Raw genomic sequence first — 546,753 nt, forward strand, 5'->3', positions numbered from 1 at the left:
TTCCCAATATTCATGTTTGAATGAACTGTGTGATCAAGAAGGCACTACACTGGAAAGATCTGATGTACGCTGTGCACAGGCTAGAAAGGCAACAGCAACTAAAGACAATCTCCAACATTCATGCCTAATGCAGACCTCAGACCTCTGCCAGCAAAACCAAAGTAAATCCATTACAGAGCTTTACAGGCACAAAAAGGCTTTCACTCAAGTGCTCAGCTTGGATGTCCTGCCTGCAGCCAGGCCTCTCTGCAGTACTGCTGCCCTTACATCCCCACCTGCCTCCAGCAATCAGGACACAACTGCACTAACCCTGCCCTTTCCTGCTGGCCCTTTTGCTTGGATGGTGGCTGCTGAAGTAGCAAGGTGCCTCCTCATGCCAGCTGCCATCAGACAACACCTATGCTGCTCAGAATATATCCTTGAATTTCCTTCCATCCCTTCTTTTAACTCTGCGGCCTTGGGTGGTGTTACAAAGGTATAAATCTCTTCTCACTCAGTGAGATCAAAATTAGGCTATTTGGGGCCAAATTATTTTACCAGCCTAACTTGGCAGGGCTTCATTGCCTTCTGCAAATGAAGATGGCCATTTGCATTTATCCCATCAGATGGGTGGCTAATTGCTTGGCATTCCTTGAAGATATGAACAGACGGCAGCACAACCGATAATTCATCTCAGCTGCTCTCAGGAAAGAAGCAGCAGATTTTTGCCTCCACTCCTGTTATGCAATTGGGCAGTGCATTTTTCCTGTCCTGAGCTCCTGACAGTGGCTGAGGTGGAAGACAGCTTTTGTTTCACAAGGAGAGGAGATGACTCCATTGCTGAGTGTCCTGGCCATGGTGCAACATCAGGGTACTCTTAGGATACCATCACCTCAAAACCCCTCATTTCCCTCTTATCTGGTGATCTCATTTTTGACCACTTCAATTTCAGACCAAACCTACACCTGGCCAGCTCATATCACGTTTGTTCTCATGTGACACTGCTCTCTAGTTCCAATCAACCTGATTCCCTTGTGCTCTTCACACGGGGAGCAAGAAAAATTTATTTAATTTCTTCCCATTAAATAAACTTTCAGTCCTATCCCTGGCATGTGTGCCTTGCTGAGTCCCTTCTTATTTGGCATACTCTTTGACATGGATGCAAGTCTGATGAAGGTTTGTGTCATTAAGCATCCCTTGGCATTCATAGGAGATATTCCCAGCTAATTATGCTCAGATCCTGCTGCTCTTGTTCCCAACTTAGGAGCTTCCAATTTCCAGCAGTGGTTTTGCCCACAACCCTGCACCTACTGGGGGTATGCCCCTCTGTCACCAACATCAGTCTCCCCAGTTTCTGGAAACTGCCAGAAACAGCAGTTTCCCAAAATATGGAACACCTGCCTGTCCTTCACAAGTGTCAGTGCATGCCCCCACTCCTGCTCCATGTGAAGAACTCCCAAAAACACTCAGGGAGAGCACATGCAAGGCCAGCTCCTGCATTCCTCTAGCATTACCTCCTGGCTGCTGGTTTGGTCCTGAAGTACTGATACTGCTTTTTCTTTTCCTTGCTGAGCAGTGCATCACAGAAAGCACAGGCCAGCCCAGCACAGCTGCTTGTCACCCTACTGAGGGTTGGGGTTTTAAATTTATTTCATTCCTGTTTACACCTTAAAACTTCTTTTCAACTTTGAGTCAAGACACAAAGGTGCTGAATACACTGCTGTAAGTACACTTATACAAGAATACTTATAACACTGCTTAGAAACCGATAACCTAGATCAAAATATTTACTCCAAGTGTTGTTTAAACTCCTGAAATAAGGGAACTTCAAGTTGAAGCCTTGTGTTCACCAATTTTAAATGCTTATGAAGAAAGAAAATGCTGGAAAGGAAATAAAACTGTTTTGCCTAACAAATCTGTTTGAAGTCACAGAAGCCAGCAGTGATTTACATTGTTATTGAGATTATTTCTTGCAGTATGCACTGCCAAATCTACATTCCACAAGGACTGATATTTTGGTTAATGCCAAACTGCTTTTGTTTCCCAAACCCAGACATTTCTTCCAACTGCTGATCTTTCTGTGTTCTACACAGGCCTTTAGTGATAAAAAGAGGAAAAACAAAAGTATTCTCATGCCCAGGACACAACAGAAAGCAGCCCCACTGTACTCCAGTTCAAAATCCCTCCACTGCACTTCATAGAGACAAATTTTAATAAATTTACATTTATTGAAAATATCATATTAGCTTTTATTTTGCTCATTTTCCCCAGTGCACAATTAAGCTATTTAACATGTAAATGGTAATAACAGAACTGCAAGCAGCTTCATAAAATGAAAGACCAAATACACTTGTAACATGATCAGACTGTTTTTAATCTGGTGGATAAGGAACAGTGGGGTGGAAGGGAAGAATCTGTTTTAGGGTCCAATACACAACCTATCTTGTTGTTTCAACACATACATCTGTTATTAAAAGCCACTGTCTAGCAGCGTAACATGCACCTAAAAATTGACAACGTGGGACATCACCAATTAAATATACTATTTGTAGATGAGAATGGTTAGGGATGGGAAAAGGATTAAAATAAGAAGAAAAGCACCAGGGCTCCACAGCCCTTCTAGAACCAGGTACTTTGCAGGGAGGGTGTAATGCCATTTGTCAGCTCTACTGCGCCATGCTGCGAGGACGAGCGCTCGGTCCATTTCCCGCATGTCTGCCGCAGAAACGCACTTCTTTGGGAAAGCAACCTCCAGGGCTTGGCATGTGGGGCACACCTCACACCCCCAGCTTGTTGGCCTGCGTGAGGACAACCTTGAGGACTGGCATGAAAGCAGAGGTCTCGCTGAAGTTGCTGGTGCTGACGATGTGTGTGTGGATGTTCAGCCCCTCCTGGTAGTTGCGCGTCTCAATGCTCTTCACAATGTTGTGCAAGCCACTAATGATGGTCGGAGAGAGCTGCAAGGAAGGCACGAAAGGCAGGTCAGCACAAAGGAAAGGAACGAGGAGAGGAAAGGAAAAGGAAAAGGGGAAAAAAGGAAACAGGAAACAAACTAGGAAAGGAAACAAACTAGGAAAGGAACTGAAACAAACTAGGAAAAGAACTGAAACAAACTAGGAAAAGAACTGAAACAAACTAGGAAAAGAACTGAAACAAACTAGGAAAAGAACTGAAACAAACTAGGAAAAGAACTGAAACAAACTAGGAAAAGAACTGAAACAAACTAGGAAAAGAACTGAAACAAACTAGGAAAAGAACTAACTAGAAAAAGGAGTAACAAGAAACAGAACTAACTAGAAAAAGAAATTCTGAGTGTGGTGCTTGGCTCTCAGGAAGGTGCAGCACTTAGCTCCTTTATCTGGATAGCCATCTTCAGAACTGCACCACACTGGGAGCAGTCATTGAAAAGTCGAACAACAGACTTCAACCAGAATGGACCTTCTCTGCAGTACTGCTATGCCCTGCAAGCCTTCCTTGCCTGGATGCAATTCCCTGGGGTGGGAGACCTGCCGTGACACACTCCTGGCACCAGAAAAACCTACTGAGCTTTTATGCCTTTGGGTAAAGTTAATTGCTCAGCAAATGTGGCCTGACAACAATAGGATTACATCACTCTAATCTTAAGGTACTAAGACATTTAAGCACAGTCCTTTATTCTGCCAAAGCCTCCTGGAAGGCTTTGAAAAAATTACCAGACCTTCAAAAGTACATCTGCCTTATAGTGAAGTCACTGAGCCTCCAGAATCAAAGTCCCCTGGGTTCTGTTGTGACCCCAGGCTGTGTGTCTCAGTTCCTGCCTGGAGCAGAGAAATGGTGCCTGCTGCAAGGAGCTCTGCTCTCTGGCTCAGCACAGCACCATAAAACTCATTACACAACCCCAAAACAACACTGTAAAGTCTGCACAGGCACATGGGGCCAGGCACAGTAACTGGCTGATTCCTAAGAAATCCATGCAAACTTCCAATAAATGGATGTGGAGCACACTTCCAAAGAAAAAATGAGCACCTGCTACGTACTGCAGAAGTAGTATTGCACCAATGAATTCACTGGCCATATGTGATTGAGGGCTGGGGGAAGTAAAACAGAACTTACTGTCTGTTCCCTAAGTTTGTCATACAGAAACTCCAGGCGTTTATTTGCATCATCCAGTTTCCTCTTGGTTTGCTGCAAGACAAATAAACACATCAAAGGACAGCAATTTTTAGAATTCTAGACCAATCTGATATCATGGCAAACAGGTCCATGGAGCACATCAAATTTCTTTCTCAACATTTTCCTAACACATCATTTGGATTCTTTGTTCTGTACTCCCATGATTTTGCTAGGAAAGACCACATGACTGTAGTACCTGTAAACTCTTCAGCTGTCTACAGAAGATAGAAAACTGTAGAGGTGCACCCCAAAAGCCACTGGTCATTTGCAAACCCCACTGGCATAACTGATAAGAAAAGTGACAGAGTTCTGAGTTGAAGCACAACTTTTTTCCTATGGTTCACTGAATAAACAAAGTGATAACTGGACGAAATTCTCACTTGAATGAAGTATCCAGCAACATCAGTGAGACTGGCACATGCAGATTCTCCAGTTCTAAGTGTGTACAACTCAGTCATCATTTATGGTAAATCCTAATTATATTTTTCCTCATGTGATTAGTAAAGCCAGCAGTTTGTCTGTAAGTTTTTAGTGTCAACAGAAAAACTAATAGCCTAACCCAGTCTGTCCTTACAGACACTTTGGGCTTCATGACTTTTATAAAGTAAACCACCTACTGATGTTCCTGGAATTATTTTGCCACCAAAGGCTTTTAAAATAACTCCAGTACATTTCACCTGGAGCTGCAGCTGCTGGAGAAATTAATTTTTATCCACTTTTTTTTTTTTTTTTTAAACCAACATCTAAAACTGTAAATTTTACTCCAGAGTAATAAAACAGTAATAAAGCATCAAGGTTACAGTTGCAGGAGCACAAAAAAGCTGCTGGTCAAGAGCAGCAGAAATGGCATCAGTGCACAAGAGTAATGGAATTTCCTCCTAAATCAGTCTGTGCATCAATCCATCTGTACTCAGGATAACTGCCGTTTTCCCTGGCAAGAGGAAATGTTTCTCTGGATTAAATAACTGCCTGGAGCAAATAAAGTCTGTGGGAATGCTCTAGCTCAAGGGGGAAGACCAACTGCTGGCTGCTTGCTGTGCTAGAAATTAGGGAAAGCTGTTCAGATGGCATAAAGGAGAACACAGCACATGGAGCTTGGGCCACATGCAGAAACTCCTCAGCAGCAGTTATGTCATCAAGGAACTGATATATCTAAGGAAAAAGTCTCCCAGGAGGAGCAGGTAAGAAACCCCCAGTTCTTCTGGACTGCCTAACTCTCAGATGCATGACCACATACCATTAGTTTCAAAGCCCATGAAAAGGTGCAGATGCTATTTTAATTTTACAGATGGTCAGCTAGGACAGAGAGGAATAAATTGTGTCTAGGAAACAGCAAGACATCTCTCCAGCCAAATTTGGTGGAAGTGCAAACTGCTGTTCTCCTTTAGTTCCTCCTCCTACTAAAGAATAGTTCCTCACTCTTTAGTTCCTGTTCCCATTTTCTCCTTCAGAATGCAATAGCTGAGCAGTGCCTGTATTTGCTCTGACAACAACTGGTGTGTACAGTCAGGGTGGTGTCTCCTGTCTCTGTGGGCTGAAACACTTTCACTGCCTAAAAATATCAGAGAGACTTAACAAGAAGCAAGCAAAATGTGTTGGCAGAGCAGAAAAGCAATCCCCAGGTGCAGATATGAGTGGAATGCTTTTGCCTTCTCTGTCTGTCTGGGGGAAGGGGCACTTGGAGGAAGAAAAGGTCAAAGGGAATGCAGAATACACTATATATACCTAGAAACACACATATATATGCACTCTACAGCCTTTAAATAAAAGATTTTGAGCAATTGAGTGATACTGAACTGACAAGAGCACGAGTTTGTGCTGCTGACCAAGCAAATTCAGTGCACAAAGCCCTCTGCATCACCAGCATCATCTTTTAGCACGTGGCAGGCATGAGCTGACCATTCAGCAGCTGGGCTTTGTGGTGCCATGTTATTTACTGGCCATCAGCAATAAATGAGCAGCTTTGGGAGGGATAGCTCATTTACAGGGTACTGGCTGCCATGGGAAATGTCTTCCTATCCAGCTCCAGTGGCTGTGTTAAAGCTGTTAGCCTTCCCTTTCCCAGGTAGCTGTTGTTTCCCTTTGAAATGAGCTTGTTGAAATGAGAAATCCCAAGTCACAGAAATCCCCTACCGGATCGGAAGCAGACAGCAGGCACCTCTGGATGAGAGCTTCAAAAGTGGTCTTCAGGATAAGGTGCTCCTCAGGGATGGGCTTCTTAGTGATCTTCTCTGTGGGCAGTGCCTGCACATGCTGAGCAACAGAGAACAGGTGAGGCTTTTCCAGGTCACTGTGCCCACACGTTGTTCTCAGCTAAACCAAGTGGCATTATTGCCCAGCTTGGCACAACTCCTATTTCTTCCCTGGGGGTGTGTGGAGGTGACTTTAGCAGCACCTGCTGTTGCTCCCTCTGGTAAGCTGTGAAAGTTGCAGAAGGAAGCAGCTTGTTGGCCCACACTGACTATAGGATTAGTGCCATCTAGGTGGAGATTACAGCAGCAAAACGCCAGCACCTAGGTGTAAAGCCAGTGCCTAGAAACTCCACAGCACACTTTGCAGCTACAAGAAAAGCCTGGACAAGAGGATCCTGCCTGGCAGGCTCTACTGCTGGACAACCAAACCCAGGCAGTGCTGGGGCTGCCTTACCTGGATGGCATTGCCAATGGGAGCCCCTGGGGCCCCCTCCGTGCTGGGTTTGGAAGCAGTGGGTGCCATGGTGGAAGGCCCCAGGGGCTGGGCAGCAGGCTGGAAGCCCCCCTGCAGCACCATGTGCCCTGCAGGGAGGTGAGCAGGCTGGAAGCTGGGCGGTGCTGGAGCCTGGGGCTGCTGCATCTGGGACTGTGGGTCTGCCAGCGGGTTCATGATGGGGGCGGTGATGGGCACCGGGGGCAGGAAGTTCTCAGGGACCTGGGAAAACAGGGCATTCGTGTTGGGGGGCTGCTGCAGGCACTGCACAACACCCAGCTCCCACAGACTCCCCAAAGCACGGCAACTGGGAGTGCTGGGTACAGAAATAACACAGAATGTCACTGTGGCTGACCAAAGCTATCCCTCTGCTGCACACTGAGTGCCGCGGTGCAGCCCAGCCTGCCCCGGCCACAAGAGCTGAGTGCTGCCACCTCCAATCAGAGCCACCCTCCCTCCAAACCACAGCACTATTAGAAGAGAAAGCTAACCCACACCTTCATCTATTCTTACTATTGGGTCATTATATTTAGACTTTTGTGTCTCACTTTCAAGGGTGTATTTTTGTCCATGCAGCACAGAACATAGATCACAGCCAGCAACATGCCCCAGTAAAGCTTCTGAAAGCCTTTCAAGCTCCTGGCACACAGGTCTGCACTAAGGCAGATTACCAGGGCATTTCAGATTCATCCTTGAGCATCTGCCAGTCTTTACACAGAGGGTTTTCACAAACATTTGGTACAGGGAAGAAACAACAAAATGAGCTACTGGCCTCTGCTACACACCATGCAGGAATCAAAACAACAGAAAGGGCTTCCATGGGAATGTGCACATTTCTTTGGGTGTGCATAGAAAAAAAAAGGAAAGATTACAGAACCCTAAATGAATGATGGAATGATGCTAAATTCAGCTAGTGATTTGGTACAGAAAAAAAAAAATTCCAATCCAGCAACAAAGTCAATTATAAAAGAAATGAATCACAGCACTAAACTTTTGAGTGGTGAATAAGTTCTTAGTTAGGAGGAAAACAGCTGAAAATTATGGCTTGAAATGCCAGATATTTCTTCTATTTTATAACAGTCCATGTGGTGAGTCATTTTATAATATCCTAAACCACCCTTTAGACAGTGGATAGAAGGGAAACAAACATAGAAACATGACTGACAGATTTGTTAAAAACCCAAGAGGGAATGCAACAAACACATGCCTCATTTAGAAGGAGCCAACTTGCAAGCCTTGGCTATGGCAGAAATTCTGGCTGTGACACACACATAACAGAAGTAGCAAAAATCTTGTGTGCACAAGGCTGCTTATTGAGCACTCTGCTCCAGCAGTTACTCTGACACTAAGAGTTCTCTATCCAGCCTCCAAAAGCTTCACTTTGAACTGCAGAGACCAAAACCCAAAGGGTAAGGAAGGCTCCTGCCTTTGCCTTCACCCAGACCTTATCTTGGCTGCTCCAATGTTTTGTTCTCCCCACACTTTACATGCTCCAGACTAACTCCTGCCTCCCAGGGTCACAGAGCAGTGGATAACACTGACTGCTGTGGAGATGCTCCAGCCTGCAGGAGCACCAGGGGATGAAAAGGCTCGCTCTGCTCCGTGCCAAGCGTTCCCAGTTATCCTGCCCTGCTGCAATTTAAATCCATTTTGCAAAACTACATTATCTCCATCATGGAAATTGTCTTACTCTCAACAGATCTCTCAGGGTCAGATCCTTAATCAGGATAAATTGCTTTCAGCTCCAGCAATGTCAATAACCTATAACAATTTGCACAGCCTCCTCATTTTGCCTAAGTATCATCTCCTGCAAAACTCTGCTGCTTTACTGCAGATGAAAACAGTTGGAAGTATTTGTTCCAAACCACGAACAATGTTGTCATTAACAACCACAACTTCAGCAAAAACCCACCATGTCTTTAGAGGCTTAGACATTTGGAGAGGGATAATGCACATTAGAAGAGACATAAAGGCCATTTCTGCTCACGAGATGCAGCTTTTGTTTGCTGCTAAGCCTTCTCTTCCCTTCTCCTGCCAACAGGTTTCCCAGCAGCAGCTTAAACTATTGTTTTTCACGGGATCAGCACTCAGTTGTGTTGAGGTAGGAGTTGCTAGAGTACCTTCTTCTTCTTGGCAGCTCTGTTGAGGGTGGGAGGGTCATTCCAGCCGTTCTGGGGCCCTGGGACAGAAAGAGAACAGAGACTGTAAGTACCTGGGAAGAGAGCAGTGATGCCTTCTTAAGCTCTGCTGGGCCAGATCCATGCCATGGCCCTGTCCTGCCTGTTCCTCTGCCCTTCCCTGAGGGCCAGAGCATCTCCTGTGCCAGCCAGAGCCTCCCAACATCCCTGCCATCAGACCCTTTGGGCTCCGTGCCCACTGGGCAAGGTTTGGGATCTTCACCAACTGTTCCCAAGCTAATAACCTAATAGTTAACTTTTACTTCTCTTGCAGTATAAAAGAGCTTTGAGCAGACATGCCTTTGAAGAGGGCCTGCCATGCCCCAAAAAGCTCTGCTACACAGACTGTGTATGTGAAGAGCTTATCCAGGACATTTGTACATGACGTTCCCCAGCCACACCACACAAAACACCACACAAAAAAAAGAGGCACCAGAGGCCTTGAGCAGGTTCACCCAGTCACCTTGGAAACATAAAGAGCCACAAACCCAGCATTCCCCTGCCAGCTACAGCATGGTTTTGGGTGCTTTGCATCCCCAAATCAGAGCAGAGCTGCTTGAGCAAGGTGGGAAAACCTGGCTTTCTGTACCAGGGGTGATTGGTTTGCAACTGGAAGCACAGAGGATGTGTGAGCAGATTCACTCCAGGCTGGGCTGCTGCTCTGCACCAGCCCTTGTGCTCTCCCCAGAAAGCAAGCCCGCTGCAGCTGGGAGATTTGCAGCCCAAAGCTCCCATCAGTGCATGGAGAGAGCTGCCCAGCTCCTCATGGAGCACAGGGAATTGGGCCCATGGCATTACACCCAGGCATTATTAACTGCAGTGCCCCAGTAATCAGGATTTATTGCACAAAGCCACAAAAAGCCAACAAAACCAAAGCCCTGCTCAATGGACTTTTTCACCACAGTGTTTTTCACTCAGCAGATGATGAATTTACCAGAGACAGCACAGGTCAACATTCCTGCAGAATTTGCTCAATTTATCTGAAATGTCATTTGCTCCCAGGCTTTTGTCAAGCAAGTTCCACATCCAGAGCATGTTAAAGGGGTAAATGAACAACTATTCAAAACCCCCTTCACAGCTGCTTTCTCTGTAACCAAAGGCAGTGCCATCTTCTGGCAGCCTCCTCTATTCCTCCCTATCCAGAAAATCCCAGAGTATTTCAGATACAGGGAGTCTAACTGATAGGAATAGCACATTAGGAAAATCTCCCAGACTGTCACTGCTGTTAATTTCCTGAAATAATTTGCATTAAAAAAGGAAAATATTTTAAAATAATTTGTTTCTGTGGTTAAAAACTCCAGATACATTGTTATTGGTTTTAATTAAGGAATTAAAAATCAATTTGATTAAAGTCTAATTGGCAAACAGCATCACACTTAATGTTCTGTAAAGAACATTTGCATAATTGATGTCCATTCAATTAATTTCATGTAGTAGCTGCAATTATTTTCAGGTTAGGTGGTACCTAGTTCACCTGTGAAGGGAGAGGCCTGGTCTTGAGCTGGTAGACTTTCTGCAGACAAAATGCAAAGATAACTAAAAAAATACTTTTTTTCAAAAATAATAAAGCAGTTGGCCTTTAATTTTTGACCAGCAATTTAGTTTCACAACATGCATCAGCAGAAAAAAACACCTAACCAAATTACAATGCCAGCTTGGAGACATTTGTTCAAACCCCCCATGAAATTATTTTGTGTACCTTCCCCCAAATCAAGCTTGTTGCTCTTTCCATGCAGTAAATCAGTGTTTCTAGTTTGTAACAAAGGTTGCAGCATTCTGGCCCTTTTTCTTCCCTCTTCTCATGTTCTCATTTTCTATTCCAGTGCAGCTGACAGCCCATTACTCTTAGCTACAATCTTCTGAACAGCATTTTACCATTCCAGAAAGCTTTCCAAGAGATGTTTGAAGTACCTGACTTTAGGGTGGTTCTCCCAAGTATTTTCTCAAACCCAGGCACGCTCTCAGCTGCATGCAGCCCAGCAACAGGAGGATGCTCACACTTTACACTCACACAAACACACACACTGCCTGCTCAGACTGAGCAACAAACTCAAATGGCAAATAAAGCAAATAAACCCCTCACCATTCCAAAGAGGAATGAGATAACTCCTGTCCCTGGGGCTGGCCTGCTCATACTTCTGGTAAAAACTCTTCCCTTAGCTCAGGATTTGTCTACTGCATTTTCAAACAAGATTCAAGATGCTGAAAATTAGGACTCCCTTGAAAGTATGTTCTAAGATCTAACACAAAACTAAGTGAAAGGGGTTGAATATAAAATTAAATGTGGGCTTTTCTCACTTACAGAAGCTTCAACTACAGCTTAGCATACTGATGTTTTGTGCCTTTGAATAAAAAACAGAATATATTTACAGAACTCTTCCTTTTTACATGTATCTTTAAGTCCAAGCCAGTTCAAAGGTCAGGTGCTTTTCAAGAGTTCAGCTTTGAGGTATTTTTTTCCTTCCTCCCTTGCTCCTGCCTTTAAATGAGTCACAACTGCACAGTGAAGCATGATGTTCCCAGATAAGATCATCACCACACACAAAAGCAGGACCAGCATCATTGCACCAGAACACTCAGAGCTACAGGTGAGATCTGCTCCTGGCTGCAGATCTCAGTGCTCCTACAGGATCTCATGCCAAGGCATCCCCCACCAGGCAGTGCAGCTGCTCACAAAGTGTGTTGGTGGTTAAGCATATTAAGCATGTACACTGTCATTGCTGCGCCTGGAAAACAAGGGTTTTTCCATTCTTGTTGGTGTGCTTTCTGAAAGGTGCAATCTGAACTCTGGACGAGAACAGAGTGTGCTCTTCAGACATCATCTTTTTTCCACAGTTCTCCAGCTGCAGTCATCACTTGTGTGTATGCATGAGCCATCCTGGGCTCAGCACCTCACCATGCCCTGCTGTCCACCCCTGCATTTCAGCCCAGGGCTGCAGAAATCAGAGAGGATGCCAAAGTTCTGACACTTTGTACTGGCTACCCTGCTCACCACACCTGCTGAGAACAACAGAAGCAGCATTGATAGTTCTCAAAGTTTGATAAAAAGCCTATTATGAACAACTTTTAACTCTGAAAAGAGCTTCACCCACTCTGAGCATGCCACATGGACTATGTCACATCTCTGCAATGCAAGCTGAGCAGTAAAATGGATAAGAAGGAACAATTTTCTCGTTCCTTGCATTTATTTGGAGGTGCAGCAGCTATGCTGTCTGTGTTATAATGTGCTGCTTGACATCCCAAGCCTAGAACCCTATCCAACACCTCTCCCTCCTTCCAATTTAATAACTCCTCTGGTTTAGAGAGTCAAGTTTGACATGCCCTGCAATGTGGGGTCAGGAGAGATCACACTACAGCACCTCCAAAAGCAGAAAGGACACCAAATCTGGCTGTAGGGTGGATGGAAAAGGTATTTTCTCCCTTTGCAACTCTGACAGTCCTACACCAGTCCTATCTTTTGGCATAGCAAAAGACCACTTTTCCCCCAAACATAAGGGGGTATTGTGAGCTGCCAGCCTCAAGGACACCACCAGGAGCACCTACTCATAGGATTCATGCTGCCAAAGGCAAAATGCTTTTTTTGCACTGCATCACCCCTAACAGACTTTTAAAATAAGAGAGGGAATGACAGTGGGCACATTAGTGTCTGTCAACAAAATATCCCCCAAGTCTTGCCCAGGATTCCCTGTACCCTCTGCTTCCCAGATCTGCTCCTTGACTCTTCAGCTGGACCAGCTGGATGTGAAGGGTGCTCATGAGCAGGTTTAGAAAAGGACTGCTGATTCTTCCTGCACTGTCTGGCATGCAAAGCTGCTGTCTCACAGGCTGCCAAGGGAAGGTTTGTCATGGCAGGCGAGGTCACTGTCCCACAGCAGCGACACCCAGGCAGTCACAAGCAGACAGGGAGCCCCACCTCAGCCAGTGCTCTCTCACCAAGCATGCTCCAACATGCTCCAAGTGTCAGCCACACACACATGCTTTTAATTGACATTCAGGGAAGAGACAGGCAAAAGCATTTCTAAATCACTTCTGATTCTCTTTTAAGGCATTCATAACCTCAGTAAATCCCATTGCAGTAACAGGTTAGGGATACAACAATAAAGGAGAGCTGATGCTATGGGAAATGCTGTTTGAATTAAATATGCTGCCAATCCAGGCTTTAAAGGCTGCTGAAAAAACAGGAACATGGGCAAATCACATCTGCAAATCATTCAGCAAGGAGAACTGGGATCATCCTGTCAGCAGCAATTAGGAAAACTTGCTCATTTTTGTACTTTGCTCTCCAGTCACAGTGCAGGCTCTGACACCAACATTAAAACTGAGCCATGATCCATCCACGGCATACAACATAAGAAGCCTGTGGTTGCATCCTGTCTTGGGCAAGACAGAAGCTCTGTGACATGGCAAGGTCTGGCTCCCCAGAGAAAGGTGACTGCTCATGCTGCTTAGTGCACCAACACAGCCCTACCACAGATGCACAGGGGTGATGATGTGGTTTAGTAATGCTTTCAACTGATCTCTAAGCAAAAGCAAACTTTTTACAGAGCATTGACAAGGCAAGAAGTGCATATTGAACTGAGTGGGTGAAGAGCAAACCCCTCCCTCCTCCCTGCCTGCCCCCCTGTCCAAGCGCAGACCTGTTCTCTGGGATGCAGGAAGGTCACTGGTTGCAGGCAGAGTACCTGTTGGTCCAGTAGGTAATGCATAAGCCACAGAAGTTGCTGGAAGTCCTGGCCTGCCATGCTGAAAGGATGTGCCAGAAGGAGGAACAGGGAAAGAAGAGATGGGGTTCAGGCTGGTTGGGGAGGGCTGAGGTTGCCCGGGGTACAGCGGGGAGGGTATGGAGTGGGCAGGGGCAGAGGGCAGGTAGGAGGGGGTGGTGTTAGGGGCAGGGCTGGGGTAAGAGGCTGAAGCAGGGGCAGCAACAGGCTGCTGAGGCTGATAGAGAGCTGGTCCCCCAGTTCCAGAGTACTGCTGTGTGGCCTGATATGCTACAAACAGGGAGAGAAAACAGTCAGTGAGTTCACAACAGAGCAGTGGGTTTCACCAGCCTGTGCTTCCTTCTTCACTTGGCTCTCCTCTCTTCATGCCCCTACCCCCAAAACCACTTACCTGACCAGCCAAACCCAGGCTCCCAAACTCTGGCTGCTCAAATCCCCATCCTGGCACTGGGAGGCACAGAGAGGATGGCCTTGGCTCAAAGGACTGCTGCTCTCCCACACACACCCTCCAGCCCAGAGGCACCATGATGCCTGGGGTGGGGCTGGACACATGGACACTGCTGTCTTCTGGACCACTGCAATCCTCATAGGGGCTCTCAGAGAAAGGAAAGCCCTGTCCCAGGTTTTCACAGAGGGAAAACTTAGCCCAAGGAAATGAATACAGACTCTGGAAGGGAATGTAAGCTCACAGCCTTTCACTGTGAGTGCTGCAGCCTGATTTCACTGCCTCTGCCCATCTATGGCCATTTTTCCTCCCTCCTGCCAGTACTTTCAGTCCCTGCTTTGGGTGAGGAGTCAGGGCTCTGCCCCCTTCTTCACTTACCTCTACTACTGCCCTCATTTCCTCATCCCCTGTCCCATGGCCATGGCGCCCCAATGAGGAATGTGCACCCAGCTGCACACAGATGAGCTGTGGCTCTCTTTGCCAGGCCTGTGCTGCTTTCCCAGGACTCAGACTTTGGAGTCTCTGACCCCAGCAGAAGCTTGGGCCAGGCCAGCTGGGCAGTGAGCCTGAGAGCTGTGGGTAGGCACCTCAGCAAGGAGGAATGTTTGACAGAGGGTGTCTGATGCCTGCACGCCACCAAGAAATGACAACCCTCAGATGTCACCTCACCTTTCGCCCCACCCTGCAAGAACTGTGGGACTGCTTGGTCTGACCACTGCCACCCACAAGGAGGGGACTCAGGGTTATCCCTGAGTTAGGGCTGGCCCACCTGGGTGGGAGGGACAGGGACAGGAGCAGGGGAGGCTGCTGTTACTCACTTTGTGGGTATGCTGGCCGCGTTCCTGCTTGCGAGTACATGCTGTAGTTGGAAGATGTGGCTTGCTGGGGTGGCATGCTGGGGCCAGCAGCACCTGGCATAATAAACCCTGGAGGAGGTGGGTTGTCCCCCTGTCAAAAAAAAAATTACAGGAAAAATGGGAGAGACAGGATTTCATTAGTAATGGTAATGCGGTGCTGAAGCAGAACTGCAGCAAAAGGATGAGTTCACATTTCAAGGCCTGAAACCATATTCCCTGGAAGAAGGGAATCAACCGCACAGGGGCAAATGCCTCCAACCACCCCAGTGCCTCAGGGTGCCCAGCACAGCACTGAAAGCACAGCTGGATGTGCAGTGACTTCAGCAGCAAGCAGAGCAGCACACCCCTGCCTGCACAAGGAAGAGCTCCCTGCCATCCTTCAACCAAACTTAAATGGTAACTCTGCAGCTTCTGATCTCTATGGAAAAGGGGGAAAGGAAAAATCATACTTCAGATATTCCACTGTGGGGCAAGGGCTGGGGAGACTCAGGTCACACTGAGCTCCCACTCAAGACTTTCCAGTGCCACTCCTCTGGGCATTGGTGAAAGAAAAGTAAGGGGATGCAGAGGAGTAAAACCAGAGCACACAAGGGAGCTGCTCCGTCCATCTATCTGCACAGATTACACCAGGGGACACACTGGGGTGGAGCAGAGGCTCAGGGAGGAATAATGAAGGTTATACCTGTGTGTCAGAGGGACAGCCTGCAGGAGGATGGCTGGGAAGGGCAGTAGGAGTTTTGTTACTCCAGGTAGTGACAGTAGGGGCAATTCTAACCTGAATCGAACAAAGAAATACCAATCATGGAAAACAAAACAATAAAAAAAGTTTAAAGGGTTTCACAAATCAAGATGCAAAGAAGTGAGTGCAAGGTTTGCATGCTGGCACTTGTAACAGCCATAAAATCTCAGAGGAAGAAGGGAATTGCATTCAAGGCAGACAAAAATCACTGGAGCCAAAGTGAATTGCAGAGTGAGGATGAAGCACAGTGTTGCAGCTGCAGTAGGCTGTGGAGCAAGTGCAGTGTTATGTGTGCCAGTCAGCCAGGTCTCCATCTCTCATCACATTTTCCTACTGCAGAAGCTCCCCCCACACTGGTCCATGACAGTGAGCATCACTAACCACAGCTGCAAGCCCCAGGTTCCATGTTAAATTCAAACATATGCCTCACACAGAAGGAATCTGTTCAAACTGAGCTTCAGATGAATTTAAAAAGGTTAAAATATAGTTTTGAAAGATTAAAAACTGATATTCAGCTCTTGCACATGCACAAATACACATCTTTATGGTAATTGCTTCCCAGCCAGTCTCCCATAGCTCCTTTCCTCCATCTTCCTTCTCTGCCACTCCAAACGGCTTCAAGTCCATACAACCACTCCTACCTTTCTGATGGGACAGAAATCAACAACTTCCTGGGCCTGGCACATTCCTGAGCAAGGAGTGGGCAACACAAGCCCATGGCTGGGCTTCAAGGATATAAGCAGAGGGAAAGCTGTGCCCTGGCTGGCTCAGCTGGCTCCAGGCTGTGTGTCTCTAACTCCACGCAGTGCTAAGCTGATGGTGCAGCCACTGCTAATGCCTGTATCACTCATCACAAGAGAATCTCAAAGACTTTTCACCCCCTTTCACGCCTGGTTTATTCAGATGAAAAAGAGGGTTCAACAAAACTGTGCTGAAAGGAATCCAAGTGTTAAGAGCATGTTCCTATTTGGGACAGCAGTTAAACAAAGGCTGCCTCAAGCCTGAACAAGTCCTGCATACACACCTTCTTTAAAGGAAGGCAAACAAAGCAAGTATCCCAACATTCAAACATGTCATTTCTCTCCATTCTGGTTCATCAACTGGGAACCTTTCTGACTGACACCTGTCCCCTCAAGCCCTTCCTGCTGAGGATGAGCTCCCTGAAAAGCCAGCAACACAGGGGGTTGTAACTCCCAGTGAACTCATGGGGTTCTGATACACCCAGCCTTTAATTAACAAGCAGGGCTTGCTGAATAATTGCTTGAGGCATTTCAGAAACAGTGGCAGAAAGAGGGAACTCTGGTTTAAAAATGCATTGCTCGTATCTCAGCATCTAGAGGAGAGCTGCTATTCTCCAGAGCCAAACAGGACACACAGAGCTTCAACTCTCAAGGCAACTCATTGGTTACAAGGAAGGCCAAAGACAGACAGCAGAGTAGGCTTGATTATTAATGATGAGGCATTTAATACCATATGCAGTGGGGTTAGCAAGGTAAATCCTGGATGAAGGCTTTGTCCCTTCTGAAATGTACCTTCCTAACACCCTGGAGAGAAGGCAGAGGCACACACTACTGCTGACACTGAGAATGCCCAACTCCCCCCCAGCTTTTCATCCCTTCTTTCTTCCTGCCCTGGTTTTTCTGGCAGGCAGTGCTTGGGGGCAGCAGAGAGAAGAGAGATACCTCTGCTTGTGCCAATCTCTGCCCAAGACACTACCCTAACACAGCTCTGCTCCCAGAAAAGCCCAGCCCAGAGCACCTTTAGAAGGGGCCAGATGAGCTGCAGAGCTGTGCTGGGGGATTAGAGACCTGGCAGTGCTCTCTAAGCACACACAGCCAGGGCTGCCCAACACACCACACTGCCCTGGTGGCCAGAATGTTCTGCTGCAGTGCCATCCTCAGGTTAGAGGTAAAACCAGAGAATTTCCCTCCCCCATTTCTCCTCTTCCTCCCTGCACAGCTCCCTTATTAGTCTCATACTCACCTGGTCTTTCTTGTAGCACAGCTCACTCTCAGCCTCCCCACCAGCCCCTGCCCTCTTACACCTGGCTGGGAAGGTGTTTTCACAGCAGGCTGCGTGCAGAGCTGCACTAAAGTGCCCTCAGTTTGCTATAACTACTGCTCAGCAACTTCTGCAGCCAAAATCAGAGCCAGGGGTGGAATAGTCTGCCCCAGAGAGCAGCATGAGCAAGCCCCAAGGCCTGCAGGGATGGGACAACATCAGGGACTGTGAGAGGAAGCACACAAAACTCCTGCAGTGCTGTTCTCCCACACAGCTGCTCTTGGCACATTTTCAAACAAAGGGGGAAACACCTAATCTTCAGAAGCAGGTGCTTAAAGGATGTTTCCAGATGAGGAGCAAAGGAGGCATCTGTACTGACTGAAAGGAAGCACCAGTGACCTCCAGCACAAGGCTCTCAATGGAGGTTTGTCACACAGCCTCAGATCAAGAGAAAGGAAAAAATGATTACATCCATCACTGCGCAGAGCTCAAGCACCACGTCCCTCCCTCGTGGCAAAGGCCCTTTACCTGCTGGTAGTACTGCTGGGCCGGAGCCTGGGGTGCCTGCATGCGTCCAGGCGCGGGGCCAGCTCTCCCTCTGGCCACAGGCTCTCTCTCATGGGGCGCCTTGAGCTCCTGTCCCGCCGGGAGCTGCCCCTGTGCGCGGCACAGCCGCTCCCGCAGCTGCACGATGTTGGGCTGCAACAGAGAAGGGCAGGGCAGGGAGCTGAGGGGCACTGCCTGCCACACGGGGCAGCACTCCCAAGAGCCTGAGCTCCCTCTTTATTGCACTGAGCCTGCTTTATTGCACTGGAACAAGCCTTTTCTGCATGAGACACGAGGCCATTGGAACTGCCTTACACCTGCCTGCCTCATTCCTAAACTGTCCACAAATAGCAGCTGATGGAAGATGGGAAGTCAGAAGAGAACAACCCAATGTTTGTTTATGGATTTCATGTGCCATGTCTGGCTTGCAGGAGGGACACCCTTTGGCAGTCACTGGCTCCCCAAGAGGGAGCAGAGGTCTGTGCAGGCCTGCCAGCTCAGCAAGGCCAGTGCAGGGTGAGGGAACAGCCTGACTGTCACATCCCAAGGTGCATGTCAAGCAGCTGAACCATGTCACCGTCATATTTTCTGGAAAAATCTCTTGGCCAGAAATTTCTCTCCTGGGAAGCCTCAGAGAAAAGGAAAATAATTCTTATCTCATTTGCTTCTCCTGTGTTTTGCTGCTTTGGAATGTGGTTTGGAGATTGTTTATCAGCAGGTGGGTTGTTTGATTGGTTTCAAAATTAGAACTCCCTTGAGTTAGATCTAAGATCTAGCACAAAACAAAGTGAAAGGGGTTGAATATAAAATTAAATGTGGGCTTTTCTCACTTACAGAAGCTTCAAGAAATTCAAGTGAATTGTTTTAACTTAGTGACCAATCATGGTCAGGCTGTGTCAGGACTCTGGAAGGAGTTAGGAGATTTCATTATTATCTTTAAGCCTTCTGGTTCTATCCTTTCTCTATTCTTTAGTATAATTTAATACAGCATAACATAATATTTAAAATTAAAAAAAAAGAAGATAAATTTAAAAAATAAAATAAAAACAAAATAATTTTAAAAATAAAATAAAAATAAAAGAAATAAAATTGTAAAATATTTTAAAATAAAATAAATTACATCTGAAAATAAATAAAATAAAATAATTTAAATTTTTAAAGTTAAAAAATAAAATAAGAATAAAATAAAAAATTAAATAAGTAAATAAAGTAAAAAAGTTCAAAAAATGTAAAAAAAATTACAAAAACCCCACAACACACACAACACCACATACACCACACCATAATATAATATCATAAAACAATAAATTAGCCTTCTAAGAACATGGAGTTAGATCCACTCATTCCTCCTCTGTCTGGAGAACTCAGGAAATACCCCAGAGCCGCACCACGCAGAGATTTCTGATGAAGCACCCCTGCTCACAGACAGAGGGAGCAGAGAGGCCCATACCTGGCTGGTGTTGGCAGGGAGGAAGGAGAGTGCTGCAGCCAGGCTGCCCTGAGCAGCCAGCAGGTTGGCATACTGGCTCATCTTCTCGGCCAAAAGGGCGCCCATGGCGTTGGGGTCCACGGCCTGCGTCAGCTGCACGGCTTTGCGCAGGATCACCACCTTCTCTATCAAATCCTGAAACATCAGGCGGGGAAAACACAGCCACAAGTGAGAACAACAAAGTGAAGCAGGCCCTGGCTTAAGTCTGTCCCAGGCAGGACCCCTGTCACCCAGTGAGGAGCCCAAGCCAGGCACAGGTTTCCCTGCTGCACCAAAGGCATGGCTGTTCCCAGAGGATGGAACAGCAACCACCCACCAAGCAGCTCCTAACAGCACAGCCACAACAGTTCCAGAGAACTGCTTTTATCAAACAGGATTTCAGGGCTCTATCAGCACTGAGCATCTCTACCAAGTGGATGCTTTCATAATATTATCTGAGCAAACAGACATCATCACACTTGTCACCACTACTGCACTGCGTGTTAATTTACAGGGCTTCAGTAAGTCAATTCTTATCCATCTTCAAAGGATCTAAAAACTCCCTTGGAAGAGTTGTCCATACTTTTCTGGCTGTTACAGCAAAATGGTTTTCCTGATATTCACCAGAAATACTCTATAACCTGCCTTCCTTGCACATCCCCCAACACCAGAGCTGGTCTTGGTTGGGTTTCCTTGTAGTCTTTAATTACAGGAACATTTTCTGTTCTGTTTCCTTATGTTTTTCTTACTGTATTTATACTAAAGGATACTACAAATATTCATTTTCCAAAATTAAAGCCCTTTTTAAAATCTTACACTCTCATTAAATCTCTTGTACCACACAAAAGATTTCAACCATACAATAATAATAAAAATTGTTTTCTAACCATTTGTTTTTCCCTACAGATCAGCACTTGAAAAAAGGCAAGTGAAAAAAACCCCAGAACAACAGCTTCTATTGCCACTATCATAGTAAACAAGACACCTAATTAGGACTTCAACAACATTTTCCAATTTTACAGCCTGAGAGACCAAAGCCATGCAATCAAAATGCAAATTCAAACTGAAGGTAACTCTGTAAAAAGCCCTCAAAATCAAATTATTTTGATAATTCAGAGAGTTAATGACATGAAGCAAAACTCAGATACACATCAGTTCCTTCAATTAACTAAAGAGTCTCACAGTATCATCAAGTAAATACTTTCTAAAACTGGTTCTTCAAAGGCCTTAACCAGATGGAAGAAACTAACATTGTATTACAAAATAAATTATTCCATTACTGCTTCATTCCATCCATCAACCCTATTCCCTCAAGATATCTGCTATAAGCAATGTATTTCACTGCTGGAAACCAAGCTTTGTACATGCAAACCACTAGGGAAAACTCTCATGAGACCCTTCCTACAACTCCAGATTTAAACCTAATTCTATTAATTTCTTCTCCTGAACTTCCAAAAGAACAAATATTTCCTAACCACAAAAGATGCAAGCACTGGAAGGCCCTTCTTTATCAAAACACTAAGTACTACAATTATTTTACACAAGAAGTGTATTAGTACCACTGCCCAAAGAACAAGGCAAGCACAAGGGCCACTGTATTTCCCAGCATATTTTCCAGTATCATATTTGTGTCTTATTTTTCCAGAAAGGAAAGGCTTGCATCCTGATGTACCTCAGATAGCAAAGCTCTACACTAGATAATTTAAGAGCCAAATCATTGCAGTTTGTTGTTTCCAACACCGTTCTTAAACGAATTACCAACCTGAAGAGACAAGGGGCTGTTTCCATCCTGAACTTTGGTCCAACAAGCAACAAGTTTATCCACGTTGCCAGCACAGATGTAACAGAGGCAAGCTTGTGTCTGCAGAATGCTGTCCCCCTCATTCTCCAGCCTGCTACCCAGGAGATCTAGATAAAATAAGAACAAAGATGCTGGTAAATCACTCTGGGTATCCCTCCCCACCCCTGCTGAAGCTGGGGAGCTGTGAGCAAAGCCATGATGCTGCTCTGGAATTATCCAGCCTGTGAAGGGTCCTTACCACAGAGGGCTGTAAACTCGTCTGGCCTGGCATAAGTGAGCACAGCAGCCAAGGCCTCTCTCCAATTCTGCAGGTCACAAGACTGCACAATCTCTTTCCAATTCTTTGTTACAACTGCAGTGATGAGCTAGAGCAGGAGAGAGACCACAGTCAGGATCTTGTTAAGACTTCCTCTGTTTAATGCACAGGATAATTTGGATCTGCTCCAGTGTACTCATCCCCACTATATCCAGGGTCATGACAGGTACTGCATTGCAGTTCAACAGCTGCACAAGAGCACTTCTTACTTAAAAAGGAAAATATCACAACACAACTCAGGACATGCAGAGGTCGATTATTCTTGCTACAAAATGAACAAGAAAAGAATATACAAATCTCCACAAGCTGTTGCAAATGCTTTTCAGCACTATTTTTGCAGACAAAGATAACCTACAAAGTATTTAGCTATAAAGTCTTCTACACAATGTCTAGGGAGATGTATGAATTTTGTTTGTTAAAATGTTTCATTCAGCTTTAAGCTCTTGGTCTCAAGCTGACCAGTGAGGGGCAGTTGAAAAGGCTGCAGCAATAAAGAGCTGGCAGCAATAAACCTGAGCTGGCTGTAGTAACCCTACACAGGCCACCTCTGCACAGCCCTCAGAATGGAATTCCAGTTTCATCCTTCTAAAACTCTGCCTCCAGTTATTTTGCTTTGGACAAAAGACAGACTTGGCAGCTGTGCTGCTCTAGAGTGAACAAAGTCCTTCTCAAGCCAAGACTTCAAGCTCAGAAACAGCTGAGCAAGCAGTATGTGTGCAGTTTGGGACCAGAAGAGAAAAAACCACACCTGAACAACAAATGCAACATCCTGACTACAAGGTCAATGTTTGCCTGTCAGCATAGGCACAGATAACTGGTCAGCTCTTCATAAAAACACCTTTTCCCAAAGGATGAACTACAGTGGAGAAATTCCTCTAAAAGCTGCCACCCTTGCTAAAGCAACCATTCTTTTAAAGCCACTTCTCCTGTTTCAACCTCCTGTTATTTCTTTCTCATATTGGAAACAGAAAAGAAAGATTTGCACAAGCAGCATCAGCAACCCCTAGCACTGCAAAAAAAGTTGAAAATAACAATAACCAGCTGGCCATAACACGCTGTCTCCTAGACAAAGGGTGATTAATCTATCCTGGGCATACTTTGCTCTCTCTTCTGCGCATGCAGTAAAACAAAGAATCAGCAAAATCCATGAAGGCTGATCACGGGCAGAAATCAACAATGCTGCTAGCCCTGAGCATGGGCCACGTGTGAAAAAAGTGACAGAACAGCAGACTGAAATGTGCCCTTCTTAAAGCATTTGTCTTTACTGTTGACAATCTATTAGTGTATATGCAACTCAGACAGTGGAGATGGGATAAAGAATATTCTTGTGTACTGATAAAGAATACTCTTGTGTACTGTTGTCCCCTTATCAATTAAAAAAGAGTAACAAAAATCCTTCTGCTCCGAGATCTTACCGACTTGAACACTTACTAACATCAGCCAGAAATAAACTTATAAAATAGCAAGAAAACTTTAAGGTGAAAAAGGGAGTTGCCAAAGGCATATGAGGATGTTATTTCTGACCTGAAACACATACCCTGGTAATTTTGCTGCGCATCTTGGCGAAGTACTTCTCCTGAGTGCGGGAGAGCAGCTCCTGCCCGCCGGCGATGGCCAGGATGATGGCGTCGGCCATGCGGTTGTCATGCAGGCACAGATCCACTGCACTTTCAAAGTTCCCTGTCAGCAGAGCCTGTGTGATCAGCCCATCCACATCTGCAATGACACAGGGGGGCACTTCCAAATGCTGCCACAAAAGTCACAGAGGGATGCAGCAGCAGGTAACACTGTCTGACTGTACAACGCTGGCACAGCCCACTCCCAGCCATGTACTCACAGGGGCACAGCCATGCCACAGGGGCACTACCAACCATTACTTACCTTGTGACACAGCCAGTTCCTAGAGGTCTAAATGGCCCCTAAAACAACTACCTGAATAGTGCCATAAAAAGCCAAACCTAGACAAGGGTCAGTGGTTTCTGTGTTACTCAGGATCCCCTGGGAGGCTCTGTAGAAATAGCACTTCATGCCTGACCAAGCGTATCTTCTTTTGTCACTCAGAGCAGCTGCATGTCAGCAAAGGGGTACACAAGTGCTGTATAACTTCCTTCCTTCAAAAAACTGTATTTTCAAGTGCCTTGAGACTGTGTGAGAATGCAGTTAGAGGCAAGCAATTACAATCCTTCACAATCTGTACAGAATCTGCCTTCTCACTGGAACTCTAGTATCAACAGCAGTACTTACAAATAACAGTACATACAATAAAATCAATATCAAGGTTTTTTAGTACCTCCACTAACAGAAATGTTAAATGTTGTCTTTGCAGGTCCCAAATCTTCAGTTTCTTTTTTATGGTCCTTCAGCGTCTAAGAGAAAGGAAAAGAATAATTTCTGAGATTATGTAAACACTTAGAAAATTCAAACATTTTAAAACCACGTGGCTCTTGCACTGCAAGTTAAATAGAGAATTTCAGACTACCAGTCTGAAATTCTACATATATATATAGATTATATATAGATTATATATAGATTATATATAGATTATATATAGATTATATATAGATTATATATAGATTATATATAGATTATATATAGATTATATATAGATTATATAGAATACCAGAGACCATTAACTTAAAAGGGAAGGTTATCCCAGTTTGGGCAGAGGTAAAGCTACTTTTCTTCAGAGTAGCCAGTGTGGGGCTGTGTGATTTGTCCTGAAAACAGTGTTGATAATACAGAGATGTTGCTGCTTTTGCTGAGCAGCACTTGCACAGCACCAAGGCCTCTTCTGCTTCTCCTACTGCACCTCTGGTGAGAAGGTGCAAGAGTGCATGGGAAGTTGGGATGAGACACAACCAGGACAGCTGACCCCAAACTGACCCAAGGGATATTCCAGGCCATTTATCATCATGCTCAGCACAACATAAAGCTGGAGGAAGAAGAAAGAGGGGGATGTTTGCAGGGATGGCATTTCTCTTCCCAAGCCACTGTTAGATGTGGTGGAGCTCAGTTTTCTTAGGGATGAAAACCTGCCTGCTCATGGGAAGCAGTTAATTAATTCCTTGTTTTTCTTTGCTTTACCAATTAAAGTTCCTTTATCTCACAAGTACCAGCAGCCAGACACCTGGATCCTGGGTACCAACTTCCATCTGTAGCCATATACACACAGCCCCCTCCAAGCAAAGCTACAGCTACAATGAGAAACTCAGAATCCTTTTCTTTCCTTCTCTTTCAGCCTTAACCCCTACCAAGAACAGTCTACCATTAATGCTACCTTGGTTCCACCCTGCTCCACTTTGAATTTCAGCTCATCCTTTAAACCCTCTGCACTTGACATACGCCCCAGTTTAATTAAGCAAATTACACATGAACACAAGCTCAATTTTCAATACAGAAGTCCAGTGTAGCACCCAGGACAGGAATGCTCAGTACACAGAGGCTGCTGCTTCTATAAAACTCCCCCAGAAAGAAGACAAAGACCACTTTGTGTGAGTACCTGGATTTTGGGATTTCAAACATTTCAATAATAAAAAAATAGCATCAAAAGAGAAGTCTCTCTTCACCATCCATTTTCACAGCACAGGCTAACAGAGTGCAGAACCTGACCCACACACCATCTCCTGTCACAAGCCATTGCTCCAGTACATGATGGAAGTTCAAGAACACCCTGCTTGTTCAGCTAAACTGAAGGACACAGCAGACCAAAGACATTCATTTGGAGGGGGAAGCAAGTCTGAAACAAGCTTTATGTTTGGCTTGTGAAAAGGACACAGCATCTGGGAAATGATTTTGTTGTCAGATAAGACTGGATGAGTGTTTGGTATTGGTTGAGAGCATGTTGTGACTACCACAGGAATAATGTGCCCATCCAGTTACTTTATGTATGTGACAGCATGTCCTGATGCATCACCAGTGGCTTCAGGCCAGGCTCACAGATATTTAGGTAGGCTAAGGTCATGTTTGGCTGTGAGTTCTCTCCAGAAGAGACATTTGTAATGAGATATTGGATATCTTCATGACTGCATACAGCAAAGCCCTTACACTGTCAGACACACACACATCTGCCAGTACAGAGCCTAAAGAACTAACAAGCAATCAGACACCTAACCCAAGGACAGCATCCTGATTTTAGTGTCTTTAACAGGCTGTTTGTTATGTGTGCACCAGCCCAACATGCATGAGCCTTAAAGCACTGCCCCCATCTCCACAGGCAGCTGCAGACAGGCACCAAGCACAGGAAGCACAGCTACCAGCCCAAATTCTAACCCAAAAGGGAGACTGAAGGAATGGGGAAGAATGAAGTTGGCCTGTTCACACAGCAATACACTATTTTCAGTGCTAGTGACACCTCACAAGGCAGAGACTGCGTCCTTAGTGCTAATTAGAGACCTGTCCTCACATGTGAAACACAGGGTTGAAAACAATCCTGTTTAAATGGTATGGGATCCCAAATGCTGGTATGGTTTAGCACAAACTGCCTGCAATAAACCTGGGAGAACATGCTGCCTGAAGCAGATGAAACAGAATCCCAGCAAGAGTCCAGTTTTACCATTATAAATAATTTTCTGTATTTCTGTATATCCTCAGCAGCAGGAAAAGCCAAGAAAATGAAATGCTGTTAAAAGGAACAAAGTAAATACAAGGGAGGTCAGCAGGGTTAGTCTAGAGGACAACAGATACCTCTCCCAAGAACTGCTCCTCTGTAGTCTGGCCTTCATCCCCCTCGTTTGGCACAGATCCATCAGATTCTGCAGGAGCCTTCAGCAGAGAGAAGATGCCATAAACATCCACCAGCAAAAGAGGCAGGAATACTTTGCATTGCAGAGTACAGTCACCTTTCCACCAACCAACAGTAAGAACCAGACTGAAAATCACAGAAATGCACTGGCAATATGTTCTTCTTGAGCCTCTAAACAGGGTAGAGGCCCTGTTTCCCTGCTCTCTGTCATTACAAAGTACCTTGTGCTGTTTTCATCTCAGCTGCCTCAAAACATGCAAAAAAAAAGCTTTCTTCCCCATGAGGCAGCTACAGATGACTCTGAACTGTCTGTGGCACAAAAGCACAGCAGAGCCCTGCTGTGGACTCAGGCCACTGCAATTACAGCGTGGGCAGTGCCTGAGCTGTAGGTACCACTGTTGCAGGAAAAGTTATGGGACCACACACTCAGCCCTGCTTTCTTTAAAGCCTGATGAAGGTGCTGCTCTTGAAATCAGGTGCCAATGAGACCCCATGGTAAAACCCGTGACTGAGAGCCCTTCATTGGAAAAGGAGGGGAACATCTGAGTGGAAAAGAAGTGGTTGGGTTTTTTAAATAACACCTCCATCCTGCTGAATGCAGGAACTTGCCATACACTGGATTATTTGTGACTTACTTTGGAACAGCTATCAAGTGGAAAGAAAAATAATTTTTACTTTATAAATTACTATGGCATTATAAAAGTAACCAGAGTTACATGCGTTTGCTTACCTCTCCCAAGGCACCATCTGCAAGACCTTCTTTATCCAGAGCAGATGTGATCTAGAAAACAAAGATTTAAGTGAGTACTCTTTTAAAGAGGCACCAAATTCTCAGGTTCCAAAACTGCCACATATAGCTACTATGTTGCTTGCCCAACAGTTAACATGAAATTAAACACTTTAACATAAAACTAAAGCCCTTCCCTCTTCCAGCCTGGTGATGGATTTACTGCTAAGATACCTGCACCCCAAGCTCTGATGGAAACAACAGCTGTCCTACACCTTTAATTGTCAGCTCAAGGGCCTCAAACCCCACTAGAGTGTTGGAAATCACAGGAATAAAATCAGTATCAGAACAAGAAGGACAAAATCCTCAGTCTTTCTCTGGTCAGGGAAAATAAAGCAGTGACAATCCTTGTGGAACAGAGAGCCTGTCAGGAAGCTGTGGGTTCCTGACATCAGGCACTTGGCTGTGGGCTAGGATTTTCCAAGGTAAAAAAGAGTTAAAATGCCCAGCCTCTACTGCTTTGCAAAGCAAACCATAACTCCAGATTCAATTAGGGCTCTCAAAACCAGCAATTTTATGTACAGAGTTTCTATATTATTTCAGCATCAGGGAGCCTGGGTTTCACATTGCTCCTAAAATTATCTACTATTTTTTGTATTGTAGGCTTTATTTTACCCTTGTGGGCTGGTTTGTGTAGAGAGCTGAGCTCAAATTGCTGGAGACAGTTCTCTTTTTTAATCACTAGTTTACAATAAAAATGAGAAAGCCAGGACTTGGCTTGCATGAGAATCACAGGTTTTAAGAATATAACCCACCCTTCCCACGTTCTTCACAGCTTATTACAAGAAGCTGAAATCTGTGATCTCTGTTTTTACTTTCCTAATGGCACCAATAATAGGAAAACCAAGTTGTGATTTAGTGAGCTTTCCATCTGGGTGATATGAGCTGTATTATGCTGCTTCTTCACACTGAAAAAAACATGGAGTCAACTTCTGTGTGGAATGTTTTCAGAAAGCAGCTACATAAAACCAGGACCTTGTAGCTCCTTCAATCTGTTCCCTAAATACTGAATAATGGGATAGGTCCAGCATTCCATGCCACCCAGTTCAGCTGTGCCCATTTTCCCAGCTTCTCCCCATGCACAGGGCATATAAACCCAAAGCAAAAGCAAGCAGTGGGTTTTAATCTCATGAGGCCACTCTGCAGAACCACTACTGAATTTCAACTGGATTTTCTAATTGAGATCTGCTTTTCAAAAACAGGATTACCCTTGCTGTGCTTGCCTTTGCACAAATATTTAGAAGCTGAGGACAAACTGTTGTCAAAACCATGGTTTTTTTTCCATAATCATATCAATTTTGCCCTGAAAGGCATTTAATTTGTGAGCACAATACACTTTATTGGAATCAATCTTTGAAAATAAAACATTAGTTTGATATAATGAAAATGAGTCAGATGTTAAAATCCACTGAAACAGAGCTGAAGAAATACTAGATAGTTCCTGGGTAGACAGCTGAAAACAACAGAGCCAAAAGGCACAGCAGGTAACTCCCTGTAACACTGAATAAAAATCTTCCAGCTGGGAAGAAAGGTCTATAATGATGTGCAAATTGCTTCCTGGTAATCCAAACTTTGCTTTTCGAAATGTAACCACCTTTGGGCTTGTTTTTTCTCCTTTCCTTTCAAAAATGAAGGATGTCTCCCACAAACAAAAAAGACTATCCCAGATATTTCTAGTTAATGAAAATTGCTTACATGTTCTTCAACCAGAAAGCCTAAAAGCAGATCCCATCCCACCATGCTCGAGTAGAAGGATGTCACATAGCAAAGTTACATTTATTGATCCATAGCCTGGATCAATAAATATCAAGGCCTTTTGATGAGGGAGAACTTCACATCAACAATGGACAGCCAGATGCAGACACACCTCTGAAGTCTGCTGCCTGCTCTGGCGTTTCCACTGAACGTCCATATTACAAGAAGACAAAAGTATTGAGAAAACCCAACAGAGCAAACTGTTTTCTGTAAGAATTCTGAAATTAAAGTCTGAAATTCAAAAGTTATTCATCTCACATATTTCACATTTACCTTCTTCTTCAGATCATCCTTCCTGTATCCTAAGAGCTCGAGGTATCTAACACGTGAATCCTCTTCGAAGTTCACCTTTAAAGAGTTAAAGACTATACTGCAATTCACAATTTTCCATTTTCTCCCTCACTGCCACAAATGACCCAGGGAGATTTAATGACTTGAATAGACTGAATGTAATAAAGAGAAATGCAAAAACCTTCAGTGACTTGGGCAAGGCTTCCATCTCGTTACTGCACGTGAACCAAGTGTTTGTCTGCTTCACTTGGAAACCTCTAAATGCTTAGAGTGAGCAGTGAAAGCCCATCTAAAGCTATCCCAAAGCTTTAATCCTTCTCACAAACCCTATACAAATATGTGCTGATGGGGAATATCCAAAACCATGGGATACCCTCACCCACACCTTTGCTTTGCCATGACTCCCCACAAACCCCCTTGGTTCTGAGGACCCTCCCTCCTCTGGTGGGCTCCTGCAGTGCCATGGCGCATGGGCACTATTCCCACAGCCTGCAGCTTTTGGTTCCCAGCACCTTTTCAGCCAAATGTGCAGAAGGAACCATGTCCTGGCTGTCCCAGCACCTTTTCAGCCAAATGTGCAGAAGGAACCATGTCCTGGCTGTCCCAGTCCCTGGGGGGCTCCTGCAGGGCCACCAGCCTGTTACCTTTAAGAAGGCCCACACGTTCCTCTCAAAGTCAGCCAGGGCCATGTCCATTTTCTTCTGGCAGTAGCTGACAAAGCCCTGGGACTGCACAGCCTCCTGCAGCTGGTTTGAGCGGGCCAGGAACTCCTTCTCTGTGACGACCTGGCTCACGTAGACGTGGGGATGCTGCTGCTGCTGCTCCATGCCTGGCTGCTGAGGAGGCTTGGAGTTCTCAAACGTCACCAGCTTTCCTCCAAACTGCAATTGAAGCACACATACAGCATGTGAGAATACAAGAATGCAGCAGGAGAGCCTGTATCAAAATGTATTTTGGAATTGTCAAATGTCACTAGCTTGCCTCCAAACTGGAATTGAAGCACACACACAGTATATGAGAATACAAGTATACATTTTGATATATGTATCAAAATGTATTTTATATAACAAATATGTGATTATTGTCTGATAACACTCCTGACATCTGCTCATTTATTTGTTTTCCCCCATCCCATACTTCTATGCCTGTAATATTGTTGGATAAGTTGGTTCACATGTATAAGATTTATAAGCACAGCCATTCCTGTGCCTGTTTTTTTCTCAGACAAAAGACAGACCAGAAACTGAGAGCTGGAGCTGTGGGTCTGTGCAGTACCCAGCAACAATGGAGTATCTAATGATATTGCAATGCAGTTGCCAAAGAAACCTTTACTTCACATTATTAAGTAAATGCTCAAGCATGATGTCTGCCCTGCGCTTACCAGGCTGCTCAGCAGCTGAAACTCTCCTGAGAGATAGGCAGTAAGTTGTGACAACATTTGAAGATGTCAAATCAACACAAAAAAATAATTAGGATATTTATATTATTTCATTCTATAGCTCAAAGTTAATTTACACAGGCAAATCCAGTAAAACCTGCATTATAAAAAAGCAAAAGCCTAGCCAGGGAAAAGACTGACACCTGGCTCCTAGGAAACCAGGACAAATAAGGGAATAAACATCATAAAATGACACATCAGTCAGTGGCTAGGCAACATCACTTCTCTTTGACAGGAAAAAATTGCATTTAATTTGCACATCAGATCATGAATAAACAATATATGATGCTGAAAATTGAGTAGTATTGCAGCAGAGAAATCAAATTCAAATGAACAGGCTAAAATCTCCAGAAATTCCCAAATAAATGGCCTGTGGGTTTAGAAAATAAGCCAGAAGTGGAGCCAAGGAGCAAAAAAAGCTGAGCTTGCCATCCCCTCAGGTGGCTCCTCTGCAAATGAACCATCCATGGAGGAACGTACCCTTGTGCTGCTACAGCAACTCCTGTTACTTGGATCAAAGCTAACCTGAGTGCTCTCCACCATACTGACTCACATGAGTGCAGTTTGAAGCTGTAAAGTCCCAGATACTTGCCCAGTTTGGTCTCATTCTCCCCCAATGTATATTTACTTACTCTAAAGCAAGCAGTGCACAGAAACAAAAGCAAAGCCCTAATGCCAAGATACAAACAAATGTCTCTCAGCAAGGTTTCCTTTCCCAAGCATTTTGGTCAGGCTTTTGCTGTTGCCAGTGCCCTGTCTGGAAGGCACCCTGAGCATCTCCCATTATGATAACAAAGAGCAAGATCTCCCAGGGTGGAGCACCACACTGAACTCCCCCCTTCTAAGGAGTTTGGCAGGTGGCAGCACTATCTCCCTACCTGCCAGGCCAGCCCTGCCCATCCCGGTCTCTTACAGCATCCATCATGACTCCTGTGGCAGGGAGAAATGATGAGGAGGACTCCACTGATATCAGAAGGATATTATCAGAAATATCAGATAATTAACTACTTTATTATACTACATTACACTAAATCTAAACTGAATCTGCCAAGCACCCAACTGCACAGCATCTCATGACTGTCAGACAGTCCTGACACACACGCTTGGCCCTGATAGGCCAAGGAAACAAAACACCATCACCTTGGGTAAACATCTCCATATTGCATTCTACCTTGGCACAACACAGGAGCAGTGAATGAGACAACAACTGTTTTGATCATTCTTTTCTCTGCTTCTCTCAGGTTCAGAGAATGTGAATCCCACAGTCTCTCCTTACCGAAAAGGATGCTCCCATGGGCCGCCGGATCCACTTGGGTGGTTTCTTCAGAGGCATCACCACACTCTGTGGGGCAGTCTGCTGGGGGAGCTGCAGGGGAGGCAGGGGCTGCCCTGTGCCAAAGGGATCGAGGTTCCCAAAAGACGAGGAGAGCTTTGATAACACAAGGGGGAAAAGCCAAAGTGACATTACTCTAATTAACGAAACATCTATTTGTGCTATAAATGAAACATCTATTTGTGCTGACGGGGTACTCCTGCAAGCAGGGCTGCAGGCAACCACTGAAAACTTCCCATATTTTGTTCACCCCCTCCCCCTTTCTGTCCCTATTCTGAACAATTTTCACCACCTGGTCAACTTGTTTCTGCCTGAGGCCATCGGCACTGCCGCCCATGATGGAGTAGACGCTGATGCGGCCGTCGAAGGAGGCTGCAGAGAGCACTGCAGGGTTCCTGGGGCACCACTGGATGTCAAAGCACCACTGTGTGTTCGTGGGCAGCTCGTACAGCACCTGGGGAGCAAACCAAGCCCAACAAATCAGAGCTTTCATGGAGCACCCTGCCCGACAGCAACAACCTTCCCGTGTGCCCCAAGGCCGCTCTGCTCTCCCCGCTCCCCAGCAGCCTCCCCATCACCACACACACTGACAGTGGGCAAACCCTGATGATCCCCAAACAGCAGAACACCACACACCACTGCTTTATCTCCTCCTCCTCCCATTAAACCTTCTGTTGAATCCTCACAGGACAAATGATGCAGGTGGGGTGTGTCTGTGCTGTCCCACTGTGAGCTGCTCACATTCACATTAGCTTATTCAGAGCTGATTTAGGTATCCTCACACACTGTGTGGAGGAAGTCTGTTTTCACAGGAAAACTAAAAAGGTTAAAACCTGCACCCTGGGCAGTCCAGCCTTTTGTGCCATGGAACAGACAAGCTCCCCTTACAGCAGATATTTAACCACAAACCAGTAGAAACTCAAAGAACAAAATGCTGTCTCCTATGGAACTCATTTTTAGTTTTAAAAAAATTGTAACAGCACAGGATCCAGCTCAGATAACTCATCTAACATTGTACAGCTTTTGCACTTTTGGCCCAATGTCTGAATTTGAGAAACACTTCCCATTCCACAATTATTGCCCACTGGAGGCAAGGAGCCCTCCAGCATGTCTGAAGCCTTTTTTCCTGGTCTAGGGACAAACACTGTCTGAAAAACAGATCTGCATTCTCTTTGCAAGATATTCCCACGCAAAAAGAGTGGGGTGGGATTTGAGCGGCTCTCACTGATCTGCTACAACTATGGCAACCTAAAAACACCCTCCTGGCTGGATAAAGTTCTTAGAAAAGGAAAAAGGCAATTGCAACCATGATCCAGCCACATTGAAGTCAAAAGAGTAGGAAGCATATCCTTAGTTTAAGTGGAGCCATTTCCATCTCTTCTAAGGAACAGGGACATCACAACTCAGTAAGAGAGAAGCTGCAAGGACAAATGTGTAATATTGACAATACCAGGAAGGAATCCTGCACTACCACAACAAGCTCAGAAAACATGTATAGCAAATAGGATAGGGGGCAACATCCCACAGAAGCATAATTCATAGGAATGCAAGCACAGAAACACGTGCTTTACATGTGCCACCTCTAAAAATCCCAAATATATCTGTTCAAAGGGGTATGGATACAGTACCTCTCCTGTGTTAGGGTTGGAGCAGAGAATTTTAGCATCCTTCCCACAGCTAAGTAGCAGCTCTGGATCTGCCATACTCCAAGCAATGGCCAATATACCCCTGCATGAAAAGCCACAACAAAGAAAAAGCTTAATGTAAATGCAAAATGGTGATAAACAAAGCATATTTAGAAGTTCAGCAGCCCACATCAAAATGCCTTCTTTACCCCTTCCTCTTACAAGAGGTGCAATTTTTCAATGTTGAAAAATTGTTTTGTTGAAATAGATGTTTTCTATTTTCTGCATGAAAAGGTATAAAGATGCAGCCATTGCATTAGATAATTACATGCAACAGTCACATGGGAGAAGCTGGGCGTCAGTAACAATATGGTTTGTTTGCCTGCAGTGTCACTAACACCCAGTGTGCCAACCCACAGGTAAGGTCAGTGACTAGGAAGCTTTGCAGCTTTTTATTAGCAAGACATTCAAGCCAGCAGAACCTACTGGCAGCAGTTTTGGTAAAAGCCATAACACTGTTCTCCCTTCTTAAATCAAGCACTGGATCTGAGCAACAAGGAAAGTTTCACCAACAATGGAGGAGGGACAAGAATTTAACAAAATCATCCACTATAACCAAAGTGAAGGCATTTAGGAGACTGAGGGGCACAGAAACTGTGAAAACCCACACAAGGATGTGCCTGGGTGCACCTTTAGTATGTTATTCAGCCAAAATCAACTACTACTAATTCTTTCTTCCTTAGCTTCCTCTTCTTAAAATATTTACAAACAAACAAGTAGCTTCACTGTTTCAGCAGCCTGGTGGGTTTGTCTATTTATTTAATTTTGGGGCTGGTTTCCTTCAGAGTACCAAGCTCCAAAAACACAAGTCTTTCATGGCACAGGGCTGGCTGGTCAGCAAGCCAGCATACAGCAGTGGCTGCTGCTGAAACTGCCAGCACCAAGGGAGCCTTCCTCCCCAGGGAACAGCAGGAGGTGGGATGTACAAACCAGGGCAGGCACCAACAGTGCAAACAGCATGGAGCTCACCACGGTATGTAAGACTCATACCTTGTGTGACTTTCCAGAACACGAAGTGGGGAGGAGGCAAATCTCAGGTCCCACATCTGAATAACAGGCAGCCTGTCATCCTCTGAGGCCAAAACCATCTGGGTGGCAACTTCAGGGTGCCATGCCAAGCCTGAGCAGTGCATCTGAGGGGAAACATTGGGCCAAAGCATCACACAGGTGAGGAGCACTAAAGGAAAAAGAAAACTAGCCCAAATATGTCTGTGTGTATAGTAAAACACCACTGCAAGGGAATTTGCAGCTGTCTTTCCAGGCATTATTTCTGACTGCATTCAGACTGGGAAATTCTCCTTATTCCTGTGAATGAGGAGACTTGCACTTCAGTTTCCCAGGGTCCTTTCAGACAGATTACACTGTGCTGACTTTTCCACAGTCCTAGGTTTTAATGTGAGAAAAGACTAAAGCTCACCATATAAACCTTATCCTCTATTATTTTTATTGCTATTTTAATAAAAGCCATCATTAGGCAGAGGTTATTGGCATGAGAACATTGTATCACAGGACTACCATCACATGATGAAGACAGCCTACTGTGCTGCTGTTATGTCAGGCAACAAACACAGAAAACACTGAAAGTTACACAGTTTATCAAAATAATAATACTGTGAGGAACGAGCTACTTCCCAACTACCCACTTCTAAGTTTCATTTTTAACTCTTGCTGTATCTTTGGAGTTTGTTATAGTGATATTCTATTTAAAACAATACAAAATTATACAAACATGTCACTCTCCATGAAGCTTTTTGCACTTATACTGCCTAAAGGTGCGGCATGGTGGTTGTAACTACAGGAGCACCCCTGTAATCTGGTCAATGCCACACTTCTCTGTGGCAAAAATCAATAAAATCTTTCTGTGATAGCCCCAAACAGATCAGTAAGTGCTTTTTCAAAATTCAATCAATCATCACTCTGATAGTGACTTGTCTTGCTTCAGCCTGCACCTGGCTATTTTAATTGATAATGCCGACAACCCCTCTTGCACAAATATACTCCCAAGAGCAAACTGGGCCAGGCACCAGTATCTCTGGCTATTGTATCTGCCAAGTACCCCCAATGAAGGCAGGAATGATGCATCTGACTCCATGTTCTCAGAAGGCTAATTTACTACTTTATTATATAAAATTATATATATATTATATTTAAATATTATTTTATATTTAAAATTTATTACTTTATTATCTTACTATATTATATTAAAGAATACTACACTAACTAAAGATTACAGAAAGGATACTTACTGAATGCTAAAAGGATAATAATGAAAACTAGTGACTCTTTCCAGAGTCCTGACCCAGCTTGGCCCCAGTTGGCCAAAGACTCAAAACAACTCACACCAGAATCCAATGGAACAATCACATGTGGGTAAACAATCTCCAAACACATTTCAGAGAGAACAACACAGGAGAAGCAAATGAGATAAGAATTGTTTTCCTTTTCTCTGAGGCCTCTCAGCTTCCCAGGAGAGAAGTCCTGGGTGAAGGGATTTTTTCAGGGAACATGAATGCCACATGTGTCACACAAAAAGGGGTGCCCTGACCCATCCCTGGAGCTCTGTGCAAGCACCAGCAGCTGCAGGAGAGAACTGGGGAGACAGAGCACTAGAGAGAGCACTCACCCTGTTGTTGTGGTCGCTGACTTTGATGATGGGCTCGTTCTTCCGGAGGTCCCAGACGGTGGCCCTGCCGCTGGGGCTGGCGGACGCCAGGATGTGCTGCACTTGCCTGTTCCATGCAATGCAGCTGATGTCCTCCAGAGGCTGCGGCACACACACAACAGCCTGTCACAACCCCGCAGGCCCAAACCCCGCTCTTTTCAGCACTTGCTAAGTGGGAAATCTGCAAGGAGAGTGCCCCGTGTGTTCTGGCTTCCTTTCTACACGTGCTGTAGTGTACAACACCTGAGAACACTGATGTTTAGAATTTCTCTGTTATTTTCTGCTTCACAGTACTACACATCAGTTATTAAAACAAGACTAAGCAAAACTGTCTTCAAGAACAGAAAACTACTCTATGAAAGTATATCCAGACATATGAACTGCTCTTTTGTCTTGGACTATTAAGTTTCTATTTAGCAAAAAAAAAAAAAAGGTTTGCTTGGAGAAATTACATGCCTTTTTTTTTTAATTCCCCTCCAGTTCTTACTTTTAGACCAACAATTAAAAGCAGTATTAACCCAGCTCTTGTTGCCCTATTATTTCTGGTAGTCATTATGCATATGGATTAAAAGATATCCTGGCCTAAAAAAATCACTATTAGACATAAAAAGTCTTTTACAGGGATCTCTACGGTGAACATCCCCTCAAATGCCTACATGTTAATAAATTACTTGAACTAAACCAAGTAACCAAACCTCACAGAGCTTAAACTAAAAATCTTTAAATTGAAGATTACTTCTCATCCCATTTGCACACTTTTTTGTCTCCAAATTATCATGCAGCAATAAACCCATTTTCCAGCAACCACGAACTTCTGTGGAATTTTGTAACAGCAACAGAAGTGTACTTGCTTTGAAACAACTTCCTCCCATTCTTCCATTTCCTTCACAAGGCAAAAGGCACAAAAGACTATTGTTTTTCCCCACAGATGATCTTTAAGAGACACAGGCTAAACACTGGACCTTGAGCACAGCAATCCAACTACTCCCTGAAACCCACCAAGGTAACTGCAAAACCTACTGCCTCAACATTTGACTTCTCAGTAGCTGCTTTTTGTCTTTCTCCTACTTTTCTCTGTGTACCTTCACCATCTTCAGATTTGTGCATGCAGTAAAACAGGTAGAGGAGGACTAAAAGCCAAGTAATGCTTATGGTATTTGAAAAGGAGTGTAGCCTAAAAGACTCTGCTTGCTGCTTGATAAAATGCAACATTTCCCAAAGATTAAGGGGACACCACAGTTTTCCCTGGCCAAATACAATTTCTTAACAAAAACATGAAGACATGGCTGGCTTGTGCAGCAAGCCAAAACTGCAGGTCTGTTGTGGATAAAGGAGACAGCACATCCAGGGTTGCTGCAGGGGAAGCTGAGCACACCACTCACTGCATGGATTTGTGCACGCTTGCACTTACAGGCCCAGCCAGGACACTGCTCCCCAGGGGCTACAAAAGCAGCAGCATCCAGTCACCCCTGTATGCAGCTACTATCCAAGATTGACTTCAAGAGGCTTCCCCTCCTCCATGCTCCTGAGACTGCTTTAAAACTGCAAATCTCAATCAGCTGCCACCCAACTGCCATGCATCTTTCTCTCCATGAGTCTGCTCTGGAGAATTTAATAAACACAAATCTGGTACCTGTGTCTTCACTCCTGGTGTCATTGGTGTAGCAAAGTTGTTCAAGTCCCAGATATAGATTTCAGACTCATTAGCACCAGAGGCCACCAGATTAGTCTGTAGGAAATATTAATAGACATTAAGAGTATTTCAGCATCAGCATTCCCAGTCTTAGCTGCTGGGAGGCATCAGACCTGCAGGACACTGCAGATTTCTCCTATCTGCTCAGGATATAGGAACAGATGCAGGGAAAAGAGTGACAGGGCAGAGGAGAAAGCAGTGCTGCAGTTATGGCCACCACAGAACTTTGCTCTGCACAGTGTGGCATTCCTGCCCTGCCCAGTGAGTGCAGCCATCCAAAGCACTCCTGCACCTGCAAAAGTCCAGGCAGGGCAACATGAGCCAAGGTCACCAAGTGCCCTTTGGTCACATTTTGTGGCTGATAACAGGCAAGCCCTGAGCTCACAACAGGCAGAAAGGGACAGGAAGCAATTCGGAGAGGGCACAATGAACACAGTGCAGCCTTGCTGGAGGCAAGTGTGCAGGGACAGAAGTGTTATTTAGGAAACAAATCCAAATGAATTCTCAGACAGCTGGTGGCAGCAGGGAAAAACCAACACACTGCATATAGAAGGAAGTAAATGCTCATTGGTGGTGTGGGAAGGATTGTTGGTTTTGAGAGCCCTTCTGCTCAAGAGGCCACATGGCTGTGTTTCCTTGCTGTCTCCTCTTAGGAAGGGGGCCTTGAAGGTGGATCCTACCCAAACCCCAAAGGAGAGACCTGAAAACTGATCTCACCAGAAACATGCATGAGAGCACATAATTCCTTCCTCTGTGACTGGCACAATGCACAGAAGAGACTGACTAAAAACACCCTAAAGAACACCTCTGCTTCACAAATAAGCAGAGCTAAACAGATCAGCTAAGTTGACAAGGTAAACTGCTGAGGGGAAAGAACAAATGAAAGAACTTTCATTCCCCATATGAAATGCCAGTAATGGGACAGGTTTTTCCTACTAAATACAAAGAGGCGTTCAAACACCAAATATAGTTCATGCTTTTCAGGGGAGGGGAAGCAGCAGAAACATCTGAGGTTATGAGTTAAGATAGGCCACTCCTCTATTGCTGGTATGTTAAGAGAAACAGCCCAAAAACCAACCTGGAACATGTTGACATCGAGTGCTCTCACCGGTCCCGTGTGCTTGTCCTTCTGGGCTATTATCACCTCAGCCTCCCCATCTAGGATTTTGGCCGAGTCATACAAGATGACATTGCCATTTTCACCCCCAGCAATCAGCACTCCAGACACTCTGTCCCCTGAGGTCATGCTGTGAGGGCCCCAGATCAGCTTGTGGTACCTGCAAGACAAAGAGGGCCCACAGTCTGAGCACCATCCACCACCAGCTCCCCAGAGGTTGATACATCCCATTTTTGCTCCCTAAGGATGAGTCTCAGCACAACCCTTTCCATCAGGAGGGCATGCCCCAATTCTGCTCATTAACAAGAGGCACAACCAATGACCCACAAACTGGTAACATCTCCAATGTCCTGGCTGCAAAATCAGGTAAGTGCTCCTGACAACAGCAGGCATCAAAGTAAGGGCTGCCAGCCAATCCAGCCACAGCCTGAGAAAAATCTCTGCTATCTGTGAGCAGCTTCATACAGGAGAAGAAACAGGTGAAACTAGAAAAATCCCATATGCTTTTCCATATCGGCACTTTTGGATGTGCAAGTATTTTGTCTGCCATGCCAGGGACTCAGCAAGTTTAGCCAACATCACAGACACATCTCTTGGACCACAGCCTATTCTCAGGCTAACTCAAGAGGAATCAAACATACTTCCAGCAATTACAGATTGTGTCCATCTGTAAATACCCAAACTCCCTTCAACTCAATTAACTTCCTGCCTAAGCAAAACAACATTCCTGCTGTTTAGCCATGCAAAGAATGAGTATGTTCTACATAAAATGACACAGCCACTTATCAGCTCAAATGCAAGCAGAAAGCAAACCCACATTGACTGGAAGGTGGCAAGGAGATACCTCAGCATTCACTGTAATATTGCTCATCTATTTGTTACCTCCAGGCAATCTTCAAGTAACTTCTTCAAATCACAGCAACTCTTGCATGGTAAGATAGAGATTGCAGAAAGGTACCCAAGGAGCATATGCTGGGTGAGAAATACCATAACAGCCAAGTGTTCAGGCTCCCAGTGCTAAGATTACAGCAGGGCTTCACCAAAGAATGATGCTACAAATGGAAACTGGTCTGTGATATCACACAGACCCATTCCTGGCTATGATTTTTATGCTTCTGCACCTAACTATGCAAGAAACGAAGTAACTGAGAGGATTGTCCAGGCATCATTAGCAAGACTGAATAGGACTTAAAACAGCCCAAAATGAAGGCAGGAAACAATGAGAAACAAAACCCCAAAATTAACAGCGCAATTACTTCCCTTTTGCCCTTTATTCTTTCCAAGATAAAGCATGGTTATGCAAAAGCAGTGCAAAACTTTGCTTGGAGGGCAATTAAGGATTTATCTTTTGTGGGTCTAATCACCTGGACATGATTTGCTGAAAACTAAAATATGGCCTGACGTATAGACTGCTATCTAATCTTTAATTAGAAACAAACAAGCAACCCTTAACCTCATTTTTAATGCATTCTCTGAGGCAAAGTCAAATTCTTGTGTTGCTGGTCAAGGGAGGTACTTTGCAAGGAGTACTGCATCCTGGCTATAATTTTTTCTAGAAATTCAGAAAGTAAATGGCAAGGAATTCCTTGAGGAATCTCAGTCATAGTTAAAGCAAGGTAGAACAATGAAACAAAGATCCAGTGCCTCCTGCTCTGAGCAGGTCAGTAGGACATTTTGACATCAGCTCTGCTCACAGAGCAGGGCATTTAAAAAGGGATGGAGGCAGTTTCAGCTCTGCCAGAGAGCTGCTGAGATGGGAACTGGATGCTCTGATGCTAACAATACTTGTCTGGATAAACACATGGTAAGGCACTAACAGCTAAGTGGAGCTGTGCAGCCAGGAATTTGGCTTCCCAGCTGTAGGAACACACACAACATAACCCAAGTTAATCATGTTACAGGAGTCCCCCTGAAATGCATAAATACAAACAGGATGGTGCAACATGAAAAGCTGCCACCATATTTTTACAATTTCACATTTTATTCTGTTTTCTTGTGAATCCCAGAGGCTTCCTGAAATAAAGGGTCCACACATACACTCAAAAATTTTCTGTTTATGTCAAACCATAAGCTGCTTTCTTAGAGTCCAAGCTTGCTGCCCCACAGCATCAATTGCACACACTTGCCTTCATCTGTCAGTGCTGAACTTCTGCTTCTCTCCTCAACAAGTGCAGCCAAACCATGTGAAGCGACATTTCTATGCATATCACACATAACACTTCCACACACTGTACTTTTCTCTTACAACACTGCCTACCTGTGTGAGGAGGAGAATGTGGCACAGCTCTTCATATCCAGGGAAGGGTCTGCTAAATCCAACTCAAATATTTCTAGAGAAGCACTTGTACTGAAGGTTGCATCCAGCTGCTGAGCTGAGGTACCTGTGAGGAAGCAGGCCTGGCAGTGAGAAGGGCATGATACACAGAGCAGCAACTGCAAATGCAGCACAAGAAGGGGAACAAAAACATCATCCTTTCAAAAAGGATCCTGAGATGGGATCATTCTGTTTCTCAGATGTTCCACACAACTCTCCTCCCCATGGCCCTTTGTTTGGGTGTTTCTTAATGACTATGAGCAGGAAAAGCTTTGGGCAAGTACCTCTCCCTAATGATGCATAAAACACGGATAAAGTTACAAAGGAGCCACAAGTGCTTAGGATTGGTGTCACCTTTCCCTGGCAGAAAGGGGAGGATGCTGGCTGTCACTTGCAGAATGCAAAGCGTGCTTTTATCAGCGCAATGCAAGAACTCCTCTCAAAACCCCAAAACATACACCCCACTCCAGCCCCCAGGGCACAGAGTAACTCCTCCAGCTTTCAATAATGGTGTACCACTTCATTCATGGTGTGCAGCCACCACACACAGTCTGCCAGCACGTGCTTCCCAAAAACTCACCTGTGGCCAGGTAAATGGGGTGCTGCTGGGCAGGGCTCCATGCCTGCATGGCAGTACGGTCTACTTCCTTCAGCTTCATTGTGCTGGAAAGCAAGACCAAAAGAGGTGATGCTTACATGGTGCATGGCGAGGCTGCACTGCCACGGGATCAGGACCTGCACTGGGGCTCGGCAGAGGGACCATGTTCCTAAAGATATCCCTCAGACAGACACCCAGGCCACCCTCTCCAGAGGACACCCGGGGGAGGGGAGGAACAACTCTCCATTAGCAGAATAACACTGACACGTAGAGGAAACTGACGGCTGCGGAACATAACACAGGAAAACGTGCGCAAAGCTTCAGCAGCTGTGCGAACGCTCTTCCCACAGCACCGAGGCATCGGGCACCCTACAGCAGCTCTCTGCCCTACCCCACGGAACAGACCCAGCCCCGGGAGGACCCTGCCCGGACCGTGCAGCCCAGCACCCTCAGCGGCTCTTTCTGGGTCCCGTTCAGCGCCCGAGGGCTCCCCTGCCCCGGGAGCGCCCGGCCCGGCCGGCGGGACCGCCACCCTCGCCCCGTTTCCCACGGGAGCCGGAGGAGAACAGCTGCAAATCAGAGCATTGCGCCGTGCCTGCCCTCACCTCGGCGTCCCCGGCGCTCGCCGTCCCCGGACTGCTCCAACGTGGCAGCCCCGGCACCGCCTCCCGGCCGCCACCGCCTTCCGGGCGCGCCCCGCGGCTTCCGGGCGGCGGCAGCGGCGGGGCCGCGCCTTCCCGGCGCGGGGCGGGAGCGGCGGTCAGCCGCGGGCACCGGGGGTGGTGGCGGTGGTGGGAGGGTGTGTGTGGGGATGTGCAGCCGCCTCCTTCCACGCGTGTCCTCCGTGTCCCTCGGGACGGGAACAGCCATCGGCCCTGGGGAAGAGGGAGACGGGTTAGGGGCGGTGGGAGCGGGGGGAGCCGGGGCGCAGCGCCGGCAGCGCGGGGGCCGCCTGTCCTCAGCTCAAGGGCAGTAATCATGGCGTGCTCATGATGTGAACAGCAGTGAGGCTCATCACGGGACAGGGGCCGCCCCAGGGCGGGGGAACGGCCCAAGGGTGCTCGGCCGGCTTCCACAGTCGGGGGCAGCAGCCCCGGACCCACCTCCTCACGGCAGCCGGGGCACAGTTGCGCTGCCGCCTCCCGCCGGGCTCCGCGGCCGCTCGGCGGGCAGACGCCGCACGCGGGGCGGGCGCTGCCTGGGCCGCATGGCGCGGCTCAGCGGGTACACAGCGGGAGAGGCGGCGGGCGCTGCCGGCCCCGGTATAAATAGGGGCGGAAGGCGCGGCTCCCATTGGCGCTCAGGATCGCCCCTCGCCACTGGCTACGCCCATTGGCGGCCGCCACCGCCGCTCCCGGTTGGCTCGGGCCGCCCCAGCTCCCGCCGCCGCCGCCGCGGTGACGCGGCCGCGCAGCCGCGTCCAATGGGGCCGCGATCCGACGGGCCCGCCGGCCAATGGCGAGGTGGCGGCCGGGCGCGCGGGCGGCGGCGGCGGCCAATGGGCGGGCGGGCCGTGGCGCGCGCGCGGCGGCGGGCGCGGCGGCGGTGGCGGCGGCCATGACGCGGAGCTGCTCCGCGCTGGGCTGCACCGCCCGCGACACCGGGCGGAGCCGCGAGCACGGCATCTCCTTCCACCAGTGAGTGTGCCCGCCCCGCAGCCCGCCCGCCGCCCCTCCGTGCCCTCATCCCGCCGTATCTCTCTGCCGCAGGTTCCCGGTGGACGCCGCGCAGCGCCGCGAGTGGATCCGCGCCGTGAACCGCGTGGACCCGCGGAGCCGCCGGGCGTGGCGGCCCGGCCCCGGCGCCATCCTCTGCTCCCGACACTTCGCCGAAGGGGACTTCGAGTGCTACGGGCTGCGGCGGAAGCTGCGGCGCGGGGCCGTGCCCTCCCGCTTCCTCCCCTCGGTGCGGGCGGGTACCGGGCGCGCTCCCCGCTCCCCCCGGGCGTTCCGCCGTGTGCCGTGACCTCCCCTCTCCTTCCCCCGCCAGGAGCCGCCGGGCGTCGGCCGCACGAAGAGCAGCACCCCCGGGCGGGCGCTGAAGCAGCCGCTGCCCAGCCCGCCCGCCGGGGACCACAACTACAGCCTGCAGGGCCAGCGCGCCGCCCCGCCGAGGCCGCCGCCGCACGCCGCGCAGCACCAGGCGCAGCCGCCGGCGGCCGCCGGGAGATGCGGCCCCGCGCCCCGGCGCAGGAGCGTGCCGAGCATCCTCAGGGAGCTGGCGGCAAAGCGGCAGCTGTCTGAGGAAATCGTGAGTTTGCTGCAGGCGCAGTTTTCAGGTACTGCCGGGACGCTCGCTGAGGCAGAGTGCGCTCCCTCGCCCCCGGTTCGCGTCTTTTCCTTGGTTTCCTTGCTTAACCAAGGAAAAGGCGAGGCACAGTGCTACCGTGCCTGAGCCCTGCATTTCACACCGGACTTCAGGACCGAGTTGTTCCAGAGGCCCTGCTGTGTTGCCTTGTATTCTGCAGTGCATTTGTGTCAAGCATCCCTCTGTTTTCAGCCATTTACTTCTTTCACTAAAGTTGCCCTTTTGTGATTTCTTAAACAGATTTGCCTCGAGAGTTGCACAGCTGGAGGCGGATGGCAGACTACTCACCAGAAATGAGGCAATTTGCTTGTTTTCTCCATCTCTACCACATTAAGGCCTATGATTACCTACGGAAGATTCTTCCCCTCCCTCATCCTTACAGCCTGACAAAGCAAGTTTCTAGTTATTCATTCATTCATTCATAATGTATTTTCAGTACTGGTGTAGAAATAGGTGTAACAGATCTGTCCTGAAGCTTCTTTGTTACTTCCCTGCATGGTCAGTGCTTTCCTTGGTTGGGGTTAGAGGAAAGAAACTTGGACTATGCATGAAGGAAAGCAGGGCTGCCTTCTTAGCCCTGCTTGTGTCAGCCTGCTCTGCAGCTCGGGGCATGGCTGACCATGCCCTCAGTGGTCAAATATGCTGCCTGTTGTTCAGCTTCTCCAGAACCACGTCTCCTGATCACATCCTGCCTTTTTTTTTTTTTTTTCCAGCTGGCTGTCTAATAACGAGGCTGCTGCAGGCTTCAGCAGTGACATTTTTCTCCAGCTTCAGGAAAAGGTGGAGAGAGGGGAGCAGGCCTGCCGCTGCTGCGCCGTGCTGGTACAGGACGTGTCTCTGCAGAAGCAGCAGGAGTGGGACCCACGGAGCAAGCAGCTCTCGGGCTTTGTTGACTTGGGAGCAGGCATCCTTGATGCTGATGAAGCTCCACTGGCATCACAAGCGATAGTCCTCATGGCAGTCGGCATCTCCAGCCCTTGGACAGCTCCCCTGGGCTATTTCTTGGTGAACAGCACATCTGGCCCCTTCCTTGCTCAGCTCCTCCGTCAGGCCATCCATAAGCTGAACAGCGTTGGGATCGTGGTGCTGGCTGTGACATCGGGGGCCTCTGCTCGTGGTGCTGAGACTGCCAGAGCTTTGGGCATCAGGATAGATCCCAAAAGGACTCGGTGCACTTTCCAGCATCCACCTGGTTCTGCTCACAGCATCGCATACTTCTTTGATGTTCCTCATGCCCTCCTGCTGATAAGGAATGCTCTGCAGTGCTTCCACAGGGTCCAGTGGCTCGGTGACACCATGTGTTGGCAGCATGTGGTGGAGCTGGCAGCTTTGGGCGGGCAGAAGGTGTTGGAGCCGTGCAGTCCTGGGTCAGGCAGGGCTGGGAGTAAAGGGAGTTCCCACCTGAAGGTCAACCCTGCCTCCCTGCTGTTCAGCGAGGGTGTTGCTGAGGCCCTGGAGCACCTCCAGAAGCTGGGCCTTGCCTCGTTTCAGAGCTGCAGCGGGACTGCCAAGTTTGTGCAGCTGATGAGCTCCCTGTGTGATGTGTTTTATGGCAGAGGTCCCTATGGAAGGGAGCCTTTGCTAGCTGGGAATTACACCAAAATAAGCAACCTCTTCGATGAGGCCAGGAGCTGCTTTGTCAACTTAACAGACTCTGTGGGGAGATACATTATTAAGAGCAAACGCAAACTGGGATTTCTGAGCTTGTTGCTCAATGCTGAAAGCCTCAAGTGGCTTTCCTCCAACCACACATGTCTAAAAGGCACTCCTTCCCAGCACCTCCACACACATGCCTTCAGCCTGGACCCTCTGGAGCACTTTCTTAGGGCTCTCCAGCAAGCCTGTGGCAGCAATGGCAGCCCCACCTGTGCTGTGTTCCAGGTTGCTTACTACAAACTGCTGGCCAGCTGCAGCCTGGTCCCCAGCTCACCACCCAGCAGTGGCACTGCCAGCCCCTGGGACGTATCCCTGTCTCAGAGGAGAGCTCTAACTCTGGGCAGCATTCGTGCCCAGTATCACCCAGCTCCTGGGAGGCCTGTGGCCCCAGAGTTCCCCTACAGTGCAGGCCTGCTTTTGCCCAGCTGTGCCCTGAGCAATGCGCTGACAGATCTGTCACTGCACGCACAGAGTCTCACCTGCACGGCTGGCTGGGTGGCCGAGCAGCTGGCCTTGGACTTGCAGTGTGAGCCTTGTCTTGCCTCTCTGTTTGAGGCAGATGAGAGCAGGCTAAGATGCAGGTCAGTGCTCTACATACAAAAGTTGGGTGGTGTGAGTCTGCCCTCTGCCAGTGTGCACCACATAACAAGCATTTCAGAGCAAGTCCTAAACCGGTATGGCAAAGTAGGAGGTGCCAACAACAATACCAAGCTGTGGCATTTGTGTCTAGAACAGAAAGTCTTCCAGGAGCTTCTGGGAGAAAGCCCCCTCTTTCCCACCCTCACAAAGCATTTATTTGAGGGGGAGCTGAGCATCAACAACCACTACACAGTCTTGGTAAAGGAAATAACACGGTGTTACTTAAACGTAAGAACACAGCCCACCCAACACCTGAATTTGAAATACCCTTGTGGAAGGCACAAATTGAAGAGACTGAAGGGAAAGCATTTGTTTCCATCACCATTGGCTAGCTGTCAGTCAAGCTTAACCCACACATGGTCTTACTGAGTACTCTGGTTCCAAGGATGGCTGTTCCTTGCTGAGCTCAGTGCTGGACAGATCTAGGCAACACATGAGGAAACAATACTGGCAAAACTAGTGCTGATAAGCACTGGTGTATTGGGCCACTGCAAACCTCCTAAGCAGAGTTTAACTGAACAAAGCAAGGAGGTTTATCTGATCCCCTGTCCTTTCTAGCAGTCCTGCAGTATTTCATGAAACTTCATGGCAGGTCAGGATGAGCCAGGGTTGCTCCAGGTGCCTGGGGCACTCCAGTGTCCCTGGAAGTGCTGGGTGGTTTTAGTGCTGCAAGTACTCTTGCCAGAAGAAAACTGGTATTTTATGGGGTTTCAGGGAATCACGTGCACTGGCACTTTGATCTCACCAAAAAGATGTGCTTTATAAAAGCTGGGGGCAGGAAAGCTTAAATAGGAAAATAAAGATGTGAGAAGCAAGTGGCACTCAAGCTGTACACAAGCTCTAATCTCCTTTCACTGTCCCATCAAACAGCTAAACATGCTGGTCCAGTCTAGATCCTCTGGATCAGTCCTAAGCCTGTACCAGATTGTTGTGTCCAGTGGCATCCAGGAGCACCAATAGCCTCCTCCAGGGGCAGGAATACATGGGTGTGCTGCAGCAGGGCAAGCATTTAAGTTCTCATTTCATAGACCCATCCTCCCAGGGCTGGCCTGTGTCCTGCAGCCCAGGGCACATGGCACCCTCCTTTCAATGTTTCCACTGATCACTTGAAGCATAGCTTTGATGCCACCAAATAGGAGAGGCTTCTTGAGGTACTTCATTTCCTTGGCAGGAAGCTGCCTCCAGTGCTTTGCCTGGAATAGCAGAGTTTGGCAGAACTGCTGCCAAGGGGTTTCCCTTTGCCATGCAGAACTGGAGTTGCATCCATAGAGATGGAAGGCAACTAATTCCCACAAAGCCTGCTGTTCAGTCACTTTCAAGATCCATGATGGAACTGGGATGAAAACTGGGGATCTGCCACATCCTAGGCAGTAATAATATTAAAGGTATCATTCTGCCTACCAGTGACTTGACAAAACTGTCCCTGGCTGGTTTGAGTTTCTCCTCCTTCCCTTAGTTCTGCTGCACCCAACCCCTCAAGCTCTGCTTTGAGAGCAGCAGCACCACAGGAATTCATACAATCACTGCTGGGAGGAACAAACCAGAACCTCTGGGCTTTTCTTTCCCCAATCCAAATACCTATGCAAAAAACCACGTTGAAGCCATCAGAGTCACAGAGCCATTCCAGCTGCAAGAGACTTTGCAGGAAATTATTCCCTCCCCTCTGTATGTGATTTTTGGGACAACATTTGGCAAAATGCTGCTGAAATCTCAGTGACAGATTGGTTGCAATCATGTAATGTTGGAGCACTTGCACTGTCTCCACCTCCAGCCCTAAGATGAGGTAGTTATGAACTGTGCAATGGATTGCTGTGCATGACAGCACACCAGTAACCAAGGGATATTTATTTATCTCTGGTAGCATTTGGTCTCACACTGAAAATCCAAGTCAGAACTTGCATCAGAAGTGGACCTAGTATTAACAATTTATTTTGATATTTCAGTGACAAACCTGTGTATATTTGTCAGTGCTGAAGCAAAGGAGTGCAAAAAAAATCATATTTACAGAATAGTATAAATGTTTATTTTTTGTGATTTATCTGACTGTTTTATTTGTACAATATAGAAAAGTGTATTCTTTGAATAGGTCTTGTAAATATAAATTTAATTTTTCTACTTTTGGATGTAAACAGAACTATAAAATGAATCCTTGCCCCATTCCCAATTATTTTTTATGTAACTGGATGAACTTGACTGTTAATCTTGTCCAGCAGTTTGATGCAAATGGCTAAGGAAGTACAAAAACCAATTCATACACTCTACACCAGGGAGAAGGGAGAGAGGAATCCAAGCTTAATATTTGACAAAGCTTGTTCAAAACAAAATAGAAGAACTAAGAGCATTTGATTGCACCTTCGAAGTCTTTACAAGCAAAATATTCTCCATCAATGCCATCATACATAATTACAACTGTAATCTAAATTTCACAAGTGCTTTTGCACACTGTATATAAATACACATCACAAAAGGTGCAATTTAGAGTAAGACACTGAATATATACAAAATTAACACAGATTGAAGTCTAAACAAAAGGCATATTGCAATCTGTTTGAAAAATAACGTAAGTAGGTATTACTTTATTCACTTACACTAATTTACATTTATACAAATCTTACTGGACAGACTATATTAGGTCACTAGAAGGGAACAGAATATCTGCACTATCTACAGGTAAAGTTACTGCACTGATTTTTTAGTAAATCCAAGTCCTAATAATGAAAAAATGTGGCATTTACTTACAGGAGAGGTGGATTCCCTTTTCAGAGATTTGCACAAACACTGCTATTTGTGCTCAGGGAGATGTCCTTAGCAGACAGAGCCCTTCAGGCAGGTCAGACCTGGTCTGTGAGCCCACCACTGCTGCTGACTGCCTCCCAAGCCCTTCATGCCTCCCAGGCATTTCAAGGAGGCACCAGGGAAGGGTCAAGGGCCTTCTGTGCAGTGCACAGGGCTGGGAGGTGAAGCATCCTCCCACCCTACTGCCTTCACACACAGAGGCACAAATCTCTGCTGCTGGTGTGCCTAGCCCCTACCTCTCCCCAGCCTGGCCCTGCATTTCTCTGTATTTACAGTTTTATAGAAGGAATGCAAAATCCCTTTTGGAAAAACATAGCAGTTCAGGCTGCAGAGAGACAGGTAATAAAAATGCCTCTGATTAAACATGGTTAATGGATGTTCATGATAGGTAAGTAACCCACCAGGTTAATTCTGCAAATGTATTCCACTATCAAAAATGTGATATGATATTGCCTGTAACAAATACTGAAAAAAATCCCCTGCCTTAGTCTGTGCCCAGCTATAGCTGATTGCCCCCCATTTAGTGTAAAAGGATTTGTGTCTGGTTTTGTAGCAATCCTGATTCTGTGCTAGTACTTTCTCTGATCACAGCTCTCACCATTATTCTAAACAACACTAAAAGAGCCCTTATGCCAAGTAAATTGCCAGCATGGAGAGGAGCAGCATCCTGAATATCCACAGCAGGCTGAACATGATCCCTACCCACATTTGCAAGTCGATTCAGATGCAGATTGTCATCTCCAGTGACTTCAGCTTCTCAGGCCTAAACACTTTCCCAAGGTTACAGCTTGATCCTAGAAAACAAGGGACTGCACAGCCCTACTTCCAGTGAGGGATCAGGCTGCTGCAGACCTCTGAAAAACCAAGCTTCACCCAAACAACATCAATCTGCTACACACTTAGGTAACACTACACTGGGCAGACAGTCTGGCATTGTGGCATGCCTGCTCTTCCTCACTGCTGAGGACAGGCCACTCTCTTAGCCTTGAAGTTCCAGCTTAAGAAACACCTGAGCACTCTGCCCCATTCCTATCAAAAATTCCCTGTAATGCCATTCACCTCTATGCTCCTTGGGCCCTGCTCCAGAAACATTTTCCACCACTTGCTCAGTGCTATATCTGCAAGCAACCCCTCTGCATTATTGCCTATGCATCTCACAGTGCTCCATGCACTACAGGGACATGCTGTGTCAAGTCCTAAATACAAGTACTACCTTTCATTTAGATGCTTATTTCTACCTATTTCCTTTCAGAATTCTCTTGGATACACTGGTACCTCCATATACAGGCCTGTCAGCAAAAGCATGACCTGGCTGTTGACATCACCTGTGTTTTCCTGTATGCACAGTGATGCAAATCCATACACTGTAAATAATATATATTATAATAATTTATATATGCCCTTCAGACAATTATTCTGGGGGAAAGGGGAGAACACATCTAATGTTTAAGAAACCCAGGGTAAAAGCTGTACATTGGGAAGAAGAACTGACTTTTAGGTATTGTCTGACATAGAAGAGGATTTAGCTAAGATTTAAAAGGCTCTACATCTTGTTATAAAAGAATTTCTCGTTTCAATCTTACATGGGTCAATTTACAACAAGCACCAAATTAACAAATATTATTAAATCCATCCTTTACACTAAACCAAAGTGTCCCTGTGCCTTAAGTGTTCTGTTGAGTCCGCTTCATTGTGGCTCATGTGCACGAGTCAGCAGTTCATGGCACAAGGGTCACCTTTGGACTTCCCTGCAGAGCTGATAACCCTCATCAGACAGCGCCCAAACTCCTCCAGGATCATGCGCTCTGCCGCAGCTTTGGACTTGCCCGTCTTCTCCGCCTGCTCTGCCTGGGCCAGGAGGCATTCACAGGTTGCATCAGCCACCTCCTTGGTGACAAATGTGAAGGGCAGCCTGAAACAAAGCAACATCCACTTAGTGTCTGCAAACACACAAAGGGACTAACTCCAGGGCTGGCAACTTTTTGGTGTGAGGACTGATGAGATTTCACCTGTCCTATTGCTTCCAAGGGCCTTTAGACAGTGAATAAGCCTCAGTTACCAGCCAAAGGAACTGGTGGGGCAGAATCCCTACTGTTACAGGAACAAAGTGTTCCATTCACCTGACTGCTCCCACCTCTACAGCATACACGGACAAGGCTCAGAGATGACAGGGACATACCTGTCACACACATCAAACACAAAACTCAAAGAGGATGCAGTATTAACTTACTTCCCACCACCACTGCTGAGTGCTGGTGCTGGCCTTGTCAGCAAGTCTGAGATCTGGGAAGATAACTTGGTCTTTGCAGCAGTCTGCTGCTGCACTCTGACCTCTGCAGCATCTGCTAAATGCATCAATGTCTTTCGCTCCGGGCTTTCTTCAAAATTTTTACAGCCAATGCATTTGCATATGGAAGAACACATGATTTTTGCCTGAAAGAAACAAACAAAACATAAGAAACTTGTTGCAAGTTTGACTCCCCTTATGAGAAACCACAACAAAAAGATCTTATTTTAATCTCTTACCAACTAACCACTAGAGCCAACTCTCAAGCAGTGGTCTTCTCTCTTAATTCTTACCTCAAATTGAGATGTCCCAGATGTATACTTCAATCGAATCATAGAGCATAGAATGTAAATAAGTGGTTTCCCACTCATCCCTTTCTTCATCAACCTCCAGTTTCAGGTGTAATTTAGATAGCTGAGTTTTGAGAAAGGGCAGTCTGTCTCTACACTGTCTCTGCATTCACAGACTGATCAGTTAGCAGATGAAGTAACAACTTCTGCTTTTGAATTCCACAGACACATTCTATCCCACAGCATCTGTGGGATGCTGCTTCAACTGCTCCTAGGGACTTGGTACAGTAGATTTCTTTAGGAAATGGTGATATTCAGTAAAGAACAAATCCAAGCCTAAGTTCAAAGTTGTTAAATTGTTTAAAATTAAAATTACAGAACAGTAGCAACCAATTTTTCCATGTACATGGCTTTCTATTTGCAAACTTCTGGGAGAAGAGGCAGCATTTCAGGAATGAAAACAAACAGAAGAGAAAACATTATAGCAATACAAGGAAGAGACAAAGCAAATGAGAGAAGTCACTACACTAAAAGAGAAAAGCTGCTATTGTTCAAATGAGATAATGCTTCATACCTCATAACATTCGCAGTAGTTTTTGAGACATCCCGAGCGCTTACAGTTACACCCTTTGCTGTGCCTCCGATCTGATTCTCCCTCCTTTCCTTTCCCTATTTTGGGCTTGAAGGCTTCAGGGTTTCTGTCCAGGCAGGCCTGTCAATGCAGACCCAAAGGGTCAGTCATTGCATGCAGGGAGCAGAATTTAGAGGTGCAATAAAAGAACTTAAGCCTTACACATGTGGGAGGAGATCAGGGCATTATACACCCACTCTGCCCCACTCTGGAGCTTCAGAAAAAAGAAACTTAATGACTTTGATCCCAGGGGGAGGGGAAGAGGCCCCTCACCTTTATTGCTTTTTGCCTATCATTTTCATGGTCCAGGTTGTTATAACAATTTGTACAGTTGCAGTTATTGCAGAATTCACCGTTTGCAAAACAGTCACAATACCTGAAACAGAAGATGCAGAAGGCATTTGTAAATATTGACCATTACATTGGTGTGTGAGTATTGACTCCCACACTGCAGTACCAGAAGTCCCTACTCTGGCATCAATATGGGTGAGAGTCATCCTATGCTCAACTCCACACACACAAGCAGTACCAACCTCACTGCAGAGCCAAAATCCTCTCTAGTGCAAGTCTAGCAGCTGTCTAAAGACACAGGAGGAGCTCAAGGGTGTCCCCTGAGCTCATCACATAGCACAAGTCCCCCAAGCAGCCAGAGAAGTTAATGAGACTTGTTCAGAGAGTGACTCTTGAGTCACCCACATATTGAGGCCCAGTCTGCTGCAGCCACCTTACAGCCAGCTCCTGAGCCAGTCAGCCCAAGCCAGGAGCCCTCATACAGCCAAAACAAAAGGCAAGCAATTGGAGTGACAGTTCACAGGCAAACTAACCCAGCAAGGAGCTTTTTTTGTTGTTAGTTTTGCCCTTGAGCTGGGATGGAAGAAGAGAAAAGGGATAACAATTGGTACATCTCAACAACCAGGGGAAGGATCTGAATGAGGATAAAGCAGACTTTAAAAAGGGACACATATATGAACAAAAAGCAGCAAAACATGGACAGGGAAAGCCAATCATGTTGCCATGCCTCTTATGCACCTCTGGTGCCTCCCATCAAAAACGATATCTCACCAATCCACAGACTCACAGATCTAATACATGTAAATTCCACATTCGTTCCCAGCTCAAACATGGCCTTAGGCCACAACAAACTCCAACGTGTTTCAAAGCTTCCAGGACTACCACCAGCTAATAGCTAAAAACTGCTGATCCTCTTCACTTGCTTTGCAAATCCTGCTGGGGGTGTGTGGTCATTTTTTGAAGCATAAACCCATTGCTAAACTGGCCTTCTGTGGCTTGCCCAGCCTAGCACGACATAAATGAGATTAGGGCTGCCCTGGAGCTCACTGCAACCCTTCATTAAGTTGAACTGGATTTTGGAGATTTTTATCATCTTGAATGGTCCCAGAGACAAAACAAAATCAAAAGCTTTTACAACCTGTAATAGCTCTCCTTTCTTTTTTAAAATTCAGTGGTAGAATAGTCCTGGTTTCCAAAAGAACCAGGGCCAGTATCAATCCAGAGAAAATAACTGAGTTGACTTCTTAGTAGAAAAGGCTATGTGCCTACATTACATGAGCATTTGGGAAAAAATAAGTTCCCCTCCAGACAAAAAAAAAAAAAACCCAACGTTTTACTAGTAAGAAAGCACCTGTGCCAGAGTGAATTAACCATCTGCTCTGCACCAATGCCCAGAACATATAACATCAGTGAACAGTTTGCTTCCTAAGAGCATTCTGAAGGTGCAAATTATTCCCAGTGATGCCAATTCCTCTCCCAGCATTTCTAGGGCACATTCAGGCACCAAAACCCAAAACCTCACCCGTACACCTCTAAAATACATTGGGGCAGTGTGAGGTCAGTCATGTATGCAAAATATCTGAAAAAACAGCTACACATCTTCCTGCTATGCAACAGAGAAGTCTGAGACCAGGAAACACAGGGCACACCTCCCCATACAGAGGTGGGTGCACTACACAAGCTTAAAAGTTCAAACAAACTTCTTAACTTGGGTTCAGATGCCATTGCATCACTTCCCCTTCAAGTACCACACCCCTGATTTCCTCTTCATTGTCTAGGATTCAGGGAACTACAGATTAATTTCAGTATCTCCTCCCATTCCTGTCCCAGAAATATCAGTAAACTGACTCTGATCAAGGTGAAGAAACTCTCCTCAGCTCCAAATGTTTTTGTGTCAAATTCTTACAAATACATGGAAAGGAACAGCACAATATCTCCTGGATAAGAGATAGACCTATCAGTGAAGAATCACTTGTCTATTCTATCTTTTAATAAAATATACAAAGCCCAATTTTTCTGAAGTATTTGATCTAGCATGGTATTACTGATGCACTTCACCAAAGTACAGTAAATTCCTACAAATGATACCAAGAGATACCATTTCACTCATGGTACCAACAAGGCAACCAGAGCTGCTGAGTGGAATTGGCTCCACCATGGTACACGATGCAAAATCAGACAATTTTATATGTTATGGTCCATATAGCTCACAGGAGCTGCAAAATGACACAGGCTCTGCAACAACTCCACCAATATCCACTTTAAATCAGCATCTAGGCATAAAATTTCTGATGTACTTCAAACCATTATATTCTGATACTTGGTGCACATTTGTGATGTTAAAAATAAGGCTTAAAAGAACAAAAAAACTGTACCAAGCTGTACTTACAATTTCAAACACAGAGACTTAGTACAATTGCAAGGCTTCCTGGGGCGGTTTGCAGACTCAGAAGAAATTATTCTGGGGGGAGAAAAGGGCATTTATATTTACACTTTTATCAGTTTCTTCCTATTTTAAATTCATGTAAACAGCTCAAAATAAAAACTTTGAAAAAAAATCTTTCTATTCCCCTTGCATTAGTTTTTTGGCTGACTGTGTTTAAGTAACTGTTATAAATAGTGCCTTTGCAACCCAGAAAGAGATGGATTATTTGCTGCAAATTTGGATGCATGCCTGAAGCAGAAATTAGGCTTTAAAGCTAGAGGAAGCATAACTAAAAACTGGAGTCAGGGAAACCTTCCCCAGAATCCCTTCAGTGGGACCAGATGCAACCAAAATTCATGCAACGTGATTGTGCCTTTTCTTTTGTTCTCCTTGGAATTAAAAAAATCCAAGAAAACAAAAAAATAACCCCTCTGGAATAATGGGAAAGCAAGGCAAACCACAGTATTCAGTTTTCAGATAAATTCTATAGCAGACACGGTCTTTAACTGCTCCTAAGACTTGGATTTTGTGACACTAATCACATCTGATGAGATTTATTCCATCCCTATCCAGCAATTTCTGCACGTAATACCAGGGAGATTAAATCAAACCCGTTCATTTGAATAGCTGCATCTGGATTTGCGATTAGTTTGCATCAGTTGAGGCTGCAGCAACAAAAAGCAACTTCATGTTCACAATTTCCAGCAAACAGTAACACAAAAGGACTGTGCAGAACAGCTAAGCCTGCTGGATTGGCAAAGGGAAAATAATATATGTTAGCTGTTATTTTCATCCTTAAAGGAAAAATGCAAGACTGAAAAAACCCAAAGCCTCCTATCAGGATTCATTTTGCTGTTTGGCTCAATTTCTGCATGTGTTAAGCATCTAGCTTATATGTTGTCCAGAACCTCTCTGCAGCAATATTGAGAAATAGTTGAGGCCTGTAGCTCACAGGTGCTGCTGCAAATAAAAAAAAAAAAGAGCAACAGGGAGCTTTCAGGTCAACTTCCTGCTACATGAATTCAAAAAACAGAAAGGAAAACACAGCTTTGATCAAGAGACTGGCTCAAATGTCAGAGAGATCCATGTCTGACCCTTCAGTCAGAGGTAAAAATCACACCACAGCAGACTTGAGAATTCCCCAAACCGAACTCCAAGACCTCATGCTTATTCAAGCAGCCCATTCTACAGGTTTTGGGATTTTTTTCAGAACTCTTACCCATTAAATGGCAGCCGTGCCTGGGACTGGACACTGGATGTCCCTGTGAAGCCAGTGTTGCTTGCTATGGATACATAGGATGACTGTTGGAGCTAACAAAACAAAAAGGTTAATGCTTGACATGAAAGAAATTATAAACAAGAGGATGTGTCTAGTCTTTAAATTAGCTTTCCAGATATTGCTACAAAAATAACTTGCTTCTAAGAACACTTTTATACACTTACAGAACTTGGACCAGGTGGCAACTTCCTGCCTCCATACTTAGCATAAAAATATTATTTTAGATTGTACTTTTTGTTGTCCATCACAGTGTCTAGATCCATACAGATGACAGGGTTAACACACAGAAATGTTCAGATCACAAACAGCTCCTGTTCCTAAAAACATGCTCATTTTCCCCCTAAAAGAGCAGAATCACTTCCTGCACAAATTAGTAGCTTCCTTTATATACAAGCCACTTACTATGAAAGTAAGCAAAATGGTTTGCATTCCAACTCCTCTGTATACCTCAACCCACCATTTATTTTTCACATTAAAAACCCAAAATCTCATAAGAACCTGCCAAACAACACTGCTCTGGGCTACCTTCTTTAGCATTACCTACAAGCAGCTGTTTGCTCCTGCTGGGACAGGTTCTGGGGACATATTGGCACATGGCAAGATACAGATCTGCTGGGGCCAGGCAAACAGGGACAGGCTGTGACTGGAACACAAACCTCAGAGGAGAGGTCCAACAGATGCTGGTGTTAAGTAAAATTTGGAGATCTAGACTGGAAGGACACAGTAACAATCTTCAGGGTCAAACTGCAACTGTGACAAAATCAAAAGGCAACCAGAAACCAGTCTGGTACCAGTAATGCCAGGAAATATCAGAGTCTTTGTTTCTACAATCTTCAGACTTCAGCAGAACATTTCATTTATTCCCTTTTCATCCTGGTCAGATCCTGCAAAGAGCAAAAATCTAATCCCTAGGCCTCAGCTGGAGTGACTGGTACCAGCTGCTTCTGACCCCTGGCAATGTGCTTAGCATTAACTAACACCATTTTATAATGAAGACAGCCATTCTCTGTGACCAAGTAGGTCACATATATGCTGCCTTTCTCCTCATCATCAGGCCCTGAAGGTCCGGTGAACCAAGCAGACAAAACAATAGGATTTCTTCTTCCTCTCACTACAGGTCTCAGGATTCCTGGTGGTGACTGTCAGGGACCAGGGAAGTGTAACAGCACACAGAGCAGTTATAAAATCAAGCTGTTCCAAGTCCTAAGTGACCTGTACTCTTTCATATGATTTTCAAGTCTAGGTTATGATTGCTAAAGTGATGAAGCAAACTGTTCATCAAGATCTGACCCAATATGCAGGGTCTAGGTGATTAGAAATTCCAAGTTGAGATCTAGGTGATGAGAGTAAGTTGGCATTATAAATTCTGTACTACACCACTCAAAATTGCACTACACTGATTCTGCCTACAGAAATGCTGTGCTATTATGCTAATAAAAACTCCTTTGAGAAAACAAAGCTTTAATTGCAACCATGATTGAAATTAAAGTGCCATCGTCATTCTGCCAAGGGTCCCCCTAACAGAAACTGTTGCCCAGTGTCAGGTGGCAGTCACAGAGCAGAAATCTTTAAGAGAAAGGCAGAATATTCCACAAGAGCAGCATTTACATAACCATCTCTGGGAAATGCCATACCTGTGTGACATACTGAGCTGGAAGGACTGCATAGCCAACATTTCCTGTGCCAGGGGCTGGTGCCAGCACAGTGCCTGGGGGGAGGTTGGTGAGGTTGGGCTGGATCTGTGGCAGTGGAGTGGCTGGCATGATAAGTCTTTGTTGGGGCTGACTGGTAGTGACTATTTGAGAAGTTGAGTTGATTGGTTTGGGCACCACCTGAGAGAGAGAAAAGAGCTCTTTATGAAATCAGTGTTTCAGTCATTCAGAACACGCTTTGATTAGCAGAACAGTTCTTTACAGAGCTGGAAGCAGACTTTTCTCTGTGCAGCCAAACCAGGTCAGGACTATTACATGACTTAGAGCCAACTCACCTGTTTCACAGTCTGTGCTGGCACTATGGGAACTGACATCCGCACGGGGGTCGCGTTCACCACCACGGGCTTCGCTGGGGTCAAGAAACAACATCACATCAATGTGTGTTAGTCACTCCAAATCCACAGTTCAGCCCTTCAGACTGTCACATGTGCACAACACAGAGGTACTTAGCACTGTCACTCATGTCTACACCCAAGTGTTGCATGCCAACACCTTTGTAAACAGGTCTATGGCACACATTTCACAGCAATGGATTAAAAAACCAGCCAGGGGCAGACCTCCTCTGGACACTGGATTTCCCTTACATCCCTTTTCCCTTTGAAATCTTTTATTCCATCACCCCTCTGGAAAGCATGGACAGAAACCAGCAAAAACACCTGACACTTCTAAAGCAATTTACATGGAAGGATCTTCATGTTACAGAAGTTTTGGCAATATGCTTGTGGGCTGTCCTGCCTTCACACTCTTCATATAAAGGAGATGGGAGAGGCCATGAAATTTGGTCAACTAGGGAAAAGCATGCTCCCAGGATTCAGGCCCAACTACAGAGCAGTTTGACACAAAGGAGCATTTTCACATACAGACCAGAGGTAGCAACAGAATATGGAATTTATGGAAGTCTTACCACAAAACCAAGTACATCTGGCAGTCTTCACAGATCTCTGTTATGTATTCATTTTAATTGTTACAGAACAAACATGAAAGAAAAACCCAACAGAGGCTTCAGACAGTGTCCCCAGCAGCACTTACCCTGTTGCAGAGGCTGAGTATTCGTACTGGGATTTTGACTGGCAGATTGGGTTGAACTACTGGCTGTTGTGGCAGTAACGAGTCTGACATAATGGAACTTGCTCCCAGGTACCTGAATCTGCTGAACATTGGGTGCAGTTGCCAAGGGAATAATTGTCTTAAATTGAGATGTACCCACTCCTCCTACAGTAATGGTCTGCACTGCTGATTTCACAGCCTGTTAAGCCAACACAGACAGCACAAAGTTACTTGTACAAAGGCAGAAAGAACATCAATATGTTTATTTCTCAATTTGTCAGTGAGCAACTCTAGCATAACATTTGTACCCTTGAGAAGGAAGACAGTTACCCTCTTTTTGGTTTCAAAAGTAAAACAGATGCAGAGATTAAATGCCTCTCAACATCTCAGAGTAAACTCAGTTCCATTTTCAATGCTCTACACCAAACACCAGAGTAAACTAGTATTTATATGAGTAGGGTGACTCAGGCCACTTCACAAGATACAACATCTGCCAAAACTATTTCCAGTGCCTACAGAGAACATGGCTAGGTTTGTCTTCCACAACCAACAACCAAACATAGAAATATTCCTGTCATTAAAAGCACACGGTAAGAACTTGCAGAACAGTTTGTCTGGACTGCATCATAATTTATCTGCATATGTACAGATATGTCCTGTTAAGAAAGTTGGTAATTAATCCACAGAAATCACTGTGCAACCCTTGTGAGGAAAAGGGAACAGAATCCATAACTGATGGACATCAGAAAGAGTACAAGCTGAGAAATGAAAGAAGCAAGAACAATGAGAAGTAGCAAAAAAAATTCATTAAGAAAAAAGGCAAAATGCTGAAAGAAAGTGAGCTCAGCAGACCTGTGCTACCTTACAGCTTGAATCTGCAAAAGTTCATCTTTCCAACTTTTCTCAAACTACAAACTAAAAACAAGAAAGTTTAATTTCATTTAAACACATTCATAAGTCTACTGGTTTGATAGCAGCCTCTTTTACCAGACCTGCTCAACCTCAAACCTTGATTTCTTCCTTTTCCTGCTTCCATTTAACTTTTTTTTAGAGCTCAGGTTTTTATTCTCAGTATCTTTTACTATTGGTATAAAGCATTACTACTGGTCCTTGACATCAAGTTTAAGTATTATGCTTGGTTGTCAGTATGATGTGAATTCTTATGAGAACATTTTCCCAGCTGCCCAGTTTTCAGCAACTACAGAAATGAAATCTCAATTTGCACATATTTCACTAGAAAAACAACCCTGCTTTTCTAAAAGATATTTTCTTGGGAAGTTTTATTTTTCTTAAGACATTTTATACCTTAACAAGCCAGAGCATCAAAATAAGCACTGTGTGCAAGCATGGTCACAGACATTGTCAAAAGGAGACCTGTTCTCTCTAGCACACAAATGAGCAGCTGCTATCCAAGGACAACTGGGAAAATTGTAAAATTCAAGGGACAGTTCTCTTCTAAAGGCATGTTCTTGAGCCCAGTGAAGACAGGTGAAGCCCTTGTGTTGTGTCAGATAGCTTTGCAACAGAACTCCCACAGACATCTCCATTTTTTCATTTAGGGTGCTTGCATTAGAGAGACGTAACCTTTTAACAACTATTTCAGAAGACAATTTTCTCTGAGAAAAAAAAACAGTTCAAATCTATGTGTTGTCCATACTCCCATATCAGTATTCCAATTATTTCCTGCATCAGTAAGATAAAACTGGGAAAATCTGTCTGAGTGTCTGGTCTCATGTTGTAGATGTGTGTCCACTCCCTGCTATATCCATACTCTGGATATATTTACACCCATTCACACCCCTTCATGTTTACCACAACAAGAGTACAGATATTGCAATAGAAAAAGATTTACCTAAGATCACAAAAGAGGAAAACAGCAAAAACTGTCATTTGTAAGAAAGGTCAGTTTTGTCTTGTGATTAATTAATGCAAAACTATTTATAAAAGCTATTATGGAAAAGCCCATTTTTCTAGAAATGAGACATGGGAAATAAATAATTTCTGGTTCTGTAGGTTTCAGCCCAGACCTCTACAGCAGGAATGTGAACTCCACTGCTGCAAACCTCAGAAATACCTGGAAGGCAGCCCTAGGCAGTGGCATAGAAACATTGGCAGAAGAGAAAGAATCCCCCAAAGAACTCCTCCTCGTGTCACAGAGTTCTTCATGTGACTTGGGAGATTGAGCAGACAGAAACAAGAATTTGCACCAAGTGGGGCTTTCCAGGCTGGAAAGCTACTGTCTAATAGCACACCCCTGTATGGGCTTGCACTGGTTTGCAGCCCTCAACTGAAGAGCATATTATATATCCACTCCTTGGGGCATTGCTTCTGCCAGTTCCTAAGCAGACACCATCCCAAGAACAGCAGTGGACAGAGCGCTGCCGAGCCGTGCTCCAACACTGCAGTTCCCAGCAAGCAATGACACAGACACAGCAGAAGACAAAGCAAAGTCAGTCTGTACCTGGGTGGTTGTGTGGTTGACTATGGCCTTCCCAGGGGAGGAGGGTGCTGACTGCTGCACTGTGAGGATCTGCTGTCCTAACGCTACATTCAGTGGGACGCCCACCGTCTTCTGGGGGGAGCTGGGAGGCTGGGAGGCCACTGACACCACTGTTAGCTGCTTGGCAAAACAAAAAGCAGTTTAAACCTCTGTGCAGGATACAGGGCCCTGTACATACACAATCCCCTCCTCAGGACAGCACAGCTCTCCACCAGAACAGAGCTCTTTCTGTGAACAAGGGCCCTGCATTTAACCACAACTCACACGGGTCCAGCTGTAACAACAGAGCCCTTAGAACCTTGAAGGCAGCACCAACAGGCTCCTGCAGAAACCTAGCACAGCATCTGGGAGTAAGGGGTTGTCTTTCCATTTGTTTTATTGGGGGTTTTTTAAAGGAAATTATCCCATTAAAGCCTCAGCATTGTCAAGAGGGATCTTCTAAATAAAGATGTCATAATTGGTACAATGACTATTTCATCATAAATAGGAATTTTAAAGAAAAGCTGTTTGAAAGAAAATTCTCACCTCAAACTACTGATTCAGTCAAAGTATAAGAACATCAACACGAGTACTTTCAAATCTACACTGCAGTTTCCCAGAGATCCAGTCTTCTGACATTTCTGCAGAGTGCAGTGTTTATAAACACTCTATATAACCACACCCTTTCCAAGGCTTTCTACTTTTTTTCTCAACTTCCTAATGTTTTAAGAAAAATCAGATACTTAGAATTGCTTATTAAAAGTAAATTCAAGATGAAACCCTAAAGAGTCTTTTCACACCCACTCCTAGTTAAAAAAGTAACTTTAGAATAAAAATTAACTTCTTTATGTTGCTTCTCTTACTAATAATTGTCAAACACAAGTCTTTTACTCCATCTGTATAACATTACAACACTGAAGCATAGCCAAACTAAAATAATTATTTATTCTTAATTTGCTTTTTATTCATGATATTTCAGTTTGCCTGCACTGTGCATCTTGTCCCTCTATCTCCATTTCTTCAGCAACATTTCTCTTCTCAAGACAATTATCAAATCTGAAACACAAGTGTCACCTTGACCTGTGCCAATCTCCAGCTCTGTGCAAGGACCACTGCAAACTTCATTTACTTCACAAGTGATCTGGAAAGACTAAATTGCCTGTACAGTAGCAGGAATGGTTAATAAGTGCTGACCTATAAATATTATTGAGGTCTCCTCTTGAACAGCCTGTTGATGTTTTATGAAGGCATTAAAAATAGTCTGAGTGCTTGGCTAAGAGGGAACAGCTGCTCTCAGAATCAATGCTTAGGGAAGGCAAGAACTGGCAGGAATGGGAAACTATGCAGTAATGCATATCTGCTTAAAACCATAGTAAGGGAGCCAGTTGAAAAAATCTAAATTAGGGCATTACCACAGAGCATTGTGATGCAAAATGGAGACTCTGGAGATATTTTATGGACTCTGGAGACATGTTTATTATGTCTGGAGAGAAAATAAACAGCTTGTAGCATAGACACAGAGAGCTCCATTCAGACCACTGTGCAGGAGGGATAGAAGGCTGCAGCCAGAACAGGTCCTTACCTTGTTGGGGGATTTGAGTGGTGAGATAGCTATTTTATTCGGTGTCTGTTGTGTTGTTGTACTCAAAGATGATCCAATGACTCCACTCTCAGAGATGGTTATTGTCTTTGGTGGTGTCCCTGGAGCAGACTGTGAAAAAACCCTACCTATAAACAATGAAGATACCATCAGCTCCAGTTATCCCTGGTCACAGTCACTTTTAAAGCAAAGTTTTCCCTGCCATTTCTGCAATTTATCCCTACTTCTGAGTGTATGACCTGACAGGAAGGACACTGGCACTCTTTAATTTAGATTTAGCAACAAAGAAGAAAATAACTGCTGGTATTACAAACAAAAAGACAGTTTGCTCAGGCTTAAAAAAAGAGCCAAAATGGACATTGAGCTTTCTGTGCCATTCAGCTGACAATTGTTGACAGCCAGGACAGCATCCTGAGGAGCAGAGCTCTCCAGTACACCTGCACCACACAGACCCCCAGCCAGCTGGCAGCTTCCTGGGAAACCCTGGGCTGCTGCCAATGCCCAGAGAAACTGAGCATTGGTGGGGGACTACTTCCTTTGCAACCTCAGCCATCAAACACCAGCTGGGTTACAGCGACCAAGAAAAAGATGTTTGGTCTGTCTACAATCAGCTCTGAGGTTTTTGGGTTTTTTCTTTTCTCTGCTGATGGTTGCCTCTTTCACTGCCTAACAGTTTTTAGTCACACCATCACCCATGTTTTCACGTGTGTGTCATATACTCTCTCTCTCTTTTTACAATGCCAAAGAAGAGTAAACATCAAAAACAGAAGCTCCACATCATGACATCAGTTTCAGGAATATTGCAAACTCCCAGAATGGAAAACAGATTTTTTTTTCCATACTTTCTAAGTTTCTTTCCAAAGAATGCTTGACCACTGAGCTTTCCTCTGCTCCACTTTGATTCAGACTCATTTCTGTCATAGCTTCTGTCACCTATTCTCTTGTACTACATTTATAAAAATAAGAAACAAACAAATACCAGCATAACTTTTCCATCCAAAATCAACTGGTGGCATAACAATTAAAGTCAACTGGAACTAACAAGAAAAAGCACTATCCTCATGGCAAGCTGATTTCCTCTGCAGTCTGTGTGCTCTAAAATAACCACTTTTGTGCAGTCTAATTAACAGCACAGATAGTCGCCAGCAGCTGCTAAAGCCACATGCAACCTGAAGAATGTCATTCTGTGGGGAAAAAAAACATCTAGAGGTTTCAATCCTTTGAGTTATTTCCTTGATGACAGCTTTCCCCTTCTCACTGCATCTCCTTCTTAGCATCAGCTTCCAAAGAGAATCTGGTTGCTTATACTGACAAGTCTTTCCAGACTACAACTTCCATCTCAGCTTGCAGGAATTTCCAGGCAATTTATCACATTCATGAAAACATGTATAAAAAAAATAAAAACACAAACACAAATGTTACACCTTCTCTAAACTGATGCCAGCCTCTCAAAGCTGGCAAGCTGTGCTGGCTGTTTGGAATGGTGAGGGAAAAAATAATATTAAAGATTTCACTCTCAATTAAAGAAGCAACTTTACCTCCCAGTGATAGTTTTAGTGATGGCTCAGGCACAGGTGATTTTTCAAAATACTGATTTAAAAACTGCAAGTAATTTTTCATGTTTTTGGGTTGGGCTGTTTGTTTGGATTGTTTTTTTAAACACACAAACAACTTAATTCAAGTATTTATAAGCATAGCAATTTTCTTATAGGTCTATATATTTGGTAGGGAATTTGAGAAATTTGGGGAGTGGGATGGGGAATTCCTCTTTCACCTGAAACACATGTCAGGCTGCAGGCAGCCTGCCAACTCAAGAAAAAGATTATGTCCCAGCTCTGTGCCATTCGCTGGCATCTATCAGTGTTCTGAATAAAGGAGACAGTTGCATCCTTCTTAAAATCAGCTCAAGTCCCAGTGCTGTAAAGACTTAACAAATTTGTTTACCTGGGAGAGATTTTAGGCCTACTTAGACTGATAAATCTATAAGCAGTGAGACATCCTTCAAAGCTCTAATGATGAACCCAGCTTCCTACTTTAATCTTTTTCAGAAAAATTAGATGCCTAAGATGTTTAGCAACAGATTCACTGCCATTATAAACAAGGTATTACACTGTGGTTTTTTCTTTACTTTTGTTGGTGCTTTTGCTGTTGTTCTGTGGTCAGTTGGGCTTTTTTTTTATATAAGGATATATAGAGTTGTTTTCCAAAGGGAAAGACCATTTGTTATTTGCCTTAATTACTTTCCTAGACACTTCTGCCATGGTTATTTTTGAAGTAGGTGAGCAAGTTAACAAAAACAACACAGCTTTATTCACTTTCTTCATTCAAACATCTTTTTCTATTACTTGCATGTATTACATTTAAGTCCAACTATAAGCAGATTAAAGTAATACAAAAGCATGTGTCTGCCTTTCCCTCTGTGTATTTATAAAATGTTTCTGAAAATACTTTCTGTTCATCAAGTCATCTTTTCTGTGGCTCTGAGGTATTTTTTTTCTCCTCCCCAAAATCCATGAAGTAAAAGTACCTTGCAGTAAAAGCAACTCTGCAATTACCAAGATTATTCTAAATGAGTATAAAGGTACCAACAGGTGCATTTATCTGCTTCTACCAAAAAAGTTTTCTGATTTTTTTTTTTCAATTGCTTGAGGCACTTTGACAGAAACTACAGTAAAAGTGTTGAGACAGAAGAATTTCTACAATTACCATTTCTTTGAAAAGCCTTTAAAAAATGGCAAAGCAAAACAAGTCAAAGTAGTACAACCTGCAATGACTGGTGACACTTGAGTGGTCTGCCCTGTAACAGCTTTGCTATTGATTGGTTTTGCAAATATCAGCTTGGTGATCACCGGGCCAGAAGTTGGGGTTCGAGTCTTCTTCGCAATCTAAAAGATGGAGGAAAAAAGATCTAAAGTAACTTGAGCATTTTGGATCTAAATTATTGTATTGTTAAGTACATTAAAAAATAAAAAGGGCTATACTTGCACACATAATTAGAAGAATAACTGTGTATCTTGCATTTCATCTCCACTTTTCCTTATGGAAAGAACTAGGAGATTATCCTTGACACTTCAGATTGCCAGCTACCAAAGTAGGATAGCCAAATCCCTCTCAGCTTTTTCAGAAGATAGCTCTCTGTGCAAATATCTCATCTTCAAGATGCTGAAATTATTTCTTACGTATGGTTGGTCTACATAAAAATGTCAAAATTAAATGCACAACTCTCAGTATTTGAAGCTTTAAATGAAGTCACTTCCTTTTCAGCCCACCAGGACAAAACTTGTCCCCAGTGATTTAAATATGACCACTACTGCTCTGAAACATCTCTTGACCATTTTGACATCGCAGCACACTTGTTTTGCAAATGGGGAAAATGCTTTCTGCAACAGTTTCCCAAAAGTGCATGGATCATCAGTGCCTAAAAGTTTTGAGTACTCACTAGCCAAGAACAAATCGGTTGGCTACCTCCAGGTAAATGGGGATCTATTTTCATGCTGCAATCCAGTCTCCTGAAATGCAGCTGAACCAAGAACATGTACAGCAATTCAATGACAGATCACTTCAGCTTGAAATCTTCATAAGCAGGAGTATATAGTCTTAAAAGTTTTAAAGAAGATTTTTCTCCCCTTCTACACTGAGAGAAGTTAATTACCAGTTGCATTTATTCCAACAGTTTTTATACATTGGCACCCAGCTAGTGAATAGCTCAATTTAGAGGCTGACTTTTTCCAAAGACTTTTAACCTGCTGGCTGCAGGGGCTGCCTGTGGATGTGGCCTGAGCCAATGTAAGGAAAGCTGTGTGCTCATATTTACTGAAGCCCTTACAGCTGCCCACGCCACAGGTGAGGCACATCCTGCCTCTCCTGCACCACATCCCATAGGCACCAGCCTTCAACTCCAGCAATACCAGAGAGGCACCACATTAACATCCATGTGGGGAGCCAACTTCTTACTCAAGCAGCTAAATCAGAAATCCGCCTGATGTGATCAGAAAACTCTGATGATACAGAGCTGACAGCTGCTTTCGACAGCCTGAGACAGTTACAAATGCTCAAATGAAGCAATTGAGTAGGCTGGAAGTTATGGTTTCCTCCACAAAAGCCTATCTATAGAATTTGTTGCCTGAAAACATCTTTTTTCCAACCCCACAAGGCAAAAACATTCAGGAGCACATAACAAATTCCTCAGCTGCTCCACAAAAAGCACACGTGAGGCTGCCCCAGCTCCCAGCAGCACAGTCATGGCACAGCCAGGGAAGCTGGAGCTCCCTCTGCTATGGCACTGGAGCCCCCCAGGCTGCTGTGGAAAGCCAAGGGCACCTCTGTGTGCCCGAGCTACACCTGGCCAGGGAAGCCAGCAAGGAGCAGCTCTGACACCAGGCACCACCAGAGACTGGATCTCAGATAAAGGAAACCATGTGCTGCTCCACAGTTACACCACAAGTGCTCCTCAGAGGAAAGCTCCATCTCAGAACAAATATGCTGCTCCTCAGACACAGGAGGTGCTTTATGGGGGATAAACAATTGTCAAGGCTTTAAAATGAAACAGAGGAGAAATAAACCTGATCTTTTTGGAAATACATTAATTAAAACTTTGAAACATCAGTTGTTTGAAGAAGGAAATTTCATTTGTAGCCCTGCTCACAAATTTAACTCAAAGCCATTTTTAAATCTCAAGGATTCAATTACCTTAGCACATACACAGCTGATAGATGAGCAGGCATTTTATCCGTAATTTTTTTTCTCAGCTTGGACACGCTTTAATTTCTGTTCAATTCTACACCTTTCATCTGCTTGATTTGAGATTTCTGTTTTAAATTAATCTTACCTTGCCATAAGATATTATTGCAACTCAACTGTTACTGCTTTTTCTCTGAAGTGAGAGCTAAGTCTGGCTCAGAACATGAGGATTCAGCAGGAACAGCCAGCTCTAGATAACAGCAATTGTTTCCCAGTGCTTAAATGACTTACATGAATGTGTGTAAAATACTACTGACCATTAACTTGAAGTATTTCAGAAAAAAACTTAAAAATTCTAAAATAACATGTCAACACAAGTAGCCCTGCTTCCCTCAAACTCAACTTGCAGTATCCTCCTCAAACTAATTTTCCCCTGCTTTTTAGGTGAACTGTTTGCCTATAGAGAGGGAGGTCTAATAAAGAAGTAAATCCCCTCAAGGCTTAGGAAACAGCAAGACAAATGTGGTTGGTTATAAATGAGGAACAGCACTCCTGGCCTACCTGCTGCCAAGCAAGCGTTTCTGAGGTTTATGGCACTGGATAACCCCAGCCACCAGGGAGAAGCTTCTTGGCACTACCGGGAAACTCACTGCCCATTTCAGTAAAGACTGGAGAAGCCAGAGGAAATAATCAAGATGCCCTTTGATACTTCAGAATGGACAAGTTCTCTGGAGCACTGTGCCATTGCCTGTACTGATCACAATGAGCTTGGCATTATCCCCCTGCCTATGTAAGCTAAGCATGCCCTCTGCAAGTTACTTTGAGTTAGATTGCAAACTGGAGCAACAAGCTCCAGTTAGACTCCCTGGAGCAACAAGCTCTTCTGTAGCAATGTTATTATATTTAGGAGCACACACCAGCCTTCCTTCCCCAACAGAAGCCAAGAGATTTCCCTGCAGGCAACTTGACTTCAGGGGTCAAGTTCTGTCTTCCTCAAACTCTTCACTAAAGATGAACTAGCAAGTTCATATATATGGCTGGACTTTGTTTTCAGACTCTGTTCTATTCATACAGGCACACTCCTACCTCACATTTACTGCTGGATATCCACAGTCAGCTACCACAAAGGAGCTAATACACTATAAATCCACTCCCTGGATGACCTGTTGGGACCCTGTCCATGTATCCACTCTGTGTCATTTATATTGACATAGCATGAAAAATCAGGGACTCTAGAAATAGAAAAGAACATCTTAACTTCAGAAATGAAGAAACTGAGCTAGGAATGGGAGTTTGGGGTTAGGGACTGCACAAGGTCCCTTTTCAATGATGCAATAAAGCCACCAGGATGGCTTAGCAGCTGCCTTGCCATGGTAGCAACAATGCTATGGACACAGTTAAAACCAGAGCCAGTTACCACACAAAACAAGCACAAGGCAGACTTAACAGCAGCCAGGGTGATATGCCTGGACATCTGGCTCAGAGTCATGGCAAGGCCAAACTCTTGCTTCATAAACCTGGACTAAAGCAGCAGCGCAGCAGGCACACCACCACTCTTAAGGCTGTAGGCAGGCAGGAGCCACAGGCTGAAAGGAGATGTACTTGCCCAGCAGTTTTTTTCCACACATTTGTGGCACCAATTTCAGCTAAATCAGGACAAGCTGCTATAAGGACAGTAATTAACCTCTGGGTATAGATGAGGCCAAAGGCCCTGCCACAATTAACACCTCACAGTCTCATGCATCCAGAACTGTAAGCAGAGGAGTCAAATTCCAAGAAACATTTTGCTGAACTCTACCAATTATGCCTCAGGTGCTGAGACTTCAACTATCACAATTAGATTACAAGATCAGATTAGATGTCAAGGCAATTGAGTTTCTCTAATGATATACAAAGCCTTTATGGTAGTGACCACAAGAACTGATAAGAGCTCTTTGTCATCTAACCTGTACCAGTTCATTCTCAGCACCAAGTCAAAGCCTTGTGCCAGTCCTCCATCCGAAACAGCTGATTCACAAGAGATAAATTACAGGAGACCCACGGGGAGTCAGGGAGGCATTCACAGCCTCCTTTTCCACTCACTGAAGGTGTAAGGAGCTCGTTCAGGGTGATGGGCAAAAGAATCACTTCATTTTCTAAGATAGGGACTCAGCGTGTGGGTTACCTCCCCTGTTATTCAGGGTAGAGCAGAGCCAGAATCTCTCACCCAGCCTAATATGTCACTCTGATACTTCAGAAATTCTCTGCAGGGAAAATAGCACTTCTGTCTATGAAGTGCTAATGCAATCATTTCTCCTGCAATAACGGGTGCTAACCTTGTCTTCTTGCTTTTCATTTCTACTTCCTCCTCTCCTTGTGGGAAAAAAGGAATGTCAAGTGCTAACAATTCAATCTGTTTTGCAAAGGGAACCAATGGCTTAACAAAAAGAAACCACAACAAAACAAATTTACCCAAACTGCAATTAACTAGATTTAAAAACGGATGCAAGTCCATTAGTAAGAGCAAGTCCATTAGTAAGAGCGTCTGCTAAGGAATGTGTGGAATTCCCAATGGCAAATTGAAGGGGTCGATAGCCAAGCCACTGATTTCAGTCACTGACAGCACAAATCATCTCATGCAAGGAAAAACCACATCACAGCTAAGTTGTTCTCCCCAGTTTCCTGTACCTGTCACTTGGCAGTGAATAATGAAGCCAAATAACAGGAACTGATCTGCTCTTAAATGTTCCTATGATGACGGAAGTGCAGAGATTTTCTTGAAAACCATAGTGACAATCATTTATGTTTCAAATGGCCATTATTAAATATGTTTCCAGGTATGATGTAGCAACAAAAAAGAAGAAAGTAGAAATTGGTAAAGGAATCATCTGCAACTTTAAAGAAAATATTCAGAATTTATCTTATTCACCTGCCATGAAATACTAATCAAGGAACATTTGGCTAATAAAATTCTTTAAACTTGGTCATTTTTATGTGCAGCTGATTATTTTTAATAGCATACTTACGAGTTTAATTTCTCATTTTATTTAGACAGTAAAACAAATATTTTTCCATCATTCCCTGCATTGAGTTCTACTTGTCCTTCACTTTAAGAAGTCTTATTTTTTATTATTTCTGCCTCACTACAGAAAGGAAGAAGGAAGTCACTCACATTTCGTTCTGCCACATAACAGATGAGAATCAGACCCTTTGGGTCATAACCCAAGTCTTTTCAACACATTTTCAGATCCAAGCAGATTCTCTGTGGTTTCAAATATCTCAAGATCCATGCCAGAGATTGGGAACAAAACCTTGAATGTTCAGCTTTAGATAACTAGATTTGAGGCAGACAAGATACACCCTTCTCTTCTTTTTCAGATGCTAGAAGTTTTTTTCAGAGAATTTATTTAAACAAACTGAATGTAATAGGCATAAGCTACTCTTCCATAAAGGAGTGTATACTTTGAATAAACAACAACAGGCATATAAAGTTGAATTCAGTCTTCCTGAAAGTATGTAGAATTTATTTTATAAAATGAAAATAATGAGGAAATTATCTTCAATCTACTGAATAGTTCACTTTGTCTGAGGCAAACCCTAAGTTTCTAGACAGTAGCTACAGGCAAACAGCATAAAATGGCAAACGCATCCACAGATGAAAGCATGGGCTAAGAGCAGCATTGTATTTTTTAAATACAAAGAATAAATGCAAAGGTTGAAAGCAACAGTGTGTCAATCAGTGCACGAAACAGACAACAATTGCAGCAACAGAACTGGTTTGAAGATGTTTCATCAGCATAACTCATTTTACCTGTACTGTTTTTACTTGCTGGGACTGCAAGACAGAGGGCTGGGCCGCAGTGTTTATCAGCTGACTCCCCTGCGTCAAAGCTGAGACACCCACAACAGGTTTCACTTCCGACCGACCTCCAATGACAACTTTGATCTGCTGGCCTTGTAGCTTGGAGTCTCCAGCCTGGGCTTGGGACACGGCCTTCTGCGACTGCGGGAGCTGGCTGTGGGGTAATGCTAAGACAATAGGCTGGCCAGACTTGCCCAAAGTTGTTACAATCAGCTTTTGCCCGTCCGGTTTAATACTCTGACTGCCTATTTTAATATCAGTGGCCTTGTTCAGAATAATCTGATTAGCTGAGATAGTGACAGGGGTTTGAGCACCAAGTTTATGGAGGCCACCTGGAAAGGCAGGCTTTACAGCTGCATTCACATCAGGGCTTGGGGTTGTGGTGGTAGTCAGTGCTGCATCTCCCGAGTGGCTGCTGGGCGCAGGAACCGATTCCGTGGTGACTGTGGCTGTGGTGGTGGCTGAGGAGTCGCTGGTGGTGCTTATGTTCACTATTTCTTCCAGTTCTGTTTCCATGGGAATGGACTCTCCCCCCATGGGCGACGACACGATAACAGCCTCAATGCTGTCGTCCTCCACCAGAGTTATGCCGGTGTCCATGATTTCCTCAGGGAGCAAGCTGTTCACTTCTGCTGAAACCACCTCCATTTTAGTAGCTGTGGCAGTGATGGCCGGAGCAGGTACTGCAATATTTTAAAAAGTTATTGGCTTCCAGAAAACACATCTTTTCAAAGTTTTATGAATAATATTATCAAAGAAGAAAATGTAGTCAATTTTTTTCATACTGAAAGTATTGTGCATGCACAGGAGGGTTATCATGGGGAAAAAAACCCTGTCATCAAAATGTGACACACCAAGCTGAATTTAGTCTCTGTAATAACTTATATCAAACCTTTACAATATCATTCACTGAAGTAAAATAAAGGCATTACCAGTCCACTCTTCACACTCCAGTACACAAAGGAGCAGTATTTCCCCTCAGAAAATATGGGCACAGACATTTAAACTCACCGAAGTATAAAGCAAGAGTTAAACAGCTTTAAAAAAATCTAATAGATGATGATGTATTTTCATACATGCCAACATTGATTACCAGGTTATGTTGCTCAAGAGACCAGTTATCCATACCAGATGTAACATTCTTGTCAAATTTTCATTTTGGAAATCTCAGAAAAACAAATGACTGTTTAGTGATGGACTTAAACAACCCCAAAAGGTCAATCAACAGCTACCTATCACAGGATCAAGCTAAAGCCCTGCCACTCACAAGATGAAGAGATAATCCCTTGATGCTGGCTATGAAAAGAAGAGCTCAGTAATTTTTTTACTTCAATACTCACCAAAAAATATAACACACAAATTCATTATTAATTTGAAAGGTGTTCTAAACACAAACACTGTATGAAAATAAAAGGAATTTTATAAGAGCACCCAAATTATATATTAAACAAACCCCTGCAGTGAGATTCAAAGCCAGAGTCACTTCCACTTGAGAAACCTTATGGACATTGCTGGAAATGGCCAAACTGGACCATTCCCCTAAAGCTCTATCAGTGTCAAGAGTCTGAGAACAGACCAGCTCCATAAGGCATTTTCTGCACTTGCTGACCCCAGGGGCACACTTGGGCCCTGGGTGAGCACACCACGTGGGTCTGCCTACATGCTCCTGAGTACTAATTATAAGCTCAAGGGGACAAAACCCTTCAAATTCTGTTCCCTACTTGCTAAGAAAAGCAGAGCTGAGTTTTAATAGTAATTCATGAGGAAGTGTGCCAGTGAAAACACTGACCAAATGCGGGGGTGACATTATTTCCTCTGGAGTTGTTGTGGGCTGGCTTTGTAGAGCAGCTAACTACAGAACAGCTGCATTTCACCCACAAGGTGGAAGGATTGGGGGAAAAAGCCCTGCTAGAATGACAGAGTTTCCATGCTGAGCTCCAGAGATTATGCTGGAGCAGTTCTGGCCTCACTGATTGCCAAGGGTGCCACTCTGACCCCCCTCACCTCAGAGTGCCAGCCAGACCAAGCTGCCCTGACACCCAAGAAGCCTGAGCTCTGAAAGAACTGCACTGACCCTCAAACTCACGGCTCACTTATTGGCAGGCATTTAAAGATACAAAGCTATCTGATGTCACTGCCAGAAATACCTCCTGTGGAAAGCATTTGTCCCCCAGTAACGCCTGCACAGGGATGCCAGCCCTGGTAAGCAGCCCTAGACAAAACAGCCAGCTCTGAGGGACACATTAGTAATAGCATCACATTGCTGCCTAAAGTCAAATAGGTTAACTGCACAAATGATTACTCAAAAGTAGACTGTTTTTGAAGACAGCATATGTTAAGGTCACTAGGTCTTCTGAGCTGTGTCACTTGACTGTCACCTCAGCAACTTGCAAAGGCTTGCAGCTCAGATATTAAAACTTCAAACTATTTCAGGTTTTTTTTGAACAAAAAAAAGAAATAAACGTCAAACCAAAGCATCATCCTGTTCTATACTGATATGCACACAGGGCTTGAATCCAGAAGTTAAGACTCCTAGTGTCAAGCACAATCCATGTAATGATTGCTTCCGAGTTTGAAAAGGAGAGAATTATCTAAATTAGACAGTGGGGAAACCATCTCACTCTGTAATTATAAATAGTTTTAAATAATTTGCTTTTGGTTTCCATTTGTACATGTTTTTCCCAAGAAGAATGGCCTTTCTTAGCATCTTTTAACAGTATAATCATAAAATACTTAAATATATCCAAGTAGTTTTATAGTTCATCAGTTATTTGCATTCTTTATCCTTACCATTTGGTTATGTTACAAAGTGGTTAAATGCTTATTAAACACCTATATCTAGCAGAAAGCATATTTATATTAAAATACACAGTCAGGCTTTTAAAAAGCATTTTGAGTCCAAACTAACCACTGCAAGTCAGAATGCAGAAGAAATATATCACATCTAGTCTGGAATCAAAAACTGAGAAGTGAAAAGGAAAGAAACATTACTCATAGTTACTGTATGAACAACTCATGGCAATCACATAGGAAGATTGTGCAGTTATCAGGTAATTTTAAACTTAGCTTCCATTATTGTATTCAGGCTAGTGCACTCAACAACGGCAAAGAACCATAACACAACCCACTGACTCCATTTCTTCTCTGCAGGTTGGACATGACTGGAATAGATACTTGATAGGCAGCAATGAAAATTTCATCCTGGCTATACCAGAGGCTGCTGTCAAAGGCAACTTCAACATCCCTGCAGATTTTTACTTCTTCGTATCTAGCCAGGATTTCTCAACAGTTCAGCTGTTTATTTTTTACTAATGCTTTTATACAGTTTCCCTTTTACAGCTCCTCTACTAAAGCGATTATCAACAGTAAAAACGTGCCAACCTCTTTTAAGATCCTAACAGCCTTGAGATTGTCAAGAAAGGGTAGCAAATAGTTTTAACTATTTAAACCCTTGAAAGTTTCCTTCAGCAGCTATGTTTTGAGTACTGAATAATGTACAAGCTCTGACTACAACCCCTTGAAAAGATGCATCACTACATGTTTACTCAAAGCCTGAAGGAAAAAGTCAATCTAGACCAAGCAAGGGTTTAGCTTTAGACTGGGAAACTCAGCAAATATTCTAGGTTCAGATTACTAAACAGATAACTTTAGCCAAAAAATAATGGCCATACAATTGAATAAAAGTTCACTGAAAAATTCATATAATGAAGATTTGTAAATCTAGCTCAGAACACCCAATTAGCTGAACACATTACAAAAATGCTGACAGTATGCTTTAGTCTCTTAACTAAGTCCTGGATCAACAACTCTGAAAAGTAAGGAGAAGGTAGAGGAACAGTAAGGAGAAAGAGAGGAACAAACTGTCAGCTTGAGCAAACTATCTGTGATCATCTCACTCATAAAACAAACAATACCTGTTCTTGATATTCAGGAAGAAAAAAGTATATATGATGGTGTAAAGGATAAAGAGGATTTGTAAGGAAGAGGATAAAGAAGATTAGGATTGTAGGCAAAAATACAGAATGGTATCTGACCGGTATCTGTGAGTTTTGATCTTTTTTCTCCATCACTAGCATGTCACTGCAAAATCTCCAAGAAACTCTGTTAAAAGTATTATCAACATCTTTGGTGATAAATATCAGAACACCCACACTAAACAAGGAAAATTAAAAAATCAATATAATTAAGCATAGTGATCTACAATGAAGTAAACAAAATGCAAGACATAAAAATGTCTTGTACTTGACAATAACTGCATTTTATTACATGCAGAAACATCTCCATTTCACTAAGAATAGCCAACCTTCCTGCCTGCAACCCTGAGCAGTTTGAGTAGAGTGACAGGTTACAAAACCACCAGCAAGGCTATGTACTGCAAGCAAAACACGCACTGATAAATTCAGATTATACAGAAACAAGGCTGCTGAGACCAGCTTTACACCAACTCCTGGGAAGGTGATGCACGTTAGCAAGGCCATGACAACAGAGCAGAGGGCCAAGGCACTCATCACCGCTTGTGGCTGCTGGCCTGGTGGTGCTCAGCCATGGGAACACTCTGGTATAGCCTGACAGATCTAGGAACACTGGCCAGACCTGCCTTGAGTCACTGGCAATGCTCATTTTTTAACCAAATTCCCAAGTGTCACTTTCAACAGAAAATAAGGAAACAAAATCAGTAACAGCTTTTATATGAACACCTCTTGAAGCAGAAAACAAACTCACAGCAGCCAAAATCAAAAGCCTCGTAAATGCAACACATTTAACGTACCCCTGCAGCAGCAGGATTCTCCTGGGACCAGCAGGAAAATGCTAAGTGAAACTAAGTATCATTGCCAGATACAGCAGTATCTGCTAGCAGTTCTTCAAAGCTGGGACAGATTCACTCGAGAGTAGCACCCTTAAGGGCCAGCAAGAGCAAATACTTTCACAAAAACCCTTAAAAAAGAAGGATGAAGAAGAACAATGAAGCCTGCCCTCAAGAAAGGGGAGAATGAGGCTGAAAACCTGAGTCAGATGAATGGCAGAAAAGACTGGACAACCTAACAAGTAATTGTTCACTGCAAGTACAGTGGACTCTAATGAAAATGAATATAAAAGAATGCAGGATCAACAGTTAGTCAGTACAAAAGGGATAATATTTGGATTTTCCATAGCTGAGACAAAAATGTGCCAACACCATCTCTTCTTTTTCCAATCAAGGTGCAGCAGAGGACTGCCAGCAGGCTATGGCTCAGATGTGAGGATTTTAAAACTCAAAAATCCCACATTTCATGGTTACATTCATAAAATTGGCATATTTGAACCTTAACTAGCAAGGTTTAAAAACACAATATATTTCATTCCTAAGTCCATTCATTAGAACAAAGGCAAGAACATGAGGAAAATGGGGAAATACAGAATAGATCCTTGATGATTTAAGTGAGAAGCATGAGATGCTGCCAACCACATTTTAGTTGCTTAAATGCTTTTCAAATTTTTTAGCTTCTGCTTATCTGCTCTCTCCAATCCTGGCAGATATTTAAACTCCTGAAGGCTGCTGAGCTGAAGAAATCCGATTTTTTGGGACCTTAATACTTGGAGATTAAGCAATTTGAATTGCCCAGCCCTCAAGTGCCAGTACCTTTGTGCCAGGGCAGGGACAGGTAGCAGACCAGTCTGCAAAAGGTGTGTCCACGTGTTGATCTCCTGCAGCAGCTGGTAGGAAAGAGCTGGATGGCGGCTTCCAAGCTGCAGGAGACTCAAAGTCCACAGCCAAAGAGCCCAAAACTCTCCCATCAGCACACCCAGAAGGGACAGGGGAAATAATGCTGAAGAATGGAGGCTTCCAACACCAAGGACTGGCAGGAGGAAGAGACTTCTCTCAAAAGCTGAGGTGCCCCTGCCAAACTGCTTCACTGCTCTGCAGACTGAAGAGGAAACACCCAGGACAGCAGGGAAGATGCTGGAGCTCAGGCAGCCCCAGGGACCCCCTTTGCCACCAGCAGGGGTTTGGGAGCTCACAGCATGGGGCTTATTCAGAAATCTGGTCTGTCAGGGACTGGGGGATCCATCTGACAGAGAAAGGAAAGGGATCTTTGTCCATAGGCTTGTCTGGATGGTGAGGAGGGTTTTAAACTAAAGGTGTCAGAAGAGGGAAGCCAAGGACTGTGGTCTGGAGCAGAGTCTGGCTGGAGGCTGTAGCCAGCAGTGCTCTCCAAGGGGTCAGTACTGCGTCTGCTCCTGCGGAACTTGTTAAATGATCTGGATGAAGGGACAGAGTGCATTCTCAGCAAGTTTGAGGATGATTCAAAACTGGAAGGCATGGCTAATACATCAAGAGGTTGTGCTACAAAACAGTGAGACCTGGACAGAGGGGAACCTAATGAAATCCATCAAGAGTAAGTGCAGGGTCCTACACCTGGTGAGGAATAATCCCACACACCAGTACAGGCTGGGGGCTGACCTGCTGGAAAGCAGCTCTGGAGAAGGACGTGGGAGTTCCAGGGGAGAAGTTCCACGCAAGGCAGCAGAGTGTGCCCCTCTGGCCAAGAAGGCCAATGGTGTCCTGGGTGAGTCCGGAACAGTGGGGTCACTGTCTAGAACTGCTGCCCAGAGAGGCTGCAGAGTGTCCTTTTCTGCAGAAACCCACCTAGACACAAACATGCAGCCTGCCCTAGGTTCTGTTAGACTAGATGATCTCCAGAGGTCCCTCCCAACCCCAACAATTCCCTGAATCTGTGAGCAGCTGGAAGCTGCAACAATTCAAGTACAATCCAGTGGAAACACTGTATTGCAGTAGCAATTCATTCACCTACTTTTCTTCTTCTTCCTAATCTCCCAGCTCTTGGGATGGAGTAGAATTAAAAGCATGTTGCAGTTATTCAATCGTGGAACAGTCACTAAGCTCTCCATGCTGCTATAATTAACAGATAATAGTACAAAATATTGACAAGGACACTTAAAACAATGAGCACCCACTCCTGACAATACATAGAGGAAGAAAGAGATTATGTTCTTTGCAGACATGCTGTAAAGAAAAAAAAGGTTTTCAAAAATATTAATGTCTTACTGTCTTCAAAATAGAAAAGTTTTACACAAATGCATCTTCTTCCTTCACCACAACAGCTGCTACAAATTCACTTTAAGACTCAGCTATCTTGTGACCTATAGCTGTTTTCTTCACATCAAAACTATTTCTCACATAGAAGGAATCTCAGCATGCTACCAAAGAAATCAATTATACACCAAGTACAAGAGCAATTTTTACAATTAAACTAAAAAGGACATTAGAAAGAGTACATTACCAAAAATCCCCATGAGTCAGAGTCTTTCAGGCAAAATGGAAGATGGAAAGAAAAAGGACAAAGCTTTAACGAAGTTTTCAACAAAAGCAGCATGTTATACAAATTGCAAATGGTTGAATTACGTTACATGTACAAGTGAGTGTATTGTTTCTTAGAAAACCAGCATTTCAAAACACTGGGACATCTAGCTCTGGATTGGACAACCCCCTTTCCACCACAAGAAAATACTACATTGCCCAAAGGTACTACTTATTACAAAAGAAGATTATGAAGGAAGAACATTCCAGCTGTTGAGAGGTACTGAGCAGTATTACTGAACAAACACAACAAAACCCCAAGCACTCACTCAGAGTCATTAGATAAAGTCTTAAACACTTGCTGCTTGTTTATCACACACCTCACTCACAGCAACTTTCCAGGAAAGTACTGGAAACAACATTCCATGCAGCAGAATACTTCAAAGCAGTTCAGATTGCCTTCTGTAATGGGAAACAATGTTCTACTTCCAAGCAGAGCTTTAGGAAAACTAAAAAAAAAAAAAAAACTAGAAACTAAAAATAAGAACACTCCTCTTTGCCTTTCCCTTGGTTTGCATGCCAGTTTTAGTCATTTTCAAAACATGCCATAGCACAAAAGCTGAAACAGAACTGCACAGGTGCTACAACCACTAGATACATTCTGAAGGTGTTCAGTCCAGTGAGCAATCCAAATTCGGTGTTTGTGGATTCTAGGGCCCTTACATTTAATCAAGCGCTTCTAACCTTATGTCCCATACAAACTTTGTATGGAAGTTTGGGGTGAGACCAAAAGTAGAAAACCTTAAAATAACTTCAAGTATTTTAATTTTTTGCCATGTTTAGTAGGCCAATAGTAAGGCATTACGAATCTAAAGCTACATTGAATAAACATGTAGTGAACTTAGCCTGACTGATAAAAAACCAAAAACCAAACAAACCTGAAATGTGAGGAGTACTTATCACTAGGCCCAAAAAAATGCAGATTTTTGTTTTCTATGTACAACTTGAAATAAAGGTCTTGCTCTCCAAACTCCAGACACCCCTTGAATGTGAGGCTACAGAAAAATTCAGAAGACACAGCAATATCACACCAAGAACACTCTAAACTACAAGTGTGAAAACTACCACCATAGGCTCGATATCGAGTTCCCCACAAACTTTTAGCAGGTGTTATCATATTGCACACCCTTAAGATCAGGCTTGCTGCCAGCAATTTCAGCAAGAGTATATTTTAGAGCTGTATTTATGAACAAGAGTTCATCACCACAGAATCATAACCTACCAGTTTTGCTGAGACTTCTAGCTGGGAAGCACAATGATGATCCAAGTGCATCTCACCTATACTACACTAGCACCGCCCAGTTAGGTACAATACACGAAGTCCATTCTAACTGAAACAAACCCCCCACATGACACTAATTTCAGTGAAGTATTTAATTTCAAAAAAAATATGCTAAAATGACAGAAAATTTTGCCCTAAAAAGCTTAATTCCTTATGTGTCTCATGCAATCATGATCTTTTTCAAAGTTAGAACATCACAGAGACGAAAACCCGAGAAAAACCTTAAGACAAAAAAGTGCCATGCTTTAATTTAAAGGTAGTGCTGTCAAGATTTGAACATAGCAGTGAAAGCTGCTACGGCCACCACTGCTTTTTAAACTCATCTAGGGTGGCATTCTTCATTTTTGACTCAAGTGGAGCATTAAAACAAAATTACAGATAGCCCAAACAGTTAGTTTGCAGTGATTTGCAGGAAAACATGCTTCTAGCTGCAATCTCAGCAGTTCTACCAGCTTTAAACATGACAACACTCTAAAAGTACAGAATATATTGACTTGCAGATGGGCTGAACTAAAGATAAATGTTCACCTGCAGGAAACCAGGACTACATTCAGATTCCCTCGTTCAGAAAAACCACTATTAACACCTCCTTCCCACTTCAGTCTCTAGATAAAGCACCTTTGTATTCCTTTTGGGAAAACTTACTTAAACAACTATGACGGTGCAATAGCTGACTGACCTTTGTGGAATGAAATTTCACATTAAGATTTTGAGTTGAGATCAATTCAACAGGAGAAATGGGAATTTCTGTGGAATCTTCATCCCTGCTCCAGTACCGTGTGGGTCCCTTCAAATGCAGGCTGCTCAGACCTCCGAACTCTCATGTGTTGTAACATGACAAGTTGAAGAGCTTCTGAAACACAAACTTGTAAGTTTCATTAGCTGTAGGTAAGAAAACCAACAGCTTTGAATAAGCACTTCAAAAATCCCCAAAAACTTACGGACAGGACTAGCCAGAAAGAAACATTTCAGTGACTAGGACTACACTGTATCTCTTATAGCCTTGGTTTCAATATGCTGAAAGTGACACGGCAAGATATCAACACTGTATCTTACACTATCCCTGGAGAAGTTTTATTCCACACAACATGCGAAGGCCACTGAGGAAGAAGAGTTCTTTGGATGCACTCTCCATGCTGCTCACTGGAAGTCTATTCCAGTGCCCCATCACTCTCTGGGGGAGGAACCCTTTCCTAATACCTAAACAAGCAGCAGGACTTGAGAAAAGCCCCAAATCTTTCTTTACAGGATACCCTTCCAAATCTGATTTTCATGCCAAACACAATCAACCACCCGTTGGACAAGTCACCACTACACTGCCTGAGTTAATACAGATCCAGAATGTTCATCTCCTTCTCAGAATTCCTAAGTGAAGAAACAACAGTATGAAAAGCCTTAACTGTATTTTTTCATGCAAAAAGTTGTTTGGCTTTTTCAATGTAGCAAGATCTAGCTCTTTATTACATCTAAAACCAATTTGTGTACACAAAAGAAGCTTTGCCAATTTTTTTTTTTTTGACATCTTTGTCAGTTCATAATTTTGAGGACTGGAGATGAACAGTGATTAACATATGACAGGACAGTGGAGCTGACCTGCAGCCTGGCAGGTTCTCTGTGTGACTCAGCTGCCCTGGTTCATTGCTGCACAGTGAGCAGCACCACACACCCACAAAGAGCTGGACACACCTGAACCAGAGGCTGTCACTGTAAATTCACCCACAATCCAGCTCAGGACACACACCCTAAGAGCTCTGTGTCAAACTATAAAGTCCACTGAAACCAACCCAGCAGCAGAAATAGAACTTGAAAATAACTATGGGATGTCTTTCTGCAAAATTCTATAACATCGGCATTTATCAATGTCATTAAGAATTTTTGTTAAGAATCCAGGACATTCAACTTGTCAAAATCTTTCATTCAACCTATTTCTTTTTGCTGACATAACACCAAAATTCACCTTCCTGTTCAAGAAAGAATGAGTTCTTATTTTTCCCAGTCATTCCAGTAGCGACAGTAAAATCTCACAAGTAGCCTCCCTTTTGCCTATTTTCTGCTTCTCTGCTGTGGAAATCCAATTTTTTTTTGTCCACAAGAAATGAGAGTGACAAACTTTGCCAATATCACTGACTGCAAAACTGACTACAGCCTTGCTGGTCATTGCAGGGTAGCCAGTTCACAGCACTGGCACCAAAACTAATCTCTGCAAATGGAAAAACACCCACCGGCCATTTAATGGTCCAGGCATTCTCCCAGCAAGGAGAAAACTTATTTTAAGAAAAGTTAAGCACAAGGCAAGGTTCATAGTTCTCAGAGATTCTTGACTGCCTGCTAGTGCAAAGGATTTAGAACACCTATTTATGCAAAGTAGTACCAAATCACACTTTAGGAAGTGAAGATAACTTGTTTGCCTAAGTTGATTTCAAGGGGAAAACAAATCTTAGAGAAACAAATCCTTTTATTGGGTCTTTTTATAAGCAAAACAAACTAAAGCACAGGCTAGGTAATCTCCTTATTTGCTGTGTTCTCTCATCCCTTTTTGACAAATACAAACAAGCACATCAACTATTCCAGGCAACTGAAATTCACAAAGAACAACACAAAAAAAAATAGGAAATGCAGTTCTTAAGAAACTATTGACACCAGATATGCTTTCATTCATTTGTAAGAAAAGCCTCCACAGAAGTATATGTATAATCAAGACTCACTCTGCTCTGCTGGCATATTGTCAAATGAAAGAGCACAATTGCACGTAGGTGATCTTGCTGTACTACATTTCTCCTAATTAACTGCCATTCTTCAATTTTGCTATTTTTCCAATAATGGGGAAAACAGTGTCATTCATTTTAGGCATTCCCCATTTTCTTACTCTCTCTGACACTCCATGTTTTATCTCTAAAACTGAAAAGTTTGTTTTGTCATAAAGCAAAGAATTACAAAATCACTCAGCACTGTGTTTTTTCAACAGAGAGGCTTTTGTTTAAGCTTACGGAGCTAGAGATGCTTTAACAAAATGCGTGTCATGAAACCAGAAAAAGATGAATCCATGAGGAAGCTATGATTAACAAGGGTAACTGGAAAAACTAATCATCTAAGACTGCAAACTCACCATGTTTGCATATGTAATAGCAGAGTGAAAGCAAACAGCTTTAACACAGTAACAAAATAGGTATGTGGAAAACAGACAAAATAATTTCCATTCTCTTTCCAGTCTCCACATAAGACAAGTCATGGAGGCAGTTTGTCTGCATGCTTCCCAGAGGATCATGGCTCTAGGTTTATCAAATACAATACCAATAGCAAACCATAGCAAGGAAAAAACCTCAACCTCACTCCTTATCAAATGCTGAATACATAACCAGTGTAAGTATCCACTTCTTTCTCCAACAGTTACAAGGAATACTTAAGAAAATACCAGGTGTTCTTCTACCACAAATTAACCATCTATAGTCACAAAATAGTTCCCAAGGCAACCACAAATCCCTCAACCAATGCACACCATTCCCTTCCCATTACTCTACATTCTGCTAAGTGACTGCTTGCTGCCTCAGACACCACACAAACAACTGTGTGCAGCAGATCAGAACAATGGGCAAGGTACACAAATTAGCAACTCCTACATGTTTGTCAAGTGATATGTACATGAGAATTTTATATTACACAGTTGAGGGTTTTGGGTTTGTTCCATTTCTTTTCCATGGGAAGACTGCTTAAGTTCATGTTTCCACTGCCATGTTTACTATAGAGGTGCTAGGTGATTTGTTTTTAAGACTGGGGAGAGAAAAAACCAACAAACCAACTTGTCCACATACCAGCTATGAAGATCCTTCTTCCCTCGGCAATTTCTGAGTAATTTATGCTTCCATTACAATTTTAAAAGGAAAAGCAAATCTAAAAAACCTTACATGTCAACGAACTGACAATTATACACTAATAAAACAAGCACCTCCTACAACTTCCTAAGATTCAGTGTGAGCAATATCCTAGCAATACCTTTATTGCATGGTTATTTCAAACAGCAGCATTTGCAGCTCTGTGTGTACATCAGCTGCAGCATGACTTTCCCTATATTTCAATTCCCCGTGTGTATTAAACCAGCACACTACTGCTAAAGGTCTCCTGTCCACCTTTGGCGTCTGCCTTTTTGTTTCCATCCATTTTCCCTCCTTGTGCTAGCAAACATCTGTATAACTGCAAGGGCAGCCCAGATGAAGGAGCCAGGCAGGAGCAAAGCCATCCAAACCCAACTGCAGGTTGTCACAAACCCATTTTCTCCATGCCACTGACACTGGTGTCCAACCCAGGAAGAAAACTAACCCACAAAGTAGTAAACAAATTCTGGTGAGTCAGTGTGCTGAGACAGCTCTGTTCAAAGTCTGTGAGCACCAGAGCAGCACCAAGGGATCACACCTGAAAGACTTTTCACAGGAACAAGTTTCACCCAAGGAAAACAGACTGCTTGAGTCTCCAACAGAAACTGCTGTTACTCCAAAGGAATAGAAACCCCAAAACAGACAGTCCCTAAAGATGGGGATTCAGTACGTACCTAGAACGCACACAACAGATCAAAGCAGAGCCCAACACTAAGGGCACACCCCCTCATGTGGGCAGCAACACCTCCAATAGCAGAAGGATGCTTCTGAAGGGGAGTGATGCCCCAATCAAGGAACTACCAATCTACATCCAGATCTGGAACACAGGAATCTCTCACTTCATGTAGCTTTGTGCCCCATGACTAATCAAGGGATTATTCTGTTAGTCTCCCTCTTTCTTGTGCAAGAACATTCTTTTCCAGACTTCTAATATTGTCAGGTGAGCAAGCCTAGTCACAGGCTGTACTGAAAGCCACATGCTGCTTATCAGCTTTCTGAGCAACTGAGGAAACCAAACTATTCACATATAAGGCCTAGCAAAATACAAACCTTCGAAACAAGAATTCAAGAAACATTTTCCATTTCTCTTTGGAAGCTCTGGAAACTAAGAATAATAATTAAAAACCTGAAGAATCCTGAGTGTACCTCCTAAGTCCTTGCTATGAAGGTGCCCACCACACCCTGGCACTGCTGTAGTGCACAACCTCTGCAGGACATTAGGATGTGCTTCTCACAGCAGGCATGTGTTACCTCTATAGCACCTATAGAGAACAAAAGCACAATCACACCAAGGGACAGATAAGGAACCACAGTTTGTTGATGAAGCGGAAATCAAAACACAACACCCCTATCTACCTTAGTTCCCCCTGAAAACATTTTTCAAACAAAAGTAAGAGAAAATAACCCAAGGGGTTCTGACAGTTTTTCCAAATCTAAAATAAATTATATTGCAGTGTATGAGATAACAACATCTCTAAGATTGAATTCTGACATCACCCTTCTTATGCACCCGTGGTTAGCAGCTACTCCACCTGAAAGCATTTAAAACTCCTCAAGAATTCTGACAGAACTGTTCAGAACATTCAGTTCAAAACACGGACATCAAAGTATAAGCAAACCAAACATCAGCAAATAATTCTTGATATGTAAGCGGAACAAGCAGCCTTGCCTAACAAACTGCTGAAGCTTACTCCATCACAAGGAGCATGAAGTACTTTTTTATCCCATTAGGGAGGCTGGGCTGTGTTTCCAAACACTCTCCAAGCCAGCCTATAAGACTGTTTGGCCTACAGAGCAATACAACCACACATTTCTCTCTAGGTTGGTGCAACTCAGTACAAGGCATGTAACTAACATGTAACTCAATGACAGATATGTAAACTGGATTCTTGATAAATAATAATTTAAAAAGAAAAAAAAAGACAAGTCTAATGCATTTTATTTTACAAAAAGATTCCACTGACAGAAAAAATATATTCAGTTGATAATCTACTATTCTTCTTGCCTCCAATAAACCAAAAGCTATTGTGAAGAACTAACCACATACTCAATGATTCAGTAACTTGCTATTGCCAGTTTCATGTAAACATTACTAAGAACGCTTCAAATTATTTCTCTATATTCAGTATTTCCAACAGTAACTGCAATATATTTCAAGGAACAGTTCAGAAGGATGAAACCAATGAAAGGTGATTTAAATATCTATCCTTTCCTCACCTGACATCTTAACTCTGAGAGCTTTCCTCTTGATTACAGTATATTCCAGTGGGCAGTTTCATGTGCTCTCCATGCCACAGGGCTTTCCAGAACCCAAATCCTCAATATCAAATGTTACATAATTAGTACATTACATGCTTCAAAGTTAATATAATTAACAAATAATTTAAAACATTCCAAATACTGATATACCTCATAACAAGCAAGATGGTGACAAGAAAAGATGGGACTATTCCAAAAGATGGTCTGGCTGCATTCACAGGATCATTAAGTTGGAAAGGCACCCCTGGAAATGATCCAGTCCTACCTCCCTGACAAGACAAGGCCATTGGGAGCAGGTGACACAGGACCGTGGTCAGGTGGGTCTCAAATGTCTCCAGCGAGGGAGACTCCACAACCTCCCAGGGCAGCCTGTTCCAGTGCTCTGCCACCCTCAACATAAAGCTCTTTCTCATGCTGAGGTGAAGCTTCTTGTATTTTTCCTTATAGCCACTTATCCATATCCTGCTGCTCAGCACCACCAAAAAACTCTGCCACCATCCTCTTGGCACCCATTTCTAAGATATTTATATGCATTAATGACATCAGTCTTCTATTCTCTAGACTAAACAAGCCCAGCTCCCACAATCTCTGTTCATACAAGAGATGCTCCAAATCCCTCATCATTTTCGTGGCCTCCACTGGACCCTCTCCAGTAGCTCCTTGTTTATCTCGTACTGCGGAGGCCAGAGGCGGCCACATTCCCTGGGTGCTGGGGGCTGTCCCCAGCCGGGCAGCGCGCTCGGGCCACAGGTGCGCCCAGGCACGGGCTGAGCTGAGCAAGCACCGCACCCGCTCCGCGGGCACGGCCGGAGCGAGCATCCCGCTGACACCGCCGCGGCCGTGTCCGGCACGGCTCCCCGGGAGCGACCCGCTCTTCCCGGCCGGCGCACACCGCCCGGGCCCCGGAGCCGCCCGCCTGGCTGTCCCCGGGCCGGGCAGCCGGGCCCCGCCAGCTCCTGGCCCGGCGCGCCTGCCCCGGCGGCCGCGGGCCCCGCGCGGTGCGGCCAGCGAGGCCGCTGCCCCCGCGCCCCCCGGGCCGGCTCTCACCTGGCGGGGGCGGCCCGGGCCCGTCAGCGCCGCCGGCCGCCGCCGTATTTCGAAAGATCCGCCATTTTCAGCCCGTCACCGCCGCTCCCGCCCCCGCCGCACCTGCCCCCGCCGCCCCGCCCCGGCGCCGCCCCCGAGCCGCGAACCCCAACCCCTTCCGCACCGGCGGCTCCCGCGCAGATCCCGCTCCGAGGGGAGCTTGACCGCGCCGCGGGGCCGCCGTGACCCCGCCGCTCCGCCGCGGCTCCGGGCGCAGCTGACCCCGGGGAGCGGCGGGGCGGGGAAGGGACGCGCCGGGCGGGCACCCCCGCGGCGGAGTGGCGGCCGGGACCGACTGTCCGCGCTATCCCGGGGAGGCCGGCGGGGCCAGCCGGGAGCCCGGCCCGCCGCGGGGAGAGCGCCCGGCGAGGCCGGGCCTGTTCTTTCCCGGCGGGAGGCGGCTGTCAGCCGTGCCCGCGCCCCCTTCCCTGTCCTCCCGCCGCCGCTTTCCCGCCCCTCGCACTCACCGGGCGGGCGGGCGCTCTTCTCCTTTCTCCGCTAGCGATGCCTCCGGCCGGTGCCGGCGCCCCCCGGTGCCGCTCCCGGCGGCCGCGGCGGCGGCGGCCGCGCCCGCGCCGATCCCGCCGCCGCGTTTGTTCAAAATCACGCGCCCCGCGCCATTCCCCCGCCGCATCCCATAATACCGCGCCGCCCTGGCAACCGCCGGCGCAGCGCCCCACGCTTCCGGGACCGCCCCGCCCCGCCGTCCGCTTCCGGGGCCGCGCGCGGGCACCACCCGCGGAGGAGGAGGAGGAGGAGGCGGTGGCGGCGGCCCGGCCCGGTCCGGTCCGGCCGTATCCCACTCGCGGTGTAATTCCCGTGGGATAACCCCGTGGGATATCCCTCCCCCGGCCTCCTCCCCGAACCGCGCGCGGGACCGGCTCGCCCGCCCCCCCCTCCCCCCCGCGGCCTGCGCGCGCTCCCCGACACGTGACACGCACCCTCCCTCCTCCCGCCGGCGCGCGCGGCTCCATGGTGGGAGCAGGAGGCGGCTCCCAAGATGGCGGCGGGCGCGGTGAGGCAGGACCTGGCGCAGCTGATGAACTCCAGCGGCTCCCACAAGGACCTGGCCGGAAAGTGAGTTGCCGGGCGCCGCCGCCACCACCTCCCCGCGTTTGGGCGAGGGGTGCGAGCCGCCCGCGGGGTGAGGGGGCGCCGTGCGCTGCGAGGGTGGGTCGTGCCCTGTGGCCGCGTTTCTTCGAATAAAAACGAGATAGGAAGGTTTCACCTCATGGCTGTGTAGCTTTTTCGTTCACGGGCAGGTCTGCTCAGCCCCCTCAAGGCTCAGCTGCTGCCCCTGGGTGTGCTACAGCGAGAGGCCGGGGAGTTTGTTTTCCTCTGCTGCCATGGATGTACCAGCGACTGTCTGGTTATTATTAAGAATTATTGCCGTTTTATTATTGCCATTTCATTATTGCCATTTTATTACTGCTATTGTCATTAGGTGCGTGTTTTAAGCGGCAGCCCTGAGGGGTTGAGCTCGTGGCGCGATGTGTCACGGAGGTTTTCGCTCCGGGAGACCCGCCAGGTGCGGATCTGTCACCGGGAATTCTTTGGCTCCCTGGCCACCTGCTTGTGTTCTAGCGGGGCTGTGTCACTTTTAGGGTTTTCGTGTAAAACCTTGGAAATTTCCCCTCAAAACGTGGCTTCCACGCGGATGTGATACTTCACACACACTGAGGCAAAGTTTCGTTAGCTTGCTGAAACAAGAAAAGAGAACTTGCTGTGTTTTGCAGGAATAAACACTTGAAAACACGTGGAGTACACCTGTGTTGGTGTCAAGTGGCTGTAACATAATATTTATTACAACACTATTTCTCAGTCACATTGAATGTGGCATTTTGTATGTTTGACTACATTGATTAATCTGACTCTATGAGCAGCACAGTTTTCATTACTTTTTCTATGCACTATCCTGGGCATTTGATAGTTTTTTAAAATTATTATTTAATTATTATTTGTTTGTTTTAAACTTCCAAAATTGCACATATGTTCTTGGATAACAAAATGATTGGGCTCTGTTACCTGAGAATCCAGTCCTGGGATTTAAGAAGAGCCAGGTACCAATTGTAGGTGAGCGTTTGTGACACTTGGGAACAAACTGGAGAATTGCCACCTCACGGTGTAGAAAGTATGAGCAAGAATAGGGGTCTGACATAGAAAGTACGCAGAGAGGCAGAAGTTCTTAGTGAAAAAATGTGTGATTTTTAACCTTTTTAAAATTTATTTATGGACAGATACCGTCAGATATTGGAAAAAGCTATTCAGCTGTCGGGTGTGGAGCAGCTTGAAGCTCTCAAGGCTTTTGTAGAAGCAAGTAAGTGCATAAGTGGTGTAAGTGGTTGTACACTGAGTGGAGGTCAGAGGTCTGTGGGGCTGTGTATTTGTTAGCTGTGTAAATGCAATATGTTTTTGTCCTGTTGGAGCTCAGACACAACAGGAAGAGGAGCCCTCACCAGCACATTCAGAAGTGAAGAGGGAATGGATTTGTAAGCTTTGTGATTATTACAGCTTTCCAACCTGTCAGCAGTGGAAGGTGAAAACAGAGCTGTCTCTGTTGAGTGCTGGAGTTGGTACTGGATGCCAAGTGGTATTTAAACTGACAGCCTCCTTCTTCACCGATTTGTGAAATTGCCAAGAAATTGTTAGGGATTGGGTTTTTTGTGTGTTGTACTGAGTGTTTGGAACATCTCTGTAAATTATATCTCCTGTAATGTTTTTAAAGTTGAGAATAAGCTTAGTGAGATTTAGCTCAAAAAAGTACTTTGTCCAAGATATTTCAGCAACTGAGAACTGTAAATCAAGGTGAACAATTCATTTATCTGTCAGGGGTTAGAACTCTGGTGACCTCTAGTGTAAACAGTTTCTGAAAGAATAGAAAAACCCACCTTTATAAAAAAAGGAAATAAAATCCCCTTCACTTGCATAGTTTTTAAAATTTAAATATTGAAATTTAATGTAAAAGCAAATTATGACCTGTAGTGAAGGCACTGAAAAATACTGCATCCATTCTGTGTTTTACTTTTGTGCACCTCTGAACCAGTGGTGAATGAGAATGTCAGTCTGGTGATCTCACGGCAGCTGCTGACAGATTTCTGTACACATCTTCCAAGTCTGCCTGACAGCACAGCCAAAGAAATTTACCACTTCACCTTGGAAAAGATACAGCCCAGAGTTATTTCATTTGAAGAACAGGTGAGACATCAATGGTGAAATTGATTTTGGCTTGTGGATTTGGCTTTAGTCTTTCCCCTCCTTGTCTGCTGACTATTTCAAACCTTGCAAAAAGCTGCTCAAAACAGATATTTCTACTTAGAGTCCAGTTTTTCAGTCCTGTGCATGGAAAACCTGAGCTAAATGCAGAGAGCACTTAGGACTGTGCAAAGATTACAGACTGTCACTTCATCATGGTGATGGACATGTAATTCCTCTGCTTCCAGTAATTGGCTTGTTCCAGTGAAACAGTCCTTGAGCTGCTGGAGGTGTCTGGAGGGACAGGCTGCTACTCACTGTATTGCCTTTTACCCAAGTAGTGAAACAGGTGGTGTGAAGAGCATGCACCTTGAAAAATAGCTTTGTTTCAAAATAAATCAATTTTCTCTGTGTGTTTATTTTAGCCATAATCATTTTACCATGAAAAAGTATTTTCTTGAAATCTTACTCTGCTTAACTACTAAATATGCTGCTCTGCTTTTTCAGTTCAGTTCTATGTTTTGTTGTACAAATGCACAACAAAAGTATCGTCTATTTATATAAAAATCCCTTAGGATCTAGTATAGAAGTGGAAAGTCAAGGTAGTTTCTGCCATTATTTTTATTTTGCTTCTCTTCATCTTTTTTAAGGAGCTTTTACTCTTGAGCTAAACAGGCTTGCATGTATGTCATCATGATTGTGCATAAATTAAATCAGATACATCAGATGATTTATTTGCTTTTACCCACACTTCCAGTTAAAAACCCATGTTGTAAGCACTGATACTTTACCTGCTGACAGCTGCTCTCCAAAGCAGAAGTTTCTCATGAGGATCTAATCACAGATCATGTCATTCCTACCTCACAGGCATGATATGAGATGTAACTGCAAGAAATGGCTTGTGACTCTTGGTGCTCCAATTCTTGCAAGATTTGTTTCACCTTTGTAAAAGCTCTGTAAATGATGGTTACTTTTGCTGTTGATTTTATTGTCCTTCAGGTGGCTTCAATAAGGCAACATCTTGCATCAATCTATGAGAAAGAAGAAGACTGGAGAAACGCAGCACAAGTGTTGGTGGGGATCCCTTTGGAAACAGGGCAAAAGTACGTGACACTCAGTTCTGTGGTGTTAACTGCTCTCTCTGAACTAGAGCAGCAAGCGAGAATTTTGGCGTTTGCTGCTCCAGAAACTACCCACTATTAATTAGTGTTATTGATAAGCAAGTATTTTTAATAGTATTTTGCAGAATTGTTTCTAAGGTTATTGGAAGGTGTCAGTGTTTTAATGTGTCCACCTTCTCAGTTTAAAATGAAGACATAGTTTATAACTGGATTTGGATGTTAACAAATGCAGTTGGAGATTCTTTTGTGTGCTTGTGAGGTGGGGTTTGTTTCAGTTTGGTTTGTTTAGGTTTTTTACCTGTAGAACCCTTGCAGTTAGTTTTCTCTGGCAGTCCTTCCCCCTTTCTCATTGTGCACATAGAAGGAATTGATGTAGGTTTTGCCTACTTTGCACCTATATGTTGCACTGTTGATTCTTAAGTGGCTCACCATTGGTAGCAAACTTCCAGTCCACAATAAACAGATTATGAGAGTGTGCATTTGTGTCTTGGTGGGCAGCATTATTTCAGCTGCTGTTTGCAGGAGCCAGTTCTGTATTGGCATTTATCTCAAATTCCCTTACTTTGTACAGAAAGCACTAATTTGGCAGTGGGGCAGAAGAAAGCAGGGTAAAGCAAATGATGCCAAGTGCTTCAGAAGCATAAGAAATGTTAAAGCTGCTAAGAGCACAGGTAGTTCTGGAGCAACTCTGAGCACTTGCTTTTTTCTTTCCTCTGCAGGCAGTACAATGTAGATTATAAACTTGAGACTTACCTGAAAATTGCCAGGCTGTATCTGGAAGATGATGACCCAGTTCAAGCAGAAGCTTACATCAACCGAGCTTCCCTGCTTCAGAATGAATCAACTAATGAACAGCTGCAAATCCATTATAAGGTTGTCTAACCTGCTTTATTACTTTCTCTTTCTAAAGAGAGACATTTCTAAAGGGAGACATTTCCACATTAAGATGTCTTAATGCAGTGCCATTAAAAATTTCATCATGAAAAAAAAGACAAAGAGGGAAAAGCTACATGGTTTTGGGAGCTTGAGAGACACAACTCAGCAGTTATTAAACAAGTCATTCCTTACCATTTGGAGAGAAGTATGTAATGATTCCTTAAATGCCAGCTTTACTGATAGAAAATAAAAGTAGGCTAAAAAGCATCTGAAATACTTTTGTAAATATTGCCTCCACCTTTGTCTATAAATCTGAGGGGAAAAATTGCATACAATATTAGAGACAGTAGTAGTCCTCCCACCCCCAAGTAATTAAATAAGTTCTGTACATAAAAGTAGCTTAAAGTCTTAAATAGTAAATTAACTGCTGACATTCCTGCTTTTTTTGTGGGTTTACAGTGTACATAGTTCATACACAAATTTCTCAAACCATTTTAGTAAGTGAGGAGCAGTGATGACTAAGTGTAACAGAATTGGTCAGGTGTGGTGGTGTTTAAAATTCAGATGTGCCAGGAGCAGTAACTCAGCATCTGGTGGTTTTTGTTTGTTGGATTTCCCTTTCCTTTTTTCCTCATCCCTTATTACATTTTGAAGTGTGCCCTCAGTTGAAAGTGTAAATATTTTCTGTGAATCTTAAAAAAGCATAAAGAAAGGAAGAAATTTTAGGTGGTGTTCCCGTGCTGAAAGGGAAAAGCAAATACTTCAAACATAAATTGCTGTAGTGCCAGTAGCGAAGGGGAAACTCACACAAGTACAGTATCAGCTGTAGAATATTTAAATTACTTAGGCTCAATGCTTGGCTTTTCAATATTTGTAATGTTTAACATGTGAGCAGTGGTGGGAAATGCCCTTGCAATTGATTTCCCTGATACTTCAGCAAGGACTTGTCAAGTCAAGCTAATTCTTTGAAGGCACACCTTTCCCCAGGAAGCAGAAGAGCAGTATTTATGGAAGCTATCACTTGACAGTGTGCAGTTTTTACACACCTGTCTTCTGCAGCCTCCTCTGCTGCTTTGCTTTTCCTGAGCTATGCTTCCTTTCTAGGTTTGCTATGCTCGGGTGCTCGACTACAGAAGGAAGTTCATTGAGGCTGCCCAGAGGTACAACGAGCTGTCCTACAAGAGCATTGTCCATGAGACTGAGCGCCTGGAGGCACTGAAACATGCCCTGCATTGTACTATTTTGGCATCAGCAGGTAAAATACACCTTACCATTCTGTGTAAAAGGATTTTCCCTGGAGCAAGTCAGCTTGTGTATTACTTCTATTACTGAGATTTGGTGAGGAATCCAAAGTTGTGACCACGATGTCAGAATTACATGGTGGCAGACTGTTAGCTCAGAGTTGGATTAGTTCAATATCTTTGCCTTTGTGAACTGAGCACAACCAAATTCCTCCTTCAGTAGAGCTTTGTTGGCTGTTATTTGCACGCATTGGGGAAAAAAGATAACTTCCTGCTGTTTACCTCTAAGTACTCAGTGTTTTGGTGGTCAGGTATGAGAATTCCTCTTGTCTTCCCTAGGACAACAGCGTTCCCGCATGCTTGCAACTCTCTTCAAGGATGAGAGATGCCAGCAGCTTGCAGCCTATGGGATCTTGGAGAAAATGTATCTGGACAGAATTATCCGTGGAAATCAACTGCAAGAGTTTGCAGCCATGCTAATGCCTCACCAGAAAGCGACTACAGCTGATGGTACACACATCTCTAAAACCTTGTTGTTGTCATTATAGCGCAAGAATTCTATTGTCATGACATTGCAAGGGTTCCAATTTGCTATAGTTTTGTACCTCCTTGGTGTTTCTTGTGGGCAGCTCCTCTAAGCACTGACTCTTCCTCTCAGCAGCCAACCGACTGCAGTTCCCCTCAACCAACCAATCCACTCTTTTATAACACTCTTCTTATTGGCTGCAGCTGTGGCCTGTTAAAATCAGGCCTGTTCCCAATCTCTAATAATTAACCCAGCTGCAACTCTTTAGGGGGTAAGATTACTTTCTATACTACCTTTATTTTCTTATATTGTATCCCCCTACACCTTGTAATGCTAGGTGTTCATCTATGGGAGTTAGACCTTCCAAATCAGTCAAGAAGGGTCATGGAAAAGAATTTATTACTGTTATATCATCATTTGAGAAATATTTTTCAGCATGTATAGTTAGATAGTAAAGCTACTTAGATGTAGTTAATCTTTCTGATTTGCCATTAAGGTTTTAAAATACTTGTCTGTGAGATAACTTGTCACATTTTCTTTCCATGTCCTTGTACAGTCCTCATCACTGACAACTTTCCAGTGTTGCTAATGGAGTCTTTGTCCTCCTGAGCTTCTCAGGCACTGTTGAGAGTAGGGTGCCCAGAAACCCATGGACAGGCATGCAGCCATAAATGGTCTGTACTGATGATACATTTATTGGAACTGCTTCCTGACATAGTGAGGGGATGGTTTGGACCTCACACACATCTCCACTGACATGATACTAGGTCAGAAAAAATGTCAAGTAATGATTTAACTAGTATGCTAAACACACTGGTCTCAGTTTTCTTGACTGGAAGAATATAAAAGTGGAAAAATACATAAACATGAAATACCTCTGAATCAGGAAAATCTTCCTAGTGAAAAATAACTGTTGATTAAGGAATAATAAGTAACCATGTACTTGTAGAAGTGAAAACTGGGTTAAAGATACTTGCTAGCAATATATGCTGCATTCCTTCCCTTGGTGACTTTGTTGTTTATTTATAACCTGTACTGTTTGTCCTTAAAGAATGCAGGTTAGCTGCTGTTTAATAATGTGTTTATCTTCAGCTAGAGGTTAAGGGGCAAATGAGTTTTATTGTTGAAAACTGTTCAGTCAAGGGAAGAGACATCAGATAAGGATTTACCACAAGCAGAGTAAGAGAGAGGTTAATTTTACCCCTAAGAGCCATAATGAACAATAAGAAAACCCCCAATGGTCTTTCCATTTGTCAGGCTAGGGTCACAGGAGGTCAAACCCCCTCAATTCAGACAGTAAGTCTTGTAGCAAGGGGTCCCCTTGCTTACTCTAGAAATTAAATAGAGTTTATCTGCTTTAAAATCAGCCATGTGCCTTCCATTTGTTTCTGTCTGCTGTCTCTGCACAGCTTAACAGGGATGCAAGGCAGATGCATCTGGACTTTCTGCACATGTAACACTTCAGAAAAAAAAAAGCATTTTTTCATTTGTTCTACTGTATAAACCAATCTGTCAATCTTACAGTAATGTTTTGGGTTTTTTTTTCCTCATCTAACCCTAAAGGTTCCAGTATTCTGGACAGAGCTGTTATTGAACACAACTTACTATCTGCAAGCAAACTTTACAACAACATTACCTTTGAAGAGCTCGGAGCATTACTGGAGATCCCTGCAGCCAAGGTATCCATTTTCCTACCTTTTTAAACAAGGAGCATGAATGGCATGAGAAAACATCTGTGATAAATATTAGGAAAACTAGTTAAAATTAGGGAATGATTAAACATTCTGTGTTACAAGGAAGGTGAAGTATTCAGCACATCTTAAGAGAGCAGCACAATGTGGAATGAGCAACAGTGGAGTTAGATGCCACTGATAGTTTATCTAATCATTTAATGAGTGCTGTCTGTAGGTTCTTTCCCCCCCTGTGTTGTTAAAAACCCATAAGACTGTTAAGTGTGAATAATTTCTAACTCCTCTGAGAATGGACTAAATTTCTGACATCTTTCCTTGTTACTCTAGGCAGAGAAGATTGCATCTCAGATGATAACTGAGGGTCGCATGAACGGATTTATTGATCAGATTGACGGAATTGTTCACTTCGAGAGTAAGTGCAACCACAATATAATTTATTTTTTAGCATCTTTCAGAGTGAGCTTTTGAGGTGGTTCCTGCCAGGATCAGGAAATTAGGTTTATTAATAATCCCTTCTGCCTGAAGTGAGCTTGCTCGTCCTGCTGTAGCTAGGAGGTGGCAGAGTTGGCCACAAAGGACAACCTTGACACTTCCCCCACTCCCTGCAGAGGGCTTTGCATCCTCTTACCCACAGGAAAGAGTGAATTTATTCCATCAGTCTCCTTCTGGGAACAGGTTTACCAGGACGTTCGCTGTTCCACTCTGCTTCAGTGCAGGAGTTAGGCTTGTAACATGCAGCCAAAATAATTGCAGCCTTTGAGTACAGAAGTGATCCTGGTGTCACCGCAGGGAAGGCTTCCTCTGTGAGCTCGGTGAGGGCAGTGGCAAAAGGAAAGGTTGCAGTTGACAAGGCAAGGGAATTGCTAAGACTTACTTTGTTCAGTATTGGTTGTTTTTTCTTTTCAGCCCGTGAAGCTTTGCCAACTTGGGACAAGCAGATTCAGTCCCTGTGTTTCCAGGTGAACAACCTGCTGGAGAAGATCAGTCAGACAGCCCCTGAGTGGACAGCACAGGCCATGGAGGCACAGATGGCTCAGTGACCGTGCCCGCTGTCACCTGCCTGCTGTGCCGGCAGGGGGAGCTGAGCAGGACTGGGAAACAAACACAACACCGTCTTCACTTGCCCACCTGCTGCTTTCACTGTGGCTTAGGACACAGCTGGCTGATCCCGTGTTTGGTGTGACAGGCTCCCAGTTCTCTGAGCTTAGCTCGATGCTCTTGCTGCCTCTGCCTTGCACTCTGCCCTGTGGTTTTCATTTTAAAGAAGCTGTAATGTCTGCAGCAAGCTTTGGGTTTGGTTTATTTAATTTTATTTTTTTCCACTGTATTGCTATAGCTTTGTAGCTCATTACTTCCTATGGTGCGTGTTCTGCTGTGAAAATAGAAGCACCATGTTTCTTTTAGTTGTAATTATTCTAATAAAGGCTGAGATAAGCCACTTGGTTTAAGTGTTGTAAGGACCTGTGGTTTTGGGTTTTTTGGTTTTGTTTTCATATTTTTCTTAAACAGTAACTTGAAATAAAACAGATTTTTGTAATTGCATTTTCAGCTCCTGAAAATGTTAAAACCTTTTTTTTTCTTTTTTTGCTTATGAAATGCAAGTCAAGGTGTCATGTGATAGGCAGGACTAACTTGAAATGCTTATGCACAGCAATGAAGTATGGAAGTGTCCCTTCTGATGTTTATCAGTCTGGAGTTGGGCACTCTTTACCCATCCTTGTGCTTTGCCAGATACAAACATTTAAAAAACAAGACAAATATTTGGGTGTTCAGAGGCTTCTGTGCTTGCTTATCTCCAGTCTGTTGGAAACTCCATCTACTCAATAATCCACTCAGTTGCATGTCTAGCTCCATACCCTGGATCCATCATATTTTTCAGTTCTTTAAGGGCTTAGAGAAACAAAACCAAGTTGGCTGATGAGGCAAACATCCCTGAAGAAAGGAATTAGTAAGTTTCAGGATGTCAAGCACAGCAGAAACTGATTGCTATTAAATCAAAATCTTTAAACAGGAATGAGCAGCATGCACACTGCTATACTTACACTTGTCACTGTTTGTAAAGAAGTGCCTCATTTTGAGGTGTGTTGGCACTGCTACTCAGTAATAAACTGTCTGGTGAGTGTAGACTCAATTATGATCTTCTTTGCTGTGCAAGTGCTGCACATCTTAGTACAACAGCATCATAAAAGTAAGAGCAAAGTGATAAGTTGTGGGGGTAGGCTGAAGGGTATTTTGACCACCAATTTCCAAGGGAAATTACTTTTAACTTGTTCAAAGTGGTACTGGCTGAAAATTTTCTCTCCCTTCAAGAGCAATGCTGACACAGTCACTATTAGTTTGGAGCCTGTTGTTTTTTTTTTAGCTTGTGCTCTGACTTCTACACAGAGCTCTTCTGGAGCATGCCCTTTGCAGATGGGGGTGTGCCATGCATGCCATTCATGTACATTCCCATTTAGGTTATTTGCTGCTTCAGTCCAGTACTTAAAGGAGAATCCAGTCCTAAAAAGCCATACCTGTGTGTGTTCACAGCTGTCTTGTGGACCTTTTCTCCCTGTGGGCCAGGACTGACTGCTGGAAAGCAGTAAACAGTTCTACTGAACCATTTCTGAAAGGGCAGACCTGAAGTGGCCAACTCAAGCCTCAAAACCAAGATGACTTTGGGTGATGCATATTTCAGGCCACAGACTGATTTTTCTGATGGCCCCAACATAGGCCAGCTCTAGCCTGGGAATGCTGTGGTGAGCCAGGGACAGGTGAGGGAAGCAGAGCCACCTCCAGCAAGGATGAACACACAAGGGACAGAACCTGTAGCCTTGACACATGCAGCATTTGGGGTATGTCATGCAACAGGAATGCTGTGGAAAGGGGAGCGTAATTTTCACATCAGCAGGGAAGATCTAATTTATTAAAGTGCATTTACCTGCAGACAGTGCTGTAGTGCATTGCCCAGCCCATGCTAGAGGCACTGGTGCAATATATTATATATATGCACAGAGCTTGAAGAGTGGGGAAAGTATGCTCGGTGCTATCAGTCCACCCTCTGGAGATACAGGCATGTGATATGCAACCTGACATGGAAGTGTTAACATTTTCTCACAAAAATCCAAATAGGAACATAAATGGGAGGGGCTATACACTCTCTTACTTTCTTCTTATTCTGCAGCTAACAGTTTTAGGTAAGGAAAACTGGATTCACCATCCTCACATTAGATGAGTAGTTAAATGATCTAACAGTTGATCAATAAGTGACTTTAGAGAATCCTTCATAATTTTGTATTGATAATCATTACCACTCCACGGCAATCTTGTTTGCCTTAATTCTGTTACGTTTATTACTTGTAAGGGCAGTGGTTCAATACCTTGAAAGTTTTCTTTTTATTTCTTTTTCCTTGAAGTAAAATGCTGATTAAAACAGAAGTAAATGCTCAATTAAAACAGAGTTGATGAGGAATACACATAGTGATGGTGGCTACAGGCTGTGCCCTGGGTGGGGGGAATGCCAGGGGCCCCCAGCAAGGGGCTGTGACCATGCCAAGGAGTGACTGGTCACCCTGAGACTCAGCAGGAGCTAATAAACAGCAAAAAGATCCCAGACTAAATATCACCACTGGAACGGGCACACAGACTGTGAAAATGTAAATGACTGTGAAACTGTAAATGTCTGTGAAAGTATTATATATATATATACTGTGAAAGTATAATGCTTTGTTCAAGTGTGCTTGTTGGAAGCACAACTCCAGCTGTTATGGTGTTGCTGCACCAACATTAAATTAATAAATAAAGTATAATACTGTATATTATAATACTATATATTATATTAGTATAATATATAAATTATGATTAATATTATAAAAATATACATTATTATAATATAACATTATGATATTGTAGATTATAATATTATACTATATATACTATATAATACTGTATATACTATATATAATATATAATACAATATATATATACTGTATATATATATATACACTGTATATATATATAATACAGTATATATAATATACTGTACATGCTATATAAAACTGTATAATATATAGTATAATTAATAAAGTATAATACTGTGATTATACTTTCACAGTAGATATAATATATATATATATATATATAAAAAAAAAATATATATATATATATATATAGATCAGAGGTTCTTTGAGGATCCAGAGGAGTGGGACATGGCTGTGGGGAAGCCGGGTTCCAGCCAGCGCGGGAACCTGTGTGAGTGTGCCCAAGCGGGCACCCCCGGCTCCCTGGAACCGTGACAGCCCGGGGCGGGGCAGTGCGGCTCCCGGCCCGTCCGACAGGGATGTTTGCGGGTTTTTCCTTACCAAACGTGAGTACAGAGCAGTGCCACCCCCCCGAGCCCATTCCCCACGGCTGATGCTCCCTGCTCCAGCCGGGATCCGGAGGCGGCAGCTCCCCACTAGATGGAGAGCCGAGCGCACAGAACCCACGGGCAGGCTCCAGAGCCCGGAACAGCAGCACGGATATTCCCGGGTTTGTTCTGTGATTAAACTCCGCTCATCCGTAGCGAGCAGAGGACAGCAAATGAATTGGCCTCTAGATCTGTGAGCCTTCAGCTGCATTCAGAGCAGGTTACGAAGCTTGTTCCCACATGCAGGGCTGAGGTTGTGCTTCTTGACTTCAACTTACTGTCCCCTTGTACCAGACAGTTTTCCCTTCACCCAAGCTAAAAATGACAAAAAGAGAACTTTGCTCAGAGTAAGGGAGTAAAAATTACCCCAGGGCTCGCAGGATGATCAAAACAATATATAGTATGTTTTAACAATACATAGTATGTTTTAATGTGGGACTGAATTTGGGATTAATAAGGTCTTAGTATTATAACTAATACTAAGACCTTATTAATTATTTTTTTAAAATCTTAGTACAATGAGCTACATTTATTTAGATATATTTCAGGTTTTTTTCCATGAAGAAACCTGAAAACAATGTAAGTAATCTGTTAGGGGGACAACACCCATGCAAATCCATTTCCTTTTTTTTTTTTTAAGGCTTAGGGACTTCACTTTACAGATGATAAATGACTTCTCTATAAAATGATGTTTTTATTCTTTGGGGTAGTCACTATTCTAACTTTGTTATTTATTGCAAAAGATAATCCAAAAACAAAGTAAAGGAGTTTGCCAGACTAAGAACATCAGGCTGAAAAGCAGGGGGTCAGCCTAGGTTCATAGTGAGTGCACAGCATTCATTTTGTTGCAACAACGTAAACTGGAAATTATGACTTTTGAGGGAAGGGCAGCCATCTACAGGCACCTTAACAGGCTTCAGAGGTAGGGCTGTGAGAGCTGTGAACCTCAAGAACAACAAGGCCTGGTGGGCAGGATCCTGCAGGTGGGCTGAGCACAAACACAGGCTGGGCAGAGAATGCACTGAGAGCAGCCCTGAGGACAAGAATTTAGGGGCGTTCATGGATAAACAGCTCATTATGACCTGGCAATGTGTGCCCACAGCCCAGAAAGCCAATTGTATCCTGGGCTGCATCCAGAGCAGCGTGGCCAGCAGGGACAGGAGGGGATTCTGCTCCTCTCTGGTGGGAGCCCACTCAGAATGCTGTGTCCAGTTCTGGGGTACCCCAGGAGTAATGGCTTTAAATTGAAAGAGAGCAAGCTTAGATTGGATATTAGGAAGAAATTCCTCAGTGTGAGGGTGGTGAGACACTGAGCACAGGTTGCCCAGAGAGGCTGTGGATATCCCATCCCTGGAAGTGTTCAAGGCCAGCTTAGAAGGGGCTTTGAGCAGCCTGTTCTAGGTGTTCCTGCCCAAGGCAGGGGGGCTGGAACTAGATCAGTTACCAGTTCAATTGGTGTATTCTCACAGCATAGCATGTGTGGATTTTTTGGGGCAAGGACTGAGGAAAACATGTGTTACCAGTTACCTCACAGCTTTGGGTGAATCCCAGCATATTTATATTTTTGTTGGCTTTCAAATGCTGCAATCATGGTTCTAACTTCCATATTTCAGGGTATATGATGCCCCCACTATTGCCTGTATGATGCTTTGTTTCTGGGTACAAAACACTTCCCAGCTGCTGTGACTTTGCTTTCAAAATAGGCACTGTTGCTGCACACCTGATCACCATTAAAGCCTCATGTAACAATTGGCACTGATTGTTTCAGAGGGTTTTTAAGGACCAGGAAGGACAGAAACTAGTTTCTCCAGCATGGTCTGTCTAGTTGGTTTCTACTAGATATGAAGAGTCCCGACGTACTGCACTGACTATAAAATTAGAGGAAAATAATAAGGTATGTGAAGTATTTTGTAACTATTTTGCGTGGTCAAAGTCCATGAGCAGCTATAATACTCTGTTCTAAGGAATGAGGAATAGTCACTTTCTCCAGTTTCTACTGCCTTGCCTTGTACATTTGTGTTGGATGTGGCATTTTCTTGTGGTTCTGCATAGCTTGTGGCATTATAGACAGCATTATGACTAGGTTTGTGCCCTTTGAATTAGCATGCTTATTATCTGAAAATAGATAATTGTTGTGATGTGTTTTTACTTTTCAGTGATGGATAAAACCAGGGAGGAGTAGTCAGAGAATCTTTCAAATTCTCATAGTCTTGGTAAGATGTCTTGTTACTTGAAAGTGCTCCCAGCCTGTGCTATTTCCATTGTTGTCATCTTTGTGAAGGGCTGGGAATCCAGCTCTGCCTTTGTAAGCCTCCTTTCCCAGCAGCTTGTCAATAGCTTTGATCTGTGGGGTTTCGCTAATGGAGCTCAATACCTGCTCCCCTCACCTGAGGGCAGCTGCTCTGATCTGATGCTTTTTCCTTCCATGCAGAATAAAGATTGCCAGCCAGGGGAGGGTTAGCAGAGGGGGCAAGATTATGAATTCCCTGGAGGCTGCTGGGGAATTCAGGATGCACACCCAGCCAGTGGGGCTAGTACAGAATGCATGACCTCAGAAGGTGTATTTGTACTGTAGGGGGAACTCAAAACCCAAGACACGATCATAAGGATTTTTTGTTGTTGCTCGCAAAAGTTGCTGCAGTTTTCACAGTGAAAAAATATCTGCTCCAGATTTACATTGAATTTTTATGAGTGGTTTTTAGCTGGAATTTGCTTTTGTATTGTAAGTGCTGCTTCTCCTCTTTGTGGCAGATGTGAAGAGATAAACAGATGGGAGTTGATCACTGGACTAGGAGTTCACATTAGTTTAGGGATCATCCACAGGCTGGCTATCCTATCAGCATTCCCAGGGAAAATATGACAAAACAGAAATGTGATTCACTCAATAAAGAACTACAGGATGGGAATGTATTAGTGTAGGTCAATGTGGCTTAAAGGGGAACAGATGCTGCCAAACAAGATAAGTAGGGTTGAAAAAAGTAATTGTGCAAGGGACAAGAGGTACCCAACCTCACAGGTGCTTGTGATTTGCAAGAATTAACTGTTCAGAGCTGATAGGATAAGAGTTAACAAACTGGTGTCATTCTGGCTGTTGATTAAGGAATCCTTATCAGCTGGGAGTTTTTGTTAGAGGCAGCCTCAATTAAGCATTTTTGTTTGCAGTCTGCAAGCAAACAGCTGATAGAATGATGTTTGTGGGTGCTGTGCTACAGTGAAGGCAGTCAGGGTGGAGGGGAGTCATTAATGCAAAATAGAAATGGCTGCATGCAAATTAGACTCAGGTGTGTCAGTATTTCATTGCTTTTTGTGCTGCATATTTGTACTGGATGAAGCCATTAAGAGAAACAGGCCTGAAATATTTGTGCGTGTTTTTAAAGCTGTGTTAAAACATATGGACAATACAGTAAAGTGTGGTGAGACTGATTTTAAAAAAAGTGAATTGTTTTTAGGGAGAACCTGAGGAATTCAGGCTGTTGAATTCTCTCTGAAGTCCCTGGAGTGGCTGGGTGACTATCCATTTTCTTCCTTGCAAAGCATATTCGCAGAACTAGGGTAAGAGATGCAGTAACAAATGGGTAAAAAATGGAAATATGCAGCTGTAATGAGAAAACAAAGCAGCAGCTCCTCAGAGCAGGAATTAAGCTCTGGAAATAGCTGTCAAAAGGCAAGGGTAGGTTTCCACTGTTTTGCTGTCCTGAAATCCAGAATGGCTGCCTGGCTGGAAAGTGGCTTAGGCAGTTTAATACTGGCTGAGTTTAGTCCAAAGGCAACAGTGCAATATAAGGGTCTGTCTGACCTACAGGGGGTCTGTTCAAGCCTTAAGCTTTCTCAGTCTGAGAAGTGATTTGAAGGTGAAAAGACTTGTACCTTATCCAATTGTGCACAGCAACCATGCTGTAGCCTTTAATTGTTTTTGTTCTGTGATGCTTGCATCTGAGGCAGAACTGCATCAGAAATTTATGGCCAGACAGCAAAGCAATCAAATGCCTCAAATAATAACTGCACCAACCTCTGGGTCTGAGTGGAAGGTTACATTCTGGTTTCCAATAAGGTAATCACATTTCATCTGACAGCTTGACTTTAACTCATGAAATACATATTTAAATTCCTTGATCAGAAAGTGAGATGCTAGAAGTTATATTGCCATGTGTGAGGCACTCTATTGTTGCTGTGGCTTGCCTCAGTCAAGTCAGGAAAACATTTTCCAGGGAGTTATGAGTTATCAAACATGGGTGAAAAGCTGATAAGAGTTGTGCCTTGCCCCTCTAGTGAGAGACATTAGGGCTGGTGAGTGATCCAGCTGGATCCCTGGGAAGCATCAAAGGGCAGGTGGGTGATTTTCAAATCTGTCTGCCCTACCTTGCAGTGGGGTACCTTGTTCTCTCTGTGAGCAGAGTGGTGGGATTGTTCAGAAATGCTTTCTGCTGTCAGCTAGAGCCTGTGCATTTGGCTCTTTCTGAGTATGATTTATGGACTGAGGCTGGTCATGAAATCCCAGCAGCACACTGCCTCCTGGCATCAGTGTGGACAGCCTCTGGGAGACAGATGGGTAAGAGACCTCTAAAGGACACAGATTGGATTATCAGTTGTAGTGCTTCATCACACGCTGGACTCTTGTATGATTTTTAATTGAAAAAAGATGACTGACAATTCAATTACGTGTCCTGCTGTGCAGGCATTCAATTTCATAGCCAGTTGTTCCTCTTCTCTCTGCCCAAGGACAGATCTGGTTTTGCCCTGATCTCAGTTTTGTTGCCTTGTGCCCATTAATCTCATTGCCAAGCTGTTGCATGCCCCAGCCTGTGCAGAGGAATCCAGCTGGAATCCTACTGGAAGCTGCAGCTGGAAGAAGAGGTATGGCAGAAAACCCCCTTGCATCAAAGGGTTTCTTACAAGCCCACCTGTGCTGACAGCAGGCACTGGGGATGTTTAGGTGTGTTTGTGCATCTTGTGGGAGCTGGGAGCAAAGCAATGGGCTCATTACCAATGACTTATTTTTGCTCCAGTGTCTGAGAGAGTGATACCAGCTGCTGCAACCTGCTCCTGAGGGTCTCAAACAGTTCTGGTAGTTAAGAGAAGATGGTTTAAGCTGTTCCATTTGCTCCTCCAAGCTTGTTTTTCCCACACTTGTAGAGCTGTCAGGCATTTTCTTCCATTGTTGACATTCTGCAATTGCTCCTGGCTGCTGATTGTGATATTAACTTGTACTAAAACAGGAGAGAATCTGTGCAAATGGTTGGCTTTTCTTTCTCACCCATAGCTGGCAATCAATTCTTAGGCTAGAGCAAATCCCTGCATTCTCACAGAATGAAATATGTTCCATCTTGGTGGGAAGCCCTTTGCACTCAGCTGGATTGATTTTTCCCAAGAGCACCACAGAGCCAGTTTAGGATTTCTACAAGTTAGATAGTTCAGGGAAGGGAATCTGTTTGCTCACATTTTAAGGGCTTCAGGAATGAAACACTGATTGTACCTCACAGCAAGTGTGACTAGGTTGTCAGTTTGGGGTGTTCGGCTGTTTTGTGTGCTAGGTGCAGTTATAAACCCGTCCTGTGGCTTTCATGTGACTGGGACATGGCTCTGGAGGGGTTAGAGTTACAACCCTGGCAGCCCAGTGTGCCCCATTCTCCAGTGAAACAGCTGTAAAGATGTCCCAAAGTGCTACAGATGTGCAAGATTAACAATGATTGTTAATCAAACATTAATAGTGACTGTTTCTAGTGGGGAGTCCCTGAGAAGGAGACCCCAGCTTGAGTCAGCAGGACTGTACTTCTCAAAGCTGGTGTTGCAAGGGAAGGGGGCACATTTTGAGAGGAATTGCACAGAAATAAGCTGACATGGGCCTGGTTCTGAGCAGGTGAGAAATCTCTGACTGAAATTGGCTCACAAGGCTAATGGATGTGCAGCAGAAGGGAGTTAGGAAACCAAAATGAAAATATCCTGATAGCACAAATGGGCACTGTGAAAATGGCACCAGTTTTAGTACCTAAAATGTTTTCTGAGCTATATCCCATTAAAAGGTTACCCTTTAAACAGTTTATTTGTTTTTGGGGCATGTCTTGAGGAATCAGTGGTGTGTTATTGTTCCAGCTTGTGATAAGGGCTTTTCTTTATTGCCTTGCATGGGCTATGTTTTATTCATGTTTTCCACACAGTTGGTTTTTTGTTCCCTGGAAATGGCTGCTGTGCACGGTGACCTGGAGGGCTGCTGCACCTCCACACCTGTGAGGGTGAAATGGCTGGGTGCTTTCCCTCAATCAGCAGTGAGCCCCACAGTGGAAATTTCCACTGTAAGGACCCAGCAAGCTGCCCTGGTCCTTAGTCCATCACACAGTGACTCCTGTGGCACCTGGGAGTGGAGCACAAGAGAGGAAGCTGTGCCAGTCCCTGCCACTGTGGGTTTTGCCTTGTGACAGTCAGGTGGCAAGAAGCAGATTTCAGTTTCAGATTGATGTTTTCCCACAGTGTCTGTGTCATAGACAAATCCCAGCTATGCCCTGAGGACGAGCTGGGTAAATGAGGCTGTGCTGGATTCTGGGGTTTGTGCCTAACCTGTCATGGGCTTCTGGCTCACCTCAATTCAGCTTTGATCTCATCTTTCTTAACTATCCTATGTCATAATTGGTTTTTGTGCATGGCTAATTAGGAGCTTTAGTTTCTCTGAAATGTACAAGCTGCTGTCTCCATGTGTGCTGGTTTTGGCTGGGGTAGAGTTAATTTTCTCCCCAGTAGCAGGCGTGGGGCTGTGTGTTGGATTTGTGCTGAACACACTGTTGATAACACAGGCATGTTTTGGTTACTGCTGAGCAGGGCTTGTACAACATCAAGGCCTTTTCTGCTTCTGGTACTGCCCTGCCAGCGAGGATGCTGGGGGTGTGCAAGGATTTGGGAGGGGACACACAGCCCACAGGGACACACACAGGGGAAAACTGGCCCCAGCTGACCCAGGGGATATTCCAGACCATATGGCATCATGCTTAGCACAACAATCTGGGGGAAGATGAAGGAATATTCTCCTGGACATCCCTCCTCTTGAACTCTTCCTTTGTGTTCTACAATACTGAACAACCAATTTGCTGCCATGAAACCTGAGTACTAGCAGCAGGACGCTTCATAGAACATTCTCAGACACTTGCTGCTTTGTCACATGGATCATTCTTGATGTGCTCTGCAGCTGGTCTCCTTTGCTGCTCCCTATCTGTGCTGAACCATTTTAAGCTCCTAATGACACCCAGTGATTCCAAGTGGTGTCATAGTTTATTTCCAGTACTAATACAGAGAGAGCATCATTTCACTGCACACAGGAGCCTCCTGTCTAGTGCATTAGGGACTGCCAGTAAAAGCCATGGGGCTGTTGAGCTGAGACTACAGGATCCTTTCTTAAACACAGTAATGAAGAATTTTTCTTGAAAAACCTGATTTCTCCTCTATCAGAGTTCTTGATGGTGGTTTGTTTCAAAAATAAAAGCTACCTCCCCTGAATTAGGGTTCCCAAGCGCCAGAGAGGAAAGGCACACATGAGGTGTCCCAAATAAGCTTAGTGTGGTCAGGGAGCAAGGATGCTTCTCACAGAGCATTGCCTGTTGCTCTGTGCCCATAACCAATCCTCTAGTCTCCTCAGGTGAGAAACACATAACATGTGAGCCAGGGATGAATTTTGTTAGATCAGAAATGCCCTGCAGGGATTTCCCCACCACTGGAGGGCAAACTGTTGGATTTTGTCCTTGGTGGTACCCTCTGCTTCCACCTTAGAGCAAGGCTTGGGAGAAGGCCACAGATTGTTCACATGAATGGAAAATGTGGTGTTGATGGTAACAGATCCAATGTAACTAACATGTGCCAGTAGAAAAGGGCAAAAAAGATAGTTTATACATGTCAGAACAGGGCTAATGGGACAAAAAAAAAGTTATTTCTTCTTGTATATGTTTCTGGGTATGATTTTCTGGGGTTGACTTGGCTGCTGTCTGCAGTAAACACTTTACTGAGAAAGCAGAGCCACTGGTACTCAGCAGTTCCCAAGATTGTGATTTATTGCAAAAAAGTTTTGCTAAGGACTATTGGTCTTTCCTTATCATTTAAATATTCTTCCCCCCCTTCCATTTTAAGTGATATAATTTGTCAGCAGCACTGACAGTGTCAGAATTCCTGGGCAGTCCTGGTTTGCAAGGAGATCTTTGAGGTAGCAATACAGAAAATGGACAAAACAGCCTGAAGCAAGGGCTTGTTTCCAGCTGAAGCCTTCCCAGCAGCTCCTTGTCACAGGCAAGGTGGAAGACACAGAGCAGACTCTGGTGCCTGGCTGTGAGCTGAGCTCCCCTGGGATTGTGGCACAGCAGTAACACAAAGATTGTCACACAGGAACAATAGGAAATCATCTTCTCTCTCTGGTGTAATACAGACTTTGCTGCAGTCATGGAGTAGCAAGTGACAAACAGGGATGAGGGCTGTTGTAAAGAAGATGGTGATTGCTAATTTTGGGATTAAGTTTTGTTTTCCTTGCAGAAGCTATCTCAAAGCTTATAGCTGGAGAAACTGTTGTGTTACCTGTACAAAATGTGCCACAGTTAGCATTGCTTATGGCTGAGGAAAGTAGGATGCAGTTGTTCTGTCTGTGATGGAGTGGGACACACAAAAAAGGGGACAAGAATGTGCAGAGACTATTCCCTTTTCTCTTGCATCTTCCATCAAGTGTCCAGGCTTAATCATGGAGCTATTGGAAATGCATGGAATTGGGATTCCAGCTAAGGATGTACAGAATGATCCTGTGAGCTTTCAACATCAATGGAGCAGGGAAGTGAACTGAACTGAGGAGAGTAGGAAATGAGCCAGATATTAGGGATTTATCTGAAATTCTGTGTTTGAGGGTAGAATTTGTGTTGGCAGGGTGCATTCTTGAGACACACATGAGCAGCTCTGCCTGGATATCCCACCCAGTACAAACCACTGTGTTTACAGAGCTCATTGGTGTTGGGGCTATCATTGGGATTTTAACTGTGAAATTTGTGCTGCTCTGAGCACTCAGCTCACTGGTTCTGAGCACAGGGATCCTGCAGACACAGGTTGGAATGAAGGAATCCAAACAAGGTAAAGGCTATTTCTCAATGAAATGGTACCAATGAAGAATCCTGCTGGTCTCTACTGTTCTTCTGTTTACCCAAATGCCATTTATTACCATGTTTTCCCAACTTGCCTGTGTGAAAGCTGAGTAGGGACTGTCTCTGTTCCTTAAAACTGCTACAAATCTGTTAGACTGTGCACATCATGGATCTAAATATACATTTAGGTAAAATATATAACACAGCTGCTAGGCAGTTTATTTTCACCAGTGGAAAGACTATATTTCAAGAGAGTGGTGAAATGTCAAGTGAATTATGGGGTTTGTCTTCTTACTTGTAAAAATAAATTGTATATTCTATAATCTGAACCAGACTAGGTTTTAATTATGCACTGTTTTGCTTTGATTTACTAGGCAGGTTATCTAGAGGCCAAAACACTAGCAGATATATTGTAGTAAGTCTGGAATGACTTAAAGGGCAAACATTAGACTGAGTAATTCATTTTGAACAAGCTACCATGGGTTTTTTTGCTAGGCTTTCTTTCATCTTTTGCCTCCAAGCTTAACTCTTTCGTGGATTACGGTAACTTAACTTCTGCTTTATAATTTGGTTGTTAATTATCAACCCTGTTGGTCCTGCGTATAGTTTATCCCCATAGGGGTCTGAAGAAATAGATGTAATTGAACTTGTCTGTGCAGGACTTTTAGCTAATTGACTGCTTTTTCTTGTGGAGAGCTGAGTCTGGAGAGATAAGCCACAGGCACTGGTGTTCCAGTGAAATGCGTGCAGCACACCATGGGAAATGCTCACTGGAGTCTCACGTTACTGGTAGCAACACTGATGTCTAATCTTCCTAGATATATGATACTCCAGCCAGGCTTCAGAGATTTTGCCCTCTGGTTTTTGTATCATGCTTGAATTTTGTGTTCAAATCAAATGCCACAAGTTTCTGCAGAGCAGGATGGGTTTTGAGATTGGCAAGCATTTCTTATCAGTGAATTGAGTGCTTGTGATGAACAATTGGGTTTGACATTCTCCTGTATGCTGTTCATGGATTCTGACAGCACATGGAGAGATGCTGTCAGTAGGATTGCAATGTTACAGTAACAACTCAGCCCTTAAAATGCCAATGGAAATGGTTAGTTTGGAATAGTAAAGATAAGAGCTGAGAAATGCTGAATGTAAAAAACCACCTGTTAACATCCCCAATCTGGACATCAAATCTACCAGATTTGATGAAATCCATTAAATACAAGAGCTTAAAAACTGATGTTAGATGAGAATCTCTGTGTAAAGAATCCTGTAAACTTACCTGGTGTAAAACAGCAGCAGCATGGGGATGATCTGGGCTGATGTCTTGGAAGGTTTTTGACAGCAGATGTTTCAAACAAAAGCAAGGAGCTGCTGACCTTCACTAGAAAGTATTTTAGAGAGAATGTTACATCAATAACTGGGCAGCAGTGGACCAAACTGCAGACAGACCAACTGTCCCAAGTTAGTGAGCACTGATACTGTGCTGGAAGGATGACTGCTGTTTTCATATCAAATGATGCTCTAGCCTGGCTCTGCTTCCTTCTGGAACCTTAAGTATTTTTAGCCTGTTTGATGCCTCAGATAACTCAGTTGTAAAATGGACATATGGGCATTTAATTGGTGTACTGGAAGTGCAAGTGGTTTCTTGATGTGTGAACAGGTGCTGCAAAGAAAACTGGTGTTTGTCAGTGAGCAGTGGGACTGGGTTTGTTCACTTGGATTTGTAAGATTAGTTACCTAAGTTAGATTTTTGAGTTGGTTTTTTGACTTCTCTTAGATCAGCACAAAGTTTATAAGAAGGCATCAGAAGAATTACTCTGTACCCTAAGTGCTCCCATAGTATTTAGTGCCCATTGTCTGCAGTACTGGAACAGAACAGATCTGCCTCACACCAGATCCATGACTGTGGTTTCTAAATGAATTCAGGGAAGAAAATTTGGCCCTACTCCTTAAACAGCCTTTTTCTATTTCACAGTCAAATTTCCCCATTTTAAAGAAACTCCATAACCAGCAAAACTGGGTGGAACTCCTCATTCACCCCCTTTGCCCAACAGTAAGTGCTGAATGTATGTGCTGACCCTGCTATAAGCCCTACCAGAGCCTACCCTGACCAGCCCAAAGCCAAGGCCCTGCTTTTTTCCCTTATTCCTGTAGTCAGCATGCACTGGCTAGGTTGTGGAGAGCTAGACAAACTGCTAAAATTCTTTGCAGAGCTAGAGCTGAACTTGATTGTTTTTTAGCAGTAAGTTGTTAATTACCTTGTCACTTACACCTAATTTGCCGACAGGCTTCAGTGAGCCTGTGCATTGCAGTACAGCTGCTGAATGTAGCACAATTCCTAAAGGTTTGTTTTATCTTGCAGGTCTGTCAGAGGGGTTTTTATTCTTTCTATTAATATCAAATTGTTGTATGTGGAACCTTAGAAGCATGCATTTAGACATTTTTTCTCTTGCTAAAAAGCAATCTGTTAGACTGGTTGAGAAACACCTTTTACCATCAAGAAGTAATGCTGTGTTCACTGTCTCAGGAGCTTCCTAGATTTTTTTTTTTGTGATGGATGCTTGCTGTTAGAACCATGTGATCACTTGCTGTTTAGGCAAATTATAGACAGGTATAGGAGGAATGGTTGCACTTCTCATAAAAGGAGGAAATAGCAACAGGGTAGCTAGTTAAAGTGATGATGTCAAATAAAAGGGAGGGCTGATGAAAGCTACTGAAAGCTGAATTATAGAGAGATATTTATGGAAATAGGAGAGAAATAGAGCCTTGTGCTGCATTTGCCCTCTGCCTGATGACTAAAAAATTATCTGTGGTATTTTCTGGGTCCCCCATCGGAGGAGGAAGGAATAAATCTGACTCTGTGTTCTTAGAAGGCTAATTTATTATTTTATGTTATATATTATGTTAAAGAATGCTATACTAAAACTATACTAAAGAATAGAGAAAGGATACTGACAGAAGGCTAAAAGATAATAATGAAAACCTTACGACTCTCTCCAGAGCACAAACACAGCTGGACCATGATTGGTCATTAAGTAAAACCAATGAAACATGCACCTGTTGATAAACAGTGTCCAAACCACATTCCAAAGCAGCAAAACACAAGAGAAGCAAATCAGATAATATTGTTTTCCTTTTTTTTTTCGGAGGCTTCTCAGATTCCCAGGAGAAGAATCCTGGGCAAGGGGATTTTTCCAGAAAATATGACGGTGACAACTATTTGCTGTTGTCTGTGTAGTACTACCCTGGCTGTGGCCTGACAATCACCATTTGTTACTTGGCAATCTATTTCTCACAGAAGTTATTCTCCTGAAGTAAAACTGAGTGAATATTTATATCTGTCTGCATCATACATTTATTTTCCTGCTGTGAACAAGTATCTAAGGCAAACCTGTAACCTGTAAACCTGCTCCTGTAACAGGAAGAAGTAGAAAGTCACTCTGTAGAGAGAGCCATCTTGAGAAGAAGCAGTGGATTTCTAACTTGTAAATACTTCAGCAGTGCATAGGAGGCTGCAATTTGCACTTCCTTTTTTTGCTTCACATGACTGTACCTATTCTGTTTCCTGGGCATAATTGGATCCAGTAAAAAAATGGCATAAGGTTTTCACAGTAAAGGGCATTACTTGACTGAGGTTTTGCACTTGCTTAACTTTAAAGGTCAGTGAGTTTCTCTGGGTCGCAGCAAAATCAGATGCTCCACAGTACCCAGCCTGGGTTTGCTCTGTCATTGACAGTAAATATGAGAGAGTAAAGCAGGCAGTGAGCACAAGGGCTGACTCTGTGCTTCTGGAGAAACTGTGTGTTGCAGGAATTTTGGAGGGCAGGTGCCATGATGGCATCTCTTTCTTTTAGATCTGAAATCAAGGAATCCATAAGTTGGAGGAAACAAAAATATTCTGCCTGCTCATCAAGAGTGACATTTCATATTTGCATTTTCAAATGTAGCCATTGAAATTCTCCATTTTGTGGTCATGGTTTCAGAGACCGAAATATTTAACATCTGTTAACATGAATGCAGCTTAAGCATTTGCACAGCTGGGGATCATGCCATATATGAAACTTGGGTGTAACCTTGAAGAAAAGAAAGCTGATAATTTCCACTTAGCTGCATTAAAAAGAAGTCCTGTTTTTAAGACTTGTAGCACTCTTCTAAATAAATGTTGCTGGTTGTTAGAGTGTGGCTGCTCTTTGTACCCTTTTATAAATGACTTATATGCCACCAAATACACCTATTAACCTGCATTTGATGGAATAACCAAATAAAGTTTAAAAAGCTGTATTACAGAGATTGATATCTATGTAGGCTGGTTGATTCATGTTCTGGTTTACTTGAACACTGTTGGAGACGAGAAATGTGGTGTTACTTGTGGCTTATCTGAATAGGATTATCAGGGCTTTCCAGCAATTACTTCCAGCTGTTTCAAAGATAAGTGTGAGAAATGGAAAGCTGTGGAGAAGGGCTGGAAGCAGATATGCAAACTCTTCAGCCCCTGTGTAATAAATACTAAGTGTGAATGTAAACTGTGCTGCTTTGAGGGTATGTAACAAGCATTTTGGGGATGGTGCTGTGTGGCAAATGTACTGAGTGCAGGCAGGGAGAAGATTAATTATATCTGTAAGAGCAGTAATTGCAGTATCAGGAAAAAAATAGTTCTAGCACTTCCTATTAGTGAGATTTCCTGAGTCTGTTAATGTATGGTAGAATGACACAAAGAATCCAATTTCTCATTTGCTGCTACAATTCCTGAGGGTAGAAAAACTTGTTTGGTTTTTTTGCAAGTAATACTTTCCTATCTAAAGGAATACATTGAGCTGGGTCCTTCAGTGCCCTGTTTTGATCCCTGTTTTGATAGATGGGAGACAAACCACAGAAACTACCAGAAATTAAATTAACTGAAAATGAGCATCACTTAAAACAACCAGGCACTGCATCTTAAATGTAGAGGGGTGTAAGGATAGTGCAGCCTCCTGTGCCCATGGTTTTATGCTATGCAGGAGTTAGAGGTGTGGAGTCCCAGCTTGACTTCTGCTGGGGCCCCTGGAGGCAGAGAGCAGAGTTATTCCAGCTGAGCATCTGCTACATAGCTGAAAAAGCAAAGAAAAAGTGCTGTTCATGCATTTGCTGGTATTGATTATTATTGATTGAGCAGCATCCAGTGCCTCAATAACTCAGTGGCATGAAACAGGTAAATTAATGACACCTTATTTACAGGCACATCTTGCTGTGATGCCTTTGCCAGCGGCCAAATGCAAATCACCCCTGGTCTTCTAGCCCCTTCAAAAGCTGGGCAAGTAATTATCAATCTCCTGATTATCTCAGGAAATTTTCCAGAGTTGTCCAAGTTGCAGCAGCAGCTGCTTCCAATCTTTCCTTACCTGGAAAGACGACAAGGGCAAGGACCCATAGTCCAAGGTCAGCTGATGTGCAACAGGCAGGAGTCAGGCTCATCTCACCTTCCATAGGCTTTTCCTTGTGTCTAACTGTATGTGAATATTCCTGTCAATATTCTTCATCTTAAGGATATTTTTTTTTAAATTGGTAAACAGGACAACCTTCATCAAGGTTTTTACAAGAGGATAATAGTTTGGTCTGAAACTTAGCCCCATTAGTTGGTGTTTTCAGCTCTGGAAAGAGTTCTAGGACAGAACCAAAATGGTTGTAGTACAAGTTGCAAATTTCCTTTGAAAGGTTATAAATGTTCTATAAAAATGTTTTTTTTTTTTTTTTTTTTCACAATAGATTAAAACCCAAAACAACAAAACCCAGAAAGTTCAGAATAAATACATATTATTGATACACTAATAGCTAAGTTTTGCCTCCTGTATGCTCATGTGCTAAATTACAAATGCTTTCACAAATAACTTAGCAGTAGAGACTTAAAATACCTCCTCTGCAGTCAGTCAAGTTCATAAAATGTTGTAAGCAGAGAAAGTTCTTAGTTCTTGGTTAAATTAAATGAAAAACATGTGATGTCTAACAGGGTCATGGCTAGAGTCTGTGCTTCAAATTATTTTTTTTAGCTTGTTTGTTCTGCTTGACTGAGATGCCTGAAGCACAATTATGGTTTCCCACATTAAAGTGAAAGCCCTGAGTAGCCTTTCTAGTGGTGATTTTCTGTGGGATGCTATAGTATAACAAAAAGATGCCCCAGTCTGCAATATCATCTGCAGTTCTGATGCAACTTCAGCTGTAAGCTATGGATCATAACATGCCATGGCTTTAATGTCCACTCTACTGATCCTAGGAAATACTGATCAGTATTTTCCCCTTCCCTTCCCCAACAAGGCACCCAAACAAATATTTCTCCTTCCTTTTCCTCTCCTAGAACACAAGGTAATTTCTGAGGTTTAAATGTCTGTAAGGGCAGGTATGAATACATGGATTTTCCACCAGAATTATATATCTGCTTCCACTGGAGTGGTCAGGTGCTCTAGTAAATTTTCATCTCTACAAGGAGAGAGTTAGAAAGCCACTACATTATTGCCTCATTTGGAAAAGCAGCTGAGGAACAAGAAATAACATGGAGTGTTTTCATACTCTTTCACAGAATTATTTGGGTTGAAAGGGACCATAAAGATGTCATTCCTGAACATTTAGTGGTGGATGAAATAAATGCTAAAGCATTCATATAATGGGCAGTCCTCAAGGATGTGCATGATTTCTCCTGCAGGATCCATGGATCCTGTGCTAGTAGTAGCTCAGCTGAACTACAGTCAGAAGGGAAAGGAGAAAATGTTATTCATGAGAAGGACTTAGGGCTGCTCACTGCTGGGGGCAGGTGAGTCAGATGATTTTGGCAATTCAAGGTGTTTGCAAAGACAACAGACAAGAAAGAGTATATTTTAGAAGGGAACAGTCACAGAGTTCAAGTTCCTGCTAGGACAAGTTTGTATTGTTCTGTTAATATAAATCTTTCTTTAAGAGGTCTTGGGAATGCAGGCAGGCAAAAATGTTGACACCTTAGGATATTTGCCCAGGGTTTTATTCCTCAGAGGCTCTACCTTATGATACTGATCCTGATAAGGGAAAATCTTTCCAAGTAGAAAATGACCGTCAGTTAAACCAACTCTGACTTTTGTTATTCACTCAGTTCAGTGTTGCAGGGTTTAGTATTTTAGAAAGTTCTTTTGGAAAGATCAACTGTACTACTTATGTAAGCTTTCTTTTGTCCTGTTAGCTATTCCTTCTGCTTGGAAGAACATGTCATTTTCTCACTAAGTGCTGTCAGGGACACACTTCAAGGGCTGCATTGTTCATAGAGGAGTTTAATCAGTTTGGAACAAGACCACTATGAGGCAGGATTATATCCAACAGGAAGAGTAGCAAAAGAAGTGTCTTGTGTGTGTTCACAGCAATGCTCTGTGTGTCAGTTTTGCTGTTGGCATAATTGTGTGTGGGACAGGGCTCCAGAAATGTAAGTTAGTTTGACACTCTCATAGCTTAGGAGAGATTATTTTCCATGGAAATAATGCTTCAAACCTAAGGTTTTTCCTTTCAGCATGGTCAGGAAAGGAACCTTCTCAGGTGGTTGGTACATATGAAGCATTTCTCTGAGATTGTGTGGTCTGGTGACAATGCCAGCTCTGCTACTGCCCAGCCATGTCACAGACACATTTTAAGGAAAATCCTTTCCTTAGGATTTTTCTTCTTGAGAAGCTGAGAGGCCTCAGGAACAACATGAAAACAATGATTATCTGCTGCTGTGGAATGCAACAGGTGCATCTGTGATTGGTCTTATGTGGTTGTTTCTAATTAATGGTCAGTCACAGTCCAGCTGTCCGGACTGTCTCTGTCAGTCACAAGCCTTTGTTACCATTGCTTTTCTATTCTTAGCCAGCCTTCTGATGAAATCCTTTCTTCTTTTAGTATAGTTTTAATGTAGTATATGTCATAAAATAATAAATCAAGCCTTCTGAAACATGGAGTCAACATTCTCGTCTCTTCCCTCATCCCAAGACCCCTGTGAACACGGTCACACAGCCACACCACCCAAAGGAAGTTGTGGGCCAGGCCTCTCTCAGCTCTGCTGCCTGGAAAACAGGGAGAGCCACTGCCCCACTCCCTGCCTTCTCTAATCCTCTCTGCCCTGGTCCCCCCCCCATGCAGGGAGGAGGAAGAGGAGAGGGCCTTCAGCCCCTCTGGGAATGCTAGGGGAGTGAGTGAGCAGCTGTGTCCCACTCAGCTGCCAGCTTGGGTAAAACCACAGCACTTCCACATCTGTGGGGAAGAACATGGCATAAATAGGAGCAAGAAAAAGAATTTTTTCTTCAGTCCCTCAAATGTTGTTGTCACAATCCTCACCTGAAAGTGCCATCTGTGAAAATATGCACATCTGTGCTCAGGTTAAGGTTCTGGCCCATGTAATGTAAAGGTTATCACTAATTCTGTTTTGTCCTGAGAAGAAGCCTTCTCCTGGAAACAGGAGAGTACACATTTTTCTGTGCAGCAGGCTACATCCACTTGTGGAGACAATAAAGGCTTTGCTGTGGTGCTAAAGCAAATCTGAAGTTTCAAATGATTTCCTTTCAGAGTTGGTATCTATTATTCATCTGAGTGTAGCAGTTCTGAAATCAGAGAACTGCTCAGGGAGCTCCTGGCTTTGACTCAAGAAATAATCAAAGAGTGGAAGAATAAAAAGAATGGTTTCTGCAATATATGGAGCAATGGCACTTTGAGATGCTTCAGTAGACTTCTGTACCTTGAGTGCAGCCTTTTATGTTGCCTCTGGCTGCACCCATTTATCTGCAGCCTCTCCCTCTTTGTCCTGGTTTGCTATTCTTCCCTTTGAAAGAACTTATATATATATATATAATATTTTTTTTTCCCTGTATGAATTGTCTGGAATCCACTTCAAGGGCTTATTGATCTTGATGGAGTTTACTTGCTTTGGAACAAGCCTCTGATGAGGCATGATCTTAAGGTGCTTCCTACACTTTATGGTCTATAGATGACATTCTTTAATCTGCTTCCTCTGTAAACTTGCTGTGGCCAGGTTTTCCCCAGTCTCAGCTTGCTCCTACACCTCCAGTGAAGTGCAGTGAACCCCATCTCTGTCAAAGGAGAGCAAGGCTTGCTTTAAGAGGAGTTGTGCCAAGCTCCCCAAGATGTGTGAGTTTTAGAAACTATGCAAAAATGCCTCTTGCCTCTCAGTGCTGTGCCAGTAACAAGCTCAAGTTTAAGGTTTTTTTTTTTTCAGTTAAAAACATAGAAAGACAAGTTCCTTCTCATCTGTTGCTTCTTACTGAATTTTCTAGAGATTCCTCTAGCTTCACAATTAAGAGAAAGCTACAGAGATATAAAGAAATGTGACATGCAGCGGCAGATCCCAAACTTGGAGTCATGCAATTTCTTGTTAGAAGGAAAACAGGTTTTGCAGTGAATATTGAGAGGCCAGAACATCCCAAATAGAAACCTCAGAGCTGCAGTTCCAAGTCGTGCTCTGGCTGGGCTGTGGCAGGACCTTTGTGCCAAGGGATGGGCATAGAGGGGGTGATGGCAATGGAGCAGCTGAAGACAATTTCACAGCACAGAGCTGAGTGAGGACAGCTCCATGGGAGGAGCTCTGTGGCTGCTTTGCTCACAGTGAGCACGCATTTTGTGTGTTCAATGTTGGTATTAAGCTTCTCTTGGAAGATAGAATCAAACAATAGATGTGTATTGTCCCTGACATCTTTTCATAAAAATCCTTTCTTTAGGATTTTTCTCCCTTATGAGAAGCTGTGGCCTCAGCAACAAAATGTAAACAATGGTTATCTGCTGCTGTGGAATGCGATTGGTCTCGGGTGGATGTTTGGATTTACTGACCACTCATGGCAGAGCTGGGTCTCACTCTCTGCTGAGACACAGATCTTTGTTATTCATTCCTCTTGTATTCTTAGCTTAGCGAGCTTTTGAGAATTTTTCCTTCTATTCCTTTTAGCATAGTAATAATGTAATATATATCATAAAATAATAAATCAATCCTTCTGAAATGAGGTCAACATTCTCGTCTCTCTCTCACCCTGAAGACCCTTGTGACCACTGTGACAGTGTATGATAAACAGGTAGTTTACAGGTAGCTAAGCAGGAGGTAATAACAATATTATTCTGTGTCAGTATTTCCATGGCCTTGCTGTTTCTGGTGTTGATGAGCTGTCTGCTAAGCTGTGTCCTCATTTCAATTTTACAATTGATAAGCAGTTACTTGGGATATTTTATTAATCAGAATTTCCTTACACCAATACAAAAGATGCATGTATAGCAGTGAAGCACAGATAACTGTGGGCATGCTGACTAACCTTGCAACAATTCCATCAGAACTGAAGAACCTACTTATACTTTTGTTCTTTGGGATAACAAAGTTTGCCTCTTAGAGGTGAAAACAATCAGTTCTCTCTGGTTTGCAGTGGATGACTCACTGGTGACAAGTGAAGAAGGCATGTGCAAGTGTGCACGCTGCTGTGTGGCACTGCTGTGATCTTATCTGACATGTGATGTGCCCAAGTGGCACATGCTGCATGGAAAAAGCTGGTGCTGTCAGAGATGGGCTCATCTTTTTCTTTCACATCTTGGTGATGAGAGAGAATATTCTGTGTTTTTTCTCATCTGCAGCTTTTCTTTCCTTCCATCACTTTACAAATTGAAGAAGACTATCAGATACCTGAAAAGTGTCTTTTCAATATCTGTGCTTCCTAAATACTTGAGTTTTTATTGTTTTCTTTTTCACTGTTCAGTTGGAATTGAATAATTTCTATACCATTCTTAAAATTCAATTTCTCTGGTTAACCAGAACTGAGCTTTGAGGAGAAACTTTGATGTTAGCCTACAACTCCCTGAAAGGAGGCTGCAGCAAGGAGGGACTCAGTCATTTCTCCCAGGTAACAAGTGACAGGATGAGAGGAAGTGTCCTCAAGCTGCACCAGAGGGGGTTTAGATCAGATATTGGGAAAAATGTCTTTGCTGAAAGGGTGGTGAGGCATTGGAACAGGCTGCCCAGGGAGCTTTAGACATTTATGTTGATGTTGTAGCTAGAATGATGCAAGTTATTAACTGCATTTTTTACAGTAAATCACAACTGACTTCACAGTTATATTCGAGATTATTTCATTGATGAAAAATGCAGCTATTGTCTAGTTCACATAGCAAGGGGCAAGTGTTTAGTGCCTTCTTGTTTTTCACACAGCAGGATGTCAAGTTACATGAAAGATGCCCAGTGAGAGTCTGCAAGTCCCATTGAGCTCTGAGAGGTTTCATGTGTGCCTTTCATGAATGGCAGTGAGAGATCCAGCACAATGCTGCAATTCCACATGGGGTGGTGCTCACAGGGGTCCCAGGATGAGGGAAGAGATGACAATCTTGACTCTATGTTTCAGAAGGCCGATTTTTCATTTTATGATATATATTACATTAAAAGAAAATTATATATTAAAACTATACTAGAATAATAGAAGACAGGATTTTGTCAGAAAGCTTCAAAGGAATTAAGGAATGATAATAAAGTCTTGTGACTGCTCGCAGCCTCAACACAGGTGGCTGCCATTGGTCATCAAGTAAAAACAACTCACATGGACCAATCAAAGATGCACCTGTTGCATTCCACAGCAGCAGATAATTATTGTTTTTCTTTTCTTCTGAAGATAATTATTGCTTTTCTTTTCTGTTGAGAAGCTCCTCAGGAGGAAAAAATCCTAGCAAAGGATTTTTCAGAAAATATGTCTGTGATGTTTCACCCTTTTTATTTTAGATTAAATTAAAAAGAAATGTGTTTGCAAATTCTTCTGCTGGGCCCATGCAGAAGAGAGAACGAACACTTCTCAAGACGTTTATCTGTTGCCAATCAAAAACCTCAATCAAGTGCTGATGTGGAATGATCAATGAAATTCTTCACCTGTAGAACATCAAATTCTATCATATCACTAAAACAAGCTTACAGTATAAGAAAATGCAAAAACAATGTAAAGAAAGTTCATTGCTTCAAGTCCAAACATCTGAGTATCAGGAGAAAGTCCATGGACTGGAGATGTTCTTCTTTGACATCTCTGGAAGTCCCTTTGGGTCAGGCTTACAGAATCCTGAAACAAAGAATTGCTAAAGAAAATCCATCAACAATTATCAAAAATCCATTGACAGTTATCAAACAATTCTGAGAAAATTTGTGGAATCTCCTGGCCACAGCCCTTAATTGAACCACTTGGGCTGAGGCTAATTTTTGGCTTTTCAATGCTTTTGAGCTGCTAACTCTATCAACTCTTTTGGTTTTTGGGTTTTATTCCAGAAAAATATGTCCATGACATACACTTTTCTTGCAGTGGGCAAGTCAGTGGGGGGAGGACTGCTCTGTTTTGCTCATAATCAATTCTTAGTTTTTTACAAGTGCATAAAGTATGAAAAAGTGTGGATTTAGTGTGGTGGGTACTCAGCTACAACCTAATCTCCTTAGTGCCTGTGCAATGGTCATATCAGCAGGAGGAAATCCCATGAAGCAAAACTCCATGGCATCTAGAATGTCCTTAAAGTCCCAGCTTGGCCAGAGGGTCTCTGTTAAGTCTTTCACCTACATGGAAAATGAGTTATCATATCAGTCAGGTGTTGGAAGTGCAGGATCACAACTGAGCTGTCTTCGGGGGAAGTGCAACTGTTGTGTGTCTGACATTTATTGATATTTCCCCAGTATGAGTCTTTATTCATGCTCTAATTAATCATGTGTTCAGGTAGACATGTGGAATTTGAGGGACCTTTGTGCTAAGACATCAGAACTGGACATTTGCTTTGCACAAAGCAGTACATTCATTTTGCACAGCTTTAAATTCTCACTGGGAGGATTTTTGCCCCATGTTAATATTTATTCAATACTCCTGTCAGAAGATGATCAGTAGCTTTGAGGGGCTGAGGCCTTTGTACTTAAACAGGGTCACACAGAGGAGCAAAGGATGTAGATTGTGAAAGATTTAGTTCTAGCAAACAGTATGTGAAATAACATCTTTAAATATATTTTTGAGTGCATGCAGCTATTGTCTAGTTCAGAGAAGCAAGAGCAAATCTTCTGTATGTGCTGGAAGTAAATGGAGCTGGTTATGACCTTCTGCTCTAATATTTGGACTGGTAAGAAGGCATTATAATCAAGTGAATATTTTTAGATTAAGGGTTTGAAGTATTAGAAGTTGTAGAATTGCAAGAAATCTTTTCAATTGAAATCTTTGCATATTAACTGCAATATTTGACTAGTTTGGAGTATGAGGACTGCTGAAATGCAAGAGTGTCATAAAGTTCAAGTGTGGAATTTTTGTGAGGACAGAAGCTTTTCTATTCATAATTAGAAAACAGGTTAAAAAAAACCTGCTCCAAACAGTTTAAAGACAAAAATGAATTTGGAGCATACCTACAGCTAAAAATGCAGTTGTACTCAGTACAGCAATTTATGACTTTATTAGGTGACAATTTTATTCTCCTTGATGCTTTGAAAATTTTCTTAACATTGTAATATTACCAGGCTTGTTTGCTATTGTTTGAAATTAATTTTAATTGGCAAAGACCCAGCTGTATCCTGTGGGCCTTGTCCCTGGTGGAGACTTTGTGGATTGTTGTGTGTAGCTGCAGAGTGACACATCAGTTATTAACCTCTGAGAAATGGGGTTAGGATAAGGGAAAGGCTGGCATGCTGTCTTTAGGGACACAAGGAGTGCTACTGGAATAACAGGATCTTGTTTTGCTCTGTGAATATTGTGAAAAGAGACCTTCAGCTGCTCTGCTCCTTTTGAAAAACAAATTAAATTTATGATGGGAGGAACTTAGGGACAGACAGCCCTTGAAGTGAAATACTGGGTTTATTCATAGAAGAGCTGTAATGTGGACAATAGAGGTGTGGGTTTCTTAACACCAATAAGTAAAAGCTGTGATTTTTTTTTTTTAAGGCTAGTTCCAGAGTATCATAGAATCACTTAGGCTGGGGAAGACCTTGTAGATCGTAGCTCACATCATGCCATTGTTATAAAAGAAATATCTTGGTTTGAAACAAAAAGTTTTCTATTTTCAATTAAAATGCAATGCAGCTTCTCACCAGAAATTATGCTTATGATCTGGTGCTGCAAGATGTAAAGTGAAAAACAAACAAGATAAATTGATGACAAAATAAAATAAAGTCATATAGCATAAAGGAGGACTGCAAAACCAGAAGGGAGTGTGGTACACTAAAATGCAATATAAACAAGTTTAGTTTCAATTTTTGCTGATAATTGAACTTTCTTTTTTTGGGAATAATCAATCTCCTTAAGTTATACTTACCATGGAAATTCCATTATTGCTTTTAATAGCACAAATTCATATGGATGTATAAAAGAATCTATTGCTATACCAAGAAAAACTTGCAATTTAGCCTGACTCTAAGTTTTTGTCATCATAGGAGAGCAATAAATGCCTTCTGAACCTGAACAAAAGACTTTTGTCTCCTGCCCTGAACAAGGTTGGAGTGAGCATGTGCTGGCAATCCCTTTGAATTTCTCCTCTAAAAAGAAGAGAGGGTGAAGTAGCTGTATTTATAAAAGTTCACTAGAAACAGTGTGTGTGTTAGTACCACAAAACTGTCTTGTGATAGTTCTAGCTGAGATGTCTCTCCATGTTTTAAATGACTAGACCTTCATGAAATGTTTCTGTGATAAATGCAGCTTTTCAGCGCATCTTCTTTTCCCACCAGTTTTTTTTTCTGCTGGATCAAAAGTAGATCAAAGGGAAAATTTCTGGGGAGAAATAACATGGAAATTTAAGACAGTAGGGCAAGGAACAGAAAAAAAGAGAAGGACTGGGAACTGCCTTGGGGATGTCTGGACAGCAAGCTGTAGAAAATAGTTTGGGGTTGGAAGTGAATGTGAAGAATGGGGACCATGGTATTTTTGTCTTCCAGCTACTCCAGCCTGCAGAAGAGCAGGGATTTTGGTGTACAGTACAGCAACTCCAAGGAGCAATCAAAGTGGCTCCAGGCAGATGCAGGACTGGAGATGCAAAAACTGCCTCTCCATGGGCTCCCCTTGCTTGGATAGATCAGGCCTGGGAGATTGCAGAAGGGCTTTTGGAGGGAAAGCAGAATCTCCTGCAAACAGGAAGGGAGCCCTTCCACTTCACAGCCCAAGATGCACAGAGTCCAGGAGAACTTGTTGGAGGAAGCTGAGACAGCCAGCCCCAGCAGCAGCCTGCTAAACTGATACTGCTGTAGGTGAGAGCTTGGCACAGGGCAGCAAGGGGAGCCACATCCCTGAGGTTCTGTGTATGTGACAGTCAGTATTCCTCACAGCAGAGAACAGAGCTTGGGTTGTCCTTGGGGCAAAATGAGACACAGCTTCAGATGCCTTGCAGCTCATTCTGTGCAATGAGTGAGAGCCAGAAAACAAAGCTCTCTGCTACACCAGAGTCCTGGATATTAAGCTGATGAAGTCAATTGTACAGCTAAAGCTTTAGCAAATTAGCACTTGGAAACATTTTTATGCACCTAAAGGTGGAATATAATTTTCCTGCTGGCAGTGGGCAACAGGAGGAAAAAAAAGACCTTCAAGATTATTAGTAATATAGTACTTGCTTCAGTTGTCTGCTTTGGGGTGCAGGACATTGATAAGTAAATTGCAGATTCAATGTGCAGGTTCTGACTTAGTCTGAAAGAGTTTGTCACTTGAATGGTTTGTGCTTGTAATGGTTATCAGCATAAATAGCATGGATCAGTAAAAAAAAAATTAAAGATACACTGTTTAAATGAGAGTCTGGCCTAAGGAAGGTGGTCTTCTATGAATTTTTAAATAATATCTGAACATTTTTAGCAAAAATGTTAAGAGTAAATTCCATTTCAGTCAAGTGCATGTGATATTTTTCACCTTGCTCTCTGGTACATTGTTTTGGTGTTGGGCGGAGGGTCCAGACTATGAGACTCAAAATCTGCATTTCATATCCTGCCTTTCAGGGGCACTGAAGTCTGAGACTTGCATGTTCAGCAAACAGCAGACACCAACTTCTCCTTTAATCATTCTTGGAATGGAACTCATGTTTCTATCCAGTTTAATTTTTTTGGCCCTGACTTTTCCTTCACACTGATACTTTTGATGGCTCTGTTAACTCCAGAAAGTAAAATGTGAACCATCTAAGAGTGAGGGCCAAGGGCACTGTGTTACAAGGCTGTCTGGACTGAAGGGAAGTCACTTAAAATCCCAGTGGGCATGTGGTCTCAGTTCAGTGGTTCCACCCAGCTGTTCCCAAATGAAAGCTGGTCTTACTTGCTTTAAAGTGGAGGGACAGAGTAGGGAAGAAGGAAATTAATGTGTTATCTAAAAAATAGCTTGGCTTTTAAACTTGTAATCTTCAAGCTGTACTGCAGCAAAGGCAGAATCTCCAGTAATGAATTTCACAAGTACTTGAGTTCAGTTCATCCTTCTGTCTTAGTTACATAATTGGCTTTCACTGACTTGTTTCCTGAGTCCTTGCTGGCTGCTGCTCTGAGATCCATAGAAATGTCCATTCTTTCCAAGTCAGATTCAGGGTTGAAGTTTAGATAAAGGCAGAACTGTTAATGCAGGTAGGTCTTGTAGGCTGTATTTGCTCTGTATCCAAGCAAGTGCACTATTAAAATCCTAGATTTGCTGAAATAAATAACCAATTTTGGCATTACAGGTACCAAATTAAGGAAATATGAAAAGTATTTTTTATATTTGCTGGGAATGTCCTGACAAAGGCATGAAGGATGAATCTGACTCCATGTTCTCAGAAGGCTGATTTATTACTTTATAATACTCTATTATATTAAAGATTACTATGCTAACTAAAGAATACAGAAAGGATACTTCCTGAATGCTAAAAAGCCAATAATGAAAACTCGTGACTCTTTCCAGAGTCCCAACACAGCTTGGCCCCAGTTGGCCAAAGAGTCAAAACAACTCACACCAGAATCCAATGGAACAATCACCTGTGGGTAAACAATCTCCAAACACATTCCACAGGAGCACAACACAGGAGAAGCAAATGGGATAGAATTGTTTTCCTTTTCTGTGAGGCTTCTCAGATTCCCAGGAGAGACATCCTGGGTGAAAGGATTTTTCAGAGAATGTGAATGCTGCAAGTATTGAAGGGATATGATCAAGGGAGTAATGTTTTCTGTGAAAATGTGAAAATAGACAAAGAAATGTTCTCTCAAGTAGGAATTACTAATTTTTTTAGAGAGAAGCAGAAACTCAGCTCAGCAGGGCAGAGAGAAGGAAGTTTGTTAGGAGTTGCGAAGAACCTCAAGCTTAAGCTTATTTAGATAGCTACCTGTCCTACGCTGTCATAACACCTGCAGGAAAACACTAACATAGTTTGGTGCTTTAATGCAGCTGATGTCTAATCCTTTGATCCTATCATGTCCTTCCCTTTGCAAGAGCAGAAATGAGTATTAGTCAATGTTTTCTTGAGCTTATTGAGTCTAGCTTTAAACACATGGTGCAGGATTCTGTGTGAACTTGACTGCAGGTAGCATCTGCTAAGTGAGTGAGAAGATGTTGTGAGTATTTTAGTCTTGCCATTTCATTAGAAAAACAATGCTTTTCTTGTACTTCTCTATATTAAGTCCTTTATATTTTCTTTTAATTTTTTTTAGTGGTATGATAAAATAATTGTACTTGCTGAATATAGGCACAGCTTAAACTGTTGGACTATGCCCATTTAGTGTTTTCTTAAAAAAAAAAACAACACAACTTTTACTGTCTTTTTTGAGGGAGGGTTTTGGATTTAGCAGTAGAGTAGGGAAGCTGCTAACTGAGCACAGCCATCTCAAGTTTATCCTGTCTCCAGATCATAGTAGTGGTTAGTTTTGGTAGTGTGTCTAACTAAAGTCTATTCAAGTTTATAATACAAGAAAGTTTGGGGAAAAAACCAAACAAAACAACAAACCCAACCAATTCTGTGTTGCCTGGATAACCTGTGAGGCAGACTGCTCTTCCCTGGGAACTCACTAAGCTCACATTTGTTTCAAGGCTAAATCAGAATTTTGGAGCTTCAGGCTGTTTTTGTACCTGCTGCTCAGTCTGTGTCTGTTTATAGCAATTGTACATCCCTTTATCTTTGTACCCACTGAGTAAATTGTGCAGGTCTTGGAAAGAGGCTGGAAGTGCTGCTCACTCTCCTGTGCAAAGACTGTGGGAGCTGAGAATTTCAGAGGTTGAATCATCTCTTTTATTCAGATGGGTTTTTAATCTACAAGCTTTCCTTGAAATTTTAACTGGTTTTTATTTAGGTAATTCAACTTTGGTTTTATGGGAGGTCCTCCGAGTAAAAGAAAATGTCATCATTTACAGGCATTAAAGGTGACAGAGCTAAATTGCTCTGCCTTACACCAGTGAAAGGGCAAAAGGCAACAGATAAGAAATCTTTCTCCTGTGAAAATGGTCAAGAAGGATCAGAGGTTTCTCAAAGACTGTGAAATCTCCATTCTTGGGCTATTCAAACCCCATATTAACCTGGTCCCAGACAGTCTGTTGTAGATAACCTATGTGAAATAGGTGCATTGGATTATCTCCAGAGGTCTCTTCCACCTCAGTCCTCTGCTGTTTGGAGCAGGCTCTAACCATTCCCTCTGTAAGCATCTACTATGTGAGATTGAAACCTTGTAGTTTTGCTACAGTTAAAAGAAAAGGTTTTTGTTCAGGTGTGGGAAAAAAAAAAATGGACTCTCAGAATGCTGTCTTTTTTTGTAGAAACTCATAATTAATTTCATGTTCTGGGCTATAAAATGTGAGGAATTCTAGGCTTTATAGTATTATTTGTAAAAATAGGCTGATTTGTGAAGATTGTGTCTGCATGAAAAAGCCCATTAAGCACTTGGGATTTGCCACGGCCTGATTCAAGACACATTTAACTGGTCTTCAGTTTTAGACTTGCATGTTTTCAGTATCTTCTTCACTGATAGTCCCGTTAAAATATGTGCATAAAAGCAGGCGCAGCACTCGATTTGATAAAAGCAGCTTTTTATACGTATGACTTTAAAATGGCAACCTCTGCTAAAATGATACCAGCAAAGCTTTCTGTGGTGTTGATGCCTTTTTAACCTGAAAATTCCCCTTACGGACTTAAAATTCCCTTAATACTGGCTTGCAGCTTGCTTAACTTGATCTATCACTAGGCTTTAACTCCAGAGTTTAAAATTAGAGGTGGGTCTTTTGCTTCACTTGTAGCATGTGTAGGTATTAGAGATAGTTTAAATTATTTGAGTGCTGGCAGGAGATGGTGTGTTCTAACAATGACTTTTGTCCTGAAGAGGATGAGTTGAGGAGCCTTAGTTTAGTTTACAGAAGCATCAAGTGTACATGAGTTTGCTGTGGTGTTGAATTTAAAATACACTGGAATTCCAATAACCTCAAAATAGAAGCCACTCTGTCATCTGCTGTGTGCCACTATTACTGGATGAGCACAACAGGGATGTTCCCATATCCTATAGATAGTTTTCCTTCTGTTCTGCCAGGGTTTGAGAACAGTGCAGGCAGAGAAATGAATGCCTTTTAGAGTTGGCAATTGTGCGCCCACTGCACGCAATGGTGAGTGCAAGTCAGGGGTCTTTGTGTTGTTTTTAAATAACTGAGAAGGACAAGGTGATACTTGTACATCTCTAATACTTCTCTGAGTGAGGTAGGGTGGAGGTTAAGATTTGTATTTTTAACAAACTTGGTAAAATAATGCAATAAAGAAGTGTAAATAATTAATTGAATATTCTTTCTATTAAGGGACCAAGTTATTGGTAAGAATGTTAGTGTTGAGGGTTGACTTTGATTCTTGGCTTGGCAAAAGAAAGCACTTATCTTTACAGAACACAGAGCAGGGCTGTCCATTTCTACATCAATGCCTCTTGCTATGAGCTCTGCTTTGACAGAGAGCTTTTAATTAGCATAATGTTAATTGTAATTAATATAAACAATGTCTGACCATGGCAGGGTTCAGTTAAAGCTGCTCTGGCAGCACTGACACACAATTATGTTTCTCTTAGCTCATGTTGTGACTTCATTGAATCCTTAAGGCTGGAAAAGGCCTCCAGGATCAAGCACAACCTTTGACCAAAGACCACAGCACTGACTGCCACATTCAGTTGTTTCTCAAAACACTCCACCACTCCCTGGGCAGCCCATTCCAATGCTCAATTACCCTTTCAGTGAAAAAATTCATCCTGATTTCCAGCCTGAACCTCCCCTGGCCTGGCTTCAGACCATTTCCTCTCACCCTGCTGCTGGTTGTCTTGGGGAAGATACCAACCCCCATTTTTCTACCACCTCCTTTCATGCAGTTGTAGAGACTGATGAGGTGTCCCCTGAGTCTTCTCTTGTCCAGGCTAAACAACCCCAGCCCCTTGAGCTTCTCTTCTTGTTCTCTAGACCCTTCCCCAGGTCCATTGCCCTTCTCTGAATTCACTCTGTTGTGGTTCTTTCAAAAATCTGTCTTCAAAACGTTACTTTTAAGCTTGTTGCATTTGGTATTAAATTGCTATGTTCAAGCTGAGTATTTGGGAACATTTTTTAGTAGCCAGCTGCCAGATAATGCAGGATGTCAAAAGTACTCTTCAGCTGCTTCGCTTTTACAAGTCAATAGACTGCTTTTTTTGGGAAATAGATGAACTTTACTTTTCTTAGGAAAGCAGCAAAAAGCTGTCACAAACCTTGCTATAAACAGTGGGAGAGGTATGTGTACACAGCCAAGTTATCATGATTTCCAAAAAAACCCCTTGTGGAATGATTTATAAACATTTTTAAGAGGAACTCAGGACATGTAGAATTTTGTTTTGAAATAAGCAGAAGTTAATGTCATCAGAAAAATGTAATTCCTAATTGTGAGCAACTTCTGCATTGACTCCAAATTATAAACAGAAAGTGTGTATGCAAGGAAGCTGACTTTATGGCATGAGAAAGGTGGAACAAAATGCAAGTTAGGGGTAAGAGGAGAACTGGAACCAGCTGGGCATATTTACTGCTCTTTTGTTTGTTATAGCTACCTCATTCTGTTATTAATAGTTTTCAAGGTATCTGGTCTGATGTTTCCAGTGCCACAGATGTTGGGAGGAAACATGCAGCTGATGGAGGCCTGGACTTGTGCAGAAGTTCCCCACAAAAGCAAATTGCAGAAAGCATCGTGCTGTGCTTCAAAGGGTGTGATCTGGATTGATTTTCTGAAGGTTGACATTAAGTGGTTGTAGATCCATAAGATAAGGCAGAAAGTGAAACAGGATCCCAGCTGTCTGTGTATTGCAGCTGGTCTGTGTATTCCTAGGGCCTGCATAACAAAAGCCACAAGGACTGGCAGTTGAAGGAACTGGAAGAATGGTTCAAAAGAAATTTAGAATTACAAAATTTCCTTGTAAGCAGAGCCATTACACTTTTTTCACTAAATGCAACAATGACAGCTGTACGTAATGGCGTATAAAGGCATGTGTCTCTGTAGGATAACTTCTATTTTACTGGTCTTTGGCTTCAGTGATATTTGAATTTTGTGATGGATACAGAAGTGTCTGGCATTGGCTGAAATGAATTATTTTTTTAGCTTTCTCAATTAGCTATTGGTTTTGATACAGAAGATAAAGTGTCTTTTGAGCTGATTATTTTAAAAAAAGGCACTGAGAAAATTGATAAATGCCTCTTTGGTTTTCTTAATCCATGATTGCAGAGTTGGTATTTACCATTATATTGCACCATGAGGTAGAACATGGAATAATGCTATGGTGGAAAGAAAACTCTGCAGGTGTTTTTAAATCTGATATTACCCACAATCTTTAAGTCAATGATTGAGAAGCCTTTTCATGTTATGAAGGCTTGTTTAGCACCTTGTGCCAGGCACAGGAGACGATGTCAGAGGCGGTGTCTTTCAATGTTTTGTGGTGATACAGCAAAGCAGACAGGAATTTGCTCCTTCTCTCAAATAACTCTTCCCAAGCTGCTGTTATGGAACATGTTTGTATTTCCACATCTTGCTTTAGAAGATAAGGTCAGTATCTTGCACATCAGCCCTCTTCTGGGATTAAAGTGGGAGAGTTAAGGACACAGGGAGCCAGGGCTCACTGGTGCAGAGTGTGTGAGCAGCTGCCTGCTCCAAGTGACAGAAAATAAACAGGGCTTGTGTTAACAAACCAAACACATGCAGGTGCTCCAGAATTCATGGTGCCATGGGTAATGGATTTCAAGGGGATGGAGAGGACTCTTAGGATTACAGGGAGACTATATATATATTTTTTTGAGATATTAAAAAAAAACAACTTGAGAAATGAGACCTGTGTACAGCTTAATGTGATGCGCTCTCCCAGGAACATATTTCTCATTTTAGGAAGCTGTACTAATATAGGAGCTTGTCATCTGTAGTTCTAGATGGATTTTGAGGCTGTAAAATTTACAAGCCCAACATAATCCAGGCCCAGCTCTTAATCAGTTTCTGTTGGTTTAAGTTTCTTGCATAAGATTCAGTCAATTGAATGCCCAGGAAAACCTACAGTTATTTGCTCATTAAATGTACTGCTTAGTGGCCAGGGTTTTGTTGTCTCCTTTTTGGGCTGATATTTTAGCCCTGATGTACTGTAAGGAATAAAAAGTCAGGCTCCAGTAGTTCTAGCAGAGGACTTGTAGCAAGGCCTGCTTCATTCTGGGCTGCAGTGCAGATGTTACCATGGTGACTTCTTAAACACCAAAGTACTGTGTGGGTGTGATGCCTATTGATTTTTTGCCTTTTTTTGTTTTATGTATCCTCTGCATTCTTTACACTATATTTGTAACTCTGTAACCTATATATTTTAATTTTTTTTTTCCTTGGGACTCCCAAATTCTATTTAGGACCCCCCAAAATCCGTCCAAAATCCCTTCAGGACTTCCTGACCCCCTCATGTGGTCACCAATTGTTGCAGTATTGTGATGAGGGTCCCCAGGACGACACAAGAGATGAGAATTGACTCCGAGTTCTCAGATTTATTATATTATGATATTAAAAAGAAAAGATAGACTAAAACTATACTAAAGAAAGAGAAAGGAGATATCAGAAGGCTGGACAAGAATGATAATAAAAACTTGTGACTGATCAGAGAGTCTGACACAGCTGGACTGGGATTGGTCATTAAGTAAAAACAATTCATATGGAACCAATCAAAGATGCACCTGTTGGTAAACAACCTCCAAACCACATTCCAAGCAATCAGATAATTATTGTTTACATTTTGTTTCTGAGGCTTGTCAGCTTCTCAGGAGAAAAATCCTGGTGAAGGGGTTTTTCATAAAATATCAGGGTGACACCCTCAATCCCCCCAAGATGCTCCAACCACAAATTCTAATATTTCTAAAAATTTGGCAAAGTGACACTGGGGGGGAATCCTTGGGGATTTGGGGATCCCATTTTTGTTCCCCTTCACCTTGACAAACGTGGCCATGCAGGAGAAATATTTCTGGTTGGCCTCAGCCACTTTCTTCCTGGCTGCCTGTAGGTTCACAATCTCCAACTCCTGAAGGGGGGTAAAGGCCATGCTCGAGGCCATCCCTGAGCTGTGGTCCTGGATTGTGGATTTTCCCCTGTGGATGACACTCTGCTTCTGCAGTGTCCTCTGCAGGGCTTTCCTGATCCGGGCCTTGGTGGCCTTGTTGACCAGAGTCTGGCGCGGGTGGCCACCACTGGCCTTGCCCGGGTGGCCCAGGCTAAACCCGAGCTCTTCCTGGTAGATGTCCTCCTCCACCTCCCCAAAGCTCATTCTGTTGGCCTCTTCCCTCAGCCCCAAGCGTTCCTTCAGCTTCCGCTACCATTGGCCCTTCCCCTCTCCCTAAGCCCATCCAGCAGCGCTGGCAGTGGCTTCAGCGGGGCGGGCTCCTGCCACTTGTCCAACTTGCACTCAGTCCCCTCCCTCAGCTTGTACCCTGCCTTCCTGCCCTGCTCTCATGGCAGCTGTCCCCGCTGGCTGCCAGCGTGCACTTGGCCGCCATGAGCTGTGCCTCCTTCCTCCTCAAATCCAGTGGCCGGGCCTGGGCAATGTTGCTGTGGTGGATGAAGCTGGTGTGGGGCAGGACAGAGGTGGAGGAGAAGCTCCCAGCAGGAGGATGTTGCAGCTTGGAAAGCAGGGTCAGGCCCCCTGCCACCCCCTGATCTTGGCAGCCATGGAGGCCCTGAGGATGAGGGAGAGGTTGGGAGTGATGAAGGGCACCCGGGACTCCACGTACTCACAGATGCACAGCTTGGCCCAGCACAGGGCCAGCACGAAGTCACATGTGTCCTCAATCCTGCCCAGCTCCTCCGACAGTTGCTGCCCCCTTGCCACCATGCTGACTACCATGATGGTGGTGTTGGTCAAGATCTGCTGCGCGTTCTCGTTCTTACATTTATCCAGGGAACTCTTCAATTCCTTGATGGTTCGAATGTAATCTGGGGCATTGGGCACCAGCAACTCCAGCTTCAGGGAATGTTTGGAATATTTTTCTGGGCTATGTGTGGATGAAATGATTTCTGATGCCAGAAAAAGCAATGCCTTGATTCTCTAAGACTAAACATATTGCTGGAGGGCTTTTGGTTTTCCTGCAGTTTCAGTGACACTAGGGAGGTAGAGCCTTCCTGAACAGCCTACCACATGTTTCCTCCTCGAACTTGTTACTTTACCCCAAAGTTCACGCCTGTGTAGACTGTTTATCTTGTCTGAACCTGGAGCCAAGGTCTCTGGGCTCTGCAACAAACCTGTTGCCCAAACTTAGTAGAGACTTTAGGACTCTTCTCAAAGATGTCAATGGCTGTACCTTCACCCATCAAATTGTTTGTAAAGACATTAGCTTTCCTCTCACTTCTGACTGCATCACCCCTTGTGCTCCTAATTGGTGGGTTTTGACAATTATGCTAATTTACTAAACTTGTAAAACTGTGTGCACTCCTGTGAGGGGTGGACATCTATGGACATTTCTCCATAACTGCTTCTGGAGGCCTTCAATGAAGACCAGCTTCCATATTACCTTTGACACTAACATAACTTGAAGTGTGTGTTGTTTCATTTCTAGGTTGTAGAAGGCATCAGCTCCAGAAAATTTCCCAAGAGACATCTGGGAGACACTTTGTTCTGTCCATTTGAGATATAGGCTCTGAGACGTATGACAGCTGGGCATCTTACGTGAAAGCTGGTGGAATTAGGAGCTAAATGAGCTTTTGGGAAGTTAATTAATTAGTAACACATTTTCTGAGTAGTTAATGCAAGTGAATTGAATAGTATGTGTAAGGGTGGCATGACTGGCCCTTAACTAAAATAGCAGTGGGGAAAGGCAGTATTTATAGCCATGATCTGAGGGTTTCATTGTCCAATTGCCTCTGTATCCCAAATTATTCCTTGAAGATCTTCTGAAGACAGCTGTTGAGGGAAGGATGAATGTTTCCAGAGCTGTGCTATGCAAGAGATTCATAAGCTGCCTCAGCTGACTTCCAGTGGGTTCTCACTGTGGTCTCAAGCAGACTTGGCACAGGATATGGGTGGCTGATGGGAAAAGGCAGCACATCTGTCTGCTGCTGACTTTAACCCTTGAAGCTGTTTGTTTTTGATGGAATATGAGACCCTTGGCACATCAAATCCGTGTTTGCTTTCCCAGAACACAGGGAAGCTGGCTCCCTGGCAATTGTTATGGTTTCATTAACATCTGAGATTTTTATGGGGCAGAACATTTTGTGCCGTTTTTGCTGCCACTTGATATTCTGTTGATGGGACTGAAAAAAAAACCTGATCTGTTTGTGTGTACACGTCCTGTCTTAAATGGGGGATTGCAAGGATTATTTCCTTCATTATGGAAACTGGCCACTAAGAAACACCTATCAAAAGGAGCACTGCTGTAAATGCTCTCTCAAATGTTCCACCTGTGCAGCTCTCTGGGGGCTCTCTCTAAAACAGGCAGAGCTGGTGTTGGAATAACACCCAGGCTCCTCCCTGGTCCTGCCAGACGATTTACTGTAGTCTCCCCCCTAAACAGAGGTCAGACCAAGTGAAATCCACAAAAGGATTATTAGTGCCACCTGCCAGGACAGAGCAGAAGAAAAGAACAGAGGAGACAAAAGGCCACAAAATCCCCTCACATGAACTTGTCAGGCCCATGAATGAAACAGCTCAGCCTCCTGACACTTCTCTGCCCAAGTGTAATGTTTTCAGTTGTTCCAGCTTCCTGGAATAGCTGCACGACAGAGTGACCATAGAGATGACCTCTGTCTGGATTCCCAGAGGGCCCATAAAAAATGCAGACCTAGTGGGACATGCTTTATAGGACTTTTGGCTGGTGAGCTCATTAGGTGAGGAGCTGGAGGACTGGAGGTGGCTGCCACCCATTGTTTGCTGGTCATTCTCCCACCCTTCATCTTCTGCCTGAAGATTTCCACATCAGATGCCATGGGAGCACTCTAAAGCTCAGAGGTTTTTTTTGGCTGTGCTAATGCAAAGTTGCTTGAGCACTGTATGCTATATATTGAAAACTGCTGTATACCGGTTCAGGGACTTGTTTTTTGGCTTGAGTTTCAGATCTGTTTGCTTACAAGGGATAGAAATTCTGAAACAAAGAGTATGAACTGATGCACACTGTCTTTCAGGTACAGATACCTTTTTACTGTAGGTAAGAGCAGGTTATAGAAGGGAAGGAGATTTAAGGCTAGGGTATTTCAGGTTACATAACCAACTCTAGGTTAAGTGTCTTAAGCATGTTTTGGCAAAAAAAATCAAGCATTGCTGCTCCTTCTGTTAATTAGTATCTGAATTCTCTATACCAGTTATGTGTACATTATTTCAGGTGTAAGTTCACAGATAGGGTTTGTTTGCATTCATTCTCATGCTTGCTCTGTGTCATAATTTTCCTACAGTTATAGGAATGAACTTGTTTGAACATTCCTAGTTGAGTGTAAAAAAATATTTTCCCATGAGTATCATCTTTTTGGCAAACACTTATGTGAAAAGGAACTAATGTGGGGACTGTTCCATGTGCTTGGGAAGATTTTACTTTGAGATCCCTTCATAATGCAGGAAAAAAAAATTCAGTATCAGTCGTGACACAGAAGGTCTGTGGAAATAGAAACTTCACCCCAGCTGTCTGGGGTACTGATAAACAGCATTATATTTTCCAAGATTCTTAGGAGTGAAGCTGAAGTTAAGGGCCATCCCTTCCAGCAATATCTGTGGAAATCTCGTGACATATTTGAACAACCAGGATGTCCTTCTTGGTTTTGTATGGGCCAATCACATATTTTTTTGTGATGATGAAGTAACAGGGAAAATTTGGTGCTCTTTTCTTGGGATGGAAAGAGTTCTGCCAGGTTCAATTGTTATATGCTAATTTTACTAATGTAAGCACTGTCTTAATGACAGTGTCATTGTGTGATACTTATGTGACTGTAGCTGAACTCTGGAGTGCTTCTGGTTTTGGTGTGTCAGGTACATCATTCTGAGGGAAAGCTGCATTTTCTCTGGGATGCTGACTGCAGTTTCCCCCGCTTTGTTTTTGATCTGAGGTCTGGAGGAGGTCAGTGGGGGGGTGATGGCTGGCAACAAATGAAAGTGTGCCAGCACAGAAATCTGCAGTGCTGTAATGGAGCATCTGTTGCTGTGATGTGTGAATGCCTGGCATTCTGGGAGCTGGGACACAGATTGTTGCTAGCTCCTTCCCAAGGTTATTTCGGAAGTGCACAGAGCAGCTGCTGAGGTCTGGGGCAGGTTTAACTCTCTCATGGCTTCCAAGTGCATGCTGCATTAAAAATTAAGTACACATCAAGAAGCAGTTTTTCTCAGCATGAAATTTTTTTTTCTTCTGTAACTTATGTTTGACCTCAACACTAAATCCCTTGGTCACCATCTGAATGAATTGCATAGTGTGAGATATACAAAATCAGAAAATAGAAAACTGAATAAGTTTTGATGGGGTTCGGTGTGTTTTTGAAAAGGGATTGTTGAGCAGAACTGAGCAAAATAATGAGATGTTTATTTGGAGCTAATATTATAGCCAGACCCTAACAGTTCTGGAAACAACCTGTAGGGTGCAAGGAGAAGCTTTTATCAGCCATCACTGTGCTATCCAACTAGATAACTGAGCGTACAGCTTGCCATTCTTCCTACAAAATGCGTACTCCACACTGTCTGCTAATAAAATGTAGACTATAACATCTTGTTCCCTAACATTTGATCTGAACGTTTGGTAAACAGACTTGGTATAATGAAATATTAATAGGCAGGAGAAAGTATCATTCATATGGGAAACAAAGTGCCATTGCTATTTAATGGGCTGTTAGACCTATCTTGTTCCTCTACAGTTCAAATGTGGTTGTAGGATTAGTTGTTGAAGCTACACTGTAAAGTCATGGAGACAGATTGTGTGAGTCAAACGAAATACAAAAATGAATAGTGACAGAATTTTTCATGGCCTCTTAAGACTTTATACTTAGCACCTTTGAAACTTGTAATTTCCTGTTTTAGTGGCATGTTTTTATTCAGGTAGAGAAAAATGGATGAGTGTGGTGAGTCACTATGGACACTTGCTGTGCTTAACAAAGAAGTTGCTCATGGATATCCCCCCTTTGTTGCACTTTCAAATGGCTTGAGATGATCATTATGTCATAAAAAATCTAAAGAGATGAGCAAATCAAGGTGTCTAGGTGTATACACCAAGAGTCACTGCATAAAAGAGGTGAGGTAATCTTTCAGCACTTGTGTGCTGGGTGCTTTTATTAGTTGCTTACTACACAGCATTTTCTGCCGCCCAGTTTGCTTGGAGGCACAATTGCAATATGCCATCTAATCCACAAAAGGCTGTTCATGCTGCTCATTCTTTAATGTTGAATATGATCTTATTAGCAATGTGATTTTTTTTTTTTAAATCCTTAGCTAAGTTTCCTGTCTTCTGATAGTATCTGTCTAAACTGTTGCTTGAAGGAAGGGAAGGCATCTTGGCTGCTAATTACAGTAAGCAAAACTGATTTTCCCTGTAGGTGTTACATAAACACAACGCTGACCACAGCAGAGCTCAGTTTCCCCATGACCTGTTCCTGTGGGTGTTCCTGTATCTGATGGAAGTCCTTACATCCCACTGCTCTCCATATCCCTGGTGTCTCCACTTAGGTCTGTGCTGACTGATAAGCATGAGAATTGTGTGGTGCTGCAAATACTTTTGCAGTAGAACTGTTTATTTTTCACTTTTTCTGTGTCTAGGAGAGAAAGTTCCTTTCAGTACAGTATACAGGAACATTATATGTTCATTTTATGCCAAGGGTTTATTCTCACCTAGGTACTCTTGTTTGACTTGAGACACGAGAACTGGATCCCCACATGAGGAGTAAGTTGAAAGTATAAACCAAATTGTTCAGTCAGTGCAGGCTATGGTTTCTAAACCAAACTGAAACATGGTGGTGGTTCTCTGATGGTTGATGGAGCTTTGTTCACTGCATTTAATTTTTCTTTTTAATTTTTGTTTTTTGCTGCTTTAGGCTCTATTTCTCCCTACCCTCCCTGTTCTGAAACCTTACAGATTGCCTGCAAGTGTTTTTCTATGAATAAATTGTAGGTTTTGGAAAAAGCAAAAAGATGAAGCATAGTTTGTTATTTTTCATCCTGCCTCTGCTGTAAGGGAAACCTAAGCAAAATCCACATTTGCAGATCACACAGTAATTGTCAGCGTGTGTTGTCCAGCACCACCTTCAATGAACAATTCTTTGTCCTTTCATTTTTTCTCAGGGAGTCTCAGGTCTACCTTGCCAGACTGAACACATTAAGTACATATGTGATGTGTGAACATTTTGTATTGATATTCTTCCACAAACTTGGAACTAAAAGAAATGCTGAGGCATTGACAAGTCTCAGAAGAAATTCCTGTGTTGACTTAATGCCATGCTCAGTGATACAAGAAATGTTCCCAGTGTACTTTCCATGAAATTGTGTACTGGATTTCTTTCTGTATGAACATGACAGAAAAGAGGTTTTGTTTGCTAAAGGTCAGAGTATAAAAAAAAGATGCACTGTTTTTGGGGGATTCTTCTTGCACATGTGCACTTTTACTGGGTCAGATGTGGGTGGCCTATGCTGATAAAATCAAATATCTGAGTAGGCTGCTTGTGGACTGCTCAGTAAACAGCTCAAGTACTGTGTCTAAAAGTGCCTTAAAACACAGTAATGTAATATTTTTGGCTCAGTATATTGCAAAATCTTTGGTAGTTTCTTTACTGTTTGCCCTAACCATACTGTTAGATAGCTGTAGCATTAGTGGAAAAAAGTCTCTCTGGTAACACTGAAAGTAATTTATTCTCTCTTGATCAACTTTTCCTTTCATCTTGTGTATCAAAACCCCTTAAAGGGCTATTATGAGCCAGATTATCAGCATATTAATGCAGTGCTCTCCTTCCTAACAGCCTTCATTTTATTTGCTGTACTTACATCTTTTTCCTCTCCCCATTCCCTGCGTGTACACAGGATGTTGCAAACAACAGGCAGCTATATTTTCAGACACTGGAAATTTTCACAGTTTACTCATTTTTTTCATGGCTAATTTGATGATAACTTGATGGTTTCAGGATAGGTGAAAATACAGGTAACTTGGTAAGCATCTTTCTTTGTGAGGGAGGAAAGCACAAAAATGATTCAGGAAACTCTGAGAACATCTGGAATTACTTTTATATGTATTGGGTATGGCTCTTCTAGTTTTTGTTTTGGCTTTGTGGGTTGTTCTTTGTTTGGAGGGCTTTTGTGGTTTTATTTGTTGTTGGTTGTCTGATTTCAGGCACCTGGATTTTATAAAACAGGCTGAAATTTGACTTTGAGCTCTGTATTTGACCAGCTGCTCCTCCACAGTGATATTAACACATTAGTGATGAAAGGAAGCATAAATTTTCCTTCTTTGTATATCAAGCCAGTACATGGGCTACCAAGTTAAATATTTAAAAAATTAACTTGACAGCTCACTTACTTTTACTCCTACCTACAGTTGAGGTGTTCTACATCTCAAGTGTTTCCACAAAGCTGAACTAAAATATTCATATATCATCAGTGAAGAATAATCTTGCTGGGTCTTTCACTGCATGCTTCCCTGCCATGACATTTCTGGGGGGATATTCTGTCTGACACAGGAGTAGAAGCAGAAAGTCAAGACTGAAAACTAAGTTTGGTAGTAGCGAGAACCATGTGACAGAAGAAAACAGGAACACTTTGTGTCTGAGTGGCACCAGCTGGAATTTGTTTGAAACTGATGCAGTTTAAACCAATCCTAAGTGGATTTAGGCACATTGATATTAAGTGAAGATCAAAACTCCCTGTGTCACACAATGGTAAAGCTGGAACAGTTTATCTAGGTTCTTGTTTGTTTTGTCAGTATGGTGTTTGCAGCTGTTCTTGCTTTATTTTATAATAGAGCTCATATTCGGCTGTAACAAACTTGATTCAGTGTGGTTGCTGTCTCAATTTTTCTTCCCCTCACACCCATTCTCAGGCTGCCTCAGCAGCCTGGGTTAACTGGAGCTGTCTGGAGGGAAGGTGCTGTGAGCTTGAACAGGCAGGGAGAGCCTCCAAGAGGCAGGTGAAAAACATCAGCTGAGTTTAAAAGGCTCACACAAGGCAAAAGTTTGGGCTGAGCCAGTATAAAGCACTGTCTGGACCAGGATCACATCACAAGAGTTCTGGACACATTTTAGCTTGTAATTTAATGAAAACTCAGGGGAAAAGGAAGTTTTTTTGACTCTTTGTATTAATAAAATTGTTTTGGAAGAATGTACCCTGGAGGTAGCAGCCACCAAGAATTAAAGAATTAAAAACAAACAAAAACTGCAATCAATTTACCAGTATTTTTAGAATAAAAGCAATGAAACTAACCCAAACCCTATTATTTTTGATACAAAGTTGTCTGAGCCTTAGGTATGACATGGCTTGGTGTCATCCATGGAAAGAAATAGGCAGTATACCTGTTTTCATCATTTGGGAAATGGATGTTATCAGCTCTGATTTTTCAAATTTTTTGTTCATCAAACACTGAGGCAGGATGAAAATACAGCTTACTGATTAAAGCAGCAATAGCCCTCCCCATTGCTGTAATAATAAAGTTCTTTTCTGATTTAAAACAACAGCATGTTGAAGCATTAAATTTTCCAGATGAAGACATTAAAATAAACGAAATTAACTTGGAAGCTTCTGATTTATAATACCAATGGATACAAAGCTTTAGAAGAATGTCTTGTTCAGAAGCTTAGAATTAGAGCATCAATTTTATTGTGGGAAACTGTTTCTTTGCAAAACTGAAAAGACAAATTCCTTATTAGTTTTATCATCTATTTAGTTTTCCTGTTATGATTTGGATAAATCAAAGGTTAAAAAGCCAGCATTTTATATTTGACAATCTGTGACTCGGCTCAATTTTAAAAAATCATACATACAATGAGAAACAGGACTCTAGACTGCCTTTGCTATACAGAATTCTTAAGAATTGCTGGTTCTTTTTACACACACAGATGAAAATGTATCAGCTGGTATTTACTGTGCTTTCCTTCCAGGCTTACTGCCCTTCTTGTGGGTGCCAAGCGAGATTAACTTTTCCCACAAAAAAACAGTTGTGGGGGCAGTAAGGTCAGCTGAACTGCTTGGATGGAGGGATGTCATCAGTCTTCTACTAAGTAAATGTGTCTTTAAACTTTACCACCTTCACAAAGAGCTCCATATGACATGTACAACACCAATTATTTAGCATTTATTGGTATTTAGCAACTATTGCTCTCTGAAGAAATTTCCTGATTTGTTTTCCTGTGCAATCAGTTTCTCCATTTTACTTTTTAGTAGCATGTCTGATTGGTTGGAATGAAACAGTAATCATGTTTTCTTCCATTTACTATGCAGACTTGAGAGTATTTTATAAACATGTAACTTATTATTTCCCTGTGCCTTTAGTAATGTGTGTGCTACAATAAGAAAACCCAACAAAAATGATACATATTAAAATATATTTAATATGCTGGATTCACTGGCATTCAAACTTCTGTGTAATGGAAATAGGGTTAAATATTTTCTTTAGTGAAGGACATCTGTGTAGTTGCATGTGTTTTACAAGCAAACCTATTCAGTTCCACTGATGTAGAGATTATACTGCTGCAGCAGAATTTTAGTGTTAAACATTGCTGGCATTTAGCCTGTAGGGGTTTTAATGGGATTTCAGATCTCATTTAAATGTATTTCTTTTTGAATGTCAAAATAATGTGCAATTTTAAAATCTAAAAACTGTAGTTAGAACACAAAACACCAGTTTTCATTTCTAAAAGGATTTACATCTCCGAGGTGTTTTGGTCATTTCTTGTAGTCAATTTGTACAGGTAAAATGACTGCATTAGAAGCCTAATGAAAAAAACTTGATACATTTCTGCTGTGTAAAGTAACTCCAGTATTTGAAAAACAGAAAAGAAATATTCTACCTAGTTTCTGATGAGCCCAAGTGTACACCTTAACTGTTTAAAACTCAGTGTTACTTGATGACAGTGATGTATATTTGCAAAGTCTGCCTCCCTATTAGAAATAATTAGAAATAACACTCTTCATATCCTTTCTGAGTTGTTTCAGAAACTGAGAAGACTCTGGGATCACAGTATAACTCAGGCTGCAGATTAGTATCTAGTCTAACTATAGTTCAAAGTTTATAGTTTATATAGTTTCCCTGGATTAAGTAGAGCATGAATATTTTCTCATATTGGCATGCCCAGAGAACATTCCTGAGTTGTGTGCTCTAGTACCCGAGGGCTGCTTGGTTAGTAGATGCAGGAGAAGTTTTTCAAGAGCAGAAATGCAAATTTTCAGCCTGTTGCCAGCTTTATTTGTGACCCGTTGTCTTCTGCACTCTGCTCTTTCTGCTCTTATACCTGGAGAGTATTTGGATGCCTGATTTGGTGCAGGTGCTTCACGCCTGAAAGTCAATTTTGTATAAAAGTTTAACTGGGAAAAAGGTTGAGGAGAGGCTGCTTGAGTTTATGCCTGATCTAAGTGAGCTGTCCCACAACTGGGAGTGCAAGCAGCAGCCAAGGGGAGCTGTTGTGTGCAGTTAAAATCCCTTTTTTTGCTACCTTCTTGTTCTGATAAACTGAAGTAGCTTTGGGTGCTTGCTCATATGCCTCTGCAGTTTGGCTCAGTCAAGTCTGCCCTTTCTATAACAGTTCATGATTTAAGCTCCAGATACTGCAGTAAAAAGAAAAACAACAGAACAAGCGAGTGATGGATCCTGAGATGAGATCATTGGGCAAGATAATGAACAACTCCTTTCAGAGATGAAATACTACTGTAATTCCAGCAATGTTCTGGCTATCAGAATTGAGTTACTATTGCCTTGGAGGTTTTGCAATCAGCCTGCTGGAGTGCAGCCTCCTGCCTGCTAAAACACTCCAGTTAAGTGACTGTCTTGGAGCAGTTATGCTCCTTTGTCAGACACCTGCATTCACTGTAGGCAGAGACACGAGGGCCATGTTCTGTGAGGGGATAATCACAACTGGACAGGCAAGCCAGCACTCACAGAGAAGACCAGCAAGTGTGGAAGGGTGAAAAAGACTCTCATGAGTCTGGCTGAGTGGCTGCTTTGTTGCCTATCTCTGGACCTGCTCCAGAACCTCAGTTTTCCTTCCAGAACTGAGGGGCCCAGAACAGGACACAGCACTCTGTGGGGGGGGGGGACAATCCCTGCCCTGCTCCTGCTGGCCACACTGTTTCTGAAACAGGCCAGCGTGCTGCGTCCCATCTTGGCCACCTGGGCACAGCAGGCTAATGTTCAGCTGCTGTCACCCAGCACCCCCAGGTCTGCTCCACTCATGTCTCAGACTGTGGCGCTGCCTGGAGTTGTTGTGACCCAGCTGCAACCTGGCACTTGGTCTTGTGTAACCTCATGCTGTTGGCTTCAGCCCATGGATCCAGCCTGTCCAGATCCCTCTGCAAAGCCTTCCTATCCTCCAGCAGAGAGATGCTCCCACCCAGCTTGGTGCCATCTGCAAATTTCCCAATACTTGACTCAACCCCCTCACCCAGATCACCATTGAAGATATTAAACAGGACAAGAAACACTGGACACAAGAACAGTGAAAACTGCTCAAGACGAGACACAAGAAACTCTCTGGTCTTGTGCAATCTGTTGAACCTGCAGGTTCATCAGTGAAAAATCTGTGTTTGAAATGCTCATTTTTCCTCACCTAAAGTGCCAGTCCTTTACATACCTTATATTTTGTGCTTGTACTTTGGTGCTGGGGGATGCTGTAACTGGAGCCCTCATCAACTCTCAAGGAGCAAGATTTTCTGTGTAAGTGGTGAATTAAGGCTGGAAGAGGCAGACTACTAATCTGGACAAGCTTGAGGAAAAAAAGGTTATTCTCAAATCATTCTAACTAGTGAAGCTGCTGTTTTTTGTCTGCATACTTTGGATGAAGGACAAACAGTAGTTGGTGGGGCCAGGCCAGGCCTGTAGGAGTTGTGGAATATCTCAACTTGGAAGGGTCCCATAAGGATCATCAAGTCCAATTCCCTGCTCCTCACAGGACTATTTAAAACTAAACTCTGACTAAGAGTATCATCCAAACACTCCTTGGACTCTGTCAGGCTTGGTGCCATGACCACTTATCTGGGGAGCCTGTTCCAATGACCGCTCACTTTCTCACTGGATCACTCTCTCAGAATCTTTTCCTCATGTCCAGTCTGAACCCCCAGGATGTAGGCTCAGCAAATGTTTGAGCATTTAACAACTGTTAAGACACACATTTGACCTAATTTAAAACAGTCATGTGGGTAGCAGACACACCTGCTGGGTCTCAGAAATGTGTCTAGCTATACTTGTTCGTGTCTGTCTTGTCTTCACCAAGTATTGCCAGCTGCAGTATTTTCTTTTAGAACAAGTTTATTGGTAAATATTTCCTCTCTGATGAAATAGTTTAGTGATGAATGGATGTTGCTTAGTTTTTCTGCTCAGTATGCCTTACCAAATGTTCAGCTCTATGTTGTTTCCACTGTATTCTACTGTTGATATAGTTCTTGTGCAATATGGTATTTTTTTCACCAGTAATTTGCTGACCCTTTCTCCAGTATCTCCTAGTTTTTCCCATGGACTATACTTCAGAGACTGCAGGAAATTCGTAATTATGGTTAGACATAGCATTGAGTAGTTCCTTAGAAGTTTCCAGGGTCAGCTCAGATGATTTTTCAACTATGCTCTGAAACATTTCTTTTACGCTTTCAGGCTTCAATTTTTCAGCCAGTTACTTATGCTTGCTTTATTATGTAGACTAAAGATTAGCACGAATGCAAGAGCACTGATGATTTGTGTAATAGGGATGGGACAAGTAATTTTGAAAACAAAATGAAGTGAGCAGTTCAGGTATCCATGATGTAGGTCTACCTAAAGCCATTTGCTTGTGGGAATGCCAGTCTTAGTGTGGCACTTTGTAAAGGATAAATCAGAAGAAAGCAATTCAACATACTTCAGTGAATTCTAGATCTGTGTTTTACTGCATCTTTTCAGCACTGTGGATGATCTGGCCTCCAGATTGCTGAGGCACAAAGGTACTACTAATTACTGAGGAAAAGCAATGTCAGTGTGGTGTTGTGAGCTAGCAAGGCTTTCTAGAAGTAATGTTTGAGCTGTAGGTTCTTTTAAAAAGATTTGGTTTATCCTTCTCTTTCTTTAAAGCTGAGGGAAACCTTTACCTCTTTGGAGATGTTGATATGAAGCAGATTCAGGCTCTAATGTTGGTGTTTTGTCAGTTTTCTTACAGTGAAAATTGCAGTAGAGTTCATACTCACTACACACTAAAAAAAATCCAAAATTTTACAGATGATCATTAAATGCTGCTTTTGCAGAGCACAGCTTAAGCTGTGTTCTGTAGTCCTGCTCTCTTTGTGTGTTTCCTGGTCTGTCTGATCCTTCTGAATGGCCAGCGGATGGATTCTGTTGGTGAAGTCAAGCAGATGACTGGCATCATTGCATGCATAAATGTGCCAGCAGCTCAGCTGAACTACCAGGCATCAGTGTCAGCCCTTGAAAGCAGAGCTCTGGAGGTGCTCTGTGTGATGGAGGTGCTGATGGGAGGGAGGCTTTTGTGCTGGAGAAGAAGTGGATCATAAAAATTACATGTGACAGGCAGTAGGGAAACTCAGCTATTGCGGAGGCCCCATGCAAGGCTGAGCAATGCTGAAAAACACTGCTGAAATATTGCTCTGATACAAACAGGAGGCCTGGAGGCTGATCTTGCAGATACTTGTGTGTGTATTCTTTTTAATACAAAGACGTACTTTATCAGCAGAAGTAGCTTCAAATGTAGCTAGGAGAGCTCTACAACAAATGGCCTGGAATCACAATGTGTTGATGTGAGTGTGTGCATGGAGTTTAGTCTAATTGGCAAACACAAAGTGTAGCATGTTAGTGCAATTATTGCCTGAAAAAGAAACCATGGCCATTGAAAATTTTTTGGGTTTTTTTTACCATCTGGAAGGTGGGGACATAACTTGAGCTATTGTTTTACTAATACCTGTGAAAGCTAAGACAGGGCACATAATAAATGAAAATGATTTTGTGGGAATCTTGCCAATGTTGTCTGTTTCTTGGAAAATGGTAAAGGAGTATGTTTACTTTTTTTGGTAAGGGACTTCGGGCTGGGAGGAAAATTAGCTGTAATTTTCCAGTAAACATTGCTTGAAATTAGAAGAGAAAAGAAAATGGAGAGTCTTAACATCAAGGAATGCCCAGATTGTATCATGCAGACTGCAAAGTTCTTAGGTTATTTTAGGTCATAATTTTATGTAGCTTTAAAAACCCTTTATGTTCTAAGTAAGCCCCCTAAAATCAGCTATTGGAACAGGCTTACTGCTGTGTTCCCACTGATAAGGCAATTTCCATTGTAGGAATCTGTACTAATTAAAGGTGAAAGGTACTGTGCTTTTAGGGTAGCTTAAATGCAGTAGAGATCCCTTACAGAAGAGCTCCAAATAAGATGGTAATGATGGATCTAGAAATACAGAGATGAAGAATAGGTGGAAACACTTTTGATGGGTGTCTGAAGTATTAGATCATTGTTGTAAGGAAAAAGAAAAGTGGGGAGGAGTATCTGTGGAAGAAAGATTTTCTGCATTTAACAAGTAACAGTTTGCATGGCACTCTGAGTGTGGGATTTTCATCCTAGCTAAGGCCAACTTTTAAACTGCTGTCAATGCTAAGAGAAATATGAATTTTTGGCTCCTCAGTGAAAAGCTGTGTCAAATGTTCTTGCTGACCACGACAGCCATACTTTGGTGTTTGGCAGAGCAGAGCTTGCCTACTGTTCCAATTGCACAGTGGCCCTGGACTCCAAGATCCTGTTTTCATTTTCTTCAAGCTCTGAACTGGATGTTCAGAGTGAACAGGATGATGAACTCAGTGCCATTGAATAAATGGACAACCAAATTATGTCCAGAACATAATTACATTGCTCTTAGATATGCTTTTATTTTATTTTAGGAATGGCTTTTTACATGTACTGGTCTTGTCATGGCACAGACAGAAAAGGACCTTATCTGAAAGTCTGCATGAGGCACTGAATTGTTTATTCCATTTTAGGGTGAGGGCACAACTGCTGTGCAGAGCATGATTTAGCATGTGGCACAGAGTATGTATTGTTGCTACAGTTCCTGTTGTAAGCATTTTGCTTGTTTGTACATTGTCCCAGGGTGGCACATGGCTAAGAGAGCAATATACCTGTCTAGGAAATAACTGTTTCCTATTTCCCAAAACCCAAAAATGAAGTTTTTACCAAAAAATCATGGCTGCACTTGTACTGGCTTTTACAGCTGACTTTTCTGTGTGTCTATAGCAACAGAATCCACTGCCTGTGTTGACAGGGTGGCTATAGCATTCAGGAGGAATGCTGAGCTGTTAGGTTGTATAAATGAGTAATGCCTTGCAACAGTTGGCCTTGACAGCCTTACACTTTAAGTGGATTTACAATCATCTAATATTTGCACACCTCCTTTCAACACTTAAAGCATTAGCTTCTCTATAGTCACTGTAAATCTAGGGCTATTCTTTCAGGAGGAAGTTCCCTCCAAGTGATTTCAGTGACCTGAAATGCTAAGTGAGATGGCTGCACCTTTAATGATAGGGACATTTCTTAGTTCATCACCAGCTCTGTCATAAGAGAACATTTGCATTCTTATTTGGCCAACAAGAGTCTCATAACAGCAATTTCCAGATAGAAAAGAGCTGAATGCTGAAGCTCAGCTTTAATTAAGTGTGCTACATCTAGCTTAGCTTCTCTAACAGGCTTAGATGAAGAAACACCAAATAATTAAAGGGATAAAGTAGAGTAATGACTAGGAGTTATAACAAAGAACCAAGTCTGGTTTCTTTTAATCATGACATGTATTTTCTTTTTTTATGTGTGGACTTGAACATTTCAGCCCTTGTGGCTCAGTTCACTTGGCTGAAGAGGAAAAAAAATTCTTATAGTGCTTTTGAAGAAGTGAAAAATAGTTGACAGAAACCTTACAAGACCTTTTATTTTTTGGTTTTTTAGATGTTGCCACAGAGGAAAACATGATATGGTGATGGGTATGGGTGAATTTTTGAAAGGTTAGCACTTAACATGGCTGCTGTAAGGACAAATACAGCTGCTGTGGGTTTGATCACAAAGAAATCTGGAAATTTGTTATGGTCCTGTGACAATGCAAATTGTGGTAATCTGTTACCAGAACTCTCTCATGCTGTATAGTTTTTACATTTACTCCTTCATAGTGCAGTTGAAAAATCACAAAAAAAAGTCAAACAAAAAACCTCCAAATTAATGTCAGTTGTAGCTAAAAGCATCATTGAAATGCTACAATTCCCAAGAATTTAGAGACCATGGAGCAACACCATGATTTGATTCAGACATTTCCAGACTCTGGACAGTGGATTGATTCCAATCTTTCCTTTTTGTTATCCAAATTTTCATTTCATGATTTCTAAAGTTGCTGTGAGATGCTAATTATTACCTTGTGCTCAGGTTTGGACCAGCTCTGATGGTGCTGTGGTCCCAACAGTTTGCAGGAGCATAAAACATACTCCAGTGCTTTTTTTCAACAAACTGAATTCTTGCAAGAAACATGTCTGCATGCTAGTGCTCCCACCGTATTACTGTATTCTAAGCAAAAAATTCCCAAAGGAAAGCTACACTTCAAAGAAGCTGAGCAAGGGGAGATGAAACACAGATGCTATTGTAGGGCAAGATTCCTTTTAAAAAGAACACCACCATCAAGAGAAGTTCAGCAGCATGGATTCAGCCTTTCTCTTATTTTTCCATCCTCCTGGTAGTTAAATAATTGCAGTAGCTATTTTAATATGTACTATGTCTTTCTAACATGTCCTGAGGAGATTCTAGAGGGGTAAGAAACAGAGAGGGGTAGTCCAGAGGAAAATGAACAATGGAACAGCACAGAGGGAAGTCACTGTCTACTCAATTTCACTCTGCTGCAAACTGTTGAGGGCTTTATAGTTTGACAACAATGACAGAGCTGTCATTAGTCCCCATTGTCAAACCTTAGACTTGTGCTTTAACTAGTTCACTACTGGCAACATAAACAGGAGATTGTGATCAAGTAATGGGTTATGTCTTGTGACAAAGCTGAGGTACACAGAACACACTGCAGTTGCACAAAGAATCATGAAAATAGAAAGAAAAAGGATCCTAGATGAAAACGAGGACATGCTTTTTATTTGCTTAGGAATTAATTGTAGTTTTTTTGCTTTGACTTGTGTGTGGCTGAATTTAAAGGCCCTTACACACCAGTAATTTGCTCAATTGATGGATCTGAAAAACTCAGTCATGTGTGGAGCTGGGAGCGGCCTCTTTCTAGTGATAGAAAGCGAAACTTTGGTGAGAGGTTTTTCAGCACCTCAGGCTGTATTTGTCACCGGTGTGTGTTCTCATTTAATGAGGCATTCTGTACTCTATGACAGAAATGGGAGACTTGTGCACAGTTTGTACCACTGAAATCAACATCAAACGTGTTCATGCTTGGCAGCTGAGTGCTAACTAGTGCTGACCTGTGCTGATGAAGCAAACAGCTGGCTTTGCTTGACATGCTGGAAAAGAAAATATTTTTGTTGCAGGTTCAGAGATATCAATTAAGTGTTGGAAATGTGCTTGAGGCTATGAAATGGCCATTTTGATCTAGGATTCCTTGTTGTTTGGACTTGTTCAAGTGGTGAAGTTTGGTATGGCTCCTTGTGGGGATAGCCTGAATTGAAATAACTGTTTTAGACAACAAGTATTATTTTCATCAATACACCTGATCATTGAGGCATAGGTTTTCATTTAGGTCCATTTCAGTGTTCTTGTCCTTTTTGTTTGATCACTGGATTTATTTCACACGGCAGAAATGGTAAAATACTTGGATAAGTGATCTTACACACTAGAAGCATGAGTTGTGTGGAAAAAGGCAGGAACCAACTGCCCGAAACATCTCAGATTGGCCTGGCAATCTTGGGTTTGATGAAAGGAGGGTGAGAAGAACTGGGAAATCTTGAGTCTTAGAAAAAATGGTGTGTGATTAACATTTTGAGGGGCTTTAGGTATGTAAGTTGTATCAGTGACTTACGTGGTTTCCTGGGATTGCTGCTTTAATCCTGCAAATCTGTAATTTTAGGAAAGTAAAATGGGAACTACAGAGAAAGGATTTGAAGAGAGGTGTGAAGGAAAAAACAAATATTGAAAGGGTCCAGGTGATGTTGTAAGCCACCAGACCATGTCTGAATGCTTTATCATGTCACTAAAAACTCCCCGTTTCTAGTTTAGTTTATACGCTTCATGGAAATTGAAAATCTGGCCTTGAAATATATTTAGAAATCTCACAAGATTTATTGTCTGATATTACAGTAATGTTTTTTCCCCAGGCTTGACAAACACCTCTGAAAAACCCAACCCCTCAACTGCCTCAAACCACTGGAGTCTTTCCATTCTGTTCTTGTCAGTGAAATAAAAACCTTTTTATTTGACAGGAAAGCTGCTAAGCAAAAGTACCCAAAGCAAATCAATCCTTCCTAAAAAATCTGGAAACAAAATAGAATTGGATATTGAATTGTGGCCATCCTGCCCATATTAGGAAATTACAGTGTTTCAGAAGCCAATCTATTTAAAAGTCAAATTGTTCACTTTTCTATCCAGGTCATCTCTTTCCTGTCCATTGCATTCTGTCACAGTTATCCCTGGCTGCATCTCACTCCATGTTTATAACAAAACATGTCATACATCATTTCATACACAAAACGTTTGCATTTTCCATTAAAAGTGAACAGCCAATATAAAATGCATACTTGCTTTCAGTCTGCAAAGAATGTGAACAGTTCTTATTTGGCAATAATTTTCACAAAAGCAACTCACAGAATTACTGACGTCTCAGCCTGTACCATCAAGGAGCACCCACAAAATACTTGTAAAATGAGACTGTGGACTAAAATTATCTAACAGTATATTACAAGGTAAAGATCTGGTGAGTTTGCCTTATGATGTGGTGAACTTTTCCTGTGGACTCTACCTGGTAATGTGAATGTTAATGGCTGTCTTTTCAGCTTTGAGTAACAAAGGTAAAACAAGGACAAAAAGCTCTTCCCTCATTCTGCTAAAAAGATTTTCATGCTCTGTGATGTCACTGTAGTTTGGTTTGCTTTTTCTTCCCCAGGAAATGTCTAACTGATTAATGTAATTACATTTTACTAAAATCAACTGTGATTCACTTGTATTAGATTTTTGCTTTGCTACTTCATCATATGAAGCCAAAGCTTATAATTCACCCTCTCAGTTATTCTCTTTACCAGTCCTGTATTCCTTATCCTGATGATGACACATGTTCAGTGTAATTAATAGAAACATTTCCTGCTACAGAGAGGTCTGCAGGTGGTGTGCGAGAGCACTTAACCTTTGAGTTCATTGGAGACAGGGTGATGGATAAAGTGATTTACAACATTTTTAAAGTAGTATTAAAGCAGCAACAGTGCAGTGCATTTTGGCAGCAGATAGTAGGCCTGTCTAGCAGTGCATATCTGGCTGAGCAGCAGTACAATGATTATGCTTTCTCCTCTAAACCCTGATCTGTGCTGTGGACATCCATTTCCTCTTTGGGAGCCCCTTCCTGTATCCCTTTTGCCAGTATCATTTTAATAATCAGAGTATTGCTGCAGGTAGATGCCCACAGGTAGGTCAGTGAAGCACTGGTGCATTTCAGTAGGGTTTTTTATTGTCCTCCTACAGCATTTAGCTGGTTCATAGGCTTTGAAGGAGTTTAGTTACTGAGTCCACTTCTCATTTGCTCTTTTGAGACTGTTTACCCCACAAAGTGGGACCAATGCTGCGTTACTTTTTACTTCCCCTTTCCAGGCCATCTACATACCACCAAATATGGAAAAAAATGAGTTGTCTCTGATTTTTATGGTCTGGGTAAAAGTTGGCAAGGCATTATTTACTTGTGCTCTATACAGTTACTTGAAGATGAGTTGCCTGATCTGTCGAGATGGGATTCACAGTCCAAATTCCTCTTTACTTTGCTTCCAGTGCAATGAGTGGGTGACTTCATCCTGTTTCCCTGCAGCAGAAAATACAGAAAATAAAATCCTGTGCCAGAATCTTTGAGAGCTAAGCCTGGGTATCCTATAGTCGTGTTATGCATATAAGGTTTTTGTTGCTTCCTACTGGAAGCACGACATGATGGGCATTGTAGCAACAGAGAGTCATTGTCCTGGAGAGCTTAAGTTGAAACAGATGTGTTAGAAGTGGGGGAGGAAGAAAAAAGACATAGAATAGCAGCATGGGTTTCCCAGATCTGCTTGGCTGGCAGAAACTTGGACTAGAACTCAAATCTCAAGGCCCCTAGCTCATTGCTTTTTTTGGGCTGGGTCCTGCTCTCTGTTTATACCCCTCATGACATCTGTCTCATTTTTGAGACTTGCCAGGTAGGCTGAAGAAAAGAAATTAATGGGACGTTACCACTGCAGTATCCCTAAGTTCCCAAAACCACAATTGCAGTTTTTTTTTTGAAGGGGGAGAAATAACAGTAGTTTTTTGTTTGGGTTTTTTTTTTTAGCATCCAGTTTTGCTGAAATATTCCAGTTACAGGGTTGACTATGCATGACTTGTATGCAAGCATCAGGTAGGAATGGTTTTACAGTCCAGGATGCATTTCCCTACCCTGAATTGTTCAGCTCTGTTACCACATTAGCAGTGTAGCCATTTGCTAGGAGGGGCAGGGAAGCCAGTCACAAGACTATTGCATTTTTTGGTGCTTCTGGTCCCCAAGGTCTGGCAAGCAGGAAGGCTCGGGTTGCTACAAAGCCCTGGTCTGTGTTTGACAGCTTGGTTCTGGCTGAGAGCTGGCAAGGGTTTTGGCAGCCTCTCTGAAAGGGATTTGAATCCCACTGTGGGCTTAATGGTAGATGCAGTGTGAGCCGGTTCCTCAGAAAGTTTCTTTCCTTGTGTAACCAATTACATTCTCTTCCTACTCCACAGTCTGTATTGTTTGATCACAATTAGAGGGGTGATGGGCACTTGGCTGGGCAAGGGGAGCTTGGGTGAAACAGAGCTCAGTAAGTATTACCATCCCACAGCTCCTCTGTCACTTACAGGGACTAGTCTGTCATTTATTTGTGGTTGATGGCAAAAGTTTTACCTCAGAGATTCACAAAATGCAGCCTCGAGGCCCTTTATTGTGGCATCCTAGACTGGCAGGGGAAGAGTTATCAGGAAAAAGAGTTAAAAAGAGGAGAAGCCTTTAACTTCTTAGTGCTTAGAATTTGCTGTGAAAGGCTTGGTGTAGGTGAGGCATATGATGTTAAAGGCTTGGTGTAGATGAGGCACATGATACCATTTCCTCTATCAGCCATCATTTGCATGGAAAACACTTCTTGCAGGTCTCCTTGAACAGGGACAATTTCTGTTTGCTGCTGCCTAAGTCTTCCAAAACTGCTTCTCCCTAAATGGAGAAAAACAGACATCTAGAAGCCACAATAGAGGATGGGGAGAGATAAATGAGGTTGCAGAGGTGGCCAGACAGATAGGGAAAGGAAACCTGAAGGTACTTTCTGAAGTGTAATTTCTGCTTAGTATCATTTATCTGGTTGTTTAGTCTCACTTGCTAGCTGTTGGGATTTAGTATGCATTCCTATCCATTAGTTTCTGTTCCCCCATACCTGGTACAGACAGTGATGCACAGTGTGAGGCAGGTGTGAATCACTGGGAGCCTCTGCCAGATCACTCCCCTGTTTTTCAGCGTTTGCTGTAGAATCTAAATGCTGGAATTGTGTATTGGCTTAGAAATGCTCCTGTCTTCCAAGAGTGAAAGGCTCAGCTTCCCTCACAATGAGAAAAACTGCATGACCAAAGCCTTCTGGGAGCAGCTGTGAGTTTCTTAATTTTGGAGATACCAGGTGTGGTCTCAGTTTTGCCATTTTTGGATCTCGTTGTTTGCCACAGGAGCTTTCTTTGACAGCACTGAAGAAGATGGGCAGCAGCAAGTGTTGATTGTTGATGCTTGCTTGTGAGGGGCAAGCAGTAACCTCAGTGCTTGCAGTACATACTGCAAAAATGAGAGTAAATTAAAAAGAAAAAACCCAACATAGCCTGTATGCCAGGTCCTTTATATATGTATTTAATACAAAATTCACCAGGTTAAATTGCACAATGAAACAGTGGGGCCAAAAAATAAGGCATCTGTTTGTCATCTGTCCTGGATTATACTGCATGAAGTAGTAATCCCCACTTTTTTTGAGATTTTAAAACATTATTCCTAGTAATTAAGGAAGGGAAGAATTTTTTATTCTAGAAGTAATAGCCTTAATTGCCTCATTGTTACAAGAAGTGACCCATTTCGTTTCTGTGGCTACTTGCCTAGAGGAGGAGGTCGTTTGCCGTGACACTTTGATAAAATCTCTGGAATTAAAAACTTTGAGTACACAGGTCATCAGGCATACATTAGGTTCTGGAAAATACTCATAAAACTAAATGAGGCATGTGGAGATGAGTGCAGCAGCCTTTATTGCCATGATTAGGTATCCAGTCATGTTGCTTCATTTGACTCTGATTTCATGTAGCCTCTGCTCATGGCATCACCTCCACTCCCTGCATCTATTTTGTGTCATGTTGGGAAAATTGCAGTAGGGGCTTAAGATAGACCTCTGTGGCAAGCAGAACATTCATTTAAAACATTCAAATGTAAAAATCCTGTTCTTGTTGGCAGGGTTATTCTTGGGTAAAAGGCCTTGATGAAGAGGGGAAGAGGATCTCTTCTTTTTCTAAAGGGAAAAAGAACAGATGACAATGGTATTGCAAGAAAACCCAAGAGCTAGTTGAGGGTTTTTTTTTCCTGTTGAAAGGTTTTTATTAAGCACCTGGAAGGCATAAAATACATCTCAGAAGTACCTGGAGTCAATTGACTGACCTTGAAAACAGCTTGTGTGTGGGAGAAGAATGGACAGTCACTAGGATGGCTTTTATGTATGGGATAGCTGAAAGAGGCTCCTATTTATGCCTGATCCAAAGGGAGTGTGCAGAGTGGCAAATGGGGCTTTTTGACTCTAAAGGTAAAAGCCTTACTTTTGCTATTAAAATCAAATGGCTTAAGAACTCTCTCTAGTAGTTTGAAGTAAATGCCACTGTTTGAGATGGAAGTCTGTCTGTCAGTCCTGCCTCAGGATACATCCAAAAGAAAGGGAGAGAAATTACTTTGGACTGCTGTGCTTTCTGTTAAGGCTTAATCTGTTGCTAGAACTATCTGTCACTTGAATCACCTTTGGAACTGGAAGGCTTTAATTGGGATATCCTCAGGCTTTCCTTGCTGTAGCTCCTGTGAAATGCATGATGAGGAATGGCAAACACTGCTGCAGCTCTGAGTGCTCGGCTTCCCAGCACTTCAGGGGTAACCAAGCTTACCATGAAAATAATTGGGGTCAGCAATCCACAAATATGAATGGGATTGTGTCCTATCTTTTCCAGTGATAGATCTCACCTTTTGGCTTCACTCTGTAAGTCTCTGGTCAGATTTACAATACTGCAAAACAATGCAGCATGCATTAAAGATGAAGTGCAGCAAGAACTGCTAGTCAGGCTTAGGAAACAAACAGCCCACTAGCAATAAGGCACCTGAGCTGTAATCACTGAAGCTTTTATTTCACTTTCTTCTAGTCCACAGTGGAGCCAAAGCATTAGACAACCAAGTCAAGTGATCAATGTTGTGGTGAGGCACTGAAAAATTCTTTAACCAATTTTTTCCTTGGATGCCTAACTACCTAACTGCAGAGATATGCCTTAATACATGGTTGAAAGAAGTACAGACAGTTCCTGATATCACCAATAAAATAAAACTTTAAAAAGCACAATGAAAGAAAGCAAGATCAGCCTTAATAAAAGCATTTTCAGTGCTAGGGTAATAAGAGTGCGTTATAACACTAACAGAAATGGTGAGTCTCCTCGAAGGATTTTGATGAAATAAATATTGTGCACTGCAGATGCCAATCAGTCATGTTAACACACCATGATTTTTATTAGTCAATGGCACACTGACAGGGTAAGCTATTCAGAGGGGTAGGAAATGATAACTTATCTGGAAACATTTGGTGCAGTAGTAAGATTCTGGATGTTATTCAGCCACTGACACAGACTACTTGCATCTGTCCTTGAAGGAAGTGCTGATGGATATTCCAGGATCACACTTAAATTATTGCAGAACATATATATTGCAGGCAATGTCCTGCAAGAAAATAATCTGTGGATTTACCAAAGGACTGAGGTTCCCCTGATATACAATGTGTTGGTGATGGGAGGTCTAGATTTTGTGCAAGTATCATATATTCAAGACACCCAGGCGGTGACTGTTGCTATCATGATGATGCAGTAATGCTTGAAGGGATACATGCACCTGGAAGAATGTCTGAGAAAAGGTGAGATTTCCACAATCTGAGAAATGGTATGCTTCATTTTTAAGGTCTTGTGCAAGTCCTGATAGCAGCAGTCTTGACACAGCAACTTTATTGGATGAATTCAAGATATTTTAGTGCTCCTTTTTGAATCACTCTTCAAAATAATCCTTTGGTAGTATGAAACAGAGTAATTTGTTTCCATCACTCTTGCTTTTGCTCCCTAATGAAAGCTGACCCAAAAAGCTATTTGTGAGTTTTTTTACTGCCTCATCCAAGTCTTCTAGAGCAAAATTTCTAATTTCTCCCTGGTGACTAAGCCTGTTGCCTTGTGCAGGAGAGTGTTTTCTTGGCAAATTGGGTAACAATTGTCTCCAGCTCTTGCTCTCTTGTTTTTTTTGTTCTGGTCATGCTCATCTTACCTCTGTTGCCCTTTGCACCTTAAATGATGCAGTTCATGCAGTGGGGCTTGTCATTTCAGAACTTAAGTCCAAGAGGTTGGGACTGACCTCTGGGAATCTGTGTTGGGGTTAAACATGGGTTTTGTTACATCCCCCTCCTCACATACCACCAGGGTAGAATATAATGCAATGGTGGTATTTGTTTTCTCAAATAAAAAAAAAATACAGACATTTCCTCGTGCAAATTTTTTGAGACACTGACTTCCTACCCTCAGTGCTTGTTCTTTACTGATCTAATGTAGCAGTGACTGACTCAGAGGGTGATGTCTGGCTGCAGCTGTCAGCAGAAGTAATTGCTGTGATAGATATGGACTTCAGTGTTTTTAAACAGACACAAATTGTGCCTTGTGCAATAACTGTACCTTTACGTTTTACACAGGTTTTTTGTTATAAGAAAGCACAGGAAGGAGAATATGGTTGCCTCAGGAGGATGTGCTCTGTGATGTTTTCATATTTCTACTCAGAGATCAGCCTTGACAGGTGAATGAGTGTCCCCTGCACAGGGCATGCAGACAGCTTGTTAGAAATCATGGGAATTGCAAAGCACAGACCCAGTGGCACACAATTCCATTGTTCAGGGCTTTCTGAATTCTTTACCTACTGCCTTAACTGTAAAATTCATCACATTTGATGCAGTCATCCCTGTGTGTTATTCCAGGTTCACTGCGGGCTGCTGTTTTTCCCTTGTAAATGTACTGCTGCTTTATGGGGTGGCTGTTTCTGTTTTTCCATCCAGCTTATTGAGAGCCCACATAAACTGGAGCTCCTGTTTACTGTTGATGAGGAACATGCACTTCTCAGTGACTTGAGAAGATTGCTTGGCCAATGGTAAACTCCTCTGAGGGCTTGGTTTTTTTTTCCCCTACTGCTTACTTTCTACTGCTTTTTTCCTACTAGTTTTCCACTGCAGCTGCTGCTATGTTACTTATGAGAGTGAAGTTGCTCAGTCTGCATCTTTGAGTAGAAGGTGAGACTGCACATTTAAACATCACATAGCAGGAACCTAAGTCTAAAGTAAGTTTTACTTGCATTCTTGTGTATATACTTTTTAAGTACATCACCAAAAATTAACCCTGGCACCCAGTATTTTTGGGTTTGCTAATTTCATCTAGGCTGCTCCAGCTGCTAAACAGACAACCAAGGAGTTTTCTGTAATGTATAGCAGAATATAAGGGTAGATGTTAATTTTTAAGGGGAAGAAATCTTGTTTTGCAATGTCAGTGTTCCCAAGAGGTACAGGCAAAACCCCCTGTATTTCCATGTGAATTTCAGCTTCTAAGAAGATCCCATTATTTGGGATTTTTAATCTTACTTAAAAAAACTCAACATTATTTTTGCATGGCAGCAATTACTCTGCAAAATGCCCATTGCCAAATTTGGAAGAAAACACATGTTGTATTTGTATATTTGAGAGTTTTACTCTATATAGAAAAGAACAGAAGTAAAAATTTCAGTTCTAAACTGTCCTGTTTAGAACTTTCAGTTCTAAACTATCCAGAAATTGCTGCTTTGAGCTGTGTCCCATAATAGTAAATCACGATTCACTGATGGAATGACTACATTAGGAAGGGTTTTTTATTTTTATTTCCTTCCTGCAATGGATGGCAGCAGGTAAGGATATATTTGCTTGTGTTCTGTGCTTCTGCAAAGACACAAGGTCCGTTACCATCTGCCTGTCCTGTGAGTCTAAATGAAATTTGTTTTATAGCTGGGAAAGAATAGTATGTTTATACTAGTAAGGGCTAATTCCAAAGTAATCTTGGAGAAAAACTGGAAGATGTTTAGGAAATCAAAGCCAAGTGGTGTAATCTAATCTGAGATCCTGGCAACAGTCTTGTGAAAGAGTCAAGTCTTGTAGAGAGTGAGTGCTTTAACAAAAACATTAGTTTTAAAGCCTTGTGTTGATGTTCCTGATCTTGCTTGTCTTGTTTCTACATTTCTGCATCCATTTGCCACCTTTTATCATCACTTTATCTACTGAAACTCTATTCTGTACCTTCTAATGCTTTCTCAGTTCTAAGGAAATAGTATAATTTGAAGTACATATTACATAGGTGACTGTCTTTTCCTCAGTCAGGACACAGGGGAGTCAGCTTCCTTCTGTGTGTCCAGAATAACCTTGCTTTGTTTTTCATAATAATTTTAGTACAACTCTAGACTCAACAATCTGAACTTGAAGGAAGTAGACCAGATAAAATTGTTTGGACTCTTATAAGAGGAGGAGAAATTCTCTGCTGAATACTGACATCCAACCCAAACATGAGGTTACTCTGAGCATCTGCACAGAAAGAGAGAGAGAAGTGATTTTTTTTTCTTTTTTTTAAAGGAATATTATCACAATTTCTTAGGATTTGATGTATGACATACACATCTTAAGAGTCCCACATTAGTCCCAGTTATTCAGACTGGAAAACAGAACATGTCGCTAGGAATTATGATATTGAGTGCAACTATTGTTGTATGTGAGGTTCAGTTGCCAAGCACAGGGATGGAGCAAGTTATAAGGCAGGAAAAGCAGAAAAATCTACAATCTGGTAAGGAGTAGTTTACTTCACTTGGAGGAAGTGGATATGTAAATGGCAGGATGCCCATGGGTTATTTGAGATAAAATGATTCTCAGCTGGACAGCTAGGTTTTTGATAGATTTGAAGACCCAGAAATTATTCAAACATTCTTGATGACTTGGAGTAGAAGTTGCCTGTATGTGGAAGAAGTTAACGCTTTTCAAACCATTTTCAACATGTAAGGTTTTGGCCCTGTCTCTGAGGCCTTGCATGTGTGTGCTTTATGGCTGTCAGTGTAAGCAGCTTTAATCATTTGTGAAACATCTTGCAGAATCTGTCCCAGGGAAACAGTAAAGATTTAAGCCACTATTCTGGGTGCTGTCTCTTAATTCTGAGTGTGGCTTGTCCTTTTCTTGCTGAGGACTAAAGATAGAGGAGTATATTTATGCAGTGAGCTGTAGTTGTGTTTTCTACCTTGTGGCCTTAAATTTTGATGACACTTGCTCTTTGAAATTGCAGTTTCTTTGCTTATTGTCAGCTGTACCATTGGATAAACAAAGGAAATCGTGGTAAACCAGTACTCAAAAATATCTAACAAAAGTTAAAACACTAGTGTTAAAAAAAATGCTGCCTCTTCCAAAATAATCCAGGCACTGGGGAAATATGACAGAGTTTGTCTCTGAGTGAGTTAATAAGGTGAATTGATTCCCATTAAAATGAGAATAGGAAGCGACTTTCCAGCGTGTTCTATTGGAGAACATAACCTGTGAGAATAAGATGAGAAGATATTTCCTGAAATGTAAAGTGAATTTAGTATAGTCTTCTCTGTTGGTATTAGACAGCAGATTCTGCAGGGGCAGCAGATGCCTTCTGGGTTTAGTTCCATTGAAAAAAAGTGGTGTTTTTCCTGCTTGCTTAGACTTTCGCCCACTTTGCTCACCAGACTGCACAGATGTCTGTAGAGAAGTTGAGTTCCAAAGATTGTGTATATGTATGTTTATATGGACACTTGCCTTAGGAACATGTTTGCCCAGAGCAGGGAGATTACCTTTGGAACTGCTTGCACTTGGCCAAGGGTATTCCATGCCTGATCAGGGCCAAACTGTGAGAAATGCAGATTTCCTCCTTCCTGCTTGATTGGTAAAGTGTTTCTAGTTTTTGTCATTAAGTGTTCTGGAAAAAACCAATGTGTTGTTCTTCCAGAGGCAAAGATTCAAAATCTCAGCTCCCTGCCATGCAAAGGTCAAACCTTTGAAGTGTCTCACTCTTAGGTTTGGTATCAAAGGAGTTATATCGAAGCAGTTCTGACATGAGCTGATACCTACCGGCACCAAAACAGGTAGGTATTTTTTCTTTGCCTTAAGTTGTGCAGAGTTGGATAAGCTGTTTCCAGTTATAGGCCTGCTCCTACTGTTTTTTTCCTAACACAGCTAATGAATGACTGGATATTGATGATGCACGCATAAAAAAGAGAGCTCAAGCTGAAGAATTTCAATGCCCATAAAACTGCAAATATGAACCAGTTTATGCTCTAAACCTCAACTTTAGAAGGGTACCAGCTAGCAAACCATAAACAGAGAGATAGAACAGGAGCAAGTGAGCACCCATAAGCCAAGTAAGGAAGGAAAGTTGATTACAAAGAGCCTCCTCATTGTCATTGTTTGTAATTTTGTACTGATAGCCAGACTTCACATGTGCAGTTGTTCAAGGACATGAGTGGCTGTGCACCTCAGCTCTTGAAAGCACCTGCATTGTGGGCACAAGGCTGTGAGCTGCCTGCAGGAGCAGGTCTGGCACAGGCCCAAGGGGTTTGCTCAGTGTTTACCCAGTGCTGCAGCCAGCAGTTCCAGTTTGCCCTGCAGCTCGCTTCCTGTGTGTCCCTGTGCTTAGGAAGTGCATTGTGCCACTCTCCTTTCTCTACGGTAGCTGGAAATTTCCCTGGGGTTACTTCGCTCTTAAGAGAACAGCACAGTAACAGAACAGTAATTTCCTATAATTTAAACAAGGGGTCTTGTGTCTTAATGTGGCTGTTGTTCAGATAAAGGCAGAGCAGCAAAGATAAAACTTACAGAAGTGTCTGGGTTAAATTTTTGTATAATGTTGATAAATGTGACTCATAAAGTGAGGCTGTCATACATACAGGCCCCTCATTTGAGCAGGCATGGTCCTTGATGGTGGAAGCCTTTCCAGCCCACTAAAAAATGTTTTTTCTAGTGTGTCATTCTGGCTGTTCTCCCTCTGAGCCTGATTTGGCAGCCAAGTAAACTGAAGGCCAGCATAGGTATCCTGCTGTGCATGTGTTTAATTCTGTCCTCCTCGCCATCTAAAGTTTGTGCACGTTTATTTTCTCTTCCTGAACAGCCATGTATTATACACCCTGTTTATTCTTAAAAAATTACATTGGCAGAGAGTCAGCAAGACTCAGTGGTTTCTTCAAACTGCTATGGCTCCTGGGACAAGCTGAATTTTGGTGGGGTGCAGCATGCTGTTGCAGATGCTGAGGACCTCTGTTAGCCAAATCTCTCCATTTGGCAGGGAGATCACAGCAATGAGCCTGCTCTGCCTCCTCCTTGCTTTGTCTCTGTGGATTTCTTTTCCAGAGCCAGGAGCAGGGACCAGCCCTCATGCTTAATGGCTCGCTTAGCTCTCTTTTCTGGCTGGTTATCTCATGAAAAGCTGGGAAGCTGAGGAAAGTGTCTTGGGTATTCCCCTTCATAAATGCAGTGATACTGACTTCTGCAGGCCCCAGCCCTTCCTGCTTCATTAGTGGCAAGCAGAGTTCAGAGGTTTGATTTAGTGTGGATAACCAGGTACCTGAATTATTTTGTTTCTGTTAAAAGTAGAAGCTTCTCCAGTGCAGTGGTACCCCATTTATCACTGCTGCAAGCTATGACATGTCACCTGCTACACCACGTAAATATTCTTCAGACATTATCTGTTGAAATACCTGATAAATCTGAAGAATAAATCAGAAAACTGATTGCTTTCAAAAGGTTGTACCTATTCTTGTGATACTGAGGATTCTTTAGTGCTTTCACATTGGGTGGAGCTGGAACCAGCAAACACAGAATTGTGAGAAATGGGTCATCGGAGGGAAGTCGGTGGGAGTGGGTCTACATTTGTCCAAGTTGCACTCATCAGATACTGAGATTCTCATGGAAAACAATTTTCTGGCTTCTACAAATCTTCCAGCTCCAGTCATTAGAGGAATGTCACATGCCTGGTACGTATAGCTGAAACTGTGCAAGAATTTGTTGTTAGTGTGTACAGTCAGCTGAACCCTGCTTGGGCTTCAAAATGCGCTGTTGTGCCCTCTTCAGCTATCGTTATTAGTAATTCTTTTCCTATGATCTCATGGTGGCATTGTATTAGAAACTGCTTTTTGTCTCGTGATGGGGATCTGAAAGAAGAGACCAGGAAGCACAGCATCTAGGGTTTTCTGAGGAAGGCTGTTTCCACCGAAACCAATACTGCGATGTGGCAGAAGGGAGGACGAGGGTTCCATGTCATTCACTGCCCTCAGGATGGAAACAAGCAGAGCAGCCCTGAGTCACCCGGGAGCAGGCATCACTCCTGCCATCCACGGGGCGGACAGCAGCTCCCGAAACCCAACCAGGGCTGCAGTTTCCATCCTAATCCCCCGATTTCTGCTGTGCTCTTGGTCAGAGCTGGGCTTCTGGATCCTCGTTGTGCGGGCCCACGGATGGGTAAAATCACACAATGTGTTTTTTCAGAGAGCTAAGCCGCGCTAAGTTGCAGAGGTGCTGTTGGAAGTGAATGAGTCGGGGCTGCTCGGACTGTGTTCAGCCGCCTAACTCTAAACCACAGGCACAAAGGAGAAAGGAGAGGGGGCGGCAAAACTCTGCGCAGGATCTCGGGCCGTCCCCTTGGAGCGTGGCAGGGTTAGGGGGACAGCGGGGAGCCCGGACGGCTCCCGGCGGGTGTCCCGGCGCTGGCATTCCCAGAGCGTCTGGGAAGGCAGGCGCGTTCCTCCGGCGGCGCGCCCCGGGGCTGCCAGCTGCCCGTGAAACCCGAACCGCGGGGGCTGGTCCTGCGGGCCGCCCCGGCCCCTCGGCCGGCGCACACGGTACATCGCACATTATCCATCACCCTCACACGGCTCCCGGGGCAGCGCGGCAGCCCCCGTGGGACGGTGCTGGTGCTGTGGCGGCAGCCCCGCCTGCGCACAGGTCGCCTGAGCGGCTGAGGGAGGAGGGGGCAGGAGGAGAAACTTGTGAGCGCAGCCGGGCTGGAATCAGGCGGTGCCGAGCGTGCCCCGAGCCGCCGCCGCGTGTATGGGGCAGCGGGGCGGCCCTGCGTGAGGGCGGGCAGCGCCGGGTGAGTACCGCCGGGACCGGGCTCTGCTGAGCGTGTGTGAGCCCGCTGTTCTTGTCTGCTCTCCGTGTGTATGCGGGCATCTTTCAGTGTTCTGCTGTGCTGTTGTTTAGTGCTGTGCTTAGTGCTAAATGCCTCCTAACAGGATCCGGGTTTGTTGGTTTCAGGGGTACAGGGTGAGGGTGGGTCATCTGACTACTTGTTGACTGGAATATAAATCAAATCCTTTTGTGCTTTCTGCAGTTTTGTAATGGTTGTGTTAAAATCTTCCTCCTTCTACATAAGTGTTTGCTGAAGGATTTGATAGATAAGGTCCTCATTGGGACAGACTTTGAAATGAGCCCTTTGCCTAACTCTTTAGTGACTACAGTCTTCCATGGATTTTTAGAGCCTCTGAAGGGATTTCTTTTTAACACAAGCGAATAGTTGTCTAGTCTTTTTCCTTCCCTGGGAAGGAAATTGAAGGTAATATTTGTGTCTGTCTTCTTTTGCAGTAATATGTATGTATGTTGTCAGTTTGGGAGTTTGCTTCTTCCAACAGGGTGGAGAGTATTAAATAATTCATGTTTGATGCTATAAAAATTTCTGCAACAGATGACTGGAAGTAAACAGTGGGGTTTTTTTAGATGGGTACCTTTGTCCTGTACAGGCAGAAATAAGAAATTTGCTGTGTAGCACAGTGACATAACACAGAATTTATCTAATGTTAAGCTGAATTCTGTTTGTCCAATAGCATGGTTGCTGAGAGAGGATGATGATAGCTCTTAGATCAGCAGGTATTAAGATGCTGGTAAGTTCTTCTGTTGCACAGCAGTTTTGTACCTAGGAGGTGACAGTAACTTCGGTACACTCAGGATTCCTCCTGAGGAAGAATTATGGGAGTGGGACTGAGCAGTACAAGGAGCACAATATCTTGTCCTAGCTAATAATCATTTAAGTGGAATTTCATAGTCACAGAACACAGGCAGAGGTAGAGAGAAGGAAGGATTGAGAGTCAAGTGCCTGTCTCCAGTCCCATGAGATTTTCATGTTGTGGCAGGTTTTGTTATTGCAAAAGGCATCTTCTAGTGCGTGATAGTGACTTAATGTTAAAAATAAATGTGCCTAAAGCTTGTTTCCTTGTGCATGGTATCTAAAGTTATTAGACTGCCTCTTCTTTCATTGTTGTCCTGTCTCTCAGCTGCATTTTTCTTCTCCTGTTCTTTACTTGACTTTTAGTGTTTGATGAAACTGACTAGGTTTAGTTTTGAATAAATGGGGTGCCCCTGCCAAAAATGCCAAATCAAACAAAAAAAATCCCAGCAAACAACAATGGTAATTAAGTAAAAAATATAAAGCCATGTAGAAAATTCAACTGAAAATATGATTTAGTGTGGAAGGCATGACTACTTTTGTGTTTTTGGGGCAATGTGCTGCTGGGGTCAGGTGAGAGGGAGGCTGTGGGTTGTTCCTTTGACGTGTACCTCTCCTGGGTTTGCAGAGTGATTCATAAAGATCACTTCTGTTAGTGGTTCTGTAACTAGGTTCATTTTTCTGAAGATGGAGTTTGGAAAGACAGAAATCAGGATCCCTTTAAGACATGGACCTGGTAATAGTGTGAAGTTCTGGTAAGGTCATATCTTCAGAAGCAGCCAGAATCAAAACTCTCTATGACCTCCATGGGCAGCTGTAGCACACAATCATATCTTGCTGCTTGATTCAAAATTTTGGTTTTTTGTTTTTAAGCACACCAGGCAGAAGGAAATAAAACTAGTTGAAATTCTTGGTAGGTAGTTCAAAGTATTTTACATCTGCTAACTTTAACTGTCTTCTGTGTAGACATTTTTGTGTTTATTGTGATCTGATGGCCTTTGGAGGTATGTTTCATTCCTGGAGCTATTAACTGGCTTTCTCTATATTGGACAGAGGGAATGCTTGATATAATTTTTATTTTAAAATAATCTCCTGAAACAGAGTGTGATAATTCATCATATTGGGGTGTCATTTGTGTTGTACACTGATTTGAGGGTGAATGTATGTTAGCTTTCAGCCAGGGAGGAAAACAAAAGGTTGCCTTGGTGTTGTAAACCAAGAGAAACATGGCAGGAGTGTATCTGGTACAGTTCCAAGTCTGCAACTTGGCATTCTGTTATGTCCAAGACTCCAGGTAAGGTAAGTGCCTAAGAGTGTTGGATGATAAAGAAACACACAGCTTTTAATGACACTTGCTACTCTGCTGCCAGTCTTGGGAGAAACTTAAAAAGACAAAAGAAGCCAAATTTCCAGTTTAGATTCTCTTCCTTCATGTAGGAAGTGTGAGAGGTAGGATTTAGTGTGTTAATTTCTATTATTATGCTAAAGGAAGGATTTCAAGTTAGCATTGTTTTTATAGTTGTTGCCTGCATTTATTTAGAAAAATCTTGATTAGGTTGCAGGTTTTTTAATTGCAAGCACTCAAAAATACATGAAAATGCTAGGCAAGTCAAAGATGGATATGCTTCAGCAGCACAGCAGCTTCTTGTATGTTTCCTGACTCTTTCCTTCCATTTCACCATTTTGCCAGTTACATTTGGGTGATGAAAGTGGGTATGGTAAGCACTGGAGTGAAGCTGTAAATTGATTTTGTATTTAATTGATTATGGATCCAGAATAAACTGTAATAGGCCTTGATTAGCTTCCATTATAAACTAGATCATATTTAGTTGTGAATAATACCCTGTTTTGCCAACAAAGACTTTTGATAGACTCTCCAATATATTAACATGGTGTAATTATCATCAGTCATCTTTACTGTGTGTTTTTGACCACCAGCTTTGTTAGCTCTCTTTGTACATTTAATAGCTTTCTCTGTCCAAATTTCTGCTTTCTCTAGAGTTACTATTTTTTTCTTTACCTTCTTTTTTTAAAAGTGGAAAATACAGTTTCTTAATTTCTTAATTTTCTTCTCCCTTCCTCTCTTCCAACACTTTTTGAAATGGTTTCCAGAGAAGATGCTCTTGGGTGCTGTCAGTTCTCCCCAAGTTGAGCACCTGCTGAACAAGGAGACACAGACTGGTGCACAGACAGACAGACGGCTGGCTGTCAGTGGCCTTTCCTCTTTGTAATTTGTCACTTTGGTGTTTGTCACCTGCACAACTTTGCAGTCACGATCTTTTTTTTTTTTCCTCTTCATTTTTCTTCCGTGTCATTGGTTACACTGCAAAATAAGATAATTGCTTGGAGACTCGGAGCCACCTGCGGCGTGGTGCTTTTTTTGTTTACGGTCATGGTCTTTGACTTATCTGTTAAGTGTTTGAATTAATTTTGTCTGCTTGGCTCAGCTCTAGTTTCATTGGGCTTTTCTAATGAAAATGTCATGCACCATCAAGCCAAGGGTCTTGCAGGAACACACAGGCTCATTGCTTTTAACAAACTTGTATTGTTTACTGTTGTGCTTGTTAGTTTGGGGGGCTCTCATGCTCCCTTGCTCAATGAGACAAACCTCAGCACATGTTGAATTCCTTGGCCAAGTGTACAGTTTCTTGTCATGAAATACCTTTCATTTTCCTGTACTGAGTTTTGTGTGATTTTGTGTAATGGCAATTATGATTAGTAGCTTTTTAGCAAAGACATTTTTCATGTGTGTTACTTCCAAGAAGTAGTTGGTGTGTTCCCATGGTTCTTTTCCCACATGTACCTTTGCTTTTAGAACAGCAATTTGTTAACAAAGAAAAGGAAACAGAACTTAAATTTCAAGTGGACTGGTATTCTTGGCCTGTCAAAGTGAACAATCATGAAGCATTAGTAAAACCCAGCAATTTGCCTCCCTGCAAAACAGGGAAATAGCTCAAAATAAGGAAATAGCCAACACATTTTGGCCCAGACCACACTAATCAAAGAAAAAGCATGTTTGGTTCTCCCAGTTAGTGATATTTAGAGGGATCTCACTGCCTTCCAGGGGCAGGCAGGCTGCTCCTGCAGGAGGCAGAGAAAGTGGCCTTCCAGTTAATCCTTGCTTGGTTGACTTGACCTCAGCTCTGGCAACAGCATCCTGGATTTTCCATAAGCTGCCTTTCTGTAGCTATATATCTTTGACCTCCCCCAGCTACCACATGCTGTGCTGTGAGAAGAAAAATGGGAAGGAGGATGGAGGTGACATCAGGGGAGGAAGGTTCTAGTAATTGACAGCTGGAGCTGGAAAAGGTCTTGAAAAGAATGAAAAGAATAGTCAAGGACAGCCCAGCTTTGTGAGAAAACAGTGCAGCAGGAGGAAACTTTTCAGCCTGGAGATGAGATGACTGAGGAAACTTCACTAACAAGTGGCAAGAAAAGGGTAAACAGACACTGCTTCTTCCTCCCTTATTTTTCAGTAGAGAAGTCCCAGGATGTGTCCAAGAGTGATGGTGGCAGGCTGAAAACAAATGAAAGGAGGTAATACTGTGCACAAGATGTAAATAAGGTGGCATTAATAAGTGTTTGCAGTGTAGGGGTTAGTAAAAGGAAAACCCAGTTTTAAAGGATAGCTAGCCCAAAGTATTGCTGCTGGCTTGTCTTAGCTATCCTGTTTCCCTGAGGTTTTGCTTCAGCCACAGTTGGCAATGGGATGCTGGGCTGGATGGGCTCTTCCTGTCCCATTCTAGCCATCCATTTGTTCAGTTCTGACTGTTATTTTAGTATTACTTACATGGGGTGAAAAAAGATCTGATCTGTTTGTGGCTTGATGAAAAGGAGCTGAATGACCTCAGCAGATCATGAAGGGGGGGCTGCCTTCTTCAGCTAGGAATGTGTGGATACAAGGAAGGATAAGAGCTGCAGGTGCAAAACAAGTTGTGATCTTTGAAAATCAAAAGCAAAAAGATTCATCACCATTTTGTTTCCAGGCAGTGCTGCAGGAATGTGTAGTCATGGTCTTACCGGATGAGTATTTAGAGAAGGAATAACAATGGATCATATCAATTCAAGTGGAGCAGACCCCCTGAAGCTGCTGGATCCTGGTCAAATAAGGCTTTTTCTGTGTACCCAGCCTGACAGCTGACTGTGTAGAGGTGGAAGATGAAGAAGCTCAAGTGCTGCTGTGCTGCAGCAATCCCAGTGTGCTAAATGACTGTTTAGCAGATGGGAGAGTGCTACAGTCAAGGGTGACTTAAAGTATGCTTAAGGCCCCTCTTGAGTTTCTTGAGAAAGAAAAGTGATGCAGAGGCTGTGGGCAATTAACTTTGCTTCTCATTCTTCAAATCCTGCTCTGTGGATCAGCTGGATGAGGTGACTTCCCTCCATGGCCATATTGGTTGATTATTCTTTTGATATTTTGAAGGGGGAAAAGTTTCAGTAGATCCTAAACAAAATGTGCATTGTACAGTAGCTTCAAGATCTTGTTGCTGTGTGTATTTAGAACTAGTGACTTTAATTTAGTTGATTATTAATGTAATGGAGTTTTCATCATATTTGCCTTACCTACTTGGGCCTGGACTGAGAAATAAGAATTGTGCAGTTATCAATATATAGCACAGAACATGATAAACTCATTTTTAATCCTTCCTGTTGGAGCATAACAGATTGCTGCAGTTCAAAGACAAGTATGTGAACACAGACATGTATCTAGGAGATGAAGACAGACTTCTGGAAATCTTGTTTATTTAGTGACATCATTGCCTTATATCAGAGTGTTGTCTTGGAAAGCGTTCTGAGTAATTTGGGGTCGCAGTGTTGTTCTTAAAGGTGAGATAATGATGAAGGGAAAAGCTGTGCTGTACCTTTGCTTATTATAAACTAGCTACCATGGAATTTTGGTTGTCCAGAAGTTGGAGCAAGCAGCCTGCTTGCGGTATAAGCTGTTTTGTTGTGAAGCCTCTAGGTAATTCTTTCAAGAGTTAGGGCTTCTGGTTGTTTTTCTCTGTGTGTTTGTATGTCTGTGGTGGGCTGGTGTTGAGCTCTTGCCTCTTATCCGTGATTGAGATCAAAATTGTGTGTCACATGCATGGATAGTCACTGTGATTATCCACTACTAAGTGTTGCAACACACAAACCCAGAAATGCTGGATGCTAGAAAGAAATAATTCCTCTGGCAGTTGCAGTATTTGTGCAGCTGTTCCCACAGATGTTTCTTCTTTCTTGGATTTTTTTTCTTTTTTTAATTTCTCCTAAGAAGTAAGCAAACCAAGGCAGAAATGTTAAAGGGCCTGCCTGGAGAAAGAGAGAGAAAATGCAATACCTTTTAGTTTGGACGTAGTAATTTATGTTCTTTCAAAATGACTGCGAATTCTTACTTTGTTTGCCAAGTCCAAAGCCTGCTTAGGCTCTGCAGAGCTGAATGGAAGTGTCCTAAAATTGGAGCTCTGCAAATAGACTTTGAGAGTGAGTCTGCTTCGGGTAATTTGGAATCTTAACAGCACTGCTGGAACTCAAATGGACCCAACTTGAATGTCTATTTTGCTCATTTTAGAAGTGAGTAGGAAACATACTGGTCAGAAAACGTGTTCTGACAGAGCTCTGCCCTGTGGCTAGAAGTGAAATTTTGGAATGAAAACATCATAGCAAACACCCCCCAGTCAATAACTGATTGCAAGATTGAGGACTAACTCTGTTCATATGTAAGATGCATTTGTTCAGCTGTTTTGAAAAAAGCAAATACAGTTCTGATGTATGACAATGGGAAGTCTTGAAGGTACTATTTTAAGTACAGCTCAAGTAAAAATTCTTTAGAAGTCAATAAATTAATTGAAATGTAAAACATTATTAACATTTGGTGCATAATGGGGTTTCACCATCTTGAAGGGGTTTCACCTTCTCCTCCTAGGTGAATACAGGGCTCAAACTGGAATCAGTTAACCACATCCCCCAAAAATGTTTAATAAATAATATTTAGGAAAATGCATATTTTTATAAATAGACATCTATGTCTTGATGCCAGCAGCTTTCTTAGGTTGGGTTTTTCTCTTGAGGTTCACAACTGAGTAAGCAGGAAGAAGCTCTGGGAAGGCACACGTTGTAAGTAGTGTTTTTGAGTAATGAAAACCTATGAAAAACAATAAATATCTGTCTGTAAGTGTACGAGACCTGGTGCTTTTGGGCTGTTTAGTTTTCCACATAACCTAGTATGTGTGTGATGGCTGCTGCCTAGACTTCACCAGCCGTGCTGGAGTCCTCTTTCTTTAGAGAAACTCAGACCTGGCTTTGTGTATTCTGTGAAATGAGAAAGCAGCCTTAAACTCTACATGTAAATATGTCAGGTGTGTAAACATCAGGCAGAGAACAGAACTATTTTGGGCTCATAAGGAGTAAATTAGTGTAGCCTGTCCATGAGTGTGCTGCAATCAAAGAATAAATTCTAACAGGTTAAGGAGTTCCTGGGAAGCCTTGTGACTGCTGTGTTGGGGGTGAGGGGAAATATTAAAATAGCTGTTTTGATGATGTTTTTTTCTGTCAGAGTAACTATGTTGCTGGCTTCCATGGGGGTTTCAGAAGTTGGGCTTAGTGAGTAGGGAGATCCTTTCCTGTCCTGCCTGTTTGTCATATGTGGACAGCTGGGAAAAATAAGTCTAGTTCTGAACCATGGGAATATTTTACAAGTGTTGTAGGATGTGCCAGGATAAAAATAAAATTGACATCAATGTAAGACCTTTATTATTTTCACTGTGATGATTCTGTCCTGCAATGAGTCAACTATTAATTAATTTCATAGAATCATAGAGCTATTTAGGTTGGAACAGACCTCCAGTATAATTGAGTCCAAGTTTTGAACGCCATCCACTGTGCTGACTAAACCACAGCATTAAGTTCCACATCCAGTCACTACTTCAATGCTTTCAGGGATCGTGACTTCACTTCTTTCTTTTTTAACAGCTTCACTGCTTTTGAAGAATTTCCTAGGTTTTAGCACAGATGTTACAATTATAGCCTCTTCCCATGGTGATTCAGCTCCTGATTTGCTCAGCTGGTATTGCTGGTAGGATTTACCACACTGGGAAAGGGTTGTTGGCTCTGCCCTCTGCAGTAGTCCCTGGCTCTTTGTATGGGAGTAGTTGGTCCCTTGAAATGCTGCCTTCTGCCAGATGTGAGGGGACAGGGACGGCTGTGATGATGATGATGCTGTGAACTGGGGACCTTGGGGGTTTCTCATGTGCACTCTATAACTCTGTTGTGTTAGGCTGTTCTCCTGTTCAGTATGTGCTGAATTCCTGTCTCTTGCTGTCACAGAGCTCTCAGTGCACTCAGCTGACACCAGGAAAGGACTGAAGCAGCCAGCTGGGCGTGCAGCACGTGGCGTGTTCAGTGACAGGAGTGTTTATCACCTAATGAGATTAAGGCTCTGTGCAGCACTGCTGTACAGTGCATGTGGCTCTGACTCCTTTCCTTGGCAACTGGGGAAGTGCAGAAGGCAACTTGGGCATAGATGTGATCCTCTGCCAGCACTGGAAATAAAATCCTGAATTCTCTCTGACTGCCTTCAGATGGTAGTATCATGTTTGATGGTGTCACTTCTGGGACACTGCTTTGGAGATGTTCATCTCCCAGCACCCACAGGAAGGCTCTGAAACGTGAGTTTTACCATTTCTTACTTTTGTAGGGACTGCTAGAAAAAATGGCAGATTGGCCAAAACAACATAGCAGGTGTTTTTAGTCCACATATGACTATGCAGTATTTTGTACATTATTTAGGTATCCAGTAAGTAATGAAAAAATATTGTGCATTACCTGGTGGAAATATCCAGGAAAGGAAATAATTTCTATCTGGCATGGGCAGGTCTGTGCTGCTGGGCTGTGCACCAAGCCTACAGCCTTTTTGGAGGGGGAAGGAAAGACTCATAGCTCAGAAGAGTTATTTTGTAGGAGGTTGTGCTGCTCAAAATGCATGCCTGGGTCAAGCCTCTGGTGTCCCATGAGCTTAGACTTCTGAGGAGAAGTTAGCTCTGGTAACTGAGCCATCATTGTGGCACTATGATGGTCCATGAAGGAGCTGAATACCCTCCTGTGCCGTGAAGCTGAGTGTCTTAGGCTGGAGGGATTGTACAGAAATAAGCCAAAACCCTGTTTCTGACACCTGTGATACCACTCAGTTATAAGCACAAGTTAATTCATACTTAATTGTTTAATGCCATAAAATATCCACAACTTTCCATACAGCATGACTCTTGGGGGGGAAATATGGTAGCTGTGATAACAGTGTATTCAATGAGTGGTTTGGTTTTGAGCTGCCAGAACATTGCTATTCTTTTTGTACTTCCTCCTTGGAGAAAAAGTTTAGAAGTTTTCTTCTGAGTCGTGGAGGTTCCTCGTGTTGGACTGTGTGTCACAAGTTTCCCCTGTGTCATGTACCTGAAAAAGAGAGTCAGTAATGTGTGTGCAGTGTCATGTTCTGTGCTGGCTCATATGGCTCATTCTTCATCCTCTATCTGAGGACGAGAGGTCCATGGTGAGAGATGGTTTGCAGGTATTTTATGCAAAGCAATCTTGTACTCAGAAAATTCACACGATGCTTCTCGTGAAATCTGCATCTTTCTCTCTTGGAACACTTTTTACTGTGTTACTGAGCTTTGTTAAGTATTAGGGAATTTCCTAGAAACTTGAAAATCAAATAGCAGATTTGCATGGGGAGATTGCTGACAGTTTCAGACAGTATATCTTGAGTATTGTCCATGGCATGACAATACAGCAGTCTTGGATGCCTACTTGGAAAATATTTAGTGTGGAGCTGGTAGTAGGAAAGTCTTCTGTAAATGAATGTGCAGTTAGTATCTGTGCTTAAAAACTAGGATGAGAACTTGAGCTCAAATGCAAGCTGTATGTGCTGTTGGAGGTCCAGAGAAGTAGATTTTAGCTTTTTTGCCATCTGATGTATAGATTGCAGGCAATGAAAGGTTGAAATCTTATCACAAAACCAGAAAGATGATTTATTGGAAATGTCAAGAAATCAATCACAGAGCCTAATAGGCCAGTTAAACAAGCTTTTCAGTTTGGGTATGTTTAAAAGCAGGGAGCCTTGAATGGTTCTTGTTGATAAACTTGGATGCCTAGACAGACTGCTTGGAAACTGATAAGAGCAAATAGTTTGTTCTGAGACTCAATGAAATTGGAACAAGAAGAAAATGTTTTTTTGGCTAGTCTGTCATTTGCAGATTATTTTTTTTTTAGGCTAATAAGGTAGGAAAAAGTAAAGTAGTGTGGAAATTAGGACATAATCCTGTAGTTTTTCCCCCTTTAAAATTTGACAGAGCTCTTTGGAGAATTTTTTTAACCTCTAACTTGTCATATTTTTGGTGATGGTAGTGCTGAAACACCTCTACATATGGTGTTCGATCTCTGCAGAACAAATGGTTGTTTAGCTTAAAGCTTTTGTGAAAATATGTTAGTATTGACCAGTTTGTCATGAAAAGGTTACAAAATTCTAATAATTCCAAGATAAAGATATTTGCCATCCTGGGACAAAAGAGCACAGGGTAAAATTGCTGATGGCTTGGAGTGGTCTGAGTGCCATTTTTTTGCTGGCACTGTTTAATGTACTGTATGACATAGCATATATATGTTAATAAAACTGTCAGTTTAATTGGTTTCAATTACCTTTGGAATAATAAAAAAAAGCTTTACTATTAAGTAGCATCTCTCATTAAGACCTTTTGAGTTCATTTGTAACATTAGAATGGTTGTCTATTTTTCATAATAAACGTGAATTTTGTGAAGCAGTAAATAAGAGATGGAAAAATTTCTCATAGTAGGTGCTCTGGAGATAGGGGAATAATACCTAAGTATTTGAGCTGGGGAATGGACAAGGAGGTTTTAAACATTTACACAGGACAGGATTGAATAACCTGGATAAAGTGTTCTTGTTCAGATAAAAAGCCCATGGACAAGGTGGCAGGGATTTTTGTTGCATGTTTTGTGTATTTGTAGATGCATCAGAGCTATTTCAACGTAGAAATTCTCAAAAGACAGTCCTAGATCTGTTGTTGCCAGTCCCTGTTAGTTGCATCTTGGCTTCAATTTGGCTTTGTGAGTAAATTGCAACTTTTTTGTTTGGCTTGGCACCGTTTCATCAGCTAACAAGTGACTTTCAGATGTTTGTGAATGTTTGTGATTGATTCTTGTTGCCATATCATTATATTTTTAGCATTAAATATTTTCTTATGTGCTGTCTGAAACTGCTTAATTTTCTAGTTGTAATGTTTTTCTACTAGTATATCTTTTGTCACCGATTGGTCTGCCATAGGCACTGCTAGTTTACTTTGAGAAAATCTTGTAAAATTATCTTTACTTGCAGAGAGATAAGTGAACGTGGCTGTCTGCAAAATTATATGCAAGAATAGGGTTTTACAAAACTCTGCTGAAAATGAATTGTGGCATCTTGAAAACATATTACAGGAAAAATAAGACATTTCAAGTTGCCTTCCTCAAAAAGTGTAATTGTTGAACTGTTTTAAAAATTGTTATTTTGGTTTGTCCATATAGATGAAAAATTTAAATGGAATTATGAACTATGTCATTTTCAGAGCTGAAGGTGGGCAGGAATGTCCTTGGTAGTAGAAAATCAGTAATTCCATGTCTTTCCCAGCTTTTGTGGCACTTGATTTCACCTTACTGAAGCTGGCACTTACTGCATTTGGTGCTTCTTAATTGTCATGCTCAATGTCATTTAGTAGTGTGAATGTGTGACTCCACACTGCTGTTAGACTTTTTAAGGCATTTGTGAAGAGGAAATACTGAATGTGGGCAGTTTGCAAGAAAGAAAAATTGAAAGAAAAATTCTCTCAGTCAGCAGACACTGTAATGTAGTGTTATTGATCACAAACAGCAAGCACAACCAAGCAAAATACAGTGTTTTGTCCTGCTGTAGAGCTTAGGAAAACATGGCATAGTTCAGGGTGGTATTTTACAGAAATGCTTCATTGATTTGAGCATGTGGGACGGAGAAATGGAAAGTTAAATAAAGTGATTACAAATGATCTTAAGTGTTTCAGTGCCTTGAGAATTTTTCTTAAATGTTATGGTGAGCTTAGAACTACTGCTTTTTTTTGAGCAGTGATGAAAATGGGTCCCCCATTGTTTCAGTTAACCATCCACAGTTTCCTGTTGTCAGTTGTGATGTGGTGCAAAGTTTTAAAAGCCACATAAATAGGCTTAAGCATTAAAAAAATTATAAAGTACATTATGAATGGTTCACTCACTTCTCAATTATTATTAAGGTCTTCAGGATAATTTAGACTTTTTTGCAGAGTTGTGCCAATTTTGTGGGTTTTTTTTGCAGCTAAAATGTACGAACTGTGGATCAGGAAAGTTTTAATTGCTCTCAAAGTACAAAAGACTCTTGTAAGTTGGTGTGATGGCTAATTACAATATGCTATAATAGGGGCAGATTTTTATCATTCTTAACTGATCTGTTTGTGGGTGTGAAGGGCTGGCAAATGAAAAAAGTCCTCTGCAGATGACAGAGGACAAACTTCCAAGAGCCTTTTTGTTTGCAGGTACCTGAGAGCTGGTTGGAATTGCAGACTCTGTGTATGATGGACCAGAAGAAATATTTCATTACTGTGTGTGTTCAGTTAGGTGATGTACTGGGCACAGGTTTAACACAGGACAGGGCTCTGAGAATTTCATTAGCAGATTTAGGATATGTTTTCATGTATGGTGAAATTGTGGGCCTTTTCCACTGAGCACCTCCTTGCTCTCTCTGTAGCAGGATGTTTTGCAGTTTTGCCACATTTGTTTTCAGACAAGTTCTTAAAAATTGCCAGAGACCTTAGAGAACAGAGTGGTTGCTGTGCAGAAAACTGGGAACAGCTGGGTGTGGGTTTTTATGTGTCTCCAGCACTTTTTTGGACTTACTGTTGTTCAGCATGTTGACCTGCTGTAGAGCTTGGTGCCAGCAGCTCCATGATCCATGCTATTTCACCAATACATATTGGCACATTTTTCTTTCAAAAAAAGCTGTCATCTTTGGACTAAGTATTGATATTGTTATCTAAAGTGTCACCATTGGACTAAGTATTGATGTTGTTATCTAAAGTGTTGCTGACATTGTCTTGGTTTTCTGTTTGCATGAGGGATCTGGTTCGTGACCAGATCGGTTTGCTCTGGGCTTTTGATAGCTCAGATTATTTACCCTAAAGAAAGCTTCCATTTATATTGTGTTCAATATCTGAGACCAAATAAAGAGGCAGAAAAAGTATTGCTGAGAATAAAAAGGCAACACATTAAAGGAGAATCAGGTGAGCAGAGTAAAATAATCTGAGTATTGAGTCCGTAGTGAGTTGAAAAATGTGCAACACAGTTTTATGGTAATTCCACTTGTTTGTGACAATCTGCAGATTGAAAGAGGAAAACTTCCTGCAAATGAAGTCATGCAGTTCATAGAATACAAATTATTTTAATTGTTCACAGGTAAAAATGCTTATCATTACTGCTGTTTTGTCTATCACAATCCACAAGTTTGTTCATGTGCTTGATCTTTTAGTTTGACCTGTGCAGGGTAGATGATGTCATAATACAAAACAGTATAAAAATGGGATGATTTCTTTCCATAGAGTGGAATTAAATAGTGAGATGGTTTGTAGAATTGTTACTGTCAGCTTTGGGTTTATGGAATTTTTGTCTGGATGATAAAAATGTTTTGAGTGCTATTCAGGGCACCTTTTTATGGTACAAATTTGGATGGAGGTGTAGAGCATGGGCGAGCTGAATTTGTGTTGAATGGTGCACATGAATTTCTGGCTCTGAAGAAATTACTTGATTTGAGAGGAGTAGTCCTCACTTGACCTCTTGGAGGCTTTTGCTGTGCAGCAGAAAGGTGGTGCTTGTTTTTGTTCTCTGAACAAGGGGCTGTCTGCTCACTCAGGCTTGTTGTGGGGAGGAAACTTTGGTTTCTGTTGCTGCCAGTGATACTTCTGGTGTATTTCCTGAGCCACTGATGTGTGTGCCTTAGTCAGCTGATGTGTGTCACCCCCGCTCTAAAGCTGTTTTTGCTCCTTGCTGTTTGCACCCTTCCAACTTTTGTGGAATGTTTAGTGTTCTTGGCTGTCAGGGTGTCAGTCCAACCAAATGCTCATCTTTGTTCCCCTGAATGCCTGCCAAGCCAGCTTTGTTGTTTCCAGGGGAGAAAAATGGAACTTGGTAAACAAAATGCTGATATATTGATATGGCATATTATTTTTCTTATTGAGTTGGAAAGCAAGTTTGCAAATAGCTTGTTATATATTCCACTGTTAGGAAACTTAGTGCAGAAAAAAGATCTATATTTATGCTGTATTCCTTCCAGAGTATTTTTATCAGAGAGGGTAAACAGTATTTTTAAAATGTGAATCTTGCAAGAAATAGGTCAGAGTTGCAGTGTCTCCTCTTTTTATTCTGTCCTTCAAATGTGATTTTTGCAGTTCTCCTTAGGATCAAATTGTGTTATAAATCTTAAAGGCAAGCTGTCTGTCCAAGAGCAATCACCTCACTGCCTTGGGATAGGAAAGGAAAATTCATGTTAGTTTTGACAAAATCTGAGTTTTCCAAATTGTTCAGTCACTTCCAAATTACCACTGTATGAGCCGCCTTTTTTTTTTTTTTTTTCTTCAAGGATGCTAGTACAGCTTGTTATGGTTTTGCTTTGCAGATTTGAACTTGAATGGGCTGCTTGAATGGTAGGTTCTTCTGGAAATCTGGACCATGAGGTGAATTATGCCAGGATGCCCCCAGGTCCCAGACTTGGGATATCTTTTGGGAAACCCCAATTTCCTTGGCAGTCTCTCAGGAAATGTCATGGTGCTGTGAGAGCTACTTATGTCCTTCCTTCCTTACAGGAAAAATAAAGTAAAATTCTCCAGTGAAGCATAACAAAGATGATAAAACCAGCTTTGTTCTGGAAGGCTGTGTTGAAATCTTAGAACTGTTTCTGAATTTATTTTAAATTCCATTGTGTGCTGTGCTGCTTATCATGGGATTTTTTTCCAGCAGAAAACTTCTCCCTTCCCCTCTTTTTCCCCTGGTGCTTTTGTTTTTTGGTGTGTATTTCTAAACTACTCCAAATAACTTGGGAATAGATTTTAGGACATCTAGTGCGTATTTGCCAGAGAGAAGAACTGGAAGTCTTGTTAAAAATATTTAGCTTTCATGATATCCAGATGTGTCTAGACCTTCCTTTGTCAATCAGCTGTGGTGACAACATCTGTTTTCTTCTTTTCCTTTCACTTTGTGTTCTTCAGAGTTGAGTAATTCAAGAGTTGAGTACTCAAAGGATAAATTGTGGCTTAGTCCTCCATAGAAACTGTGGCACAGGGACGTGGTCAGGCTCCCCTCAGCACTGCTTTGAGGTGATGCTGAGTTCTGGTTCTGCCTGCACGGGGAAGCTGCTGTTAAGTGTGTCACTTTTTCATGCTCTTGGGTTCCTCTTGGTGCAAACCCTGCTTGATTTTGAGAGCATGTTGTAAACTAATGTGATAAATAATGTAGTGTGGGTTCACTTTGAGGATAATAGAATATGTCTGAAATGATGAGGTTAAATGAAAAATAGGATTCAGATTCAAGTTTGAGATGAGAAAAGCCTGAGAAAGGTGAGGGGGTTCTTGACAATTTTCTGAAGCTCAGTAAGAATGCAATAATAATTGCACTTTTAACAGTCTTAAAATGATGCTTCTCATCTTCTTAGGAGCTCTTATGTGTACTTGAGCTTGTACCTGGATTGGGCAGTAATTCACATACAGATACTACTGGGTGATTGCCATGACAAATGAATCTACTTCTTTTTATATATTGTTGTTCATTTTCTGTTGTGCCATTTTCCGCCATAAATTGTGTACCCATGTCTGTGGTAGATATTGTCACTCTTATTACAGGACTAGCCAATGAAAATGGCAGCAAGGACAGCAGGCAGGGTTGTTTTTTTTTTTTTTTTTTTGTTACCAAAATGTGCATTCTTAGCTCATTACCCGTTGTGGAGAAATGAGCCACGTAGAGTGGACAGGAGGATTTTCTTACACTGCTCTTTCTGGTGTACAGGTGTGTGAGGAGGTGGGGACGCAAGGTGCAGTGGTTTCAGCTTCCCTGCACTGTTTGAGAGGGGCAGGTGGAGTTTCAGCCCTCCCTCCCTTACATTTCTGTGTGTGGAACCAGGTGTGGGGCTGTGAGGGGCTGAGCACAGCTGTGCCGCTGTTGGCTTGGATCCCCAGCGTGGGTGTTGGTGCAGGAAAAGCTGTGTGGCCGAGCTGCACCAAAGAGCAGGAACCAAAGAACTGCCTAGTAAATTCCTGGGAATGTATTTCCCTTGTGCAAAAATATTCATAAAGGGAATGTTCATTTGCCAGTTTTGAGCAGGAGAAAATAAATTGAGGTGAAATTACAAAAGAGCAGTTTGAAGGGGGGACAGGGCGAAAGGAGATGCTTTGAAATCCATCACACACACTCCTCTTCCACCTGCAGTTCCTTGGATAGAGAAAATGAACCTAGGCCTCATTTCCATTCATACTAGTTTTTCAAAATGGTTTTAGAATGACTGAAAAAACCTCCCAAAATGAACCTAACAAAGCACTCTATAAAACTATTAAAATAGTTTAAAATAGGAAGATATTCAAGCTTTATAGATTGTTCAACAAGTTTTAAATAATAGTGTGAATTATTGCAAGTGTAATTTTTTAGTGATTTGCTTAGTGAGTAGAAGATGTCTTTTTTTTTTTTTTTTTTTTTTGTAATTAAAACTGCTTGCTGGATCTTTTCCCACTCTGCCAGAAGAAAACATTGATTAATTTCAAGCCTAGGGATAACTCTGGTGCAGTCTCTACAGAGATCTGATAATGGTGATGGAAATTAAGTGGAAGTACTTAATGGTGATTTAGCTCTCCATGTCTTGTCCTTAGCTTTAAAACTGACTGTATTTTTCAGTGAGTTGTGGTGAAGGTTCCAGATGAATTTAGTCATATCTGTCTTGTCACTGGAGTTGAGAAGGAGGAAGAGTTAGCAATGCATATATAAGTTGTCAAGGATTTTGGAAATAAACTTATGCAACTTCTTCATTATCTGTCTGGAATCTGCCTCAGTGTGAACAGGATTATCTGTGTGGCTAAATCAATAATTCTAGCCATATTAATGTGTTTTGGTCATGTGAATTGTCCCAGTGAAGTGTATATCTGTCTGATAAGAAATATTTGACACTCTAAAAGCATCAGAGTGTGTGTGTTCTTGAAAATGCAATGGTAATGGTTGAACTTTCAGGCCAGTCACAAGATTGTTGTGCCACTGAAGGCATAAATAATTTCTTCTATGGAGAAGTTTCAAACATATTCTGTGTAAGGACTAAAGCATCATAGCATGGATAGACAAAATTCTGAGTAATCAGAAAATAGTACAGCAAGGTGTCTCATGAAAAATTTACTTCTGCTTCCAAGTGTCAAACCTACTTCCTGCAGAGCTTACAGATAAAACTAGTTCCTGTCAGGCTGTGTACCAAAGGATGAAGCATCAGAAGAAGAATTTGTTCACCATTAAATAACTTCTAATGTGTAGAAATACTTTCAGAATATAAAAACCATGGGAAGCTGGGACTTAACTCTGCTTTTAATGTTTTGAATTTGGTCATGGTGGTGACTATTATGTTAATATTTGAGCACAGACTAAACACTGAGGAAGCTAAACATACATCCTGCCTGCAACACCAATTGAAACAAGAAAGCCACTTACAGTGGGTGGAGGGAATTCTTTTCACAGCAATAAGCAGAGGTTACATTGGCAGTTGATGTACAGAAATTTTTTTTGCTATGCTGTAACTACTCAAAAACCAGAATGAGCGAAGTGTATGTACTGGTGGCTGAGAGTGAGGACTGCAAATGCTTGTGCTTTTGATTTCTCTCTTGCTTAAACATCTTGTAGGCTTGTCTGTCTTGGGGGTGTTGGGAAAGTGATGGATTTAGTCCTTTGGTCTTGGGTTTCCTGGGGCTTCCAGTACTGAGAGGTGTACATTCTTTTCCCTTTTGTCTAATTTCCTCCCTTTGAAGTGGAGATCAGGCTTCCATTGAAAGCAGAGGTTGTCCAGATACATGGCATATGAACATCTGACTTTATTTGAGAGTACATGAAAGGCTTTTATTAGTTTCTTTTAACATTTCTGTCTCATAATATCATCTTAAATCACACTCTGAAATGAAATCATAATAGTTGCCGCCTAGATTCCTTGTGTGTTTGTAGAAAGCTTAATGCTTTATGTACAGGATCTCTCAAGGCCTAGCTGAAATTTCAGCTCTGCTGTCTTCCATATGCTTGGAAAAAACCCTTCATCTGCATCCAATTTAGCAGAGAGCTGGAATGCTGGAAACATGTTTTGTTCCTGCTGAAATATAACTGCAAGCGCTCTGTGAGGGAAGGCATCACAGTGGAGTTGTTCCTGTGTGTGTGCAGAGCAGAGGTGTCCAAGTTTAGCTGCTTTCCTTCATTTGTAGGTTTGGGTCCATATCTCTTTGGTGTGGGCTGAGCTGGAGGGCTGCGGTGAGCCCACGATTGGGTCAGCTGTGGTTCCACTTAGCTCTTGGTGGGGGCAGAGGAGCTGCTTGCCTGCATCCATCCTGCTTCCCTGCTCCTGCTGCAGGTACTGGTGTGGGGATCTCACGTGTTCTGCATGAGCTGCTGCTCCTGGAGCTTCCTCCCAGATCTGGCCAAGGACACTTGGTGATGGTTGATACCTCAGTAGCTGATGCTTAGACTCTTCAGCAGGCCTTGGTGCACAAGGTAGGTAGGTGATGCTGCTCTCTTACAGTGCCTGGCCACAAATAGCAACTGGATTAGCAATTTTCTTGTTTGTTTTGCTCAAACACGTGGCAAATTTCATGGTCCTAAGAGGCAAAGTGTGTTGGTGCTGTTTTGTGTGTGTTTTGTCCAGATGCCTTTACCAGTCTATTGCTGTGAAGCTGAATGCATTCCACAAACAATGTCTGACATCTGTTATCTGTGCTGGATTGTTTTTCTCTGTGTCAACTTGAAAATTGTATGTATAAAGTGATTTTTTTATTTATTTGAATCTTCCAGGGCATTTGACTGTTTTGTTAGGAAATGCAAGGTCAAATAAATGTTTTTGATGAGTCTTGCTGTTTACACTTAACAGCTCTGAGGCGGCACTAGCAGTATTGTGTCTTTGAAAAGACAAAGGCCTTAGGAATAATTGAAAACAAAAAAGTGAAGAATTAGAAAAGCTTTGCCAGAGCTAATAGAAGAAAAGAAGTCAGGTCACAAGACAATCAGGGCATCTGTTCTGCAAACTCCCAAAGCACAAAATTCTTTGTGTTTTCTAGAAAACCCAACTGTTGCTACAATGTTGTCTATTTGCAATGGGGAATCTGTTTTGTTAAAAGATTAATTATCTTTTTCCATTTGTAAAGGTTGAAATATTATCTTGAGAACCACTGTGTCTGTTGGAAGAGAATCTGAAGAATCCTATTCCATCTTCATCTGTTCTAATTAAACTCTGTTCCTAAATTTGGGTGAATGATGGATCAAGCTGATAAACCACACAACTCCATGTAAAAATTGCTTTCTATGTGGTTGATACTTAGGGATTTTACCTTCCAACTTAGAAGAGCAGAGTTATTTTTCAAATAATTATCTGATCAAGAGAAGATAAAAAAGTAAGGGTGTAGTTAGGGTTGCAGTTAAAGAGAAAGAGGAAGTATGAAGTTACTAGGAGGCTGGATTAATTTAATTGCCTTACATTGGCTTTTCTGCAGTGTCTGTTCTGCAGTTTTCATATTATCTGTTCTAGAGGTTGGTTGTGAGTATGATTCCTTGGGAAAAATTGTCCATAACTGGTAGCTATAAAATAATAAAAGTCACAGCTGTAGCTTTCACCCAGCTCTGCTGAACTGGTTTTGTAAATGGAATAAACTGTGGTGCTGATTGTTTTAGCAGTCAGCTCATGTAATTCATACTTTCCAGAATGCACCTTATTCTGCAAAAAGAAATCCTCAAACAATCTGTGCTTTGGCAAAGAAGGAGCTGCTTGGGTTTGTGAGACCCTGATTTAAACTTCATTTGGTTTTCTGCGCTGATGAAACATGTTGCTTTTGAAATGCAGGATGGTGTTGGTGCAGGTCACAGATAAGCTGAAGGTTACAAGCAAGACAAAAAAGGTGTCCTTTTCTTCTTTGTGAAAATAAAGAACAAAAAAAATCGAGAAAGGAGCAGTTCAGAGCCACGATGGTATATGGAGAAAAAATGGGGCATTTTTGGGGTTTGGATGGCAAGGCTTCTCTGCTGTTTTGACTACAGTGAAGTGAAATAGTAAGGCCTGTCTGACTGGAGGTGATAACCTTTCCCTTGGGCATGCTGATATTCTCCTCTTTAGACAGTGACTTAGATAAAACACAGACTCTCCTGACTGTAAAGGGAGTTAATAAGAAAAGGTAGCTTTTGCTGGTTTGTTCTTGATGCTATTTTGTGCTGCTAATGACCTCTGTCATTCATAGCAGAAGAAATTTATATTCTCAGGATACCTTGCCTCTCTTAAATGAGATAAATGGAATAAATTGAACTCTGTAAACATGAATATGCTCAGCACAGTCTCAAAGTGGCTGAAGATCCAGGACCCGCTATCTTTGCATTATTTTTCTTTTATATCTCTTTTTCTGAACTGTTAGTCCTGGTTAATGTCTATTTCTCTTTTTGTAGCCTGCCTAAAACCTGGAGAGTGCCCTATGTTGTTTGCTACTAGTTAGTGCTTTTTTTTTTTAAAGAATCTAAACAATGTTTTCCTGAAGTTTTATGTAGGTAAGTAACATATTAATGCTTGCTGCATTTGAATCCTTTTAGGTGAATAACTTTGCCTGGTTTTCCCTTTTTCATTTTGGGTGCAGCAATGCCAGCAAAAGATGCTTACCTGTTTTTAGCTGGCTTTCAGGTCACTGAAGGTAACCTGAAGTGTTCTTGACTGTAGTTCTGCCTCTCCTTCAGCTCACATGGCACAGTAGTGACCAGAAGGAGACACATGAACATAAAATGCTCTTAGGGGAGGTGTGCTCACCTTTTAGCTGGGGGTTATGATGGTGGAGTGGGAAGGCTGTGGATGCAACACAGCAGAGTTGGCTTTGCCCTTAAGGGTTCCTTTAGTACAAACTGGAAAAGTAGATGTTAGCATCCATGCACAGATTGGCCTTTTAAATGGTAAGGACCCCGTGAATTTATTCCGTTCCCCCATATGAATTCATTTTAGAGTCAAAGGAGAGTGTTGGTGCTGATTTAGGAATTCAGAGATAGCTTTACTGGAAAGGGCAGTACCACACAGTGGTGCTATTTTTCATTTACTAATACATGATAATTTTTCATTTACTAAAACAAATTAAGTTGCATGGCATACATTGCTGCTTTCTGAAATACATAGGAAGGATTGTGGACTCTATTTTTCTGATGTAAACTTGGTCTTACAAAAGTGAAATGTTAGTTCTTCAAGTATGAATTAATGCTTTTCCTGGGCAGAAGATGGAAATGTCGACTGCAAAGTAATGGTGCTTTTTAGAGTTGGCTTTTTCAGTGGAAAGACACACATCTGCTTTTTAAAAAATCTAACTATATTGTCTCCAGCATTCTAGCATGGAAATTTATGTCAGTATGGTTAATGTTTTTAAGTGACAGATGCAATTACCATTTACATAAAACATTTTTGAACAGCATTAAAACTATAGTGATTCCTGTTTAAAAGTAGATCTATTTAAAGTTTAGGTCCTGCTGGGGTTGGCACACAGAAAGGACACAAATCTTGGCTCTGGTACTAAGTTTAGTAGGAATGGAAGCAGATGCACCTCTGAGGTTGCCAAGTTTGAGCCTTTGGTTCTGACTTGCCCGTGTTTATTTGAGTTGGGACAGTGTCAAAATACTCCCAGAGGCTGGATGGGTGCTCACTACCTGTGCACAGGATGTGCCTGCCTGCTTAATACCCATGTACTGCTTTGGATGCATGCAGGACAGCTGGGAAATGGGCATGGTAATTCTGGATGCAGTGCAGGCACTGGCTGTAACTCTGTCACACTGGGTACACTGGGGCAGGATGCTCCCACATGCACGTCTGTGATGCCGTGATCCTTCTGGGGAGCACATGGAAGTGGGAAAGATTTGCTTCAGAGGAATCTCTCAGCATATCACTGAGTGCTGCTGTTACTTGAACTTTTTTCTACTGACTGGGATAAACATTACATTGTGCATAACAAAGCAGAAGAAGTAATTTTGCATGAAAGTTCATAGCAAATATGTTCAAAATAAGTCCATGGGTTTCTCTTTGTCAAATGTGAACTAATGCAAGACTTTGAAGGTCATTGTGGGCTGAGTTGAGGTGGGTTGAGCCTTCCTTTTTTTCCCCTGAGGCTTCTGTGGATATACCCAGAGATAAGGTTCCTCCTGCTCTAAGCATCTGAGTATCCAGAGAGATGTTGCCAGCCAGTACTTGGCTGTGTTAATCTCTTTGCCAAAGTTGGGACTACATTTGCTCTGACCAAAGAGGAGTTTGAAGTGTGGTGGAGGCAGCAAATACTTGTCTTTATTCCTCCCACTCTCCAGCAGATACAAACTCTTCCTGCAGAACCTGTGAGCTCCTTTGATTTGCAAGCACTGCAGCAGATCTGGGAAGAGGCTTTTGCTGCCATAGACAAACTGGAATGCATTTTTGCTGCTTGGCAGCACATTTAGTGAATTTCACTTGTAGCATCTTAATTCTCTTGATCAATTTTATAAGGAATGTGCAAAGTCTGAACTGCTGTGAATTGGACAACATGGAAAGTCCTGTTGTGTTGGATTTCCTAAAAAAAGCATTCAGCCTTGTTTCATTCTCAGTGATTCACTGTCAGAGTGTGCTGACATCTGTACTCAGATGTGTTTTGCCACCAGTCTTTGAGAACAAAGAGTGGTGCTAGAGATTATTTTTATACTTTGAGAGATCTGTTGAGATCATGCTTGAACTCTTAGTTCTTTTGTAAGTGAAGCCATTATCTGCTGAAGTATTCACCCCTCACATGTGGGAATTAAGTTACTTTTAAGCTGTCCTTACTACTACTTTCTCCATGTAAAGTATGAAGCTGTAAACAGGGTTTATGTATTTCCACTGTCAGATATTCAGAGGCAGTGTTACCCTTTGGTTGGAAGAGACATCTGGGACTTGAAATGTCTTTCAGCTGTTCCAGATGCTGCTTTTGACTTGGTCCCTGACCTTTTCACTGCTCAGTATTTCAGCTCCTGAGACTTGTCAGCTGTTCTGCATTTTTTTGTCTGTCTTGCATCACTTGACCCTTTCAGCTATCAGCTATTATATTATTGCCTTGTCTGTAGTTTTTCAAGCTTCTCCATATAGTTACAGCTGATCTTCTGCTGTGTGCAGTTTACCTCTAGCATTGCCAGTTGTGCAGAATAAGACACTTGAAATGGGAGTCTGGGTAGAAATCTGGCAGGTTAAGGACCACTCCATTCTAATGATAGAATAGTTTTGTTTTGGTAGGGACCTTTAAAGGTCACCCAGTCCAACTCCTCTGCAATGAACAGGGACACCTTCACTTTTCCAATCATTTTGGTAACAGCAACCGTGTCTTGCAACTGTGTGCTGCCATGTGAGGAAAAAGCTGAGGGGTAGACACATAATGTATAGCATGCAAAAACGCATAACAGAGATGCTGTTATCCTTGGAAGTTGTTGCTGAAGTTCTTCAAAACCCTTTCCTGTGCTGTGACATTTTGCAGCCACTCCTAAATCAGGTATGGTGTATATGTACCTGAGACACAATACCCAGACAGATTTATGCAAATATCTGCCAGTTACACAAGTCTTCTACAGGTGGAATCCATCTTCTCCCAAACAAGTTAGTGGGATTAGGAAGCGATGGTGAGATGTCCTTTCTAGGTGTCAGGAGAGATCAACAAAGTGCTCTCAGCTTTGCAGTTGTGTTATGGCTCCTGCTGCCACAGCAGTGGTGGGAGGACAAGAAAGGAGAAAGCTGCTGTGTGGCTTTTCACAGAATAGGGCTGAATGGCAAGGGCAGCAAAAGTTAAAGCTGTGAAAATTAATCCAAATGCTGATCTGACACTGTGATGTGATGCTGCAGTGACAGAAAGGCTGCAATTGCTTTGCTTTTACAAAACTATGCACATGTTTACTAGCACTAGTCATTATCACCAAAAATAAATATACACATGCAGAAGTGATGTTTTCAAAAGTGCCTGACCAAATGTGTTAACTAATTCCTGTTGTAATTCACAAGAAGTTGAATGTCTTCTTATATTCTTTATAAATCCTCAAGTCTTGTTTGATTTGGGCTGTTTATAGCTGTGTTTGAATTCCTGTAAGAAAACAGTAGGCTTATAAAGGTTTGGCTGGTCTAAGAATGTGTTAGAAAATTCTGACATAAAAATGCAAATGAGGTACTAAAGAGTTGTATTTGGCCAAGGCCTCCATGTTCTGGCAAAGTTATTGGGTCTTGGTTTTTGAACTGATCCCAAAATGCATTGAAAAAGTAATGGATGTCTTCCCCTCAGCTGCATGAGGCAGTGAATATCACCTGCTGCAGTCTGACTGCTGATAACACCTCTCACAGGTTTTTATTGCCTAAGGAATAATTATTTAGGCCTTGGAATTAAAATTCTTTCAAGCAAAGTATATTCAGGCTGTCCCTATTAGGACAGAAGTGAGAGTGAGGAATGCAGAGCAGCCAGGTGATTGTGCCTAGGATCATTACTGCCAGTGCTGCAAGGGGTTTGTTAGATGTCTCAGAAAAGTTTTTGGATAAATGTATAATGTCTGTTCTGAAAGTTTGTGGCAGAAAGCTACTGGCATGTCCACTGCTGCAGGTTTTGGAAGCAAGCAAGAGAGGAATGCTGTAAAATCTCTCCTTGCAGTGGCAGAAACTGAGACATGCTCCATGCAATGTAAGAATGCTAAGCACAAACAGAAAGTAGCTTAGAAAGTTATTAAGTATGTTTTTACCTCTGACATGCTTTTCCTTCCATGTGCAATATCCCATTGGCACAACAGATGAGTAGCAGCTGATTTGCAGTGTCCTGATGGTGGGAAATAGGCCAGTCTTCTGCTTCCTGCAGCAGTTGCTTACAAGCTCATGCCTCTGTGGCAGCAGAGAGTCAGGTGTCTTGGGATGTCTTACAAGCAAGATCAATGCTTGCAAGTGTGTTCACAGTGCTTGACAGTGTTTTCACATACTAAATGATTTGAAGAATCAGTGAGACTAAATCAAAAATAAATTGGAAGGGAACTCACTGGTCAAAGGCAGCAGCTCTGAACCTGAGAGATACCAGTGAACTCAAGCACACTCTGGATAGCTTGTTGTAAGTAAGCTGAGGGTACCCAGAACTGGATATCACTTGGAAAGAGATGTAAGTGTTGAAGAATTATTCTAATTTTACATAGCACCATTGTGTCACAGAGACTTTGATGAATTTTGTGCATCTATGTGTATTTGGCAGATAAGTTCATCAATAACCAAGCCTATTGTTACTGCGAAATTGCTGCCTCTTCCTGCCTGTCTGTCCACGTGTCTGGTGTGGAGAAGTCATGTCTCTGCGGTGTTGTGTGTGCCTGCTCCTTTTTGCTCTTTTTGTGAGCGTAAGGGAATTAGATGAGATGGGCTGAAAGATGATGGATCTGGGGCAGGCACTCTGGCAGCTTCCCACTATTATCCATTTTGTGGTAGGCTGACATTGGGCTGCAAAGAACAGCATTTGAGCAGTGGCAAAGATGAAGAGTTACTGGAAGTGAACTCTGCTGATGTTTTGCATGCTTGAAATGTGCTATCTTGGCCATGAGAAATTTCAGTGAGAAGAAAAACATTGACTGCAAACCACCAGGGTTTCTTGCCAAACAGATCATCTTCATGCAGTCCTGTGGCTATTCTTGTAACTGGATTTGGTGTGCTTTAATGAGTTTCTCTGACTATTTCCTGGCAAAATGCTGGGATCTGAGGGAGATGGCCAATTTAATAATTCAAGTATTGAGTGAGTGGTAGCTGAGGAGAAACACTTTCCTGCTTTCTGTGCCTGCCTCCAGGACAGGCATTCCACACTGGCAAGGAGAACATAAGTGCAGTTGGTTGCCTTCTAGACAGACCAGTGAGAGGGGTAAGTGGCTTTATGGGAGCAGAAGAAGGTTGGATTGAGGCCAGCAGTGGTGGATGGTGATGGTCTCTGTGGGCCAGCAGATGTTGATGCAGAGCCAAAGTGTCAGGGAGCATTTCTCATTTTGTTTGCTTTGCACTCCCGATGTCCAGACAAGCCCGGGAGAGTGAGCCCACAGGCAGCCCCAAATGAATATATTCTATAGAATTTATTCAGTTCTGGTCATTACCTAAACTGGAGGATGGCCAAGTCAGTAGAGTTGACTCTGGCAGCAAGTACAAGTTGTGTTTCCTGTTGAGAAGATCAGTTTGAGGAATATTCTCATTTAGTGCTGAAAATGCATGGCTTTCTGCCTCCTCTTATGAGACTGAGAGGACTGGGAGTATGTTGATGTAATTCCACACTTTGTCATGTGTTGTTTACATACTGCTTGCACCTCACTGTTCTCTGCATCAGTGCCAGCACCCTGATATTTCTGCAATTTATTTTTATGATCTTAGTGTTGAAACAGCTGTAAAAACAAGTAGTGAAAGTGAGCCAGCTGCTGGAATTTCTGATTCCAAGTCTGGTTTGTAGTAGGCAGACATTGAAAGGGAAGGATATATGAAAAACAACAAATAAACTTAATCTCAGGACTAAATGCAAACAAGTTAAGTGGCTGAGTTTTTTAGTGCTGAAGAGAGTTAAATCACTAATGAATGAAATAATACAGCTCTTTTTTTTTTTGTACAGAGCATCTCTAAGTGCATCCTACTGCTTTAAAGGAGATCTTACACTGTCCTGTGAGGACTTGGAGCAGTAGACCTGTTGTCTCTCCTACACCTCATTCAATATTGCAGAAATAGATAGAAATTTTACCAGACAAAGAGATGGGGATGTATTAACATCTTCCTTAGTTAGATAAAAATTCATATCCTTACACTGATATCAGCGCCATTGGCATGTGACTTCATGAAAGAAACTAAATTATCTTTCATCCAAACCGCTAATTGGTTTTGACTTTGGTATTTAGATTCTTGTTTGTGGTCCAAGTGTAATAGGGACCTAATGTCTTTAGCACTGCAGTGATACACACAGATGCTGTATTTAAACTCCTTTGTCCCTGCCTTGAGGCTTGCCCAGGCAGCAGAGATGAACTGATCAGCTTAGCAGTTGTGCACCAAGGAGCACAGGGTAGCCCATGGGTAGTGATTTTGTTCCTTTTTTCAGTTGCAGTAATTCACCTGCTGTTTACAATGCTTCCCATAAAATATTTGCTAATACTCACTTTCTAAGGGTGTGAGTTGGAGGGCTGCTTCTTGGCATCTGCTTTGGTCCAGCCAAAACCCAGCAGCATCCAAGAGATTCCTGCTTGTATTCAGAAAATGCCAATTATGAGTTGGGTGCATTTCCTTTTGGAGAGAGGGCAGTGTGGTCTGAGGACTTGTCAGCTGGTTCGGTTTTGTTCTCGCAACTGTAACCACAGACACACACACATAAATCTTTATCTGCTCTGCAGAGAGCCAGACACATTTGCATGTTTTGTCTTGCCACTTGGCTTAAGTAAATCTTGCAGTACAAGTGTTCTGGGTGACTCTAGGTGAACCCTAAAGGGACAGGAGAAGGATTTCCTTTCTCTGAGAAGAATTCCGAGTGATTTAAGTTTTGATCCTGCAATTTGTACCTTGCTGAAACCTCTGTGCTTGTGTTGAGCCCTGTTAACCTCAGTGGCACAGGGCAGTGAGAAGCTGTAATCATGGCAAGCAGATTCCAGGATCCAGCTCAGAGCAGGGACATGAAAACAGACTGTGAGGGGGTATTAGAGAAAAAGTGGTAAACACACAACAGAGGTGGCAGCTGAAGTTGTTGCAAAGGGGATGTGTGAGCAGTAGGAAGAAGGAGCCAAAGGTAAAAAGAGCTGAAAACCACTTCTGATTGGAATCTATTGATTCCTTCTGTTACTGTGATTCATTTTATGGTGATGTAACACTGTGTATTAATTGTCAGAGGGAAGACCTCATCTGTCAAATGAGTGTGTTGTCTGTGTTTCCAGTCTGCCTTGGATAGAAACTGAGTACATCCCTTTGCAGTGGCAGTGCTGATGCCCAGTCACGATGTTCAGTGAAGGTCTTGTTGCTGTGTAGGGACCCAGAGCAGGAGTGCCAGGCTTGGACTCACTAACCCACTTTCCTAAAGTGACAACATGAAGCTTCAGTCTAGGTATTCTTAGAGATGTCTTGCTGCCTGCAATGTTAAGAATATTTCATTCTTTTCCCAACCTGATGTTTGGAAACAAAATGCTACCTAGAAAGCCAACTTTTCTGGGCTCAAACAGCTGTGCAAGCTCCTGATGAGGCAAGAGATGGCCACTGGCAGTCTGGAAAGAAGAGAAACATGTTGTTCTCCAAACACTTAGTGAAATTTCATGATCGATGTTGCACACTGCTGTGTTTGTGGTCATAGTCACATTTTATTCTGTTTAGGTGTAAACTCTTTGGCACATGTAGGTTTCGGTTTGATTTATATTTTAACTGGAAATATCAGAACTTGCAACTCAAAATCATTTGCTTGTGCTCTAGACTTAATAGGAGAGCCGGAAAAGCTTTATAACTGTGAAGGTTAAGCACATTAGTACATGATTATATGTACAAAATCCATCAGGAAGAGTCATGACTGTCCAGAAATGGTTAAAAGGTATAGTTTTAACAAGGCCAAAATGCCACATGAAACTTTGTCAAGTTCAGTTCCACAGTTCAGCTGCAGTTTTGACAGTTCTTGCGCCTTAAGGTGGGCCAAAATTCTTCATGATTTGCCAAATGTCTATTACAAGTTTCTGGGCACACACTCACTTCAGTCAGGGGTTGCCTGTATGAGGTGATGTGCAACTGTTCTTGCATTTACTGTTCCCGTTCCTTTAAATGGACTTCAGTAAAAGGAGCAACAACAATAATAACAAAAAAATAACCCTCTTGTCTGGTGGGTTAAAATTAAGCTTTGGTGAAGCAGAGGCTTTTTAAACATTCCCTGAAAGCCCCAAGCCTGCCAAGGAATTTTAAATGGGGACTTCCAGTAGTCAGCTGCTTTCCTTAGTCAGAGGAAGTACTGTAAGTTCATTTCTTGTTACTGCCTGTAACCCAGCAGAATTCACCTCAAGAAACAGCTGATGTCTTCTTCAGTGCTGGTCAAAATGCCTTGCACAGCAGTTGAACATACTTTTGCCCACTTTTTAGCAGTTCATTATTATTTTATAGGTGAGTAGTAGTAGTAGAGAACAAGCAGGCAGATGGCAAATCTAACACACTTCTGTAGCCGAGGCCTGTTTCTTCTCCAGCTGTGTTGAAAGGAGCTAGTTACTGCCTGCATAATAATCTAATAATTTCACCTTTTCCTCTTGTTTTCCCCACAGGAGAATTGCCCACTGCCAGCATGGAAGAACACAGTGGCTCTTCAGAGGCTCCAGCCCTGAGCCCAGGGCAGCACGTTGCCATCAAGTGCGGGTGGCTGCGGAAGCAGGGCGGCTTCGTCAAGACCTGGCACACGCGCTGGTTCGTCCTCAGGGGGGACCAGCTCTACTATTTCAAAGATGAAGATGAAACCAAGCCCTTGGTAAGTGAAGGGAGGAGATAGGATGGGAGGTCAGGGAGAAAAGTAGGTTAACACAAGCAGAATTGTCTGGAATGTAAAGCACCCAAGTTCTCCGTCTCTGTCAGTGGCTCAGTGTTGGATCTGGGATTTTGATAACACTGAGTCAGGCCCTGGCAGTTAATGTGGTTTCCCCGTCAGACTCATTTCTAAAACTTCCTTTCCCAGGTCAGGTTTTCTCATTTCTGCATTTTAGAAGGAGAGGAGTATACAGGAAGTTCAAGTAGCAAAAATCATCAGTCAGATGGATTTGACTGAGGCAGATGAATAAGCTGTATTTGAAAAACTACTGCTCTTTTTTTTAAAGGTTTTTTTTCTGCTTACTATGCAGAGTATCCCTGCTTTGTGTCTTCCCACATAAGACCCTAGCCTGAATACATTGCCATCTGTAATATGGAACAGACTGGTGTGTGCCTGGCTGGTTCTGTTGTGGTGATTTACTGCTCCTTACTCCCCATCTCTTTTCCTGTTTATTTAGCTTTTTCATCAGCATGCTTCAGGGCTGCCTAGCCCCAGAGTGCCAGAGGAGTAGAGTTAAATAGTGCTGCCTCTTGAGTCAGCCTCTTTGATAGTAAGGATCTCCTGCTAGCACCTACAGGGGTATGATAGTCTCATGTATTAATGGTTTTCCAGATGTTTGTGACTTTCAAAAAAAGCTTTAACATCTGTGAGTTACTTCTGTGCAGGTGCTAAAATATGATCATCACACCCATATTTTTTTTTATGGCTACTAAATTTCTGATGGTATACCTTTTGTATGGAGTTTCTCAGACATGTAAAAGCCATCTAATCCAGCTTCCTGTATAGAACAGACATGACACTTGGCCAAGCTTTACAGCTTGGATTATGGTGCATATGCTAAGAAAAATATTCAGTCTTGAGGAAATGGTTTCCAAAGTGTGAGATAATTTCTAAATACCCATTTCACATCTTGGGAGCTGTTTTCTCATAAAATTATCTCAGATAGTATAGGTTAATCAAGTAAAACACTGTATATTTACACAAATTTTGATAGGATAACTACTTTGAATATGAAATAGTTAATAATTGCTGGGAAATACAGCATATCTTCCACTATATATATTTTTAATCAAGAGTGTAAAAAGCAGCCATCAAATAAAAATGTCTGCGGTCCACATCCTGGGTTTCCAGAATATAACTCTGCTTCCTGGTACTTGATATGTGCTAGGATGTTTACATGCAAAGATTTAATGACTTTTTAAGAGGTGGCATAATGCTGTGTTTCATGGAACCTTCTACAGCCCAGAGCCCAAATTATCTTCCTGTCCATCTGCTACTGACCTGTGGGACGGCTTCAGAAATATCCTGTTGGCTTTGCTGCTTCCCTTTTGTCAAATGGAGGTGGTGATTCTGATCTGATACTTGTGATAGGTTAGATAGCAGCTTGTGAAATAACTAAAAGCTTATTTGAATTTTCCACTTTAGTCTCAAGGAAGTTCATAAAGAAATACGAAGTAGGGTGGGAAAAGTGCTGAGAGAAGTGTAACTTAAAGTATGCTGATGGGTTTGGAAAATTAATGTGCCTGTCCAAGTTGGGATCAGTCAATAGCTCACCTTGATGTAGCTTTTGAAATGTTTCCCGAACAAACTGCACAAGTGTCAGTGCCTGAAATATGTCCCAGGTTCAATGCCATACACAGAACTATTTTTTTCCCATTACATTGAAGGGTTTGCTGCATTAACTGTGACAAGAAAATCACTATGACCTTCTGGGAGCCCTGTTGTTCTTGCTGTGGAGAGCTAAAGCAAAGAACTCCACTGATAACATGAATTTTCAGTGCATATGGATATTAGGAAATGGCAAGCATATTTTGTTCTATTGGATCTGTATTTAGGATAAATACCTCTTTGTTTACTACTGGATTGTACAGTCTGTACGATTTACAGATGTACAGTAATTCTTTTAGACAATAATATAATGGAGGAAAGTTAATGAGGTTTTGTTTCAAATCAGTTTGTAGTTTTTGTTTTGCTTGCTGGTTGGTTGTGTTTGGAGGGAGGCAGAGAGCAGTGATTACTTGTACTGAGGAATATTCTAATTGCATATATATATAATAAATATAATTGTATATATATATCTATGTATATATTTATAGAACGTGGAAGAAATATAGTAAGAGAGGACAAGACAAGCCAGAGAGCTTATATTCATACCTTGTATTCATGTTAATGTGAATTAGAGAAAAGCAGAATCCAGTTTCTGGTGTAAAATTCAGCAGGTGTCCTGAGCACCATTCTGCTTAACATTTGGGCTTGGCTTCTGTTCAGTCTGTAACAGATATTATATCGTGATGTTTTGTGTTTTTGAAAGTGAGGGAGATATGAACAGAGCCAAATTTTAGAAAAATATTATAATCTGTCAGACTTTATTCTCCAGGTGACTGTGTATAATGGAAGTAAAGAGGAGGAGGAACATTTTGTGTCTAAACCATCAGTAAATGCTTTGGAATTCCTGAAGCAGGCTCATTTCCTGCTAGTAACAGAGATGGGTACCACATATGCTCTAGTCAGTGTGTGTACATCTCCTTGGCGTCAAGGCTATTAAATTTAAAAGTCATTAGCTATCAGTGTGAGAGTGGGGAATTGCCTTTGCCAGCCTGTGCCTACAGGCACACAGAGCTAGTGAAGAACAACAGAAGAAAAAGCAGTGCACAGCTGTTACAGTCAAGGTCAGTGAATTGTCATTGATTCTTTATTATCATCAAACACATGGATCTTTCCCTTTTAATGTTTTATCAATAAATTAGCATCTGTCGTTTGCTCTGGTATCCCTGAAATATCTCTGAGGATTTGGCAAAGCATTTCTGTTTGCTGAAATTGTGTGTTTGGATAGCAATAACGTAGTTAATTCCACAGGAGAAAAAAATCTTAAATAAGCGAGCAAGCCATGTGAAGGAATAAAATCTGATTTCTGATAAATCTGTGTTATCCCTACTGCTTGGAAGAGATACTGGATTTTGCTTTCTTAATTATTTTTACTGTTTTGTGCTTTAGAAAGCTAGTGTTATGCTAGATCTGAAGGTCAGTTCTTCAAGCTTGAAATGTGGGCAGCTGAAAGAAGTCAGAATTCAGCGTTCTCTTTTCCACAGTACAGCTGTTGTTTAAATGCACCCCATGAAAATTCATTTCTTCCTTTCTTCTCTCCTATGGTTAACCTCTCCAGCTGTGTCAGGGTTGACATGGTCTTGACTGCAGCCAGGAGGAGCAAGTCAGTGCTGGCCAATGAGAAATTCTGCTTTTTCTGTGGTTCTGTGAGCAGGAGAAGGGAGATTTGGAGTGTTGTCTCCTTTCTGCAGTTTTGCTGTCTCACTCTCCCAGTGTTACTGAGGAAGTGGGAGCAAGGCTTGGTACCTTGTACTGATGGAACATCATTGGTATTAGGTTGTAAATGAACAAGAATGGACAAGCTCATCCAGTCAAAAAAGAATTTGAGTTTCTTTAATGTTGTTGAGACTTAGCTTGGTTTATAGACTTGAGTTTGAGGTGTGTATAGCAGAGATATATTGAAAAGCTGTGAGTTAGCCTTCAGGAAACAATTTTGCTGTATGTCTGAAAGCTGACAAGGATCTAGTGTTTCAGTTTTTATCCTAGTTCGTAAGCTCATGTTCCAGTTTGAAGAGTTTGCCATGCAGTTTTCTCCTCAAGATCTTTATAAGCACTTAACTGTTCAGCTTAAGTAATGCTGGAAGGTATTCAGTGGCTCGCAGTGTCTTAGGCCCTGGGATGGGACAGGGGATTGAAGTGGAAAAGTGGCAATCATAAATGTGACATTTGAATTGGTTGTTGACTGAAAGTGAGTTAGTGGCAACTGCAGTCTTAAGTACGGGTCACTGTTTTGTCTGTAAGAGAAAGATGTTCTCTGATGTACAAAAAGAATATATTTTGAAGTATTACTTTCTGGAAAAAATGTAGAATGAATCATAGAATGACCTGGGTTGGAAGGGACCTTAGAGAGTCACAGTTTCAACCTCTTGTCACTGATGTCCATTGGGACTCAGCACTTGACCACAACCCTCTGGATCCAGCCAAGTCCTTATCCACCTGACAGTCCCACCATCAAATCCATTTGTCTCCAATTTAGAGAAAAGGATGTTGTGGGGAACCATGGTGAAGACTTTACAGAAGCCCAAATAAATTACATCTGTAACCCTCCCTTGTTTGCTGATGGAGTCACTCCATCACAGAAGGGCACAGGGTTGGTTAGGCAGGACTTGCCCTTGGTGAAGCTGTGCTGGGTGTCTCAAATCACCTTCCCATCCTCCATGTGCCTTAGCACAGCTTCCAGGAGGAGCTGTTCCATGACAGTCCCAGGCACAGAGGTGAGGCTGACAGGTTGGTAGTTCCCAGGATCCTGCTTTCTGCCCTGTTTGAAAGTGGGTACAAAGCTTCCCTTTTTCCCATCATCTGGGACTTCACCGACTGCCATGGATTTTCAAATATCATGGAGAATGTCTTGGCACCTACATCAGCCAATTCCCTCAGCACTCTGGGGTGCCTCCCATCAGGTCCCACAGACACATGTGCATTCTGGTTCCTTGGTGGCCATGAACATGATCTTTATTTACAGTGGGAGGCACTTTGCTCCCCCAGTCCCTGTCCTGCTGTCCCTCCACTGCAGAGGTGTGGGAAGACAGGTTGCCCCTGAAGACTGAGGGAAAAAGTTGAGTACCTCAACTACACTGAGTGCCTCAGTGTTCTCATCTGTTGTTAACAGTGTACCTGTTGTTAGCAGTTGTTTATTGGGGTGGCTACACCTTCTTTTGTTAACATACACCTTTTTGGTTAACATACTTGTAGAAGCCCCTCTGTTACTCTTTGTGTCTCTGCCAGATTCACTGCTTCCCATTTAATGCAATTTGTGTAAAAATTTCATCAACCGATAAATCCATTTGACAGCAATAACAGAAAGCTTGATAAACTGCAGCTGCGTTTTTAAATTAAAATCAAGCTTCTAATGAATGTAAATAGAAATTACTATGATAAATACATATTTTGTATCTTAGCCTCTCAGGGAAAATCCTTCAGTATTAGTATTGAATATGATTAAAGATTGATCATCATGGTTTTTAATAAGTTAAAAGGGAGTGGAAAACATTTCTGTGTGGAGGGCAAAAACCTAATTGTACATGCACTTGAGAACTGCATCACAGGAACTGTGATCTCTCCTTGCTGCCTAGAGCATTTTCAGTCAAGGGAGATCAGAGTATGCACTCTGGTCCTTGTCTCTAGGAAGCAGCAAGAACCAGCTTTTGTGTAAATACTGATGAGCATCACAGCAAGTGAAACAGCTTTTCAGCAGATTTTGCTTTAATTTTTAAGAGCATCCCCCTCAGTCTTGCTGAGGGAAGGATGTGAAGCACCGAGTTCACGCTTGGCTTCATGGGCCTTGCTTGAAAATCCACGAAGCCAGTTAAGGAACTTGATGTCAAAACAGCAAGGAATGTCCAAGCCACTGATAATGATATTTCAATTTTTCCATTTCTAGGCAAAACGCTTGTTATTAATCTAGGAAAGTAGAAACAGTTTTGGGATGGACATGTGCTGCAGGGTGAACTCTTGCCTGTGCAAACCTATTGTAAACTTTAAAGGGAGAATTTAATCAAATGAAATTATGCAGGTGTCACAAGAAATGGGGGGCTGGGGGTGAGGTTTGATAGGTGTTTCTCAGATGTTTCTCAGGAATTTCACTTAATATACTGGATGACGTTAAATAGGATTTTCTTGACATCAGTACTGATGTTTTTAAGATCTCAAAGTATTTACCAGGAAGACTTTCTGTTATTGAGTAGTGATGAATATGGAACTTAAAAAAATAAACAAAAAGCCTTCATGAAAAAATCCATCAAGAAAAACACCTTAAATGGCTCATGTGAATGCAGTGGAGTGGAAGGTGAAGGGAAAGGCTCAAAACTACTTTGGGCTCTTTTATTGGGTGTTCCATGAATGGCTCCTCAATTATATGAATATAAACAGGCTTCTGCAACTAAAGCAGTGAAATCTCTGAAATACAGGGAGGGTTATCAAAGGATAAATCTTAGCTTTTATGTACAGTAGAAAGTTCTGCTATTTCTAATACCTTTCTAAGTTTTCAAGTAATTTACTGCTGCAGGTTTCAGCAACTTACTCCTAGAGACACAGTTTTTTTCCTTCAATGGCTTATATAAGTACTTTTAGAGGTGTAATATACTTTGGTCAGTAGATACCCTTGGGAATTTTGTACATGAGAGATTAGTGTGATAAGACTGAGTTTATTTGATACCAGGGTACTTCTAGTGCTGTTATTCTGTTGCTGGGGAAGGGTTTCTCAAATTCACAGGACTGAATTTCTGTTCTCAGCCCAAGACAAATAGCAACAAGATCCATCACTGAAGTACTCAACTTGGAGATGATCAAATTCCAGCTTTAATCCCCTTTTCTACTTCTTTTGGATCAAAAATGCTAACTTGAATTTCCAGTAGTTGCTCTTTGTTTTGTTCCTTTAAAAAGTCTTTGGCCTTGGCCCAGTAGGAGCCTTACAGATTTTCACAGGAATTAAAAAGGTTTTTCCCAAAGCATTAACTACCATGTTAATTACAGGAGTGTTACTAAGCACTGTGCAAGGAGTCTGTGCCACAAAATGTGCAGTTCTTGCTCCATGTTTTGCCCCAGCTTATGCAGTTGAAAATGCAGTTCTCCTGTGAGGATGGTTTTTAGGTTTGAGTGCAATGCAAGGAGAATTCAGTGTCTGTTTTAGTCAGATATGCATGTAGCAGTTGTGTCATTGCTGTGACGGTACTGGCAACATCTGCCAGCTGCTGTATCCTGCTATTATACCAATTTGTTGAGATTTGTGCATGCTTCATTCCCAAGGGCTTGAAGCCTTTCATGGTCCCTGAACTTGACTGAGTTTTTAAAACAGCTCTCAGGTGCAGTCCTCGTCCTTCGTGCGTTGCTGCTGTTCCCTTCCTTCAGATCTAGCTCTGGCTCCCACTTTTCCTGGTCTTCCTTTGCCTCTGAATACACTCGCTAGTGAAATGACTGTGCCCCTTTCCTCTCTCAGTGCCTGTAACATTCATAAAGGTCTGGCTTATGTGATTGTTGCTCTCTAACATGGTTCAGTGTCTCCATCTCATTTGATAACTTGGAAAATAACAGATTGAGGAGTTGCTTTCCTGTTCCCCATGCCCCTGGCATGCTGGATGCCTGAGTAGATCTTCAGTTTAAGCTAAAAGTTTGTTTTCCATAATCAGCCTTTTTAATGCGTTTTGACACCCACCTCCCCACAACTCTGGGCCTGGGTGCTGTGCCAAGCTATGCCAAACTGAGAACGTGTCTGTCTCATTTTGGACCTTAGGAAACAGGTCCAGTGACTGAATTTCAAAATTCAGTGAAATGAGACAGCTTTGTAGGTGGGAAATGTGAACCTTCTATGGTGTTTCAACTTGTGCATTCCACAGGGAATTTTTGTTGTTATAACCAAACTCAAAATGCAGGGTGGTAAAGAAAATGTGATCCCACGTTAGTCTGCCTGTTTGTGTGGCAGTCAGAACTGCCCCAAGTCCTCTTTCAGAGCTGTTTGGGAAAAATAAATACACACTCCCAGATTTCTGTATCTTTACTCAATCCAAAGTGGGAAATTAGTCCCAGTAAATATTTTTATAATAGAACAAAGCAGGAATGCCTGGTGGCCCTGACTGCAAGTGCCAGCACCATTGACCCATGTGTGTGCAGTCAGAGCTGGAGCTCCCGAGTACGCTGCCATGTGTTGTGTAAACTGCGTGTGTCGTTAGACCCAGCCAACACCTGCTGTTAAGATTGGAAAAGAGAGGCACTCTAATAAGATCTAAACTGGCCAACAGCTTAATTTCAGGTCTTGGCTGCCAATGCATCTGCCTAGTCCAAATGTTCGGAGGGCTGCCCCCACCTTTCTCTTCCTGGGACCAGGGAACTGGCTTGTTTGTAAAAGCTTGCTAATGCTGAAGTTCAGTGTGCTTCCTTGCCTTTCATGGATAGGCAGGACTTCCAAATATAAGAGGCTGCTACATGGTACAGTGTCACTATAGGACACGAAACAACACAAGCACACACACCGCTGCTCTCAAGGTGAAGAAAAGGGAAGTTTATTTTCTGACTCCAACATTTTTGGTTTTCTAAAAGAGTCAGTGGATTGGAGGGTGAAAGTGCCGCCTCTCCAATGACACTGGACAAACCAACAGTCCATCAAATTTTTCCTCCTCCATAAAAGAAAGCAAAATATTAAGTTATTTACAGAAGGTGTGTGAGAAAGTTTGCTACAAGAATGTAAACATCAGAAGGCTTAGAAAATCTTAAAAAATCAGGACGACGGTACAGAGCTGCTTTTCCATCGTGATGGGGCTGCCCAGTCTGTAGATGCCTTGAGCTCTGTATTTCCTTTTATGATCACACCATCTCTCCCTCCCTCCTTTCCTCTCTGTTTCTGACTCGTGCCAGGGTTTGGGACAGGGAAGCAAGGGGAGATACTGTCTTTTTCTTTTCTCTGTTGACTGCCAGATGAAAAGTGCATTTCTGGTGAATGCTAATGAATGTATATTTAACAGATTAATGAAATTGTGTGGAGAGGAGTAAGGACGGTGTCAGGCTGGTTGAAAAATGTCACGTTATGTTGGATGGTTGTTATTGCGTTCTTATTACCACCTTCTTGTCTGAAAGACACTGATCTAAATTCCTGATTCTGTCAGTGGTTTATCAACTCCAGTGCAGTGTGCAGTGCCTTGTGTCATATTCAGTGGGACAGCAGTGGTCTGCTCTTGATGTTTCTCTTTAGATTTCCTTGCTTAATAGAAGCAGTAAAGCAACTAATGTGAATAGTGCTACACAGCGCATGTGAGGCCATAGGATGAAATTCCATGAAAATCAGCCTCGAGATTAATCTTTAAGTAAACTTAATGTCTTTTCTTTAGAGCATATGTGGAACTTTAACCATTGTAAAATTTGATCTTTTTTCACACTCCAATAATTTGGGCAGTAGAGGTTATGTGGTAAGTCTCTCTTATTTAAGGGCAAACGTGCAGTAATGAATGGATGAGGATGTTTTGTTCTGAAGCCTGACAGTTGAAATTCAGTAACATTTGTTCAACTCATAACCTAAATTTGCTGTTGATAGTTTTTAGTTTAGCATATGCTATTAAGGGAAGTTTTAGGAGTGGAAAAGTTCAGCTGGTTCTATTACATTGTGTAGGCCACAGTTAATGTCCCAAAGTAAAGAAATCCTAGGTGTGTTTGCCTATTTCCTTGCATATTGCTAAGGGATTTACTTAATGTTGTTGCTGCAGTAATGGAGAACTTATCCAAGCAATAATTTTTAGCAGCATTCATACAAGCCCATTGATTTCATCTTGATTCAGCTAGACTGCATGAATGCTCTTACATGGAAATGACATGAATCCTACACAAATTTGAACACAGCAGTATCATGAAGATGTGCTAACATTGCCACTGTGGGCAAGAAAAACCTTCCTGTGTGTGTTGGTTGTTAGAGCTTTTGGGCTGCCACGTGTTCCCTGATGAACTGGGCCAGACATTTCACATCCCTTTGCATGGAACAAGTTTATGAGAATGGCCTTCACAGGTGGTATTTGTGTTGGCAGCCTCAGAAGGGAGTCCAGGGGTTGAATAGTAACAGATGCAGCTAAATTAACTTCTAATGCTGGAGGGACATCCTTTTCCAGCAGGCTTGCAGCACAGAAGTTGAGCTAACAAGAACTTTTCTCTTTTTACTGCTTGGACTGCAGACTGAAATCTATTAAAAGTCTGTGCAGCTACCCACAAAGTGCTCCTGCTTTGAGTGAGTAATTGCAGTGTTTCCACTCTTTTACTCTTGAATAATAACCACAAGCAATTGAGGAGTACTAAGGGCTTTCATGGACATAGATGTGTTTTGGAAGCTGGTATACATGAGCTGAGCGTTACTGTAATGATCTGGTCATGCAGGTGATAGAAAACAGACACAGGCTGTGTTTTTAAGTGTATGAGCTGATGCTTTAATAAGCTACTATGTGTGTATTGCCAGAGTACAGTGGGGATCTCAGAAGAAACTTCTTGCAAGAAATCGAGAATTATTTACATGTTTTGGAGCCCAGTCAGAATGAGAGACACTTGCAGATTTTTCCCACTTCCTTCCTTTCCTTTTCCTCACTTAAAGAGCAATAAATAATGCTCCACATCTGAAGAAGAGGTTTAGTATTCATTTGGAAAAAGGATATTATTAAAAACTCCAGCCTGTCGTTCTTATTAAAATTACTATTTGCCATAAACTGCCTAGTGTTCAGATGCCAGATTTCCCAATCCTCCCTGGACTTGGAAGTGATACTTACCTTACTGTGTACCAGCCATTACTGAAACTGTTGAGCTTTTGCAAGCTAAACACATTTAGCAAATAATATATATATTGTGTTTCTCCTGATATCTTTTCTGCAGATGAAGTTGTTGCTCAGTACACTTCATATAAAACCTTTAATTTGTACTGCAGAATCACTAACAGTGTCTTGGAGTGAGCTTCACTGCTTTTCTTGATATCTTTTGTTGACTGCCGTATTACCTCTTCATCTGCATACTCTCAAATTCCCTGTAATGATCCAGTTTTATGTGGATGAGACAGATGATGTGCTACATAAACCAACTTTTGCATGTTACAGAAATAATCCCTTTCAGCAGGGAAAACATTGCCTAGAGGGACTTTCTGAGAAAACACCCCCTGAGAAATGCTAGCACAATTGGTGTTTGGTGCACGTCCTGTTAGCGTGTCTCTGAAAAAGATAGAGGCAGACTGAGATCAATCTGTTTTCACAATTCCTTACATAAATGTTTAAGAGCAGAGAGCTTGGCCATGGGTAGTGCTTGGATGAGGCACACAGTGGTGCTGGGAAGGGAGAGGAGATGTAACAGTGTGAAGTTTGCTGTGCTGTAACCTTCTTCATGACTCTCAGGAATGCCAGATCAGTCCCAGGAGCACCAAACTGGCTTGATTTCCTTTAGTGAAGTTGTATTAAATTCCGTGCAGTCTCCAAACTCCTGCCACCAAGCATCTTTCCTCACGAAAAAGCATCTTTCCTGGTAAAAAAGAGTGAAAAGCTCTCCATGTGGGTGAGGCTGAGCAAGATGTGTGTGATGGTGAGCTCCTGAAGGGACGTTGTTGGCATGAGAGTTCTTGGGTTGGTCTGGAAGAAGCCTGGTGTTACATTTCATTCACAGCCTAGGCTGTAAAACACATGCTGCATTTAAATACCTTCGGATCAACAGAAGATCTCTTTCCTTTTGCTTCATGGGTTTGATTGTTATTCCAGGTGTGTTTCTTCATTTTCTCTCAGTATTTATATAATGTCATTTAGATAACCAACACTATCTGGGAAGAAGGGAGAGTCATAACTGAAAAATAAAACACACAGATCCTGTGTGTCAGGTTTTTTGATGCACTGAAGTTTTTTGACTTTTAGTTTTCTGGCCAGTTACCTTGGTTTTTAATAGCTTAGCCTAAGCTGAGGATGGAGGGTACAGAGGCAAGTGACTCTTTGGCATTTATAATGTGACAATAAGAAGAGAAGCATAAGGTAATTTTCTACCCTCTGGTTCATACCAAGGTAAAAGTAAAGCATTTTATGAGTAATCAAACTGTTTTGAGCCAGTTGGAGACAAGAATTCATGTACTTTATGCTGAAGACATGCTAGAGAGGAAATGGGGAGGTTTTTTTCTTTAAAATTGTCTTCAATTTCTATTAAAGCACTTGTTCCAATAAAAAGCCCAAGTCTAGCAGATGTCAGTGCTACCACTGGTGGCTGTGGAGCAATTTTCACTGGGAAGATAAGGCCCAGTCCTTCTCACTTCTCTGCAAGCTGGAGGTTTATATTTCCCGAGGCACTTGTGAGTGTGGACTGTGAAAACATGGATTTTACTCAAGTGTGAAATCATGATTTTAGGACCAGTGCGTTATGACCCTTGTTTTTTTCTCACCAGGCCCGTTTGTGATTGCAAGAAACAGACTACAACCGATTCTAAAAGCAAACAAGTGTGCCTGATGACATTTGTTTTAACCTCTTTAGTGTAACAGTTGATTTAGTAAGCACAGAGATTATTTTGGTGTTCTTTTGCTACACTGGAAAGAAGTATCCAATTAACTGAGTGAAAAAACCTCATCCACTGCTCTGAATGTTACAAAAGGCTGATTTAATTCTCATTCTGAGAGTATTTAACATTGTGAGTAGAGCTAATTAGGCGGTTAAGCTGACTTGAAAACACAAAACCAAGATTCCCATTCTTGGCTTGCATTCACAACACAGCTGTATTCTTGGTCTTCTTAAATATGAATCATAAATAAGTACATAGTTTTTCTAATAAAGTGTTTAATTAAACCAAAGGTCTGCTAGGTTAAGTTGCTGGTGCTTTTCTTGGTCTCCCAAAAGATGACAGCATTCAGACTTTTTATGGTTATGTCCTGCTGAAAATACCCAGAATAGCTGTATATGTGAGTGGCTTCAAAGACTTGAAACAGTGTTGCATTTGGAGTCTGTACTATAGATGTGTCTGTCCTCTCCCTTGCTGGGTCCTGCTCAGTTTGCTGCCTCTGGATATAACTGAGTTATAAAACCAGCAGAACCAATACTGCTGTTTGAAATCACCTGTTTCAGACGTTAAAAGGGTTTAATTAGTTGAATGATTCATGTTTGCTGTACTTACAAAAATAATAATAATTTCTCTCAAATATTCTAATATTTCTCAAATATCTTCCTGAATATGCTTAAGTCTGAGGCATTTAGTGCAGCTCTCAGAGGTGGTGCATGGTTGCAGCTGTGTGATGTTCTCTGTAGTGGCAGCAGTGTGATTTGGATTTAGTGCAGGGATCAGCAGTTGTTTGTCTCCAGTATGCTACAGGACTTTGAAATGCTGGATGCTTTCCAGACCCTCTTCTATTACTTTGAAAATCTTGAGTTCACCACAGGTGAGCTTGTATCATTCCTTTTAAAGCTCTCAGATTGCCAAAAGAAGGTACTACTGCTGAGGTGTACTTGACTGATATGTAGCCTGCTAGACAGTGTCCCTTCTGTAGTTTTGTTTCAACTTATATTACTTTTTTTTTCAGTTCAAACTCTCACAGTGTGCTGCTGCTCCTCTCCTTCTCTGTCTCACTGCACTGTGCTTTGGGAGAGGAGCAGGGCTGCAGAAATAGGAGCCAGGTAAGAGTGAAGGGCCCTTGAGTATTGGTCGCCCTTGGCTTCCTCTGGTAGCATCCATGTATCAGGACTGAGACCTTTTACAGGGCATGGATGATGGATTCCCATCACCCTGTGCTGCCATCTCTTTGCTGCTGGGAATGGAGTGCTGGTGCAGAGACAGAGGAGATGCTGCCCAGTACTGTCATTGCAGCAATAAAAGTGCTTTGTGGATACAGTAGCTCAATGTGAGCTAGTCAAGTTGGGTTTGTACCTTACAAACCTGATCTGGCAGGGTTCAGCGTGTGCATGCAGGAATAATTTCAGAGAGAGGTTAATTGCATGCATGTAAAGTCTCTTTCACATCAGGGGCTTGAATGTGGTGCTGTGGAAGCTTGGACACGAATATAGCATTTGACCTTGGGAGAGAGGGTGAAGTGGTCAGAGGGGGCTGTGGGAGAAAATTCAGCTGTGCTTTGTGGGCTCAAGGAATTTAACCAGAGCTCGAGGGAAGAGCGTGTTAAATGAGAGGCTGGAGAACTGCACCAGGGCTTCTCAGCAGGTGTGGGGAGGAAGAGCTAAACTTCCAGATCTAAAATGTTGGCAGGGCTTCCATTAATTTGTTAACCACTATTCCTCACATTCTTTGTTTTCTTCAGAGGATAATTATTTGCTTGCATTATTCTGCTTGGCTTACCTTGTGAGCACAGTGTGCATCTGCAAATACCATTTAGGTTCAGCATTTGGCTTGTAGTGTTTTCCCACAAAACACTTCAGCTCTGTTCTTTTTAAAACCTTCAGCAGCTCACAGTAGAGCCCATGAACATATACTCTGTGGAAGATACAGGGAGAAAAATGCTTTTTTGCAGGATGATGTCTAAATCTTGCTGTGTAGGCACTTCTAAATGAACATTTGACAGTAGAAAAATAATGTTAAAGCAGACAGTAAAATAAAATTATTATTAGAATAATACCCATGCTTCTCTCAAATTGATGGCATTACCAGCAATGGTACATGAGGTTGCTGCAGAATGAAACCAGCTAAAGGCAGCCCTGCTGTCAATTATCCAGTGGGCTGTGTCCAGCAGGTCCCCAACGCGCTGCAAACATTCAGGAAGAGCATAAAGGCTTTTTATGTAGGGTGACTGTGAATAATGGATACTATCCAGAAAAGAATTGCTGTGCTTTGTGGAGTTTGCTAATGCCTGTGTAGTCAGCAGGAAGGTTCAATGATAGATTTCTCTATTAACTGCTTACACAGTTAATAATCCAACCAGTGTGTGCAAGCAGGACTGAGGTAGTAGAAGGTCCCTCCAGAGAGGAAAACTCTGATCTGCTTTGGGAGATACCATGGTCAGGGCTGGGAGACGAGAGAAAGAGATGTCTGCAAAAGTAAGTACTGTGAGACAGCCTCTGACTGGGCACCCAAAAGGTGATGTTGCAGGAAGGTAGGGTTCACTCTATCTGAATCATTACAGGAAGAGGTACAATTATCTGTCTGAGGGTACAATTATCTGTCTGAAATTTTGGAAAGCTGACATAAATGGCTGCATTTCTTTCAAATAGTAGTACATTGCAGGCAATGCTGTTATTGCCTGCCTTATTCAGGGGAGTGCATGGAGGAGAGGGGGGAGATTTTCAGAAAGGGTTGCTGAGCTCAGACTGCCTGTGAGTCTGGCTGGGTTTTGGGCAGTGGTGAAGTTGAGCTGGGGAGGAGGAATGAAGCTGTGCTTCTTCAAGAGAGCAGCTCACATGTTAAGGACTGTCTGAAAAGAAAATGCTGAAGATAGTGATTTAATGGAAGGGTGTTGAAGATGTCTCTTGATTTCCCATCTGAAGTGAAACTGATCCAGTATGATGCTTTGAAGATCCACATTTGTATTACTTTCAGAATGAGTCCAGTGTTTTTGTGGGAAGCCTTTCGAAGAAAACCCAAAATTTTGGGACAAGCCATTTTATATGTAAAAAGACTAGAAATACTTTAAGAACAGAAGCTCTAGGAACCAGGTAGGCAAGAAGCAAGCTTAGGGTTTTGGCCTTGTATACATAGAAGCAAAGGGAAAAACTAAGAGGCACAAATAAGAATGGGGGGTGAATGTCAAAATAGGTCACTACAGCTTTTCCTGCATACCAGCAACGGGACTGGAGGAATAACACTGGAAACAGTCATGCTTCAGGTGAGTGTCAGGAGAGTGGTTCTCTTTTCATGCCTGTATTTGTCCTGAGTGGCAAAAACTAGAATGCCTTTGTCATGTAGCTCTGGTGTCAAGTCCTGTTTTGAATCTTGCACAGTGATGCAAAGTGTGCTCAGAATAAAATTGTGTTTTACCATATAATTACTCCAGGTAACACTGTCCTTTCATATTCATCCTAACCTTCTATTGTTTAAGTGGAGTGGAAGGACAAAGTGCCAAAAAGTGCTGGGGTTTGGAGAGTATTGGGAATGTTCATGAAGAACAAAAGTGTCATGGGAGAGAAAAAGGCAGGAAGTCTAAGAGTGTAGATCTGGGCAAATGTTCATCCTTAAATTACCAGCTGCCCTACCAAATCCTGGCAGGTATCTGAATGAACACCAGAGTTTCTGAACTGTAGTTTCAGAAAGTTTTACCTATTTTCTGACATACAAAATATATGAAGATTTGTGCAATCTTTTCTGGGGAGGAATTTGGTATCCCAAAAGGAAAAGCTTAAGCTTGTGGTTTTTCAGGTATTTTCAATTATCCACAGATAGTTTTAGTGTACGGTAGTTTAATAAACATTTTTAGCTTAAAAGCACTGCAGAATTACTAAAATCAAGTAGAGGTAATATTTTAAATACAATTTGGAAAGAAGATTCAATTGCATTTAATATTTTGAAAATACACAGATGTTTGTGAGAGGCTTGTAGAATATTAGAAAAAGGATTAAATGCAATTGATGATCACTCATTTAGTTCCATTTGTAGATTATGTGCACAGTAGGATTCACACATTTGTGCACTGTGTGGGGCAATGATTTTTGTTTAAGAAAAAGCTGTGGACTCCGTCAGCGCTGCTAAAACTTGAGGTAAGAGCTCTTCAAAACTGTCAGATGCATAAATAGGAAAAAATGGGTCACTTAAGTCACAGGTATTATAAAAGCTGAGACACTGATTTTTAACCTAGGTTGGGATGTCATTTCAGTAGGAATTGCAAATGCTAGGCTGTCTTCAGCAAGACAGACAAATATCCCTGGATTTTTTTTTTTTTTTTTTTTTGGTTTAGCGGTACTTTATAGTGAGTTCTGGGAATTACATTTTTGTTGTTATTGTCACTCGAGGCCTGCCTTTTTGTGTAAAGTAGAGGAAACATTCCTTCAGAAGAAGGAATGAGAAGTTTCATGCATTCAGCTCTTGCATGCATAAGCAACCTAATAAGCCCTGTGAAAATGAGCAAAGCTTTTTTTAAATTCACATGAAAGAACTTAGGGACACTACAGTTAGCTTCCTAGAAGAAAAATGTCATTTTAAACCCAAGGAGTGTGTTTTGTAAGGGACAAAAAGGGTTGAGCTCCCTGTGGCTCAGAGATGGGGGCAGTGTGTCACATAAAGACTCAGTGAAAATGGTAATTGTTCATTGCAGCCTGGCTCTTGCTGTCCAGGATATCACCATGGTGGAAATGGCCTTTCTAAACTTGCTTAGGAGTATGTAGATCTGAATGTTAGAACCTTGGATGTGCTTTGTTGACTACTTTATGTTGACTTCAGTGTGTTCTTAGTTGGTTAGGGAGTGTGCCAGAGCTGGGGGAAACAAGTGGGGTGAGTTAGTGCTTTGGGATAGTAATACCCTCTTCCACAGCATGACAGGGTGGCTGCTGGAGGTGACAGTCATGTGCCAGCCACCTGTGATGAGAGCTGTGACCATTTTAAAGATGAGCAAGATGCTCTCTGCATTCTCTCTAAATTAGCAGTAAGTTGGATGTAAGCACAGCTGGCAGCAATCTGAATTGGCTTTTGAAGTTTTGCCGTTCTTTGCTGGAGCACTTTTCTGTCTGATGGTTGTTTCTTTGGTCTCCATTGCTTACTTCACTTACCTGCAGGAGGGAACCTTAGGCCTTGTGTGGGGTTAATGGAAAAGAAAACTTATTGTTAACTCATTATTTCTAATTTCTTGAAAGAAACGTTAACTGCCCTGTCTTGAAATAAATGAGTAAGGGCCCTGTACCATCAGCTGTGGGGCAGTAAAAATGAAGGACTTCTTGTAACTTTCTGAGCTCAGAAATGATATTTTACTACGGAGTGTAATGGTAAATTACACTGGACCTTACAGAGTGTCTCATGGAGGGAGCTGGTGACACAGTGAAATAATACATGTATCGGGTGTTTGCATATGGGCAATTATGTGAAGTGTTTCTCTAAGAGATGACATCTGTAGGAATTGCATAATAACACCGGGATGAATGCAGTCACTTAGCATCAGGTGAGGCCCATCTGCTCTGATTTTGCCTCCTAACTTTATTGGTGGCCGAATGACTGACTTTGACAGTATCATAAGAGGTGAATGGGCTGGCAAAAATCACATTAATGTAATGGAGCACTGCCAGATCCCTTTCTTAGCCAAATGTATCCACTCATTTGTGGAAAAATGTGCTCTCCTAGTCTAAGCCTATGTCATACATGAAAACAAGCTTCTTCTCACATGCATGGTTTGATAGATATTAGCACTGTCATATTAGAGACTGATGGGTGTTCAGTTCCTGTAGATTTTCCCATCTTTGCATGTACAGAGATTAATGAGTATTGTGCAAAAATGCTTTTGATGTTACGCTGAAGTAAAAGGGACATGGCTTTGGGGTGTTAGCATGTGTGATGCAGGAACCTGCCCACTTCTTCTTTTCCTGAGACTTGTATTAGCACTTCTCATCACAGGTTTTTTTCTATTTTTGTGTAGGCAAATACTGCTGCTGTGCTGTTTTATCAGATTGTGAAACTGAGGCCTGGTTTCTGCTTGGAGAGAGGAATAAAGATTAACATTCAAACTTATTAGCCATTTATTCCAGCTTTAAAATTCTTCATAACCTTTATGGAAAGATTGTCTATCACTTAAAATGATGGAACAGAAATTTCACTGTTGTTTCATACTGGAAGTTTCTTAGAAATATACTGAAATGTTTAATGACCTCCAAACATTTCTATAAGGAATATATCATCCCCTGTTGAATTCAATGGAATAATTTAATCCAACCATTAACCACAGGATTTTTACTAGCACCTGCATGAGTTTTTCAGAAGTGTCTCCCTTGTCCCATATTACTAGCACATAGAAAATGAGTGAGCAGGTGACAGCTCCAAACAGTTCTGGACTGAGAGAATAACAGTCCCAATAAATTAGAGATGACTTGTCACCATTCATCATCCTCAGTAGGAAATGAAGCTCAGTGGAGTAGAAGGGATGTCCTTGATGTGGGGATGAGGCTCATGGCAGGATTCCTAAGATAACAGGGAAGTGATGGGCAGGAAGTGCTAAAAACAAGGGGATCATTCTTCCACGTGAGCCCCCTGCCCTGCTCAAAGCCAGCGCAGGCACTTGGCCAGCTCAGATCCCTTCTGGTCGGGTAACCTGAGATAAAACTGTGGGTTTCAGACAATACTCACAGTTTGCAGGCTGTGGGCTGACTGCTGGTTTTGCCAGATAGGTTTTAGTAGGTAACTGCTATCTTTTATAAGGCAATTTTGATTTTGCTTCCATTTCTGCTGCACACTAGCGGCTGATGTTTTCTCACAGGCTAATTTTCATTTCTTACTATGTTTACACTGACTTGTGAAAGACTACCTCACTACCCTGTGCCTTCAGATTGGGAGTCAGATTGCTTTTTGCTTGCTTAAAATTACTTACCTGAATGTGGAAATGAAATTTGGGCTAACCTTCTGAGGGCTTGGTTGGTGAGTTTTCAGTGTTCAGGTGAAAACAGACTGTATGGAAAAAAGTGTCTCCTTTCTCAGACAAGTTGAAAAACTAAAACTACAGTTCACTGCTTTATCATGTCAGCCCTGATGGTACAACAGATAACTAAAATACCTCATTAAGTCATTAACAATGAAAATATTCTTAGTTTGAAGAAAGCACGTGACCATGTGGAAATGATTCTGTATAAAACTGAACTGTAAGTGCTCAGTGCCTGCTGAGCTGCTTGTCATGCTGGCTGGCAGAGAAGAACTTGAGCTTCAGCAATGGCTTGGACTTGAAAGGGGGTCTTTCAGACATTTGGATTTCCTTCTTACCATTTCTTGATAAGATGGACATTTCTGAACATGGTGGCTGTGTAGTAGTAGCCTTAGAGTCTGAGGACTTTGCAAAGAACTTTATTATAGTTTATTTTGCTGGGAAAATTGATGGGAGTGGGAATGAGATGAAACAAAATGAGTAGAAAAAGGTTTCCAGGCTTTGTGGAGCAGCTGAGGTGAGATGGAATGGTGGTGCATTTCTGCCACTGGCCATCACTCTGCTCTCCAGTCTGTCAGGCATCCTGCACAGGCTGCCACCTCTGTGTTGTAAACAGCCATGAGGAAAAGAAAAAGGGGCTGACGGATTTCAGGTGTCAGGACTGAGCTAGCAGGAAATCACATTAGGCTCAGAGAGCCATTTTGTCATGGCAGAAGAGAGAGGAGGGATCTAGAAGCACACTGTGCATTATGTGCTGGACCAGCATTACATGAGGAACAGCCAGACAGAGCTAGAGGGGCACAAATCAAATAAGAGTGGGAATTGGAAGTTTTATTTTGATGTCAGTAGCATGAAGTGCAGCCCTGAATCATGGTGTCTTAATTTGATTTTTTTTTCCTTGCGTTTGTTTTGTGTTTTCAGTAAAGCCTTAAGAAGTTTTAGCAGCAGCACAGGCTGTATCATCACTACCTGACTTAGCCAAGACTTAAATAAATTTGTTTGGTAGATGGAGAAATAGAATATAGAAAGCGCACAGATATTGAGAAAATAGTAGGGTTGTCTTCCCCACACAAAATAAAGCCTGTCTTCCACCTTGCTTTCAAAGACCAGAAATAGCTTTCTGTCCTCCAGGGGTTAGCAACCAAACCCCTTGTGTGGTTTCAAAGGTTCTTGGGTGGCCACAGGGGAAGGTACAGTGTGTGTGTATCCCCACATGGGCTCATTCACCAAGTGACACACGAGTAACAGTGGTGCTGTTCCTTGTAATCTCACATAATCTCTTGATCTTGTCAGATAGGAGCACTTGTGCATTAGACTAATCATGATCAGGTCAATATGAGTGGCCTGAGAAAACCAGAATTCAAGTTTGTTCCATCCCACACTCAGTCTCAATGCTGTAAAATTTTCCAAACAATTAGGAACGATAAGCAGTTGTGTGATAATCAGCCTTTTCTACAGCTTGACCTTTGTGTGGGTGATGGGCTTTTGATGATCTTCCTGTTTTGCTGTTGAAAGGGAATTTCAGCACTGTAGGAGGTCTGTGTCCATTAACAGGGCCGAGTCATGATGACTTTTTTCTTCCTTCCTTTTATTTACTTGGATGTGGTACAAGTGTGCATGGCTCATGGAAGTAGCAAAATGAATAGCTCACAGGAGAGCCTCATTAGGCTTGAAATTAAAATAATTGAGTCCTTTTAGCGTATTAGTGCTTAAGAATAGCCTTCTCTAAGTCCATTACCTCTGGGATAAAAGCTGTATTTGCAGCTGAATAAGCAGCATGTACAACATGACTTGTTGCTGGGGGAAGAGGCTTTCTTAGTTCTTCGACAGGCTTGTGTAGTAGAGAAAAACTGAATGACCTCAAACTGCATTCCTGAAATCCTCCTTACTCTTCAGTTGGCAGTCTGAATATATTTCCATAAGTGTCTCTGGCTTTCTGGAGCTGCTCTCATTCCCTTTCCAGCTTGGACAGTCAGTGATGTGGGAAAAGAAGCTCCTGCTGCCTGCTGAGTCCAATTCTATGATGGCAGCGCTCAGCTAGTTTTTAATGGGTTGAACCCTGTTTTCTGTGCAGCCATTGATATAAGCTTCCATCAAGAACCATTCCAAGTTTCTTTTAATAGACCAAACAAGGTAAAAATGTGTTCAGAGGAATCTTGCCAGACTGCCTTTAAGCAAGACACTTAATTCTCTATCAGCAGCAAAGGACATAAAAATAATTTGGCTCTTTTAACAGCTGAAGTTTGTGACAATTGTACAGAACACAGTGGAGTAGAGAAGAAACCGAGATGGTGCTGTACTGGTTAGTGCAAGAAACTTGAATACAGCAGGTCAATGGCAGTGCCTTTATACAACTTGGGTTTATCAAATGAATCCTTTTTCTGCACTGGGAACGAGGGTAGTTGAGTTTAAGAAATTAAGATTAGCAAATTCGGGAGTTTATAGTGGATGGGAGAAACAATTTTTAAATGTTTAAGTGCCAAAAAGGGCTTGGTGGTTGTTGTTCTGACATCTGCTGTCTTACTTTCAAATGTCTGTTTGTAGCAAAGGCATTGCACAAGACAGCAGGGACCAGGAGAGTCTGCAATTCCCTTGATACTTGTATGATATTAATAATGAGGAAGGACAGATGCCCCAAAATTCTGACAGTGTCTATCACATGAGACTGTGATAGACATCTGTCCTTTGGATAGATGCTGTAACTTATCTAACTTTTTATTAAACTTCTCAGTTTAATAATAGAGGATGAGAATCCCTCAAGGCTGGTGGTGTCTGTCATTTGTTTGACTGGCACTCATATTTAAGAGGCATCTTGGTCAGAAATGCCTGAAGTCTGGAATAGGTAGTACCAAAGAAGTGTGTATCAGTTAAAAGGCCCTGAAACTCAGTGACAAGGACTGCGGACTGAATGTTGGACAGGAATGTTTACAGGCTTTGGTACTTGCTCTGGTTTTCTTAGATCATAAAGCCATTTGCGTTCGAAAATAATTTTCTTTATCCTCAGTTCTTCTTAGCACTCAGAACTTGAAATCTTTGTGTAAATGGGAGTGCAAGCCTTAGAGGGAGGTTGTTAAATTGTGGTACACATTTGTGTTTCAAAATGAAAACCTACTCAACCCCCTAGAGTTGGAATATTGTTACATCAGTTGATCTTCTCTCCTTAAAAGAGAAAAGTGATCTGGAGCAGTCATTGATGCAAACTCTTCTTAGGAGATGGAAAAGGAGATGGCTTAGACATGAGTTTCTAATTCATAGTAGTGGAAAAACTTTTGTTCCTTAAGAAAACCCTGCTGAAAAGGATGGATTCTGTGGCTTCAAATGAACTTGCTGCTGTTTGTGTTTGGGTGACTGTATGTTTGTCATCTTTTAATTCAGTGGAGCTCTCAGGCTGGAGAGCTTTCTTGCTCTGTTTTGCTAAGTGTGTTCCATGGACTCCCACTTCTTGATTGGTGCTCTGACAGTGGATCATAGCAGTAGAAATTTTGATAATTTGCTTCATTCAGCGTAGCTCTAAGTCTCACTCCAGACACCTCTGCTGATGTAGGCAGAAACTTAATCTGAAAGTCTTCTCTCCTTTAAGTTTAGGCTGTTGCTCAGTGGCACTCTCAGTTGGACTGGATTTTTGTAGTATATATATTTAAATGTTTGTTGGGCTGAATAACAAGTCTTTGTGAAAAGTTCCTAGCTGGATGGATGGGGCCTGGGATGTGAGACCCTGGCTTTTGTGCATCTGAGTGCCTACACAAAAAAGTTTCTCAACAAAAGTGGAAACCACAGCAGTGTAATTCCTTCCCCTTCAGACAAATGCTTCTGAGGACAACTGCCTAATGAAAAACCTTGGAATGGCTGAAACCTTGCCTTTCCATGAAAGCAGCCCTTAATTTCAATCCCTCATGAACCTCCCAAAAGTTGCCTGTGAGTCTCGATGTCTTTTTTGGGTTGCTATGAGACAGCAGCAGTGTGCCTGCTGTCTGCTTTCCCCGGGGTATCCGTCCAGCCATGCTGAATGACTCAGCCAGTTTGTATTCAGCACTTCCTTCACTGTTGTAGATCTAAAACGTACAAAATACTTAAGTTGGAAGGGAAACTAATGGAGAGAGCACCAAAACTATAAATATGAGATGCTGTTTGTCAAAATTGATGCTAACATTTTTACAACATGATTTGATTGATGTGACACTTCAAACAGCAGCCTTGATCAGGATGCTTTTGTGAACAAGATAATTTATCTCAGCAAATGCGTTCACATAAATGTTTTAAAATGAAAGGCATGATAAATTTGTCTAGAGCCTGCACACAATAGAGCTGCCAAACCTGCCACCTGTTAAAGCTTTTAATGAACTGTTCTGTATTTAACAGAAAAAGTGTAATTAATGTTGTCACTTTCCTTTGCTGAGATTTCCCTTATCTCAGGCACTCTGAGATATCATGTAGCAAATGCTTCTGAGTGGAGCAGCTCTGGTGTTGCTCTGGTATTTTAATTAGAATTCAGGCAAACCAGTGAAGGAGCCATTAAATCTTAAATGTGGCTTTTGTGCAGCAGAGCCACAAGGACGTGGGCCTTTTGTCCAAAGCCACGGGGAGAGCGTGTTTTGTTGGGAGTCAAAGGACGCCCATCCTCATGTTATGTTGTTAGGTTAATGAGAAAGTAGTTGCTCTGGATTTTCTAAATGGAAGATTATGTTTCTCAGAATAAACCAAGAATGTACCAGGATGTTATGTTTCCATGTGTGTGAGAGAAAGCCTTTGAGTGCATTAAGACAGGTTGGTGAAGGTTTTTCTGCAGCAGGTGGGAAAAGTATTCAGAAGTCTTTCTCCATACCTCTTGTATAATCTCTTTAGGTACTGCAAGGCTCCTTCTAGGTCTCCCCAAAACCTTCTCTTCTGAGAAACCCCAACAGGGTGTTTTTTCCTGTCTTCTTTTTTTTTCCATCCAGAAGCATACTGGATGCTTGCTCTGTAGGTCCTCGATTGACTTTGATTTACTGTGGATGTGGAAGACATTTCTGGCTCAGTAAACAATACTCCTAAGCTATGCAATGATCAGACTGAAGCTCACTGATGTTGTAGAAGGGCAGAAAGGAGCTAGAAAGAGTAAAAGCAGTGGGTAAGGAGGTAGAATAGCAAGGGAGAAAGCTGTGTAGAGATTTGTGAGTACATGGGCAAAGTTGGGAGTACAATCAGTAACAGTCATTGGTGGAATCACTGGCATTGTAAAATTGTACCCTTTAAAAATAGTAATGAAATGTCATTGGTTACCTTCGTTGTGTGTTCTGGCTTCAGAAAGCAGCTTGTGAAAGCATCCTCAAACCAGTGACTTAAGTGGGTGTTAGAATTCAGAAGTTTTTCTGTTTTGCTTTTGGCTCAGTTATGTTTTGTCCCATGAGATAAAACAGTGTGGTAGTTTTCACAAACTACTATAAACTTGAGACACCCTTCTTTTTCTTGTCACATCCTAATTCATGGGTACCTGGGTTTCCCATGATGATCCCAGCTCCAGCTGGAGTCACTATTCTCTGTAGCTGTGAGCATGCCAGAAAATGGGGCCACTTCTGGTTCAGCTCCAGAGTAAAGTTTTTACTTGCATATCGGTGGGCTGACTTGACATGTTTGCCCTGTGTTTTCACTTTGGAGAAAGCGAATGTGCAACAGAAATAAATGTGCATCTAGAAATGCTTAAACCGTCTGGAGCTGTCTCTCAAAAAAAGCAGATTCCAAAGTGTTGACAGCAGATGACTGGTATGAGCTACTTTTTCTTAATAGTTGGAAGAAAGGCCTCTTTTCAACAATAACTCCAGGCAGGGAGCAGTTCAGTGGCCAAAACATCCCTGTGTTTGCCAGAAAACCTGGAGCTTTGTTTCTGTTCACCTGCTGTGTAAACACTGCTTGGTTTCTCCTCTTCCATAAACAGTATTTTGTCCTCCTGCTTTATAAAGGCTTCTGTAGTTTCTCCTGCAGACCGTGAAGGCCTTCATGGTCACTTATATTTTGATAACTTATTAAAATAGCAACATGGAATCTAAGGTATTTATATTAATACTGTTGGAACAGAGCAGCTGCTGGAGTGCAGCTAATAATGCTGGCCTCCAGTCACCCTGAATCCATTTTTATTCCAGACTGTCTGGCACTCTGCAAGATACACCCCCCTCAACAGGTCTGCAGAAAGCTTGTCACGCTGTCCTGTGGAAAAGCAGATAAATGATGGTTTGATATTTAAGTCTCTATATTTTAAAAAGCTGTAGTAAGCCCAAGTACACCCAGTTGTTCTTGCTCTACATGTACAAAATGTTGTAAAATACCTTCGGTGGTGTTACTCAGAGAACAGTTTAAAAATCTAGATTATGAGAGTCTTATTTATTCTCAGTGAAGTAAGTGCTATTTTGAGACAGCATATTCTTGAAAAATATTGGCTATTTTTAAAAGATACCTCTAATTAAAAAGGCTAGCCTCCCTACAGACCCTGGTAAGGTGCAGGAGCAAGTCTTTCTGTAAACTTTTACATACAGAGGGAGCAGCTCTATGGCTCAGCTTTGGCTTTGGTGTGATCTCCCATAGTGTCCTTACAGCCAAACTGCTGAGATAAAAGAAAAGTAGCCTTTTTTCCCCATGGTTATATTTTCAATATAGATATCTGTTATCCTATGACTGTGGTATTTTAATTGTGCACCTGGTAAACTCCTCCTGGAGTAGCAAACTGTCAGAAGAGATATCCAAGGGGAAACAATAGGTCAATTAAGCAGGCACTGAGAGGAATTGTTTGTGGTGGTCCTTGAGTGGTTGTTGCCTTTCCCTAGGTTGGTTTTGTGAGGCACATCAGTTCATGGAGTTGAACTGATGTCAACAACTTGCCCCAGCTTGAAATAGTTCTGAATGTGCATTGTACCAGTTGGAGATTATGAAGAAACCACGTGCACACAAAAACCCCTCACCCTAACTTGTGCAAGCAGAATTGCAGAAATGTGCCTGCATTCTGCACAGCTGAACTGAGTCACTGGTACTTGACTTGACCTAAACCAGCTCCTCCTAAACTCTGCCTTTGATTTTGTAAATTGGGGATTGTCTTGGCACCTTTTCTTACGTAGTTTGTAATTTAAGCCTTGTCCTCAAAAAACATGTCACTAATACACTAATAAGACTAATAATGAAAGCTATGTCTCATACAAAAGCTGTAGAAGTGTGTGATTCTGACCAGTTATAAAAATGAAACTATCCAAGAAGTTCAGTTTCAAATTGGAAACAGTATCACAGAGTGAATGAAGCAAACGAAGATGCTGAACTAAAAGTAAAACGTGGAAATAGCTGCTGCACACAAATGGTACTGCAGGAGAAGTAGTTTGTAATCAGAGAATCAGAGTTTCAGTTGTGCTGTTTGTTTAGGTGGCACCTATTCTATGTGGATAGCACAAAAGACATGACCCTAGTCTCCCCCTGAGATAGAATCACTGCTACTTAATGTAATCCCTTAAACAAGTACCAACAGTGTACCCTACACAAATGCCAGAAAGCTAAATGAACTGATAATTCTGTGTGATTGTGGTGTTTGTAGTGTGTAGTGCACTTTATAAGCCGTGCTCATAGAAAATTTACTGTATAGATTAAATATAAACAATGTCTATAGATGTTAAAGCAACAGGCATAATGTAATTAAAAAACCTTGCAAAACAAATACATAACCCTTGCCATTAACATCTGAAATTTTTCCATGTGAAACTTGATTTTTTTTCTTCCCATAAAAAACTGCAAGATAATAGATTAGATAAGTTAGGCAGATTTCCCTGGGATGTTCTTGCTAGACAAAAGCTGACAAGAGTATTTGCACAGGAGGAAAACCAGTTCTGGTGGAATTTTGGTGGTCCCATTTCCATATCTCTCTGTGCCACCTTTTTTATGCTGTAAAAGTTGCACTTTATGTGTAATTTTTAGGAAATCTGCAACAACTTAGACCTTTACTGAAATGGGTTATGGAAATTTTGTCCTAGGTGGTATAGTTGGCCATATATAGATTTCCTGGAAAAAACATAGAGTTGGCCTTGTCCCATGGATCTAGCCTGTTGAGATCCCTCTTCAGAGTCTTCCTACTCTCCAGCAGATAACACCACTTGTAGCCAGCTGCCAGCCAGATTTAACCCCATTTACACCCTTCTCTGTGCCCAGCCATCCAGGCAGCTTTTTAACCCAGCAGAGTGTGCCCCCATCCAAGCCAGGAGCAGCCAGTTTCTGCAGGAGAATGTGGTGGGAAACTGTGTCAAAGGTTTTATTAATGTCTTAGATAAGCATCGACAGCCCTTTCCTCACACATTAAGGGGGTTTCCTTGTGGTCGAGGCAAACCAAGTTAGCTGATCTGCCTGTTATAAATCCATGCTGGCTGGTTCTGTTTCCAAAGAAGGGATTGAGTAGATCAGCCTTTTCTTCGTCCTTTGTCACCGCGTTTTACCCCACATCCAGTAAAGGGTGGAGGTTTTCCTTAGCCCTCCTTTGTTGCTAATGTATTTATACAATCATTTTTACTTCATTTATACAATCATTTGTCTTCTTCAGCAGTAGCCAGATTAAGTTTTAGTTGAGTTTTGGGCCTTCCAATTTACTCTCTGCATAATCTCACCACATCCTCGTGCTCCTCCTGAGTTGCCTGCCCCTGCTTCCAAAGATCATAAACTCTCCTTCATTTTCCCTCTCTGCCAAAGCTCTCTGTTCACCCACGTCTTCTTCACCAGCTTCTCTTTTGGCACATGGGGACAGCCTGCTTCTGCATCTTTAAGATTTCCTCCCTGAAAAATGTCCAGCCTTCCTGGACTCCTCTGCCCTGCAGGAATGTCTCACCGGGAACTCAGGTCAACCAGACTTCTAAATAGGCCACAGTGTTGCTGTATCTGTCCAGACTGTCACTGGAGAGCTTTGTAGATAAATGAGAGGTTATAACTGAACTTTTCCTCTTGTCAAATATTATCCTTTTGGGGAATAATTGCATTGTTTTGACCTAGATGTTCTCAGGACTGGAAGCTGGTAAATTTCCTTTGCACAAGAGATCTGTAAAGCAGGATTTGGTCCTTTGTGTTCTGGTGCCTTATTGGCTTTTTGTCTTGGAAAAATCGAATTTTATCTAATTAAAAGCTGACCAGAGCTATTGAAAGTATTTTTTTCTGTAATAAAAATACCTAAAAATTCAGTAGTACCCAGTTCCATTTTTGTATGTTGATCAAAATTTAATGACCATTATGAAGCCAAATTTTATCAGAACTTCCATGTATGCATTTAATGATGCTCTCAGCTTGTGTTCATGAGTTCTTAAACTCATTGCACTCTCTGAATTTATTTATGCATCTTATTTTTTCCTCAGCCTTTGGAAAGTACCAAGGGACATTTCAGTGAGGAATATGGAAACTGCAGAGTGGGATCCACAGGAGGGCACCTCCTGCACCTGAACCCTGTGATCTGTTCTCTTCTCTTACCGGAGCTCAGTCTTATCCCAGCTGTTTCTTCTCTCTTGCCCTTACTAGAGAAATCAAAACCATAGGCATGCAGTATGGATCCAGCCTCTGGGTTTGGACAAACTTAATTTTTTGTGCTGTCAATAGCTTAACTTGGCATGGGCTTGCTTTCTCTTATGGGACAAATAAGGGAATTTTTTGCCTGGTGGCTGCTCAAGCCAGAATTGCTTCATTCTTGAGGAAAGAAGTTTCTCTCAAGCAGAGAAGCACTCAACCATGAAGTGAAATGTCTGGCAGGAGAGAAGGAGAAAAATCATTAAAGAAACTGTAATCACATAGTAATAAAACTGTCAGTTCTGTCTCTCATGTCAGAATAAATGTTTTGGTGCTCCCTATCAGGCAAATGGTAGAGATGCTATTCACCACCACGGGAAGGAATTTACCTGTTTTTTTTATTTAGTATTAAGCTATCAGGTAGGTTTGAACATTGCTTTAAGTAAAGGAAAAAAAAGATCTCTCTAGGCTCCTGTTTGCAGAGTTTCTGAGAACTAAACAATAGTTCTCATTCTTCAACAGAAACAAACTCTAAAAATGTGTTAACGTAGTGGGACAAGAAAATGTCAAATGCACAGTATTTATGCCAGAAAAATGTATGCTGTGTAATGGCTTAATTTCATCCAACCAACCCTGGTTTGGGGGTTTTTTTTGTGCTTTCTCTTTCTTTGCTTCATTCGTGGCATGTTACCCCCTAAAATCTGAAAAGTCATCCCCAGCCATTGTTTTCTCCTTGTACATATTGCAAAACTGTAAATGGCTGCAGTAACTACAAGCCAAGGAGTTTATCACCTCCTGCAGTAAATATACTTCCTCCAGTGCTTTAGTTCCTTAAATAGTATAAAAATCCATTCTTGTGATAAAAATTAAAAAAATCTGTGCTGACCCAGGGTTTGGAGCCAGCTGGAGAACTTGCTCAGGCCCAGTTTGAAATACAGATATTTCTGTGTAGGCAGTCAGATGAAAGGGCTGGCTTTCAGAGTTGCTGTGCCCTTTTGCAGCAAGTGATTTCATTGGGATCCTGGAAATGAATTGTAATGGTGGAAGTAAAGTTGAGTTTTTAAAAAACCCCTGCAGTCAAACTGCTTGTGGTGAGCATAGTGCAGGTTTCATTCATTACTGACCTCAGTATGAGTGGATTTCTGTCTCTGGGCTCTTGGCAGTGCAAAGGGCTCCCTTGGACCTGAGAGCTGTTTTTGTGGTAGCTTAAGAGCAGAAACAGCAATGGGAGGAACAAGAATTTATAAATAGCTGATAGCTTGCATGTTCTTTCTCCTTCTTTGCTATGCATCACTTATTTTTGAATTCACAGGTGTGCACGTCTGTATACACATGTCATGTGTTTTCTTTAATTTACATTGATTAACAGCCTTCTCTGTGAAATACAGTAGATTCCTTTCTGGTGGTGACCTTGTAAATACGAGTGATGTTGAGAGGATTATTCATTAAAAGTAGTATTTTTCAGTTTAAAAGTAATATTTTTCATTCTTTTAGATGGCATTTTTCAGTTTAAGATGCCATCTGAGCTTAAGTCCCCTGTTGTTCCAAAGTTTGACAGTCCGGACTTTGCAGAAACAGCAACAGTGGCAAAAGAAGCCACAGAACACTGTTGTGTTGGATGTGGCTGTGAGTCATACAGAAGACACAAATACCCAAAGATTCCTTCTGCCTCTTCATCCCCTCCATCAGCTGCCTCTTCCCTGGCTGATGATCATCCTGTCTCTCTGAGAGCTGATGTGATGAGTTTTCCATGAAACCACAAAAAACAGATATGTAAATAAAAGTCAAAGTAGAGTTCAGTGATCTTTAAATAATATATAAATAAATAAAATAAATAAAATAATAAATAATCAAACTGGAAGGACAAGAAGAACATCTTATACAGTTGCTAGTACTGTGTACTTCTCATCCTTTTTTAAGGGGTAGCAGGACAAACTACAGCAACCAAATAGCCCCAGAGAAGGATAAAACCTGAAAACATTATTTTGGCAAGAAAGCGCTTAATTGCCTCATGTCTCTATTTGCTTTTTGAGTAAAATCCATCCAGAGATATTTAACATCATGTATTTGTCTTCACATCTGCCAGTCAGCATCTTCAAAGCATTGCAATTCCTTGTATCATAGGCTTTCTTGGGCAAAACCTGGTATCTCCTGGGCAAGGTGGCAAGTCTGCTTCAGAAAACCGAGTTGAAATAAGGCAGGGGAGATGCACCTAGGGAAGGGTGGTGGAGCAGAGCCAGCAGGAGGCACAGGGTCACTTCCCTGGTGCAGGGTGTCACACGGAGCGTGCAAACAGAAGCACCATCTGTCAGCTGCTCCTCATGAAGCACTTGTGCAGTGGCCATCCTGTCTCCTCTTCTGTGCTTCCTCCTGAAGTTCAGCTGCTGAATGGTGCTGAAAATGTTTTCAGGCACCAGCATGGGATAAAACGTTTATTTGAGCAAGACTGTATCATGCTGTGAGACTAATCCAAAGTAGATTGATGTCATTCTTGCTGCACTACAGTGTTTTGTCAAGCACTTACTTAAGAGAGCAGATTTTTTTTTTCTCAAGTTAAACACTTAATTTATGCAGATTTTTGGTTTTAGCAAATGTGCTGCTCTGCTGTTTAGGAGATCTTTGGTTTGAAGCAACAGTGTGCTATAGAAAAATACGTGTGTGTGAGAATTTCCTTTGAAAATGGGCTTGTTACTCTGTTAGGGAAAAGGCCAATGCTTCTTGAGCATTCCAGATTTCTCCTGCATGCTGTGAGTCATTCTGAATGCTCAGCTAGAGAAGCAGAACTGCCCTGGTAAGGACAGAAGTGTTGGAAATGGAAAAATAACTCGGGCATACTGCAGCAGGAGCTCTGCAAAACACTGCTGATTTGGTGGAGGCAGAGCCTGCAAACAGAATGGCAATGGGAGCCAGGAGGGACTTGGGTCGGGGCCACATCTTTCTCCTACTTCCCTTTTTCCTGTATTTCTTTATAGAGTGTATGTCTTTATGTCTTGATTCCTGCTGGCACCATGCTGGTTTGGTTTTGTTGTTTTTCTTTTTTGAAAGCAAAATATTAATCTGCTCCAATCTGCAGTCTTGGGTTGTGATTTTTTAAATATTTTGAATGATCTGAAGACTTTGATGTGAAGCAATGTGAAGCTGCCTCATGGTGGAACATTTGCATGCACACATGGCACTGACAGCCAAGTTAAACGTGTGTTTCCTCTGGAAATCACCTTCCTCTTTTGTATGCAAATCACTGTCTTGTTAGGTGTCTAAGGCTTTTCATCTGGTTGCTTTTCTCCAACTTCCCCCTGGAAGGTACTCAAGGCAGAAAGCAGAGCTTGAACTTGTTGAAGCTTTGCAACAAACTGATAGTCCATACTCATGGGACTCTCCAGGCTGTAAGGATGGGCCTAATGCTGCACCTGAAGAACCCAGAAATGCAATTGAGCAAGGGGACCAACAGCGATCTGGGGACCCCGTTTGTATCAGATACCCCACAGCTGGAGCTTTTTACAGTACAGATGTGTTCCCTGGGCATCAGGAAACTCAGCAAAGAGACACTCCAGACAGCCTCAGTGCAGTGGTGCAGACAGCTACAAAGCTTGGCAAGGGGGAAGTGTTGCTGTGTGGTGAAGGCAGACAGATGGGTGTGAAAGGAGACAGAATGGGAAGTGAGAGAGCTGCAGTTGCTCTCTTAACGCTTTCTCCACTGGAGTTGGGCACCCAAGTGCATGTTGCACAAACAAAACTATTTTTTTTTAATTTAAAAAAACCCCTCACATACGTATATTGAAGTGTTTCATGTGCACTGATGTTTGCAATAATAGTTCTGGAAATAGTGAAATAAAAACACCACTTGAGGACATTTGCTTTATAAACTGTGGCAGTGTTCTGTATGGTGTTACAGTCTGGTTTCTCTTCATATTAACTTAGCTGTTGTGTGTGGCTTTAGGGTTTACATTTTAGTAGATGGAATAGGTTTCATCTATGAAATGAAGGCACAGGTGTTATAAATAAAACACTTTTGTTTCTATGTTCTCAAAAATCCATCATTAGGAGAGCTCCCTGTAAATGGTAAGAATTTTGCATCAAAGAATCAGAAAACATCACACTGTACTGAGCCTGCAGTGTGCCTGTTGCTAGTGAGTTGACAGCAAATTCAATGCAGTTTTCATTTACTATCTCATGAATTGGTTTTAGTCTACAGTGCTGTAGGCTAGGTCTCATTAATTTTGTATTTTTGTTTAATTGAGTAGCAAGAACTGTGATTGGCTTGAATATGTTGTGTGCCCTCAGTGGTGCAAGCTCTCAGGACAGTGAAACTCCAGCGTGAAGAGTGATCTGCTCATCCAGTGTGCTGGGTGGAGCTTCTTCTGGGTAAAACCAGCTCAGTCTGAGAGAGGGAAATAAAGTCTTATACCAGTATTAATGGTCTGTTACACAGGACAAAAATGCATGTACTTAAAATGCCTTCTGGAGATTCTTATTCCTGGTCTCCCATAAGTCTCAGAAAAAATGTATTCCTATTATTTCCTGGTTTTTCTTGGGCTGTTAATATGAGAATTTGAAATGCACTATGACTTATGTTTTCCTGTTCACATAATCTTTTTTGTTTATGATATTTTGGTGGCCTAATAAGGTATTTCACAGAAGACTTTGGAGTGTGACATCTGTTAAGGGATGCTGCTTGTGGCAGGAATGAAGGAAGATCGCTCTGAACGGGGCTGTTGGACCAAGGCACAATGCTAATGATACATTTGTATATGCAGTGAGTGGGGACATCTGCCTAAGACTGCTAATACCTGCTGCTTGTTCCACCTCAGCAGACAGCTGTGCTGCATCATCTGCTTTCAGCAGCAGTAAGCATCACAGTGTTTCCTGGGAGTGATTCTGTATGTTCTGATGAAATCTGCTTCATCGGCCTTCAGCAGCAGCAAGCATCACAGTGCTTCATGGAGGTGATTCTGTATGTTCTGACGAAATCGCTGTGCACTCTCTCTTTCCCTTCCTGTGATGACACTGTTCTTGCTGGCACACAGCACTGACGAGTTGGTACAGAGCCCAGACTCCGCATCAGCTGGAACAAATACTTATTTTGTGAAACATTTGTTCCCTGTTCTTTCAGGTGGCTCTTTCCTGTCATTTTGTAAGAATTCCTTTGTGAGAAAACTGTAGTGTTTCCACTTGTCTTGACTTCCCAATAATTGTAAATGGTTCTGCTTGTAATGAAGACTCCAGGTCATAACAATGAATACTGGGTAACAAAATTGATGGTTTTCATGTACAGGGATATCTTTAGGGCTGTTTAAGTGAGGGGTCTGACATATTTAGGCATTTGGTTAAAACTACTATGGAAAATAGTGCCGCATGTTGGACTCAATGATTCGTCAAGGGATAAGGACCTTACTTGATGTATTCTGTGTTTAAGATGTGTAAGTTATGTAAGTTGTTTACTTTGGAGATGGGGGCCCCATTGTGCCATAATTGGAGAATATTACTAAGTAGATGTTATCTCCTGTTAACAATGGTGGAGAGTTTGTACCTAATACAATTCCTAGGATGCTGCTCTGAAAATTTATCCCTGGACAGCCATCCCAGCATAATTTCACTGAGGAGTGCTTGCTGATGGGGGTTGAAATGGTACTAGGAGGAGCTGTAGATTCTAAAAATGAAAAAGACCTCTCAGAGAAAAGGTGTGGTCTATCCATGCCAGGTGTGAGCAGACCAAAGGAGAGGGAATAAGCTGTGTCTTCAACACAGCCCCAGAAATGTTGTGAGGGTTACAGGAGTTGTTTTTGTCTTTGGATGTTACTAGAAGTATGCACAGCTAAAATTCTCCACTTCTCTTAAGGTAGTAAAGTTGTAATAAAGGCTTTCAATGCCCATCACAGAGATTTTCTGACATGTCTCTGCTTGTAGCAAGCACATCTTTGGATGGGACTCTCTTTGTGCCTGCTGTGGCTTAGAACCAGCAGCCTGGCACACTGCAGTCAGTGTTTTCTCTGTATTTCCTCCGTGGGGTGCTATGGGAAAAGGGTCCAGAGCAGGAACTGGGTGTGTGCACCCCACAAACTGAGGGTCCTTGTCTATCCACACCCCCTTTGGCTTCAGCCAAGAGACCTGGCTGGTGAATTCACCTGCCTCACATATGCAACTTCCTACCTCTTCAGTACCCCTTGCTTTTAAGTCTTGATTTTTCCCTGCAGAACAGTGGGATTAGTACATGTGATAAGTACAAAACTCTGCATGGTATCAAATACCCAAGAGATGAAAAAAACTTAAAGCTGTTTTCAAATGCCTCAGTTAATTAAAGTGATCTGTGATGTTGGCTTTTCGGATAATCCCTCCTCAATCTCACTTTAGAAATTAGCTGCTCAGGTGTTTACAGTGAAAAATTCATGTTTAACCCAGTCCAAAAAGAAGAGGCATTAGTCTGTCAAAGTATGGTAGCAGTTTTAATTCCATGTTTGTTGTTACCTTTTTTCTTTAGGGTACCATCTTTCTGCCTGGCAACAGAGTAATTGAGCATCCCTGCAATGAAGAAAGTCCAGGAAAGTTCCTTTTTGAGGTTGTTCCAGGTAGGATATTCTACTCCTTATCAAAAACCTTTGCAGTTTGTCCTCAGTGACAAATGGCCACATCTGTTCTGCCAGAACAGAAGCTGAAGGTGATTAATGATTCAATTAAAAAAAAAGGTTTAATTTGTTAATATGGTGGTTTGTAATTTTTTCATTCACCCCCAGGCAGCATAGGAAAAGGATGTGTATTTAATTTGTCAGTGTAAAGCAGAATTCCTCAGGGCAAGGAAGTGCCACGTCCTGCTCTTGGATCATAACAACCCCATGTGGCACTGTGGGTTTGCCAGCAGAGTGGCTGGAAGACTTCCCTGCAGAAAAGGACCCGGGGTGCTCAACAGCAGCTGGATACAAGCCAGCTGTGCCCAGGTGGCCAAGAAGGCCAGTGGCATCCTGGCCTGGATCAGCAGCAGTGTGGCCAGCAGGAGCAGGGCAGGGATTGTCCCCCTGGACCTGGGGGCACCATCCCCTGAGCGCTGTGTCCTGCTCTGGGCCCCTCACTACAGAAAGTCACAGAGGGGCTGGAGCGAGCCCAGGCAGGGCAGTGGGGCTGGGAAGGGTCTGGAGCCCCGCTCTGAGGGAGGCTGGGGGTGGTTGAGCCTGCAGAAAGGGAAGCTGGGTGGGGACCTTATTGCAGGTAACAAGTGACAGGATGAGAGGAAATGGCCCCAAGTTGCACCAGCAGAGATTCAGATTAGATATTGGGAAAAACTGTTTCACTGAAGGGGTTGTCAAGCATTGGGACTTCCTTGTGGGAGGGAAGTAGCGGAATCAACCTTATCTGGAGGTATTTCACAGATTTACAGATGTGATGCTTAGGGACGTGGTTCAGTGGTGGACGTTGCAGTCTTGAGTTAATAATTGGACTTAGTTTTAAGCATGTTTTCCAAAACGAAAGAATTTTGTTTCCACATCCAGTCAGCCTAGTGTATTTATTCCATATGTTCTGTTAATCCCAGTATTATTTTTCAAATTGCCTCCTATCATGGCTTTTCGGAAGGGCAAATAGATGGTAATGTCTGTTGTTCTGGATTTTCAACTGTCTAAGTATCAGGCACAAATGTAGTTGTGTTCACTGATGTGCCAAGTTATAATAAATTGTAAAAGTGTGAGAAATGGGAAGTAGACTCCAAAGCTTGATTGTGAAAGCCATGGGCAGCAAGGCATTGTTATGCAAAGACAGCCAGTGTGGTATCTCTGAGGTTTAACACTCACCCCAATCTTGAATCAAACAGATTGGGAAAGTTTCTCACTGTCTCTCCTCAAAGTTCCTTTTTTGTACGTTCAAAATATTGAAAGAAACCTATTTATTAATATTGCAAGTCATGAGTGGACTAAAAATCTTGTTTCTGTTGGAAATTAAGAGAATTCTCCGTATGTCCTGATTTATATGACACCTTAATCTGTCTGATAATGCTGACCCTGGGGATGCTCGTCCTTCATGCCCAAGTTAAGAGTGCACTCCATTTCCCAAAATGTTTGTTACACCACCTTTCCGGGGAGTCAAGTAAAAAAGTAATTTGTACTTACTTTTGAGCTGAGTTCAGTATTTACCTGGAGCATCCCTGAGAATCAGGTAGGCTTTTTTGTTTTGCTTGTTTTCAATTCTGACAATGGGGTTTTGAATGTGTTTTAGGATAGCCCAAGTGTATTTATGCCCCACCCCTGCCCCTCCTTGCTAACAAGCATGTGGCTACAGAGACTTCCTACTGAACATCTAATGCCAAGGATTCATGACCAAAAAAAGGGTATTTTTGGAAAATCAGGACATTTCATACCATAGCACTGGTCTTTGGGCAGTGAAATGAAAATGAAGACTCAGACTAGCTGTGGTGGAGGTATCACAGTGCAGATGTGAAGTAGAAGTGCCAGCTGTATTTTGTGCAGAGATGAAGTGAGCGTTGTTGCTGTCGTCATGTCACTGCTGCTTCTCAAGGCAAGAATTTGTCATCCTTCTGTAATGGAGCTGTTTGTCATCTGTATCCTCTTAGTGACTCAGTATAAAAGTCAGTTTTATAGGCTGACAACAACACAACTGAGCTCATTGAGTGTAGCACAGAAAAGTGTATTGTAGCTAAGGTTCTGTTTAGCCTTTGTTAGCTTTCATATGGGAAATCAGCTATGTAGCAACAGGATCTATTTGCACATTTTAAAGGATTATGTCAACTGAACATGGTGTTAAATGTATGGTGCCGAAACTCATGCTGCTCTTGCATTTTTTCCCTGTATTAAAAGTTGAAGCAATTTTAGTTCCTATCCCAAAAGCAAAAGGGACAAGTCCTCTTTTTGTCTCTCGTTGTCTGTGGGCGGCCTGAAAACTGGTGTGCGTGTGTTTGTTTATTGGTAATACATGCAAATTATTTTGGGAATGTACGTGGGAGTAGGTTTATACTAGGAAACTAATACTCTGTATGCAGCCATCTCTGAGGATGAATGGAAAAATGTGTGTGGAGACAAGTATCTTGCAGTTTTGGTGCTGTAATTAAAATACAGATGCCTTCAGTTTGCATTTTGAAAACATTCTGTTCATTCTCTAAGTCATTAGATGATTTAATACTTAAAATTTTTCCTTCTTTAAGAAAAAATTTGGCGAGCTGACAAAGTTAATTTACAGGAGAGAAACCCTCTCCTGTACAGCACAAAGCCCACACCACTCTTCTGTGTGGGAGTTTTTTTGTGCTGGAGTCAGTGACCATGAAATGATTAGTGATGCCTATGCCTGGCCACTCAGAGGAATGTTTCATGGTCAACAAAAATCAGAAGAGGGTTCAAATTAATACCTTTTAGTGGGAAATGTGCACATACAGCCAAGTTGTGTGATTAGCTTTGAGTGATTGCGTTGTATTTGCTAATTGTTCTGAGCTTTATGTAGTGGATAAACCCTCATTCTGTGCATTGGTTGGATTCTAAAGGAAAGCTGAGCTTTTCCTCTTGGTGTGCAGTGTAATGGGGGAGAGCCTCTGTGTTACCAGGGAACTGAAACAGGTGACCTTGCTGTGCCTCGGTGGGTTAATGTCACCCACAGGTGCAGGACAGGGGCACAGCTGTGCTTTACATGCGTGGTGCTTTGCAGACAGGATTCCTGCCCCTCACTGGCACCAGGAGCAGCCAAGCACAGAGATGTGGGAAGCTCTGCCTTGTCCCCTGTTTCTCACACAAGTTTTAGAGTCCTCTGGACTCTCCAAGGATTGCTGTCTGAAGGCGTTTGGAGCAAGTGTAGCATGAGAAGCCTGGCAGCAGGGGCCTGTGGCTTTCCCAGGGATGTCTGGAGGCTTGTTGGAGCTCCAAGGACCTGAATCCTCATTTTCTGATGCTCCCGGGAAGCACCAGCAGCTCAGAGTACTCTGGGCCTATGTCGGCAATTGGTCTAGAAGAGATGATGGTTATTGAGTGGACAAAGCAGTGTGCTTCATCATTGACTGGACTTCGATCCTGGAAACTAAGCTGCTCATACTGCTACCCCAGCAGCTGCTGTTACTTGAGTCCTTGAGTGCTAGCTGATGTCCTTCTGTGAGTCTGATAAATCATTTTGCAGCTTGGCCTCAGGTAAGAAGCCAGATCATCACTCCAGTGCTGCCTCACCATTTGGATGTTTCCAAATCACGTGAAAAATTAACACAGAGGACAAGGTTATTTTCAGGACCATGTTCACTAGCAGGTGACCTGTTTGCATGCTGTGATCTAAATCATGAGTTCCCTTACAGACACAAAACTCCTAGAGTTCTTTGAGTTTTGTAGTTGCATGAATTTTAATACTTATTTAGTACTGTTTAAACTAGAACATAAATTTCCAAATACTGATCTTCAGTACTCTTTGTGGAATCTTTTGCTTGTAAACTTTGTGCATCTGTGTTGTGTTTTTTAATATTGACAAAGTATCATAGTCCAGCATGTGCGTCTGTGTAGATCAATTTGCACTTCGGTCTTACTGAGGTACCAAAGTCAGCTCATCCCACTAAAAGCATTCTCTGTGCAGCCCCAAGTTGTGTCTGCAGCTTAAATTTAAGTTTTGTGCTTAGGGATTATTCAGACTGTTAGGAAAACTGTAATAATTCAGCAAAGTCACTTGGAGTCTCTGCTGATGCTTTTTTTCGGCATTTGTGTGCCTGCTGATTTCTTGTGCTTGTGGATCCTGGGCTATATCACTTCCTATCAGGCAACATGGGATTTTGTCTTGAGTCATGGATGGTGGAGACTGCAGAAGGCAAGAATTATACTTTGTTAAAGGTCAATTTGTCAGGCTCTTAATTAAAACCTCTGTGAGGGAGTGAAATACTAAATTCAAAGAACTTTGAAATAGGGGTTGGTGTTTTTTTTCATTAGTCAGAGGAAGAGTGGCTTCCAGAGGCTTTTTTCTGTTTCTTCATGTATTTGATTGCATGTTGTATGGCAACCTGCAAGAAATGTAATTTAACTGTTTTGGTAGGGAGTGTGAGGTGGGCTTGGGGTTTTTTAAGCGTCCTTTATGTGAAAGATTGGATAATAAAGGATTTTGCTGCTTCTCCTGCAGCAAAGTTTTCATTGCTGAGATGTGCATAGGTGGGTCTGTGCCCCCATGGCTGAGAGCCAGGTGGGCTCTGTGTTGTCTGTGTGTGTCACACTGATCTCCCTGTCAGTGAACAGCCCCTTTAGCCTCCACAAAGGTGCTGGGAGGTTTGAGAAGGTAAGTGACTGCCAGTTTGTTGTGAAGTTACCAAAACCTCCTGAGTTCCCTGTTGCTGTACAGTGTTTAAGCCCTCTAAGACTTTCGCCGTGAGTTCTCAAAACATCTGAAATGAGAAAGCCACACTAGGTGCTAATTTTTGCCATCTGCTGATTCACAGTGATTTTAATTAAGGGTCCATGAAGGCCTGAAAATGTGGATTTGCTAAGTTCACTTGTATTTTTCCCTAAGGAACACAAGACAAAACAGAAATTGCAGATATATCTTTTTCAGCTAAGAAAGCAATTTTCTTTGAAGTGCTCCTATGTACCTTAGCAAGTTAGATACCAGGTGCTTACTGTAGCTTCAACTTCAATACCCTTCTCCTCTGATATCAGTAGCTTTTAGTCCTGTAAGTCCTATTGACAGCCAGATTTCTGTGGGATGGGTGAGATTGGACTTTACAGTGAGGCACCAAGCAGGGCAGGTGATGAGCTGACACGTTTGACTGTGGCTGATACAATGCAGCATCATGTCTCAGGGATAGAAATGTTGTAGAAGGTTTTGAGCCTGTTGTTTTGAAATAGAACTGTGTGTTTTCTGTAAGGATGTAGCTTGTAAGAAATCAGGGACAAGAGCTCCCTGCCTTGTCTTCTCAGGAGTAATTGCCATGCCCTAAGTGAGGATACACCCACACATGCAGCAAATAGCTTTCCTTGAAGCCTTAGCAGAATACTGGCAGCACAGTGCAATAAGCAAATCCTCTTCTGTTGACTTCAGGGGAAAATTGTTTGTGTATTAAGAGGTTTTTCCTGCCCTGATACGAAAAAAAGGCTTTGCACAGCACATGTGTGCACACACCTGAGCACTGTGGATGCTTTCTGCCTTTGCTGTCAGGCAGATTCTCTGCATTCCCTTTGCCATCAGCATAGCTAGCCCAATTTATTCCCTTTTCTCCACGATATAAAACCCCAAACCAAGGTGTTAAAGCATTCAGCTGCTCTGACTCCTTGCTGGCGCTGAATTCCTGGCCGCTGGTATGATGCGGGCGGATTTAATTGATGCTGCCAGGAAGATGAATGCCTCCCCCTGTACGGGCTGACAGCCAGCAGTGCCTCTTCATTAGTCGTCAGGAGCACGGCACCTCAAGGGCATTGCTGATAGCGCCGACTGAACTAATTGTACCTCTGATATCTCGTGGAGGGAGCAGACAGGCTGTTTAATCAAATGGGCACCGGCCCCGCTGCACAGATATCTCTGTGTAATCGCCCATTGCGCTGAAGCAGCTCTGAGCGCTGCTCCTTCCCTGTCGAGGATCTCCTGAAAGCGCTGCCATCCTTATTAAGGGTGATACATTTCTCGGAAATGGATCTGGTTGAGAGCCACCTCTCTGCACTTGAACACATTGGCATGCACTGCCTCATTCTCATCCTTTGAAAGGTGATTCAAAACTGATTTTTTATTTTTTTTTAACGTGAGTCTCAGTGGTTCCTGGAGTCAGCGAGCCAGGGAAATGAAGCTGGCTGAAGCCTTGCTGCATGTTTCTCCCAAGGTTAATGGTGAGGGCTCACTGGAAAGGAACGCTTTTCCACCCTGAGCAGCAGCTCTCGTGATGCGGATTTAGTTGATGTGCCCAATTTTGTCTCCTTAGTAGCTTTCAGAAAAACAAAACCCAAACCATCCTCAGTCTTACATCCCTGTGAAATGAGATGGTGGGTCATGCCACTGAGCTGTTGTGCTGCACCATAAAATCTGCTCATTTCTGAACAAGTCAATGCATGTGGTATCCCCTTTTTACCTATGTTTTTGTGCCTTTCTTGTCATGGCTACTGAGCAACAAGGCACCAAGTTTAAGAAACCTTATTCTTGTTCCAGTGCCTCCTTCTGTGACATTGAATCAAGTCTTACCTTTCTGTGCCTATGTGTCCACATGTATTTGAGATGATGCCTGTAGAACAAACCTTGCATATTAATGGGGTCCGTCTGAATTAACGATAACCTATATATGAGGGCTTTGGGGGAGAGAGGCAAGGCTGAGATTGAGACACACATTTCCAGAGTGACATGAGTAGTTTTGCCTCATCTCCTTCATATGGAAGATCCCCTCACAACACTGTATCTTAAAGATTAGGGTCTCATGAGATCCCCTCATGATACTGCATCCAATTAAAGATTGAAATCGGTGTTACTCAGATTTGGGCTACTAAAGGACTACCAGAAAATGTCCTGTTTATTATGCAAGAGGAAATGAAGCACCTTTTCCCGTTCAGAAGATGAAGTTTCTTTTCTGGTAGAACTCAAGCACTGGTATGTAGCAAAGAAGAGCCTGAAATAACTGTTTTACACATCATTTCTTTAAATACAGAAATATTAATTCACAGGGTTTCTTTCAGCCCAGAATTATCTGATAGTAGAAGTTTGGGCCATCTCGTTTTAAAGTGATGGAATTAAATCTAGAATGAAATCTTTTTCTAAAAGAAAAATTAAAGAAGAGTCTTCTCTGAATATCTTCTCTGAGGTATACAGCATGTGCAGAATAAACACATTTCTCCTTGCTCAGATGGCTTGAGTGTGTAACTTTGTATTTAGTGGAACATCACAGATTTTTATATATAAAACCCATTACCTTGAATCCCTTCTATCTTGGTGAATGAGTGCAGACTATAGGCTGAAAGTGTGTTTATATTAGAAGTAATAGTAATGTTGCCTGTTTTCTGAATGTTATTTTCTAGTTACAGTCTATTTTGAAAATAAGTGAGAGAGGCGAATAATTTCTGAAATCTACTGAACAATTGTGTATTTCATTTTCTTTCATCTGAAGTAATTCTGCTTAATCATCTGTTCTCGGTGACATTAATTTCATGTGGCAGAAGACTGTACAGACTATAACAATTCACCCATACTCCATAAAAATATACCATTACTCAAGCATGGTGTATGAAGCTGAAGTTAAAATGTTATTTTTCACTTCTGTCTTTTAATTCAGAAGTGGATTGCTTTTATTGATCGTGCTTAGCCTGTGGTGCATGTGATCTGAGGTGTGTTGAGTTAGCAATATCGATCATTTGTGACCCACTGCTGTCATTCTGGAGGTCATCTGCTGCACAGGAGAATTTGGAGCATAATGGCAGTGGCATCTCTAAAAACTTTAGTGGCAAAAGCAAACTCAGTGGTTGAGTTTGTGATAAACTTCTTCCACCATTGTTGTGTGCACACCAGACTGGCTCCCACTGAGGGTGCAGCTCATAATGAAAATTACATTGAAGGGATATGGCTTATTCCCAGCCTATTTTAAATACTACCAGTTGTAATTGCAGCAACAATGAGATGTCTTTTCTCTGCCTCAGCTCTGCAGCCAGCTCTGGATTTTGATGATCATTAATAATGTTGGAACATGGCTTAAATAGTGCCAGAAATGCAGAGAGAGTTCTCACAAAGCCAGGTGGTCTGTGGGAAGTGAGAAAGGTATCTGGAATGAGAGCTTGTTCTTGGATCATTTCTGGTAGTGATTTGGGGGGCAAATTATAGGTGTGGGGAAGCACAATATTGGCTTTTTCCATTGTTCTGTTAAAAGGTGTGAGAAAATACCTGAACTTTAAATGTGCAGACTCTGTGGGGCTAAAGGTAAAGATAAATTGCACTCCAGATGTGTGACTGGAATGAGTTGTGAAGCTACAGCAGGTCATCAGTAAGGTCTGTGTCCATTATCCTTGTGTCTGTGGCTGTTTTGTTTGCCAGTGCAAAATCCTGTGCGTTGATACTTTTGGCATTCTCTGGGGTGGAAGTAAAACTTTGCCTCAAAAGAAGCCAAAATGCCTTTTTCTAAATACACCAGCTGCCTTGGTTGGTTGTTAGGGGTTTTTTAGCTTCATTTTTAAGTCCCTCTAGTGGCGACATCAGAAAGTCCAGTGAAGTAATAAATGTTCTTGTGTCTGAGATAGCCTGTCCAGGGCTTCAGTTTTTACCTGCATTATTGCTTTTTGGAATATCCTTGACATATCATGAGGCACATTTTGCAACTTAGATTCCCAAATAAATCCTGTGAACGAGGAAGAAAGTACTGGGAAAAAGTGAAAAGTCAGAGGCAGTGATAATTCGAGCTTCTTTTAACAAAAGATGTTCCTAAATGCCCATAGTGATATTTTTTGAGTGGATTGGGATGATGATTGTTTCACTCACAGAACTGAGGATCTATTCAGCTTTAGTCAGCATGGTTTTACAAGACAATAATGCTTTCATTGCAATTGTCTGTGTGCACTTTCTGTATTTCAGTTGTTAAAAGACACTCTGTATTCGATTAAGTAATAAAAATAGCATTGTAGGAAGAAGTGAGACAGAAATATGATGGGCGCAAGCTCCAAAGCATAGAAATTCAAGATGCCATCATTTGATGGGGCATTTTCTAGTACAGATGTTTGCCACTCTTTTGTAATAGTAGTAATAATAATAATAAAAACCAACATAAAATTCCCATTACCATTTTCAGCAAGAAAATCTGCAGCTGAAAAATGTAACTCAGTTAAGATGCACATCACCTCTTATGTGATACAGCTGATGGGATTCCACTGTAAATGGCAGGAAAGCCAGAGAGGAAGTGACTTGCCTGAAGCTGTCTGGAAAGCTGGTGGCTGAGTCTGAAGGCAGATCTTACCTCCTTGGTGCACCAAAGACCCATGCCTCTGATGTGGGATGAAAAGGATACAAGTTTGTGAAGTCCTCTTATCTCTGAAAGTAGTGGGAAAATCCAGGTTGCACTTGGATTAAATGATGGTTTAGCCAAGCATCCTCAAAATACGTTATTTCATAGTGCCTAGGTAGTCTGAATAGGAACTGGATTATTTTCCGGAGGTTTGCAGATCTCACGTCAGACAACTCATGTTTCTCAAGTGCTTGGGTGGTGCTGCCTGACTGAACCCTCCACCCTGTGGCAATATGAGGCTCCCAAGTCCTTTGCTCTTTATCCCACCCTTCTGCAGACTCTTTCATCTTCCCCCTTTTCCATTACTGGTGCCTGGGGAACACTGATCCTTACTTAAAGAATCATCTGTCTTCTTTTTCGGCGTTGTATTAAAAGGGTGGGAAAAAATTTTCAAACCCATGGTGACTGCAAGGACCTCACTTGTTTCTTCAGCATGGGTGTCAGATTTAATGCTGAAAAGGCAGAATATCAGCCAGTTTCAGAGTTACATCATGTACTTGGTTAAGCAGCATGTTAAAAGTGAGGTTAGGCTGATTCCTTCCCTTTGATGGGAGAGGAAAACCTTTCTGTGAAATGTGAATGTCTCTTAGGCCAACATTGTCTCATCTCTCCTGGAGTTACAGCTTGTACTGCTACCTCTGGAGGTGGGGATCTCTGCTAATTAAACTCTGTCTCTTATAAATCTGATGGGCATAACTTGTGAAGTCGTGATGTTCTGTGCTGTATTTCAAACCCCTGCTATATCCATAAATTTAGTGAGCTCTTAAGTTTTATTTTCTGGAAGAAATAGCAAGGAGGACCTTGTGATTCATGTGTGTTCATGAAGGGACAGTGTCAAACTGCAAGCCCATGGCTGACTGTCAGGTTTTATGGAGCAGGCCTGCAGTTTAGGTGATGACTAACGAAAGCATGACGTCAGGGAGCATTGTTCCGTGGTATTACACAGATTCCTGCTGCAGACTGAACATTCTCTGCTGTGGGAGGAGTGGGGCTGCTTGCTCTGGGTTGGAGTGAACCAAACCCCGCAGGCAGCATTCCCTGTGCGGCGTGTGTCGGGAGCAGCCTGCCCATTGTCCGTGCGCCGTTGGATCTGCTCCGCAAGGGCTCCTTTCAGGGTGACACGGAAACTGTGACAGCTGTGTCACACTCTGCTGTGTGCCAGCATGGAGGAGGAGAACACCCAGGGATGGGGCATTTTTGTGACTTGCCAAGTGCAGCCCTGCAGCCAGGGGATCTGGGGGGAACGTGCCATGTGCTGCCATTTGGCACGGTGGCTGCGGGGGCACAAAGCACATCGTTGTCCTCGACCTTGGCAGAAGGAGCTGGCACTGTGCCTGCTGGGATGCTGCCTTTGGCAAGGGATGGGAGCGACAGGGACATGGTGGTAAAAGGGCAAACGTGTCTGTGCCTTGCATGTCACTGTGGTGCAAGTGCTGGGGAGAGGGATACGGTGCCTGGGTCACCATGATGTGTCTCCTCCATTCTGCCGTGGAAGGACTGGCTGCAGGAGCCATGAGCAGGGTCAGCATGGGCTCCCAAACCATGGTGGGATAATGTGTCTGTAAGGAACCATAACTCCAGTCAGGCTCTTAATGTTAGAGTGGTAATAACTGGAGGCTTATACCAGCTGATGGAGAACGAGCTGGCTCTTTGGAGACCTTGCTGGACTTGGATGAAAATCCCCAAACTAGATCAGGTACACCAGGGGCTGGTTTGCTTCAGAAGGACATGACCCCTGCAGCTTCATGCCTTTCAGCTTCTGTGGTGACTTACTAGGTGTGCCCCTCATTTTCTAGGGACAGAGGAGAAAGCAGGGGCTTAAGGAAAAGCTTCAAATAAACTGCCTAAACCACGTGATGTGTCTTTGCTCAGGGAACAAAATACAGCCATTTCAGTGGCACTGATGTAGGAGAGTGTACTTTAGCAACAGGCAAGCCAAACATTAAAATCAAGGTACAAGAGACAATAGTGGCTGGAGCTAAGGAGAACAAATAATGGAACTAAGCAGTGGGCTACTAAAATGGTATATTAAGGGGGAGTGTTTACATCAGAGGAACATGAAATAATTTGTGCCATCCCCTTGTTATGTATTGAGAGTCAGGTTGTAGTAAAGGCTCAAGAACAGCCCCAGTATAAAACCTGTTCCTGCAAGGCACACGTGCATGCCTGTGCTGTCCTTCTGTTTGCAGTATTGAAGAGGAGCAGCTCTGGAACATCAAGAGAGAATTCTGGCAGGGAGGGCAGGCTGCAGTTCATTATGGGCCTGGGATGGATAAAAGCACTTTTAGCTTCCATCTGTTCTGGTTTGGATGATGCTGATAGAAGGGTCATAGTTTTGTCAGTGATGGATATCTGAAGTCATTGCCATTTTTAGCTTGTCCAGAACTTTCCCCCTTCTGTTTACTGGACATTTATCTTTCTTTTTGACATATATTGCCAGATAGACTGCAGGTGGTGATAAGCTACAGGTGTTAGATGAAGTGAATCTCCCCGTGCTGCCTCTCCCTCTTTCACTGCTGCACGTGGTACAGAAATGATGGGGAATGGGAATAGTTAGGGATATGTTTTGGTGCCATTCAGATAACTGTAATTTTGCTTTCCTGGAATCATATGCATAATTGCCTTACAGTTTTTGAGATATCATTAAAGTGTGAATGTAGCTTGAAAGTAATAAGGAATGTAGATGTTCAACTATAATGCAATTCAAGAAATGGATTACCTGTGAAATACTTTATTTTCTGCATATGGAAAAACATTTCTCATCTCTTTTTTTTTTTTTTTTTTACATCTGTGCTGCCTTGTGATTAAATAAAGGCATCAAGCTATGCCTGAAATAATTCTCCTTTAAATAAAAATAAAAATCTGTTGTGATTATGGAAAATGGTGCACCATACACGGAGTACCCAATTATATCAGTTAGTAGTTCTTCCTGGAAAGTGGCAAGAGCCCAGCATTCTACTTTGGAAAGTTGTCATTATGATAGGAGTTGGGCCCATGGACAAGCATGTATTTCCTTTAGAGAGGTTTATCCTTCCTGTCTATCTCTAAAGGCAGTCTCTATGGACTGAAGAGTAGTATTTTGCCACAAAATATTGCAAATCCATTTATTGTGGTTCCTTGTTATTAATCCTTGTGAACTTTTGTGGTACCCACCCTGCCTGTATTGAAAATGCTGTAATTGCAATCTTAACTCAAAGTGCATATTTGTGACTCTCATTTAAAAGCTGTGTCAAAGGTGAATTAGACTTCAGTGTGCTAAAACCTATTTAAAAAAATCCCCAAAGGCTTTTCATGTGGCAGACTTGTGAAAGCCACATCGATTTGCAGAAAAGTGGGCTCTCTTAAAGCAGGTGCTGTAATAGGTGTGTACATTTATATTATTTTGGTTTTAGTACAGCTTTGTCCACACGTGCACATGATGGGAGAAGAAAAACGTGAAGTCACATCCCACTTGAAAGAGCTTTTGATCTTGTGGGACTCCTACACACTTCAGTGATAAAACCACAGTTCAGATAGGTTTGGCAGAGAGTCAGCACTGGAGCTGGGATAACTGAGATTTACATTCTCAGAGTACCAGTAAGTTCTGTTGGATCTGCAGCTGTTTTTAATGCATCAGCTCTCTTTTAATTCCATGACATGTGGCACACCATGCTGGCTCATGGTTGAGTCCTCCTGTCTGAAATGCAGGCAGTAATGCATAATACTTTTCCTAAGGTGTTCTGTGTTTTTTTTCTCTACAGTAGTGCTACTGAGTTATGTGAACTTGACCTTAAAATTGTAATTGCTCACCATACCTATTCCTTGATTTTTAATTTTTTTAAAAATATTCTTTGTTATAGTATCTGTATTGTTACTATATTCTAAAGCAGATGATTAATACAATTCAGAGTTAGCCCTACTGATCAGCAGAATTTGTCATTGCTGTAACAGTAATGAGAAAATTTATTTTTGTGAAGGGATGGGGAGATCAATATAATGCAAAGTGTGTGGCAGTTCTTTAAGTGATTACTTCAGTAATTTATGTACTTAAGTGATGAATCTTGGCCAGCTCTGACACAAACCAAAGTTTAAATCCAAGCTGGATTTTTCTGCACCTGAGGCAGTGATGTATGACCTCTCTGTGCTCCACAGCAGTGTTTTGTTCTGCTGTGTGGCAGAGAACCTCTCTCCTGCTAAACAGACCTACTGAATAGCTTTTCTATGGTTAAAATTAATCTCAGTACTCACAGATCAGCTTCTCTAAATTCATGTAGTATTTCTGCTGAGGCGGATGATAAAGCAGCGCACAAAGACCTCTCAGATGTAAGGACCTTTCAGACAGGCTGATGGTGCCCTGATGTGGTGCCAGCCCGTGAGCTGAGAGCATCCTTGTTTGCTGCTGCTCCCAGTTTCCTGCAGATTTCCTATCCGGTGGCAGCAAGCAGTGATGTTGTCACCAGGCCTGTGGCTGTTCCTGTACTTTTTCCAGTTCTCTCTTTGTCTTGCTAAGGGAAAGAATTGCAATCCCCTTTCCATCCCTGATGAGTCTTTGCTTCCCCTCTCCTACATCTTCCTGCCTTGAAGCTAGCTGAGGTTTTGCCCTCACTGTGTTCCCTGAGAATTGTCAATGCCAGTCCTGTCCTGGTCACTCCATGCCCCAGCTACCCTTTGCAAACCACCCTGCTCTGAGTGACCAAAGCATTTATGTGGTTTTGCAAAAAATGCTGCTCCTGAAAGTCTCATAATGAGGCTTATGGGCAGGACTGAAAGGAGTGTTATCCCAGCTTTTGTCATGAAGGGCCAGTTATGGTTCAGTCAGCATGAACAAAGTCTAATACCATTTAGAGTCCACTGGTTTTCAGGGAGACATTAAAATCAAGGAAATTTTATGATCCATGCAGTCATGAAGTTAATAAAGTTAATGTTTCATTTTTATGGACTGTGCTGTGTTGCAGTGCTGCCCTCTGCAGCCTCCTGTTCTGTGTCCACAGCCATCGTGGGGAGCTGTTTCAGGGCAACTCTGCCCCAGGTAAGGCTGGAAAGCTTCTCACCCTCACCAAGGGTTTCTTCATGCTGGCTCCTGCTGTCACCCTGATGATGTGCTGTACCCACTAGTGAGCCTCTCCTGGTGCTGCTAGGCAAGCTGGGCTTGTTGCGTTTCTGTGGGGATGCTCTGGCCCTTAGCTCATGTTAATGATGCTCCTCCCAGTTATCAGTGCAGACATCTGGTGAGTGTGGTAGTAGGTAGGTATCCTCACAGTCACAGCTGTGTCTTGGTCCCTGTTCTTTGTCTGTAAGTTTGTGCTTTTTGTACCTGTCACCAGTTCTGGCAACCCATGGCAAGAAGACTTGCTGCTTTATAGGTGGCATATTTTTGTAGAGTGCAGTTCTTTACTTAAAAATGTTTGCACATTTTTTTGAACATGGATGCTATGTCCCTAATGCTGTTTGTTCATTTGTCTGGACTTTGCACTAGGATGATGTTTTGAAGAAGAGGAGGTATTTCTGTGTGTTTTTCACAGCTTTAATCTTGAATGTGCTGAAGATGAGTAGTTAAATCTGTTGAAATAGCTTTAAAAGAGCCAAACAACATTTTCCTGCTCTATTTTTGTTTCTGTGTTGGATAATCAAGTCCATTCAATTCATTCTGTGTCTCATGTGAGCAAAGAATGTGGTATTCTGTCACCAGGTACACTTGGTCACCTCATCTGTGTTTGCTGGTGTATGTAGTTGTAGCAATCACTTAATGGGCCCCATTCAGCTACAGATGCTCTTCTAAATGTGAAAGTTTTGAGTTTAGTCTTGGTTACAGTGTCTACGTGAAGTCATCCTTCATTTTTTTATTGTGAATAAGAAGACAGTTTGGCCTTGGTGCAATTAATTTAAACTTACCCCAGCAACATAATCAACTTCCTAATAAATTATGTGAAGTCCCATAGTTGTCCGTATGATGACTTGGAAGAACTGAGCCAAGCCTTGACTTGCAGGCTGGAGAATTCAGTTTTAAACCATCCATCATGTCCTCACTGCATCTTTCTCAGCAGAAAAGCATTCAGTGTTTCTTGACTTTATTATTCTTGTTCTTTCTTGTGTGACTATTTTATGTCCAGAAATGAAACATGAGCAAGAATAATCTTTTCAGGAAGCTCGTAGGGAAGCTCCAGAGATGTATTAAATTTAGTAAATGGAAATGATAACTCACAAAGCTTGTAGAACCAAAGTAGGATGCTGGCTACAATTTTGGTATTGACTTTATTGTTCTGTGCTCTCAGTTGTACAGAGTACAACTGACAGAGAGAGAAAAATATGTCTTTTGGTAGCTAAAATAAAACCATGATGCTGTGTGCTGGAAAGACAGGAAGCATTGATTCCATATATTATGAACTGTGTCAAAGTAGTGTGTCTCAGCTGTGCCAGCATTTTACCAAGGTGAATCATCCCATTCAAAAGTCACCATTCAGTATGAAGTGGTCAAAAAAATTGGAGAGTTTTTCCTTAAAATGTTGTATCAGGTCCTGTAAGCAAAACTAGCAAGAAAGCAAAGGCAATGAATGTTTAATAGAATTTTTCACTAGTATAATCTCAAAGCTGGCAAGTTATAAAAGGCAGCAGGTGGTTGCATACTTGGATAGACTGTTTTCCCTCTCTCTTGACAGGCATATATCTGTCTTTAATATATGCATTACAAGAAGGGAAAATAAATATGTTAACAGTTTCTTCAATTTGGATTTGAAAACCTACTGATTTATGCAAGCATCAAGCTTTCATATATAAATATAAGTTAGTTTCAGTGGGGTGCTCACTTTCTGCTCACTTGATTTGTATAAAAGGCTTTCCAATTGCATTTCTGGTAGGCACTTGTACTCCTAAATACTCTCTATGCCATTTTATAGCTAAAAATAATAGCTTAATGATACTGTGCTAATGACACTGTAGGTGTCTTGTTGTCCAGGATTGCTTGAAAATGGGAGAATATTTGAAGCAGTTCAGGAGGTGCTGTAACCATTTGGTGAGATGAACAACTAGGGTTTAAAAAAAGCTCGGTCTGGCTGCTAGGCTGAATTTCAAGAGGTGTTGGCAGACAACAGCTATAAAGCCCAATTCATCTCTATGTACAATAAAAAAATAAATCAAGGTAATCAGAAAAAGCTCACCTTCTGGAAGGTGCTGCTAGTTCAGCCCCATAGAAGATGGAAGTAGTTAATGGAACACAAGTACAAGAATTAAAAAGCATACTAAGAACAAAAGTTCAGAATCAGATGGTATTAAAGTGTTTTCTTTAAAATCAGGCACTTAGATGCCATAAGCTGCTAAATTAATTATAACTATTTTTTTTATATTTGTGCATGTGTTTATGTGCTGAATATATTTGGCACTGTGAACAGTAGTCAGTGGAAAATGATGTTTGGTCTTTGCATTATGCTTTCATAAATTTTGGTTATCTCTTGTATCCTGTTTGGATAAAATGGGATAATCTTTACCTCTCTAAGGAACAGTTCTCTTCTTGAACTTGATGGCTCTCAGTGATTTGAAAAAGAGCATTAGGGTTGTGGTGTTAGAAAAGTTCATCTGAGGTACAATACACTTCAGTTTTTTTTCTTCCATCTGCAAAGTGTCCTGAGAAGCAGTGTGGGCTTGTCCTCCTTGTGTTGCTGCTCAACAGACTGGCTTCTGAAATTACTCTCAGCCTCAGTGGGCAGCACTCTCCGCTCTTCTCTGCTCTCAGGATGTCTGCAGGAGTGCAGAAGCTTCCAAAGTGTAACATAATTACTGCTTCATAATTGCCGTACAACTCTGGGCCAATGGCCAGCAACGGGAATGGAACCTACACTGGCTTATGCTGAAATGGAGTGCCAAAAACAACCTTACCTTTACTTTTTATATCTGTCTCACAGGATTTTCTACATCTAGGTCTCTCTAGGAGGATCCTGGAGAATATGCTTCCTCAGCTCCCAGCCATGTCAAAGCAGCCAGTTCTGCTAAGTATCTCCAGAAGCAAGGTCCCTGACAAATGCCAAGCTTTTTGGACTTGTGGTCCTCTGCCCTGCTCTGACACATCTGAATTCTGGAGTTGGCAGTGCCCTGCTCCCTTGAGCTATTCCTGGTGTGGGGCTGGCTGGCAAGCCAAGGTGTAGTGGTGTCACAGCAATCACATGCAGTCTAGAGGGTACATCTGGAATGGTGTTTTTGATTGGATATGGAATACCATTCTCAGCCCTGAAACATGGTTTGTATTACCATATTCTTTCTGTTAGTGCTAGGAAGAAGTTAGTATCTTGCCCAGAATTGTGTATGCACAAGAATGGTGCTGCACACTGCAGCCACAGGATTCCTGTGACTGATTGTGGGTGTAGATTCTTTACCTAGAATACACCTAGGATGTGCAGCCATTTCAGAAAATTCTTTCTTGAATATTTGTGAATTAAATTTTGAATAAGAAATCAAAAGTTGTTCTACCTTGAATTAATGTATTTCAAAATAATGTATCAAAACTAGTGTATGTTGAAGAGGATGATTCACTCTTCTTTTACAAGGGAAGTTCACCCTCACAGTTACTGAAGGTTGCTGAATGTTATTAAGTGTTTGTTGTGACACTTGACCTTAATGTCTGTGGAGCTCTGTGAATACTGGAAGTCTCGTTCCAAATGGCCTTTGGGCACCTCAGAAATTGTTTTGATTTTTGTTCTTTTCCCATTCCACTATGAAACCTATAAATATTCAATGGTTAGGGTAAATTTTTCAGATGCTATACTATGCTAACAAGTATTTAACCCCTGTGATGTAAGGAAAAGAAACATAATTCCTAAATGGAGGAATTTCATAATCTTTCGGAAATGTTTTACAAGAGACTTGTTGTAGATTTTGGTTTTGTTATAACATTTTAATGTTCTGGCTGCTGATGCTGCTTCAGGAGAACTGCAGAATGCTGTATCCAGGCCAGTCTCTGACTGACCCCACTGCACAGACAAGTGACAGAAAATCCAAAGCAGAAAGGCTGACATGGGGTGGGAGAGTTTCTCTCCAGATACCCAGCCTGGGGAGCGAGGAGAGCGTGCAGCTCCATGGATGCAGGCATGGAATTGTCAGAGGATCTGGGGCTGCCCCTTCCCTGTGCACTCTGATCCCAGAGTCCTGCATCTGTGTTTGGCAGGGTGGATGGGACTGAAATCTACTTCAAACATACTGCAAAAGATTAATTTAAAATAAACAGAATAGATGGTAGAGCTGGAGGGAAAATGATACCTCTCTGGGGGTGCTGGGATCAGGTTTCAGCCTCCTGTGTCCCAGCTCAGCTGGAGTTCTTATTCTCTGACATATTTGCAATATAAATAAAGCTATGTGTTTAAAAAAAGTCTGTACTATAGTGCCCAGCACTGTTTAACTTTTAAGAGCAGATTTACAGAGCAAACTAAAATAGTTCTTCTTGCCTCTTCTTCTGTGGTGTCTCTTAAATCTTCTTGAGAAATTTTTACATTGAAACACACCACATTAAAAAAATAATCCCAAGTGCAATTGGAGTTAGTCCCAGTTTACAAGGTTGGAATGTCCAGCAAACTGGTTAAGTTATGCCAAATTCTTTCAAAGACAGCGGGATTTAGGCTTGAGTTTTTGAGCAAACTAGGTGAGCTGTAAATACAGGTTTTGGTTGGGTTTTTTTCCCTCTCTGTGGAGGTTTAGGTTGGATATGAGGAAAAGGGCCTTCACCCAGAGGGCACTGGAGCAGGCTCCCCAGGGAAGGGGTAACAGCTTCAAGCCTGCTGGAGCTCAAGGTGAATTTGGACAAGGCTCTCGGGCACAGGAGTTGGACTTAATGATTTTTGTGGGTCCCTTCCAACTTAGAATATTCTGTGATTTTATGACCTGAAATTGATTGCCTCCTGCTTCAGATTGCAGAGGGATGGAAACAGAACTTGAATGACCATGAAGGCCATGCTGTGACTATTTCTGGTGTTTGAACCACTTCTCTTTTCATGTAGTTTTGTAGTAAGTGGACAGATTTATTAGGGCTTGTGCTGGAAAGTCAGTATTTATGATCTGAGAAGCTGCAGATGTGTTGGTCTGTGCTGCTACACCTCATCTATCAAATATGTGAAAATGTTTGGCAAAATTGACTTCTCAGTGAAGATGAATCTATGTTTTTATCAGTACTGCAAAGCTTATTATTATCATCCAGAAAGGAAAATTTGCACCAAATCGGAATCCTGTCACAAAGTTGTTTTGTGGTTTAGCATCTTCCAAGAGAGTATTTGGCCTTCTTGTTCGTATGTTTAGCTGCCAGTATCTCAATGTTTACTTAAGAGACAATACTATAAATAAAACATGTGGTTTCATTAATGTTGAGGGACAACTTAGTTGTCAACACAAAATGCTTCTCTGTCGATCGTACTTGTGACTGGCTCACTGATTCCAGTAGTAATTTGCCCAAATACTCCAAAAATCTTAGTCTTTTTTTTTTTTTTTAATCAATTGGAAATGACCTCTGTCTGGAAAACCACTGCTTAGAGCTTTGCAGCATTACATCTGACTCCTGATCCCAGTGGCAAAGTTCCCAGCAACTTAGTATAAACAAGAAGCAGCCCAATTATGACAGGATATTTTGGAAAATACTATCATACATTGAAATGGGAAAGAGGATTTTAGGTTGAAAACTACTAAGTACCACGTCTTAATTTTGCTGTAACAGCTATGTTTAAACATCCCCTCTCCCCCATTTCCCCATATGAATGTTCTGGGGGGTAAAAGCATTGCAAGGACTTGAGTAACAGCATGTGGTCAGGAAGTCTGTTCCAGATTTCCAGATTGCATCCAAAAGCTTTATATGTAATAAGATACACCACAGCTCTGAGAGTATGTTCTTACGTGGAAAATCAAACAATAACATTGGAAACTGGTCTGTTGTTCTTTGTGTAGCTTATTGCATTATAGAACTCCATGGAAGAAGAAACCCACACAACCATGCCCTCTCTAAGATGTTCCTTACCTATAATTTATTATAAATTAAAAAAAAAAAAAAGAGGACTCTGTGGTTTAGTTACCTGTGAAATGTATTGACCTTTAAATAAGAAAAGCAGGATTTTACTTTGGCTGGTTAGAAACTTTCTCTTGAATTGACTTAGAACAAGGTTTTCAAAGATCATGTCCTGTTTCAGCAATAAACAACACAATTTTAATAATGAAAGCATCTATGGGGTATGTTTATATTCAGCAAAAGGGATGTGTATATATAAATAGAAGGATGTATACTTGGTATTGTTTATTTTTATATGTAATGATATGTTTAAAAACACTTTGTCCTTTTTGAGGTCAGAATTTATGCTGCTATAGATAAAATCCATCCACAGGGGTGATTGTTTTCAGAAACTTCAAACAAGCAGTGCAACATCACAACTCTTCCACTCCTGTCCTCCATGCAGCATCCTCTTGGGAAGCTCTTTTGCCTTTAATGAATACCTGAAAATTCAGTGTTGTACATAGTGTAAGATGTGTAGTGTTAGATCTATTCGTAGCAAAGGATTTTTTTATCCTTAAAAGATGAACTTTTGCATACTTGTCATTATATAGGAAAACACATTTTAAAATGAGCAAGTGTGGTATAATCTTTAAAAGCTTTTGTCAGTTATAAAAATGCACTTCAAAGGTGGTGTGTAACTGTTCTTTACCTTTTTTTCTTGTACCTAGAATTTGTCAAGATTCTGGCATTGGAAGAATTTTATTTTTGGGGTTTGGTGGTGGTGAGGAGGGTGATTGCATGTTTTCCCTTGATATTGCAGAATTTGGGGGGGGCTAATAAGGAAATACAGATATTTTTGTCCTGCCCTGTATCTAACCAGCCACATATTTGACAGTGTTGTGCATATTATGAAATCATGTCAGTATGTCCCATGAGGCTCAGCCAAAGATGAACTTTGTGTTCCTTTAATGGCAGGAAGCAGAAGAAAAAGGAAAAGGGCATTCATGTACTAATGCTTCCCATTCTGAGCTGACTTTTTTTTTTTTCCCTCCCAGATGATTTAGTGGTGTAGCCACTTAATGGCCTCAAATAGCACTAAAATAAACAGCTGCTTTCAGTACTTTCTAGCTAATGCAGCCTATCAGCTCAACGAGTCATGGCAGAGCCATTAGATTCACTTCATTACTGATGGAGTGACTGGGAGACTGCAGGCAAAGGTGTTTCCAGGAATGGCAGGCAGCTTAGCATCAACCTGATGTCTCACAAGTCCTGCATGCTTTTCTGTGGATTTGTTTCGGGAATCACAGGGAAGAAAATCTGGGAGCATGCCTAGCTTCTGAGAAGTGTTGGCAGTAAATTATGATACCACCCTGAGTTTGTACAGTACTCTTAGGATCTTGGTCCTCTTAAGAAGCTGCTTTCTGGAGGGGCCGAGGGAAGAAGGTGCAGTTTCAGCTGGGGAAGTGTCTGGGTGAATAAGGTCTAAGTTAAAGGGAAGTCTTAAAGATCTTCCTCTTTCTCAATCTGCACTGCCTGGGAAACAAGACTGCACAACGTTTGGGAAAAAAGTGGTAGAGAAATCTCTAGCAGATGTATATGCTTTTGTTCTCAGACTTATGAATGTTGGAGTCAACACTTAGTTGGTGAAATATGCATCCTGGAAGCCTGCATTTGGACCTTGAAGTGACTGCTGTTGGATACTAAATGAATAAAACATGTGGTTCAATACAATGGGGGCTCTCTGCAGTCTCACAAACAGGGAGGCCATGCTCTTGCTGACATCCAGCAGGAACTGGGAGCACTGCAGCTCATGGAGCTGCCTTTTGACTGCCGTCTATCAGTGTCCCCTGCTCCCAGGGCCATCTCTTTGTCTTGGACCTTCTTCCTCTTGCTCCTGATTTCTGCTGGGAGCATTAGTGTAGCCAAACCATCCCCGCTGGTGACTGGGGCGCTCAGCTCCTCTCGTGTAGTGTCTGGGATTGCTGTGAATCTCATTTAAGTAGTTGTTGTGCTGTTGCTGAAACTTACTGTCAAGCAGCTACCCACTTGTGCAGCCCTTGTGGGTCTTCTTCTGTTCTTAATATTTCCTGGTTTTCCTGCTTTGGAGACTGTCCAGCTCCCCTTAGCTCACTTGTGTTGGTCAAACACTGCTGCCTTGTGATGCTGAGTGGCCCTTCTGCAGCTGTGCTGGGAGCACATGTCCCATTTTAGATTGCACAGGCTGATGGGAAGCAAAAACCAAGCACATTTCTCCTTCAGGAATGGATGTTTGCTGGAGTGAAATAGTAAGAAAAAATGCGACTCCTTTTTTTCCTCTCCTCCTACTTTATGTGGCCATCTTGTTCCAAATGCTGCTTGGACCTTGTTGTTCCTTGCTTGTTAGTGGTTGTGGATGTAGTGTGACACATTTATCTTGGGGATTGGAATGTGCTTGGGAACCATGAGAATGTCATATATTCATTTAAAGTCTGTAAAATTAAATAAGAAAGTGGTGGATTGAAAAGGAATTCTAAACCCAGGAAGTAGGAAGTACCAGTTGTGGTGGTTTGAGTTCCAGTTGTTAGGAAGCCCCCAGAGTTTATAAACAGAGGGACAGTGTTGTTTCTGCTGGCAAGTGAAAGAGTGGGTCTGGAGGCTGCATCCAGCCTTGATGGTTATTCACTTGTTACACTGTAGGAAATGGCTTGACCTTCTAAATAATTATTAGCCCACTTATTTAGACATGCAAAAATGTATGACAGCAGTGGAAAAAACCTCCACCTCCAATATATTCTTCATAGCATAATAATTATTCGGCCATTATCTGATTTTTGGGTCCTTGCAACTGTGTCTGCCTGTTATTTCTCCCAAGGAGACATTTTTTTTTCTGGGAGTAGGAATGTAGCCTAAAGATGTAGCGTGGGAGAATATATTTTTCTTCAGTGCCACGTAAATGTTAGGTTGATCTCTTCCAAGAGAAATGTTTCTTGACAAATGGAAGTAGTAATGCTCTCTAGCACAGGAGGTTTTCCTAAGGGAGCTTGCATTTAGGAAAAGATATTTTGCTTTCTAGGAGAGAAAATTCATATCTGCAAACTGTGGTGCCAGATGGACACTTGTGTTCCCCAAAGTTGATATTTCTGAAGGCCATTGGAAGGTTTTACATTAACTCAGAAAGTAAATAAAAGAGAAATTCAACTAGTATCACGAGGTGGAAAGTTAATTCCTTGTAAGTTTAATTGTCTCTTGACTGTGAGCCAAGTTGCATTCATGGGGTATTTGATACACCTGCAGATAAGAGTTTCGTGCTACAGTCAGAAATTTGAATGTTTGCGTGACTGGTATTGCAGACACCTGGGCAAAACAAGGCTAAGCTCATCAATTTTTTATTGATAAAGTAAAAGCATACCAGTAAAAGCTTTTATGTGGTATAGATAATCATAGATAATCCCAGTTTATGCTGCATTATTAAGATAGTAAATGTGAATGGGATTTTATAATTTGATTTATTAATACATTTTTTTCTTTTGAGAACTAAAATTGGAGGTATTTTATCCTACCATGTTTATTAATTCTAGTCAGTGAAAGACTCAGAGGGAAAATAAGGCACATGTCCTGCAGCTGCTTTTCCATATCTGGAAGTGGTCCTTGGAAGCCATTAAGATTTGTATATGAACCTGCATCCAGTTTTAAAGATTATTCCATGGAGTGTTGTGCATGCCATGAAGTGTGCTACCAAAACCACTGAGATACTTGTTGGAGCTGTGTGTTGTATGTCACACATGAAGGAACAGGCCCTCCCAGTGTGTGAAATTGTGAGTTCTCAGTGCAGCTTTGGCAGGGCAGCTGCTCTGTGCCCACACTTGGAGAAGGGAGCTGTGCTTTCTCTGTCAGTACTTAAAAACTCAGTTCTATTAAACCTAAAGATCTTTGGGTGTCACCAGACTAAGGCAGGGATAAATTGGAAAATAAAAGCACTTTTTCTGTCTGTGAGTCATAACCTTTTCTGCTGCTTTGTAGCAGTGGCCAGCTAAGCCTGTTGTAAGCCTGGAATTAAAGGGTATGATCCCTAAGTGTTTTCCCTGCTAGTAGCACACATGGAACAAGCCCTTCCTTTCTGGCACAATATTTGCCTTCAGCCTGGTTGCATGTGAAGCATGAGCTGTGCCCCAGGATGCTGGGATGTGAGCTCTGTGTGGAGTCCTTGAGATGTGTGTGCCATGCATAGGGAGGCCTTAGCACCAGTCAGGGCATTAGGTACCCTGAATAATAAAGGATTTGCCTTAAGGTGTGGAAGAGGGGAAAACACGATGTAAGCTGGGATTTTCCAGTCTGCTGAGCCTTGTTCTTGAGACTCACATAATAAAAGAGCTAAAAGTGTCTATTGAAGGGTTTAATAAAGATTTATTAAATAAGAGAGAAATAGCCTTCAGACACTTATTCACTGCCTTTTCCCCTTCCTGAGCTGACTTTAAGGCACTGTTATAAATAGCTGAGTGCACAACCAAGCAGTGGCTTGAAGAAGCTCCACGCTGGGCTCAAAACTGTAAGCACAGGTAATTTTAAGGCTGGGATGGTGAAATGTAGCAGGTTTCTGCAGAGGGCAAGAAGGTTTGGGCTCTGGGTGCTATTTCTGACTACTGACATCTTAGCTACTGATAGACTGCATACAGCACATGAGGCTGAAATCATCCTTCTGACAGCATGTCCCAGGGCAAGGTATCCTCTTGGGAATGCTTCAGGAATGTGATCTTTATGCTTAGGTTTTTATGGATCTGTGTTAGGGATATGTAGATATGGTTTTTGCCCAAGTCTTTCCTACATGGGAAGCCTTCCTGCTGTTAAGACCTGAAACCCCATAGCAGACATAGAATACTGCAGGCACCAAATGGAGACTGAGAGACAGTTAGAACAGAGTTAATAAATCTGATGGAAAAGTCTGTTAGAGGCGGGTCAACGTGGAATGGGCACTTCTTCCCAGAAGAAGCAAGGAAATTGCAAAAGCCAGGAAAAGCCCACTCTTGTAATTGGAAGCCCAGGACCTAAAACTTGGGAAGTAATGTAGCTTGCTGGAGAACTCAGAATCAACACAGAGCAAGCCAAGGTGGGAGACTGAATTATCTATAAAACTGCCAATGTGAAATGGTTTACTTTCCATGTCCAAAAATGTAATAAACATATTTAAAATACGATTTTCCTTCTGTTCTTGAAACATCAGTGACTGAAACAGTACCAGTTAAAATTCTCAGTAATGGGGAGACAATACTGCTGTGGGTCTGCTATTTCAATTAATTGAACTGACTCTGTTTAAGAAAACAGTGAAGCCAGGAAGCTTGGGAAATAAATGGTAACACAGACTCCCCTTAGTTCCTGTTTAGAGAAATAGTTTCTCCTTTAGGCTGTTAAAATGTCTCCAGAGCATCGGCTGTGCATTTAATGTCTGAAGAGATTGGCAGTTAATAACTTGAATTTAAGAGAGGCAGAGATAAAACTGTCCATCTGTGCTGATAGTGTTATGTCTCCTGATTTGTGTTCACAGTTCATGTTTCCTGTGGTGTGGGAGGACAGAAGTAGTTCATACACATTTCTAAAGACATCAAAATATGCATGCACTGGAATGCAAAAGATGATTAAAATATCACAATTTGCTACTTACTGTAACTAATCAGCCCAGTCCACTGCATTTCTGAATCCCTCATTTGATGGAGTTTTTCTAATACTGTTTTTAATGAAAATGCTGAAATTGCAAGTAAAAATTATATATTTTGCTACTGTACATTTTATAAAGTCAAGTCATGGCCACAAAAAAATGAAGTACTGCATTTCTCTGGAAGACTGATGGAGATTTTACAAAAATATTTGCATAATGTCTGTTACCCTTGTTCTGCTACTGCTCTCAGTGGAGAAGGAAAGGATTTGAAACTGTTGTTTTATTTGTGTCTGTTACTTTGCCCACTGTAACCCAAGAAGTTCTGGTGGTCTGCATTTCCTGGGTGAGCCATTAAGAAAAATAGTGCCTTACCTGTTGTTTCTGAAAAATTTGGATGAGAAGACACTGATTTACACATCTTGATGCCCGTGCTTGAGATAGAAGTTGAAAGGGAATGTAGTTTGTCTTTTTAAGTTACAGACCACTTTCAATTGTCATTTGCCATTAATTTTTTTCCCCACATTTTTTTTCCCACTCTTCTTTTCTATTTAGGATGGCCAAATATTAGCAACCTGGAGTTCCCTAACCCTGGAACATGCCAGTTGTCTGAGACTTGATTAATTTCCCCCTAACAAAAGTGTTTGTGAATGATGCTGAAAAGGCTTGGAAGATGTGCTGACATTCATTGGCATTAATTTTTAAAACTTAAAATTATTCTGGGCCTGCAATGTTCTTGTTATGCCACCTGGTGCAAGGCAGACATGAAGAGATGCAATTTAATGAAATGGTTCTGTGAAAAGGTCACAAGGTCATTGTGCACTTCTGCTGCATCCTGGAGTAGCAGGAAGAAAACCTGGAGCACTGCTAGATAGTAATAAATTCTAAAAATCTATTGTAGTTTTAGGAATCAGAAATAGTATGGCATTATATAGCAAAAAGCAGCAGAAATGTGGGTAATTTAGTGTGTCACTACATTTTTTAAGGTCAGATGGTCTCTGAATTCTTCTGCATTAATTCCTCTGTGGGCAGTGCACTGAGTCTTCTCCCACTGCTTTTTGGAATTGGATTAATACCACTGAAGGCTCTTGTCTACCCAGGCTGCTGACATGAACTGTACAGCAACATTTAGATGGAAATTCCTGCCTTCCTCCCATGCTAAGGGACTTCAACTACTCATTGTTGCTTGAAAAATATTTATTCAATATTACAACCCAGAAAATCTCCTAGAGACTCGTGCTTCCTAATGGGAATGCACAAGCAGCCTGGCTGGTGCTGGCTGGGTGAGCACAGCTTGGAGTGTGCACAGGCATCACTCATTCTGCTGGAGTTTCTGTGGGCTCTGCACTTCTCACTTGGCTTGGCAGCTGTTGTCTGCATGAACAAATCCATCTCCCCTTTCCCAGACCACATCCTACTGGCATCCTGACCACAGGAAGCGAACAAAAGGAAACATTATACAGAATAACTCTTTTTCAGGGTGCTCCGAGAGTCAGGGATTTTACACAAACCCCAGATTTATACCTGGAATTCTTCTTGTAGTAGAGAAGCTTGTGCCCAGATTTCTGTCAAGGAATGCTGACAGGGTGGGCAGGCAGCCCAGCAGGAATCAGCTGGGCATTCTGGGGCCAGGGAGCCAACTGTGCTGTCAGCAGGGTAGGGAAGGGTGCCTGCTCCAGTCTGGGCTCTCCTGTACAAGGAAGACCCTGATGTACTCAAGTGTCAGGGGGATGCTGGAGCAGTGACAGGAGAGGAGAAGCTGAGGGAGCTGCCTCTTTTCAGCCCTGAGGAGATGAAAGGGACATATGCTAGAGGGGAGGGTACAGAAGAAGAAGGGAAGAGAGACAGAAATAAGCTTCCCCACCCTGTTCCTTGGTGAGCATTTGAGTATTGCTGACTGCTTTTAGAGCAGATTTTTGATACCATGGATAGTAAACCAAAAATTTTGCTGCACAGGGATAAGGTAAAGGAGATGAACACTATTTTTTTGCACCAATATAATTGCTTGATGTTTATTTTGATCCCGCCAAGCAGCCTGAATCCCACAGCATCACACCAGCTCCTTCCTCCTTTCTGCTCTGAGTTACCCTTTCCTCAGAAGGGAGCTAATTCCTATCTGCATTCAGGGGGACAGCCTGCTCACGTGGCTTCAGTGCTTCCAGGGATCCTTCTGGATTTGTGCCCTGCCCCAGCTGGGGCTAGCCAGCAACAGGCATCCATATGGGAGGAATTTATATTGTCTGAGGGGCCTGAACACTGAAGTACTGTAAATGGCGTTTTCACACAGTGCAGCTAATTCCCACAGTTTCCATTGCTTTAGGCTGTTGCTTCTGATGAAAAACAAACAGCATAGTCTGGGAGCTGAGGAATGTGTCTGCAGCTCAGTCAGCACGAGGCCTGGCCTCTGCTGGGCTGGACAAATGGAGCTGCACAGGGATCTGTGTGGTGCCTGGACAGATCAGGGGTGTCCAGGCACAGCGCTCAGTGCTCCTCAGTGCCAGGGCCACAGTTCTTAGGGACTCCTGGAGCTTTATGCAGCTTCTCCTTTGTCCTGTTGCCTGCCTTTTGCTCAGACCTTCCTGCTCCTCTCTCAGTCTTTCCTACTGTTGTTGAGTCCCCCTTGCAATTTGCATGCTGCATTTTCTCTTGAGGTGAAATGTGTGATTAAAAAACCAGTCTGGTTTGGACACTACTTAATAATTCTTCTAGTGTGCAAGGCACATGGTTCCAAATGCTGTTATTGGTGATCAGCACACATTTATCACACCAATAAATAATTCTCTACTTCTTGCACAGGACAAACTCAGCCTTTTTTGGAGGCCCTCCATGCACAGCAAAATACCTTGCTTTGTGTAGTATCTAGGAATTTTTCCTTAGCTAATTCTGGAAGAGATATGGAATTGCCCTCTATAAAATGCATTCTGTCTAACCGTGCTGTGGTTTAACATGAAAACTAATTGAATAATCTTTTCCATGAGCTGCTGTTGCACATCAGCCAAGTCATTTCCACAGTATCCATCCACCTGTTGGGAGGAATTAACAGTGGGTTTGGGGTTTTTTTGAGGAAACCCTTTCATATTTTACCTAGATGCAAGAATAACTTTGTACACAAAGAGCTTGTTGCCAGTGCTACAAGGACCTTTTCATTCTTCCCTGCGAAAACGTAGAGATAGTAAAATGAAACTTTAAAAGACCAAATTAAATTATCAGTGGAACTTCAGACATTGCACATCTGCCTTTGGTTATTTGAGTGCTGGGAAATGCAGGTAAATCTGTGCTATGTAGAATATCACACAAGGAGCAGACTTTGTCAGAAGTGAGTCACCAAGGTTCAGCTGTGTGTCCATGACCAGGATTGGCTGATACCCGATCAATAAATTGCTTTTGGAGACCCACAGATGCCCAAAGGCCTGCAGCCTCTTCCTGACAAACCTGAATGTGTTTGCAGTCTTGCAGAAGACTCCTTGCAGGAGAATGCCATACACTTGTGTAGCTCATACAGCCTAAGCTGAAAAGTGTGTGTCAGCCCTGGGCTGAGAAGGAAACCAGTTTCTGGGTAATGATGTGATGAATGTCTCTGGGCTGTCTGGGAATGCCACAGGCAGCACTCCCCTTCACTCCCTCTGGGAAATGCCATGGCTGTGTGCATGCATGTCTGCCACAGAGGTCAGGGAAAGGAGTGTGTGCAGTTGGGACTGGTGCTCCTCCTCTTTGCTGCATTTTGGGAAGAGAAGAGGGGATATTTTTGTCATACTGACCGGATCAGATGTGACAGCTCAGTGTTACCAGCAGTGCCTTGGGAATGTGACATGAGTTCCCAGCAGGACAGCACAGGCTTTGAAGACTCAGAATCCTTGGGGACAGAGTAGTCAGTGCTTAGTATGTTTAGCAGTATTTCCCCTGTGATCTGTAGCACTTCTTATTTTGGCCATGGTACTCAGAAATTTCATTTGAGGTCACAGAGGTTCCCAAGTGTACTCTGATTGGGATGGTTGAATTGTTTCAATGTGCAGATGCTACTGAACAATCTCTGTGTAGGGTTGGCCTCCTGTCCTTTTGTAGGTAAAAACAACAAAACCAAAAATACAGTTCTCTGAGATGGAAAGAGTTTGTGCTTTATAATGCTGCCTCTGTATATGCATCTATAAAATCACATTTTAATTAAGATATGAGTGTAAAAGGGAGTTTTGAAGAGGGGTGTAATGCCTTGCACATGTCCAGGAGGTTGAGTTGTTAATAATTACAGTTATGGAGTTGCTATGCTAAGTTCCCTCTCAGGAAAAGATGATATTGGTTTCCGAGTCAGTGCATTTTTTTCCCCTCACAAACCGCTCATGTACAGGGAAACTGGGGTGGGGTAGGGGGATAAGTTACATGGAGATCTCTGCTGGCTGCACCAGGGGAGTTGCCAAGTGCATGAATCTGTATGTGATGGGATTACAGAGCACAAGATTGAAAAGTCAGTCAAAAACCAAAAACCTGAGTGCCTCTTGTAGTGCACACAATAAATGCAGTATTTTTCCCAAGTTAATGAAGATGCAGATCGGGGACAGTGCTAGGCTCTGCCCTCTGGCCTGTCAGTTCCTGGAATTGCTTCAGCTCTTCAGTTGTCGTAGATGCAGCCATGGCAGGCCATACTAAAGTGGCCCAAAAAAGGGGGAAGTTTTCCACTTGGAGGCACATTTTTTCCCATAAACCTTCAACCTTTAATCCTACTAACTCCAAACAAACCCTGACCTGGAAAAATCTTTACAGTTTCTTTTTTTCCCCTTCAAGTGTGGGAAGAGAAGTCCCTTAACCTTTGCACAACCACATATTAATCTCATTTCCTACTTATCATGACCTAGTCATTTGGAAATTGCAACTACACTTAATTTGATTTTTCTTTCTGAATTTTTTATATTATGTTTTTGTTGTTTCCCTGGCTCTTGTTTTTTGGTTCAGCACTGGTTCATTAAACTTCAGTCACAAATACCAGCTGGAGGGCTCACAGCTTGTTGTCATTTCAGCTAATCAGACATTTGTACATCACAAGGGGTTATTGCATATGCATGTGAAAACTAGGGCTCTCTCCTATTGTTCCTTCCCTTTCTTGGGAGACTGTGGCTGATCACTGTTTTTCTTTATGTTGGCCCACCAGGATCCACTTTTCTGAGAGCTTAGCATAATAATACTCTTTTTTTCTAGCTGATTCCAGAAGCTGTGCCATCCTCTGCTCCCTGCTGCTTCTGTTGTCCTTGTGCAGTATTTTGTAAGTTAGCACAGGCATTTTAGGATGCTAGAATGCACCTTATGTGTTGCTGTACTTTCAGTCAGCAGGTAAAGTCCAACTGTTGTATCTCATCACTTAATTGAATAATAGAAATTAAAAGATAGAATTAAAGTTGCCTCAGAAGAAAGTACACTATTTTGTACTGCTGTGGGAAATACTGTAAGCTGTAATGGCAGTATTTCTGAGTGATCAGTAGCTGCCACTAGGTTTGATTTAAACCATTAACAGCAAATGCTCAGATCTCAAGAGATGTTGTAACCTTCCTGTAGCATAAATATCCTGGGGAAAATCAGAAACTTAGGCTGCTTTGAATTAAAAAGAAATAATAAACAAATTGAGTTATGGATTATGATGGGCAGTTGACACAACTATTTTTTTAGGGACATGCACCTCTTCAAAGAGGGAAGGAGATGGCTTTTTTCTCATATATCTTCCATTTGCTGGAGGCTTCACAAAAGATTTTCATTTGAAGCCTAATATTAGCACCATACCTTTAACTCCCTGATACTGCATAGCAGAACATCTTTTCCCATGCCTGTGTTTAATTGCTGCAAATCCAGCAGTTCCCATGACTTGTTACAAATTCTTTCCACTAAAATTGCTGAATCTTGGAATTCAAGCCATCAAAAATCGCATCTGTGAAAGTAATGAATCTTACATCAAATCCTGAGTGATTTGACATCACTTCCTTAACCGTTTTCCATGTTCTCCCTCCCACTGCTAGTTTGCCTTTTTTTTTTTTTTTTTGGTAGAACTGTGCTCGCCCATCTGGGAGCAATATTCTTTTTTTTTTCCCTGAAGGCCTTACTGCTTAGATTGCGAGGGCAGTGTCATAGCAAACCCAATTGCTGCTTTCTTACTTTGATTGCAGTAGAACAACACATTCAAAACTTGGCATGAACAAAAAATATCTCTATAGGCCTTTCAAAAGTGCCACAGGTATGGATTTCTTGTTACCAGCAGGTACAACCCAAGTGTGCTGACAGCATTGCTGTAAGGGAGCAGGCTGCCTCAAGCAAGCTTCACTGGCTAAATTGGAAGAAAAGCAAGTGTAAGTGACAGTAGGAATTGTGAACAGCAGTGGGTTTTTTTAATCATACCAGACATTATTTTTAATAGAAATAGTAGCTTTGCTGGGGGCTATTTTAATAATGCCTTAGATTGCAGTTGAGATTGTCTCTGCACATTCACATTGCAGCACACACACATATATATATATGTACTGAAAATTCAGTAGCCTGCTGGCTCCCAAAGGAGTTGACTGCATAATCAGACCACTGTACAGCTGAGCAGTCTCTAAACCCCAAAGTTCAGCAGATGTGTTGCTCCTCCAGAGCATATGTACCAGAGAAACAAAAAACGTAGGAAAAGTGGCCTGACTTCTTTCAGTGGTGTGGGGATGTGCCTGTTCATTCTGAGAAGTAAACCAAGATGTCCCTGAGAGATTACTCTGTCCTGTATTGACTTTTCTTCTTTATTTTTTCCACCCTTAAAGTAAATGAGGTCAACTTGAGCTTTCTAAAACCCTTATTGGAAATCTTTTTCCCAGAGTTAAAGAAAGTGTTTGAATGAGTTTCCAATTAAGAAAAAAAGGCCCTTAGTAATATAAATTAGTTAACACCCACTGAAGTAGTAAAAGAAACCCCAAACAAATGAAGATCAAGCCTTTGAATGTATTCTATTTCCTTCCCTTAATATGTCCAGCATAAAGCAGGTGAGAGATGAGATTCTTGGTAACTGTGGGCCTGGCCCAGGAGTGTTCTGAGGGAAGGTACAAGTGGCTTTTACAGCAACAGTTCTATGTTAGAACCCTTCCACAGGGCATTTGCATATTCCATACAAGATCAAAACAACACCATAATAATTCCAGTTCATTTTACTTACAGCTACATTTGAGGAGAGCTGCCTATGCTGTAATATGTGCTTCCCTACATTCGCATCTTCCTTGATGATCCCCAGTTATTATACATTATCAAAAAAATTGCTGCTCAGCTACTTCCCTGCAAGGGTAATTTCTCTGTTAGCAGACTTCGATTCAGATGGTTGCCCCTAGATCAAAGCTGAGACAACAGGGCGCACATCTACTTAGAATTATCTTTATTATTAAATTAGCAAACAAATAATAAGAGTATTTTTGAAACAAGAGGGAGCAAAGCTTGGTTCTTGTTACCCAGTACCCATGGTACAAACCATGCCACTATACAAATGAATAGTTTCAGGTGATCCATCTGCCCTAAGTGCAAATAGATGCCACATTAAAGTGGGGGAAGATTACATTTGTAATTGCTCACCATTTATCTTTTTCTTGAAACATTTATGGTTCATGAAACATTTATACCCATTTATGCTAAGAAGCAAGTAGAAAATAAGTGATTGCACAGGGTGTTAGTTTTCTGAGGCAGAAGTGCACAGATGCATTCAGTAAACTTGAAGGAATAATTTACCCACTTTCTTAAGAGAGATGTGGACATTTTAGCATTACCTCCTTTTCTCCTGCAGAGAGGTACTTCATCTTCTCTAAGAGCAGAGCACAGTGGGATTTTGTTGTAAAGTAGCTAAGAATAAGTGCTTAATAAAGAAGGTGTAAGTCCTGGTGAAATTATGCACAAACAGCCAGTCCCTAATTCAGTGGGGAACCTCCTTCATGTTCATTCCCTTTATGTTGGCCCTTAGGACATTACCTTTGAGCAGAAAAAAAATACTGTGCTTATGGGGCACAACTGGAGGATCCATGATGGCAGAGTGATTTGTGGATCCCCAGCACTGAACTGCTCCCTTGGGGTGGCAGAGCAGGGCTGGACCAGCCTTTTAGTGCTGCTTTTCTGCATTTTAATCCACCTGCCTGTGCACATCTCATCTCCAGGCTCCCTCAGGGTGAAACATTTCCTGGGCTGAAAAGAAATCCCTTCTAGCTCCTGAACACATGCACTATGTGCTTCCTTGTATGAACTACTAGGTGATATCCTCTCCCCTGGTGCTGTGGGTATGGCAAACTCTCCCTGCTGAAGGGAAGAGAGGCCAGGGCCAAGCCAAGGCAGCTCTGATGGCAAGCAGGGTCTTAAAACCCAAGTCTGGGAGAACCTTCACAAGGAGGCTGCTCACTTTGTAGTTCTGTGCAAGTCATGCTGAAATAATGTCAAATGATTTGGCATTTGCTGGTTACCAGCTAAGTATGGTCCCAGGAGGGTGTAAAAGGAAAAAAAAAAGTTGTACAGTAATTTCATAGATGAGTTTTGCAAGATCAGTAATGTTGAAAGGTGCTGAAGTTCCTTTTCAAGTTTTGATCCTTGAAAGGTGCTGAAGTTCCTTTTCCTTTTGATCCTTCTTTTTGCACCTTCCCTTGTGCTCTAAAGCATGACTTCATATTTACAGCTTGTGAATCACCTTAGCTTGGACCCAGGTTGTTTTTCAACCTCTGATTATCTTTTAATATGCACTTAATAAAGTGAGCCACTTACTGACTAATTGCTGTAATTTGCATATTGATAAACTGAAGTGATGGTAACTGAGCTTGAAAAGCTCTGTGAGCAATTCCTGTGGAAGACAGGGAATATCTCTGTTAATGCTGCTTTCATGAACTGTAGTTGCTCTCATTGTCTTGGAGCATCTTTGATTCAAAGGGCATTTGCTTAGAATCACACAAATGAGCAAACTTGCTTGCTCAGCCTGGACTGGTTTTTCTTCAGAGAGGCAGATCTCTGGTAGGAGAAGATTGTACTCCTGCATGCTGCCTCTGCTGACAAGGCTTGCTGTTTCTTTTGAAAGCCCTTTGCCTTTCTCCATTGTGTGGCTGACCCTGCAGCATTCCTGTGTGCCTCTGCCTCTTTGAGCAGTATTTTGAGATCAAACTGTTCACTCTGATCCATTGCATATTATAGCCTTTGGAAGTGGAACTTCCCTAACTGGAAAAGAAACTATTACCCCATCAAAATGTACTATTTTCTTACATAATTCAGATGACCTGCTCTATAAACTGAATATAGGGTCACATTGGCTTTAAACAGCTGTGTCCTCCCTTTGACATTGCAGGCAATTACTTTGCCCTCAGTGGTAACTGGGTTGCTTTTTGTAATGCAAGCATTTCAGAGTTTCATTAACGTGGTTCAGCGCCTGGGGCAAAGGCTTGCTGGCTCCTCTGCCCTCCCTTGTCCAGATGTGCTGTGCACAGGGCAGGTGGGTCACCCATGGGCTGTGCCTCTCCTTGGATGCCAGCATGCATGGTGAGACTCTGTGCACCTGCAGGTTAAACTGTGCCCTGGGCACTCTTGATGCCACCAAAATGTGGATTATGATACAGGACTTCCCTTGAGTGGCCAAGCCGTTCTCCAAGTACATTTTTCCTGTCTTAAATCACAACTGTGGTTTTTCAAGGGAATCCTGAGCAGATAAGACAGAAGAAAATATGGAAGAAGGCCTATTTCAAATTAAGGCAAGCTTTCCATCATTTAAAGGTTTTTCCCCTGAAATCTTAAAAAAGGCCTGTAATTATATGGTATTTTCCCAAAGCAGATGACTTTAACCAAGAAACTTGGCTTATGCCTTCCTGTAGAGCAGCCAAAGGAGAGGTAATATTTACCAGATTTGACATGAGAGGTCAGTAGGAATGTAAATAGAGTAGTCCTCCAAAAGACACTAAAGCCAGAGCAATCATCCTACAGCTTTGACAAATTTGCTAACATCTGTTCTGGTGTCATTTCTGCTGTACAGACCTGCCATTAACCATGGAGATGAAAAGGCTTTAATTAAATGAGCAGATTGACATGTTAAACTTTGATAACATTGTGCCATCTGGGTGGGTTATATTTGCAATTCTCTCTGCAGCTTCTTAGATTTAGGGTATATTTCAGCACTGTCCTGGTTATTTTCGGGAAGATACACTGACCCTAGCGCTCTGGGGTTCCTAAGGCAAGGTGTCAGGCTCTAAGTATGTGTAACAAGATGTGTATTGCAGCATCTCACTTCTGAGCTGCATAACTTTTGTTCTACAGTTTTGGTTTTGCAGTTAGGTCTGGTCTTACTAACACTTTGCTACTTAGTCCTGGCCACAGCTGCTACTGTAGATTTCAGATAATAGGAGCATAAAAATTACTTACTTACCATAACTAAACTTCAGTCAATAGGTAGTCAGGATGGGTTACAGATTAAGAAACCTTTAAGATGTGCTTTAAAACCCCCACAACTATTCATAGATTCATCCCTGCTGGCAGTGTGTCGCTGGGTTCGTACAAAGTAGTCAGTTCAAGAGAAGATTGCTCTTAATTAAGGTGGAAATTGATAAGTCAAATTTTGCAGTGCTTTAGATGTCTAATGTGCTGAGTGTATTCAGTTTACACTGCAGTATTTGTCATCCCTTCAACTTGTAATAGATTGGAGCAGGGTGTTTATTATGATGAGATGCTGTTATAAATAAAAGGCTTTTACAGCTTCAGAGAAAATCTTTATACAGCTTAATTGTGTAGACAGGTTCAATTCCCAGGAAGGCCAAGAGGGAAATCAGTTGATAATTTTAATCCAGAATCAATTTTCTTTAAGCTTTTGAAATGTGCTCATCCAAGTTTTTCATGCAGCAGCTGGTTTCTGCTGAAGTAGCAGGTGGAGTGTGGCTGGTGTGTGACTTCAACTGGGATCCCCTTTGTACAAAACTGAGTATCTGGTGAACAGATGAACCTGTTGGAGTTCAGGTAAATACTTACCTGTCTGCCAATACTCTTTCATCTCTGAGTGAGATAATCTTTCTGCTGCAACCTATGAGCCAGTGCTAAAAGTACTGCTGCTAAATGCTGTTTTTCTGCCTTTTTAGCTGCAGGATGCTGTCTCCAATGTTTCAGGAATCTAAAGGATAGGATTTGTCAGGACTTGAAGAGGTTTTAATGGCTGAAAAACTGCATGGGAGGCTATGGATAAAATTCAGTGGTCTGGGTAGAGTGCAGGAAAACAGCTTGACTCTCCCTCTTCGAGATGATCACACTTGAAAAACTTTATAACCTGTACTTTAGTTTTTGTTTATCTGGTTTCTTTGGAGTACACGATGCAGGATTGTCTTTGACCAGTTAAGCCACCTTTTATCCAAGAAACAACAAGCTTCCTGACAAATGCCCATGACTTGCACTGTTTTTCATCCCCATTTTTGTGTAATCACAGTTTGAAGGAAGCATGTCAGCTGAGACAGGTGTGTTTGCAAATCCTGATGATGTCAGATTGTAGCTCATTTAGTATGGGGAAGGACATTTGTAAGTGCTGTTAGTCTGGCTGTAATACCATGTCTGCGTACACATTTTGTCTGGATAGGCTTCAAAGAGAAATCAATACAGGCACCAAACAAAGGAGTCCTGATACCAGATGTAGGTATAAAGGAACAGGGAGAATGATACACAAAATATGGGATAGTGAATGCACATCTGCAGTTTGGAACATGCTGCATTTATAGTATTAATGAGAAATTCCTGTATGCTTTTGAAGTTCTCTTACTCCACTGGAAGCTTTTGAAAGGACTTTTGCAGGACATCACATATCCTGTGAGTCACACTGTGTCTGAAGGCTGCCGCTCTACAACTGTACTGGTTGGAAACATTTTGATTATTTATCCTTCAGTAAATAGTACTGGCTGCTTCCAGATGTTACTGAACAGTTGTGACTCCTGCTGTGCAAGTGTGTAGTATATAGATGCATACAGAACACCTGAACCAAGGCTTGTGGATTTTCTGTGTGCATGTGTTTCACCTGGGGAGAATGGTCCAGCTGGGGTTGATTTGGCTTAGTTCCTCAGAGTTCCCAACATGCTTGTAATTGACACAGATGCATTTAGGATGTAGCATGCATCAGGGTGTTTAATTTCTTATTGCTCCCTAAGGATGATGTGTTTGTAAAGGGAAAACCAAATGTGCTTTATCTACTTTGAAAAGTGTGCAATTGTAGGAAGTATAGGAAAAGGTCATCTAAACAGTGTAAGACCATGGAACTATATTGGGTTGCTATAAGGGTAGTGATTACAGTCTCAGAAATCGCAATCTTGTTTCCCAGAGGATGATGCAAAACTGCATCTTGTGTTCCACAGACATCAGGATTGCAGTGAACCTGCTGCACAGGTCAGGGGAGCAGGACATGGGGGAATGCTCTAATGAGCTCTGTCAGAGTAAAAAGCTCATAAATATCACTGGAGCAGTGAATCTATCCCCAGGCCTCTGTTTGGGTGTAATATAGATCCTTCATGAAGTGCTGGCAGCAAGCCTGGATGTTTTCTGACAGGGCTCTGCTCTCAGCATGTTTTGATCCTGCCCTTTGGAAGATACTCATGACTTGTTTCTTGTCTAGCCTGGACTTACCAAGAAATTAAGGGTTTTTTATTAGCTGCCAAAAGTTGTGCAGGGAGTGTGACAGCCCAACTCCAACAGCCAGCAAAAATGGGCTGCTCAGGTAGGAGTCTGTGTGGAGTGGTAGATTCCAGGATTCCCTAGGGATGGCCACTCCACACTGCAGCTGAGCAAGCCAAATTGGAAATAAGCTCATGGCAATACCCTGCTCTCACTTCAGAACAGGAGCATCTGCTGAGAACACCTCTACCCTGGGCAAGGCAAATCTGTTGTTTATTTTTAGCCTTGTTAGTGATGGAGTGAGTGGTGGCAACAAACAGGGAACAAATACACTACATTTCTGTTCCTGGAGCTGCCTCTCAGGTCTGTTTTAGATATTTCACTGTTGCCCCATTACATATTCAGCTCTTTGGTCCCCAGCACAGGAGTGAGACCAGGGGAAGGGATACCACTCTGAACTACCTGGCCTCATGAAAGGTGTCTCTGCCAATGGCAGGGCAATTGGAACTAGATGGTCTTTAAGGTCCCTTCCAAACCATTCTATGATTCTATAATACATTCATTTTGCTGTGTAGCTAGAGGAATAATATGTTTATGTAACTGCCTTCTCAAATATATTTTATTATCATTAGCCATAAGAAAAACTATTCTCTTGTCTTGGTCCCTGGAAGACAACAGTTATACCTAGTAGACATTCGTTATTTTAGGACTTACCTGTGTGGGATATGGAAAATGAGTTTTCACTACTCTTGTCTCAGCTTATGAACTACACAAAAGCCTCTGTGGACAGAAGCAAGATTTCTGCCTTCTTCCTGTGCTTTCCCTTGACCCTTTCTCAGAGTTAAAGCAATGCAAAGCACAGAAACTTATCTTTACCTTCCAGCTTGCTGTTGAGTCTGTGTTTTTGGAATAGTTTACTGATCTTACCTGCCAAGTTGTAGCTGATGTGCCTCTCTGTGTGTGAGTTGTGAAATGGTGGTGCACAGCTAGTTCTTGCCTTGTCCTTGCTATTCTTTCCCAGGTTCTTGCTATCTCTCCCAGGACCTTTGGAATAAACATAAAAATATGGAAAGGAAGAGTGATCTCCTGACAGAGCCCGCATTACACAGGATGAGACAGGTCCTTCATGGAATTGATGCTGTAACCTAGGAAAACTCCTGGAGTCCATATGTGTAATTTGTGTATTATTAATATTTATAAATTATAGCTGTAAGTCAGCTTTTTGTAGGATCTTTGAAGGTCCCACAGATGATCTGTAAAGACAAAGCCTCTTTACTGAGCTTGACATCAGAGGTGCTACTGATTACAGTAATTTTTATTGGGATGCTTCTCCAGCAGTCATGGGAGTGAAGCCAGTCTCATTTCATTGGAGCTGATTTACAGGCGTCAGGCTGTGGCAAGTTTCAGTCATCTCAGACTAGGGCTGTGTTTGAACTGATGCCCCAGGAGGGAGCTGCTTTAAAGAGCTGGATTCATAACTGCTGCTGCAGATGCACTGGTGCATGTGTCACTGAGCTGTTGGAAAAATTGCTGGGAAGCAGACCCAGAAGATGTGCTGTCTGGTTCTCAAGGGCTAAGAGTTTGAGAAATTTTGTTTGCCATGTAAGAGCAAATAATGTGCTTTTCTGGCTCACATGGAGGGTTGTTTTCCATGGTGAAACCTCAAAACTATGTTCACCTTCAGAACCTCTGCTTATTTTTTGACTTCCTCTCTGGATTTGAAACCAAGATGTTGCTGTCACCACATTTCACCTTGATACAGAGGGAGACACAGGTCCCATGTGCTCTCTTTGACTGAAAGTTGACATGATTATGTAATAAGTCTTGAATCCCCATCTGAGCTTTCTGAATTCCATGTTTAATTAATAAATTTTTATTTACTCCTTCTTTTCATAAACCAAGGAAGTAACAGCTGGTGTTTGCTTATGTCAAGCAGACAGATGCCTCACACGAACACCATACTTTTCCAGCATCAAAACTGAAAGGGAGTTAATATCTGAAGGGCAATTTGTGGATGCATCTGTGTTTATGAACCTGTTCATTCCAAATGTAACAACCAGATTTAAGGGGAAGATAGCAAATATGTTGTTCTTATGGATTATAATTTCACTGTAATTTTTTTCTGATGTTTTCTTCCAGACCTGCTAATGTTTCTCCTATCTCCCATTCCCCTTAGGAACAGGTTCTTTGAAAAACAGCATATTCTGGCAATTTTTTCTTGTGACCTAGCTCTTGGAGAGGGTTTCTCTAAGCTGCAAGGCAGAACAGCAGCCAAAAATGTAATTGGGCAAGTTAAATAGTGTGCAGCTGAGAGCCCTTTGCATGGTACAGCTGACAGAAGCTTCCATGAGATCTCAGCATGATATTCAGGATTATTTGGGCATCCCGGAGGGCTGCACGAATATAACCAATTCCAAGCCCAAATACACAAACATATGGAGAAAGACTAATTTCTTACATATCAGCTGAACTGTGTTTGGATTGCAGTGAAGTTGGAAGGAAATGGAGGAAAGCATTGTGGAAGATTTATTCTTGTGCTGGGATATGCAAAACCAGATGCTGCATCTGTATCACAGAGGAAATAATTTCTGTGATTGTAATGTCCTCTTTGCTGTTATGGTTGTGTGTGTGACTGACTTTTCACCTGTCTATGAAATGTGTACAGCGATTTTATCCAGCAGAACAACTGAAAGGACAGCTCAGCTTCTCCTAGGGCTGTCTAGTAATGCCTATTGCTGTAATGCTGCCTTTAGTAATGCTGAGGGACAAGCTGACAGCTTTGCTTTCAGCAGAGATTATTTTATTGACAGCAGAGACTGCTGATAAAGTGCAGGGCAGATCGAAATCTGGACATCCTCACATGTTCTAGGCACTTTTAACAAAGGACCCCAAGTGTTCTTGTCACACTGAATTCCCTAAGCAGTTGGGGATTTATGGGTACTTCAAAGATTCCCCTTGTAGTGTTCTGCAAGTACCTACACTGCATAGCTGTCTTCCTCCATACCTCCTCCTTTAATATATTTGTGGTCATATTGTTAAACACATCCATAAAACACAAGGGATATGCTCAACAGCTAAATTTACATTAGCATATGATCCTTAATTCACATTTCTGGGTGTTACTCCCATTTTGCATGGGTGTAGCCCAGGTGGCACCTCTGAAAACCTGCCATAAAGTACTAAAAATGAAGAGAATTAGAGGCTCAAATCCCATTTAAGCACACACTGTGAAAGAAAGAAAGAATTTTGTTCTGAAGTCACATGAAGTATTAAAAATTACCCCAGTATGCAAAGTTGAAGTCTCTCCAGGAATAAGGAAGAATCTTTTGAGTGGGATGTGAAGTGGATACTCTAAGTGGCAGATCCCAAACCTTAGAGACAGAGCAGAAACCCCTAAGCAGCTGGTTTTGTCAGTTAAGAAATTTAATTTATTGCTTCTCATGGTACTTGGGGAGAAAGTAAAATGTCTGGCAAAACAGCTTCCCTCACCTCAGCCAGCTGGCACGAAAAGAAAACTTGTTGAACAGTCTGGATTTAGGGAGCTGCAGTCAGGACCATGACATTTGCAGGCTGCAAAGTTGCTGTGTTTCCCATCTTGCTGTCCCTCCCTTGTTCCCTGCCCACCTACACACACAGCTGCTCCCTGCCCAGGCAGCCCTGGTGTCCACCAGTGTCCAAAAATGTGAGGAACGCAGCCCCACAGTGCTGCGCCAGCCACTGGAACACGTGCTGTTTACAAAATACTGCTCTAAATATTCCCTGGTGCCACAGAGAACAGAATTGGGAGGCAACAAAGGCAACAGAAGGAGATTTTTTGCCTTTTTAATGAACTCTAGGGAAGGCAGGAGGCTATTGCTAGCATAACTTTGACTGGGAGCAGTGACTTATCTAGGCTGTGGGAACTTGCATTCAGACTCTGCTCCTCTGAGCCCTGGGGAGGGCAAGTGGACCCAGGGACTGTGCAGGCTTGTGGCACAATTTTTTCCTGGGTTTCTTCAGTGCACTCCCAAGCCCAGCTGATTCACTTAGGTACAGCAACAGAGAGGATTAAGGCTAAACCTGATTTGTAATAAGAAATCCTACAGCACAAGGCCTTGGATTTTTGTCTCAAATAGTTAAAAAATCCTGCTGTTTTCCAGGGCATCGTTCTTGCTCATGTGCTTTTGACCAAAATATGCAGCAATCTTACAGGTTGGCTTCAAACCAAACTGGTCATGTAGTGTCTCCCACCACTATACGGGACCACCATATGATTTAGGTGGATGTTCAGAAGGAATTTGCTCAGGACAACAGAGAGCTTTAACCTCAGCAATTCAAATGGAAAATGGTGCATACTTGCTGTGATGTGGTTCAGCTGTCTGCAGGGCCTTGGCAGTAGCAATCTTGCTGCGAGTTCAATAGTGAACTCTAAATCTTGGCAGCTGTGGGCCAGTATTTCCACTCGTCTTTCCATGCATGCTGTCAGCCAACATCTGACTCTTTGGAGAGTGGCTGCCTGTTGAATACTTGCATCACTGGCTTGCTTTTAAACAGGAGAGGTGAATTAGTCACCAACACTGAAAAGTTCTCAACACTTTCTTCACGTCCATCTCACCAGCACTGCTGGGTCCTAGACTTTGGGAGCAACAATCAGATTGGTGCAAGCACAAACCCACCATTTTTGCGGGAGGAAGAATTGGCATGTGAACTGTTTCAGGAGCTTGACCCCACAGATCCATGGGCCTTGACAACATCCATTTGAGGGTGTTGAGGGAGCTGGATGGCTTCATTGGGAGTCTGCTCTCCCTAATCTTGGAGATCAGAGGACATCAGAGAAGGCTACAAGAAGGCTGAACTCACCTGAATATACAAGAAGGGCTTAACAGAGGATCCAGGAGGTTACAGGCCCATCAGTGATACAAGGCCCTTCAGTTCCTAGGAAGTTACCAAAGGAATCCTCCTGGAGCTATCACAAGATAGGTGAAGCAGGTGATTGGGAAAAGCCAGGATGGATTCACCAAGGGCAAATTGTGCTTGACAGAGCTGATCACCTTCTATGGCAAAGGAAGTGCTCGGTCCAAGTGGGGCAGGTGGTGGACATTGTTTGTTTACCTGGATTTCTGCAGGGATTTCCAAATGGTTTTCCACAGCCTCCTCCTGGACAGACAGACACATTATGGTCTAGACAAGTGATGCTTGCAGTGGGTGGGGAACTGGCTGGCTGGAAGCACCCAGGAGGTGCTGGTAAACAGCTCCTCTTCAGGCTGGTGACCTGTCACAAGTGGGGTCCAAAGGGATGGATACTGGGCCCAAAACTGTTTAATATCCTCAACAAGTGATCAGTGTGATGGGACCAAGTGCACCCTGGGGAGGTTTGCCAACAGTTCCAAACTTAGTGGGGAAGGGGACACTTCAGAAGGGAGACCCACCCTGCAGGAAGACCTGGGTAGACTGGAAGAGTGGGCTGCCTGGACCATATGAAGCTCAACAAGGCCAAGTGTAAGGTCTTGCACCTTGAAAAAAATATAATCCAGGGGTGCAGCACAGGCTGTGTGTGAGCTGCCTGGTGGGAAGCAGCTCTGTGGAAAGGGCCCAAGGGGTTCTGGTGGACAACAAGCTCAGTATGAGCAGACAGTGCTGCTGTGGCAGAGATCCAGTGGGATGCTCCAGCAGCAGAGATAAAGGATCATTATCCAGTTCTACTCATTGCTTGTCAGGCCACACCTGGAATACTGTGTTCAGTTTTGGTACCCACAATACAAAAATATGTAGACAAGCTGGAGGGGTTCCAGAGAAGGGCCACAAAGATGATCAAAGGACTGGGAAGGCTGCCATATGAGGAAAGGCTGAGAGAGATGGGTTTGTTCAGCACTGAGAAAAGAAGGCTTAAGGGAGGCCTTATATATATGTTCCAGTAATTAAAGGGTGCCTAGAAAGATGGAGACTCCTTTTTACAAGAAGTTGCATGGAAAAGGTGAGGGGTAGTGGTCACATGTTATTCCTGGGGAGATTCCAATTTCTGTGATCATTCCATGAACTTACTGGAGGAGAAGCAGCTCCAGAAAGCAGGCTGCTCAGACCTGGGGGACGGGTGATGTCTGTAACTCTCTCATTGCCCTTCCAACTTTGTAGAATTGTGAATTATCCAGACAAACAATGTTGAGAGTGATACTTGCTCAACATGACTGCAAGAGGCTGTGACTTAGGGCTGTGTTCATATTACCAGCAGTGTTCCCATGGATTTCAGTAGGGAAGGAGCTGCTTTGTAACATTGGAATATGATGTATTAGGAGGGGAATATTTCTCTCCTACGGTGACTTCACTGGGTGCAGCTGGTCCTCAAATGTGTTCTGAAGTAGTTTCTCATTAGGATCAACTCATGGGAAGTAACAGATGGTGAAGTGAGACTAAATTAGTGAGAACATTGTGCTCGGTTAATGCTCTTTCTCTCTATAAATAATAGCTGGCGAGTGGAGCAGGGATGAGGACATTACACGGTTATGTTTGTGGCTACCTCTGCTGCTGCTACATAGATGTTATATGATGCCTTCCAGCATGTTTGGTCAGCACTAGAAAAGAACAGAGAGAATTTGCCAGCCCTTTCACGAGGGTGAAAAGATTGCAATTCTGCTGCAAAACAAATAAAATCTGAGGAATGCTCAAAGACTTATGAGGGGAAACAAGTGTGGGAGACAGCTTTACATTAACAGACAGTCAACTTCTTCATACAAAAGTGAAACAAAACCCAGCGTCTCTCCTCTGATATTCCCAGTAAGTCTCCAACTTTTTATTTACTTCTATCCTAAAACCTTCCTTTGAAATATATGTATTTTAATAAGACTTAACTTGCTGTGGTTCAGACATCCTGGCTTGTTGTCAGGCACACTTCATGGCTGGAACAACTAGTAGGAGAATCACTGTGGCTTTTCCAGCCTTTTAGAATGCCACAAGCGGCTGCTGCCAGCCATCACCTGCCCCTTCCCATTTCTTTGTGTGACACAGTGTGAATATGTGTGAGGCTGGCATCCACAGACTGGAAGTTTTACATTCAAATCTGCATCTGCCATCCCGGCTCAGATATTGGCAGTGGCTCTGGCATCTTTGTTTTGAATGACATCTTCTGCAACTTTGGTCGTCAGTGATTTTTTTTTTTCCAGGGCACAGCAATGAAAAGCTTTGCAAAAAATAATTTCTCCTGAGGTTTAGTTTTTTTTTCTTCTGGACTTGTCAGCCTGTGCCATAAACTTACCTTATGGGCCATTTTGAAGACTTTTTTGCAGACTTTATTCAGTGTCCTGCAGGACATATGCTTCTGTTAGTGAGCTTCTTGAGGTGTTGGCCAGGATAAAATCCTTCTCTCTTCCCCATACTAGACCTAACTCCTCGGTGGAAGCAGGTGCTCATACAATTACAAACAAACAACACAAACCCTAGCAGTGTGAAACTTTGACTTGCAGGAGGACACACAGATCTCTGAACGGCTCAGAGACTAAGGAGATATACTTCCTCCAGGGATCTTTTATCATAAAAGCAGCTTAAGTGACTCACTCTTTCCCGAGGATATTCTTAAAACAACCCCGCTCAGTTTGCCTTTTAGTGGTCAGAAAGAAGATTTATTTTGTGCTGTCTTTCAAAAAAAAAGGAAAGAAAGAAAATATTTTGAAAAAAGTCAATGGCTGTATTTCCAAGAGGATTTGGGCTGTATTAGAGGTCTGTAAGGCTCACTAATGCATGGGCTGACTGGCACTATCTTCACTCAAGCAAGTGCTCCAGTGAAAAATTCAGTGCTATTTTTAGTTCCCTTACAACAAACTGCTTGGTTGTGAGGCCTGGGGAGCGGTGACACCGTGATCGCGAGGGGTCTGCTGCAAAAGGCAGAACGACGAGGCACGGCAGCGTGCTGGCCACGCCGGGCACTCCGGGGGATGCACAGGGGAGCACGCCAGGAGCAGCTATTTCAGATCATCTCCCGAGCCTTGCTCTGCCCACGAGATAAAGCTGCTGGCCAGAGTCAGGGCATGAAAGCGTTAGCTGGCTGGCTCTATCTGCTCCTGCCCTTAAAGATTTCATTCCATAGATTCCTGTCCTGACCGTCAGCTTTTAAGTCGTCTCCTCTCGTTTCCTAGCCTTTTCTGGGATTCTGCAGGCTCTTTAGGCAACTTAGCAAATGGCAGTGGCGGGAGAGAGATAAGTTTCCCGAGCGGAAGGCGTTGTGCTCTGCTGGAAGCCCCGCCGTGGCAGTGCCTGGGTGAGTAGCCGGGAAGGAGCCGGAGCCGCAGCCGGCGGGGGTCGGTCCGAGCGGCCGGAGGGGCTGGAGCCGGGCCCGGGCCGTGTCCGGGGGCCAGCGGCCGCCGGACCCCGCCTCGGCCGCGGCGCTCCCCGCAGGTCGGTGCCGGTCCCGGGGGGCTCAGGGGCAGCTCCTGGGCGCGGTGGTCGCCATTCCTGGGCGGTGGAGTCACGGCCGGGCCGGGCGCCAGGGCCGGGCCGGGCTCGGCCGCCGGTGCCAGGTGAACGCCGGGCGGCTCCGCGGCGCTCCTGCCCCGCTGGGACGGCAGCGCTGCCGGCGGGATGGGCGCCCGATCCCGGCTGCATCCCGCCCGCCTCCACCCGGGTTCCAAGCGCTGTGTGCAGCCTCTGCCAGCCTGCCCTAAGAACGAGGATCCCGGCCTGCTGGAGCGGCGGCGGGGCTCGGCAGGGAAAGTTGTGCGTGTGTGAAGTGCCGTGGGGAGGGAGCGGGGCAGTGCTTTGCTGTCTCGCATTTGCACCCTTTTGGTTCAACTCGGCTTTGCAGCGCTTGTGGATTCCTTGCCTCAGAGTCAGAGCCAGGCTTTGGAGTGAGCGTTGATGCAGTTTAGCTGCATTGCTTTGTTTTAAAATAACTACATGTGTTTCACCCTTAATGATACCATTATCTTGAAATAGCTCGATGTGCTGCCTCCCTTGAGTTACTTGGTAGAAAAAACAAGGAAGGGGAACTGCTGAATTCCCATGAACTTTGTGTTCATAGATCCTGCTAGGCTTTCAGCATGCTGAGCTGCTGTAGCAGTCTTCTCCGTGTTCTGGAAATGTGTATTGCCAAACTATTCTCTGCTGTTGTGGTCACGTTCTCTGCCCTAGCTATGCTTAAGGTACATTTGAAAATACAGGTGGAATGGCACATCCATAATGGGGATTTTAGTGTACTCCTGTTAGATCTGTGCATCCATATATTAACAGTGCAGATGGTGCAAGCAGAGTAGCTATAGCATGTGCTGGCTTACTTGTGCATTAAATTAGTTCATATAATTAGATAATAATCAGTTATGCTCATGGGGGACGAAGGAGTTAATGTTTTGGTGCTTGTCTAAAAAAAAATTCAAATACCCTGTTTTGTTCTCACTGGTTGTGGCCAATCCAGAGTTTTATCCTCTAGAAATAGTCTTCATCACTAGTTGCCAGTTTGAGTGCTAGTTACTAAAACAAGACAATTAGAATGAAAAGTCAGTTACTCCATGGCCTGAATTCAGTAAACCGAGTCTGCATGGTTTAGAACTTGTTATACTTTCAGAGTAATTAAAATGAATTATTTGGGTTTTCTTCTGGCAGAAAGTAGAAGTGCATGAGATTTATTAAAACTTCAGTGACAAATGTTGTAGTGTTAGGGCACTTCTCTGGGACATGTTGTACATGTCAGTGTAGATGAAAGCTCCGTGTTTGGTTATGGTGATCAAATGCACAAATTTTACCAAACTGCTGGCAGGGCTGACTGGATATTTCTTGATCAGTGTTGTGTCTTTCCATCTACTTGTCCTGTTATCCTGAGTGTTTCAAGGGCAGGTGCCACACAGCCCACCTCTAGAAATACCCTGTGGCATGTTGTGGTGTTTGTGTTTGCACAGAGGATACTTGTGCACAGTTATAACCCTGACAGCTTTTAGGCGAGCAGTGCAGTTTGTGTCTGGCACATGCTAGAATCAGCCTGGCACAGGGGACACTCTGTGTGACTAACTGCATTGTCTCATTTTGACACTCTGGTACCTCTGTATTGGAAAGATACATGGCCCTCAAAAGACAGGCTCCATTACCTCAGGGATACTGCAGTCCTTCTCAGCTGCCTACAGATTCTGTCCATACCCTGCCTGAGGACAGCTCGAAGTAGCAGCACTTCAGTTGGTGTTTGGTAGTGCAAATATGAGAGGTAAGGGGAAGGGAGTTGCAATGCTTCTGAGAACTGTTAAGAAGTGAGTATGTGTTTACACAATATTTGGATATAAAACTGCTTTTTTTCCCTCACACCCTTGAGCCTTTTAGTTAGGTGAGTGGGTGAGATGCTGTGCTGCTGGTCACACATCATGCCCTGAGCGCAGGAGAAGGTGGTTCTGCAGGGTGTGTTGTAACACCCTGATTCTGGAGCTGCTCATGGATAGAGCTCCCTCCCTGTGCTCTGCAGGATGACCTGCTGCTGCCTCTGGGCTTCTCTTTCCTAAATGAGGTTACACTTGTACTTCATTGTCTGTGCAGGTTCTGAGACAGGTCAGAAATCTCATTTGAAGGAGGTGAAGTTCCTTCTGGCTTTATTGTACCAGTTGGGAAGTGATGGATTGCACATAAGCTCTGCACCTGATATCTCTTGCAGGCCATAAATCCAAGTGATGCAGCTCAAAAGCAAACTGTAAAGTCCAGACTGACACTTGTCATTTAAATGGCAATTCAGAGAAATATTGGTTTCTGAGCTATGGCTAAAGATGAGCAGGTGTCAAATTAATTCTCATGTCCTCTGAATGCAGTGCAGTAAGTCAAATTATCTCAGCTGTTTTAAAACAACTTTCTGGGGATTTTTTATTTTTTTTTCCCCCTGATCTTTGTTAGCTAATTCAAGTAGAAGTGACTTATAAATTAAACATCATTTTCTAATGAATCCAACTCATCCCTCTTAAGCCAAGTCTGATACAAAACCAAACTCATTTTAATCATTAAATGAAGTCATTGACTTTTTTGTCTGTGAATGTCAGATGGTAGCAGATTACTGAAGTACTTAACCTGAACATTATCCATAGACTGCAGCTCCCTCTTCTTCCAAGATATAGTTATGAAATGTTCTAATACCATGCATGTAAAAAGTTGGAAGTTCTCAGCATTCATTCCTGCTGGCAGAGGAGCAATTAGAAACTTATCGTGGCAACAGATTTTGTGAATAATGCAGGGGTTTTATTTAGTGATAAAAGGAAGTGTCAGACTTTCAAAATGACCAGGAACATGTTGGGGTCATTTAGGTTGTCACAAGAGCTGCTCTGAAACCTTCCCCTTTTCCAGGCATGCAGCTAGGTCCAGGACCAGTGCACTTTTCAGCCCATCTGACAGCAGGGTAAAGAGGGAGCCTTGTACACAAAACTAAAAAAGTCCAGTTTCTGTGGATGAGAAGGGTGTTAGAGAATACCTGAACTGACATTTTACACTTAGCCATAAATAAAAATGGGGCAGCTAGTAGCAGCAAAGAATATTTGTGAAAAATAAGCATAGTATGTTTAGAGATGGCATGGGCTAGAAGAGAATAGAAATAGAAGAGAATTTTTCATTTGGAAGGGACCTATAAATACTTATTCAGTCCAATTGCCTGACCACTTCTCTTGATGAAAAGTTAAAGTGTGGTTATTAAGGGCACTGTCCAGATGCAACAGTCTTGGGGCAACAGCCATGTGTCTGAGAAGCCTATTGTAGTGTTTATCCATCCTCTCAGTAAAGAAATGCTTCCTAATGTCCTGTCTAAATTCCCTAATGCAGCTTTGAACCATTCCCAGCAGGAAAATACAGGTAATACTCAGCTATCTATGTGCTAGGAGTGTTTCCTGAAAATGTGTGGAAGAGCTAACAACATCCAGCAATTTTTTCAGCTTCCCTGTTTGCAGTCTGCTTCAGGCTTCATTTGGTTTCCTTTATTCTCCCCCTGGGATATCTCCATTGCAGATGTGTTGGATTTGTAATGAGGAAACACTAGGTTTCCAATACTTAGTGAACAAATCTCTGAAATGTTTCCTCTAACAGTAAGAATTCACCAAGCTTGTCTGTGGATTTTAAACTTCAGCCAGTTAGGGAGCCAATTAATGGTGCTGTGTTACCAGAGGTAAAAGATAGTGTATTTTGGCACCATTTGTTCATGTCTCCCCATGGCCTGCCATTGGGGTCTTTGTTTCAGTATAAAAGGGGGTTAGTGGCTTTGGACATCTCTGTTTCTGCGTGCTACTAACAGGAAAACTAATAAAATGATAGGTTGAAGGTGTAAAATATAGCCCCAGAGTGATTTAAAATATGGGAGAGATGGCAGTACAATTGGAGCTTGCAATAAATGGTCAAAGATAAAATGGAAAAATCTATCCTTATTAAAAGTGGTGTGTGCAATATATTTATTTAGGCACTCAGAATCAGGAGAGTTGTGGCTGCTTCAAATGAGAAATGTGTTCTAAGGAAATACTTTCTTCATTTAAATTTAATTTGAGGAGGTTTGAAAGTAGAATTCATTCTTGTAGAATTAGATTATGCCCTGGTTGTTATATTTCCCTCTTCCACATCATCTTGTCTCTCTCAGTTCCACAAATAGCTTTTTCATCTTGGTTGCCACTGGCAAAAGCCTGTAAGTAGGATTTTTGGACACATAGGAGTGAATCAGAAATTCTGTGGTTGGAGGTTTTGCAGTCATTAGGAGGAGGTGCCGGAGTGATAGAAGGTCGGTCACTTGGTCAGATTTAATCCAACTGTAAGTTTTGGGGTTTTTTTCAGAAACAGGATGATAATGGTGAGGATATAGTGCCAGCAAGCAACCTCAGTGCTGAGTCACAGTGTCATCTGCCTTTCTGCAGCCTATGGAAGCTGCATCTCACATGCTCTTCCTTCAGAAATCAGGGTGCACACCTTACCCAGATCACACTGTGACCACCAGGAGTGAATCTTGGGCCACAACCAGTGCATTTCAGTACTGACATCCTGAGGGGAATAAGAAACATGGGCTTATCTTTGTCCTGTTTCTGCCTCCAAAAGATGAGATAGAGATTTCATCTCATCTAGAGATAGACGGGGAAAGGCAGATCTTGTTTTGCCTTTCCCCTGGGGTACTCTGGTACATGGCAGAGCCATGTCTCTGTGGCTGGGAGAGGTGAAGGGTGGGATGCTGCCTAAGAGCAGAAGAAGCTGATGGAAGCAGCAGAGCAATAGAATGAAGATTCTTCACCAAAGTAGTTCTTACCTTAAGCAGTCCTTGTCGGATCCTACAAGGATGTGTGGCCACTGGTGGGATCTGTCTGCTTTATAAAGGGCTTTGAATGCCCTGGACAATGTGATGTTCATCAGGCAAAACAGGAAAGGCAGCTATGCAAGTGCTTCAGCCTTACTCCTGTACTCCTTCCCAGCCTTACAAAACCTGACCTAACACCCTGAGGTTCACACCTGGAATAGAGAGGACTCTTAGGGGAAAGAAACAAATGCTGTGGGGGTTTGGGGCAGAGAAGATGATAAACTGCACACACTTTTGGTAACCTTAAGGGCAGCTAAGGGAACTGTCAAAAGCATTTTGCAGGCCAGCTTTCAAGCAGGAGTACAATTGTGCAGTGCCCAGGCTCTCCTGGGAGAGTCATCCTTCACCTGCCAGCCCTCCCTCCTGTCTCAAGGTGGCCAAGTTGTGGTCCCAGCTGCATTTGAATCCTTCTGCTTAGCAGAAGGATACCAAGGCAGCAGTGGGTGCTTGTGAAATGCAGTCACTGCTGTGTAATTATTACATCAGGGCCCCTGAGGTATGTGCCCTGGTCCGTGACTGGACTTGTGATGCTGGCTGGTGCAGCTGGCACGTTGTTCATTCGGGCCATGGAATCTTGCTTTAGTGGGAAATAATCCCCTGGGGGCAAAATCTACAGCTAGCCCAGTAGATTGCCATGGTAGGAGCAGCAGCCTGTCCCCTGCCCTTGCACACACCCCCCTGCCTGTTTGCTCCCCTGCACCTCAGGGATCCTGTCCTTCTATGCTGTAAGAACCTGGGCACTGGCAGCTTTCAGCTTCTGTACTGAAAGGAGTTGATTTCTGCTTTTTATCACCAAAACTGAAAGGAGGCTTTTACTTAGAGATAGCAATAGGTAGTAGTGAGAGAGCCATTTCTGCTTCTGCTTGTGTGGGTCCTCATTCTGTCTTTTTAAAGCAAATAATCAACCAGCTTTTATAGGTAGTGGTTTCTAACAGTTCTCACTGATTGCAAATACCTTATTTATCTATTTAGATTCCTTCCAGTTCACCAAGTAGCATGTGAAATTACTGAGTTTCTGATGGGTGTCTGTAAAATCTCGGTTAAGGTATGGTGGGACAGCATGTTGTAGTTATTTAAATTACAACTTTTTTTTCTTTAAACAACAGGATACTTTCTTGACGTACTTCACTTCAGGTATGACCTTTGTGTCTCTGCTGGTACATTTTTGAGTTTATGATGCACTTCACATTCCTATAAAGTCTTTCACTGAGCGTTCTAAGAGTCTTTACAAGATGTAATTAACTGAAATACTGTGTCTCCCCTGTGAGGTCAGTAAATACCCTTAATTGCTTTTTGCAGAAAGAGGAAAATATGGTAGAGAAATTTTAAAGGAATTCACCAGTGGTGGGTGAAAAGCTACTGAAGAGGCAGCAGCAGAGGCTGTGATTCCTGAACCCTCTCTGGTGTGCACCATTTCTCTTTCTTACATAAGCATGCATAGGAACGATGTAACCCAGCAGAGTGAGGTAGGACGTAGGTCAGGTTTCTTTTGTCAATGCATCTTCTGCTTTTTGACCTCTAAGTTGCTGAAAGCAACAAAAGCCTGTGGATGAGGGAGCCTTTTCAGAACTGGTTAAAAAAGCAACAAGCAACCCCTGAAAGCCTCAATCCCCTCTAAAGAGCTATTTTTAGGAAGCTAAATCAAAGAAGAGTCCCCTGGGGCGTCTGTACACAAAGTTGCTGTCTGGCTGCCTTCAGATAGCTTAAAGTTTTAATGCACTTGTCAGGCTGTCACCTTCTGTGCCTGGTGAAAACAGAGAGCAGGCTGAACGGGCTGTCGGGGACAGACAGACACTTCTTCAGGGCTGCTGAGGCCAGGCCCATTCACTGGAGGTTTTGGAAAGAGGGAATGTGCAGTGTTAAGATGACTTTCAGTCCCATTTTGATGAAAAGTTGTTGTTCACTCTGTTCTGAGTTTAAAAGGGAAACAGATTTCCACTGTGTTGTTGTTGACTGCTTTATCAGAAAAATGGCAGCAGAACCTTGAGCAGAAATTACTATATGTATTGCTAACAATATAAATGTGATGCCTAGCTTTAAGGACCACCAAGGAAGGAAGCTTAACAGGGCATCATTGTCATTTTGCAGCTGTGTGAAAAAGCTGTGTCTGTCCCTTCAACCGTGCTCCACACCACGTGGAAGTTCTTTTTTACCCTTGAGTACCTGGTGGTTTATTTTTCCTGAAAGCAGAATAGCTCTAATGACAAGGTTGGAAGGACTTTGAGGCTTTATTCTACATTTGAACATCCTGAACGCAGAGGCAAGAGGGGACAGCACAAGCTGCTGTGTTGTTGAGAGGAAAGGGAATAAAGTGTTGGAACCAATGTCAGAGTGGCAGTGCAGAAGTGCCAGGGGAAGACAGTCCTTGCTGTGGTGCTCTGAAACACTTCTCTGGGAGCTGAAGCACTACTGGCTTTGTACAAAGCGGGCTCTTGACTGTGAAAGTTGCAAAGTAGCCAGGAGCAGCTGGGACAAGGAAGGCAAAACCTTTGTTTCCTTGAAGCCCTTGGCACTTTCTTTTACCCAGCACATGTTAAATAGATATAGTAAATGCAGTCGTGCAATAACAAATTTGATGAGCTGATTTAGGTGAAATGAGAAACAATGAAGAGTTAACTCTAGATTATTATTGCTTTGATGTTTGCAGCTCACATATTTTTTTCTTAGAAAATAAATCACCTGTTTTTACAGGGACACTAGAAGGAAAGCTTGGAGACAATTTGTTTTTATTTCAGCTCAACCGATCAGGAATAAAAGCATGTCACTGTTGTGAGAGTGGAGCTGCTTTGCCCCAAGAAAGCCTCCTTAAAGCAGGGAAGGCTGGAGCCACTAGAGATTCCTGTGGCCTTGAACTGTGCTGGCACAGGATAGCTGTTGAAACAGCAGTTATCACTAAGAATTGTTTGGAATTCTTGCCTAGAGACTTTAACAGAATTAGCAACTGATCATTCTGGCTGATAGTGAAGAATTGTGATAGGTCAGGGGGTGACTTAAAACAATCTAAAATAAGAGGAGGTGCTGGGGGCACTCATTTAAACCCACAGGAAAGTAGGGACAAAATGAAGAGGGGCAGGCCCACGATCTGCTGTGTAAAAACTGGGAAGTAGTTTATTAGCGAATAAGCCATCCCAGTCAGCCATCTGAACTGAAGGAGGCTGGAGTGGGGAGTGTGTCACCTATGGCATGGGAAGAGACTGCAAGGTGATGCTTTCATCCCATTGTTTCACAGGACATAGGTTTGGTAGGTGTCATTCTGTATATGAAATTGGTGTGGTGATTTTGCATTAAGGACACTCTGCCTTACCTCCTGTGGTTATTGCTGTTAAATTTGGCCTTTGAGAGTGATTTGGTTGTTGAAATGGAACTTACACGGTGGAAGTGCCTTGGTGCTTGCTCTAACACTGTGCATCCACAGCTATCTGATGGTGCAGCAATCCCAAACGAGCCCTGCTGCAACCAGGCATTGGGAGCTATGGCCTCACACCTGGCCATGCCTCTGCTCGGTGTCAGGCCTGTAGGAAATCACTGTTACCAAGCTAAATGCCTTAGTGCTTGTCAGCCAATTCCAGGTATATTTTTAAACTACCAGGAAGTTTGAAATTTCCTTTATTGTGGCAGCAAAAAATTGGTAATACAGGCAGGGGACTTCAGTGTAAAAACTCTTCCGGCTTGGAAAAGATTGGGGTTTTTTGGGGTGGGAAAGTCCCACAAACCCTCCTGCTGCTCATCCCTTTTTCCTGTAGTGTGCCTGTGTTGTGTCTGCTGCATTGCAGATGGAACCAATGTTTCTCTTGCATCTTATTATGAACTGGTGGAAGTGTGTTCACTTAAACAGCCAGGAACCAGAGTCAGGACAGAGTGGACCTGACCTTTATTTCTGATGGCCTGTCTTCAGAGTTCATGGTAGTATTCCCGGTGGTGCAGTACCTATGTAAAGATAATAATTCCTTTTTTCCTCTTTCTGTGACTAATATGGCTAAAGCTATCATTTAACAGCCAAAGACAGTCTGGATCAGGAAGGACTTCTTGGCCGTAAGGAGGTAAGGTGCAGGACTGTATAGCTGATTAATTATTGGATCTGGAAGAGGCAATACTGAGATGTCACTGTTTGAAATTTTCTATAGTGCTTTGTTAGCTTCCAGTTTGGGGAGAACTTAACAGGCTTGAGGATAAAAATGTAGCTTTAGTCTAGAAAATGTAGTTTACTGAATGACACCCTATTGGTGGTAGGTACCTGAGCATTTTCAGCACTGAGATCCAAGCATTGCAAAACCACATGACAGGAATGTTTTTTTTTTTCTATAATCTGTAGGATTGACCTCAGTGTTACGAGAACAAAACCACTGTCATGCTGTCTATCCCTTCTGTTACATGTCCCTGTGGATTTTTTACCTATTTCATGTATTTCTGCAGCTACCAACTCATTGAAGTATTGGATCAGTATTTTGGACTAATTTTGAGTGCACTGTATATATTCAGGGCACTGAAGATAGTCTCCTAGTGCAGCTGAAACCACACTGTGATCTGAATTGCATGACTAAAGTGAAAGGAGTCCTCTTAGATTCATTGCTTGACACTTAATATCCACAGAAGACGGTGGTTGCGTACTCATATGCCATAAAAGAAGTGAGTATATCTAAACCTGTATAAATAACACTGTGGAATTAAGTAGTTTGCCATCCCCTCTTGCAGCCACTTTTACATCTGACAAATCAAAGCTGCCGTTTGTAAAGTGGCATTTAAAAAGGCCTCAGACAGCAGCCCCAGAGGCAAGGCTGCTCTCCCGTGGCTGGCAGCCAGCTGCCTGGGAGGCAGCGCCATCCCACTCCCCTGCCCCTTTCCAGGGCACGGGGCTGTGTGAGGCTGCTGCAGACAGCAGAGGCATTAACAAGAAATGGCTCTGCCGCCTGGAAACCGCTGTGGCAGCGTAATCTTTGTCCAGGGCTGTTTAGGCAGCAGTCTGAGCTGCCCTAATGGGAGTAACACATACATTAGGCCAGTGCTGGAGAGCTGCACGGATATGGGCTGTTGGTAGCTGCAGGTGGGGCTGAGCTGGGACAAACCAGTGCATCCACACTGTCCTGGAGAACTGGAAAGGAGCTTGGGACTGGAAAGGAGCAGCAGCAGTGAGGAGCAGAGGTACTCTGGGTGCTCTTTGGTTTTGTACTGGGCAAGTAAAAGCAGCAGCAGTGTTTAGAAGGACATTGTGTTCGTGGTGAGGTGGAAAACTCTCTTTTTCAAAAATGTATACTACTAGTTCTCCCAGCATAAATATCACCAGATAAAGTTTGTTTGTTGTATTCATTTTGAATGGGTTTGCCAGGACTGTGATCTGTAGTCTTACAAAGATGTTTGCATCCCTGCAGCATATGCTTTAATCTCTTTCCAAACCTTAGATCTGCTGAAACTTACCTGTATTGTGGAAATTTCAGCTTTGGTCAGTTCCTCAGAGTGAGCATGTGGGACCTGTGGCTATAATGCACTTCCAGCTGAGGGGCAGGGCAGTGCTTCCTGATGAGCAATTTCCACTCTGTCTGCTCTGGAGGAGCCAGTGCATATGTCATCATGTGCTGTGAATTTATTCCCAGTGCTCCTGACAGAAGAGAAGCCTGATTCTGGAGTCTCAATTTTTTAGATAACAGAAATAGAAATTATTTTTTTCTTTTCCGTTCTTGGAGAGAATTGTTTCAGTAAGTCCTACAACAAGGCAGGATTATTTATGGGTGTGTTTTGGGGTTTTTTTCCCCATCAAAAATGAATCACAAGGTTAAGGAAAAAGCCTCTCGACTTCCCCAAAGTAAGATCAGAATTAGAACAAGTCAAGAATGTGTTAAATTTGTTCTGCAGCCATGCTCTCTAGCTGTTACAGATCACAGGGGCATAGAATTGTGGTAGTTTGAAAAGTTGTCAGCAAACAGGAAAATAAATGTAACTCTCATACTTGAAACAAAATACCAGCTTATTTTGTCAGAGACTTCACAAACATGACTGCTTTTTTAACATAAGCCTGCTATGAGACAGATTTTAATGCAGCAGAAGCAGTTATGCTCAGATTTAGAAATGGATTAAGTGAAAGAGAATTAGAGGGTAAACTGTTGTTCTTGTAAATAGACAGAAAATAACATACTGAAACATGATAGTGTTCCAGGGTATTCTGATACACAGCTCTGAGGAAAAAGTTGACAATGTAACTCAAGAAAGAAATTGGGATTTATTGTGGTTGTCTCTCAGAGACAATTTTCAGGTGACCTGAAGGTTTATTTGTGGCACCTTCTCTTTCCAGTGCTACAGTTCAGCTGTCAACCTTTTTATCAGAATAGAGTGGTTGGTGAGAGGAAGCATGGGAGAACAACCTGGAAGGATTGGCTGCATCTCTATCAGCTCTGTACCTGACTGTACCAAAGGTCAGGGCAGTTGCCCAAAAGCTGCAGAGGTTTGGGAAGAGGTAAAAGTGGCAGAGCAGTTTGCAGGGATGGTATTTTGTATCATTTCAGCAAAATCTACAAGTCTCTTGCTGGGTGGAATTAGAGCTGCAGTACTCATTCAGTGTTTGGTGGTAACTTGTTAGATCTGGATGGAAGATATCCTTGCTTTGATAATTAAGTTCTCCAACTTTTTCCATCCCAATTTTTGGTCTTCCTTCTGCTGGCTTTGGTATTACACTACACATAAGCTTTTCTTCCATCCTCATTGCTATCACCGAGTTGGAAGGAACTGACTCCTCCAGTTTGTTCAGCCAGCTGTGCTCATAAAGGACTTTGCTTCCAGCCCAGATGCTGAAGAAGGCAGTTCTGTTCATGGGTCAGCTTCCTCAGCACAGGAGTCTGCAGGGGAGCTTGTCCTTGGTAACTCCTTCGTTATCTCATGCTTGAATTGCCTCACTTTCAGGGCCTTGATTGTACAATGTGTGCAGAGAGAGGGCAGTGGCATCTCACACCTGCCCTGTCCTTAGTGCTCCTGCTGCATCTGCATTGACGTGACACAGTGGGAACTATAAAAGGGGATCTGGATCAGCTGAGGCCCGTCCCTCTGGAGAAAGCAGGATTCCAAGGTGTGTAAAAGTCATGCAAGCACTGATAACCTGAAGAACCTCTTTGTTGTATAGTGTGATGTAGTTTAGTTGCAAGATTTAGCTCAGCAGTTCTACTCGGAACTAGAGGAATTTCCCAAGGATAATCTAAGGATGGGATCTAAAAAATGTTCTAACTCTTTTGAGGCTCAACTTAAGTGCTTGTGGTATTGGAGGCAACAAATGTCCTGCTTTGCAGTAGTGTTCACAAAAATGTGTTTCTTTCTATTTATCAGGCCTTTCATGCTGTAGTGTTCTATAAACCACATGTCTACAAATCCAATTATTAATGACTTGCTTTTTTCAGAGCTTGATAGCTTAATACAGGGAATGTATGGGATGCCTAGGACAAACGATGTCCCTTACAGCACATTGTACTTTCCTGCCCCTTTCCTAGCACCTGCAGCTTTATATTCCTTAGTTTGTGCTTGTTTCTCTGTGAACAGAGGCTCGTGTTCAGCAGCTTGCTGTTCAGCATGGCTTTCCAGGAGAAATGTTAACGTGAGGAGTGTCCCTGACCTTTTTGTCCTTGGCCATAAAACCCTTTCCATTGTATGCAGCTGCATGTACAGCAGGTTGGTGTTTGCCTCCTTGAAGCACGTTAGGGATTAACCTTTTGCAAAAGCCAATTGGAGACAGTGAAACCTGCCCACTACTGCCACCTCTCACCCCTCTCCTTCCCTGGCTTGGGATTCTGTTTGTTTTTTGGCAAATAGAAACATCTGTCTTGCCCCAGTGAAATGAGAATGTGAATGAGGTTTTTGGAGACCTTCTGCACTCTGCCTTGAAAAGTAAATTTACTCAGGGATGGAGATTATTTTGGAAGAGTGGGAGCGAGAAAGTGATGCCTTTGTCGCAAAGGTGGAGAAAGCAGCCTGGTGGTTATGTTAAAATGCCTTTAATATTGACTGAGTCTGCTCAGAAGAAGAGAATGCTTATATTATGTGCTGTGGCTGAGGGGATGTTGAAATACAGGCAGGAATTATCAGGCAGGTTTCTGTCAGGGCTGTCATCACTGTTGTGTTTCTCTTTGGCTTTTAAATCCTTTCCCTGTTTGTTAAAAGAGCAATTCACAGAACACCTTTCCTGGTGAGAGCTTGTTTTACAGTTTTGGGATCTAGCTTTCCATTCCCAGGTGAAAAACTTTGGAAAAATGTAAGGGATGGATGACTGCAAGAATAACAAAGTGTAAATTAGTTGAAGATAAACATTTTGCAGTATGTTAAATACTGTCTGTGGGCTAAGACACAGTGTCCCTTTAGTGGAGAGATATGGAAGCATTTCTGAGAAAAACAGGACTGGGTTCCTATGGGGGAATGGGTGGGAGAGAGGGAGAGGAGAAATGAGAGCAGTAGAAGTGCCTTGGGCAGGCAAATGCAGATAATGGTGCAGAGCAGAGGGAAAGGGGCTGTGCTGCAGATCTCCTGCGTGAGCTCTGGAGGTCACATCGGAATGCCAGAATTGAAGGCCCAGGTGCTACAATTTTGGCTCTTGCGGCTGCAGGTGACCTCCAAAGAAATGCCCCCCAAACAAACAGCATGGTAGGGCTGGCCCCTGGAGCTCAGCTAGCAAAAGGTACCAGTTTGGGATATTAAACAGAATTTACAGTCGTTTCCACCTCAGTGATTATGGCTTTGTTTTTAGTTTGACTGTTAAGTATACATTGAGTTCAAAGCTGGGACGGCAGAAACATTTGTTTGCATCATGAACAGAAAGATCATTTGCAAACATTGAGGATTCAGATCAGCTTTCATGCTGGCAGGTAGTTGCTTGACCCAGGTCAAGAAACTGGGCAGCATTTCATGGGCTTCAGCCCAGACTGGCCCAGCTGGCCCAGGGAGTCAGGTTCCATCCCCTTTCTTGCTGCTGGGATCCTTCTGCTAAACCAAACAACACAAACACATCTGTCTGGTTCTGTACAGCAACAGACCACAGAAATTGCTGCTGCTCTTTATGCCTTCCATTTAATTCCCCATATAATGTATTTAATTTCCCATCTTAATGGTTTGTTACTAGAATTACAAAATGCCATCTTGCTTATAAAATAAGCAAAATGCCAGAGTTGGCAGCTAGGTCCCAGGTAATGTGTTGGCATAGTGTCAAAATGACTTGGTAGCAATCAGTGTGTCCCTGGACAAGGTATCAGTGTGCTAATGAATGTTTAAGTGTTTACAGTAGTTTTACTGCAGTCAATAAAAGGGGTGAAGATGGAGGAAAGCAGAGGAAGTGAGGAGTGGAACAGGTGGTGGCTGGAGTCTACCTGGGGAGCTCAGTGGGAGCTGCCTGCAGCCACAGGCAGCTTTGGGCATTGCCCTGACCACACAAACCAGATAAAGTATTTTGTGTTACCCAGGGCTTGGGTGCTCTAGTAGAAGAGGGCTGGAGCACTTGCCTGATGTTCTTGGTTAACTAAAGTCATACATGAAGTGTATCTGAATTTGCCAAAGAGGTCAGGTAAAAAATGTGAGTAGATTTTGTATGATGTTTCCAACAAATAACAAGTCAGGTGTTTTTCCTTTTGAGACCATATTGCCTCTAACATTATCAAGATTGCTATTAAAATATGGCATTAAATGAACAAAATACTTTATTGCATTATGGTGTATTTTTACTGCTCTGAAGTGTGCATTTACAGTTTTGTTTTACCAAGGAAGCCAAAAAGTTTGTCATTTTCAGTCAGTGAAAGGACTGTTTGGCTTTCTTTGGCCAGTGTTCCACAAACTCACTTATTCACATAGCTATAAATACCTTAATATTTTCCTATCTACACATTTTGATTTATAACAGCAGCAGCTTAAGAAAATAACTGCTTTCCCAGTCTACAGTGAACTGCTGAAAAATACCCTCACATGTCTTTTCCTTTCTTAACTGAGTTATACACATGACAGAAAAAACCTGACTATATGAAAATGTGTGTTGTCTTTGGGCCACAGCCTGTGATGGATATATAAATAAAAATATTTATGTGAGGATCAAAGGTATTTGTTGAGAGAGATATTTGAGAGGTATTGCTGTAAACAACAGCAATGAAGGCCAAGGTCCCTGAGTGCCCAGTGACAGAGCAGACTGAACCCCCTCCCTAGGTGTGGGGTGAGTTAAGGAAATGCTGACTTCACATTCTCAACCTCTTCCCCAATTATGAACAGGTTCAATTAGAAGCAGATCTGATTGCTGTAGCTGTCTGAACCGTGTTTTCTTGTCCCTTCCTCTCCTTGCCATGCAAATGTGTGTGTGTGAGGGACCCAGAGCTTGAGGACCTCTGCTCCAGCCTCCCCTAATATTGCTTTTCTAGGCAGGGTGTTAGAGGAGCCTCAGTGACTGTGTTTGCCCTGCTACCTCACTGCCTCATTCAGGGAACCTGTTGTGTTTTGTTGGCTGGACTGCCAATGCATTTCAAAAAATAAAAGCATAATTCTCTCGTGTGTCACAGGTCGCCTCTTCCTGTGGAGGGTTAATTCGCAGATCCTGGGGCAGGCTGGAGAGATGATGAGGGAAAAGGCATGTTTGTGCTGCTAAATGTAATCAGTAGAGCAGAGGGCTTTACTTGGGATGGAGCCATTTGTTTTCTTTCATATTTTTCTTAGGTAAGCAGAAGTTTGTTTCCTGACTCTTTTCTGAAATAGCAGTCGATAGTTTAATGAAAATGAAGCAGCAGTGTTTCAAGGACTACAGATGTGTTCTTTTAATCTTTGCAGCCCCAGAGGGGATGAGCAGCTACCTGGGTGGGTGCAAAGCTGGTGGGCAGTTGCTGCCACACAAGGGCTTCTGTCATTGAGGCAGAGCTGTGGCTGCTTCTGGTGCATCCCCTCCTGTTGCTCCAAGAGAGCCAGGCCCATGGCATCTGCTGGGGCTATCAGCTGGTTAAGCCCTGGCTCTGATTTCATCTTTGTGGGGTCATTAGCAACTTGGCATCTGCTGGCAGCTAGCATGTTCACCTTCTCATAATGGGCTTTTGTTATCATTGCAGTTACCAGGGCCTCTTGCAAAGGGGAGCTCCACATGTGCATTACAATGAATAGCTGTGTGCTAGAGCTATTCAGATGTGGTTGTTGTCACCCTGAGAGCCAAAAGTTAAGTCTGTCTTCTCTGTGTGATCACAACCCTTGGCTTAGGAGTGAATGTTATATGAAAAGCAGCCTGGACTCAAGGCACAAAGTCCTGATTCAAACTCAGCTCCCGCTAAGTGTTTCTAGGGGATGGGGCTCAGGTGCTGCTTTCTGGTGCAGGGCAGTCACTAATGAAAATGCTTCACTCAGATGGTTTCTGCAGTTCTGTCTCTGTGCCTTGATGCGCTGTTGTTGTCTGGGTTGCTATGGCTGTGCCAGCATGGGGCTGGCTCCCCTGCAAGGAATCATGAAAAGAAGTGGCTGCCTTTCTGCTCTCTTATCAAAATGTGCCAGGGGTGCTCAGCGACCTTGGAAGGCCTGTGTTTCTTAATAATCCATGTCTGCAGCAGCCAGTTGTTCAGCACCTCTCCGTGCCTGTTCACTGTGCTGGCTGTGATGGCTGCTAATGCCTTTTGCAGGTGCTGGGAACAGAGCAGAGCTGCTGTTGTTCAGCAGCTGTTCAGAAGTAATCCCTGTGTGAGGCAGCCTTGGCTGTTTAACTTGGTTTTGGGGTCTCTGTTTAGGAATGCTGTCTCCAGTGAAACAGCAGTGCTAATGGCAGGCAGCAAGTTGCCTGGTTCACTTGTTGTGACTACAGTAGTTCTCTGGGGTATCACCAACAACACAAGGTGCTATGAAAGTTGCTGGGTTTATGGAGAGAGTGGAACATCTGCTTCCTACAAAAGCTGTTGCCATAGCAGCTGTGTGCCTTAAGAATGGCTTCCTAATACAGTCTAGGTAATTAATGTGTACTCTAAGGGTTAAATGAAGTACAGAACAATCAGTTCAAGAGCCAACATTGGGCCTTGTGCTAAGCCATGAGCACAACTGGAATCAACCTTTAGGGCCAGCAGTCCTCAGCCAAGCATCTCCACACCCATCACACCAGCAGTACGTAGGCACGTCATGTTCAGAACTGCCTACTGTAGGCTGAACTTAGATGGAAGCAGGAACGGGGGTGAGGAAGCCAAGACAGAGACTGGTTTGCACATTTTTCTGCTGCAGGTATAGGAGAAGAATGAGGCTGGAGCTACAAATGCAAGCCACGGCATGGTTAAATTCCTGAACTGGCTTTTTTTTGGTTTTTAACTCTATGTCATGTATGATTGATCTCTAATTTCTGCCTGCTGGGAGAAGGAATTTCAGTGTCAACTGTGTTTTCATTCTCCTCTTGCCGCTTCAGCGTGGAAAATGGTAAAATGTCATTTGTTTGTATAAATATTTTACATTCTCATTTTTCATTTGTGTTGTCTTAAACAAATCAAAATTGTTTGGGACCGTAATAGCCTCATTTTACTGAGGCACTATTATGAATCTGTAATGAGAGGCTAAATGAACAGGGAAGAGGGGGAAATAAGAGTTTTGTCAGATTCTTGCATATAATACAAGTTCAGGACCGTAAATCCCAGTGGTGCTTCATTGCATGTGGAGTCCAAGGGCTGGGTGTAGTGCAGGGTTTCATTCTGACTGAAGTCCTCATCAAGCTCCTCATCTGTAGCTGTCTAATGGGATGGAGTGCTCCTTCCTTTGTGTGCCAGCTTTGGGCTGAGCACCACGAGCACTGTCTCCTGTTAGCCCTCATTGTCTTGAACAAGACCAAGCCATTCACATTCATTTACTTCTAGGCCATTCATTTACTTCTTGTTTTCTTCTACTGCTGTAGTCAGGAGGTTTTTGAGACCCATCTGCAGTCTTTATGGCTGCACATATTTATCCAAATGCTTTAATGTCACATTGATATTTCCTGAAAAATCCCTTCGCCCAGGATTTTCTGCTGGGAAGCTGAGAAGCCTCAGAGAAAGAGGAAAACAAATTCTTATCATTTGCTTTTCCAGTGTGGTGCTCACATGTGGAATGTGTTTGGAGATTGCTTACCAACAGGTGGTAGTTCCATTGGTTTCATGTGCATTGTTTTGACTTATTGGCCAATCAGGGTCAAGCTGTGTCAGACTCACGAGTTTTCATTATTATCTTGTTAGCCTTTTTAAGTGTCCTTTCTGTATTCTTTAGTATAGTATAGTAAAGTAGTCCTTAATATAATGTAGTATCATAAAATAATAAATTAGCCTTCTGAGAACATGGAGTCAGATTCATCATTCTTTCCATCGTCCAGGGGTCCCAGAAAATACAATACTTTAAAGCACCTGGTAGAAATTGTAGCTGCCAGTTAATGTTTATCTTCAGTGTCTTGAACATAGAAACACTCTTCTCCTTCCTTCTTCTACCATTAATTTTAGCTGTGCAGGTAAAATGTGTGTTATACAGCCCCTGTGGATAGTGCCAAAGAGGAGCTGGTGCACAGGGCCCATGCAGTGTCTGGTGCTGGGCAGCCTCAGATGATCTGCTTTGCCACCCTGGCCATTGGGTGCCCTGGCACCTGTGCCTCTGCAGCCTGTGCACTGCAGCTTAGTCTGCACAGAGCTCTTTCATTTTGGGCTGGGAGCTGTGAGATGAGGTACATTATTACATTTCCAGCCCCAGGCACTCACTCTTCGCTCTCTTGATCTCACAATTTACCAACTGTGTGTTTTTCTCAAATATGTCAGAGAAAAGTAAATTTGTAATTCCATCTCATTTTTCTTCAGCAATTACACCGCTCAAGGTTATGTGTTACCAAACTGAATTACAGGCACAGAGTGTTGAGTTGGAAGTATCACTGTCAATAGATACTGCAGTTACTGTGCAGTAATAACAGATCTGTCACATCAAGAGGTAGGGAGCCATAACAGCATGGTTTAGAGCCTTTTTCCTTGTGCTCCCTCTACCACAACTTAGTGTGACAATTGCATGAATCAAAACTGAAGCAAAGAGTCTAAGGATGTAAAACCTGGCAGACAACTATACTCCAGCTTGAAATGCCATCTTGGTATGTATTAACATGTGCTTTGCATGAACTGAAGGACTGGAAATATAGCTGAAAGAATGAGTTCTGAATGAGCAGAAGAGGGAAGCTCCTTTTTAATAAATGATAGCCAAAAATCTACTTTCTTCCCTTCAAAGCTTTGGATGTTAGTGCTGTCTTCATAGCTGGATCCCTGCTGCCCTCTAGGAATTTTTAATGAAATATTGTCAGCAGTATGACCATACCTGTATTGCAAGCTAGAGATTCCTTTATTAGTGTTCAATAATAGTGTTACTGAAAACACTTCAGATTTCTACAGGGACTGCTGGATTATCATTTCTTATTTTTGTAAGACCTTCAGGAGTTCTGCAGAGCCTCCTCATTACTGCAGTGTTCCTCAAGGCACTGGCAAAGTAAGAAGAAAGTGACTTTAAATAAATTAATAGATCAGATTTTTCATGCATTGATCAACACTCAGTGTCAGATTTCCAGTAGAGAGATTGTGTGCAGCAAATCTAATAGAAATGTAATTTCCATCATTAGAAAGGAGTTCTACCCTAAGTACCCCATAGCAGGATATTTAACATGGCATAGCATTGGACGTAATGGCTCTGTGTGTTATAATGCGATCTAGAGTCAAAGCAAAACCCAAACTGGGAAGGAAGTTTAATTGCAAACTGGCACTTTGTACCTCTGACAATAAGGGTCAGTATTGATGCCTCATCATCCTTCTTCCTCTCATAGGATGGAATAAGTGATATGAAAGCATTGTGTGGGATCCAGCCCCTGTTATGAAAATAGTGGATTAAGTAATTGTCTGTGCTTAATGAATGCAGCTTGGTTAGCTGGGATTAGTCCAGAGAGAAGTGCAATGAGAATGCCAAACCCTGGGCAACTGAGTATCCTGGAAGGTCTTTCTAGGGGATTACAAATTTCAGTTTAAATTAAAAAATACGCTGAAATTTGTTTAAGGGATAGACCCTCAACAAGTGATTTAAGACAATATTGTAATTAATACTTAAGAAGTGGAAGAAGCTCCACCATGATTGATGTGAGTCTTAGAGGCACAGAGCATCAAAAGTAATACTTGAGTATCCTGAATTCCCTGCAGAGAAATGGCACATGCGCAGCAGAGCACAGCCTGGCTGTTGGCAGGGCCCATTCTGCTCTCACATCCCAGCTTCTCGGGGCAGCAGGAGGCAGTGGGGGATCACAAGGTGGAGTTTGTGTGCTGCAGAGGTGAGGCATGGATCATTGCCTGCTCTCCAGCCCTGTTTTCCCAGGATTCATGCACTGAAATAAGCTCAGTGGTACTCAGGTGCTTCTCAGCAGCAGGAGGGTTTCTGGAGCAGGTCCTGACACAGTGTGCATGTTGAGTGGAGCTGCAAGAGCTGGCTGCAGTCTGGGCTCTGGCTGCTGCATTCATTCTCATAGTTAAATTCATTTTTACATGTGACTAGAAACAAAAAGATATGTTCATCTTTTTTGAAGACCAGATGAGAAGGACGGCAGTGTCTTCCATAAAATTGAAAATGAAAGATTCTTTTTGGGTAATGTGTTTTGTTCTAGTAGGTTTAGTTATGCATTCTTTCATGACATGATTACCATTGATATCAGTAGCTGTTTGAGATATAAACAGCAGTGAGATTTACATTTTTATCATAAGTTAAAAATCAGCATGCAAAAGCCTACTATAACTATGCTTGGACAAGTTTAACCCTACTGTTCTCAGTGGAAATATTCCAAACTTGCACTTCACATTGGGGTTAGGATTGGCTGGTTACTTCTTGTGTAGTCACATAATACATCTGTCATCCTGTGCAGTACAGAAAAGTCTTGATGCAGAAACACGTTTCTATTTATATGTTGTAATCAATGAAACATATATAACAGATGTCTGAGGTGAAATAAGCAGCTTAAAGTCAGAGCTGGTGGAAGCTAATACAAATCCCTGTAGTGAAATTAGGGATGTAATTTGCTATGGACTGATTTACAGGAGGGAAAATACTATCACCTACCCAGAGCTGGTAAGACACATAATGAATTTATGGTTATTGCTGTTAATGGATGTCCTGAAAACTGTGTGGCTTGCATCTGGCTCCTGCAGTCTAGCACATGAGGTTGTTAGAGAGGGAATTTATTTGTTCAGGGGCAGATAAATCCCCAGCACCTCTTTGAGCAGGTGGGACAGATTTTTGGCAAGTCTCAAATCAAAGAGGAGGAGCACCCTGGGCAGCCTCTGTGAGCAGAGCATGGTGTGGGGACTGGGTCACAGGGTCACTGCAGCCACTGACCCTGTGGCTGTGCTGAGGTCTGTGCCCCACTGGTTATCACTGCTGTGTCACTGTAATACTTTGGGATTTCCCTCCCCAGGTCCCCACGTTGCAGTGTAACATCACTGCAGTCTCAGTTCTGGAGGTGTAGGCTTTGTTTTTTTAAACTTGAAATATTCCCATGTTATTTCACAAAGATCAGTGGCTGTCAACCCAGACAGGTTCTCTGTGCCCAGTTTTCTGTTAACAGACTTTAAAAGCATCACTTGGGACCTGCCCTTCTGCTGGAATCTGGTGGATTCTGCTACCAGGTCTCACACGCCTGCTTGGTGATTTTGGAAACCTCAGGTGCTTCCTGTGCCCTCCCGCTGCTGTGTTTCAGTTCTGGCTGTGCTTTCAATGGGAGTGCAAGGACCTAGGTCTGGTTAAGGGCACAGAGACAAGCCTCAGTCCACTGCTGCTGGGCTGGTACAGCCTGCTGGAGTCCTCAAGTCTGTCCTTCAGGAAGCACTGGGGTCTAAATGCCCTTTATTCCCGGTGCATAAGCAGCCAGATGCTTATCTTCCTGTGGCACATACCTGAGGCTTTTGTTCTCACAGGAGAAATTAATGCTTCTCCTGATAAGTGTGGCTCCCTCCTGTTGTGTGGCCAGTGCACCCCACCAGCCAGGGGGGAGTCAGGAGCTGTGCTGAATCCCTAGCTCAGCTTTCCTGTTGAAACTGGACCCTGAAGCTGGGGATGGAATGGAGGTTCCCACTAAGCTTGAAATGCCTCCACTGCTATCCACTCAGGGGGACATGGAGAACTGCTGAGTCAGTTCTTTGCACGATTTACCATCATTTTTAGGAGTCTGTAATTTCATTAATTTCTCTGATAGAGGAGTTATGGTTTGGATTTACTTGGAATTTCTGTTGTTGTTGTTGGAGAAATTTTGTTTCTATTTTATGAATCAGATAATTTGTCACTCTGAATTTCAAGCACAGACTGTGTGGTGTGTTTACAGTATTTTCAGCAGAGGATTGAGGCTGAGAGCAGCTTCATGACCACATGCAATATGCAGTTCTTTCAGAAGACAGTGTTTTTTATATCAATAACCATCATATGTGCCTTGAAAACTGGTGTGTCAGTAAATATCTGTTCTTGTGGTAGGCCAGTGAAAAGTCTGTGCTTACTTGACAGGTGTAAATTCTGCTTGTCTAGCTCTCTGTAACCTCACAGACCACTCATGGAGCTTATTTTGATCAGCAGTTGAAGTAGCTCCTTCTTTTCTAAGTCATCACAAACAATGAAATATTCACAATGAAATATTCATTAAATGTCTCTGATCATCTTGGATCATTTGCAGATCACATGATAGAAAAAGTATTGAAATTGTGTGCAGTAAAGGCTGTATTGCACATCAGTATAGCAGCCTTTTTTTTCCTGGTAGTGCCATGGGGAAGACTGTACTGCCTGCAGCGGTGTGCACATGCAGGGTATGGGAAGGACAGTCTATGTCTTGGGGAAGTGTACCCAAGTGTCATCAGCAGGTGGACAGGATGGCAATGTACTTATTCATCACACTGTCATCTGAAATTTTGCATAGGTAATTTTCTGTGTTTTCATCAGTCTTTTGTAAATTTCTAATGCTATGAAGCGTCTGGGTCCTGGCATCCACAAATGACCAAGTAAATTACTGGTTCCCAAAACCTGGCTGTGATACTTGTCTATTTCTCCAGTATCTCTTCCAAAAACAGCTCTCTGAATATTTTTTTGCTTTATGGAGTCCATGGTCAGGATCAGGAACTCCTTTATGTTTAAATTAGCATTTCAGGGACTAAAGACAGAGGAAGTGGGTTTGGGTAGAGAAAACATGTTTGTTTTTTAAATAAAGTGTCTCTACACTTACCCAGGTGAGAAAATGCAAGGTTTTCTTTTAGAACTTGAGCATTCTTCCTCCCTTCACTGAATGCAGCCTGGGAACAGTTTCAGTGTGGTTTGTCCTTGGAGAGGATTTGGTTTTTTAAGTGGTTGGCTCTGCAAATCCCACAGTCTCCCTCAACTTGCTCCTTTCTACACTAAGGGTTTTGGCTTACACCAGGTACTATATGCACTGGGATAACTTCTTTGGATAGCATTTCATTCCTTTAAAAAAAAAACCAATTGCATGCACATCAACAAAATACCCAGCAAAGATGTCTTTAGATGACAGCTACATTTCAGTTCCCAGATGTATGTCATAACCCTAGAATGAAGTTCCTGATTCCACTCAACTGAAGTGCTTCACCTCACCCTTTCACTGCAGAGAATATTCACCCACTGTAGTTTGTGATGCAAATGACATCAACCTGCAGTTTCCTTCTAGCCCTGTATATTGGGGTGGGATTAGCAGTTTATCCCAAGCGTAGTCTGGAAGCATAACTCTTCTCTAATGGAATTGCCTATTGGTAGCCCAGCACTGGAATCAGACACTGAATTCTAGGGCAGGAAAGGCAAGTGCCCCTAGTTACAGGATGGCATGCAGGCAGCTGATTTGAGGATGCAGCTACCACCTTTCATGATTTAACTCTTGCAAATTATCCTTGTGAATTTACTATCAGATTGTTTTTCTGTGTGCAGGCAAGATTTTCCTGTGTGCAGTGAAGGTACTTCTGTCTCGCCATCTTAAGTGTCCTTCCAACTAATCAGATAGCCATGCTGGGAGTGAGATAAGATGTGATTTTGTTTTGACTGCCTCCAAGGTCAGAGCTGTTGTTTGCCTGGCTTCAAGCAGATTTGGTAGGCTGCTGATATCCGTGTCTGTCTTCTTTTGATGATAAGCCTCCTTTGTCCCTTCGAGGGAGGGGAGAAATGGAGAGGCCAACTGCAAAGAAGCATGTGTTTTCCAAGGCACTGCAGGTGAACTGTATGGATATCAGAGCAAAAAGCTGTGGAGCTGCCTGGAAGGTTGCTTGTGACCAGAGCTGCAGGCAGCACACAGGAGTAGTGCATTTTGAGCAGTGTTTCCCTATTCCCACCTGTTGAACAGCCATGGTCTCTGTGAGAGCCACACATCCACACTGGACATGAGCAAGGGCCAAGGTGAGCTGTTGGCAAGGTATGCAGAGCTTCCTGTGGTGTTCTGGAGTTGTGGTAAGCCAGGCTGTGATGGTGATGGGACGTGGTGGGAGCAGCCCATGTGCTGGACAGAGCCAAGTTCAGCTGGGGACCCTGGCAAGTGACAGTAGGCAGTCTGGTCCATGGCTGAGCTAGCCCTGGTGATGTGTCTGTGACCTCTGCAGCAGTGTGGGGAGCAGTAAAAGGGCTCTCTGGTGCATACCAGTACACCTTATCTGCTGAGCACTGCCTGCTCCAGGATGGCTCTGCAGCAAGGTTGTGCTGTGATTTCTTTCTCAGTGCCTTTAGAGAGAGGCCACTTGTATGAAAGTCAGCTGAGAATGACCATCTCCTGAAGGTGTGGGGCTGGCTCTTCCTCCAGCAGTCTGAGGGAAACCTAGCAGCCTCTGACACAGCAGGTCTGGTGCCCAGCTCTGGGTGGGTTTTTCCCACTTGTGTGCTTAAATACTAATGGGAACTCAAGTGGTTCTGCTGCAAATCTGAGAACAGACATGCTGTCTGGGAGGTTCAGTTTTGTTTGGTGGTGTCCCAGAGAAATTCAGTTTGCTTTGTAAACAAACTCTTGTTCAGAGGTTTTACTGAGGCAGCGTGCAGCTGCTTCCACAGGCTTGAAGCCTTATTTTAAAGCTTAGCAAAAGCAAATAGATGGACGTGTTGGTCAGACATGCCTGTGTTGCAGCTGCCCCTCACCAGCAGACAGCAGGGTGGAATATTTCATGCAGTCATGTGGGTATACTGAATTTGTTGAGTAAGTGGAGTAAAGTGACTGTAACACTGGGATGTGCAGTGGCAATGTGCTGGTGTATAGGTGTTGTACCTTTTACAGTGAGGTGGCACATTATTTTAATATAAATTTTATATGTATTTTTATAATTATAACTGGCCCTCATGAGCAGATCTCTTCCTGAGCTGGTGTGTTTTATGGAGCTGTAAGGGAAGTTTCTGTGCTGCTGTTGGGAGGGGATTGTTGGAAGGAGATACTCCTGCCCAGTCTCAGGATGTCCTCTCTTCTCTCTCCTGATGCAGTATGAATGGGCTGTGTGCATCTCTTGGTTCTTCTCTGGGATGGGGGGTTTTCTCATGTCATGGGAGGATGAATGAAGCTGTTCCACAGGTGCTGCAGTTGGCTGTTAGATTTCAATATGCTTTCAGCCTGGGAAAGGTAATACACTAGCAAAGGTAAAGGAAGGGAATATTGCAAGTGGTTGGGTTTATGGGATACCTGAGGTAAATGGAGTAAAGCCAATGTATAGTTGGCTGGATGCTCACACATACATATAGATGTATATCTGGAGAGTTGATCAGAGTAATTCTGGAGTGGTTGGAGAATCCCAGGTGCTTTAGATTTCTGGAGCCTAAACAAAGTGTCCAAGTCCTGCTGTTAGCCACCCCTCCCTTAGCATTTCCAGATGTGTGTCCTTGTCCAGTCAAGCCTCCTTGGAGCTGAAATTGCATCCCCATTATCCCATTCTCAGAGGTCACTCCTGAGATCCCATCTTAGCACAAACACAGTCATTTGTGGCCTCTCTCCACAGGTAATAACCTTGCATTTTATGAGTTATGTCTTCAGATCTGTGAGGTCAGGAGAATTAATCACGTTGAAAAAAAAGAAAGGCAAAAAAAGGTGGCTATACCTTGTATGGCAAGAAGGCCTCTCTTCTAAGCATGGAAATATCATTCCCCATTTTAGCTAAGAGTTTAATTTTTTCCTGAGGACGTGGGCTTCAGGAGCATCATGCAGTGGGAGACTTGTTCTTATTTATGCTTTGGAAGCCACCAGTTTCGATGTTGGGATGGATGTGTCAGGATTTCACCCCAGAAACAGGGATCCATTCCTACCCACCCATTCTTGTGCAGATAAACACCTTAATTTCATCACTGCATACTGGAGCAGAGCTGTTGGACGTGATAGCATAGTCCTGCTGAGAAGCAGTTACTGAAAGAATTAACCTTCCAGTGACCCAGCCTCTGTGGCAACAAATCTGTCTCCCAGACCTAGGAGTGTGGTGTATATTTTAGTACAGTCATGGAAGTTGCCCTAGAAGGTCAAGAGCAGAGATCTGTGAGCTTAGCTACATGGCTAAGCAAGATCTATTTTAGGGAGAAAAGCTATTAAACTGCAGAAATCTTATTAGCAGTCCTAAATGGTAGACTTTGCCATTAGTTTTTTGAATTGCAATCTTGGTATGTTTGAGTTCTTCAGATTCATTTGAGGCATTCTTCTGAGAATTGTGCCTACATGGTAGGAATGCATAGTGACATTTAGTTTAACAAATTGATTCATTACCTCTAGATTTGTTTACCACTCTAATTGTATCATTATATTTCCACTATCGTTTTGAATTAACTTACACTGTCCCCTCAGATAGTGCTGCCACTTTCATTTTCTCTTCCATGGGATGTTGTCTCCTTTATAATTATTTTATCAGCATTTAAAAAGTGTTTTATGCCAGAATAATAAGCAGAGTAAGGCAGAAGCGTTTGCCCCCATTTAGAGTATCTGAAGGTCAGGAAAATGACACAATTTTCCCAAATTCCTGAGTTAGTAGCAAAGAGCTCTGTGACTGTGGAAAACAGGTTTTGCTCATCTATCCTGTGCCTGATTATTGGAATATTCATGTGGCAGTTCAGGCCTGCACAGCATAACTACTGAAGCAGCCAAGTGCTGGGAAAAAGGACAACCTGGTCACTGGGGCACAGGACTGGATCTGTGAGCCTTTGGGACTGTGTTAATCCATTTGTTGATCTGTCAGTGTCCTCCCAGCTGGAACAGAAGTTATTTCTGTAAGTAGTCCAGGCCCCTAAGAAGGAAGGCTCATGGATTACTGCTGCCAGATGCCTTTCATGGCATTGATAGTTAATCCTTCATTAGAGGAGAAATCATGTTCTTTTATGTAAATGAAGTTTAGTTACTCTGTGCATATCAGTTAGAGAACAGATGAATCTGAATGTCGAAAGGGCCATTTCCCCACTCAGTCTCTATCCAAGGGCTAAGACCTGATTCACTGGGAGTGATTCTGCATGAGAAGCGAGTCTAGTCAGGGGCTCTAAAGAGAGAAATCACAGCAGAAAATGCACTCCCCTGCCACAGCAGACTCAGGCAGGAGCTCCATCCTACAACAGGTGAGTGCATCATTTCTCAGAGCCTCAGTAGCCTGAGCACAGGAATGACTTTTCCTGAAGTGTTGTCCCTGAAGTGCCACATGGGTGTACCCAGGTGAGGTTTGGCTTGGCTCATTCAGGTGTGGCTTAGCAGGATGGCCACAGCCAGCACAATTCTCATTATGGCCTAGTTCTTGTATTATGGACCCTGCTTCCCAGCTGGGGTTTTTTAACCGGATTGGAGTTACTTCTTCCCTTAGTCATGTCACTTTTCTCCATCTGTGGGTACTGTAGCGGCTCCAGGTGGAGAGATTTGGCTTTTTGTCTTTTTTAGCTGGGTGTCCTTTGGTCATTCAGCTCAGTTTTCATGCCATTCATTTCAAACAGATCTTTTCTGCTCAAAAAATCCTCAACTACTGGGCTGCCAAGCATAGGTTTCTCCCTTTCAGTGCTGTATAGTCACAGAATAATTTACAATGCGGGGCATTGGCTGATGTATTTAATATGTAAAGAATATGATGAGATTAACTGAATGGGACCATCTGTCAATCTGCAGAAATTAAGTTGTAATAAGTTTTAGTCTCTTTCCCTCTTTGATTAGGCATAATCAACTTGAGTTTTATTTTTTTGTAAGATTTTATTATGGAATAAGAGGTTCTCCTGTGAATTTTGTGCTTTCAACTTCAAAATGTAGCCTGTGTGATGGAAAGGGTATTCCTGTTCACCTTGTAATCAATAAGTGTTTTTACAGTAGAATAATCACAGGAGGCAACACAGAGTTCCAGGGAATTTGCTTAAATCCTTGAACATTCAAAGTGACTTTGTATCCAATTTACTTCTGTAACAGTTTGGAAAGTGACAGGGGAAGTATGTTTGCAAAGGATCACAGAGATGTTTTGAAGAGGGATTCTTTGAAAGGAAGTGAAATTTGCAGTGCAGGCACCAACACATGGTTGGGTCTCATCTAAGCATCCTCTTTCAAGTATTTTCCTTTGCTCCCCTTAATTTTTCATTTTGAAAACCTAAGCAGATGCTGGTACCTAGGAGAGCACTTCTGTATCCCCCAGCACCGGCTGAACAGCCCTTCAAGAAGGGTTTGATGAGACTGGTTGCACTCCATGTGTGTGTAGAAGCAAGGAGACCCCCAATCCACAGCCATTCCTATAGACTAAGGCTGTTCTAAGGCTGCTGTACATCTGTTGTTGCCTTTGGGCAAGGTAGAATTAGAATTGGAATTCTGCTCTGTGTGATTGCATAAAACAGCAGCAAACTAAATGTCTCATTTTGGGAGAGGAAATTGCAAGGGGAAGGTGGTTTTGAACTGGGGGCTAATTTCTTTGTGTCTGATAGATTGACCTCTCAATTTGAGGAGGTTCTGTGGCATGTAGCAGAAGCGACTGCACTTGCAGTGTGATGGGGAACTTCTCTTTACCTGGCAACTGCTGGCTGTACCATAAAATACTTGAAGAAAGAAAGTGCTGTGTCAGGCTCACCTGGGGTTTCTGCTCAGCTCTTGTGAGTGCAGCTGTGCCTCTGGTGGGGCTGTGCCACCTAAAAACACCCTGGTTTTAGGGCAGCCTCCCTCTCTGTCCATGCTGAGTGCCTGGCTACACTCCAGAGGGACTCAGCAGTTCAGCTGGGATAGCCATCAGAGTCTGTGTCCCTGTCAGAGGACCTAATGTGGGAAACCTTACAAGAGCTGGCTCTCACCCAGACTTTGTGATAATTGCCAGTTCTAGCTGTGCCACTGATACTGAGAGTCTTTCTAAGATACCAGAGTCACCTTTCCAAAAAATCACTCAGGATTTGGCAACTTTCATGTACAACATAATACAAGATCCTACAGTTCTCTCTATATTTTGAATAGGTGATGAGTATTGGTGATGCATTGGGTAATCTCACTGGCAAATATTTCTCTCTTATTGATTTATATCTTAACATACTTTTTTTTGGTCCTTGTTTTTTTTAAATATCTTCTGCCATACGTGCTGTGTGGTTTAGGGACAGTGCTCAGCACACTTAACAAGAAAAATACTCCATACCCTCCATATGGAAATAACATCCTCAGTGAATGGTAACCTGTCAGTGAATCAATTACCTTTATTTTGAGTGTTTAAACTTAGTTTAAGCATGAGGCAGAATTTTAAAGGATCTGCCATAACTTGGCATTCAGCAGTTTTGTAGATTCTAACGTAGCTGGAGAATCTTGTTAAACTTCAGTGAAATCTCTTTGTCTAACTCCTAGCTAACATTAGCATTCTCTTCTGTTGTTCTGTGAGGACACCAGAAAGTTGTGGCAGCTTCTGTGGAGTGGCCTTAGTTTACAGTGCACATGGTGGTTATGGACAGTGAACTTCTCAAAGCAGAGCTGATGGTAGTTAAATTCCCGTCTCCTGTTTTGTCAGTAGTAGGTATTTGTACATCATCATCATTAGGTCCTTATCCTACACTTACAACTTCCTCTGGGTTAAGGCTCTGTGTTTCATGAGGGGGCACTGATTATCTAGAGGATAGATGCTGTCTCTTCAGTATTAGCTAATGTCTGCTGAGTCTGTGGCTTTGTTGGTTAATGCATTGTTGTCATCCAGATTGTCAGTGATGGATTTTTTTGTTGCCTTTCCCATTATCAGACTTGGAATCCCTTCACTGGTGCACAGAAATTTGCCAATAATTGTGTACCAAAATCAGAAATGCCTGTTGGTAACCTCTCAGGTTTGTCTTGCAGTCATGCCTTTACTATAAGGAGTCCATGTTTCTTCCCTACCAGAAAAATCAAGGATCTTGAATAACTTATTCTGCTTAATTGCAGATTACTTCATAGATTTACTGATATTTCTTACAAAGTAAATGGTTTGTAGGTACTCACTGTATAATGTTCTTTAAAAAAGAATACTTTGAAATACACTGGGTTTCTTTTTGCAAGCACTTTCTGTTAATGCACTCTGCCAGATATAAGACCCAAGTGATTTTTGTGTGAAAAAACCATTCCATGGTATATGGGCTCCAGCTGTCAAGGCAAAGGTATAGACTTACCCAGATCAGTAGTAAATTCACTCTGGGACTATTCTTGCTCATTATTGAGAGGGGAAATGCAGACCGTATCATGGACATGTCTGTGTCATAAATAGAGCAGAACAAGGCTGAAATGATGTTTCTGTTCATCCTGCTCTATTGCAAGGTGTGGAGATGGACAGAACACTAAGCTCTGTTTGTGCTTTGCAGATAACTGGTGTTTGATGGCTCTTTCCACATGAAAGCTGTGCTTGAATCTGACATTTCAGAGACTGAGATGTCTAAAGGACTGGTTGAGCTGATAATTCATTAAGCAGCACACTTTTAAGTCAATATTAAATTGATATCCCAAAATAGTGCCAAGAGGCACAGTGTTTCTGGCTGATTTTAGATGAGCTGTGGAACAAATGTCCTGAGCTGATGACTAAAATCTCCTGCTACTTTAGATAAGCAAGGTTGTCTTATGCTGAGACCTAACACTCTATTAGGTAATTGTTTTTGGCATATGTCAATTAGACCACATGCTTTATTCAATAACTTATTCTTTATTTATTTACTGAACTGCTAAAACATGAATTTGCATTATTAAATAAGTGATGCTTCAATAAAATTACATGTATGCATAATATATACTCACTCATTTAGGATATTTGCATCCTTTTGCTTTTGTATCTATGCCACAAAGAGCTGTTATTTTTATCTGGGCTCAGATTTGAATGAGCTAAAAGGACTGGCTGCTCTCTGGGGAGATGAAGTGTTTCTGTGTTTGGGTCTAACTCAGTGCAGACTGGAAAGCACCGTGTCGAGAAGCAGGGAGGAGTATGGTCAGTTCCTGATGGAGAAAGGAAACTGTTTTTCTTGGAAGCTTTTGGAAAGACATTATCTATCTAGTTAACAAAATAATTGTCTGTAAAATTAGAAGGTATGCAATGTCTTCCATGTTTGGGGCAGATCACTCTACTTGTAGGCCACTGTATGAAACAGAATTTTAAAAGAGTGTCTCAAGTTATCACTGTCACATTCACATTTTCTGAAAAATCCCTTTGCCTAGGATTTTTCTCCTGAGAAGCTGAGAAGCCTCAGAGAAAGGGAAAACAATTATTATCCCATTTGCTTCTCCTGTGTTGTGCTCCTGTGGAATGTGTTTGGAGATTGCTTACCCACAGGTGATTGTTCCATTGGATTCTGGTGTGAGTTGTTTTTGAGTCTTTGGCCAATTGGTGCCAAGTTGTGTTGGACTCTGGAAAAAGTCACGAATTTTCATTATTATCTTTTAGCATTGAGTATCATTTATGTATTCTTTAGTATAGTTTAGTATAGCATTCTTTAATATAATATAGTATCATAAAATAATAAATTAGCCTTCTGAGAACGTGGAGTCAGATTCATCATTCCTTTCTGCCACGAGGATCCCAGCAAATACAATATTATGGCTTAGCCACAATTCACTGTCCTGGGATAATGGATGGTTGTCTCCTGATGGAAGTTCTTTTGGCTGACCTCTGTGAAGAAATACCACATGAATTGAGCTGGTTTGTACTGAGTTAATTCCCCACCTTGTGTTGTGCACACAAGAGCATGCTTAGACTGATAAAGGAGCATCTCGATCTTTACCTGCCGAAGGCTCAGGGCATTCCATATTCATGAGGAACAGAGAGCTTAATGAATGGATGCTGAGAGCTGGAGAGCTGAATGAGCAAATGCTGAGAGCTGAAGTGAGCATGTGCTTTGAATGTTGTTCTTGTTAGTCTGTGAGAACAACCTTGCTCTGGCATCCTGACATGCTGGCTTTGCAGCCCAAAGTTCACGTCCCAGTGTGTCTATAGGTAGGCCCTGCCAGTCCCTGGGTGAATTTACACTTGAGGACTGCCATTCAGGTATTGATCCTTCCTTTCTTAAAATCATCAGAAGTTTTAATTTCCTGCTAGATCAAATGTCATACAAATATGTGCTGTGGACCTGACCTTTCAGAAAAATCCATTTCAGGTTGAGTGTTTGCACTTCAGTGCAACTCATGATGAGAGGCTGAAGGGCAAAGAAAGAATTTGGTAGTGCAGGGCAGTCATTTCCCCAGCAGCAAAAGCTCCAGGATCTTGTTTTTTTCCCAAAACAGAGTCCTAAAAGTCAAATTCTTTTAAAGCATTTTTTACATGTTTGACTATGACTACACCAGCAAATGCATGGGACTTTTTCCCCTCTTTCCTTAGAAGCTTAGATATGTTTGCAGAGACTTCCCCTAAAATCAGCTTGGAGATCAGCCAGATTTCAAATAACATAATGCTCATTTTGGTGTCCAACCTGAGAAACTTCAAAGAAGGTTCTTACTCTCAAAAGACAGTAATTTATCTTCAAGATGTGTCATGTGGGGCAGAGAAAATAAGTTGCTGTAGTAATTTGAAATTATGCTTTTCTCTTAGAATAAATAGTTACAACAGGTAACAGTGAAGTCATCCACAAGTTCTTGCACTACCAGTGATGTTTGACATTATGTGACCCTCAAACTCCTCCCTTCATAGGTCACTGAAAAATTCATGTTCTTCTTTCTCTGCTGTTTATTCTAGGAGGTCTCAAACAAGTTCTGTTGTCTGATAGGAACAAAGCTGTTGTTCAGAAAATAAATCTCTCTTGTCTCTGTCCCCAGGAAACAAGCACTGACAATTTGGTCTCTTTTGTGTGTACAAGTTTTAACTAAAAAAGCCACGGTATATTTTTAATGGTTTGTGACATTAGGCAAAACTCTGCTTTATTTTTACTTTCTTTAACTCAAAATTGCAGAGGACAGCTCTTTATGGTTCAAGTTTTGGAAGTAGGGCACTGTAACAGCACTGTACATTTATATAGACAAATGTGGCATGCAATGTTTTTTTTTTCCTCTAACTGAATCAATATTTTATAAGCCTCAAGTCCTAGTAGTAATGAAGGATATAGAGGAGTGGATATCTTATGTCCAGACTCTTGGCTTTTGTTTATTTATGCTTTTCCCATCTTTCTGTCATAAAAAAAAGCCCACATGAAATTCCATTGCAAGAAGCAGTGTGTGCTCAGGGGCTGGTAAAGTGCAGAGCTGTGATGGGGTCCACACAGATGGATGGACTACTATTAAAACCTGTAAACAAACAGTTCTGTGTGGTGTGCCCTGAGCAAGAAGAGAGATGAGATTTTTTTTCAAGTGAGAGTGGCACTGGGAAAGGGCAAAATACAGAAGCGAGCTGTGTTGGCACCAACATCTTAGAGACAGGGAAGGGTGGGATGAACAGACTCTGTAAAATAGGTGCCACTTGTGGTCTGTGGATGAGGAAGAGGTGGAGGATTGTGAAATCTGTTTGAAGCATAGCAGAAGTTCAAATTAGGAATAAAGGAAGGGAAGCAAAAACGGGAGGGAAGAATGAGACATGCCTGAAAAGATTAAAGGGCTCTGAAAACATTGGAGCTCTTACATTGTGCGAGGGATGATTTGAATTCATGTCTCTCTTCCTTATTAATGATCTCTTTCTCATACAGTTATAACTGTTGATGAGCAAGCATCATAGTTCTTTGCCCAGGCATTTAAGCAATAATTACAGCTATGCAAACGCAAAATGCTTAAATATGGCACTGCTTTTATGCTTTTATTGTGCAAAACACTGAACTTACTCTTACACACTGATGGTGCTGCTCCTGTACCCCTGCAGCACAGGAGAGACCTACCTGTACAGAGTGTTCATTGTGTCACACACGAGGAATTCATTTCCTGAGCCTGATTTCAGATATCTGACAGCAGCTGGTTCAGTGCTTCATGAAAACAGCTCATTCTGTTGAAACAGCCCTGCTGTCTTCCAGGCACTCTGAAAGTGGGGGAATTGTGCTAGAGCACAATGCCCACCAGGGAATGTACTTGTGTTAGCAATCTTTTGCCACTTAGCACTTAAATTAGGCTTCAGCTTTTATGTTGAAAAGCTAATATGTCCCTTTCAAAAAAAAAATACACCCATAGTTTAGAACACTGCTGTTGCAGATTATTAATGCTAAAGATTGGCTGAATATGAGCAAGAGAATGTTACATTTGTACTGAAGTATTTAAAAAGCAGTATCCTCATTACTGACTTGTTCACAGTTACTTGATTTCCCTTCTAGGAAAATGTGTTAATTCTTTGTGAAGACAGAAATTTAATAGGGCACCTGATTTGGTTTGCTAGTGAAAAAAAGGTGATTTTGATAGGTCTGTATTTCAAAGCTAGATTCCTCAGTGGTGGTGGCATCAGTCAGTTAAAGCGCAAGTGTTTTTTCAGACACGTCTTTGTCCTTTACATGACTCAGCAACCTTGAGCCAAACAATGACGGCAGGTAGAACAGGGCAGTCCTGGGAAATTGTAATTGGAATTGTAGTTTGTAGATCTCCCTCAACACAATCTATTACCTCTCGTTAAGGCTTTAGAGGTAATGCAGCTGTGTAGTGTTCTTCTGAAGACATGAGTTTTTGCATGGTCATTAAGAACCGTTGATTGTCCAGACTTTCTTTTTTGTAGTTAAAAAAAAACAAACAGCAGTGACTTGAACTTAGGCTGTGTACTCCTTTCGTCATTCTCAGATGAACAGAGGGAAGGCTATAAATTCTTGGTCAAGTTTTATGCAGTCAGGAAGAACAGGACCAATTACCAGGCATATGCAGAATAAAGAAGCTTTTTGGAATTCTAAATAAACAAACAAAAACACAGAAAAAATCCCAGAGAGAGTAAGTTTCAAGTAGCTTTTTCTCTTTTGGTTTTCAAGTTGGTCTTTTGAGATGCAGCAGTTGCTCAGCCTTCAACATAGATTGTCACTTGCTATGAAGAAAAGTTCTCAATGAATCCTGAACCCAAGAAGACATTAAAATCTCATTAAAATACAATTACATTCTGCAGCTTAGCTCCTTGGTTTGTCTTTGCTCAGCCTATGCTTCAACCAAGCTGTTTGCAGTTAGGGTTTTACACTGTCCCACCTATGAACATGAAACATTTTAGTGTTTAAACTCATCTGCTAGTTCCATGGCAGTTTGAAGGATAAATTGTCAGCTCAATGCAGGAGCCCAAATCATCCTTGAAAGAAGCCATGTGTGATTTTCATCACACTCAAGGTGCACAGGGTTCATCAACAGAAGGAGTGGCCAGCAAAATAGTTCTTGCATTTCATTAAAGTTTAACAACTATGATGGAGTTCCTTGTGTCACTTGAGGATGGATGGATTCCATAGTTTCCAGCTTTGGTATATGGAAGACAAATGTGCAGATTTGAACTGTAGCACATCAGTATGCCAAGTCAGACCTGTGCTTAAAGCAGCAGTGCTTTTACTATCAAGGTTGAGTAACCAAAAATTTCTGGGTTTTTTCTTGAACAAGGAGTTTCATTAGAAAAAAAAAGGAGAATAAGGTTGTTCATATTTTCTCTGATACTGCCTCCACAATTTGCTGAGATGATTTCTGCTCTGGATTAAAATGTCTGAATACAAATGCTTTAAAATGAAAGTTAATGAAGGAAATCCAGGTGGGTTTTTCTAGAGACATAGATTAAGTATGTCAGTTAGTGTACAGTTCATTTGCAGCAAAGGGCAAAATTTAGGAACACAAAGTGTAGTGAGTTTGATCATGATTATTGGTGTTTTGCTTGTGAAGAAATACTAATTGGAGTCCTGATCAGAAATGATAAATCACACAGTTTAACCATTCACCTGAACGGAGAAGAGTATGCTGGGAGGTGGTGGAGAAATGGGAGTTTCTGTTTGAATACCATATGGAAGTGCATTTAGTGTATTCATCTGAAACATCAGAATTTTGCTATTTACCATTTTATCAAATTTTAAAGCATCCAAGGAGGAGGATGTTTCTGGAGAAAACTTAGTGAGTTGTCTTGTAAGGCTAGTTTGCCTTTGATATTCATTCAGTTCCCAAGCTGAAGAGAGTATGGGTTTCAGAAACTGTGGCTAAGAGAAATGCACAAGGGAGTAGGAAACTGTTTAACTTTGAAATTGGTCCCCAGTTTTATTTTAATTTTTTTTTTAGAATGAGAATGTTCTTGTGAGGTTGTCCGTGACATTCTCAGCTCAGAAAAAATTGGATTAATCCTAGTTTTTTGATGTTCCTTCTGGGAGAAAATTCTCTCTTAAACAGTTGGTATGAATTTAATCCTTTCACATTCCATTCTCAAGAAATGCTGGAACCACTCTTCACAGGAAATCCAAGATCCTTTTTAAAGGACAAAGGCAATACTTGGTGCAGAGTTCAGCTGGGGTACATCCAGGTAAAGGAAAGGTGTTGGCTCAGACAGGAAGAGTCTACAAAGTAGTAAAAACACCTTTCAGGACTGGGTGCCAGAATGTCTGTGCCTTCTCCTTTAATGGATGGGCTGTAAGCAGCTGCAGAGCTGCTGAGCCTGGTACTTCAGGGAGCAGTCCCCCCTTAAATGCAGTGCCTGCTCCCAGTGGCTCTCCAAGCGGGAGCTGTGGCGCTGCATCACCAGCACAGCCTGGTCCCTTTCTTTTCCCCTGCAGAGTGGATCCCTGCAGGAATTGACCTCTCTGTATTTTAATTGTAGGTTTGGAGTGTGGAGTTTGGTTTTTTATTTCTGGATGCTGGCAAGAGTTGTTAAAATCTCTAGCTGGTGCTGGGGGTACCAGCAGCATCAGTCTGTGGGTCAGTGAGCCCCTGAGCAGCAGGACAGAGCACTGGGCACTGTATGGGTGTTATGGATAGATCCCTTTAATGAATAAGAGCTCCTTTCTGCTGCTGCCAAGGAAATAAAGTGGATTAGGGTCTGGTTAGGGCCACAGGAGTAACATTGTGTGATGGTATATTGTCATTCTGAGACTCCAGACAGTGTAGATCCAATTACTTTTGGCAGTTTCCAGAGGCTGGAATGTACAGGATATACACATCAGTGGTGCAAACAGAAGCTTTTCATCTCAAACATGCCAGAGTCAGCTTCTTTGATCAGGTGGGTTCTGCTCCTTCCAGCTCCTGTGGCACCTGCAAATTAACAAAGGGGAAAAGATGGGGAAAAAGTGGAGTTCATATTCCAGCCCCTTGAGTTGGCTGTGCTGTTCACAACCAGGCCACGTCACACAGGCTCAGGCATTTCTTGGACTGCGAATGCAGGCAGGGAAAATTGAGAGGGCATAACCTGAAACTAGAAAACAATATAGGTAAAATAGGTTATGGATTGCACATGGAAAAAAGTATGGATTTACATCTGCAATATGACTTCATGCCGAGCACCATTTTCAAGTTGATGTTCTTAATGCTGATATCTGTGATATGAATAGATGTCTGATTATTGGAGATGATGATCTCCTCATGCTTCATTGTGGTCATAGCAAAAGTATTAAATGGAAAAAAGAATGGAAGTGGATGTTCCAAACAATGTCTTTAACAAATCTCCTGCAGAACTACTGAAGATTCAGAAAGGTCCTAATTCTGTTTTTGTTTTTCTGATATTTCTTATCTGTGATGACTTCTTTTCCAAATCATGGTCATTTCTTCTTGTATTATCTTGTAAATTTTGCATTTAAAATATACTCTCACTAAAAATTATTATTTGCAGTAAAACACAAATCCAAGTGCTATTGTGTCCCAAAAAATCTTTTAATGAGGCTTTAGTTAATGAATAATATCTACACTAACACACAAGTAGGAGAACCCTGCAAGATCCAATATTGTGTGTGAAAGAAAGGGATGTGAATTACAAAGTAGCTCCAAAATTGCTATAAAATGAAGAAGCTCTTTCTGTTAGGAAGGCTTCACTTTCTCATTTCAAGGTAATGTAGCCAAACATTATGCTTTCCTTCTCTGCAGAATCAGGCTGATTGTGTGTTGGCTCAGTGGGTGTTTACCTGAGCTAAAGTACTGCTCTGGAATTCACACTGTAAATAAGCTAGCTAGACTTCTGGGATTAATCCACTCTATCTGGAGAACACCCTCCAATTTGTCATAACATGGTAACTTGGTAAATACTGCATCATCTGTTAAGCAAGTATTACATGATCTGTTGAGTTTAAATATGCAGGCTATTAAAAGAATATGGATCAATCTGGCAGCACCTGAGAGTACCATCACGTGTCATGTTTTTTGTTGTCTCTGTAGTGAAAAAGCCACATCACCATTTTCTTTTTTCATTGCTGGATCTGATATGTATTATGTTTATGCATGTTTTTTGGGTTTTTTTTGTGTGGCAACTTGCAAGATCCTAGTCCACTGAAATGAAAAGGAGCTGCAGTGCAATATGATAAATAATTTCTTCAGGTTTTATAAGCCACCAAAAGGATTCAATTGTGGTGCATTATTTTTCTCTGTGCTGTATTTATTACTATTATATTTAATAGCTGTAAGAATATATTGAGGTTTTATGCTTCTGTCCTTAATTTTTAGTCTTTTTAGGGTGAGAACTATACATGATGTGTAAAATACTGTTGAAGTTAACCGAAGGATAGTATCATGTCTCCTTTTTGTCCTTGAATGAGAAATCTGTCATTTTTCTGGTTTAAATTGATATGTAAAAGGTAAAAATGGGGAGCAAGTTCCCAGGGCCTGTGGCTGTGTGTTTTCTGCAGGGCAGGGTTGATGTGGAATGTTAAGGTCTGGGATTCTGATGCTTCCCTGTCCCCTTACCCTTGTTCTCTGTTGTAAAAAGGATAGAACATAGCACGGAAGTAAGACCCTTGTTTTGTCCTAACCTTGTATTGGTATTTCTTGGTATTTCTCTTGTATTGACACTTAAAATAAGTTCATCCTTACTATATCTTAGAAAAAAAAAAAAAAAAACCAGTGTTCTTTAGACTTTTAAACTGTGGTATGGTCTAAAATGTACTGTAGTTTAGGTTGTTGCATTATTTGTTTTGATGCCTTTTTGAGGAACATAGGGCATATGAATGGCTGAGTTTTGGCTGTAGAAAACCAGAATCTCTGTTTACCTCCAAGTTAAAATTTAAGTTTTGAATAATTATGCAATCCTTAAGAATAAATTTTCAGTAGAATCTGCAAATGTCTGGCTTTTGTGTTCATCAAGTTTCAGTTAAGTCTCTTTTACAGTTGTGTGTCCTAGTTCTGTAAAGCCTGGTCTACAGGAGTAATTAATACAGAATACTTGGGGCAGGATTTTCTAGTCCTTAAGAAATTTCTCTTTAAAATCCTAGCTGTGTGAATGCCCAGCACTAAGCATGGCACTCTTCCAGGAGCAGTATTCCTGTTGTAATGAGCAGAGATATTTACTTTAGATATCACTAGGATAAAAATGGGAAGGTAAGAAGCTGGAAAGATGTGAATACAGGACTGACAGGATTTCTAGGTGTATTGCATTTGTGTGTGAAGTACTGGTGTATGCCCTTGGCACAGTGAAAGGGCATTAAAATGCCACTCTTTTTCTGGAAGGGTTTGGCATTCTGCAGTGCTGGAAAGGTGGTTTGAATCCTCAGTGCCCTTGCACTAAGGTGCCTTTTAGAATGGAGATTAAACAGTACTACAGGTCTGAAAACATGGAGCTGTGGCAAGCCAAGCTCTAGTTTTGACCTTCTTGGTGTGGGCCCATTCTTTACAGAAAGGATAAAAAGGCAGCGTGTTCCCTTTTAATCTAATCCTCATCAGAGCCGCCCAAGGCAGCAGGCTGTGCCGTGTCATCTGCCTTCTCCTTAGGTAGTCACAGCAGCACTTGGGTGTATCAAGTGTTACTGCCCTGAATGTGGCACAGTGTGTTCCTGAAAATAAGAATGGAGTCATCCCCGCTTGTTCAAAGCACCCTTATCAGTCTCTGCATTTATTCTCTCCATCGTGGTACAGTAACTGCTGCAAAATTTGCAGTGCCTGTATCAAGTTACAGATTAGTGCAGGCCCCCGTGGTTCTTGGAACAGCATGGGGTTGTTTTTGTTTACTGATGACATTTATCCTCTCATTTCCTTTTGGAAGCATGACAGCTCCTCAGTGTCTCATGGGCAATGTACTTACAGGACCTTCTTTTCATGCCATGTCTGTCAGCGAGCACTGCACAGTGTCCACGTCTGCTTGCTGTGGTGCTTCCAGCAGCCAGAGTGGCAGGAGCTTGGCTGGGCAGGGAAGCCAAAGGGTTCCTAAGGCAATTTTCTTGTGTTGCAGGAGCAGACCGGGAGCGGATGACAGCCAATCATGAGACCTACCTCCTCATGGCGAGCACGCAGAATGACATGGAGGATTGGGTGAAATCCATCCGCAGGGTTATATGGGCACCCTTCGGAGGAGGTGAGTCATGGAAGGAACATGCACTGCTCACAGATGCACAAAGGCTCACAGGGGCTCTTGTGCTGTCTCTGAGTCACAGCCAGGGTTTGCAAGTAAAGAGGAGGATGGTCTAGATCTTTCCAGAACAGTGGAGTAAACATGTTTCCATGCAGAGGGCTCAATTAAAAGACTTTGAACGGTCTGGAACTGCTTCCCTTGGTGAGGGTAGCACATGATAGTGTGAGGGGAAGTTTTAAAGAAGATTGGTCTTGTATGAAATCAGCTTTCCTGCAGGGTAATTCCTTTGGTCACCAGCTGAAAAACCATCCATGGTGTTTCTTAAATGCCTGTTGGAAAAGCTATCAGCAGTTCTCCTGCCAGTGACAGCTAAGAGCAGTAATAGTGTTATATAAAGCTGTGCCTCAGAATATTAGCACTAACAGTGTGGGAATTTGATTGGCATCTCCAAGGATTTCAGTAGTACTGGACCAAAATTTATCATTGGGAGTCTAGTTGCCTTTTTTAAAAGCTCTCTTACATTGAATGGGTTGCAAATTATTGTACTAATTTTCATCATTACTATTCTGGTGATAATATCTATATTATAATATGAGTGTGATTGATACTCTTGCACAACATGTCTGTATGTTAATCAGTCTGTTGCTTGGACCTCTCAAATCTCTGAGTCTAGAAATATTTTCTTATACCTGTATTGCAGCAAGTGAATATTGTTGTCTGCAGATTGCTGGAAAAAAGTCAGGAGGGCAGGATTGTCTGTGCTGTTTCACGATCAAGAAGTGCAGTTATCACTGAAAACTCTTTTTGCTGATTTCTGTCTCTGAACTGCTGGGTAGAACACAGGAGGGAGGAGGATGGACTAATGGAAACTTTAAAGAAAACTTTTCTTGTAAGTCACTCATCTTCCTTTGTGCTTTATTCAGGTCACACAGTGTTTAGGAGAGGACTTTGGCCTCACTGGTGGGCTGCACTGAGGGACTTGGCCAGCTAGGGCCTGCCTCGCATCTCTGAAACATGACTGCCTTCTCCATGGTTTCTCCTGGGAAAATGTGCCTTGAAAAGATGGTGCAAATCCGTCATGTCACTGGCATCTGTCCCTTTATGTTAAATAAGATGGCACAATCCTGAATCTGGGAATGTAGGTCTTAAAATGCTTTAAAAAAAAGGAAAACATACCAAAAAACCCCAAAACTCACCACGTGAAAGGTTTATCTTAAAAGGCTACAGGTATAGGGACTTGGTTTGGGAAAGAGAAGATATAAGTAGCACAGTCTTCTGTAGTCAGGCTAGGTAAGAAACCTGTTTTTTTACATAGCACAAAGATTACCCATCCCCAGCTCTCTCTGCAGAAAGCAGGCCTTGTGATGAGCTCCTCAGCATTCTCCTGCTCCAGTCCAGTAGCAGCATAAGCTGCTGTGGCAGGAATACATTTGGAGGCTTAGCAGAAGTGGATTTTTCAGAGTATCTTTGTGGATTTTTGTGCTTCCTGCACCACAGTATCTTTCTGTGGCAGATAATAGGAAAAGGCAGCCTTGCTGTTCTCCTGCAAGTGGAGGTGTCTCCACATGTCACAGGCAGGGAGCTGCCATTAGGTGAAACTAAATTCTAGCCCAAGTCAATGAAGAGGGCTACAAATAGAAACCAAATCTCTCAAGTCCTGACCCTGTGCTTTCTTCACCAGCTCCTCATTTGCTTTTATAGGGCAAGAGCTATTTGTGATTTGCAGCTGGGAATCCTTCCAGCCACCAAGAAAATTCTCAGGACACCATCATTGTAGCAGCAATGTTTAATGCCAGTTACTGAGGGAGGCACCTCGCTGAGGATTTTACTTGCTGATTTGCATGAAACTACAGGGGTGCAATCCTTGCATTACCTTTCCAATTCATTTGCAGTTAAAACACTTCCAAGTATGTTTTTATTTTTCTTTTTGCATTTCTTGAGCAGGTATACTGATTCAGGGTTGTTTGTATTGGGAAGCAAACAGTTAACTCCCTGGAAAATGCAAAAATAGCTGGAACATAGTTTAGAGTGTGGTGTTCATGGAGAAGGCTTGACTGTGATAACAAGGCAGAGGCAGTATCCTGGGATGTGTCATCATTAAGAACCAAGTTTCCAACATGTCCTCCATTTTATTCACTACTTGATAGAGCTATCTTAACAAGTATAAATAAATCCTGTTAACTCTTCTGTAATTATGAATGACCAGACACAGTCATATTTTTCTTATCCTTGCTATGGGGATGTTGCTACAGCTGCAGCAACAGTCTGACTCTTCTTAAGACAGGCACTTCTGCCTTAAGATGTCTTAAGAGCCTGCCTTTCTGATCTGTAGCTGCTGAAGTTAAAAATGGTTTTACATATTAAAAAAGATACAGGAAAGTTGCCATCACATGATGACGACTAGCCACTAACAAGTAATTACTTGCAACACAACATTATTTCAGACAGCTAATTAATCAAAACACTTGTTTTGTATCAGCTTCCTGAATTTCAGTGCTTAATGGTAAACCACAATAGCCTGGTGTCACACAAGTCAAGTGCCACTTTGAGTAACATGTGAATTTTCTGGTTCTTTTAAGCAGTGTAAGTAAGCTCTGTGTGTGTGTGCAGCGGATGTGTACAAGCCTTGCTGGGCCACTAATATTTAAAGTTTGTCTGGCAGCAGGAGAAGACTCCTGGTACCAGAGCGAGGAACTCTGTAAATAATTAACCTTATCATTAAATTGTTATTTGTTAACCTGTGCTGGAGGGAGAAGGTGGGAGGGGGGCAGGTGGGAATCTGCTAAGATCATCAGAAACAGGTTGTTTTTTGCACCAGAAGAATAAGGTGACTGTGGAAAGAAAAATCTGAAAGGGAAAAGAAATGCAAATGAGGCAGGCCGTGTAATGCCTGTTTGCACATGAAATTCCCCTCCTGATTAGATTAAAAAGGCAATTTTTTACAGAGCCTGCAAGTAAGCGGGGAGGGAGGAGGCGAGAAGAAGGAGCAGGAGCATTTTAGCAGGGGTGGGTAGTAGTGTAAGGTCTGGCACCTCCTGCAGGAGCCGGGCGCAGCCCGCTCGCTCTCCCAGCCGCCGCACATGACAGGCACAGCCTGAAGTCAACTCAAAGTCACCCGAGGAGCCTCAAACCTGCGCTGCGGCTGCCGCGCCGCGTCCGCCCCGCACCTGCTGCACGCAGGCGGCAGCAGCAGCACTGCCCTGCCAGCCCTGCTGCAAACCCTGCTTCCAGCCCTGCTGCCTGCCCTGCCGCCAGAGCATCCCCGCTGCAGGCACGGATTCCTCAGCCGCTCCCGGGATCCTGCCGGCAAGGATGCGCCGCTGCCGCATCTGACGCGCCTCTCCCCGGAGAGCTCCTGGTAGTTGGAAGGCAATAAAACAAGCGAGGAGCCCGTGAGAGCATCACACGAGGAGCTGGCCGTGTGAAAGGACTTTGGGGAGGAATCTGGTATGGACAAAGAGCTTTGACTGTTATTTTTGCTTCTCGGGTGCGGAAATAAAGGGTGCCAGCAAGGAGCGTTGTATCCTGAAGGATTCTTCTGTGGCCTTTTTGGTATTGTTCTTCTCTTTCCCCTTGCACACCGCACAGTGCTAAGCTTCTGCTGTGGAATTAGAGTCTCTGCCACTCAGCCTCCTGTTCCAGCTGGGAGGAAGAGGTCTTTCTCCTGTCCATCTGTGCAGGCATTTCTGTTTGAATGGAAGATACATCTTTTTGCTGAAACTCTTTTGTTGTGACATTGCATAATAGGCAGTTGTCTCACTGCAGGAAATAAAAGAAACTAAAGGAAATAGATGGAAAGAAATTGTTCCCCAAAGCAAAACTGAAGCAGGGAAAAGAACATCGAGATCGTTTCAAGCCCTACCCAAGATCTAGAAGACCATAAATCTCCTAGCTCCAGAGGAAAATACACTATTACAAAAACTCCTCAGCAGTCAGTAGCGATGATTAATCGTGCTGTTTTGTCTGGATGCTGCTGGTGAAGGAGAGCTTTGGAGGGACGTGGGGGCTCTGGCCTGTATGATGCCTGAAGACAGGAATGCTGGAGTCCGCAGCCCAGGTGCCTTAGCAGCAGCTCCCTTCATTCCCAAAACTACTTACAGGAGAATTAAGCGCTGCTTTAGTTTCCGCAAAGGTAGGTGTGCTCTGCGCTGTGCTGTGCTCTGCTGCGCTGGGGAAGCCTGGCTTCTGAGAAGGCAAGGGGGTCTGCTCCGTGTGCAGGGGCAGATGAGAGCACCCAAACAAAAGGCATTAAACAATGCATATGCCAACATTCCACGAATGATTTATTTACTCCTTTGTTCATTTGTTTGTAGCTGGCCAGCGGATACTGTCTCCTCTACATAATAGCCATGAATGCGGGAATGAGGTGGAATGAGACAAGATCATTGCAGTGCCTCTGAGCAGAATTGAGTGAGAGCACTGAGGGAATTAGACGTGTGATGCTCTGAGTTGCCTGTTTGGCAGAACATCGGAAAGAGAGTTTATATTTGCATTTTGTCTATGTGGGAGGAGGGAGGGAGGAGAGGGAGCAAAGCAAGGTGATCAATGTTTATCTGTGCAGAAGCTTGAGTCCTTGATTTCAGAGGTTTCTGATGGAATGAAGTGTAGCTCTACAATGCACTGTCCTGGTGCAAGGGCTGCATTGCCACTTCATAGTGCTGCCCTGCAGCCTGCCCTTGCCTTTTCACCTGCTGCATAGAGAGGTTTATAGCCAGTTTTGTTTTGCATTGCACATACCTCTGTTGAAGCAGAGCATGAAAATACTCGAGGTAAAAGGGCAAAGAGGAGACTGGATGTCATAATATGTCAGCTGAAAGCACTGGAATGGAAACACATGTCTGAGACAGAGATACAACGAGGGATAGTAAGGTGTTAGGGCACTTGGGATGGGTGGGGAGAAACTGTTTCCATGACAAGGACAAAAACTTTGTGTGGGGGGGAAAAGAGAATGGATATTAGTACTGTTTTAAAAGCTCTGCTGGACTGAGAAATCAAAGTGAAAGGGCTAAATTGTCATGTTCTTCTGAAGTGTGAGAAATTATTTTACAAATTTTACAAATAATATGTACAGATTATACAAATTCTGTCACCTTCTTCTGCTGCTCCTTCCTCGGCTGTTGCCCCGTGCTGCCGTTTGCCCTTCTGCAGGAGCAGGCAGCTCTTTGCTCCCAGCCTCAGCAGCAGTGCAGTGACATCATTGCTTTCGAGGGCTGGCGAGCAGGCAGGCAGGCAGGGGCGATGTCTTGGAAGGCAGGATCGCAGGCAGCGAGGGGCTCACTGCAGAACTGCTGCAGAGATCAGCTCTCACATGCAGCTGAGGGAGCACTGGGAGCTGCTTGCCTCCTGTACCCCCTCCCCAGGGCCCTTGGGGGCTGGAGTTCAGTCCTGCTGGAGGCTGGCCAGGAGGATGTGCGTGTGTATTGCGTTTCAAGGTGTCGGTGTGAATTAGAGCTGCCTGTGCCCCGTTTATGCCCTTAACTATTTTAGAAGTGTTTGGAAGTTGAATAAAGGATTAACTGATAATTTTGCAGACAGCTGCCTTTGTGCCTGGGTACAGCCTTATCTGCTCCAAGAAGAGCTTCAGCTGTTGATTCTTCCCCCATATGTTCTGATACAGAAACTTTCCATGTCTAGAACTCCCAAGTGAAGCAGCAGCACCTGGAGCAGAGGACCGAGGGATGGAGGTGATGCTGCTGATTTGCTCTCCTCTATGTAAAATTTGTTTTGGTTGCTTTCTTATATACATTTTCTGTCAAGGCCCCTAGAATCAGAGCTGTGGAGTGCTGGGGCATGTATTTAACTTGATCAATATCCCACTGAAGTCAACAGAAAGATTAACAGACATTAACTGGATTCAGTCAAGCCCTTACTGTGGGGGCACTGGCACATTAGGCTAACTGCGCTTGTCTTATTAATTCGTTTACTGGATTATGGCAACTTCATTTGCAGATTGTATACTTAAGTATAAAAAAAAAGGCAAAATTAGCCTTCTGTAAACCTAATCCATAATTGCATAAAGCAGATCAATTAGATCTAAGCTGTGCAACATGATGCAGAAAATAAAATTAGCGGGGAAAACCAGTGGCTAGTGGTGGCAAGACTTATAAAAGAGAATCATGACATCATCTTCACCAATTATATCAGGTGAAGAACCCTGATATATGATATCAGGTACAGAACCCTTTCTGGAAATCCAGATCAAAGTTCCATTGTGGTTGGCACCAAAAAATTAGATGCCATACTTTTGGGGTTTGGGAGTCATGTCATAGGAGAAGTCAAAGCTCAGAGGGCAGCATCTGAACAGAGACAGAGCCAAACATCTTTAAACTCCAGCTTGAAGCAGATGCTCTCTGTTTAAAGTACCACCACAGAACTTCCATAGAGAACATGCAGGGTCAATGGAGAAAGCGCACAATGTTGAGAACATTCAATAATGTGGTGAATTTGAGTAGACAGAGTTGTGGAGAGGGAGGTGGCATTGGCTGTGGCCAGAAAAAATAGTGCAGGCTGTGATGTGATCAATGTGACAAGTTCCTGGTGATGTTTTCAAGATTGTCTCCTTTCCTTTCCTGGATCTAATTGTGCTCTTGTATCAGAGTTGTTTTTGCAAGCAGGTTATTGGGGTGAGCATATGTTCTAAACTCCAGGGTGGGAGTTTATCTTACCTTACTCAGGCAGGAACAAAATTCTGCTACCACTGGTTTTGGTGGGGCTTTTCCTCTCCTGTACATTACAAAATTCTGTAGAGAAGAAGAAAATACTCCCTGTCTTTGATCCACTCAAAACATCACTTATTGCTGGGGAACATCTGAGCAGAAAGGTGATGGAAAATAATGATTAAAAGCTCTTTACTAGGTGTTGTGTGGTCATGACAGCCACTTCTTTGTGTTATTGCAGGACCTTTGTTCCCAGCCCCACTGTTGAAAGCCATTCATCTGATCTGTTATTTTCTGTCAATGAATTACTGATGAAGAATTAAGAGCTGTTCAAAAATTCATATCCAGATTCTAAGCTGGGATCAGTTCCTTTAACCTTAACTGACCCTTTCTGATCAGCACAGCCCATGAAACCAGAACTTGGTTTGGAAGCACCAGGCTCCCTTGGTCCTCTGCTGCACATGTACAGGTGTGGGTCACCTATGAAAACATCAGCCCTCAGTGCCTTTTGCTGTCTGAAACCTTCTGGTTCGCTGAATGTGTGTGCTGTGGTAGATCTAGAGTGGCAGGTGGCCTTTTTTGAGATATTCCTTATTTCAAGCCATTCCTTATGGGCAGAATTGCCACCTAGATTTTTCTCCTTTATTCCTCCTGAATCAGAAGTCCATGGACTTTAGATGTGATGCCTGCCTGTGTTCAGTTAGCTGAGGAAATCATTGACTAATAGCATTCTTAGATTTTAAAGCCATCCTCTAACTGTGACTATGTACCATGCAAAATAACCACAGTGCTTCCACAGCTCCTGAGAAGACACGTGCAGAATTTGCATACAGAACTGTGGTGTTTTTCATGAGGTTTTTGGGTATCTGTTAAGCATGGAAGCCCAGTTTCTCAAAGTGTTTACAAAACTTGTGCCACGGGAATGTTCTAGTTAATGAGTAACTGCTCAGCATGCCCTTTACCAACATGTGATTTTCCTCTTTGATGTTATGCGTGATCTTGGCTTAATTGGATATAGCTTTACAGACCTGCAAGGGCTCTCTGAAAAAGCAGTGCTGCTGATTAAATCTAATGACTGGTCAGAACTGGATCCTGTGCATTTCCCTGCCTTCCACCAGCTGTGGGGAAGCCAAACTAGTGCTATTCTGAACCTCACGGTTTCTTGTTGATTTGTTTCTCCTGTGGTACCCTATCCCAATGATAAACCAAGCCACAGGTCAGCTGTTGTGTATCTGTGCATTTCTGGATTTTGGAGACATTGAGATTTAGGAGCCACTTGAGTTTGGATTAGAACATGAGTTATGAGGGCTCTCTTCTACTTCCTTCTCCAAAAAAGATGTTATTGTTTAGTTGCTGTAGTGGAAATTTACTCCTAAGAAACAGCATTTGAGATTATCTCAGTGATTTTGGTTATAATCTAGTCTCCACAACTTGGACTGTCTTTTCCTTCCTTCTTTATAAAGGAGGTACAAGTAGTTACCCATTACAACTTCATTTTCTCTGCCAAACATTATGGAACTGCAGTTTTCACAGGAATACCTCTGCTTCTAAATAGTCAACCTCTTAATGCTTGTAGACTGTTCATCTGCAGCATCTCTGTAGCAGTTAGCTGTGGCATGAGAGGGGATGAAAGCATTAGAGAGGGGAGAAGGTATGCCTTACCCAGGAGACAGCAGAAGGATGATGAGCCAGGTAGAAGCTATGGCAGCATGATGAGGAAGCAGAGTTGTCATGTTTCTGTCCCTTCTGCCCCTGGCAACAGAGTGCCTTTGCCATAAGGCATCAGCAGCAAGTCTGTAACTTCAGGTCAATATTTGTGCAGGCTTATCACATTTCATGGCCAAGTTCTGCCTGGTGCGGTGTTCCATGTTTGTTAGGTGGAGGAAATGCTTCCTTTGGAGAATCTAGTTCAGGCTGCACTTAGACACCAACCCAAGCCTGCCTGAGATTAATTCTAGTGCCAAACAAATTGAAAAATAGTGTTTAATTCCAATTACAGACATCTTAGTGCTTTCTGGTTCCCACCTGTTTTCAGTACATTTTCTGTTGTGGTGCATCAGCAATTTATAATAATATGGTAAGGGTTTTTGCTCCCACTGCAAAATAGCCTTATTCTGATTTTATTCATTATCTATTAGATGTTCTTTGAAAACCAATTTTAAAATGAGCAAAAAATAAAAAGGCAGCATCAAAAAATGTATTAATAGAAAGTGATGTATTTTGACTGCAGTGTCATTACTAATACCAGTTCCAAAGCACTCTGGTCTAAGAACTTACTCTCTCCTACAAATGGAAGCTGCAATATGCACATTACTGATTAAAGAAAGTTAGCGTGGTCAGAAGAAGATATAACCAGTAGCAGAAAGCTTATTCCTGCCAATTGTACTGTCAGTGGGCATGAAGTGTAGTTATGTGTGCATTCTGGTATAATTTGAATATCCTATCATATTTTGTTTGAAAAGAGGCAAAGAGTCTAGTGTTTAAAACCAGGAAATCTCATGCATTCTTGCAAGGAGGCTTAGGCTGTATGTTCATAGGGCAAACTGGAGTAGGATGGCCCAGTCTTGTTCCTAAGAATAAATAACCCCAGGGAAACAGCTCTGGGGAAGGGACCTGGGTGTCCTGGGGGACAGAAAGCTGGATGTGAGCCAGCAGTGGACCTGGCAGCAAGGAAGATTTGACAGCAGTCTGGGCAGTATCAGCAGAAGCAGAGCTAGCAGAAGGAGGAGGGTGATTAATGTCTTCTGCTTAACATTTTTTAGACCATATCCAAATATTGTATCATTTAACAAGCAAAAACCCACCAAACCCAGGAGGTGGAGATAATGCTAACGTGACTTGAGCAAAGGATCACCAAGGGGTTGAGGAGCTAGAACACTTGCCCTTTGAGGAGAGGCAGAGAAAATGGGGCTCATTCAGCTGGGAGAAGGGACAGACTGGGGGGCACTGAAGTGCAGCCTTCTCGTATATTAACAGCTTTGAAATCCCCAGAGTCTCATAATCACACAGATTCCTTAACTGACTTTCAGTGGACTTTCCTCCCTAATTCCACTACTTTGAGAAGGAGAGTGTAGCAAGTGGAAGGACTTGATTTTCGGTGTCAACCAGCTGCAACTCTTGGAAGATACAGGAAACACAAATTCAATTAATATTCCTCCCATCCCCATAGTCAGTTTTTAGGAGGTTAGGAAGGTATGCAATAATTAAGAAAACATACTTAGCATACTTAGCTCCTTTGCCAACCTCAAGGACCCAAACTTTGTGGATGCTACTTCTGTCAGTATTCTTCGAAGCTTAACTCTGAAATTGCAAAAATTCCTTCTTTAAGTGCTAATTGTTGGGCTCTGGGTTTTGTACAGCATGTACAAAAGGAGTAATAAGTAATGACTGTGTGATGTTCATTCCCCTTACCTACTGCTGGTTTTGGCATCCCCAAGTGTGGGTACCATGGCAATCACAAAATACACTGCTCTGCATCTCAGAGACTCTCTGGATGTCTTAGCAGGACATCATTTACTCTCTCCAGTTACTTCCTCTGCTACAGTAAAAATAATTGCTTTTAACTACAAACCTCAGACCTTCCATACAGGAAACTTGAGACCTGCCCTACATCCCTGTGCATTTGCAAGGCAGCTGTCCTACCTACAACTGAGGTGTAAGTTACCTTTCTGTTGAAGGAAAAATGTACACATGAAAGGTTACCTGGATGGATGCTTCAATCTGAATTGAAATATACAGGTGAATTAAGTTTTTAAGTCAAAAGCAAAAGCTATCTATCTCCATTTTGAGCTTTTTTTAGAGAAAGCAAACCAAAACAATGATGTTTTTCTTGTTGAATATTTTATGTTTTTAAACCAGCAGGAACAGTGTGCTCAGTGGATGGCACAATTTACTGCCTCTTTTTTTTTTACATACTTTACAGTGTACGTCATTGCAAAAGCGAAGTAGTCATTTGGTCTTTAATTTCTGATCGTGACTGCCTTAGAACTATTCATTGTCTTGCTATATATAGAAATTGAATTGCCTTGCTTCAGCCCTAGTACTGTTCAGCAAGTGGTGGTCTCAAGAGAGAGCTTCCAGCACAGATGACATCCCTGAACATTATTGTGCTGCTCTGCACTTTGAAAGGAGAGGCAAAATAAGCTGTAAAGAGTAGCTGTCGTTCCAGTGGTAGCGCTGATATCCTCAGATCAGGGTTGAAATTAATTCTGTCAAAAAACCTCCATTTTCTTCTGAGCTTAAGGACGAATTCAGGTTTCCCGCAGTTCATCTGACATATTTCACCTTTCACGTCAGGAACTTCTTTTCGTACACAGAATTTATTACTGCTAAAGCAGATGGTGATAATGCAGTTGGCAATACGTAATGGATTTATCATTGTCTATTTGGAGAACAAAATAGTAATTTCATTTAGTAGCCACAAAATTCTGAGTTATAAATATTTTTCCCTCCATGTTATGTTTTTGGAACTGATAGAGGAGTACTTAATAAGTAGGCATTAACCTAAAAAAGGTGGAGATATTAATCACTTTTGAATCAGAGGTTTTATGACAGAAAATCCTGTTTGTGTTATTTCTGTTTCCTGTGCCAGTGATCTCACAAATAATTTAGTGTTTTATTTTAAATAAATGTTCAAATGTTTAAATAAGTGCTCAAATGTTTTTGGAAAACATGTCAGCACTGTATTTCCAGAAGAGTGCCAATGGTGAAACTGAGCATTCTGTTCTTAAGAAAGGAGTAGGTTAATTGTGCAGGCATTTAAATGACCTGCAGATTGCGTGGGTTTCAGGAGAAGGGTGGGCTCCTCCGATGTGTTTGTGCTGCTCAGCTGAGTCCGAGCTCTCTTTCTGGTGCAGGCATTTTCGGGCAGAAGCTGGAAGACACGGTGCGGTACGAGAAGCGCTATGGGAACCGCCTGGCTCCCATGCTGGTGGAGCAGTGCGTGGACTTCATCCGCCAGCGGGGGCTGAGGGAGGAGGGCCTCTTCCGACTGCCTGGGCAGGCCAATCTCGTCAAGGAGCTGCAGGATGCCTTTGACTGTGGAGAAAAGCCTTCTTTTGACAGGTAAAACCCTGCAGCTGTTCCCCATGCCCTGCAGCCCAGGCAGGGCACGGTGTGCTGGGCTGGCTGACCCACAGAGCTGTGAAACACATGGCAGCAGCAGACAGAATGACATGTTTTTGTAGGTTTCCCTGTGTGTTTCCCATTACTGCTCTGAAATGTCTTCTTTTTTGTTCTGACTTTGATGTCTGATTTCAAAGCGTTTCTGGAGAGTTTCCTTTTGTGAAAAGTTGGTAAGGAGAAGTATTGCTAATGTTTTGGCTTAATCAAAAATATCTGGATTGCCTTGATCTTAATATCATTTGAAATGCAGTGGTGATGCTGGCATTTAGTCAGTTCCACAAAGGAAGAATTTCTGTTATCACCAGCCTCAGTGTGTTCTGTTACCCATAATACTGACTGGAAGGGAAGATACTTTCATGCATTTCTTTTTAATTTTGGGCGTTTGGTCTTACTTACTTGAAAGTCACTCTGACCATAAAAACAAGCCTATGTGGTCTTGAGGGTCCAGGTCTGATTTGTGTTCCATTATTTATGCAATTTTACAGAGTTAATGAGAGTTTCTGGGCCAAGGGAAACCTGGTCCTGTTCACACAGCTGGGTATGACTTTACTCTCCTGTAAGTAATTGTAGTCCCCTGTGATTTTTGTACTGTCTTCCTGTAAGCATTGGCAGCAGTGATGACGTGTACAGAGTGTGCAATCAGAGAAACAGCACCAGTGCATTATGAGTGCCACATGGACTTCTTAACTCTGACCAGAATTAGTATGATGGTCATGAAATTCCAGTTGAAGAGACTGTTAAACAGTGGTTGTCCTCAGCATGTGCCCTAAGTGACATCCATAAGTGACATCACACCCCCACAGTGGCACTGTCTTGCTTTGCTGCAGTTGTGGGCCCAATGGGAGTTAGGAGGAAGAGGCAGATTGCATTTATTATGTGAGACCTGTGTCTGATAGCAATCCAAGTAACAGGAAGGAAACTGTAGCTTGATCTTTTAGTGCAAAAACATGCCATAATTCAAACCTGGTTGCAGGAAATCATTTAGGTGCCTCCATTCCCTGTTTCTGTGAAGTGAGCAGATTCATTAAGCTTGAAGGTTTGTGCATCAGATGCACAGAAGGCAGGCACTTGTAATGTTCTTTCATCTCCAACAGTTTCCTCAGTCCTGACCCTCAGTTTAAAAGAAAATGTAAGAATTTATAACGTTCTGGAAAAGTGACTTGTCTTCCTATGACGTTATTCGTTTCTCTTTTGAAGGTGAGTTAGCATAATTGATGAGTAAATGACTTTATGGAGCCAGAGCACTATGGGAAGTGGCTGTGTTAGTTGATGAATGTTTATGGCATGCTCACTCACTGTTCAAATACCATGAAGCTTATTTAAAGATGGTGAAGAAGCATCTACTGGGTACATTTCCTTACTTGGACAGTATGATAAATATTACTGATAATGTCTGTCTCTACCAAAGGGTAGGCAAGTGGCAGAAACAAAAGGTTATTTTTTCTGTGCCTGTAAACCAAATAATTGTAGAGGAAATGCTTAAGGAAACAAGCCATCCTGAACTGTGGGAAGATGATGTACTGAACACCCCACTGAGAAGTACAGCTTGGAGGAAGTGCACAAATTCTAACTACTCCAGACAAATGAGACCAGGGCTCAGCCGCACTAATTCTTTTTCAAGGTTATCTAGCAACATCTGTAGCACAAACTAATGAGCCCCATGAACAGGTATGCTGGCTGAGCTTTAGCAGATGAAAAGGAGAAGAGATTTTACATGCTACTGCTGTGAAGGATGCGCGTAATTTCTACTCTAGCAATTAGAAACAGCAGCAGGAGCTGCCTATAAATCGCTGGTCCTGCAGTTCTGCTTCTGAAGCTCAGAATTTATAGAACACTGACCTTGTACGTCCCCATGCCTTGCACAGGGTGCTTTTCCTGTTTACTTTTTCACGTTTGAGTTTGGAGAGGTGTGATTCAGGTGTAGCAGTGGTTCAGAAGTCAGGCATAAACTCTGCTCTGATCTCTGCATCGTTTCCTTTGGCTATCTGCTTTTTCCCCCAGCCTTTTGTTCCATTTGTAAACTCTTTGAGGTGAAGTTCATTTCAAAGTAGTACCTTTGAGTAGAGTACCTGTATGATGACCTTGGTTTGGGGTAACTTTTCATTGTGCTGAACAGCAGCATGAGCTCTGGGTTTGATGCAGCCTGTTTGGTAAGCTGAGCTCTTGGAAAGTGGCCACAGTATAAATAGTGCTGTAGAGAAAGAAAAAAAACACATACATTAGGCATCCATGCTCACTTTTTCTTGTGAACGTCTAGATCCACTGTGTTTAATCTGTAATTAATTACATGTTATTATTAGCCAAAAGTCCCATCATGCAAAATCCACCCAGGTTCTCTCTATTAATTTACATCGATAGCAACAGAGATTTTTGCAGTTGGAGCAGAGCTGACATTTTTGTTCCTGGGGCATGGAACACAATGGAATACAGGTCACACTTCCGTAGCAGTGCTGGGTCACTGGCTCTGGCAGGGAGAAAGACTGGCTGCTGTCATCAGAGTTGGAACTAACACAAAGAGAGCTGGTGTTTGAGGAGTTTGCCACTTTCCATACTCACTTTTTTTCCATGTGCAAGTGCATGTTAGTCAGACAAACACTTCAGAACATGTGAGACATGTTGAAATATATGTGAAAATAGGCTTTATTTTTGTGTGACAAATTGCTGTTGAATAATTCTTCTTCTCTTTATGCCTTCATAGCCGATTCAGTAAAATATGTACCATAGAATTAAAGACAAAACCAAAAGTAAGATCATATACCATGGTTAGTACTCCTTTAAAATGCCATCTGTGTTTTAAGATGGTTGCACACCTCACCATGCTCGTGTTGGGAGATGGAGTTCAGAGGCACAGATCTGCTCTTTGCCCAGAGTTCAGCTGCTATCCATGGTTCTGTGGAGCCCCTGTCCTTCTTTGTCCCCTCTTGCCTTCCTGTCTGCACCCCTCTGGCAGAGAAGACCACAGAGCAAGCACAACCAGAGCAAATAAAGCAAATTAGAAACAATGGGAATAGCTTCACTCAGAAGAAAATGCAGAAAATTTCATATTTTGAAACATATAAAACGTACCTGAGAAATGGTTGCTGTCATGTGAGTTAGGAGCTGGGTGTTCCAATTCTGAAGTCAGTTACAAAAAACATAGTGGAAAGAACCTCCACTTAGTAATTTTGATCTTGATCTTATGATTGGAATAAGATGTTGCTGAGGAGTTGTGTATGAGAATGGAACAAGCATTTAAAAATTTTCCGTCTCACCGACTGAGAAAATTCTGTGTATGATTTGAAACATCCAACACCTCAGGCCCCCTCTGACAAACACTGGAACACCATCATTTCTTGCTGATCAGTATTGGAAAGGTGAGGTGCAGCTGCTGCAGCTGAAAACTGCTGAGGCCTCTTCTGTGAGGAAAAACACAACGCCTCAAAATTGTGTGTCAGTTTAGAAACAAAAATCAATAAATACCTCACTCCCTCTGAATGTATCTGTACATATTGTGAAATTTGCTCTAAGGAACTAGCTGTGCAATTAGGCAATCACTCATGCTTGCTACTATTTGAAATATCCTTGGTATTTCCAGTACAGCTCCACCTCTGTGTAGAATTGCCCCCTCCAGGGAATCCATTTTCTTCCCCCTTGGGGTATTTGCTTCTCTCTCCTTGTGTGTGTGGCTTATGTTTTACTTATAAAGTCCCTCATCTCCTTTACAAATCATGCATTTGTAATGACACAAAGTGAATTATGACCATTTGTTCTGTGAAATTAGCACAGAGAATATGGCACTGCATAAGGAAAATTGCATAAGGATTTGTTCTACAGTTTTTACCTTGGAGGGGTAAAAATTGGATTTCTTTTTCCATATTGCCTCTTTTCATCTGCTGTTCATCACAATTACTACCAGATGACATGTGAGATAAGATTGCTCAGGGAGAAAAAAATATTTGAAATGTCACTGAAACATATATTAATAAAAAAATGATATGATTGATGTGTGTGGCTTGGATTTTCATAACTATTACTGATGAACATAGTTCAGTGGTTCAGAGAGTTTAAAAGTTACATGCTCACCCGCCAGCATTTGTGTGCATGCACAAGAGAGGAGGAGAGCACATAAATGGATATTTAGCAAAACAAAGTCCCTAATACGTTCTCTTATGGGTATGAATTGCTCTAAAAAAGGAACAAGATGTTACTGCACTGGTCACCATTGCAGTCAGCTGAGAAAAGGTGCCTAAGTTGGTAGAACGTGATAGCTGGCAAGTGCTTATTCACTGGAGCCAAATAATCCAAAATGTAAAGCTGTTATGTTCGTAGGCATTTAATCACTGGGGTTGTTGAAGCAAAATAAGACAGTGACAAGGATGAGGTGAGAAGAAGCACATGCACAATTCTTTTTCTTCTCCAGAGGAGGAGAAAAATATTAAAAGAAGAATTTAAAAGAATGTTATAAAGTTTTGGTGAATTCTGGAAATGGAATGTGTCTCATTTCAGTCTGCATGGGCACTGTGCAGATGGCAAGCAGAAAACACTGGTTGTAAAAGTTGTTCTTTGTTTTTCAGATCCAAGCCTGTACATAAGAATTTGTTTAGAAGCAGATAGTTTCCCACAAAGAAGGCGCTTCATATGCCTTCCTACTGGCAAAGTGCAGTAATCCCTTAAACTCCACATTTTTATGTGAAATGAATCTTTACTCCAAGGCTTGTTCCTGCCAAACACAAATGGCCTTAGGCCTGTGACAATTCCTGTTTGTTTCTGCTGGTTCCAGCCTTTCTTCCCTGATCCTCTCAATCTGCTCATCAGCTATGCCTCTGGACCCACTTCATGTCCTTTCCAGTTCCAGCCCTTACTCTAACCAGCTAACAGAAATAATCACTGCATATGGCACAACTTAAAGACCTAGTCTAGCAATTAAATACTCATTAGGAGATATATCTAGTGTGTTGCAAGGGTCATTAAATTAGTTTAATTGGTGTCCTGTTGTGTTTTTAGTTGGGTTTGGTGTCCTCAGAGTGTTTTTAGTTACTGGCAGTGAATGAACATTTGTAGTGACTTTGTATAAATTTCAATTTCAGAAATGGTTGGTTTGTCAGCTCTGATAAAAAAAAAAAGTCAGCTATGTATTTCATATGCCACTGATCAATGATTTCTTAGAGGGCCATGGTCATCTTTAGGAAAGGATGACATTTTGTTACCCTGTGCAATGTCTGAGACAGTGAGGTTTTTAAAGCCTTCTTGAAAAAAACAGATTGCAAAATTGGTGGCTTTCTCTTTCAGTAAACAAGAACAGGTAGGTTATTTGTTGTGAGTTTCCATGTTTTTACATATGCTTGCAGTCCCTGAAAAATATTGGACAATCTTAACAGTTTTTCTGAACAATCTATCAAGAGAAGATAATTACCAGTATATTTAGTGGAGCTGGTAGATCTTTTTCCTAGAGGAAACCCAGCTGTTTCTTAGACCTCTGGCCACCTTACCTGAAAGCACTTTTGTATGTTTAAGGACCTGTATTTTTTGAAGTAATTTTTAACATCCTTCCCCATGGAGTTTGTCTTTTTCCTTGTCCTAAATTGCTGTCTTCATTGCTGTTTTTAAAGCCTTTATAAGCCTGCATAAATTGGCTGCTGTTACAATTACTGCAGTTGGTACCTAACTCAGAAATAGAGTCCGCCAGTCTTCACCATTCCTTGTGGACTGTGGAAGGTAGCATGCTTCCAGGACAAAGGAGCAGGATAGGCTTGGTTTATTTCTCTGTCTAAACCAAAAACAAGAATAGAAATCAGTTATTAGCTTATACTAGAGGCAGACTGATAAATGCTTTCATATATGCTTCACAAGGCGTGGGCAAAATTTAATGAAGCACAGGACTGCTTGTACTAGATCTCTCCATTATGTAGGAAAATTATCTAGAGTAATGCTTTGAAAATACCCACATAGAGGAAGAAAAATCACATAGGACATTAAGTTAACCTGACCTTTGAATTTCTGGACCAAAGCCTGTCTCCCAAAATCAGTCAAACTGGTACACAAAATGTAATGTTCTCCTTTGTTTTATTACCAGGACTCTTAAATTGAATTACAGCCTCGCCGCTTATTGTTCCCTATTGTTTGTTCTTCATGCAAACTGTTTATGTGCCATCATGATCTAGAGCTATTTTTGGCAGGGCATTAATCTTTTTGTGATGTGACCATGCCTTGTTAATACTTCCTCTCGGGGAGTTTACGAGGGCTTGTTGGCTTTGTGCGTGGAGCACTGACTGCAGCTCTCTGAGCACGCTGTCTGCTGCTCGGAGTGTGAGGGCTCTGCCTGGATTGCTGGTGACCTGCTGGGCTCCAGGGATATTGTTTATGGTGGAGGGAGTGAAAAACTGCAGGGAGTGTAATCAGTCTGACAGGCACTTCCACGGTGTCTGTGGTATCACAAAGGAAAGTGCTGTCAGAACAGCAACGCCATGAGAGATATTACTGACAAAGCTCAGATGAATGGGCCTTTGAATATGATGACTAAGGAGAGGCTGGGACACGTTTGCATTTGTCATGCCTGTGCATGAACAGTGCTGGAGCGGGGGCATGCTCCTTTGGAAATGCCACCATGAATGCAGGATTAATATTTCAGTGAGATAAGTCATCTTTCTTAGACCTCCCACCACAACATGCCAAAATAGCTGTTCCTCAGCTTGCTGCTGCTTTTTATGTTACATTAAATTCCCCACTTTGTGCTTCGTCATTCCCATTTCAAGCTCGTAATTGTGCACTTGGAGAAAGTCTGCCTCAGTTAATGAGAGTTGTTCCAATTTAGATAACAGAGGATTTTCTGCCAGAATTGACATCCTGTGTTTTAATAAAAATTAATGAATGCTTCTAATCATGTTAATTATGAATGTGTAATCATAAACCACTTTGATATTACACAGTCAGATAGCAAAAGAAATATGATGATAGGTATAATCATTAAATTTCTGTAGCTGTAATGATTCTGGAATGTAGGCAAGGACAGTGCTCAAGGGGGAAATTCTGCCCTGTCTTAAGCTGATCAGTTGTAACTGAAAAAAGTCCATGAGGAAAAGGTCCTCCATAGGCCTGCAAAGATCCATGTTTTAAAACTACACCAGTTATCCTCAAGGCAGAGATCTAAGTGCTGGTTTTTGACTTAGACTGTCGATGGAACAGTGTAGATTAGAAAGGGAAATAAATGCTCCCAGCCCTCCACTTCAGCACTTGTTTGAAACCTACAGCTGTCCTCTGTGGCTGAAAAGTGTTTAGTGGTATTTGTGGACTAAAACACCCAAAATACAGATGCATTAGGACTGAAGTGTGCCATTTTAAAATTTTCCCCTGTAATTTAAAGCAGAAGGTGAAAAAAATAATACTACATTGCAAGGTCTAAAAAAGTCCCAGATGCTGAGAGACAGTCTTTTAGTTACATTATTTATAAAAATAATGACATTTTTTTACCCACAATTACACTCAAAGAAAGTTGCTAGCTTTTGTCTTAGTGTTCATAAAGCAGAATTTAAAAATCCAGTTCTTAAAGAGCTTGGCAAGCAGTATGTCTGTGTATGCAGGCTGTGTTTATTTTGTTTGTGCTGCCCAAATCTGTATGGTAATCTCTGTACAGATAGATTAAGTCTTAAGAAGTGATCCAGTACTGTTAAGGGAAAAAAACCCCAAATATTCCAGAATCTTATTTTGTGACCCCACCATCTTGTGGCAGTCTGTGGTATTGCTGTAGGAAAAAAGATTTGAAAATTAGTTTAAAATATTGTATATATGTCTCTGTCTGCTGATTGTGACCTGGGTTTCTAATCCCATTTTATAAAAGACCTTTCTACATACTTGTAAATACAGCATGTGCTTCAGGAAGTTAATTTGAGAGCAACACTTGCCATTTCCTTCCTCCTCAGCATCCTGCCTCCCTGTTTCTCTCTCAGTTCTTCCATGGCAGACCTGCAATTTATGGTACTCAGCTTACCTCTTGCAGTGATAACCTAACAGTACTTCACACCAAAATAAGAAAGTTTAGAAATTGCATTAAATTTCAAGGCTTCTGTCTCCTTCTTCAACCTTTTTTATCCTTCAGCTGCTGTGCCCTCTAGGAACAAGTATTCCACAGCAAGGACTGGTGTGAAATCATTCTTACATACTACAGGAAGCGTGATCCTGGCAGTACAAAGAAGGGAGGATGTTACTGTGTAATCCCCTTACTGAGAGACCTGTGTGCCACCTTCTAATTGTTCTTCAGTAATTTCCCTCACTTACCCTGTTTGATCCTTGTATTTTGGAAAGACCTCTCCAGTTTTATGCAAATAGACTCTGTAAAGAGGGGGTTAAGTCCTTCAGCAAGGTGTGAGGAGTGTCCTGGTTTAAATTAAAAAAGCAGTAATAATAAAATCATCAGAAAGATGATCAATGCTGAGTTGAGATTAGATAGAGCAGAAAGGTTAGAGGCCAAATCTGAGCTAGCATTTGAAATACCATTAAAGACTACAATCAGACCTAGTTTCATGCTAGTAGTTCCCCACATCTGTTATATATGTATTCAAAAAGTTTGGGGGGTAGGCAAATACCATTTTGAATTCCAGCCACTCTACAACAGAGGGTTGCAATCAAGAGATTAGAATTTGAACTTTGTTTAAAAATGTGGGTTTGCATTAGTGGTTTACAGAGTTTCTCTGGAAAACTTGTTTTGGAATTTGGGCTGGGAATTATTCATTCTGGAATTAGAAATGTTTTCTGCACATTCATTTTGAGGAGTTTGGTGGTGGTGAACATTAAAACATACACAGTGCTTTATCATCTCTCTTTGCTTTATCATCTCTCTTCTTCTGACATACCATACCACATTACTCTAAGGCTGTTCCCACCATTCCTGTTAAGATTTAACTTAGTAAAAGCCATTACTGCTTTAACAGATTATTCCAAAATAATGATTAACATACCTCTAGCAAAGCTTAAATGTGTCAAATACCAATGGCTCCCTTTGAGATACTGTGAGTTAAAAAGAAATACTCCATGTGTGAAGTCTTCAAAGAAAAAGAAAATACATAATAATGCACCTTGTAGGCGTGTGTGCCTTTCCTGTTTCTTATTAATGAAATGAGCAAAATTTAGTGCCCCTTCTGTGATTTTTCAGAAATCAGAGGGAAAGATAGCAGCTTGCAGTACAATTCTTTATCTGAGCCAGGGTAAGCATGTAGAACATTCCAGTAAGGATTTGAATAAATGCCTGAGTAGCTAAACCCAGGGATGGAGCCAGACATAATGCAAGAGAGATTTCTTCATGCTAACTTGTGCCTTATGTCTAATTTCTACTTACTTATTTTTAGATAAATACTGCTAGGTTAACAGGAGTGTAATTTACACACCACAGAAACATTGAAGCAAGTGTGATTGCATTGTCTGAACTTGTGGTTGTGATCCCTCTCTCTGTGTTACTTTAATGTGCCTGATAAACAGCTGAGGCTCCTACTAGCTGTATCCAAAAAAGCCTTAAATTTCTGCAAATGCAGTCATGGGAGGCACATGTTGCATCAGGCCTTTGACTGCTGGCCCTTTGATGTTACCTGTGCTACAAGCATTCACTCATTTTCTGTTTGGTGCCTCTGCTTACTTGGTAGAGGATAGAGCTAAAACTCATTTCCCAGGGATTTGTGGTTCTGAGTGTAGTTTATCAAGGTTTTCAGTGTAAGAGTACAGCTATAAGGCACAGCAGTCATTTAGTGGGATCCCACAGGAAAAAGACACATATCAGGGAAAAAGCTTTAATTCCAGTAGGTAGATTTCAACTAAATGCCTGTGGTAGATATGTTTCCTTTAAAACCTGCTTCTTGAATAGTGGTAACAGAGGATGTGGTAATAAAATGGAATTGAGACACACTGGGCATGTTTTGGGAGCTGGGGCCATCTCTAGTAGGAGAAAAATTCCCAGTGTGTAAATGCCTTGTTTCTAGCTCAGGTGAAAATGAAAAGTGTCATTTAGGATGAATTTTGCATGTCTGGAGGGAGATGCTTGTCAACAAGAGGCAGGATCTATCTCCTCCATACCTGTCTCTGCAAACAGGGCCTTATGTGTAATTATTTATGGTAATAAATCACTAGAGCTGATGGACATTTGCCTGTGGGTATCCTGAGTTCTTTATAGGACAAAAAAATCTAACGAAAAACAGATTACAGGTAGGGTTTGTAGATACATATATATTGGTGATGAGTAAAGTGTGGAGTGGCAGTGGAAAAGTGGCAGGTTTTAACTTGTCAGTCTCACAGCATCATCCTGATTCACATTAATGACTTCTTGTATTCCACCCCAACAGCAACACAGATGTGCACACCGTGGCTTCACTGCTCAAGCTGTACCTAAGGGAGCTCCCAGAACCAGTTGTACCATATGCAAAGTATGAAGATTTTCTTTCCTGTGCCAAAATGCTCAGCAAGGAGGAAGAAACGGTGAGTTGGTAACTCAAGTAAGATGAAATAAAAAACTGTTCCAGTTCTCAGGAGGAGAGAAGCTGGCAGTTGTCCTAATTTGAATGAGCATCTGTTAATTGAAGCAGGTTTTGTATGAAAATTCTTGCCACCTGGGTCCTTGAGAATTCAAAATAAAAGTGTGTAGCATAACCTTAGCTGTATTTATTGCATGTCTCTGAATCCAGTTCGAGTAAACATCACTGTAGTCAATAGCTTCCATTTTGCATGGAAGAGATGTATATTTTCATGGATTAGACTCTGAACTGTAAGAGGAAGGGTCTTGATGGTTGCTGTTCAACTCTTTCTGTTAAATCAGGAGTCATTTATTAGTCAGAATCTACTGTGGACCAGAAATGGATAAAATAACCAAATAGTTTCTTGTAGGAAATGCCAGCTAGTTCAAACCAGAACTGTTCCTGAAATGCTTAGCCTTGTTGTCAGCAGGAGGAATGGAGCTGATGCTCAAAAAAAGAAAGAATGAAAGAAAAAGAAAAGACATGATGAAACCAAGATATTTATTTTCTTGTTTATTTTTTTTCCAGAGTTAATCCATGTTAGCCTAATCCAAAATGGGTTCTACAAGCTGCTTGTTCTTTATCATAACCTGTATTTAATGCTGCTCTTTCAGTAGTGTGTCTGTTGTGTTGTAATTGGAATTGCTGACTTTTTTTTTTTTAAATCTCTGATAAAATATTAAAAAACTGTGCCTACTCACTCTGTATTTTTCCTTAAAACTCTTAAAGGGCCTGAAGGAACTGGTGAAGCAAGTGAAGAGCCTGCCAGCTGTCAATTACAATCTGCTGAAATACATCTGTAGGTAAGTGTTCTTGCAAGACTATCACAATGGTATTTATAAGTGTGAGCTGACAGGCAGACCTGTCTGTCTGTGTGCCCTGAAGGAAAAACATTACTCACACTTGGAGGGCTGGAGAACTCAAGTGAAGGTACCAAAATGGTAGGTTTACTGCATGACTAATGAGTAATTTGCTCTATCAAGATTGTGACTTTTCTTTCATAAGCAGGCAAGGAGTGCAAGAAAGTAGAAGTGAACATATTCTATCCTCTTGACAGGACCTTGTTTTTCTCATTTCTAACTGCAGTTATTGGCTTTGTTTGCATTTGGAATACAATACTTAAACTATGTTAGGAAACAATCACATGATTTGACTTTTTCCTAATTCCTTACATGTTCCCCACAGATTCCTTGATGAAGTGCAGTCGTATTCAGGTGTGAACAAAATGAGTGTGCAAAACCTGGCTACGGTTTTTGGCCCCAACATCCTGCGCCCCAAAGTGGAAGATCCTCTGACTATCATGGAGGGTAAGCTTACTGTACATAACTTGTAAGAGAAAAGAAGAAATGTCTTTAGGTTTATTACCAACATATACCAGTCTGTGCAGTAAGTTCCATGTATCTGTTATATAGAGACAGAAATTTTCAACCTGAATGAGCTTTTGGGTTAAATCTTGCAGGCTAGTGTGAAAACTACTGGAATGTGCAGTATTGCATGGGGACTTTGCATGAGATTGTTCTGCCTTGGCAGCTTCACTAAACATGGACCTTCTCTCTCAAAAATTCCTGCAAGCACGGCATGTTCTTCTCAGCACATGGAGTTGGAGTGCAGTTAATATTTCACCTGTGCTTCTTGAGGACAAGGAACAGCTCAGGTTCACACTGCAGTGACCCATGTAGAGCCCCCACGAGGCAGTTGTGTATTCCATGCCTTGCTGAACAGCAGGAATCAATTTACCAGATTGATTGCATGCTCTCATTTACAGCCATGTTCAGCTGTAGCATTTTGCTGTGATTAAGACAAAAATATGGACATGACAATGTCCTCCAGTGACTGACTTTCTTCTAGTCTTAATTTTTGCAACTGTAACTCTGAATGAAGTATACAATGCCTTTTCTGCCATCAAACATGTTTTGTTTAATGTGTAGGATTTACTCAGCTTTCTCAAAAATTAGGGCTATCCATAGACTGTACACTGAAAATTTTAAAAATGCAGTTTTCATGGTTTATTTCATAGTGTATGGAATTAGTCTTTTCCTGTGAGTACTATGCTTTTTCTCTTCCCGGATACAATTCCCTTTATACTTTGTTCATTTACTTGTTTATCTGAAACCTTTCTTTTTCTTCTCCTTCTTTTTAATTCTTATGACAATGACCATGTTGTTATGAACAGAAACATGGCATTGCCAAATCATACATGAATTCTGTGAATACTGTCTGGAGCAGCTCTCCAGCCTGCTTATCAACAGCCCTAGAATTAAAATGATGGTGCCTGTTGCAGGAAACGGGATGGGTGCTACAATCTCTGTAGGAAAACACATAACACTTCTTTAACTATTGAGAAACAGGTTTGATTAAACAGATTCATGACGTCTTCTAAGCATTACTGTAAGATTTGATAGAAGACAGTGCTGATTTGCAATTGGGCTACACATATTTAAATGTATAGGGACTTTGAACAAAGACTACACATTGATCGGTGCTCATGGCCACCCTTCATCATTTCTCTTTGCCTTTTGGAAGATACAGAGTGCTTTTCTTGCACAATCATTCAAAATAAAACATGCAGCTCTGGGGAATCATATCTTTATTGATGGGGATCAGGAGTTGGTTTTGTTTGATTCAGCAGAGATTTCTTTCAGAACTCCAGCCACAGGGAATTTTTTTCCCCTATCAAATGCAGTTATAAAAGTTGCCTGAGGACAAAGCAATGTTTGTAGTAAAGTTCTGCACACAACAGGTAATGTTCTAAGAAGGAATGCAGCTAAGTGTGCCAGGGGATTAGCTAAGTGAATTTTCCTGCTGCCTAGTTCTAAAGTATCATTTTGCCTCAGCAAACAAACAAGTGAGAACAGCTAAAAAAGATACTGAGTACCCTCATTGAATTGACTCTTGGTGTACATGTATTTTAAAAGAATGGGATATAAAATCCAGAGTATTATAGAGAAGTTGATGTGAAATGACTTTTGCACAGTGGGAATTTATTGATTAGAAAAGCACAGCATGCCTCTCAAAGCTTTTTAACAGTTTAAAAATGAGGTGATTATTATAACTACCTTGACCTTGTTCCTGAAATATTCTTAATAAACCATAATGAGGGTCTGCGTAGCAAAATAGAGTTGCACATCTTTATCATGCCAAGTCCAGCTCTAAATGCTAGTGTGTAAATTACAGTGTAGTCAAGTGGTGTGCACACCAAGGGGCTGCTCTTTTAGAGAAGAGGTGGCCATCTATTACAGGAAGCAGCAAGCTGTGGTCCTGCATTACTTCCATAGTGTGCTATAATGTGGCATAGTTCTCTGGCTGTGTTTAACCACCATGGAGTGGTTAAATGCATTCACATTAAATTAATTCTGTCTCATTACTGCACTGTTTCGCTTCAGAAGACTAAAATGTCTGTTCCAGCAGTGCAAATCCCTTGCCTGCCCGTTTGCTGTTAAACTATCAGGCATAAGTGCTGTGCCAGAATGAGACTTTGGTTTTAAAACGTTCCCCACATTGAGTGGAGAGCCATCACTTAGAATGATGTTACCGTGTTCTGCTCATTATCTCCTCCTGTGGTCTTCATGGGATGCAGTTACTGTCACAGTAACAGCCTCTTTGCAAATGTTCCCGTTGTTTTTAGGGGGTCTGTGAGGCCTTGCTGGCTTGATATGATGGAAGGAAGAGATCATGCTGATGTGGCCCTGTAGCCAAGAGGCACTTCAGCCTTCTTAAACATTCAGGGTGTTACACAGATGGCTGCATTGTGTCAATGTTTGTATAAGCTCAGTGTTAGCTAGGTATTTGTGGAATCTGGGAGATAAAATGTATTTACGCCTTAAATAAAACAGGCCATTCACAACCATGTGCTTGGTGTCCCCTTTCAGGTACAGTAGTAGTCCAGCAGCTCATGTCAGTGATGATTAGCAAACATGAAGAGCTGTTTCCCAAGGATGTAGACCCTCAGATGGGACCTGAGGTGTGCAACAACAACAACGAAATTCCGAAGAAAACCACTGCAGGGCAGCTACAGAACAAAGAGAACAACAATACCAAGGAGACAGCAGTGAGGCGCTGCTCGTGGGACACACCCGAGTCTCCCCAAAGGGGAAGCATGGACTGTGAGTCTCCAACTGCTCTGCCAGGCAGCAAGACAAACAGCCCCAGGAACAGCATCCAGAAACCAGATGTCACCAGGAGCCCGCCACTCATGGTGAAAAAGAATCCTGCTTTTAATAAAGGTAGCGGCATAGTCACCAATGGGTCCTTCAGCAGCTCCGTGGAGGGCTCGGAGAAGAGCCAGGCCGTGCCAAACTGCTCCCTGCAAGCCAGAAGAACGTCATCCCTGAAGGGGCCGGTGACCAAGATGGGCACCCACAGCGTGCAGAACGGCGGGGTGCGCATGGGCGTCTCCAGCACAGACGGGCACAGCACCAGCCTGGGCAGCCGGAGCCCGGGCTGGGCGCCCAATGGCTTCGTCACCCTCAGGGACAACAAGCAGAGGGAGCCCTCGGTGGCCGAGTCGGGCCAGCACAACAGGCTCTCCACCTACGACAATGTCCACCAGCAGTTCTCCATGGTGAACTCTGATGACAAGCAGAGTGTGGACAGTGCTACCTGGTCCACATCCTCATGTGAGATATCTCTCCCAGAGCACTCCAACTCCTGTCGCTCATCCACCACCACCTGCCCTGAGCAGGACTTTTATGCGGGTAACTTCGAAGACTCTGTGCTGGATGGGCCACCCCACGAAGAGCTCTCTAACCCCGGTGACTATGAGAACAAAAGTGACAGGAGGAGTGTGGGGGGCCACAGCAGCCGAGCCACCAGCAGCAGCGATAACAGTGAAACGTTTGTGCCCAGCAGTACCAACAACCACAGTGCTTTGCACAGCCTGGTGTCCAGCTTGAAGCAAGAAATGGCCAAGCAAAAACTAGAATATGAGACAAGGATAAAAAGGTAAGATGGTTCAGCGCTCTACCATCTGACTGCCTCTTGCAGAGTAAATCCAAGTTTTTCCTCTCGTGAATTGCACTAGCTGCAGTCACTGCTGTGTCACTCACTAGATGCTTGCCAATGGTTTGTCATCTTTCAGTGTTTACATTGCTTCAGTGATACTGTGATCCAGAGGAGTTTTGTTCAGAGCAGTTGTTTGCCATGTTGTGACACATTATTCTTTTGGTGTCAAAAGTAAAACCAGAACCTTGTGAGTGTCTGTATAAAATCTAATTACCAAAATCAGTAGCCTCTCACAGTGTTTCTGTTATTTCATGCTTATTATTGAGAGAAAGGCAACTGAGTGTCACCTTTCAGTGAAAGCATTGTTGTGTCATATTCCACTTGTAGGGGTTTTTTTTGGGACTGGGGAGACTGCTGGACTCCTTTGCAGTCCTCATTCCTCTTGAGAAAATGCAGCATCTGCTCATTGTCCTGTCTTTGCTCTGCTGCTGAGCCTTTCCTTCAAAGCTCAGACCTGTTAAAAGAGGGCAAGGGAGGGAGGAGGGTGTCTTTATCTACAGACAGTGCAGACTCTACTCATACAGAGCAAGGTTGCTGGGGTGGGTGGTTGTAGAGATCAGTGAATAACTTAAAAGTCTGGGCTTAGCATTAATTAATGCACTCAGCAGTGTGGAGCTGAATGTGCTCTCTTACAAAGGTTCCTCAGTCAAGCTGTTCAGGACTTTCTGTTCTCACCTCTGTTACACAGCAGCTCTGTGCTGTGGTACCTCTGGCACTGCAAGTCATAGATCACAGTGTGAGAGCTGCAGGCAACAGCAGCTGCCAGTCAGAGTGCAGCACACAGGGTGTTGCAGTCTTTCACCTGCACCACTCTTTCCAGCATGGTGTGCAGTGCAGTGAAGCACTTCATGTACAGTTTGTGTGCTGACTGTGTTTAGCACTAACATCTTAGGAGGGTTTGGGTTGGAATGGACCTTAAACATCATGCAGTTCCAACCCCTGCCATGGGCAGGGACACCTCCCACAAGACCAAATTGCTCAGAGCCCCATCCAGCCTGGCTTTGAGCGCTGCCGGGGATGGGGCATCCACAGCCTCTCTGGGCAAGCTGTGCCAGTGCCTCACCACCCTCACAGTAAAGAATTTCTTCCAAACATCTCATCTAAACCTACTCTCTTCCAGCCTGAAGCCATTCCCTGTTGTCCTATCACTACACCTCCTGATGAAGGGTCCCTCTGGCTTCCCTGCAGGCCCCCTTCAGATAGAGGAAGGCTGCAATGAGATCTCCATACAACCTTCTCTTCACCAGGCTGAACAGCCCAAACTTTCTCAGCCTGTCTTTGTAGGGAAGGTACTCCAGTCCTCTTATAACTCCATGGTCCTCCTCTGGACCTGCTCCAACAGGTCCATGTCCTTCTTTTCCTGGAGGCACCAGAGCTGGGCACAGCACTCCTGGTGGGGTCTCAGTAGAGCAGAGCAGAGGGGCAGAATCCCCTCCCCCACGCTGCTCTGGATGCAGCCAGGATACAACTGGCTTTCTGGGCTGTGGGCGCACATGGCCAGCTCATGTTGAGTTTTTCATCAGCCACCACTCCCAAGTCCTCCTCAGCAGGGCTGCTCACAGTCTCTTGTTTGCCAGCCTGTAGATGTGCCTGGGGTTGCCATGGCACAGGTGTAGGACCTTGCTTTACTGAACTTCATGACAGCCATATTTACACATACATACACTGCCATATTTGCAAATAATGCAGCGGGCAGGAGAAAGGAGATTAGCAGTGAAACAGAGACATTCAGGGCACTATTCTGACCTTGTGGGTAACTACTGCAACTAGCAGCAGCTGGGTGTCAACACTTCAGAAAGTAAAGTAAATAGTTAACCTACTCCTGGAGAATTAGATGGAGCTGTTTGCTTCTGTGCCTTTTGCTGTTCAAAGGCATTTTCTAATTGAGCTACCAAAGAGACAAAGGTATTTTTTAACAAACTGTCAGAGAGCTTGCCCTGTGAGAGCAGTTCATGGATGAAGCCATGGTTTGTAGATACACCCATCAGAAATTCAGTCTAAGCTTTAGAAATGAAAAGATGTGTAGGAATTTGTTGGTGGTGTGTGTTTCTGCTTGAGTGAGTGAGGAGTGCTGCTCAGGACCTGTCTGCTTTTATTTCCCTCATGCAGCCTGGAGCAGAGAAACCTCACCCTGGAGACTGAAATGATGGCCCTGCATGAAGAGCTGGATCAAGAGAGGAAGAAGTTCACAATGGTAGAAATCAAAATGCGTAACGCGGAGCGGGCGAAGGAGGATGCAGAGAAGAGGAATGATATGCTGCAGAAGGAAATGGAGCAGTTTTTCTCTACTTTTGGGGAATTGACGGTGGAGTCTCGCAGACCAGAAAGAGGCAACACCATCTGGATCCAGTGAGCTGTGGAAGCATAGGCTGTGGGACTTGAGGAAGGGCTTGGGGGTATTATACTGTATCAGGTGGCTGGTCACCTGTCTGAGGCTAGTACTCAGCAAATGTTACAAACCCTTGAAGGAGGAAATCATACATACATTAAGCAGTCATATCTACAGTGTGTACTTACCAAGTTATACTCTTTGAATGCTTCATGAGACTACTGTCAAGTGTTACAACTGGATATGTGTATATAAATTTAAAAACCACCTTAGAGCAAGAGATGTATCTGAAGAAATATTTTAATGCAAGTCTTGTATTTAAACTGGTAAATTGAGATGTTGTTGCAATCAAGCTTTATATAAAGGCTTTTCTCCCTTGCACTTAACATAATAAGCTATTTTTGGCATTGTGTTACCATCAGCTTATTTTGTATATCAAATGGGTTTTTTTTGTTTTTGTTACCCCTTTTGCTGGGGAGTGAAGATAAACAGATATGTTAAGGTAAATGTGTGGATGGTTAGCCCTGATTTGCGTCGCTTTCAAACATAGCAGGATTGAGAAACTGAAATATGGCTGAAGAATGCCATGGGAAAAATAAAGCAATACTGCTTTCACAGAGTTGATGGCCAGGGGACCAAGTTCTAGGGTACCCCAATATTAAATAACAACTGAGGATATGAAGTCAGTCTAGACTGGAGTCAGTGACAGAGGGATAAACTGCTGCTTGTTTGGGAGCAAATGTGGGTGACCAAGGAAGAAGTTGGGGATAGGGGAATGGGGGACTTGAGGAGAAGTTCATCACATGACCAGAGTTTTTGGTGTACCTTGAAGAAGCCCTGTGCTTCATCACTGCAGTTCAGAGCAGGGATATAAAGCAGTTGTTCAGACCATGTTTGCATCTGAATTACCTCTGCACTCTGGGTGAAGGTAAGTCCTTTTTGTAGTGCTAGTGAAGGGACACACAGGGAGGTTTAACTGGGAATTCTGGTAACCTTGTCGGTGTGATGGGTATCAAAAAAAATAATAAAAAAAATGTCCATGGTAGAAATTGCTGGAGCAGCTGGCAACAAACAGTAAATAAGGAAGAAAACACACCAACATATTCACCACTTGTATTTACAGTGTATATTAACAAGTTATCACACTGTCATGAATGCTTCAAGGGATTATTGTCAAGTGTTACAACTGTGAAAGTTCCAGGCTCTCAGCATCACCAAGGGAGCGCCTGGAGGGAACAGCCTGGAGCGTCACAGCAGGCAGAGTGCCAATGGAAAGAAACAGCAGAGCCATCCTGTAAATTAATCATTTGTTTGGCATCTTTAAACACAGTAAGTATAACCTGTATTTTCTCCACCATGTTAAGAATGTTTGGTTTTAACTTAGGGTTTAGGGCTGCAGTATTATTAGGGAGGGTTTTTGAGACATCTTGGCTTCCCTCTAGTGTCTCTTAAATATATTGCAATTAGTTTTTAATTCCAGCTGAAAAAGATTGATGAAGGTGGCTTCAAAGAACCTTCTTGGTTATGGTATAGATATTAAACAAGTATTAATTGGATGTGGGAATTAGACTGGGAAGCAAACATGAGATTTTAAGTTTCAGAGAAATACAGAGCATTACATGTGGTGCTTGTGGATGCATTGTTTGTGTGTGGTGAGGTTCAAAGTCCTGTCAGGGCAGCTGTTGTATTGACTGCTGTGAACATGTCCAGTGCACCACCAATCTGTGTGTAAATCAGAAAAAAGTCAGAAGGGAGAGATCAAGGTATGAGTTGTATGTTTTACATCAGTTAGCAGCAATCACAACATGTAGCCACAATGGTGAGAGAAGAAAACAGATTACTATGTTAATTCTGGTTTTTTAAATTGAACGAGACCTTGATAACTGATGCAGTAGGCTTCACAATTTTAGCAATATCTGACATCTGTTGACATGACATCAAACCTCTAAATATTTTCTTAACTGGAATTTCTTTTTTTACACTAGATGTATACAGTAGTGAATGCTTCTATCAAACCTTGTGTTAGGCAGGATTGGTCTGTTTGTTTGAAGATTGACTTTGCCTGCATTTGAAGCTTACCTTCATGTTTCAAAAGGTATTTTAGTCAGTTCCTCAGAGAATGTTCAAATTCCAGTTACGTGGCTAAGCACTGACACCCAAATTTCTTGCTTTGCAGTCCAGAACAAGATTTCATCTCACTGTCTTGCAGAAATCATCTGTACAGAGGGGGAACTTGAGCAGGCACAGCAAACTTAGAAAATACCACTGACAGCAGATGTCCATTCCCATCGTGATCCATCCAAAGTACCCCATTCCACCTGTGAGATTGCAGCAGCATTTAGGCTGTGGTGATAAAGTTTATTTAGGTCCTTTAAATCTTCATGCTCCTGTTTTGTCCAAGTTCTTCAAAATCACAAAGTCCTAGATGTTTCTTATGTTCAGAATCTAACACTGGTCACTTCTCAGCTGGATGACACCATTCCCGGTGGCCCACAACTCATGAGCTGCTCTGTTCCCTTCAGCATGTCCAGCCTGTGTGTGCAGTGACCTGCTGGGGAGGACATGCTGATGGAGCCAAGTGGCCAACAGATAAAATCACATTCCCTCTCATTCAGTGCAGTGGAAAGGGGCAAGGTTTATTCACAAGATTAGGGTTAATGCAGATTGAGCCTGAAAAGGCTGTGAAAAAAAAACCAGTAAGGATTTCATGTAGTGCATTTGTAGATCAGTGTCTCTCATAAAGGATTCCTATCTGCTGAGGTACTGAATATAACTGAGACAACTCATTTTATCACCAGTTTGTGTAATGAAACTAGTAAAGTCATTACAGGCTAAGCTAACAGTGTTACCTGCTGCAGGAGAGCACTAAGTTTCAAATATCAATTAAAATAAGGTTAATAAATTTGCTTTCAGCTCTTCCTCACAGGTCTGTGAGCTCCCCAAGTTAATAATCTGTTGTATGAGTTCACTAGCCAGCCCCAAGCTGAGAATGCCAGTAGAGCTCATTCCAGCACATTGTCCCTCCGCCTCATGCGCAGCTCACAAGAGACAAACCTTTTAGAATTAAACAGCACAGATGGTGGGAAAAAAATCTGTTGAGCTGATGACCTTCTGGTGCAGTCCCAAGGTTCACATTACATCCAAAAGCATGGTTTCAAGACATACAAGCAGGCTAGAGTAGGGGCACAGAGAGTAAGAGAGTGGTGCACACTTAATCCCATCGCCAGCCACATCATGGGAACACTGGGATGGGTGCTCATACCCTTATGTGCCCTCGCGCAGCAGACTGGAGAAGTGGCAGACACACCCCATAACTCTTGAGTGTTAGATGCTGGTGCTCTGCTTTGAGAAGCTTTTGTCTCCCCTTCTGTTTGTGAGAGTCCTGCTACACATTTGGGGTGTGCTCTGGTGCAGCAGGATAAATCAAGTTACTACACATCTTTGCCACATGTTGTTATTTCAGCAAGTCAGCATCAGCTTCCCAAACACAAAGATTAATAAATAAAATACCATGTGAAGGGATTTGCAAAACTGGTGTTAGGTTTTCATGAGAACAAAGAGGAAAGGAGCTTGCTGATATTACTGCTCTTAAGCAATACTTGATCAAGTAGTTAAAGTGCTGGTCCAGAAATTTTTGAGAAAGATAAAATTTCGTAAAAATCCTTAATATTTAACAAATATTTCTTGTGTAGCATCCCTAGTGGGATGGAACAGAGTCAGGGTAAGGACAGAATGAATAAGCAGGTACAGTGATTTGCACATTTTGACAGCCCAGTCAAAACAGTGAGTTGCCTCCAGCTGCTCTACATTTGAGCACTTCCTGGATGAGTGAAACTCCTAATTAATTTCCTTTCTTACTCTAAAGTCCCTCTGGAGTCTGTCCATTGAAGAGGAGAGTGCAGACTCTGTGCCCCTGGCAAATCTGCAAGGAAGCAGAGGAGATGGAAAAGGGAGATGGGCAAATAGAAATTAACATGTACTTATGATGTGGGCATGCAAAAATAGAGGAAACGGATGGGAGAGATGAGGAAAACAAGGAAGTTAATATACCTGAAATTGCCATGTGTAGGTGGTAGTAATCTGCCTTCTGTTACGAGCATTCTTTGAGAATGTTGTGTTATTCTTTCAGAGCTTTTTTGGCTCCCAATTGCTTTGTGGGCTGACACCAGCAGCTGGCTCAGCTGTTCCACGACTACCTGCTTTGCTTTTGTGGGTTCTGTGTGCCAGCAGAGTGAGTTCCTGTGGGGCAAAGCCCAGCACAAAGGCATTGTGACAGGAGGGAGGGAGCCCAGGAGGCTGGGCAGTTCCCCTGGGTTGCAGCACTCGCTCTGCAAGCTGCTGATGGCCCTGCTCTGTCATCCAGCATCTCTGGAGCAGCGCTGCTCAGGAAATGAGATTCACGCTGATGCAAATTGCCGTGCCTCTGCAGAGGCTCAGGCAGCGGTGGGAGACACTGAGAGCTTTCCCTGCCAGGCTTTTAGAAGCTGTCATAATGTGTGTAATTACAATTAGCATTGGTGATCTAGTTTTATTGGGAAACGATTTTATTGGAAAAAGGCTTGTCAGCAATAAAACAGGTTTCTTTAGTATGCCAGTAATAATGGAGAATGCAAAAAAAATTTTGAGGCCAGAAACATGATCGTGATGCAAATGTATTCCTTGCTTTTTCCCAGAGGGATCCAGGATAATGAGCTTTATATGCAAGACAATTCCACTATTGAATCTTATAAATGCAAGAATGGAAAACCCCTTCTACCTCTGTGTATTACTCTCTTCATGAGAAAGAGGTTTAAAGTGATTAATGTTCAGTAGCACTTTGTGTTTAAAATACTATTATGTGCATAGCTGTAATTTTTTAAGTGTGTGGTATTTAGGAGGTGACTGGGCTTGGGACCAAAATAGGTAATTTTGAGCACCAGTATTTTCTCTGTTGTTCATGGGACAAAGGTGCAATCTTGATTTTTTGACCTTAAAAGTTAACATTTACTGAAATGTAGTCTACAGTTCAGTAAAAACAGTGGTGATTATTGCATGTAACACTACTTGCAAATTAATTTCCTAAACTGTAACAAAAAATGTTCTCTAAATCTTCAGCATTGCTGAGCTATGCTAGTAGCTGGTATTTTTGATTGTGCATTCTGTGTATCAAGATGAATGACAGAACGTGGATTTTGGCAGAGCAGGATGACAAATGTAGTGCTGTTCCCACTTTTAACCTAGACTGAGCACTCTGGTGAGGTTTTCCTTAATTTCCTCTTGCAGATGTGTGTAACAGTGAGACCTTACTCTGAGGATAAGTTGTGTGTGGAAAAAGTTACAAATTCACACCTCCCTCATTCCATAGGAGTTCCCATGAGTAGACATGCCTTAATACTAATAGTGCATGTGGCTGATGGATGTATTTGTATAGTTTAATGGTATTAATAGTGAGTGTATCACAAATGACTTAATTTATATTCTTCTGTCTGACTGGAGGGACCTACATCAAAGGAGGCTGAAATGGAAAGTAAGCAGGGTATGAACCATGGCAGAAATTAAGCATCTCTGGAGGCAATTCCAAAGGCCATTAAGAGAACAGTTCATGAACTATTAATGTATTTCTGTGCTGCCAGCTAGGCCTGTTTTTCCCAAGGCCCAAAAAGCACACTAAGCTATTAAAAACCTTGTCTAACAAGGGAAGAGGTGGAGACCTGCTAGTATCTACCCAGGAGGATATGCTGGGTAAAGATGGACAGCTTTGATGCCCTGGAGCCAGCAGGCGCTGGGTACATTTGCAGTAGCTTGCAGGACCAGGCACATGTCCCAGTTGGGGCTCTCAGTGCCCAGTCCAGCCAATAAGCCCAAGTGGCATCCATTTTAGGAATAGTTGTTTAGAAGAACTTCTTCTGTGTGGATTCTGTGTTCTTCTGTATTGATCACACACACTTTAGAGGTGTGTGGTGCTGTGGATTAATGGTGTGACAGGTTTTGTTCCCTGACAGTTTCTGGGCAATTTTTAAGAAAATATAAACAAATTACTTGTATTCTACTCCTCTGCTATTCAAGTTCTACTGTCAAGGCAAACAGGAAGAAAGAAGGGGGGGGGGGGGAAAGAAAACCAGCTCCAGTTGTAGTATGTGTTTCTTTGTTTAAACCTTATAGTCTCAGTGGATCTGTATAAACCCTATTCTTTGCAAACCTGTAATTCCAATGCACTGAAGCACACCTCAGGCAGGCCCTGCTCTCTGCTACTTTAGTTATGCATTGCAATACTTAACAGTAAATCTTGGTTTTACTGTGGGGAGCCAAATCCATCACACCTCAGCAAAGGCAATTAAAAATGCAGGTTGGCAGGAGACTGAGGTCCACCCTGATGAACACAAATCAACAGGCCTGTCACACACATTGATTTCCTACTTAGGAATTTTAAAAAATTACAGAATAGTCAGGTGTGAATGTTAGGTATAAATATTGCATTGATTTTGATGTGAAATAGAAGAGGAATATATAGTTAATAGGTGTGTGCTGAACACATACAGAGATCAGCAGAATGACTTTGATTTGGCCTGAGAAGCTGGAGTAAAATCAGTGACCCCCCTGAGGGCAGCAGTAATGCATCACCTTCGTGTGATTGCTGCCACTGAGGGTGGTGATGTTTAACTGAAAGCCTGTGGTACTGCAGAAATACAAATCTGCTGTTGTCCTCTACAGAGTCTCCTCTAAATCATGCAGGGCCTAATTAAAGTCCTTAGAGACTTGTTAAAGACTTAAATTTGGGATCAAACATGGCCTACTATCAACAGAAGATGGCAACCAGAAACTGCTTGGGCAAGTTCCAGAAAACTGTCCACAATCTCGACAACTTACTGGTTGTTCTGTGGTTAATCTCTGGGCATCTGCTCTGTTGGATTTATTTCCTTCTTCCTGATCCACTTTTGTTGAACTCTTGACACTGCAGCACCACTTAACAACAAATATTCCCTAAGTTCTGATTTATGCATGGCATGTATGAGATGGGGACACAGTCAGAAGGCAAAAGAGATGTCATCCTGCTAGAAGCAATGTAGCCACAAACCCCTATTCTCAGCACTGCAGAGGCTTTCAGGTGGATTATCCTGCACTCTGTATGTACAGACACGCTGTCACAACCATGACAGTGCTGTGCAGACAGAATATCTTTGTTTTTGCAGGCTGCTTAGTGCTGAATTGGCTGGTGTGGTGAAGGAGGAGGTGCCAGTGGATCACAGGAGCTTGTACATCAAGCAGTAGAATCAAGAGCTCCCTCATTCAGAGGGGGACTGCCCAGGAATTTAGAGATGAATGCAAAACTCTGCATCCCATCTTCTTTCTTCTTCTTCGTGGATATGGAGGGGCAATTGAAAGGCAATAAAGTGACAGAATTTGTATTAAGACCAGACTGTCTGAGACGATACAGTATTGGGAAATTTCTGTGTGCCAAGTACTGTGGTCTGGCAAAACAAGCCCTTCTTGGAAGATAGCTCCAGCCCTAGGTGCCTACAGGATTGGCCCAAGAGAACAAAACCCAGGCGGTGGCTGAGTAATTGCCCAGGAATGCAGCAGAGAGGAATCAGGTAAATAATGGACTGTGTCTCTTTGTCCAGAGGCTGTGAAGTGACACCAAGGAATTGAATGTCAGGGAAGCTTTCTTCCTACCTTAGGGGAATGCGTGTTGTGCTTGATGACACAGCAGAATTTTCTTCTTCTTGATGGGACGTGTCTGGCAAGGACAAGTTCCATCATCAAGGTAGACTTGAAGATGTCTCCTGCTCCTCCTAATTGTTTTGGCTGCAGAAAAGGAAGGGCATCTTGAAAATCTGTGAAACTTGATGGCACTTTTGGCAGTGACCATTATCTACCCTTATACAATTTCCTCTTGGTCAATTGTAAATATCTTTAATATCTTCCCCCACAGGGTCCTAATAGCCATTGCTAAAGTCTTCCTGGTCTTCTTTTCAGCTACTAACTCAGTTGATTTCTAAGGTTTTCTGTGGACCACTAACAGCTTAGACCAAGTATCTGCACCACATAGCAGAAAATACTAGCAGAAGAAAAGCAGTCACAGAGTAAACCTTCAAATATAGATAGCTGCGATCCCAATCCAGGAACTGTGTGTTTTGATAAATCCCAAAGCCTTGAGCTTTTCATATGTATATATATTTTAGGAAGGATTGACCTACTCTATTGAAATTATGTGAGCTTATTATCAGGCCAATAATCACCTAAAAAACCCAACGAGAGAAGCAAAACCAAATAAATCACAACACCAGAACCTGCTTCTATCTTTAAATGCTTCCTCACATGCAATTCAAATGTTTGATGCTAACACCGAATGCCATTACTTTGCACATAAAACTTGTTAAATGTGTGAATTACTTGTTTTTCAAACTGATGTAGTGGAAGGAAAGGCTGCTCTCATCCTCTTCTATTTCAGTGAGAATCGTGCTTGCAGAATAACTGTGAAGGATGGCAATGGTTTCAAGCTTTAAGGACTTCTTTAGAGGAGGAGTAGATAAATACACAGTGATATATAAACAGATAGTACTCCATCTATATCTGAAAAGATAAGTGAGATTTCCTGAGACACATACAACAAGGCATTTTATTTTGTCCTATTTGACTCTAGTAACCACAGCATTTCTTGCTTGTGACCATTTATTCTTACTCAGAAGCTAAGGTTATCTGCAGCAGCTAAAATAACATAAATTATGTTGCCAGTGAGGCAGTTCCCCTGAATACTGATACCAAGAAGAAAACCCTCACAGCCTGCAATTCACATTAGGGAGTCATTTTTGGTAGCAAGAGCCTTACCATGGGCTCTGTGCCTCTTCCTCCAAGGCTTCAATCAGTGCTTACACACCTGTTCTTGGAGTGTTTTGTTGGTCCTTTAGATCAGTGCTGTGTAAATATAGAATATTAAGTTTATCTGGAGCTACTGCAGTCTATAAATATTCAAGTGTCTGCTACCAGTGTTGTGGATGTGAGATTCACGTTGCACTAATGGAAATTATAAATTCAATCACAAATGAGGAGGACTCTTGAGAGACACTTAAGTGCACTGCAGTATTAGACATCTAACAAGTAAAATATCCTAATAGAAAGGAAAATAACTGTGGCTTCTCAGTTACACTTCACAGCTAGTTCTCCAAATATTCTTTCTCTGCATCGGAATCTCAGTAAAGCTGAGAGTTCTGAAAAAAAAAAAAGGAAAAATATTCCATTTTATATGTTTTGTGAAATGTGATTATTTAGTTCTGCCACCATGTACATGCCACTGTGTGTTCAGAGAAAGGGATGATGTTGCTTATGTGGTTCCTTCAGTCTCTCTGGAGCAGTTCTCCTCTGTGTCCTTGGAAAAGAAAATGGAGGGGAGCCTGGTATAAGAGAGTTTGCCATGTAAGGACTGATCCATGCCTCAGCATTCTCTACTGGGAAATCCAATGCCTTTTCAATCTCTTTCACCCAGATTTATTTGTGTGACCATTTTATTCTTAACATTCTTATGTCCCCTTGTGCTTTCCAATGATTAGGGGAGATGGGATTCAGCCATATTCCTGCCTTATCACCTGTGCCAAGAGGTTTTCTGCATCAGTGCAAATGCTTTTGTAAAGGGATTTCATTCTGCTAGCTATCAAGTGTTGCAGTAGGTGCTTCAAATGCAGTGTTGCATAATAGTGTGACTTGTTCAGAAAGCACATTGTAATGCAGATTTTAATCTGGGTACCAGTATCAGTGAAGGATAACAACAATTTCCACACTCTGTAGCTTCCTGAGGCTACAGCACAGGTTCTGTTTAGCACAGCACAGCTCATGTTCCAAAAAAGTTCAGAGCTGTTAATTACAAATTTATTGAAGGTTTATATGAGTGCATGTGAGCACATCTGATAAAGCCTACATCTAATCCTGACTTGATAGGTGCTGATCACAGACACTTCACAACTGCCATGCTGGCATAGGAGTTTAGGAAGCACATTGCTGTTTGGAAATAATTCCAGGATATCCTGAGCAGCATTAGGGATCTGCTGGGTAGGCAGAGAAGGATTATTATTTTTATATATTGAAATTTCTCCAGTTTAATCTGTGTGATTTTTTTAATGGGAGACAGGAACTGAAAATTCTGTTTTCTGAATACATGCAACCACTTTGTTATTAAAAAAGTGAACAATAACTTCTGGTTATTCTCAAATCCAGAAAGTGTTTCGCTCACATGGCATGGATCAGAGTGTAATGGGCAGCAATCATCACATTTATCAAATTTATTGGAAATCATCAAGTGCCTTTTAGCCTTTGTTATTCAAAAAGCATGCCACATTGTCAAGTCATGAGTTAAGTTTGGAATTACTAGAGCCAACGCTCCAAGTGAACTTCTTTATTGACCACCTCTTTTTATGTCCCTGTTAACTTTGTATCTTTCCTGTTGTTTCAACACTTGGCAACTTGATATGCTTTTCCTATGCAAAAAAAATTACTGGATTGTAGCAATATGAAAACATCCCTCTTTGCATGTTCTTCTACTTCATTTTGCAGGAAGTTTTCCATCAAATCATGTTACAGCTCCTATCATCAAAATCAGTTTGGGAGCTCTGTACTGGTGCAAACAGTTTTCGTAAGGTGTTGATACCAGAAAGAAGAGTTCAGTACAAAATGCCATGCAGAACACCTTCTGGGAATTGCTGCAAAAGCCTTTTTAGGGAAGGTGTTTACTGCTCAGCTCAGAGATTCACCCACTGGACTAAGAGGAGAAAATACTGCTTTTTGTTTGCTTGTTTGTTCAGAAGAAAGGAAGTTGTGTTTGCTGTTACAACATCTAGCAATGGCTGCTCTGTGAACTAAAATTTGAAGCTTCTCAAAGGGAAATGAGAATTGCAATCCCAAACTGAGCCCCTGTGGCTAAATCTTTTTGATGTGTTCATTAATTAATTACCCATAGCTGAAGGAGATTAGAGCAGAGTTCAAAGCTGAGAAATATGCAAAAGAAAATACTGTATTAGACAAGAAAATTAACTGTAAAAAGTCTAGTTGAGTTTATTAGGGTCTTGCTCTCAGGAAAGTTTCACCAGACATTCTAGTGAATATTTAATTTCAATAGAAATCCAGCTCTAGAAAGTGTTGACGTCTCAGGTGTTTCTGTATTGTGCCTTTTAAAATATGTGCTGCCACAGCTAATTTAGTACTTCTGGAATTTATTTATAGCCAATCATACTTTTGTGAGTTTGAGGTGGACTGAAGAAGAGCTTGTCATTCCTTCTGGAGTTTCTGGATGTGTAAAGCTGTTGTGATGAATCTAACCTAAGCCTAAAGATAATAGCAAAATATTGCTTGAATTAAACTTTCTTTGTAACCCATAAAACCAGGCACAGACCCCAAGCTTCTAAAATAAGTTTACAGGTTAATTAAGATATTAATCTTTTCATCTGTAATTTCTGGTAAGTGCAGGTGAAGCAGAACTATACAAAGGAAAGATGGATTACAGTACGAACCCTACAACTCAGCCTTTTATTACATCATTTTGCCAAATAAAAGAAAATTAAACAAAGAAAACTAGCAGTGAAGCTGCAGACAATGAAGTGGTTTGCAAAGATGTATAATGTTTTTACTGAATAATCACATTGGGCTGAAACCAGCCAGCCAAACAATGAAAACTTAAAATCAGATTTCCTCACTGTGGGATGGGCAGTGAGTTCATTAAGGTGTATGATTCATTTAAAATAGCTTTACAATGCAAAGGATACAAATCCCACATACTCCAGCCTCTCTTCTAAATAAAGGGCATTGGCCTAGACTTGCACTTATTAAGTTCACTTGAAATATTTGAACTTCAGCTGTGGAATTTCCCAGTCTCCTCTTCCCCATGTCAGTAAGGGGTTGGAGCAGTACAACAGGTGAGTGTAATTTCTCTGATACAGACTTTTCTCCCTTCCTAGTCTCCCGTGGCACTGTTTCCTTCAGTTCTATAATTAATTAAGCAGTGAAAGCAGGAGTATGTTGGCTTGAAATGCAGTTCAAGAAACCATCTTACTTCCTTATCAGTGTGTTTCCTGCAAGATGAAAAATGCTGTGACTTATGAAGCTTCCAGAGAGGAATCCCATAAGGTGGGATTAAACAGAAAGATGTTCTAGGGTGTTCCCTGCTATAATGAAAAACTGTAGTAAATACTTGACTAGAATTCTGGGACCACTGGAATTAGAATTTAGAGTGTTAGGGTTTTTTTAAGGGGGAGTTAATTTCTCACTTTGTGAAGGTTTTATGAGCTAGAAGAGACTAATGGTCACTAAATGGTTTGGGACTACTTGTGAAAAAGTTTGCCTCAGCCAGGATTGAGAGGTGGCAGTGCTGTTGTCTGACCAGAAATTCCTTCCCCCCTGCTTGTGGAAAGGTAAATACAGGCTGGAGGCAGGTGTGGAATGGAATATGTCCCTGGGTCTTGGAGGGGAAGAGCAGATTAATGTTCCAGTAGCACGACAGACGTGGCAAGTGCAGGCTGGTGCTGCTGCAGGGCTCCTGCTCTGTGCACTCTGAAAGGTGGTTGGTGCTTCAGGGGACACTGGAAGAGAGAATTATGGTTAGTCCTTAAAAGCTTTGACAGTACAGTTTGAAAAATAGCCTGGGAGTGGGGCACAAGGGTAGAGAAATAGAGCTGAGAACCACATCTCCAGTGAGGTAATACTGCCTGCCACCAGAGAGCAGATTGAAAAGCCAGCTCAGGCAGGAGAAACTTATGCCAGGGCCACGGGTGAGCTGCTTTATCCTTGCAGATAATGGAGTGTGGGTGTCAAAAAGCTGAACCAACTGCCTTGGATCTGAGTTTTAAAGTGTATTTTTATATATATATATACATGTGTATATATATATATGTGTGTGTGTGTGTGTATATATACATACATATATATGTATATATACACATGGCTTATGTAACGTCTTAAAATACCAGTCTCGCTCAAGTAACTGAAATGTATTTCAAGGAGCCAAGATTTAAACTTTGCACATGTGTCTAAGAGCTGTGTGTTACTTCTTTGTCACTACTCTACTAACAGAGGAAAGATTTCTCAATTACCCATTTTTTCCTAGCCCTTTTAACAAAGGCTCTCTAAAGAGTGGAAGTGTAGCTTTTTTTCTCCTTTAATTATTTACTATGGAATTCTATTTTACAGTTGCAAGCTCATCTTAATTTAGGATTTGTAGGGGAAAAAAATACAAAGGACTAGTTTCTAACTCACAATGTGCTGCTTACTGACAACCTACTAATGATTCTGCAAGCAAATCAATTTCCCCCACCTGTTCTATTTTTGATATGTGTGTGTTCATTCAGCAGCTGGAATTTATGGCTGAATATGGCAGCAGTACAATAGAATATTTTCAGGTTAAGAAAGTTATGTTTATTGGCTCTTTTGATGGAAATAAGATAAAAACTTTGACCAAGCTCCATCTTATAAGCTGAGCTATGATAATTCATAAGGGGTCAGAGCTTTCTCTTGAAACTATCTAAATATTTAAAAAACCCAAAGAAGTGTTTAGTTTATCTAGGACATGTTTCCAGTCCAGAGTGTAGAAACCACTAACTCAGGGCTACTACAGCATCCCTGAAGTGCCACAGGATGGCAGCCTTTCAGAGTAGTGCCTTGTTATCCTGTGGAAAATCCTATAACTCATTTTCTGCCTGAAAATTGATGAGTGTTCTGGTGTACTTCTTTGTTACAGAAACCACTGTCCAGCTGCATCATATTGTGTTTTGTCTGGATGGTCACAGAGCTTGAAAGGTTCTTCTCTGTGGTGCAGTCTGCATGTTAAGCCTGAAGCTGACATTAAAAAACAAGGGCAATTAAATATGGGTGTGGAATTCTAGTTCTGGGTTTTCTTCTTTAATCTATACTGTGCTTAACAGAGTCTGGAGGGTTAATCTCTTTTCCGCTTGCATGTGATGATTTGCTTTGCTTAGTTATTCATATCCTTCAAATACTTCCAATGACATTTTGTTTAAGGTGAGATTGCAACCTTATAAAGTACTTTGAATAAGGACAGCCGTTATTGTGGGTGGTATATGAAAAGCAGTTGTTACTGTTGGTTGTTGCAAAAGAGATTCCTGCCCATGTGCAGGTTTCTAAGATTAGCACAGACAGTGAAGAAATTGTGTTCACATGGAGCTGACTGTCTCCATAAACTCTGCAGGACCTCAAAATTTATACAACTTTAATACCCATATAAAGAATTAATCAGTTCCACATGAGTTTGCGACTGTGTTCACAGGACAAGAATTGCAAACTTTTTTTTTAAATCTTGATCTATGACTCCTTAGTACATGATTGTGATGTCAGACAACAGCTTTGAGGTTACATGGGAGTTGATGATTGCATCAATTTGAAAACTCAATCCTTATAAAATGAAAGCAATAGCTACTTCTACATAAATCAAGAGAAGTACCAGGAACCGAATTCTCTTCTGAAGCAGCTGCCTGGGTCACATAAAACAATGTGTGACCAGCAGATTGAGGGAGGTAATTCTGCCCCCCTACCCCACTCTTGTGAGACCCCACCTGGAGTGCTGCATTCAGCAGGTCTAGATTAGATATTAGGAATAAATGTGTTAGGAGGGTGGCGAGGAACTGGCACAGGTTGCCCAGAGAAGCTGTGGATTCCCCATCCTTGGAAATGTTCAAGAACAGGTTGGATGGGACTCTGAGCAACCTGGTCTAGTGGAAGGTGTCCCTGCCTATGGAACTGGATGATCTTTAAGGTCCCTTCCAACCCAAACCATTTTGTGATTTTATATTGAACCCAAGCCTCATTTCAGGGCATCATTGATCTTGTTGTTCCCAAAATCATCTTATACATATTTTGTCTACTGAACACATAGCAGTCTTAAAAACAAACCCAGATTTTTACCCTCTGTTAAAGGGCATGACAGAATATTGCCAGCTGCTCACATTTGTTCCAGCAGGGCATCATCCTGTTGAGTAAAGCTTCCTTCAGAGGCCTATCTTGAGCACCTCAACATGAGTGTGCAGGGCAATGTAAAGTAAAGAATCTCTGTGTATTCAGCAGGACCTTGCTGCCCACAGCCAACCCCTCTGTGGTGGAACCTGCTTGCCATGGATTCTAAAATAAGGCAATTATTTATGTTAATGCAGATCAAAGGAGAAATGGGGCCAAATGCACAACTGTATTATATAAAGTTTTCTTGGGCTTTCTGGGATTATTTTGACTGAGCTGCTCTAACCACAATTCATGAGCCACAGTCTCAGTTTGCTTTGGTGCACCAAAGGGTGCAGATCGTACTTAGAGCAAGCACACTCTGCAAGCATAGACTTGCAGTCATAAAATCAATGTCTAGGTTCACAAACAACCAATGCTTTATTAAAATAAGGACATCAAAAATTAAACAATATCAGAATTTTCCCCATTATTAACATTTTCTGTGAAGAAGCTCTCTCAAAAAGAGACATCTGCTTTTATTTCTTCCCCTGTACTCAGCACTGGTAAGGCCTCACTTGGATTATTGTATCCAGTTCTGGGCCCCTCACTTTAGGAGGGACATCGAGTTACTTGAGCGTGTCCAGAGGAGGGCTACGAGACTAGTAAGGGGCTTGGAGCACAAGCCATACAAAGAGCGACTGAGGGAGCTGGGGTTGTTCAGCCTGGAGAAAAGGAGACTCAGGGGTGACCTCATCACTCTCTTCAGCTTCCTGAAGGGTGGCTGTAGTGAGCTGGGGGTCGGCCTTTTTCTCCGGGCGACAACAGATAGAACAAGAGGACACAGTCTCAAGCTGCGTCAAGCGAGATGTAAGTTAGAATTAAGAAGGAAATATTTCACAGAAAGAGTGGTCAGATACTGGAATCATTTACCCAGTGAGGCGGTGGAGTCATCATCCCTTGAAGAGTTCAAAAAAAGACTGGATGTGGCACTTGCTGCCATGATCTAGTTGAATTGTTAGAACATGGGCTGGACTTGATGATCTTACAGGTCTCTTCCAGCCTTGAACTTCTGTGATTCTGTGATGCTGTGATTATTCTTTACCAATTCAGTTATGCTAATTTTAGATGTAATTTCTTACTGTTATGACTGCTATTTGTGTTAGGATGTGTTTCTTTCTGTACTTTCCTTTGGGATTTGTTTTCAAGAGGTCTGCAGTGTGAAAAGAAAATGCAGTGAAACATTCATAGGCTGAAATGGAACTGGAGCAGCACATTTTCAGTTCTTGCTTCAGTTTTGAGGAGAGATGGTAACCAAAGCTGGGCAAATGGTGCTCCTCGATTAAGGAAACTCTAAGAAATCTCAATATTTAACCCAAATAGGGTGAAGCTGTGCTGCAGCACAGTTCTGTGACCCTACAGCTTCTACCACACAGAAAATCAGAACCTCTTTAAAGTGTGAGGCAACTGCTCTGCCTTCTCCATCCTGGTGATTTTCCAGATCCTCAGTTCACCTACCACCCACGTGGGAAGGTGGTTCACAATTTATGTTGCACCTCAATTACCAACAAACCACAAACCTTTCTCAGCTTCCAGGGCTTTCTGAATGCACTCATGGGTCAGCTGAGAGTAACTGCAAAGGCAGGATTTTCTACCTTTAACTTTCTGCCTTCCTAAGGAAAAGGGGCTCTCTCAGATGAGGAATATTCTGAGGGGTGAATATTTCTGGCCCAAACTTCCCCCAATTACTGGCACATAAATCCAGGTGCTGCATTCCCTGGAAGCACTGATTATGTGGTAGGAATAGGATCATTTTTAACCTAACTGAATTGGTTCTTTCCAAGCAGCTTAGACACATTTTGAATGACTAGTTCAGCCCTTTGCATACATGATCAAGAGAAGGAAAATATGAGTCATCTCATTTTGAGAGCTTCTTCACAGAAGGAAAAATTCTGTCCTAGTGGTACTGTATATATTATCCTCTGTGGACAGGCAAAATAAAAATGGAAGTGATAGAAGGATTCAGTGGCTGAGATTGTTTCATAATGTGAGGGAGCTTGAAGAGAGCATATGAGGAAAGCCAGAAAGGTGCTGTCAGAATCACTGTTTTTCTTTTCCTGTTTCTAAAGAATTTCATGTAATGATGGGTGACACAGTCTATCCTATAACACCAAGTTACAGTCCATCCTACAAGTTAATATCAAGTTGGTTTCCTCACCCCCTACAGTGAGTGATTATATAATACCTTAGAACAGTACTCCCCAGTCTCCTAAGAAATGAAGAGAAAGTGGATATTTGATTACTTTGAAAGATATCTGGTATGTGTATTGTAAGAAACATTGAAAAAGAGATTGAGTGCTCCAAGGGGTCAGATAAACAAGTATTGATACTCATCTAATTTAGGTTTAAATAAAAGGGTAATCACATGTTTCTCATTTAGTTTAAGAAAATAGCTTATATAAGTAAATTGATAAATAGCTCTCTATTTCATTACTAGTGGAATTTTTGTCTTTGTTTTTGGAGAATTCTCTTCAAATTCTTAACAAATTCCTCACAGGGCAGTAGTTCCCTGTTTCCCTTTTGAGAACTTGGAATTGCAAGGAGATGGAGCTGAAGTTAGCTGCGCTGGTTCTTCCCCGTGCTGCTCCCTGCGGTGAGAAAACATCGTGGACTTCCCAGGTGCCTTGTACTCGGCCATGCACTACATTTGTGTTCTTTGCAGGCTGAAGTTTCTTTGGGAATGAAAGCACGGCGCATTCCCGGTTTCCCACGGAGGGAGGGAGGAATGAGGGAAGCGGCCCCGCACGGAGCTCCAGCTCCGGCCCTCCCCTCACGCCGCCGCTGCCGAGCGCGGCCCGGGCGTCGCTGTTTTAGGGTGAAAAAAGGGCTGAAAAGGGCCTCATTCCCACGGGATCTGTGCCAGGAGCACAGGTGTGAGGAGTGTGGCGGGAAAGTTTTGCGTTTTAACAATTTTCTCTTTCTTTTTTATTTTTTTCTTTTTTTTTTTTTCGGTGCTTGATAAACGCCCTTCCCAGAGAGCCCCCTCTGTAGAGAAGGCGTTCAAATGATTTGGGCTTTCAGCAAGTCGCAGGTACTGCCTCAGTTGTTATAAATACACTCTTTTTTTAAAAAAAAAAAAAAAAAAAGAAACTTTAGTTTCTCCACAACAAGCGGTTTATGATGCTATAAAAACGTGTGTGTGTGTCTCGACACACAGGTGAGACTGGGGCATCCCACAGCCGAGTTCAATGGGAATCTGAGAGCATTATCCCTCTTTCCTGCCCTGAGGTCAGCTGCTCTGAGAGTTTTCTCTCATTTTCCTTCTTCTTCTTTCTGTCATTTTCCTCTCTTCACAAATGAGGTTTCCCTCATTTCCGCTTCTTTTTTGGTTGAGAAAGCATATGCAATCAGGAGAAGCTCTCAGTGAGTCCTGGACATAGAAAAGATTTGCATTCTTTTGTTGCTATGACTTTTAGGAAAAAACTCTCAAAAAACCAAAATTCTGACTTTCTTAAGGTGCTGACAACATAGGTGAATACTGACGTGGTTTTACTAAGTGTTATAATAGAATTAAGTGTTAAATTTTGTTAATAATTTTATCTGGTGGCATTCTCTGAGATACTCTTAGTTTTCATACTATGTTTTCATTCTATGTGTATTCCACAACCAAGTGGCATTCCTGATCATGTAAAAGAGAAATTACTTACATGTTGATTTTGAAGCTTTTTAGGTGTGAGTCTGTCTTCCTATACAAAACTGTTGTGTTTTTTAGTTTGTGGATTTTTTTTGTCTATTGCTGCCATAGTCCTGTTGCACTCCAATTCCATTACTGTTGGTTTCATATGGAGAAGGAAGTTTAAACTTTTTTTAATCCTATTTCAATTGTATGAGTCTTGAACTTTTGTAGGATTATCTTGTGAAAAATCTCTATTTTGTATTAGTAAGATTTATTGTTGCTTAATCTTCCCTCAAAAAAGAGTTTTCTTATATCTTGGATTTTCATTCCAAATGATCCTAAAAATAATTTTTTACCAAAAAAACACAATGTGTTTTGAGAAACTTGACACCAAAACCCACTAAAACATTAATCTGATAGCCCACAGCATTTAGTTTTTTTTCACTGTACCCTATTTATACATATGAAAATTCTTTATCCTTAAACATTTCAAAGTTATTAGAGCGACTTCTCATAGTAGCATCTATCATTTTAAAAAGAATTATTTTTATTCTTACTTGTTGAAGGTAATATAAATGATAGTTTAAGTGGATACCAAAACTAAACCCCCCAGATTCAGAATTATCAGTTTTTAGTATATTCATTTCAGGAGGTTTAGTTAAGCTGTGTCATTCAGGGGGCAATTCAGGTGCCAGAGATGGAAGAGATTTCCTAGTCAAACCTTTAAGGGACTGCCTGGTTTTACTGACAGGCAGATGGTCACAAAACAGTATTTTCTGTAAAACATTTCTCCCTGTGTGCAGTGGTTTTTAATGTAATTGTTGTCTTATTTTAGAGGCAGTGCAGCTGTTAATTTAGTCAGGCCCCAACATTAGTGTTTTGTTCTGCCAATGTAATTCTGCAACATCAACATGCAATAGCATTAGTCTTATTCTGAGATGTGTTTATTTTTAATCCCTGCTATTATCCCTGAATTTTCAGGTTTCCAGCCTGCTTATCAATTTTCTTAGCCTGGTCCTGGAGTCTCCAGGTTTTGAAAGAAGTCTGTCACATAATCTGCCTTTTTTATCCTGCTTAGTTAGTGATTTAAATGCAGGAAGAGGAAATGCTTACACTGAGCCACCACAAATACAATAAATAATAAAAAAAATACCCCACAGATAATCATGTGCGGGTAAAATTCACCAATAATCTTGCATTCTGCTATTTGGCTGGATTTGTAACTACAACTCTCTTTTTGATTGTTATTATTCCCAGGATAAAGTTGGAGCAAAGAGATTTTTCTTTCCACAGTGCAATGCATCTGTATTAGTAAATAGGTGTGAGCACTCACCATCATATCAGTAGTTACTTGTATGCACACTGGTCAGACAAAAGTGCCTTCTCTGGTGTCTGTAACACCAACCACTGTGTCCTTGAGGCTCACCTCTTGGAGTAGGCTGGTTATGAACATGGGGTTGGATGCAGTAAGGGTGAATCAAATAGGGCTTCCTAAATAAATAAATAGTAGGGCTGAGTGCAACCCATGTCATCCATTGGTGTTAGGATTTCTAAGTCCTGTGCCTCCCCCAACTATGGACTGTAGTGTGAGGGATGCTGCTGCTCCTGGGAGAATTTGTGTATAGCTGGCTGTGAATCCCTCTGGCAAAATCGATCTGGGCAGAGTTGCAAAGAAATGAGAACCTCTTGGTGATAATGCTTTTATTAAAAGCTTGCTTTAACAGTTTGTTCAAATAAATGCATACTTTTGAGCATGAAGACTAACCAAAAACCCAAACCCCAACATTTGCTGCTCACTCATGAAAGAATGAATTTTAGTTCAAAGTTTTACTGGATCTGGTTCTGTTGGCTGTACTCCCTGTTCCCTGTACAAGGCTTTTGCACTCAAAAAATGGAAATGGCAATGTGCCATACACCACATACTAAAATTGCACTGTTATAAAAGCAAGGGAAAAAGCACTTTGCAGTGCTTTCACTTATCATTTAGTGCCAGCTGGCAGTGTGGGATTGGAAAGGCTATTGGTTAGTCTTTTATATTTGGTCTTGCTAGCTGTGTGATAAATAATAGGTCTGTCTTCCCTGACACCTTTTATCTGGGATCTTGAACTGTTTCAGCTCTGCCTGTGGATGGGAAGGGTTAAATTACATAGGCCCTTTGCAGGTGTTGTATTATCCAGGCTTGTATTATACAGTTTCTTTACATGGCTGAGCTGATATGCACACAGGTGCTGGTGCCAGTGAATCTGTGGAATGCTGCTTGCAGTGTGCATCCATTCCACTGATCATAATCAAAACTCAATGAAAAGATGAAGCCCCATGTGCTTTAGAAGTGCAGCCTATGCAAAGGGAGGTTGGTTTTTTTTCTTAAATAGCTAAAATCTTTAAAACAGAGGCCTTGATGCTTCCATCATGCTCAAGATCTGCCTGTGCTGAGCAATCCCCACAGTGCCAGTAGCTCGGTGAGCAGCTGCAGTGGGAGCTGCAGGCTGTGCCCTGCATGCTGGAGCCCCAGGGGAGGGGCTGTGACCTGCCCAGGTGTCACTGCTGGATTCAGTGGGAGGCTTTTCCTTACTTGGTGTGTTCCCTCAGTGCCTGGTGCTGTGTGTGGGATGTGAAGGTGTGCATGGACCCAGAGTCTCACACAGAGCAAGAAGGGGTGGATGGGAATACAAAGGTATGGCAGCAGTAGTTCAATGTTATCTAATTTATTTATGTTATCTAAGTATATCCACTTATTTGTATAGTGTGTGTGTGTATGGAAAGGCAGCAGAGGAGTGGGGGAGTTCGTGGTGGAGATGTATTGAATTGCGGGGTCCCCCATGGCAGGGAGGAATGATGCATCTCACTCCATGTTCTCAGAAGGCTCATTTATTACTTTATAATACTATATTATATTAAAGAATGCTATACTAAACTATACTAAAGAACACAGAAAAGATACTTACTGAATGCTAAAAAGATAATAATGAAAACTCGTGACTCTGGAAAGAGTCCCGACACAACTTGGCCCCAATTGGCCAGAGTCAAAACAACTCACACCAGAATCCAATGGAACAATCACCTGTGGGTAAACAATCTCCAAACACATTCCACATGTGAGCACAACACAGGAGAAGCAAATGAGATAAGAATTGTTTTCCTTTTTCTGAGGCTTCTCAGCTTCCAGGACAAAAATCCTGGGCAAAGGGATTTTTTCAGAGAATGTGAATGCCACAAAGCTTTGCCACATTCCATGCTGTGCTGGGATAAAAGAAGATCAGCAATGTAGGCCAGCTTAGACCCAAGGGAGAACTCCTTTTAATACCAGTTGTGTAGTGTGTGCAATGTACTATGCAGGAGCATCAGGGAGTAGCTTGGAGATCTCTCAGTGCTACCAGGTCACTGTTGGCATCCAGCCCAAGGCTGATGTGCAGTCACAGCCATTCTGGAATACCTGGGGAAATATAGAAACCTGAAATCTCTCTTTCCACTGGTGGAAGTCAAATTATACAATACTCAGCTGTAAAGAAACCTTTTGATTTCTGTAGGAATCAGAAAAGTTCTACAACATGTCTATAATAAGATCATTGGACTATAAATATAGCTTTAAAATGATGGTTGGTCCTTTGAAATCCTACTTGATACCTCTGCCCATGGCAGGGGTGTTGGAACTAGATGAGTTTTAAGGTTCCTTCCAAGAATAAACATTTTAAAATTTTATGATATAAATAGTTTGGAATCTGAATTAGAAATCATTGTACCTTTAATCTACTTCACTATAATCTTTACTGACTTTGGCCCTTCTTTCCCATGTAGAGACAGGTGGGGGAAAAAGACTTGCTCAAAATGGGCTAAAATAGATTTTGTAGTGGATGGTTGCATTGCCTCTCTGTTTACATGTCTGCAAAATGCATGCCTGCAAAGAATTTGGAAGTAAAAAAAATTAATTCTTAACACGGGTTTCTATAGCTTTGTGGAAATTGAGCATAAAACTTGTATGACATGATCAAATAAAAGTAAGTTGTGGGGGTTTTTTGCTAGCTTTTGTGTGATATTGGTGTCTACATAGGAAGGGCGGTTATGTATGGATCTATATGTGAAAAATAGATTAAAGTGGAAAAAAGCCCCCATATTTCTCCATGCATTTTATAGGAAATAAAAAAGGAAGATAATTAATGTTTATTTTTGTTTAGATCTGGCTTTTCAAGAAGAGATGCATTTTCACAAAGGTGTGGCGGCTGCACAGGACTGTGGTGTTTTCTTTTCTGTGAAGATGAAAATGGACCTGCTGCTCTTGTGGTATTGCTGGCGAAAAGCAATGAGCATTGCTGAATAAAAATGGCCTCTCTGCCTGGAGAAATGTTAAGGGGCGCAGAAAGCGACTTCTGGAATCTGTACTTCCTGCATTTTGTTTTAGGTACCAAGGTTTCAGTCTTGCTGAGGTTTGAAATTTCTGTGTTCTGGAAAGGATGGGAGAGTTACACAAGGTTTTTGTTGACAAGAAATCTCTCCAGTCCCAAGGATAACCACTATAGAATGGCATTTTTCACTCAGTTGATCATATCAGAACAGGCCTATTCTGATCAACTTTCAAACTGTTATCAAGAACTGTAACCCAGGATATTAACAGTTTAAATAATCTAGATTCACAAGTGCTAGGGTAGTTATAAAAACACCCAAACAAATGTAGTATTTCATTAATACTAAATCAAGGCAATCATTGGAGTTAAAGTTTGTCTTTATTTTTTTGTTGGTTCAGTTATCCAAGGGTCTGATTTACTCTCTCACATGCAGAAACATCTGAATCATCCTCTTAGCTTGTCCAAGGCAGCCTGCTTCAATACTGGGGCCACTGGGCTGAGGGAAGCAGTGTTGTAGCTGTTGGTGGTTTATTCTGTACTGACAATAAACATTTTACTTAAAAATCTTTCTTTAATAATATTGAAAAAAACCCCAAACCTCAATTTTCAGGAATAATTAAATTCAAAATGTTTGCTTCTTTCTGAAGTAATGAAGTTTTAAATGAAGGATGCAAGAAAAAGCAGAAGGGAAAAAGTGAACGCACTATGAAATGGAACAATAGGATAATTTATAAAAAATTTGGTTTTGATTATTTCATTCAGGCATAGCACATAACTGTTTTCTAGGGCAGGAAGTAAAATATTTGGTAGTAACTGTTACCTGATATTGTTAATGAAAACATAATGAACTAGGAAAATGTTATCCAGTCTGCAGCAATTGGAAACCATCAGATGACCTGGACCACACCCACAGTATCATGTATCTAATATTTGACTAATATTTTTTATAAATTATTCATCTTCAGCTGTTAGGAGTTAAGGATAAAACAAAGACACTTGTTTGAAATTTTGAGGCTGGTCTGTGGTTTATCCCTCATTCTCCCTCTGCTATTCAGAGCAGTGGTGAGAAGGACAAGTGTTCACAACCTGAGGGTTTTTAAACACACAAAGCTGTAAAGCCTTATCACTTCCTTATCTTGGCACTTGAAATTCTGTGCCCTTCTGTATGTATCAGATGAGATAATCACCTACATCTCTTTTAAATGTAGGGATTGAGAAATAGGGCAGAGCTGAAAACATTCATATCAGTTAAACTGGGTTCTTTGTGGCTGCAGCTGGGAATACTTTATTTAGGAAAAGCAGCCAGAGAGAGGGAGGGATGTGAAAGGCAACGCCTGCCATCTCAGTGGCTTCGCACATTCAACACAGGTCTGAGTTATTTTTTGATGCTCCAAAATCTGCTTCTCTCTGCTTAAACAGTTGTAGAAATAAACCCAAGGGTCCTCTTTTACCGCTTTTGCAAAACTGTGCAAGTGAGTTTGGAAGCCCTGTGAGGAATGACTGAGGGAGCTGGGGGTGTTTAGCCTGGAGAAAAGGAGACTCAGTGGTGACCTTATCACTCTGTACAATCTCCTGAAAGGTGGTTGTGGTCAGGTGGGGTTGGTCTCTTTCTCCAGGCAGCAACTGACAGAACCAGAGGACACATTCTCAAGCAGTGCCAAGGGAAATATAGGTTGGATGTTAGGAAAAAGTTTTTTACAGAAAGAGTGATACAGTACTGGAATGGTCTGCCTGGGGGAGTGGTGGAGTCACCATCCCTGGATGTGTTTAAAAAAAGATTGGATGTGGCACTTGGTGCCATGGTTTACTTGAGGTTTTAGGGCTGGGTTGGACTCAGTGGTCTTGAAGGTCTCTTCCAACCCTGTGATTCTGTGAGCTATTTCCTATTGTATTTGCTGGGAATGCCGGACGAAGGCAGGAATGATGAATCTGACTCCATGTTCTCAGAAGGTTCATTTATTACTTTATGATATTATATAATATTAAAGAATGCTATACTAAACTATACTAAAGAACACAGAAAAGATACTTACTGAATGCTAAAAAGATAATAATGAAAACTTGTGACTCTTTCCAGAATCCTGACATAGCTTGGCCCTGATTGGCCAAAGAGTCAAAACAACTCACACCAGAATCCAATGAAACAATCTCCAGACACATTCCACAGAGCACAACACAGGAGAAGCAAATGAGATAAGAATTGTTTTCCTTTTCTCTGAGGCTTCTCAGCTTCCCAGGAGAAAAATGCTGGCTGAAGGGATTTTTTTCAGAGAATATTAATGCTACAATTTCCCCTGTGCTTTATTTTTCTGATTTTGGGGTTTTGCATTCAATTCTGTGCAGTGAATCCAAGCCTGTCACTGCCTGGGAAAGTGGTTATGCCACTGAGCAATTAGCTAAAAGTGCTGCAACTTCTTCCAGCTGCACTTCAAAAATAAACAGGAGTCCTCTGGCCATTCGAAGAGCAGCTGCAGGCACCCAGGATTGTGAGAGGAGACATGGGCTGTCTATGTTCTGGACAGAGACAGGAATTTGGATCAAGTGCAGTGGAAAGTGCTTCCTCTGAGATAACTGGCTGTTTGTCATCCTTCACGCCTGCAGCTTTAGATAAGCTTGGCTGGAACGCCTGTTCCTCCCCAGACGTGGTACGGGAAGCCTTGGATCGTAGCTCCGGGATCTGGATTCCATCCAAGGGAGCCCCAGGCCTGGCAGACAGATGTGTCAGTGGGCCACTCCTAGGTGTGCAGGTTCCTCACTGAGCCCAGGGATTTTACAAGAGGCTCTGTAGTAAATGCTGGGTTTGGTGAAGTGATCTGGGGCAGATTTGAGGTGGCTATTTATGGCACATATTGAGTACAGTCCCCAGCATGAAGGTTTCGTTATATAGCATTTTGTCCATCTGTTGTGCGATTCTTTTATTTTTTTTCCTGTGATGGGAAAGAAGCTAAAATTACTTTGGAATTTGTTCTCCTCCCTTGCTGCTTGTCTAAGGGGGAGAGTGACGTGAAATGTCATGACTTTAATAGGAATTTCATGGATTTTCAATGCTTTCTTTTCCAGTTAACATTTGAAGAATTGGATTTTTTTCACATGTCTTCTTTCCCAATCCTTTCACTGCCAATTGAAAAAAAAAAAGTCATTATTATAAACCTTTGCTGGGTAACCACTAAAAATTAAGATTTACTTACTTTTGGCATCAATTTCCATGTTACCATTACTGCTGGCAGTAATGGTAACTCTTGGTAATGGTAATTTGCTTTTCTTTTTCATGCTTTGTTAGCACAAAACCTTTGAACTCCTCATTTCCAAGAATTTTCTGTGTTAATTAGAGCACCTCTTCAGAAAGCAGTTACCTGCAACAATGCAGGTTATGAGATTCTTTGAGAACTGTTGAAGATATAGGCAAAATATATTTCTATCCTAAAGGTAAAAAAAAAAAAGGCTGACCAGATGCAAAAGTGCAGCAGCTTTGAATTTTTTATAACAATTGTTAAGATTATACCTACAGAAGCACTCAAAAGACAGCACAGCTATTTCTGTGCTGAGGTTAAGAAATATGCTTGCAATTGGAAATTGTTAAAACTTTACTTAAGAAAAGTCACTTGAAACAAAGATATGGAAGCACCCTATAATTTCTGTTTGTGTAAACTTGATTTATTGAATCTGTGCAGTGATCACTGATGTCCATTGTAAATAACTTTTAGCTGCCACCATCTATGTTTTTGTTTCCTTCAAGAGGCTTTCTCACTAATTTCTGATTAATTCTATTATTTCATAGGAATTTCAAGTACTTTTCTTGATTTCAGGAATTAATTTTTAAAAATATTAGAATGTTCCTTTCTTGTGAATCTTCCATTTGAGAAAAAGGTGAATGTGACATTCTTCATGTGAAGGTGCTACCAGTTCAAAGTGATGTTATTAACAGTAGTTATATTACAGTATTAAACTTAATGTTTTTTAATGCCTATGATGTCTTTCATCCCAAAGCTGCTTTGCAGAATGCGTGTCAGCTGTCACCTGCTGGATGGTTTAATGCCTTGGTAATGACTCTAAATGACACTGCATGCAGATGAAAGAACTTCACTGATTGACAAGGATTCATTGGGGCACCTGGTGCTTTGTTTTGGGAGGAAAAGTGCTGTGCTTGAGAGGAATCCATGTCAAGATTACACCTAGAATCTGGGATCAAAAGAAGAGGAAACAAGAGATGTTTCATGGGTGTCTTCCAAGCCATAGATTTATGTTTTTATCTTGCTCCATCTGTCTGTGATAACAGTGGAAGGTAAGTTGGAGTGTGTCATAAATTGCAGCCTGACTTGGAGCTGACAACAGGCAGCTGGCTGGTGTGGGGTTGATATCCCAGGACATGAGGAGCCTAAATCAGGTGCACAAACACAGATCCCAGTGGGATGTGAAGTGCCACAGGGAATTTTCTTTGTTATCTGTATGCTAGTTCAGGAGCGATGTAGCTCTCCTTGGTGTCCAAGCCTGTGCAGGTTGTCCTGGCCTTCAAATGGTGTCTCAAACACCATCAAGTGCTCACCAGGAAATGACAGAATCCTACTCCATAAGATGCAAGAAGTCCAGCTCATCCACGAGGGTTGTTTGGATTCAAAGTGTATGATTTCCATAATGTGTTTGTTTTGCTTGAGTCCAGGGCAAATCAGACAAATCACTGGGGGGAAACCACAGGAGAGAGACCTGCCAGGTAAGTGTCAGTCAGAAGTGTTTCTGGGTTTTGTCCTGGATTTCAGCTCAAGTAAAATAAACACAGGGTGTCACAGGAGTTTGTAGTGGCCCTCAGCAAGAACCACTGTAGATAAATCCATCCCTGTAGGGGAATAGAATATAGATAAAGGAAGGTAGTATAGAAAGTCATCTTACCCCCTAAGGAGTTTCAGCTGGGTTAATTATTAGAGATTAGGAGCAGGCCTGATTTTAACAGGCCACAGCTGTAGCCAACAAGAACAGTGTCATAAAAGAGTGGATTGGCTGGTTGAGGGAACTGGAGTCAGTTGGTGACTGTGAGGACGAGGAAGAGTCAGTGCTTAGAGGAGATGACTACAAGAAACATCAAGGAGGTAGAAAACTCTAGCAATATGGCAATAGAACTCTTGCAATATAATGATAACAATCCCCACAATATGTTAATTCTTAGGCCTCAAATACAGATACCCAGTGTTATTTCCTTCTCTAAAATGGCCAGTTGCTGAACTATGATTTTGAACCTCTCTTTCTCTCTTGAAGGCAGATCATAGAATTTTCTGCAGATACTGACTTTGGTTCTGTTTTTGATTTCCAGCAGTCAGTGGTCTAGTTCAGTAGGTGTCAGTCCTGAATTTCAAGCTTTCTTAACTTCCTTTTGACTTAATAAATAGGAATATTTTGCCTCTTCCTCACCATAAACATCCTAGGATGTTGCAGTCCCTCTTCAGTGATGAAATTAGATCAGTTATAAGAATAATCCTTTGAGAACTGGCCTCTGCAAACTATTCTCAGTCAACAGAAGTGGTTGTCTAAGTCTTTAAACCTTGAGGCAGGTTATGGTCTTGACTTTCCTGTCAGCAGAAACAATGCAGTATTAGACTGAGGCCTGCCAGTTTTGGCATAACTTTCAGAACATGGTGTTACGGACTTTTTTTTTTTTTTGTTTTCCAGCTTTGCCTAGATTGATATTCCAATTGCTGGCTGTAGGTTTACCCTGATTTACAAGATTACATGACTGCATAGATCAGATATTTTATTCCAGTGTAGGAAAACAGACATTGATCACACCATGTCTCTATTTTTTCAGTGAGGTAACAGATTAGGATCCTTATATTTCTCTGGCCTTGGCAGGATTTTCACGAGTGTATGAATTTTTGGGGGTTTGGGGTTTTGTTTTTTTCTTACTGTTTCTGAGCATTCTTTGCAATAGGGCGGGATGAAATGAAGAATGCTGAGGCAATGATGAAGGGGAAGGGCTAGAAGCATGAACAATGCCTAAGTGGAATGAGAATGCCTGGAAAACATGAATAGCTCTGTTATATCTGAGCTATTACTTCAATTCTAAAATTGAAATGTGCTGTCTTGGAATTGCTCTCTTTTCACATCTCTGTTCTGCACCTTTGGGCAATTATGGAGCTGTCGAGCAGAGCCAGTTTGTGCATTGTCCTCACTTAGCTGCTGCTTTGTTCCAGAATCAATACTGAAATATGGTGTTTAAAGTGTAGCTTTGACAGACCTGCACAGTGCTGTATGACAGCAGCATCTGAGCACACTATGGAAGCAACAACCCCAAGGGTCTTATTCTGTTTATCTTCAGATGTGTCTTGGCAAACAGGATCCAAGTGTGACGTTAAATTGTGTTTGTACCCATTCCAACAGTGGCCTTGGATTACTTGAGGAGCTGTGGGAGGGAGAGGAAATGTGGTTTTTCAGGTGGTTTCTTAGCCCCATGCCAGCCTGTGTGGCACAGAGGGTGCAGGGTGAGCTGCTCCTGCTGAGGTGGGGCAGCCAAGGCTCCCTTGGGCAGTGCTGCCTCAGGTGGGATGGGTACATGCGAGTGCTGGTGCAGCATCATGTGTAATTCACACTCTCCTGCCTTTGTCCAGCGTTTGAGAGCATCACAAGCATTCCTGAGGCATCAAGTGTGGAAAGCAGGAGTGGTGGAGGGAATTTTTACATGCTTTGAGATGGTGCATCTCATGGATGTTGCACTGGGTAGCTGCCCTGCCTTATCTCACTGTGTTTTGCTGTGAATGAAATTTGTACAAATCAAATGAAAGTTTGGCTGTTCTACTTATTTTAACTCAGGCAGTGCTGAGTCCTCGGGGCTGGTTTGTGTCTCTATGAGCTGCAGCCTTTACAACTCCCTAGTTTAGTGAAACATTTCTGACCTATTTCTTGGGTCAGGGCTGAGATAAAATACAACATCCAAAAATGCTTTTTCCATTTTGTGATCACTCTGTTCCCAAAGGGGAACAAGAACACCTTTGAAATCACGTATTTGGAAGTAATACTTGGGGGAACCAAGTGCATGGAGGCAGTCAGCCCAATTCCTTTAAAAAAAAAAATCATGTACTGCTAATTCTGACATTATATAATCTTAGTGTGTAGTCTTAGTTGGAACTGTTTGGTTTCCTTGTGGGAGCAGAGACTTGCTTATGTGCAAGAAATGTGTAATCAGGACTTGGTAAATGAAAGCATCACCTGGTGAGCTTGAGAAAAAAATCGATGAGTGGTTCAAGCTCTTATGTGAGAATTAAATTTGAGAAATGAAACAATTCCCAAGCAGGTTATGTACCAAGAAAGATTTTATAAGAAAAGGCAGTATATTAAAAGTTTCTGAAGCAACCCAGGAGCCAGAGTTTTCAGTAGCAGAGGAGGTTGAGCCATCTCTCAGCAGGGTGCTGAAATCCATGTAGTTGACTAAATCTACTAATGCATTATTTTCCCATTTCAGTAAGTTTGAATACAACATCTTTTAGCCAAGAGAATTATTTGGCCCATATCTTCTAAATCCTACCTTGGGGAACATACTATTGTCATGGTAATATAGCCAAAGCTTTTACTGTTAGCTCAAGATAGGAATCTGTATGTTTCAAAATGTATATTTGGAGCACAACTTATTGAAATCATCAATATTTATACCACAGACAATATCTTCAGACAGGCTGGACACCATCTGTCGCAGTCTGATTCAATTTTATGGTCGTAGCAAAGTGAACTGACAGTGTGGAATTTTTCACAGGAGTCAGCTGGAAGTGTGTCCTGGTTTTCAGGTAAACCTGTGAAATGTTGTAAATGATGGCTGTGTGTTCATGTTGTGTAAATAGGGAATGTACTCATCTGGGGGAGGGACTGGTTTCTGTTTGTTTGCATACTGAAACAAGTTTAAATTCTGTTTCGTGCTCTATTGTACTGGAATCATTTGTAATTGAATCCTTCATACGTGCCTTATGGATCTCTGCAGGGAAAATTGAGCATGAAATCATGCGCTCTGGAAGAATTACTGAATACAGGAAGTGGCAATTTTTAAAATTAAATAAGACTTGAGCAGTTCATGGCATTACCTTCAGATGGCAATTTAGAATTAAGGTTGTTTTCTTTTTCATAGTAAGCATTTGGTTTATGGCACCTTTAGCACTTTATGTAATGTTTTATATCATTAGAACAACAAAACATCCATGATAAATTGATTCAAAATTATATTAGTGCATTTTAGGGTACATTTATTTGCTAGAGTTTTACAGGACATGCCGCCCTTGACAGCCGACAAAGCAGTTTCAAAAATGGCAACAGTATTATTGTGTACCAAAGTTATTATTTTGATATGTGTGTCATCAAATAAGTAGTAAAATATTTTACATAACGATGCAGTAATTGAAAGTACAGATGTAATAGTTTCATGTACAGTGAGACAGTCCTGTTTCTCTAACACTTGGATGCTTGAAGTTATTTGTTAAGTTCATTCCCTTTACTGAAGTAAGTAGTTAACAGTCCAGTTTTGTGCATCTAATTAACTGCTGGTGACATATGTGCATCTTACTGTTTCATGTTTATGGGCTTGCTATCACGACATCCTTTTTCTAATGTTGATGAATATAAAAGCTTGAACCCTTCAATTTTGTGTATTCATGTGCATGCATTTATGTGCACATTTCCCCTGTGTTACTGCCTGTGGTTTTGCTGCTCAATGCACATCTGCCAAGATTTGTTTTGTCCTATCTTAGATTTGATTTAGGACTGTATGGGTAATGAAAAGCACTCTTGACTTGAAGAACCATTTTTTCTGAATTTGCTCTTATTCTCTACTACATCTAAGCTAGGATTTCAGTATCTAAAATAATGCATTTTGGTCAGATATCTGCTGGATTTTGTTCTTGTTTGTACAAAGTACAAGCAAGTGATCCGTGCAACTCCTTAGATCTCTTATTGTTAATCAGTCTGTGTTTTAAGAATACTTCTGGGTGCATCTGTTGTGTTGATTCACTGTTTCTTTCACTTAAAACCTCCCCTGTGAATAAATGAATCAAGTGGACTTGTCCAAAAGCCGTGCCCTGCCCTGTGGTATCACTGCCTGTTCTCAATTACCCGGCTTTGTCTCCAATTACGCTTTGTAATTGCAGCATCTCTGTGTGGGTCAGGCCTCAGGAAGGTAACAGGAAGGTTTACATTGTGCTTTACCACCTCAGTTATATAGAAAGCTGACCTGATGCTGGTCATAGTTAATACTCCATCTCAGTTTAGTTCTGTTACATTTGTCCACCTGCATATCAAAGTAAGAGAAATCCTGAGGTTAAAATGTCCACTTCTTTATAAAGTAGCAGTGAAGAGGTAGTGGGAGGAAAGGGGGTGGAAGAGATTAAGGAGTATGTGTAGCTTTCTTCCATTTTTTTAAAAGCCTTTCTCAACCATTGGCATAATGACAATGTAGAAAATATAATGGCTTTGAAGGCCTCTTGATGGAGGTGAACACAAAATCCAAGATTATTATTTCTTTTGTCTTGGGGAAAAGTCCAGGTCAATGTTCATCAGTAATTTTTCCTTGATAATGAGACTGAATAAGAAAGCATTGCAAATGTTTGGATTTTGTTAAAAACTAGTGGAGAAGTTCAGTGCAGTGGAGGGTTGTATGGCAGACAAAGGAGAGATGCAAAACAAGGGTTGGTTATATTGCACCCTTCTTGAAGAATAATTTTTGAACAAAGACACACTTGGATTTCGTGTACAGTGGGTACATACCTGGGGAGAACAGCAGTGGCTGGTTCCATGGAGAGCCTGGCACAGTCTTCACTGTTCCACTGGAGACTGCAGCATTGCATCAGGCTGGAATCATAAAAATCTGTGGCTGAAAGTGATGTTGAGAAATCCCTTAGTCCTGGCGGTAGCACTGACTTGGGTGGAAGAATTTGTTCAGAGTTTGGTTTGTTGCTTTATGCCTTAAAACATGAAGATGCTTGCTCACTAGGATTTTATTGTAGTGGCCTTAATTTAATGTGATTCAGAGCAATATGACCCCTGTAAGGCCGACAGAGCTGAAGGGGGCGTGTGGCAGCTCTTAAACCATCACAGTTTGCAACAACTGTATGAAGCCATCACCAAGTTCAGATTGCTTTCATGAGCTGGATTGCAAACTGTGGCAATTTAGGAGTAGCTACATTCAGCCATCCATGCAGCAGGCTCTGGGAGAAACATGCTCCCAGTGCGTCTCATGAATATCAGTGACAGAGGTACAGTCCAGCTTTCATCTCCTGGGATACAAATTGTATGCAGAATTTGCCTTTGAAGTGAAATTATTTTTGTACTAAGGAGGACCAACGCTGAATGCTTTAGAGGCACAAAGAGGAGGTCCAAGAGCTTAGCTGAAATTAATTTAGTTGGCTCATTGTGACCTTTGTAGCTAATTTTGTGCTGTAAACATCTGCTCACATCCAGTCGACCTTAAATTTAGACCATAGCCACTTCTGGCCTCACCTGTCACAGAGAGCATAGCCACCAGTTAAGACTGGGGCAGCTATTCTGGGAAACTGGTGCCAAAAATGATCTGTTTAAATTGTTGGATGCCAGTCTGATGCACTGTGTCAGGCCATTACAGTGTTTAGCTGAGGCCTGATTCTGGTGTGGAATGCGTTTTGTGGCACCTTGCTGTATCTTGGCCCGGCCAGTAAAGCGTCTTGGGAGGACACTGTAATCACCTGAGATGAATGTGGAGAGAATAGGTGTTGAGCTTGAGGAAGCAGCATCCCTTGATTGGGGAAAGAAGCATTTGAAAAGCCACTATTTTCCATTAGATACATTGTTTCATGGGCAAATATCCTAATGGCACTCCAAAGCTTCTGTGACTGCTGCAGAAGATTAGGCTCTTTGTCTCCTCTCTGTTTCTCCAACCCCACTCCTGTAATTATGTCAGAAGCAGCCACCCTTAATCCCTTCTGCACCAGTGAGTGGTCAGTTAGTGGTATTTTCAAAGGTATTTTCCTGACTCACACAATAGTGTGGGGTTGTTGGTTTGTTGGGTTTTTTTCCCTATGAAATTTAAATTTATTGTACGCTGAATGTTTTTGTAATGCAGAAAAATATGTGTATGGATATATTTTAAGAAAAAAAATCTTTCAGACAGGTAATTTCATCCTGGTTTTTTTACCTAAAAATAGTGAGTTGTTGAAGAAGACCAGTACTGAGACCAGTAGCTTGACACATTTATCTGGCTTATTGCTTGCTTCTACTGTGCAGACATTCCCAAACTGCAGTGGAAGTTGTGCCCTGCTGCCCTTTGTGCCTCCGCAGGGCACTGGTGACAATGGCAGGACATCTTCACGTCTTCTCTTGGTAATATGTGGAGTTTGGGGAGGCCTTTCTGTGGTGATGGTTGGCTTGTGGTGGAACTGTTAGGTAAATAGGGGGGAAAGGCAGCTGTGTGAAAGTTGGAACTATAGAATTTTTTCTCGCTGCAACTAAATGTGTTCAGACCATCATGCATGTATTTATGTATGCAGGAATGATGCATGAATTAAAACAAAATCCTTCACATCCAAAAAATAAGAAACAGGCTGATGGAGAAGGGGGAGTAGTATACGTAGGCAAGAATGGGCAACCAATAACTCAGGGGCCTGTCACAGCCATTTACTTTGCTGTCTGCAGTCAGGTTAAACGATTTAAATGTTTGTGTGTCATGCCATATGTCAATGTATGGGCTGGTAAAGGCACTTGGATGGCCCTGAAGAAAGCAAGAGTTGCCCAGCCTGGGTTAGATAACCTCTGTGTTTGAGTTCCTGGTCACACAGGACTGTGTTTGGCTCTGGGTGTGGTAAAACCTGTGGAATATTCAGACCAGTGGCCAGAAAGCTGCAATGAGTTCCTTGGTGTTCTTTTGACCAATGAAATTGATATACTGAAGAAAATGGTTTGATTCTTTGAAAGGGTATTTTTGGCAAGATAGAATGTCACCATAATAGGAGGAAAGGCAGAAGGGGATTGGGATTGTTCAGCCTGGAGCAGTCTTTGGGGTGACCTAACTGTGGCCTTCTATAACCTGAAGGGAGCCTACAGGAAGGATGGAGAGGGACTTTTTACAAGGGCCTGGAGTGATGGGATGAGGGGGAATGGCTTCAAACTGAAAGAGAGCAGGTTTAGGTTAGATATTAAGAATGATGGATGGATGAAAGATGAATGAAAGACTGGATGTCCCATCCCTGGCAATGTGCAAGTCCAGATTGGGTGGGGTTCTGAGCAATCTGATCAAATCAATGACATCCCTGCCCAGGGATATTTGAACTGAGTGATCTTTAAGGTTGCTCCCAACTCAAACCATTCTATGATTGTATGATAATATTTCTGACTAGCTCTTATCCCAGCCTAAATCTCATGGACGTGTAGTAGCCTTCCAGTGTACTCTTTTTGCTGTTTTATGTCAGATGAGAGAAGACATCCTGCAGTTTGATATGTGCAGAAGAAATGTTATCTGCTCAATTTTTAAACTGGAGGGCATCAGAAGTCATCACTGAATCTGCTTGGTTCTGTGAGCAAAAAATGCAATAGTTCCTCTGTGCAGTGGTAGTTTTCAGAAGTGGGATTTGTGGCAGTCTAGCAGTGGGCACAGGCTACTGCTGATGGGGAGATCTTTAGCAGGTCCTTGGGCTTCTGAGGGACTCAGAGAGCTGCAGTGCTTGTTCATTCGAACAGTATCTGTGTTCAATAGCTGTGGACAAAATGTGTTGTAATTTTATTATTTTTTTAAATCCCTCTGCCAGGCTGAAGCTTGATTGAATTTTAAAGGTGTTTGCATTTTTAGGGTGATGAGCATTTATGCCTTTGTCTAGCAGGTAATGTAAATGAAAGAGCAGATCCACACTGCTATTACCTCTTCCCTCTGTACTGCAGATGTCTGAGCTGCTGCTGCTGCTGAGTGCTACAGGAGGCTGCTCAGCTTCCCTTTGCAGGCTGCTCTATCCCCTGATTCTCCAGGAGATACCGTGGCTGTGGCTGCAGATTAGATTTTTCTCTCCCTCCCCCTGCGAGACCTCTGTGTGCTTTGACGTCATGTGTGCTCCTTTCAGTTGCCATAGCAGCCCCATTCCCCAAGCTCTCTGCCTGTCTCCTCTGGTAGGTTCCACAATGGTACAGCCAGCATCACGCTGCACAATGGTTTCCAGGCAGTGAAAGAGCGTGATTCAGCAAGCCACTCTTCCCCCCCTCCCCTTTTATTTCATTATTATCAGACATTTTGCCTCCCCTTTTTCTGTTCTCTTCTACCCTCTTCCCCAGGCTTTTATTCAGTTCTTTAAAGGAAAACGGTGATTTCCCTTGAAACCAACTGCCCATTTTTTTTTTTCTTTTCCTTTTTTTTCCTTTTTTTTTCCCCCCTCTCTATTGTTATAAATAGCCCATTTTTTTTCCTCGGCACTGTTTGGAATGTGATTTTAAAATACCACCTAAAGTCGCAGTTTGGGGAAAAGGTTTCTGGACGAGGAGAATAGCTGGCGAGCAAGGAATGGTAGGTGGCGGATGCTAATATTCTTTGACTAACTGCTTTCGCAGGGTGGGGTGATGAATATTGATTGCTGCTTGAGGAGGAAAAAAAAATATTAAAGCAGGGGAGAGGGGGAGAGAGAGAGGTTAATGAAGTGAACAGCTAAGCGAAGCAAGGAGGCTGCACCTGTCCATTTTGTGGCCGGAGGAGCATCATTTTCCTGTCTGTGCGGGTGGGTACCAGCGTTGGTGTTGGGCGCTGTGGGTGACAGTGGAGCGGGGCAGGGGCACGCCGGGCATGGCACTGTGGTGCTGCTGCTGCTTCACCAGCTGGCTCCTGTAAACACCGGGGTTTACTCTGCCTCATCGCCTCTAACGCTGCCCGCGGGCTTTGGGGGGAAGGAGGTGCCTTGGCTTGCGGCTCAGGAGGAAGATGAGGGTGTTGTGAGGGGTGTATGGTAATCCATCCATAAACAACTGTGGAAAATTTCAATGTGGAAAAATAAAGAGAGGACAGGGAGCTGGAAGATTCAGAGGACAGAAGTCTTGGCCTTTTGCAGAGTGATTGAATGCCAAAAGAAAGTGTGTATGTGGAAATGTTTGACAGACCTTGTTGGATGTGGGGGTGGGGGTTGCTTTTAAGAAAGTAGCCTTTAATCATCACTCTTCCACATTGCTTGCATTCAAGTGAACAACTCAGCCCACTGGGTTTAACAGAACCACAGAGCTTTCAGGAGAAGTGTTTACAGCAATCTATGGGCCAGTTATTTTGCAAAAGAGAATTAACAATCTGTAGATGCTGCAGTGAAATCAATGTTGCTTTGCAGGGAGATCCTCTGGCAGAAAAAGCTACTGCTACAGGATGAAATGTTGGTTTTGTTTTTTACAGCAGAAATGACATTATTAGAAATAACAGAAATTTGCCTTGGATAATTAATTGTTACAGCATTGTTTAATAAGCAGGCTGTGCTCCCAGTGAACCATGATGGGCATGTTTCACAGCATTCGTGTGCTGGGGGATTGTCAGCTTGTTTACATGGGCTCCTTTTGCTGCAGAGCTTCCTGATATCTCAGTGCAACTTTCCCCTCCTCTGATATGTTCACTGTAAGTTTTATCAGAGACTTCTACAGGGGCAAACTGACACTATGTGGAAATACAAATTTTGAGGGAAATTATGGCACAGAGTAGAAATGTATTGGGAGGAACATGCAAATAAGTGTATTGTAACTAATCAGAGGAGTCTGAAATCAGCTTGATGGAGGACACAGAGGTTGTCCTGCAAGCCCAGCTTTAGCAAAAGAGAAGGGTAAAGACAGAACAGGCTGGTGCAGGTATGGCACAGGGCTGTTTGTCTTTGCCCCTGTGTAACCTATCTTCTTTCCCCGGGCCTTGGGGAAAATGGGGTGCACCAAACCCCCCCTGTTTTAGCCTTCTTTCAGTACAATGCTGTGTAATCACTGGTCAGGAGCACTGGAGCAATATTTTCTTCTGTGATCCTCTGGCTGTCTGCTCTCTTCCTGCTAGGAATGGTGGCACAGGAATACCCTTTCAGTTGGCTTAGCTAATGACTTTGTCTTACAGGGATGCGGATGTGAACGACAAAGGTGATTTGACCTCAGCCATTAAACAATATTCTTTTTCCCTGACTCTCAATAAACTGCAGTCTTGCTCATAGCTCTCTCCTGCTGTTTCAGAGTATGCGTAATTTTTCAGGGTCCTGTTGTAATTATGGTTTTGTTGAGGAGGGTTAAGATTACAAGGATGTTCCTAAATAGGATAAGGACAGAAATCATTTACCATGAAAAATAAGTTAACTTAGCTGCCTGTCTGCCTCCTTGGAAAATGTCCTTCTCATTGTTAAAAAGCTCCTTCAGTGCACACACAGGTTTCTATAAGCAGATGACAGGGATGAGTGTTTTCTTGTAGGTTTGGGGCTTTTTTCCCTGCTGTCAGTGGCTGGCATGTTTGCAGCTGTTTTTTAGTGATTTAACAGTACTGGATCAATACACCTTCAAACAGTATTACAGTACCAAATCTGGCTTGGGAATGCAAAGAGAGAGTTATCAAAATTTCACTGCCATGGTATAGGAGAAGGTCATGAAGTTCATTGTAGTTTACAGTTCATTGCAAAATTCATCCAATTTAAAGGAGGGCTAAAGCAGGCCCAAAGGAGGGTGATTTTAGCATTGCTTTTGCAGACAGCATCATAATTTTCTTAAGACTTGGAAGAGAGAAAAGCTGCATTTAGGGAAAGGCCTCCAGCTTTAAAACTGGCAATCTCTTAAACTGTTGTTCAGTAGATACTACCCAGTTCCTTGCACAATTCCAAATTACAAAAAATATCACCGGCTTGTTGATAAATTTTCAAATCCTAGTAAATTTTTGGGTTTTTTGTCATTTTTGAGGGTTTTGTCACAAGCATTTTATACTCATAGCCCCTCCCACTCCAGTGATTACTTTTGGAGCTTACATTAATAGCAGTACTAGAAATGATGTCCTGAAAGCCTAGTGATTGCAGAATCACCATACTTGCTGCTCTGTTATGTCATCAGGAGTAAAGGAGAGAGGCTTCATTGAACCTACAATACTGAATATGTATATATTATATATAATATATATATGGATATATATACACACTAATATATATACTATATTAAATATTATATATATACTGAATATATAACATGTATATATTCAGTATATATATATAATATATATAGTCAGTGTATGTGCGTGTATACTCCTTTTCTATGATTCTTGGACACTTACTGTTTTGAAGGCTACTTGCAAGGAAAATGAACCCTCATGAAAGGACCACCAGTGATTAAAGTAGAAATCAAAAGCAGTAGAGGGAATGGGATGGAATTTCCTGGTCCCCTCTCCACTGTTTATGAAAGTCACACAACTCTTCTTGAGCTGCTCTGCTGTGTTTTAGCCTGATAGCTGTAGCTTTGTTAGCAAGCTTTAGAGTTAGTCTTGGCTAGCTGTTAGAAGAGAAAGGCAGGGAATTCAAATCCCAAAATGTTCTCGTCTTATTGGTTTATTATACAGTGAGATTTCAGGTAGAAGTTTCAGTGTGTGAACTCACTAGTGATGGTGGCATGTTCTCAGTTTCGTTTCGACACAAAGGATGTGAATTCATGGGCTTTATTGTACCCTAGGATCTTCCTGACTATGCCTGGGGCACAGGGCAGTGTCTTTTTACATCAAGAAAAAGGCAAAGCCACTGTTGTGTTTTCAGGCAGGTTCTGGGTTTTTCTCCCATCTAAGAGCAAGACCATGTTGATGGCCCTGTGAGTGCAGCCCCTTGCTCACATCACAGCAGTGACATGGGAAATTTGGGATGTGTTAGGACCTGATCTAACACCCATCTTGGAGTCTGTTGGACTCTCTCAGGACTTTTATGAGGTAATATTCAGTAAAAGTTGGAGGTCCAGAAGAGCCTTCCAGTCAAGTCAATAGCTGCTTCATCAGGATTCTACACTAACAGATCAATAGCCCAACAAATTAGGAACTGTAATTTGAGGGTGGGATTTCAGGAGCCTGAGTTGGGCTCTTTTTGGTTAAGGAGTTGTTTTCTCATGAGGATTTTTCATTTGCTGTTCTTAGTACAAAGTTTTAGTTCTCAGGTACTTGAAAGCATGTTGGGGTACAGATCAAACCTTATACTTAAAAGTAATCACTTCATTTTGTTCACTGGTTAGGTTCCAGAACACCATGTTTGATTTTTACTTCTCTTATTCACTATCTTAATACCACAGCATTTGCTTTTTCCTACAGTTCTTGAGGTTGTCTGTAGGTTTCTTGCCTGCATGTGCTTTGTCAGTTAAACTTTTTTGTCACATGCTTTGTTTTTAAGAGGATGCTTATTTGATAAACAGCATTAATTCACAGGCCTTTCCTGATGCCTATATGTATCCATATCACACAATTTTTCAAGCTGTTAATAATGTCACAAGTCAAATTTAATTTCCATCCCCAAGTATTGGTGGCAGGTGACTGTGTCCATATCTCAATTTGTAATAGGTGAAATTTCTGCGCTTCCTCTTTCCAAAGAAAAAATTGATGATCTGGCCTGAGAAAGATAGATAGTATAGAAACAAAAATAATTATTTTAGATCAGTTTTATGTTTTTTTTTTTTTTTTTTAGTACCATCTGTTTCAATCGGAACAGTCTTGAACATGTGCTCTTGAGCACTAAGGCCTTGATTTTTTTTTCCTGTTCTTTTTTACTGGTGGGAGAATAGCTGTGACACACTTCTCCCATTTAAACAGCACTTAACATTCTGCATTATTTTCTGTCTCCTGCCTTTTTTCTTTGTGTGGAAGAAAGGAAATTTATGGTACAGATACTGCCTGAATGGGATGCATTATGGTATTATCAGAGGAAAATCTAAATTCTTTGTTATATAATGTGCAGATATTGATATTCCAGGTTAGTTTAGTTTTCTGAAATTTTCTGTGTCAATCGGACTTGAAAAATAAACCCCAAATATTTCTTTCTCTTTTTTGTGCTTAGGGCTAGTATTAGAAACCTGTACCAACAGCAGGCCAGACTCAAATATCAGCTATGGCAACCCATGCATGAAGTTGATGCCTTTGAACTATTTCCTATAGATGAGACATAGCACATGCTGTGGTGAGTCAACAATGTATTATCTTATTAAGTCATACTTCTTGGCAAAAAAAAAAAAAAGCCAAAAGATGCTTAATGCAGAAGTGCATGCTGATTTTTTTTACCTTCTCTTTTTTTTTTTTTCTTTTTGGAGGGGGGAGGCAGGGAAAATTGAAGTTACAACTTGTAGCAATTTTTAGTACACATTAACATAATGCTATCATCTTATAATGAGTTTTCCAAGTGTATAATTTCTGCATTGCACAGTTATCAGATGGAGCACATTCAGAATGTGGTTTCAGAGGAAGTGTTAATATAGCAAAATAATTTTAAAAAAGACCCTACACATGCAGTGTTCTGAGCGCTATTTAAAATGGCAAAATCTGTTTCACTACCACAAAATCCACAATTTTGGACTGATTTTTGTAACTAATGTTTTCCATCTCTTAGATTTGGTGTGGGGGGAGAGGAAAGGTTTTTTTTGTTTCTCTTTGACATGACTGAAGAAGTCTGAGGAGAGTCATCACAGACATTTTGTCATATATCTCTTTATTCTTGGACAGGAAAATAGTGAGAACAATGTCAAATAGTCTTTTTAAAAATTCTTTGTAGCTTTAACTGTCTTAAGTCTGCTAATAATTTCAATCCATATGTCATACATAATAAGTAATTTTGGTTCTGACAGTTTCTTTAGGATGGTTTTGGTGTACCTTTGGGAGATGAGGAATTGTTTTCAGATTTCTCATGTAATCTCAATAGAGTTGTTGTCAAAAACTGCAAGTGTTTCTCCAGTAAGGTCTAGCTCCAAGTCACTGAAATGTTTCTGTAGGGAGATAGAACTCTTACTTGTAGATGTGTCATGTAGGGTGATGAAAGGACCCACCAAGGGTGATGGAATGAATGCTCTGGTGACACTTTCAGCCTTGATGAAGCTGATGAAAAAGATTTAAACAGGTGTCAGTTAAATGTATCTGACTGCTTTGAAGTGAGATGGGTAGCAGAAAGCAGTGCCTGCTAGAGTGCCACTCACAGAATTTGTGTTCTGGTGGAATATAGAGTGTTTCCCAAGGGGAGAAGATGTACCCTGGACATGAACAGTGATTTGTGGCATGAGGAGGCACAGTCTGGATGCTCTCATCCTTGACTGGTGGACATCCAATGGAAGCAGTACATTTATGTAGAAATTAATAACCTCTTTTTTTTTTACTACTATGATATTTTTAACTTCTTATGGCTTTTAGGGCCCATTGTCCTGAGGTAATTCTGGTTAACACAACAGCCTTCATCTTGGCTTAATGTCTGGGCTTTAGAAACTGTAATACTGAGCCTTTTGCATATGAATGGGTCTGGGTGGCTTTTGCATTTACAATGAAGCCTGAAACCATATTTTTTACAAAATTAATATTATTTTGCTTTAATTCTGTGTTTTAGAGCCTACAGATAACCTGCTAGTTGTAGATAATAAGAACTTTAAATAAGCTGGCAACAGCAAAATATGTATGATTTCTGGTAGTTGATGGAGTGGTGCAAATAATGGATTTTGTTAACATGTCCATGATGAATGGTTGCTAAACAGATGTTGCATGAAATTTTTATGGTGTTTTGTACATGTTAATGCAATTAGCTGATAGTCATGGCAGCTCAGTTCCTCTCACCATTAACATTATTAAATTGCTGTGTAAGTAGAAAAATAGTTCTTAAGAAGCTGACTGATGCTAATCCCCACTCCTGGTGATTTTGCATTTAGTAGTGCTAATTTTGGAACACATTGATACTGCTGTCTACGAGCAGTATGACTTGATCATTTGTCCCCCAGGTCACCAAGATGTCTTTATCTTAATGTTGCAGCTATTGATATCTGCTGTGTGGTATTTCAGGCATTTACCAATGGCTCTGTTCAGATTCCTTTCTGAGTTCAATGCACATCTAAGTCACCTCCCCCAGCTCTGTTCTTTCCAATTTAGATTTTAGGGTGGGTAATCAGTGCAAATACCAGGTTTTCAGAATCGGCATATGAAATGTGTCAAAAGAACGCAGAGATGTCATAGGGAGAGAGTTGCTTGAGAAGTTTCCTCTCAGATGACACAGCATTAATAGGCAAAATTAATTAAATATGCTTAACAGAAATTAAAGACTGTAAAATAGTGTTGTGAGGCTACAAAAAACATCTGTAGGTATCTTCAGGCATTTAATACAACCCTTTAGCATGGATTTAAAGTTCTATCTGTATAGGAATTAGGTATGCATTTCTGTAAAAGTGTGGGTAACAAATGCAGTTTGAAATCTGGGGTTTATGCTCTCTCCAGTGCAGGCTTTCTCCAGTTAATATTGCTCATTAAGACAGCTTGATCATATAGCTTTATTTTGCATTCAGCAATATCTGTTGGTGAAAACACAAGCTTTGCAACTGTAGAAATTGTATGTAAAATCAGAAACCATGTACAAAAATTAGCATATAATTAGTGAAGTTGAATTAACTGCCAAAAAGGTTCCTGACCTTTTTAAAAAGGTCAGGAAAAGAAGCATTTGGAGAACAAAAGTACCTATCAATATTCAACACAGAAAAGATCAAGCAAAGAAAAAACTTGGGATGTTCTGTTTACCAAAAAACTGATGTTTGTGCCGTGGGCAATAGGTGTTTTTTACAGCTGAGTTAGTAATTTTATAAGAAACCACGTGAGAGAAAGGTTTTGCTACATCTATGCAGAGAAGCAAAGTGCCTGGGATAAAAGAATTTGAGGGCTTTTTTTAAGTGCTTGAAAAAAAACATTTGAAAAAAAACTATTTTATAGTGTCTTGGCTTGGTATCTTGCTATGACTACAGTCACATGGTATTTTGGAATATTGTGTTGGTTCCTCTAATGTTCCTCACAGGTGTTAAGTGCATGAGGAAAAATCAGAGGAACTCAGAGCACACTTTGTCTGAGAAACTTGTGTTCTGCTCCTCTGCCTAATAGGAAAACCATGTTTATATTAAATTTGCTGCATATGATAAATGTAAAAACTTACTACCTGTTGCTGATGATGGCCATGTAATGTGCAACACGTTTCCCCTTGGAGGATCTTGCCTGAGCCTATTTCCAGAAGCTATTTGTCATGTGATCAGCTACATGCAAACAAAGGTTTTCCAGAGGTGAGCTCTAAGACTCAACACTTCAGCTGCTCACCTTCTCTACTTTTCAAGGGGGCTGAATTTTTTCCAGAAAGTGCTGGGATCTTCACTTTGGGTTGTAGACTTCACTTTGGATTATAGAACCACTTGATCACCTTTTATTTCAATAAAGCTCGCTGGACATGCTCATAAAGGGAATTTTCCTGCCTTTTTTGTTTTTTGGGGTTTTTTTTGGTTTTGTTTTGGTTTTTTTTTTTGTTGTTATCTTTTTTCCTTTATATGGATTTTGTTTTTGTGTCCTCAGGTTATTGTTTTGCAGAGTATTTTCACTGCCCTTTAAACTCAGATGTTATGTGGGTTTATACTAGTAGCTCTTATTCTGATTCCTATCTCTTCTCCCTCCATCTTTGATTTATCTTTAGTTATTCCTACAGCCCCTAAGATTAGTATTTTAATTAAATTATATTGAAATATAGTGTTGTCAACTCATGCAGTATTTGAGGTTTTTTAATGCCCTGGGCTAAGTATCACATACATGTGAGAAACGATGAGTTTTCTTTTAGCAAAATGTAGGCTTTTTGTTTATATTACTGAAAAAAATTGAAGCTTGAGTATGTGAAAGAGTGAGGCTTCAAAAATGTACCGCCCTCCCACCAAGATTATTCCCTAGTGGCATATTGGAATTTTGAGATCATATAACATGAGTCTAAGACATTTGGGACAGATAGTCTTAAAAAAATATTTTTTATTTATTTGGAAAGTGAATATTTGCTACATTTCTAATGCTTGTAAAGGCACAGGCATACCATATGTTGTATCTATGTCTGTATTCCCCCAGTAGTTGAACTGGCCTAGCAAAGGTCAAGTTATTTGCACATTTAAAAAGTGAAAATAAAATTTATCAAAAAAATTCAAGTACCTGGTGTCTGTGTTTGAGGGATCTCTGGTTTAGTTTTGCTCTGGATTACTGCTGGACCAAATGCTTTTATTCTGCCACATGTCAGTCTCAGCTTACTGAAAAGGAGTGAGCTTAATTTATGAGCCTAATATGCTTTCCTGTGTCAGGCATGACCTGTGAATATATCCCATGAAATATTTGTGTCTGCTGTATTTTGTGAGTTCCTGGTGGAAAAAATAGCTCTGAACCACCTGCCAGGCTAGTTCAGTATTTGGCAGGCTCCTCTTCCAACCTTATGGAGAATATCCAAGACTATTGCTGTGGAATATGGGAGTAGAATGTCAGACAAATATCTTTTGAACCTTTGAGTAGTTTTCCAGCGTGATTCTTATGAGCTGTGTTAAAATAATTTTAATAGCCTGCAGAAGAATAAATGGAAATGCCAAATCAATAGCAAAAAACACCCGGAATGATGCCAGCAGAAAGGTGGAAAAGAGACCAAGACAGCAGTAAATTCAGCTCTACTAATGGGCAAGGCATGCAAACCCATATTTTATAAAGTGGTCGGAAGTATTTTGTGACCACAGGGAGAAAGGTTTTGCCTGCTTCCTCTCCAAGGCTTGTCAGTGTGCTGTGTCTCTGTGTCTATTGCTTTGTGGCCTGTCCTTGTCAAAAGTGCTTTCCCTTCTCACAGTTTGTCAACAGGAGCAGAAGCCTGGATATACCATGCAGTACTGCCAGCTTTTCCTCTGCTCCTGTGTGTGCTGGAAGGATTGGGGAGCCCTGGCTGTGGGTGAAGGGTGTTGCTCTTGCAGGGAGGAGCACCCACAGTGCTGGCAGCATCGGCTGCTGCATCCCTGCTCCCTGCACAAGGATTTAGGGGATGGTGGCTCAAGGCTGCAGTGTGCCAGCTGCTGTACAGGCATTAGGTGAGCAGCTTTAAGCTCTTGGGCAGTCATTTCCAAGCTCTAAAAGGGAGTGAAAGGAGCCAAAGGTGTGGAGGGCGTTATCAGTGCAATGCAGCAAGTATGACATTAATGTCATGTTCCTTCTCTCTTAACTATCATTGTTGGGATGGAGAGTGGCAGGCAGGTTTGAAAGCACAAAGGAAAAATGCATGGTGCAAGATTGTCCAGAAGAGTGAGGTTATCCAGAGGTCATCCCAACTCACTGTACATCCACAGCCTCATGTACAGCACTTGGTATCCTTCCTGCACTGGATGCAGACTGAAGGTTGGCAGGAGGAAAGGGAACACTGCAGGCACGGTGCAGTACTTGTGCATTCCTAATGTGTTCAAATCCCTGGTAGAATTAATAGGAGCAATTCACCAGTGAGGAGTTTGAGGAGATGTAATTATTAAATAGGAATTCCTGGGCTGTTGGATGTTGAATAGCTCTAGATTAGTTTTATAAAAATCGGAGTTCCTGAGGCTTACAGTTTTTAATCACTTTAAAGAAGAGTAAGAATATAAGAACAGCCAGTAGTCTCACAGGAAAAATCGATCTAGAAAAGGCTTCTGTCCTCAGTGGCCATTAGCTAAATATTTGGAGAAGAAAAGTAAGAACAAGATAAGCAATTACCAATGGTTTTCTTGTTGTGTCCTCCTGTATTCTGGCAGTCTGACTTTTTTCAGACCTAGTAATTTTTTCTTTGTCTTAAAAATTCTCTTTTCTAATTCACCATTTTCTGCCCAGTATGTGAGATCTTTTCTAGATATTCAATATGATGATCAAGCTCTGGTTGCATTGAAAATTCGGGGATTTTATTTGTTTTAAAAAGGGATATTTAGCGTACATATTACCCCTATTCTGGGGAAAAAAAATTCTTGTGTGAACCCACTGTAAAAATGCAGGGGCCTTAAAAATACTATAAATTTATAAAAGTACTCTGATAAGATGTTCTGTTCCTAACAGATATGAAATCATGGCTAAAGTAATATTTAAATAGCAGGCTGTGGAGTAATTTATTTTGTGTATAGCTTTGTGCTTGCATGGTTACTATCCCAAGCTGCTTTATCTAGACCAGTGCAGCAGGTAGAGTAGTACAATAGTTTGGGTTGAAGGCACTTTGGAAGGCAGGGCCTATTTTCTGGCATTAACTGGGGTTACCGAGACTTTGATTTGCTTCCTGACTGCCTTTGTTTAAAAATCCAACTGCAGTTAGGTATCCAGCTAGTGGGGCTGCTTTCCTTGGAGCAGGTGTCAGTGCTCTCCATTCTGGCCTGGCAGCACTGCATAAAAGGAGCCCTGAATGGGAGGATTTTCTTGATTTATAGGCTGTTAGGATTGAAATAGAGCACTCCAGAGAAGGCAGGGTGGAAATAATTACCCTGTGCTTCACAGAGTGGATGTGATGTTTTTTCTTGGTCACACATCAGAACCAGGTAAAATAATGAACCTAATGACAGATATCCAAATGTTCCTGTCCCTGTATTCTCAATGCAATTGTTCCTCTGAGCATAAGTGGTTACTGCTATGTCTGTGTATCATAATTTTTAACTTCACTACTTCATACCTAGTTCAAATCAGTATGAACACTATATATGTGATTCACCACCAAAAATTCAGAGACAGTGTTTAAAAATTTACTCCAACTCTCATAACAGAGACTTGAAGGGCAAATCAAAAAGGAAATTGCATTTTAATGCTGGTTTTCTCGAAACATAAAATTCTCTCTGAGACGTTCCTGAAAAAGATAGGCATATCTTAATTGTGAATCATAATACTACTTAAATGCCTGCATTAATTTTCTGCAGATTTCAGTCATCAGTGCGTAGATAAATGTTTTTGTGGCATATTATGAATGCTTGATTTGCTGCTGTACTTAAAATTAATTTTTTTTATCTGCCAAGCTGTGCAAAGAGGATCCCATGGACGTTTTCCGTGACACAACATTATAAAAAAAAAATACCCACATGGTTTTACAAACAGCAATGATCTACAAGTCCTTTCATAAAGTGTTTTGAAGGTGATATATTGAGACCTCAATGTCACAAACCAGTAGTGCAATTTTCTGGTTTTCCTGTAAGAATTTGGGAAAAATAAAGACAAGGATATCTGCTTGGTTTTAGCTTCTTTGGGCAGATGTGGCAGTTGTTGGTTGAGGTTCCACGTGTGGCTCTGTACACAGAGCATGAAGCTCAAACTGTCACATGGGAAGAAGCAGTGTTGTCAGAACTGAAGTATTCAAAAGCCTGCAGTGAAACCCTCAGGCTTTGAACTGGTTTATTTTTTGTGGGCTTGTGGGCCACCTTTACATCTCATTGTTAAGGTTTACTCTGAAAATCAGAGATGTAAAAGCAAGCAGAACGTGGTGGGGTCATGGAAACAATATGAAGGTTGATTCTGGTGGAGGTAGATGCTGCTTTAACAGGCTGAAGGCAATGGGGGCAGTTTTTAAAACAACAAAAAGTATTACACATAAAGTTACTCCCTAGAGACCCTAAATCAAACTGTAGCCCCTCATATGTTACAATGTTTTTTATTGGGCTCTAGGTATAAAAGAGAGGACAACATTTAATGTATTCTAAGTCTTCTGTCAGGATTTGACTGCCAACAACAAAATCCAATGTAATGGTCATTACTAAAATGAATTTGACCTCTGACCTCACATCTGGAAATATTGCACTTTGTACTGCTCAGTGATCAAATTTTAATAATCTGCAAGCACACATCAGGTCAATTAGCAGGCCTACTCCTCTCAGGTGAGACTTCACCTGGAGTACTGTACCCAGCTCAGTACATGATGGACGTGGGCCTGTCAGGGCAGGCCCAGAGAAGGCAAAAAAAAAAAAAGATCAGAAGGCTGGAGCACTTCTGCTCTGAGGAAAGGCTGAGATACTGGTGCTTCAGCCTGGAGAAAGAAGGCTCCAAGGGAAGAGCCTTCCGGTGCTGAAAAGGGACTTCTAGGAAAGTTGTGGGGGCTTTATAGTAGGGGCAACAGGACAAGGGGTAATGGGTTTCAGCTGAACGAGGGTCAATTTAGAGCAGATACTGAAACAGATTGTCTAGGGGTGATAGATGCCCTATTTCTGGGAAAATTTAGGATCAGTTTGGATTGAGGTCTGAGCAACCTGGTCTGGTTGAAGATTTCCTTGCTCATTGCAGGGGACTGGACTAGATGACCTTTCAAAGGTCCTTTCCAAACAAAAAGAAAGAAAATAAAAGCTTGCTCAGTAGATAAACCAGTAGCCCTGCAGTGGCCTAATGGCTGTGCTCATTAAGCAGCCTGAACAAGACTTGCACACATCCTCCCTTCCCCACTGATGCCTCATACAGGCTTTGGGGTCACCAAGCCTCAGGATTTTCCTACCCATCCTGCTGGGTTACAAAGCCCAATTGCTTTGATCTTGTGATGTGAGCTACTTCTGTCCCACCACCTACTCCATTTTGTGCTGCTCTAGATAAACACTGCTTCTTTTTTGCTTTGCAATTTAGGCACTGTGTAAAAATACATATCATCTTCACAGCTAACATGGTTCTCTGCATGCTGGATCTTTTTGCAGAGGTCAGCAGAACTCTGCTTTGGATTTCATTCAGAACTTTTGGAGGGATGTAAAGAAGGAAGCTTGCTCTTTTTATTTCATCCATCAGGATTGCCAGTATTTTGCTTTAGAACCTGCTTGTAAAAACAAGATTCCAGAATCAAGTTCTTCTTATTTCTATGCCTTACTGACAAAACCATTGTACCTCCTCTGTATCCACAACCTGTTTTTAGTTTTCTTTTCAGTGTCTAGTTTTCTTCAGTTTTGTTGCTTTGTAGTTTCATCTTTTGCAGTCTCTGTGTTAGAAACTGTCCTTGAGAAGGTTTGGTGGATGTTTCCCAAAATAGATGCTCAAAGTAGCACTGTATGGAATGCCCAGAAGAGCAACTGCATGATTTTGGGCTAGATCTGGAGGCTGGTTTTGTTTCTAGTACTGCTCAGGGTGGTAAGTAAATGTGATGTTAAAAATTTGAAAGAAGGTTGCATGGCATCTTCAAAACAATACCATAAAAATTCAACTTTAAAAGAAAAATTCAGCCCAAACATATAGAGCAAGTTCAGACAAGCAAGTCTGTACCTGGAAAAGCTTGATTGTGATGAGACTTTTTATTGGCCATGCTGGAAAGGAAATAGATTTCCTTGTTTGGGATGTTCCTTTATTCAATCAGTAAATCCAGACCAGAAATCAGTGGCTGTTTGAGTTATTTCACTGGGCACCTTTTCTTTGGATAGTGAAGAGGGAGAACAGACAGCAAAAAATCAGTGTACCTGTGTTCTGCAGGATTTATCTTGCGGATTTTTTTCCCCTGTGTGAGGCACTTGCTTTTGACACTTCAAATTTATGTTATTTATTTTTGATCCTTATGTTCTAGTGAGAGCTTCCACTTGGAGCTGAGAGTTGTCTGAGGGAGAGAGTGCTATGAAAGCCTTCTGTTTTTCTGTGAGAAGAATGTTCCTGTCCTCCAGAAATTCTGTGTTGGAGCAATGAGCTGCAGTTTGGAAGGACTGTGTATCACTGCTCTGAAGGACAAGCATACGTAAAGATAACTGGCTCAGCAGCCAGATAGAGGCAGAACGGGGATAGATGCAGCAAAATAGAGGCAGAATGAGTTTTAAACAAAGGAAGACTTATGTTTAACTGTGTTATTATGTTGGATTTATATCTGTTACATCATTGCACTTAATGAGCACATGAGGAGCTTTGTGATGTTGAATATACCTCAACCCACGGAGAGCTTTTTTCATGTTTATTTCGCCTCCATCTGATATTGTTTACAGTAACTTTAATGAATATATAACTAGCCATAAACCCCAAAATGTTAATCTATATTCATGGTGAATAGTATTAGAGTATCTCTTGGTACATTTCATGGTTTCACATTAATAAAACTTTCTGCTTTTTATTACCATGCAGGAAAATAAAGCATGGTATCAAGAGAGATTTAAGCCACTATTCCATCTCCAATACTGTGTTATTCTGCAGATGGATAACACGAAATTCATGCAGAGAATTACTTTGTTCCTATAGTAAAAGGAAATATTTGGGCTCAAAGCTTCTGCTAGGCTAGTAAGTCATCAGAAAAAATAAGATTTTCATTGTAGGTTTGGTATTATGAGTTTATGTAAAATATTGCTTTTTAGTATGTGATGTATTCATTTTCATTCACTTAGGGTGAGGCCCAAAATACATCTGCCTCTTTATCAAAAAGAGCAGATGTTGCCATTGAATTGCTCAAATTTACCATCAGAAAATGGTATTGCACTTCTGTTTTGGCACTTAGTCTTTATACTCAGTTATTTTTTTCCATATTCAATATCAGTCATTTAGCGATGGCTTCCATATAATACATATAATGGTGATTGGGGGTGGAAACCTTCAATTCTGGGGTTTACTGCAATTTTTTTTTTTTTTTAAGATATAAAATGCTGTAAATTTATGGAATACAAAGCTATTTCCTCAGGATGCAGAACTTGGCTCCTTTGTGCATGTGGTATTTTGTGCTATTTTCAGTGCTATAGAATGTTATGGCTTAATTGTCTAGCAAAGTGCATCATCAGCATTGCACATTTGCATTGGCATGCCAGTCTTGTTTTTTTAAATAAATAGAATATGTAGTAAATCATAACTGGCTTTTCAGAATTAAAATTAGGTCAGTGAATGAATTGATTTGTCCTTGCATATGGAAAGTGTGTTTGTTTGCAGAGTACCATGCTTGCTGTTGAGATGTGTTGTAACTGAAGGATTATAAAACAAGGAGAAGAAAAAGTGAGGATGGTGTGGGACAAAGGACAGCAACTTTGACACAGTTGTTCTGGGAGCCCAGGTTTGGATGCTGTATGTGACATCCTGCAGTATTTTTGCAGGAGGCTTTCACACAGTCAGTGTGGGTTTGTTAAACATTCAATAAGTCCAGTTGACAAGTGTGCTATGTTTGCACAACTTGCAGCCCAGAAATATGGAGGACAATGCAAAGGGTGTTTGCATAAGAGGGCAAAAAAAGCCTGCTGCTAATATGACATTAAGCCGTTGTCATTGAAGTTGGTTGGTTGGTAGGACAAGCAAGTGTCATGGGAAAAATCTGCCGAGGGAACAAGTGCAATTAGTTACCAGCATTTGAATTATTCATCTGAATTAGGACTTCAATCTGTTAATGAAGTTAAGAGTAGGAAAATACAAGCAAGTGTCTGACACTGGTGGTAGCTCCAGATTGGACAAACTTTTGCCTTCAGCTAAGTTGTCTCAAAGATAGGAAGTTGTTTTTAAGGACACCATGGCTGCATGCAGGAGGGAAGACCCAGCAAACCAGTAGAAAACCTTGTGGCTTTCTGAATTAATTGTGGCTGAAATGTCATTAAGGGGAGGAGACAAGGTACAGGCATAGAGAGAACCAGGTACATGCTAGTCCTTAACTGAGATTTCCTCGTCTCTTCAGTAGCAGCAGTCTGCTGTAGCTCTGTGACATTGTTCATGTTCTCTGGTCCATCAGAGGCCTGTCAGTACTGAGGCTTTACTCTTGCAGCTGTTCTTATTTTCCCTTTGCCTAGAAGGTGTCAAATAGGCTGTTCTATCAGATCATTTTGGTGCATTTGCTCTCTCAGTTCTCCATTTTCCCTCTCTCATCTTGTGCTTGGGGGGCTGTTGGGAGTGGCACGTGAGCTCCAGGAGTGCTGCAGTGGGGAGGGAGCAGTGGTGGCACTGCTTCTTCCAGGCAAGGTCCAGCCACACATAATGGTCACTGACTGAAATGTCTTGATTTTACTGACAGTTTTCTTGCTGGCAGTTTTCAATGGAAATTCTGGAGAGCTGCTTCCTTTAAGACTTGTTTTTTTAACCTTACAGAATTTAATTTAGATTAAGTAGTCCTATTGGTGATCAGTTCTGCTGAAATTGTGTTTGTTGATGCAGACCTTTGGTTTGGGTCAATATTGGTCAACATTGGATGATATTGGATGTCTCTCTTCATCTCAAGTCTTGGCTTTCACTGGATGTTCATTTTGGGGTCCTTTTTGTTTTGTTGGGGATTTCTTGTTTTCTTGCTTTGTTTTTTGTTGTTGTTGCTTCACACAAAACCTACCCACACACCCCTCCCCAGCATGAAGCATCTTTTTCTTTTTGTGACCATGGAAAACTACCATTGCATTCCCAGACATAGCAATTCTGGGCAGGGAACAGTACATGCCCCCAGCTCTAGAGGAGCTTTTTAAAAGGCACTTCAATTTAGCATCAATGAGCTAAATGAGCAGTGCCTTATCTAAACAGATTTTTTTTTCATTTATTTGTCTCTTCTGGTGAGCCTCTGAAGTACAAATTGGTGACAGGGTTGGAGGAAATGGAGTGAGCTTATTTTCTTTCTGTTTATTGTCTGGAAATGATCCCAGAGTTCTGCCTTTATTTGTATACATTGTGGAAGTGTCAGAGTTTAAGCATATAGAACACATTTGCAGAAGATTTGGGAGTGAAGTGATATTTGTTTTGACAAATGCGTTATGGCAGGTAAAAGCAAATCATTTTGATCAATTCTTTCTGTACAACGATTGTGTAATCCTTAGTGTTATGTAGTTTTATGAGTCCTGAGTTGTCTTCTAAGCAAGCCATTTAAAGGATTTCATATTGTTGTTTGATTCAAGGAAGAACTGTGCTCTCTAGGATCTGCAAATTTGTGAAAGAATCTTATTACAAATTTTATGTTATCTTGGTAACTTGGCGACTTCATCTTCATAAAACCACAGAATGGTTTGGGTTATAAGGGACCTTAAAGATCATCCACTTCCAAGCTTCCCTGCCATGGGCAGGGACACCTTACATCAGACCAGGTTGCTCAGGGGCCCCGTTCATACTAGGTCTTCCAGGGATGGAGCATCCACAAATTCTGTGGGCAGCCTGTGCCAGTGCCTCACCCTCACAAGAAAGAATTTGTCCCTGAGATCTAAACATACCTTCTTCAATTTAAGGCAATTTCCCCTTGTTCTATCACTATACACCCATGTAAAAAGGTTGCATGCTCCAGCTCCAAAGGGCTCCAACTTTCTTGTAGCCCCTTTAGGTACAGAATGCCCCAGGGAGCCTTCCCTTCTCCAGGCTGAAAATACCCAACTCTCTTCCTGCCTTTGAACGAGAGGTAATTTAGCCAATTTTCCAGGTTAGAGATTGCACCAGTGACACTCATATGTGTAGTTTATTTTAGCAAACAGAATGGGTGTGTAGGGAGTCTATTTTTATTTTTTTTAATTTGGCTTCCAGTGATGACAGATCACCAAATATGTTACTAGGTATTGTTTCTTGATTGATTTGACACTAAATTTAATTTGCATGTTGCCTCTTCTTAGCTGCAATATGGAAAACAAATGTCGGATTTAGAGAAGAGGGGATTAGTGATAGCAAGATGCATATAAAATCATCTCACACTGTTTTAAGAGTGAGCAATTGCTGGCTTGCAATTCAGAATTCATTTTTCTAATACGCTTATGTTAACAGTTTTATAATTAAGCTTCACTTAAAATTATAATAATAATTTCCTTTTCCATTCAAGCATAACAAAGCACTTAAACAAGCATTAATAAGCCTCATATCATCTTGGAAAAATAAGTATTATTGCCCCTATTTTATAGCTGGGTAAACATAATTGAGGGTAAGTGATTTAGTGTGAAGTGACAAATCCTGAAAAGGGCACCTCTGGATACCCTTTCAGCTCGGTGAACCTCCGTGTTAAAATGCAGATATCATGCTAGATCCTTGAGTATTGAGGCTTAGTAACAAAAACAACCTCAACAATGCTTAGTGAAGTTGGAAAACTGTGTAAATAATGTGCATTGTGGTAGAAAACGTGGCTCTGAGATTCCGGTGGAAAAGACTGGTCTGTGGTGCATCACCCTGGGCAAGGGTGGAGATCTCTGTGCTCTCTGCTGCTGTGGAGATGAGGAGCCAGGAGCACATCCTGAGGTGGGTGACCACAAAAGCAATCCATGAGCATCCTCTGAGCAAAGCATCGTGGTCAGTCTCTTATTTCACAGCTCACTTGTTCAAACATGAAGACCCTTAATCTTGGCTGGGTTACAGACTTTGATCATCCCTTCACAAAATGCCCAGCCCAGGGATTTGAGGGACCTTGTGTGTCACCTCAGTTCTTTGAAGTTTGTCCAGTAGCTTCCAAGCAAAGACTTTGTATGTAACCTCTTGATAATGTGTGCAAACAGAAAAAGAAAGCAGTCTAGGGACAGTTGCATGTTCACTTAGGGAAAACTTTCCTTTCTTTTGGGAAGCTGACTGGTGGGAGATCGTCAAGGTGCATTTAATGAATAAAAAACCTAATAGAGTAAAATTAGACTGAATGAAAGCTGATGTTGCTGCCACTTCCAGAAATATATCCTCACCTGCACCACAGCAGGAAATGCAGACTAATTACAGATCCCTCAATGGAAGGCATAGCGCAGCAGGCTAGGAATAGAAAACTTTCCTTCCTTTGTAGAAAAAAAAAAAAAAAATAGAAGCAAACCATCATAAATAGTGATGAAGCCACCTGGAAATTAAAAGCCCACCTTTTGGGGAGATGGAGACTTTCAGTGTGGCCAAAGACTGCTGTTGGCTTCTAACTTAAATTACACTCTGGTGTTGCTTACTGATGTTTTTCAGAGATGTCCTCACTGTACTTATGTAACATGTGTAAAGTCCACAAAAACATAAGTTAATGCCATTTACATTGATCAACAGCTTACATCCATTACTGTGGTTGAAAAGACCATATAACATATGTTATGTATAACAATGCATATACATTGCTGTACAGCATATAGACATCTGTCTATTGTAAATTCAGTATTACAAATTTATAGGCAAAACATTTTGATATGACTGAAGTGTCTTTTTCTTTCTATTTTCTGAGAGGTAATTGAGATATGAGGACAGAAGGTGTTCCTGACAAGTATTTAACCTTGGTGCGTATTAGAAGTTCAAGTACTTACCATAGCTAAGCAGTATTTGTCCTTAAATTAATTATTAAATAGAAGCTACATTCATGAATATTGATACTTACCCACAGATTAAAGGGGCAATGAGTCACTTGGCACCTGACTACTACAGAAGGAGCAAAAATTGAAGCAGTGCTGTCTCTTGGTTCATTTTTAGGAGTGAAAAACAGTGATAATGAAGTTTTATTTTCTAATAGGAAAGAATACAATTCTTTTGCTGCCTTGTTGGTGTTAATAGTAAACTAGAAGTAAACCTACTCTGTCTCTAGGAGGTCTTATAAGGAACCAAATAAGCAATGTAATCAGGATACTAGAGTCAAAATGGAAGAAAATAAGAATTTGGGGTACTCCTTTGTATTAGCCTGCAGTTAGTTTTGTTTAACCTTGATTTGAGATGGAACAGCACTCATTGACTACGGAAAAAAAAATTATTAATCTGCATTCTGTCATTTTTGGATGCTTTATTGTTACCATCAACAGCATTTCTGAATGCAGTATTACCCACAGGACTGAAAAAGAGAGAGCTCTTTATGAGGATAATTGTATGCATACTTAATTTTAAGCAACTGAAGCATCCTAGCACATCTAACTTTAAGCAGTTGAAGAGTGTCTTAATCAGACTATCCTGGTACTTAAAGCACTAAGAGCATAACTGCATTATGTTTGAATGCAGAAAACAGAATTGCAACCCAGCAGAAGCAAAGTTTCCACAGGCAGAAGTCAGTTTTGTCTCCAGGGTAAGTCTTTGACAACCTCCCACCAGCACAGTTGCATGTTCCTCTTAGTTTTATTCAACACCAGCAATACCAGGACGTTTGTTGGCTAAAATTGATGGACTTTCTCACAGCCACTGCAGTTAGACCAAGAGTGAAATAAAAGGCATGAGGCTGAAACAGAGCTCTCATTATTGGGTAGCAGACAGCTATAATCCCATCTGTGGAGATGTACAGCCAGCATCTGGGTCATGTGAAATGCTCCCTCCCTCCAACCAGAAGCCCTCTAATGATTATTCATGATTAATTTTAAAGCAAGCTCTGCAATATATTAAGTGAATGTATTCTCATATTTAGAATCCCTCCCACTGAACAGCATTTCAAGCAGCTATTATTATAACAGTCCTGACAACTCCCTGATTAATCCTCATCCATGTGTGTCAGATATTATTAACACTTAACTAGTCAAAGCTCAATCTTTATTACTCCTTGAGCCTGTTTCTTCATGCAGAGCCTGAATGGAGCTGTCACACATGTCACCCTGTCAAGCCAGGATGCATGACCCCTTCCCACTTGTTAATTTGTTTACTGACATGTCTTGTGTAAAACGCCTCTCTAAAGATGGTGGTGGCAGTTCTAAGCACTGGTGTACATGTCAGTGGTGGTGGCTGCTGTCCTTTGGGGACAAATAAGTGTGCTGTAGGTATGGCACACAGTGTTAGCTGCTTCCCATGCACGCTGCCTGACGCTCAGTCTGCTGTGACTGCAGCACTGGGCACCAGTGGTCACTGTGTGGGCACAATCTTGGCCAGAGCAGGTGGCTTGGCTCAGACACTCCCAGGAATGTTTGTCCTGCTGTTCCTGGTCTGCTGTCATGTAGCAGTTGCTGCAGTGGCAAGATAGGTTTCATCTGGCATGTTCTGCAACTGGATCTTCCGGAACAATTTTTACAATTTTGGGTTTAGAAGTGGCCTTGGATTCACTGGCTGGGTTCTGTCAGTTAAGAGTAGGTGTCTCATGCATTTGTCTTCTTTCATTACAAGCTGAATTTTACCTGGACTGACCTTAAAATTTTCTGCTTGGGCCTTTGCTGTCTCTGGCTTCAGTCTCTGCCTGAACTGATGATGCTCTTATGCTGTCATTAGCTATTATGTGCTGGCAACACCTTCAGGTTTTTTTTGTGTTCATTAGCAAAAATACTTTGTCAGCTTATTCAATTTAATTCCCAGAAATAAGAAGAATGCAAAGCATTTTCCCCCCCTCCTTCAAAGTATGTGCTTGAGACAGTTGATTTTCTGATCTGATTTGTCAGTATCTGTATGGATGACTAAGTATCTTCTCAGCACTGTGGCTGCCCTGAATGTCTGCTATGGGAACTGAGGAATGCTGTCTCTCTATAGCCTTGCTAAGAAAATGGAAGCAGAGGTGGATTCTATTCTTGCTATATCTCTCTTAAATTTGGCCAGGCTCATGCAGAGTGGGCTTCAGCTGTGAGTCCCTCCATTTACCAGCTCTGTCGTTGCAAAGGGCCCATTTCTGCACCCACATATGATGGCTGTCACTCAACAATTGATGTATTAATTGGGCTTATTCAAGAGTTCTTGTACTTCATCACATTTCTGGGTATTGTGTAATCAGCTCTCTTTTGGTGTTGTGTCTCTGTTTATAATAAGATTATAATGCATGCTAGCTGTAACTTTACATATTCATCGAGTTGACATTAAAATAGAAGTGGAGAATTGAAGAGTCGCCTTATCCTTGAAATGGAGGATTTCACTACCAACTGTTCTCTGATCTCCATACGTTACAAAACTAAAATTCAGGTAGTTTTTAAAGCACCTTTTTCAAATGCAGGGTGGTAGATAAACTTTAGCTGCAGTACTGAAATTGAAATGTATGAGTATACTGCTTTCACAGCGAACAAAGTGCAGCTGAACTCCAGTCTTCCACTGAACTAGCAGGGCTCCTTTCCCAGTATGGCTCAGAAATGTGACCTAATGCACACAAGGAGCCTGGCTGATAACTTGCATTGCCTTGGTGCAATGTGTCTGCAGTTTGGGCATTTTCATTTAAAGATTTTTCACTCTTATCTGTGAGGTCTTACACAGAAAAACAGCCTGATCACGTCTGGCTTCAACAAACCATTTGCAGGTTTTGAATGCCTAATTTTTGTCTATTTGCATGGGAGAAGAGGCATTTAATTTTCTACATTTTTCTGGTACTTCAAGTACTGATCATATTTTGGGTGGCTTTGTGCAATTGCAGAGTCCTTTCAATTTGTGTGACCTGTTATTCTATGTTTACTTTCACTGGTCCAGCTCTTGCTTTCCTTACCTTGAAAATACTTTGGTGCAGGCTGGTTAATACAAGAAGTCTCAGCTCTCTGAGGCTCTGCAATTATAATTTGCTTTTTGCACCTTAAAGCAAGGACTTTCAATAGCTCTAATCTTTGTCTAGGTAGAATTCCTGGAACTGCTGGGACTTCCGCACAGGACCTGGTGTTTTGTTCTGTCAGTCTGCAGCTAGAAACACTTTTTTTCCCTACATTTGAAGCTATTTTGTTCACCACCATCCATTTTGATCCTCTTTGCTGGTTTCATTCCCTGTCTTTTGTTGCAAGTGGTAAAGAAGCCCTCAATTCTGGCCCATTCAAGAGGTTGTCAGAAGTAATGGAGGTATTTTTTGGCATCTCTCAGCTTGCTTTACACACACACACACAGACACAAATAAGTGAATCATCCCCATGGAGTCTCTGTTTAAATAGCTGAAATAAGTGTGTGGAATGAGAGATGATTGGCAGGCAAATATCAGTACAAAGCAGATAAAAAAAATGTGTCTAAGCTTGTGGAGAAATGTTGATTCTGAAAACTAGTTTTAGGCACAAAGGCCAATATGGAGAAAACTGACAAAAATCCTGCAGCAGGAAGCTGAATATGTCTTCGTGCAGCCTGTGCATTTGTAAATTCATAACAATAGCAGCTGTTGCACCAGATAGTCTCTCTGGCTCACCCCCTGTCCTTTCCTGTGAGAAGATAAGAGGAAGAAAATGGGAATTGCATTATGTTTCCTGTTCCTGTTAATTTCAGATCTGGAAAGGGCTTCTGCTTTGCTCTGGTAATTGGGTTACATACTGCAGAAGACCAATATATTTTCATGATTAATAATCTGTTTTGGCAAATAATGTATTTCTGAAAAGTACATGTAGGACACTGCATTTTAATCTTGGAATAACCATGGCTTGCTCATTTATAAATATGCTTCTCTGCTCTTGCATAAATGTGCATAAATCACATTTCAAACATGAGATAATCATCAGCAGTCAGTAAAAAAGATATTTCCATGGCAACAGTTGCTAAATTGAACAGTGCATCGGTACCTCCTCCCTGGCTTTGTCCAGAAGCGTCCCTGACTTACCCACGAGTAACCAGATAATCATACCTGTTAAAAAAGAACAACCTCCCCATTGCCTGTGTAAGGAATTATTAGATCACAAATTAGCAGTAATTCACTACTGCTGAAAGTACTGGGCATCACCTTTTTACATCTGCACTTCTGTAACTCTCCATGGGCCCTGTCAACTTACTATGGCCTTTCCCCATGCCTGCAGGAGTTGCTGTAATTGTGTTTTGAGAGCTCTGGAAAAATCATCTGGCCTGGATTAAAATCTGACCAGTTCCTTCCTGGTTTCTTCTTGAAAGAAAGGAAAAAATGTGGAAGTGATGGCACTTCCTATGGCTTTATGGTCTTTTTTGCTCTTCTTTGTGTATGTCCAGGAAAATTGCTGTTTAAAGGAGTGAGCTGAAGTTGTTCAGCAGGCACTTGGAGGTTGTTGCTCCTCGATATGCAAGTAACATCAGGGTGAGCATGAGGATTACAGGAGGATGGACACTGGGCTGATGTGAGGGCTACTCCTTGGACACCATACTCGATGGGGTATTTTAGGAGGGACTGAGGCAGGTCAGGAAGGACATTTATAGGAGCTCACCTGTGGTGGAATGTTAGAAAAGAAAATTGGGGTTTGTTCCCATGAACAGTTAACAGCATCTTTCTGCTGTACGGTTCTCCAGGATTGATTACTCTTAGGCAGTTTCTAACCATAGGTAATATTTTACTTTTAAATCTACCTTAGCACTAGTGTGAAGCACTGTTCTAAATTTCAAATCAAGGTTTTCTAAAGAAGAGTTCAAACAGGCAGAGAATTAACTGATACTTCTTTCAATTTTTTTCTTCATGTCTAAGCTGCAGGGACATATTTTGTCTGTGTATTGAAAGAGGAACATCTCCTTGCTAGCATCTAAAGTGTTTCCTATTTACAATGCTTTCCCTGAATCTCAACCCTCTCAGTGTCCTTTTTTTGTTGTTTTGTAAGGCATGAACTCACGTGGCCTTGTTCCACCAGCACAGTGCTCTGTTCCACCTCCTTTATGTGACCTGGCTTATCTTGTGCCTTGTCTTTATCTTGGCCTGTTCTTCCTTCATCATAAACTAGAAGCTGGAGAACTGAAGGAAGAATGGCAGAGGTGGACCACGCTTATTCCTGCAGCCTTGGGAATCTGGTGGGAAGCTGAAATCTGCACTGTTCTGTTCCCTGTCTCCTAGAGCTATCATAGGCAAACACAGAGAATATAGATGCTAAGGCATTCAGAAACACTTTGCTTTCCTTTTGGGCCAGTTGGAGGTGTAGAAATGGACTCTCTAATGAGAGGCAACTGAGGAACAGATGAGTTGCTAAAGGACTTGGAAGGATGATGGCTGTCATGTGTCATGGCTTTTAAAATCCTGTGTGTCCCTGACCAAAATGGGAATGTTGTCAGGTTGCTTGGTATATGGTAATTTCTGAAATGAATGTAGAATGTTTGCAGGTCTTACTTGATTTTGCACCTGCATTTTTTTTTCTTTTATCTGAGAAGTAAAACTAAATTTAGTCACTGTTGCTCTTTATTAAGAAAATGGAATGCAAAATCTCAGCTGTCTTTAACTGTCCCTGCATCTCTAAACCAGCTAATTTTCCATTTCCATCTGACTCTGTATGTGATCAATTGTGCTTCATCTGCTGAGTATGAAGAGAGTTTAATGAAGTTTACTCAGGCAGGATGAAAAGCTGCTAATATGGCCATTCTGAGTTCAGGAGGTTGTGTGATTGTATTCTTATGAATTTCCTCACAAATCTCAAAAGAACAGCTGTGTAAAGTCAATTTCCCAAGGAGAAATTTGCTTCTGTACTGAGAGAGCTTGTCCATATTTTCTGGAGGCTATCTGTTCCATTGGAGTAAATTTTAAGAGGCTGTTTTTCATTATTAAACCTGAAGGATCAGGAATGCTAATCATACCTTAATCATCATAAGGTCATAATTAAACACAAAAAGCCTGGTCTTGGAGTTTCTGGAAATAGTTGTGTGGAGCTGTTTCCGGTTTAGATGCACTGATTGACTTTGGGATGACTTGACCATTTGTTGGTTTTACCAGTGTATGAAAACCCACTTTTTTTGCATTCTTTTGATTTTATTTGCCTGGTGAGGTTGTGCCTCAAATTGTGTATGGAGTTCACAGACATACTCAGCAATATTAGGGATTTCAGGTAGAGCTATCTGTAATTTAGGTATCCAAATCCCTGTTTCCAGGGTAACAGCATGGGATGCATCACCAGGAACTCAGACAGACTAGAAAAGGGGTAGGCAGTATGGGTAGAAAAAGCAAAAAAAAAAAAGAAATTGTAAAAGGTGCAATAAGAAAAAAACAAGAAAAAGGAAAGAAAGAGGTGCAGAGGAAAATAATATACTTGAAAGAAGGAATGCATTAAATTGTGAGACAGCAAGCAAGTTCAGGAATGGAATTAAGGACTGAAATTGGTGGAGAAAGATACCGTCCCGTCTGAAATCTGTGCTTCCCCACAAAGCTTTTTTCTCCAAGCATTTCAGATGGACCATCCCCCTTGTCTCCTCTGTGTTCCTGTGGCATCTTCACTCAGCCTCTCTGTGTGTTCCATGCACTAATTCCTCTCTCTGGTGGTTTACAGTCCCTGCAGAGGAATGGCAGCTGTTGCCAGCAATTGAAGTGGGTCTGTGGTTGTTTTGTGTGAGCAACAGGGCTGGTAATTTTATGGGTTTTCTCCTTGTACCTCACAAGAATTAAACATTTGTTGATGAGGGTAGAAGTGAGCTGTGCTGGCTGCTGCTGTAACTCCCAAGGCAGTCACCACTTGCTGATGGAGAAACATCTTTATGAGACCAGTCCACAGCAGTGATTTTATCTTTGGCTTTTGTGAAGGTAAACATGTAAAAACTGGGCAGTCTGAAATTCCTGCTTTGTGTCTCTTTCTTCCTTTGCACTTTCTCACCCCCTTTTTGGCATCTGTCAAGAGACATGCTGCTTTGAGGCAGTGACTGACAGCACAGGTCAGAAATGTGTTCTGCCTGTCCCTCTGGAAGTGTGTGTTTGTTGCACAGAGCTCATTCATATTCTTGTCACATGTGTGACGTTCAGATGTTGTGAAATGCTGCTGAGTGAGACCTGACCTCTCGGGCTGGTGCTGATTATTATGCTCAGTGCAGTGTATCCAAGCACTGTTTGCCTCTGCAAGGTTTTATAATGAGCAGAAGATGAACTAGTTAGACATACACCTGAGTTTTATGTATTTGCTACCTGCTGTTGTGTGTGTGTGTTTGTTTCTAAGCTCCAGACACAGAAATCAATGAATCCAAATGTGGAAGTAATGGAAAAAAAAGTTACTGTGTGAGGTGTATTTGTTTCTGAATTCAGTGTCTTGAGACCAAATAAAAATGAAATAAGAATAGCCTTAAATTAATATAGCAGATAAACAAAACCAAAAGATATGAAGAACTTTAAATTTAGCTTCTGGGCATAAATTAAGTCTTTTTTTGCCATGAGAAAGTTAGACCTTCATTCCAGGGTCTTCTGTAAAATTTCTGCAAGACTTGGTGCCCTTTTCAGTGACATGGCTGGTGATGACTCTCAGTAAAGGCAGCTGATAGACGGAGTGCTAGGGTGATGAATAATGCAAGCTCTGTTGGTTTTTGCAGTGGCTGCTGTTCAGTGCCTGTATTACTGCTGCTGTTAGTGGCATTGGTAAGGTGGTGACTTCCAGACTGGGTCCCCTTATAAAGTCTGCAGGGAGGTGCTGGTTTGGGTCATTGAAGAGAGGAAACAGCAGCTTACACAACTGCTTGTACATCTCTGCCAGGGGATGGAGGCCTTCCATAGCTTGACCTGTACTTGGAAGCACAAAATACAATTTGCAAGCAATTCAAACAGTTAAGCTTGTGTTGGGTCTTTAGCTTTGTATGAATAGTTTGATCAATGAATTCTAATATTCCTAACGAGTATAGGAAGGGTATGCTTCCTATGTAACAGCTTTGTTAAAGACTAATTCCTTTTGAGTGGAGCTGGGCCAGGTGACAGTAACAGAGTTACAGGTTGGATACTTGACCATTCTTTTGATCATTTCACTCTCCAGCAACCTTTCTGTATTTCAGCAGCATGCATTCCTACTTTGGACTTACTGCACTGTTCTGAGAACAAAATTAACCCAGCTCATACTAACAACTTTAGCAAAGCATAATGCATGAAAGGATTGGAAATCTCAGAGTTCAGAGCATGCTGGGCTTTGTGTTCTGTTGTGGTTTGATGATAAATTGGCATCTCAGAAACCCATATTGGCAAGCATAGGAAAGCATTTAGCTCAGCCTAAGGAACTTTTTGTTTGTTTGCTGAGCAGTACAGCCTTGACGCAATTAAAGGTCCTGGGGCTCTCCACATGTCCTCAAGGAATGCTCCTGTTTTCTGGGTGGAAGAGACTTTGGTGGTGTTTCAACACATGATGTCATTGTGTATGGAAAACATCTGGGATGTGAAGCAGAACTGATCTTCCACTTCTGCTTGAAATAATTTTGGCACGTCAAATGGCCTGCTGAACTGAAACTGACTCAGGAGCGCTCAGTCCCTTGTCACAGATGAGAGCTGTCATTAATCAGCAGTTTAGAGAGTTCAGGATCTAAGCTGAAGCAAATAACCCCACTTATGTTGAAGATAAGTGGTTATTGACATGGGAAGATTTGCCAATACTATTAAAATGATCAGCAACTGTTGCACTGTCAGCAGTGGAAAATGTTCAGCGATAATTTAAAATTGATATCTCGGAGCTTTCATCTGAACACCTGCTGTTCAGGACTGGAATATGAAACATTAACTGTAATTATTCTCCCTTCCAACCTTCACTCCAAAAGGCACCCAAAACCAAGCAGGTTTTACACCTTAAATTAAAATTATGTCTAACATCAGTTTAAAAACTGTAATGGCAGGGGCATGACTAGATTGTATAGAGAGTTCCTGGAGTTCACTCTTTGTAATAAAGCAAATCTACATTCTGGTGAGGGATCAGTGAGTAAATTTCTTGTGGAGCACAGCCTATGAGAAATGAGACTGCTGGCCATTTTTGGCTAAAGATGAGCAGTGTTGCTGTTCACTGGGAGGGACAGGAGAAGAGACAAGAAATGTTGCTTTGGCTGCCAAGTTAAAAGGCCTCCATGTTCAAAGAACCACATATGCTCAATGAGTCTGATTAGATAAATGCACGTGGTATACAGATAGCTGGTGTATGTGCTAGATGTACAGTAAAATGTGGGCTTTAGAAGTGCTCTTGATTTAGGAAATGTAAATAACATTAATATGAACAGGACATATGGTCCATGTTGTGGTTTCTTTTACACTGTTGTATATCTGGTCTTATTTAGTGTGATAAAAGCTAAGAGTTTATGGAGTTGTTCTTGGAGGAAAGGAAATGAGAATTAGCTCTCAATCTTTCTGGGGTTTTTATAGTCCAATTTTGTTATCCATCAGCTGGGTAGTTTGTGTTTTAGATGAAGGAAAAAGGGAAAGAAGAAGGAGTTTCTTTATTTTCTACTTTCGTACACAATGGATAAATCACTATTTTAAAAATCAAATAAGTTTTCTTTTTCCTATCTTCTTAAACACTGTTTGCATGCAGGCATTTAGGAAGCCTCAGAGCAACTTAATGAGAAACATATAGAGCTACCTTTGTTTTTGAAACAGATGCAGAAATTGGAGCAAGATTCTGAAGGCTTCCGCTATTTTGGAATATTTCTCACTTTTGAGTTCTCAAAGAAAGAATACTTTGGAGCTGCATGTGCTCAAACTCCTATGAAAAGTTTGGGAGTCTTTCACTAGTATGGATTTGGGAGTCTCTCACTGGTTCTAGATTTCCGCTCTTGCAGACAGTTCACATAGTCAGAGCTTGACACAGGATGAAGAGAATTACTGAAATTAACTGCCCCCTGTGAATTTTAAGGGCCTATCCATTTCTATACCACCAGAATTGCTTTAATAGCAACACAAATGGTTTAGTTGTGTGGAATTTGAGGTGTTGGGAGCCCTCTTTGGAATGCCGGGAAGAGCTGAGCAGGAGGGCAGAGGGTGGGAGCAGTGTCAGCCCACTCAGTGAGCAGAGAGCTCTCCTGTGCCAGTTTCTCTGTGTGTTTTCTGTAGTAGGGTGTGGCTACTGGATTTCATTATGATTGTTTTATCTGGCTGTTCCCAATGTCCATGTGGACGTTGTGATTTATGTTTGATATTTCCAGCCTCATTTGCTGTAGGTAGAATGGCCTTTCTGAGAAAAGCATGTAAAATAATAACTTAAACCAATGACCTGAGTAGTCCCAGATTATTAGAATTTTTACATTGCACATGCAGGTAAAAGCAGCCTCACCTGGATTGTTGGATCATTTAATCTCCAAACATGTTGAGTTCTGTTAAGAAATGTACTAAGCCTGGGTCAATTTCAAGCTGTTTGTGCTACTGTACTTTATTTCCTCCAGTATGTCATCTTTTCAAAATGCATCTATTTTTAGAAGGCTTTGTCGTAGACTGTGTTTCACACATGAGAAGTGATTGAAGGTGTAATTGCTTTTTGAAGCTCCATTTGCATTTTCCTTAACACGTTAAATCACTCACATAGTACATGCCAGATCTACCTTATCTCACATCTGCATTTTAATATGCTCTCCTGTGCTGAGAAATCATTTCTAACTTTCCTAATTCTTCCAATTTCTAACTCTCAGTACTAGATGCAGATATTAGCTAATGTCTTGGAAATAATATTTTGCAGGGTAATGCCCATAGGAAGATGAAATGAAAAATGTCATAGAGTCTGTATTAATTTAAATAATCTTGATTTATTTCACTATCAGTGCTTTTTGGGTTTTTTTAATACAATGGAATTTGTGGCAAAGCTTACTAATATAAATTTGGATAAATTTACTGTAGATTTTAATATACCCATTCATCTATAAGCTGTGCTTTTATTTAGAGATTTGCCTGTATTTGCAATGGTTTTCTATTTCTTTATCCAGATTAAGGCTATGCTCTGCTCACATTATTCTGTCCTGACAATACAAAGGTATCATAGACTAGCCAAATAAACAAATTTGCATCTACTTTTATCATCAGTGGCTTTGATTCAAAATTGATTTTCTGTAGTCTAAAACCTTAAAAATGACTAGAATTTCAAAGTATCTGGAGTGATGGCTTTTATTTAGAACTGAGAACAGGCATTTTGCTGTTGTCCACAGCAGCAAGGAAGAGGACTACAGGTATGGCAATGGAAACTTCTTGGCAGTTGGCTGGTTAAATATTTTCATGTAGACAGGTGAGTTTTATCTGGGATAAGAGTCAGATATGCAGCATGCTGTTGGATATGAATGTTATTCACATGCTGCTTTTTCCCCCCTTGGAACAGCTGATATTTTAAACACAGGCAGAACTGTGGTTGCCCACAGCCCTTCCAAATGAGGCTTTCTGTGTTGTACCAACAAAGTACTGCTATCTATTGTTCAGAAAACAGACTGAAAAATAATGAAACAAGACCAGCCTGGGATTTTTGCTCCCTGTTTGCCTTTGCAAATGCTTGTGTTGATTCTAGGGCAAGATGTATGGCCTGAAGCTAAAGGAGGAAGAAATTTTTCACTGGATATTAAGACATCATTCCCAAAAGGGAAAGCAATTAGTAAAATAAACCAAGTGATCATGGAGGCAGCAAGGCTGCAAGTAAACCATAGCTTTCCAAATAATGATTGGCAAGGTGCCACACAAAGAACAGAGGCTGGACTCTCCTAGCCAGGGTGTGCTGTGCCTGTAATTCTACCTCACATGGCAGTTGCAAAACAGCAGGACTTCCAAAATCACGCTTCATATCCAGGTGGTACTTCAGGTTTTCCACTGAATCCCCTCTCCTCCAATGTGCTTTTTGCTATGACATTTTAACTAAATAATTAGAAATTCAAGTCTCCCTACAAAGTGAGTTATTTCAGGTCAGGAATGCACTGTTGCTCTATTTTTAGTGTGCTGCTCTCCTTGATCAGTGCACACTAGCAAGTTCCTAAACATGTAAGGAATGCCAAGGAAATGAATGCAATGACTGTTATCTTTGAAGTTAGACATATATTAATTTTCTGGATCAACACAATGCAGACAAATAAAAGCATTTCTGGAATAGGGGATATGTTTTCTATTATGAGTATTACATTATCACCATTAGTAGCATACAACAGGTGGCTTTGATAGTTTCTTATTAGGAAAAAAGATAGAGGAGAGTAGTAATAGTAGCAGCATGAATTTTGACTGTACAAAAAGTAATTATCAGAGTTGGTCTTTTTATAAGTAGAAGATAAATGTAACTTGTGCCAGAATCACCAAGTTCTTTGTTGCTACTTAAGTATTCTAATAGTTTAGAAAATTTATCAAATATGTCTCATTGTCTTCAATACTTAAAATGCTCTGGTAATGTCTCCTAAGTATTCCTTTTGAAAACCAGAAAATTTTGCAGTATAAGATCACAGGCTGAAACCATTTTATTCCAAACATTTCCTTATTTGTAAGGCAAGGTAGTTGCCTAAAAATGCTAACATATTTTATTTTAGTGAGTCCAGGATCTGAGCTTCAGTAGAGATCAAACCAGCATTCAAATGTTATTGGGAAGCTACAGGTACTGACTTCAGTTGGGGCACCACTTCATCCTGAAACAGTCTGGTTTGCCTCCACAGGACTTGATGGGAGAGGATGTAAGGCTGTGTGATGTTCCGGTGGTTGATATGTTTGGAAGGAGATCCAAAGAATTTCTCAAAGTTGAGACACTTGAAATATATAGCCAAAGGTAGCCATATGTTTTTTTAACAACATAAGTTTTGTCACAAGAATCATGTGGGATGGGACCTGGCTGGTGGGACAAGATTTCTGGAAAGCCAGGATTGCTGTTCTTTCAGCTGGTGGAGTCAGGATGAGGAAGGGGAGCATAGACAGCAGACACTGTAGAAATCACTTCCATTGTAGCCCTCACTCCATATGTACTACCTTGGGAGTTACAACTTTAGGTGTGTTAACCTCTGTTAATTTTAACCTTGTTAAGTTAAACTTTGGTCTTTGGAGCAACAAATATCTCTGGCACTTGGACACAAACATATTAGGCAGAGGGGTCAATGGGAATGTTCTGTGCCCAGAGCCATGCTAATATAAGTAGTTGCTTATTTTGTCTTTGCTAAAGCTCATGCCTGAACTTGGCACCCCAAATTTCCTTTGGCTGAAATGTGAGATATAGAAACTGGTATTCTGTGAACTACAGCCAGTCCTGTAAAATGATGATTAACATTTAGCAAGATTCCACATTTTGGGACAGAGGCGGTAACTTTGGGGCAAAAATGGTAAAAAAAATTGAGCAACAGGAAAGGAAGAACAGTGATAAGGTGGCAGAGGAATAGAAACAGAGTTCCACTTTTGTTTAGGATGGTGAATAAAATGTCCTCGTATGAAGAATAAAATTTTTTTCAAGCTAGAATTTATCATCTTAGGATAACAGCTGAAATAGTGAAAGGACCATTTTGAAAGGATGTAATTAGTATAATCTGATTCAAATCCTTTAATAACATGAAAAGCAGACAATTTCTGTTTCTATTCCTGTTAACAAAGAAGAATTTACTTTTTGATGCATTGAAAACATCCTTGCATTTTGATGATAGTGAAAAACCATTTCCATAGCAGCATTGTGACTCCCTGTCATTTGAGTATGAAGGCTTGGTTCTGGAATTCAATTAAAGAGGAAGAACCAGCAACTCCTGTAAATTCATTAAAATAAAGATGGAGTCATTAAGGACATGATAGAATATCTTTGTCTGGGACTGGGAGAAAGATTTCAATATTTCTAAGCAAGTAGAAACGTCATTAAGAAGGGACATCTGCCTACTTTTGTAATGGACATAAGAGAATCTAGGAAGAATGCCAGGAAGGACAAACTGTTGCACAAACAGGCTCAGCTACAGGAATACAGCTCTGTAGTAAAGTCAGACCAATTAATTCTTTAAAGCATCCACCAATGCACATCAAAGGTTACAAGCTGGGCAGTAGTCAGAGAAATGGAAAATATATTGCCACCTATTTTTCAATACTTTAAACTGAAAATATCTATGAACACTTCAATGACAAGAAGAAAGAAAAACCCAAAATAAATTATTTGAAGGAAGACCCTCTATTTTTGCATTTCTCGTTCATTCTGCATTTAGACGTTTGACATGTTTTTTTGATGAATGCACTTATCTGAGTGATGAGAAACAGTTTCAGTTATAATATGCTACAAATAATATCCTTCTTCTTCCAGTCTTATTCCCTTCTTCTTATGGCATTTCACAGATATTCTTTTCCCAATGGATCAGACTTCTTGACTACAATGGAACGCTCTTTCTGTTGTATTCCTGTAATTTTTACAGTTTGCTCTTTTCTGTCCAATAAGTGTTATCTATCTGCAGTTATCCATCTGACTCCCTGGTATGGAACACTCAGAAGCTGCTCTGGGACTTTGTGGCCCAGAGTGATGTGCAGAAATAGAAAAATATTTTTTTATGTTGCATCTCTGGTCTGGTTTCTGGTACAAGAGTATCTGCAGTTCACAGTCAATTCCCTAAACCACGGCTTATTAAATGCTTTAACTGGTGGGTAATAACCATCTCAAAGAACGAGGGACCTGAAAACGTCCAAGTTTAAGAAAATGTTTCTGCCCCATGGCTCAAATTGGGAATTTTTTCTGTGTCAAAGGGATTTTCTGTGTTTAAGGGATTACTGAATTAGGACCACTTTGGTTGGTTTGATGTGCATTTAGACTATCTGAGCTGCCATTTTTGAAGGTTGCATTTGTTACAGGGCCTTCAGGCCACTTCCAGAATTAACTAACAGATTATGACACTCAGGAGAGTTCATTTCATTTAAAACAATGTAGCATGCAAAAAGTTGTCCAGCCCTTTTATGAAACTGGTGAATTTGTACTTTACAGAAGGTCTTTGGCATTTTGTTTAGCAAAACAATTGTCCCCCCTTTACTATCCTCACCTCCATTAAATTACTAATATGGGATAAGGGGTATTATAGACACAGATATTGAAACTTCATCCTTTATGATGTTTTTTCATACCAAGTGGTCTCTTTTTTCTCCTTAGGATTAAAAGATTAATCTTATCAATGCGGTCAGGGGTCATACATTGTTTTGGCATGCCAGTAAAACCCATTGGTTTTCTGGCAGGTATGAGGTGTACAGAAGGCCAGTTGAGTTGATTTTTCTCCTAATTAGACTGCTTTTGAATAGCTGCATGTAATATTGTACAAGAGTGGAAGAACAAATCAGCCAGCCTTTAACTGCCCTAAAATTCCTAAACTCTAGGGAGAGGGCAAAAAAAAAAAAAAAGCTTGTTTGTACCAGATATATTATTTCCCTGAGCAAGAAGAGGTAGATAAATGCTGTTTTAAGATTTTATCAGTTTCATGCTTTGAAAAAAGTCCCATGTTCCAGAAACAAAGTTTTAAGTTTATAAAGTCACTTTGACAATCAACTGCTTAGTGCTGAGGTTCTGCTGCAGTGCTGTATTTGCAGAATACTGGTGACATTATCTGTGCTGCACAAGACACAAATATAAAGGGAATTTCTGCTCCAGTGAACTCCCATTCCAGAAAGCAGACACAAAGGAGGCCTCAACTTGCTGTGCATCCCAGAGAAAGGAGGTGATTGTAGAAATAATTCCATGTCATTAAATAATTTCTGGAAGGCTTCCCTTACTGCTTTTAGTTTTTAGTGATTTGGGTTGGCAGCTGCAATTTACAAATTTGCTTGGCAACGTCCAGGAGCTTTTCAAAGTGGTTTCGATAACCTCTGGCAGGGAGCAGAAGAGAATTCACTTTTTTTGGAACAAGTTTATGGCTTCTTACTTTTGAATGTTTCTTACATCTAATAGTCATGTTAAATTGTGGCTTTCCTTGCCTGGTGGCTCAGATTTTTTTACTCTAGTGTCAGTTCTTCAAGCTGTTGAAGATATATTTCAATTCAGTATCCAGATCGTTGGAAAGCTGAAGGACAAGCAGTTCACTGAAAGAAGTCCAGTTCATTTTTTTCTACTTGTACAGAATTGTGCTTTCACTGCTTTTGACAAATTATGGGATTGTGACAACTGCAGGCTTGTGACTACTGTTGCTCTAGGGTTTGTGGTAGGAACAATGGGAGATAAATATAAGCTTGGAGGACAAAGATGTGCAACACCCAGCATGAAATGGACATTGGTTATCTGTCTGGATTGCTGGTAAAAAATAATGCAGCATCATAAAAATGAACTCTAGGGGAAAAAGGCTGTGATATGGGAGTGCCAAGCTTCTCTGGAGAAGAATGGATAGGAAGGGTCAGGCCAGACCACTTTTCTCTAAGGTTTTATTGTGTATGAAATTATTAAATTATTAAAACAGACTTCAAAAATTAGAATATACATTTTACAGCTGGAGTTATTGAAGTGAATAATGAAATAAAACCTTGATTGTTTTATGTTTCACTCATGAAGGACTTGGGATCTTAATGGGGCTCATTGATGGGCAGAAAACTGGTGAAACTCAGTGAGCACACTGGTGCTTGTTGAATGTGATTGTTGCTGGAAGTTTCTAATCATAGAGGAGCAGAAAAAGGATCAACAAAGAAAGCCCACATGGGAACAGTAGGGGTTTACTTGTAGTTTGAATGAATATTCCTCAGTCTCCCGTGCTGCAGCAAACTGAAATTAACAGAAATTAGGTGCTCTCAAAAGAGGTAACAGGCTGGAAAAAACTGCAGCCAGCAAGGAGACAGAAAGTGTTCTTCAAGCAGAATTAAGAAATGCTTTTTTTCAGAAAGAGGGTTATGGTCATCTACATATACCTAGAACACCAAAGCATACGCCATAACATCATAGTTAGGTGAAAGGATAGTATTTTTTCACTTAAAGATTACAGAGGCTATTTCCAGGAAGCTTTCTGGTGTACATAAATTTGTTGACACATCAGCATGCCCAAAATAGGTAATTTTAACAGTTTCACACTGTGTGGCTCCAGAGGTTCCTTTATAGTTCATGGAAGCACACAAGAGGGTGGAAAAATGCTTAAAATAAAAAATGCTGTATCATTGGCTTTAATAGAAACACACACACAGAAGTATGTTAAAAGAAGCATGATAAGAAACATTGCAATAAAAGAAATGCAGAATTTGGGAATTGGAGATGCTGGCAATACAAAGATGTTACTTCTGGAAAATGTGCTTGTACCATTAAGTAGACAAATATTTTCTCAGAGTTTGGTGAATAGTCAGGTTTGGGAGGTGGAGAGGGGAATTCAGGGACCTCTAAAGAATCCTTCCATTGCTTTGTTTACTTTTAGAAGATTGATTTTCTTCTTTAATAGTAGACCTTGAAGAGACTTCCTCTTGAAAAAAAAAGAAACTACAAAATTATTTACCTTTTCTGTCATTTTGTGGAAGAAAGGGTTCATTTTTAAAAAAAAAACAACTCTTTTTTTCTTGTCTGCCAGTTCACTGAGAGCTTAACACTACTCAGTATGGAAGCATTCACAATTCACCTTATCTTTCACTGTATTTTTGGTTTATGGCTGTGTTGCAGGCTATAGCTCTGGTGATGGGCAACTCATACCAACCAAAGTGTCTGATGTGAAGGCAGGAGCTGGGGAGATCTTGCTACTAGCGGCCTTCAGCTTGTTAAACCAGTTGGCTTACTAAGCTGGGAAGTCTGACAGTGAATTTGTGCAGGTTTGTGGGATGAGGAGAAATGGGATTGAGCTTTGCAGCTCCAAACAGCATCTGAAAGGTCCCATGTTTTCTCAGGAAAGCACTGAGCTGTCATCTTGATCATCATGGCAAAAGTAGGAGATTGTATCATTAACAGCAATAACAACTGTACAATAATTAAGCACTAAAAACAAAGTATATTTATCTATTGTTGATTCAACTGAGTTATAGTTCAGCTTTTTTCTATTGTGATTGTTTCATGTTTGCTCTTTACTGTTGTACAACTTAATGCCATTTTGGACAACAGCTCTGTGGGGCACAGATCGTGTGTTTTTGGTTGTGGTGGCTCTAGAAAGAACTGCTGGTGTAGCATTTGCCACTGGTGGCACTGAGGTAGGAGCATCAACTGCTGATGCCCACAGTTTTTCCACCAAAGTTTATCTGCTGTATGTATTGTAGTTAGGTGACTCCCATGATTGCGACTGTACTTTACCCATTGTCTTTGGTTTTTGCAAAAGAGTGGATGCATTTCCCCAAAAAGCATTCTGTTCTGAGCAAGTCAGTGCTGTAGTGGTCTTCTGCTTGTAATCCAGGCTGGCAACTGTGCCAAACTTCTTGGCAGTACTTCAGAAAGATAGCATTTATATTTAAGGAAGGTGATGCATTGTGAAAGCTGTCATGTTGTGTTGTGCTGATGGAGGAGTCAACTGGAATTACTGAGACAGAGCTCTCTTCAATCATTGTAACCTGTGATTTCTGAACTGAAAATGAAAAGCTTTTGTTCTTTTTTAAAGGTAGTGAAAACGCATCTTTAGGTACCTTGAAGCAACAGATGCTGCAAAATACTATAAACACTGCCAATTGAATGTTTCATACATAGGGATTTTATTTAAATATGTCAACTTTAAGAACACTTATGAGTTAAGTTTTTTCCAGGAATATAAACCCATGGAAAGAGATGTAAAAATAACTGACTATGGTGCATGGTTTCTAGGTCAACCCATTATATTTTTGCCTGACCTGCCTTTTTTTACTGAATGCAATCTAAAATAAAATTCTTGGCTATAGAAAACAATCTTATTTTAGCCTTACAGTTGGCAGTCTTGTCCTTCAGGCCTTCATTTCTTCTGATCTTGGTTACATTGCTATTTATGAAGAGATCCTATCCAAGTGGCAGAGTTGAATGTGATGGGATGCCTTTGGAAATGTTTGGCAGGTAATGGGATAGATAGATAGATAGATAACCAACCCTAATTTCAGCTGTCTTACCTGCCTGCAAGTCATGTGTGGAAGAGAATTGGATGGGGAAATGGGATCAGGCATGATAGGTCCTTTACTGTGACATTGGAGAGACCAGAAGAGGCTGCTCAGAGAAGCTGTGGCTGCCCCATCCCTGGAAGGGTTCAAGGCCAGGCTGGATGGGGCTGAACAGGCTGAACACCAGGTCTGGTGAGATGTATCTCTGCCAGTGGCTGGGGTGTTGGAACAAGATAATCTTTAAGATTGTGAGTTCTAAGCAAATCCATGTACTGACTTAGGCCCTCAAACAAAGAGCAACTACATGGAAATGCAACCTTGCTCTGTAGTGCTTTCCTTTTAATTATGCCCAAAACTCACTCATTGTTCTGAGGAGTAAGAATGTGAGAATTAAATCTTTTTGAGCATGTACAAGGTCACAGCACATCTACAAAAGCAGTTTCTATGTCAGTCAGTCTTCATGTGCTACCACAGATCACAAACTGGTACAGGTAACTACATCAAGGAGAGTCTGTGAAGTGAACAGAGAGGAGACCAGAATTATGACCAAAGCTAAATGAAATGTGAGCTAGTAGGTTCACTTTGATACTTCATCTTTTGGATATCCTGCTGCTTTTCTTATGCAAATTAACTTTTCAAAGGGTGGAAGAGGAAAAGAGGATCTTCAGGAAGCACTATAATTCATTCATATTTCTCCACCTGTGCTTCATGCAGACACTGGCGGCAAGAGGCTGATCTAGTATTTAACTGTGTCTAGTTATGTTATTAGACTCTGAAATCATTAAAAGAAAACTTAATAAAGATTCCTTTGAGACTGAAAAAGTGGCATAGAAATGCAACTTTGAAAAATCATCAGTGGCAGACATTTTTATCTAACCTACATGTGATTTGTTTGTGGTGGCTAAGGGTTTTTTGAGGGATGCTAGGTCAGTGATGTGGAACTGGGCTTTGGCTCACACATCCAGCAGTAAAAACCTGTTTGGTGAACCTAACTTGGGGTCTTGGTTTGTGGACATCCAAGGCAACTGGATATGCTGCTGTTTTTTGTTATCTCATGGCTGCACTGCAGCACCTACTTTCAGTAATTGTTTTAAACTGTTTTATTTTGCATTTTAAACTCTAGAATCCTGGTGAAATAAAAGTTAAGTAAAGCATAATAATCTAAATCTGTGATATCAAAGGTCTATATAAATATAAATAAAGGTGTATATAAATATACTTAGTAACAACATATTACATATTTCATTATACAACCTTATTGTGAGTATGTATAGTTAATAAAAGAGGAGATCATGGTCCTGACATGACAGTTAAGGGCCTAGAAGAAATAAATAAGCAAATAACAAATAGTTCACCATAAAAATATGACTAGCTACCTGTTTTCACCAGCAGTTTACAGTCAGTGCAGGAGGTCAGAGGCTCACCAGGTGGCTTTGTCATTGCTCCTGTGCCTAGAGAAGCATGCTGGCTTCTCCCACAGCAGCAGGACTCAGCCTCCATCTATTCACAGTATCACAAGAGCAGTGGCGAGTGCCAGGGTTGAAAAACTTTTCCATTTCTCCATGGCATCCCTTCTTTCCTCTGGTGATTAACTGGGACAACGACCTAGTGCTGCAGCTCACTCAGTAATGCCACACTGATTTATGTTAACATGTTAATAACCAGAAGTTTCTAATTTATTTTACTTTTGCTTCAACTTACACAGCTTTGACTAAAATTTGTTGGTTGGTCTTAGATCTTATGTAATATTTAAGTGGTGATAAGTGCCTCTTAAAATGACAACATTTTTGAGGTAGTGAAATAAGGATGCTTTACCTTAAATTTCAGTTTATCAGTTAAGCAATTTTCAGTTTGATATCTTGGATTTGTTACACAAAGTACTTCAGCAGATCCATCAGGGAAGTAGAATGGTCCAGACTAATTACTTTGCTGAATCTGGACTGTAAAACACAACCAAAAGCTATTGGGCTGGCACCATAAATATGAGACCTTTATTGCAAAGCAGAACACCTTTTAATGAAATAAGCCAAAGCCCAGTGAAATCAGTGGAAAGATATCTATTGACTGCAATAACTCACTACCAGACAAAATGTCAACTGCAGTAATTTTTTTGAGATTGCATATGTGTTGTATAATCAGAAATGAAGTTACTGAACTGGCACAAAAAATTACTCCTACGATTGAAGCTTCTATATGGATCATAAAAATCTTCTCTGAAATGAGAGTAAGAAATCTTATGGTTTTTATAAATAATGTAATTCAAAGACAAGATGCCACTGATATTCGGGAAATGGGGGTCAACAATTGCTGTCAGTATCTGTACATGAAGATTTATCTTATTTTGAGCCACTGCTAGCTAATTTTTTCTGAATGTGAATGCCTTTTGGGAGATATTCTGTATCTTCTCCAGGCTGAAACTGTGGATATTAATTTTTTGCCTTTTAATTAGTACTATTTGGCTTTGTTTGAAAACTTAGTTTCATGGTGACACATTTTGTACTTTCTTTACTAAACATGCTGAACTGTAGCCTCTATGAAAACCTGAAGTAATTGCAGAGACTTTTTCTTTTGGAGTTGGGAGCAGCCTGTATTTCTACTGCTTCCCTTTCTCTGTGTCTAGTTGCATTCTTTTAATTTTTTTAGTTGCATTCTTTTCAGACTCCGTTGTTGTGCTAGTCTTGCTTATAGTGGGGTTTTTTTGATGGAAAAGAAATGTCACCTAACAGATATATTTGAATCCATACAGATTCTATTTAGTACTTTGATTGTGCAAATATTTAATCCAATTAGATGATTAATGTTTTAATGTTGCAGTATTAATGTCCATTTCTGTTGAATAGACAAGTTTGTTTGGTGTTTATAAGAGTAAAATATTGAAATAATGATCTGCCTTTTTTCCCCCATTTTCTTCTATGCCTAGTCAGCCAATTTAGGTTCTGGGAAGGGTAAAGTCCCAGCAGTGTGGGACTCTCTGTGAACTGCACTAAAAATGGGTTGATCCCCAGCTTGTGCTGCTCCTGCTGCATGCTACCATGGCTATTTTAGGAGGTGAACTTGTGGTGATCCTTGTGGGTCAATTCCATGTCAGGATATTCTGTGATTCCATGATGTATTAGCAGTGCTCACAAACCTATTGTGGGAATGAAGCTTGCTCTCAGTATTGCAACAGGTAGTGTGAGACCTGAGACCTGACTTTGGACACTGATAACAAAAATTTGCTGTCCTCTGATATCGATGCAGGGCGTCCCCATCGGAGGGAATTACGTGCTCTGACTCCATGACTCCAGAAGGCTGAACAATGCTTTATTAAGCTAGGTTACATTACACTAATACTATATTAAAACTATACTGAAGAGATACTATACTAAAGAATCCTAAAGAAAAACCTGTAACTGTCTTCAGACAGTCACGACACAGCTTTGATCCAGTTGGCCAATCAATCCAAACAACCATCAGCAGAGTCCAATTAACAAATCAGTCTCAGGAAACAATTTCCATAATACATTCCACATGTGCCAAACAACAGGCGCAGCAAGTAGAGAAAAGAATTTTCTCTTCTCTCTCTGAGCTTCTCAAGGAAAAATCCTGGGAGAGAGAATGATGTCTCCCTCTGTTCAGAGAATGTGAATAGCACACTCTGAGACCTGAAGGCATTTGGGTTTTGTGTCCAGGTCCAGTACAAAACAAATAGCCAAGCCATCAGACTGTCCTCTTCAAAGGGGGTTTGCTCTCATGTCCTTATTAATCTGTCCCTAAACTTCACAATGTCCTCCAGTGTGACATATACAATTATAGCAGTGGCAGTTTTCAGACAGGATTTTAATGAAGGGACTTGTTTTGTTTTGAATTATTTGATGAGCACTAATGCATCAAGAATGTGCATATCTGACAGTACAAAGTGATGCACAGACCCATGCTTGCTCTCTGTCAGAGAGGTTTTTAAATATCTTACCATTTAATGTGCTCCATTGCACTGTAGAGGATGTAGAAAAGCTGTAGGTTGAGTTTCAGCATGAGTAATTTAGCAGTATATATAGAAAAGTAACTGTAAATCCAGGAAAGATATTAAAGTAACTATTCCTTCAAATTTGAGAAAAAATGCTAACTGAATTCTTCCTGTGTACCTCAGTAAATTTTCAGAGTGCCTTTCTAATATGTTTATTTATGGGAATGCCATTGAGCCAATTACAGTAGTTATTCCAGCCTGCCTATAGACCTCCTTATACTTGATTTTGCACAGTAGGTAAAGAAATGAGAATTTCATGATAAGTTTTTCAACTCACCATTTCCATGTTGCCAAGACTGATGGTACTCCAGAGCTGGTGGTGCCTCTGAAGTTTACTTCAGGGATCGATTGCATATGAGTCCAGTCTCTGAATGCTGTCATTTTTATCATACCCTGTCTGCAGCTGGTGATGAGTGGATGTTGGAGGTTCTTGCAAAGGCATCAGTATCTCCTGGCTGTTCATTCTGTGAGCTCCTTGAATATACCTTGTCTGAAAAGCGGTGCTGAAGAGCACTTCACAGAAGGTCGATGGAATCAAACATGGGATTACATACGCTTGTCACAGTTACAGAAATCTGAGTAACTATGCAAAGACACATGCTTGCAAGGACTGCTGCATGATAATGAATCTGTACACACCTGAGCTTTTCTTTATGTGAATTACCCTTAGAATTTGTGGTGCATTTTGCCAGCCGAGGCAATCCCAGATGTTGCATTGCTGGCAAGTAGTGCTGCTGCTTTGTGTTGCTATGAGTTTCAGGAGGGACAAGAAATCAACATGGGGGCACGTGTGAGCTGAAATCTGAATTTTCAGATGAAGGATGTAAGAGAACTCTGGGTGCTGTAAGTAGGGAGAACATGTGTCTGACAGTGAAACCTTTTGAAAGTCTGTCACAGTGGTAGACACTGAGCTAGGGTTGACATGAAATGACAAACAGGGCCCTATCATGGAGTTTTCATGATCTAAAGCCACATTCACATTTGTAATTAAATACATCAGATGGCTCTCTCTCCTTAAGGCATCATCTTTCTTGAAGAAGAAGGTATTTTCACAGTATTTTCCTACATAAAGCTGACTGTAGGGGAGTAGTTTGCCTGTTCATAACTTATTTCGCGTGAGGAGAAATGAAGGAATGTCAGTACAGTACAGTTTAAGACACTTAAACACTTAAACAGAGGTTTTCCTCCAAGATAAGGCTATTGCTGACTGGGTTGTGAATGTTGAAAGAGAGAAAAAAACTGAAGGAACTGGAGGGAATTGTAGCTTATCCCAGGCCGTATACTTGTGACTTCTGACACTTACAGGGTCTATATAAATATAAGGGGGGATGTTCCTGAAGTGCAAGGGCACAGTGGTCCATGCTCAATGTGGTGTGTCATTAGGACTGTGAATACAACTGCAGGCCTGTAAGGAGGGACTCATTAGTGGAACAGAGTGAATTTTGGTACTCCGAAAGGAAACATCTTCCTTCCTCAGCAGATAATTGCACGCCTTTCAGGTGTGGAAGTATAGGAAACCTTAAAAAGTTTTGTCAACCTCATGACTTACACTATGCTATGACAATGACATGTCCTGCCCTATAGGACTTCAGGCAGCTTGAATACTGAAGCAATATCAAATTTTTGGATTATGTATATTTTTTCTGATACTAAGTCCTTTGTACTTAGACCTTGGTTTCCTTCCTTCCCTTTGAAGCTGACAGGCAGTACCAAAAATAATTCTTTTTTTCTGCCCTCACTTCTGGTGAGGTCCTTCAGTCTGTCAGGCCATTCTTTTTCAAGAGCACATGTAGGAATCCAAGGTTTATGCTTGGATTTATGCTGTTTTTTAAAGTTCATTTAAAGGTTTATGCTGTTTTTTAAAGTTCATTTAAATATCTCAAACAAACTAACCCAAGAAAGAAATATAATAAAATACACTTTTTTCAGAAATTAACCTCTCCACCCGTTTCCCTTATTTTTTTCTCCTTAGTGAAAAGTGATTGAATTATTTTTAAAAGAAAGACTTTAAAAGAAAGAAAAACCAGACCACGCATTCTCATCCCAAAACTAAGTTATGTGATTGCCTCTTAGAAATCAAACCAAATACAATATTTAATGAGCTTTTACAGCTCTATTTTTTACTGCATTCAAATCTTGTACTGGTTTATAAACATGACCTATTGATGTTGTCAAGAATAGCTTCCAAACATTTTGTACAATCTTTATTCTTAATAGCTCTTGCATAACCTCCACTACCCTGTGCTTCATAGTTTCTCTAGGTCAGGGCAATTCAAAATTATATCTGACACCCACTTTGCAGTAATTTTGCCAGATGTAATGGTTGTGACAAAAAGAATTCTACTGTGAAACTCTGCATAGGGATGGAAGTACCTAACTGCTTCACAGCAGTGTGTTTGAAAATAGGCTGGTTTAGGCAATGCCTAAGAAAGAAAGCAAAAACACTCCATCTCTCTCTCTCTCTCTTTTTGTCTCTCTCCCTTTTGCCCTTCTGCCCCAGCTATCAGCTGTTAAAATTGTTCCAGTCTTCATCTTAAGTCAGTGCCATTCAGTGTTTCCTCAGTGAGCAGTGAATGATTTGGATTCATTAGAAGCAACTTCTTGCAGAGGGCTTACATTATTGTACACATGAGAGGTAACAGGGGCAAGTGTGGCAGCAGGAATTCATACCTGTAGTGCAATGAGGAAAAGAAATCATAATTAAACAGTGAAACAGTAATGAGCTTATTTCCCTCACTGGTGTTAATTTTTTGCATATATTCACAGTTCAATTTGTGTGGTTGAAAAACACTGCTTTGTTGCCCTGGCTGACAAGAAATATGTTGGCTAGTACGGGATTCTTCTTGGGCCAGCATTTGGGAGGACAATTAGATGGACAGTGTACAAGTTGTATTCTAGTCAGTTGTTGCAGCATCAACTGAAAAGTTGTCTAGAGGAACTGGATGTCAGTTCTTACTATTGAAAATGGTTTATGCTTTTTATGCAAGTCTTTTCTTTGCACTTTTTCAGCATTCTGTGTCAGGTGGTCATGTTACAAATACATTGAAATCTCTTGTTACAGAGGGTCTCTGATACACTGGGGCAATTTCTGGTGAAATAAAATCCCGTCCTGTAAGCCAGTGCCCTGCAGTTGCTCCTTCATATGTGCAATCTTTTTCTCAAATTAGGCCAAGAAGATTTCAGTACTACAAAATCCCACACACATATACTTGTCTTGTATGCATTCATAAGGGTTACAGTAGATTTATAGACTGGCTAGATTTTAAAAAATGTTTGCTGTGCAGTGCTCATGGTCACAGTGTTGATGAGATATGGTCTGTGTTTTGGCTCTGCATTACACCAAGCTGGCCCTTAGTTAATGCTGCAGAATTTTATGTCAGTGGAAATTTCTCTCAGCAGATTAATTCTCCACCCTGCTGGCATACCTTTGCTTGGACTCTCAACTCTTGTATGGTGATTCAGCCTTCATTAGCAGTGACTGACACCAGCCACCAATGAACCTGCTTTTCCTCCCACTGCAGGAATTACTAGAGTTTCCTTTAAAGACTGCTGTTAAAGAAAGGCATCTTTTCAAGACAAGAAACTATTTGAATTTATGGCCACATGTTGGTTAAATAAGCTCATGCCTAGGTCTGCCTTTCATTTTCATATACTCAGAAATCATGAGTTGAAGTCGCAAGAGATTACTGGGTCATTTTGTTTCTAAATGAAAAATGTTTGTATGATCTTTATTTTTTTGACCTTCTGAGGCTATTGAATATGTTCTTTGTTGCCTTCCTGCAACTATGAGGAAGAGAAACATCTTTTAAATGAAAGATAAAATTCTTAATCTGAAGCTTTGAGAAAAGCAACAAATGCCATTGGCCTTTGTGATACCAAAGGCTTGTCAGCAATAGCTGTAGTAGACATAGGAGAAGTGAGCAAAGGCTGGCCCTGCTGGGCAGTGGATCATGGCCTTTGGAGGACAGCACACACCTGAAGTTGGAAGGGCTACACCATGCTATGGATTTAAGCAAATAATTAAAACATTTATTTTGCTGAGTATTATTTATAATTGCAACAGAACTCAACTTTTCTGGTAGTGTTGGCCTTCCCATTAGAGCCTCGAAATTTATCTAAGGAAGGCTTGCGATAAATTTTGTGGAGTTGCACATGTCACATACCTTTTCTCCTTCTCCCCTTCTCCTCTTCCAACTCAGTGTAGAATTCCTGCACATTCAGTTTCCATCCTGTCAGCAGCAACAGCTGCTTTGTGCCCTGCTGACTCTGATGTCTCTGAGAAGTTCTGCTTCAGGAGCTGTCTCTTCCATTCCCAGGAATGGAAGTGCTTCTGCTGTGAAGATGGTGTAGTGTACAAATAATTTTATTTTTATCTTCATTGAAACGCAGCTGGGACTAGGCATGAATGGACTAAAAGGTCTTGGAAATGGAAACATCTTTCTGTGACTGGTATAATATGCCTTTCTCATTGAGAGTTGGAGACATCCATCTTGCTTTTTAAACATCCCATTCATTATTGCTGCTGCTGTGAATTTCATTTGTACATCTCTTTCAACATTTGACTGATAAACTGCATCCTGCTTAACAATAGGATAGAGATTTAGTTTTTATGTCATCACTGAATGTTATTCAGGAATGATTAACTATTGAAGAGCACATGCTGGCCAGACTAGAAAAAGATCTGATGATCTTCTCTAACCATTCAAGGATTGCAGGTAAGCTCTGTGTACCGAAAAACCCCAAGCCCCCAAAATCCCAAACATTGCACTATGTGCTCAAAGTTTCTCTCTCAGTTTGGCAGCAGATGCTGCCTGGTTCTTTATGTCTGAAGACAATTTTACTAAATGAGATAGGCTTAATTTCTAAATTTCATTGAAATGTTAAGATTAGTCCAGAGTTTATGCCCTTTGTGCAACCCAGTAGAATTGTTTGATTGGTAGTTCATGGCTGTTAATTTGGGGGAAATTCTGTTCTACATACGACAGATGGATGTATGTCTCATAGAAGAATGGGCCATTTTACAACTTACAGACTAGGTTGTTCTGCAATAATGTGGGATTAGTAACCCACAAATATGACTTTATTTGTCTTCTGGTGTATCTTTGAGGTAGGAACTTCTGTTTAAAGTCGACCAGCACCGTTTTAATTGACCAGCTTTCAGGTATTGTTTGGATTATACAGAGCTATAATTATAATAATACACACTGTAAAAGAAATAGGCAAATGATAAAAGTTCATTGAGCTCTTCTGATCAGGTTGATTAGACCTGTTTCATCAGATTATGGTAATTCAAATGCAGTGGCTGTTTAAGATATTTGGCATGTGTAGAGCAACTGACACAAGAGGATACTAAACACACAGGCTCTTCATTAACAGATAAAACTCTCAGACTTTCTGGAGGAAAACATCATGGGAGTGGTCATAAACTGTGATTAACCTTTCTACCAGCAATTAAATTGGTGTATAAATTTGCTGTGAATTCTTGCATATCTTTGTGAGCCTTGCACAGTATTGAGCACTGTTCTCCTGATGCTACGGATTTTATTCTTTGTAAACAGGAATTCTCCACTGACTGTAATGTAAATTGCAAGGACATGTTGCATTGTGAAGAACAAGTTATGAAAATATCTGTCAGAAATAATTACAGTTGATCCTGCTGTCAGGCAGGAATATAGATTGGATAATTTACTGGTGTCTTCCTCAGCAGTGTTTTTTATAGCTCTGTTATCAGGAATATTAGAATCTAAAATCACTTGTAAGGAGGATAAAAAAAGGAAAGGAAAAGTTATTGATCTTCTTTTCTACTCTTGACTTTGCCTGGTGGTTTGTGGCACGGGCTTACTTGTGCATGACTGTGTAGAAAGCAGAGTATGATCATTGATACTGCTTTTTGAGGATGCAGAGGCTCTTGATTGTACAAATCCTGTTTTTCAAGGGTGTCCTGAAGGCCTCAAACAACTGTTTGCTCCTTTTGAAGTTTGTAACCTAAATCAGATGTGGCACATAGTACAAGCCTTTGTAGGAACCTAAGGACACCTGGAGGTAAATGTGCCCTGTGATGGTCTGAAGGGTGTATTTTGCCAAGTCGTCCATGCAAGTGACATTTAAGGATCCTGCAGAGTGAGTAAATGGGAGAAGCTGCAAGGCTATTGATTGCCCTTGTCCTCCCTCCCCTGCGCTATAAATTATGAGACCTGCTACAGTTGTTCAGGACAGCAAGGCAAAAGAAAAAGATGGAAATGTATAGTTGGCAGGTAGGTTGGTAAACAGCTCTTGTAATTTCGTGAGATTGGTAGAAATTGAAGTGTCAGTATTATTCCTAAAGAGTGGACAGCAATACATCTTTCTAATGTGCCCTCTCCTCACAGATATGCAGCTGATAAGATTTTATTGATTTCCTCCCTTAAATTTCTACTCCTGATTACTTCAACACTGATGTTTTGGTGGTTTTAATTTACCTCTCCTCAGAAAGTTTCTTTATTTCTCCAGATCAGGAGTACTCCTTTTCACAAAAGCCTTCACATAAGCCTGAAGAAAGAAGATGCAGGATGTAGACTCCTTAAACTTGTCTAATGGCACATTTAAGGAGTAATGTATTTCTTGTTTATTTGCCTGTTGAAGAGCTCTCTATACCTAAAGGTCCATAGCAACAGAAATGTTCTCTGCCACTGACAGGTGTCTGCCTATCACAAGGCATCATAGTGATCTCCAGGCTTTTTTAATCCAACAGACTATGGCAGTGCATGAAAGGACTGACCTTGGAAAAGCTGCAGAGGGTTTAAAAAAACCCAGCTACTCTAACGAGAGAAAATGGACTACTTGGTATCTGTGCTGTTTTAACCTGGAGCATGTTAAAAAATGGAGCAAACAATCCCAAAATGAGCTAAGTGACCCAACTGAGACCAGCTGAGGCTTCCTTAACCCTGCCTGTGTTTAACTCCTTTGCAGCTGTCTTCCACTGGGACAGAGGTGGAACTGGGACAGACCGCGTGTGCTGAGCAGTGCTCCCCAGATCTGCAGCTCTCCCCAGGAAGACCTGAGAACAATTGCAAGTGTGTCACCTGGACAAAATGTAAAACTTCGCTGTCAGACTGTCCTATCCCTGGTAAGGCATCTAAGGCCACCTGATTACTGATGAAAGCTTAATAGAAAGGGAAATAACCTGTAAAATAAGGGGAATACCAGAACATGTTATGTGTTTGTGAAATGTTTGCAATAGGCTGTGATGGGCATACTGTAAAAATTGCATGCAAAGTAATAGGAAGAAAACTAGTGCTGGAAAAGAAACACTTCCTAAAGGTGTTCTGTTGGTTGGTTTTAGATATTGTTTTTAGTCTGCCTCCTCTGAGGGAGAGCTGGTTGTAACCATAGATTCATTTATGCAAAATGCCTGTATGCGTTAGGACAGAGCAGGTTTTGATTTGCCCTGTCAATGAATGCTGGAAAAAATATTGAATGAAAATATATAGGTGTAGATGACAGCTCTAAGCCTGGACACAATGGGGAGGCAGACCTGACCTATTTAGCTGCATATCTTACAGTGACATTTCACCACTAAATCTAATTCTAATGTTATTTCTCTTCTATAAGAATGACTGTGCAGCTGTGGATCCTATGCAAAGCCTTATGCACATATTTACCTCTGTGGTCTAGAGAATATTGTACATGCTCATATTCCCTTTAGGCCTGTATTTATTTTTTTTTTCCCAAAATCAAGGTCTCAATACACTTGTAAAATTCTCTGTGTAGTACTAAGTAGAACAATTATGTAAATGTTAATATAAAAGATGAGTTAGCAGTACCCAATACAATGTGACAGTTCTTAGGTCATCTTTGAATGCCCATGAATTAATAAAAGATGATTAATTGTTATAATGTGCTAAAACACTAAGAAGGACTAAAGATAGTTCTGAATGACATTCTGTGTTAAATTCATTTGCTAAGCAAGGCTGAGAACAGCTGCAGAAAATCACAAAGCATTCTTGTATCTTATGTAGCCTAATTTTTTTTCCGCCTCAGTGAGTGATTTACTTAAATTTAACTGTTTGGGGTTTTTTGTGGTCCTTTTAGTTTGATAAACATAGTCAATTAAATTCATGATAGGATGTGACTGGGTAAACTCAGTTTCCAAGGAACTGATCCTACTGGAGGTACAACTGTTGGCTGCATGTTAAGTGAATGCACAGGAAATTGGAATAAATGAGGATTTTAATGTTTGAACTTAAAGCTCTTCTTCAACATTAATGATTCTATGACTCTATTTCCATTTCTGGGTCCCCAGTATGTCATGTTAAGATGACCTGCCATTAAACAATGCTTGGCTGTTGCTGGAGAGGAGATGCTGGTGCTGTTCCAGCTGTTCTGCTGGAATCCCTCTCAGGTCAGCTTGGGAGCACCAGTGCAGAGCCTGTACCAGGATTAATTTTGATGGGAACAGCATTGTCATGATGAATTTGAGGTCTGTTCATACCTGTCTAGGAGAGGTTAGAGAAGAGACAGAACTGCTCGTGAATCTGTGTTGTGGAAGAGTTGATGGCAACTCAAAATGCAAGACAGACTCACGCTGAGCTTAATAAGACTTCGATGTTCTGACTAGATTATTACAAGAAAAAACCTTTTTTACCTTTTTACTTTGGGTCTAGTGAAACCTTGCTCAGTACCAGGGCTCTCTAACATTCCCAGCAACAAACCAACAGCAAGAAGTCACTGAAATGGTGGAGCTGGCAGTTTGTGGCTAAAGACAGGAGGATTAGGGCTGAAGCATGCAGGCTCCATGCCTCCCCAAGCAATTTCTTGTACATTTTTTAGTTTCTATGGGCTTAATAGAAAACAAAATTAATCCTCTTCTCTGAGACCATAGTCTCTGTTGGCTAGATGTACAGGGTTTACCTTGCCAAGGAGGTCAGTATTTACATAGCTTAGATGTGAAAAAAACACTGAAATTATTACCATACATGGCTCAGAATATCTTAAAGTGTGCAGAAGCTGTGCAAATTCTTTATGTCTTAAAACTGAGGATAAAAAGTACACCTCACCACAGGAACATTTTCAATATGCTGTACTGGATACTGAGACCTGTCATTCACAAAATCTGTATCTGTTTCACATACCTAGTCTGCCAAACCTGTTCCATTCAGTTTTCAATTTTTTTGTGTTTCTTGAGACACAAATTTACATGGTCAGAGTATAACAATATTCTTGAACCTTCTTTTTTTCAAAGTTAGTATCTTCAGCTGTAAATTATGACGACATGCTACCTGCAAATAAAATGTTGCTGTTAATCAGGGAGCCTGAGAGATTGTGAGAGGAAACTGAAATCAAGCACAGTGTTTGGGCAGGACTGAGGTAGGCTCAGTTGCAACTCAGAGTAATCTGCTGAAATTATTCCCTCTTGTTCTTTCAAATAATGTGTTTTATTTGAATTACATAGCACGGGGTACTGAGCCCCTGTGTGAGCAAACTAAAGACAGCTGGCACAAGGGATTAATAGTGATGCTTCTTTTTTGCAGATGTTTGGCCCTGTAATTTAGAGAAATAGGCCACAGTCATGAGAAGGAGAACAGGGCAGCATTTCCCCTGCTGTTCTGTTGAGGCCAATTAGTGGCATTTCTGCTGATTGAGTTTCAGTTTTGGAAAGTGTTTGAACAGTTTTGTTTGTACTGTGTATAATGCACATACCTATGTGTATTTGTGGAAAATCAATAACAGTATAAAATGCCTGCCTTCAGTTTTCACCCCTTTTGTGTAAATCAGGGATGAAATGTTTTTATAAAAACATTTCACCAGATGTCTGCTGCAAGGAATTTGTTGAACTCATTAAATATCATAGAGGACAAGATGCCCATAAATTCACTCGAATTCATGAACAGTTAACTACTAAAACCTGATTTTTCTCCATGTTTCTTGCTCCTGATTAATTACACTTCCAAAAGTCATTCAATGTTGAGGGACGAACAGACAAGCTTTATTCCATTAAGGGAAAAAAAAGAAAAATTAAAACTTTCATCCTGCTTAGCAATGTGTGCAGAAATGGCAGAGTTTACCCTGAGGTGCTGCAGGGCGGGAGCTGTCTCAGCCTGCCCAGTTTACAGTGCAGTGTCACCCACAGGTACCCTCCTTCACTGGAGTTGCACTGGTTCCATGTGGCACCTTTTGGATGAGCTCTGCTGAAAGGCAGGAGGGCTGGTACAACTCACAACAGGGTTTGTTAGGTTACAAATAGCAGCTGGATATAAAGTTTGGAACTAGAAAACAGCAGTGAAGGTTAACCAGATTTCAGGCATCTTATGGTGACCAGTCTGGCCAGTCCTTATTTATTGTTGTAAGTGCCCAAAGTGTTATTATATTAAAGATCTTTTCATAATGCAAACAGACCTAATAAAAGTTGATTTTTTTTCTTTCTTCTGCTTTATAAAGGTGTAGCATACATTTAGAACTCTACTTTTAAGCAGATTTATTCGTGGTGGTCAGCTCAGGCCAAAAAAAGCCAGAAGACCCTTTTAGTGTTAGCCACAACTAAAACCAAAGCAAAACCCTCTGACTTCCAACAAAAACCAAAGGAAATATTTAAAAACAAAATATATTGTGAAAGTAGCATCTGCTTTGATAAACAATACATTTTGCAAGATTGTTACTCAAGCTGATGGGCTATTGAGATTTAAAAATTAAATTTAGAAAAATACGGTATTATAAAACACCTTCTTGTGAGGTCTGAATCTGGTGTAAGATTTTATCTTTTGTTTGTTTTTAATGCTCCAGCTTGTGTATTGCTAATTGTAGGCACTTAAATTACACAAAATCTCAGCCTTCTTCTTTGTCATGCCCTAAAGAACAGAGCATTGAGGACAAAGAGGATCAGGGGGACACAGAATGATTGATAGAGAGTCTTTGTTCTCATAAAGAGAGGTAGGGGCATGGTTACTTTTATAGCTTCATTTACAAGGGCTTTAAAGGCTCATCCTGCTTCAGAAACATCATGTTCCTTTTCCTGTATCCCATCATCATTCACAAATGTCTGCCCAGCCTAAGTTAAAACTCCCTGCTATTCAGAAGAACATGAAATCTGTTATTATTCATGTATCCGTTTGATTTCACACCAAAACCCAGAAATGTGTTGTAGGGAAAAAAAGATTATAGAAATACAAGATTTCACAGAGAAATATATCAGTTTATTCAGCTGCTCATTTCTACTCCAATATGTTTGGATTTGAAAAGGAAATGCAAAAAAAAGAAAGCACTTGGTTATACAAGCAAAATTGGATTTTGTTCCTTTGTTTCTGGGAAGCAAGGATGGGTTTCTCTTAAGTCTTCCTTGACAGAAACACGGTCTTCCTTAACTTTTTTTTTTTTGTTTAGGAATTTAACCTTTCTTATTTATATAACTTTTCAGTAGGTGGATTAAGGACAGGCATCCAAGCCACTATTCCTGCCTGAGTGAACATATAATTTATTTTCCAGTGCCTTTGTTTTATTATCTATCAAATGTTTGTGGAGGAACTCCTGAGGTCTTTACAAAAGAACCTATTTTTGTAAAACATTTATATCCTATTTTTGCATGGTGCAGCGTACTTGGAGAGGGGAGAGGTCTAAAATGTGTGGTTTTATCACCAGGTTTGCAGTAAACAGTCACCTTGGAAATACATTCACTATGCACATTATTGCAAGGGGTTTATGTAGCATAGGGTGTGAAAGCTGCCCTGTAGTCTACAGGAAGCTGGAAACATGTGAAGAAAATTTCTTGTCTAAATTCAGCTATTTTCATGGACAGAGTTATTTTTGTGCCAAGCAGCTTTGTGGCATTCATTGCATGTTGCAGTAGCTCACGCTACCATTTTGAAATGGAGAAGAGGAATCAATCAGCTGTTTCACAGTGGGATAATGCCTTGCAAGTGATGTCAGGTCACTGACAGTTGGATTTAAGTTGATTTATCTCATGTTTAGTGTCTATGGGAGCTGGAAATGATATCGGAAAACACTTAGGCTCAGTCATATCTGATTCTCTGAGCATCTGTTCTTGTTGAGGAGGCAGGCTCAAACTAACTTGTGATACAGGGAATTAGTGCCCTTCAGTGCAGTGTTTGCAGCTTGGCACTGAAAAGCAGGCAGCAGAGCTGGCTGGTTGGGCTTTCTGGATGTGTGGCCTTTGCGAGGTTCAAGAGAACGAGGAAATGTATGAATATATTCTTTATATTTATGTCACAGACATGTTTTATGAAAAATCTTTTCCTTAGGATTTTTTCTCCTGAGAATCTGTGAGGCCTCAGGAACAAAATGTAAACAATGATTATCTGCTGCTGTGGAATGCAGCAGGTGGATCTGTGATTGGTCTCATGTGATTGTTTCTAATTAATGGCCAATCACAGTCCAGCTGTCCGGACTGTCTGTCAGTCACAAGCCTTTGTTATCATTCTTTCTCTATTCTTAGCTAGCCTTCTGATGAAATCCTTTCTTCTGTTCTTTTAGTATAGTTTTAATATAATATATATCATAAAATAATAAATCAAGACTTCTGAAACATGGAGTCAACATTCTCGTCTCTTCCCTCATCCTAAGACCCCTGCAAACACCATCACATATTTATGTGTTTTATGTATACATGTTTTTAATAATATTTCATACCTGTTTAGAGGTCTAGAAGATAGCAACACAGTTAAGTAAGCAAGGTGCTGTAGCTTGTGCCCAGTTCAGGAGAGTTTACATTTGTAGTTGAGGTATAAAAGCAGGAGGAGGTGGCTTCAGCTCCCCTTACATTTGCTGTTCTGTCACTCACTCAAACTGCAATTGCCTTCTAGTGGTGTGTAATTCCTTGCCTGCTGCAAGAAAAAAGCTCAGTGTAATTGGGATTTTAGTGGCCAACAGATATTCCAGGGACAGAAAACAATCCCCTGCTGAGCCCTTGATAAAGGCTGCCACCCCAAAAAAAACCAAAACCAAAAATGGTAAAGCCCTGAAACCTTAATCCCAAACTCCAGAGCTCTGGTATGTGACCGAGTTCTACTTTTTTTCATTCATGTTTACATTTTAGTTTAGGACAGTGTATGCCAGTGCTCCAGTGGGATTGTGCAGGGGCTGTGTTATGCTTTATGAGCATGGGCCTCCACTGAGACTAATGCAAAGCTGCACTGTCCCCATGGGAGCTCTGGGAAGCATTTATGCCTTAGGCACACACACTAAATGGTGGGGATTTTCCTAGAACAAAAAGGGCATTTGGGTTTATATCTCCCTTAAGAGCTTTCTCTTCTTCAGATGACCATGAGCATTATGAACACATATAAGGGGTGTGATTATTATTGCTACTGATCTGATGGCTTGGGTGCATGAAGCTTTGCAGGATGTGCAGTGTTTGTGCACTCCAAGCTTGTAATCTGACTGGGATTGGTGTCAGGCAGATGGGTTAATGATTTATAGGGAATAGAACTAATCAAGTTGAAAGGCATTAGGGCAAAATGAAGGATATTTATCTTGCTATTTTCTTGTAAGCCTAATGAAAGCTTGGCACATTGGACATCAGAAGGTTTCTAGCTGTGGAGGAGCTCTGGTAATTGAGTCACAGCTGATAAAGAAGCCAAATAGGAAGAACAAGCTATGGATTGTAGCATTTAAAAAATGACATAAGAAGGTTCTAAAAGGAAGAACCTGAGAATTATTCTTGCACTTACATTTAGGGAATCAAAGTAGGATACGGTTGTGTTCTTGTACTTCTTAAATTCTTTAGTATAAGTATTCATGTAAAATGTTTACCCTTTTCATGTCAGCATACTTTGTGATACTCATCTTGGGTAGTCCAGTCCAAGTTCTTTCCAAGTAATACATAAGTTTTTAATTTAAGTTTTCCTTTGGTCTTTCTTCCCTTGGTGCTTCCTTGCACTGCTCACCATAGAGTGCTGGTGGCAAAGACTGTCTCCAGGATGCTCAGTTTGTTCTTGCTGGGGTATGCCTCACCTTATTAATGGTAGTGTTTTGGGGGAGAGGAAAGACATCCTCAATCTATCTGGTACCCAGGTAAATTAACTTGTTCCTTTATTGTCCGTAGCTCCCTTGCCTTACTGGCCCAGCATAGTTGTTGTGTTTGCCTCTTTTCCCAGCTCTGAGGGGAGCTGGGATACAAGAAAGAATAGAGTTTTTAATGTCATGTACCATTTGAGTTACATCCAGTACCTGTGACAATTTTGTTTTCATATGAGGTGCTGGACCTTGTATGTTTGTGCAGATTTTTAAAGCCTTTTATCCTTGTCTCTCAACCTTTTGTTCCTCAGCAGAGTCAAATATTTCAGAAAACTTTCCTCAACAACACAAGAATAGGAGAGGCAGAGTCACCTGTTTGTCTGAAATGTCTGTGCTTCAGCTCTGCTTTAATCAGTTCCAGCATTTCTGTCTAACTCTGAGGGCACCCATGCTTTGAAGTGCTGCTGTGGGCCTCTGCCTGGAAAAATCAATTCCAAATTGTTGTTTACCCATAGCAGGGAGACTTTCCCTGCAGTTAGAAAGATGTATGAGCTAGTGTCCCTGTGTCTTAGGGGCAATGAGGAGGGAGGAATTATGGAATAGCCTGTTTTGGGTTCCACTTTTCCTTTTCCCAAATGATTTGTCTAGAAAATTGCAGACTTTGCCTCTTTGGCTCCTTTTCTTCCTTACTGAAGAAATTCCTATCCCTTGACTTATTAAAGTCACTTTGTTCCACTGCTACAGAACAAAGAGAGCCAAAGAAAAGAAATTACTTTCTTGTGGTGATTACCTTTTGTATTTTAACATGCTTTTCCTTGTTTTACTTTTATGTAAGAACCTAAAGGGAACGTGACTTGGTTTTGATCACTCCTTACCTATCCAGTCTAAGTTCACAGGACTGTGAATTTTTTTCCTAATGTGCTAGTTTGCAATTATCTGTATAATAGGAAACTAACAACAGCCTTCATGATTCTGTATTTATGCATTAATCACCTACTGTATTTCTGGGTTTGCATAAGGAAAATCAAATGGCACTTGCAGCAACACCCCTTGGCAGCAGCAGATATGCTTTCTTTAAGTGCTTCATCTCCCATTGTTTTGTGGAACTCTGGAAATTTAACCTTATTCAGTGCATTAATAATTATCATTATTATCCCTTATGCTTTGAAGAACTTTCCCCCAGCATCATCTATAGATTGGAGCAAGGAAACACCCACTTTTTCTGGGTTTGTATTTCCCTGAATCAAAGGGGTGTTTCTTTCTTGAGCCATTCTACATTAGTATGACACATTCTAAATAACAGCAGCATAGGTGAATGGCTACAGTCCAGCAGTAGACGAGCTCTTCTTTCCTGTCAGTTATTGATCATCTGAAACACAGGGTATTTTCTTACTCCATTAAGAATTTTTTTTCTCATAAATTTAGGGTTTTAATCAAAAGCAGACAGAAAGTATCAAAATATTTTCTGTGTTTTTTTAAAACAATATGTAACTGCCATTTGATATTAACAGCTTGCAGAGATTTTGCAATAAATCCTGCTTGCATCCTGGAGATGAGTTGTTCTAGTAGTGTTTTGTTATGGGAGTAATTAAAATTTGCAAATATTAAAGCTTAGAAGGGGGAAAAGCTTTTCAGAAGCAAATGAATGTGTATTTTAGTTGTTTGAGAAATAAACTGTTTTGTAGCTGCAGAATTTACAGTGTAATCTGCTCATGGCTGCAGCCTTGCACTCCATAACTAAGCTCCTTACATTTTTTAGTGTTTTTAGTTGTGTGGCTTCTGGATGCACCCACAGAACTATATGTAAATAAAATATGTATTTATAAATATGTAAATACAAACCAAGGCAGGGAGTGAGCATCCTAACTTTGCAAATAAATGAAGCAACTGTCCTTGTTTTGATTAGAAAGTTTGGATTATAGCTATCCTAAGGGCCCTTCCCAGGTGAGTGGTTTTTTGCTCTGTTCCTGAATAACCTTGAGGTGTGAATTAGCTGGCTCAGTTCAGTGGTTCAGCCCTTTTAAAGTGGTGATGATAAATACAGATGTTGCAGCTGAGCAAGTTATTCCACAGTCCTGAACTATTTCATATTTCCATCATGCATACTTTGATACAGGAAAGATGGACATTGGTAGAATGTATTAAAATTTTTATCAAATAAGTAAAAGCATGGCTAAATATTATTTTGGCTGCAATTTTTTTTCCTCTTAAGTGACCAAACCTGTCAATTTTCCCCCTAAATTGAATGAAGCTGACAGAAATTGCTGTTTACTGCAGTGCCACATAGTTAAGGTACACTGAAACAGGATCTATAACAGTATCTAAGTGCCCTGGCCTTTTATACATTTCTCCCAAAGTCAGAATTTTGCTTTTGGCTGGGATAGTAATTATTTTTACAAGCACCCTTCATTAGTGGAGTGGTTAACATGTGTAACAGAGCAGCATGTAAGAATGAGATCCAATGCCAAACAGTTTAACTAATCAGAAATTGACTCCAAACTATTCACATTTAAAATATATGTTCTAGTCAAATCTAATTATTTTCTTGATACTGCTTGATACAGACAGTAATCAAGTGTTTGTCTCTATGTAGTCCATAAAATATAGGTCATTTTCACCCATCATAAAGTGCTAGGGACATCTGTGTTGAAGGCAAATGTAACTGAATTTGAATTAGGTTTGCAGGTTGACTTGGGAGTTCATTAAAAATAGTTTTGATGTGATTCAGTACATACCTTCAGGCAGCTTTGCCACTGACATTTATCCAAGGAACAGCTTTATATTGATTTTACTTTTTAATAGAGGAAGAAAAAGTTCTGAGAGAGCAGAATTTTTCATTCAGCTGAGACAGTTACCTCAATTTTTAATCTTTTTTCCTCAGAAAGAGAAAGCAGATTAAAATCAAGTGCCAAAACAGGAAAAATGAATAAAAATTTAAAAAAATATTACTTTCACTATTGTGGTAAAGGTTATCTTATGTGAGGCAGGCAGTGTTTAACTGTGCTCATCTCTTTCCAAACAGCTTTTCTTCTTTTTTTTTTTTTTTTTTTAAGAGTAGTAGCCACAGTCTCACACACTTGCCCCTTCAGGTTCATCCTGCAAATTCAGAGCTGCTTCCAACATCAAAGTTTAATTTTATGACTCTAGGAAGTGGCTAGGATTTATTCAGGGAGTGAAGAAATTCAGCTGCAAATGAAAAGATGGTATGAGAGATTATGACAAGATCATCATAAATTTGACTAATTAATCTGCGGCAGCATCTTGCAGGAGTAGGTTCTTTTCCTCATAATACCTGTTCATAACAGTAAGTATTTCCTCTGGAAGTGGTAACTTGGGCTGTATATATTTGGCATTTAGACCAAATATAGTCAGGTGAGGAATTCTCTCTCATAATAACTGGCTGGAGAAAAAAAACCAAAAAACAAGAAGTTGGTGGCAAGATCAGATTTAGAGCTCATTTGTTCCTGTCATCTGCATGTGAGCTGTGCTCATTAGGAATATCTGCTTATCAGTCCCTTGTCTTTTCAGTTTGTTTGTTCTTTATTTTTTTATATATATTTCCTTTTCAGTGCTATTCCAAAATGGTTTCTTTCCTTTTCATTCTCTTTTCCAGCAGCTGTTTTAGAGCTACTTGTGTGATCCTTGTGATTTTTAACATGCCATCACTTCTCTTCCCAGTGGAAGATGATCTGTTTCTGCTGGGATATAACTTAATAATTACATTATTCACATCACTGCTTTCCCTGGTTATTCCAAGAATAATTAAAATGGGAGAGTAGACACAACAGAAAGGCACTCTTTTGCAGTAGGAACACTCTCCTTGACTATTATTAATCCACTTGCAAATGGCAGTTCATATTTATCCTCTGAGGCGTCTTTAAGCTTCTTGTTAAGCAGTGGGTCTCCTGTTGCAGTGTTTTACATTAGATCTGAAAGAAAAAAGTTATATAAAAAAAGCTGATAAGCCTAAAGATTTGGTCTCTGAAGTGAAGACAATTTGATAGGATATTTGAACATCTAAATCCCTCTTATAAGTGGCAGCAATTATATGAAAAAATGTGGGTGAATTGCAGGACTTCTTCATCGACCCAGCATGTTAAAGATGTCAGAGCCCACGTTTGAAATTCTGTAGGAGTTTGGGGATCAGACACTGCCATTCTCTGCTGGCACACTTTGTCATCCTGGGTGAATTTGTTCAGGTCTTCATTATTTCCTTCACTCTTGTTTACACAGAGCAGAATAGCCAAGTTTCAGTAAAGGAAAAATATAGTTACAGGAGTTAGAACATTACTGAAAGCTTCAGAGAACTTCTACTGTGGTAAGAGGATGTATTTTCAGATGAAGGAGAGAGGAATTCCAGTACTGGAAATGCATGAAATTGTTCCAGCACATTTTCAAAACAGGAAGCATTAATAATTCATGAAAGTATATCTTTGAACATTAGTGTTTTTAAAGAAGGTTTTTAAGTGACAACCGAATTGATCAATTGTCCCCTCTCATTGAATTAGGACAGGATGGGTTTTTAAAATAACTTTTAGTGATGATGCTATTTCATTAATTTTTTTTTCATGCCCTGAATCTTTATGAATGAAACTAAATGAGGTAATAATAAATACTTTAATTCTCCTTTTGTAGAACAAGTAGAGAACTGCAAATTGGTGAAGATAGGGAGCACATTCACTGTGCCCATGGTGCACATGCCATGTATTTGGGGGGTAATATCATATAAACAGAATATCAAATAAACAGAAAAGCTGGATTTGATTACTTGATATGAATATATATTGCTTCCCCATATTACTGAGATTATCACAATTGATGGGACTTGGCCTAGATATTGGTGGATGTCCTGTGATTCTTTTACAACCTTCCAGTTTGCAGCCACAATATGCCAGGTTTAAATCTAGTGAAGTTTTACATACAAGTAATTCTTTCTACTTTATCTCCAGGAATCAATTTCCATTTGATTCCTGTTTAAATTAGGACTTGCATTTCTAATATTGTTTTTTAATTCCATGTGGGGCTACTTTTTAAATTAGGAATTTAGGCTTTTGTTTTCGTTTTGTTTTGTTGTAGGCATGTAAACACCTCTCAAAGTATGGGAGCAGGTGGGAGGTGATGAGAACAGCAGCAGGGCTAGTTTGGGATATTCATTTCAAGTGCATTTAGACACTAGTTTAAATACAGGTCAAAGAGCTGCTGCAGTTTTTCCTCATGGAGAGCCTTGTTTGAGCCCTGGATCAGTGTGTCTGACACAGGTGGTTGTGCTGTGGGGTGAGAGGAGCAGCCCTGCCTGCCTGGGCTGGGGTGAAGGAAGCAGCAGGGCAGCTGGCTCCTTTATCTCTCTGAATAAAAAGTTACATGGGACTTTACTGAGGCTCAACATTGGCCTCCTGACCTTTCACAAAAGGGTTTAAATATACTGTGTCAGGCTAAGGCACTGTCCATTGGGCAGTGATGGATGGTTTACTATCCCTGCATACCCTGTTGATTAGGGGATGCAGGGATGATAAACTATCATGAAGGTATTTTCTCAAAAGAAAGTGACTGTGATGCCTTTTCCAGATAACATGGTGGGTGCAAGTGCTTAGGCTCTCCTTGGGCCAGCACAGCAATAGCCCAGAGTCCTCAGACTGGAGGTTGGCATCTCTTAGGCTTAAGGCAAACACACCCTGTCCATGATCCAGGAGCCACTTATCTGAAGGAGAAGGCAGCTTGGGTAGAAAAGGATGCTCCTAGGTCAAAATATTTAATCTTACTGGGCCAAATTGCCCATACATTCCCTGGGTACCAATATCCTACAGCACTGAGGGTGAGGAAAGAATTCAAAGATGAGCAGAAAGGTTTACTGTGGGAGGCTCTATTTGAGAACTGCAGCTGCTGTTGGTTTTCTGGTCTGTTTTAGCTGCTCTCATGGTTTTTTCTCTGTTCTCAGTAATTATACTAATAGTATTGATTTAATCCTTTCAGTCTTCAAAGAGATGTTTGAATAGTAATTAGATAATCCTCCTGACCTCTGGAGAGACAGATATCCATTATTTAAAGTGAAAAAGCCCTAAAAAGTCCTTGTACAGAAAAGGAAGATTTGATAGGAGCACTGCAGGTAAAGAGAAGTTCATGCCTGAAATTTGGGCATGTCTTTAGTCCACATTCTGTTTTAAAGAACAGCTTTCCATAAGGAAGGAAGAGTGGAGTGAAGAAGAGGATGGCAAAGCAGCAGGCTAGGTAGAGGCGAACCTCAATGGATCCATCCAGCATTTCCCTTGGAGCTGTGCTACTGTACAGTTTCAGGATTTTCTTTATCTTGCCTTCATGGCTGGTTTCCTCTTCCTGATTTTAGTGCCTCCTAGTTTTGTTTTGCCTGAAAGTGTGTGATATGTTTGCTGCTGAGTCTTGTATGTTTTTGTGGCTCCTGGCATACAGTTGCCTTGATCATAATGAAGATTTGGGATCCAGTTGTGGCTTTGCTGTTTCACAGACAGGTTTTCTCCCTTTAATGCTACAGAAGTCTCTGGCTTCCCAGAGTATTTTATTCTATCAGCAGTGTTTTGTTCTCCCAGTTCTCCACCCCTTGGGTGATTTCACTCAATTTTGAAAACATAAAGTGTCAGAGGTGGGGTAAAGAAATACTGGATGCTTATGCTCTCACATAAAGCTCCAGTCACTGGTGAGCGATGCTGTTTGTCTCAGTAGCTTCTTGTTTGATAACTGCTTTACGTTGTAACACAATTATCTCAGCATCAGGCCAGTTCTTTATTCTGACACTTCTTAAACATCTCCAGTGATGTGGTGTCAGCTCGCACCAGAGGAGACGTGATCAAGGAGATCTGTGCAGCTGAGTGCAAATCTGTTTTCTGCCTGAAGGAATTAGAAGTTACATACATGTGTGATCCCTTAGAAGGCACAAAGGGAACCTTGTATGTATTCAATAAACATGAACTCAAGTCTGTTTTGTCCTGGGTACACCTTTCTGTGCCATGGAAAGGTGGCATTCATTCCCATTGTACAGCTGGATGAACTCAGCTCTGTAGTGATTCATTTGATGTATCTCATGTACAGAGGAATATGAGTATTGATGTAGGCCATTAAAACATATCATACTTCTATTATTTTATAAGCATTAACTTCCCACAAGGACAACATCATAAATTCTAAAATGTATTCCAGTTCCTAAAACTCACCAGTCTGTTGTTCTGCCCAGGGTGACTATTAACAGTCACAGTAATTCCTGTGGACAGCTGAGGAGCAGGGTATGACTAGTAATGCATGCATAATACAAAGTATATCTTCTCAATAGTCCCTCACAGCAAATTCAGGGAGAAACCAAATTCCCCCAATTTTCTTCCCTTCCTTTCTTCACTTTCCACCATTAAGCTATGTCTTGAACATGGTGTGTCATAGCTATTGACATTTCAGTCATTGATTGTTATAGCAATGTAACGCACACAGCCAGGGAGTGTATCTGCAGCATGACAGTGTAATTACCTGCTGGCTTTCCAGAAATCATTGCAATATGACTAATGTTAAAAGCTTCTTTCCTTCTTCTTTTTGAAAAAAAGCTTCCTTTCTTCTTTTTTGTTTTAATATAAACTATTATAAAGCCTCTGTGGAATATGAGACTCTGGTAATGACTCAGTGGGCAGTGAGACAGCAATCTCAGACACTGAAAAGTGATGCAGAAAAGGTCATAAACTTGCTTTCATAACAGGATTATTCATATATTCATTCATTAAAAATTAAACACATGTGGGAGCACATGGTGCATAGAAGTTGGCAAGTATTGGTGAATAATTTCTTGTAGTTTCTTTACTCCTGATCAGTTGGTGTGAGTTGAAATTACTCCAAATTAAGTCTTGTCTTATTTAGTGCCATTTACACTTGAATTTAGTTAGTTGTTCCTACTGAAGACAAGTGCCACGAGTAACTACCTAGCATTTCAGAATCATAGCTTTGTCTTTTGTGGAGTGATGGTTGGATGGTTGTTTTGTTTTCATTTTTAAGTCTTTAAAATGAATTTGTATTTGACAGAAAAACATTAAGTTCTATATAATGTATCTAATTTTAGCTAAAAGTTGCTAGTTTTTTCCTTGTACCATTAACAGGTTTTTGTTGTTGTTTTGTGTGTTTGGCTGTGTTTTTTTGGTTTTTTGGAGTCATGCAGAAGAATCAATGTGCTCCAAATTCTTGTGACATAGCTGTCTATTCCAGCCTGACAACATTGCTGTGGGTGTTGGCCATTGATGTGCCATGCTGGGATGCAGCTGGGACAGGACTGGCTAGGCAGAGCTGGATGTGCTGCTGTGGAGCTAAATTAAAACAAAAGCAGCTGTGATGGGGTGCACAGGGAGGCTGTCTAGTGCAGCCTATGGCTCCCTGGGCCAGTATCAGATGACTGGGAAATCCAGAAATAGCTGAGCACGGAGTGGCAGACTGTGACTCAGGGGTGTCTTGAGTCAGGGGTGATATTTCCGAGGTTAATAGCCTTCAGCAGATTTCTTCTCATGTGAATTTGCCTAATCATATTAGTGCTTGTGCTGACTTCTGGCTTCCACAGCAACATGAGATTCACTGTGATGAAACAGTGTATGAAGAACTATTTCCTATTGTTTATTCTAACTCTGATAACATAACTTGGTGCCTTTTTCTATTTTAATTTGAAAAAAAAGAAATGGAAGGGTGTTTTCATTTTTCAGTGTGCCACTCATTTTATGTATCTCCAGCATATTTCTGCTCAGACAATTCTTTTCTAGGTGGGAAAAAAAAACCAAAAAAACGTTCTTTGTGCTTTGGACCCTTCTTACTGCCCTCTGCTTTAGCTTTTCTAGTGGTAGAATGTTAAGACCAGAACGAGAACTACTTGGGGTGCTTACAAAGTGGATGAATTTACACAGTGATGTAGCTAGTCTTTCCACTTCTATGACTTTGCTAATACTTGTCAACTAAGGACTTTTTTTTTCCTTCACATAATAATGTCTCCTATACCCACATTATTTAGAACATTATTGACCTGATTTTGTTGTTTTTATTTTTGGTGTAGGAATACACAAGTGATATGATAAACTTTGAATTAATGGCACCAGTTACTGTAAGGTTTTCCAGATGTAACCAAGTCATATTTGGGGCCATGACCTTGACAGGCATTGGACAGAATTTAAAGCTTTTTTACAGTTCAGCGTTACGACATTTCTGGTTTTGACAGGCTGGGTAACAAATCAGGTTGGTTTTATAATCCAAATGAAGCTTGACCTGCATTATACTTGCACATCAGCAGCCAGACAAGAATTCTATGTCTGCTTTTCTTTAATTGCAGGTATTTATGAGCCGCCATTTCTTGTATTATTTTGGTGAACCTACTCTGGATGTGAAGATTGCCTTTTGTCAGGTGTGTGTTCCTTACAGGTAAAACAAGGTACAGTATATACTTGTACTTCATTTTTGCAATACATGCTATAATAAGAGAAAAATAGAAAAGAGTTTCAGCAGCTTACTGCAAGTAACTGTTTATAAAAATGAGGATAAATACCAAAAAAATAGAGAAATTAATCCCAAAAAATTACTTTTCTCTTTGCCCTCAAGTTTATTTTGTAATTTGGTCTTAATGATTTTTCATTTTGTTTTGACAAACTATTAGTTAATATTCTGAGGTTTTTTAGTGGAAAATAAAGGCACAGTATTCAAACGGAAAAACTGCAAATTAAAACTATTTTATCTTAGTCTCTGTTCTTCTGAGAGAGAGCCTTTCACATTGTAGCACATGACTAATTTTCTGTTTACCTATACTGGAAGTGAAGGAAGAGTAATTAAAATTGTGGTCTTTGTCTTGTCTCCCATTGAACACCATGTGCTATTGAGGCCCTGGAGCCATGAGGCTGCACTAAAGTCAATTCTGTATTTCTACATCACCCCTGAGATGGTTTGATCACAGTGTATGGGAGCCCACAAAGCTGAAAGTAAATCTCTGGTGCAAAGAAAAAGCTTTTTGATTGATCCAGTTTTTTATTTTCTTGGTTAATTTAGTTAACATATTTAGTCACAAATCTGTGTGCATAATTTTCCCTTGTGAATGAAAGATTACTTTTTTTGCTCACTTCTGAACAATGTTTTGTGCTTGAATTCTGTCTCTTCGTAGTTATAAGGCTTTTTTGTGAGATGGGACATCAGTAATCTAACTAACTGGAGAGATATTAGGGACATTCTTCACTTTTTGAAGTGGAAAACAATGCTGCATTCTTAGAATGAATTCTAAGATGAATTTATGATAAACACTATTTTTTTCTTTTATATTACATGTGGAGTCCAAGTGAAAGCACAATTGTAAAAAAGGAAAGGGCTATTACTTGTGTAAAAGCAGTTAAGATGAGACAGAGGTGTTAGAAAGTTTGCTTTATGTTTTTTAACTCGGGGACACTTAATATTAATTCTGCTGAGAAGGTTCAATCTGGATTTAGGAACGATCAGCTCTGGGATGGGTCTTGGCAATTCAGTTTGATAATCTGCTTAACTGTCTTTTCTATTTTATTTTATTTTATTTTATTTATGTGCATGTGTTTAACTGGCTTAATTCTTCCACTGGCAGCTTTGTCAAACATAGTATTTTTGTAATGCTTTGAAAGAGTTTGCTTCCAAAAAAATATTTGCAGAAATTGCAATTTTTTTCCTCAGATTGTATGAGAAAATATTAATTATAAAATAATACTTTCACTGTGCAGAATAGAGTTTTTTTGCATAGCTCTTCTCTCCTTTTTACTTAGAGCATTTTGCATGCATTTTTATCACTGAGTGAGATTAATTCCTATTTGATGGCTGCAGCAGGTACCCAGAATGGCACCATCCACTAAATACATACAAAGAGATACTGTCCTAACATTGCAGGGAACAGAATTCCATCCTTCAAGCCCTTGCCACACAGACACCTTATCAAGGTCTTCAGACCTTCAGATCGATTCTCTTGAGGATAAAAACTGGTTTAAACTTCATGTTAATTTATTCTCTCCATAAAGATAGGCTCTGATCCAAACAACAGCTGTAACCATCTGCAAGAACACTCTCTAAATTAAGTGTCTGCTTGCATTAAGGCCTGTCTTGGGTGCTTTTCATTTGTATTGTTTAGAGTGGGATGGGGGTTATATCTCTGTCCTTGGTACAAGCATCCAGATCTTTATTTAGAGACTAGGAATAGTGTCCAGGTGGTAGTATTGTTTATTCCATTCTTATTCCTACTTCCATTTGAAATTTATGCCTCACTGCAGACTTTCTCCAAAGTGTTTGTGCTGAAGTGCCTCCCTTAAAGCTCCAATATTGATGGGAACCCTGATTATTTTTAGTACTGGGGGTGTATTTTTCTTGTAATATGTATTTATAGCCTAAAAGACATAGCTTTGTGTTCTCTGAAGGCAAGTGACATATTCATAATTACAGGCTCTTATCTTTTACATAGAGTTTGTCCCTGAGCATACTCGTTTTGTACAATGAAATGCTAATTCAGCAGGAATAGAATTTTAAAGATTTCCAGCTTAAGGAAAAAAAAAAAACAAAACAGACCTTCCTAAGAAATGCTCAGCAGCATAAGTAGGGTAAATATGTACCTCCCCACCCCTTCACCCTGTCTGCAGTGTGAAAACACCCAGGTCTGGAATTACTGGACATGGGTAGCCAATTTATCTTCAGAAGCAGCCACTTTTCTTAAGGCTGAGGAAGAGAACATCTGCTTTTCTATCATAATAGAAAAGTAGTAGAAGGGCTATAGAATTTCATTACACTTCTGTAAGGCTGGTGTCACCAACAAACTTTTTACTGTAGGACCCTACACATGTTTATTGTAGCACAAGGTAATGCAGAGTACTGTGTCATGAGTAGAACAGGGCATTAAATTTTGATACTAATATATTAACAGTATCTAATAATTCCAAAAGAATACTGACTTCTTCATCCATGTTTTTCTCCATTTAGTCTTTCAGTATGTTTTTTTAAATCAATATCAAGACATGTGTAGCCTGTCAGAATTTACATGTTCCCTAAGCTGTAGGTGTGAAGGATACCTTTATTTAGAATGCAATTCTAAATGTAGTGTGTCCTACGATTATGCCTTCTATCCAAGGAGATCAGTTAACATTCAAAAGTTACCAACAACTGATGTATTAGATTTCTATTAATAAAATGATTCTTCATGGGGTCAAGAACTGTCCATTTCTAGCTAAAGATGTGATTACTTAGCTCCATACATTATTTGTAAAAGGGAGAATTCTTTAATTAACTATTGTCTCCACATCCAATACTGTAACTATATAGTTCTGTTGAGAAATCTACTTTCTCTCCTGTCTTTGGCTATATTTTGCATTTGGATCACTGATTTAGTTTGTCTCCCTAAAGAAACCTCAGTCTCAAGGAACCTTTTCCTTCAGTGTTTCTTGATCAGTCCTTTCAATCTCCTTTGGTGTGATGGCCAGGACTGGATGTGACCTGTGTGTCAGCATTGAGCTCTTCGGGCATCAGGGGAATCAGAAATCATTTGCAGTAGTGTTTTCTTGTGCAGATACTCTCAGATTGCTCATCTGTGGGAATCTGGCCTGGCATGAGGGCCACACCTCTGGGACACAGTGACTTCTGAGCGATACATGATACCACAGTTAGAAATCACCTATGAAAATTTGGTATCTGTAGGAAGGAATGAATTAAAAGTACCAAGAGCTCAGTGAACATGTGGAGGACAAGAGAAAAATAAAAAATAGTGCTTTGCCTCATGTTTTGAGTAAATACAATTGAAAAGGAAAAGGCAGACTTGCTGCTTTGTGTACAATCAGAGCTAGGTAAGCTGATAAGTTTTCGGTATCTCAGTTAGAAGAGGTTAAACAAGGACAGAGTGTTTAAACAAATAAATAAAAAATAACACCTATTAAAAACCCCCAACCTAACAAAAAAAAAAAAAAAAAAAAAACCAACAAAAACCCAAAAATCTCCAAACAAACCCAACCAGCACTTAGAAATGTTGTACTACATTTAATAAAATGCTTTAATATGGTGTGTTGAAATGGAGTGAATAAAGCAAATGTAAAAATATCAATCACTGATCAGTCAAGGCTGAGTTGTTGGCAGGGGTCTGTTTTCTGCTTGAAAGGCTAAGTGCAGAAAGCCCCCTGTCTGGGGGGCAAGGCAGCTGGAGAGAGATTAAAAGAAGGCCAGAAATTAGCTTTAAAATCCCTCTCAAAACACACTAAAATCAGGAAGACTGGGTGACTAATACAAGCCTCACAGGAAGAGAATGAGGTGGAAGAATGAAGAACTGTGGTATGATGTGGCTGGTAAAACCACAATCTGTAATATTACATCCAACCACACACACACAAGATGAAACCCTGTGTAGGAGGTTGGATCATTGTTTATGGACTTTTGAGTGCAGGGAGAGCCAGAAGAAGTGAGAAGTCTGGCTTTATGGGGAGAAAGAAATAGATAAAATTTCTGCCATAAATGTGTCATATATAGAACACAGAGTGTTTTAAATACAGAGTGTCTTCTATGTAAGACACTCTGTATTTCCCAAGTGACAGCTTCTGTGGCCATTCAAATTTACACAGCAAAACCTGTGACCATGAAATTCAAAGCAGAGGGCTCAGCAAATTCACATTCATGGCAGAATTCTGGCACTTGAGACTTCTGTGAGAATTAGAGCTGTGCAAGTGGGAGGACAGCCATTAAATTCATATTGCTGCTGGCTGGGCAGGTGCACCCAGGTGAGCAGGCCAGAAGCCTGAGGGTTTTACCAGACTCATGAATGCTGGTCTGCACAACCTCAGCATTTGACTTTCAAGGTTAAATTGTAGCTTGAAGATATCTTTTTGTGTCCTGAGGGATCCAAAGGCATCCACATCTGGAATGTTGCTGTGGTCCGCACCAGATTCTTTGTCTGAGGCTGGGTGTGGATGTGGGGGCTCATGGGGAGCCACCATGATGTCTGGCTCAGAGCATCCTCTCTGCTTCATCCTGCCCATCTCTGGGCTCTGTGCCAGCTGGGAGTCAGCCTCTCAGCCTTCCATCTGCTTCTTTCACCCACCTGCATTTACACACATACCTGCAGGGCTTTTATTGATCTCAGTATCCTTGCATCATGGCACCCTCAAATGGGTGCTCCTGCCAGGATTTCTGTGGACAGACAGGGAAGGATACAAGCACTGAGGTAAAGTTTCCCCTCTGCTGATGCTGCCAGCAGAATCTGTGACAGTGCTTACTGTCTCAGAGATGCAAGGGAGAGTAATTTGCCTTAAATTGCTGCTAGCATGGTTTGTATTTATAAAAGCTGAAATGTATGAGATGCTGAGCTTCAAGACATAGCCATATTTTAGGCTCGTCAATAATAGAAGGATTGGTGTTCAGAAACAAAGGCCTGTCAGTAAAATATGATAAATATGTTTATTTTGTAGGATAGAAATGGACAAATAAAATGGGATATCAGGAAGCAATTCACCTTACAATATAGAAAATAACAATTTTGTTTCTGTTGGGCTTTTAAACTCTCTTGCTCTCTGTACTCTGAAAGAAAGGAAAGGAATACAGTTTGTAGCTCTGTTTAAGTTATTTGAGTTCCACTGAATTTTTAAATACTTGTCCTTTGAGAGCAAAATACATCCTCTCTAAGCAATTAGTAATGGTGGGAGTATCTTTTTCCTTCATCTCAGATGCTTGTGTCTTGACAGTTTATTTTCTTTTCTCTTTCTCACTTGTCAGGTTACTAAGCAAACAGCATTGCAAATATGCTATGTGCTCAAGTGAGCTAACAAGGATAGTTAGATTTTCAGGGCTGAGAAACTTTTACTTCTCTTACTCTTAAATTTCCCAGTATGGAGGAAAGAGAATGGCATTGGGAAATGTGTGTGTGTGTGCACTAGAAGTTTTCAATTAGGTACCAAAAGGAGAAAGTAATGGTTCATGCATTTTTGTACCTATAAAATGAAGGCTAAGTTCGTCTCAGTGCTGAAGTAATGTAATTTCATTGTCCAAATGTTTATGGAAACTGAGAACAAATGGCATTTCCATGCATGCTTTGTCTCTGAGGAATAATCTTTCATCTTACACAGAGGTCTGAGAAACTTAGATGAGTTTTGTTCAAAGTTTCACAGCTTCAATGTTTACTGTTGTTATGGGGCCTCAGTATTGTGGCTTGCCCAATTTCATTTGAGGTTCACCTGAAAATATATTAACTCACTGTGATTCACTTTACTCTATGAGACTTATACATTTTTACTGTTGTATCCTGATTGCAATGTATATCTATAAACTTCCTTCCCCCATCTAGTTCTTAATGAAGTGCTAATTCCTGGTTTCTTATGATGTTAGCCTCAATCACATTTGAAAGGAGTTTATGGTTAGGTGCATCTACAGAAGGGTGTGTACTGGAAATTCCTAGCCCTGGGTTCCTTTCTGATGCCACATAGTCAAAGCTTTAACTTAAGCTGTTTGTACAGGACTTGTAAGCACTGTGCAGTAAAACCTGAATGTGAAATAGCTTAGTGGTGTACAGAGGGGCATCTGGGGGAATATCAGTATCTGTACCAACACCTAGGATTCTGGAAAGGCTTTAAATGAGCACTGAGGATGTAAGAGGTTAACAAAACGTAGTGTGTAGGCTTCTTTAAGATGAGCTACGTGAATTTGAAGACTGGGAGAAGAACTTTTTCATCAGGATTGGAAACTAAAACTAACTTTGACATGCTCTGTAAAGAGTATGAATTTCCTTGCTAAAGGGAAAAGATTTTTTATCTTAATTTTGGAGTGAAACAAAACTGCCATTTCCTTGTCCTCAATAGGAAGTGGCTGTGGAATCAACCAGAGAAGGTTCTTGATTATGTGTCAGCTTGGCTTGGGGATCTGATCAAATGTGATTAATTCAATAATGGTGTTAATTCATTGACTTTGGGATTTGGTTTAAGTCAGCATCATGACAAGGATAGTTATATCGCTCATCTCCTGTTGTTATGAAAGTAAGCAGTGCAGTGGGCATCAGTAACCTTACAGTGCTTTTGTTTTGCTTGTTTAGGCTTTGGTAAAAATTGGAAAATATAGAGTAGAGGTTTGTTTCGGTGTTTTGTGGGGTTTTTTTGGTAGATTTATAGCAGTGTGGGTTTAGAGCGAGGAAGCAACTTAGACCTTGGCCTGTCCACAAAACTGAAATTTTTGTCACTCAGAGGAGGCATTCTACTTGAAGTAAACTTCAAACTAAATCAGCCTGCCTTGAATTTTTACAAGTAATGCTTGGTGTTTGTTTTCTATCAAAAACTTTATGGGGCACAAATTTTTAAGTAGGGAAAAAGATACTAATCTAAAAAGAAAAAAATATTCAATGGAAAATAAAACAGTCTTTACCTTTCCCTCTGTCGCACAGTTAGGAGCAGATTCAGGACATCATCAGAACATTCACCTTTTCTTATCAGTTGTGGTCTTCTAGGTCCACAACTTTAATTGCTGTTGACTGAAGCAATTGGATATGTTAATTACTCACATAACTGAGGTGCTACAGAATGGTTCTTCTCAGCTGTTTTAATTGATTTTTAAGACATGTCTGGATTTAAAAGAACCGGCTGCTGGAACCACAGCAGTTCAGAAACCCCGCTGTATGCAGCTTGAGTTTCCTGAGGCTAGTAGTTCACACGGTCAGGCTAACTTAAAAGCAAGTAATTTTTATTCTAGACACAGAGTGATAAAATATGTGCTCCCATGTAGCTCCATGCCACACAAGGAGCTGTCAGGTAGCTTGGGAGTGAGGACACACACAAGTTGTGGCAGGCCTGGCTCATCCAAGCCTTAACACAGTCATCCAATTTGTTTTAAAAATTCACTCTGTCTGTACTTCTAGAGGAGCTGGATATGAGTCAGGCTCACTCAGGAATGCAATTTTTATGCTGACACTTTATATATAAACATTGGTTTCAGAGTAATGGGTGTTAATGCTGAATATGTCCTGCATTATTCTGATAATGACATCAGGAAAAACACGCTCCAAATGTGCTTGTCTAGCCAGAGGGAGTTGTGAAATTCCTGTCAATCAGGAGCATGTTATTAAAAAAACAAAAAAACCTTCCAGTTTCAGGTCTGGTATGAATACCTGAGCTGAATAGCCAAATTTATGCATCTCTCTTCACAGAATGGAAGACATTTTAAAACTAAGGCTACACAGTGTGAATCAGATGCAGCCTGTTTTGTCTTCCAATGAGAAAAATTCAAACCTCTTTTGGAATTGTTTCACTCTCTGGAAGCTTCAATTTAGCACTGTGTCAGTGTCCATAAATCTCTCACTTTTTGTGTTAGGGCAAGACCTCCCCTGCTCTCCCCCTTACAATATTTGAAGAACAAGTTAAAGTTTCCACTTGGTCTTCTAAGATGGGATTTTGTGTTTGAATGAAGAGCTGCATTTATTAAAATGTTTCAAAGTCTCTAAATGAGGTGTTTAGGATGATGCTGTCCAGTACCAAAGGGCCTTCCAGTCAGATAATGGACAAAAAAAATAAATAATTTTTCCAAGGCAAACCTTAAAATCCAAGTTCTTTGCAAGGTCAGTAATCTGTTTATAATGGCCAGAGTTTTGGAACACTGGAAAGATGTCCTTTTTAATTGAACGAGTAATGTAATCAGAGTCAACTTTACTTTTTTCCCAAGTTCATCAAATTTCAACTTAGTAGTCCATAAACACATAATGCATTTGATTATTCAGATTTTTTTGGGGGAAAGAAATTTATAATAGAGCAAATAAGAAAATTTATAAGCTGTGTTTGGGAGCACTGAAAAAATAATGCATACACAGAGGCATAGCTGTTTTTTGGGTTTGCTTTATGGAAGGCATCTGGGCATGTCTTGGCTTCCATAACTGAAATGTCAACTCTTTTAGGGCAGTTCTGTTGTAATATGTTGAGCTTTTGCATCTTGTGCTCAGAATCATGTACTATAGAATCCTTAATTACAAGCACTTAATTCTGATTTTTATCTCAAATTACTATAAATTTGCTCAGTAGTCCATAGGGAACTGAGCTCAGCAGTAGTCATAAAGGGGTTATAATGTAACTTGCTGCATGGTAATTTTACAGATTTGAGGGAGGGTTTTTTAAGTCTTGTAAAAATTATTGGGTTTTAATTTTACAGTTTAGGGGAGGAGCACTGCTGTGCAGTGCTAGCTATAGGGCTTGGTTTCATGTCATGAAAATTGTTGTTTGCTGCATTTGTTAGGTCACAAGAGCAATCCTCCCTCCTATCCTTAGGAAACCAGAACTCTTGAAGACCTCTGGAGCTTCTGGATGAATCTCCATGATACTGAGCCATGTTGGGTCACAACTTATCTCATTTACTGCTCTGTTTCTTTTGCAACCCATGTTGGAAGGTTCTCAAGGCCTTTATCACGTGCTCAGGGAAAGTTTCAGCACTCACGGGAATACATTTGCTTGCTCTGTCTGATCCATAATGAAGGGCCTGATTCCTGTGTCTCTTGTCCCACTTCCACACTGATGAAAGCCATCTTATTTTAAATTAATTGCAAAACAAATGAGGGCAGAATCAGCATGAGCACATAACCAGTAGTCATGAGGCAGGAGTGATGGCAGGCAGAGACCAGTAGTTGGCAGTGGCTGTGTCACAAACATCAGCTGGAGAATTCTTTAACTGGTTTTCTTTAATCAGTGCCTTTTTATGGTGGCTTCTGGCATGAAAGAAGATTTGATACAGTCTTTATGAAAATGAGAATAATTTATATTGAAAAATTAGGCTGACAGTGCTTTATCAGTGTTCTAATGCTTTACCAGCCTTGGTTTCTCTGTTTTTACCAACCCTTCTCCCCTTCCCTTCTTCTGTACGACAGGGATTTGGGAAACAAGTGGATGTGTCATATATTGCCAAACATTACAACATGAGCAAAAGCAAAGTTGACAACCAGTTCTACAGCGTGGAAGTAGGTGACTCGACCTTCACAGTCCTCAAACGCTACCAGAACTTGAAACCTATTGGCTCTGGGGCTCAGGGAATAGTTTGGTGAGTATCAGCACTTTCTCTTATGATGCTTGGAAACAGAATTGGCATTTTGCATCTCCTCACAGTTTGCCAGCCACAGCTGTTGTCTAAAATTGCAAAAATAGCAGTCAGGCAACAGACATCCTGAGGCAGAAGGAGCCCAGTGGTTTGCTAATAAATTCCCTGGCTGGTGAGAGTGATAGCACTGGGTTTGTTTCTCCACACAGCAAAATGCAACTAGCAAGAAAGCAGGAGAGAGATCTTATCATAATTGACAACTGGGGCTCTATTTCCTGAGGCAGTGCAAATAATATCCCAAGAAAACCCCGTAATTTTAGTCTTTGTACAGTAAAAGTCACTGAGAGCAATTCAGAAACTTGTCACATCCCATAGCATTCTCAGATGTTCAGGGTGGAAGCCTTTGAAATAGAGGCAACTGCTAATGTTTCCTTTATTTCTTAAAAGTGATGTTGCAGTGATGTGAATAATGTGAGCAAAAGATGAATTCAGTAGCTCTCCTAAACAATGCAATTTGAATTTATCATGTTCAAAAGTTGTGGAATCCTGGGTGGCTTTTGCCTCTGCATTTTTAGACATGGCTTTTAAATATCTGTGGCTTGTATTTAAATGTCTCTGTGCAAGCATTTGTTACCTGTTTAATTATGAGACATTTGGGTAGCTATAACAATATTTTATCTATATCTTGATCAAAGGTGAAGTCTTAATTTCATCTGTCATGTCTGTCACTGGGTTTTTTTCCTGAATTTGATATAATGTGTGTGACTTTACAGGTGTAGGCAGTGGTAAAGCAAGAGGTTCCTTTAATCCAGTGGCAAATGTTTTTCCATGGATTGTTGGCACTGGCACCATAATTGCCAGTGTAACAGCACTGACAGCACACCCTTATGTTTCAGTCCATCACTTCCAGTGTTTAGTATACTTTGAGACCATGCAAGTCCAAAGATTGATCTAAATGACCATGCACCATATTCCTTATCTTAAACACAAAACAACTCAAGGTTGCTTTTAAATCAGCTTTGGGAAAGAGGCATATTTTGGGTTCAGTACTACTGAAATTAATTTTGCACTGTTTTTTCAATTCCATATAAAGCAAAAGTGGTTTTCTTCCTCCTTTCTATCCTCTATTTGTTTCAGACGAAAATCAGGTTTTGTTGAACCTCTCTGCAACTGAATTGCTGTAATGATCAATTGTGAGCAGCAAAAAATAGAGAAATTAAGCTAAATAAAATCAAAGGCATCCTGTGAATGTTACTTTCATACTAAGATTTGACAGCAAAATTTATGAATTTCTTAGGAAAGAAAATCAAATCAGAAAACAAGAAAGTTCAAGTGAAAGTTAACACAAATTTCCTGAAATGGTGAGTAGCATGCAGAGGCCATAAAAGGCCTTTTTGGTGATAGAGATATAGACGTATTACACAATAGATGGGGAAGATAATGAGCATTTTTTTCTTAACTTGTGTTACATGCTAAACTGCCTGTTGTAAGGCAGAATTTACCAGAAATACAATAAATCATCCATCAGCAAACATGAAGAAACAATGGTGAAGTGATTAATTAATGAGAAAACAATTAGGAGATAAATATTTGTAGTTTAGCTAAGAGAAAACAATACATTATAAGAAACATCCTCAGTTGTGTAAGTTTCTCGTTACCTCATATTTATAAGCTTACACAGTAAACTTTATATTAGAATAAGTTTCTACTGTAGAAGCTTACTCTATTTAGATGGAAATAGAGTTACGTCTAGAAAAAGCTGATTAAGGTAACAAAAATACCAAAAACCTGCCTATTCATGCAGCACAGCATGCTCTGGTGGAGGTGATCTGCCCTGCTTGTCTTGTTCCTTTGCAAAGAATAGCCACAAGGAGTGCCTCTATGAAAATAGCAGGGAAAACCTAGGTCATAGCTTCTTTCAGATCCAGTGGCTCTGTTTATATTAAATGGCTTGTTCAAGAAGTGTCACAGATCTGGGATGCAATTCTGTCCCTTCCTGCCAGAATTAGAAGTGTAGAAATCAGGGTGATTTCTGATTGTTCCCTCTGCCAAGGGCAGGCACAGAAGGGTTAGGCTCAGTCTTCTCAGGGCATGGACAGTTTCTGGATTTTCCTTCAGGATAACTATAGGAAAGGACATACCTCTCGTTGAGTGGGATAGCTGGCTGCCCAGCTACTGGAGACAGCAGTGGTGCATTGTGACACTTGGTTTTATGGAGTGATGGGGCAGGGCTGCTGAATGCTAACTCCTTTTAGGGGGAGAGGCTGATTTTTGCAGGCTCTGGAAGGTGTTGCAGGGTTCCTAGGCAAAGCCACAGAATACTGAAATCTTCCCACACAGTTCTATGAACAGGTTTCAAGATAAGCAGGAAAATGTCAGTGGAAAACAATTTATGTAGTGGAACAGAAGCAGGCACAGGAAGCAGGAAATGTGGTTATGAAAAGGTAGGGACTTGATTTCTCTGGGTAGTGCTGAAAATTACATCAAAGAAAAAAATTATTTTCTTCATATGGAAGCATTAAAGATATTAAATCTTCATGAGATGATAATTTAGTGAATTATGTGGAAAAGACAAAACCATATGGTGTGATTGTTATAATTGTGCCCATGTGTAATAATTATAAATCCAGTGAGGAAATGGTACTTATCCAGACATAGTATATGTAGGATCTTTGGAAATTAATCTTTGGTCTCTTTTAATGGGTTTTGTGTTAACTATGTTCACAAAATAATTTTAGCAGCCGAAAGAAGGAAAGAAAACAAGCTTCTTGGAATATCTTGAGCAGGGAAACTGCTCTTCATCCTGCAAACACTACTCTTTATGAAAGTGTAGGCTGTTTCCCCACTGTACATCACACTGACATCTGTGAGAAAGCCTATAAAGGGTGTGTTTGCATATCATTACCATGTTGTTAATACAGGCATGATGACGATGGGGCATGGCTGAAACACAGCTTGGTGTTTATTTGACCAAACTGTAGTTGTACAAACTGCACAGGCCTGTGAGCACACTAGTTCATCCTTGAGTCTGTCATAGAAACAGAAAACAGTTTTCTGAGTTTAATTAGATATGTGCCATTAAACTGCTGAGAGAAGAAGCAGCTGATACCCCTCTGCAGTGTTAGAAGGGAGTTGACACCTACCTCATTTTGCAAGGGGCTGAGAAAGAGAGGCAGGTCACTTTCATCTTGGGTTTGTGCATGGTGGGTGATGGTGGATGGAGAGGAATTCTCATGTTCCATAAAATCAACAGAAATATGCTGATGTTGGAGTGGGTGTTTCTTTATGGTTTCAATGAGTGCTTTTTGCCTGGAAGCAAGGTAATTGATCTGTAGGTTTTCTGCTGTGGTTTGCAAGCCATCATTTTTATGTTGCCTGTGATATTTTTGATACTGCCTGTGATGTCTAGAAAAATGGTGTTGTACAGAAATATTTCAAAAGCAATTTGAAGGGCCTCTGACAGCTTTTGAATTTACGATTGAAGCAAGGGTGAAGTCCAGGTTTCTGAGGCAGATAGGGAAGACATCACTTACAGGCTTGAGGACACAAGTAATTAAAATCTTAGCAGTATCTTATAGGAGACATTTGGCCTGGTTTATCATCACATGGTGGCTATGCCTGTGTGTATTATCAGGAGAAAGTTACAGCTTTGAAAACTAAGTTGTCTGAGTGAACATCAAATAAATGAGTCTGATGATGCCTTTCAGCTGGAATCTTTTATCTTGGTCTTTTAAGAAAAGTGAGCACAAGCTTTCATGCTGCATGATGTTGAGATGTGGTCTAATGACGTGCCAGCTGGACTGCAGGGGTTGGCTGGGAAGGGCTTTATTCTGTCTTGTTGGTGCAGGAAGTTTCTGTGTGAGTAATGTTGGAGTGGAGGATATGGGAGCAGGAATTATGCTTTTATGAGAGCTTTTCTATGAGTGCATTATAAATTTAGAAAGACACCTCATCTGCAGATATAGAGAAGACTGTAAATATATTCCTGAAGTAGTAAATTGGGAAATGTGCTGCAGATAGTTTTCTTTGAATTAGGGGGTTTGATAATACTTTTGAGCCTGAACCTAAAGGAGATGATAATATTTTAGTGCTCCTGTAATAGGTAGAGCCAGCAAGACAATAGAAAGCTTCCTGTGTTGCCTGATATTACCATAGGTTCTCCTTTGCTGATTTAATTGTAATTTAGTGGTTGAACCTTATGGAGTACAGAGCTCTTTCAGAGCAGCTTGTGGTGATGGTGTTGCTTGTTGTAGCTTATAAATCTGCTGATTCTTTCCCTAAAGTAATCACAGCACCACAAAATCATTTAGGTTGGAAAATACCCTGAAGATCACTGAGTCCAGCCATTCCCCCAGCATTGTCCATCACTAAACCATGTCCCCAGGTGCCACATCTGCACATCTTTTTCAATACCTGCTGGGGTGATGACTCAGCCACTTCCCAGAGTGTTCAAAGGCTGGAAGGGAAATTTGACAGGTATTGTCCACTACAAGGTGCAGAAACACTTGAGCTCTTTTGTACAATGATTATCCTTCAGTTCTGGTTTTGTGTAGCACCATTGACTCCTGGGCTGACTATAAGGATCTCAAGGGATACTGCAATGGGAATAATGGTAAAAGCCATAGAAAAGAGCAGTTGATGCTTCTGACCATAACCAATTCCAAGCTCATACTTTTGCTGTAATGCAGTGGGAAAACCACAAAGAATAATGGTTGTATCAGTGTCTTACAGCTAACACACAGTTTTATTTGTACTGTTCAGCTGGACGCTGGTGTATCCAAGTTTTGAGACTTGAATAATTTTCTCCATTGTGGTCCTGCTATCCCAGCAGTACTGTTTTGATTTCTTTGTGTCACTGAATTGAAATACTCTATTCCCTGATAGAGATCAACATTTGCGCATATATAAATTGGTATAGCTCCATTGAAGTTTAGAGATGTTCTCTGTGGGATCAATCACTAATTTTCCTCAGAAGAGGAGAACAAAGAATACATGTCATTCAGAGGCAAAAGGGGGTGAACAATGTATTTTGATATGCCTAGAATTTCAGTGGCCCTGAAGAGAGTGGCAGCATTAATTCTGTCAGCCCCAGAGTCCCATGTGAAGCAGAACTGAGCATATGTCATGAGTTTGGTTGTTTCCATTCCAGTTACACTTACATCTTGCAGCTTTTTGTGCTTAAACTTCTGTTGGCTGGCACTGCAGATTGATCCCATTCTGTTGTAGATTCTTCAAATTGTGTCCATTAGTTCAGCCAGTGTTCTCTTCCTCAAGCTGTTGTGTGCTTTGCTGATGTGCTTTAACATCCTGCTCCCAAGGAGGTTTCTGAAAACAACTTTTAGAGAGTTTTACAAGTGTGTTCTGTGAGAGGGATGTAAGAAATAGCAGTCACTTTGCTCTGGGAACTGTTGCTGCACTGATAGTGAAATAAGCATTTCAGTATGAACAAATTCTGCCATGTTTCCCAGTGCTAATATCATCCTGTACACATGGCAGCACATGATGATTTAAATTTTTTCCTCCTTTTGTGATTTTTTTTTGTGGTTTTTTGGGTTTTTTTTTTTACATTTTGGGAAATTCTTGTTGCAATACCAGAATACCAGAAATTAAACTCACAGCAAGCTTCAAACCTCTCTCATTCATTTGTACATTGCAGGACCTTTCCCCAGCCCCCAGTTTGCAGTTACACTGTGGTATTCTTTGGATTTTCTAGCATGTTGTTACTTTGAAACACCAAAAGCTGTGTGTATTTGGTCGCCCATTGATCTGGTGTACGTGTGAAGCAGCACATTCTGCTTTGTGGTTCTGATGTATCTATGCCTTGGTTCTTGAGAGAGATAGCAAATGTCCCAGTTGTGCTTGGAATCTGGATTCCCAGCATGTGAATTTTCAGGTGCTGAGAGATTCCCAGTGGGTGCAGCAAAGGCTGAGTATCTCTCTGTATTTGACCTCCAGAATATTGAGGTGCTTGTTTAAGTTGGTCAGATTTGTGTTTCTCAAGCTGATTTATTAGAGTTTGCATATTAACACATATCCACAGACAGTTTGCTTGCATATGGAGTGGGAGGAAGAAGCCATGTCTTGGAGTGCTCTTGCAGCAAAGAACTGAGCTTGGATATGGAAGGAACTGCTGTTAGGATCACAGAGAACTGTTGCCATGTGACAAACTATACATAGCATCTAAAAAATAGGACAGATGGATTGTGTTTGAGTCATTGTTTGCTTTGATTCTTGACACTTCTTCTATCTACTACAACTGTCTATAAGTGAGAAAGAGGCAAAAAAAAAAAAAAAAAGAAAAAGGATATACCCAAAAATATTTCTCAGTTTCTTTTTTTTTTTTTTTTGGTAATGTCCTTTTTCTATCAGAATGCAGAGATTCTTAGTAGGCAGGGATTCACCACATATTTCACATTTGTCTTTTGTTTCATTTCCCTTTGCTTGTAGAGAGAAATCTAAAATGTAGCGGTAATCACAAATTGTATGTAATAAAATGTGCTACAGTATTCTTTTATAGCAAGGAAATCATGCCCTCTGTCTCTAAAATACACTGCCTATATTTCTATGTCCTTTTTTGACTCCTTTCTCCTTAAAGAACTCGTATGGTTTCCATGACTACAACAGTTAAGCAGGCAAAATCTATTCCATATTTATACTCTGCAGGTTTATGGGGAGAAAAAGTAAATAAGTTTGTGAGGGAGCCATCTCTGTGCAATCTGTTTTTGTGAACCCTGGCAGCAATGCTCCATTTACCTGGTCACAGATTCAGAACTGTAAAGGCAGAGTCAGGCTCATTTGAGAGCCCTGGCAGCCAGGTTTTTCGGCTGGATTGGTGCAACTCTCAGGCATAGAGCAGGTTAGTTCATAACTGTGGCTGGACCTGTGGTGCCCTTGGAGCCATTTAAAAATGCTGTTTGTAAATTCTGTGTCTGCAGGGACATAACTGATGATTGTGAAACTTAAGTTGGTTAGAAACTCCATTTAATTTACACTTTTAGACAGAGATGTTTTCACAGAATCACAGAAATTCTAGGTTGGAAGAGACCTTTCAAATCATCGAGTCCAACCCATGTTCTAACACCTCAACTAGATCATGGCACCAAGTGCCACATCCAGTCTTTTTATAAACTCTTCGAGGGATGGTGACTCTACCACCTCCCTTGGTAGATGATTCCAGTATCAAACCCTCTTTACAGAAGTCAGGTGCCTATCTGCTCCTGCACTGTAAAAAGCTTCCTTTTGGTTGCTGCCAGATCTCCCTTTTCTCACATTTGTCCTGGGTCGCCACTGTGATGCAACTTACTGGAGAGATTTTTTCAAGGCTCTCTTTGCTCCTCCTGGAAATCCAGGATTGGCATTAATTCCTGTCAGTGCATTGTGGCTGCTCCTTAAGAGACTTCAGGCTTATCCTTCCATGTCATTCCCCTGAAATCCCATCCCCACTGACATGAGCACCCTTGCATCATCATCACTCATCCTCACCATGTGTTTCACATGAGACCAATTGCACAAAACACTTCTGTTCCCTCTTAGGACCAAGGGGTTTCTCCTGTGGTAGGACAATGGCCATGGGCACATGGGATCAGGGAAGTGGGGCAATAGGACAGAGCACCTAAATAAAAGGGCAGGCATCAGAAAAAAAGAAGCAGTGGAACCAGACATAGAAAAACTAGAGCCAATCTGGAAAGAAATGCAGCTCAGGTAATTAAATTTTCTTTGTCAGCATGTATTGCTGATATTTATTCTCTAAGATTAATGTAGTCTACAGATGCTCATGGTGCTTTACAGAAAGCAATATATTGTGCTTGGTCCCAGGAGCTGTCCTTAGACAATCATAAAGAGGCAGTGACAGCCCAAAAAAATTAAAAAGTAGTTGTGGAAGATAGAAAGACAGTGGGAAACAAGATATTCTGTGTGAAGCCTGGGTGAAATTTGTGAACAATGCAAGACATGTCTGTTATGACATGAGTGGGAAAACAAAGAGTGGGCAGAAGTCTGCAGTAGATACAGATAGTTAGAAAGGGAAGCAGAAAGTAGGAAGACTCAAATGCAGGAGTCACTTTGCAATTCAAAAATAGGACATGGAGGAGTTGGTTTGTTTGTTTGTGGGTGTTATTTGTGTGGAATTTCTTTTGGGGGGGTTGGTGGTTTTTTTATCTTTTTTTTTTCTTTCCTGGCTTCAAATAGTGTCTTAAAATTCTGTTTAAACAACTAAGTATTGAAATTTCTGGTGTAACGTGGCAACTCAAAAACCTAATTGTGGGGTGAGGGTCTGGAGTGACGCAGAGTCCCCGGGCAGATGCAAAGGAGAGCTGCTTTATTGCAAAAACCAGGCATTTTAAAGCAGTCAGGCCTTTCTCAGTTACACAGGATTAAATCTTAACAAACAATTCAGCCAACCACCATACACCACGATGTGAACATGCTAGGGTTATATAACTCATTTTTCTACCCCTAATTCAGCTGAGTCTCTTTCCCATAGTCCTTTTCTACTTATCCAAATTTGCAGGCCTGAGCCATGATTTTACATGGCCTTCTCTTTGTAAGGTTTTACCTCTATGCAACACCTAATAGTTTTCATTTTGTTCCCACTGGAAAAAGACGCTTTGGCTTGTAATGCAGCAGGTAATTTATGCTGGTTTTGTCTGCCTAGAACAGCCTTGTAGAGATTGCAGGGTTAGTTTGGGGGGAAACAAGAATTTGAGCAGCCTTTTAGGGTTAAACTTCTTACCCTTTTTCTCCCATGATTATCATGTTGTTGGTGAATGATTGGTAGTAGTACACTTTTATTCCACTCTTGAATTTTGATTTTTAATCATTTGAGAAATGCAGCAAGAAAAATGAAATAGCATTTCTTATTCACCCAAGTGACAGCTTTTGTTCTGTTTGTCAGGCAAGCAAGTCTTTTAAAGTATGGTTGGGAGGGAATAATAGTGAGATAGTAGCTATTCCAGTTTGTAGGTCCAAAAAATAGCAGGTTTATCATGTGGCTGACATTTTGAATGTGGTAGGTACTCTGCTTCTGCCAGGTGCATAGTCTCTGCCTCAGTGCCATTATTTCCCATGTCTTTTAAATTGCTGTTAAACAAGGAAACTGGACTTTTTCTGGCTGTGCTGCTTAACAATCTTGAAAACTGTCGAAAGTTAACATTCCCTGCTGAGTTCAGAGCAGTAAATGTCAGATATCTTTGCCATATTCAGTGTCTTATACCCATTTTCCAGATGTGGGGTAAACATCTACTTAATATGGTTTACCTGCAGATCATGCTTAAGCTTCTTTTGCCCATGTGTTTCCTGCCACTGAATATTGATGGGCACCCCAGCTCTGGTCCATTTTTCAGTTTTTCACTTTGCTCTGGCTTTGGTAAATCCTTGAGCATGCCAAGAGTGAGTAATGTAGGATATTCTGGAAACCATGAGATTGTCATCTCTTACATGCTTCACATGTAAAAGAAAGTGTATTGGTCTAGAGCCCTTTCAAGGCAGGATGGAAAAGAATCTTGGCTCCTTTTGCTGCCCAGGTTGAATTTCCTAGGCTGGCAGCTAACAAAAGCTCCTGGCAGCTAGCAGACTGTGTAGTGAGGTAGTGACAAGAGACATTCAAGACCAGAAAGTGCAAAGTACTGATTTTACAGTGCTGTTCAGAAAAGTATTAAACAGCCAAGCGGCTTTCTGAGCCAAGCATGAAGAATTAGCAGAGCACATGCAGATGAGAAGTGTGTAAACATGCTCCATACTCAGCATCCTCATGAATATTTTAATCTCCTGCTAAACTGAACCAGAGCCCATTGAGTGGTGTGCCAGGCAATGTGTGAACTTTATAGCTGTTTCCACATTCCCTTTCCCACTGTATCCCTGTATCCCCACTGTCTTTGTGAGAGAAAATGACTATGGAAAAGGTTTTATCTTGCATCAGTATGCTCAACTGGTAACTGGTAGGTTGCAAAAAGATTCTTGTTAGGGCATCACCAGCTCAGGTAATTAGAAAGATAACTAACTTTTATTGTAAATATCTTTATTAAAAATAAGTGTTCCATTCTTTCTCCACTCCCTGCAGCTTCTTTTACATTGTCTTATATATGATGGCTCAGACACCTTTCTTCAGACCCTCTCATCTGAAATTTTGGCAGATAAGAACTCTCTCAGCATGACTAAATTGTGAGATAGATTTCACAGAGAACTTTTCAGATCCAGCTGTCCTTAGAATTATGAATGAATTCTGCTTCCACTTTTATTTTTGCTGCAAGAGGCTGCTTGGCTTTGGCATTTTAGGCAATGACTGAAGTAGTTGACAAAGAATGAGCAATACAGATTCAAAATTGGACAGTTATGAATATGGCAATGACACAGTTTAATCCTTTATGGGTGGGAGTAAAGGGACTGAATGATATGTGAGCTTGGACTTTGTGTTTGCATGTAAGCATGTAGGCTATTGAGCCAGGTAATAGACAAAAAAAAAAAAATTGAGTATCTCATTCATCGTCTCTCTGGTAGGGGTCTATCAGAGAGAAGATGACTGAAGTACTCAACTTTTTCCCTCAGTCTTCAGGGGCAACCTGTCTTCCCACACCTCTGCAGTGGAGGGACAGCAGGACAGGGACTGGGGGAGCAAAGTGCCTCGCACTGTAAATAAAGATCATGTTCATGGCCACCAAGGAACCGGAATGCACATGTCTCTGTGGGACCTGATGGGAGGCACCCCAGAGTGCTGAGGGAATTGGCTGATGTAGGTGCCAAGACAACTCTCCATGATATTTGAAAGTCCATGGCAGTCAGGTGAAGTCCCAGATGATGGGAAAAAGGGAAGCTTTGTACCCATCTTTAAAAACGATAGAAAGGAGGACCTTAGGAACTACCAGCCTGTCAGCCTCACCTCTGTGCCTGGGAAGATCATGGAACAGCTCCTCCTGGAAGCTGTGCTAAGGCACAAGGAGCACATGGAGGTGATTCAGGTCAGCCAGCACAGCTTCACCAAGGGCAAGTCCTGCCTGACCAACCCTGTGCCCTTCCGTGATGGAGTGACTCCATTCCATCAGTGGGCAGGGGAAGTGTTTCACATGTCATTTATCTGGACCTCTGTGAAGCATCCCTCTCTCTAAAATGGGAAGAGGTGGATTTGAGGGGAGGACATGTGCATCCAGAGGGTCAACAGGGCAGAATCCTGATGGACATCAGTGAGAAGTGGTGCCCCTCACTGGTCCATACTGGGATCAGGGTTGTTTAATATCTTCATTAATCACAGACAAAGAGATCAAGTGCACCTCGGCAAATTTGCAGGGTTGTGACCTTTAACAAGACCAAGTACAAGACGCTGCACCTGGGCTGGGGCAACCCTGGGATCAGCACAGGCTGGGGATGAACAGATCCCAGCAGCCCTGCCCTGAAGGACCTGGAGCTGCTGGTGGGTGAGAGGCTGGACATGACCCAGCCATGGGCACTGGCAGCCCAGAAAGCCAAACACATCCTGGGCTGAATCCAAAGCAGGGATAGGGAGGGGATGAGTGAGCCCAGCTGTCTTTCCTGATAAAATGCTGAAATGTAAAAATAGAGCCATATTTGAACTTCTTTCTTAAAATTTTTGTGGCACATCTTTGAAGTTTAAGCACTACAGAATTCCAGAATTCACTATGAATCTTGACAGCAATGCTGAATTTTCATTCAAGGACTGGGATGATAATCCCAAAAAATACAGGCTCTTCTGTCCTCTCTCATGTTACTTCATTCCAACACAAGATAATGGATCACATGTTTCACATACACGTTTCACATGCACATTGCATCTACAATGCAGGAAGGAACACTTTGAGCCTAATCAATAATCTCTGCAGTAATGAGGAACCCCATGGAAAACCTTGGCAACTGATTTATTTATTCTGTGAAACTGGTGATAGTAAAACAATGGTGACTTGTGCAGCAGCTGGGGAAGCAGCTTGGTTATGTTTTGTAATCTAGCTGCTTCTATTGGCTTGCAAGAAGCTGTGAGCTGATGGAAACATACAGAAAAACAGGCTGGAGCCATAGCTGGCAACAAGAAAAGTGCAGCAGTCATCCATTGTGAGGCTGTATTGGTCTTCTTTAGCATCAGCTCTGAATATTGTCTCAATTTCTCTGCATTTTCAGAGGGAATAGAACTGATCCAGAGAGTATAGTAGCCATTCCTGACAAGAGGTCTGCAACTCTTCAGTACAGTCATACTGGATTTTTTTTATTTTCAGCACAAAGGGTTGCTTCCAAATCTAATAGAGACATCTAAAGGCTTTTTGTTACAGTGGCCTTTGACTTGTACTGCTTGGGGCAACCTTTCTGCACCCTGGTGCATGTATGGAATTCTTTTATTTTTTCACTAGTTTAATGGAAAACATTCACTATATTTAAATATACTTTCTGGAGAGTTTTCACTCTAATAACTTTTTTTCTGATTAAAGTAATTATTGAAGAGCAGAATATGCACTGTTTGTATGAATATCTGCCTTTAGAAACTTGGAAGTTATTTATCAAGAGGAGAAAAAACAAGTTAAGAATGAGAAAGTCTAATTTCATTCTAAAATTTTGACTGATATGTGAGGGCAATGCAAGGAGCAAACAAACCAAACCCACCAAAAATCCATGCCACAGTAAACTTAGAAAAGTTTGCTTGAAGCAAAATAACATTTTCACTCATTTTTGTTGCTGTTCAGTACTTGGCTGAAAGGGGACTTCAAGTAAAGAGAATGTAAAGCACTTGAAATATTTTATGGTTAAAGCTTCATATACCACATTTACAGAAATTCTGCTTGATGTAGGAAAAAATTTGGTTCTTGTCATTCCTATAAATTACTTCTTCAGAAACTGCAATAGTGATAGTTATCTGAAACCAAGGGCTTTGAAATTGCCTCAGAGAAATTGCTATGGAAAGGATTCATATATTTTCTTTTTTATCTCCCTGTGCATATACATTTAGATGTGTATCTCAGCATTTCTAGGGAAGGTGCTCCACTCCATATATTGGTGGTGATTGGTGGTTGAGGATCAGCCATCATTAGCATTCTTGTTAAATGTGATTCCCTGGTTTTCCTTTATTTTCCTAAGAACCCATCTCCAAGTGTTGGTTTTAAAAGATTTTCTGTGGGTTTAACAGTCTGTTCTGGCAGGTAGACTATAATGGAATTGATAAATGTTGAATTTCCCTGTTGATGAAAAGATGGGAGGAATAAATTTAAGTATTTATTTGGTAAGTGTCTATTGAAATAGAAAGTTGGACATGAAACTAGAATGCTTTCCATTTCTTTTCAAAATAGGTATAAAAATGAATGCCTGGTCCTCCAAGTGCCTGACAACAGATCATTGCTCATTGATCATCATAGTCTGAGCTCACACAGAATATTATAGTAAATGATGACCTGGGTTTGTGAAAATCTGACTAGGAGGAGTTTCATTTTTTTCCTGCCAAAGTCAGCAAAAAGCCTTGTTAAATAACTGTGATTACATATATCTCTTGGTAGTCATGAATTTATATTCACTAAATTTTTTTATCTCTGCTAAATAGGTTTGTTTCAAATTATTTACAGTTTTAAAAGGCATTTTTAGCACTAACATTTACCATGTCAAACTAACTGTAAAGAGGATTTATGGGGAAAGAGTTTATTTACTGCTTTTTCTGTCTGTGCAGCTGCCAGGGACATGGTAGTAAACGCTGAGGATTTTTCTGAGCTCATATTGCAGTAAAGCTATCATTTTATTACAAGATCAGGGGTAATTTAGAGTCTGCTATAAAATCAAGAAACTGTACAAATTAAAGAATAAATTCACAGTTCAGCAAGAGCTGTTATGATAGAGTTTCCAGAGAAACTCTTTTAGATGCAAGTCCAGTCTCTTATTTGAGATTTAGAGTGACTTTCACACTCAGCCTTTTCACCAGAGTTCACAGACACTCATTACTCTCTCTCTTGTTCCTGATCCCTGGAGCCAAGTGTTTATACAGCCACTCTCCTGCCAGTGACTGAAGTTTGTCTTAGGGAGGCTTATCATCAATACTAACCTTGGTTTTCCAAGGTAAGGATTTTGTGTAGCCAGCAGCAGAGAGAGGACCTACATCTGGTGTCTGTAGTTTCACTGTAGTGAAGTGCAGAGTTGGCTGGCTGTAAATAAAAGCTTCTTTCTGGTGAGCACAGAAAAAACTCATCAGGGCTGTGGGTTTACCCAGTGCAATGAATTTATGTAATGACTTCTTCAAGTAGTTGGATACCTTCCATTTGACAGAAGACCATGATAGAATTGCAATCAGCATCCTTGTGACTCAAAGTACATGTCTTTACAAAGGATTAGGAACTTTAGTTCTTCCATGGTATGCAAAGAAACAGGAATTGATCATAAAAGCCAACTGCTTAAGAAGCCTTTGGTTTTCTGATTTTAGATTGATTGTTTTGACAGAGAGAGAAAATTCAGAAAAGCGAACAGAGATCAGAAGCTGAAGAAAATGTTTGCTCCAACTTTTGTTGTTTTCTAACTCCTAGTCAGTAATTTTATGACGTATCTAATGAGATTAAAATACAAAAAAAGATTATTAAAATGATTCACAGTACTCTTACACAGCTCAGATGAGTCTTACATCGGCTTTTCATCCTAAAAGAAGTTGGGTAATCAAGATGGATTAGCTGAGAGATTTGTCTGCTGAAGTATATTTGCAGTAAATGTCTATGAACAATAGGGACAGAATATTTAACTGTTAAAAGATCCTGTATATTTAAATCCCTGGGCTTTGCATTTGATTTGTTCAATGCTTTCTTAATGGAACTAAAGGGTATTTTAGCTGTGGCCTTTATGATGCCCTGTTGTGGCTGAACTACATCAGAATGAGAGACACAGTTCTGACAGCAGGACAGGAGATTTGCTTTCTGCTATGTACTGTCAGGCTGTAAATCACATGTCATGCTCCTCCTAACACAAGGTTTAGTTGAGTGAAATTCTTTGGCTAGAGAGAAATCAAGTCAGGCTGGATCTCTGATAGCCTTGTCACCTAAGCTGCTGCTTGTGTGGTTTAACTGCTGCGTGCAGTACCTTTGTGCATGTGACTAGCTGGGTCATGGAAGTCACATGCCTTATTCATGAATAGGATAATACAGAATTGTTACCAACTGACAGAAGGGATGATGTTGGACACCTGGTCCAACCCAGCTGTTCAAAGCAGAGTCAACTAAAGCAGATTGCCCAGGACAACTGGAAGAGTCTGGCTCCACCTTCTTTACTCCTCCTGGCTGATACATAAGAAAATTGATAAGATCCACCCTAAGCCTTCTCCAGGCTAAGCAACTCCAGCTCACGCAGCTGCTCCCTGTATGACAGATGTTCCAGTCCCTAATAAACTTCATGGCTCATCAGTGGAATTGCTCCAGTCTTTATCTTTCTCATACTAGGAAGCCTGGAGTACCACCCAGAGCTCCAGATGTGGCCATGGAAAGATCACTTCCTTAAACCCACTCTCAGGAGACTTCCTAAATAAATCCTAAAACCAATCTTTGCAAAACTTCTCATCATCTTTGTTCTAATTTGTGGGATGCATTTGGTGCGTTATTTATGCAGATGTAGTGAAAATTCAGCATTTCTGATTCTTCTCTTCTTGTATGGTTTCCCAGACAAACATTCCCAACAGTTTCTTACCTATTTTGAACAGCTGTACATTTTTGTTGGCTTTGTGACTAAGCTTCTGATGCTTGCATGCTTCTGCTCAACTTGGTTAGTTAGCCTCTGTCAATGAGTGTCTGAAGTAAGCAAGGGTTAATGAAAAAAGTTTTGCAGGATTCTGAATATTTACTTCATGCTTAGGAAAGCAATTTTTAGAACAATGGGTGGCTTGGTTGATTTATCTCCTGGGAAATACACTGTTGCTTTTCATGGACTAGCAGAAAACTTGTGTCATGCAATTCCACTTTCTTGGTAAAAGGAAAAATCAGGAAATGAGTCTGAGGTGGTTGTCCATTTGGGGATGCTTCTAGTACTTAGTGTGCTTTATGGTATTTAGAAGTCAGAAATTATGTAGTCGGATTTGAACCAACAAAATAAGTGTTTCACATACATAAGGAGTAACATTTATAAAAATTAATGAAGGTTGTGAAAAACACATAAAAGTTTAAGGAGCATTTTAGGGCCCCAGCTTTAAAAGTTCACATCTCAAACAGTGTATTTCTTCATTTTCAAAAGTTGTAACTGTGCACATGTAACAAACTTTTTTGTTACTAGGAATGGGTAAAAATCCTCTTGAAATGGTTCTGTTTCTAGGTATGTTATTGGAATTGGTTGATATGGTCTCAAAGAATGATTAAATAACTTGATTCCATTAGAAATATCATAAGGAAAACACAAAATTCATTTGGGGTAAGTGGGCACTTGGTTGTTGAACCACGTTGTGAAAGTGTTCATAACTGCAACAGAAAAAGCAAAACCCTTTTCTGCTATAGCCTTGCACAGAGAGTTGCTTTATGAAACAACTTCCTTCTCATCCATTTTTTATTGTATTTTTATCTGAATTTGCTTAAATTTTTCCCCCACCCCTTGAAAATAAGTGTTAATTTCCAGTGGAATTGGAGTTCAGAAGTAGTGGTGTGTGCTGCCTTCTGCTGATGTGGTGCTACGTTTCCTGTTGATCTCTTACTTTATTTTTTTTTACATGGAAACTCTTCTTTTTTTGTCCCAGTATTTTTCTCAGTGGAAAAAAGGAAAAGGACCTGAGGTTCAGGAATTTGCCATGAGAAGTGCTGGATACCCTCTAAGATGCATAACCCCTGTGTTTGTCATCACTACAGTGCTGCATATGATGCCGTCCTTGACAGAAACGTGGCCATTAAGAAGCTCAGCAGACCATTTCAGAACCAAACTCATGCCAAGAGAGCTTACAGGGAGCTGGTCCTCATGAAGTGTGTGAATCATAAAAATGTAAGTGTTCAGCAGGAGAAATGGTATGTGCATTGCTGTGTTAGAAGGGAAGTTGTTTTGTTGGGTTCCTTTTTAAATGGAAGAAATTACAAGTAAACTATGCTCAAGGGCTACACACTGTCTGGTACTACAAGCCCACAGGAGAGACTGAGGGTATTCCATGTACTTATTTAAAGGCTCTGCCAAACTGGGATTGTTCTAGACTTTCCTGCTTCTTACACTATCTGTTCTATTGAATTGAGTATCCATAATGAATGAAAATATTTCTGTGCTGCACAGGGGTGTTATTCCAGGGCTGTGTATTAATTTTGACCATTATCTGTTAGAACTATCTGCCTGACACTGTATCAACTGCTTTTTTGTAGTGAAATTTGTAGGATTGCCACACTGCATTGTAAAGGGATGTCCTACGGATTTCATCTTCCTCCACCTCCTAGATTTCTCGTTGCCATATCTATGTGCCCTTTCCTTTTCATTAGGAGAGAATTTTTCAGTTTGCAGTGTTTACTTGTCCCTTGGATCTTGCAATGACTCTTACTCCTTATGCAAAGCATAAATGAACTTAAAACAATGTGATGCAAGGGGAGATTTTACACTTGTTCTCAATCACATGTTCACATGGAAAGAGGAAGGACTGACCATAAAATGGCAAATTGCAGGACTTGACACTACAGTGCCTCTGCCTCACTTCTGGGAAGGGATTTATCCTTACATTCCCACTGTGTTGATCAGGACTGTTCCTGTCTCTTCCCTGTTGACTTGATGGAAGCTACCTTCAACCAGCCCAATGCATGAGGATTTGAAAATGCAGGGATGAGCAGAAGTTTTTTAATGGTCTGGAAAGAGCAGAGGGGCAACAGGAGTGTCACTAATTTTAAATACATAATTTTAAACATGGTGCATGACAGCTGCTAACAGCACCACATGGGTTGGGTCAGAGCTTTAATCTGTCTGCACAGAGAAGTGCAAAGGAAGGAGAGGATTGTAAATGTACATGTGCAGAGGGAAGATTCAGTCAGAATATGTGGAGTAAAGAGAAAGAATGTTGAACAATTTGTGTTAGAAAATCTAAAGAGGAAATGGAGGTGGGAAGGGAGATATTCAGATGTTGCCTTCATGGCAGCAGTGCTGGCGTCCTCTACCTCTGTTACCTGCACAGAGGGAAAACAGGGGAAATCCAAATCTGTGAGGTCGTGTTGTTTCCTCTCTTCTTTTTCACACATTCTTACCAGTGTCTTTCAGCAGCCCAGCCTGTTTAAAATAAACCAAACAAAAATGCTAACCAAGCAAGAGAAAGGAGAAAAGGAGTTGAAGTGTGCAAAATGTCTTTGCTCAGGGGGATCTCTGGTTCAAAGTGCTTCTATTGAAAAGTTGTACCTCTCATGATGGAATTTGTATCAGCCAGTGTGTGCATGTGTGTGCCCTCAAAGGAATTGAGGCCATGTCAGAGAGAAGGAAGGAATACTGTTTGATAAGATGGTCCTTGGTTATTTCTGCCCTCAAATTAGCCTTCCTCATAAGTAAGAACAAAGCACAAAGACTGCTATGGTAGATTGAACTGAAGTTGATCCTTGAACCTGCAACTTCAAAATTGAGAGGAGTGTCTCACCCTTAGCACTTTGTTTTGTCACTGGTTATCCTTCTTTCAGAGGATTTCTAGTGCACCTAAAAGAAATCTGAGAGATCTGTGGTATTTTATTTTGAATGCTGCTGATTTTTTTACTGATCCATAAAGTGAGAAGTGTTAATATATACAGAGCAGTGAAAAAACAGTTTATTCTTTAACACAGTTCAAAACACATTCAACTGATTATGTATATAATTTATTTTTACTCTTTTTTCTTACTTTGCTTTTCAGATTATAAGTTTATTAAATGTCTTCACACCACAGAAATCTCTGGAGGAGTTCCAGGATGTGTAAGTAACGGGGCAGTAATTAAACTAAAGCTTTAGGGATGTGTGGGGCATTATGGTGTACCTTTACCTCAGCAAAATACAAAGGTTGCAGCCCCCTCTAAAATTAAAGTGTGACTCTAGTGGGTAGAAAAATATTCTGAATTCCCATATTGGGAGCTCTTTTGATAATTTAAGGTGAAAACCACCAGTTTCATATTTGTTGTTGTGTAATGTTATTTGCCTGGGGAAATGGGGGTTGTTGTAGAAGAAAATCAACACCTCTGTTGGAACCTTGCCCTGCTAGATAACCACTTCTATGCCCAGTATGAGCCTGCTGAGAATGAAATTTTAAGTATTCTCTGTTTTATATTGTTGGCCTCCTTTTATCTTCCTGTCTTTCCCACGTTCTGTGTACATTGCATGGAAATATGTTCCTATTCTATCTATAGTCTGATGCCAGGAGTAACCAATTAATTGTAAATGAGAATTTTGTGAAGTCATGCAAGCTGAGGAGAATTTTTGAAGGCATTCTGCATAGGGATGCATATTTTACCCTCTCAGACACCTCTGTTTCTCTCAGATTACTATGTGTACTGTGGAAGCCATCCTTGCTGTGACCAAAGGCTGAGCAGTTACATCATCTGGTGCTTGTGGGTCTTTTGGGTTCAGTGCCTTTCTGTGTGGTGCTGCCTGATTGTCCACGTAGGGTACAGTGTCTGTCATGGGGAATGCACCAAGAAAGGGCAAATAAGCCACCAGTTTTCCTGGTATGCTGAAAGAGTGGTGTCTCAGCAGTGAGATACAAACACCACCGTGGTGCTGTGGTTAGTGGGCCCAGTCTCCAGCTGGGTTACTCTCAGTCATCAGAAATAAAGTGAGTTTTAAAGCAAGAAAAGGCATTGTTTCTTATTTGAGATGATGCTGTGATTTGCCTTCAACACAAAAAACTAACCCTGTGGTTTTGCCTTTCCATTCAGCTACCTGGTAATGGAATTAATGGATGCCAACCTGTGCCAGGTCATTCAGATGGAGCTGGACCATGAGCGAATGTCTTACCTTCTGTACCAAATGCTCTGTGGAATCAAGCATCTTCACTCTGCAGGGATTATTCACAGGGTAAGGGACCTTTGGCTTAAAACTTAAGGCAGCATATGAGATGATCATGAAGACTTTAAATGCCATTTGGCTCTCTTGTGTATTGGGGATCAAAGGCCTGTGTCCCAGTGGAATGAATAAAAGACATAAAAGCCACAGTCAGAGGTCAGAGGATATGGAATTGGCATTTGTCATCATTTACATGTGCTGAAGCAGATGAAAAGACTGCGGAGTCTATATTAAATGCATCCTCTCATTTTACATTTTACACATCAGTGCTGTGCCTGGTAAGGATGTGGTACCTGGCTGTGCACGTGTAATAGTCAAGAGCAGAGGGGGATCGGGTCATGTCACTGTGAGCAGGAGGGAATTCTCAATGGATTGAAAAGACTGGCTTAACTTCTTTATTGAAAAGGGCTTTCACTAATTTGGGATTTCCACATCAAAAAAAAAAAAAAAAAAAGTTTTCCTAAAGAAAAGAAAGGCTGATAAAGTGGGCTACAAAGTGGATGTTCTTCCACAAAGTTCTCCTATCTTGGCATGTCATGTGTTTAGCAGAGGGTTATAGATTTGGCTGCCAGATAGTCATCCAGCAAAGGATGAGTTGAATTATTATAAATGAAGCATTAAGGTACCTCTCCAGGTGCAGTAGGAATGTCTCTATCAGGTTCACAGTGTTAAGAGAAAATAATCTAATCAAAACAGCACTCGGATACTAATCCTAGTAAATGCAATTAATTTACTGCCAGTAGCTCCTGTTATCCAGGTAAAGCCCAGTATGCTGAGGTAGAACAACTTCCAGAACAGTTTGCTACAGAAACAACGGCAAGGTTTTGCTGTATATTTACAAGTATTTCTGATAGCAACTGGGTCGGAAGAGGGAAAGAGTATTTGAAGGGTGACCTAAAGCATCTGCTGGAATCATAGCTGTGCCTGGCTTTATAAAGGACAGTCACATGGGTTTTTTTCACTGTCTTTTGCAGGATTTAAAACCAAGTAACATTGTAGTAAAATCTGACTGCACGTTGAAGATTCTGGATTTTGGACTGGCCAGGACTGCAGGCACTAGCTTCATGATGACCCCCTATGTGGTGACACGTTACTACAGAGCACCGGAGGTCATCCTGGGAATGGGCTACAAGGAGAACGGTAGGGCTGCAGTGCCACTGCACCAGGGCCCCTCAGGGGCAAGCTCTGCTTCACCACTGTGAGGGAGGCCCAAAGGAGGGACAGGAAATGTAGTGGGAAATGGTGGGGAATGACACCTGGAGTTAGAGCAGTTCCTCACTGCTGTGAACTGCAGCTGCAGAATGTATTTGGGATGCACTGCTGGTGAATTTATCAGTGTGGGATGGCAGAGTAACAGGGAACTTATTCTTAGTTATGTTTGAAGTTACAACTACAGTCAACTCGTTTTGACAGAGCTTGCATCTTTGCCTTCTGTGGCCGTGAAATAACGTGGGAACCACTGGAATTGCTGAACGAGTCATGTGTTCTAAATTTGAGTCTGGATCTCTGAATTGTTTGAAGAAACAAGAAGTACAAGCTGAAATAGAAAATCCTAGCCCTTCCAGCATTTCTCTAAATCCAGAGCTCGATCTGAATTTCAGGAATTAATTCCTTCTTCATGATAAATTTAACAAAGTCCCAGGTTTTGCTGACAGGTTTCATCTTGTCAAGATCTAGGTATAAATTTTGCACTTTGAGTTTTGTTTTTTTTAAATGACAAGTAGAATTGCAGAGAAGGAGAAAAAGCTGAAACTAAAAAAAAAAAAAAATAAACAAAAGATATAATTTGTATGTAATCTCCCTAGAAGTAAATAGGATATTTCTCTGAATAGTCTGAGAGAGATCTTGGTCCTTGGAAATATTGTGAAAAGCAGGTGGGGGTGCTTGCTATAGAGAAGCTGACAAAGAAAAACTCAAATTTTGCAGAAGATGAAGTGAAAACTTTTGAAGATGTTCTCATCTTGTAACAAAACTGAGAATTGCATCTGAGTGCCAGGTAGACCAGGCAGGAAATGAAGGAATAGCTAGGGCTCAGATTTTGCTGTCAAAGGTATAATTTGTCTGTTTGAGGAGACTTTTTGATGGCAAATACAGCAAATGTAACAAGACCAGGAATTTATTAAAAGTGCCCTGCTTAATTTATGTTGAGGAGGGTAGCTAACCTACAGGAGAACTTTTACTAACAGCCACTTTACAGCACCCTGTAAAGGGCAGTGAAACTGATTTTGGGAGCCAATTCCATGGCTTCAGCACTACTGAAAACATAATCACACCACCTCTTCCAAAATTAGCAAGTCCCTGTATGGATAATTTGTAATGTTTATGAGTTTAAGTATAAATTTTAATACAAAAGTCTAAAAAGTAGAGAAATTATTATTATTATTATTATTATTGTTGTTGTTATTATTATTATGACGCTTAGCTTAGAGAATAATTTCTGAAAGTAAAGGAATTATATTCTTTAAAGTATTTTGTTTGAAATTTTTGCTAAGTGTCATTAGAAATTTGAGCTAGCACTCTTTATCAGTATCCAGAGATCTTCTGTTGTCAAATGAATTCTTTTGTTGTTCTTTTCCCCCTCCAGACATTTAGCAGATGATTAGGATTATTGTTTCTGTTATTGTCCATGAAAGGACAGAGAGAGCCTTTGCTTTTCACGTGATTAAAACTGCACCAAGAAGAAGTTAGACACACTTTTGTGACACAGCTTGGAAAGTTCTAATGTTTGCCACATCCAAGGGCCCTGATCAAACGCCCATTGAGGTTAACACAGAGACTTCCTTTGACTTCCCTGGGCAATCAGTTTGGCTTAAGATGAATGACCTTGTCTGACTTGGACAAAGCCAAAATAAAGAGAGGAAGAAAACAAAATGTTTGAAAATGAAGCTCATCTGTCAGAGGAACTGCTTTGCTTGGAGGCTCTGACCCAGCTCCCAAGGAAGTCAACAGAAAGGGATGATCTTTGCTTCCCTGCTCTGGCCTATGCTGCCACATTACTGAAACTCCCCAACTTTTTTCCCCTCTATGTACACTGCCTGTATAAGGACTGTTCACTGCTTTCATTTTCTTTCTGCACTTGGTTGGCTAAAGATGCATAATTATTACCAGTTTGCTGCACTTCTATGGAAGGCCCTAAAACTGTCTCTAGGAAGAAATCTCTGCCTCTGCCTCTGGCATGCTTCTGCTGTCCCATGCCCCTGATACCTGTACCCTCCTTTTCCCAAATGGAACATTTCACCTTTATTTTGTTTCACCAAGAAATGAGTTGTTTGTTTGTTTCTTTGGTTTGTTTTGGATTGCTTTTGAAGGTTAAGAAAGGGGAAGAAAAAGAGGAGAAAATTGGTTTTGTAGATCAAACATAACCAGAAAATGAGGATTTCAGCTCAGAAACAACATAGTCTTTTAAAGCATTTCAGAGCAGTTTTTACCTTTTCACATGGAAGACAGGTTTTGTTTGTTTTATTTTATTTTTTTTTCTGTGAATACTGTGTCGCTATCTATCCAGCACTTCTGCTTTAAAGACTTAAAGAGCAAAAAACCCCTATCCAAGTCAAGCATATAAGGTAACTGTATATTTAATCTAAAAGCTGAAGGCAGGATTAGGAATAGGAAATGCTCTTAGTCTTGTTGATATTTGTCCTTTGGAGCTTTTGTTACAGCTTTTATTTTGAGTGCCTACACAGTACAAAACAGAGTCCACTCAGGTCATGCTCTGTGATAGGTACCTATAGATAGGATATAGGTATAGATCCTGAAAGAGGAGATTTAAATAACCTTTAAGGGTGGTATTTTTCCACATGGCCTTTACCTGTGTGAGCAGTTCCATTTGGAACCTCTTGTCAGCAGCTGCAGAGAGACTCAGTGCTGAAGAACAAAGCCTAGGAGCTCTGCAAGTAGGATTTATTCAATTATCATTATCTGGTTGCTTTGGTTTTTTCCTTAAAAAAAAAAAAAGAGTGGTTTTTAGCTGTAAATTCATTCATAAATGCCATGGGTCTGTGCAGTTGTTACTTAATCTTTACTTGCTAGCTCTAGACCTTTACCTAAAATGTTGTTTTTTAAACTTTTTCCACTGTTGTTACTAACTGCTATTGAGCTGACTGACACAGCTTTTGTTTGTTTAGTTACTTATTTTAGCTTTTGGTAAGACATGAAAAAGAAACCCAACAAAACCACAAAACAAACTGTACTGTGCTGATCAACCTTTTTCCCCTCCTTTAGGAGTGAAATGTTGTAGTTAACTTTGCTTTTTTTTCCCTCCTTCTTCACTTCCCTGTCTCTGCTGTTCTAGTGGATATATGGTCTGTGGGATGCATTATGGGAGAAATGGTTCGCCACAAAATCCTCTTTCCAGGAAGGGACTGTATCCTTGTGCCATTTGCTGCAGCTTCACCTATTATTTGTTCCTCTCCTCCACCCCATCCCTCTTACCATAAAATGACTATACCAGGACTGTAAAGATAGAAGCAGAAAGTTGAATCTCAGAGGTATGGCTAAATAAAAATAGCACACTACTGATATGCACAAAATTGAAAATGAAAAACAGATGCACAGAATTATTTCAGTCAATTAAATTGCTCTAAAACCTGTAATCATTCCATTTTATATACTATTTATGTCATGTCAATAAGCAATATAGAAAACAAGCATTATGATGGTAAATTGGACAGCTTTATTTACTATTCTTAAAAGGAAAAATAAGAAAAAAAAAAGTCCTAATTTGGCCCATCTCATTCCTGTAAATCTGTTTTTCTGCTTTTATATTTTGGAAATATTGACTTCATAACATTTGTGGTGACATCATAATCTTTTGCTTGCTAATGCATCATGGTTTTGGATTCATCTCAATGCTGTATGGGCTCAGTGTTGAGTCAATACAACATTTTTATTTTTATTTAAAACAAAATGAAGAATTTGACTCACCCAGTTTAAGGCAACCGTTTTTCTGCTGTGGTGTCCAAATTGGCCTGAAATCAGATTCTCTTGATTTAAAAATGAACTTCCCTTTACTTGCATGAGGTCTGTGTTGTCAACTAAACTTTATTTCCCTCCTATCTTGTTCTTCTTGTCTTGAGTGATATTATTTTTACCCCTTCCAAGGTGGTGAAAGCAATATTAGAAAATGAAAACAAAAGAGGAGGTGTGTACTCAGCCTCCTGTTTATCACAGACTAAACCTGCCCGTGCTGGCTTGGAAATGTAAGTAAGTGTGTTTTGCCCATCAGAATAAAATGAGGCAACACAACATCTCTTCACTTTTGGAAACAAAAAGGCATCTTATTTTCAGCTAGTTGGCAGAAAGGCACCACAAAAACCTGGCATCAGCAGCCACTGGCAGTTGGTGTGAAGAAAACCCAGCTTTCACAGACATGGAGCCGTGGAAGCAATTATTTTTTTGCTGACTTTTGAGTAATTCCTGTCATGTTTGTCAAAGCTGGGTGCTGCCTGTCCTGTTTTCCCAGCTCTGTCAGCTTCCTCTGAAAGCTGAGCTGTGCTTGGTGGCCCAGTGAAGATGCAGTTCTGCTTCACTGGCAGGGAGATGGAGGGACAGCAGGGACCTCCTGCTTGCTCAGGGGGTGACAGCAGCACTTTACTGCTCCCAGTCTTAGAGGAAGAGGGGCTGGAAAGTTATTGGATGCAAAACAAGGCAGAGAGGCTAAAATGGTGATTTTCTTTATCAGTAGGTAGCTTTGAGATGCTTAAAGGTGCTGAGCTGTCCCTGCAGCATGAGGAGCAGGCTGCACACCCAGCTCCAGCTGTAACCTCTAAGTGCAGAGCAGCTCCCACCACGCCCAAGATCTGTAATTCAGTGTGATGGTTGTGCTGTGTTTCAGTGGTAACACCACCTCAGAAACACCATCATAATGCTTCCACCAAACAATGCACTCTTCTCCTCTTAAAAACAAAGAAAGAAAAAAAACAAAAGGAAAAAAAAAACAAAAATAAAAGAAAAACTAAACTATCTATAATACACTTGAGGCTCAGCAGTAAATACTGAGGATATTTCCATTTAATCTTTTCTGAGTGAAGTCTGAGATGTTAGTTGATAAGCAGCTGGAATTCATACAAAGAATGGTTTCAGGATAAAAGCATGGTTAATGGGTTGCTCTCCTTTTTCAACAACAAATTAGGAGATATGTTCTTTTGCCCCTGTCTAGAAAAAATGTTAATGCTATATAAATCAAACAATGTAGCTTTTAAAAAAATCATTCAAACATGAGAATGACTTTGTTTCTGTCTGGCTGTAGAAACAGTCTCTTATGACAGTGTTGTATTCAGGGATAACAGAAAAATAATCTTAAAATTTCTTTTAATATTTCAGCATCAGTTGAAAATAACAACTGAATTTTTGAAAAAATGCAGCAAACATTGTGTAAATTGTGAGATAGTCCTACTTTTTAAATCATTGGAAATCCTGTATCCTGAAATAGAATTTGGGCCAGGTCACAATTACTACCATGCTTTAAAGGTGGGTTTATTCAGGTGAGCAGGATGTTTAAAAAAAAAAAAAAGGAAGAAAAAAAACAATTAGTACATTCATTTCCAAGTCAGCACTCATTTGTTAACCAGTTTGATCCCATGAATGAGTTGTCAGTGTTGGAAGGACTGGTTTGTGTATGGATCCATATGATTTCCCACCCCTCCATGGCTGTTGATGAGCAGATCTAGTTTCCCTCCTTCCCAGGTGCAGGAAGAGCTGGAGAAGCATTTGTGCAGCTGCAGGTAAACTTCACAGAAGCACATTACATACTTCCCTTGGGCTACTTAAGGCTTTCCAGCAGAGAGTTCTCTAGCTGGAAGAGGCAAGTCTGTATAGAAATCAAAAATACCAGTTCTTTTTAATCATTCAGAAGACAGTCTCCTGTGTGCACTTGCTATCAATATGAGCTTACTCATTTCTAGTCTGGAGTAGGAACATTTGTGTATGGCACAGTATACATCTAAGAAAAAAATCACAGCTGCTGCCATGTTTCATGGAAAGAAAATATTTTAAAATTTAATCTCACCTAAATCATCCCACTGAGTTACCACGGCACTCAGGTGCTGCTGACTTGAAATGAAATTTCATTTTTAAAGTCTTTGTGGACATTAGAACATGGAGGGGATTAATTTCAGATCTCTCATCTACATAAACAAGAAAGTCTCTCTTAAGCTGCTGTGAGAAAGCTCTGGAATCTGGGTAGACTGCAGCTGGTTTTCAGACAAGTAAGAACAGCCTCCAGTGTCCTGGAGAGTACTGGGCAGAAATTGCCTGGCAGGTACCCTCATTCCTTGTTTTTCAGCTAGGGCAGACATTTCAAAATACTGTCAGGGAAACTTCCTTGTCAGATATAAGAACCTCTTGAGAAGAAATCCACCTTTCAATCCATTTCCAGATGGATTTTCAGACCAAAATATTCCTGGCAAGTTCCAGTAAGCTTTTGTAGTCCACTTCTGAGTCTCTTGCTCAGTGTTTCTTTGATGCCTGTTCCATTTCTGTTAAATTGGAAAGAATGCGAGCAGCTAAAAAGTGCCTGAATTCTTGGATGCCATTGGAAATATGTTAGAAAACCTCAGGGCTTTCCCAAAAGCTGGTTCAGCTCTAGGTAATAACATCTTCAAAATCTCATAAGATTTCAATTTAAGGATTGGAAATGTATTTCTGGTTTTTTATTTTAAGAGAAGGGAAAACTTAAAATGAATGCTTTCAGGTGAGACAGTTTTATTAAGATCTGAGCTGCCAGGTTCCACAGTGATGTCCTACAGGCACACATGACTTAGTGGGGGAAATGAAGTGATCAGAGCATTTATTTTCAGTACTGAAAAGGAGGCATTTAGAGAATGGTACTATAGCAATTTCACTTGTGAGTCCTTCAGCAGATCAAAGGAACACAGTGATTTAGCCATAGAAATATATAGTGATAATAGACAAATGTCCTGAATTTGGCTAGGCCTGAATTTCCACTGTAAATATGAAGAACAGATTTCCTACTTCAAGTAGCTTAGAGTCTTAGAAAGTCAAAAGAGAAAATACCATTAAAGTAGGAAGAGAGAAAAGTTCCAACTTTCTTCTATGTAATTATGAACATCCAAGAGGAATTGTGAAGAGATTTCAACATTAACAGATAGAGTTAATGTTTTCTGTGGCCATATTTTCAAAAATTCCATTGCCCACCAGCTGTCTTTGAGAGTGCTGGGATTAAGAAATGCTCTCTGACATCTGACAGAAAGTGTTCTATTGCCTTAGAAAAAGAGTTTTCATCAAGAAAGTCTTTCAGGAAAATGTGGTGCCTTTCCACCACTCATAATCAGAATTTCTCTTTGTGTTTGATCTGCATTGATTAATAGGTGTAATTTTAGTGTTTTGAGGGCATTTTTGGGTGTTTCTTAAACTACAGTATAATAAAAACTTCTGCATTTTTGTTAAGCGCAGTCTGTTGCTTTACTTGTTCCGGGTGGTATTTCTTAAAGCTCGTTTGGTCTTAAAATCAAAACCAGCAACTAACATCAGGATTATTTAAAAGACACTGTTAAGAGTGACTGGCCTGGCTTTCCAGGTGGGATCAGCTGGTTCATGTTAGCCTGCTGCTTAAGTGTGTGCTAGCTGTGATGGCGTTGATAGCTAATTTTGGATTTTGTTGGCCTGAATTATTCTTCCCTGGGTATTTGGTTTTGGACTCAGGATTTGTCTTAAAGTTTGCTCATATGAGGTGAGGTCTGTTTCAAAGAGGTCTCAGGATAGATGTGAGGATGATTTGGCTGTTGCCATTTTTCTCATTTTTTTAAATTTCAGATATGCCTACTCCAACAGATTAGAGTGTAATTTGCACTTAGCATGAAAGCCCCATGCTGTCTGTCATCTGAGTGGCTCTTGGACTGGTTCCCAGGTGCCACAGTGAAGATGATCCACTGCTTGTTTCCCATCACTCACCTTAAAGGTTTTCAGGATGTACTGCTGCCTTGAATGAATTTCAACCAAGGCAAGTTTTAATTGAGTTTTCTGGCACCTGTGAAAATTGGATGGTCTCAAGTGTTTGGGGTGTTATCTCAAGTTATTTCTGTGGCATTAGTCATTTTTTTCTTGATGGCAGCTGTGCTAAATTGAGCTGAGACAGACTGGAACAGTTGAGCAGAGAATTTAGAACATGTGGACAAAACATTACTCAAGTGCCTTTTGTCAAGAGCATGCAGGTATTTGGACAGGACCAAAATAAAGAACTGGAACACCTTCAAAATCACAGGAAGCTGAGTTAGGAGGTTTTGGTTGGATATCAGGAAAAGGTTTTCACCTAGAGGATGACTGGGCACTAACACAGGGCAGTGGTCACAGCACCAACCCAACAGAGATGAAGGAGTGTTTGGACAAAGCTGTCAGGCACAGGGGGTGACTCCTGGGGTGTGCTGAGCAGGGCCAGGAGTTGGACTGGATGATCCTGATGGGTCCCTTCCAGCTCAGCATATTCTGTGATTCTTGTTCCAGATATGAAAACTTACAAATTATCTGCTAATCTGTTTGTATTGTAGCAAGAGAGACTACCTGTGGGTTTCCTGCTGGAAGAGGTAACACAAGAGTACTTGAATAGTCTTTGAGACCTGAGAAGAGATACTTCGAAATCAAAATGTAAAAGAAGCTAAAAGAGGACCTGAAGCTAGGAAATGCAGGATCTCCAAAACAGATTTTCAATTTTCAATGCTATGGTCTGTTAGACACAGGGTAGTGTGTTTACATTCCTTGGCAGGACTATCTGTAGGTCTCTCTTACTGTGATGGTTTGTTTATTTGTTTGTTTTTTATATAGATATATCCAAAAGAAAATGGGAGAAGGGGAAGGGTGTGAGTGATCCCTTGTGTCTCCACTCATTCTTGAGCTTTCTACTCAGGATTCCCATGGCTTTTTCAGTCATTTTTTAACAGGCATTTTTTAGCACTTTTTTGGCACTGCAGCCAAGGAGGCAGGAGCCTTCTCCACTTCAGGCTTCCCACTGGGTCACTGAAAGTTTGAAAAAAGACAGAAATTCATAGGTTGGTTTGAAGCCTCATCCTTGTAAAATGGTGACAATTCCCTTTTGCTTCCGTATAGCATCTGTCAGAAGAGCACCTGTATTCCATGGTGTTTGGCAAGAAGAAAATTAGAAGTCACTAAGGCAATTATTAAAACACTTAGGAATCTTATTGCTGTTATTGAGAAATATTAAGGTTTTCATAACATCATGTGGAAAGTGGTGTTTCAAATTAGAAAGGAAAAACTTTCTCAGGAAATCCTAATGGATGAGCTGATACTGTGCTGAGCGAGCCCTTGTTAAAACATGTTGGAATTCAAGCATATAACAAATACAAGCACAAAGGGGAGGGTTTTGGTATCTCTGCAAGTTCTCAGCAAGGAGATTGGAATGTCAGAAAACTGGGAGTTTGCCATGACTTAGCCAGAATTGGTAAGGGTTTGGTGGTTTGGGGAGGGTTTTAATCCTTTTCAAGAGTTTGAGCCATCTCCACAATGGTCATTGGGAGTGCCACACATCCCAGACTTTCCTTGGCATTGGCAGGTCTGGAGTCTTTATAGCTGTGGTATCTGGAGCATGTGAAAAAAAAGCATCTATGCCCATGTATAACTGAAAACTACCCTGTATTTTTATAAACCATGCCCTTTTTTTATTGCATAGCAATAACAGAAAAACCTTTTAAAAAAAGGTACAGCATCCAATACAGGCTTATTGTTATTTTTCATGCTGAAAATTCAAGTAAGTGCCTAGAAATGGTTCTTCAGAGCAGACATCAGTACAGATGTGCAGGAGCACTAAAATCAGAGATGGAGGTAAAGAAAGGTCTTGCCCAGCAAAAGTGTCTGTCCATTTTAGGAGAATTTGGAGAGAGAAGCTCGCTGTTATCACAGGCATACTCAGCTGTCTTCACTGGAGTTTGCACCTTAGCCATTGGCAAGCAGTGTTGTGGGCTAAGTGGCCTACAGTTACACAAGTAAAATCAGGTGTCATTATTTGCTTCATTAATATGTTTATCATTATCTTCTTCAGTTAGTTGTGAGGAGGTGAACATCTCTTTTCAGCTGGCAGAGGGGAGATTCCAGCATCACTGAAACAGGAGCTGTTACAAATGTGAATGTTTGGTATTCTCACCCGTGCTCTGGGAAGAAAGTGTGAACCAGCCCATGAGGCTGGAAAAGGTAGCAAAGCTCATTCAGGTGTGCATGCATCTCTGGTCTCTGGAGTGTCCTGTGGCTTGCATTTAATGAATTTCATTTTGAATGTCACCATTTTCATTGGATGACAGTCAGATCTTACTGAGTGCAAGACTGAAAAGCCACCTCAGTGGGAGTTTGGGCAAGGGCGGTTGCAGATTCTCCCTATGGACTCCCTCTCACTGTTTTGTGAACTCCCAGAGAACCTGCAGTTTTGAAGGAGGAGAATGTAGATTTATCAGGGAGGTTTCTATGAAAGGTTGACTTGGGTCCTCTCCATATAGAAACATCTTTGGGTAGTGCTACAATTCCTGACCCTTCTGCATCTCTGCTGGAGGGAATTTGAAGTCTAGAAGGATGAGCAAGCACTGATTTGGATCAGGAAGTACCTGTTTGGTAGGGAATCAGAGCCAGGACGTGGCCCAGAGAAGAAGATTTTCTGTATGGTTAAAATATTTTTTCCCTTGTTCAGGAAGCCATGTGCATTTTTCTGGTGAGCGCTTGTTCTGGTGAGCTGGCTGTGTCAGGGTGGCATTTGGTGTCCTTGGCAAGTTTACTCTTATTCTGAAGTGTGTGTACACATTTAAGAATGTATTCCACAGTGTGCAGTAATCTGGTTTGTAGAGCTTCTAAGCACATTAAAAATCCCCTACTCCTGGTAATCCAGGACCTGGACATTCCAGTGGTGAGTGGGCTTCCCATCAAGGGCTACCTAAATCCCAACATTTCCACTTCAGAGAGTCTTGAACAGCTGGAGGTTAAATTCCTTAACACTGTTTCACATGATCTTAAAGACATCAAGGCAAAGAGTTGCTAAACTGAAGCTTCACCTTGAATCATGAAGAGGTCTGTCACTAGAAGTTACCCTGCCCTTGATTAAAGCTTAGGGATGTTCCATGTGTTAATGCAGCATTGCCAGCATTTGTGATTACTCACATTTGAACAAAAAAAACTTTTACCAGGTGTAGATTTTCAGTGCTTTGGAGCTAAATGCAGGTGTTTAGAGATTGAGGTGTGCTTGGTTTTTTTCTGATGCTTGTATAAGTGAAATTACTTGGACTGCAACATCTGGTTTGATGTTGGACTAAATGAAGCAGAGAATCAAGGCATAGATCTCAGTTCTGCAGTCCTTTCTGGAGCTTTGCACAAGTCTCAGTGCCCTGACTGGGTCTTCTGACAGCTGCTGCTGTATGTGCTAAAATTCTTAACCTCCAACTAACTACTTTTAACATGCAGCCAGATCCTGGTTCCACTTTGATTTATTTCTAATTGCCTCAGGAGGTGAAAAACAGGCAGCAGTCAAGAAGGACGTTGGTTATATTTAGGTGTTTATCTTTGCTCCTTCTGGTTTGGAAATTTTCAAAGAGCTTCCTTCCCAAAACCTCAGGCACAGAGGGGAATAATCATCTCTGATTTTACATGGTTTGCAGTTTAGTAAGGCACTAGTTCAACTTGTGTGTGTGCCCTCTGGAGCATAGCAGAGAGCAGTGATGTCAGGAGGCAGCCTCTGAAAAGAAAAAGGAATTAATAACAGACGAACAAACAACTGCTTGCTCTATCTTTTCCTGATATTTTGCATGCCATTTAGCGTGTGATGAAAGCAGCAATAATTTGCATCTCTAGGTCTGCTTATTGCTTCCAAACAAGTAGCCTTTTCTTTTGTTCTTTGTTTTTTGTTTATTGATTTATTTATTGTGTAGTGTTGAAGCTTTTCATATGCTAAATAGAGCAACGAGGGAACCTTAGACCCGGGCATATTAAGATTTCCACAAATAGGGCATTTGCCTTCAAAGTCAAATGCACTTTAAACTGTTGCTGAATATGAAATTGTACGAGTTAATTTAACCAAGCAGCATGATGCTTTCATATTTTTTCCCCAGTTCCTGGCCCTGAGACACCAGTCTGTCCCTGTGCTTGCTTTCATGCCCTATGACTTATCATAGAGCAAGGACAGCAGAGGTAATGTGGTTACATGGACTCAGTATGGGGGAAAATGTCACCTTAATCCTGTGCTGGATATAAGGAGTCTGAGTTTCATCTTGTGGTCCAGTGTAAATTGTGGTGAGCTTTGTTTGACCCAGCTGAACTGCTCTTCCCTGTAGGAGGTAATAGGCCCCCAATTTTCTCTGAATTTCACTGCAGAAAGTGCAGCTTAGCACCTCTGTGTCTCAACTGGCCTATTTAGAAATCACCATTTCCTATCATGGCAAATAGAAATCTTATGAGATTCTCAAGATCCCTGTGATGGATTGCTGGCTTCACTGAGATTCGCTGGAAGTGAGCCAACAGGCCCTAAAGCAAGCATTGTTGGAGTTGAATGATCTCAAAAATTCTATTCATAACCCTGAATCAGCAGTGGATATGTCTTCATGAGGACCCAAGTTCCTTTTGTGGCTTCTGGCAGTTCAGCTTGTGAAAATATGCATGGATCTCTGGTAGCTGGAATGATAAAGGAATAGCAATTTGCATATCCTTATTGAATACAGAGACCAGCATTCATTTACAAGACAAAGCATCATAAACCTAGGTAATGAATACAAATGAAAACTTGAAAAAGACAAAATTAATTGGTAAATTTTAATTACAAAGTTTTATTATTACACAGTAGCCAGCCGCGGGTCTCAGTTGGGTTTCTGTATTTAATGGCATTGTCTTTCATCCTCACTGGGGTAAAGGAAACTGTTGGAGTTGATTTTTCTCCGTCCTGCTCTGTTGTCATGAAACTTGTGTGCTCAGGCAGAAAAGCAGCTGCTGAGAGCAAGAGGCAGCTCTGTGTCTGCAGGCTCTGTGCTATAGCATGATTGGATAAGTCTTCTCATTTGTTTGTTGTTCTGTTCCTGTTTTCTTGTTTACCTTCATTTCATTTTTGTTTTCAGTTGACATGTGGTCAGTAGGGTGCATCATGGGAGAAATGATTAAAGGTGCTGTGTTGTTTCCTGGCACTGATCGTATCCTTCCTAGCAGCCACTCTGGCCCCTGTAGGTACTTCCAACCCCTTCCCTTCCAGCCCCTTCCCACTAGACTAGTGCTGACACACCTCTGTTCTGTACCTAAAGAGCTGGCTTAAGTCCCACTGCAAAATCCCTGCAAGCCAAAATGCCACCAAACCATCACTGCCTCTCAGCAAAGGCCTTAGGTGAAAGCCACAGTAAGTACAGCACGAGGAGATGGAAAACAGCATCCCACACAGCTCATCAGCATCATTTTCTGCAGTGAGTGACCACAGCTTCGTTGTCATGAATGTCTCTTTATTAATTTGGTGGTGTGTGTTTGGGAGGGGTGAGTTGCACAAGTGAGGGTTTTATAAAGGTGGTAGAAGGGGAGGCACAAGTCGCTGCTGACCTCAGGGAGAGCTGTTAGAGGTTCTATGTTTCACATGCATTTCTGCATCTCTGTGATACTCAGACATAAATCATAGAAATGCTTATTTGTTACAGACTCATAGAATTGCTTAATTGCTTTGTTTCGTTGCTCTTCAGGTGGTAATAAAGTAGAAAAGTAGGAAATGGTTTCAGTTTGGGCACAGCTTCTTCCCAAGACTAAAATCATCAGTTACTTGGTAGTAATTTAATGACTCAGAAATCTGGGTGTTTCTTGGGAAACTGTTGTAATGGATTTGGGTCTGCCATCTTCTATTTAAGAACATGGAACTATTATGCGAAAGCAGAATATATTCTTGGCATCAACAGGAAGTGATTTACAGATAAAGACACTAAATCAGCGGACAAGCAGACTAAGAATATATTTGTTTTCCTTAGAGACCATTCTACACTCAGGGGTGAGGCAGCCATATTTCTTATTTTATTCCATGCTTTATTGAAGCACTTTAGTATTTATCAGATTGTGGAACACTTCCTTGTGTATAACAAGAACTGAGATCAGTACATGCTTGATCTAACTCCAATCTTTTACTGTCCATAGGATCATGAATATGAAAAATGGACATGGCCTGTGTATGAGTTTTCCTTCTATTTTAAATTCAGTACTTAGATGACAGAGGAGTTTCCAGGCATTATTAATTTTTATGTAATTTTCTTTGAGTAGGTGTGCATGCACACTTTTGTGTGTATATGCACACACTTACCAGCTCACTTCAGCACTTCTGACCTCATTTACATTTTAAAGAGTTCAATATTTTGATCAAAATGTGGGAAAAGTATCATCTGAAGAGCATTAAAGAAATGAATGTAGGTAATTATATCATTAATATTTTCACAGCGATGCCTAGTAAGATTCCAACTTGTGTTTTGTCCAAGATGCTGGGTGAGCATGCTCATACTAAAATGAGCAGTGCACTTTCCTTGTGTCTTTATATGATCTGGAGCCCATCTCCTGTACCTATGTGTAAGTAAACTTTTCCCTTCTGTGTGTTAATGGGAATCATTAGCACCAGTTTGGGCTCCAGATCTGCTGTGCTTCTGTTTCCTGTCAATGTGGAGTCAAACATTTAAGCACCCCTCAGTGATGTAATCATAACTGGCTTTATGTTCATAGACCTACATTTTATAAGCTAGCATTTAAAGATACTCCGAAACAAGTCCAAAAAGAATTGAATATGTCTTAAATAGCACTTCAAAAACTGGTTTCTTTGACACAGCTGCATGCTTGTTAAAAAGAACTTGCACAAAGCCTCTATAATTAAAGCATTGTGTGCCATCTATTATTGCAATAACTCCACAGAAATTGTCATTACCAGCTGCTGATTTCTTTGGGCTTGGCCTGTAATTGAGTTCACATTCTTCATTTTTATTTATGATACGATACATTGCTAGACTTGCTCTGTGTTTTTTGTGCCTCTCTGCTTTTTTTCTGCTGTTCCATGGCCGCCAATTCCATGGACAGAGAACGATGCCATCGCTTTCTTTCAGGCTGCTCCTCAAAGCCACCTCTTCTCCAAATCCATCCCCCACACCCCTTCCCTGCTGCTGAGCAGCCACGAGCAGGGGTTCAGCACTTCTGGCTCCCCTGCCCATCTGTGCAGCTGGAAACCAGTGGGGAAGCTGCAAGCTCCAGCCCAGCCTGCTGAGATCCCTGACCTCGTGCCATCCTCTGCCTTAAACCTGCACAGAAAATGCTTAGCATGCTGCAAAAAGATTATTTCTTCTGAGCAGTGATGGAGTTGGGCAGCTGGATAATTCCATCAGCAGGGACTCTAAGCCCTCAGAGCTCGAGGGCAGCATACTTAGGGATGTGTTTAAGTGCAGGAGCAAGAGTAATTAAACATCGTTTCTTTAAAAAAGTTTCCTCTTTGACATAAAATGGGTTAAGCCTGGCAGTGTACCAGAATCTGCTATCAGCAATTTTTCTTAACAGGCAGTGTTTCATTCCACATCCACACTGTGTTTTGAAGAGTATTTAATACTAATTTGTGTCAATTTTTATGCATAAATAACCATGAAAAGCAGTTTTGAAGCTAAAAGATTGAATATTCATGAGAAATGCACTGTCAGTCATATATTTGACTGCAAAATTTTCTATTTGCCATTTTCTAGTGGTTAAGGAATGCAGGTCATTTGATGCTGTTACAGTTTACACAATTAAATAGTCCATTCAGCTAACTTTAAAAATTTCAGTAGCAAAATTCAGAAGCAGAAAAGCAGAAAATGTGTCTGAGTAAGTGCAGAGTGGAGTGCTTTGCTGGGCTGCTGCTTTGTCCCACTCCTGTAATCCATCTGAATTCACTGAAATCACTGGGGTGAAGCTGAGAACAGAACCCACCTCTATTCTCTTAGCTCCCAGTTGGGAAGAATGATTGGCTGTGTCCAAAATCCTCATGGTCTTTACTGATCCTCAAAATTTTACTATTTCTCCACCATTTTTGGTGTATGCATGTGATACACTTAATTCGTGTGCTATAGCTTTTTCTTTTTTTTTCTTTTAATTTTGTTAATTCCATATGAGAACTCCATTTCAATGTTGGCAGCAGTAGTTCTGCTTTCAAAAAGCAGTCAGCATGAAGCTTGCACCTAATTATGCCTTGAGCAAGGACGTGGTGTGTTGTGTTGCCTCAGGAACAATGGGATAAGCTGGCTGTACCTGAGTCTGACTCTTATTCCACATGTTCTCCTCAAGATTTTATGAGGGAGACTGTTAACCTTTTCTCATTGCTGCATGGATGGTCTGGAGGAGTGAAGGAGGTGCCTTAGTCCTCTGGTGAGCTGTGAAAGTGTAGTTACACATTTTCTAGCCACTGCAGGCATTTTGGGCAGACAAGGATAAATGTGCTTTTAAATCCTGTACTTGGACAGGTTCAGGGAAACAATTATGTATTGAGTAGAGAGATGTGATGTCAGCTGCTCTTAGTATGTCTGCACAAGCTTATGCAGCCTTACTCTACCTTATTCTACAACTGCAATCCTGCCATGCATGTTGTAGAGATGGAGGATAAGGGGATTGCTGGCGCTTGTGCTCTGTGGAAGTGTCCTTAAATACGTGCCAGCTCTGTTCTGCTCCCTGTCCCTGAGGGCAGCTTCCCACACGGTCCTATTGTTCCAGACTCCTTAAACAGCTGGAAATTTGCTTTCCAAAAATTCGGGGTCCTGACTTTACTCTTCACCTGACCCATATTCCTCAGGGCTGCAAACTCCACCAGTGTAGGATGGCTGCAGCCCAGGCAGCCTTCAGTGGACTTTAGTGGTGTCTTGTCAGTGCTGGGTTATCAGCTGGGCTCAATGATCCTAAGGCTCTTTTCCAACCTAAACAGGTCTATGACTGTATGAAATTTCTCACTGAAGTTATTAGGTATCAGTCATATCAGAGCTCTTGAAATCTTCAGCCAGTGCCAGGTGCAGCAGCAGATGTGTTTGTAGAGGAAGTTCTCCAGCCATCAACAGATTTGATGAGCTTATACTTCGGCTGAGCTGCTGAAAAAATGCTGGGCAGAACTTCAAAGCCATATTGTGGAATTCGGGAGATAAACAGGGCCTTTTTGAGCTCAGGAAGGACAGCTGAATTTCAGAAGATAACCAACATCATTAAAGATTCTCCTTCAGCTGAGAAGGAGTTGAGCTGAGACTCAGTGCTCAGAAAGTGAAGAACATGCCCAGTGTGAGATGAAGAAAATAGACAGAAATACGTGTAAGCCATCAATACTCTTGAAGGACCTCTTTTTTAAAATTCACACTTCTGTCCATTGCATTTCAACAAAAACAAAACTGTGTTTTTCAAGACTCATGTCCTGAAACACTAGTTTCACCTTTTGATAGATTCCTTCCAGGCATAGAGTTAATTTACTTACTAACTTCACATCAAATTGATCAGCATTGCTGGTGAAATACAGAGCAGAAAAATTACTGTAGGTTCTGAAAATACTATTCAATATACATATTTTGCCTAATAACTTTGTCTAGTTTCCATAAACCAATGCTGCTGTATTGAGTCAGAATGATCTATAAAGTCCAGCAATATCTGTGCACAAGTCATTATAGCAGAGGCCACAATCTTTTTTAAAAAGATAGGTTTGTACTTTCTAGGATTAGTGGCAAAATTATTTTCTCAGGCATCAAAGATCTCAATAACTGCCCTAAAGCTTTCTTTGCTTTATGCAGAAGAGGCAGAGACTGTTCTGAAAACATAAGAGAACAGGTTATTGGAAACTGTTCCAGCAAACCTTCCAAGAACTAATTTTTTGTACCTTTTCTTTGTCAGGAAATCTGAACTGATAGAAAATGGCATAGAGCCTGCAGAAATTTTGCACAGAAGTCTACTGTGGTCTTACCTGTTGAAAACAGTACAGATTTAAAAGTTACAACAGTAAGAGAAACAGCATTTTGTGATTTTCAGGGTATCAGTGGCAGTTAGAAATCATAAACTCCTTAGGAAAAGCAGCTTTGTGAATTTGCACAATAAACTAATTCTGCTTTAAATCCGAGATGAGAATTATACTCTATTTGAAAAGTAATTTTTTGGTGTGGTTTTTCTGTGAGCAAATTTTTATTGTGTGAGCAATAATGCTGAATGAGCAGTGGTTCCATGGAAACAGTGCTATTTGTGGATAAACCACCAAAAAATGAGTGCCCAGGCTGCAAAATTCCACGCCCAGCACTATTAAATGGATGAAAGATTATTCATTGCCTATTAATTATTTTCAATACAGCAATGTAACTCTTTTAGAAGTGTTTGTACCAAACACAAATTGTTTGAACTTTGGCAGTGTGCTAACAGCTTATCATTTTATCTTGGAAAACCTGCCATCTGTATGTAAATACAAAGAAAATGAGAACACTTGCTCCTATCCAATAACGCAGCTCAGATAATACATTTGGACAAGTGCTCTATTGCATATTTATTATATTTTCTCATGAAGATTTTTTTATTTCTCTCTTTATTCAGCCTTTTCTCTTTGCTGACTTTCCATCCTTTGAGTGATGTGTACAGCTTTCACTGTTGGAAGTTGGAGAAAATGTAGAGATAGAACTGATGAAAAAGATTCATAAAGTATTAGTGAGCTGAGGGTTGCTAGAGGTGGCTCAGCTCATAGGTAGATATAGACTGACAGATACATGAATATATAGAATGGTGTATGTTGTTGAATATTCTTGAGCTCCAAGGCCAAAATTTGTCTTTCCTTAAACACTGAGCAATTGAGTAATTGTTAATTGTTGTAAAAACTCACTGGTAAAGGGCAAAAGGAACTTTTGAATAATTACACAAATGAAAACACAGAATGGTTCTGTTTTCTCCTGATTCTGGAAGAGGAGCAACCCCACAGTTTCCAGGAGCCTGTTTTCTATGTTATGGGCTTGAGGAGTCTATTCTTGGTTTCTTATCCAAGTTGTCCGAGGTACACCTGAGATTCAGAAGCAAGATAATACCAAGTTCACTGACAGTAAAAAGAGAAACATTTTAGGATTGTGCTCTATCACTAAGATCCTACTTCCAATGCCAACTCCTAGGTGGCTTTTATAAACACCTGTAACCTGTTTGTGGTGTAACAGCTGTGCATGCCCATCCCTGGAAGTGCTTAAAGCCAGCTTGGATGGGCTTTGGGCTTTGAGCAACCTGGCCTGGTGAAAGCTGTCCCTACCCATGGCAGGGGACTTGGAATGAGATGATCTCTAAGGCCCCTTCCAACAATGATTTTATGATTCACTTGCTGCTGTGTAAGCACAGAAGAGCAGCAACTGAATGAAATACCAGCCAAAAAATAATATTTGAAAATTATAGTTAAGGAGCAACAAATGAGCATCCAAAATGTTAATGATGGCATCTGCACAAAGAACACTGCTATCTCCTAACTCCTGAATTATCAATGGTAATCTTCTAAAGTAATTTATTTGTGCTACATCTTGGTTTTTGTTATCACCACATCCTGTTATCCCATATAAATAGCAATTATTATTCTCAACAGTGCACAGTATTTTCTGTTGCAGTCTAATTTTCACAAATGCCACATTCTTCTCAAAGTGTTCACCTTGGAACAGAAAATACTTTATAGTTACTGTCTTGTCAGATGGTAGCATTTTCAATTCCTTTTGTGCGGGTTTTTTTTTTGTAAACTGCGTTGGCATCAATGTCTAAATTGTGGGACTGTGGAAAAAATATGAATGTGACACTGATGTCTCCCACAGTGAAGCTGGCTAGTGTCTTTTTTAGCACATTTATTTTAAAAAGAAGTGTCCAATTAAAAATTAAAAAAAAATTGGCCTATCATCTTTGCAGTTGTTGCCACAATTTTGGTGTTGGGTAGGGAACTACAGAGCTTTTAATAGTAATTATTATAAATTTGACAAGTTATGAACATTAAAAAATTGCCTAAAGTGGAGCAGTTAGTTTTTGTTGGTGGAATATGCAGATTTAAGGAGAAAACAATCAGCAAGGTGGTTCCCTCAAGATTTTGAGATTGAAAAGAGATGATCTTCCCCTGTCTGCCTGTTACAAACAAAACACCCTGTGTCTGGTTTTTTTTATGTTGTGCCTACCTTAAGAAAAGCAAGATTTGTCACGTCCCCATTTTAATGATGTCCAGAAGCAGCACATTTACCCAGAAAGAGCAGATCCTGCTCCTGCACAGCAAAGCTGGTTCAGAGGTGCTGCTGGGCAGGTGGAGCAGGAGCAGCCCAGGGTGCCGGGCAGGGCAGCATGATTCCCACAGCACCAGCACTGTCCAGCACAATGCCAGCAGCTTTCTCACAAACAGCCCTTCTGGCACAACCACTCCTGTTTCCCACATCACACTCCATTGATACTGCTCCAGGAGCATTTCAGAAAAAGGCTTCTCTTTCAGATGAACAAACATGAGAGATTAAGTTATTTGTATTGCAGTACAACTGAAACATCCTAAGGCAAACGGTGACTCCTGCAAACCTTGCTGTTGAACTTAACAAAATACAATTTTTTGCTCCAAAAAAGAGTGTGATTTACAGACACATCATGGGAGGGAAAAAGAAAAATTGTGACCTTGAGGCTAGATAGGGAGACAAGAATTTGTTGTCTAAATTGTTTTTGTTTTTTTTTTAATTACAAGCTACATTTTGTACACTGTAGAAATGCTTTTAATATTTTCTGATTGAGACAGAGAATTATTGTAAATTTTCTCTTATAGCCAAACTGAATTTCCTTATAGTTGTATGGAAATTTTCAGGAATTTTATTTTACTGAGGTTTACAACTGAATGAACAAAACACTGTTTTTTAATCCATGCTTTTGAACTATATTGCATCAATGCACACAGAAAAAATAAATACTGGTACACTTTCAGCCTGTGCCTCTAAATAGATGACTTTACTGTGAAGTCTGGTTTTTTTCAAAATAAATGCTTTATTGTTAATTCACAATATTATTTTCCCATTAAATTTTTATGCCTTTGCTTTAGAAAAATATGTCACTTAATCTGCAGTTCAGCTTTGTGTTGTTTTCCAAATAAATAACCAAATATTTAGAAAGCAAAGGAGAACAATCCTTGGGAGAGTATGAAGCTGAAAAGAGAAAAGGTGGTGGGTGAGCTTGAGGCAAGCTGAGGCCTCAGTGATAAACCTTCCTTCAGAAGATACTCATTTTAGATCTATTTTCTGAAATCTTTGCTGTAACCCTGTGTGGCCATGTTAATGCTACTAAATGCCTTATTGTTAATGCCAGAGGCAAGCTAATAAATCCAGGTTAGATCCCTTCTTCTGTCTTAAACCATACAGATGCTGTTATGAATGGTTGACACGTTTTCTTGATCCTGCTCAGGGCAATCAACAGCTGAACTGATTCAAATAGCTTTTAAGCAGAAATTCCATCCTTTTCCAGAGCTTTGGGTTGGAATTCTTTCCAATTGTCAGTCTGTCTAACATTTGCTTAATTTCAAGGGGAAAAACAGGGTCCTCTTTTTTTCTTTAAGGGATTCTTTTCTTTTCTTTTCTTTTCTTTTCTTTTCTTTTCTTTTCTTTTCTTTTCTTTTCTTTTCTTTTCTTTTCTTTTCTTCTGGAAAACTTCTGTCAGAGTTATATGCTCACTAACTTTCAGTACCATTTTTTCAATAATATCAATAGTTACAATCTCTAATCAATTCATGTCACCTCCAGTAGATTTTGATTCACATTAGGACTGTCCTGTAGTAACATTTGTTTTCATGCAGAATTCCTGAAGCTAATGCTGGCTGGCAGCTAGAGAAAACTGTTCCTTTGCTTTGATGTGTAGACCTCAGATTTTTTCCAAGACTCTTCTATAATCTCATACCATGATAAGTATAACTTCTCATCACCAAGTGTATCACAGATGCATCACACGCTGTGACTGCATAAAACATTGCAGTGAAAAGGAGCCGGACCAGCAGATTATAATCCAGTGGTTTTAAGGTCTAGGTAAGGGGAGCACCATTGCTAGAGAGAAAATGTGTGTGTCCAGCTGGCTAAAACATTATCTAACTGCTTTCACTTAACATGGTTTTGTTATTGCTATTGTCAGGACAAAAACAGTCCTGAGTGCTCCATCATGTCAGTTTGTGTGTGTGTGTACATGTAAATGTATGTAAGCAGAAAATGAATGTATTTTATTTAAGGGTTTTGGCAGTATACGAATAACATAAGTCAGAAAAAATACAGCAAAGAAGCACAATTACCCATTCAGATCATTCATTACTCAAAACCAGTCCCTGAGGTTGATGTGACATAAAGCCTGACCTTTTGGCTCTTGGTTAGAGCAGGGCTGCAAAAGGTCCAGTGCTATCCTGCAAATCAGGTCCAGTCAAGGAGCAGGACATGGTGGCTCTGCCTGTTCTGTTCCCTTTGGCTCTGGCTTTTGCAGGGATGACTCCATCTCAACATGTCCCAGTCGTGGGTGGTAGTCTGCTTGTGTGTTGTGTCTTAGTGAGAGCCTTTCTGTCAGCTTAGAAGAAATGTGTGCAGTGGGAGCTGATCCGTTGTCTGTGGGTTTTCCTTCTCCCTTCTCCATCACCACTGATGGTGGTTCCCATCATGTAGGCCCTACTCTGGGAACTTCTTGCACCCCTTTTCCCTTATTGTTCATGTCTAGGGTATCTTACTCCATCTTCCCTCTCAGTGTGTCCAAGTCCCACATAATTCTGTGATCCCAAAGATCAGTTTTCCTTTGGCCTTCACCAAATGCCTGGGAGATGGTTCACCTGCTCTGTACAGGGGTGACCTTCTTTGAAGCAAGTTCTGTGTTTGGCCCTCCCAGTTCATCAAACACTTCACTTAACAAGCACAGGTAATGCTTCCAGTGATGATTTTAGAGCTTGGCACTCTCACCCATTTAGCTTCTCTTGGCACAACTAACAGCCTCTTCATTTCTGTACTCTGTTCTTCTCTGCAAAGCATTTGCACCCTCTGTATTCTCAGGTTCCTCAGAGAGCTGCTTCTGAAGCAGTTCAGCTAGCAGTCACTGAGGGGTCTTGACTTGAACATAAGTTTAAAATGTCAAACCACTTTATTTTCTAATGAAATATTCAGGCTACTCTTTGAGCAGCTGTAGTCTTAGATAACTTTACTGTTGTTGCAATTGTTCAGTTTTCTGTTGAGAAAAAGATATTTTTCATGGACAACACAAAATAAGCTACATAGAACCCACATAGGGGGTGTGTGTGGGAGGGGCTTTTCTATATAAAAAGTTAGTTTAAAAAATAAGAGGTGTTTAGAAAAATCTTTCCAGGCTGCTTCTATTTCTACCAACCTTTTTCAGGTGACAATAAAAAAATTTAAAACACTGTTTTAGAATTCTTAAAGCATATGTTTAAGTTATTTTCATTCCTTTAAGCACTTTTGATTATTAAACCTGCAATTTTTAAATGAATTATTCACTTTTTATTTTGTTCAATAAGATAGTTCAGGTAAGTCCAAATTTAGTCTGTCTTTACTTTCCAAGATATGTGAAAATACTGTTTTCATTTCTCTAAAATAAAATATTTTTTAAAATCTGAAAATGCTACTGCAACCAAGAACTGCTTTTGCTTGACTATATTTTTTCTGTTATCTGTCTTAATATTTGGAAAACTCCTCCACACTTATGATACTGATGAAAATAACTTAAAAGAATACTTTAAAAAACAGAAATCTCTGTGCTGAAATGCTTTGAATGTTTGTCTTTTAAAAGCCTTTTCTTTCCAGTGTGTTCTCAGCAAAACTCTCTTCATCATATTTCTCAGCATCAGTGTACCATGGCTGCATGTAACCCTCCTTGTTTTTCCCCAGGTAGGCATCAGGTTCTTAGCTCTGTGAATTAATGTGATGTAGAGATGCTACTGATAATTTGCTTTTTTGTTGGCACAGTCAGTCTTGTTCTGATTGTGGCTAAAAGAGCTACATAACACCCATCAGGTGCCTAAATGTTAGCACAAGAAAACTAAAATATCAACACCTCAACAAATAAAAAGCTCAGTAGGAAATGCCTGTAAGACACTTTCTTTTTAGGCATTAGAGCCTGTTTCCCATTATCCAGTATCAGATTAGCAATCACTTTCTCAGTTAAAGAGAAACATCTGCCTACACCTGTGCATCATTTGTCAATAGGAAATGAGTCCCAGTGCATTCTTGCAAAATCAAACAAATTGTGTTTGGTTGGCTGGTATTGGAAAAATTAGCATCAGTGAAGTTATTGGAGAGAGTAAAGTGCAAAGCAGGCGAGTGGAGGAAGATTTTTGTCCTGTGCAGAACTTCTTTAAGCCAGCTGGGTCTCCCTCTCCACAGTCTGAATAGGGAGGCAGGTGCACATGTTGTTCTTCCAAGCTGAAGTGGTGACAATTATCTGCATGTAAAAAAAGGGAGTGCAAGTCACTTGATTTCAAGTTTAAAAAAAAAAATGGTAAAAAGTGTAGATGCAAAGAAATTGTGTGTGAGAGTTTTTCCCTTTGCAGGCTGTTGGACCTGGAGGAATAGTGAGAAGGAAAGATATTGACTGTAAAGATATTATGAAGGGAGTTAAATACCTCTGAGGACTCTCAGAGAACACAAGCAGAAATGTCAGGAGGCTGTGTGGGGGTTTGCATTTTGTTTCCCTTAACTACTGCTGTTCAGATATTGATCAGTGGAATAAAGTTATTGAGCAGCTGGGAACACCGTGTCCAGAATTCATGAAGAAGCTGCAGCCAACAGTACGGAACTACGTCGAGAACAGACCCAAGTACGCTGGCCTCACGTTCCCCAAACTTTTTCCAGACTCTCTCTTCCCAGCAGACTCAGAACACAACAAACTCAAAGGTATGTCTGACAAAGGGATGTGGTTCACGCGCAACAGCTGCAGTGGAATGAAGGCTTTTCCAATTTTTCCTGTCTCTAGTTGCGCTCCATTTAATGGAGTTAGTTGCAGACCAGTGACTGCATGGTTTTGTTCAGCTGAGAGGCAGGATTTGGAAATGGTTTTTGGAGATCCTGGTGCTTGGGCTGCCAAGGGAGCATAATCACTGATGCATTGATAATATTCCCGTGGTGTTCCATGTGATGATCCTGTGCCTCAAGGAATTGAGGTGCTCCTTTACTCTTATTCTTGAACTTTTAACTCAACGGAGCAATCGAACTTCCATTGGGAGATCTCAGTACTTGCACTGGTTTTTTTAAGTGAAAAATACCAGTTCAGCCAAATGCCTGCCTCATAGCTCTACATTTGCTAGAAAATACAAATACATTATCAACATCAGCCAAAATGAAGTAGCCGAGGTTTAGTATCCACTGGAGTGGATTTCTTCTTTTGAAAAATCCTGTGGGTCACTTAAGATATGTGAAGTAGAAAACTAACTTAAATACAGTGTGACTAGTTATCCCTAGAAGAAAAATTGCCATGATTTTAATCATATGTTGAAGTATTTTTTTCACTTGAATGGGGCATTAACCTCCTATGGGAAAGAGTGATTATTGTGTGTTTAGTAGGCATCCCTGGAGCCCCTGCAGACTTGTGCTGTGCACTGGCTCTGCACCCCTCCAGTCCTTGGAGCCACTCTCACACTGGCATTTAATGGTTTCCAATTGCTTGCAATTTGCATGTCATTACACGACCCAGAGTTTTCTTCCACTTAAAAACTGCTTCATAGCCCAGCTGCTGTCCTGGCTCTGGGAGTAAGGGGAGAGGTCTGGGCAGATGCTTTTGGATACACAGAATTTTATACTCCAACCACAACACAACTGAAAAATGGAATTTTCCTACATTTGCAGCTAATGTATAAAAATGACTGTCAAACAGTGCTGTTATCTTTTGGGTACAGAAAGCACATACATTTGAGCATCCTGAATGCCAGTTTTGAAGATATAGCCACGCAGCAAGAAACAGTGCATTCAGGAACCCCTACTTGTGCAGCACTGTATCATCCCATGCCCTGCCTAAATATAATGTAATATTAATGGTTTAATTAGATACTCACCCATGTATGATGAGATACCTACTAATATCTTTGCACTTACTGCTCTTTGCAACTTTTTTCCTTTCATTGTCTTTTTCACTTACACAGCAAATAATTTTGAGCGTCCAAGGGCTTAGAACACTACATAGTTAATAATAACAATAATAACATAAATATGTGTTGTTAGAATTTTTTTGTGTGGGTTAAGATGGTATTATATTTTTTACAAACTCCAACTGGGAAAAATCCATTTGGGTAATATAAAGCGGAGTTTGTGGCTTTGTTTGCCACAGGCAAACAGGCATTTTTTGCCTGATCAGGCATTGTTTGCCTCATGGGCACAATGGAATATATTATCAGGTAAAATAAATCAATGCTGCAATGTAAAATTCAATGTTTGTGTGTGTGTATATATATAAATATATATATATATGTATATGTAGTGCAGGATGATGTGCCCCACTGATTTAAATTTCATTATGCAGGATAAACAAGACTCAAGGAGTTCCAAACACTTCCATACCCCAAGGCTACAGATTTGAAATTATTGCTTCCAAGGGGATGCCTTAAGATTAACCTAATCTCTATGCCTCATTACAATGTTTAATGCCTCACAGCAGGTTAGATGAGAAACTTTAAAACATCCAGAGAACTGTGGATGATTTTCTGAGCCAGTCTAAGAGTGCCTGTAAGTTTCAGGCTTTGATTTAGTAATGCCATGATTTTAGACTTTATGTGAACTTTTGTACTCTGACCCTGCTAATAGTCACAGACACATCAAGCATGTTTTCTTTAGGGTATTATTAATCCCTCTGTGTGGAATCTGCACATATGTAGAACATCACTAAAGCTTGCTAGGGAACTTATGGTGTCAGCCCTGATTTTGGCACTTTTCTAATGAATCAGACCTAAAATGATTGCTGAAGAGCTCTTGCTATGAGGAGGCAGGGGAGCAGAGGTACATACACAACCAATCTCTCAAAGGGTTGTGCCACTGCTCTTTTCCTACCCCTACTAAGGCTCCTCTGGAGGCAGGGGTTGTTTTGTACTAACTCTGTGTTTCTCTGCTTCCCTTGTTCCAGCCAGCCAAGCCAGGGACCTCTTATCAAAGATGCTGGTCATTGACCCGGCCAAGAGGATATCAGTAGATGAAGCCTTACAGCATCCATACATTAACGTCTGGTACGACCCAGCAGAGGTGGAGGCGGTAAGTGAGGCAGCACTGCTCCCTCAGCATGCCCAGCACAACTGGGACTCAGGGATTCCTGCTGCTTTACAGCAGCACAACAATGAGCATGCTGGAAACAACAATGCCGGGACTGCGGTGGTCTGGGGAGTGATGTGAAATGAGATCTGTAGGGACAGCATCTCTCTCTTTATTACATGAACTGATAATAGATGGGAGGAACAAAACCACTTCAAGCATATGAAGCCATTTTTTGCTCTCTTCTAGAAAGGATTTTGAATCCACTAGCTCACCTTTTTAGATATAGAACTCAATCTGGCAAAAGATACTATCTTTCTTTCCAAACCTTTCCCTGTGGAAGACAGCAAACATCACTTTTTATGTCTGTGTTCAAGGATATATGTAGAGAGGAGGAGAATTAAGCAAAAAAATAGTTGGGATTCTGGAAAAAAAATCCTGAAGTCAGAAATCAGAAAAATCCGAGCAGGACATAAATTTTTCCATAAAATGAAGGAGGGGCTCAGGTGTTTTCCTGGGCTATGGTTCAATGTACAGTATCACGTACACTGCATGCAAACAGAAAAGGATTTTTTCTTATAATCCTCTCGTGCTCTGCACACCTTTCTGTAAGCCTTGGTGAGGCTGCTGTTAACAGGGATAAGTGCAATCTGTCAGCACTTCAGTGGCATGGTATAAAAGGTATGGTATAATGGATATAGGTATAAATTCAGAGAGGTGCTCTGTAATACCCTGTATGAAATGTATGAAAACAGGTCCAGAAATCTGATTTGGCCACCATAGGAAATGAAGACCTAGCAAAATTAAATCACTGCTGTTTGGTGATATGCTCCAATTCAGGCTGTGTTCTTGAAAGTGCAGTAAACTTCTAAAGTAAATGGAATGTTCAAACCCCCATCAAATTTCCAGCACATGAGATTTTTTCAGAGGATGTTATTTAGGAGTACTTTATAGGGCTTCATTTTACCACTCTCATTTTCAGAGGTTAAGTCAAATTGGAAGACTTTCTTTTCATAATGAACAGTTTATTAAATTATAAATATCCATCTGTTCATGCTGACACACCTTCAGTGGTTAGCTGTAAGTAATTTACTAATTATTTTCTGGAGAGGAAAAAAAATGTGGAATATTGATGGTTTTCTGTTCTTGCTCGGAAGGGTGTTCTCCAGCAAGTACTCCACTGAGATATCTGCCCTGTTACAGTTGTACAAGAGTTAGGATCAAATTCAGTAAATATTTCCTAAAGCCATGGGCAATGGGGAAATGATTCATCTCATGTATTTTTGTTAGATCTTGCCAAATTTATAGCAGGGGTGAGACTTAAAAGACATCTAGAAACATCCAACAAATTAGCTGTTTGAGAGGTAGATACTTTTGCTTATTCACTTAATAATCTGACTCAGTAAATTTGACTATACTGAATTAAACCACAGAAGTTATAATAGGATACAACTGAACAAAGAAAGTAGTACCTGAATGACATTTCAAAGCCTAAAAATGTGGCTTGTTAATGTTGAATTTGCAGCATGACGAGACTCTATGAGGCAACCCTGCTTTTTCACAGAGTGTCCTGCAAATGTGCAGCCAGGGAACCTGACAAGAAAGCAATGGGAAAATTAGTGACAGAGTTGTGCTTAGTCATTGCATAATGCTTAACTTCCCACTATTTTTCCTGGTTTCCCCACTGGGATTTAGAAGCCTGCAGTGTGTGGCATCTGCCCATGTTCACAGCACTCCTTTTTTTTGGTAATACTTGATAAGCACTTTTACACAGAAGTTTTTCATCCTGTAGCTAAAGGTTTGGTAGTGAGATGTTTTGGGATTTTTTTTAACTTCTCTTCCCATATTGTGATATGAGACAGAATTCCTCCCACTATCAGTAATCCTGTACAGTAGGGATAACAGAGATTAGGATTATTAAACAAGGTGACATTTTCAGCCAGTATAGTACTGGGGATGGGGCAACAGGAAGCATTTAATGTGACAGGAATTTTGAAGTGAGCTGTTGCAGCATCATTAAATGTCAGCATGTGCTGGAGTAGACAATGCAGAGCACTGAAGCCAGCTCAGGGAATAAACAGAGAATTTGGTGTCAAAGTTTAACCTGGAGGTAACAACCCTCTGTGTCTGCTCAGATTTACAGCATTATAAATGTGAGTGGAACAGATAAAACAGCCCTACCCAGTGAAAAAGCAGACTAGTGAGACAGTTTCAGTCCCTTTTTATAAGTCTATTATAAGTTTATGGTCTTTCAGAGACTGTGTGGGGGCAATAGAACTATTATGTCTTGTTCTAATGGGCAAACACTGTGCACAAATGGGAAGTGCTGGGAATGCAATACCTTTTCTCCCACAATGTGTCACAGCATTAAACTCTTCTGGGTCGTCCTAAATGCTCTGATTTGATTCTCTGACCCAGAGAGGAAGATGAGCCGTTATTAGATGTGGGACTTGCCATTCACCAGCCACCGGAGGTTACTCAAACAGTGCTGGGGCCCTCCCACAGAATTTCTTCATGAAACAAACACAGCCAAAGCCCTCAACAGCTCTGAAACAGCCTCATAGTCACAGCTAGAAACAGGCCTTGCACAGGTTTGGAGCTTACCTGTGGATTTTGGATTTACAGGGAATTCTTAGGTCTAACATAGGTAGTTTGCCAGGTTCTTTTAAGCACACGCAGCTTGCCACAGTATCTCTGATTAAAAAGTCACAGGGTTAGTTTCTCCAGAGCATACACCTTTTTTCTGAAATAATTTTCAATAGCATTACTGTTAAGATGATTTCTGTATTCAGCCAATGACAACTAAAACCTGTTTCTAAAAAATAGGAGAATATGCAAAACATGAACAGGAGAACATGTACAGCTTGGGTTCTGTGGAATTCCCAGATGTTAAAATCTGTTATCAATCTTCACACCTAATTTAAATGTAGGGAAACAAGAGTTCACAGGGCAAAAGTATTATTTACTAATACAATGCAGGAAATCTACTGTAAAATCAGGATAGGAATTTATAGAACTTACTTCTCTGTTTTATTCTTTAGTTCAAGACTCTCCTGGAAGTCTCTTTTTTTCAGCAACTGTCTCAGATCCACTTTTAAACAAATATTATGTTTATTACTTTGATGTGAGGATATTTACCTATATAACAGCATTTGGACTATGATATGAATAAATGACACACACAATACCTATTCTCCCTCCAATTGCTCTGTTTTCTGGAAAGAAGAGGTTTCCAATATCTCTTGCCTCTACATGCAGACTCTCCTGTTTATTGTAGATAATCTCAGTATCTCCCTGATGACATATTAGCTTCTCCATTTTCCTGTCTGAAAATGCTGTGCTTGAGACTGTTTTCAATTACCCAGCTGCTTTTTGTTTGTTTGGTTGGTTGGTTTTTTTTGTTGTTTTGAAGCTGCTATACATTCTCATCTTTCACTGAGATGATTTGTGAATAAATCCCAAATCTGGTATTTAATTTTTCATATCTACCCTAATGTTTATGCCTACTTGCAGGTCACTGGGTTTTATCCCAAAATGATCAAATTGTGAACAAAATGGATTCCTACACATTGCTTTAGCACAGTAAAGTTCTTCATTTTCTTATTGACATATTCAAAGACACCATTCATGTTGTATTGGATTCCATTTTGGAACCTTTTGAATGTATGTGTGATGTCATATTGATTCCTACTTGGGAAAACTTGTTCCATTTCATGGGAACAAATTCAGTTGCAAAATTTGCTGTAGATTACTATGTGATGTTTCTGTTAACTGGTTTCAAAATTTGTCTTGAACTTTCCTGTACCTGCAGTTATTTTTTGTTGTCTGATCTGTGCCATCCATTAGAAGAGAGATTTCTAAGAAACAGAAACATCAGATGTTAAAAATATTCCTTTCAAGCATTCCTCTATGTTTGACAGTATTTTACAGCAGTGATAGATTTTGTAGGGTTTTATTCACTGTAACTCATACAGCTTTCATTCCTGGTTTTATTTTCACAGGATTTATATTTCACTGGAATATTTCTGCTTCTAGAACCATCCACAGGGGGCTGAGTTGTGAATTATCATTCATTTTTCTGTGCATGCCAATCTGTGTGTTACCTTCTATTAATGTGATGCTGTTTCCAGTGTTGCTAATGAAAACAACTTTATTTATGGTTCTCAGTCTGAGGTCCAGGACAGAAACTGCTGCTGTATTGTCTTAGCTCTATATAAACTATCTATGACCAGCTGTTAAATACAATTTTTTAAAACTAGTTTGTCACAATTAAAAAAAAAAATCACCCACCTCTTATTTTACCTCTGAGTGCGAAGCATCCATTATGATGGAGAAGCACTTTGGAGAGCTCTGTGACCTTGGTGAACACACTTCAAAGAAAGTGTCACCTTCACTACATGACATAAGCAGGGCTGGCAGGTTGTGCATCATTTCTGCTGTTCTTTTCTCTTGCTCAGCTCTGTATGTGTAGATGTTGTATAGAAAGACTTCAATGAGCTGCCACATTCTTTAGCACCCAGTTACAGGGCTTGGTTTTCTGCTCAGAGATGGATGGTGTGCATCTGTTGTCTCACAAAAGAAGTGTGCAGCTCTGCTTTGTGCACAAGCACAGACATTTCCTCTAGTCAACAGCATCTATCTGTTCATTGCTGATTGATTATGGAAGCTGAACACAGCTTCTGCAAAAATCTTTGTTAATGGCAGTGAGGAGGAGTGGTTAGAGAAGAAAGGCATTTCTTTTCTCCTTTTTCTTTTTTGATCCAAACTTAATCTTTTTTCAGCTTGCTTGTTTTATCTTCAAGCTGTTCAGTCATCTGTGTGTAGCCCAGTAATCTTGACTCCTGCTGCATGCCATCCTTATGGTCCAGCTGTTCAGAAACAGCTCAGTCTACAATTTCCTTGATGCACATAACGTGTGGAGTTTTCCAAAAGCTCTGCACAAACTCCAAGGAACAAATGGGCCCAGAGTCCTCTCTTCTTCCATATCCATAGCTAAGGTCATCTGTAGCCCACTGTGGAGCCCTTTGGCAGTACAGGGTGAAATCCCAAGCCGTTTGTAAATAAGGAGATGCCAGACCTCTGGTGACAAGCACGCTGGTGTACTTGGGCTTGCACTGCAAAAATGAATATATGAATGGTATCAGTAACACAATTTAGGTTGTAATTTTTGTATTCATTTGCTATAAGGATCTAAGCTATTTAACGAAATGTTTAACCTCACACCATTAATTTTTGCATCCTCCAGACCTCTTTTATCTGCATTATCTTGCTAATTCCATTGCTGCCTCATTGTGCTGCTCCTCAACTGCTGCCCCAGACCCTGCAATTCTGGGAAGAGATGCAGACTCAGGCCTTGCTCTGTCAAGCTCTCTAAAAACAGCTCATCCCAAGGTCTCCACTGTGCTGGCACTAGCTCTGCAGAGGCAGGGACAGAGATGGCAGGATTTGCTGGAGTCTGAGCTCCAGCCCCTTCCCTTTGCTTTCTAGCAGTGGCACACAAACCAATCTATGTGGCTTTGGGAAAGTGAGAATACTTTGGTTTCAACATATGTTTTGTATTTTCCTGTAATGAAAAACCTCCCCTCTCTGGATATTAGAATGGTATTTAACAAATCCAGTAGTCTCCTGGTGTTTATCTGACAACATAAACCTCCCTTGTCTTTTGTGTATTTTGCTTTTTGGCTTGTTTTATGATTGGTTTTGCTTATTTGTTTGTTTGGTTTGCCTTTTTTTTTTTTTTTTCAGAAGGAGACCCATGTTGATATTTTCTGTTGAGGTTTTTTTTTTTTAATTTTTATTATGTCCAATGAATGTTATATTTATTGAAAAATATTACGAAAATTAATTTGTAAAAGGCAAGAGCCAAGACCCATTGAAACAACAGGGGGGTGTTTTAGTACCTATAAGAAAAATATTATTCATTCTTTGCTTCCATATACAAAAATAGATTCTATTCTTTGTTATTGTTGCCAATGCAACTGCTTGCAAATTAACCTCTTTTGGGGAGAAAATGGCTGCCTTAAACTGAAGCTGGATGCTGCCACCCATAGGATTGATCCACACTCTGCCTTGATTTGATGCTACTTGAACTTGGCACTTTTTCTGAGACTTAAAGAATTGCAGAATCAGCTAGGTTGGAAAGGACTTTGGAGATCATCAAGTCCAACCTATGACCTAACACCACCTTATCAACCAAGCCATGGCACTGAGTGCCACATCCAGTCTTTTTTTAAACACCTATAAAAAGTAAACTGTGTAACTCTCAGTTGGCATGTGCAGTATGAAGGATTTATAAGAATGTCTATGGCGCTGCAGCTGCATCTACATGGAAAGTTAATGATTATCTAAGATTTAAGTAGCAAAATCAGTTTTAGGCAAAGCTTTGGACCAAGACTAAAATCAGATGCCCAGGAGAATGTAGGTATGGCAGCTGCTCTGATTGGTATTGCTGAGACAATACTTTTTTATTGTTAAAAACCTCTAATTTTATTATCTTTAAAAACCTCCTCCCGCTAAATTTAGAAATTGGTTTTTAAAAAAGCCACAAAACAAACAAGTTAGCAGAAAAGGGGTGGTCAGCATGGAAAAGATTACAAACTATTGGTAACAGTGTGCTAAGCTTTGTGGTTCTCCTATGAATTAATGAGAATTGTGGGAAAATGAGTTCTCAATATAGTTTTGGTATTCACAGCTCATCTCTGTACTTCGACTCAATGAAAAGGGAGGATTCAGGGAATTTTGATGGGAAAGCTTCACTTCTCCCAGTGTGAAGCACTGGCCTGGGCTCTCAGCAGAGCTCCATTTGACTGTGCTCTGCACAGGCTTTAGAGTGGTTACAGACCCAGCCTCTGCAGAGCAGGGATTTAGTCATGCTGTTTTCTTGCTGAGTATTTGTTACCCTTGGCTCCCTCATGCCTGCTGAGAGCCATGTCTCATAGCTGTGGTTCTGCTAGCTCACAAGTAAATAGTCTGCAATGTCAGCCCTGGCAGAGCAGTAGAATGCTGTGCAGGTGCAGCTTCTGGCATCCTGCAGTGTGTGAGGGACAGCTTGGTTGCTCTCCCTTGTTTGATTCTACAGAAAAATAGGAGCTGGGTAATGAGTGAGGTTATTCTGGGCTCTCTCCCTGGAAAATGCCTTTGTTTCCAGAGTGTATTAATCTAGGCAATGATTACTGCTGATTTTCTTGGTGCTTATTAGCCAATTACCCCAGCTTAAGATGTAGCTGAATTAAATTAGAAGAGAAATAAGCCGAAGATTCTTTGGTTATGTGAATTGAGGGCAGGTGCATCTGATCACTTGTTCCTTTTGATCCTGCAATTTGTGTTTGGGAATTAAAGTAGTGAGGGAATCTATCCTCTTATTTCTGTCCTGGGGGAGAAATACAATTTTTTCTATGGAAGGTGTAAAAAGAGTGTTTACACTTGGTAGAAGCAATTTTAACCCCACCTATGCTTTTTGTAGGCTTCTCCCTGAAGCTTTTAGAAAGCTGCTTTCAGGGTATTCTGGTCCAACTTGGTTTGCCTGTTCCCTTTGCACCTGGCAGAGAGGAGGTGATTCTGTCACTGTGGTTCAGCTCAGCCAAACACCTCCCCTGCTGCTCCTGTAAATCCCTACCCCCCTCAATTTTCTTGGCATGCTCCAGGGCTGGTTGAGGGGCTGAGCAGGAGCCCAGCAGGCTCAGAGGGAGGAGTGGAGCTTACCTATCACAGCCCACTGGTCAGTGGTGAGGATCACCTGTACTCTTGTAGCATCCAGCTCTCTGACAACACCCAGCAGGAGCACAGAATCCCCACAGAGGTTGTGCCAATCTTGGTGGCGTCAGGGCTCCCTGGAAAGGAATGAGGAGGGTGGTTATGGTAACAAGAGAAGAGCTGCACTGGTCTGGGGCTGTGTCTTACCTTGCTGATATTACAAAACCTCAGGTAACCGTGCTGAGGCCTGGCACTCACTTTAATTCGTGATGTGTTTCCTTCTCAGATATGAGACTCAGCAATCCATTACTTCACCTAATCCCCTTATCTTCAGCCCTAATATAAATGTCACTCTGGGGAAACTGCCCTTGTTTTCAGTGGATTTGTCCAGTTCAGCTATCATATAATTTTCCTGGTCCATATCATGTCACTGAGCAATTACTTTTTCAGTAGTATTTGTAGCATGCAAATGGCTTAATGGACTGATGGAGTTAGAGTCCTGAGAGAAAATTACTAAATTATCAGTGATTCAAGAAAACAGCTTGGGAAATATGCATTTAGTAGGAGGATGTTTTGAAGGGGACACAACAGCAAGTGCCCAAGATGGAAGTCAGAGGAAATACATCTGAGCAAGAAAAGTGTTGTGGATCTTGTTTCCATCTTCATTAGGTGCTCTTACCTCAGATGCTGGAGTTTCTGGGTAGAAGGAAGGAGGGCAGAGTCTTCTGCCTTCCTTGGCTGCTGTGTTTTGCAGCCAACATCAGGAGATGCAATGAACATATGGCTTAGTTGCCCAATGAAAGCAGGTGTTCAGGCTCCCTGAAATTCTAGATGCCGTTGTCTCAGTGAATTCCAAGGTCTTCCAGTTCTCTGACATTTCCATCAGCTAAAAGAAACATAATTTAAAAAAAACCAAAACCAAAAATCCCAAAACCTTCTGTCCAAAGTAAAGTTAGTTAAAAAATCATATACTGGAAATTTTGGTAATTTGGAATATGGATTAGAGACTGTGGCATAGAGACTCAGTTAAAAATTAGGGTTACTTTGGAAATTCTGTATAGCAGCAAATCCAAAGAGCAAATTAAAAATTAATATATTAATGTTACTACTAATTAATTAAGACTGCTATTTGTTTGGTATACTGACAGTACCTCTCTGCTGATACAAATAATTTGGGTGTGGAATTCCTGGGCTCAGTACAAGCACAATGACATTGTTGATCTGGGTTTTATTTCAACTGCATTGAAAAGGAAGACAGAGAAGTATGTTGATTTCTTCTACAAAAAGAGTTAACTTCCAGGAGTGTTAATCCCCTTAATATTCAAATGTGTTTCAGATGTTTTTGCATGTACAGGATGGATTGCAGAGAGAGGAGAAATTATCATGAATTAAGTAATTAGTCCTGATTATTTACACTATAACAGACAATTGACTAAACAGCTGTGTTTCTTTCCTGCAGCCTCCTCCTCAGATATATGATAAACAGCTGGATGAAAGGGAACATACAATCGAGGAATGGAAAGGTAATTGCTGTTTAGAATTACATGGGAAGGAGTATTTTAGTGGCAAAATGGCAAAAACATAGCAAGAAATATGGAAAATGTTCTGAGGGCTATCATTGTCTACATAGGTTAATGTTAACACAGGAGGTGTGGATTCCAGTGCTTCACTGAAACCCAAGGAGAACAGAATAATGTTCAGCAGGGCAATGCATCAGAATTTTAGCCACAGTGCTGCTTCTCTTCTAGACAGTGCAGCATTAAACAGTTCCCCTGCTCTGGCTGAAGCCCATTTGACTCCATTCAGCTCCAAAAGGAGATGAGAGGAGGGGAATGGAAGAGAGAGGTCTTATGTGAGTAGAGCTGTCAGACTTGGGGAGACAAGGCAGGGCAGACTTAGGAAGATTATGTGGTATTTATTCTGTTGCTGATCACAGGCACTGGCCTCTGTCACTAACTGTCCCAATTCTCTTTTCCAGAACTCATCTACAAAGAAGTAATGAATTCTGAAGAAAAGACTAAAAATGGCGTAGTAAAAGGACAGCCTTCTCCTTCAGGTACTCAGCCCCAATGAATAACCTTGCGTTCTGTACTGGCAAAGAGAGAATGGAGATTGCTGAAGGGCTTAGACTACACTTGCAGTTATGCAGGCCAATGAAGAAGTTTTTATGAGATTCAGATGAGTTGACCTTTATTAATTGTACTCCAGTGTCATGTTAATATAGTGCTTCAAAAATTGTCTTCTTGCTATTTGAGGGACAGTTGTGCTGGTATTGTCTGTGGTTACAGATTGTATTCCTCTGAGCGTGGAGGTTTCTCTCACACTGGTATTTTCATGCTGCTTGTGACTGGATAACTGAACTAACACTTTGGTAGTTGAAACAAGCAAAATTGGTAATGTTAGCACACATTAATCTCTTGGACACACAACACTGCACACCTGACCTCCACCCCAGCCCCATGTAGGTGTCTGGTACTAATCTGGTAGTCTATCCTCTCAGAAGTCCAATCACATTAGAACAGCTGGCTGGCAACTCTTGATGACACTTCAGTGGAAAGGGAAAGTTGTGTTAAACTATTGACTCCTAAAGTCCTGTCACAAAAAAATCACAACTAAATTTTTTCAGAGTAGAATTCACATCAGCAGTCTTTTCACAGAAGTGCAAATGGTTACTGCCAGTACACAGAAATACATATTTGTGAAGGTACAGTTTCAGTGGCAAACTTGAAGTGCCCAGATTTTGAGCACAGTGTTTCAGCAGTATTTATGAGTAACACTGCCTTTCCTCAAAGTGTAATCATTTAACTCAGTGTTCTCTGCATGTTTTCAGACAGTTTTTTTCACACTCTCATTTTTCACTTGCTGCTGAGCCAAGGTAATGTTAGAACAAGAATGCATCACTAGTAATTGACAGGACAAGGGGGAACATGGCAATAATGGAGGGAGTTAATAAAGTGCTGGATGGTGATGTTGGAGCACAAGCCCTGCACCTGGATTTTAACATGGATGAAGTAATATATTGGAAAGAATCCACTGTGTTCTTGCCAAGTAGCAAAGAACAGAACTTGAAGATTTAATTTACTTAACTATGGTGCCACCACTGAAAAGAAATCTGGGGCCCTAAAGCTTATCTGATAAATCCTCATCCTTAAATTTTTCTTTCTTGCAGAATTGTGGCTGCAGGTTGATTTATGATCCAGAAGCACTATAGGTGCTTGTTTCAGGAATAAACTACCCAGGAATTTCTTTATCAATTTCATATTCTATTTTTGCTATGTGGGAGGTTTTTATTGTTTATGTAAAATATTTTCAAACACACAAAATTGTAATTTTTTACCTAGAATGTGTTCTGCTGTTTCCCTTTGTCTGTTTTTTGAATGTTAAGCACTAACAAGTTCAGAAAATATTTCAAACTGCTTTCAGATGAGACTGTTGAACAAAACAGTAGATTTCCTGTTCTTCACTTTGTGTTCCTGACTTAGGTTTTCAGCTGAATGAAATAATGGAAGAAAGAGGTAAAACACCAGTTCTGAGCATGAGGAAAATGAGAGATGCTCTACTCATTGGTTGGTGTTCTTGGCAAGAATTCAGAAAGCTGAGATTTAGTGCTCTGTCAATAATCATGGCAAGCAAGCTGGAGCTTAGTTTCCATGATTACTTGATAAGAGTTTTGGGGGAGACTGCTGAAGCTGACAGCATCAGGGATAATAATTGCTCGTTGACAGAGCCACTTAGAGTGCCTGTGTATCAGGCTGTCAATCTCTTTTCTGTGAAGAATTGGTTAGTACAACATATCAGCTTGGAAACTCAAGCAGCTGCCCCTCGTGCTTATGTTCAGTGAATAAAATCAACAATGTCAAAAATTGTTCCCAGCAGAGGCCACTTCTGCCTGTCCAAAAAGTGTCTCTGTTATTATCAAACAGCAGCATTTGAAAAAAGATAAGTTTAATACAAAGCTGTAGATTATTTAGAATTAAACTTAAGTTCTGTCCATAGTATCTAACCTCCTCTCACACTCTCCCCTAGCCTTCACTACCCAGCTGTAGTTTCACACATAACATTTTCAACTCTCTTGTCCTTTTTGGGTACAGAGTATAGTAAATAAGAGAGATCTTAGTGCAGCTTATTTGTAGCATTCCCTTTCTAGGTGAAAATGGATCTTTTGTTCTTCATTTCCTGCCTTTTACTTGCTGTCTGAATTGCCATCACCCAGGAACTACTGGACACCTTTACTAGTAGGACACCTCCTCTGTCATGTGCAGACTTTAAATTGAGCAGCTGATGGACTTGCCAAGCACTGTGACACTCGATCCCAGGAGCTGCTATTCACACAATTTATGAGAGGCTGAGCAGATCCCCAGTACAGACACTGAGCTTTTTTTGGAAACTGCAAAAGCTGCAGTTCTCTTTTCAGTTTTTTTACCCCAAGTCTGTATCACTTGAGTTGAAGTCTGAGAGGCACTTCCAGTGGTGCTATTTAGCAGCTTTTCTCAGGAGCCCTTTCAGGAAGGAATCCCTTCTTTACAGCACACAAGCTGATATATGCATTAAAAGAGAAGCTGTCAAGGCAATAGCAGAGCCAGGAACAGATCCCAGGAGCTGTTTCTCACCTGCTCTAACCTTTAGCACTTTTCCTCAATCCTGCAGTCAGTGAGAAGCTTCCTGCCAAACAGCAACTTCATAAATGGGGCTCTTTTTCTCTTTTGAGTGCACCTGTGTCACATCTCCACTGTCTCACCTGGCACACATCCCTCCAGGAGCAAACTGCTGTAGCACAGCAAATGGAGCATTCCTTACTGACTGGGACAGCTTTGTTTGGGCTTCTGAGTGCTGCTGCCCAAGTCCTGCTTTGTGCTGCTGAGCTCTTTAATTCTGTCATTGAGGTTTAGCATGGTTTCCTTTGTTTTTGTGGATACTTCATGAGTCTGGGTGCTTTGGGGCTGCAGCAGGAGCTGTCACATCTGTGTTGTGTCATGTGGAATTGTGCTGAAGGCTAGGAATAGCCATAAAAATGCAATTTCCAGAAATTCGTGGGCTGCACTGATACTTGCTGAGAAGATCATAGCAGGGTTTATTGAATTCAGTGGTGCTGAATCAGACAGAGTGTAACAAAATCTTCACCCATACAATTTCTGCAGCTATTTCTTCAGTTATTTTGCCTAGCTAAGTTGAGTGAATGTTTGTCCAAAAAAGCAGCAGTTTGATCAAAAGTTGATTAAACCTGCTGGAATTCTTTCCATTTTATTCTTAGGACAGTATCCATGACTTAATGGCAGGCTTCTGCCCAGCATGGTAAACATAGAAAGGTAATATATTGTTTAGTCATTAATATGAATTAATTCAGTCATATTTTGACTACCCATAAATGCACTTGTCTTGACTGATTAGTATTTTCATAAAATACCACATGATTAAATAACATGTAAACATGGAGTAACAGGCTTGTACTGAAGGATGAGGTACACATAAATAACACTTTGCAAAACACATTTTATGACAGAGAGGATGGATGATTGCTGTCTGCAGCCACCAGTCAGATTTCATTAATTCTGCTCTTTTTGCAGCTCTTACAAAATTAACTATTTTGTTTTCCAAATGTATCAGGAGAGTAAATGAATTTAATTGGTTCTGATGCCATAATGTACAACTAGAACAGCAGAAAGCAGTTCCCATCTGGAGCTCTAAATGTGAGCATATCTGTCTCTGTTTTGTGCATATTTACAGTGGATGTGTATAAAGGGAAGAAAAAGTTGAGGAATATAGAATAGTAATTGGAGGTATGGTATGGTGACTTGTTTTCTCAAATTAATGTTTTTATTGCAAACTAGAAAGTGACAAAAATCCTTTCCTTTTGCCATAGCAGCCGTATATTTTGCCTAGGCTGTAGAGAGACCTTTTAATGTCTGTATTAGGAATATATGAGTTGTGTAGTTTTACTGGATAATAGATGTTAATTTCTAGCCCTTTGGTAGAAATGAAAATTTGCAAAAGTTGGCTGAGCACACTTTTCAGACAGAAGAATGAAATGGCATCTGTCTGCAGAACAAAGACCTGTGTCACCTGCCTAGCTGTAATTTCTAGCTATGCAAGATCATACAAAATGACATATTTTATTATCATGAATATTTAATGGAAATTAATCTATCCCTCTCAAATGGAAGACAGTGCTAATTTTGATATAAGAGAACAAAAAAAAAAAATTGCCTGGAAGTTCAGTGGGAAAAAAACCCAATCAAACAGGTTTATGCTTCTCTGCAAACTTTAGTTTGAGCTGAGGTTAATGAGCAGTAACAGCTAAGCAATCATAGGTGCAAGATAAATACATTCTTTACATGGCTCTGTATTTGTCATTCAGTTGTCTGAATTTATCAGGCAGATAATTTCTGATAATATTCAGGGATGTGGTGAATGTTCAGTTGTATTAATGATAATCTCAGGCAGGTCATTCATAAAGTCAAAGTGATTTTTTGCAATAATATCTGGTACCATCATAATTTTAGAGAGGCGAGGTAAACTTGGCTGTACAAAAATACAGTCCTGGCTGAAATCCTGGGCTTAGTGCCCTAATCCTTAGTAAGGGAAAGAAACCACTCTGCATTTCCACTGGGTGATTTGATCCCACCCACTCTATTAGACTGCCACTAAAAAAACTGGAATTTTATGAGAAGAATATGGAGGAATTTATGAGAATATGAGGAATTTATGAGAATATGAGAAATATATGAGAGGAATTTATGAGGAATAGGTGGGGTCTGCTTTTGTTTTGGTCACGCATTATATGATCCTAATATGCTGTTGAGTGTTGTGGAACTCCAAGTGGACTAGAGCGAAGTGGGGTGACAAACACTGTATGAGCTATAGCTTTTCAAAGCAGACTGAGAGACAGAATTTCCTGGTAAGATAATTAATATTATCCAGTGTCTAAAGTTTGCATGATCCATTTCCTGCTGAGGTTTGCCACTGGATAAAATGGCCTGCATACCAACAGGTAAGCACCCTCTGCTCTTTAACACGTGGCACCTTCTGGGGTTTCGGGTTTAATCACGTTGGTGTTCGTTTTCGTAGCACAGGTGCAGCAGTGAACAGCAGTGAGAGCCTCCCTCCATCCTCATCTGTCAACGACATCTCATCCATGTCCACGGATCAAACCCTGGCGTCTGACACGGACAGCAGCCTGGAAGCTTCTGCGGGACCCCTCGGTTGTTGCAGGTGACTAGCCGCCTGCCTGCGAAACCCAGCGTTCTTCAGAGGATGATGGAACCTAGGAGGAAAAAATGATGGGAGCTAAGAGATGAAAAGAAAGAGAAATAAAACACAGAGATTTAAGTGAAACAAACAAAGAAACAAACAAACAAAAAAATCTTTTCAGCCTGCTTCTCCTACAGAGTTATGTAATGCAGCTAAGCTCAAGTGTGTATTTAACTTATAGTTGCTCTGCTTTGGTCTTCTTCCAGTGATGCTTACTGGGGGGCAAAAGGAAAAAAGGAACTGAAAAAATCCTTTTTTTACCCCCCTCCCCACAAGATGTAAAATGAATGGCTGCAAAACCAGCAACCTGCAACTGTCTTTTTCACACTGGCATGACAAGGTGTGCAGTAGCCACGCTCCACCATCTGAGTGTGTGTCTGCCTTCACTGTCTGCTCTGCCATCTGCCCAGTGAGGCAGGCAGGGATCTCCATGCATTTTTTCCTCACAAACATACACACATGTGCCAACAGAATCCTGGCAGTGCATGCAGCTGTGTGCCTGCACATCTGCACAGGCACTTAGTGTGCACTCCACGACTATAAATGGCCCATTCCAGGGGAACTGCTTAACTACATATGGGATCTTACAGTACAAATTCTATCCGTTTGATGAGGTTACATATGAGGACTTGTGGAAGTGTAAATAACCACATAGAACTGTGGCTCCCTCAGACACTTGAAGATGTAGCACCAAATTTCTGCTGAGAGTTGTATATATATTTTGAAATAATAATCAGTTTTATTGAAAGAAGAAGCCACTGAGCTTCATAGAAAAAATGCTAGTTTGTGAATGTCAAGACTTGTTGTTCTGATTTTTAGAGCAGATATGCCAAGATAAGACTGGGTTAGAAGGAAGCACATGTATCTTTGCAAGTTACAGGGAACAAGAGTGAAGGGGTTTTATGCATGTCTAAGCCCAGAAAGGTATCAGTAAGCAGCTTTTTCTGTCAATGTGAAGTGAGTTATCATCTTAGGGCATAGATAAGCTCGCTATTTTGAAGTACATGTATGTTTGTAAATTAGAGGGTATGACAGGGTTGGGGAATAAGCAGACTGTGATCAAAAGGACATGCACCAACTTGTTTTTATTTTGTGTCTAGATCTTTATTAGGTTAGCTAGAGAAAGGATATTTGCAGCTCACTCCCTCTCAGTGTGTGTTTGCAGCTCAGAGGTTGTTTTCCCTTTTCATCATTCCCTAGCAGGCACTTCTGCTACTCAGGCATTCTCTGGGTGCTTTTGGCTCTTCATTTCCTCATGACAAGTCAGTGGCCTCCCCAGGAAGTTTTAGCATCTGTGTTGCGCAGAAAAGAACCACAGAGTGCATGGGTCTAGTTTTCCTACATTCTAACAGCCAAGTTATCAATCAGCTCATGTGCTGGCCTGGAAGGGTCACAGCCAGGGGTCTTGGGCAGTTTGGACAAGTTCTGAAGAACCCAACAGTGACTGAATATCAAATTGAATTTGCCATGTAATAAAGCAGAGGATTTCCCGTGGTAAGTAACAGCAAGAATGACAAAATTCCACACAAAATTTCAGAACCGTTGAATTATTTTTTTTCCAGCCAAAACAGCAATTGGCATTTTCCACAGCAAGGTCATCTTTTATCTGAGTTGGAAATTAACCAAACTCCAAGTCATCTGTCCTTTTACCAAAGTGTGCCATGTAAACTGAAATGAGCTAAATCCTACTCTAATGCTTTTCCAAGTGCCAGAGAGAGAAACTGTTTAGACTATGTTAGTGAATATTTTAAATTCACTAACTCTCTAGTATTCAAAACTCTACCAAAATAGGGCTGCTCCATTGGGTGGCTTACAAGCCTGCCATTCTGTGGTAGAATAAAAAATTAGTATCAAATCAGATTTTTTTCGAAGGGAAGAAAGAGAAGGAAAAAACTTCTCTCCAGGGTGAGGAGGAGGGGAGATAAAAATGAAGAGGATATAAAATAAAATCAGACTTGGTAGGTCTGAGCTGTATCAGAATTGCTATAAGAAGTGGGGGTCTTTCCTTGGTTATATTTTTGGTAGATTTTTATCAAATTGTTTTTGGAGAGTAAAATTAGGTTGTTAATGTTCTAAAAACTCAGAGCAGTAATTTTAAAAGCAATAATTTACTACTGCTAAATATATTTAGCAATATTCTCTCTTAAGCCATGAAACATCAGGTCATTATTGAGTGATGTAACTCTCACTCCAAAGCCAATGATCATAAAAGTATTGAAAGGTTAACAGCAAAGCTCTGTAGGTATGTAGGCAATAACACCAAGGGTGACTTCTTAGCAATAATTAAATATATCACCTCCAGATTTAATTCACCATAGATACATATTAATAATATTCAGGTAACTAGTATCTACTTTACATTCCTTAGTGTGCACCATTCGGGTGTGTTACTTAAGCAAAGCTAAACTAAGTCTCATTGAGGCAAAACTGCAAAAATATCACCAGTGTAGACTGTAGAAACTTGGAGTAATCCCAGTTCATTGCCAGTGATGTTATGGAGATGTGGCATAGGCAACAGCAGAGAAGCCATTTAGAGTAGATGGAGACTTGTAGACCTCCCATGTTTCATCTCTAGAAGGCAAATCTGTGCTCTTAGTCTCATGGTATAATTCAGTCCTGTTTGGGTTCATATGTGCAGGGTGGAGAAGCAGTCACCAGAGAAGGTGTCCTTAGGTGAGTGCTGAATGGACTCACAACACAGGAGTTACATGATCAGCTTTATTCCCTGATTCTGCTAAGCACCAGGGCTTGTTCAAACATCTCATGGAGACTGTAGGATGCTTACAAAAAATTAACTAGCGTGTGCTTTTGTCCTTTACTCAGCAGTGATCGACATCAGCATGTGCTTAAGTGCCTTGCTGAAATGGAGCCTGAAAGAATTACTGCATCTCTTTTTGTCCTCAAATCAGTCTCCTTCATGAGAAGCTCTGTCTGGGGGAGGAGACGGAGCTGTCCACATTGGACACTAGAAAAAAAAAGCCATCAATGAAGAAAAGCATTAGTTCTGTAAAGTTCTGGTCCTTGTGTGTCCAAACTGAAGCAGCAGGAATAGCATCCTTTGTTTTGCTTTGGGCCAGGAATTCAGTGCTGTCAGCTGATACCTTACAATAACACATGTACTCTTGAATAAAGGATCATAGTGAGGATGTTCTGAGGATGTTTTAAGGGAAGCCACTTTTTTATTTTCTGATTCTAGAAGTTTTGATACCATCCTCTTAAAGTCTGCTCCCCATTATTCCAAAATTATATTCAGCTTGATAATGATAGATTCTTTCCTTAATTTTGCCATTGATCTTTTAAACCTACTTCTGCTTAACACGTTACTAAATGTAGTACTTTGGCAACAATTTTCACTTAATTCTCTGAGGTTTGCAGTTGTAAGCATCACTGCCACCAGTGCAGAAGTGAAGGAAACTGGGAAGCCAAAGATCTGTGACAGATGTTCCAAGGTATTTAGACACCATAGGGGGCAATCAGTGAGCCTGTGCCAGAAGTGGCATAATTTACATCATCCTGAATGGCAACTGGACACCTTGGCATTTCTGAAAATATGCCTCAGAGCCTCTTGGTGTTGTAAGTGCCTCAATACCCAAGGAAATTCCGTTCCAAGTGGCTCACATAAGTCATGTATATAGGCAACAGCAGGGTGAGGAAAATGGCACGAGCATTATCTGTCGGTGACTGCTCAGAGCACTAGCTGCATTGAGATGGTAGAGAGGAAAATTGCTGCAGAACATCCCTGCTTTTTTTTTTTCTCAGATGGAGAATTTTGGGATAGTATGAGGAAAAAAAAAAAAGTCAGAACGGTTCTTAAAAGACTGTTCTTCTCTTTTCTTTCTCACTGCTGAGGTTAAACAAGGATGAGGCATTGATTTATTACAAGTTGATGTAAGGTTATGTATGTTTTCAATCCAAAATTTTGGTAATTTTTGAAAACAGTCTTCAGATACTGACTTGATAGCTGCAATAGTATTTTGTGAGCTTTGACTGTATTCCATTAGAATATATCTTCAGAGAGTTCAGATATTTGAGTTGATCACTGTGATTTATGTGAAATGTATTGTGGTTCATGTTCCCCTCTCCCATCTAGAATTCCACGGCACAAAGAAATTCATGTATCACAGCAAGTTTGTATTACATAAAACAGATTGAAATTGGAGTGCAAATATGGCAGTGTGTAAAAAAAAAAAAACAAAAAACCCAAGCAGCAAAGCTACAGAAAGCCTGATCAGGTTTTCTAAGCCCTAATGCGCTGATAGTTTTCCTCTGAAAATCACCAGTTCCTGCAAAGCATTGGCTTCTGAAGGTTACACAAGACAGATGATCATGTCACTCTTCCAAATTTATAGGCAATTTGGTTCATATACATTCCTTTATCTTCATAGATATTGCTTTACTTTCTAATTCTGGGATAACAGTACTGAAGAAATGAGACCTGATGCAGTGCCTTTTGGGAGTTTCCCAAAGTAGTACTACTTAACTGATTTGGATTGTTTTCTAAACTTGTCAGTGAGCACCGGTGATTTCTTTTCCACCAATTTATTTTCTCATGAAAAACATGCTAATAGTAACTTTTAGTACTGCCTGAGAGAGTTACTTTTAGAAAATCTCCCAAATGTTTTATTTAAAAAGTGTTTTGAATATGTTTGAATTATTGTAAAATGGAATTGGAATATTTTAATTCAAAGTAACTTCTAGTAACCAATGCTAGCTATTTATATTGCAAGCTTCACAGTAGTTTAAAGGACCAAAAACTATTTTAGTTTCAGATCTATTTATTTCTATTCAGATCTATCTATATTTCTTCGTTTGTGCTTATTTAGAGTTTAAAATTTTGTGTGAATTCAAACATGCAAAACCAAGCAAACAAACAAACAAAAAAGGCATTTTGCAACAAACTCTGTGCTTCCAGGGAGAGCAATATGAAAGAAAACCTGCAGGAACCAATTAGTTTTCTTTTTAAAGTCTGAGCTAGTCATTCCATTTATGTTTAGGCTTTTCTTTACTTCTGTATGTGTGTGTAGGGAAGAGAGGGTGTTCATATGGATTTGCAGAACCTCTGTTCCACTTGTGCTTGGTCCCAGTTGTCAGTGTGGATAAAGAGAGGAATTGTAACATAATCACACATCTTCAAGAATCTGATGGCTGTGCTTATTTGAACTTCCACCACTTTAAAAAGGACACAGTTAACTGATTGCAAGCTCAAGGTGATCTTTTTCACACACACACAAACACACACACACACAAAAAAAAAAAAGAAAATCATTGTTCAGTAGGTTTGAATACTACATGAATATGTAATTGTCTTAATTAGTAAGATGCTTGAGGTATGCAGGGGAATGGTGAATGTGTCATCTTCACCAATGAGCTGGAAAACCGACCTGTCCAGTGGAATTTAGTGGAATCTTCTTAGTGTATTAGGAACTTGCCAATGTGGTCTGATTTTTCTTTCATTTTTGTTGTAGGTTTGGGGTTTTTTTAATCAACAATTGATTGCAAGAAGTGAAATGTTTAACTTAATGCATGTTCAGGCTCGTTGGCCTATGGCAAGTTTGAGTTTTAAAGAGAGTTTGATTTGACAAAAGAATGTTGAAAAACTTCAACTGAGGCTAATGGTGCCTTTTTACCTGAGAGGGAAACGCTGAAAAGCACACATTGAAGGAAGACACAGTCAATTTGGGAAATAAATGTATCCTTACCATGCTTATCATTTCAGACAGGTCTCTTTTGCTAATTTTCACTGAACAGGGCCATTCTTGTCTTCTGGAAAGCAAGATATTTATAATGTAAATAGTTGTATGGACTTATTTTTTTTCCTTCCTCTGTAACTAATATGTAATAATCCAACACGCTATTTCTGTTAAAAACTTTTACAATAAGGCTGCTGTTTGCCTAAATATGGTTGACCTCTGACCTTTTTCTGAGTCAGTGACGTGTTGATAAAGGAGGGTGCTGGAAGTTTCAGTGTACATATAGAATCATGTATATTTAGTAAATTGGGTAAGTGGGACTTATGGCCAGTATACATTAAGCCACGACAGTAACAAAGCTCCAGATCTTAACTAGCAAAAACAACTGTTCACCTTGCCATGTCCATCCTGTAATAAGATCTAAGTTGCACCTGCCTGTAGTTCTGCATGATCAGACTTCAAAGTATAACTAACAAAATCTGTAATGTATCAGTGTTGATAAACGTAGATGTAAACAAGACAAAAAAAAAGAAAAAAAAAAAGAAAAATTAAAAAAAGAGAAAAATAACAGAAAAATTTAATAACTTGATCAACAAAAGAAAATGAGCAACAGCTCAGTATCAAGACTGGAAGATGAGACGTGTCTGATTTTGTTGCACAGTTATAACTGAAAAGAACAACCGGTGTCAGTCAGCATATATGGACTACAGTAAGACATTTGTTAAGGAACCAACATTATTTCCATACTGTTTTGTTCTTACCCTGTTTACTTTGAGCATCTGTTGTTCCCTGTGTGTGGCATAGGGGAGAACAGGGCCTCAGTGATCAGTGTTTTATGGGTCAATGTTGCATCAATGATTTCCAATTTCTGTTTGTTTAGCAATTACTGAACGAAGATGGGACTCTCATGTTCTCCCATGTGTCAAAAGGAATCCTGTCAGAGCTTCCTCATGAGGATACTCTTCTCACTGCTGTCCTGACTCCTGCCTGCTGAGTGACTTTGCAGTGTTCCCAGGAAAGAGCCACAACGGGTTCCATGCGGGCACGTTGTGCGTTGCACTTTCACAGGGACTCAAAGTCACTCGGGGACAGGACTCAACCGAAGTATGGTATGTACTCTATGCATGACGCCTATATCACACCTTTATGACCTTATAGTGGTAAAACTGATGATCTTTGCAGATGTGGATTTGGACCATCTTTTTTTTTTTTTTGGAGGAAAGCTGTCCTTATCCCACAAACCACTTGCTCCTATCCAGAGCAGCTAAATGGAAGTTAAAGAGGTGCAAGGGCCTTCTTGGGACCGTGCCCATGGGTGAATTTCATGCTGTTTGAATGTGATCTTGCCAAAAAAGCCTGTATATCTAGCAGGGGAGACTGTGACTGTCCTATAAGGAGTGTTTGTGTTGTTTACTTTAAAACAAGCTTTGCTAATTAAAGTAGTGTATTCCGGAGTCTATTTGAATGGCATGAAGGGTATCAATGAAGAAGGTGGAAAGAATTCTCCTACAGCTCTCCTGGCTTCTTGTTTCTTTTCCTTCAGCCCTTTCTAGGGGACACACATAAAGCAGTAAACACATGGACATTGCCAGGATTACTGAATTCAGTGCTGCTTTGGGTGGGCTTTATTTAAGAAGCATCTTCAGAACTACAGAAATGTAAAGGTATCTTAAGACATATGAGACTCAGGTATTTTTTCTTTGAGTGGCTTTGGAGTCTATTCCTCTGGCTGACTGCCTAGGAATATTGGAGGGGATGGGGGAAATGCAGTTCTGACATGACTGGTCAGAATGAAGGAAATCTGCCAAGTAAAATCTAGTCCCTCTCCCAGCTCTCCCCCAATTAAAAAAATGTAAACCAAAATCAAGCCAACAACAAGAGACCCAGAAGAAAAACAAACAAAAAACCAATCCCCAAACCCCCATACTAATTGCAGAGTTAATAATTTGGAGATTGATTTTCCACAAATTTGAACGCACTTCACTCTAGATGAAATATGAACGAATAGGAAAGAGATGCATCATTTCGAAAAGATTGATGATTTTTCAATTTTTGCATAAGCTATCTATGTCCAGAACATTTCCAAGCAAGTCAAACCATAATACACAAAGGACATTTTTTATATTTGGATTTATCATGTATAGAGATGAAAATTAAAATCCCAAACAGCTTTCTGCCAAAGCAATTTGAAGGCGGGAGCTGCAGAAAAGGATGAATTAAAGCTCCTTGTAAGAACTGTAAGGAAAGAAATTCTTATAGCTGTTGGTACTTGAATGTTGTTTCAAGCCTACTATGCACAGTAGTACTCTTGTTTTGACTTGCTGTCCTTCTCCCAGTTCCTACGTGCAGAGATTGGCCAAGCTACACAATCTAATAGAAACCTCTGATTTGCAGTGGCTGGGGAATTTTGGCTTTGTGATTCTTGCTCCAAAATGGGAGGGATCCATTTTATATAGGGATCTATTGTAAATCAAAGGAGACTCTGACAAAGGGGAGAGAGGATGATGAGAACTCCAGCTTATCTGAAGGCTAATGAATTACTTTGTTATACTATACTATGTACATTTCATCTAAACTGAATCTGCTATGCGCTCACTGTTGCTCACAACTGCACAGAACTGCACTCATCTCTGATTCTCTTGTGACTGTCCTTGGCAGTCCGACACACACACACACACACACACACACACACACACACACACACACACACCCTTCTTGGCCCTGACAGGCCAAGGGAACAAAACATCCTCACTTTGGGTAAACAATCTCCATATTGCACAACACGGGCACAGCAAGCAGGATAAGAATTGTGTTTTCCTTCTCCTCTGCTTGTCTCACAGCTTCTCTCTCTTCAGAGGGCACGTGAATACCTCAGGGATCATCTTTTTTGTTTTACTGGGTGATTTCTGAAACAATTGAAGGGTCATCATTTTTGAGAGGTTTGCCCTTTTCACGAGACACAATTTTTATGGCCGTATTTCAGTGATTGATACATCATGGAGCCCTGAAGCTGTAAGTGTGATTTGGCTCCCCACAGGCCATGTGCTGGCCCGAGCACCCCACACGCGCTGCAAGGCCGCAGCAGGGCCTGCGCCAGATCCATGGAACCCTCTGTGGGGAAGGAGATCAAAGTGCCTCTCTTAAAACCCCTGAGCTCTCTGGCTGAGGCAGACCAAGGGGATGAAGGTCAGTGACCAGCCCTCTGCTCCAGCTATGGACATTTATTGAGCACGGTGCTGGGAGGCTCCTGGGGGTGCACTGAGACCAGCCCATGGCGCCCTCACGGTAAGCGGGACTGCGTGGTGTGCGTGTGGCAAACTCCCTGGTGTGATGGCAGAGGGGAAGATTTGCTGCTCCTGTGGAGCCGTCTGCTGAAGCCTGCTCAGTTTTTATTGTTTCTGTGTGCTGATGCTTGGAAAGCAATGATTCTCCATCAGCTGCTCTGTGGCTGGGGCTCTCCTCAAGTACAGACAGAGACTCCTGTTTCTTTTCAACACGCTCCCCCAGCGTCTCTGTCAATGGCAAAACTTAGAGCCTGAATTGCAAAACTGCTCAGCCTCCAAGAAAATGTGATTTCCTGTACAATGGAAGAAGCCAGGGAGAAGGTCTAGCTGGTGAATTAATTCCAGTTTCCTAACTGGAAATTTGGTATTTGTCTTATTTTGAAATTGACTGCTGGGAAGAAGTGTTGTTTGTCACCTGATTCTTCCATATGATGTTCTGCCCCATTCCAGGAGCATTTTAACACAAAATTTTACCCAGGAATTAGGGTCTGGGATAAAATAGCTCCCTTTGTGAATATGTCTTTTTAATGGATTGACTGGGGCTTTTGTTAAGTAAGTCCCATTATGGGGAATGGTTGATTGTTGCTGTCTGGAAGATTTTAGCCTTTCTTGCATCATTAGCCTGTTATTAACAATGGGGACATTTAATGTTCCTCCAGGCTAAATTTAAAATGTGTGAAGTTACTCCCTGCTCTACTCCACATCTGCCAGTGGAAAATCAGGGAAATTAGTTTTGATACTTACAAACCCGGGAGGAAGAAATTACAAAGCAGCTAATACAACAAAATAACCTTTCTATTTTCCAGAACAGTTAATGACTTAAGGTGTAGATGAGGTAAAAACCTGTACCAAGACCCCTTTCTGCTGTTAATGCCAACTAGGTGGATACATGTCTGATGTTACAAGATTAAGCTGATAGTAATTAACAAGTTAATGGCAGATCCTATTAAAATGTCTTTGAGTCTTGATTTGCCATTGACAAATGGTCAGAAAGATTACTTCTGGAATTTTTTGCCTTGGTAGATACATTTATGCTTATGCTTTGATGGGTTTGTCCTCAGCATTCTCTGGACAATAATGGAATAATCTTATCTTTTCCATTCAGTTGCATCATCTTAGAAGGAAAAGGATATGTTTTAAGTGTATCATAAGAATGCTAAATCACAGCTAGAATAAATGTTCATTTTTTTGTTTTCTTCCTTTTTTTTTAAAATATGAATAATTATTCAAGGTGCCCTAATAGTGAAAATCTTCAGGTATCTCACCCCAGGGTGCTGTTAAATGTGCCTACCCCATATTTGTTTTCCAAAGAGCAGTTTGCCTTTCAGAGAAAAATTTGTGGATATGGGTGTTCGGGGGAATGGAGACTCTTTCTTAGTATCAGCCTCAATTCAGACTTAACAGGGTTTGAACACAGATAAATTCAGAGTATTAGGAGAGCAAAAGCTCTCTTCAGTAAAATTGGAAGTACTGTAGGGTCCAGCATGTTACTGAGTGGACTGAAGGATGAAGTTCTAGTTTCAAAATCAAAAAGCATTATAAGAAATAGTCCAGGAATCAAACCTAATGTCTGAATCCCACTGATTTCAGAGTTCCAAGCAGTCAGAACATTGCCCAAATTTGTTTTCAAAATCCTAATGCCATGTAACAGACCAGAAAGTACACCTATGTTCTCAAAGCAGGAGTACTCTGAGGGTTTTAGTGCATGGCTTTCTGCAATGCCAGTCAGTTGAAGGATTATTATGATTCTCTACATAAAGGAAAACACTAATTTTTGGCAAAATGCAGAACTCCCATGTTTTTCATCAGAAAGGAGAAAAATAACACCTTGAACAACACTGCAACACAATTCCATGCTGCTGGCTGCAGGTGGGTCGGTGGGATGGTGCTGGTTTCAGGTTTCAGCACAGTTGTACTCATCGATTTTAGCTTTCTGACATTTTAGCACAAGAGAGGGTTAGTGGACACAACAAATTACAGCATGCATTGTTAAAATAATTCATCTGACAACGTTGTCATGTGATTTCTGAAATACATGAATGCTGTTTTAATTTCCCTTCTTGGCCATAATTATGAGCATGAGCAAACTAACAGGACCACCCAAGCCATCCATCACTTTTAGTGCTGGATTTCTAAGCAGTTATCACACACACATGTGCTGCAAAAAATTTACTACCACTGTTGTGACACTAAATCCAGCACTGTGACTGTACATCAAGTTTAGACTGTGTTGCAACCAATTCACAGGAGCATCCAGCAACTGGGAAGGGCGAAAATAAATTTAAAAATCAGAATGTGCAGTGTTACAGAAGGAAGACAAGCAGCTTGGTTGTCCCGGCTCCGTGTTAGATCAGATCCCTCACCTCAGGTTAATGTCACTCTCGTCTTGCTTCTCTCAATGTGGTATTGCAGAGCTGTAGCAGCAGAGCAGCCTTGGAATTCCTCTTCACTCGGCTGGTGTGGCACAGACACAGCTCCCTTCAGCGAGGAGGACGCACGGTGCAGGTGAACAGTGACACCTAAAGGCACAAATGTACTCAAGGCTCCAGCAAGGGCGAACTTCAGCGAGCTCTTCAGCCTATAAATCATCTACTTGTTGGGTTTCTTCTCCAGCCAGATGGACCCTGGACAGTTCATCGTGGACTTAATGGTCTGCAGCATTTCTTAGATGCTCCAGGTTTAAGGGCAATGCATAATTCTATTTTTTCAGTAAGTTTTTGTTAATTTTTTCTTCCCTTTCTAGTAGTTTTTCTGTATGGTTGAGTGTAAAGGGCTCTCACAGGAGAGAACAAGAAAGATGGTCAAGTGAGCAGAACTGAGGGGTAGAAGAGAGTGATGCTTAAAGCAGTTGAGGGTGTGGGTAGATTTAGGTACCCTCAGTCTCTTCAAAACTGTTTGGAGTCCTGAAAATAAGAGGCCAAAAAGAATTCAGACAATTACCTTTTATGCATTTTTAACTCTCTGGTCTGTGACCAACTAGAAATTACATAATGGAAACTTCTTCCAACAGAGCACGCAAAGCTGCATCCAAATAGATAACTTATGTTAGACTATTCCTCTTCCCTTTAGATAGCTCAGCCATCAGACAGCAGGACAACCCTGCCATTTTGGGAAATTCCTTTGTGTTGAGTTATTTTCAAATCTATGCTCTTTTTGTTTTCATGTTCACTTCAACACAAAGGCATTTTCTGGGCCATTTGTGCCAATGCCTCATCACTTCCACAGTAAAGAATTTCTTCCCAATATCTAACCTAAACCCACCCTTTTTCAGTTTAAAGCCACTCCCCCTTGTTCTATCACTGTACTACCTTGTAAAAAATCCCTTCTAACTCTTTTGTAGCCCTCTTTAGGTACTGGAAGGGGCTCTAAGGTCTCCCCAGGGCCTTCTCCTCTCCAGGCTGAGCAGCCCCGGCTCCCTCAGCCTGTGTCCATAGGAGGGGTGATCCAGCCCTCTGATACCTCCATGGCCTCCCCTGGCCTCACTCCAATGAGTTCTGAGCTGAGCACTCCCAAGCTGGACACAGCACTCCAGGTGGGGTCTCACCAGTACCACCAAACTATAGAGATCAACCTTATCCTAATATTAATTAATTAATAATTATCCCTTACCTCTATAACAACTTCTTTAGCAGTGGGAACAGCCAATGACTACTAGTAACAGGCTAAACTTTCATTTAAATCTGTACAATTGAACCTGCTGCTCCCACATAGAGCAAACCTTTTAAAACTTACACATCTTGCCAAGTGATACAGCTTTTCATCTTCTGTTTTATGCTGTAGTGCATTTATTTATTACAGGCTACTCCATCAGCTCAGGAAATGAGTTCTCTTAAAAACAGCATTCAGTAATTATCACATCTCTCATTTCACCATGTCAGAGAAGCCATTTGAAATGATGATCACATGCAAATTCCTGCTACACTGCCTGCAAGATGTGTATTACAAGTAAAGAAAAAAAAAATGCAACATCCACATTGCAATTTTGCTGTGAGGAGCTAATGATTTGCACTAACTAGTGAAGTCCATGCAAGAAATTCATATTGTCATTGATTTGAGGTTTGAGGTGGTCTACAGTTAATGTTCAGGGAACAGGTACATAACACAGCAAATGCACACAAAAGAACTCTCTTTTTTCCTTCATTGAAGAGGAAGAACAATCAGAGTAATAACAACATAGCCACAAACTGAAAAAGTGCAATTCATTCAACACGCCAAATGAAAAATATTTCCTTACCAGTTTTTTTGTAAAATAGAATCCAGCAAGGCCTGTCTCCGGCAGTGAGTTTCTGTCAGGTGTTTCTTTTAGCAGGAATTACCTCTTATCTGTGCTATGTGTGTGTGAGTTAGTATCACAGTGTATCACAGTGCTTAGTATGTTCAAAGGCAAGTTAGAAAAGTAAATGACATTGCATGTAGGCAGCAGTTCATTATAATTAGTGTGGTGTTTGGAGAAAATATCCCTGGAAACCTTTTGGCACAATAGCTTTTTCTTTATTTTTTTCTTCCAAAACAACAGTGAAATAAGGGTGTATACTTGCCCCCAGGTCCCAGCAATGCAGAGGATATTTTATGTTCTCTTTCCTCCACTCTTTTTAACTGCTGAGGAGCACAATTGTCTCAGTAGTATTAACAGAATCATCTACCACAGTGGCTTTTTTTTTTGCAATAATCAACCCAAATGAACTGATATACTGGACTGATGAGTAGCTGGTTGAAACAGCTATGACACTACAGGCAATTATGTTGCTGATGCTGTGTTCAGCATTTTGAACTTATGAATAAATACCTGACAACCTGACAGCCAGTTTCAGTCATTACTCTTTTAGGAAATACCATGTTTAATGAGCATAATGAACAAAACAGTGCCTGCTAATGGGAAACACTCTCCCTGTAGGCAAGTGGCTGTTAATTACACCAAATCAGAGCTTCACCTTCAGCCAAGGTCAGAAGCTGGTTAAATGCCATGTGTGGTTTAGGAGCTTTAGGCTTTTGTAACCATGCGTAAGATTACCCCTAAAACACAGGGTACACACAGGAATGCACATCAGGGTAAGGAAAAGGGGAGAGCTGGGAGTGGCCAACACATTTTCCCACTGTGTGAATACAGGTGTGGTAGTTTTGCACTGCAGAGAAGCAGTGGATTCCCCATCATTCCTCTCCATGGCAGGAGGAGTTCTTTGATTCTCTGTGGTGCTCTGTGAACAATTTCTGGTTTGGTGGTTGTGGCCTTTGATGCCAAATAATTTGACTTGTAGGTTTTGCTTCAGTTGGAACATAATATTTTCCCTGAGGTTCGGTAGTGGGAACTGGAATGTTTATTGTCACACAGGCTGAGAAGTAGTCCATGCTTTGCCTGTGGGAGGCCTCTTCTCACAAACTCACATGGTTCTGACCTACCCATTCCAAGAGTTTCAAAATTAAAAGACTAAGGCAGGCAGCTCTTAAGGCTGGGAAAGAAAATTACTATTCTTCAACTGAGCAGGACTTAAAATAGCAATTAAAAGGACTAATGTGACAGTGAAAAAGTATGGGAGGTGTATCCTATAAAGTACCCTTTAAGGTTTAGCTCTTTGCCTCCATGCTCTTGACATACTAAAATCTTGTCTTGCCCTTTCAGGACAACATGCTGCAGGAGCAGTGCTCACTAGTGAGATGCATTACAGTCTCCTCCTCATCTCAATCGTAGATGCCACAGCAGAACAGAGCTAAAACCTCAGTGAGAAAGGGAAATTCAGGTACTTGCTGCACTCATTTCTGCACCTCAGACCTCATGTGTACATTCTCCTTCACTAACACTACTCACTCAGGATCCCCTGTTCAAACAAAAACTCCTCCTTCACTGTCTAAGAAGAGATTTGGCTGACCAAGGTCAGAATCAAGGTCGAGCCTTATACAGAGATGAAGGCTGAGAAAGAAACTCCTTATCTGGTGAGGCTTAAATGTAATTATTTTCTGTAATGTAACTAAATAAGTAGCAACTCAGACAGTTTTGGCTCATTTTCCTTTTAGTGGACAGTGACTAATTTTTTTTTTTTTTGTGTGAGAAGGAGTTAAGTGCAGTTTCTCTACAGCAGTATGGTGCAAGAGTCTGACAGCTCCATCTTTTTCTCTGCTCCCTCCAATCCAACCACCACCAGATTTTCAGAAAAGTATAATAATTTCAGAAAATTACTTACATGTGTCTTCTATCCTGAACTAATTATATTTCTTTTTAGAAGAAAGAACCAAAAAAGGGCTCAAGATTTAAATTTTTTTCTGTATGAATAACTCTGTATGTGACTTAAAAGCACGTCTTTGAAATCAGTCATGCACTTTCACCTCTCAAGCCTTGCTTTGCAAGGGTATCATTATAATCAAATGAAGTGCAGCCATGTTTGGCAATTGCACTCTGGAAGACAGCAAAGCAAATAAAAAATATTTTGTCTTCCAATGTAGATATACTGGATATAGTAAATTTCTGTGCTGTCAGAATACTCCGGCTTGTGGTAGTAAACATTTGACATGGTACCCTATTTTCAGCCACTTCTTTTACAAGACAATTGAAGATTGAATAATATACTGAAGGAGAAAACAATTTACTGCCAGGGTTAACTGTATTTTGTTTATTTTCAAATACTTTGATATCAGGGAATGGTATAAAAATGTTGCCTATACTTATTGCAGTGCTTTGATTACAACTGAGTTATTTTAGCTACTGAAATCCATTTACAACCACAAGTCACTTTGTCTTTCCTCCAGACATTCTTCATAAATACTTTTTATACAAAGCTGTGACTTTATTCAATGAGAGATTTGATTAGAATGGAAATAGGAAGGTACTCTCAGTTAAAAAAAAAAAGGCTATTTTCATATTTTATCTTGGTCATTTGTTTTCTTGTAATTTTGGTTAGGATACTAGATATAAATGAAATGCCAAGCATTTCCAACAATGCCTGGAGTTTCAACACCACCAGGAAATTAAACCAGATTTTATTGAGTTAAATCTGAAAGTCATTGTGTGTTGGCATTAAACTTTTACAAAACTAATGGTGCAAACAGCACAACTTTAGGTTGTACATTTGCATAATGGCTCTGTTATCCACAGCACCATGGGATTCCCCACTTATCTCAGTTAGAAGTGCTGCAAATCAGAACAGACCATCTGAGAGTGTTATCTTAAACAAGTTGCAAATTCAGTCTCCAGTATTTGGAGCTAAACTTTCTGAGATGGCTACAACTCCACTTAAATCATGTGCAGGAATTCAATTACCTCCTTCTTCCCACCTGTTTTTATCAGAAATAAGAGATTGTCCAAGGGGTTGCGAATAACAACACTAAGATGTACATTAAAGTACTTTGTTATGCTGATGATGCAAATTATTTTTTATTATCCTGCACATAGTGTGAAATAAATTTGCTTGGACCTCCCTGCATTTAAGAATCTGTAAAGTAGGATATCATCTCATTATAAATTATAACAAGTTAGCTTGCATGCCACAGAATGGTGAAACAGAGGTAAGGGATTTGTTATTAACTCATTTATGGATGCTGAAGCACACAGAACCCAGCAAGACAAGGCAGGTAAATTTAACTGCAACAAAAGTAAAAGAGAGTAGAGAGGAAATACATCCATGGAAATATTTTGTATGAATAGTACTGGAATTTCAGCTACACCTTCTGCTTATTTAAACATCATTACAGGACCATGGGGTTATTGCTGAAAGCTGCCTGCTCTGGAGTTGGAAGGAGACTGAAGTTTTGGTCATAGCATTCATGTTAATAGTGTGCTACCTGTGCCAAGAAAGTGCAGCTTCATTGCAAGTACTTGAAACAGATTATATAGAATATAACCCAGGCTAAAAACCCAGTCATGCAGACAACAAAATATTAGACTGAAAGATTAAATGGCATGTTAATTTCAAATGCATTTGTGAGACTTTCTGCTTTTGTTCATTATTTGCTTTAACAATGAAAGAGATGAACAGGGTGAAAAGGGAGCTGCTTTGTTTCCTTCAGACCAGAACAGATGCACATCAGATGCTACAGTCCTTTGTGTATAGAAATATATTGCAATCTGAGCATTCCCAAGACAAAATGAACAAAATCAGCAGAGTTTCAGATTTTTTTTTTTGAACATTTAACTACTTGACTTGAAGTGTCTGTGGAACAGGTTTGCAGTAAAGCATGTTTCTGAGGCAGAAAGGAGTACCTGCAGTGTTAAGGCAGTCACAAGTGGGCAAGTACATTGATACCTGCTTTTGGTATCTGTTTTGCTAGCATTCCACATTAGAAAGCTTTCCAGCAGTATCATAAAAAATATCCTCTGAGCCCCTTCTTGGGTAATAATTACACAGCCAGTGGCAACAAGGACGTCAGTCTGAGTTTTAGCAGGCACAATTAATCAGTGCAACTCCATTGCCTTCAGTGTTTTGTGGCAGTATCAGTAAATTAACTTACTTGTAATATCTCCTTTCAGAGAAAAAACACATTGAATTCCATCCAAAAACACATTGAATTCCATCCAAAAGAGAATAATTCTTATTATATTTCCTATGCTTCATACCATATTTGAACATCAGAAGTATTAGATAGAAAGACAAATGGCATTGGAGTAGACTAATGCACTTCAAACAAAAAAAATGCTTTGAAATTATATCTTCTCTGTATAAAATAAAGCAGATGCTGCATCATTGGTGAAAGCAACTCCCAGCCTGAGCAGGACAGAAAGGAGATGGAAAAAGGTGAGCTGGTGCATGGAAATATACAGAATGTTTCAAGTCAAAAGATGACACAAGTCTTTAGGGAACCACAAACCCATGAGCAGCAAGCATTACTTGAGCAAAAAAGGCAACCAAGAGTGAAGTCATCTCATCTGCACTCCTGCAGAAAAAGTGTGGACAAGGCACAGAACTGTAACCTCCCTGGATCTGGGAATGTTTGGGTTCCAAGATCACATGAACATTGCATGTGGGGCACTACTAGGAGTCCTTTATCTCCAGTGAAGTCTCCTGCACCATATCCATTTACAGCAGGGAAGGAGACTGCGCTGCAGGGATGTAACAGGAAACCCCTGCTGTAAGCTGGAGTGAGGTGAGAGGAAGTTAATGTGCACAACTCAAATGACTGCTGATTTGCTGATGGCTCATGTATTTTGTGTTTAAGATCTCCATACAGGTTGCTTTGTTTCTTGATTTTTGCTCAAGAAAGAGAAAGGACAAGTCTTAACAATCCTTAAATCAAAGGATTTGAGAATTAAAAAATACTTGCCCACAGAGTGAAATTTTGAAAGTGATTCCTTTTTTTGCCTTTTCCAAGCTACATCATAGACTGCTTTGGTGTCCCTGGTTTTCTTTTGGCAAGTACCTCTCTTCTCAGTAATATCTTATGCATAGCAACACTCAAAGGACTCCAATTTAAGGCCCAACAAGAAAGAAAATCTTGGTTTTTCTTACTTGCCATCTATATGTACTTCTACTTCCCAAATTTGGGACCCTGCTCGTAAAAGACCAACCACTGCATTTGGCTTGGGTTTGCATTCACTTGGTCTGCGTAACTAATGTTAAGGACTGAATACCAAAGTACACAGGCTCATGTTTATTTACACAACTGCTGATCAGACCACTTAAAAATATTTTCACAGTTTACATACAGAGAAGTCTTAAATTAGAGGGCAGACCTCTCTGGCTAAACACTTCAGAAACTTTTGAGCTGATGTAGCTCCAATTCTCAGCCTTGTTCCACTACCCAGGTAAGTTTGTTGAATATTGTGACACTGACCAGCATACTGTCAAAAAGTTTGATTCATATTAAAATTGAGTAATGTCATGTCAGCTTCTCTTTAGAATAAAGAAAAATTGCAATATTGGAACCTCTCAGGCTTTCTTAGAGAAAATACGCTGCTCATTTTGGAATAAAGCAGCCCTACCAGTAGAGAGTATAAATCTACAAAACTATTTTTAAAAATACTAATATTTTTCTCCAGGAACAGATAAATTCTGCAAATTTTCAGCAATCTTCAGAGAAAATGATTTCAATAAGTTATGTTTTTATTCCCAGTATTATAGAGCTTAAAAAATATGGGGTTTTTCCCCTCTGGTGATTTCATACCTAATGTATTCCCACAGTTATCTAGCAATGATAATTTCACTAAGATTAAAATAAGAAATGAAAAATATATTTTTTCATATTTTGTTTCCTGAGTGTGCAGAACATATGGCTAAATTTGTTTGTTTAAATCTCTGCCTGATAAGCCTTAGAGACAATGGGTCTATTTAAAAGTTGTAAAGGAAACAATTGATGCCAGAGAGTTTCCTGTAATAGAAGAGTGACTTCTCTCCAGTCACATTCAGCTAAGGGTTTGATCCAATAGTACAGCTTAACACTCTTAGGCTTCCTTTTAAACTGTCATACAAACCAGGTAAATTAGAGATAGATTTGATCATACTGAATTTGAGTACATTCCCCTGAATTATTTTTTTTCCTATTAGTCTGCTGTCCTTGAAGTTTTCAGGGTACATCTCAATGGATTTTTGGTACATGAGGGTCAGAAAATATGCTGTGGACAAACATATGCTTATATTTTTCTCTGTAAATAATGGCAATTTCCCAATTCTGACCTCAGGTAGACTGACTATGATATGTAGCACAGGGGACTAAGTGTTATTTGTAGTTGTGCAAGAGCATAATCCAAGTAATAAAAGCACTCTGTTAATGACAACTTTTTTTTTCTCTCCATCTTAAATTGGTAATGTGGTTATGATTTGCTGTCATGGCATGCTGTGTGATTTGGACATATCCCTCCAACATTTTTTGCATTCATGGTAAGTGTGCCTTCCCTAGAGCACTATCATTTTCTCTTTCCATGCAATGGGACAAATTACATTGAGATGTGGACAATACAGTCAAATCCTAGCTCAAGAAAGAGAAAAAAATATCCATGTTTCTCACTTAGATAAAAAGGTAATATTTTCAAAGTCTTCTTTTTTTTTTAGAGTTAGATTATTCTTAACACCAGTGGTGATAAAAGACAGACTGTCTGGTGGGTGGCTATGTTTTCTTATCACCCAAACACTACATCACAGATTGTCCCTTTGAGACACCGAGCAATAACTGGAATTAGCAGACTTTCCTCTTGCCAGCTGTACAGTTCTGTCCCTGTTCATTGATGGCATGGAGTGCTGGGGCTAACTTTGAAAAGAAGGTGTTTGAAGTGCTTGTGGGCTTAATGATGCTATGAAGAGACAGGCACCACATGCTGTTGCTTCAGTTCACCCTGCATTTCTCCCATCAATGGATTCAGCCAAAGTTGTGTGGATCTGAAGATGCCTGATTGTAATTGACATAATAAGATGCATTCCGTGAGTGTAAAGCAGCTGGGTTTTAATTAGTCATGTGATAAGTAAGGACATGTGGTATATTTTGTGCTTGGGTTCTTAAAAACACAAGCTGCCAAACAAAAAGAATGAGATACAGTTTTTTTGGGTTTTAGGTGGCTCCTGCACATTAGGTAGTGTCGAGCCAGAGTGGCAACTTCAGGACAGCGGAGGCTACTCTAAAGATCACAACATTCTTATGCTCTGACTGCATTTGTACACACTAAATTTGCTTGCAAATGTAGCCTGAAATGCTCCTTGCGTGCAATGCCCTGTAATTTTTAAACATGCTGAGTAAAGATTTTATTTAAAAGCATAAAGTAGTGGTTCCACCATAAGGAAGTACTTTACAAAGAAGTCCTTTAAAATTTAAATAAGATAGTCTTCTACCAAACAATCTCCATAGTTGCAGAGAGAAAAGAGCATGTTTTAAATGTAAAAAAAAAAAAAATACAGGACTCGCCATGGAAGGTAGTAAAGTGAAAATAGATTATTAACTACTGCTCTATGTAGCCAGAGGAAAACCTTCCAGAAGAGCAGGGGTCTGATTCCTTCTGACTACCAGCTCTTCTGGAGGAAGAATGTGGGACTGGGAGCCATAGCTCTACACCAAGTCAGTACTTTGCACCAAGTTTCCTGCATAACCCTGAATATATCAAGTCATGCCTCAGCTTTTCTTTCTTTGAAATGTGGATAATTTTACTCTTCCATGTGTTGTGAGATTTAGCAAATCCCATATAGCCACCTGCTTTGAAAGCTTCAAGAGGAAGGAGTTGGATGCCAAAATATTATCAGGCATACATAAAAATATATAGTTAGGACTATAAAGGCAGAATTGAAAATTAAGCAATTCATTAACACTTCACCCCAATTGTCAAGTGTTTCCTTCACAGGGATTAAAGGATGACCTGTCTCTGAGAAGTGAGAAACTTTTCCAAGGGCGTGTTTCTGTTACAAATTGTTTCCTGTCTCTGCTTGTTCTAAAAGTAATTTATGGCCAGAAGATACTAAAGAAATTTCTCTTTGGGGCTAATAACTTTTAGAAAATCTGTTTATGTTCCAAGTTGTGGAAATACATAGTAAAAAAGAAGCATGAAGAGGACTGTCCATCACACTGCTCCACCTGCTTTGTATTTCAAAAATACTTTCCAGTTAACAAAGCAGTAAAACATTACTAAGAGAAGCAGTGTGACACAACAAAGTGGAAGTTGGAAAGAATTGTCCAAAAATTATTACATAACTATATTAATCAATATAATTTTTTTAATCACCAAAATGTGAAACTTTCACAAGCTGTTCACATGCAATTCTCACAGAAGTCAGCTAGAGTGGCTGGCCTGTGATAAAATTTACCAGGATGAAGGGATGCCACTCACTCTGTGGGAGGAGTTGTCTTCTTCAAAAGTATTTCTTTCTTTTTAAAAGACATTTGATTTAAAATCCATGAGAGCAAAACTAATAATGACTTGCAAGCAAATAGTAAAATTACCATGAAAGCTTGGTGTTAATAAGCAATTAAGAAAGCCAGGTAAAATCCTGAAAAAAATGGTTGCACAAATCCAAAAGCACTACTTATTATTGCTTATTATTCCAATAAAATTAAAGCAATCTACTTCAGTGGGCAAAACTGTTTAAAAAGTTTCACTTTTAGGGCAAAACTCAGTCCCTTCAGTATGACAAAACAGCTTTTTACCTAGTCAAAACAAACTTATCAGATATCCCAGCACATAGCTTTTAAAAGCACAGTTTTGTACAATAACAATAAAAAGGTATATTAAAATAATCCTTATTATTACATATGACACAAGACAGCTTTTTGGTCAAATTAGTTCACAGCTTTTTATGGCAAATGTGAATAGAAATATAAATTAAAATTGTTTATAGAGTAAGTAGGTGTCACCAGTAATTGTCACCTATAGTCAGATTATGGTCACTGTAACTTCAAAGCAAAACTGGACTAATTCCACAGATTTCAATATAATTATTCTGGAATAATTCTGGTGGAGAATTACTCCAGAACTCTTGTGGAGAATGATACCCTTAAGTGATTTTCAGACAGGCAGAAGAGATTTTTATGAGCACCATTACAGTGAGTACAATATTTCTATGTCATCAGATATATTTTCATATTTTTGTTTTCTTCAGACTCTTTGATAGCTCTTTAGAGGTTTATACAGGGATTCTACTTCTTTAATTCTGTTCTTGCTATGTTCTCTGGGAGTCTATCTTCAAACTTCTTTTTGCTGGTTTTCCAAAGCATTTAATTACTTGACAAACATGTTTGCATCAGTCTATCTTATTATTATCTCTTCATCCATAGATATTTTTACCTTTACTGAAATATTTCATCACCTGTAATGTCAGATATTTGTTTATGTACCTTTGGCTGCTACTAGGAAATGCAAGGACCCTGGTATTGCCTCTGTAAAGATGGCATTGGCAGCATAAAAAATCATGAAGAAAATATTGAGCACAATTTTCAGGACTCAAGAGTTTGTTACACTGTTGTTACAACCAGTGTCCCTGAATGAATGCTATCCATGAGAGAAAATTTTAAAAAAATCTTACAGATGTCAACAATCAGTGGTAAAAATGTTAGGAAAAAGAGGGTTGAGTTATGTTAATTTGGTTTGCTAACTTTTACTGGGTTTACCACATTTTAAAGAAAAGCACTTCAATTACTACATTCAGTTCCCTTCCCTTCCGGTTAGATTCAACATCACCCATCTGAATATGCACTTATTTGCTAGTCAAAAATAGCAAAATCATGCAATCCTTAAAGATGAATATGAACAACTTGGTTTCCAGTCACTTCTGTCACCTTAGCAAAGTGGGATTTGATCAAGCAGAAAAAATTCACATGTGTAGCCTGAGGAATTCCAACAGCTCGTGAAGAGTAATAAAGCTGTAAACACACTGTAAATGTTGGACTGTTTGCCTGCAGAGAGCCACCTACTGAAACTGTCATTGTGCAACTTTCCTTGCATGAAACCAAACCCACAAACAAATTTGGGAATGACCCCCAAATCACAGAATTCACCACTAGGTAAGCAGCATTTCTTGTTGACCTGTGAGTACTGAAGATCACAGCCAAATAGAAAGCTGTCATTTGTACAAGTCACTCCTTCTCTGTTTGAGGGAACCATGGAGCTCTCAGCAGCAGTTGTGCTATCACTTGTACACAGGATGATGCCAAGTTGCATTGCAGCAAGAGGAATGAATTGATTGAAGACAAACACAATGCTTGTAGATGCTGGAGAGCTACAACAGAAGAATATTCAAAATCCACAATGCCTGGCCCTTACAATTTGGTCAGCAGAGAGTCATCAATTATAGAATTATAGAAATAATAGAAACACTACAATTTTGGGGAAAAAATTTTTTTTTCTCTGTGCTCCCCTGTGCCCCTGGCAGCTTGTCTAGACTTTGGTCTGTCCCTCCATACAATCTAGCTACTGTTGATGTGAGAGCCTTTTCTTCCAAACAGGCTGCAGTCTGGGACAGCCTTTGTGTATTCCTCAGCCTTGGTGACCCTTCATCTCATTTCAAATCTCAGATGAAGACAAGTCCTTTTCTCCTACTCTCCCTCCACATTTTAATGTCTCTCTTCCGCTGCTCTGATTTAACTCTTCACTGTAATATTCCTGAACAAAACCTTCATTAAGATAGACTCCAAAGTTAAATGCAGAGAGGACCAGTTTGAACAAGTAGTTTCTGTCTGGGCAAGATTGTTCTCTACTGTATATTTACTACTATTTCAACCAGTCTGGTTTTAAGTATCTAGAGCTAATTAGCTCCCGTAAATTAGATTTCCTTGAAGATTATCCTCAAGAGCTAAAAGTCTTGGTGTAAGAACTACTTTCCTAGTGAACTTCCTTTTTTTTTTTTTTTTCTACAAGATACTCAAACTCCCAAATATATCTCAGGCCCCTTTTTTTGCAACAGTGCTGATATAGGGCCAACAGGAGCACTACAGACTTCACTGGCACTAGCCTACAAATAGATTTCATTTCAGATGGGGACTGAAAATACTTCCTCCCACTGGCACTGAGCCTCATCAAATGTTTGTAGGCAGCATTTTCCCTATCCCTTGATTGTCATTTAGCCAAAGAATATAAAATGGCCAGTAGTTCTAAAGGGATCTGTGAATCAAGCTGCCAAAGTTCAGATACCACTTGTTCTGTACTTTTTGAAAATGAGGTCCCCATTTGTGCACCAAAACAGGGAAACACCCAAAATTAATTGTCGCTTTTGAAAATCCCAGACAGTCACTGTCCTGTCTTTATATTTCCCAGAGATTTAATCTTTGTGGTAGCTATTTCCCTTTGCTGCTTCTTTCTGAA

At 41.4% G+C, this 546,753-nt stretch overlaps 6 protein-coding genes and 1 pseudogene across 14 annotated transcripts; 4 read left to right on the forward strand and 3 right to left on the reverse strand.

The window, feature by feature from the left end:
* Window positions 1–2,230: 2,230 nt before the first annotated feature.
* SEC31A (SEC31 homolog A, COPII coat complex component) lies at window positions 2,231–43,146 on the reverse strand. Of its 3 annotated transcripts, XM_058804260.1 has the most exons (29): window positions 42,907–43,146; window positions 42,284–42,366; window positions 41,647–41,770; window positions 39,351–39,549; window positions 38,213–38,308; window positions 36,541–36,681; window positions 34,908–35,050; window positions 33,861–33,960; window positions 32,525–32,686; window positions 32,176–32,328; window positions 30,106–30,342; window positions 29,444–29,518; window positions 27,359–27,409; window positions 26,571–26,648; window positions 24,178–24,253; window positions 23,425–23,603; window positions 21,810–21,936; window positions 21,533–21,678; window positions 19,753–19,926; window positions 18,285–18,455; window positions 15,699–15,791; window positions 14,978–15,107; window positions 13,631–13,984; window positions 10,459–10,506; window positions 8,937–8,995; window positions 6,778–7,038; window positions 6,265–6,384; window positions 4,072–4,143; window positions 2,231–2,936 (listed from the first exon to the last, which is right to left on the reverse strand). In XM_058804260.1, the coding sequence occupies exons 2-29, from the start codon at window positions 42,360–42,362 to the stop codon at window positions 2,757–2,759; spliced, it is 3,828 nt and encodes a 1,275-aa protein (XP_058660243.1). In that variant the 5' UTR covers window positions 42,363–42,366; window positions 42,907–43,146; the 3' UTR covers window positions 2,231–2,756. The 3 variants fall into 3 exon arrangements, with proteins under 3 accessions (XP_058660243.1, XP_058660244.1, XP_058660246.1); XM_058804261.1 differs by lacking the exons at window positions 10,459–10,506; window positions 15,699–15,791; XM_058804263.1 differs by lacking the exons at window positions 10,459–10,506; window positions 13,631–13,984; window positions 15,699–15,791.
* A 712-nt stretch (window positions 43,147–43,858) lies between these two features.
* On the forward strand, window positions 43,859–48,853 carry THAP9 (THAP domain containing 9). Its single transcript, XM_058803798.1, has 5 exons — window positions 43,859–43,938; window positions 44,011–44,206; window positions 44,291–44,579; window positions 44,849–44,999; window positions 45,322–48,853. The coding sequence occupies exons 1-5, from the start codon at window positions 43,859–43,861 to the stop codon at window positions 47,270–47,272; spliced, it is 2,667 nt and encodes an 888-aa protein (XP_058659781.1). The 3' UTR covers window positions 47,273–48,853.
* LIN54 (lin-54 DREAM MuvB core complex component) lies at window positions 48,767–87,022 on the reverse strand. Its single transcript, XM_058803052.1, has 14 exons — window positions 86,990–87,022; window positions 72,211–72,944; window positions 66,505–66,625; window positions 63,723–63,868; window positions 62,123–62,278; window positions 59,644–59,860; window positions 58,890–58,963; window positions 58,537–58,734; window positions 56,843–56,934; window positions 55,588–55,659; window positions 53,181–53,283; window positions 52,851–52,988; window positions 51,930–52,132; window positions 48,767–51,611 (listed from the first exon to the last, which is right to left on the reverse strand). The coding sequence occupies exons 1-14, from the start codon at window positions 86,994–86,996 to the stop codon at window positions 51,410–51,412; spliced, it is 2,463 nt and encodes an 820-aa protein (XP_058659035.1). The 5' UTR covers window positions 86,997–87,022; the 3' UTR covers window positions 48,767–51,409.
* A 1,873-nt stretch (window positions 87,023–88,895) lies between these two features.
* On the forward strand, window positions 88,896–98,323 carry COPS4 (COP9 signalosome subunit 4). Its single transcript, XM_058803053.1, has 10 exons — window positions 88,896–89,194; window positions 90,355–90,434; window positions 91,161–91,312; window positions 92,309–92,412; window positions 93,150–93,303; window positions 94,411–94,561; window positions 94,887–95,057; window positions 96,637–96,752; window positions 97,092–97,176; window positions 97,671–98,323. Exons 1-10 carry the CDS (start codon window positions 89,118–89,120, stop codon window positions 97,802–97,804), a joined length of 1,224 nt encoding a protein of 407 aa, XP_058659036.1. The 5' UTR covers window positions 88,896–89,117; the 3' UTR covers window positions 97,805–98,323.
* A 4,687-nt stretch (window positions 98,324–103,010) lies between these two features.
* ARHGAP24 (Rho GTPase activating protein 24) lies at window positions 103,011–347,631 on the forward strand. 5 transcript variants are annotated; one of them, XM_058803012.1, is made up of 10 exons: window positions 103,011–103,045; window positions 194,751–194,950; window positions 230,030–230,117; window positions 317,428–317,550; window positions 329,060–329,267; window positions 339,629–339,761; window positions 340,526–340,599; window positions 340,982–341,103; window positions 343,666–344,737; window positions 346,907–347,631. In XM_058803012.1, exons 2-10 carry the CDS (start codon window positions 194,771–194,773, stop codon window positions 347,148–347,150), a joined length of 2,244 nt encoding a protein of 747 aa, XP_058658995.1. In that variant the 5' UTR covers window positions 103,011–103,045; window positions 194,751–194,770; the 3' UTR covers window positions 347,151–347,631. The 5 variants fall into 5 exon arrangements, with proteins under 5 accessions (XP_058658995.1, XP_058658996.1, XP_058658993.1 ...); XM_058803013.1 differs by lacking the exon at window positions 103,011–103,045 and adding an exon at window positions 159,457–159,490; XM_058803010.1 differs by lacking the exon at window positions 103,011–103,045 and adding an exon at window positions 165,213–165,365.
* Window positions 133,480–165,120, reverse strand: LOC131556888 (U4/U6 small nuclear ribonucleoprotein Prp31-like; annotated as a pseudogene).
* A 35,537-nt stretch (window positions 347,632–383,168) lies between the features above and the next one.
* On the forward strand, window positions 383,169–529,289 carry MAPK10 (mitogen-activated protein kinase 10). 3 transcript variants are annotated; one of them, XM_058802999.1, is made up of 14 exons: window positions 383,169–383,523; window positions 433,098–433,254; window positions 449,404–449,502; window positions 458,926–459,095; window positions 475,871–476,000; window positions 477,859–477,917; window positions 478,874–479,012; window positions 479,975–480,140; window positions 483,292–483,363; window positions 504,626–504,808; window positions 507,024–507,148; window positions 516,297–516,360; window positions 516,816–516,893; window positions 521,908–529,289. In XM_058802999.1, exons 4-14 carry the CDS (start codon window positions 458,974–458,976, stop codon window positions 522,048–522,050), a joined length of 1,281 nt encoding a protein of 426 aa, XP_058658982.1. In that variant the 5' UTR covers window positions 383,169–383,523; window positions 433,098–433,254; window positions 449,404–449,502; window positions 458,926–458,973; the 3' UTR covers window positions 522,051–529,289. The 3 variants fall into 3 exon arrangements, with proteins under 3 accessions (XP_058658982.1, XP_058658983.1, XP_058658981.1); XM_058803000.1 differs by having other exon boundaries at window positions 449,404–449,475; window positions 521,903–529,289; XM_058802998.1 differs by having other exon boundaries at window positions 449,404–449,475.
* The last annotated feature ends 17,464 nt before the right edge of the window (window positions 529,290–546,753 follow it).

The sequence above is a fragment of the Ammospiza caudacuta genome, chromosome 4, assembly GCF_027887145.1.
Source record: "Ammospiza caudacuta isolate bAmmCau1 chromosome 4, bAmmCau1.pri, whole genome shotgun sequence".
NCBI lineage: Eukaryota > Metazoa > Chordata > Aves > Passeriformes > Passerellidae > Ammospiza > Ammospiza caudacuta.

Coding starts and splice junctions, on each gene's coding strand:
- COPS4 (XM_058803053.1), top strand. CDS start 89,118: ATGGCGGCGGGCGCGGTGAGGCAGGACCTGGCGCAGCTGATGAACTCC. Junction 93,304..94,410: donor AGCTGCAAATCCATTATAAG/GTTGTCTAACCT, acceptor CTTCCTTTCTAG/GTTTGCTATGCTCGGGTGCT. Junction 97,177..97,670: donor CGGAATTGTTCACTTCGAGA/GTAAGTGCAACC, acceptor TTTTCTTTTCAG/CCCGTGAAGCTTTGCCAACT.
- MAPK10 (XM_058802998.1), top strand. CDS start 449,410: ATGAGCCGCCATTTCTTGTATTATTTTGGTGAACCTACTCTGGATGTG. Junction 480,141..483,291: donor AATGGGCTACAAGGAGAACG/GTAGGGCTGCAG, acceptor CTGCTGTTCTAG/TGGATATATGGTCTGTGGGA. Junction 516,894..521,907: donor AGGACAGCCTTCTCCTTCAG/GTACTCAGCCCC, acceptor TTCGTAGCACAG/GTGCAGCAGTGAACAGCAGT.
- ARHGAP24 (XM_058803012.1), top strand. CDS start 194,771: ATGGAAGAACACAGTGGCTCTTCAGAGGCTCCAGCCCTGAGCCCAGGG. Junction 340,600..340,981: donor CTGCTGAAATACATCTGTAG/GTAAGTGTTCTT, acceptor TGTTCCCCACAG/ATTCCTTGATGAAGTGCAGT. Junction 344,738..346,906: donor TATGAGACAAGGATAAAAAG/GTAAGATGGTTC, acceptor TCCCTCATGCAG/CCTGGAGCAGAGAAACCTCA.
- LIN54 (XM_058803052.1), bottom strand. Junction 62,279..63,722: donor CACTCAAATCCCCCAACAAG/GTAAGGACCTGT, acceptor TTTGCCAAGCAG/CTAACAGTGGTGTCAGTGGC. Junction 52,989..53,180: donor ATAGGCAAAAAGCAATAAAG/GTGAGGGGCCTC, acceptor CTGCATTGACAG/GCCTGCCTGGACAGAAACCC.
- SEC31A (XM_058804260.1), bottom strand. CDS start 42,362: ATGAAGCTGAAGGAAGTAGACCGTACTGCCATGCAGGCATGGAGCCCT. Junction 39,550..41,646: donor ACATTCTCCTCCTCACACAG/GTAGGCAGTGTT, acceptor TTTGTCTTGCAG/GTACCACAAGCTGATCTGGG. Junction 2,937..4,071: donor ACAAACTTAGGGAACAGACA/GTAAGTTCTGTT, acceptor CCTTCCTTGCAG/CTCTCTCCGACCATCATTAG.
- THAP9 (XM_058803798.1), top strand. CDS start 43,859: ATGACGCGGAGCTGCTCCGCGCTGGGCTGCACCGCCCGCGACACCGGG. Junction 44,207..44,290: donor CCTCCCGCTTCCTCCCCTCG/GTGCGGGCGGGT, acceptor TTCCCCCGCCAG/GAGCCGCCGGGCGTCGGCCG. Junction 45,000..45,321: donor CATCCTTACAGCCTGACAAA/GCAAGTTTCTAG, acceptor TTTTTTTTCCAG/CTGGCTGTCTAATAACGAGG.